Here is a 576,716-nt window from a genome sequence, read left to right as displayed (position 1 = left end):
CCGCATGGGAAGGGTGTTATTACATCAGAAAGTGTATCACCAGGCAAAAAGTTCAAGTGTGCCACAATCTTCAATGAAAACTTTGTTGCTGTGGAGATGTCGAAGACTTCAGAAGAGTTTATGAAGCCTATTTATTTGGGGATGTGCATACTGGATATCTCCAAATTCTACATGTACCACTTCCTCTACAAGTATGCGAGACCTCATTTCGTAGAACCAAAGTTGCTTTATATGAATACAGACAGCTATATCTACTGGATCAAGGACTGCGACCCATATGAAGTAATTTGGCGTCACAGTAAAGAATTCGACACGTCTTCTTATAAGGTCGATAATCAAATGGCTCTAAGCACTATGGGACTTAACATCTACATCCATACTCCACAAGCCACCTGACGGTGTGTGGCGGAGGGTACCCTGAGTACCTCTATCGGTTCTCCCTTCTATTCCAGTCTAGTATTGTTTGTGGAAAGAAGGATTGTCGGTATGCTTCTGTGTGGGCTCTAATCTCTCTGATTTTATCCTCATGGTCTCTTCGCGAGATATACGTAGGAGGGAGCAATATACTGCTTGACTCTTCGGTGAAGGTATGTTCTCGAAACTTTAACAAAAGCCCATACGAGCTACTGAGCGTCTCTCCTGCAGAGTCTTCCACTGGAGTTTATCTATCATCTCCGTAACGCTTTCGCAATTACTAAATGATCCTGTAACGAAGCGCGCTGCTCTCCGTTGGATCTTCTCTATCTCTTCTATCAACCCTATCTGGTACGAATCCCACACTATTGAGCAGTATTCAAGCAGTGGGCGAACAAGGGTACTGTAACCTACTTCCTTTGTTTTCGGATTGCATTTCCTTAGGATTCTTCCAATGAATCTCAGTCTGGCATCTGCTTTACCGACGACCAACTTTATATGATCATTCCATTTTAAATCACTCCTAATGCGTACTCCCAGATAATTTATGGAATTAACTGCTTCCAGTTGCTGACCTGCTATATTGTAGCTAAACGATAAGGGATATTTCTTTCTATGTATTCGCAGCACATTACACTTGTCTAAATTGAGATTCAATTGCCATTCCTTGCACCATGCGTCAATTCGCTACAGATCCTCCTGCATTTCAGTACAATTTTTCATTGTTGCAACATCTCGATACACCACAGCATCATCTGTAAAAAGCCTCAGTGAACTTACGATGTCATCCACCAGGTCATTCACGTATATTGTGAATAGAAACGGTCCCATGACACTCCCCTGTGGCACACCCGAAATCACTCTTACTTCGGAAGACTTCTCTCCATTGAGGATGACATGCTGCGTTCTGTTATCTAGGAACTCCTCAATCCAATCACACAATTGGTCTGATAGTCCGTATGCTCTTACTTTGTTCATTAAACGACTGTGGGGAACTGTGTCAAAAGCCTTGCGGAAGTCATGAAACACGGCACCTATCTGTGAACCCATGTCTATGGCCCTCTGAGTCTCGTGGACGAATAGCGCGAGCTGGGTTTCACACGACCGTCTTTTTCGAAACCCATGCTGATTCCTACAGAGTAGATTTCTAGTCTCCAGAAAAGTCATTATATTCGAACATAGCGACGGCCGCGGTGGTCTCGCGGTTCTAGGCGCGCAGTCCGGAACCGTGCGACTGCTACGGTCGCAGGTTCGAATCCTGCCTCGGGCATGGATGTGTGTGATGTCCTTAGGTTAGTTAGGTTTAAGTAGTTCTAAGTTCTAGGGGACTAATGGCCACAGCAGTTGAGTCCCATAGTGCTCAGAGCCATTTGAACCATTTTTTGCTCGAACATAATACGTGTTCCAAAATTGTGCTACTGATCGACGTTAGAGATATAGGTCTATGGTTGTGCACATCTGTTCGACGTCCCTTCTTGAAAACGGGGATGACCTGTGACCTTTTCCAATCCTTTCGAACGCTTCGCTCTTCTAGAGACCTACGGTACACCGCTGCAAGAAGGGGGGCAAGTTCCTTCGCGTACTCTGTGTAAAATCAAACTGGTATCCCATCAGGTCCAGCGGCCTTTCCTCTTTTGAGCGATTTTAATTGTTTCTCTATCCCTCTGTCGTCTATTTCGATATCTACCATTTTGTCCTCTGTGCGACAATCTAGAGAAGGAACTACAGTGCAGTCTTCCTCTGTGAAACAGCTTTGGAAGAAGACATTTAGTATTTCGGCCTTTAGACTGTCATCCTCTGTTTCAGTACCATTTTGGTCACAGAGTGTCTGGACATTTTGTTTTGATCCACCTACCACTTTGACATAAGCACAAAATTTCTTAGGATTTTCTGCTAAGTCAGTACATAGAACTTTCCTTTCGAATCCATTGAACGCCTCTCACATAGCCCTCCTCACACTACATTTCGCTTCGCGTAATTTTTGTTTGTCTGCAAGGCTTTGGTTATGTTTATGTTTGCTGTGAAGTTCCCTTTGCTTCCGCAGCAATTATCTAACTCGGTTGTTGCACCACGGTGGTTCTTTTCCATCTCTTACGATCTTGCTTGGCACATACTCATCTAACGCATATTGTACGATGGTTTTGAACTTTGTCCACTGATCCTCAACACTATCTGCACTTGAGACAAAACTTTTGTGTTGAGCCATCAAGTATTCTGAAATCTGCTTTTTGTCAATTTTGCTAAACAGAAAAATCTTCCTACCTTTTTTAATATTTCTATTTAAGGCTGAAATCATCGATGCAGTAACCGCTTTATGATGGCTGATTCCCTGTTCTGCATTAACTGATTCAAATAGTTCGGGTCTGTTTGTCACCAGAAGGTCTAATATGTTATCGCCACGAGTCGGTTCCCTGTTTGACTGCTCAAGGTAGTTTTCAGATAAAGCACTTAAAAAAATTTCACTTGATTCTTTTTTCCTCCCGCCCGTTATGAATATTTGAGTCTCCCAGTCTATATCCGGCAAATTAAAATCTCCACCCAGAACTATAACATGGTGGGGAAATCTACACGAAATATTTTCCAAATTATTCTTCAGGTGCTCAGCCACAACAGCTGCTGAGCCCGGGGGTCTATAGAGACATCCAATTACCATGTCTGAGCCTGCTTTAACCGTGACCTTCACTCAAATCATTTCACAATTCGGATCTCCGTGAATTTCCTTCGATACTATTGCACTTCTTATCGCTATAAACACGCCTCCCCCTTCTCTGTCCAGCCTGTCTCTGCGGTATACATTCCAATCTGAGTTTAGGATTTCATTACTGTTTACGTCTGGTTTCAACCAACTTTCTATCCCTAGTACTATATGGGCGTTGTGACCGTTTATTAATGAGAGCAGTTCTGGGACCTTTCTATAGACTCTCTTGCAGTTTACTATTAGCACATTAATATTGTTATTCCCTGTTGCATTTTACGTACTCCTACCTTGCCGCGTCTCAGGAGGCGTCTTGTCGGGCATAGGGAGGGAATTCTCTAACCTAAAAAACCCCCATGTGCACTCCACACCTACTCCTCTACCCTTGTAGCCGCTTCCGGCGTGTAGTGCACGCTTGACCTATTCCACCCGATAGCGGAGGTCGAGAAATTTGCACCCCAGCTCTCCGCAGAATCGTCTGAGCCTCTGGTTTAAGCCTTCCACTCGGCTCCAAACCAGAGGACCGCGATCGGTTCTGGGAACGATACTACAAATAGTTAGCTCCGATTCCACCCCGCGAGCGAGGCTTTCCGCCTTCACCAATTCCGCCAACCGCCTGTACGAACTGAGGATGACCTCTGAACCCAGACGGCAGGAGTCTGAGGTCATCATTCCCTTAGACTTAGAACTACGTAAACCGAACTAACCTAAGGACATCACACACATCCATGCCTGAGGCAGGATTCGAATCTGCGACCGCACCAGCCGCGTGGTTCCAGGCTGAAGCGCCTAGAACCGCTCGGCCACAGAGGCCGGCAGGTCGATAATCCTTATGGTATTGTTCCAAAGAACAAGAAGGCTATAGGTCGCATGACAGACGATGCGAATGGTTTTATCGAGTGTAGAATTTGTGGGATTGAGATCCAAAATGTATGTATATCGTACAATAGATGGGGGTACCCAGAGGCGGGCAAAGGGTGTTCGACGTGTGGCATCTTGAGCTCTCACAGTTGAAGACTATTTGCAGTACCTGTATGGTAGCAGAGTTCAAGGCACTCCTCCACACATCATTCGGCAAACTAGTATTCGATCGTGAGGTCATGAAGTGTACACTGCACTGCAATCTAAAGTTGGATTTCTCCTCATAACGATAAAAGAGTCACTGGTGAGGATGGGGTGGAAATCCTCCCACACTCACACTATTTACTTGAATCAAAAGTAGGGGTGGGGGACTCTGATTGAGAGATAGAGAGAGAATGAGTGTGTGAATGGGATGGGAGGGGGGGGGGGGGGTTATGTATCAAATAGTATGGCTCTTTTATCATAGTGTAATTATTGGTTGTGTGTGTGATGTGAGTGTGTGTGCATATGTGGGAGTGTAAAAATATGTATGAAGGTGTGTGTGTATGTGTATGAGTGTAAAATATGTATGTATGTGTAAATAAATAAATAAATATATATATATATATATATATATATATATATATATAAGCACCATGTTTTGAGAAAAAATAAATACAAACATTATTTCCTTATCAATGTAGGGCTGGGGCCCACGAATGTACACATTTGGAAGCATTCTAAAACGAAAGCATATGTTTTTTTAACACAAACTTATGTTTTTTTAAATGGACCTCCTATACTTTTTCTTCAGCAATCCATAGCATGACAAAGCACATTCACAATGGCGTTGATTGCATCGCAATATTCCCACTACATCCCGAGATATTGACAAGCGAAGTTGACGCTTGAAACACCCGACATGCGCTGCTAGCGCACGTCCTAAGGCTCAGGTGTGAACCCCATGCTGCCCGTAATCGCGATGTGACTGACATGCGTCATCACACCTCCATACTTATCAAGAGGTCCGAAACGAATAATACGGTCTGATGCCGTCAACTCTCATAAGCACATAATGGTTTCCCTCTTGCACGTTTTACGTATCTAAGTACACAATATGAACCAGTACCGATAGGTGTACACCCGTCAGGTTGTCTTATTTATTCTGCACACCAAAAATAAGGTTTATCTAATGCGTTATGTGACCCATTGTGCCTGTCGCGCAGGGCCTGGCTCTACCTAGTCAAGTGTCATACGTAGTTCCCACTACTGCCACAGTTACCACTTCGCCTTGTTTACGATTTGCGACCCATGCAAACTCCTGTACTCCACCACCCTCCGAGCATCCCATTTGTTGTTGCTTTGGCGTGCAGCACACCGCTTGCCAGTGTAGTCGTGCATCAGAGTAATCTAGTGACGGCACGGAGGTAGTACACATTGTGAATAAACGTTGTGTTGTGGAACTTATACTGTAGAGTATAATGTACACAAATGAAGGTATGGCAGAAATGCTGCTGATCTATGGAGAATGTATGTTGACGTGAAATACGTTATGAGATTGCTTGTTTGTTGATACTACTGTTAGCGAACATTATGATTATTAAGTTAATACGTCTGTTTTCTACCCTACAATACATACCTGTACTGTACCGTGTTGTAGGTTTACGAAATGCTGTTCAGGCAGAACGACTGTACAGAAGACGAATCCCTGACAAGACATCGCCTTCGCGCCGGATGTTTGGTCGTCCCACATCTCGTCTACATGAAACGGGAAGCTTAAATCCAAGACCTCGACATCGTCCTAGAACACGCACAGATGAACGTGCTGAAGTTGCTGTGCTCGCTACCATAGCTGTGAATCCTCAAATCAGCACACGTCAAATTGAACGTGAAGTTGGTGTGTCGAAATGAAGTGCACAGCGTATTCTTAATCGTCATAAATTTCATCCTTACCATGTCCATTAACACCAGGATCTTCATGGAAATGACTTCCGCAATAGGGTAACATTTTGTCGGTTGGCTCAGCAAAAACTTCTGACTAATCCAAATTTTTTTGCAGATGTTGTCTTTACCGACGAGGCATCATTCTCCAACAAAGGAATTGTCGATATGAGGAATATGCATTATCGGTCCGCAGACAATCCAAAATGGCTCCGTCAGGTACCGCATTAACGTCTGTGAAAAGTTAATGTTTGGTGTGGGATTATTGGAGATACCATTATCGGACCTTTCTTTATAAAGGGCATCCAAAATGGCAGACAATACTCCAGATTTATACGACACAATCTTCCTGTTCTCTTGCACACCGTACCTCTGAACCGGAGAATGGTCATGTGGTATCAGCATGACGGATGCCCTGCACATAACGCCTTACGAGCACGACGACTTCTGAACCGTAAGTTCCCCGGTAGGTGGATTGGACGAGGTGGCCCAGTTAGGTGGCCTTCCCGATCTCCGTACCTTACAACGCCGGATTATTTTCTTTGGGGAGCAGTGAGGGATGCTGTTTACCAACATGAACCAGCAACACTAGAGGACATGAAGCAACGCATTATTGATGCTTGTACAGCCATCAAAGAGGAAACAGTAGCACGAAGTAGGGCATCCTTCATCCGCAGAGTGACCCTATGTATGCAAGCCAATGGGCACCACTTTGAGCATGACATGTGAACGCTATGTTTAGTATGTAGTGCTGGTATCACAGTGGAAGTTTCTACAAAGGGCCATTTTACCCAGTGACGTTAGGAAACATTTGTTTGCAACAATTTGTCATTTAACGCATTAGATAAATATAACATTGATAATTATGTGATAATAAAACTAATTGGTTAAACATGTTTACATTCATCTTCTATGTCCTACCTGAACTTCCCAAATCAAAACATTTTTACCTCAACAACGGCAAAACTTTTAGTCCACTTGCTCGTTTCACTAAAACCATCAACATGAATTTTACTATTACGAGTGAATGATTAACTGTCACTTGCGCTAGATCTACAGTAAAGTAAAGTTTTAACGTTGAACGGCATTACCTTTTAAGTAACGGAGTAACGATAAGCCAAGTTAACTTTGTGACTAACGTTGCGGTACACAGATTTGTTACAGAACCGCATCACCCCTAGCTCATGGGATAAATACCTGCTGGAATGTACGACGTTAATGCAGGATGGCAACAGACCGTATTATTCGTTTCGGACCTCTTTATAAGTATGGAAGTGTGATTACGCATGTCAATCACATCGCGATTACGGGCAGCATGGGCGTTCACGCCTCAGGACGTGCGCTAGCGGCGCATGTCGGGTGTTTCAAGCGTCAACTTCGCGTCTTAATATCTCGGGATGTAATGCGAATATTGCGATGCAATCAACGCCATTGTGTATGTGCTTTGTCATGCTATGGATTGCTGAAGAAAAAATATAGGAGGTCCATTTAAAAAAACATAAGTTTCTGTTAAAAAACACATGCTTTCGTTTTAGGATGTTTCCAAATATGTACATTCATGGGCCCCAGTCCTACATTGATACCGGTGAAAGTCGTTTTCCAATAGCTGTTATTGTTCCAGAGATATTTTGGGTGGACAAGATAGCTAGGACTCGGAAGGCGGGGCAAGATGGGGAAGCTAACTTTAAATCCTTACAAAAATAAACAAATTCAAGTAGGTTTGATTATCATTTGTTTACTTAACCATTGAATTACAATAACATGCAAATAAACCTGCAACCTTGTTACATTTACTTAGAAATATCTCGATTTGAAACGTAAACTACCAATTCCCTGTCTTGCCCCATATGCGGGGAAAGCTGGGGACCTAACATGAATTCATCTCTAAAGCTTAAAGAAGGACTTGAATAACGAAATCATGTGGCGATAAGTCTTCGAAACATGGTTCTGCGAATTGTACAATCAGGTATTATGTTTTATTTAGGCCTCTTACTTTCACATAGTACACAAGTGTGGACAGCCTCGTCACCATCACTTTCTATCCCTGCACAAGTGTCGTGGGCCCAGCGTCCGCAGCTAATACACCGTGTCCAGCCTCCTTCAGAGAAGTCATAGCAGTATAAACATTCTTCACTCTCTTCCTCGTTGTCATTCGACCTCAGTGTATTATACCTTGAGCATGAAGGGATGGTTAAGACGTCAGTAACGTTCGTCAATTTTTCGTTGTCATAATGTCCTTTTGGTGGTATCCCAGGTTTATTAAACGTCGTTGAGAAGAGTTTTCGTTCACATGCAGCACGTTTGTGGACTCCTTTTCGTTTAATTTTTTCAGATAGTTCACTCCTATAAGCAGATTCGGTTAAAACAACGGGTTTTCCACGCCTGTTCGGTGGTTTCCTTTTCGTTTTTTTTATCCACCTTTGGAATAGCTAACAGCATTTCACGGCTGGTAACCTGAAAGTTAGACGAAACAGAGGCTTGATCATCAGTTGTTAACTGTTCAGGTGTTTTGCGTCTTGACAACATCTGTGGTATTTAGTCTTCCGTTCCTGTAACTTCAGATGTGTGAGCTTGATGAATGTATGTAGTTGAACAGGGAAGGAAATCAATTTCTTGAAACACATTTCTGTTTACAGGCCAAATGCCTGTTTTCCGAAACCCGTTAATTGATGTGGACATTGTAGCTGAATGAATGAAGGCTTTGCCGAATAAACTTGCGATCTGATGCAGCGTAACAACTTTTCCAGGTTGGGTGCGAAGCCAAGATCTTACTTCATCTTCGCAAAATTTACCGAGAGGTTTCATAAATGCCACGTCCAATGGTTGAAGGCGGTGTGAGCAGTGTGGTGGCAAACACAGCAAGACAACCTCATTTTCGCGGGCCACATCTATCAGTTCTAAATTCTTGGTGTGCGTTTTGTGGCCGTCCAATATGAGGAGTATTGGTCTTTCCTTTGACGCTCCAGTAAATGCAATAAACTTCTTAAACCAAGTCAAAAATAGTTCTTTCGTCATCCAACCAGTTTCTTGGACTTCTAACCAGGCACCAGGGGGCAGCCCAGTCTCAAACGCTTGTTGCATTCGTTTTCGAGAATAAATTAATATAGGCGGTACGTAGCACCCCGACGCTGAAACACAGATTTCTGCAGTCACAGTGTGGCCTCTTCCTGCTGAAGTAATTGCGCCCACCTGTCTGCGCCCTTTCAAAGCAACCACCTTTGTGTGACCTTTTGGAATGACTGTTAAACCAGTCGCAATTGAAAATTCTGTCTCCCCTAAACTTGAAAACCGATCTACAGCAACTCGATCAAACCCCATTGCTCGTGCAATTGATGTGGCCTCTGGTTTTCGTATTGTTAAGGTAGGATTTCGTGCAAGAAACCCATTTAACCAATCTCTTCCAGCAGATTTGGCTGCAGTATTAAATGGATGTTTGATATTGTTTCATTCAGCTAGCTGAAAAGCAAGTTCACAAAGTTCTTTAAGTGTTAGGCCAAAATACTGTCCTTCCATCTGTGTTAAGTAGTCTTTAAGTTCTGCATCTTGTTCAGGGGTAAACACACTAGTGATTGGTCATAACCTTTTCACAACTACATAGCCAGGATTAGCACGTTTCTTTGCCACAAGTCGTTAAATCGTTGTCTGTGGCACGTTGAACTGTCGAGCAGCCCTGGAAGAACCCATTTGGCCTTCTATAACAGGATTTACAGCGCCTTCCATTGACTCCAATGACCAATCTTGCCTAGACGTTTGTCACCGACACTTGCGAACCATCTGAAATAAAACACGTGGAACGTCCTATTGAGTCAGATCAGTCCTGGTAATCTATATTATATAGTAAATACCATATTTCCAATAGTCAGTCGTTAAAGCATAGCAGGAATACTGACTTCGCACGTTTTGTGTATTTTTATTCAGCATATAGCCTAAGGCATACTTTGTAATTAATAACGAATACCATTCTATTTACAATTGTATTCAACGTACAATGTACGATTTAAAAACCCGCAGCGAGGTAAACACATGAGACGATAAGAACGTAATGGTTGGACACATAGTAGGGGAAAGACGGGGAAGCTCCCCATGTTGCCGCACCCCGTCTTGCCCCCTACCATGCTGTCAGGTTATGTTAAGCCTACATGAACACTATGTAGTGAACATTGACTACTGACACAGTAGTTTACTGTTCATGAGACTTACTATTCAGTGCTATATATACAGTCTGAAAAATTTTCACGAAACACATGTTTTAGGACCTCGAAAGGTGTAAAACATTGCAAATCAGTATAACATTTGTACGTACCTTGTAAAGCTCACAGAAACCGCCGCGAAACTGAGGTTCAGCAATGTCAACACACTGAGACCTGTGTATTGATGATGTTGACGTAGCTATCCACAGATAGCAGCAACTAACTGTAGCATATAGCCCTTCCCCGTCTTACCCCACCTCCCCGTCTTGCCCCGCCTTCCCATATATATAAGCACCATGTGCTGGAAAATAAAAACTATTATTGCTACTTTATTTATATATAGGCACAATGTGATGAAAAAAATATTATTGTCTCTCTTTCATTATCGATGTGTCTGTGTAAGTAGAGTAGTGTATAAGCCTCACCTGGCACTAGCCATCCAGTCAAAGTAGTTTTATTTCCATCCAAATATTTTTTTTCTTTAGTACAGCTGTATGGGTTGGGCGCTTTAGAGCCACCCAATGAATTGTTACTATTAAAGTATTTTAGCTGTCTGTGGTGGAAAATGTCTAGGGCCACCCAGTTAAAAAAATATTTAGAGCTGCTCAGTTAAATTAGGGCCATCCAATTAAATGTTGTTATTAAAGTACGAGTATTTCAATGATAATTTCAATTGTCTCATTAAGTTGGAGCCACTCAATTAATTAATTATTTCACGGAATGTCTACTTCAGAAAAAAATTTTAGAGCCATCTAGTTAAGTAGGAGAGCGTTAATTTACAGAGCAGCTCGGTTCATAATACTCTGTTTGGATGGAATTTCATTAGTAGTAGTATATAGCGTGTAAGTCAGATATACCTCTGCTTTAGTTTTAAGTATGGCTCTGTACCTCTGCTTTAGTTTTAAGTGTAGCTCTATAACCGACATTCCCTTCGAGGAATCTCCAGCGTGTGTTGGATTCTAGTAATAATAATAAATTAAGAGTATCACTGCATTGAACTGAAATGTACATCAAGAACTATATATATACTGCACAACACTAACTGAATTGTAAACTCAAGAACCGAATTGAATAAAGGAAAAACAAATTCGTTACCTTACGTCACTGTTGTTATTTTTTAAAAAATCAGAATCATTATGTTTTTGTTAAAATATATGTTTGAACATTCTGCAGTTACATCTGCATTGCACACGCAAGTGTACGAGACGTACCGCCTTTAACACTCAATAACACACTCGCCTGCACAGAGTCATGACCTGAATCCTATAGAACACCTCTGGGATGTTTTGGAACGCCGACTTCGTGCCAAGCCTCACCGACCGACATCGATATCTGTCCTCAGTGTAGCACTACGTGAAGAATGGGCTGCCATATCCCAAGGAACCTTCCAGCGCTTGCGAGAGTGGAGGCTGTCATGAAGGTTAAGGGTAGGCCAATACCAAACTGAATTCCAGCATTACCGATAGAGGGCGCCACGAAATTGTACGTCATTTTCAGCCAGGTGTCGGGATACTTTTGATCACATAGCGTATATTAGACTCATGAGAATTTAAAAAAGTGCAGTACCTGGAGGAATTATAGCCAAAAAATTTCAGCAAAATCTGAAGAAACGCTAGGTCCTGTATGCCTGAGACAAAAAATGACAACAATTTCAGAAACATTGGACAATTTACTCAAGAGAAAAAACTCGACAAATTGAGCAAGTCAATAACACGTTGGTCCAGCTCTGTCCCTTTCGCAAGATTGACAGAGTTGCTGAATACCGTCCTGAGGAATATCGTGCCAGATTCTGTCCAACTAGAAAATTAGAGTGTCAGAATCCCAAGCAGGTTGGAGGGCCCTGTCCGTAATGCATCAAAAGTTCTCAATTGGGGAGAGATCCGGAGACCTTGCTGGATATCGGTAGGGTTTGGCAGGCTCGAGGACAAGCAGTGGAAACTTTCGCCGTGTGCGGGCGAGCATTATCTTCCTGAAATGCACTTCCCCGTTGGCTTACCGTGAAGGGCAGGAAAACGGCGCGAATAGCAACGTCGACGTGCTGTAAGGCTACCGCGGATGATAACCAAAGGGGTTCTGCTATGCACTCCAGACCATCGCTCCTGGTTGCCGGTCATACGGCGACCGACGGTCATCCCACCCCTGCCCGGGGCGTCTGCAGCCAGTATTCGACCCGGAATCTGACTGACTGGAGTAGAATTGTCTTCACTGATGAATCCTGCTTCGATCTCAACCCCAATGAGCAGGAATGACATGTCTGGAGACGACTCAGACAGCGGTGGGACACCACCCTGACTTGCCCGTCATACGGCCCGAGAAACAGGAGTGGTGGTCTCAGGTGTCCTTTCTTTTCATTAGCACGATCCCTTTGGTTGTCATCAGCGCACCCTTACTGCACAGCGGTTTGTCAACGATATTCTTCGAACAGTCTTGATACCCTTCATGGTAATCCGTTGTGATCTTATCTCTTTGATCCGTTTCTTTCGCTGATCTTTCCTCTTCTTTCTTCCTTCTTAGTACCGTGGCTATATATCAGGGTTTCCAGTGCAGAAGTTTAGTGAGAAGGGGGCACATGTGTGTGGTGGTTCACGATATCGTAGTGCTGTGAGGGAGCGTCACTCGTGCCTCTGGTTTGAGAAGACTGACGACTGAAGTACGAACATTTCTCAAAAGAAAAACAGGTATGAGCTCTCTTTTCTTTCAAAACTATAAATAGTTGCGTTGCTGGCACTATCTATCGTTCTACTAAACTGAATGAGCGCAACACCATTGATGACGTTTCAACCTCGAAAGAAATTTATTAACACCAATTAGCTGAAATAAAAAAATTAACCAATCCAGAAGTCACTCACAGTTAGAGTAATTAGTTTCTGATGTGTGTATAGTGGTCATCAATACTTAAAAGATCGTTTCAGTAACTCAATTACTGTGCGTTTATGAGTTGCTAAGCAACGTATCAACAAGCTGACTATGCAATGATTATTATTTGTTGTATCCCGACAGTAAATCACTTCTCGCTTGCTTTAAGCATCAAGACGATTACTATACCGCTCACATAAGTCTTTGATAGTTATTATCAAGCTAGTGTTCGTAAATTGCGGTTAATGTTACTGAATGATACACGCAACGATAACGTCCGATATCCAGCCGCGGAGTCTAGTGAAGCAAGGGATACAACCCATCGGCTTTGACCAAAGACGTCATACATTAGTCATAGATAGTAATGTCTTCACTTCGAGGCATAGATAATAAAACAGTTCCTGTTCCGGATAAGCGCTATCATTTTGCATTAAAATTATTCGCAATGATATTGAGGTAATTTGGAGTATTAGTTTGTTATTGTAGAACTATTTTTAGTGTCTTATTTTCGTTTACTGGAATGGATTTGTCTATTTGTGGGTATGTAATTTTCGTTACTGTCCATCCAGGTGAGCTTTGGTTATTCCTCGATATTTCCGTGTGGTAAGTTCACTTTTCCATTTGCTTCTTTCACTGTATTTCACTATTTTGACATATTTCACTGTTTTATTCCACCAATATGTGTATTTTCGTGTTGTGAAGTACGTAATAGACATTTCTCAGCTGTCGATCTTCTTTCGTTTCCCAGCACTAGTATCAGTACGACATTTTCGAATGTGTAATTGCTATATCACAGGCGAAACCCCTGACACAACTAAAATTTGTATCCCGTCCTTCAATTCGCCTTTACATTGACGATACAACTAAAATTTGTATCCCGTCCTTCACTTCGCCTTTACACTGACACTATATATATGTCAATTGGCGAGCAAGATACAAATTTTGCGTATAGCTATATAACTCAAGTAACGAATGGGATACTATTAGCGCCCAAGGCAACAAGAAAACTGTACTCCATAGTGAAGTACGGGATACAAACTCTGCATGTGTCGTCTTCTTGTCTCCGTGTAGTTCAGTTGAGGTACGGGTTGCAAATGTAACTTACGTCTATTCCCACCTTTTCGTTACCAGTGTATATACATAGAGGTCAACGGAAGTCTGGTATACATATATTACATACGTAGGTCCTTCTGGCATCAGTAGTACTGATATTTACGTAAGAAAAGACTGTTAGTAATAGCGGAGACGAAATAAACAACACGTCTACAATTTGTATCCCGTGTTACAGTTAGGGTTTACTGAAGCGGAGGATACATCGTTCAAGAGAAGAACAGGACAGTAATGCTAGTGAAAACGAAGACATCGACTTACGACAAACTCGTATTCCGTTCTGCACTTTAAAAAAAAAGTTCGAAAGAGTTTCGAGATAGAACTGACATACATGTAACGTGATGTATTCTTTGGTAGTAATATATTTCATTCATTTCTTTGCATTGTATTTTCGGAGAAATACTGAGATACAAACACGCGATATCGTTAACGTGAAAATACTACTGGCCCTTATATATGTGAAGTACAGGTTTTCTGTCTTGCATTCATTTGTTCCTGAACATTCTTCTCGGCTCTTTCATCTTTGGAATACATGCTCTCTGGTCAATTCTGACGTCATTGGTCAAAGCCGACGGGTTGTATCCCCTGCTAAATTAGACCCCAGACGTGTATCTCGAACTCCGCACCGATATTTGAGAATTTTGCGCGTGATTTGTTTGCACCAAAGTCGGGAAGTGGTTCCCTAGAATAATTTTTAAATCAACTGCGGGTTGTAAATTAACAGTTCTATGCCCATTCCTCGTTACAGCAGATCCGCACTCGACGACTACTTGATCGCGCACTCGAGCCACACGGAAGTTTTTTTTTCCTTACAAAGTGAAAACATATCTTGCATAATGCAACAAGGTTATTTGCTGTGTCAAAACATATTTATATCTACCTCTTTAAAATTCATTACCTATTAAATGCTGTACACAATTAAATTCTTTATTCTGTAAATAATCGATGAAGTTTAGAATTGAATGGCATGTATAAAAAAAATCTCACGTTGATACAACGTCATGGGTCACTACTGGTTTCGACTCCCCTACACTCACGTGACGCAAAGTGGGTCCGACTATATAGGACATACTCATGTAATGTTACACCATCCTGGAATTACTTCAGGAAGATAATGCCCGCCCGCACGCTGCGAAAGTTTCTCCTGCTTGTCTTTGCCCTTGTCAAACACTACTTCCGACAGCCTGGTAGCCGGACCTTTCCGCACTTGAGAAGCTTTGGAGCGTTATGGGTAGGCCGCTATAACCAGCTCGGGATTTTGAAGGACAGAATTTGGCAGGATACCCAGCAATTCTATCAATCAACGCCAAGTCGAATAACTGCTCGCATGAGGGCCGCAGGTGGACCTCTTTCTCTTGAATAAATCATCCACTTTTTATGAAACGTAATGATTTGTTGTCTGCACATGTACATCACCTCTACCGATTTCAGTCCCATTCGGGTAATTCTTTAGCGGTGTGTTGTTTTCTTTTCCTTTTTCCTCTTTTGTCTTCGCGTATGTACATTGCTTCACAGGAAAAGTGAAGCTGCTACAAGAGGAGGAGGAAACGAAATGGGGCTTCATAGTTGCGAGGGTATGTGACGTTGTTTCGTTGATTACAGTAGCGAATCAAATTTGGAAAGAACTTGGGTGTCTGAACCCACTTCTCAGTTTGCCGTCGCAGCCCACCTGGCCTGAATGTCTGCACTCGCTCAGCTGACAAGGGAGTCAGAAACAGATTTATCATCTCCTGAAGCACGCTCGCCCACAACTCTTGTAGCTGGTGCTAGATATCATGGGCGTAGAGATGCGGATCGCTACCTGAAGAATTCCCTGTTAGTAAGAAAGGGTGGTCGTAGCACTGAGTCTTGGGTATTGACATTTTCACAATTCTGTATTAAAATACTACGCGAAAGGAATTGGGTTCACCTGGGCAATACAGAATTGTGAAACGTCAATACCCAAGACTCAGTGCTACGACCACCCTTTCTTACTAACAGGGAATTCTTCAGGTAGCGATCCGCATCTCTACGCCCATGATATCTAGCACCAGCTACAAGAGTTGTGGGCGAGCGTGCTTCAGGAGATGATAAATCTGTTTCTGACTCCCTTGTCAGCTGAGCGAGTGCAGACATTCAGGCCAGGTGGGCTGCGACGGCAAACTGAGAAGTGGGTTCAGACACCCAAGTTCTTTGCAAATTTGATTCGCTACTGTAATCAACGAAACAACGTCACATACCCTCGCAACTATGAAGCCCCATTTCGTTTCCTCCTCCTCTTGTAGCAGCTTCACTTTTCCTGTGAAACAATGTACATACGCGAAGACAAAAGAGGAAAAAGGAAAAGAAAACAACACACCGCTAAGGAATTACCCGAATGGGACTGAAATCGGTAGAGATGATGTACATGTGCAGACAACAAATCATTACATTTCATAAAAAGTGGATGATTTATTCAAAAGAAAGAGGTCAACCTGTGGCCCTTATGCGAGCAGTTATTCGACTTGGCGTTGATTGGTAGAATTGCTGGGTATCCTGCCAAATTCTGTCCTTCAAAATCCCGAGCTGGTTATAGCGGCCTACCCATAACGCTCCAAAGCTTCTCAAGTGCGGAAAGGTCCGGCTACCTGGCTGTCGGAAGTAGTGTTTGACAAGGGCAAAGACAAGCAGGAGAAACTTTCGCAGCGTGCGGGCGGGCATTATCTTCCTGAAGTAATTCCAGGATGGTGTAACATTACATGAGTATGTCCTATATAGTCGGACCTACTTTGCGTCACGTGAGTGTAGGGGAGTCGAAACCAGTAGTGACCCATGACGTTGTATCAACTTGAGATTTTTTTTATACATGCAATTCAATTCTAAACTTTATTGATTATTTACAGAATAAAGAATTTAATTGTGTACAGCATTTAATAGGTAATGAGTTTTAATGAGGTAGATATAAATATGTTTTGACACAGCAAATAACCTTGTTACATTATGCAAGATATGTTTTCACTTTGTAAGGAAAAAAAAAACTTCCGTGTGGCTCGAGTGCGCGATCAAGTAGTCGTCGAGTGCGGATCTGCTGTAACGAGGAATGGGCATAGAACTGTTAATTTACAACCCGCAGTTGATTTAAAAATTATTCTAGGGAGGCACTTCCCGACTTTGGTGCAAACAAATCACGCGCAAATTCTCAAATATCGGTGCGGAGTTCGAGATACGCGTCTGGGGTCTAGTTTAGCAGGGGATACAACCCATCGGCTTTGACCAATGACGTCAGAATTGGCCAGAGAGCATATATTCCAAAGATGAAAGAGCTGAGAAGAATGTTCAGGAACAAAGGAATGCAAGAGACAAAAACTGTACTTCACATGTATAAGGGCCAGTAGTATTTTCACGTTAACGATATCGCGTGTTTGTATCTCAGTATTTCTCCGAAAATACAATGGAAAGAAATGAATGAAATATATTACTAGCAAAGAATAAATCACGTTACATGTATGTCAGTTGTATCTCGAAACTCTTTCGAACTTCTTTTTTTTTAAGTGCATAACGGAATACGAGTTTGTCGTAAGTCGATGTCTTCGTTTTCACTAGCATTACTGTCCTGTTCTTCTCTTGAACGATGTATCCTCCGCTTCAGTAAACCCTAACTGTAACGCGGGATACAAATTGTAGATGTGTTGTTTATTTCGTCTCCGCTATTACTAACAGTCTTATCTTACGTAAATATCAGTACTACTGATGCCAGAAGGACCTACATATGTAATATATGTATACCAGACTTCCGTTGACCTCTATGTATATACACTGGTAACGAAAAGGTGGAAATAGACGTAAGTTACATTTGCAACCCGTACCTCAACTGAACTACACGGAGACAAGAAGACGACACATGCAGAGTTTGTATCCCGTACTTCACTATGGAGTACAATTTTCTTGTTGCCTTGGGCGCTAATAGTATCCCATTCGTTACTTGAGTTATATAGCTATACGCAAAATTTGTATCTTCCTCGCCAATTGACATATACACTCCTGGAAATGGAAAAAAGAACACATTGACACCGGTGTGTCAGACCCACCATACTTGCTCCGGACACTGCGAGAGGGCTGTACAAGCAATGATCACACGCACGGCACAGCGGACACACCAGGAACCGCGGTGTTGGCTGTCGAATGGCGCTATTTGCGCAGCATTTGTGCACCGCCGCCGTCAGTGTCAGCCAGTTTGCCGTCGCATACGGAGCTCCATCGCAGTCTTTAACACTGGTAGCATGCCGCGACAGCGTGGACGTGAACCGTATGTGCAGTTGACGGACTTTGAGCGAGGGCGTATAGCGGGCATGTGGGAGGCCGGGTGGACGTACCGCCGAATTGCTCAACACGTGGGGCGTGAGGTCTCCACAGTACATCGATGTTGTCGCCAGTGGTCGGCGGAAGGTGCACGTGCCCTTCGACCTGGGACCGGACCGCAGCGACACACGGATGCACGCCAAGACCGTAGGATCCTACGCACTGCCGTAGGGGACCGCACCGCCACTTCCCAGCAAATTAGGGACACTGTTGCTCCTGGGGTATCGGCGAGGACCATTCGCAACCGTCTCCATGAAGCTGGGCTACGGTCCCGCACACCGTTAGGCCGTCTTCCGCTCACGCCCCAACATCGTGCAGCCCGCCTCCAGTGGTGTCGCGACAGGCGTGAATGGAGGGTCGAATGCAGACGTGTCGTCTTCAGCGATCAGAGTCGCTTCTGCCTTGGTGCTAATGATGGTCGTATGCGTGTTTGGCGCCGTGCAGGTGAGCGCCACAATCAGGACTGCATACGACCGAGGCACACAGGGCCAACACCCGGCATCATGGTGTGGGGAGCGATCTCCTACACTGGCCGTACACCTCTGGTGATCGTCGAGGGGACACTGAATAGTGCACGGTACATCCAAACCGTCATCGAACCCATCGTTCTACCATTCCTAGACCGGCAAGGGAACTTGCTGTTCCAACAGGACAATGCACGTCCGCATGTATCCCGTGCCACCCAACGTGCTCTGGAAGGTGTAAGTCAACTATCCTGGCCAGCAAGATCTCCGGATCTGTCCCCCATTGAGCATGTTTGGGACTGGATGAAGCGTCGTCTCACGCAGTCTGCACGTCCAGCACGAACGCTGGTCCAACTTAGGCGCCAGGTGGAAATGGCATGGCAAGCCGTTCCACAGGACTACATCCAGCATCTGTACGATCGTCTCCATGGGAGAATAGCAGCGTGCATTGCTGCGAAAGGTGGATATACACTGTACTAGATCCGACATTGTGCATGCTCTGTTGCCTGTGTCTATGTGCCTGTGGTTCTGTCAGTGTGATCATGTGATGTATCTGACCCCAGGAATGTGTCAATAATGTTTGCCCTTCCTTGGACAATGAATTCACGGTGTTCTTATTTCAATTTCCAGGAGTGTATCAAGTCCTAAAGAGAGGACGCACTAGATAGGGAGTATGTTACGTGTCTGCCTGACGTCACACTAATAGTACGCAAGAGGACATCCCCCCTCCAGACGTCAGTATAAACGGACACACGGTGCCACCCGGTTGCTTACACAGTAGCAGTACATCAGGTCAGCGTCTCATCACTCAGTTACAGTCGATGCCGAGAAGAGCGAAACTGCGCGTTATAGAGTAATGTCAGTCATCACTCATTGGATTTAGGACTATACTACTGTTTTAACACTGTTCAGTGTAAATGAAAATTGATCTATATTTCGCCACAATTATCATACCCCCGTTAAACATGAAACGTCCCCTTTGAAAAATTATAAGCGAATGTGCTTAAACTGACACACAATATTTTTAGCACAACTCAATCTGAATTTCAAAAATCCCTACAAAAGAATGGCCCTGCTAACAATAACCTATACCTTTCATGAATCACTTACCTCACAAAAATCTTCGTTGCTCGAACTACTGCAATACAGCGAGCGCCACTACTGCCAGATAAATAAAAGATTCTAACTACTGAAGGCACTAACTAATGATTGGCATAGTTAGCAAATGAAAGATTTTGATAGAGAACAAACAATGTATTTACCTTAATAGTGTTCAAAAGTCATTTTATATATATATATATATATATATATATATATATATATATATATATATATAAAAATCAGTTCATGAATCCAGTCTTACAAATTTACTGTCTCTGATGGACACATATCCAGATCATCCACTCTCAAAACTCCGCCATCTCTCTCCCCACATCCACCACTGATGGCGACTCACCTCCAACTGCGCAACGCTATGCGCTGTTCACATCCAGCTGCCCAACACTATAATAGCAAACAACAATGCAAATCACCTACAGACTGCACACAGCACAGCCAGTGATTTTCATACAGAGTGCTACGTGCTGTTACCAATAAAAAAAACCTAAACAGCCTACTTAAAAATATAATAAAATACTTTTAATAAATTATCACAAATTTTTACTAATCTGTATTGCCATCTGTTATTGCAGCGGCTGCTGCCTAATATTGTTTGGCTCTGTAACAAACGTGTAATAGTTGTTGTGTGCGAGCAAGCCACTTCACAGCAGCAATTACTTTCGGTGGTAGAGGTTTCTCATTGTGCCATTATCTGTATGTTTTATGCGATGTGCATTTGGCGAATAGGACAGTTCCAGTTCGATTCAGTACCTCCCCATTTAATCTTAAATGATCTTCTGTAGCACCACAATCCAAAATCGTATATTTTCTTCCCGTCTGAACTCTTTATTGGCCACATTTCACTCCTGTATAAGGCCACACCCACACAAATACCATCATAAGAGATTTTATAAAAAAAACTTATATTCCATATTAGCCAATTAATCTTTTTCAGGAATGCCTTTCCTGCTGTTGGCAGTCTGAATTTTATATCCTCCCTACTTCGGCCATCGCCAGTCATTTTTATTCCCAAATAGCAGCTCTCGTTTAGGAATCTACTTCTCTCAGCACCGCCTAATTCGACTACATTCCAATACCACGTTTTTAACTTCTTTTCGAGATACAATGCGTTTCGCCACAGCTCTTCCTACTCCTTTCTCGTCTGTGAAACAATTACAATGTAATTTGAAACCTAAATGGTTTTGTTGCTTCTCCCTGAATATTAATTCCTTTCCTAATTTCTCCTCGGTTTCGTCCAGAGCTCGCCCAATGTAAAGAATGAACCCTGTCTCGTTCCGTTCCCAACAACTACAGCTTCACGTCCGTGCCCTTCGTCTCTCGTAGCTGGATTCGCCGGGGCTAATGTAGTTTCACGTTTAGGATGTGCCGGCCGGCGGCTCGTAAATAGACCAAAAGGAGTGAGCACTCCAGGCAGGTTTTACGGCCGCCACATACCTGCGCCTGGCCCCGCCGTAAAGCCATCAGCGCTGCGTTTAAAACAATCACCATCTGGACGGCAGAGACGGCTGCCGCTTCATCTCCGCTCGGCTGGGCTCGGCTGGGCTCGGCTCGCCTCGGCACGGATCGGCTCGTCTCGGCCGCGCCCGCCCGCTCCGCCATCTTTCCGTAGCGCCATCTTGGCCGGTATGTTTCCGCGGCTGTACATGTTTAACTCAGCTCAGTTCGCGCACCAGCAGTCGCTATATGCCCGTGTCGGACCTACGGAAGACATCTGCTCCGTTATCAGACCTGCATCTACATAAAATGCACTCCGCAAGACATTCCCACCATAAATACTGATTCTCCTTCCTATTCAATTCACGTACTCAACGAGACAAAAAAAAGGCTATCTATACATCTCTGTATTCGCCCTTGCTTTCTCCGAAGATTGCTGCGCGAGATATTCATACGATGGTGGCAGCATCTCTAAATTTATCCAATAAGTTATCGCGAAATCTACGTCTCCTTTCTTCCCAGGTTCCTATTTAAATTCCCTGAGAATTTCTGTTGCACTTTTAAATCAGCTATACTGTCCAGTTACGATGTCAGCAGCGCTCCTGCGAATTAATTTAGTTAGATGTCTGTTGCCATGGGTGTTCAAAAGGCTGCCAAACCTGGAATACTACTTCGGAAGTAGTGTCTTCTATATGACTCCCTACAGATGCCCGTATATCTTCCCAGAAGTACTTTAACAAATCAGATTCTTATGACATCTTTCCCAAAAACTGAATTTACGTGACTGACCCGTTCGGTATAGCTACTTAGTATTCGTCCTTAATATTAGTAGGATGGGTATGAAAGTGAAGTAGTGGTTGAAGAGGGAGTGAGACATGGTTGTAGCCTATCCGCAATCTGTACACTGAGCAAGCAGTGAAAGAGAACAAAGAAAAATTTGCAGTAGGAATTGAAGTTCAGGGAGAAGATATAAAAACATTGAGGTTTGCTGATCATATTGTAATTCTGTCAGAGACAGCAAAGAACTTGGGGGAGAAGGGGAACAGAATGGATACGTCTTGAAGAAACGACACAAGATGAAGATCAGTGAAAGCAGAACAAGGATGATGGAGCGTAATCGAATTAAATCATGTGGTACTGAAGGCATTAAAAACGGGAACAAGGCACTTAGAGTAATAGATGAGTTTTGCTCTTTGGACAGCAAATTAACTGATGACTGATTAAGTAGAGAGCATTAGAATGGAGACTGATAACGACAAGAAAAGCGTTTGTAAACAAGAGAAACTTGGTGGCATCGAATAAAGATTTAAGTTTAAGATAGTTTTTCGGAAAGTATTTGTGTGGACTGTAGCCATTTGTGGAAGTGAAAAATGGACGATAAACAGTTTAGACAAGAAGGGAATAGAAGCTTTCCAAATGTGGTGCTACAGAAGAATGCTGAAGATGAGAGAGGTAGATCGCGAATCTAATGACCAGGTATTGAGTAGAACTGGGGAGACAAGAAATTTGTGGTAGAACTTGACTAAAAGAAGGGATCGGTTGATATGACACATTGTGAGAGATCAAGGGATCACCAATTTAGTATTAGAGGGACGTTTGGGGGTTAAAAATCGTAGAGGCAGAGGAAGAGTTGAGTAAAGTAAGCAGATTCAGAAGTCTGTAGGTTGCACTAGTTATTCGGACATGAGGAGGCCTGCACAGGATGGAGTAGCAGGGGCAGACGCAACAACCAGTCTTTGGACTGAAGACCGCAATAACAACAATATAACGTACTGAAGATTTCCTTAGACATTGAGACAGCTGCCATTCATTGAAGACAGCGAAAATTTTGATAAAGAATTTCTCCATTTTGTTTAAGTAATACAGCGACGTCCGGTCGCTGTGGCCGAGCGGTTCTAGGGGCTTCTGTCCGGAACCGCGCGATTGCTATGGTCGCAGGTTCGAACCCTGCCTCGGGCATGGATGTGTGTGATATACTTAGGTTGGTTATACTTTAAGTAGTCCTACATTCTATGACTTAGAGAAAGCATTTGACAATGTGGATTGGAATACTCTCTTTCAATTTCTGACGGTGGCAGGGGTAAAGTACAGGGAGCGAATGGCTATTTACAATTTGTACAGAAACCAGATGGCAGTTATAAGAATTCGAGGGATATGAAAGGGAAGCAGTGGTTGGGAAGGGAGTGAGACAGGGTTTTAGCCTATGCCCGATGTTATTCAATCTGTATATTGAGCAAGCACTAAAGGAAAGAAAAGAAAAATTCGCAGTAGGTATTAAAATCCATGGAGAAGAAATAAAAACTTTGAGGTTCGCCTATTACATTGCAATTCTGTCAGAGACAGCAAAGGACTTGGAAGAGCAGCTGAACGGAATGGACAGTGTCTTGAAAGGAGGGTATAAGATGAACATCAAGAAAAGCAAAACGAGGCTAATGGAATGTAGTCGAATTAAGTCGGGTGATGCTGAGGGAATTAGATTAGGAAATGAGACACTTAAAGTAGTAAAGGAGTTTTGCTATTTGGGGAGCAAAATAACTGATGATGGTCGAAGTAGAGAGGATATAAAATGTAGACTGGCAATGGCAAGGAAAGCGTTTCTGAAGAATAAAAATTTGTTAACATCGAGCGTAGATTTAAATGTCAGGAAGTCGTTTCTGAAAGTATTTGTATGGAGTGTAGCCATGTATGGTAGTGAAACGTGGACGATAAGTAGTTTAGACAAGGAGAGAATAGAAGCTTCCGAAATGTGGTGCTACAGAAGAATGCTGAAGATTAGATGGGTAGATCACATAACTAATGACGAGCTATTGAATAGAATTGGGGAGAAGAGGAGTTTGTGGCACAACTTGAAAAGAAGAAGGGACCGGTTGGTAGGACATGTTCTGTGGCATGAAGAGATCACCAATTTAGTATTGGAGGGCAGCGTGGAGGGTAAAAATCGAAGAGGGAGACCAAGAGATGAATACACTAAGCAGATTCAGAAGGATGTAGGTTGCAGTAAGTACTGGGAGATGAAGAAGCTTGCACAGGATAGAGTAGCACGGAGAGCTGCATCAGACCAGTCACAGGACTGAAGACCACAACAACAACAAGTTCTAGGGGACTGATGTCCTCAGATGTTAAGTCCCATAGTGCTCAGAGCCATTTGAACCACTCCAGCGACGATGCCCTCCTGTAGAAAACTGGATCTTCAGCTAACTGTCGTGTGTATTGACATTACAGATCGTGTTACGCTTTCCTGGGGCACATCTGATATTGTATTTGTGTTGAACACTCGCCGTACAAGATAACGTACAGGGTTCTACTGGTCCACAATTCTTCATGGAGCTTTAAAATCCACACCGAAGTAATAAGCCGAAATCAGCGGATTTACGCGTCACACTACCAAAGAAACTATCGATAGAATTCTTCCAGGCGTCCGGCCACATCAAGCGGTTAGAATCAGTGGTGAGTTTTCGGCCGAGTGCTGCTGGGCCACTGCTGCTGCCGCCGCCCTCGTGCTGCATTCGGTGACGTCACTGGCGCTCGCTCCAATGTTTTCGTTGCGCTCCCGATTATACTGTCCGACACCCGCAACCCCATCTGCCCCTAGCTGCAGGTCACCGTCTTTATTGAGGCCGTTTCCACAATTTTCTTACCTGAATTGCTTCTTTTATGACGCTGTTCCTGACTTACTTTACTTTTTCGTGTCCGGAAACTACAATTTGTTTGCCCAGTATTGGGCAATGTCAAATGCTTCTTCTTTAGCCAGCAATAGATCGTCGAGGGTGCATCTGTGGGGGCAGGCAGGGCATTGTAGGAGATGTTCCATGTCCTGCCGAGTGCCGCAGTCGCATTTGTCGTCATTATCGTCCAACAAACCCCATTTGATCAGACTAGATTTCACAGGAGCCACCCCAGTTCTGATGCGGTTAAGCATTCTCCAGGTTTCCCAATCACCAGAAACGCCACTTGGTGGGTCCTCTCTTAGTGGATATTAGATGGGGGCTCATCTAAGGCGTAACTTAGGAAACGGATTCTGGATTTGAGTCTGCTGGGGCCACACTCTAGGCCAAATATTGAGTGACGGGCATCAAAGGTTTGTTTTAGCTTCTCGGTATGTTCATGGGCTTTCCTACGTGAGTCAGGGTTTGTGAAACCTGTGACCCTGTGAATATTTTCTTTGGGGGTTGTTTTCATGCAGCCTGTCACTATCCTGCATGTTTCATTCAAGCTAATATTTATCTACCTTTTTTGCGTGGGCGGATCTGCATCATACCGGGCAGGCATTTTCGGCAGTTGAGAAGCACAAAGCTTGGGCTGAAGTTCTGACTACGGTAAGTTTGGCACCCCATTTGCTATTGGACAGCTTTCTTATTAGGGAATTTCGTGTGTCTACTTTTTTGCGTGTTTTTTCGCAATGATATTTTTATGTCAATGTTCTGTCCAGCACGACGCCAAGGTAGGTGGGAGCACCTGTGTGTTCTAGTAATGTCCCATCCCAGGTAACATTGAGCCTGTACTTTGCCTGCCTCGAGTTCAGATGGAATGCACTCACTTGAGTTTTGGGGGGGGGGGGGGAGGGGGGGGGAGCAAGGAAGATGCCTCCACGTGTGCATTTTACTTACATGCTACACAGAAGAAATTAAAATGCCGGCGCTCCCCGGGAACGTTGCCCAATCGGACAACGGCCAAACCTTCCACCACCGGAAACCAATGCAATCAAAAAGCTGTTCCAGAAACTATTAGTCCGTGTAGTACCAGATGACTCTGTTTGTTAGAGGAAGTTCTGCTATCATTGATTTCTCAGCATGCTGCTCGCGGAAACATCTGTCGTGTTCTACACAGGACCCCAACTCGGTATTCTGTATACCCCTGTCGTTCTGAGGCCTACATCGTCTTTGACATGCCTCATTTGTTGTCGAATTTTTGATGGAGCGCTGAATACCGAGCCGATTTTATGCCTCCTTAGGAGCCGGCTAATCTTTCCTGTTACAGAGCCGTGGGACGGCAAACCGCTAGCTTCTTCCTTTCCTCGACAGCCTTTCTCTTTCGTGTCTTTGGAAGGATGGCTTGCGAAATCTGGCGGCTTCAGAATGTCAGAAGTGTTTGAAATACCGTGTGGATGTGAAAAAAAAAGGTGTGTGAAATCTTAAGGTCATCAGTCCCTAAGCTTACACACTACTTAGCCTAAATTATCCCAAGGACAAACACACACACCCATGCCCGAGGGAGGACTCGAACCTCCGCCGGGACCAGCCGCACAGTCCATGAGTGCAGCCCTAAGACCGCTCGGCTAATCCCGCGATCCCGCGCGGCGGGTGTGGACAATTTTGTGTCGGACACACTGTGCACGCTACTGAACAGCTGCGTGTAGGGCACGAGAGACGTTCTCGCGTACGACATCCTGAGCAAGCAGCCACAGCAGAACGCTCCCTAGAAAACAGACACCGTCTTGCGTTCGACCAATCACACTCAGTTTAAGAGAAGCCTAAAGGATTTATTGGTGGCCAACTCCTTCTATTCCACTGATGAATTTATATATATATACTGGGTGACCAAAAAGTCAAATTTGAAAACTCAGTGAATCACAGAATAATGTAGATAGAGAGGTACAAATTGACACAAATGCTTGGAATGACATGGGGTTTTATTAGAACAAAAAAAAAAAAAAAAAAAAAAAAAAAAAAAAAAAAAAAAAAAAAAACGAAAGTTCAAAAAAGGTCCGACAGATGGCGCTTTTCATCTGATCACAATAACAATAATTAGCATAATAAAATAAGACAAAGCAAAGATGATGTTCTTTACAGGAAATGCTCAATATGTCCACCATCATTCTTCAACAATAGCTGTAGTCGAGGAATAATGTTGTGAACAGCACTGTAAAGCATGTCCGGAGTTATGGTGAGGCATTGGCGTCGGATGTTGTCTTTCAGCATCCCTAGAGATGTCGGTCGATCACGATACACTTGCGACTTCAGGTAACTCCAAAGCCAATAATCGCACGGACTGAGGTCTGGGGATCTTGGAGGCCAAGCATGACGAAAGTCGCGGCTGAGCACACGATCATCACCAAACGACGCGCGCAAGAGATCTTTCACGCGGGGTCGTTCTAATAAAACCCCATGTCATTCCAAGCATGTGTGTCAATTTTTACCTCTCTATCTACATTATTCCGTGGTTTATTAAGTTTTCAAATTTATACTGACTTTTTGATCACCCGGTGTATATATATACAATCTAACCTTTGCACCATTTCAATGCAGTAATGTGTTCATTGCAAATAAATACTGTAGAAGTTCTGTTATATATATTACCTTATAAATAAATAAAACATTTTGTTTAAATTTTGAATTCAGTGCATTAATGCAATCTTAGAAAATGAGTGTTTGTAAAAAGATTCTTTGATATAGTGTTCATTAAACAAATGACGATCATTCCACTTATTACCTGTGAAAGGTACATTAGCTTATTTGTTTCAGTTGTAAAATATTTGTCATGCATTATTGTTTTTCTGACATGTTCTACATCCTAGAGGACCTCCTCACTATGAATCAATTGGAATGTAAGTAAATCTGATCTAATCTAAACATTCGTTACAACAAGGACTAATAGTTTCTGGGGTAGCGTCATAAAAGAAACGATCGAGGTAGAAATTTGTGACAACGCCCTCAATAAAGACGGCGGCCTGCAGTTGGGAACCACCCATTAGAAGAAGACTGGGGCGGGCGAACAAATCGTTACCATGTATGGCGCTGGAGCCAGCACCAGTGACGTCACTGAAGGCAGCGGGGGCTACATAATGGCGGCAGCAGCACTCAGCCACTTGACAGTGGGCGAGAAGCTCTCAGCCGAAAGCTGGTGGGTTTTAATTGGCGCTGACAAAGGGCACATTGTTACGATGCGGCACCTGTAAGCGAGCATCGTGGAAACGGTGAAGCTGGTCCGCTGTTCGGGTACTCCTCTCGTCAGCATCTGCAGAAAGTGGCTTGAGGATGGTGAAACCAAGAGTAGGCCACATCTCATCACAGGTCTTAATCCTTGCCTCGTTTATGTTGCTGGTTTGTGTTCTGTGATACGAATTAAGTAAAAAATATTATATTTATGACGTGCCACAAGGTTCTGTGTACTGGAGCACACTCAAAATGAAATCATAACAGACAACTGGCTGCACCCAGCTAACAAAAATGTAACGTAATCTCATTGTTCCACCTGAAGACGAGAGTGTAAAATCTCGAAACGCGTAGTGGGTTGAAATGAAAAGAGTCGCTGACGCAGATAATTGCTTTATTTGAACATTTATTGTCATGAACAGTCGCCGTTCCTTACAACAGTCCAAACGGACGCCATGAGGTTAATACTAATTCCTATCATTGCTGCATATCTCCAACGTTTTGTATGGAAAGTACGCTATAGCCCGGAAAACTACTTCCAAGAAAGACATCCAAATACTTAAAACTATATTCAGCTTGCTCTTTTTCAGAAAAGCCTCTCTTGCTTCTTCCAGTCTAGATGTTAGGTCTATCAGCAGAAAAATGTTCCTATCGGAGCACGGAAAAGGCTAATATGCTCTTGTTTTGAAGACTGGTATTGGGGTGACAGCTGTCTTATTCTATCTTCCTTAGCACCTTTAAAAACATCCCTAAAAATATTGGCCTGCGAACATATTCGCTCTCTTTTTAACATATAACAATCTGCATATAACAAGTCGCCCATACGCACTTCCACTTGCCTATTCTCACCCACTAATTCAGCCGAGCTGATTATCATTAGCTCTTTGTGTCTCTCCGCCTTTGCCTCCTGTGTCAAATCCGCAGTCCCCCTCATTCTGTCCTACTACTATTGTCTCCTGTTAATGTCACTTTCCCTCCCTCGCTCTGTCTTGCTGCTAGTACCTCGTTCATGCTCATTCATTCCTTCCTGTTGCTAACGTTACTTCTCACCCTCACTATCTCTCTCTCCCTCGCTGTCAGTGTCATATGCTCTGCCTCTCCTTATTACTGGCTCTCTCTCACTTCTACTTTCTCTTTATTCCTCCCTTATTCCCCCCCCCCCCTTTCGGCACTGCCTCCTTCACTCTTTTTCATAGCACTGTTGTGCCACTGACAGTTGCGTTCCATTGCCTCTCTCTCTCTCTCTCTCTCTCTCTCTCTGTCTCTCTCTCTCTCTCTCTCTCTCCCTCACTGCCATTGTCTCCTTCGCTCTTTTTATACCACAACCATTTTGCTATCTTCCAATATTTATTACTTTCCGGTCTCTTTTCCATTGCCACTGTCTCCTTCTCACTCAGCACAAAAATCACGAATATCTTCGCAGTCCAAAATTCTTGGGAGCATTTTTAAACGTGCTGAGGAATATAAAATGTGGCAACTGCTACCCCAATTTGCTCTTTTAACAAGAGCATATTCACCTTTTTTGTGCTCCGATAGGAGCACTATTCCGCTGGTTCCCTTCTTTTCCCTGCCACACCAAAGATGGGTCAGTAAGATGTGAAACTGTGTAAGTAGGCTGTTTTTTTTTAGGTTTTTTATTGGTAACGCCGCCGTCACGTAGCGCTCTGTATGAAAAATCACTGGTTGTGCTGTGTGCAGTCAGTGGCTGGTTGGCATTTTTGTAATACTCGCCATTGTAGTGTTGGGCAGCAGGATGTTAACAGCGCGTAGCGTTGCGCAGTTGGAGGTGAGGCGTCAGCAATGGTGGACGTGGGGAGAGAGATGGCGGAATTTTGAAATTTGTAAGACTGGATGTCATGAACTGCTATATATATTATGACTATTAAGGTAAATACATTGTTTGTTCTGTATTAAAATCTTTAATTTGCTAGCTGTGCCTATCAGAAGTTAGTGCCTTCAGTAGTGTGAATCTATTATTTAGCTGGGAGTAGTGGCGCTCGCTGTATTGTGAAACGTATAGGTTAATGTTAGTCAGGGCCATTCTTTCGTAGGGATTTTTGGAAGTCAGATTGCGTTACGCCAAAAATATTGTGCTTCAGTTTAAGGACAGTCGTTTATAATTTTTCTAAGGGGACGTTTCAACTGGAATATGGCTCTAAGCACTATGGGACTTAACATCTGAGCTCCTCCGTCCCCTAGACTTAGAACTACTTAAACCTAACTAACCTAAGGACATCACACACATCCATGCCCGAGGCAGGATTCGAACCTGCGACCGTAGCAGCAGCGCAGTTCCGGACTGAAGCTCCTAGAACCACTCGTCCACAGCGGCCGGCGAAACTGGAATAGCGCAAGTCTAATTTTGCACCACAGGTCGGATTGTACGCACACAAAAATTTTGCATGCGCTTCAACAGAAAGATATGAGGTGCCCAGAAACTTTCTGATGATAGCAGAGACATTTTAGAGCGTATTTCTGCGTGCTACGTCACTTTATAAACTAAGTTTTCGCCCCACAACGAATTTTACGGAATATTACGTACATAACTGGAAAACGGATAAAGATACCAAGAACACTTTCAAGGTTGTTCGAGATCGGTATCTTAGGGACACATTGCAAAAATTGCAGCCATTTACCGTGCCTAGCCGTCTTGGAATTCGCGGTTCGGTTTCGGAGCCCAAAAGCCATGTTTCTCGTGTTTTTTCAGGAACCGCCCACGAATTAAACGGTTTCTGCCTTAGCCCCTTAAAGTACGGCGTTGACCACATACAATGCAAAAAGAACGAACCGATTTGCACCATTTGCCTAAGCTGGAGGAAGTGTGTAATATTCAAACTTTGACCCTGAGCTGCAGGATGGTTACACCAAGACTCTCCTTCTGTTGGGCATACAAATGGTCCCTAGCCAAAGGGCTACCCAGAACACTTGCCCCCCCCCCCCCTCCCTATGACCAACAGAACCCGAGATATGATCCCCGGGAGAGTCCCGTTTCAGCACGCGCCCTTTCGGAGCATCGTGGTAGCGGATGCTGTCGCGCTCGTACCTATGCCCTCTTGACTCCTGCCATCAGTCTACTGCCCGCATAACAAAACTCGTGTGCTGCTTTTAGTTTCTAATACCGCCAGTATCTCCTCATGTAATTCGGCTACACTCCGTTGCCTTGTTTTCGTTGTTGATACTGAAATTATAAGCTCTTCTCAAGACATTGTATGCTGACTGAAGGCGTTTTAATTCAAACTTTCTGTGTGCTGTATATTCCTTTCGACTGCACTTCCAAGTTCTTTGCCGCCTCTGAAAGAATTAAAATGTCATCGGCAAACTTCAACATCTTTATTACTTCTGCCTGTACTTTAATTCCCTCTCCAAGTTTTATCTTTGATTTCATTGAGTGCTTGTTGCGTGTCCAGACTGAGTAACGTGGGGGATAGGCTACAGCCCCGCCTCACTCTCTTCCTGCCTCCCTTTGATGTACATCGACTCTCATAACTGCAATCCGATTTCTAAGCAAGTTGTAAATAACCTTCGTCTCCAGTATTTTATTCCCGAGAATTTCGTAAGCCAAAAATGTGTACTCGAATTGATATTGTGGAAAGCTTTTACTATCTCCACAAATGTTATAAATTTAGGTTTGTCTTCCTTTATCTATTGCCTTGCCCGTTCAAACATTCCTCCGGACCCGAAATGATATTCCCCAGGTCTGCTTCTACACCGAGAGATAAAATAAAGTTACATCGCAATAACGATAAACATTATGGCTTTACCTTGAGAAGCATCGCAACAACAGCATTTGTGTACAAAGGGTGATTACGTGACGATGTAACAAACCTCCAGGGATGATGGAAGAGTGTAAGGTTATCAATTTAGGATAGGGAACCCTGGTCCGGTAACGACAGAGTTCAAAACCATAAGCGAAATTCCTTCTGATATTTCTGACAATGCGATACATGTACCGGTAGGGCTGATGTTGCTAATATTGAAGAGTAGGCAACTTTCAGAAGTGGTAGCGTGGACCAAAATGGTTCAAATGGCTCCGAGCACTACGGGACTTAACTGCTGAGGTCATCAGTCCCTAGAACTCAGAACTGCTGAAACATAACTAACCTCAGGACGTCACACACATCCATGTCCGAGGCAGGATTCGAACCTGCGACCGTAGCGGTTCCAGACTGTAGCGCCTAGAACCACTCGGCCACCCCGGACGGCTAATGTGGACCAAAACAAGATAGAATGTCCGGTAAATATGGTTCTAAAATGTATATTTAAAGACTTATGAGCATATTTAATGCTGGTTTTGAGACTTTGCATCTAGGCTTTCGTGTGATCGATGTATTTGGTCTATGGACGTTTGTCAATTCAGGTTTTTTCAAGATTTCGGCGACGCTCTCCCGTGACTCAGACAAACTTGTCAGCGTTCGTGCTCGTGTCTGCATACGTTTCACATTCTCTGTTAGCGCTTTATGGTACGGGTGAGTGATATTCTAGGACGTGTTGCCCGACGGTTTTGTAAGAAATTCTCTTTGTAGGCTGATTGCTTTATCCCAGAAACCGCACCAACGAGCCGAATTTTACTACCTGCTTTAACCACGACTGAGCATGGTTCCATTTCGCATCCCTACAAAGTGTTACATCCTAGTCACTGTAAGAGTTCCCTGATTCCAACTGTGACTTCATTAACATTGTAGTAATGGAGCACTACGGTTTTGCACCGTGCAGTGTAGGTTAGGAATTAACAAAGCCTATCATGTACTGTACTATTGCGCGTTTCTTGTCTCTGAATTGAGGTTTCAATGCTATGCGACATGTCTAATATCTCTGTGTAATGATGTGTGGATGGATGACTAACTAACCGGCAAACGCTCGTGGGTCGTACGCCGTAGTCAACTGCAGTTTAGAGGCCCTAACTCTCGAGGGATCGCTGTACCTCGCTTTCACGAAAACACGCTCCGCCGCTCGCCCTTTTCCCTTCCCTTCCCTTCCCTTCCCTTCCCTTACTAAAGACGTCGGCCGCAGAGAAACAAAACTTTGTAATTAACGACCCGGCCGGCCGCATTATAACGTTCAGTGTGTTTCGGGTTTCAAATGAGGGACACAAAGTTTGGAATCGTAAAGAGGCGGCCCGTCGTAAACGCGCCCACTCCCCACAGCCTCCCCTCCCCCCCCCCCAGCCCCTCCCTCAGTGTTTTGGGTCTGCCTCTCCCCCCCCCCCCCCCCCGCCTCCGCCCCGGCTCCCTGCAGTAAAGCCGAGCCGACAAACAGCGGGGATTTGTGAGCAGGGGAAGGTCTGCCGTACTGCGTCTGCACTGCACTGCACTGCGTGTGTGTGTGTGTGTGTGTGTGTGTGTGTGTGTGTGTGTCTGTGTGTGCCCGCCGCACACACTGCTTCTTCCCACAGTGCGCTGCCCCTAGCCCTCGTCGTCTAGACGGACTGCGTGCACTATCTACGCACGCGTGTCTTGCCTGCGTGTGAGACCGCCACAGCAACCACGTCGTGAGTGGTCGGCCGTCGGCGACCACAGTTACCAGCTGAGGGCGCCAGGCGCCTGCTGGCTCTGCTCTTCAGTCCAGACACCGGTCTGGCGCAGCTCTCCACGCTACTCTTGTCCTTTGTAAGTCCCACCGTCCTTCCATGACTACCGCAACATACATCCATTGGAATCTGTTTACTGTACTCAGACTTTGATATCCCTCTATAATTTTCAGCCCCCTCCCCCCCCCCCCCCCCCGAAACGTGTCTCCTTTACGAAACTGACAGCTCCTTAATGCCTCAAGGTTTGTCTTATCAACCGATTCCTTTTTTACTCGACCTCCGGCATAAATTTCTTTCCGCTCTAATTCTGTCCCATCTATAGTCATTAATTACTTTGTCTACCTACCAGCATTGTTCTGTAACACTAAATCTCAGAAACTTCTATTCTCTTCCTAACTGTTATGTCCGCACTATAACACAACAAATATTCCGTGATAACCAAATTTATTTGACCTTCTGTCACTCAAAACAAAAACCGAGCGAGGTGGCGCAGTGGTTAGCACACTGGACTCGCATTCGGGAGGACGACGGCTCAATCCCGTCTCCGGCCATCCTGATTCAGGTTTTCCGTGATTTCCCTAATCGTTTCAGGCAAATGCCGGGATGGTTTCTTTGAAAGGGCACGGCCGATTTCCTTCCCAATCCTTTCCTAACCCGAGCTTATGCTCCGTCTCTAATGACCTCGTTGTCGACGGGACGTTAAACACTAACCACAACCACCACCATCAAAACAAAACTTAAGTTCGACTACACAACATTTCACTGGCTTAGCGCCAAGGAGAAATCAGAGTCACTAGTAGAGAATACAAGTCCAAACCACCAGCAACCAGTCGATACCGACGCATCGAAAGTTTTCAACCGGGGAGGCCACAGTACGGTTCGGTCGTCTTGAGTCTAGCAGACGGGTAGTAACACAGTCATCGGCGAAGATTGAACTGGTTAAACGGGCTGAGGGAGCTCGCTTAAATCCGCAGGTCCGGCCAGTCAGAGTGTCGGTAGATGGCGCCCTTGTACGGTTGCTCACTCTGGTGGCGAGGGCAGCACCGCCAGGGTACTCCATATCGGCAGTGGTGTGTACCCCGCGGCGACGCGTTCACTGGCGCCAGTTGTTCACATTGTATGCGGCGCCAGCGGTCCTCGCTGTGTGCCGCGAGTGTTGTAGCACGGCGCGCCGAGTTGACGGCTGCTGTGCGGCGGCCGATGCGACACTGACGTATACTTTTCACTTCCACACAAGACTGTACTCCAGACCTTCAGAAAAAAGAACTCACAACACTTAAATTTGTGTAGAAGTTTAACATATTTGCCTTTTGAAAAACGCTCTTCGTGCTATAGCTAGTCTGCATTTTATATCATCCCTACTTCCGTCATCGTCAGTTGTTTTGTTGCCCAAATACCTAAACTCAACTACTACTTTTCGTGCCTCATTTCGTAATCTTATTCCCTCACAACTGCCCGATTTTATTCGACTAGATTCAGTTACCCTTGTTTTACTTCTTTTCATATTCATCTTATAAGTTGTTTTCTACACACTATCCATGCTGTTCAGCTGCTCTTCCAAGTCCTTCGCCATCTTTGACAGGATCACGATGTTATCATGAACTTTAAAATTTTACTTATTCTGCCTGAACTTTCGTTCCAATTCCAAGTTTCTTTCTGCTTTTTGGACAAGCTGTAGGTAAGTAAGCTTTTGAGTGCGTAATTCTGACTATGCTTGGTACGCTAAACGCTGGGCGTACACGGAAACAGGTGACAGCGGGGTCGCCTGCTGACGTCAGAAGTAACATCGTGAGCTAGTCAACTCCCGCCGTGCTCACTCGTATCAGAGTGATGGAAATTGTGCTGTTCTGCCTTTGCAATCTTAATTTTTTGTTTGCTTTGTTTTCATGTCACAGTGCAAGTGTTACACGACGAACAGATATTTTGCTTGTGAATGTCTATCTAAAAGAGAACAGATATCTGAAAGCAAAAAACTTTGCGTAGATATGTATGTAAATAGTTAAAAAAGGACGTACTTTGATGATAATTCTTTCAACCCTGACGAAATCAGCTATACTGAAGTAGAAAAATACTGTTGCATATTATTCGGCACTTACAAACAGAACAAGACATAAGGGTAAAGCAGAAAGCTACTATTTACTGCTTTGTAAATATTCTTTGGTGTATTTGCTTGTATGTATTTATCGAGCAGTTGATGTTTCAAAATATTTGTACGACATTTTGCCTATTCTTTTAGTTGTCCGCAGTATGAAGAATTCATGATATTGTAACGGTTTGGATACATAATTTTCTTTATTTCCTCATTAAATTAACATTCATAAATACAGTTAACGAATCTTAACGGTTGCTGAGTGGTGTGGAAAAAGCGGCAAGTGGAAAAATGTACCTTTCTTTAACAGTTCTCTTAAGCTCTTTGGCGTGTCCACTGCAAGGAACGCCCAAGCCACCACGCAGTGGCGTAGTATTTGCGTCCGCTGAGGGCTGTTGCAATCTTTACTGATTAATGCGGATAAAAGTAATTAGATCTTCGAGGCGCAGTGCCACTATATTAACCTTCCCGGCACAAGGTAGAACATCGGAACACATGTCACAAGGTAGTGGCGCATACGACACTTAGCTAAAAAAATGTTTTCCTCTTATAAATCAGGTTCGTTTGGTTTACATACATAACACACACTAGCACACATAAACGCTATTTGCCTCGCAAACAGAAACATACCAGGCGTGTCGGGCCCGACACGTGCTGTGATGGGAAGATTAATTGATCTATATAAGGTTTCTAAATCAGCAGTCAAAGGTTTATTTTACAGAGTGAATTCATATGGAAGATCGCTCATTTTATTTTTAGTGTATTTGCATAGCATAATGTTTTTAAATCGCTGCTTGAAGGTGCGTATATCTTTTTGTCCCTGGATTCACAATTTGTGTTCAGTTGTTTAGCTAGTCACACCGGAGCGGTGGAGTGTTTTTTGTTGCATTCGGATGCTAATATAGGGCCCCAGGTACGATTTCATACTGGTGAAAGTAAATTTCGCGGGGGCTCCTTGATAATATTGGTAAGACAGTGCTGCATCGGGCAACCCCACCTCCAGCAATACAGTTGTGACTGGCGGGTTGCCGATGCTCTGGCGCCGCAGGCGAATCCTCCTGGGCAAGCGCTACTGCCGGCCACGACACAGAGGGACGCCGGCAGACGTCACGGAAACAGGCGTCGGCACACGGCACTACTTGCTTCCGCCGACTACGTACAACAAGTAGACACACATCATTCCGTGCATCCACAGAGCCCGCAGTTCCAAGAGCACGCATGCTGACCACAGCAGCCAGCCACGAGCAGCCGTGGCCCTCAACTTCTCCGATCTCGGCCTCATTCGGACTCAGACCCTGCACTCTAGGACTTGAATACTGTGGTCTTACCGATAAATTTTCATCAGTGATAGGTACACCACTTAACTGTCAACAGTGATTAAAGTTGACTGATGTCCGACCGGACTAAAATGTGTACCAATTAACAGTCAGTAGTGACTGAAGTCCATCCAGGTTTATTTAAACTCCAAGCGTCGTTGTTCTCTGTCAGTGAGCTACCCACGTCTGAGACCATTATTCTTAATCTAAACTCAAATCAAGCAGTCCATTATTTTGTGTGTTGGCAGATTTAGTTACTTTGCATCCCTGAGGACATGTTTCTGAGTCCTTTCATTTTATGTGTTGTTCAAATAAAAGTTCCTCTGAAACTATGTAGTCTCTCTTCAGCCTCGTTTCCTAACTATGATCTTAATCTTTTCCCTACAATCTTTTCCAATATCTTAAGACAGTGTGACAACATGGCGACTCCTCTACAATTTGAACAGTTTCTCCTACTTCTTTTATTGAAAAGTGGTGTTACAGTCCACGTCTCCCAGTCATCTGGCACTGTATTTTCCTTCTAAATGACACCCAGCGTTCGATATAGTCATTATCTTCCTTGGATGTCAGCTACCTTTGTCATTTCTACTGTCAATTCATCCGGACCGACTGACTTGCCTCCGTTCATCTGCTTCAAAGCTTACTCAGGTAACAGGTAACTGATCCACATCACGTTCTGGTAAATCCTTTATTTCCTGTTCCTCCTGTATTATCTCCTTGCCATTCAGTTATATGTTGAAATATTTTTTCATCCCCTCTGATCCCTTCTGCATCGCGGACTTTACTCTCATTTTCTCTTTCTCTTGCTTTTACACATTCGTTATCTGATCTTTTGCTTTTTACCAATCAGTATAACATTTTCTTGTTTCCAAAGCTGTCTTCCTCACTTTGTTGTATATTTCTCAAACTCCTCTCCTTTTCTTTCTTCAGAACCTTTTTAATCCCAAGTTCCTTGTCCCTTTATTCCTGTTCAAAACCGGATAGTTTTTGAGTATATACTGGTTTGATCCCGTGGGTTTGTTTTTGTTTCTGCCTACCTTTGTTTATCTTTGCTATGTTCCGTTCCTCTATAGATTCCTTTACCCTATGGTTTCACCAGTTGGCTTCCTTACGTTTTATCTTCTCCTTGTTTTACCACAGTCTTGCACAGCGCATTTTATTCAAGTTGTCTTAAATGTTTCCCACTCTTCATGTTCACTATCTGCTCCATTTGTTGGTGACTTTACAATTATCAGAGTTTGATACATGTTATTCTTTTTTGTTTACTTTAGTCTTCATTCTTCGATCCAATGTGTTTTTCGGTTAGCACACAATTAATAACTGAATTGATACTTCCATCCACGCCATATATGGCGATTTTATGGTTGTCTCTTTTCTTGAAGAAATTGTTCCTTACAGAGAGATTGTTTCTTGCACACAAGTATAATATGTGTTCTCCTTCAGTATTTCTTCCCCAACACCAAAAACAGCTAGCACCTCTTCATATCTAGATCTGTCTACTCCAGTCTGAGCATTCAAATCACCTATTACCATGATGTTATTTTCCTGGATTTGTTCTTCCAGTTCCTGGAGGAAGAGCTATTTGTCCTCATTACTACATCCTTGTTCTGCTTCATACACTTGTACGATTGTGAAATCGGTCCTCCAAGTGTTTCTTCTGGCTTTATTGATTTTCTCATTGATGTAAATGGCGTCTGCAGAAGCACCAATGTCCCTATGGAGCATCGGTCCCACTCCACCACGCCAGTATTACTTGTAGCGTCGGCTCAGTTTTCTTTTAACTCCCTCCTTTGCATTTTGTTTCACTTAATGCAAGTACAAAAGATTTCACACCTGCACAAAGACAGTTAATTGAAAAATTATTGGGAAAGGGGTACAGATCTCATAACCCTGTTCCTCGATTCGGAAAAAGCAAATGACGCTGTGTCAAGATGTAAGATCTGGGAATGTTCAGAAAAATTAGTGGTTCCAATATCCCTAACAAGGAAGGTGCAATTTCTGTATGAAGGCTATAAACGTTGTGTACAAGTGGATAATGGCAGCTGGCCTGAGTGGCCGAGCGGTTCTAGGCGCTACAGTCTGGAGCCGCACGACTGCTACGGTCGCAGGTTCGAATCCTGCCTCGGGCATGGATGTGCGTGATGTCCTTAGGTTAGTTAGGTTTAAGTAGTCCTATGTTCTAGGGGACTGATGACCTGAGAAGTTAAGTCCCATAGTGCTCAGAGCCATTTGAACCATTTGATAATGGCACATCGCTATGATTCAGGACAATGAGAGAGAGAGAGAGAGAGAGAGAGAGAGAGAGAGAGAGAGAGAGAGAGAGAGAGAGACAGAGAGAAGAGAGAGAGAGGACTGCAACAGAATAGTGTACTTCCCCCGATTTTTTACTGCACTTGCCGATGCTTAACAAACGTGAACATAGTCCGTAGTAGGCTGTAATGCGATGTTTATTTAATCATGCGAGTAGCTAATTTCGACTAAGCGTCATTATCAAGCACATTTCTTACATCTGTACCCTGCTCCATTCAAAGTTCAAAATGCTATGTTAAAAAATGTCAGCGTGTCGGAAAATGGCTACTTTTTACTTGTAATTACGAGTGATCTGAAAATGACATGAAATACAGATGTTACGAATGTGCTTGACAATTATGCTCAGTCGAAATTAGCTAATCGCAGGAGTAAATGAACATCGCATTACAGCCTACTACGGATCATGTTTACGTTTACAAAGCATATGGAGGCTGTGCATCCCCACAAATAGAAAGCTTTAAATACCGATGTGATTATAAAGGAAATGTAGGAGATAGGAAATGGTGACGTCAATACTTTAATCTGTGTTGATGATATAGCTATTTGAGGAGAAACAGAGCCAGAGATACAAGGAAGATTAGATGAGTGGAACTCTTAAGAGTATCAGCTAACAATAAGCAAGAGCTAAACTGCAGCAATGGTTATGGGTATGACACCTGCCCAGGGCAACCTGTTGGTAGACGAAGAGAAAATTGAATGTGTGTAAGCATTCAGTTTCCTTGGAAGTACAATATCAAAGAACAGGACTGTTCAACTGGAAGGACAAAACGGAGTATCACAGGATTCTACATTTTTGATCAAGTGCAGAACCTTGTGTGGGACAAAGGAGTTCTTGTGACACCCAAACGGACCATTTTGAAAACGCACCTCCTGCCTATTTTTACTTACAGCTTGGAGTGCTGTGTTATTAACACGGAATATTTGAGCAAGCTACAAGTTTCTGCGATCAGCCTTGCAGAAGAGTAGAAGAGACAAAACTAGGAACGAAGACGTCAGGAGAGAGATGCGAGTGGCTCTGTCAGTGGTTTGGAACATGTGTCAAGGATGAGGGGTAACCAATTGCCAAAACAATAGTTGGACTGGAATGTGCAGGGAAAACGACCAATAGGACGATCCAGAAAAAAACATGGCTGAAACTGATTAAGGGAGACCTGAGGGCTAGAGGAGAAAACTGGGAAATAATATGAAGGCAGGACGTACATCAAGACAGACAAAATCGAGGCAAATTGTCCATGAACAGCCAACCCGGCCCACTGGAAGGATACGAAGATGGCGACGGAATAAAAGTGTCTTATTTTATCATTACCGGGAATATTGTTTTGCCATTGCGGACTTTCTCCAGGATGGCATATACACTTCCACAATGTCACAATCTGTTTTTTTTTCAAAAGGACTTTACGAGGTTACCTGCAACTGGACAAATTAAAACTAAGGGTAAAAGTTATAGTAACTTACTCATATAAATCATATGCAACTCACATTCCCAACAGTCTAATTATTCCCAAGAGTCTAATTATTCCCAACAGTCTAGTCAGCCTATGTAACGTTAAAAGCAAATTCTGTAACATGACCATCGTTCTCAAGACATGTTCCAGAATTTTCCTGTAACTAAACTTCTTGTATAGGAACAAAAACTCCTGTGGTGATGAGTAAATTATTTTATACTGTTGCAGGAGTATTTTACTATTTTAAGGTGATTGTGTAAAAGTTCAATAAAAGTGCGCTGAGAAGTATAAGATATTTATGGAAACCAGATTTCCATAATATTGCTGAGTCTGATCGCCTGGCTGCCCAAAAACGCGGAAGATAAAATTCTGTATAAGTGAAAGAAGGATCTGAGATTGAAGTTGTGATATTTGAGTGATGAGACAAAAATCCAAGAAGAGTTTCTTTCTGACAAGCTTTAAATTTCATGTAGCTTCTGGAAGTGAAACTTAAATCGTTATTTCCCATAGATTGGTGTCTAACAGAATTTTTACAATGGCTAACTGATGGCCTCAGTTCATCGAACAAAGCAATTGCTCTTTTGTATCACGAAAACTGGTTGATTGATTCTAGTTTTAACCATTATTTCAGCACACAGAATACTGGTAACTACTTCCTACGACCGTGCCCACTAAGTAATGTTAGTATTCCAAATTGGTCGGTGATACGTGTGATGCCTAAAAATACATCAGTATATAAGAAAATAGTTATAATATCTGAAATATTTACTAGAATAATATTTATCTACTTATAATGAAATAGAAAATAAGGTATACACTATCATCTCTATTTCCTCGTGTCCAGCTGATCATGTCTAATTGCTACCTGTGTAATGCGATTCGAAAGAAAAGTTCACTCTTATGATTAGTGTAAATTACTTTTATTAGTATTGTTTTATATTTCAAGCAGAACAGATCAAGGTGTCATTCATAGTTATTTGCGATAGTAAAATAATTGTACTGCTAATGGAGTTACGTAAGAGAATAACTTTGTCACGACCATATTAGTAGATTATTTTCAGTAGCTATCAAAGCAATTGCGTGTGTTCTTGTAAAATCTAGTACTATGTACTGAAATGAGTTAACTGCTGTTTTCGAGACTAAACTGTTGGCATTCACATTATTGTACGTAATATTTCGTGTATGTAAGCTGTTACTAACGTTTAATATGCAAATTAAAATGAGCTGAAGTGAAAATCATGAGACAGTTTACTCCCCCCTCCCCGCCCAAAATAAATAAATAAATTGACGTTGAAATGAAGTAACTTATGGAGATAGCAAAGTCGAGGATGTAATTGAAATTTCGCCGAATATTTCAAAAATGAAAAATTTTACCTGTAACGTAGATCCTATGCAGATAATGGTGAAAGGTCTCAAAGATCGATATTTTATATGTTCTCCTACAAAAGGAATACAACTTTTTGAAAAGGGAAAATAGTGAATTAATTATTACAACCAGAGATTATGTCAAAACTAACTCAGAGAACATAATTACGTCAAGTAAGTAAATTTGTCATGATCTATTCTGAGTTAATACTACCCTTGTTTGAAACTAATGCGAACCAGCGAAAACAAAGAGATTTTTTCAGCACCTAGTGAGAATTTCGATTGTAGTATCGTCCCAGGGCAAAGATCTTACATTAACAGTAAGTAGTGCTACAGTTAAAAGGTGGCGGAATCCGTTGCACCTGTCATCAAACAAACGTGGCAAAATTAAACTACGGAATGGTTGTGACTTCCAAAGGAACGGACACGACTAAACAACACAACGTATACGCTACACAACGCAACAATATCTGTGGAGTGACCATGGTGAAATGCGCCTGTCGCAAACATAAAACTTCAACTGTGACGCGAGTTTCGCACAGCATTATTTAAATACATTTTGTGAATGATTGTTGCTGCTACGGATGCTAATCGAAGTACGTCAAAAGAGGAGAAGTTACTACTCGTAGGTAAGTAGAGAGGATATAAAATGAAGACTGGATAGAATTTCTGAAGAAGAGAAATCTGCTAACATCGAATATTGATTTAAGCGTTAGGAAGTCTTTTCTAAAGGTATTTGTCTGGAGTATAGCCATGTATGCAATGGAAACATGGACGATGAACAGTCTAGATAAAAAGAGAATACAATCTTTTGAAATGTGGTGATACGGAAGAATGATGAAGATTAGATGGGTCGATCATGTGACTAATAAGGAAGTACTGAATAGATCTGAGGAAAAAAAGATATTTGCGGCACAACTTGACCAAAAGAATGTATCGGTTGATAAGACACATTCTGAGACGTCAAGCGATAACCAACTTAGTATTTGAGGGAAGTGATTGCGCGTGTGGGAAGGGATGGGAAGGGGGGGTTCAAAATCGTAGAGGCTGACCAAGACACGTCTACAGTAAGCAGTTTCAGAAACATGTAGGTTGCAGAAGTTATTCGGAAACGAAGAGACTCGCTCAGGTTAGAGTAGCAAGGAGAACTGCATAAAACCAATCTTCGCACTGATGACCACAACAACAACAACATATAATAAGAGGCGCTTTATGCTTCGAAAAACATCTAGACATAGCGTAATAAAGATTTAATATCGTACGGCAGATTCTAGTGACTGCGAGGCCGAATATTTATGACATAAGTGCTGTTGTTGCTGTTGTTGTGGTCTTCAGTCCTGAGACTGGTTTGATGCAGCTCTTCATGCTACTCTATCCTCTGCAAGCTTCTTCATCTCCCAGTACCTACTGTAACCTACATCCTTCTGAATCTGCTTAGCGTATTCATCTCTTGGTCTCCCTCTACGATTTTTACCCTCCACGCTGCACTCCAATACTAAATTGGTCATCCCTTGATACCTCTGAACATGTCCTACCAACCGATCCCTTCTTCTGGTCAAGTTGTGCCACAAACTTCTCTTCTCCCCAATCCTATTCAATACTTCCTCATTAGTTATGTGATCTACCCATCTGATCTTCAGCATTCTTCTGCAGCACCACATTTCGAAAGCTTCTATTCTCTTCTTGTCCAAACTATTTATCGTCCATGTTTCACTTCCATACATGGCTACATTCCATTCAAATACTTTCAGAAATGACTTCCTCACACTTAAATCAATACTCGATGTTAACAAATTTCTCTTCTTCAGAAACGCTTTCCTTGCCATTGCCAGTCTACATTTTATATGCTCTCTACTTCGAGCATCATCAGTTAATTTGCTCTCCAAATAGCAAAACTCCTTTACTGCTTTAAGTGTCTCAATTCCTAATCTAATTCCCTCAGCATCACCCGACTTAATTCGACTACATTCCATTATCCTCGTTTTGCTTTTGTTGATGTTCATCTTATATCCTCCTTTCAAGACGCTGTCCATTCCATTCAACTGCTCTTCCAAGTCCTTTGCTGTCTCTGACAGAATTACAATATCATCGGCGAACCTCAAAGTTTTTATTTCTCCTCCATGGATTTTAACACCTACTCCAAATTTTTATTTTGTTTCCTTTACTGTTTGCTCAATATACAGATTGAATAACATCGGGGATAGGCTACAACTCTGTCTCACTCCCTTCCCAACCGTTGCTTCCCTTTCATGTCTCTCGACTCATAACTGCCATCTGGTTTCTGTACAAATTGTAAATAGCCTTTCGCTCCCTGTATTTTACCCCTGCCACCTTTAGAACTTGAAAGAGAGTATTCCAGTTAACATTGTCAAAAGCTTTCTCTAAGTCTACAAATGCTAGAAACGTATGTTTCCCTTTCATTAATCTTTCTTCTAAGATAAGTCGTAGGGTCAGTATTGCCTCACGTGTTCCAGTATTTCTACGGAATCCAAACTGATCTTCCCCGAGGTCGGCTTCTACTAGTTTTTCCATTCGTCTGTAAAGAATTCGTGTTAGTATTTTGCAGCTGTGGTTTATTAAACTGATTGTTCGATAATTTTCACATCTGTCAACACCTGCTTTCTTCGGGATTGGAATTATTATATTCTTCTTGAAGTCTGAGGGTATTTCGCCTGTTTCATACAGCTTGCTCACCAGATGGTAGAGTTTTGTCAGGACTGGCTCTCCCAAGGCCGTCAGTAGTTCCAATGGAATGTTGTCTACTCAGGGGGCCTTGTTTCGACTCAGGTCTTTCAGTGCTCTGTCAAATTGTTCACGCAGTATCGTATCTCCCATTTCATCTTCATCTACATCCTCTTCCATTTCCATAATATTGTCCTCAAGTACATCGCCCTTGTATAGACCCTCTATATACTCCTTCCACCTTTCTGCTTTCCCTTCTTTGCTTAGAACTGGGTTTCCATCTAACCCCTTGATGTTCATACAAGTGGTTCTCTTTTCTCCAAAGGTCTCTTTAATTTTCCTGTAGGCAGTATCTATCTTACCCCTAGTGAGATAAGCCTCTGCATCCTTACATTTGTCCTCTAGCCATCCCTGCTTAGCCATTTTGCATTTCCTGTCGATCTCATTTTTGAGACGTTTGTATTCCTTTTCGCCTGCTTCATTTACTGCATTTTTATATTTTCTCCTTTCATCAATTAAATTCAATATTTCTTCTATTCTACTAGTACCCATGACACGAAGAATGACTATGGATGATTAATATTTTTGTCACTCTAAGGATGAACGAAGAGTACAAAGTTTGTGCCAGAAAGTAAACACTGAAATACTTCGTCTTTGAAAAGTATTTCAAAGGGTAATAATAGTTAACTATCTGCATATCATTGCTCAAAATTCGAGTTTTTTTGGGGACATTTGAGCTTTGGCGTACTAGGAATCCACTTCGTCAATCCACCGCAGGGTAATTTACTGAAGCAGAGACTCGTCAACATGACGAAGGGCAGTAGAGAACCTGAAAAATTTGCGCTGGGTATTTACCTTTTCCTATGGGAAAAATAACTGTGACAGTTATCACAAACAATATTTATTCAAAGTCTCAAGCCAAGTTCATTCCAGATATAGAATGCTCATTACTACAAAGTGTCAGAAATGCGTGTACGAAACCCATGTAATTTTTAAACAGGGTCTGCCTGTACTAGCGATGTAATAACTTTCAACATATACCAGAGTGAAGGGCACGGAAGAAGGTAGTTTCCACTGTACCAACTATTAGGGCTTCTCGTTCCACTCAAATATGGAGTGCAGGAAGAATGATTGTTTAAGCGTCTCTGCACACGCTGTAATTAGCCTAGCCTTATCTAGCCTATCCCTACAGCAGCGATACGTAGCGAGTTGTCGTATAACCCTTAATTTGCAGCTATCTGCTAGCGCCAGCTAGTTGTAGTATAGCCCTTAATCTGCTGCTATCTGCTAGCGCCAGCGACTTGTAGTATAACCCTTAATTTGCAGCTACCTGCTAGCGCCAGCCTCATCAGTTTCTTCAGCGTCTCTGTGACTCCTTCCCACTGGCTCAACAAACCTGTGGCCATTCGTGCTGTTCTTCTCTGTATACGTTCAATGTCCTCTGTTAATCCCATATGGTGTGGTTCTCACACACTTGAGCTATGTTCTGGGGTGCGTGGCACCAGTGATTTGTAAGCAGTCTCGTTTGTAGACTGATTTCATTTCACTAGTATCCTTAAACTGAACCGAAGTCTGCTATCTGTTTTACCTACGACTGAGTGTATACGTTCGTTTTGTTTCGTATCCCTACAGCAGAGCAACAGAGGCAATGTACATCTCAGGTTAACGAAACTATGTGACAGTGGCCTTCTTTTACTTTCGTCAGCCGCCCGGAGTAGCCATGCGGTCTTAGGCGCCTTGCTGCGGTTCGCTCGCCCCCCCCCCCCCCCCCCCCGCCCCTCCTCGGCGGAGGTTCGAGTCCTCCCTTGGGCATGGGTGTGTGTGTGTGTGGTCGTTAGTATAAGTTAGTTTAAGTTAAATTAAATAGTGTGTGAGCCTAGGGACCCATGACCTCAGCAGTTTTGTCCCATAGAACTTACCCCAAATTTCAATTTTTTACTTTCGTGATTGAAAGATTCATTTCCGGTTAAGAGCTGAAATAATTTGCAAAAATTAATGCGTAATTTTTTAGAGTATTTATAGCATGATCTTCCTCTGTTAGAAATTTGCAAATTACGTCTCGTGACATTTCTTTGACCCCCACTGACGAGAATATTTCGATGGTAATTGCCCTTTCGCTTATTGCAGGGAATCTTGTTTCCCTTCCAGACACGTACAACGTTTTCGTGGTCTCGAAAGTCTCGTGCCGTTAATCGTATTTTCCAGTGAACCCACTGACTGATAACGTAGACACTCCCGTATAGATTCTGGAATTACGGATTAGGCTGCTGGATTTAAGTTTCCACAACCAATGTCGACGAGTGAAGGAAAAAAAGTAATGTTGGACTGAGCAGGAAGTAATTTTTTTTTATAATTAGAGAGAAACAAATTTTGTCTCTATGATATGAAAAGAGATTCAAATGATTATAAATTTCATCAATTAGTAAAATCTAACTATTTGGCAACAACCTGAACAGGTGGTTAATTTATGAACTGCTGTCCTTAATCTCTCTTTTACTGCGAAAGGCTCTTATGAACAATCAGTCGGTGTTGACGAAATACTCATTAAGTCTGTAAATAAGAGTCGGCATGAGTCTTTACGTACTCGAAAGTTTTCTATCCATTCCGAGTCTTCAAAGTAATGTAGTTCAATAACGTTTCACCAGCCATCACTCTGCAATATTTTCCATAAAAAATGTGAACTACGTGTGTTTCATAATGCAGTTTTTCACGCAATAATTGCAATGGATAGCGTTTTGAAACGTCTCTTCTTCAACTGTCGTCCCCTCCCCCTCCTCACTCGCAACGAAATGGAAGTTCCTCTTTATCACAGATGTTACGAAGGTACTGGTGAGCTCACTTCGCAGTGCTGAGCAAGTCGGAACAGCTCATTTACGGACACCATTCCTTTTTCCGACCGTCAGTTGTTTTACTGGAATGGTGTTTGTAAAACAGTTGTACTATTTTCTCTGTACCACAGAGAACGTTATTCCTCCTTCCGCGATATTTTTAATAAAGACAGAGTGCGATATTCTCACGGATGTCAGTGAACTCTCTAGGAGTCGCGAAATGTACCCGAAGGGACTTTTAAGAACTTATCAAAATCGTCTAATACGTTGAGAATCATGTTATTAACCGTCGCAAATTATGCGTGGTGTGGGAAATATATAAAATGCTAACATTTAGGAGATTAATCTGTTCCAGAGTTTCTGAATCTTGGAAAGGTTCGAAAATATCAGAATGCGTTAAGACACATTCCTATTCCGCAGACAGAATATGCGAATTTCTATTTCTTTATTTGTCCATATAAATCTTTTTGGCAATACATATACTGTATACAAGATATTGATCAGAAAAAAAATTCTGCAGGTTTTACAACTTGCAAACATACGTCACTTGCATTTTTAAAACAAATTTGATCCATATACCGAATAATTACAAATTTGACCATGTAATGTACATTTGAAACTTATTTCTACAATTAAAAGTATGAATTACATATTTTCATGCATAAAACACTGCGACATTTCAGTAGGTAGGTTATCAAATACTTTTTGAAGTTTTGTAGGCCATGAACAGATTTTATATGACTGCATAATCTGTTGTAAAATTTTGCTCCTGCTTTTTGGCACAATGTGACCTTCGGATGACTAACCTGTATATCACTGCCTGACCTGGTACTTTAATTATCGACACTTTTGTTTTAAGGAAAACAGATGTCTTTCGACGGTATTCTTTTCCTGACGTGCTTATGACTTCCAATACATAAATGCAGGAAAGGGGTGAGATTTTTCGATCTTTAAAGAAAGGTGTGCACGGTTTCCTGTTGCTTGCTTGTTTCATTATTCTTATGATTGCCTTTTCTCCCCTGAAAACCGTTTTGGCCTGGTGTAGATTTCCCTAGAAAATGATACTGTGCCCCAGTAATGAACGTACCAGATCAAAATATGCGGCGCTAACTGTTTCAAACATGTTTTATTGTAAATAACCCTCTCCCACTGGAGTGAAACTGTCTGTTTAGTTGATCAGAAAATGACACGTAATACAGTTTCTGAGTTCGCCCACGTCACGAGTAAATTACAATTCCGAATAACCGTGCTGTTACTCTTCTTAGCGGACTTCTTTTGCTCTGCAGTGTCTTCACTGCTAGAGGCTGAAAGAGACATATAATCCTTGTTAAGCCTACGTACCGCCGAGAATATTTCTTCGTTTAGTACCAGTACACTAAAGCCTCTTATACATCGACAACTAACTCACATCAAATATGTGTAATAAAATAATATCGCAGTTGATGGTTTGGTTACAGATGTCTTGTCTCATTAGACAGTACAACGTGAATATATTTTGAGAGATGGAACGTCAGAGAATGTATGTCAGAGTGACAGCTGAAGAACTTTTGGTTTTGCTTCTGTGACGTCACTGTTGTGAGCGCCGTTCTTTCATGATCGCAACACACCTCCAAGCTGCGACGTCTGAGAACAAGTGGCCCACAGAAGGTGGAGGAGCTAAACTCGTCGTCCTACCTTGCAGATGTGCTGCGCCCACGTACCTCGTATTACCTGCACATAATAGGCAATTTCTACCGCAATATGCTCTCCGAAACGTAACTGTCAATAAAAATAAGTATTAACATCACAACATATTCCGCGTGAAACAGAGTGTATAACCCAGCATTTTTCGAGAAATGATATGTTACACTTCACTACGTAGCTCGTTTTTTCCAGTTTTGAATTTAGGGACGTGATGTGAGAGCTCCAGTTTAGATTTTCTTGAATATGACTTCCAAGAAATCTATTTCAATAATAACACTAATGCTATCCTTATCCATACATATTATTGCTTGAGCTGCATTTTTATTTTAATCTGTGTGGAAATTCAGGAGTACTGTTTTCTGGGTATTTACTATGCCTGATTTTTTAAATCATTCGGACTCTTCTCTCGCAATGTCTTTTCATTTCCACCAATCAATAGACTGGTGTCATCTTGAAACACTACTGGTTTTGAATCCGTAACGTGTACTAGGAAATCGTTAGTATATCTACAAAAAAAAATAAATGGACCTAAAATTTAGACCTGTGGAACACCATGATTTAGTACACGCGGTTCTGAAAGGTGTACCTGGAGTTCATTTCCTTCCATGTCTTTTATTTCAGTTACCTGAGAGCGATGTTCCAAATACGATTTAATCCATTGATTTGGTACGCCTATTGCACCGTATCGTTCAAGCATTCTAAGGAACACAGAATGATCAGTCACGTCAGGCGTTTTTGTTAAGTTCACGGATAACACAGATTTTTTTGTGATTCTTCACTGCGTTTCAGATACGATTTGTCAGGTTTAAAAGTGGTTGTTTAAGTTGGGCGCTGTGGCCTGAAACCATGTCGACGTCTAGAAATAATATCATTTTTGTTGAAGAATGTAGTCAGTTGCCAAAGGAACAGTTTTCCAATAATTTTTAAAATCCCTGATAGTAGTGAAACAAACGTAGTCACCGATACAAAGCTGATCGCCTTTTTTACATAGGGATATTACGTTTGCTGTTTTTAGTTCTTTTCTGAAGACACGACTTGAGCAAGACGAATTGCAGATGTCTAACTAAGTAGGGAGTATGTGTCCTCATGATAGTTTTAGGCAAACTATAACCTGGAATATAATCTATGACAGCTGAAAAATTACTCTTCAATGAATTAATGGCATTTAGGACTTCAGTTGCGCCTGCCAGACTGAAAATACAATATAGTGTATACAGCATACAGATTAGAAATTATATTAATATCAGGTAAACTTATTGCTACACTTTCTACATTCACACACTATACAGGCTTCTTACCATCTAAACTTTGAGTCTCACTTATAACTGAATATACGCTTCTTGTAGAAACTGAGCAACACTGACATAGTTCGTTGTGGTGAGCTGTCGAAACAGGTCCGTCACAGATGTAGGTTGGCGAATTCTTGCTCTCATGAACGCACTTGGGGCGTTATCTGTCATAGCGTGAACACCTTAGTGTCACATGGTTGAGGTCTGCAACCTCAGATGGATGGACTTCGCTCTACGGCGATGCCTGCACTTAAATCCTATAAAGATGTGAAGGTCAACAGGCGTAACACAGCCGTTATAGTACCGGTACAGACGTCTTGGTAGCTTGACTTGGGAGAACTAGGTTTTTCGCTGAATACTTGGTTGTTTGGCGGCGTAAGGTCTTCCTTTGGACTGTCGTAAGATATCCCACGTCTGTGACCATTCTTGATGATCCTTATTCTTTACGCCAGCAACAAAATCTATATGTGGAAGGCAAATGAACATCAAGTAACCACTGGTATAGATATGTTAGACATTTCAGGATTAAAGCTAGTTTCCCACTTCTGCAGAGTAGATGTGGATGGAGGATGAGTTGCCACATTTATTAAAAACTGCCATAAATTCAAGAACATTGACATTAATAAATTATGTTTAGAGCAGCATCTAGAAGCATGTGCAACAGGAGTAGAGTTCCATAACAGATCCTATATAATAGTAACTATTTACCGAGCACCTGTAGGAAATTATGATCTATTCATAAATCATGTAGAAGCTCTTTTGGGTTATTTAAGAGGAAGAAATAAAGAAATTTTGATTGCTGGTGACTTTAATACAGATGTTCTAATGCAATCTTCCAGTAATCATTTACTGCAATTAGTAATGTTGTCTTTCTATCTAACTCACACTGTAAACTTTCCAACTAGGATCACTAAATTCTCAAGGACAGCCATTGATAACATTTTTATAGACAAATCAAAGGAACAAAATCATATCATAAAACCTGTAATAAATGGACATCAGACCATGACATGCAGCTCCTTGTTTTAGATATAAATTCTAAGCAGATTATCAAGACTGCTAAATCGGAGTAGAGGAGAGTAGTCAATCAACCAAAAATTGAATGTTTTTAAAACTGCTCAAAGATATGAACTGGAAAGATGTTTATAGTGCTCATGACATGAATGAAAAATATAACACTTTCATGAACAATGTCAGTACTGTGTTAGAAAACTGTTTTCCTCTAAAAGTTACTCCAATTAAACATAATTCTATAGCAAAATCATGGATTACACAAGGAATAAAGATTTCCTGTAAGACAAAAAGGAAAATGTATCTGTCGACCAAGAATAGCTCCAATGATGATGATTTAGCTGAATACAAGGAATACTGTAAAATATTAAAAAAAGTAATTCAGACATCTAAACATATGCACTACGAGAAGAAGATAGCAATGTCAGGGAATAAAATAAAAACAATATGGGATATAGTGAAAGAGGAGACTGGTAGAACCAGAAAGAAACAGGAGCAAATAGCATTAAGGGTAGATGACACATTAGTAATCGATGGGCATAGTGTGGTAAATCTATTTAACAAGTACTTTATATCCATTGCTCGTAGAATGGGATTGTCAGGATCAGTAAATAATGCCCTTGAATATCTGAAACTAGCCTTTATAAATGGCTTCAGGTACATGAATATGTCACTCACTCCACCAAAAGAAATAACTTCAATAATAAAATCTTTAAAAACAAAGCATTCTAGTGATTACAGTGAAATGCAACGTGTATGTCTTGTGAAAGTAACTATCTTTGCTTGGTTCCTCTGTTGCATATGACCGACAAGCCGTTCCATTGTACACTATTGGCCATTAAAATTGCTACACCACGAGGATGACGTGCTACAGACGCGAAATTCAATCGACAGGAAGAAGATGCTGTGATATGCAGATGATTAGCTTTTCAGAACATTCACTCAACGTTGGCGCCGGTGGCGACACCTACAACGTGCTGACATGAGGAAAGTTTCCAATGATTTCTCATACACAAACAGCAGTTGGCCGGCGTTGCCTGGTGAAACGTTGTTGTGATGCCTCGTGTAAGGAGGAGAAATGCGTACCACACGTTTCCGACTTTGATAACGGTCGGATTGGGGCCTATCGCGGTTGCGGTTTATCGTATGGCGACATTGCTGCTCGCGTTGGTCGAGATCCAATGACTGTTAGCACAATATGGAATCGGTGGGTTCAGGAGGGTAATACGGAACGCCGTGCTGGATCCCAAATGGCCTCGTATCACTAGCAGTGGAGATGACAGGCAACCTATCCGCATGGCTGTAACGGATCGTGCAGCCACGTCTGGATCCCTGAGTCAACAGATTGGGACGTTTGCAAGACAATAACCATCTGCACGAACAGTTCGACGACGTTTGCAGCAGCATGGACTACCAGCTGGGAGACCGTTGCTGGGGTTACCATCGACGCTGCATCACAGACAGGAGCGCCTGCAGTGGTGTACCGAACGACGAACCTGGGTGCACGCATTGGAAGCGTGTATTCGCCATCGCCATACTGGCGTATCATCCGGCGTGATGGTATGCGGTTCCATTGGTTACACGTCTCGGTCACCTCTTGTTCGCATTGACGGCACTTTTAACAGTGGACGTTACATTTGAGATGTGTTACGACCCGTGGCTCTACCCTTCATTCGATCCCTACGAAACCCTACATTTCAGCAGGATAATGCATGACCACTTGTTGCAGGTCCTGTATGGGTCTTTCTGGATAGAGAAAATGTTGAACTCCTTCCCTAGCCAGCACATTCTCCGGATCTCTTGTATGTAGGCTGTTTAGGTTTTTATATTGGTAACGCCACGTAGCACTCTTTATGAAAATTACTGGCTGTGCTGTGTGCAGTCTGTGGCTGGTTTGCATTGTTGGAACTTGCTTTTGTAGTGTTGGGCAGCTGGATCTTAACAGCGCGTAGCGTTGTGCAGTTGGAGGTGAGCCGCCAGTAGTGGTGGATGTGGGTAGTGAGATGGCGGAGTTTTGAGAGAGGATGATCTGGACAGGGACAGTAAATTTGTAAGACTGGATGTCATGAACTGATATATATATATATATATATATATATATATAAGTTGACTTTTGAACACTATTAAGGTAAATACGCTGTTTGTTTTCTATCAAAATTCTTTCATTTGCTAACTATGCCTATCAGTAGTTAGTGCCTTCAGTAGTTAGAATCTTTTATTTAGGTGGCAGTACTGGCGCTCGCTGTATTGCAGTAGTTCGAGTAAGGAACATTTTTGTGAGGTAAGAATTCATGAAAGGTATAGGTTATTGTTAGTCAGGGCCATTCTTTTGTAGGGAGTACTGAAGTTCAGATTGCGTTGGGCTAAAAATATTGTGTGTCACATTAGTGAATGTCTGAGTACGTTCAGTTTTGCTCAGTAGTTTGAAAATCAAATAACGTAAGATGTTTATCAGCACAATCATTCATAAATTTTTCTAAGGGGATGTTACACTCTTACCAATTGAAAACGTCTGATCAATGGTGGCCGAGCAACTGGCTCGTCACAATACGCCAGTCACTACTCTTGAAGAACTGTGGTATCGTGTTGAAGCTGCATGGGCAGCTGTACCTGTACACGCCATCCAAGCTGTTTGACTCAATGCCCAGGCGTATCAAGGCCGTTGTTACGGCCAGATGTGGTTGCTCTGGGTACTGATTTCTCAGGATGTATGCGTGAAAACGTAATCACATGTCAGTTCTAGTATAATATATTTGTCCAATGAATACCGGCTTATCATCTGCATTTCTTCTGGGTGTAGCAATTTTAATGGCCAGTAGTGTAGAATTTGAATTGCCATTTCCCTAGTCAGAGTTTCTCGTAACATAGGACGTATCGCTGGGGGACTGAGTGGTCCTTGTAGTACAGTTTGGATTTCGTCAATGGCGTGCACGATCAGATTAGAAAGTTTGTTTGCAATGCGACCGATCCTGGAGGGGCCAGTGTTTCTGGTTCCACCTCCAGAGCGGAACTTCCGTTACAAGGCTTGTTCACCTGTGCGGAGGCCTTGTGTTGCCGTGGACTGCTGCGGACCGGTGCCAGTGGCGGGGTGCTCTGTAGAGCTGGGCAAACTCGTGCATCCTTGGGCACTAGTTCGCTGCTGATCTTTCTTTTTGGGAACCGTTCATTCTTACTCGTTCACCGTTCATTTGTGTTTGGTATATGGTTCTTATGAAAAACTGAAAACTACTAGTGTAGGTGACTGAAGGATGGAGGGCAACAAGAGGGGGCACTTGCCTCCCCCCGGGGGTATAGAGTTTTTATTAATTACAGAATTCTTACACACTTTAAGAAGTAATTTCCGTGTTATTCTGCAGAACGTGTGGTTTAGCCAACTGTAGCGTTGTGTGGCTGATCGCAGGGAAATAACATAGGGTGGCGTACGGAAAACCGGCCCCGAGTACAGACTGCTCGCCAATTACGGGCGATGTGTTGCCCGTTACGAGCAGATGCAACAAACAGAGAAACATGTAATAATTAGGCAGTGAAGAAATAGCACGCTAATGCAAGCGACAATGGCGAAACAATCGATGAAGATGAGTAGAGAGCTGGAGAAGAGAACATGTAGTCTTCTAAACCTGTTGGTCGCAGTTTTCCAACTTAATAGACCGCAAGTGTCTTGTATAAAATTCTTCGTTTCGATTTCTACTACATAGCTATGCTACGTTGTAAACAATAATCGTTTACGTTTTATATATACTTCACGGTGTCTCTGAGTTCATAGGCGAAGTAGACTTTATGGAAGCACAAAATAAAATGTAGTTTTCTCATCATACTTGCGTCACACGATTAGTAAAAATTAGTTTTTTATATTGCATTATTAAAGTTAATGCAGCAATAATAATAATAATAATAATAATAATAATAATAATAATAATAATAATAATAATAATAAAGTTCGCAGTAATGAAATTTTTGGTTTGCAAGCTCCGTTTGAACAAATGTTTTTGAGATAATAAGTGAATACGATTTTATGGCAATCTATGTCTTTTCAAATGGAGAGGCACCGCTTTTGCTACTGAGTCAAAATGACCCACAACCCACTATTTTTCCCAAAGAAACCAAACTAGCAGGTAATGCAAATTGGAAACAACCAAATTTAAAAATAATTAGAGTCTTGCTAAATGTAATGTTTTGTATATGAAAGATACACGAAAATCGGTCTATATGAATTTTCTTACACTACAAATGAAGCAAATTATTGAAAGTTAGTTGCTAAATCAAGTCAATGAAACCAAAAAATGTATGAATGACCAAAAAAAAACTTATCATGTTATAAGTATGTCTTATGCTGTTCATCGATATAATGAAGTGAGCTGGTATGCCCTTTTGTTACCTTAAAAGACGTACCTATTACATAACGTAATTTTTATGTAATTAACGTAGCTATTAAATACTTTTTGGTTACTGCTCGTGGACTCTGAATAGGCAGAAACAAGTGCAAGAACAGTTTGGAACACATGCAAAATGGGTCAGCGCAGTGAACGAAACGAACAACTGGATACTGAACTAACTAGGAGCAGTCGGCAGTGGAACTGAGACAGGTGGTCATGCGAAGAACGACGAGTGCGGCCGAGGGAGACCGAGGCTGAGACGAGCACGCGACCGAGGCTGGAACGAGAACTGCCGAAGTGACCGCCGCGACCGAAGTGAACTATGAACCGATCGTTCCTTGGAATTCGTTCCTCGGTCCTTTCGTTCATCTTGGTGAAGCGTTCCTTTGCACCTGTTTGTTCGCGAACTACCCATCTATAGTGCTCGGGTGCAGAGGTGGAGGTGGCGGCCATCAGTGTGTGGCCGCAGGAGGGGGGGGGGGGGGGGGGGGGGGGGCGACCTGGCGTCGCTGCGTTGTGACTGTGGATCTGTGCGGCTCAGCCTGCAGAGCTGGGAAGGCTGCCAAGACTGCACTGCTTCGGCATACGGCCTGTGTGAGATAGCCGTCTCGGCTTCCACGACGGTTCTAGGCGCTTGAGTCCGGAACCGCGCTGCTGTTACGGTCGCTGGTTCGAATCCTGCCTCGGGCATGGATGTGTGTGATGTTCTTAGGTTAGTTAGGTGTTGGTAGTTCTAAGTTCTAGGGGACTGATAACCACAGACGTTAAGTCCCATAAAAATAAATTTAAAAAATAAAATGAATGTGGTTGCATGTCACGTTGCTAGACGGTGGCTTAGTCTGCTGCAGAAAGTCTGCGATAGTCATACAGATTCAGCAGCAGTTGTACAGAATAGTCAACTCTCGTAGTGGTCAAGTAGGCAAAGAGGTTTGCGCTACTTGTGAGAAATCCACCTGCGTTAGGTTGGTGGCGGAAATGGCATCTTTGGGTTTTCCGGGCCACGCGGAGCGTGGAGGAGGCTGGAGATGAAAAAGGGAGGCAGTCTGCCGCCGGTACGGGAAGCGTCCACAGCTGCGCTCCATTCGAAGAAGGGTGAGTTAGACTGACCGCGTGGCACGTTGTTACTTGGCGAGAGGAGACCTGTTAGCTTTTGGTTGGTTCAAATGGCTCTGAGCACAATGGGTGTACTGCGAAACGTGTACCGTTTCACGAGTTATTGCGATCAGTAATCAGGCGACAGCAGTTGTGTGAATGATTCACACCAATGATTTTAGGAGTAGATTATAACGGTGAATGTGTCGATGCTTTTATTTAATGTTTTAGGAATTAATGTTATCAGGAATTGTGTGTATGCCTCACATCCGTATCTTAGGAATAAAGTATTTTATCCACAATTTTCTCTTGTATTCAGAGGTCACGTTTTTGCACCTAAGCCACTCACCTCATAGCTTTCCCGTTAGCACATCCAACGCGTTTCCTTACGCACAGGTCCAGTGATTAGTTTGCCCTTTTATTTTAAAACGAATGCTTTAGATTAAGTCTTATCTTCAGGTGTGTTGCTGGGAGCTGATCTTATGCACAGTGTTCACGCATTTTCGAGTTTATTTTAAATGTTTGATTCTCGTGAACAGTGCACGGGCAATACTATTAATTACATCGCATCCTCTATGAGCGATATCACGACGTATGCATTTTTATGAGTTTTCGGTCTCTGATCAAATTAGTTTATTTTCCGACTCGGCCAAACCTTTGATTAGTTGTATGGTTAGAGTCGATGGCGACCCTAATCTTCTCACGTTAATTTCACAAGCAATAAGCATTTCCGTTCCCAATAAACAGGTTAGTCACGCCATTTGAACCATTTTTGAGCTTCCACGGAAATGACGCCTCGCCTGGTCGCGGCTTCCTCTGCGTACGTCAGGCACGTGTTCCCACGGCACCCCCTGCCCGCCGCCTCGGGCACACACCGCGGCTGGCTGGACTGGCCTTCGGCTCGCGCGTCTTGTGACAGAGCGGCACTGGCTGCTGGTACCATCAGCAGTTGAAACGTTGCGTCACAGGCGGGACGTGTGTGTCTACCGGGCGACGCATCGCGTGAATTGAAACAAAGTCTGGCAATACTTGCGAGTCTAGCTAAACCACACACGTGTCTAGTGGTGCGGCAGTGGTAATTCCGCCCTTCATCACCTTTTTTGACGTGCGCCTAGCATGCAGGGCGGTATAGGGTGAAACTGACGTGCATGAGTTCTTCCTCATGAAAGCAGTTGTCAACGTCTATGATTACACCCTGACGCGCATGGGTGTCGAAAAAGACGATCGCGTGAAACCCGGCTCGCGCTATTCGTCCACGAGACTCAGAGGGCCATACACACGGGTTCCCAGGTAGATGCCGTGTTTCTTGACTTCCGCAAGGCGTTCGATACAGTACCCACAGTCGTTTAATGAACAAAGTAAGAGCGTATGGACCATCAGACCAATTGTGTGATTGGATTGAAGAGTTCCTAGATAACACAATGCATGTCATTCTCAATTCTTCCGAAGTTAAGAGTTATTTCAGGGTTGCCACAAGCAAGTGTTGTAGGTCCGTTGCTATTCACAATATACATAAATGACCTTGTGGATGACATCGGAAGTTCACTGGGGCTTTTTGCAGATGATGCTGTGGTATATTGAGAGGTCGTAACAGTGGAAAATTGTACTGAAATGCAGGAGGATCTGCAACGAATTGATAGATGGTGCAGGCAATGTCAATTGAATCTCAATGTAGACAAGTGTAATGTGCTGCCAGTACATAGAAAGATAGATCCCTTATCATTTAGCTACAAAATAGCAGGTCAGCAACTGGAAGCAGTTAATTCCATAAATTATCTGGGAGTATGCATTAGGAGTGATTTAAAATGGAATGATCATATAAAGTTGGTCGTCGGTAATGCAGATGCCAGACTGAGATTCATTGGAAAAGTCCTAAGTAAATGCAAACCGAAAACAAAGGCAGTAGGTTACAGTACACTTGTTCGCCCACTGCTTGAATACTGCTCAGCAGTGTGACATCCGTACCAGATAGGGTTGATAGAAGAGATAGAGAAGATCCAACAGAGAGCAGCGCGCTTCGTTACAGGATCATTTAGTAATCGCGAAAGCGTTACGGAGATCATAGATAAACTCCAGTGAAAGACTCTGCAAGAGAGACGCTCAGTAGTTCGGTACGGGCTTTTGTTGAAGTTTCGAGAACATACCTTGACTGAGGAGTGAAGCAGAATATTGCTCCATCCTACGTATATCTCGCGAAGAGACCATGAGAACAAAATCAGAGAGATTAGAGCGCACACAGAGGAATACCGACAATCCTTCTTTCCACGAACAATACGAGACTGGAATAGAAGGGAGAACCGATAGAGGTACTGAAGGTACGCTCCGGCACACACCGTCAGGTGGCTTGCGGAGTATGGATATAGATGTAGATGTAGATGTAGATGTAGACGTCAGTTGGTTTATAGGCCACCAGCCGGTCAGCTGAAAATGCCGGGGATTCTACGAATAAGTTAGTTACTGTGGGAGAGCAAAGTTAAGTTTTGATTCTGTTCCGTCCTATTAATAAGATATTTGTAATGTCTTGGCTGCACTGTAAATTCGTCGTGTGCACAAGCTTTCCGGTTGCCATCGGATGTGGCAAACTGACGTCTCATGTACACACTTCCACATATAGGCATAAAGGATCAATGCTGCCGTCTCGATAAGGGGTACTTTTATTCATTGCACAAGCTGACCTATCGGAGGAAACAGCATGGTTTGTACCATGAGTTAGTGCAAAACTAGAAGAGTTTGGCAGGTGCTGGATGTACATCTGCGGGGCTCTGTAAAGACGAAACTTTGTCTACTCGCTGCTGGGATAAGCTGGCTACGTCCCAGGTAGTTGTGTCGCAGCTGGGATGACCACTGAGGACTCCCACGGCCTCCGGAACCGCTGAGTGTGTCGGCTGCTGACCCGCACGGTTGCCGGCGAGAATGCCGGACATTTGCCACACCTACCCCTTCGCCAGGTGGCTTGAGTAGCGATCCCTCAGGTAAGGGACGCCCTTCCTTGTACTTCTTCTGTCCGCTTTCAAACCGCCGTCTCCACATCTTACTCTTCTTCGACATCTTGGCCAAATACAGAGCTTCTTTTCCGAAACTGAAATATTTACAACCTTTGGGAAACGAAAGCTGTTCCGACGATTATGTCAGTTAGTAATTAGTTCTGCCAAGTATAAATATAAATCCTTCTGTCACTACGGTAGCTTCCTTCACGCTTACTGATTGCGATAGAAACAGTCCATCACCATGAGAGCAACAAGAAATGAACGATTGGAAGAGAATGCGAATGTACGCTTAACATTACTTTTTGTTCACTGCATGACCAAAAGACAATAAGGAAAAAAGAAATGGCTATGTGAATGTTTGAAAAGAAGAACGACATACTCCATACCAATCCGATATTCCTTGCAGCGAAACATTAATGAATAAAGAGTAGCGGCAGAATGTTCAAAACATAACTGAAAGTTCGTTCATAAACAGAGATAAGAACATCTATGACTGACATGTCATCTAAAGTCGACGTACAGTTTTAAAATCTTGTAACGTACGTTGTTGTTCTACATTGTTTAGCTCTGGTATTTACACGGTCACAGAGAAAGCAGCCTAGGTTTTGGAGGGAAAAGCCGTAATTGTAATGATCTGCACTAACATTTCAAAGAAAACTCGAGTCTCATCGCAAATAGATACCCTACTCATTCAATTATAGTTGGCACTGACTTCAATTTACCTTCCATATGTTGACAAAAATACATTTTCAGACCCTATTGTAAATAGAAAACAACTTCCGTAATTGTTCTAAATGCTTTTTGTAAAATTCTTTTGAACAATTAGTTCACGAGGCCATTCAAACTGTAAATGGTTACGAAAATACGCTTGACTTCTTGTTGTTGTTGTTGTCTTCAGTGCTGGGACTGGTTTGATGCAGCTCTCCATGCTACTCTGTCCTGTGCAAGCTTCTTCATCTCCCAGTACCTACTGCAACCTACATCCGTCTGAATCTGCTTAGTGTATTCATCTCTTGGTCTCCCTCTACGATTTTTACCCTCCACGCTGCCCTCCAATGCTAAATTTGTGATCCCTTGATGCCTCAGGACATGTCCTACCAACTGATCCCTTCTTCTAGTCAAGTTGTGCCACAAACTTCTCTTCTCCCCAATCCTATTCAGTACCTCCTCATTACTTACGTCATCTATCCACCTTATCTTCAGCATTCTTCTGTAGCATCACATTTCGAAAGCTTCTATTCTCTTCTTGTCCAAACTAGTTATCGTCCATGTTTCACTTCCATACATGTCTACACTCCATACAAATGCTTTCAGAAACGACTTCCTGACACTTAAATCTATATTCTATGTTAACAAATTTCTCTTCTTCAGAAATGGTTTCTTTGCCATTGCCAGTCTACATTTTATATCCTCTCTGCTTCGACCATCATTAGTTATTTTACTCCCTAAATAGCAAAACTCCTTTACTACTTCAAGTGTCTCATTTCGTAATCTAATTCCCTCAGCATCACCCGATTTAATTTGATTACATTCCATTATCCTCGTTTTGCTTTTGTTGATGTTCATCTTATATCCTCCTTTCAAGACACTGTCCATTCCGTTCAATTGCACTTCGAGGTCCTTTGCTGTCTCTGACAGAATTACAATGTCATCGGTGAACCTCAAAGTTTTTACTTCTTCTCCATGAATTTTAATACCTACTCCGAATTTTTCTTTTGTTTCCTTTACTGCTTGCACAATATACAGATTGAATAACATCGGTGAGAGGCTACAACATTGTCTCACTCCTTTCCCAACCACTGCTTCCCTTTCATGTCCCTCTACTCTTATAACTACCATCTGGTTTCTGTACAAATTGTAAATAGCCTTTCGCTCCCTGTATTTTACCCCTGCCACCTTCTAGCCACATATAATCCTGAGCATCACGAAGTATACAGGGATTAGTGAACACACAATCGTAGCGAGGCTCAATTCCGTAGCAAAGAAATTCACTGAAACTAAACGCGAAATATATCTATTTATAAAAGCAGCGAAAAAATCGGTTGATGTCTTTCTAGGAGACAGTCTCCAATCCTTCCAAACTACGTAAGAGAAGACCATATGTGGCTTAAGTTCAAATAAATAGTATCAACAGCACTCGAGAGATTCATACCAAATAAATTAATAACAGACGGAACTGATCCCCCATGGTATCAAAAACACGACAGAAAGCTGCTGCAGGAGCACCGAAAAAGGCACGTATAATTTACACGAATGAAAATGTCCAAGATTGGCGAAGTTTTACTGAGGCTCGAAATTTGGTGTGGATTTCAATGCTAGATGCATTTAATAGTTTCCACAACAGAAGTCTCTCTACAAATGTGACGGAAAATCCATATATATTCTGGTGCTATGATAAGTAAACCAGCGGAAAGGCTCAGTAAATACCTTTACTGCGCATTGGGCGACGGGTGAGGAGGAGGAGGAGAAGGAGGGGAGGGAGAGACAAAGGACCCAACCCTTCGGAGCAGGTAAAAGCGTGGCAAATGTCCGGCGTGGTAAATGTCCGCACACCGCCGGCAGAGGGGCCGGACAGCCGCCCCTCCCGGGCAGGGGAAGGGTCGCGAGTCGTGCTCGGGTAGCTCAGTTGACTGGGCGCCTGCCTGCCAAAGGCAATTGTCTCGACTCTCAGACCGGCGCACGGCTTTGATCCGGCCATCCTGATTCAGATTTCTCGTTCAAAAATGGTTCAAGTGGCTCTGAGCACTATGGGACTTAACATCTGAGATCATCACTTCCCTAGAACTTAGAACTACTTAAACCTAACTAACCTAAGGACATCACACACATCCATGCCCGAGGCAGCATTCGAATCTGCGACCGTAGCAGTCATGCTGTTCCAGACTGAAGCGCCTAGAGCCGCTCGGCCACCGCAGCCGGCAGATTTCTCGTGATTTCCCTAAATCGCTTTAGGAAAACACCGGGATGGTTCCTTTGAAAGGGTACGGTGGACTTCCTCCCCATCCTTCCCTAATCCGCTGGGGCAGATGACCATGCTGTTTGGTTCCCTCCCCGAATCAACCAACCAAAGTATTTCGTCAAAAATTTCCACTGAAAGTAAAAAAAAAGTCACCTACTAAATCAATTCGTCCTACTTTCTTTTAATAACAATTTACTCTTAGAGTGCAAACATTTTTCTATTATTGACATGTTACAATCTGCACATCCCACAAGTCATCTTTGCTCTGTTTACGTCCTTGATCGACATTTAATGAATACTATCCTTGTATATTTGTATAATGATAACTTTCACGTTGTAAACAAAGACATCAGGTGTATAGCACATGTGTGATGCTCAACACTGACACTAGCAAGCTTATGAAGTGTGCCACAGTCTTTTTTTTTTTTTTTTTTTTTTTTTTTTTTTTTTTTTTTACAATATGTGTGCTTTGTGGAAGTGAGCAACGACCTAGAAAACCATGTGGACCACAACAAAAGAAATCGCCATCTCCTGGAACTTACGAAAGTAAACAAGGAATATAAATAAATGCAAACACTTTAGCGTATTCTTATTAATATAACAACTTATAAAGTGACACTAAATACTCAAATGTTCGTGCAGTGTGTGAGTAGTGGCCCACAACAAGTTACAGCACTAAAATAAGACATTTAAAAAATATTTGTGTCTGGTTGTGTTATTCACCAACTAATAGTCTCTTTTATAAATAATGCACTGTGGTAGTAATTAAACATTATAAGTCTTTGATTTATGTACGTCTTTAGATTATGATCCTGAAGAATGGGTAAAAAAAAAGTAACAAATGACACCAAAATTGTAAGGAGCTGTCGGAGGTAGTTCAAAATGGCTCTGAGTACTATGGGACTTAGCTTCTGACTTCATCAGTCCCCTAGAACTTAGAACTAGTTAAACCTAACTAACCTAAGGACATCACACACATCCATGCCCGAGGCAGGATTCGAACCTGAGACCGTAGCAGTCGTGCGGTTCCAGACTGAAGCACCTAGAGCTGCTCGGCCACCCCGGCCGGCTCGGAGGTGGTCATACATTCAAATGCTTATACAAAATTTCATTAAATCTTTAAATTTCAATGCACCCCTTCGAATTTCCCACAATTTTTTGCCACAAACTTTAATGTCAAAAAGTGTTACGTAATTCTCGACCGTAAGTTCAGATAATATTTACCGCCATTTTTAAATATGGTAACTCTGCTGCTGGTACTTCATGATGATCCTTTCGCTGTGTTTTACAGACCTCGAATGATGAGGATGAAGTAATTGGCCTAGGGAGAGAAGAAGGTAGACGAAATTTTATTTTATAATTTTTAAGTGTTCCAATTCTCTTAGATCAGTGGGGGCAGGTTTACCTTGATTCTGGTGTCAGAACAAGCACGGTGAATGCTTGACCTCCATTTTCCCCCATTTTCATGTAGTACCACTACCGTTAAGGTGTGTTACTGGAGGGTGGGGGGAGGAGGGGGTCTTTTCTTGACACGTGAGAGGCAGCAGATTACAGTGACCTTAAGATTAGGTCGGTATCTTGGCCAGAACCGTCACCCCATACTCTCACTTGCTCCCTCTTGCCTTGAATCTGGAGTACAGAGTTTTTATTCATATACTCAGTGAATCACCATCAATTCTCTGCGATGCAATAAGTTTTTTGTGTCACCTATGACATTTAGTTCTTACGACATGCCATGTCTTGAAATGAAACAACTCGTCTATATAAAAAATTGTGATTTTAGAGCCTTGGCCCCACCTGAAAAAATTTCTGCTGACGCCCGTAGTACGTTACGCAGAGATGAAGAGACTTTCGCAGGAAAAGTAACGTAGGGAGCTGCAGCAAACCAGTTTTTGGACTGGAAACCACAACAACGACAACGAGGCAGTGATGGAGGGCATGTGCGGAGCGGACGACTTCTGCAGACGGTGACTCCTGTTGGTGCAAAGTACCCTTCGCCATGCATTGTACAGTGTGTTGCATAGTATATGTGCGTCTAGTAGCAAACAATCACATAAGTGTAGGTCTTTTGTACGGTGTTAGGGTGATTGTTTGAACAAAGACGCACATGGGTTCTCATGTGTGTGTGTGGGGGGGGGGGGGGGGGGAGGCTGAAAAGGTAAGAGAACAGAAACGGACTGGGAAACAGGGAAAGATGATGGAGGCAGGGAGCAAGAGTCAGTCCTGGTAAGAAGAGTGAGTGTTTCTGTGAGGGAGGGAAAGTCAGGTGAAGTTTCTCTGAGGGCGGTTGTGGAGTGAGTGGAGGTGTAAGGCTGGTGGTGCGAGTAGATACAGGCCCGATAGCGGGATTGGAAACGACAGATGTGGAGTAGGCGAATAGTGCAGGATGTACGAAAGTGTGCAGTGTGAGCGAGGTGGGTTGGGAGTGGTGGTGCTAAAAACATCCGTGTGAGGTAAGGCTAGATGGAGTACACAGCGTGCCAATCGAAGTCTGAAGCGGGAATTGTACCGCAGTGTGACGTGACAAGTGGACTGGGAAAGTCGTGTACAGAGGAAAGCCTGTGGCGGTGTGTTTTTGGTGTCCAGGCAGGGCCCGGTATGGGAAATGTCCGCCACGTGACGGGCTGGGCTGGCGTGGGAGCGGGCACCGCTGCTAGCCTAGCGCAGCCAGACCTAGCCTAGCCAGGCCTAGTGTAGCGCGGCGTAGCGTGGCTGGCCGTGAATATGTAGGGAGCGCTGCACGCCAGACGGCGAGGCGAGGGCGCTTCGCTGCTCGTACAACGCGGAAGCAGAGTCGAGCTTCGTCTGCCCTCCTCGCACGCTGGACACGGAGGCCGGGCCTTGGCTTTGGCGTGAGCCGACAGGTCAGCACCTCGTTAGTAGTTCGACTTTTACCGACTCGATTCTTTCACAAACAACTGGTCTGCATCAAGAGAAATAGAACCCAACAAGTTGTGCTGAACAGTTCGAACAATGCTGTAAGGTGAGAAAATTTTTGTGACTGGAAAGAGAAAATACGATGTTCCACAGGGTTCAGTGTCGAGTGCATTCCTATCCCCAATATGTGTGAATTACCCTGCGAGGTGCCGGGGTGGAGAAGAGTTTGTACCTATTAGTTCAGATGAATTTTGCATGAGAACGAGAATTATATGCACAACAGTAACAGAAGGAAATGATGGTAGACCCTGCTAGTTGGTAAAATAAGGAGTGCACATTCACAATAATTTAATAAAAATCGTAACCTACTCAAAAAAAGAGAACTTTATCATAATAAACAACAGGAAATGGGATTCTCCCTGTATCTACGAAGAAGGACGTGGTGGCCGAGCGGTTCTAGGCGCTACAGTCTGGAACCGCGTGACTGCGACGGTCGCAGGTTCGAATCCTGCCTCGGGCGTGGATGTGTGTGTTGTCCTTAGGTTAGTTAGGTTTAAGTAGTTCTAAGTTCTAGGAAACTGATGACCTCAGCTGTTAAGTCCCATAGTGCTCAGAGCCATTTATATCTACGAAATAATATGCGGATTAAATATTACAATGAGATTTATTATATAACATAAATGCACATGACTGCCGACACACACAGTAGGTTAAAGGATAGCGTATACTGAAATATTGAGTTGACTCGAGAACAAGGGGCTCCTACTCTCTGTGAACCAATAGACTGACGATAATGACTGGAGGTCGTAATGAATCGAATATTAATCTCCTGACTATATAGTAGTACCGCAGTTAGTTGTGAGAGCTCAAATGGGATCACATGGAGAAACAAGCAAGGTGGACATGTAGCAAAGTTGAGCGCGCGTACCGCTTCGGGATTCGGTATAAAACTGATAAGGTCCTACAATGCCGGAGCCGCAAAATACTGTACCAGTACTGAAATCTGCAGCACGTCGTCGGTAGGCAGCGTCCTGGCGATGTAGGTGCCGACTTCTGCCGTGCAGCAACTCTGTGTCAGTCCCTGGCTGCGAAGGCTCTCCGAGAAATCTAAGCTCTTCCGAAAACGAGCGACCAAGTCGCAAGACTGTCCGACTCCGAGGAAGATCAGATCCCCAAGCCACTGAACGCGCAACGCAAGAGCGAAGCCAACATTGCTCTACTCCCTACCCCCGAAAACTGCGATTCAGCATTCAGTTCTGATTCCAAAATTATCCCACACTGTCTCAGAACATCATTCGCGCCAATAGCGACCGTTCCCTCCAATTTCGAGCAGGGTTTAAATGGCGTCAACTAGCCTCAGTTTAAGATGACCAATCACGCCTCTGCTATTCAGCTGAAGGCACTGAACTTGCCGTTTGACTGGCTACGAAAACAACCTGCCTAGACCACCGGCCATCCGGTGCCAGACAGTCGCACCCAGCAGGGCACAGTCCACAAGTATTCTTAGAATCATGAGGACAATGCAGTCAGTCGGTGCCAGGAATCTTCATTCCGGACGCGCTGGAACGCTAAACACATAAACTGCGGGGACACTCAGACGTCTCGCAGGTCGTTTCGCCCTGCATACAATAGGCGAAACTCCACCAACGTCAGTCGTTCCGCCAGGCGCTTAAGCCTATTTATTGTACGAACTCCTCAGAATTCAGGGAAGTGCAGCCCCCAACCGGAAACGCAGTGTGCCGCATCCTCCGATGTTCGCTTCGCACAGGCCACCCAGGGAAGTAAAACAACACGCGTAGGAATGAAGTGAGCTCTCAGTACAAATACTCTGATTACAATAACCTTATTCGGTCTGTTACTACCGTGCAATGACATAGAACATTAATAAAATTGATGAAAATGAGAGGAGACATGTAAAAGAGGCCATGGAACCTCTCAACCTTCTCCTCAATACGCCTCAAGCAGAGTTGTAGAGACAAGGACTATAATTAATCCAGTTAGAGAGAAAATGGTACATGGAATTTTGTAACAATGTTTTTCAACGAATTATTTGGGAACGAAATAAAACAATTTGGACATGCTGAGCAGACGGGTGGCATTTGTGTTCCATTACGTTATACACTGAAGCCTCAAAGGAACTGGTATAGGAATGAGTACTCAAATACAGATATATGTAAACAGGCAGAACATGGAGGTGCGGTCGGCAATGCCTACATGATACAAAAAGTGTCTGGAGCAGTTGTTGGGTCGGTGACTGCTGCTACAATGGCAGGTTATCAAGATTTCATTGAGTCTGAACGTGGCATTATGGTCGGCGCACGAGCGATTGGACACAGCATTACAGAGGTAGCGATGAAGTGGGGATTTTTCCGTACGACTATTTCACGAGTGTACCGTGAATATCAGGAATCCGGTAATACTTCGAATCTCCGACGTCGCTGCGGCCAGAAAAAGATCCTGCAGGAACGGGACCAACGACTACTGAAGAGAATCGTTCAGCGTGACAGAAGTGCAAGCCTTCCGCAAATTGCTGCAGATTTTAATGTAGGTCCATCAACAAATATCAGTGTGCGAACCATTCAATGAAAAATCATCGACATGGGCTTTAGGAGCCGAAGGCGTACCCGTGTATCCTTGATGACTGTACGACACAAAGCTTTACACCTCTCTTTCGCCCATGAACACCGACATTGGACTGTTGATGACTGGAAACGTGTCGCCTGGTCGGACGACTCTCGTTTAAAATTGTATCGAACGGATGGACGTTTAAGGGTATGGAGACAACCTCATGAATCCATGGACCCTGCATGTCAGCAGGGGACTGTTCAAGTTGGTGGAGGCTGTGTAACGCTGTGGGGCGTGGGCAGTTGGAGTGATATGGGACCCTGATACGTCTAGACACGACCCTGACAAGTGACACGTACGTAAGCTTCCTGTTTGATAACCTGTACCCATTCATGTCCATTGTGCATTCCGACGGACTTGGGCAATTCCAGCAAGACAATGCGATTCCTCACGCATCCACAATTGCTGCAGAGTGCCTGCAGGAACACTCCTTTGGGTTTAAACACTTCTGATCGCCACCGAACTCCCCAGACATGAACATTATTGAACATATCTGGGATGCCTTGCAACGTGCTGTTCAGAAGATATCTCCACCCCCTCGTACTCTTGTGGATTTCTGGACAGCCCTTCAGGATTCTTAGTGTCAGTTCCCTCCAGCACTACTTCAGACATTAGTCGATTCCATGCCACGTCGTGCTGCGGCACTTCTGCGTGCTCGCGGGGGCCCTACACTATATTATGCATGTGTACCAGTTTCTTTGGCTCCTCGTGTAAAAGTCAGTGGCTTCGTCATATGTAACTTTATTAGAACTGATAACAAGTTTCGGCTTGGCAGCCACGGACTATGAGTGGCTAGGTGTCAGCGGTGTGATATTTAGATGTGGCGATGGCTGCAAAGCCAATATCAGTTGTCACGACATTGGGTACGAAGATATGACTTTTATGACATAATTATTAAGTGATTGTCTAAAAATGAAAGGTGCCTTAATTTTGAAAAAAGAAAATAAACACATATTCAGTTCAGTACAACAAATAGAACACGAACAGTATCCCCAGCTCATGAACTGGAGTCAGTGAAAGGAGTACAGTGCACCCATTTAGGATCAGACAGGCGTAACTGCATTTTTGCCACTTTTGAGTTGTTAGTACCATAAGGTGCACGGAATCAAGACCTAAGTTACGATCAAACAAGTGTAACTGTAACGTATGTGGTTTCCGTTTTAGAAGTCAATGTATCTACACTTTACGAAAAATAGTAAGGATCAGAAAGATGGAAGACCTGATCCGTGAAACGGAACAGCTCTTACGTTTCTCAGATCCTAACAGAACTGTTAGAAGTTGCTTTTCCCGCTAGTTATCTTTGGACGCATTGTCCCCGTCGCTCTTTGACAACAATGAAATGCGACTTCCTGGCAAGGAAGATAAATATTGTTTCAATTGTGAATGGGGTTACAAGCAAGTAGGAGCGCTATGGATTCCGGAGGAAGAAGGATGATCAAAATGTGCCTGGAGAAGAAACAGAATTTAATGGAATCTTGTAAGTATTAGAACCTGTTTCTTAGTCTATATATTTCGGTAGTAAGTGCTATAATAATAATAATAATTATTATTATTATTATTGATATTAGCGCTGCTGTCATTATTATTATTATTGTTGTTTATATGCTTAGGAAGAAAGTGATGTGGAGACGCTCAGGACATTCATTGGTTCAGATACAGATGATGATCCTTCCTATGAAGCGGACAACACTACAGATTCTGGTGAGTAGCCAAACAATTACTAGACATTATAGCACTTCCAGTTAATTTTCTTTTCCCTTCTTCTGAACACGTGTCATGTTATTCTTACAGACAGCAGTGCTGAACATGGTACGTCCCTTGTAAAGAATATTAAAAAAAACTGCCGAGGATGTAACTAGTGTGCAAGTAAACCATCACAATCAGGACGAGGAAACTGCAGATGGCTATGCTGGTATTGAGAATACTATCAAAACAAGAAAACGAAAAAGGGTGGCGGTTAAAGAAGAATGGAAGAGAAATGAAAGCAAAATCAATGGACGGCATGGTGGGGCATATATTTCTACTAAGAATTCCGAAGTTCCTGCAAGAAATTTGACGCCAAAAGATAGCTCTAAATGTCCACGACAGTGTAGCAGTAAGTTTTCTGAGCAAGACACACAAAATATCCATAGAGCCTACTGGGATCTTGGGTGAGTTGAGCTACATACGTAAGTGCAAGAAGAAGAGAAGCACAGTTTGACGAAAACGTGGTTCTCAAGACACTGGCATTCCTGAAACCTTTGTAACAAATACTATTGTAGTTGAGAAAGGGTGCAGAGGATGTCATGAGCCACGTATAATGAGACCAGAAGAATAAAGGGGCTATAAGGAAATACATTGAGAGTTTTCCTACCCTCCCTTCTCATTACAATAGGAAAGAATGTACAGCAGATTATTTACGTGCCGATATGAGTATTAAGATAATGTATGAGTTATATCGGGAAAAATTATATGAGGAAGGAAAGAGAGTCGTGATATTATGGCTGTGTAGGAAGGTATTCACAAAGGAGTGTAATCTAAAATTTGACAGGCCAAGAAAAGATATTGTGATAAATGTTTAAAGTTTACACACGTTTCGGCTGAGGAAAAAGAAGACAAGAATCTTGAAAGGGAACAGGAATTTGAAAAGGAAACAAATGGCAAGGGAATTTAAAAACATTAAGAAAGAAAGTGAGAGAAAAGGCGAAACTTTGCTAACTGAATTTGGCTTACAAGCTGTGCTTTACTGCCCTAAAGTGAATTCAAAGGCAGTATACTATAAAAGAAAACTCCTCATGTACAACCTCAGTTCTTAATGTAGTAGAAAACACGAGGGACGAGACAACAGCAAAAAGGGGGTCCATGGAGGTGGCTTCTTGTCTGTGGGATGTTTTGAAAAATCATGCACGAGGAAAACCGATGGCATTGTTTTCTGGTACATGTGGGGGCAGCAGTACGTATATACCGAGATGCTGCGCTACTACACGAGGAGGAGGCGCACACGCCAGACAGTTTATAAAGTAATAGACAACATTAATATGGATTTCAATCACACTAATGGGCAAGTGTTTTTGCACGGCCTCTCTGTTTTTTGTGGAGGAGTGTTAACATTCACTCTAACAAATAATGATACTAACCAAGATGGCAATGGAGGGATGACTGTAGCAATTGTACGTTACCCAGGAGACAAAGTGCCTAAAGTAGAAGGACTTGTGGCCTTTTATGATAGAGACATTATTGCCTATCGTACATACCATATTGCTGAATTGTATAATTTTCATATTTTATGTCTACAATGCCTCTTACTCGAAGGACTAAGACCACCGTAAAGTCGGTGAATATGATCCTGTATGTGTCTGGGCTAAAGGCTCAGGCAATTGTGCTAATGTTAAAATTGTTGGTGATTTGACTCACTATTACAGAAATTAATAAAGTGTCCTGTCCTTTCCTTATCTCCTTTCTAAAAAAAGATTACTCTCGCGAAGGCATGCTTTTTTGTGCCTGGACATTCACAAATGGAAGTGGACTCAGTGCATGCTAGCATCGAAAGAAAAAGGAAATATGTGGATGATTTTGATCCCATTGGCTGGTATACAATTGTAAGAGTGACCTCCAACGAGTACAGAGTGACAGAAATGGTTAACACTCAAATTTTAGATTTCAACCAACTTCAGAAGAAAATAATTAGGAATAGGAAAACTGCTGAGAATGTAGAAACTATGAAATAGCTTAAGATCGTTTGGATGCAATATAGGAAAGATGTTTTTCAAGTATTCCTACGATGATCGTGACTTTCAAGGTTTGCACATCAAGAAACGACCTGGCCTATGAAATTCGAATTCACGGCCTGACACTAGTCTCTACATAAGTGAAGAAAAAGCAAAAGATTTTATATATTTATGTATTAAGGGTATTATACCTTCTTGGTATCACACGTTATACCAAGGACTCAATGCTGCTAACGATTTCGAAAAGAGGAAAAAGTGGAAGAATCACAGGAATAGACTTCAAGTTTATTTTCTGTTTTTTGTCTCCTTAATTAATGTTGCTAGTTCATCACCCTAGCTATTTCATGTAAACCACTAATTTTGGCTCTTTTATACACTCCTGGAAATTGAAATAAGAACACCGTGAATTCATTGTCCCAGGAAGGGGAAACTTTATTGACACATTCCTGGCGTCAGATACATCACATGATCACACTGACAGAACCACAGGCACATAGACACAGGCAACAGAGCATGCACAATGTCGGCACTAGTACAGTGTATATCCACCTTTCGCAGCAATGCAGGCTGCTATTCTCCCATGGAGACGATCGCAGAGATGCTGGATGTAGTCCTGTGGAACGGCTTGCCATGCCATTTCCACCTGGCGCCTCAGTTGGACCAGCGTTCGTGCTGGACATGCAGACCGCGTGAGACGACGCTTCATCCAGTCCCAAACATGCTCAATGGGGGACAGATCCGGAGATCTTGCTGGCCAGGGTAGTTGACTTACACCTTCTAGAGCACGTTGGGTGGCACGGGATACATGCGGACGTGCATTGTCCTTTTGGAACAGCAAGTTCCCTTGCCGGTCTAGGAATGGTAGAACGATGGGTTCGATGAAGGTTTGGATGTACCGTGCACTATTCAGTGTCCCCTCGACGATCACCAGAGGTGTACGGCCAGTGTAGGAGATCGCTCCCCACACCATGATGCCGGGTGTTGGCCCTGTGTGCCTCGGTCGTATGCAGTCCTGATTGTGGCGTTCACCTGCACGGCGCCAAACACGCATACGACCATCATTGGCACCAAGGCAGAAGGGACTCTCATCGCTGAAGACGACACGTCTCCATTCGTCCGTCCATTCACGCCTGTCGCGACACCACTGGAGGCGGGCTGCACGATGTTGGGGCGTGAGCGGAAGACGGCCTAACGGTGTGCGGGACCGTAGCCCAGCTTCATGGAGACGGTTGCGAATGGTCCTCACCGATACCCCAGGAGCAACAGTGTCCCTAATTTGCTGGGAAGTGGCGGTGCGGTCCCCTACGGCACTGCGTAGGATCCTACGGTCTTGGCGTGCATCCGTGCGTCGCTGCGGTCCGGTCCCAGGTCGACGGGCACGTGCACCTTCCGCCGACCACTGGCGACAACATCGATGTACTGTGGAGACCTCACGCCCCACGTGTTGAGCAATTCGGCGGTACGTCCACCCGGCCTCCCGCATGCCCACTATACGCCCTCGCTCAAAGTCCGTCAACTGCACATACGGTTCACGTCCACGCTGTCGCGGCATGCTACCAGTGTTAAAGACTGCGATGGAGCTCCGTATGCCACGGCAAACTGGCTGACACTGACGGCGGCGGTGCACAAATGCTGCGCAGCTAGCGCCATTCGACGGCCAACACCGCGGTTCCTGGTGTGTCCGCTGTGCCGTGCGTGTGATCATTGCTTGTACAGCCCTCTCGCAGTGTCCGGAGCAAGTATGGTGGGTCTGACACACCGGTGTCAATGTGTTTTTTTTCCATTTCCAGGAGTGTATGTCTGTGTTGTCTTATTTTTGAAACAGTAATCCACAAACAGAAAAACAGATGTGAGGGTGTCCTATGTTTCGTTAAAATGATTTTTCTTATGTCTGTTATTTGAAGATTAAAAAACAAGAATATTATTTCTGTTACCTGTAAATTATTTATTGTAAGTTCAGTGTTACTGCAGACAAATAATGCAAAGTGAAAATAATAATGGCTTTTACGTATTCTCCATCCTAGACCGAGAATAAACTTCCTGAGAAACAGTTCTCTTGCTTATAGTGCTCATTGAATAGCACTGAGACGTTGCCATACAGTGTCCCGTGTAATCTGTATTTATAAAGACATTATTAACATAACTGCAATAATCTTCAATATGATAATATTGCTTAAAGCTGCATATTATTTGTTTGACGTTCATATGTTATACAGCAGCAGCTATCAAGTTAAGGATTGGATAAAGGTAACTACGTGCATAATTTCATAAAATATTTCATTAGTGTCCATCAAGTGACTGGAATATATAACACCTAGTAGAAGACAACAATCAATGAGGTATACCTTTTATTTACCATAGAAAGGTTAGTGAAAAACTATTAGAAATTACTTAGCTTTTTTGGACAAAACCTTTAAATCGAATTATCTTAAAGCACTGTTTTTGGAGTTACGTTTCTTTGATCCTAGATTGGCGAATCTTCCAAATTTTTTGGTGTGCACCTCCATCAAAACTTCAACTAGAAGAAACTTATGACGGACCTTCTCAGATAACCAAATTCAGCAATTTCTGCTCTTTATTCGATTGCTACATAGGGGGACGAAGGAATAACATCCGAAAATATTTGTACATTTCCACTCATTAGTATTTTATGGCTCAGCTTTTGGGGGTACCTGTAGTTCTGCACTTCGAAACATCTCATTGCACAAACCGAACAGTTGGAAATAACATGTCCTGTTCGACAACAGTCATCTTGTAGATTTTTGTTCGAGGAGCTGGATATTTTAATTGCCTCTTCACAATATGTGCGGTAAATACAAAAATGAATTTCGTTATAAATGATCCACCACAAAGTGAGAAGTATAGTGGTGTCCAAAGTTACAATAGAAGAAAAAATGACCTTTAGTATTAGTAACTCATGCTATTTATTAATATGTTTACTATGCAGCCACAAAAATCGTTGCTCGTCTGAAAATAACTGGCAGATCAAAACTGTGCACTGGCCTCGAACCTGGGAGCTTTGCCTTTGCCCAGTACCTCACTGACAGAAGTGAAACCGTGAGAGAACGGGTCGTGAGTCGAGGCTGGGTAGCTCAGTCGGCAGAGCACTTGCCTGCGAGAGGCAGAGGTCCCGAGTTCAGGTCAACTGCAGTGGCCGATGCTGTCAAGAGACACCGGTCTGTTGCGACAGACGCAGCTCAGCGTTCAGCCAAGGTGGGTCTGTTCCGGAACTTGTACAGCCCAAGCACTAACAAACTAACAAACACTAGCCGCCTAGAAGTCACCTCTTGTACTAGCCCTAGAATCCTTCGGCCTCAGTTCGGTGGTTGCCTTCAGAGAATTTGCTGCAAAATCAAATGGCTCTGAACACTATGGGACTTAACATCTGAGGTCACCGTCCCCTAGAACTTAGAACTAAGTAAACCTGACTAACATGAGAGCATCACACACATCCATGCCCGAGGCAGGATTCGAATCTGCGACCGTAGCGGTCGCGCGGTTCCAAACTGAAGCGCCTAGAACCGCTCGGCCACACACTGGGAGGCAATTTGCTGCACTGATACCTCCCAGGTTGCCAACCCAATTGCTGCCGCAGGCACGCAACTCCCACAGGAACGAGAGAAGGTGCTGCCTCTGTTAAGTTTTTTAAGGCCTATTTTGCACAAAGCCTCACACTGACAATACGTCTGTCTTCTCCGCTTTGTCTGAACTTAACGGTTCAGCTGTGGCTTTCTGGCCAGAGAAACCGTCGCTGCCCGACATTCGCTGCAACGTGGGACACGGAACCATGTGTCGTTCCTGGCTAATATCACACCACTGACAGTTTTAAGACATACATCCAAGAATTAAAGTTGCCGCAAACGATGTGCAGCTTCGTGATGACGAATCAAAATATTCATCTCACTACACTCCTCTCACACTCTCCACAGTGGCCGAACGGTTCTAGGCGCTACAGTCTGGAACGGTGCGACCGCTACGGTCACAGGTTCGAATTCTGCGTCGGGCATGGGCGTGTGTGATGTCCTTAGGTTAGCTATGTTTAAGTAGTTCTAAGTTCTAGGGGACAAATGATCTCAGAAGTTAAGTCCCACAGTGATCAGAGCCATTTTTGAACACTCTCCACAAACCTATTGGAGAGCGGTATTTACCGAATATGGGTTGTTTAATGTTCTAAGTTTATCAACGTAAGTAGTACTGTTACGAATAATGTAACTATCTAAAGCAAGCGATCGCCTGCCTTAATGCACGTTACACGAACGAACTGAACCCATTTCTGCCTTTATCCACGAAACCTGTGTCACACCATGTAAGAAACTATAACGCGAGCTGCCACTGCTCCTCCATTAGACATAAAAAATAAAAAAATATATATATTTATAAGAACAAGAATCAGTCACACTAAGAATGCGTCTGGAAACACATCATTGTGATATGTAATCTGTATTGTCCTTGGTTGCTTTTATAACAAAAAAATCTGGTTATCTGACACCATCACAACTGCAAAGTAGTGTATTTGTAACGATCAGTTGCGCAAATTTCCCTAGTTTCTGTTTTCACTCTGAGTATTTAATGTGAGACACTTATCTGCAATTGTTCCTGTAATTACCTACTCTGCGACCTAAATTTCAGGCTTTTAGTCCGTTGTCTCGGATTAGTGACAAAAATGTCTGCTGTTTGTGCATACGTTTGTATCATTTCGACAATGTATTTGTAGTTAACGTTAGACAATGAGCTAATAATCTCAAACCTATGTCGCAAAGCCGGCTGTGGTGGCCGTGCGGTTCTAGGCTCCCCAGTCCGGAACCGCATGACTGCTACGGACGCAGGTTCGAATCCTGCCTCGGGCATGGGCGTGTGTGATGTCCTTAGGTTAGTTAGGTTTAAGTAGTTCTAAGTTCTAGGGGACTGATGACCACAGCAGTTGAGTCCCATAGTGCCCAGAGCCATTTGAACCAAGCCTATGTCGCAAGAGTGAGTAATTGCAGGAATAATTTGCAAATGAATGAGTTTTTCCCACAAATTCTAGTATACTGTGCCAGAAGAAACAAGATGTCAGTGTCAACAATTGGGGGAAATGAAGGAGTTTCTCAGAACGCGGCACTGACAACGTTTCTCTGAATAAAACTTTGTAATGCTGAAACGTCCCCTGTGAACAATCATACAAGACTGTGCTTAAGCTGACACACAATTTTTTTTTTTTTTAGCGCAACGCAGTCTGACTTTAGTAATCCTTACAAGAGAATGATCCTGACTAACATTAACCTATGCGTTTCACAAATCACTTAACCTCACAAAAATCTTCGTTACTCGAACTACTGCAATATAGTGAGCGCCACTACTGCCAGCTAAATAAAAGATTCAAACTACTGAAGGCACTAACTTCTGATAGGCATAGTTAGCAAATGAAAGATTTTGATAGAAAACAAACAATTTATTTACCTCAATAGTGATCAAAAGTCATAATGTATATAGCAGGTCATGACATCCAGTCTTACAGATTTCAAAACTCCGCCATCTCTCTCCCCACATCCACCACTGCTGGCGGCTCACCTCCAACTGCGCAACGCTACGCGCTGTTAACAGCCAACTGCTCAACACTACATTAGCGAATATTACAACAATGCCACCGAGCCACAGACTGCACATAGCACAGCCAGTGATTTTCATACAGAACGCTACGTGGCGTTACCAATATAAAAACCTAAACAGCCTACTTACAATGCGTCTGAGGAAGATAAATCGTTTATTCTGTTGCACTTCTGACTGATATTGTAACCGAGAATATCATGAATAATGAAGAGATAAAAAAGGATGCTTATCAAGAGATTTTCTGTCGGTACTCCAATGGTCTGCGAAATCTAGTAGTAGCAGTTAACAGGGAATGTCATGGCATACCATATGTGTCTTGTTTCTGTACTTGTATTCACCGTTCTTTATGCCCCAAATCCGACGCCTTTTGTCTACCTCTTTTGTTAAAATTTCTGTGCGTATTTTCTCTGCACGCACAGGACACGATGAGTGAGACACTTGTAGGCAGAACCATGAAGGGAAGAGGCGACACCGGCTGCTGCTTCCGGGGCTCTGCGATTTGCGGGTCAGATACAGCCGGCAACTGCCGCTGGGGCTCGCTCAGATGGCGTATATCACGCTGAGGAAAGCACGTACCGTGTGCACAAGCCGCATCGTTTCTGAGCGTGCAGCCAGCAGCACGCTGAACTCGGCACGCTCACATTGACGTCCGACAGCACCGTCCGTGTGTCGACGGCTTAAGAGTGGGATGGCTCACTAGTTTGCCGCAAGGACTTGGCTACTCGTGCTGCGCATGCGCACAGGGCACTAGAGATGGGCAAACTCGTTCAGCCTTGGGAACTAGTTCGCTGCTGATCGTTCTTTTTTGGGAACCGTTCATTTTTACTCGTTCACCGTTCATTTGTGCTTGGTGTATGGTTCTTACGAAAAACGGAAAACTAGTAGTGTAGGGGACTGAAGGATGGAGGGCACCAAGAGGGGGCACTTGCCTCCTCCCAGGAGTACAGGGTTTTTATTCATTACAGAATTCTTACACGCTTTAAGAAGTAATTTCCGTGATTCTGCAGAACCTGTGGTTTAGCCAACTGTAGCGTTGTGTGGCTGATCGCAGGGAAATAACATAGGGTGGCGCACGGAAAACAGTACAGACTGTTCGCCAATTATGGGCGATGTGTTGCCCGTTACGAGCAGATACAACAAACAGACAAACATGTAATATTTAGGCAGTGAAGAAATAACAAGCTAATGCAAGCAACAATGGCGAAACAATCGATGAAGATGAGTAGAGAGCTGGAGAAGATAACATGAAAATCTCACGCGACACGCATGGGCTATAGTACATGTAGTCTTCTAAACCTGTTGGTGGCTGTTTCCCAACTTAATAGACCACAAGTGTCTTGCATAAAATTCTTCGTTTCGACTTCCACTACATAGCTATGCTACGTTGTAAACAATAATCGTTTACACCCTATATATACTGTACTTCACGTCGTCTCTGAGTTCGTAGTCGAAGTAGACTTCAAGCAAGCATAAAATAAAATGTGGTTTTCTCATCATACTTGCGTCACACGATTAGTAAAAATTAGTTTTTTATATTGCATTATTAAAGTTAATGCAGCAATAATAATAATAGTAATAATAATAAAGTTCGCAGTAATGAAGTTTTTGGTTTGCAAGCTCCGTTTGAACAAATGTTTTTGAGATAATAAGTGAATACGATTTTATGGCAATCTAGCTTTTGCTACTGAGTCAAAATGACCCACAACCCACTTTTTTTTTTTTCAAAGAAACCAAACTAGCACGTAATGCAAATGGGAAACATCCAAACTTAAAAATAATTAGAGTCTTCCTAAATGTAATGTTTTGTATATGAAAGATAAACGACAATATTTTTGTTTGAATTTTGTTACACTAAAAATCAAGCATATTATTGAAAGTTAGTTGCTAAATCAAGTCGATGAAACCAGGAAATACATGTATAACAAAAAAAACTTGCCATGTTACAAGTATGTCTTATGCTGTTCATCGATATAATGAAGTGAGCTGATATGCCCTTTTGTTACCTGCAAGACGTACCTATTACATACAACGTGATTTTTATGTAATTTACGTAACTATAAAATACTTTTTGGTTACCGCTTGTGGACGCTGAATAGCCAGAAACAAGTGCAAGAACAGTTTGGAACACATGCAAAATGGGTCAGCGCAGAGAACGAAACGAACAGCTGGATACTGAACTAACTAGGAGCAGTCGGCAGTGGAACTGAGACAGGCGGTCATGCGAAGAACGACGAGTGCGGCCGAGGGAGGCCGAGACTGAGACGAGCACGCGACCGAGGCTGGAACGCGAACTGCTGAAGTGACCGCCACGACCGAAGTGAATTATCAACCGATCGTTCCTTGGATTTCGTTCCTCGGTCCTTTCGTTCGTCTTGGTGAACCGTTGCTTTGCACCCGTTCGTTCGCGAATTACCCATCTCTACAGGGCACACAGCCCTTAATATGGCCCCCGCCCCTCTGACAGAGGGCACATGGTAGCGCGACTGCAGCACAGCGCTTTTAACCTCTCGCGATTGTTAGTTCGGCCTCCACGTCACTGAGAAGAAGAGCAGCATTCACTGCGTTGCGTGTCAAAAGTAGCTATGCTGTGGTCCAAATCGCCGTCACACTTCTCTGTGGTGTACCCAGACTACCGCAAATGAATGCCAGACTGGTTCGTTTATAAACTATTCTGACTTTCCTACCTCTGCTTCTCCAAGTTAGCACGTGTATTTAATGAAAGCTATAGTAGGACGTGTCAGCTCCTTTCTGGCCGTACGTGGGGTCTGGACCCCTCCATCCTCATCCGCCCTATCCTCTGCTACGCCCACCCTGCCTGGATCTCCGCCTCTCCTACCTTTTACAAATGCCTTCAGATCCTAGAACGCCATGCTCTCCACCTCGCCTATCGTATCCGTCTGCCCTCCCCCACGTGCATCCTGTACGATCTTATTCCATTTCCCCACCTCCTCCTCTTCCTCAAACGGATACAGATCCTATACACCTCCCACAAACTAGACCTCCCTCACCCACTTCACTTGTCTCTACCATCCTCTCCCACCCCCGTCCACTGCCGCACCTGTTTTTCCACGTCCCACCTGTTCTCCATCTCTCCACCCTCCTTACCCTCACCCAAGGTGGCTTCCGCCAGCTCCCTCTCCCTGATTATGCCCTCCTCCCCTCCATCTACCCCTCATATAAACTTTGATCCTCCTCTCCCACTTCGTGTGTTTTTTTCCTTAGGGCACCCTCTCTCTCTTCTCTCTCCTTTCTCTTCATCCTCCCTTCCTCCCCCCCTCCTCCCCTGGGCTTCCCCTATCCTCTCCTCGGTTCATCCCTCCCCCCAATCCCCCCTGCCATTGGCATCCCTGCTCTCCCCTCTCCCACCCCCACCACCTTCCTCCCCTCTTTACAGGTCCCCGGACTCATTCACACTCAGTGGACATTCGCGCACGGAGATCATTGCCATCGGTTTCTCATGTGTGTGCCATCGTGTTTGTGATTAGTGTTCTTCGCTGTCACGCTCCTTCGTTCACCTGTACCGTCTACGTCGTCAGTGTTTGTGCGCAGTGCTGACAGTATTTTAGTGTGTTTTTCGTTGAGTGTGAATGGCTTCGTGTTATTTGTTTCTGTGTCTACTGTTTTTTGCCTGCTCCTTTGTTCAGTATCTTATGTGTCTTCTTTGTATTTTCATTGTCAAAGTTGTGGCTGAAGAGCGGCGTAGTATGCTGCTGCCAGCCCACCTTATGTAAAGGTGTGTAAATAACAATAAAGGAAAAAACATAGGATGAGTCTCAGCAATACTACCACACACTTTTGGTAGTAGTTGTATGGTGATGAAAACAAAACGAATTAATTTAAAATTCCACTGTTATGTTACGACGTTTGATGCCACACGAAACAAGAATTTCGCCAATAATCTCAATGACGAATTATGTGAAGTAATAGGGGGAAGGAATACATCAGCCACATTAATAAAGAGGAAAATGTTTAGCACATACTTTAGAAAGAGAAAATGTAATGACGGCTATAGTAAATTGCAGGAGCGTGAAAATTAGTGTTACCTATCAAAGGTAATTAGTATTAGTAACACGAAGCTCGCTTGGTCAGAAGTGAATGGGAACGAAACCTTCACTTCCAAGTGCATTATATTGTACTGCAATAAGAGACGTGACTGCGATGATTTACGTAACACAGCAAGATATACTGTAGTGCTGTTACTGCACAGTCATTGTGACTGAGGGGTAGAGTCATACATGGTGATCGGATCGCTGCACAGACCGCCTGCCTCAGGAGCTGTAGTGACAGAACACTTCAGGCAAAACTTACGAAATGTCATGGGTACATTTCCTGATTAGTTTGGAAGGTAGGAGACGAGATACTGGCAGAAGTAAAGCTGTGAGTATAGAGCGTGAGTCGTGCTTCGGTAGCTCAGATGGTAGAGCACTTGCCCGCGAAAGGCAAAGGTCCCGAGTTCGAATCTCGGTCGGGCACACAGTTTTAATCTGCCAGGAAGTTTCATATCAGCGCGCACTCCGCTGCAGAGTGAAAATCTCATTCTACAAATGTTTCTATTTTTGTGGTCATGTCAGCAAGTGAGAAGGCAACTGAAATTTGTATCTGCTCCTTAGGTAACAGACATAGTAATAATGATAATAACAAAAAGAGGATGTCGTCCTGATTTTCGTATGGCTTTCGTCGAGGCAGGAACGCAGTTCCCGCTGGTAGTGCCGATCAACGTTTATTTTTGTGTAAACGCCAGATTAAAAAAGGAATTTGTGGCCGTGTTTGTGTGAAGAGACAACAAGAGTGAGTTTCGTGTCAGTCGGATCCATTGTTGTAATATTTGAACGTGGAGATACGACATTACAGCGACTACAGAGGCAGGTACCATACTGAAGCTTAGTTCCACACAGGGGGGAGCCCTGTGCGCCTACAAACACAGATGTCGCGGAACAGACCGGCGCTCATTAGGCTAAGGAGCCGCGCTAATGGAGATGGCGCCACGTAATGGGGCAGCTGAGCTGGAAGTGGAGGCAGGACTTACTGTATTTAGCCAAGTACACTCCCTCAGGACTATTTGCCTAAGCGCCGCCATTTCGCACTCAACGCCGCCTCTGCTGCAGTGAGCGAGGCCCCCGTCTGAGCTTGGTAGCGAACTGCGGCCAGACGCCGCGTCCTCTGTAACCGCAAAGTGTCGCCAGAATACGGAAGAAAATATTTCCCGGGTCTGCGCTCGCAAGGCCCTATCACACGGGTTGTTGCAGATTTCTGGAGAAGAACGAAATGAACTGTTGAAAATTAGCGCAAAAAACTGTCGCTGTTCCGCTATATCATTGGAAACTCGAAAAAGAGGGAAGGAAGTTTGAGTATAACGTCCCGTCGACATCGAGATCATCAGAGACGTAGCACAAGCTCGGACTGTATCAAGGATGGGGAAGGAAACTGGCCGTGCCCTTGTAAGAGGTCCATGATTAAGGAATTTGTTGCTAGCACACTCGAGCAGATGTAATTTCGATGTATTGCTCAAGCGCTGCCTGCGATATGTAAGCTATAAGAGAATCTCAGACCAGAGAGCAGTGTTGTATGCAGTAGGAACTGTGTAGCAGTTGTAGCAGTAGTAGCGAGCAGTCTGGTGTATCGTGCTGGCTGGGCCGTTCGTGTGGAGCGATGGCGGAGCGTGAGCGTTGTAGGATAAGGTAAAAGCAGCCTCGCGCATATGTACTATTGTATGTCAAGCCCCATGTAAATGTTTTTAAAAAATCTCTTAATAATAATCTTTCTTATAAAAAATTAACTTTTGATAATCATTCATCTCAATTTAAAGAACTTACTAATTTCTCGAATCCATGGTCATCCCGATTATCGTAAAGAAAAGTTAGTTGTTTCTTTTTATACATGACAAATCTATCGGCCAGCATTGCACAGGGCTGTGCCAGAAAAATTTCTTATAGCAGCAGATATATACGCGTTATCCGGCGACCTTATTGAGGTAAGAATTTTCAATTTATTCAGAATGATCTTTCAGGGCCATGACGCAGCGCTGCTGACGTCCAAAATTCACCAGTTTAAATTAACAGTCAATTGTTGAAAGGTTAAGTGAGCGACAATTCTATTGAGAGATTAGTCACATTTTTATTATTGGTATGTTACGGAATTTATTTGTTGGTAGGTCACTCTAAATGTGAATGTTATATTTTTTAATGTTGGGAGATTACACCCTTTTTGAAGGAACCATCCCGGCATTTGCCTGGAGCGATTTATGGAAACCGTGAAAACCTAAATCTAGATGGCAGGACCTAGGTTTGAACGGCCGTCCTCCCGAATGCGATCCCAGTGTGCTAACCACTACACCACCTCGCTCGGTTTCGAAACTCTAATCCAATTTGTTTGTCTGCTCATGTTTTACATTTTAATGTCGTGCAATGAATGCAGCAAAAATAAATGCTTTGAGTACTATATTATGCAAACCATTAAGTATGTGTAATTTGTAAAATCAAGCGTCGTAAATTATGAACACAACTGGCATTGAAGTTAGAATTTGTTGGATTATGGTACGGCGCCATTCCTTCCAGAATCTTCGTATCTGTCTGATCGGCCTGTTGCTGTGAGGCCTTCATCTGGGCGCTGGCTGCACTGCATCCTGTGGTCCGCTGTCAGACTTCCGCGAACTAAAGGTGTGTGTTTACTATCTTTGGCCCGAAAAAAGCATGTTTCTTGAGAATTTTTTTCTCGGTATGTGTTATAGATACCAATGTCAAATTTGGTCAAAATGTTTATTGATATTTCTTCTACAAACTGGAATTTTCTCGACTGGAAATGTGGAAGAGCAAAGGCGGAAGTGCCGTCGGAACGAAACAAAATTTCGGATGTAGACCTCCACGAGCGGTACGTCTCAGGTCAGCCGGCTCGTCTGAAATTAAAATTGAGTTGAGGTTAGCGAAGTATATAAGATTCTTCAGGAGTTGTACCTCGCTTAAGTTATTTGGACCATAGAAAACAAAATGGCGGCCATTTGAAAAAATAGGGTTTTTCTCATCGCTTTTTCGCTTCGTCGACCAAGTAAAAATATTTTTAGTTCATGGATCAGAATAAAAGTGGTACAACTCCTAGACAATTTAGTTAGCTTCGTTGTAAACGAAGAATCATTCCAATCCGTTCAGTAGATTTGAAGTTACCATATTGCACGGTAAAAAAAAGTTATTTCGAGAAAAACGCCTTTGAAATTTTGACTACACATAAATGCAACATTATGCAACGTACTTTCAATCTGCTATCCTGGGTCCATAAACTAGTCCTTCCTCTTCCTCACAGAGGGCGTTCTGCTCGATCTGGGCCAGCCTGCGCTGCTCAAGAGCCTCTCGTACGGCCGGTGACAAGCGGTTTTCGGCCGCTTGAATCCGGTGGTCGGCCGAATGCTTGGCGAACTGCGTCTAATAGAGTCCCAGGGTGACGTCCACCGTTGTCATGGTCTTCAGAATTGCTGAATACCCTTCGTTGGAGCTGCTCACTGCCAGGAAAGTCGCAACCTCCACAGTCTCCGCACCAGAATGCAAATGCTTGGGGGCTAACTTTCAATCACACGCGTTAAAACTTCCGTTTGAATTTTGTGTGTTTCCTCCCAAGCACCGGTACAATAACTCGCCCTCAGATAGAAAAAAACTGCTGAGTGAAAAAGGCCGATTTCAGGCATGTGCATTTTTTTGTTCGACCGCGAACAACAAACATTTCCGTTCTGTATTCAGAAAAACCGTTTCAGGGGTAGATTCTAAACACTTTCATGGATCCAAAAATGCAGTTTTAAAAAAATCGATTTTTTGAACCAAAAGATAGTAAACCTCCCCTTAAGGAGTGTGTTTACTGCGTTTATCGCCGTAACTGTTCGTGACTGGCTGGCGACGACGTTTCCGTGGTTGGAGGTGGTGTTGAAAGGCGGTCTACTGGCTGCACGGCGACGACTCTTCTGTGTTTGTGTTTGGTTGGTTGGTTGTTTTGGCTAAGGAGACCAGACAGCGTGGTCATCGGTCTCATCCGATTGGCGAAGGAAGTCGGCCGTGCCCTTTCAGAGGGTGTGTTTTTGTGTTTGTGTTTGTGCGTGTGCACACTGTGTCTGCCCGTGGAGTCATCGCAGCACCGGTGGCCGGAAACCAGACCGCCGGCAGCTAAAAAGCCTAACACTGTTTAGGCGTGTAGCAAGCTTAACTGCCTTTCTCACCGTGTTTTCATCGGCACGGAGCTTCTGCTAAGACCGAAACATTAAAGTATATACCTCGAGTTTCCCTCTGTTTGATCGCAAATTTGCTTGATTGCTTTAGGCACACATCTCGTTCGTGCTGTTTTACCCGTTCTTTAAACTGCGCGCCATCTGTGTCCCCTACGTATTCTTTTGCAGTCTCTAGAGGATCTACAGGGTGGTTCATTGATAGTGACCGGGTCAAATATCTCACGAAATAAGCGTCAAACGAAACTCGTCTAACTTGAAGCGGGAAACCAGATGACGCTATGGTTGGCCCGCTAGATGGAGCTGCCATAGGTCAAACGGATATCAACTGCATTTTTTAAAGTAGCAACCCCCATTTTTAAACATATTCGTGTATTACGTAAAGAAATATGAATGTTTTAGTTGGACCACTTTTTTCGCTTTGTGATAGATGGCGCTGTAATAGTCACAAACGTGTAAGTACGTGGTATCACGTAACATTCCGCCACTGCGGACGGCATATGCTTCGTGATACATTACTCGTGTTAAAATGGACCGTTTACGAAATGCGGAAAAGGTCGATATCGTGTTGATGTATGGCTATTGTGATCATGTATGGCTATTGTCGATATCGTGTTCATGTATGGCTATTGTGATCAAAATGCCCAACGGGCGTGTGCTGTGTATACTGCTCGGTATCCTGGACGACATCATCCAAGTGTCCGGACCGTTCGTCGGATACTTACGTTATTTAAGAAAACAGGAAATGTTCAGCCACGTGTGAAACGTCAACTACGACCTGCAACAAATGATGATGCCCAATTAGTAATGATGATGCCCAAGTAGGTGTTTTAGCTGCTGTCGCGGCTAATCGGCACGTCAGTAGCAGACAAATTGCGCGAGAATCGGGAATCTCAAAAACGTCAGTGTTGAGAATGCTACGTCAACATCGATTGCACCCGTGCCATATTTCTATGCACCAGGAATTGCATGGCGGCGACTTTGAACGTTGTGCACCGTTCTGCCACTGGGCACAAGAGAAATAACGGTATGATGACAGATTTTTTGCACGCGTTCTATTTAGCGACGAAGCGTCATTCACCAACACCGGTAGCGTAAACCGGCATAATATGCACTATTGGCCAACGGAAAATCCACAATGGTGGCGACAAGTGGAACACCAGCGACCTTGGCGGGTTAATGTATGATGCAATATGGGAGGAAGGATAATTGGCCCCCATTATATCGATGGCAATCTAAATGGTGCAATGTATGCTGATTTCCTACGTAATTTTCTACCGATGTTACTACAAGATGTTTCACTGCATGACAAAATGGCGATGTACTTCCAACACGATGGATGTCCGGCATAGGGCTCGCGTGCTGTTGAAGTGGTACTGAATAGTGAAACGTCCCCTTTGAACAATTATACACGAGTGTGCTTAAACTGACACACAATACTTTTTTTTAGCGCAACGCAATCTGACTTTCAGTAATCCCTACAAGAGAATGGCCCTGACTAACATTAACCTATACGTTTCACAAAACACTTACCTCACAAAAATCTTCGTTACTCAAGCTACTGCAATACAGCGAGCGCTACTACTGCAGAAGCGGCGTTACCAATAAAAAAAACCTAAACATCCTACTTACATAGCCCCCATGCTCCCCACCAAAAATTTTTACAAATTGTTTTGGGCAGTGGCCAGTAATGATTTGATAAAATTTTTCATAATTACTATAACAAAGACATCAAATGCACACACTTATTGATACAATGTTGGTCAAAATCTAAAATTTTCTCACAGTCCATAAAGACAGTCCTGATCGTCCATCACAGTAAAATTGCAGTGTATTTCTCAAAGTCTGTGCAATAAAAGAAATTGCACTTGGAAGTAGTGGATTTCTAAGCAGTCTTCAAGAAGTAGTGTTGTCCTTCTAACGGAAAGACAGTGCTGACTCTTGACATGCAGACAGGTAATAGGCCACAGCAGAGTCAGTCGACATTGAAGACTATCGGTAGGTAGGTCATCACAGAGCAGACCCACTGTAGTCCTGGTAGAGATTACTATTGGTGGGCCACCAGAGGTGCAGACCCACTGCAGTCCTTGTAGAAATAATGGTATTGGTGGGTCATCAAAGGTGATGACCCACTGCAGTCCTTGTAGAAATAATGGTATTGGTGGGTCGTCAAAGGTGTAGACCCTCTGTAATCCTTGTAGAGATGGCCAGCAGCCATCTGTTTGACTGTGCAGGCGCACAATAACCATTGAAGAGTCTTGCGGATAATATAGCAAGTCCATAACCACCACTTGTGCACTCACAAAAATTGTTTTTGAAATGTCCTAAGAACCAGCAATGCTGTTATCCAGTCCCTTACTGAATTATTAACACACATGCAAACACTATCAGTCCCTACTTCTCACATATTGTCCATATACTATGACCAACAGAAATGTGTGCAGTGAAATGTAACTTACAAGTTACTTAATTTGATGAACAGGTGTCAATTACAATTTTATAACATGAGAATACAATAACAAAGGTACAAAGTATATCGTTAAAGAACATAACAGTACAGATAACATTTGCAGTAATACAGGCTTTACAAAACAATCGAAATAACATATACATCAGTGTTACAGGAATTATGACATAAGCAAATACATAAAAGATCAGAATAACTTTTGAAACATCAACTTCACACATGAGCATTAAAACAAAATAGAATAAAAAATGTCTAAACATCTTTACAAAGTAAATAACATATTATTGATGCAAATTATATTTGAGGAGAACAGTATTCCTCATCATAGTGAATGTAGCTTAGTATTAGAACAGAAAAAATTCTATGAAACAGTACACAGAGACAGGAAGAAAATAAATACACAAGGGTACACAAACACATAGTGGGATAACACAAAAGGAAAGGACAGGGTTTGTTTTCAGGGTAACATTTGGTACTGCAGTCCAACCCAAAACTTCATACCATAGATCGTCCCTCTTATTTCAACATTTGCTCCAGCCAAAAAAAATCCTATCCAAGCATGCTTTCTGTATTCTGATCACATCCTCTTTCAAAAATAGTTTTTCTCCACTGTACACCATTTTTTTTTGGCCAAACCATTTTCTTATAGCTTCTCAATGCTTTTCTTCCAATTCATCACAGTTAGTTTCTTATATAGTCTACCCCCTCTTAAGCTAACTTAAACCTACTGAGTTCAGATTCTAAACTAAGGGACGAGGCAATGCAGCAGCACAAAATAATTAATACAAACAACAATGAAATAAAATGTAAGTTGTCAAAGAAGCAGCAATATTAAAACTAATATAAGGCAATGCACAGCAAACAAGAAAAATAAATCCGTAATAAAACTGGCTTAACAGAGTAATGCAAAGTGAAATCCAGTAGCACTATGCCTGGCACACAGCAGAAGCAAATGCAACAGCTTATAACTAAACATGACAAAGCTCAAGCAGAAAAGATATTACAGTAAAGACAACAATGCAGAAAAGGGAGATGTCGATTCACATCTTAATGTCTATATAATTAAAATGGTGCACCACTACTTATTCAATGAAATAAATTACCAAGTACTTGAAAAGAAAATTATGTATGCAGTTCCTGTGAAGGGCAATGTCTTTTTGTGCTCCCTCATTTTTTTGGAAGTATATCACGAAGTTATTCTTTACTGGGTCTGTAGGCATAAAATATTTATATTAGTACATCTATAAAATTTTACTTTAACCAATGCTGCAGGGCAGCTAGAAACTAGATATTCAACAAAATAGGCAAAGCAAGCGTGAAACGTCATTCAGAATACTGGCAAGTGATCTTTCAAAGAACACAAATCTGGTCATATGTAAAGGCTGTTAGTGGCACCACAATTAGTGTTCAGTCCATAATGAATGAGAAAGGAACTTAAATTGAAGGGATCAAAGCAAAAGCTGAAACGTCATTCACTAGCCATAAGGCATTTCATAAGGCAGTAAACAATCCTCCAACTAGCAAGACAATAGGGCGTGAAATGTTTCTCATCATTTCATTTCAGTAAATAATGAATGAGAAAGGAACTTAAATTGAAGGGATCAAAGCAAAAGCTGAAACGTCATTCACTAGCCATAAGGCATTTCATAAGGCAGTAAACAATCCTCCAACTAGCAAGACAATATGGCGTGAAATGTTTCTCATCATTTCATTTCAGTAAATATCATAAATTAAGAACTCCAAAGTGTAATAATATGTTTTCAAGTTTGAGCGTGTCGTATCTGCGGCGCTTTCTACAAAGAAATGTCAATAGCGAGGATAATGCCCCCCCCTTTTTTTTTACCTGTGCCTCTGAAAGGCACACACTAATGGCTTTTTTCCCAGGCGACTGTCGCACAGCTGGGTGCCCACAACGCATTACGTGCAGGTGGCCACTTAGCTTTCTTACTGAAAAATTCACGACAGCAGTTTCCGCTACAGTGAAAGTCTCATATATAAAAAAAATTTACAGGTCAAGAATTTGCGTTACAAATATGTAGAAACAAAATCCTATTGATATAACAGTGTCCAAAAAATTTTCGTTGGCATTGTAATACATTCACGCATTTACATACATTTCATAGCTCTTAAAGTACGATTCTTGGTTTCCAACAACCTTTTTCACAAACCAGTCCCTAACCACTATTCATTATTCCTTACCTCATTCGTCGAAACTTCATCAATATTTCATCATAACAGATACGTAGCATAATCAAATAACTCATATAGCATCAGCTTATTGATCATAAACATACCGCAACAGCGTAATACACATCGTCATCATAACATCAGAAAACCTCAGCCTAATCTCAAAATCGTCGTAGCTTCCTCCAATAATTACAAAACCTAAAAAAAAATTCTCTGCTCATGTCAAAAGTGTCATCTGCCTCAAACATACTTTAAAAATCATGATCTCATACCAAATACATCATCCAAAGCTCTCATAGTATCACAATGGTTCCGAAAAAATATGAACAGTTCACAAAGTACAGACAAAATACAATTTCATAAGTGTGAAGTTATCCAACTGTGTAATTACGTAAACATCTGTCACTGATGTAGTAAAAAAAATGTTTGTTCCTCTGTTAAATTATCAGATAGCTGTGTAATTTATGTGTTAGAGAAATATGGTACCGATGTGTAAATTTGTATAAGCAAATACCATATTAGCTAGGGCTCCTTGTGCTTGCCGTACACATGGTACACAAAGTAAGCGTGTACACCCCTGAGGATTAATGTAATTATATCCTCAGGTGTTACAGATTACAGCAAAGGAATGAAATGTATCACGGAAAACCTTTGTATCATTGTACTTCAAATATCTTTAAAAATAAATGTTTTAAGTACAAAAATAATCACTCAAATACGTGTACTGTAGCGCTAAACTGTGCGTCTTGTTGTAAGATAATCCCTGTGGAAGTGTCGTAGTTATCGTCCTCTGAAAGCTAAGTTCTGCAGGAGTCAATGTACTTACCTCATGATAAACAAAAGTGAAATGCTTTGTGTATAGGTATCGTAGTTACTATGCTTATTGCCGTGATGAAGTAAGTGCTGTACTGTAACATATTGTTGTGCTAGAGAAAAGGCTGTCTCATTGTAGCTATACCACAAAGTTTCTACTGAAACATGTTTTCCTTTCCAGAAGAATTCAGAAAAACTGTGCAGATATAAAACAGATACACCGCAAAATCACAATGTAAATTGTGTCACACATTAGTAGCGTCGTGATATAATCGTGTAGCTATCAAAGAAACCAAATGCTAAATCATCTTTAATCTCACAGAAAGTACTTCAAATAAAGAATGTCTTTTCAACTAAACCAAAATGTTGCATTAAAACCTCATTAACAGTATATGTTCTAAGTACGTAAGCCTTATAGTCGTTACATAATCGTGCAACTAACAAGCAAGAAGGTACAAATAACAACACTGTGTCGTCTGTTCACTATAACAATGCATTCGTAATTTCTGTTTAAAAATGTTCCCTAGGTTCTAGACTGGATAGTTAACTTCAAAACATTGTTGCATGTTAACAGTTTCTCAGTGTGACAAAGCATACTAGAAATGTGAAGTGAAATGTTTTATGGCAAAGACAAAGTTAAAAAGCAGATTATCTTTCAATAAACGGTTTTACATGTGAAATGTGGTGTAAACCTTTACTGTTCCTAGTACACAGAGTTTCAACTTCAACGCAAATATCATGTGGTATGCGTCGGATTCTGTAAGGTCCATTGTAAACTAGAAAGATTTTTTGACTGAAGTGTTTCTTCTTATGTGACAATGAATGAGCTTCAATGAGAACTTTCTGACCAATATATAATTTCTTTGCATTTGCTTCACCAGGTCATTTTCTCCTTTTGTCTGCAGCAGAATTTATATTTTTAATAGCCAAATCAATTATGTCTTTGTGTCGAAGATTACGTGCATTCGGAAAAGGTACAAACTCTGTGATTCTGTTCGGTGGTTCTTTATTCTTCAGTACAAGAACAGGTGGTAAAGCAGTGGAGTCATGAGGCATTTCATTCAGCACGTTTTGAAATAAGTGTAAATATCTGTCCCATTTGTTTCTGATTTTGTTCAAGCGTTGTGCCTAACTTTTGAAGATTTTGTTCCATTGTGTCTAACTTTTGAAGATTTTGTTCCATTGTGTCTAACTTTTGAAGCTTTTGTCCCATTTGTTTCTGATTTTGTTCCATTTGTTGCGTTAATTGCAATAATAATGCATTAGTGTCTGGAATCTGTTTCTCTATGCTTCTTGGCAGTGCATTTTCACCGGCAACATTCCCATTTTAACAAGCAGAAAATGTGTCTTGACTTATTTGAGAAAACGGTGAGGACCCATAACCTAAGTCTACAGTACTTGCAATATTGTGTTCTGTCATTTCGGATTCCTGAGGCGAGCTGTTGCCGACCGATCGATCGATAATGGTTCCCTGTTCACTACTTGTTTCATTGTCTATACCATTATTTGCCGCCCGCTCCATTTCCCTATGCACAATTACCAAATTACTTCTTCAAATGTCTGTTAATTCACTACACAGTGGTGCAGATAAGCTACGCTCGTCGTCACTATTATTTCTCAGTTTACTAAGGAGCCTAGTGTTACGTTTTTCACACGCCATTATTGTCACAACATTTCACACGATAACACAGAAAAGCACAATTTGAAGAGCAAAAGTAAGAGAACACATTAACATAGCAATGGAAATAATATCTAGTTAATTGCAAGCGCAGCTGCGAAATACTTGGTGCAAATCTACATGCACGCCACAACTGTTTTACTGTACAAAAATGAAAGACTACAACTACAAAGGAGATTCTCTCTACAATTACGCGCTAGCAATAAACAAAATCTACTCTAATTACACAAACTACAAGGAAAAAATCAGACGACTTCAGTGAGGTATCCTCGGCTAAGGGTCGACATATGAAACGTCCCCTTTGAACAATTATACACGAATGTGCTTAAACTGACACACAATATTTTTTTTTAGCGCAACGCAATCTGACTTTCAGTAATCCCTACAAGAGAATGGCCCTGACTAACATTAACCTATATGTTTCACAAATCACTTACCTCACAAAAATCTTCGTTACTCAAGCTACTGCAATACAGCGAGCGCTACTACTGCAGAAGCGGCGTTACCAATAAGAAAAACCTAAACATCCTACTTACAATAGCATATTTCATGACAGGTGGATTGGTCGTCGAGACACCATACCATGGCCCGCACGTTCACCGGGTCTGACGTCCCCGGATTTCTTTTTGCGGGGAAAGTTGAAAGATATTTTCTATCGTGATCCACCAACAACGCCTGACAACATGCGTCAGCGCATTGTCAATGCATGTGCGAATATTACGGAAGGCGAACTACTCGCTGTTGAGAGGAATGTCGTTACACGTATTGCCAAATGCACTGAGGTTGACGGACATAATTTTGAGCATTTATTGCATTAATGTGGCATTTACAGGTAATCACGCTGTAACACCATGCGGTCTCAGAAATGATAAGTTCACAAAGGTACATGTATCACATTGGAAGAACCAAAATAAAATGTTCAAACGTACCCACGTTACGTATTTTAATTTAATTTAAACAATCTACCTGTTACCAACTGTTCGTCTAAAGTTGTGAGCGATATGTTTGTGAATATTACAGCGCCATCTATCACAAAGCGAAAAAAAGTGGTCCAGCTAAAACATTCATGTTTCTTTACGTACTACACGAATATACACTCCTGGAAATGGAAAAAAGAACACATTGACACCGGTGTGTCAGACCCACCATACTTGCTCCGGACACTGCGAGAGGGCTGTACAAGCAATGATCACATGCACGGCACAGCGGACACACCAGGAACCGCGGTGTTGGCCGTCGAATGGCGCTAGCTGCGCAGCATTTGTGCACCGTCGCCGTCAGTGTCAGCCAGTTTGCCGTGGCATACGGAGCTCCATCGCAGTCTTTAACACTGGTAGCATGCCGCGACAGCGTGGACGTGAACCGTATGTGCAGTTGACGGACTTTGAGCGAGGGCGTATAGTGGGCATGCGGAAGGCCGGGTGGACGTACCGCCGAATTGCTCAACACGTGGGGCGTGAGGTCTCCACAGTACATCGATGTTGTCGCCAGTGGTCGGCGGAAGGTGCACGTGCCCGTCGACCTGGGACCGGACCGCAGCGACGCACGGATGCACGCCAAGACCGTAGGATCCTACGCAGTGCCGTAGGGGACCGCACCGCCACTTCCCAGCAAATTAGGGACACTGTTGCTCCTGGGGTATCGGCGAGGACCATTCGCAACCGTCTCCTTAGAGCTGGCGTACGGTCCCGCATACCGTTAGGCCGTCTTCCGCTCACGCTCCAACATCGTGCAGCCCGCCTGCAGTGGTGTCGCGACAGGCGTGAATGGAGGGACGAATGGAGACGTGTCGTCTTCAGCGATGAGAGTCGCTTCTGCCTTGGTTCCAATGATGGTCGTAAGCGTGTTTGGCGCCATGCAGGTGAGCGTCACAATCAGGACTGCATTCGACCGAGGCACACAGGGCCAACACCCGGCATCATGGTGTGGGGAGCGATCTCCTACACTGGCCGTACACCTCTGGTGATCGTCGAGGGGACACTGAATAGTGCACGGTACATCCAAACCGTCATCGAAGCCATCGTTCTACCATTCCTAGACCGGCAAGGGAACTTGCTGTTCCAACAGGTCAATGCACGTCCGCATGTATCCCGTGCCACCCAACGTGCTCTAGAAGGTGTAAGTCAACTACCCTGGCCAGCAAGATCTCCGGATCTGTCCCCCATTGAGCATGTTTGGGACTGGATGAAGCGTCGTCTCACGCGGTCTGCACGTCCAGCACGAACGCTGGTCCAACTGAGGCACCAGGTGGAAATGGCATGGCAAGCCGTTCCACAGTACTACATCCAGCATCTCTACGATCGTCTCCATGGGAGAATAGCAGCCTGCATTGCTGCGAAAGGTGGATATACACTGTACTAGTGCCGACATTGTGCATGCTCTGTTGCCTGTGTCTTTGCGCCTGTGGTTCTGTCAGTGTGATCATGTGATGTATCTGACCCCAGGAATGTGTCAATAAAGTTTCCCCTTCCTGGGACAATGAATTCACGGTGTTCTTATTTCAATTTCCAGGAGTGTATAATAAAATGGGGGTTCGAATTTAAAAAAAAACGTAGTTGACATCCGTTTCACCTATGGCAGCGTCATCTATCGGACCAACAATAGCACCATCTCGTTTCCCCCTTCAAGCTGGACAAGCTTCGTTGTTTGTAGTTTTTTCGTTTGACGCTTATTTCGTGAGATATTTGGCCCTCTCACGGTCAATGGACCAACCTGTATAGCGAGAGAGTGAGAGAGGGAGAGACAGAGACGATTAGTCACTAAGGCTCTGTCAGGGAGAGAAAGAGAAAGGATTAGTCACTAAGGCTCTGTCACCACTGGCCAGTTGCTAAATAAAGAGCTATACTGCGATTCTAAAATGTTTGATTGACGATTTGAGGAGAAAACATTCACAAAAGTGGCCGTACGAACAACTGGGTAATCGGTTATAACAATGCATAACAGCATGCAGCGTCCATTATTAGGAAAATTTTGATTAAAAATTAGATGACAGCCGTTCTTTCCTGTTCCTCGCCATGAAAGATCAATTTTAAAGTGGCGAAGTTTTGATACAGTGGGGGAAATTCAGCCGTATGCTAAGAGGGTACTAAACACCGTATCAAACAACGACTTGCAGGTAGTATTTTAAAAGTTGCGAACAGTTGAGGTCGGCTTTGAGTCTGACGGTGCAGAATAGGTCGTAGGTGGTCGGCAATATTTCGGGAACTTCTGGCTACGACCTCGTATCATAAGGGCACTTTGAAGTCTTTAACAGTGAAGGAGCCGCGACAGTAGGCTGGGAGAGAGAAGACGGACAGAGGAGGAACAACACACCACAGCACAGCTGACCTCTGGCGGAGCCCGGCATGGCTGTCCGCTCCGCTCTGCCCACATTGGCTGCCGCGGGCTTCACCTGTCTGCGACCACGCCCTCCACCTGTCTGGTTAAGTCAGAGGGTTTTCCCGCACATCGTGCCCGCCATAAATAAGCAGTCGTGTTCCGCGTTAATCCTGGTCAGCCAGACTGGCTTATAGAAGCGAGGCAGCGATAAGGCGTGGATGAGCGGTCGGCGTCGGTTAGAATTAATGGCGCAGCTGGTGAACTTTGTTCTTTGAACGTTTCGATATCCGGCAATAGGCTCTCAAACGTCCGAAAGACGTTTCGAGCGGCAGAAACCACTACCGTATAGTGGACGGCGAATGTCCTTCACAGACAAAACCAACGCCGCGACTGCTGGGGAAGTATCATAGGATCTTTCGTGCCCTTCACGGGATGCGTCGAATACGGCGGGCACTGAGCAGGAATGACAGACTATTTGCTGCTTATTGAAGGATCTAGATGGAGAGTGCGACTACCCATAAATACTTTTAAAAAGCCACAAACAAGTGTCGGAGTGAAAACATTTAAAGTACGATATCTCGTAAACGACTCGCAACAAACACCAGTGACTTTCTAATTTCCCCCTCTTTTAGTTTGTTAATGTCGGTAGGCATTGTTGTATTTAAAAAGATGTATGTCCGGACAGAAGATATACTTTCTAAGTACTATTAGCATCTGTTGATTGGCTAACAGTACAAGTACCATACTACAAAAATAGCACTCTCCATTTCCACAATATTTGAGGCGCAGGTATTAGGTGATTTACCCTATACAGAGGTGTCCACTGGGCCAAATATCGCACGAAATAAACGTCAAACGAAAAAACTACAAAGAACGAAACTTGTCTAGCTTGAAGGGGGGAACCAGATGGCGCTATGGTTGGCCCGCTAGATGGCGCTCCCATAGGTCAAACGGATATCAACTGCGTTTCATTAAATAGGAACCCCCTTTTTTATTACATATTCGTGTAGTACGTAAAGAAATATGAATGTTTTAGTTGGTCCACTTTTTTCGCTTTGTGACAAATGGTGCTGTAATAGTCACCACGTGGTATCACGTAGCATTCCGCCACTGTGGACGGTATTTGCTTCGTGATACATTACCCGTGTTAAAATGGACCGTTTACCAATTGCGGAAAAGGTCTATATCATGTTGTATGGCTATTGTGATCAAAATGCCCAACAGGCGTGTGTTGTGCATGCTGCTCGGTATCCTGGACGACATCATCCAAGTGTCCGGACCAAGTGTCACACACCACCAGCCGTGTGGCACATGCGGTGCCAAACGAATGCCGGACATTTGCCACGCCCGACATTTGCCACACTTGCCCGTTCGCCAGGTAACTTGAGTAGCGATCCCTCAGGTCAGAGACGCCCTGCCTCGTACTTCAGTCCACTTTCAAACCGCCGTCTCCACATCTTACTCGATACAACCAGTACGTAAGGGACCTTCTTCTTCGACATCTTGGCGAAATACAGAGATTCTATTCCGAAATCGAAACATTTATAACTTTTGGGAAACGAAAGAAATACCGACGATTATGTCAGTATGTAATTAGTTCTGCCAAGTATAAATATAGACCCCTCTGTCGGTAGCGTAGCTTCCTTTCATGCTTACTGATTGCGATAGAAACAGTCCGTCGGCATGGTAGTAACAAGAATGGAACGATGTAAAGAGAATACACATGTACGCTAATCATTTCTTTTTGATCACTGTATTTGTCCCTACTTTAATTACTGCAACTGCACGCCCAAAAGACAATAAGGAAAGAAGAAATCGGAATGTGAATGTTTGAAAAGAAAAACGACATACTCCATATTAATTTACTCTCTAAAATCCGATATCCCTTGCGGCGAAGCATTAGTTAAGAAAGTGTAGCGGGACAATGTTCAAAACATGACTGAAAATATGTTCACGGAATAAAGATAAGAACATCTATGATTGACATGTCATCTAAAGTCAACGTACAATTTTAAAATGTTAGAAATAAGGAAATGAAGTAATATAGAATGCTATGCTTGTAACGTACGTTGTTGTTCTATATTGTTTAGCTCTGGTATTTACAGGGTCCCAGAGAAAGTATCCTAGGTTTTGGAGGAAAAACCGTAATTCTAATGGTCTGCACTACAACAGAAACAAGAAGCACAACTTAAGGAAAATTAATGTAATGTGTGTTTCAGCTCACAAGCGACATTGGAGAAGATAGTTCCTGTGACTTAGTATGGGCAGAGGTTATATTCGACAACCGGAATAAATTAATAACTGGCTCATTTTACCGACCGCCAGTCTCAGATGAAACAGTTGCTGAACAGTTCAAAGAAAACTTGAGTCTCATCACAAATAGGTACGCTACTCATACAATCATAGTTGGCAGTGACTTCAATCTACCTTGATGAGGCAAATGTCCGGCGTGGCGAATGTCCGCCCACCGGTGCCACACACCTCCCGAGAAGCCACCAGGGACTTATCGCATCCACTCTACGCAGAATGGCTGCCGTGCTGTGTTGCAGACGTGGAGCAACATGCCTTCAATCAGGCGGTCATTACGTTTTGTTTTACCAACGTACGCCTCCTGTACGAACGCAGGTGTCCATTACTTCGTCCTCACCGCCGTAAGTTAGAATAAGTGTTGTGTAGGTACTTCTGCGATAAGCGATATGAAGAAGAACAGCGATTCAGGTTTGAAGTTCACCCGAAAAACTTGATACTGGAGATGGGAATAAACATCGAAAAGTAATGAAGACACTGTAATATTCAGTGACCGAAACATATGATTCTGTTTAGGAGGACATAAAACAGTTAGTGACAAACATACAATATGTCAGAAGTGTGATGCTCACTTGTGACAGTAATGATCGAGGTTGAAAACCTGTTGCAGGCAACAAACACAAGCAAATGCAAGAAAATGATTCAAATGGCTCTGAGACCTATGCGACTTAATTTCTGAGGTCATCAGTCGCCTAGAATTTAGAACTAATTAAACCTAACTAACCTAAGGACATCACACACATCCATGCCCGAGGCAGGATTCGAACCTGCGTCCGTAGCGGTCGCTCGGCTCCAGACTGCAGCGACTAGAACCACACGGCCACTCCGGTCGACTGCAAGAAAATGAAACGGAAGAAAATGTAGATGCACAAGATGATGCAGGACTTTCTCATAAGAAACCATTTCAAGTCCTGTAAAATATCTTTCAAATGGTTCAAGAAACAAAGTTTAATTTAAAATGAATTTAAGATTTAGCAGCAACGAAGAGAAAAAGTTGCTTACGTCAAATGATGGTTACCAAATATTTAAAAAAAAAAAAGAAACTGTAGTGGCTGGCCTGTGTAACTTTTGTTAGGTACTTCATGACTGAGGCTGCAGTATTTTAGTACTTTAAACAAAAATGTACATTGATAGGAAAAAGTATCTCCAAGCTCTTTTTTAGTTGATTCTAATAAGTTTAATTTGTTTTTCTTGTTTTGAATAAACACCCAACATTATGTATTAACCCTAGAAAGATAACCATCTGACAACACACCTAAAATACAACAACATGCGGGCAATGAAAGTTACCTTTCTAGAGTAAATGATACAAAAATCATTTTCTTCATACAGTCTGTAAGTAGGCTGTTTAGTTTTTTTTATTGGTAACGCCGCCGCTACGTAGCGCTCTGTATGAAAATCACTGGCTGTGCCGTGTGCAGTCTGTGGCTGGTTGGCATTGTTGTAATACTCACCATTGTAGTGTTGGGCAGCGGCAGCTGGATGCTAACAGCGCGTAGCGTTGCGCAGTTGGAGGTGAGCCGCCAGCAGTGGTGGACGTGGGAGAGAGATGACGGAGTTTTGAAATTTGTAAGAATTGGTGTCATGAACTGATATATATATATTATGACTATAAAGGTAAATACATTGTTTGTTCCCTATTAAAATCTTTCATTTGCTACCTGTGCCTATCAGTAGTTAGTAACTTCCGTAGTTTGAATCTTTTAGTTAGCTGGCAGTAGCGGCGCTCGCTGTATTGCAGTAGTTCGAGTAACGAAGATTTTTGGTGAGGTAAGTGATTTGTGAAAGGTATAGGTTAATGTTAGTCAGGGCCATTCGTCGTAGGGATTTTTGGAAGTCAGATTGCGTTGCGCTAAAAACTATTGTGTGTCAGTTTAAGCACAGTCGTGTATAATTGTTCAAAGAGGACGTTTCACATAGATCAGTCTTGTATAATTTTTCTAAGGCGACGTTTCAAGTCAATTACCGGATTTTCGATTTTCCGAATGACTTTCGACAACAGTTAGTCCGGTTAACCGCGTCTCTACTGCATCACTGCATTAGAATACTCTGAACACAAAATCAGTGCCGAATTTTAAACATATTCGCGACCCGCTGATGTAGTGGGTAGCCATATTTTCGAAATTAGTAATCACGAGTGTGAGATACTTACTGTAATAATTAAAGTACGTTTCAAATTTGCAATTACTGTGGATGAATCGACTGATGCTAGAACGTTCGCACTGTGTTTGTGACTTATTGCTATGTCAGTGGTAAGAATGAAGTTGTATTACTTTGTCGATCGTTAGCGGTCAAGTGAGGACAGTTTTCAAAAATTGAAAAAAAATTTCGGTTAAATGGAATGGAATAAATGTGCTGGAATATGTATCGGCGATGCAGAGGCAATGACATGAACCATAACTTGCCTGGATATCGCGTTAAAGTTACATCTGCCGGTAATGGACCTACTAACAAAATTTCTGAAAAACTCAATGGAGTAATTAGTTACTTTGTTAATTATTTTCATGAGCTGTGGATCATTTGCACGATGAATTGCAATGATGTGGAACGAATTATCTTACATTCACATCGCCAAGTAATCTGTAAATACGACTGCTTGCTGAATATTTATAAGATTTTTATTTCATTTTATTTGTTATTTTTTATATGTTTTTAAGTCTTCAGATGTGAGTTAGCAATTCCTACCTACCATAGCAGAAATTCTTCTACGAAATAGGAGTCGTCAAAAAGAAACTTTTTTAGTTTGTTTTCAAATTTTACTGGTCTTATCTGTCAGGCATATTATAATCCTGGGTAAGTTAACAGAATTTTTGTTGCAGCATTGTGCACCCCTTTTGGTGCTAAAGACAGCCTTAATGTGAAGAGATGAATGTCATTTTTCCTCTGGTATTATAATTGTGTACATCATTGTTGCATTTGAACTATAGTGAATTATTTACAACGAACTTCACGAAGGACCAGATATACTGTGAAGAATCAGTCAGAATGCCCGACTCCTTAAACAGATGAAGCAAAATATGCTAATATGTCAACTTACTGATTTGTCTCACGACAAGATTTGCAGTGACTCTAAGTGCAAATGTGGCTGAACAAAGTTGATTTAGGGGTTCCAAAATTTGCTTTTTCCGGATTAAATTCTCATTGATATGGACACCTAAGAATTTTGAAGTTCCCGCCCTATTTGTTATTTCCTCACCATATGTCACACTTGTCATTGGTGTAGTACCTGTAGATGTGTAACTGAATATATCGTGTCGTTTTGACAATGAGCGTGAGACCATTCACAGAAAACCAGTCAATGATACTTTCAAGAAATTGGTTTACGATCTCTTCTGCTTCTGTATGTATGCTTGGATTGATTACAAAGCTAGGGTCATCTGCAAAAGGAATTAATTCTGCTAGTTGTATGTCAGAAAAAAGATGTTTAACATATGTGAGGAACTATAGTGGATCTGAGACTGAGCATTTGGGATACCCAAAGATGACTTCTCCTCTGTCAGAATTACATCCATAGACTATATTGGTTGAATTACCAAGTACGACTTTCTGCGTTCTTTTGATTAGATACGACATTATCCATCGGTTAGCTACATAATCAGTCCCATAAAACTTCAATTTATCTGGGAGAGTGCTGTGATTCAAACAGTCAAATGCCTTAGATAGGACGCAGAAAATACTGACCGGTGCTATTTTATTATTTATTGCTTGTAAAATTTGGTGAGCGGACATGTACATGACATTCTCAGTAGGGCAATCCTCTGAAGATCAAACCGTGATTTGCTGAGAATATTACTCTCGCCATGTTGAGATGCTCTTTTGGAATACATCATCCTCTCAAAGATTTTGGAGAACGATGCTAGCAGTGAAACAGGTCGGTAGTTATTCTCTCTTATCAGGTTTCTTAAGGAGGGGTTTAACAACGGCATATTTCAGTCAGTCTGAAAAAAATGCCTTGAGTTAATGATGCTTACATATTTGAGATAAGACAAGGGTTACTGTGTGTGAACAAATTTTTAGTACTCTGATGGAAACGCCATGAAAACTAGATGGGTCCAAATGGCTCTGAGCACTACGGGACTTAACATCTGAGGTCATCAGTTCCCTAGAACATAGAACTACTTAAACCTAACTAATCTAAGGACATCACACACATCCATGCCCGTGGCAGGATTCGAACCTGCGACCGTAGCGGTTGCGAGGTTCCAGACTGTAGCGCCTAGAACCGCTCGGCCACAAACTAGGTGCGCTTTTATTTTTGAGGGAATGTATAATTTTCTTAATTTCAGGAAGAGAAGCTGGTGATGCGTTCATATGATTGAATTTTATGAGAGTTACTTCTTCAGCATAGTGCTGCGATATGTCTCTTGTAATGTTTGTTCCAATACTCTGTACTATATTTGAAAAATGATTATTAAATATATTTGCTACCTGTGACTCGTCATTTACAGTCCTTGCATTCAGGTCAACAGTGACGTTATCCTGAACTGTGGCTGGTTATCCTCTCTCTCGCTTCGCTGCATGCCATATAGCCTTACGTGTGTTTTCGGTATTACTGATTTCTGACATTATGTGCATGTTCCTTGATCTTTTAATAATCGTTCTTAGTAATTTTGAGTATTTGTGTAGTGAGCAACTACTGTAGTATACCTACTTGTCTTGCCAAAAGATACATTTCTCTTTACTTTCACAAGAAACTGTAACCCACTAGTAACCCATGGGTTTTTACATGGTTTTGTCCTTTCTCATTAGGTTATTTGGAAAGCTATTTTTAAATAATGATATCAACTGGTCTTGCAATAGATAACATTTTATGCCAGCATTACCTTCAAAAACAGATCGTCTTTTGTAAACTATTCTTAATCATTGTAACTGATTTCCACTGAGGAGTATCCATAACGCAAGGCAATGTTATTTATCCCAAATAACTGTGCATCGTGATCAGAGAGACCATTTGTTTCTAGGTAAACAGTTATCTTCTTGCTTTGAGCTTCACCGAAGAAAACATTATCAGTGAAAGCCATACTGTAGTTATCCACACGTTTTTGAAAGTTAATTACTGAGATCAAATTGTAGAGTCCAAACAAGGTTTACACAGCGTTTTTCTATCACAGTCCTTTAGAAAATCTAAACTGAAGTCACCATAGTCTACTAACTATTTGCTGCTGTCTGACAGCACAGTAAGTAATCCAGATTCCTCATAAGATGGGATCCATCGACTACAATTGAAAGTGACATGTTTTTCGGTGTTAGTTGACAAGCGCACACTTCTCTGTGCTGATCATTACAAAATCTGATTGTCTCAATATTTTTGAATTTGTGTTTTGTCTTAATATATGTTACTATTCCTCCTTTCCCCATATTAGTTCTGCATGTGTAAGCTGCTAGAGTGTAATTTTTTGTATGTAACTTATCTAACTTCGTGGCTGTGTGGTGTTTAGACAGGCATAGGACGTCTTCTAAATGCAGTTAAAATTGTCAGTCTAATTAACTTACGTGCTATTAATGATTGCTTCTTTGAAAACTTAGACAATGAAGTTGAATCGAGTTTCAGGACATTTTTCCTGCATATGGAAGTGCGATGGCTGTCAACGGGAAGAGCTCTCAAACGACCGTAAGAGATAAATAGCTGTAAATATGTCAAAATGCACAGTGTAAATTAGCTTTTCAAATGAGCCAATGCTTCAGACATATTTGAGATAATTAAAGAGTTAAACACATGTCTTACGGGGGAAAACAAGAATACCTTTATAAAAGTCAGAATTGTGTGAAGAAATTAAACACTAGAAAAAAATAATTGGAAATGGTTTCAAGCACAGAGTACTTTATTTCTGCCATAGGAATGGGACATGTGAAACATGTCTCGATAAGATATCAGGAACAATTTGTGCAACTTGCATGTAAGTCAAATCAGAAACTCGAATTATCGAGAAAGAACTTAAGCAATTTCTTGGTTGCTATTACCGCACGATTTCTAGTGCTGTTGGATTTAGCAACGACTGTTCTTCAGGCAGTTGTTACGACTTATTTGTGAGAATCGTCATTTTGAGCAATGGCTGCCTTTGAATCTTAATATCTCTCACGTCTTCAGAACATTTGCGAGTGCCACGGTATCAGCACTGACGGACCGTAACTTACATTCACTCATCGTTAACTATGTATTTTGAAACTACTGTCTCAGTAGTTGTGTGAGTAACAAAAGGCTGTACCTTCGGCGTCATCTTCACACGTACCACGACGCGTTTCAGGAATTTATTCCCATTTTCATGTTAAGTGAGAGTTTACATTGGCGTTGCGTTGCATGTTGCGCGTGTGACTGTGTTGTCCTGCTGCTGTCGCCCTGCTGGTGTGTTTTTATGTTCTGAAGACAGTGCTGCTATTTTAAAAACAGTCGTAGGTTGCACAATAATCGTTATTAACTTAAGAACAAAGCGTTTCGTCCGGATAGGGCATCATGACGTTATCTGATAATAGAAGAGGACGACGACACTACAATAAATCCGGCGCGGTACTATCCTGGAATACTGTAAAAGCAAAATAAGGTACAAAAACTGACTGAATAAAATTATATAGAGAAGCATAATGTAACTCACGTTGAAAATCAGAAACTTGCTGCAAAAAAGCATGCGTTAAGAAGGAAAGATACTAAATAATATGTACTAAAAAGGAACCTATGAGGAAAAAATATTAAACATTAATGAAATAAAACCACCGAGATCAGGCACGAGTAGAGAACGAAGCACAAACCCATAAATCCGTGTTACCTTATGGAGGCGACAACAGGCATAGCAGCGCAAACGGGACCTCGCACGCAAACTGTAAATACAGCCGTACGCTACAACGACCCTAGAGTAACTGTCAGTAGCATAAAAAAAGTTTCCATAAATATTGTCATTTCTGTCTGAGCAGCTTAGTATTTACGCGTAGTATTATTAGTGTAATCAACTATTTCAAAAGTGAAACTAGACTGAAAAGCAGAATGTGTGTTAACAAGGATCAAAGTATGTAAAACATTTATTCTCCTTGTACGAGAGCTGCAGCAGTTAGGCAGAGAATTTCTTTATCGTAACAACTATGAGAATAGCAGTCAGTGGCAGTCGGTTCTCTATGCAATTGTGAGCATACTGCGAAGGTCGTTGAAATACGTATGGAGGAATATTTATAACGTGGCGTTATATGGGGATACTACAAGAAGAGATGGGCCACTATCTAATAATTAACGTCACGTGACTGTAAAAGGAACGAAGAAAGGTATGGAAATTATTCGTCTGTCACTGAATAGCGGCGTCACAGCAAAAATCCGGTTAAGTAATAATTTCTGGCAAAGTGCAGTTCTCCTCACTAACAGATAGCGTTGACACTGTGAGACTATTGAATGAAAACCAGTGTAGACCGCTGATTTCTTTTATCAACTATTTTCACAATCTTTCATTACAAATTATTTTGGCGTTCAGACATAAAATTTGTAAGTAGGCTGTTTAGGTAGCGCTCTGCATTGTTGGAATATTTGCTATTGTAGTGTTGCGCAGTTGGGTGTGGACAGTGCGTAGCGCTGCACAGTTGTAGGTGAGCTGCCAGCAGTGGTGGATGTGGGGAGAGAGATGACAGAGTTTTGGGAGCGGACGATCTGGTTGTGTGTTCGTCAGGAAAATTGTAAGACTGGATGTCATGACTTTTGAACACTATTAAGGTAAATACATTGTTTGTTCTCTATCAAAATCTTTCATTTGCTAACTATGCCTGTCAGTAGTTAGTGCCTTCAGTAATTCGAATCTTTTATTTAGCTGGCAGTAGTGGCGCTCGCTGTATTGCAGTAGTTCGAGTAACGAAGATTTTTGTGAGGTAAGAATTCATGAAAGGTATAGGTTATTGTTAGTCAGGGATTATTGAAAGTCAGATTGCGTTGTGCTAAAAATATTGTGTGTCAGTTTAGTGATAATCAGAATAAGTAAAGAGAGAAATGTCTGAGTACGTTCAGTTTTGCTCAGCTGTTTGAAGATCAAAGAACGTAAGAGGTTTACCAGCACAGTAATTCATTAATTTTTCTAATGGGATGTTTCAAGTTTTATTCCGAGCATGCCGTTTGCATCATCGCAACGAATTATTCAGTTCAGTAACTGCACTATTTTATCTGTATGAGTAGTTATTTTGATTAATCCATGAACAGTATTTTAATGTGCGTGCATGATAGTGGAGACAAGTAATGTGGTTATTGCGTTACTACATTATTATGTGATCCAGTGAAGCAGTGTTACACGTCATTCGCAAGTCCCTATCAACCTTCCATTTGTCACAGCGGTTTTGTCCCATTCTAATTACCAATTGTCAGTACGTGATCATAAAGTGGAATAACTCTACCGTCCGTACTGAAATTGAGTTATAACGCGGCGTCGGGTAATCTGATGTCTTCACGGTCATATTTTCAATAAATTAACGTCTTACATATCAAACCCAGAGGGCCGCGTTATGAATCCCTTCCACCCCTCATTCCCGGCAGAGGTCCTGTACACGGACGACGCTTTGTCTCGAGAAGGCTGTCTCAGTATCCACAGCTCACACGTTTGGACACACAGGAAATCCACAATGTACTCGCCCTCGTCCTCGGTGTTGCTGTGTGGCCCGGCATGCACAGTGATAGGTTTAGTGGCACATACAGTCTTCCGTTCCGTCTTAACGGGCGGAGATATCGCATCTTCGTGGAGCACGTACTGTCAGAACTGCTGGAGGATGTACCTCTGAAAGTCAAAGGGTTTACTTCCAGCACGATGGGACTCCAGCACATATCAGCACTGCATTGAGCAATCACCTGAGGGCCACCTTCGGCCGAGGCGGCTCCGTGGCCACGTCCCCTGACCTCACATATCTGGATTTCTTCGTCTGGGTGCGTATGGAGCAGCTGGTTTATGAAACCTTTGCCGAAACAGAGGAAGACCTCTTCGCTAGTATTGCCGTCGCTGCTGGTACCACTGCGGACATCCCAGGAATCTTCGAATGGACGCCAGAATCAATGCTCCGACTAAGTACTGCGAGCATGTAGACCAATCTTTGTTGATCCATTATGGTCTGTGGGACAACGGCTGGCGTGTATTTCTTGATGCATAATTTACCAACAGCCGTATGTATTGTATAAATTTATTTTATGAACTTATGTGCTACCACTTTTGGCACTTCAGGCCCCACACGTCATAGTCAGAAAATCGCTATCCTCGAAAGGAGCCACCAAGAGCTGTTGCATAGCGATCCGGTTATATATCTCCTTTCGTGTATAGCGATTTTATGACTATGACTCGCGGTTCTAGGCGCTCAATCCGGAACCGCGCGACTGCTACGGTCGTAGGTTCGAATCCTGCCTCGGGCATGGATGTGTGTGATGTCCTTAGGTTGGTTAGGTTTAAGTAGTTCTAGGGGCCTGATGACCTCAGATGTTAAGTCCCATAGTGCTCAGAGCCATTTGAACCATTTTTTATGACTATGTCGTGTGGAGCCTGAAGATGGCATCAATGTACTGCCGAAACGGTAGCACATAAGAAGTTCATAAAATAAATTTCTACAATACATACGGCTCTTGGTAGAATATTGCCTCAAGATATAGGCCAATGGTCACGCATTCGATCGATTACTGTGAATAACGCTGCTGTAATTAGCAAGCTAAACTACCACTAGCGTCTGTGTAAATTGTCCCTAGCATCAGAAATTGCTGTCAGACCATATGTACCATAACTAAATACAGGGAGATTTTCTCGCACCGTGTACATACTGTAGGCATTGATCGATGAGGGGACGTGGAACAAGAAAGGTCTAATGAACTTATGTCTGGAAACGCATGGTTTCCACCCTACAGACCATTTATTCATTCATACACCGTTACAGAGACTGCCGTCTAATGCGCGGTATACCGCGCAGGCATAGTTACAGTGTGTGTTGAAAATTGTTTCCAAGTGCCTCAACGCATGCATGTTCTGTCTCACCCGTTCACATCTGCCAGACTGCACCATGAATACGCTGCTCCACTGTGTGCCCATCTGGATTGGGCTCTGCCTACACGATACTTTTGATAGGGCCCCATAATCAGAAATATCAGCAGTTGGGGTCCTGTGAACGAGCAGGCCATGCAACTGGACTCCCTCTCGGCCGATCCATCGACCAGGGAAGACACGATTGAGATGCGTCCCGACGTTAACGGCGAAGTGGGCTGGAGCACCATCACGCAGCAACCGCAAAACCCTTCGATCCTCAATGGGACTTCTACCAGCAGAGGAGGCAAAGTCACCCTCAAGAAACGCCTATAGTTCCGGCCTGTTAGGCGACGTGGAAGGAAAACTAGTCCCAGAATACGGTAGACAATTATTGAATCAAGTCGGATATCGAAGTGGCGAGAAATGATGGTGGGCGTTTCAAGTTACCAGAAGCCGAAGGTCTGTAATAATCGTAACCACAATTGATGGTTCAGCTGAACACGAGTGTAGGTCCTTCAAATGACCTTTGCATAATTTGGACAGATAAGTGCAGGAATACATAAGGTAAATGCAGAGAAATCTTCGCTAACAGACGCAATAAGCTCCTCACGCAACACGATGTTGGTGACCCACTTAAAAGAGCACGCTGGTCGCTTTGGAGGGCTCTGTGACTGCTACTTGGCGTAAGTCGTGGCAGCGATGTGGTGTGTGTGTGTGTGTGTGTGTGTGTATATGTGTGTGTGTGTGTGTGTGTGTGTGTGTGTGTGTTGTGTGTGTGTATGTGTGTGCGCGCGCATGCACGTGCCTGTGTTGGTGAGTTGTGCCGAAGCAGTGCAGTTAGATAGGTCGACGGGGAAACCGGACATAATCAAAGGTAGGAGCTATCGTCTTTGCGTGCCCGTGACGACGCAGTGAATACAGTTGCACGATTTGTTGGGGTATCATGACGAACCGTCTAACGGGTCTACAGAGAATGGTGTACCACTGCGAGCGGTGTAGCGCGTCGTAAGAACAGCAATCGCAAAAATCCTCAGCTGCAGGGACCGCAGGCGAGGGTCACACCCAGTCGGTGACAACCGGTTTCAAACTCGACAAGAATTGCTGCTGTCAGATCAGTTTCAACCAGTTTCCGTGCGAATAGTGCAAAGGGAACTGCGTGGAAAGGACATTTGGAGTCGGGTACTTCGCAAAATGCCGTTATTCACAGCGCCACATAAGGAGGCATGAGTGCAGTCGACCAAAGACCGTAGAAACTGGACCCCATAGATGTGTACTTTGGCTCAACGAGTCGCAGTGTTGACTGTTTCCAAATGATGGCGAATGTCGAACATACCGACGGCTCATTGAAACAACGTGCAATTATGATGGCACAGTCGACTATCGCAACGCGACAAACAACAAACAGCATTGCAGACTGTTCGTGATCAGCGGTTTTTGATTTGTTCTGTAACATTTGACACCACAACTAGACCATTTGTGCCATGACTTTAGCACAGATCGATGAGAACTTAGTATATGGCTGTTATCACAGTGAATTGCCTATTTTATTCGTTAAGCTGCTGCAGCTTTTACCCGGTTTCCTGTTTTGTTTAATTGCAGGCAACTTCACGATGTTCTAGGAGCAGAACCGGAACGTATCGCAGTACATGTGAGACAGCACAACGGCTGACGTAGCTTTCATCAGTCAATTAACGTCAGCTGTGGTGTTCACCATGATCAAGACTGTTAAACCGCGTTTACAATTTATTTTCCGTACTGGCCTGGAGGTGAGTGTAGTGGTAATTTAATTATATGTCGCAAGACAATACATATACAAACTTACTTCATGTCAAAATTTAAAGACACCTCTCCAACATAAAATAACACAAATGAAAACAGATATATACAGATATAGAGATATGTTGCGTATTTTATGACATTACTCGTCGCCGTCAGTGCTGATATGTACGTCAAAAGGTTGCATTTGATTAATAGATTACAAATCTGGATTCACATTTTGCTAAGAAAAATATTTCGTAAGTTATCGATCAGTTTAAATTGATTAGCAATAATGAAAACATCACCTTGTAGATGAAAAAAGCAACTTGTGTCAACATATTTTGACTTCGCATTTCCACCGAGATACCTCACTCAGTTGCTTCGAAGTGGTCTCGAAAAAAAAGTTGAGAATTGCAGTAGTGTCAGACGGTGTGGGACGAGTTAACGGAAGCTGGGTCATTAGACGCGGAGCACAAGCACGCACTGTATCAAGGATGGGGAAGGAAATCGGCCGTGCCCTTTCAGAAGAACCATCCCAGCATCTGCCTGGAGCGATTGAGGGAAATCACGGGAAACCTAAATCAGGATGGCCGGTCGCAGGTTTGAACCGCCGTCCTCCGGAATGCGAGAACAGTGTCCTAACCACTGCGCCACATCCCTCGGTCGGAAGATCTGTGTCCCCCACACAGTCTATTGTGTAACTGCGAATAACAAGTGGTTCTGGCTTCCAGTAATGTTAGTAAGATTGGAGATCATCTGTTAACAGGAAATCAAGTGCGAAAACATTAATTACATTAGAACAATTAAGCCCTCGGTCTGATTTCAGAGAAAAAACACTTGGCTCAATATGAAGTGTGAATGACAGTCTCTAAAGGTCCACAGTTAGTATTGTTTAATGTGTGAAAAGATAAAGGTTTGCATAGCAGTCGTAATATTTTCTTTATTTAGAAGTGTATTTTTTCTCATAATTTTAAGAGTTTGTCGAAAATATTTAAACGACTTTTTAATTCAGTGTAGTAAGATTGTGTAACTAATAGTTTTTAAAATGATGAGACGAAATCGTACAAAGTCAGAGTCAGCACCACAAGCGGTTTCTACTGAGGAAGCTAATGGGAGCTTAGTTAATCAAATAGCACAGCTTAAAAATTATAATAATGCATTATTTAAACAGTTGTGTGAGGTTAGGCAGACCAGTTCAATCTCTCCCACCCTAGATGCCTCAGCGGCAGCCTTGGTAACTCCGTTTTCAGGTAAGCCTGCCGAGGACATAGCAGCCTTTTTTGATGATTTAGTAGCAGCTGCAAAGTTATGATCATGGTCAGATGAACAGCTCTTACAAATGACAAAGCTAAGATTGATAGGACAGGCTAAAGCGCACGTATTATACGACGAAGAATTATGGAATGCTCCAACATTTGAGGAATTGAAGAAAGGATTACTTAAACGTTTTCAAAAACAGAACAGCTGTAGATTTTATGGGGGAAAATTAAACACTATCACTCAGAAGCAAAACGAGTCGTTAGAAAGCTTTGTAGATAGGGTTAGAAAAGTTAATATTAACACCTATCAGTTGACAACTAGTGATGAAGCAAATAAAGTTACACGCTGAAAAATGAGGAACCAAAAGAAAAAAAGGAGTTGTGTGAAAAGAGACGGTTAATTTCAAGTAATTTTACTTTTTAGCCGAAAGTGACTGTTGTGTTAACGCATAATTAGCTTTTATTACGCGATAATTTGGGTTGTAATGAACAAAGGGCCTACAGTCTGGTACAACCGATTAGATGTAGATAGGGTGCTGGTAGCTAAACTCTGATTTAGAAGAAGAGGGGAGAAATCGACAGAACTGTGTAACACGCGTGGGGGTGAGTTCGGTACGCAGCCGGCGGGGGCCGAGTGAAAACCAGAGACTGGCGTCGCCAGCTAGTTCAGTACAAGAGGAGGCGCGTTATGTGGCCTGCGTGTACACACACTGGAGAGAGAGGGAGGGACGTGTCGCGCAGCCGGGGTGGGGAGCGGTAATTGCGGCGGGGGCGGCGATGCGTCCCTGGGGCGCAGTGCCGGTAAGTGGCCGGGGGTGGTTGGCGCAGTCGGCGCTAATCAAACGGCAGCCGCCAGCCCAGAGCCGCCGCCGCGTCACAAAAACACGCGGCGGAGCGTCGCGGCGCTGAATATTCAGGGGGCGGCGCATCGCCGCCTCCACTCACTCACTCGCCCTCTGCTGCGGCCCTGTGGACCACGGTGGGCCGCCTCCACACGGCTGCTGGCTCAGGAACGAGCACAGGTTGCAAGAAGTCGTGGTCACCTGACCTTCATTGCTTACATATTCCGCCCTCACAATCATGTTCCGCACATCAAGACGCTTCATTCGAACCCGAACTCGATAAGCTAAAGTCAGTGTTGTATGAATTCATGTAAACGATATGCGAATAACGAGTGCGCACCGGGGATGAAATACTCGAGGCTGGCGTACAAATTGCAGATAGAACGGTCAGAGGAGATTTTAGTTCGGGAGAGGCAGACCGCACATCGGGAGGCCGGTCCCTTCAGAGGACGAGTCAACCTCGGCCGCCCGCAGAGTGGACAACGTGGGCCCGAGTGAAAGGGGGAACGACCCCGTGTTCAGCTTATCTACATCTACATGACTACTCTGCAATTCACATTTAAGTGCTTGGCAGAGAGTTCATCGAACCACAATCATACTATCTCTCTACTATTCCACTCCCGAACAGCGAGCGGGAAAAACGAACACCTAAACCTTTCTGTTCGAGCTCTGATTTCTCTTATTTTATTTTGATGATCATTCCTACCTATGTAGGTTGGGCTCAACAAAATATTTTCGCATTCGGAAGAGAAAGTTGGTGACTGAAATTTCGTAAAAAGGTCTCGCCGCGACGAAAAACGTCTATGCTGTAATGACTTCCATCCCAACTCGTGTATCATATCTGCCACACTCTCTCCCCTATAACGCGATAATACAAAACGAGCTGCCCTTCTTTGCACCCTCCGTCGATCCCATCTGGTAAGGATCCCACACCGCGCAGCAATATTCTAACAGAGGACGAACGAGTGTAGTGTAAGCTGTCTCTTTAGTGGACTTGTTGCATCTTCTAAGTGTCCTGCCAATGAAACGCAACCTTTGGCTCGCCTTCCCGACAATATTATCTATGTGGTCCTTCCAACTGAAGTTGTTCGTAATTTTAACACCCAGGTACTTAGTTGAATTGACAGCTTTGAGAATTGTACTATTTATCGAGTAATCGAATTCCAACGGATTTCTTTTGGAACTCATGTGGATCATCTCACACTTTTCGTTATTTAGCGTCAACTGCCACCTGACACACCATACAGCAATCTTTTCTAAATCGCTTTGCAACTGATACTGGTCTTCGGATGACCTTACTAGACGGTAAATTACAGCATCATCTGCGAACAGTCTAATCTCTTAGATTGTCGCCCAGGTCATTTATATAGATCAGGAACACTAGCGGTCCCAGAACGCTTCCCTGGGGAACACCTGATATCACTTCAGTTTTACTCGATGATTTGCCGTCTATTACTACGAACTGCGACGTTCCTGACAGGAAATCACGAATCCAGTCGCACAACTGAGACGATACCCCACAGCTCCGCAGCTTGATTAGAAGTCGCTTGTGAGGAACGGTGTCAAAAGCTTTCCGGAAATCTAGAAATACGGAATCAACTTGAGATCCCCTGTCGATAGCGGCCATTACTTCGTGCGAATAAAGAGCTAGCTGCGTTGCACAAGAGCGATGTTTTCTGAATCCATGCTGATTACGTGTCAATAGATCGTTCCCTTCGAGGTGATTCATAATGTTTGAATACAGTATATGCTCCAAAACCCTACTGCAAACCGACGTCAATGATATAGGTCTGTAGTTAAATGGATTACTCCTACTACCCTTCTTAAACACTGGTGCGACCTGCGCAATTTTCCAATCTGTAGGTACAGAGCGGTTGTATATGAGTGCTAAGTAGTATCAGCGTAATCTGAAAGGAACCTAATCGGTATACAATCTGGACCTGAAGACTTGCCCGTATCAAGCGATTTGAGTTGCTTCGCAACCCCTAAGGTATCTACTTCTAAGAAACTCATGCTAGCAGATGTTCGTGTTTCAAATTCTGGAATATTCCATTCGTCTTCCCTGGTGAAGGAATTTCGGAAAACTGCGTTCAATAACTCCGCTTTAGCGGCACAGTCGTCGATAACAGTACCATCGGCACTGCGCAGCGAAGGTATTGACTGCGTCTTGCCGCTTGTGTACTTTACATACGACCAGAATTTCTTCGGATTTTCTACCAAATTTCGAGACAATGTTTCGTTGTGGAACCTATTAAAGGCATCTCGCATAGAAGTACGTGCCAAATTTCGCGCGTCTTTAAATTTTAGCCCATCTTCAGGATTTCGCGTTCTTCTGAACTTCGCATGCTTTTTCCGTTGCCTCTGCAACAGCGTTCGGACCTTTTTTGTGTACCACGGGGGATCCGTTCCATCTCTTACCAATTTATGAGGTATGAATATCTCAATTGCTGTTGCTACTATATCTTTGAATTTGAGCCACATCTCATCTACATTCGCATAGTCAGTTCGGAAGGAATGGAAATAGTCTTTTAGGAAGGCTTCTAGTGGCAATTTATCCGCTTTTTTAAATAAAATTATTTTGCGTTTGTTTTTGATGGATTTGGAAGAAATGGTATTGAGCCTAGCTACAATGACCTTGTGATCACTAATCCCTGTAACAGTCATGATGCTCTCTATCAGCTCTGGATTGTTTGTGGCCAAGAGGTCAAGTGTGTTTTCGCAGCCATTTACAATTCGCGTGGGTTCGTGGACTAACTGCTCGAAATAATTTTTGGAGAATGCATTTAGGACAATCTCGGAAGACGTTTTCTGCCTACCACCGGTTTTGAACAAGTATTTTTGCCAACATACCGAGGGTAGATTGAAGTCCCCACCAACTATAACCGTATGAGTGGGGTATTTATTTGTTACGAGACTCAAACTTTCTCTGAACTGTTCCGCAGCTGTATCATCGGAGTCTGGGGGTCGGTAGAAGGATCCAATTATTAACTTAATTCGGCTGTTAAGTATAACCTCCACCCACACTAATTCGCACGGAGTATCTACTTCGACTTCACTACAAGATAAACCACTACTGACAGACATAAACACTCCACCACCAGTTCTGCCTAATCTATCTTTCCTGAACACCGTCTGAGACTTCGTAAAAATTTCTGCAGAACTTATTTCAGGCTTTAGCCAGCTTTCTGTACCTATAACGATATCAGCTTCTGTGCTTTCTATTAGCGCTTGAAGCTCAGGGACTTTTCCAGCGCAACTACAACAATTTACAACTAAAATTCCGACTGTTCCTTGAGCCAAGCACGTCCTGTAATTGCCAAGCACCCTTTGACATTGCAGCCCATCCCGCACTTTCCCGAGGCCTTCTAACCTAAAACACCGCCCAGTCCACGCCACACAGCCTCCGCTACCCGTGTAGCCGCCAGCTGAGTGTAGTGAACTCCTGACCTATTCAGCGGAACCTGAAACCCCACCACCCTATGGCGCAAGTCTAGGAATCTGCAGCCAATACGGTCGCAAAACCGTCTGAGCCTCTGATTCAGACCCTCCACCCGGCTCTGCACCAAAGGTCCGCAGTCGGTTCTGTCGACGATGCTGCAGATGGTGAGCTCTGCCTTCATCTCGTAAGCAAGACCGGCAGCCTTCACCAAATCAGATAGCCGCTGGAATCCAGAGAGAATTTCCTCAGATCCAAAGCGACATACGTCATTAGTGCCGACATGTGCCACCACCTGCAGCTGGCTGCACCCTGTACTCTTCATGGCATCCGGAAGGACCCTTTCCACATCAGGAATGACTCCTCCCGGAATGCACACGGAGTGCACACTGGATTTCTTCCCCTCCTTAGCCGCCGTATCCCTAAGGGGCCCCATTACGCGCCTAACATTGGAGCTCCCAACTACCAGTAAGCCCACCCTCTGCGATTGCCCGGACCTTGAAGGCTGAGAATGATCCTCTGAAACAGGGCAGGCAGCTGCATCTGGCTCAGCCAGAGACAGTGCCTGAAACCGGTTTGTCAGACGCACCGGGGAGGCTTTCTGATCAGCCTCCGGGGACGCCTTTCGCTGCCTGCCACGCCTTGGAACGACCTCCCAATCAACCACAGGCGAGGGCTCAACCCCACTGCGGGCAGCAACCGGGGCAACCACAGCGGCAGACCGATCTGGGGACAGACGGGACGAGGTTGACATCCCCGTGATACCCGAGTCCGGCTCCCCACAGTGGTGCCCATTGGCAACAGCCTCAAGCTGCGCGACCGAAGTCAGCGCCGATTGCAGCTGTGAGCGAAGGGATGCCAAGTCAGCCCTCATCCGAACACAGCAATCGCAGTCCCTGTCCATTCTAATCGATGTTTAACAACAGTTACCGAAACACGAGTCCGTGCCTAGATAACGCAAGCGGAACACGCAAAGAATGTATCAACTAACCTGTACAAATGCCTAACGACTGCGCTACAATCTGCTGAATTTACGATTACAGTAACTAAAACTCGAAATTGCACCTCCTATACGAATCTCACACGCAATTTAAATAAGAATCTACGAAGTAAACACTAAAGCGCGATGCTACAACTGTCAAATACTATAATACGCCCGAAATATATGAATTAAACAATGCAAGTACCCAAAAACACGCAAAGAAATTAATTAAACTATCTAACAAATAAGTAAGCTAGGGTTATACGACTTGCTGCTGCAGCTGCTTATCCAACGGCGGCAGGGAGCACACTGACTGGCCAACCGACACTGGCCGTTCACAACAAAAACAGAAGACAGACGACTACGCGAATTTGCACTATTCAGGTACTAAGGCGCGATGCTACAACGCTCAAATACTATAATACGCCCGAAATATATGAATTAAACAATGCAAGTACCCAAAAACACGCAAAGAAATTAATTAAACTATCTAACAAATAAGTAAGCTAGGGTTATACGACTTGCTGCTGCAGCTGCTTATCCAACGGCGGCAGGGAGCTTAAAAGCAAATTCCGCTACATTGCGCGGGAGCGTACACCCTACGCGTTCTTTACACATAGCACGCAGTTTCAGAGATTTTCACAGGGAGACAGCAAACGCCAAACGCCGATACTACAGATTTCCGGATTGGTTGCCTTAAACGAAACGTCATTCTCCCGTTTTAGAAGAGCAATGCTGATTGGCAGACGATATTTCTGACGCCTTGAGCTGAAGGAGTAATGGAAGAGACTGAAAGATATACCCCTACACGTCTGGCGTGGAGAGGCGCCATTCCATTGTCGCTCTTGGAGTGAGGAACAAGTCTCTCCTCAGTACTTCACTGGGAGAGCACCTCTGTCGACAGCGAATCGATGTGCGACTCTGTATTGAGTCCTTTTGATTAAGCGTTGTTCACTGTGTTGGCCGACACACTTATTGTGCAGTGTGAACGGACAGAGTTATAGTTAAACGCCTGCGAGCGAATTTTTGAGTGGCATAGCGGTGGACTGTTTATCTGACCGGCGTACCACGCCAATAGTTAGACTAGGGGCGAATAGGAATCCTTGACTTCATCAAGGCGTAGAGAGAGTTTGATTGGCTAAGGTCACTCTAGATAGAACGAGAGTTATCTTATTTGTCAGCAGTGAACGGCTTAGACAGCAGTCATTGCAGCTTACGGTATTGTGCGCTACAGCTATTGCGAGCCCCATATTTCCTCCACAACAGTACACTTCACTGCATTTCACACGCGACAGCCTCGACCATACATAGCAACATTCTGAAGGATAATTATTCAAGATGAGTAGGCGCGCCTCTCAGCCATTCTGCCAAGTCAATAACAATCTTAAACTTTGTATAGAAATTTCATTAGCGAATCCTATCCTTGAGAGGTAACTTCACATTCCAAAAAGAACCACGATATTTCTTGTTCAGTTCATAACTAAAAGTGACATTGTGATTTCTCTGAATTTTTGCAAAATAAATAATAATTTTCGTTAGTTTCATGTTTTTCTTACACTAACTAGCGCTACTCCAGTGCCCAAGTGAGAAATTTTGTGAATTTTTGTGTCATTTCCTTACTCTAGAAGATATTTATTGCTGAAAGTTTTTCAGGTATTTCTCTTTAGAACGTTAAGAGCGTCTTTATGGCTTCTGTAGCAGTGTGGGGGTGGAAATTGCATCTTGCAGGAGCCACAGGGTAAAGGGTACATCTCAGATTAACAGAATAGCAGTCTCACGCTCACAATGTTTTTTGCTCACTTATCATGTCATTTCTGCAAACCCAGAATCTACTCTGTAGGAATCAACATGGATTCCGGAAACAGCGATCGTGTGAGACCCAACTCGCTTTATTTGTTCGTGAGACCCAGAAAATATTAGATACAGGCTCCCAGGTACACGCCAATTTCCTTGACTTCTGGAAGCCGTTCGATACAGTTCCGCACTGTCGCCTGATAAACAAAGTAAGAGCCTACGGAATATCAGACCAGCTGTGTGGCTGGACTGAAGAGCTTTTAGCAAACAGAACACAGCATGTTGTTATCAATGGAGAGACGTCTACAGACGTTAAAGTAACCTCTGGCGTGCCACAGGGGAGTGTTATGGGACCATTGCTTTTCACAATATTTATATACACTCCGGGAAACGGAAAAAAGAACACATTGACACCGGTGTGTCAGACCCACCATACTTGCTCCGGACACTGCGAGAGGGCTGTACAAGCAATGATCACACGCACGGCACAGCGGACACACCAGGAAGCGCAGTGTTGGCCGTCGAATGGCGCTAGCTGCGCAGCATTTGTGCACCGCCGCCGTCAGTGTCAGCCAGTTTGCCGTGGCATACGGAGCTCCATCGCAGTCTTTAACACTGGTAGCATGCCGCGACAGCGTGGACGTGAACCGTATGTGCAGTTGACGGACTTTGAGCGAGGGCGTATAGTGGGCATGCGGGAGGCCGGGTGGACGTACCGTCGAATTGCTCAACACGTGGGGCGTGAGGTCTCCACAGTACATCGATGTTGTCGCCAGTGGTCGGCGGAAGGTGCACAGGCCCGTCGATCTGGGACCGGACCGCAGCGACGCACGGATGCACGCCAAGACCGTAGGATCCTACGCAGTGCCGTAGGGGACCGCACCGCCACTTCCCAGCAAATTAGGGACACTGTTGCTCCTGGGGTATCGGCGAGGACCATTAGCAACCGTCTCCATGAAGCTGGGCTACGGTCCCGCACACCGTTAGGCCGTCTTCCGCTCACGCCCCAACATCGTGCAGCCCGCCTCCAGTGGTGTCGCGACAGGCGTGAATGGAGGGACGAATGGAGACGTGTCGTCTTCAGCGATGAGAGTCGCTTCTGCCTTGGTGCCAATGATGGTCGTATGCGTGTTTGGCGCCGTGCAGGTGAGCGCCACAACCAGGACTGCATACGACCAAGGCACACAGGGCCAACACCAGCATCATGGTGTGGGGAGCGATCTCCTACACTCGCCGTACGCCTCTGGTGATCGTCGAGGGGACACTGAATAGTGCACGGTACATCCAAACCGTCATCGAACCCATCGTTCTACCATTCCTAGACCGGCAAGGGAACTTGCTGTTCCAACAGGACAATGTACGTCCGCATGTATCCCGTGCCACCCAACGTGCTCTAGAAGGTGTAAGTCAACTACCCTGGCCAGCAAGATCTCCGGATCTGTCCCCCATTGAGCATGTTTGGGACTGGATGAAGCGTCGTCTCACGTGGTCTGCACGTCCAGCACGAACGCTGGTCCAATTGAGGCGCCAGGTGGAAATGGCATGGCAAGCCGTTCCACACGACTACATCCAGCATCTCTACGATCGTCTCCATGGGAGAATAGCAGCCTGCATTGCTGCAAAAGGTGGATATGCACTGTACTAGTGCCGACATTGTGCATGCTCTGTTGCCTGTGTCTATGTGCCTGTGGTTCTGTCAGTGTGATCATGTGATATATCTGACCCCAGGAATGTGTCAATAAAGTTTCCCCTTCCTGGGACAATGAATTCACGGTGTTCTTATTTCAATTTCCAGGAGTGTAAATGACCTAGTAGATAGTGTCGGAAGTTCCATGCGGCTTTTCGTAGATGATGCTGTTGCATACAGAGAAGTTGCAACATTAGAAAATTGCAGTGAAGTGCAGGAAGATCTACAGCGGATAGGCACTTGGTGCAGGGAGTGACAACTGACCCTTAACATAGACAAATATATGTATTGCGAATACATAGAACGAAGAATCCTTTATTGTTTGATTATATGATAGCGGAACAAACAATGGTAGCAGTTACTTCTGTAAAATATCTGGGAGTATGCGTACGGAACGATTTGAAGTGGAAATGTAGGTAAAGCGGGTGCCAGGTTGAGATTCATTGGGAGAGTCCTTAGAAAATGTAGTCCATCAACAAGGTAGGTGGCTTACAAAACACTCGTTCGACCTGTACTTGAGTATTGCTCGCCAGTGTGGGATCCGTACCAGGTCGGGTTGACAGAGGAGATAGAGAAGATCCAAAGAAGAGCGGTGCGTTTCGTCACAGGGTTATTTGGTAAGAGTGGTAGCGTTACGGAGATGTTTCGCAAACTCAAGTGGCAGACTCTGCAAGAGAAGCGCTCTGCATCGCGGTGTAGCTTGCTCTCCAGGTTTCTAGAGGGTGCGTTTCTGGGTAAGGTATCGGATTTATTACTTCCCCCTACTTATACCTCCCGAGGAGATCACGAATGTAAAATTAGAGAGATTCGAGCGCGCACGGAGGCTTTCCGGCAGCCGTTCTTCCCGCGAAACATACGCGACTGGAACAGGAAAGGGAGGTAATGACAGTGGCACGTTAAGTGCTCTTCGCCACACACCGTTGGGTGGCTTGAAAAGTATAAATGTAGATGTAGACGCGCACACTTCATTCCACCAAAACATCGTGTAGTTGCACTAGGGGACAATTTATGGAAACACTTTTAGGGAAAGCCGAAAGGTAGAAGAAATATGTGCAAGGACCGTACGAGGAAAATGGCAATATTACAGAAACGAGAGAGGAAGTTAATGAAGATGAGAAGAGTGGTTCGATACTACGCGCAGAACTTGACAGAGCGCTGAAACACCTAAGTCGAAAGAAGTCAGCTGGAGCAGACGACGTTCCCTCAGAACGACTATGATCGTTGGGAGAATCAGCCGTGACCGAACTACCCTCTCTGGCGTGTAACACCTGTGAGGCACTCGATACACCCTCTCACTTGCAAACCCGCGAAAGCAGGTGCTGCTACGTGGCACTACTATCGAACTATTAGCTTAAAGAGTCACGATCGCAAAACAGTGACACGAATATCTACAGACGGGTGGGAGAACGTAGATGCTGGCTCCAGGGAAGATCAGTTTGGGTTCCAGAGAAATGTTGGAATACGAGAAACAATACTAACCCTATAACGTACGTTAGAGGAGAGACTGGGGAAAGGCAAACTTACGATTGAATCAAGATACTCTTAGAGAATTAGAATGGAATGTGAGTCATTAAAAGTAGTACATGAGTTACGCTATAATGGACAGCACGATGATCCGTGTAGAGACGGTATAAAATACAGATTTGCATTATCAAAACAGAATTTCAGAAAACATTATTTGTTAATATAGTATGCAAACTGAAATATTAGAGTCTTTCTGAAGAAATTTTTCTGGAGTGTAGACTTATACGGAAGTGAAACGTGAACGATAAATAATTCAGACAAGAGCAACGTAGGAGCTCCTGAAACGCGGTGCTACAGAAGAATCCTGAAGATTAGATGGGTGGATCGAATAACAAAGCAGGAGGTGTTAAACCAATTTGCGGAAAAATAAATCTACGGTGCAGTGTGAATTAAATAAGGCACTGAGTGACAATCCACATCGGGAGGATTCAAGATTCGTAACTGAGGGAAGTGCATGGGATAAACATTATTGAGGCACACCTAGACGTGAATACAGTAAGCAGTTCCAGGTGGATGCACGCCGCAGTAGTTGTGCGGAGTTGAAGAGTCTTGCACGGGACAGACTCGCGTGGAGGACGATGTGGAACCAGTGCTCTTACTGAAATGCACAACAACAAGATCAAGTTTAGCAACTGTAACTAAGAAGGAAGTACAAAAGCAACTGCTTCTTCAGGCAGAACCCGCGGAAGTTATGACCCAAAATTTGACGTAAAGAAATCACAACAAGGAAAAGAGCAGAGCTATACTAGAGATTGTGGCGAAATAAATGAAAAACATTAAATTTATTGATTTTTAGAAAAGAGAAAAAAATTATTGATATGGAACTGTAACTTTAGAATTTTTGAAAGGCTTTTTTACGGACTGTATTGACCAGCTTGAATGCGGAGAAATTCAGAACTGCGTGAAATTTGCCTGTAACATAATTTACAATTCCGATTAATTACATTTTTGAATTTTAAGTCATTGTTGATTTAATCAGAGTTCTCACTTTAGACGTAGAATTAGTCTTTCTGCCACAATATTAATTCATTAGTCGCCATCGATGTTCTTCTCTTTGTGGACGGTATGTATCTTCCTAAGTCGGCATCGGTTTACCTAAAGAAGACGGTGGAAACCAAGGAATACAATGCTACGTCGCTTTAAATAATTCTCGTAAAACTCAGATACCCCCCTTTTTTTTATTCACGAGACAATGAGACTTGCTCTGCTCGTCGCACAAACCATAAACACTAACAAGATGGCTGCCTTTCCGCACACACCAAAAATTACGTCCATCCCCCACAAGGTAACAATTTAAAGTGTATCTTAACTCCTTCTTCGAGTACGAAACAAAAGAGAATCCAATGTGAACATTGCAAAGATTATATTCTACATTCCTCTCAATTTCATCTTTGGTGAAGCCTTTAAGGTATTGTATGCCTCTGCGTCGGAATGTGTAATTACAACATGTGGATAGCTGAACAAGGCAGAAGGTACTAAATGAACGTGGTAGGGTAAGCAGACAGCTCTGTGATGTGGAACAAAGTGGTACCCCAAAAAATGAAGGAGGTGATAAACCAAGTGTGTTATATGCCAGTTCTGTTAGTGAAGAACAGATAAAAAAGTAAAGTGCGAGTAAGTGTAATGAAGTGTTTAGAAAGCAGACACGTATAAGGAAAATGGAAAAGATGAGAAACGGAAGTGTTAGAAAGATGTGAATAGCGCACACAGTCAAACACTGAGGAAGAGAGATTGGATATTCGAAGAGATTGGACGAGGAGAAGATGCTTAGGACGATGCGCGAGGTGAAAGTGGAGAGGAAGAGGCTGAGGGGGAAAGACAAGTGACTAAATGCAATGTAAAGGAGCATCGGGAAGAGAAAAGACGGCTGCACCAGAGAAACGAAAGAGGGGTACCGGGAGGACTGGAGAAGATGGGCAGACTCGTGATCCAAGCAGACCCTGCAACTGTACAAGATGATGGTGACGATCTCCGGCTAAGACCGGATAACAAATGTGGAGAATGAAAATCTTAAAATATGAGTGGATAAAAATTACATAACGGTTAAGAAACGATACCTGTATTGGAAATAGGGGAAAGAAATACAGTAGAAGAAGAATGGCTAGCTTTGAGAGCTGAAAGAGTGAAGGTAGCTGAGGATCAAGTAGGTAAAAAGACCAGGGCTAGTAGAAATCCTTAAGTACCAGAAGATATCTTGAATTTAACTGATGAAAGGAGAAAATATAAAAATGCAGTTAATGAAGCAGGCAAAAAGGAATACAAACGTCTCAAAAATGAGATCGACAGAAAGTGCAAATGGCTAACCAGGGATGGCTAGAGGACAAATGTAAGGATGTAGAGGCCTATCTGACAAGGGGTAAGATAGATACTGCCTGCAGGAAAATTAAAAAGACTTTTGTAGAAAAGAGAACCACTTGTATGTAAATCAAGAGCTCAGATGGAAACCCAGTTCTAAGCAAAGAAGGTGGAAGGACTATATAGAGGATCTATACAAGGGCGATGTTCTTGAGGACAATATTACGGAAATGGAGGAGGATTTAGATAAAGATGACATGGGAGATACGATACTGCATGAATAGTTTGACAGAGCACTGAAATGCCTAAGCCGAAACAAGGCCCCAGGAGTAGACAACATTCCATTGCAACTACTGACGGCCTTGGGAGAGCCAGTCCTGACAAAACTCTACCATCTGGTGAGCAAGATGTATGACACAGGCGAAATACCCTCAGACTTCAAGAAGAATATAATAATTCCAATCCCAAAGAAAGCAGGTGTTGACAGATGTGAAAATTGCCGAACTATCAGTTTAATAAGTCGCAGCTGCGAAATACTAACGCGAAATCTTTACAGACGAATGGAAAAACTGGTAGAAGCCGACCTCGGGGAAGATCAGTTTGAATTTCGTAGAAATGTGGGAACTCGTGAGGCAATACTGACCCCATGACTTATCTTAGAAAATAGATTAAGGAAAGGCAAACCTACGTTTCTAGCATTTGTAGACTTTGAGAAAGCTTTTGACAATATTGACTGGAATACTCTCTTTCAAATTCTGAAGGTGGCAGGGGTAAAATACAGGGAGCGATAGGCTATTTACAATTTGTACAGAAAGCAGATGGCAGTTGTAAGAGTCGAAGGGTATGAAAGGGAAGTAGTGCTTTGGAAGGGAGTGAGACAGGGTTGCAGCCTATCCCCGATGTTATTCAATCTGTATACTGAGCAAGCAGTAAAGGAAACAAAAGAAAAATTCGGAGTAGGAATTAAAATCCATTGAGAAGAAACAAAAACGTTGAGGTTCGCCAATAACATTGTAATTCTGTCAGAGACAGCAAAGGACCTGGAAGAGCAGCTGAACGGAATGAAAAGTGTCTTGATAGGAGGATATAAGATGAACATCAACGAAAGCAAAACCAGAATAATGGAATGTATCCGAGTTAACTCGGCTGATGCTGAGGGAATCAGATTAGGAAATCAGACACTTAAAGTAGTAAAGGAGTTTTGCTATTTGGGGAGCATAATAACTGATGATGGTCGAAGTAGAGAGGATATAAAATGTAGACTGGCAATGGCAAGGAAAGCGTTTCTGAAGAAGAGAAATTTGTTAACATCGAATATAGGTTTAAGTGTCAGGAAGTCGTTTCTGAAAGTATTTGTTTGGAGTGTAGCCATGTATGGAAGTGAAACGTGGACAATAAATTATTTGGACAAGAAGAGAATAGAAGCTTTCGAAATGTGGTGCTACAGAAGAATGCTGAAGATTAGATGGGTAGATTACATAACTAATGAGGAGGTATTTAATAGGATTGGGGAGAAGAGGAGTTTGTGGCACAACTTGACAAGAAATAGGGACCGGTAGGTAGGACATGTTCTGAGGCATCAGAGGATCACAAATTTAGCATTGGAGGGCAACGTGGAGGGTGAAGATCGTTGAGGGAGACCAGGAGATAAATACACTAAGCAGATTCATAAGGATGTAGGTTGCATTAAGTACTGGGAGATGAAGAAGCTTGCAGAGGATAGTTTAGCATGGAGAACTGCTTCAAACCAGTCTCAGGACTGAAGACCACAACAACCTGTATTGTGCTGAAATTGGAAACTGATCTGCAATAATAAAAAGTGCGAGGCAATCCACGCGAGTGCTAAGAAAACTCCGTTAAACTTTGGTCACACGATAAATCAGTCAAAGGCGACTTAATTTGGAAAAAAGACATAGAAAATGTTGTGGTGAAGGCGAACCAAAGACTGCGTTTTCTTGGTAGAACACTTAGAGGATACAACAGATATACTAATGAGGCTGCCCACACTGCCCGTCCTCTTTTCGCTGAGCGGTGTGGGATCCTTAGCAGATAGGATTCACGGAATAGATCGAGAAAGTTGAAAGAAGAGCAGCACGTTTTGTACTATTGAGGAATAGGGAAGAGATTGTCACGGACGTGATACAGTATTTGGGATGGACAACACTGAAGCAAAGGCGTTTCTCGTTGCGGCAGGATCTTCTCACGAAATTTCGATCACCAACTTTCTCCTCCGCATTAGAAAACACTTTGTTGACGCCGACAGACGTAGGGAGAAACGATCATTATAATAAAATAAGTAAAATCGGACATCGCACGGGAAGATATAGGTGTTCGTTTTCTCCTCGAGCTGTTGGAGACTGGAATGATAGAGAGTTACTGTGAAGGTGGTTCGATGAACCCTCTGCCAGGTACGTATGTGTGGTTTGCAGTGTAGCCACGTTGATGTAGATGTAGATGGGCGGTTTTCTACCTGCCTCTACGTTTCTCAGCAGTACCAGAACGCCGTGGGGGAGCGGAGCTCGGACGTTGCATGTTACGTTAGTCCGTATCGTGCAGCGTGCGGAATGACGCGGTTGCCGCCTTGCTGCGCTGTTTGTGGTGCTCGTTGCGGCCGCGGTTCTTGCAGTACTGGCACTCTTCGAGGGCTCTGGATTATGACACGGTCTGAGGAGGACGTAGTTCTTTTACTGTGCCGCTCAGAGCCTTTAATATTTTATATCTCCTTAATGTAGATTTAACTAGATGCGATTAGGACCTTATAGAAGACTAATTGTATAACTTTCAGTAAATCTATGTAACTATTAGTAATTACTTGTAACTGTTGGCAATAACCAGTTTCAAAACTCATATATCGTCATATTCACATGTTTTTAGTTTATCAATCGTAAGTGAGTGTGACATGCGTTGGCTAATACCTGTGTGGTGAGCGTACTGTAAGACATTCAGTACACACACCATCACACTATTTGACTTGTCGCTCTAACGAAGTAGGCGATTGTCAGCAAAATGTCTCGTGTTCTTATCGTGGCGTGTTTATCTTCTGCCGTTAGGTCAGACGATAGAAATGGTGGTGGTGGTGGTAGTTAGTGTTTAACGTCCCGTCGACAACGAGGTCATTAGAGGCGGAGCGCAAGCTCGGGTTAGGGAAGGATTGGGAACGAAATCGGCCGTGCCCTTTCAAAGGAACCATCCCGGCATTTGCCTGAAACGATTTAGGGAAATCACGGAAAACCTAAATCAGGATGGCTGGAGACGGGATTGAACCGTCGTCCTCCCGAATGCGAGTCCAGTGTGCTAACCACTGCGCCACCTCGCTCGGTGACACGATAGAAATGTCACTTGCACGCTTAGAGCAGCAGATTGATGGTGACCAACTTTAAACAGAACTTGATTAATTTTCACACACATTTATTAAAATAATAGCAAGCATAAAAATAACTTAACTTGGTTCGGGATGCTTTTTGCAATTGACAATCTGAAGTTCCTTTGGTATTGGTACGTTAATCTTATTCTCACATATATCTCTGATACTTGACAAAAGTGTCTATACATTTATCATCATGGCTATGTAAAGGAATATGGTAATCTTATTAGGCGCAGACTGAAACTTGACTATAGACTGGTACAGACAAATGTAGAACTTGTACAGACTGGTACAGACCGATGCAGGTCCAGGTATCACTGCGCGAGTGTGATCCGCGAGGATAAAAGGTTCTACATTAGCAGCAATCTCGTGGGCTGTGTTACATATTAATACGCGGATCGGCGGAAGCAGAATTTGGTCCGTCTCTATGGCAGCGCCATCTCGTAGTGCGGAGACGGAAGAGCGCTGCGCCTGTGCTGTTGTGCTCAGCGGGGTGCGCTCTAGTGGGAAAATTGTGTACGCACTGACTACACGGAACTATGTACACAACAATCAGTATGAAGTAAATTATTAAAATCTTACTTTAAATGTTAAAACAATATTATATAAGACAAGGGTGTACGTAGACCAATCATAATGCTATAGTGCTTGTGCTGTGCTTAGCCTGCTTTTTGAAGCAGATGAAGTTGTCTGTCTGTGTTAGTAATTGTCTGTCTGTACTTAATTCAGCTTCTAAGCTAAACAAGGGAAACAACTGTAAGAAAACCAGAAGATCCTTGAACAATTAGCATGTTTGGAGCCTCTATAACAAGTAGTAATAAGAGTGTTCTGAAGCGATTGTTAGCATACTTTTAAATCAGTTTTATTCGAATGAACGTATCTGAGATCAGATTAATGCAAAGATCTGTAAAATGTAGATAACTGTATATTGCTAATGTTGTAGCTCTCCTTTTGTACACTACACAGTTCAATGTAGTTCACTCACATGCAGTTCCGTTGTAATTTAAAATCATTTTGTAAAATTGTACTGCACACTTGTAGGATCACGCCTATGTGGCATGTGTCGCTTTGTTTAAAACCTTAATCCCATTATTTGGGCTCACAATTTCACAAAAGATATGCATCTAATAGGACGATACGTGTATAAATCCATGATAGTGCGTGCATAAATTTAAGGACCATCAGTTAAAACTCACAATAGGCACAGATGTTGCCTGTTCTTATGTACTTTATGGGTAAATGTGATTACTTGTGTATTGTGTTGTGTACTGAGATAAGTATTTCCTTGTAATATGTAATTAATATGTGTTCTGTATCCTTGAAAGTAACATAAAATTAATATATCAGCATTGTTTTTAGAAGGTATACAATGTATACAAGTACAATACTTCAGATACACGAAATCAGTCTAAGGAGTAGGACATGTGATAAATTGTCTTGAAATAGAAAGTAGAACTTTGCTGTGGTATACAATACAGAGCCTAGTAGTAAGAACAGATGTGATTATTGGAAAAGTGTGGTATATGTGTCCCTCAGCAGGTATCACCAATGTAAAACCTTTAGTAAATGTGTATCTCAGCAATATGCTAAAAACGTAATATAAAATAGGGCGCAGCACATTTGCAGGGGACACACATAGTACTATGTAAACTTTTCTGCACATCGCATGAACATATGAGTACGATACGCTCACACCTTTATAGCTATCGTACCATTTTTGGGGAAAGGGAACCCGTTACTTTCTATATTCCTCTACATAACTCTAGATCTCTAACTCTCTCTATTCCATAACCACTACAAATAGATTTTTACTTCGTTATTTCAAATCCTGACTTTATATCTAAAGTAATTTTGTCTTCGCTCTTCTCTGCAGAACTCTTATCCACCTATCGTTATATATTCCTTCTCCTTCAAAATTTATATTTCTTATTTTTGTAAAGTGATATCGATTTTAATTTACTATGTTCTTTTTTTCTTATTTTCATACATTTATTTAATGCTTATTAACATTGTACTACTTTTATAATCTAACACTAAACCACGTATGCAGCATGTACAGCGAAGATTTGGTCCGCCTGCTCGCGGCTAGTGACGGGAAACGGTGCAGTCACTCGCAAACAAAACATTTGTGAGTGGCTGCAACGGCTAAGAGACCATGACTTGCTGCATATATACTGAATCCAGTAAGCTAACAACCCACCTTAGTTGTCAAGGCGGTGGGTTTCGCATTTGGTTAAATGAAATGAATGTCCGTGTCGAGCAACAGCTTCGAAAATTTGTTAGTGCACCCGGGTAACAGGGTTGCTGTGCGACAGTACCATGTCTGACATGATTTTTAAATGGTAGAACAATGGACAAAAGTTACGTAGTGTTTGGTTATTTTCATTTGATACAAAATAAATCTGTTACTGCATAATACTGTGATCGAAATTATTAAAACTTGTGATAAATAATGTAGATCCCTGTTTCTCGTTCACCTGACGATATCAGTTGTCAGAAAAAAATAAAACAACATCGCTCCACTTCAGTACAGCCGTTTGGTGTCCACGGTTCATCTGCACCGTGCGGCTGATCCCGGCGGAGGTTCGAGTCCTCCCTCGGGCATGGGTGTGTGTTTGTCCTTAGGATACTTTAGGTTAAGTAGTGTGTAAGCTTAGGGACTGATGACCTTAGCAGTTACGTTCCACAAGATTTCACGCACATTTTTTTGGTTCATCTGCGAGCGTCGAACTGTCTTCCTCTCCGAGGTGAGCCCATCGTGAAGACCAGAGGCGGTGGTGACGTGACGTCTCCCAGAGACGGCCCACTCTTTTTCCGGTGTGACTGTGAGGTGCCCCATCAACACCGACTCAAAGGAAGGCCTCGACGCTTGTTGGTGACGTCACGTCAGCTAGGCACGGCGGACGCCAGGTCTGTTGCAGGCTTACTCACAATGGTGGTGTCTCCCTCTCTGACACAGGAAAATGTGAAACTATTGGCGGTACTTGACCAACGTACATTGTTCTGAGAGATTTCTGCAGTCAATTAATTGTGCAATTCATTACACTTCTTAACAAATAGTGTACTCCTGAACTTAAATTTCCACCTGTTTTAAGGATTCACATACAAAAACAACTTCATGGTCCAGCAGCAACAGAATTCGTGCTTCTTTACCTTATTTGTAAATCTGACGAAGTTACGTTTGTACTGGGTTGCTTTTACAAGAAATTGTGAACACATTGGTGCTCTTCTTTAGGTACCTTGGTTGACTATGGGGTGAGGAGCACTGAATATTAATTAAATATCTTGCGATTGTCCACGTTGGGGGAGGGGGTGGGGGACAGAAGAAGAGGCAAAAGAGAGATACTTGTTTTATCAAATAACATTTTTTATCTTATAAAGTTGCTCCTTTCAGTTGCAAGAGGGGAATATTTATGATTTCTAATGTGCATCTTTAAAAAAGTTTAAGCTCAGCAGTATTTTCGATGTATGAACCTATTTTGTTTCCTGTTTAGAATTCCTTTCGTTGAAATCGACTGTAATCTAATGAGTAGCAACAGTTGGACATTTACACATGTAAATTAGTTCACATTTGCAGTGACGATGTCAAACGAAAATAAATAAATAAAAGAAACGAGTTAATTGTAAGGGGGTTGGGGTAAGTTTCGATAACAAAATGGAACAAGTAAATGTAGTTACTTGAATGTAAAATTTCCGAAGCTTGCAATGGGGCAAAGCATCTTGTCATGTTGATCTACGTTTGTTTCGACAGGATTCAGTAATGCACAAATATGATCTTCATTTGTAGCTTTACGATATTAAGAAAATCTTCCATCTAAATAAAACTGCAGAATCCAAAACAATACCAAACATTTTGTCCAAAAGTAAGAGATTTACAGTGATAAGCACGCCCAGGCGTTTCTGCGTGCAACAGACCTGGCTTGGCCGTGCCTAGCTGTCGTGACGTCACTACCAAGCGCCGAGGCTTCCCTTTGAGTCGGTGTTGGCCCCAGCCGCCCACAGCGGCGGCCCCTGTCCCGCTCGCCTGCTGCTGCCTGTCTACCTCACTATTGCGAGTACTAAACGTCAGAAAGTCTGATAGTCGACCTGGGAAGGCTGCCGACTTCCCTGCACAGTCAGACCCTGTATTCCGTCGCTACTGATCTCGTCGTCTACGGGCCGCTAAACCCCGACCTTTCTTCCAGGTCATCTAGTAGCGTTCCGTTTTGCGCGAAAGCGCTGCCATTCGTCAAGTTAGGGCCCGTCTTACAGCGCCGCTGGCGGTAGATGTAGTACGGCAGTTGCGGTGGGCGGTCTGGGTGCCTATTCTGTATCTTTCCGCCATTGTGCCGATCGTTTCGGTACTCAAAAGCCCCGAACCGTCTAGTACTCGAATTAGAGTCCCTGCATTATTCAGTATGCATTTCGGTAGCGATACCGTTTGGGTCTAGAGAACCGAAGCGCTGTTGTCAGTTTGTGTCTCGCAAGCCAATCAAAAGCAAGCGGCCGCAGATCCGCGCATGCGCACTGCAGCGCGCACAGCGCCACCAACACAAAGCGGCTAGTAGACGAGACAGGCGCGCTATTCTTCCAAAAACCGAAAATTGCGTTTACGTTGCCATAACGCATGACGACGCATTCCATCGAGCTGACGTGCCCACCTTCATCGCCCTTGCCTCCTCCTTGACAGTATCAGGTGCAGTATGTCCATTTCCATGATTCTCAGCTGAAATGCATAATTTTTTTTACAGTTTCTCTCACCGCATGTTTCCATGCATGCATAATAACGATAGCGTATTTGACTGTATTCTGCAGATTGTCGTAAATGCCGCATTATGTCATCTTATTCTCATTCACGCTGACATCGTGTTTTGGATTTTACGTTTCGCAAAATGAGTTAGGAATAATGTGTAGTACCACATTGTACTAATACATCTATAAAAATACCCGAAAAATTGATTCTGAGAGTTTCAAATAGTAAGAAGATAAACAGAATGTGGTTGTAACTCGCTCCTAGAGATCCAAATGATTAAGTAGCTCACTTCCCCATATGATACGTCAACGATTTAGGTCTTAAAAACAAAATCGAAAAAAAAAACAAACGCATTTTCGAGATTTCCTGCAGTTCGTCGAAGTTTATAACATGCATCTCATGAATGAAAGTGTTTCGCATATGGTGCTACAGTCTAAAAATATTACTGCAGAGATCTGTCATCTATGTCTACTGTGGTCGAGCCTTCGATCGCAGATAAATACTTGTGACAAGATTATGAAGGTGACTGCTGCTAGTTACATTCCTAGTACTTTAAGTTCTACTCTTAGATTCCTGTCTAACTGCGTACTCGGAAATAGCTACATGTTCGCAAAAAATGGTGAATTATTTCTGACAAGAAAAAATATAAAGGTCACTGTCAGTTGTTTCACTAACAGCAATTTCATCTGTAGCAATTTCATATTTCGTATTCTAAACACACAGAAATCACGAAATCATTACATGTAAGTAATAACGAATATTGCAGAAAAATCTTAACTTACACGAATAACAATGTCTCAGAACCTGTTGCATATATGAACAGGAAAAATTTTTTGCATCCACCCATGCCTGAACCCATGTCCTTCTGTATCTCACGCCTCCGCGCTAACCACTTTGAACGATACAGAACAAGGCCCCTGGCCGGTGCTGCCACCAGCGACGCCCTGTCCAGTGGCTGTCACTTCTCAAGCAGGGATCTTAGCCAGACGTCGTACTTTGTCTGCTTTAAGGGGAATAAAAAAATAGGAGTGCGGGTAAGCTACTACAAACAGCATAGTGAACGCATTGTTGTGGCCAAGAAAGACACAAAGCCCATGCCTACTACAGTAGTACAAGTTTATATGCCAACTAGCTCTGCAGATGATGAAGAAATTGATGAAATGTATGATGAAATAAAAGAAATTATTCAGGTAGTGAAGGAAGACGAAAATTTAATAGTCATGGGTGACTGGAATTCGTCAGTAGGAAAAGGGAGAGAAGGAAACATAGTAGGTAATTATGGATTGGGGCTAAGAAATGAAAGAGGAAGCCGTCTGGTAGAATTTTGCACAGAGTACAACTTAATCATAGCTAACACTTGGTTCAAGAATCATAAAAGAAGATTGTATGCATGGAAGAATCCTGGAGATACTAAAAGGTATCAAATAGATTATATAATGGTAAGGCAGAGATTTAGGAATCAGATTTTAAATTGTAGGACATTTCCAGGGGCAGATGTGGACTCTGACCACAATCTATTCGTTATGACCTGTAGGCTGAAACTGAAGAAACTGCAAAAAGGTGGGAATATAAGGACATGGGATCTGGATAAGCTGAAAGAACCAGAGGTTGTAAGGAGTTTCAAGGAGAGCATAAGGGAACAATTGACATGAATGGGGGAAGGAAATACTGTAGAAGAAGAATGGGTAGCTTTGAGGGATGAAGTATCGAAGGCAGCAGAGGATAAAGTAGGTAAAAAGATGAGGGCTGCTAGAAATCCTTGGGTAACAGAAGAAATATTGAAATTAATTGATGAAAGGAGAAAATATAAAAATGCAGTAAATGAAGCAGGCAAAAAGGAATACAAACGTCTCAAAAATAAGATCGACAGGAAGTGCGAAATGGATAAGCAGGGATGGCTAGAGCACAAATGTAAGGATGTAGTAGCTTACCTCACTAGGGGTAAGATAGATACTGCCTACAGGAAAATTAAAGAGACCTTTGGAGAGAAGAGAACCACGTGTATGAATATCAAGAGCTCAGATGGCAACCCAGTTCTAAGCAAAGAAGGGAAGGCAGAAAGGTGGAAAGAGTATATAGAAGGTTTATACAAGGGCAATGTACTTGAGGACAATGTTATGGAAATGGAAGAGGATGTAGATGAAGACGAAATGGGAGATAAGATACTGTGTGAAGAGTTTGACAGAGCACTGAAAGACCTGAGTCGAAACAAGGCCCCCGGAGTAGAAAACATTCTATTAGAACTACTGACGGCCTTGGGAGAGCCAGTCATGACAAAACTCTACCAGCTGGTGAGCAAGATGTATGACACAGGCGAAATACCCTCTGCCTTCAAGAAGAATATAATAATTCCAATCCCAAAGAAAGCAGGTGTTGACAGATGTGAAAATTACCAAACTATCAGTTTAATAAGCTGTAGGTGCAAAATACTAACACGAATTTTTTACAGACGAATTGAAAAATTGGTAGAAGCCAACCTCGGGGAAATCAGTTTGGATTCCGTAGAAATGTTGGAACACGTGAGGCAATGTTGACCCTGCGACTTACTTACAGAATAGATTCAGGAAAGGCAAAACTACGTTTCTAGCATTTGTAGACTTTGAGAAAGCTTTTGACAATATTGACTGGAATACTCTCTTTCAAATTCTGAAGGTGGCAGGGGTAAAATGCAGGAAGCGAAATGCTATTTACAATTTGTACAGGAAGCCGATGGCAGTTGTAAGAGTCGAGGGGTATGAAAGGGAAGTAGTGGTTGGGAAGGGAGTGAGACAGGGTTGCAGCCTATCCCCAATGTTATTCAATCTGCATTTTCAGCAAGCAGTAAAGGAAAGAAAAGAAAAATTCGGAGTAGGAATTGAAATCCATGGAGAAGAAATAAAAACTTTGAGGTTCGCTGATGACATTGTAATTCTGTCAGACACACAAAGCACCTGGAAGAGCAGCTCAACGGAATGGAGAGTGTCTTGAAAGGAGGATATAAGATGAACATCAATGTTGTGGTTGGCAGGAGAGCCAACACCTTGTCTCTAAAGGAGGCCGAAATGGACGCGTTTTAGCTCACACAGGCTGACGTGAGGTCTGGAACATGACAAGAGAATTAGAATTGAGAAAAAAACGGACGTAGCTGGTGGAATACTTAACTTTAATCCATTAATGGAGAACGTCGCTCTTTATGGTACATGATTCACAATATCAATAGTACGGATACTGGCGCCTTGCTAAGTCGTAGCAAATAACGTAGCTGAAGGCTATGCTAACTATCGTCAAAGCAAATGAGAGCGTAGAAGTCAGTGAACCATCGCTAGCAAAGTCGGCTGTACAACTGGGCGAGAGCTAGGAAGTCTCTCTAGAGCTGCCGTGTGGCGGCGCTCGGTCTGCAATCACTGGTAGTGGCGACACGCGGGTCGGACGTATATTACCGGTCCGCGGCCGATTTAAAGGCTACCACCTAGCAAGTGTGGTGTCTGGCGGTGACACCACAATCAACAAAAGCAAAACGAGGATAATGGAATGTAGTCCAATTAAATCGGGTGATGCTGTGGGAATTAGATTAGGAAATGAGATGCTTAAAGTAGTAAATGAGTTTTGTTATTTGGGGAGCAAAATGACTGATGATGGTCGAAGTAGAGGGGATATAAAATATACACTGGCAATTGCAAGGAAAGTGTTTCTGAAGAAGAGAAATTTGCTAACATCGAGTATAGATTTGGGCGTGAGGAAGTCATTTCTGAGAGAATTTGTATGGAGTGTAGCCATGTATGGAAGTGAAACGTGGACGATAAATAGTTTGGACAAGAAGAGAATAGAAGCTTTCGAAATGTGGTGCTACAGAAGAATGCTACAGATTAGATGGGTAGATCACATAAGTAATGAGGAGGTATTGAATAGAATTGGGGAGAAGAGAAATGTGTAGCACAATTTGACTAGAAGAAGGAATTGGTTGGTAGGGCATATTATGAGGCGTCAACGGATCACCAATTTAGTATTGGAGGACAGCGTGGAGGGTAAAAATCGCAGAGGGAGACCGAGGGATGGATACACTAAGCAGATTCAGAAGGATGTAGGCTCCAGTAGGTACTGGGAGATGAAGAAGCTTGCACAGGAGAGAGTAGCATGGAGAGCTGCATCAAACCAGTCTCAGGAGAGAATATCGCACACACGCACGCACACACAAACACACACACACACACACACACACACACGTGACCGTCCTGGGGGACAGAGATTTACTTCGGCTTAGTGCGGACCCTGGTGCTGGCTCCCTAGGGACAGTATCTGTGGCTACAACGTCGCGACGTTGGACTCCCGACAAACTAAAACTACAGTACAGATCTGTACCCTTCTCCGCAGTGCACTTACAATAGAACTGCCAGTGAGACAGTGGGTGCGTGTGTGTGTGTGTGTGTGTGAACGGAAAGGGCGCCTATTTTGTCGGCAATGAGGACCGCGAAGCACCCGAAGCTGTGTACCTGCGAGGGGCCCACGCCCTGCATACGAGCGGCGAATAGCATCCTTCGCCGGTCGCTGTGGCCGAGCGGTTCTAGGCTCTTCAGTCTGGAACCGCACGACCGCTACGGTCGCAGGTTCGAATCCTGCCTCGGGCATTGATGTGTGTGATGTCCTTAGGTTAGTTAGGTTTAAGTAGTTCTAAGTTCTAGGTAACTTCTGACCTCATAAGTTAAGTCTCACAGTGTTCAGAGCTATGTCAACCATTTGATAGCATTCTGCCCTCGCTAGAATGCGCTGTCTGTTCGCAGACGGCAAGCGCGTGAGCAAATCTCAAAACACATCGAGACTACACGACCTGTGTGTAAATAGGCCTGCTTAAACTAAAATGTTAATAAATGAAAAAGGAACTGAAAACAAATAAATGAAAACCGAATTGTGTTATGAAACCGAAAACATGTATACAGGTCACTGGAGGTCAATGACCCATGTAATGCATTCTGGGTCACTTTCTGCATTGCCTAAGTACAGTGTTTCAAAACAGGCTTAATACATTTGTGTTCCTATTTCCTTTTTTACTTCTTCTTTGCAAGTATTAGTGGATGCGAGGAGATGAACTGCCGCTGGTGGTAAATGTAGCACTTGCTTTTCCATAGCAAAGCTCAACACACAGTGGCGTTATAAACGCTGACTCAAATCGCTTGGCAAATCGCTCGCGTATGGCGAGGTCGAAGCGAGCGAACAGTTGGCGGGCGATATATCGCCTGCGATATCGCCAACGGTCCGTCGCTCGCGTGTGTATAGGAGGTGGAGACGGGGGGGACCGTTAACGTCCGCACACAGGAATTTTCCAGATCACCGCCGCTCAGCGCTCCTCGGAAGCACATGCATTCCCCGTCCTTACCCCTCCCCCACTCACCATGTTTGCGTGTGACCTTGAGGGGGCCGCGGTTGACTGCACCGGCCCGTAGCGACGCTCTTTTGTCAAAACACACACACTCGCACGACAGTGCTGCCCACTAATTACTAGCCTAGCAGTCTGTGCATTCGTATAGTGGGGGTCGCGAGAGCGAAGTGTCCGTTTACTAACTCATTCGCGTCTCGGAGTTTTATTGTTGGAAATTCGGAAGTTTCACGCCATTTATAATCCGAATGCGGTTCTGCCCAGCTCCCCGTTGTTTTGTTTGCGGTGAAGTGGACGGCGTCTGGAGCAAACTACAGTTCTGGTCATTGCGTAACAACCAGTGTGTGGAGGTGGGGGCGTTACTGGTCCGCCGATGCGACATCCGCCCAACTCTCCCGAGGTAAGGACAGCCGCTGCAGCTGGCATTCGTAACTTCTGCTCAGTCTGCTATCATAGTATCAGCAGGTACTCAGAGTTACTTGAATGTCGCAACGTAGCTGCCTTTGAATGGCTCCGCCATCGGTGATTCTACAACGAACCGACCTCTCACGTATGACAGAGCTTCAAAAGTCTGATTACAAATGAGTTAAAGTCTTAAATATTTGACGTTGAGTACTTAAATCCTTTGTGGCTGAAGCTGTAAAGCCTTTTTACGTTCGTTTTGTTAGTTTCGGATTATTCATCCATATTGCACTCTTATCCAAAGCTGATGTGCTGTCTTCACGATTCAGCAGAAAGTGTCCAATAGAGTTGTGCATGTAAAACGATGTGTTAAACATTCTGGATTTAAGCTTTCTGACCATATTCGTATATACTTTTCGTAAATATGGAATCGTACACCGTTTGTTAAGATCTTGAGATGGTGGGTCGAACGCAGCGTAAAGAATAAACGAGATCACTATTTTTTCCGTTATGAAGTTCTCCAAGGCAGGAGTTTAGCGGTGTTCGATGGTATTTGTTTAATTGTGTTTAGCTCAGGTTTCAAGTTGTCGTCTCTCACAGGGAAGAATATTAAGCGATGTATCACTGAACGAGTGCCAGCATGTTTGTGGGTCACTGGGTGTTGAGAATTGGCAAGTATCACATCAGTGCCAGTAAGGGTCCCGTAAATCTTACCAAGGGGAATATGGATGGGAAGTACACTTTAAACAGGTTCATCGAACTTCTGTATGCACCAGCACTAGCCAAAAACTGAAGTGTCACTTCGATTCTGGTTGTAACTAGTACACAGTCTTTGATATTGGTTTTGCACAAATAGATTTTAAACGATATTGCGTTCCAGCATTCTGAAAAAGGTATGTAACATGCATCAGGTCACAGGTTGAACTTTCGGAAGCAGTACTTCAATAATAAAGCACCGAATAAGTCCGATTTCTCGTTTCCTTGTTAACTGTTTACCTCGTGAAATACAAATATAGTACAGCCGCACTCACTTCCACGAGCTCGCTTTCGTCTATTGCGTCGCTTGCTCTGGCCTGTGTAAGCACTAGTGGTCGAGAAATGTGCAGTAGCAGACACTGCCGACTAGCTGTGACCAGTCACGCTACCGAACATCTGGCGGCAGTCGGGTGGCCAACAATGGCGCCAGGCGATATTTCTAACGGGCTCTATTGTCGGGAATTTGCACACTTTAAGGCTCGTGTAAACAGGCCTTAACGGTACGAAGTTAGAGGCTATTTCACCTCGTGGTAATTCGGCTTGAAATACGGATGCGTGCAGACCATTGATATGTTATTTTGTATTACAAAAAATTACATAGTTTAATAACAGACAAAAGAGTTACTTTTTTTTCAGCAAAAAATCACCGATGAACAGCTCTCAGGTCTCCAGCTGGTTGCAGTACTGAAATACCGTGACGTTTCTTCTTCGCCCGAAGACGTTAAGTTTGCGTGGCCGTCCTCCGCAGCAAGCACAGAAATAATTGTTTTGTAAATAAAAGACATCTTTTCTTACTGCACTATATTTTATTTCTCCCAGACGCGTCTGGCCTTTTTCACATTAAGGCATCATCAGTGGGATCTAGAATGATACAGTTTTGTTTTGATATGTGTTATTTCTAGATTATAATGCAGTTCACTTCTCACTTTTTATGTAAATAAGTGATACTTACAGTTCTTCGCTTTTTAAGTTGGCATCTGCGTTTCCTCACATGTTGGATGTCGCACTGCCATACGAAACATAAGCATGTTTCAATGTTCCGACCTTTTTTCTTCCCACTGTTCCTCTTGTTTGTCCTTATTTTTGTGATGCACTAACAGTTTTCTGTCAGTAATTATAGATTCTTAACCGAAAACTGTGATTTCAAGACGTAACTACTTTGAGTTCACTATGTGTATCATCTTATTTGGTTTGTTTACGTATATATTGCCAGCCTGACGAAGTATGTGCTGAAAATTAAGGTCTATTGATTTCTGTTATGTTTATATTTGTGTGTGTGTGTGTGTGTGTGTGTGTGTATGAAAGAGAGAGAGAGAGAGAGTGTGTGTGTGTGTGTGTGTGGAAATGCATGGTTTTTCTTTTTTTTTATGTCAGGGTGTTGGTAGTTATTCAGTGCGAGTTGTAGAATGTGAATGTAGTAGCCGTCAGAGAATGGTAGTTTTGGTGTTCAGTTGATTTGAGTTTTGGTTTAAATATTTTGTAGAGGGGTTCGTTGACAAGTGGATGGAAAGGGAGTTGGCTGGCATTATTATTATAGTTTTCTGTTGTAGTGTTACTCTATTATTTTATCTATTAATTAAACAATGAGTTGTTTGGTATGTGCACTTGATCATTCAAGAGGGTTTTATTTTCTGCTCTGGTTTCCTGTATGTGGTAATTTCCTTATGGGGTTAGGAGGTGTTTTTATTGTATTCTTCTCTAGTGGTTGGTTTGTGGTTGAGTTCTCTTAGGTGTTCTGAAAATGTGGAGTGGTTTGTCCCATACTTCCAGATTCCCACATGTTCTTTGTTCCTGATATCAATCAATCAATGAATCAATCAATTCCTTTTATTTGTCTGAAGACAACATTGCTGTTGCATAAGGCATCGTCAAGTACAAGTTATTTCTTTCTGGACAACAGAATCTAATGTTTACATATAACTTACATAAATTTTAATTTCTACTTGTATAAGTTATCTATGTGTGGGCAACAAAATACAATGTTATGTATTAAACTTACATAAATTTCAATTTACACTTTTATATTACCCAGTTTATAACATACATAATTTAGTTCACATTGCAGTTAAATCATTTGTAGAATTACATAAAAATTCTTGAACATTATAGAAAGCCTTTATTTCAAGCCATGATTCCATCACCATTTTAAATTTGCTGTATGGCAGTTCCTCAATACTTTGTGGTATTTTGTTCAGAAAGACCTTGCCAATGTGTGTAAAATTGTTTTTGGTCTTGGATAGTCTAGTCTAGGGGACATTTATCAAGTTTCTGTTCCTGAAGTATGGACATTAGCCCTAGTTTCATGTATAAGAGCATTCTCCTTGTTGTAGACACGAACTTGCAGTATGTACAAGCTGGGAACAGTAAGTATTTTGTATTTGGTGAAGTATTCTTTGCAGGAAGTTGTGTCTTGTAGACCAAAAATGCACCTTACTACTTTCTTCTGCCACAGGACGACATTCTTAGGGCCCCAGAAGAGTTCCCCCAGAGTATTATCCCATAGTTCAAATGTGTGTGAAAAAATGCGTAATAGGCCATAACGAGGAGGTCTTGATTAACACAGCTTTTTAATTTTTTTATCAGGTACACTACTCTTGATAATTTATTAAAATTTTTTTCTGTCTGGGTATTCTAATGTAACTTACTGTCAAGATGGATGCCTAACAATTTCACTAACTTTTCCTTAAGTTTGTTCAGGTCAGTATCAAGGTTCCTGAGGGAGAAAAGTATGTGTTCTGTATTATCATCATTTAGCTTTAATCTCTTGTCCCTGAACCACTCACTAGCCTCTTCCATCATTAGTTCATTCATTTGTATCACAACCATTTCATCTGTATGAGATGTGATGAAAGCAGTGTCATATGCATACATCACCACATTACATAGCACTATACTTGGCAAGTCATTTACATACGGTATATAAGAAACAGGAAGGGTCCCAGCACAGAACCTTGTGGGATCCCATACATAACATTCTGAAAATCTAATATTTTGTTTGGATTTATGATCACCATTTGTTTTCTGTTAGATAAATATGATCTCAAAAATGCCAATTCATTGCCTTGTATTCCATAATGTTCTATTTTGTTTATCAAAATATTATGTGAAACAGTGTCAAAGGCCTTGGTAAGATCCAACAGAGTGGTGTAGGTATGTTGTCTATCTTCAAAGCCATGTAGAGCAGATAACACAACATTTGAATGCCTTAATTGTAGACAGCCCATTTCGAAACCCATACTCATCCTGAGTAAAGGAAACAAAAGAAAAATTTGGAGTAGGAATTAAAATCCATGGAGAAGAAATAAAAACTATGAGGTTTGCCGATGACATTGTAATTCTGTCAAAGGACTTGGAAGAGCAGTTGAACGGAATGGACAGTGTCCTGAAAGGAGGATATAAGATGAACATCAACAACAGCAAAATGAGGATAATGGAATGTAGTCGAATTAAGTCGGGTCATGTTGAGAGTGTTAGATGAGGTGATGAGACACTTAATGTAGTAAATGAGTTTTGCTATTTGGGGAGAACTGATGATGGTCGAAGTAGAGAGGATATAAAATGTAGACTGGCAATGGCAAGGAAAGCGTTTCTGAAGAAGAGAAATTTGTTAAGATCGAGTATTGATTTAAGTGTCAGGAAGTCGTTTCTAAAAGTATTTGTATGGAGTGTACCCATGTATGGAAGTGAAACATGGACGATAAATAGTTTGGACAAGAAGAGAATAGAAGCTTTCGAAATGTGGTGCTACAGAAGAATGCTGAAGATTAGATGGGTAGACCACATAACTAATGAGGAGGTGTTGAATAGAATTGGAGAGAAGAGAAGTTTGTGGCACAACTTGATTAGAAGAAGGTATCGGTTGGTAGGACATGTTCTGAGGCATCAGGGAATCGCCAATTTAGTACTGGAGGGCAGTGTGGAGGGTAAAAATCGCAGTGGGAGACCAAGAGATGAATACACTAATCAGATTCAGAAAGAAATAAGTTGCAGTAGGTACTGGGAGATGAAGAAGCTTGCACAGGATAGAGTAGCATGGAGAGCTGCATCAAACCAGTCTCTGGACTGAAGACTGCAACAACAACTGAGCCTTGTTCAAGAGATTATTACTTTCAAAAAATCATTCAGTTGATTTTTTACTATAGTTTCAATAATTTTTATATTATTGGGACTATTCCAATAGGCCTATAGTTTTTAAGTGTGATTCTCCCTCCATTTTTATGAACAGGCAATACGGCGGTTAACTTCAACCTGTCTGTTTCTCCTATGTATCTGCCATCACAAGCATTAAAATGTAATTGATATAGACCGGCTTTCTGGTATATATCTCCGTTTTTTGTCTGTTTTGGGGTATATTTTTGAACAGAATTGTCTCCTGCATATGCTATGTCTATTCCCTGTGTTTTGAAAATGTTGGGGATTTTATGTGTTAGTTTGTGTTTGTATGTCACTGTGTACCATCTTGTGTTTTCTCTTATATTTTGCTGATTATTCTGTAGATTTGTTGTGGCACTGAGTGTTTGTGATTGCATTTGGTTCTGTTGTAATGTTGTCAATGATTTTGTGCTGTCTGCTTTTATTTTATTTTAAATTTTGTTGTTTAGCTTTGTGACTGTGTTACTGTTGTAGTTATTATTTTGGGCTATCTGCGTTATTATGCCCAGTTCTTTTTGGCTGTTTTCTTTGTTGAATGGCACAGTGTTGAGTCTATGGAGCATGTGTCAAAGTTGCTGTAGGTTTACTGTAAATTTCAGACATATGGTTATTCTTTTTTTATTGTTATATCTGGAAAGTTAACTTGGTTATCCTGTTCTCTTTCCATTGTGAATTCTGTATGTTTATGAACCTTGTTGATGTCAGTATGTAGTTTTCAATTTTTGTTTGTTGTTCGTCTATTAAGCACAGGATACCTTTCATATACCTAAACCAATATAGTATGTTGTATTCTTTTGCAACTGTTTTTGTGAACATGGTCTATTCAGTGTGGTTTATAAAAAGATTTGCTAAAGCTCCTGCCACTGGGGCCCCACTGTTAATCCATCTTCTTGTAAACAAAATTCATTATTAAATTGGATGTCATTTTGTCTTATTATGAGCTTTGTTAATATGTTGTTGTTGTTGTTGTCTTCAGTCCTGAGACTGGTTTGATGCAGCTCTCCATGCTACTCTATCGTTCTTCATCTCCCAGTACCTGCAAGCTGCTTCATCTCCCAGTGCATCCTGCAGTCTACATCCTTCTGAATCTGCTTGTGTATTCATCTCTTGGTCTCCCTCTACGATTTTTACTCGCCACTCTGTCCTCCAATACTAAATTGGTGATCACTCGATGCCTCAGAATATGCCCTACCGACCGATCCCTTCTTCTAACCAAGTTGTGCCACAAATTTCTCTTCTCTCAAATTCTATTCAATACCTCCTCATTAGTTATGTGATCTACCCATCTAATCTTCATCATTCGTCTGTAGCACCACATTTCTAAAGCTTCTATTCTCTTCTTGTCTAAACTATTTATCGTCCATGTTTCACTTCCATACATGGCTACACTCCATACAAATAATTTCAGAAACGACTTCCTGTCACTTAAATCTATACTCGATGTTGACAAATTTCTCTTCTTCAGAAACGCTTTCCTTGCCATTGCCAGTCTTATTAATATGAGTATTTCATTAATCTATTCATCAGAAAGTTGACTATGTGTTTTCAAGTTCTTATCTAAGATTTCTATCGTTTCTGGTACGAGTATGTTGGAATACATGCTCTCTGTATCAAATGAGAGGAGTATTTCTGTGTCTGGCATTTTTATATCTTTTATTTGTTGTTAACTGTGCAGTGTTTTAATTGTTCTGTCTTCTTGCATTTTGATATTTTCAGACAGTAATTTTAAAATGTATTCAGCAAGCTTTTAAGTGTATTGGTCTCACAGGAGCTCGTTATTCATGCCATGCCAGACGTTTCCATGTGGTATATGCCAGAAATTCAGAAGACTTACCAAAAGGCTCATGAAACCATACAACACAAAATTCAGCACCACATGCAAATGGAATTATCTTGTACCTAAATGCATCAATGTAAATATTAAAACCAATTCACCCAGCGGTCAAAAAGCTACTCAGAAAATTTGGTTTTTGCGTTATCTTCCCCCTTCAATTATTGGACGAATGTCATTTTGTAGGACTTCATCCCCATATGGTGTAAAGGATGGTTACAAGACCTACGCGAACTTTGAATTGTTGCACAATTTACGTGTCAGCTTCTTTGGACTCTGGAATCATTCGTGCTCGAATATTATTTTTAGTGATTGCAGCTGACTCTGTGGTACGCCACTTTGTCACCAAATCCTGTTTACGGCTCTCTTCTGGTAGGGAAACGCCAGGAAACGTCTTTGCAAAAATGTCCTGCGTGTCCTTATAAATGAACCGGTGGACACGTATGCATCCGCTACTGCGATACTTACTTGAAGGGGATACATCTCGCTGAGGTATTTACGTAACATGTCTTAACCAAGTCGCTATGGCTTTCATCCTGACAATACAGCTTCGAAACAATTGGGAAGAATTGGTGGACGTCAATGGGTAGTCAAGTACTTGGGGCCGGTTTTTTGTACGCAATGCTGTAAAAAGGGCACGTGCTATGCAGATGTATCTGTCTATTGTAAAACTGAACACTACTTCAACGCACATGTATGTCTACTATTGCAAATTTGAGCACTTTTAATGAAGGGTAAATCCACCTCTTCTTGTAGGAAAAGACACATGCAATGCAGATGTAACTGCACGTTGTAAATAATTATATTCTTGCAATAGAGTGGAATGAAACAAACAGGTGACTAGATTTTGCGAAAGTAACTTTATTTGTTCTACCTTTTTTTTCTTACTTCAGAATAGACTTGACATTTCAGACAGTATACTTTTTACAAAAATACATCTGCTAGATACAGATGTACTTCATGCACTTAACGTTTCAGTAACACATGTTCCAGCACAAGTTGGGCTAGTTTATAACGTTACAGAGAAAAGCTATATATATATATATATATATATACTCCTGGAAATTGAAATAAGAACACCGTGAATTCATTGTCGCAGGAAGGGGAAACTTTATTGACACATTCCTGGGGTCAGATACATCACATGATCACACTGACAGAACCACAGGCACATAGACACAGGCAACAGAGCATGCACAATGTCGGCACTAGTACAGTGTATATCCACCTTTCGCAGCAATGCAGGCTGCTATTCTCCCATGGAGACGATCGTAGAGATGCTGGATGTAGTCCTGTGGAACGGCTTGCCATGCCATTTCCACCTGGCGCCTCAGTTAGACCAGCGTTCGTGCTGGACGTGCAGACCGCGTGAGACGACGCTTCATCCAGTCCCAAACATGCTCAATGGGGGAAAGATCCTGAGATCCTGCTGGCCAGGGTAGTTGACTTACACCTTCTAGAGCACGTTGGGTGGCACGGGATACATGCGGACGTGCATTGTCCTGTTGGAACAGCAAGTTCCCTTGCCGGTCTAGGAATGGTAGAACGATGGGTTCGATGACGGTCTGGATGTACCGTGCACTATTCAGTGTCCCCTCGACGATCACCAGAGGTGTACGGCCAGTGTAGGAGATCGCTCCCCACACCATGATGCCGGGTGTTGGCCCTGTGTGCCTCGGTCGTATGCAATCCTGATTGTGGCGCTCACCTGCACGGCGCCAAACACCCATACGACCATCATTGGCACCAAGGCAGAAGCGATTCTCATCGCTGAAGACGACACGTCTCCATTCGTCCCTCCATTCACGCCCGTCGCGACACCACTGGAGGCGGGCTGCACGATGTTGGGGCGTGAGCGGAAGACGGCCTAACGGTGTGCGGGACCGTAGCCCAGCCTCATGGAGACGGTTGCGAATGGTCCTCGCCGATACCCCAGGAGCAACAGTGTCCCTAATTTGCTGGGAAGTGGCGGTGCGGTCCCGTACGGCACTGCGTAGGATCCTACGGTCTTGGCGTGCATCCGTGCGTCGCTGCGGTCCGGTCCCAGGTCGACGGGCACGTGCACCTTCCGCCGACCACTGGCGACAACATCGATGTACTGTGGAGACCTCACGCCCCACGTGTTGAGCAATTCGGCGGTACGTCCACCCGGCCTCCCGCATGCCCACTCTACGCCCTCGCTCAAAGTCCGTCAACTGCACATACGGTTCACGTCCACGCTGTCGCGGCATGCTACCAGTGTTAAAGACTGCGATGGAGCTCCGTATGGCACGGCAAACTGGCTGACACTGACGGCGGCGGTGCACAAATGCTGCGCAGCTAGCGCCATTCGACGGCCAACACCGCGGTTCCTGGTGTGTCCGCTGTGCCGTGCGTGTGATCATTGCTTGAAAACCCTTTCGCAGTGTCCGGAGCAAGTATGGTGGGTCTGACACACCGGTGTCAATGTGTTCTTTTTTCCATTTCCAGGAGTGTATATAAAGGGTTATTATAATTAAAGTTAACTTTCAATCCGCTTAGAAATAACACCACTGGTAGAAGGACGTCAAACTGTAACGAAATATTATCGATGAAGGAGGAAGGCGAATAGCAGAAGAAAAGTAAATATTAACAATATATGGCGCTGTAAGCATCATAGTTTAATAGTGGTCAACTACAAATGACAAATGAGTCATACAACAATGCCTAAGATGTACGTTTGACGTTAAGCAAACTGTAATACTCTGTCTGCATGGGTGTACAGATGTGATACTATTAGTTAACGGAAGTCCATCCACCACGGCAAAGTCATATCGCATCGGATGGGAAAAAATCGGATTTTAATTCTCCTGAGGCCAAAAACCGCATAAAAAGCATCAATAAAAATCTAATAGGATTATTATTTTTGTGTGACTTGTGCCAAACATGTTCAGTACGCCGTACACCATTTTCTGCAACAAGTTGTAATCGAGAAACAGCATGTTCCACAACTGATCGAAGTGCTCCCGGGGTCACGTTCAGAATGTGTTGCGCAGTGCGTGCCTTCAATGCAGCTAAGTTTGCAATCGGAACGCTGAACACAACATCTTTCAGATAGCCACACAGCCAAAAGTCACACGGATTAAGATCAAGTGATCGGGACGGCCAAGCTGTAGGGAAATGGTGGCTGATAATTCTAGCGTTTCCGAAATGGTGCTACAGCAGCTGCTTAACTGGATTTGCAATGTGCAGAGATGCGCCATCTTGCATGAAAATGATCCCATTCGCACATCCACGTTGTTGGACAGTTGGAATGACGTGGTTGCGCAAAAGAAGCTCATAGTGCTAACCAGTGACGGTACAGCTAACAGGACCGGAAACAACTGTCTCTTCGAAAAAATATGTCCCAATGATAAATGATGCCGTAAACCCGCACCACACAGTGACTTCTCAGGATGAAGTGGTACTGGTTGATTTTTGGGTGGATTTTCCGTTGCTGATATTGGACAATTCTGTGTATTGATATATCCTGTGAGATGGAAGTGGGCTTCGTCTGTCGACAAAATATTCCACGGCCAGTCATTGTCCACTTCCATGCGAGCAAGAAATTCTAAAGAAAAGGTCTCTCTTCGGTGTGACTGGCGCTGGACATGTTCAATATCCTGTTCACGTGGGCAATTTTGAATGGGTAGCAAAGAAGGACAAAAAAAACTTCCTGGCAGATTAAAAGTGTGTGCCGAACCGAGACTCAAACTCCGGACCTTTGCCTTTCGCGGGCAAGCAAAGAAGGATGTTTTGTGGGATTTTACGCCCGTTGTTCACGATTATGTCCAATGTTCGGACAATTCTCCGTGCACTACACGTTTGTACACCAGCACTCGTCTCCTCCTGCATTGCTGTGGCCACTGCTTTCACTGACGTCGAATCAATTCTTTTCCTCCCTCTACCAGGCTGCACACCAAAAGAACCCGTATTTTGGAATTTCGGAATCATTTTCTCCAGACCCCCGGCAGTCATCAGACCAACGCCGTTTTTCAAATCCTTCAGTGTATGGAACTTTTGCAGAGCGATGTGTGCACAGACATCAGTCATAATTACTGCAAACACAGAGGAATGCAAACAGACATTCTTCCCAACTCCAAACGTGATATATGTTATTGGTGTTTTGCCCTTAAAGAGGGCAGTTAGACTAAACTACATGGCCAAATCCTTTTGCTGCCTTCCTTGCTGCCAAAACTTCTCTCATTCGCTCGCTGTGTTTCTGTTTCCGGTACTCTGTCCATGCTTCTTGTCGGCTTCGTGTCTTCGAATTCATTTTGGTTGCCTTTTTGGTTGGCCATATTTCTTTCGTCTTCCGGCTGTGATCTTGTTTGCGTTCTTCGGTCCATTTTACGCCTGTTCGTTTGTCACATTGTATCTCAAGTAGTTTACTTTTCTTAATGATGTTTCTGAATTTTATTCTGTCGTTTATTGTGTCTGCTGTTATGTTGAGTTGGTTCAGGTCGTTTTTTACCTCTGCCACCCATTTGTTGTGTCTAGTTGTTACCCAGTCAAAGATCTGTTTGGCCAGTCTTTGTGATGGCATTCTGTATAGGTGTCCGTAGAATTGTAGTCTGCGTTATCTAATCTTTTCTGTGACTGCTGTGGTTGTCTCCGTATGTTAGTTTAGTTCCTCTGTAGGTTTTTTGCTGCATATTCCATTTTTGTTAGTTGCACCAAATATTTTTCTAAGTATCTTCCGTTCTACTTTTTTCTAGTCGTCTGATACGTGTATGCTCTAGGATAAGTGTGGTCTCTGCTGCATACAGTGCTTCGGGGAACACCACCGTGTCATAGTGGCGTAATTTGGCTTTTTGTGAGATAGACTTCTTGCTGTAATGATTCCACACTACTTTGTATGCCTTGTCCAGTGTAGTTTTTCTTTCTTCGTTTGAGTCTCTGTTATGTCCGCTCATTTGTATCGTTTCACCAAGGTATTTAAGTTTGCCGTTTTGGAAATCGTGCGTACTCTGTGTTCAGAGTTGAAAGTTTCTTTGTGCTCATAAATTATGTCTTTTCGTAAGAGATCTGTAGTCTAGTGTTGGAAGCGATTTCGTGTAGTTTTTCAAAAGCTTTTTTTGTTTTTTTATACCTTTCGTTACAATCGCCCAATTGTCTGCAAAAGCCAGGCATTTAATCTGTAAGTTTCCTAAGGTTATGCCCTGTTGTGATATTTCCCATTATTTTATTACCTTATCTAACACTAGACTGTAAAGGAGAGGTGAGAGGCCATCGCCTTGTCGAACACCTGTGCGAATTTCGAAGGGCTCTGATAATTCCTCACAGAACTTTACTTTGGAGGCAATGTTGGTCAAGATTTGCTCTATGATAGTCCGTGTTTTGTTGTCTACTTTGTATTCAGTTAGAATTTTGAAGAGAGTTTTCCGGTCGATAGAGTCGTACGCCTTCTTGAAGTCGACAAAGGTAATGATCAGGTGCTGTTTGTGCTGTAAAATCATTTTCAGGTCCCAAATTTGTTCCGCACAAGGCCGTCCTTAACGAAAGCCTGCTTTGCACTCCCCAATCAAGTAGTCGGTCTGGCATTCTAGTCTGTTTAGTAAAGCTTTAGAGAGGATCTTGTATGTGACTGGTAGCAGGGATATTCCTCTGTAGTTGTTCCGGTCAGTCTCGTCACCTTTTTTTGTAGTGGGTGTATCAGACAATTTTCCAGTCGTCAGGAATTTTCATGGTTTCCCAGATATCTTCCAAGATCCTGTGGATGTCTTTGGTGAGTTCTGGGTCTTGTAACTTCCAGATTTCCGCGATGATGCTGTCTTCTCCTGGTGCTCTACGATGCTCGTGACGATCCCAGTCTATTGACTGGGGCCCGGAGTAATGAGATTTTTCTCCTTGTACCATCATGCAGTTTAGGAGTAGGATATATGGCATGCTGCCGAGTACCACTTAACTTTGCAGATCGGGAGGTTGGTTGAGCTAGCCACTGGCTCGTGGAACAGACACCTTCTGTAGCCGCCCACTGTGGGAACAGACGCTACTACTAGTTTTGGTCTGCCCCGAGTATTTCATTTCCTCGGTACCACCTGTATCTAGGAGGCATTCCCCTATCGGCCACCTGGGGAGACGCTCGGTTGCGGGTCTACTAACCGCCCCATATTCCGTTCCATTCACATATGGTGTATGGGAAGAAACCGGTTCTTGAAACTTTGACGATAAACTTTCTCGGGATAGTTTGCGTCTCTTTTCAAGAGTCTTCCACTTCAGTTTCCTCAGTATCTCAGACACTATCCTACGGATTTAACGAGCCGGTGACCATTTGTGCTGTCGTTCTCTGTTGTTGTTGTTGTGGTCTTCAGTCCTGAGACTGGTTTGATGCAGCTCTCCATGCTACTCTATCCTGTGCAAGGTTCTTCATCTCCCATTATCTACTGCAGCCTACATCCTCCTGAATCTGATTAGTGTATTCATCTCTTGGCCTCCCTCTACGATCTTTACCCTCCACACTACCCTCCAGTACTAAATTGGTGATCCCTCGATGTCTTACAACATGTCCTACCAACCGATCCCTTCTTCTAGTCAAGTTATGCCCCAAGCTCCTCTTCTCCCCAATTCTATTTAATACCTCCTCATTAGTTACGTGATCTACCCATCTAATCTTCAGCATTCTTCTGTAGCACCACATTTCGAAAACTTCTATTCTCTTCTTGTCTAAACTATTTATTGTCCACGTTTCACTTCCATACATGGCTACACTCCATACAAATACTTTCAGAAACGACTTCCTGACACTTAAATCTAGACTCGATGTTAACAAATTGTTCTTATTCAGAAACGCTTTCCCTGCCATTGCCAGTCTACATTTTATATCCTCTCTTCTTCGACCACCATCAGTTACTTTACTCTCCAAATAGGAAAACTCCTTCACTACTTTAAGTGTCTAATTTCCTAATCTAATTCCCTCAGCATCACCCGATTTAATTCGACTACATTCCATTATCGTTTAGCTTTTGTTGATGTTCATCTTATACCTTCCTTTCAAGACACTGTCCATTCCGTTCAACTGCCCTTCCAAGTCCTTTGCTGTCTCTGACAGAATCACAATGTCATCGGCGAACCTCAAAGTTTTTAATTCTTCTCCATTGATTTTAATACCTACTCCGAAATTTTCTTTTGTTTCCTTTATTGCTTGCTCAGTATACAGATTGAATAACATCTGGGATAGGCTACAACCCTGTCTCACTCCCTTCCCAACCAGTGCTTCCCTTTCATACCCCTCGACTCTTATAACTGCCATCTGCTTTCTGTACAAACTGTAAATAGCCTTTCGCTCCCTGTATTTTACCCCCGCCACCTTCAGAATTTGAAAGAGAGTATTCCAATCAACATTGTCAAAAGCATTCTCTAAGTCTACAAATGCTAGAAACGTAGGTTTGCCTTTCCTTAATCTTTCTTCTAAGATAAGTCGTAGGGTCAGTATTGCCTCACGTGTTCCAGTATTTCTACGGAATCCAAACTGATCTTCCCCGAGGTCGGCTTCTACCAGTTTTTCCATTCGTCTGTAAAGAATTCCCATTAGTATTTTGCAGTTGTGACTTATTAAAATGATAGTTTGGTAATTTTCACATCTGTCAACACCTGCTTTCTTTGGGATTGGAATTATTATATTCTTCTTGAAGTCTGAGGGTATTTCGCCTGTCTCATACATCTTGCTCACCAGATGGTAGAGTTTTGTCAGGACTGGCTCTCCCAAGGCTGTCAGTTGTTCTAATGGAATGTTGTCTACTCCGGGGGCCTTGTTACGACTCAGGTCTTTCAGTGCTCTGTCAAACTCTTCACGGAGTATTGTATCTCCCATTTCATCTTCATCTATATCCTCTTCCATATGCATAATATTGTCCTCAGGTACATCGCCCTTGTATAGACCCTCTATATAGTCCTTCCACCTTTCTGCTTTCCCTTCTTTGCTTAGAACTGGGTTTCCATCTGAGCTCTTGATATTCATGCAAGTGGTTCTCTTTTCTCCAAAGGTCTCTTTAATTTTCCTGTAGGCAGTATCTATCTTACCCCTAGTGAGATAAGCCTCCACATCCTTACATTTGTCCTCTATCAATGCCTGCTTAACCATTTTGCACTTCCTGTCGATCTCATTTTTGAGACGCTTGTATTCTTTTTTGCGTGCTTCATTTACTGCATTTTTATATTTTCTCCTTTCATCAATTGAATTCAATATCTCTTCTGATACCCAAGGATTTCTACTAGCCCTCGTCTTTTTACCTACTTGATCCTCTGCTGCCTTCACTACTTCATCCCTCAGAGCTACCCATTCTTCTTCCACCGTATTTCTTTCCCCCATTCCTGTCAGTTGTTCCCTTATGCTCTCCTTGAAACTCTGTACAACCTCTGGTTTAGTCAGTTTATCTAGGTCCCATCTCCTTAAATTCCCACCTTTTTGCAGTTTCTTCAGTTTTAATCCGCAGTTCATAACCAATAGATTGTGGTCAGAGTCTACATCTGCCCCTGCAAATGTCTTACAATTTAAAACCTGGTTCCTAAATCTCTGTCTTACCATTATATAATCTTTTGATACCTTTTAATATTGCCTGTATACGTTTAATATCGCCTGTTAGTCGCATCTGTTAAGGGTTCCATACTCAGTATTACGGAACTGGTCGCACGAGTAATTTGTGAGCAATGTCCTTTGTGGACTGATTGCACTTTCCCAGCACCACAGTCTACCATTTTCTTTACCCACGTCTGAGCCTACGTGATCATTCCATTTCATATCCCTACAAAGTGTTAACACCCTGATATTTGTATCAGTTGGCCAATACCACGTCTTTTCGTTTTGTGAGGCACACAGTTTTACATTTATGAATATTGAAAGCAAGCTGCCAATATTTGTATCACTTTGAAATCTTATCAAGACCGGGCTGAATATTTATGCAGACTCTTTCAGGTAGTACTTCCTTACAGATAACTACATCACCTGCAGGAAGTCCGAGGTTACTATTAATATTGCCTGCAAACTCATCAAAGTACAACATGAGCAGTAAGGATCCCAACAATCTTCCCTGGGGCACACCTAAAGTTGCATCTGACGATGCCTCTCGTCCAAGAGAACACGCTGAGTCTTCTCTATCAAAAAATCCTCAAATTTCACTTGATACCCCGTATGGTCGTACCATTGACAATAGGTGCAGGTGTGGTACTAAGTCAAATGCTTTTCGGAAATCGAGAAATACTGCATCTACCTAATTGCCTGGATCCAAATCTTTCAGTATGTTATGTGAGAAAAGTGCGAGTTTTGATTCATATGGTCTATGTTTTCGGAATTCATGCTGTTGGCGTTGAGGAGGTCATTCTGTACAAGATACGTCATTATGTTTGAGCTCAGAACATGTTCTATAATTCTACAACAAATCGAAGTCAAGGATACTGGATGGTAGTGTTGGGATCACTTCTACCACTCTTCTTGTAGACGGGTGTGACCTGCGCTTTTCTTTTCCAATAACTGGGCACGGTTATTTGTTCGGGAGATCTACTATAGATTAGTTAGAAGAATGTGTGCCGTCCCCAGTGACAGTATTGGAAAAAACTCGAAAGCAAATATTTAACACAATAGATATGGACGAGAGCTTTTATCTCGATGCTAAATATTAGATTGGGTGCGATACTGGCCGCTCAGGCGGCAGATAATTTCTACCATTCGTATTATTTTTATATAAAATATTGACATAAACTTTGGAGTGCAAAGAGTAATAATTATGCACCACATCAAGAATGAAAATTAATGTAGAGAAAACTGTGTTTAATTGTCTTCTTTTTATCAGTTCACTCTCTCTCTTGTCTGCCGTGTTAGAAGTCGGACATTGCTGTTGGATGTAAGCGCATTTGTAATATTAATTTGACAATACAATAGTTTAACATTATTGTTCACTTTTATTTGTAGAAGGTGAGCCCTGTGTCATGTCATTTTCCTTTAAATATCAATATTTTGAGTAATTTTCAGAGCAACAACTGCAGCCGCCGCTGCAGCTACAGACGCCATTGCGTGGCAATCTTAATCCATGAAATTCACGGAACCGAACACATCGCCCGCCTATAATATAATAAATATGTTTTCCACAGCCGTCCGACACAGTGGACGAAGACGTAGTTTTTAAGATTTTCATTCCCACTTTTTGGCCGAGATCCGGAGCTACGACTCGGACTACAATTAATTGTTAAAAGTGGTAAGAACAATTCTCTCGCGTGTGTGGGCAATTACAAATGATAACCAGAGATCTCACACTTGTTAACAATATTAACCAAGGCAAAATACAAAAATATTATTTCTGTTCTCAACTTAAATGCAATGTGTTTCAAGATTGGCTTGTATTGCAGTAACTAACATGAAGAAAAAGTTTGCTCATGATTAATCATTATTGAGCAACTGGTTGTGAAAAGCATAAAAGTCAAATTCAGAAAATAATTTAAATCCAACCAAAACCAAATCTCAACCGTTTTAAAGAGCTCGTCACACACCATTTAATTACTGTTTTATTAATATACTTAATGTATACATATTACGCGAGATGTGTCTAACCCAGCCTCAATTTCAGTATGGAATCTGACAGGGATTCCATCGATTTGTTCAATTTTAACGATTATAGCTGTTTCTTTACACCAATGACACTAATACTTATTTGATTCACGTTTTCAGTGGTATAAGGATTAAACTGGGCCAATTCTGGGTTTTTCTTCATATAGGATCATTGGAAACGGAGTTAAGCATTTCAGCTTTTACTTTGCTACCCTCAATTTCAGTTCCAGTATCCTTTGCTAAGGAGTGGGCACTAATTTTGGTATCACTAACAGCCTTTACATATGACCAGAATTTTTTTGGGTTTTGTGAAATATCATTTGACAACATTCTGCTATAATAGTCAATGAAGGCATTTACGCATTGCTCTCTTGACAGCCAAATGGGTGTCATTCAGCGCCTCTCTACACCTTGTGTTACACCTGTTGTGCAGTAACCTCTGTTTCTTTAGAAGTTTCTTTACAGTGACTGTACACCATGAGAGGTTACCTGCCACTACAGACTGTTCTACTAGGTACTTGTCTATCCATTGTCAGTACTGTGCAGCTTATAACATTCCAGATGCAATAGGAGTAGAGCTACAGGCATTTTCCAGGACTTGGCGTACAATTTGCACTGCATGACGTCCATTTCTTGTGGATTATCAGCCTGCCAAAACAACATTCTTTGCAGGGGAGCCTACATGTGAGGGACAACAAACAGTTTTCTTGGCCCTAGCATGTAGGCTGCCCTGCATGACAGGCATGTTAAGTATAGACCTGCTTCGCACAGACGCCTGTATGTCAGGGACATGTAAATGATTTTCAAGCCCCAGACCTGTAGCCTACTCTGCATGCGAGGCACATTGTGGTAGTAGTATATGCCTGCTTTACTGAACTGTACCGTAGCAGCTACATGCCGGTGGGCATGGCTGGGCACAGATTAAGATGGGTAGAGGACGGCATGAACAGGGTGAGGGGAGGAGGAAGGAATGGACAGAGAGAAGGGAGCAGAGGGAGTTGCATGAGGGAGGTGGAGGGTGCAGGGTGTGCAGGTGGAGAAGGAAGAGGGGCGTGGACATGGAAAGAGAGAGGTTGAGGAGGGTATGGTCAGAGACAGAGGAAGGAGGAGGACGTGGGAAGAGAGAGGAGTGGATGAAATTGACAAAGAGAGGGGTAGGAGGAGATGAAGAGACAGAGAGGGATAGGGAGGAGCAGATAGATGTGCGTGGGAGGGTGAGGTGGACACACAGAGGGAGGAAAGCTGGGACCAGAGAGGGGAATGTGGAGCTAGGTGTGTCGAAACCACATGAGGAAAGCCACTGGGAAAGGTTTAGTATAGAACATTTACAAAATAATTTAATACAATACAGAAAGAAATGTACACAATATACAGTATTTACGTACACAAAATATGTTTCGTAGCTTGACGCAGTCAATATGATTGTGGAACGAGCTTTACATGCACTTGCACTTTTGTCCAACAGTCTGGACAGTCGTATGATGTATTTTATTGTTCCTATACCAGTGCTCTGTGGTACATAGCAGCGTCCTGTTGAAAGAGTGTAATTCAACTTCAAGCTGGTGTGTTTTACTTTAAATTGACTGAACATTTGAGCAAATTTATGAGCAGTTTGTGCACTCTAGCGTGTACATGCTTCCTTTCGTATACATGTTGAAGAAGGTCCTAAGCTGGTCGGAGAGCCTGCTGTCATTGTTTGTCCTGTAAAGAGGTCTAGCCGACCGACCCATGGCAGCAGGTATTTTACCATGTGCGGCATCACGCCCAGCAGCTACACCCTCAATAATTAACTCCAGCGACCTGCCTTTCGCAGTCCTGTTGATGTGCGCTCCGTACCTAGTGCAGCTCCATCTCCAGACAGTCCCCATTTGTATCAGTGCAGTGTGCCCGGCGTGGGAAAGATCAGCCGTGGTTCGACAGCAGTGGCAGGTAGCTACACTGAAGGCAAAGAGCATGTGACTGCAGATGTAAACCTAGGTGAAGGCTCACAAACAGAAACTAAACGAATATCAATTCAAACTCCTTCAAAAATTGTTTCACAGAGGTAGATCGGACTGCGGTTCCTGTTTTAAATCGTCACACGAACGTCAAAAGGCCGATTTCGGGGTAAGCGACTGCATGACAGAATATCAACTAAATCGCCGCAGCAGGCTTAGACCTGGTGGGAGATCTGTACGACTCTACACAGAGTATGCGGTGAATTTCCTCTAGAAGCAGTGGACTGCTCTTAGTACTGGAAAACTGGGCACATCTTTGTTGTTTTGAGATATATGCCAGTGCCATGTATCGAGGTGTTTGTAGTGGTTACCCGGTTACCTGCGTGATTACCTGCTTTATCTAAGAACGGCATGTTGTGGCACCGAAATCGATAGCAAATAAGGCAAGCCCTTCAAACTGAGTGAGGGATTTCGAAAAACAGCTGTCGTCTGAAGGTCCAGCGATTTATATGTTGATTAAAAATAATGGTCAAAAACTTCGAGCAGTGTTGGCTTATTTAGCTTCTCGTATCAAGAGAACAAGATTCACTCGAATATCTCGCCTCATCAGTGTTGGTAACTTCACGCCAGGCAGAAACAGTGCAGCACCATCTCGGAAAAAGAGAACGTAAATCTTCTGCTCCTCAAACCGTCCAATGGCGTGGCGAGACTGTTCCACAACTACTACTACTGCCCGTTAGCTGACGCTACTAGTTTTATTCTGGTGGCTGGTGACGCCATCTCGATGCGTCGGAACTATGGTGAGTCTTATGAATCAAATTGAATACCATCTAAATTTAAGTTATGTTGATTGCCAACTGTACAGATAATTTGTCTAGGCAAAGGATTATGAAACTTCGTCCTCAATGTTTTAATTTATTGATGTAATCGAAACATCGTGGTCGGCCCGAGTGGCCGAGCGGGTCTAGGCGCTACAGTCTGGAAACACGCGACCGCTACGGTCGCAGGTTCTAATCCTGCCTCGGGCATGGATGTGTGTGATGTCAGGTTAGTTAGGTTGAAGTAGTTCTAAGTTCTAGGGGACTGATGACCTTAGAAGTTAAGTCCTATAGTGCTCAGAGCCATTTGAAACATCGTGACTTAAGGAAGATTACTTATCAGAACCGAGCTATTTTGACCTTGTTCTTCGACCAAAACAGATCAATTGCCTCGATAGGCATTTGTACGTAACTGTGGAAATTAAGATGAGCAGGTCAGCAATTATATCTTTCCCTTATATAACAGTGGTATCCTGTGTCACGCTATTCCCTTGTCACTCGTCTCATTATAAGATCTTGTTTAACTAATGTTCGAATTCATAACTGACTTATTATAGCGCTCACTTAGTTCCACTGACTGTTACCTACAGCTATTAATTATTGTGGTCATTCAGCCTTATTTCTATTTGTCGGGATGGTTAAACAGGAAAACGACTTGTGAGAGGTTCTGTTTGATAATGTCGAAAGAGACGTAACCTAAAATAGTGATTCTTATTTATTGTTCTAGACAAATTACGTTAAATACGCAAGAATATTTTGTGCTATGATTATAGTCCTAATTTAGACATTGAAACTTAGATTAGCTTTTCCGAGCATTCACACAAGGTTGGCGCCTGTGGCGACACATACAACGTGCTGACATGAGGAAAGATTCCAACCGATTTCTCATGCACAAACAGCAGCTGACCGGCGTTGCCTGGTGAAACGTTGTTGTGATACTTCGTGTAAGGAGGAGAAATGCGTACCATCACGTTTCCGACTTTGTTAAAGGTAGGATTGCAGCCCATCCCGTTCGCGGTTTATCGTATCGCGACATTGCTGCTCGCTTTGGTCGAGATCCAATGGCTGTTAGCAGAATATGTAATCGGTGGGTTGAGGAGGGTAATACGGAACGCCGTGCTGGATCCCAACGGCGTCATTTCACCAGCAGTCGAGATGACAGGCATCTTATCCGCATTGCTGTAACGGATCGTGCAGCCACGTCTCGATCCCTGAGTCAACAGATGGGGACGTCTGCAAGACGACAACCATCTGCAGGAACAGTTCGACGACGTTTGCAGCAGCATGGACTATCAGCTCGGAGACTCTGGCTGCGGTTACTTTTGACGCTTTATCACAGACAGGAGCGCCTGCGATGGTGTACTCAACAACGAACCTGGGTGCACAAATGGCAAATCGTCATTTTTTCGGATGAATCCAGTTTCTGTTAACAGCATCATGATGATCGCATCCGTGTTTGGCGACATCGCGGTGAACGCACATTGGAAGGGTATATTCGACATCGCCACACTGGCGTATCACGCGGCTTGATGGTATGGGGTACCATTGGTTACACGTCTCGGTCACCGCTTGTTCGCATTGACGGCACTTTGAACAGTGGACGTTACATTTCAGATGTGTTACGACCCGTGGCTCTACCCTTCATTCGATCCCTGCAAAACTCTATTTTTCAGCAGGATAATGCACGACCGCGTGTATCAGGTCCTGTACGGGCCTTTCTGGATAGAGAAAATGTTCGACTGCTGCCCTGGCCAGCACATTCTCCAGATCTCTCACCAATCGGAAACGTCAGGTCAATGGTGGCCGAGCAACCGGCCCGTCACAATACGCCAGTCACCACTCTCGATCAACTGTGTCATGGTGTTAAAGCTGCATGGTCAGCTGTACCTGTACACGCCATCCAAGCTCTGTTTGACTCAATGCCCAGGCGTATCAAGTCCGTTGTTACCGCCAGAGGTGGTTGTTCTGGGTACTGATTTCTCAGGATCTATGCACCGAAATTTCGTGAAAATGTAATCACACGTCAGTTCTAGTATAATATATTTGTCCAATGAATACCCGTTTATCATCTGCATTTCTTCTCGATGTAGCAATTTTAATGGCCAGTAGTGTACAGGTTAACGGACAGGATGGAAAGCGACGAATAATTTCGAGTAATTTTATATACTGGCCTAAAGTATTCCATCAGAATCAACTTTTATTCCGCAGAATACAGTTTATGGCGAACAAATTGTTTTTCATCTGAAGTAATCGATTTGGAATAGATCTCGGATTTATTAAAATGGAGACGATATCGATGGAATAATATCGCAGAAGATCCGACATACGGAGTACTGGAATACCACACGTGGAAAGAAATGTCTGAGGGAAGTGTAACGGAGAAGGCGCACTGCTCGGCCGCTGGGTTCCGGGTACCGGAGGCAGTAAACACGCGCCCTCAGGCTCCATCGGGCGTCACGCCACCTCTCGTGGAGACCTCAGGAGCCGACACGACGCCTCCCCCCCCCCCTCCCCCCACCACCCTGATAACCGGCGGCTGGCGTGCCTCGGCATGTCTTCCGTCACTCGACATCTGTCCGGTCAGCGGTCAGCGAGCCCCCGCCGTCTTCACAGCCGCCTTCCTCCACTGGAGTCCTCCATCCGCAGCTCAGCCGCCACCGCCACTGCACCCGCTATCTCGCGGGCATCACCGATCACCAATTTACTTTGCTGGCATGTAACTGCAACGCCAGGAACGATAGCAGATAACGAAACTTAACGTATCCTGCTCTACGGTATAGCACGCATACTGTAAGAAGACTATACCATTAAATTTGTAGGTATTTATTTACATAGCGTATGGCAATACAAACTGGACTGCAACTGGCGTATGTGAATGGCATATGATTCAAATGGCTCTGAGCACTATGGGACTTAACTTCTGAGGTCATCAGTCCCCCAGAACTTAGAACTACTTAAACTTAACTAACCTAAGGACATCACACACATCCATGCCTGAGGCAGGATTCGAACCTGCGACGTAGCCGTCGCGTGGTTCCAGACTGAAGGGCCTAGAACCACTCGGCCACAACGCTTGAATAGCATAATTTTGCAAAATACACTGCTGCCCATTAAAATTGCTACACCAACCAGAAATGCAGATGATAAACAGGTATTCATTGCACAAATATATTATACTAGAACTGACATGTGATTACATTTTCACGCAGTTTGGGTGCATAGATCCTGAGAAATCAGTACCCAGAACAAATCACCTCTGGCCGTAATGACGGACTTGATACGCCTGGGCATTGAGTTAAACAGAGCTTGGATGGCGTGAACAGGTACAGCTGCCCATACAGTTTCAACACAATACCACAGTTCATCAAGAGTAGTGACTGGTGTATTGTGACGAACCAGTTGCTCGTCCACCATTGACCAGACGTTTTCAATTGGTGAGAGATCTGGAGAATGTGCTGGCCAGGGCAGCAGTCGAACATTTTCTGTATCCAGAAAGGCCCGTACAGGACCTGCAACTTGCGGTCGTGCATTTTCCTGCTGAAATGTAGGGTTTCGCAGGGATCGAATGAAAGGCAGAGCCACGGGTCGTAACATATCTGAAATGTAACGTCCACTGTTCAAAGTGACATCAATGCGAACAAAAGGTGGGCGAGACGTGTAACCAATGTCACCCCATACCATCACGCCGGGTGATATGCTAGTTGGCGATGACGAATAGACGCTTCCAATGTGCGTTCACCGCGATGTCGCCAAACACGGGTGCGACCATCATGATGCGGTAAACAGAACCTGGATTCATCCGAAAAAAATGACGTTTTGCCATTCGTGCACCCAGGTTCCTCGTTGAGTACACCACGCATGTGATGCAGCGTCAAGGGTAACTGCAGCCATTGTCTCCGAGCTGATAGTCCATGCTGCTGCAAACGTCGTCGAACTGCTCGTGCAAATGGTTGTTGTCTTGCAAACTTCCCCATCTGTTGACTCAGGGATCGAGATGTGGCTGCACGATCCGTTACAGCCATGCGGATAAGATGCCTGTCATCTCGACTGCTAGTGATACGAAAAAGTTGCGATCCAGCACGGCGTTCCTTATTACCCTCCTTAACCCACCGATTCCATATTCTGCTAACAGTCATTGGATGGCGACGAACGCGAGCAGCAATGTCGCGATACGATAAACCGCAATCGCGATAGGGTACAATACGATCTTTATCAAAGTCGGAAACGTGATGGTACTCATTTCTCCTCCTTACTCGAGGCATCACAACAATGTTTCACCAGGCAACGCCGGTCAACTGATATTTGTGCATGAGAAATCGGTTGGAAACTTTCCTCATGTCTGCACGTTGTAGGTGTCGCCACCGGCGCCAACCTTGTGCGAAATTAATATCCCAATTCTGAATCCGTTCAAGAGATGCCTCTGTCATGTCAAACTATCTTCTGGATTTCCAAGGTAATCTCGCCTGCCTCAGCTTGTTACTACGTGTTGTTGATGTCTGCTGTTTATTGTCACAGCCACACTCACAATATGACCCCTTCCTCATCGGCGGAGACTTTCTGCACAATTTGTAGCTGCTTTGGAGTATACGGCGTGTGAAAGACGCAGCTGACATCGCTGCAAGCGCCAAAGGCTCTGACTTAGTTTGTTGGGTCACTTCAACTACGTAATAATAATATTTCGTTCCTTTATGCTTCGGTATTTAAGAATTTTCAGGCAACTGATTCAAAAATAATATATGACATCCACATTAATCTCATATTTATCTGCCCACGTGAACTTCAAACTTACGTCTCCACGGAAACATGTCGACCATTTCTGCTAACCACAAAAGACTTTCTCTTAAATTATTCTTCCCACCAAGCGAGAAATACTAGCGATCAAATGTGTAGGTGAAGAGTGTAATTATTTACATCTCTCGCAAAGACAGTATTTTAACTGTCTGATAAATAGTCTTTACATAAGTTGAACAACTTATGTAAAGACTATTTATCAATGGCTCTGAGCACTATGGGACTTAACATCTATGGTCATCAGTCCCCTAGAACTTAGAACTACGTAAACCTAACTAACCTAAGGACAGCACACAACACCCAGTCATCACGAGGCAGAGAAAATCCCTGACGCTGCCGGGAATCGAACCCGAGAACCCGTACATAAATGGAGCAAAAATTAGCGGAAAAAAGATTTACATATTTTCGTATTAAACACTTCAGAACTATCCTGAGCACATAAAATCTAACTATCGGCTTATGAAAGGAGGCATTCTCATACTAATAGTTTAAATAAGGTTACCGTCTTACAGATACTCATCGGCATCAGAGATATCATAATGTACGTTACGTTTTATTACATCATACACTGCAGATACTGATACAATATCAAGATTTGAGGTATAAATATTAAAAAAGCCTAGGGTATGGAAAAAACTATTGTAAAGAGTTATATTACATTGCCATTGAGCTATGTAATCTGCGCTGAAAAATAAAGGTAGTAGTCTTATCTGGTAAAGAGTGACTGAGAAGTGTATTTCTGGTACCTGAAAAGTATGATCTCTAGGCCTAGACCTAACGCGTTGAACAGATTAGTTAAGTTATCATTAAGGAACACAACAGGAAAATTTTTGATGGTACTAGTATGAGCACTTAGATTATCAGTTTTTGACACAGGGAAACAGCACCTGTGTTCACTGCGTTTACCAAATTTTCTGCTATGACGTCGAGTACAAAGTAATAAAATTTCTACTAAATTCCAAGTGTATGCACATCACGTTCCACTACAGAAGTTTCGCCATCGGCGTACTGACTAATATAAACTGCTCTCATGAGAGCAGCTCTTATTCAGCAATATTAATCACGGTGTTTCTCATAGATTTTTATACATACTAAACCAGTGTATACGATTCTTATCACCAAACTAAAGAAAATTCTCAATATTTACGTGCAAATAAATACTTTGAAACAGAAGACGTTTCGCAAGTGCCCGGCAGCAAAATCAGTCGTTAACTTTGGCCCACTTGACTTGATTTCAAAAAATGCGTTCGTCAAATCTGTGTATTTTTAAAACAACGAAATATTACTTCCTTTCATATGTAGCAAACGGTTCAAAACGTGTCACCTCTTTCGGAATCAAAGCTTTACTGAAAATACTGCAACAAGGAAAAAAAAAATGTTTGTTTATAAACGGCCTGCAAACACGTGCCATCCTTCAGCTGATCGAGACATCGATTTCAATATAATGACGTCACTTATGGCCTATATTACCTATGGTCTAAGAGGTACGGGTGTCTGTTTTGAGAATATTTCCCCTTCACTCTATTGCGTTGTTGACGGAGTACATAAAGGGCTTATTTCAATAGTGGTACAAGTCCTTTACCTCCACTTTTCTGCCTATAATGCTTCTGAAATCAATGATCGAAAACGAACAGAAAGAAAGGTTCATCTCTAGCAAGAAGCCATATGCTTGAATATTTCTGGTATCTCAGTTGCAGATTTTTCAACGCTCATTTAACTTTAGGACTCTGTATCTCAATATGAACAAAATGCACTTGTACCACTATTGAAATAAGCCCTTCATATATAACCTGCTTTTGGGAACAGTCATTCACAAGCTGGCTACTTGGCTATATAATTAAAATATTCAAGTGCAATCTCTTGTAGCCTTTGCAGCTTCGTATTGGTAGTATCGACCTTGCGATTGCATATTTCTAACCGATCTCGTTTAAGATCTGGGAGGCGATCTTTCAGATAAGAACTGAGCAGTAATGGTAGTTCGGGGGCTACTCCAGTTTGCAAATTATTCGTTTCTTGTGCTATTTTATAATGTTAACTCGACAAATCAAATTTGGTTTCTCTGTTTTCCTGTGTTGCCCACATTCCTAGACACCAGGAAAGGATGAACTGAATGAGCAATGAAAGGCATTACTCCACGTTTAACTGCACGAGTAGCCAATGTTCCTGCCTAACTTTACTCAAAAGTGTTGGTCCCTCCCTGTCCCACTGTGAGTTTACTGTTATTGCCACCTTACGCGCTGTCTGAAGCTCAGTCTGAGGCATCGCAGACAGCACGGGCAAGGTCGGGAACGCTGTGAACAGCCCGACAGTGCCGTATCGTAAAGCAAATCGCGTTACGAGGAGAGTCGTGATATTTCTACTAATGCTTCATTGCAATGTGGTTTGAGCGATGTGAAGAACCGAACGAAAATATTTTTGTATAAATGGACTATGTTCACTAACAAATCAAAATTGTTGTTGCTCACAGTGTTTATCGGCATGCGAACATGAATTGTTGTTGTCAAGAAGTTTGTGGCTGTATGACTGAGGCAGTTTACCAACATTATTAAGCTGAACTGCACATCTTGTGTGTAAACATATTTGCCGACAGTGCGAATCCAGTACTTAAGAACTTTACTTCAGTGTTAGGCCGCAAAAATATTCTGAACTTATTCGTGCAAAGATGAATAATCAATAATTAGTTGTGGTCACACATGTGGTTAACGTTTATTAAATGTAAAGAGTATTGGTTTCTGTATTTGTTGTATCCTCGTCGCCAGTGTAAAGTCTTGCACCCACCATGAGAATCAAAAAATGTTCAAATGTGTGTGAAATCTTATGGAACTTAACTGCTAAGGTCATCAGTCCCTAAGCTTACACACTACTTAACATAAATTATCCTAAGGACAAACACACACACCCATGCCAGAGGGAGGACTCGAACCTCCGCCGGGACCAGCCGCACAGTCCATGACTGCAGCGCCCTAGACCGGAGAATCAAGGGAGAGGATGTTGTTTGGTGGCCGGTATTCTCTTTCTACAACACAAACGCACACGTGTATCAACAGGGCTCTTTATTTACATAAACAGGAATGTACTTATCTTGTGGCACAAGCGGTCGAGAGGGCGTTGGCGGTGCGTTGCTTGTGAGTCTATCTTTGGCCTCTTTCCTGATAGACGAGCTCGATCCCGTGCCTACTATCGATCTTCTTGTTATATCTTTGCCGACTGGTGTGCTGGCGACAGCTTACGCGAGCACAATATTTTTGTTGATTAATTTACAGAATCAGGCGATTGTGTTTTCGAGTTTGTGGTACATTATCCGGAATTCGCCTTGCTGTGTATGTAGCTTACACTCTTAGGTGTGATCTGTTGCAGTATGAGCAGAGGACGGTTTCAGATAGTGTACCATCGCCAGGTTAGCACTGCTATAAACTGTGTCATACTCTGATTGGGCCTTAGTCAATATACAAACACATCACCCACACTTTACTTCGTAATTGACAGTTCGGAAATGTATTGCCCTGGCGTCATTGTGTGATATATTCAGAAAAATATTATTTTAAATGAGACTAAATTTGACAGTGTATAACGTAGGCCTATATCTTAAGAAACATTACAGAATTCGCATTTACCTGTGGTGTTGTCAGAGATTGCGTAACGATACAGGGAAATCGATGGCGCGGAGTATGAGTCCTTGCCAATGCTGAAATAGCTCGCTGGTCACTAAAGAATAAAATAAAAATAATTACAGCCCTTGTAAAAACCCAGAAATTCTTTGTTTCTTAACACAAAGGAACTTGTATGCTCTGCAGTAATAAAAATTATGAGGTCTTAAAGTGAGAAATCGTGCGCCGTGTTCTCGTTGTATTCCTCCAGTTCAGAGAATATGAATAATTACATAAAGTGACGTTCATTTATATTGGTTGAGAATAAATTTAAAAAATAATATCATATAATCGAATTACACCTTATCTGGAACGGCAGTTACATGAGACGAGAATTCAGTGCTCATATTAAGTACGGCAAACGAAGAAGCTGCAATGTCTCAGCCTTTAGTTCAGAGATTATCTTTCTTGTAATAATATTCAAAAGAATTAAATTCCTGATTGGTCGTACGCCACCAAATCAGGCAGGTAAAAGTAATATCAGTTCTTTTGCCGGGGCATTCGTCAATGGAATTTAATAAATGTTAGCGCAGTGATATAACCAATTTGTAGCTGTTTCTTATGTATCATGTTCTTTCGAGCGGAGAGACGACGTAAAACATAACCACTACAAAAAATTGTGGTACACCGAGAAAAGGAGAAATGATCGTCTGTGGAGCAGCGAAGAAGGCAGTTAAAAAATACACGTATTTTTCATTAATGATCTTGTGTCAGGTATTGAAGGCTTAGAATAACTCAAAGTGCAATTATCAGTGTTCAGATAAAGAAAGTTCCGTGTGACGATTATGAGCTGCATGTAATCTGTTAGTGAAATCAGCCGCTAACACAACAATCGGAGGAAGTGCGGTTAGTTTTTTTCAGATCCAGGTTACGGTATAGACTTCCGGACAATTAATCATCGAACAAGAACATGGTAGGGGTCTCGCATCCAATCCAAGGAAGGAGAAACGAGTAAACAAGAATTGCGACTGGTAGACACGACTGAGTTATTGAAACAAATTGAGTCAAAGTTTTTGGCTGTGATAAAAATAACGAAGGACTAGAAGGCTATAGGTATTGAGATTTTAGAGTATCTGAAAAAGCAAGACGCTGTAGCGAGAAACCAGGAGGCTATGGCTACAGAAATACCGAAGAATGCAGATGTCACATGGAAGCAGATGACAGTGCGACCGATCTTACTGCACTGTCTGGAAGACAGACTAAAATGGAGGAAGAGTTAACTGCCAAGATACCAGGGCTAAAGAGAACCCACGAAGGTATTCCAGAGACACGCAGAGTTTAACCAAAGAGGTTAATGGGATAAAACCGTTGCACTCTGCCAAAATGTCCAAATGCTTTCCAGTAGGGTGGATAAATTTGCAAAAGAATAACGATACGCTTTGCATGAGTGGTCTGAAACGCACGGCAAACATTTTGCACCCAAGTCCTAGCCTAGGCATCCGAAAATGACACTCAGATTATATAACTGTTAAATGAGGGGGTGTAAAGGGTGGCAGAAAATAATTTCAAGCGAAATTAAGGAAGAATATAATCGTTCCAACGATCCCGAAGGAACTGGACTGAGGATTGTAGCAAAAAATTTGGTCCGGATCAATCTGGATGGAAAGATGCTGTAAAAGAACAATTGTAGAATGTAAAGAAGAAAATTTAAGAAGTAAATAACATCTTACGGGATGATCAGTCTGAATCACGCGGTTCGGGAAGTAATTCTACTTCTGAACCAATGCTACGTAGACCACAACAAATGCCAACCGAGCAGGCGGATACATCGTTACGAGATACTAGGTTAATGTACACTAGACTTGCTAAACTGGCCATTCCTCGCACATATGGGTGCCGAATTAGCGGAAGTGCCGGATTGTTGAGAGTGTCTAAAATTTAGTATAAACACATAGGGACTGCACCTTATCAAATGAAAAGATACATTCATTTTTACAGGAAACTTAGTGCTTGAGTGTGTACATGCGTATTAGTATCACTCGACATTCACTATGAAACATGTGCCAAAGTTTTAGTTGTCACCGTGATGATACGCGACTGTCGTATGCTTTATCACACAACGACTTTAGAAGCATTTTATAGGTTCTTCCATGTTTCTGATTGTTGCATAATGTACCCCAGGAAGACGTCTCCAGCTTCATCACCAGCAGTTTGAGTTATCCTCACGTTCTCTCCTCCTGTGTCTTCTTCTTCATCAGTTTCATCGTGACTTTCCTGTGAGTTTATGATGACCTCTTTTCTGCTGAAGTTTGGTCATAAATAGTTGCTCGTCCAACACTGTTGCCAGCAACAATTTTTTTTTCTGCGAATAACCTCAATTCAGTTTATATCTAATTTCGAGTTTCTGCTTAAGGTCAAGCATAACGTGTTTCCCTTTAGAAGGCACGATAGCGATGCGTAAGGAAAGCTACAGTTTCAAAGTGTACAGGAAGGTTGAAAGTTGTAATTAACTAACAAGATTGTTGTAGACGAAATCTGATTATTGTAGGCGTCATTTCAGGTTGAACGGCTAGAAGCTGGAGGTGTGCAGGATTACTGAGAGGCCGGACCACTGAGGGCCGTGTTAGCGAGAGTTTAGTGTTTGTGCTGTGAAGAAGAAGTGATGCGTCATAGATAATTTCAAACCTTTTTGCCAGAAAGAAAATCTGTTCACCCCGCAGTTCTCATTTGAGCATTTCACTAAGCCTTGCCGAAATCTTGGTTAGAAAGTCAGAATAGGTTTTGTGAGTGGGCCACAGAAGCTGCAGAATACTGAAGAACATACGAAGAATTTGAAAAGGCGTTTCTGGCGAAGTACTGGTCAGCTGGGATGCAAGAACCTTCCTAACGAAATGTTCAATCCTGAATCATTTCAAATGCGGCAAGGGATCTTTTATAAATATTTTGAAAAATATATGAAGCAAACGAGATTCTGGGATAATCCCATTATGTATCTCAGATCAGAACTTAGAATACTGAAGGCAAAACTACCAGCATATATACAAGAGAAAAATTAATCGCTGTCCCTGAAGCAAATGTAAAGGAGTTTTTATCGGTACTGGATTCGCTAGATCATATACAAGGAGACGCGAAAGCTGCGTCCAACAATGGTGTTTCAGCGGAAACGGCAATGGGACAGCTATTTCAAGTCTCGACGAGCACGCACGTCGCAACAACGTACGAGTTGGCTGTTCCGTCCGACTGGCGCAATGGAAATGTGACTTAGGTGCAACACCAAACTAATGGCTTCAACAGAACGAAGCGAAGGCATCAGTAGGAAGCGAAGGAGGCATGATAACTAGTGCAATCCAAATTATGCAGATAACAATGACCACAACCAGTGGTAGCAACAGCTACAAAGTGGACAAAGTAACCCGAAGCATAAGAGAATCTGTGAATGAATGAATGTACGCACATTTTCTGTTAATAATTGCAAGACTCTGGGAGTACCGGGCATCTTGAAGCATCGAGTGGCAGGTCTTGGTACCGCTTACGTTAGGCAATATAGCAACATTACGCGCATTCTTAGTAGTGGATCTTTTGGTAGTGAACTGTATATTGAGTATGGAGTTTCTCTGTGAAAGGGACACAATGGTTGGCCTTTCAGCTGGAGTCGAGGTAAAGATGCAAATAATAAGTAGTGGGATGATTTACATGGATAGGCAGCTGCATGAACCAGTTTCTGTGACCGATATTAAGGAAAAGATAATGTGAAAAGCTACATACTTAAACGATCCGCACTGCAATGATTTGAACAGTGCTGTGCCGACATAATCTATAGTATTTCACAAAAGGCACGGTTTAATTTGAGATTTTATGTGTCGCCTGAAAGTGAGACTGAATAATGCCTTTTGCCACTTCTCCTACTCCATGCCATGGTCAGACCTGACATGGGTAGGGAAATCAGAAAAAAAAATGTTAGAATGGGAAATCACTGAGTCATCTGCTAGCCCATACTATAGTCTGCTACTCGCCGTAGCAAAGCCAGGGAGCAATATCCAGTTGCTAATTGATGCCAGAGCAATAAACAATATTAAAGTACCTGTCTGGACGCATTCCGAAAATATGGAGGAAAAAATCCAGAGATTTCATGGGCTAAAAAAACCTAAGAAGCATTTGTGTGTTTGCTGTTAGCAGACTCCCCTGTAAGAGACATCACGAAAATATGCAGCTTTTATACTTGCAGGCCGAAGTTATCAGTTTACATCTCTGCTGTTCGGATTGACCGTTAGTGCCGGCGTATTCACAGTTGCACTAGATGCAGTGCTGAGTCCAGAGTTACCCGGTAATGCAACCTTGTTTGTGGATGATCTGTGATGCTACTGTCTCTGGTTCCGCTGTCTGCTGTATAAAACATGGCAACTTGTACTCTCAAATACCATCAAATTTTTATGATAATTTTGTAGATGGCTGGTATGTGAGTGATAATTGCTGTAATGTCAGCCTCGATAGCTGAGTAGTCAGCGCGACGGAATGCCATGCTAAGGGGTCCGGGGTTGGGTTGGGTTGTTTGGGGGAAGAGACAAAACAGCAAGGTCATCGGTCTCAGCGGATTAGGGAAGGACGGGGAAGGAAGTCGGCCGTGCCCTTTCAAAGGAACCATCCAGGCATTTGCCTCGTGAGATTTCGGGAAATCACGGAATCAGGTTGGCTGGACGCGGGACTGAACCCTCGTCCTCTCGAATGCGAGACCGTGTGCGAACCACTGCGCCAGCTCGCTCGCTAAGGGGCCTGTGTTCAATTCCCGGCTGGGTCGGAGATTTTCTCCACGCACTGACTGAGTTTTGTGTTGTCTTCATCATCATCATCTCATCCCCATCGACACGCAAGTCGCCGAAGTGGCGTCAGCTCAAATGACTTGTACCAGGCTCCCGGTCTACCCGACGAGAGGCCCTAGCCACACGGCATTTCATTGCATTGCTGTAATTTGGCAGATCCTGAAAATCAAATCTATGTCGTACAATGTATGGCAGCGTGTTCATTTCGTCTCGGTTCTAAATTCAGGCTGACACCGGTTTCATTTTTATAGATTGGTAATACAGTTTTCATTTGAACAAATGGGCCATTGTTTACTGATTACGAACTCACTAAATTTTATGTGCAGTTCAACCTCCGGCACATGTTGTTCGATACGCGACACTGTTTGTATAAACAGCTTTTTAAGGAATGTTCTTTCTTGTTTAGAGAAAGAGTGGCATACGAGATACCTACGCTCGTCAGCAGTTCTTTTGATCGTTGCTGTTCGAACACCAACAACTTACTCTGAGTTAAAGCTACGCTCCACGCCGATTTTTAATGTCTTCCAATTGTAACTTTTACTATATCTCCCTCAAAGTGCCACGAACCAGTTTCACAAACGCAATTACTGTTGAAACTTCCTGGCAGATTAAATCTGTGAGCCGGACCGAGACTCAAATTCGGGACCTTTGCCTTTCGCGGGCAAGTGCTCTACCAACTGAGCTACCCAAGCACGACTCACGCCCGTCCTCACAGCTTTACTTCTGCCAGTTTTAATCTGCCAGGAAGTTTCATATCAGCGCACACTCCGCTGCAGAGTGAAAATCTCATTCTGCGATTACTGTTGTTCACTTCAGACCACATTACACAACGACATTTAATTGTTATTGCTTCTCTCGCGCATCGAAACGTTAATCAGTACAATGGACGCCAGCCAATGCACTTTTCCTCCACCCACTTCCATCGTTCAGCCATCTCCATTTCTTTCTTTCTCCGATTTTACGTTGATATCAGTTTTTCTGGGCATACTGCTTAAATTACAAAGTAGATACATGTACAATAATTATGCACGTACAGAAAATTAGCCTATTATCCATAGCAATGGTTAAAAATTCGTAAAACACGCAAGGAAAATTTCGTTTCAGTTTCTCCTTGGATGAAGCATAACACGATCTTTTTACAAACAACCGTCATGCAAATGTGATTTCTGAATGAAAAACCCACTCCGTAACCTTTTCTCATGACTCCGGCCAGGTTTGACTGGTTGCGCTGAAATGCTAATCATTCGTGTATCGAAGTGCACTCCAAGTACTTTGCATTCCAATTGGACGTCGCTGCATACTGCCTTCATTGTGTTGCAATTTTAAATCGCCAGCAGTGTAGGACACCATGAAAATAATGTCGTTGTTGTTGTTGTGGTCTTCAGTCCTGAGACTGGTTTGATGCCGCTCTTCATACTACTCTGTCTTGTGCAAGCTGCTTCATCTCCCAGTGAGTACTGCAGCCTACATCCTTTTCATTCTGTTGAGTGTATTCATCTCTTGGTCTCCCTCTACGACTTTTACCCTCCAGGCTGCCCTCTACTATATTGGTGATCCTTTGATGCCTCAGAACACGTCCTACCAACCGATCCCTTCTTCTAGTCAAGTTGTGCCACAAACTCTTCTTCTCCCCGATTTTCTTCAATACCTCCTCATTAGATATGTGATCTACCCATCTAATCTTCAGCATTCTTCTGTAGCACCACATTTCGAAAGCTTCTATTCTCTTCTTCTCCAAACTATTTATCGTCCATATTTCACTTCCATACATGGCTACACTCCATACATATACTTTCAGAAACGACTTCCTGACGCTTAAATCTATATTCGATGTTAACAAATTTCTTTTCTTCAGAAACGCTTTCCTTGCCATTGCCAGTCTACATTTTATATCCTTTCTACTTCGACCATCATCAGTTATTTTGCTCCCCAAAAAGCAAAACTCCTTCACTACTTCAAGTGTCTCATCTCCTAATCTGATTCCCTCAGCATCAGCCGAGTTAACTCGGATACATTCCATTATTCTGGTTTTGCTTTTGTTGATGTTCATCTTATATGCTCCCTTCAAGACACTGTCCATTGCGCTCAACTGCTCTTCCAAATCCTTTGCTGTCTTTGACAGAAATGCAATTTCATCGGCGAACCTTAAAGTTTTTATTGCTTCTCCATTGATTTTAATAAATAATCCGAATTTTTCTTTTGTTTACTGCTTGCTCAACGTACAGATTGAAAAAGCTACAAGCCTGTCTCACTGCCTTTCCAACCACTGCTTCCCTTTCATGCCTCTCGACTCTTATAACTACCATATGGTCTCTGTACAAATTGTAAATAGCCTTTCGCTCCCTGTATTTTACCCCTACCACCTTCAGAATTTGAAAGAGAGTATTCCAGTCAACATTGTCAAAAGCTTTCTCTAAGTCTACAAATGCTAGAAACGTAGGTTTGCCTTTCCTTAATCTTTCTTCTAAAATAAGTCGTAAGGTCAGTATGGCCTCACGTGTTCCAACATTTCTACGTAATCCAAACTGATCTTACCCGAGGTCGGCTTCTACCAGTTTTTCCATTCGTCTGTGAAAAAATCGCGTCAGTACTTTGCAGCCGTGACTTATTAAACTGATAGTTCGGTAATTTTCACATCTGTCAACACCTGCTTTCTTTGAGATTGGAATTATTATATTCTGCTTGAAGTCTGAGGGTATTTCGCCTGTCTCATATTTTTGCTGACAAGATGTTAGAATTTTGTCAAGACTGGCTCTCGGAAGGCTGCCAGTAGTTCTCATGGAATGTTGTCTACTCCCGGGGTATTGTTTCGATTTAGGTCTATCGAAAATAATGTATTAATTTTAAAAGTAAATACAATTTTGTCAACTAAATTTTACGTTACTCCGAAAGGCTCTAAAAATTCCTAAAACGCTGAGAGAGGGATGTAGGGTCTTCAGACGAGAAGCCAATAAAGAGAAAGAAAGAGTTGTGCAGGCAGTTGTTTTAGATTTGGCGGGCCTGTGCGATTCCCGGAGCGTTCACTGTGATGCATGCGAGCCAGTTCCGGGGTCTGTAGCTCCGGACGCAAAAGGAAGGGAAAAAAAGGGGGGGGAGTGGGAAGGTTTGGGGGCGGGGGAGGGGCAGGAGGCGGCGCGGAAAACAGGGACGGAAAGCGGGCGCACGGAAACTCGTGAGCGAGCAACAGTGGAGCCAACATGCAAATGCAGTCGGGCGGGCGGAACCAGGCCAGCGCGCCTCTTAATTGCGGCCATAAAGTTGGCAGCGGCGGCGGTACACGGCACGCAGCCGCCATAAAAGGCGGATTAACATGTGGCCGGCCCTGTCCGGGCACGCCACGGCGCGGAAACTGGCCGGGCAGCACGCGAGCCGGCCGTGGGCTGTGTGTGACTGCCTGCCGGCTGGAGAGAGGGAAGGACCGCCGCCGCCGTGTGCGGCCGGCCGATACAGACAACAGCGTCAGTGGCGCCGAAAAACAGTCGCAATCGCTCAAACTGAACAATCCTCCAAGGTTCGATGCAGTCCATATCATAGTCTATGCCGAATCTGCTGCTGAGTTAGCCACACCTTTAACGATAATACAGCGAATATCTTTGGAACAAAAACCGGCGCCCAGAGGTTGGAACAAAGTGCTGGTCACTCCCATCCACAAAAAGGGCTGCAGCAGTGATCCACAAAACTACCGTCCTACATCCGTGACATACATTGTTACAGAATCGCAGAACTTACTCTCAGCTCAGACGTCACGAGGTATCTCGAACACAATGGCACCCTAAATGCCAAAAAGCATTTATTCCGAAAATGTCGATAACGTGAAACACTTTTTGCGCTTTCCCCTCATGACGTCCTTTTGAAACGTCCCCTTAGAAAAGTCAATGAATTACTGTGCTGATAAACCTCTTACATTATTTGTTTTTCAAACAGCTGAGCAGAACTGAACTTACTCAGAAATTCCTCTCTTTACTTATTCTGATCAACACTAAACTGACACACAATATTTTTAGCGCAACGCAATCTGACTTTTAATCATCCCTACAAAAGAATGGTCCTGGCTAACAATAACCTGTACCTTTCATGAATCACCTCACAAAAATCTTCGTTACTCAAACTACTGCAATACAGCGAGTACTGCCAGCTAAATTAAAGATTATAACTACTGAAGGCACTAACACTGATAGGCATAGTTAGCAAATGAAAGATTTTCAAAAAGAGCAAACAATGTATTTACCTTAATAGTGTTCAAAAGTCATAATATATACAGGGTGTTACAAAAAGGTACGGCCAAACTTTCAGGAAACATTCCTCACACACAAAGAAAGAAAATATGTTATGTGGACATGTGTCGGGAAACGCTTACTTTCCATGTTAGAGCTCATTTTATTACTCCTCTTCAAATCACATTAATCATGGAATGGAAACACACAGCAACAGAACGTACCAGCGTGACTTCAAACACTTTGTTACAGGAAATGTTCAAAATGTCCTCCATTAGCGAGGATACATGCATCCAGCCTCCGTCGCATGGAATCCCTGATGCGCTGATGCAGCCGTGGAGAATGGCGTATTGCATCACAGCCGTCCACAATACGAGCATGAAGAGTCTCTACGTCTCTACATTTGGTACCGGGGTTGCGAAGACAAGAGCTTTCAAATGCCCCCATAAATGAAAGTCAAGAGGGTTGAGGTCAGGAGAGCGTGGAGGCCATGGAATTGGTCCGCCTCTACCAATCCATCGGTTACCGAATCTGTTGAGAAGCTTGCGAACACATCGACTGAAATGTGCAGGAGCTCCATCGTGCATGAACCACATTTTGTGTCGTACTTGTAAAGGCACTTGTTCTAGCAGCGCAGATACAGTATCCCGTATGAAATCATGATAACGTGCTCCATTGAGCGTAGGTGGGAGAACATGGGGGCCAATCCAGACATCACCAACAATGCCTGCTCAAATGTTCACAGAAAATCTGTGTTGATGACGTGATTGCACAATTACGTGCGGATTCTCGTCAGCCCACAAATGTTGATTGTGAAAATGTACAATTTGATCACGTTGGAATGAAGCCTCATCAGCAATGAGAACATTTGCACTGAAATGAGGATTGACACATTGTTGGATGAACCATTCGCAGAAGTGTACCCTTGGAGGTCAATCAGCTGCTGATAGTGCCTGCACACGCTATACACGGTACGGAAACAACTGGTTCTCCCGTAGCACTCTCCATACAGTGACGTTGTCAACGTTATCTTGTACAGCAGCAACTTCCCTGACGCTGACATTAGGGTTATCGTCAACTGCACGAAGAACTGCCTCGTCCATTGCAGGTGTCCTCGTCGTTCTAGGTCTTCCCCAGTCGCGAGTCATAGGCTGGAATGTTCCGTGCTCCCTAAGATTCTGATCAATTGCTTCGAACGTCTTCCTGTCGGGACACGGTCGTTCTGGATATCTGTCTCGATACAAACGTACCGCGCCACGGCTATTGCCCCGTGCTAATCCATACATTAAATGGGCATCTGTCAACTCCGCATTTGTAAACATTGCACTGACTGCAAAACCACGTTCGTGATGAACACTAACCTGTTGATGCTACGTACTGATGTGTTTGATGCTAGTACTGTTGAGCAATGAGTCGCATGTCAACACAAGCGCCGAAATCAACATTACCTTCCTTAAACTGGGCCAACTGGCAGTGAATCGAGGAAGTACAGTACATACTGACGAAACTAAAATGAGCTCTAACGTGGAAATTAAGCTTTTCCGGACACATGTCCACATAACATCTTTTCTTTATTTGTGTGTGACGAATGTTTCCTGAAAGTTTGGCCGTGCCTTTTTGTAACACCCTGTATATCGGATCATGACATCCAGTCTTACAAATTTACTGTCTCTGATGGACACACGTCCAGATCATTCGCTCTCAAAACTCCGCCATCTCACTCCCGACTTCCACCACTGCTGGCGGCTCACCTCCAACTACGCAACGCTACGCGCTGTTAACAGCCAACTGCCCAACACTACAATAGCAAATTCCAACAATGCAAACCAGCCACAGACTGCACACAGCACAGCCAGTGATTTTCATACAGAGCGCTACGTGGCGTTACCAGTATAAAAACCTAAACAGCCTACTTACACTTTTTAACTCAGTATCGCATCTACGCTTATTATCGAAAGTACAGGATGTTAAGTTTCAGGCGAAATTGCTGACTGGGTTGTGTATTTAATGGTATGGACGGCGCAGCGTGTTATCTTGGATGCAGAGCCATCGACAAATGCAGAAGTAACTTCGGAGGTGCCCCGGAGAATCGTGTTGGAACGCTTGCTGTTCGCGTCGTATATCGATGACCTAGCAGACGATATTAATGCTAACGTGAGACTATATGCAGACGGTGTAGTTATCTATGGCGAAACACTGCACAACTATTCATTCAGATCTTCATAAGATTTCAAAGCTGCACAAGAACTGGCAACTTACTGTAAATGTCCGGGAATATGGAATTGTGCACTTCGCAAAAAGAAAAAAAAAAACGTAGAGTCTTGTGACTGCATCGTCAGGCACAGGCACAGTTGGAACAATTAATACAAATATCTGGGTGTAACGTTTTGTAGTCGCCGAGCGGTTCTAGGCTCTTCAGTTCGGAACCGTGCTGCTGCTACGGTCGCAGGTTCGAATCCTGCCTCGTGCATGGATGTGTGTGATGTCCTTAGGTTAGTTAGGTTTAAGTAGTTCTAAGTCTAGGGGACTGATGACCTCAGATGTTAAGTCCCATAGTGCTTAGAGCTATTTGAACGTTTTGTGAGGAAATGAAATAAAACGATCACGTAGCCTCAGTCGTGGATAAGGCAGGTAGCAGACTTCATTTTATTGACAGAATTCTGGGGAAATGCAGCCAGTCTACAGAAGAGATTGCTTTAAAACCACTCGTGCAACCGAAGCTAGAATACTCCACTGGCCAGTACAAAGGGGAATAACAGGGCACATTGAATGTGTACATAGAAGGAAAGCACCAACTGCCAGAGGTTTCTCTGACTGTGGAAGAGTATCACAGATAGGTTTAAAGAACTGAACCGGCGGACTCTTGGAAGACAGATGCAAACCAGCCCATCAAAGCCTACTTAGGAAGTTGCTACAACCAGCTTTATGTGATGACTCTAGGAATATACTGCAAAACCTGTCCATATGACTTCCCTAGGAATCGTGGAGACAAGAGTAGAATAATTACATAGTACACAGAGGCGTTTCAGCAATCAATATTCCCGCGCTCCATGAGTGAAACGAACGGGAAAAATCCTTAATAACTGTACAATGGGACCTACCCTCTGCCATACCCTTCGCAGTTATTTGAAAAGTTTAGATTTAGATGTACATGAACCGCTAAGCTCTTTTTAACGCCGTACTTGGCTTCGCTGCTACTGTGTGAATGAGTTCACGAATGCGATCCGATGACTGCAGACTCATTTATCCTTCTCCGTTCAGGAGTGAGTTTGTGCGAGGGAACATAGACCAAAGAATGGCACGACCGCTACTTATGTCACTCTCCGATTTAATGCTTTTTAAAGATTGTATATGAATGTGTGCACAAATAAGCATGTGCTCTCATTCATTACACACACACATGCACATACACACACACACAAACACATCCACACAGACATGCATACACACTTAAGTCTTCCTGTTGAATGAAGTACAGATAATTTAAGAGTAATAATGCTGTACATAAATGACTTTTGGGATTTCTCTTCAAGAGAGCTTGCACTACGACAGTACGAAGTCTCTTTTGTCATAAGTCTCTTGTATTTCAAACGTTCTAAAAAATTCTGCTACTGAATGATAGTACTGGTCTAACGAAATGAAATGTGTGTGTGGGTGGGGCCTCTCGCCAAGTAGACCGGTCGCCTGTCGCAAATCTTAGCTGTCGCGGCTTTTGCATCTTGCGTATCGGTGAGGATGAAACGATTATAAAGACAACACAACACCGAGTGCCTGCGTGGAGAAGATCTCCGACCTGGCCAGGAATCCAACCCGGGCCCCTAGCATGGCATTTTGCCGCTTTGACCCATCACCTATGAAGGCAGACAGTCATAAGAATGCCTTTATCGTTTTACTAAGAACAAAGGAGCAAATATTAGGCTTCACATATTTTATTGGACCCAACCTAGGTCATATTTTTGAAATTACTAACGGTTTATTGAAGCATTTAACTTTATTTACTCAGTTGTGTTTTTCATTAGTTTGTTCAAATGGTTCAAATGGCTCTGAGCACTATGGGACTCAACTGCTTTGGTCATCAGTCCCCTAGAACTTAGAACTACTTAAAACTAACTAACCTAAGGACATCACACACATCCATGCCCGAGGCAGGATTCGAACCTGCGACCGTAGCAGTCGCACGGTTCCGGACTGCGCGCCTAGAACCGCGAGACCACCGCGGCCGGTGTTTTTCATTAGACAGGACTTTTTTCAGAAAAGGTTAAATAGCTTGCACACAATTTGGGCTGAACAACGAGTACCTAAAATAGGTCCATCTGAAGCACTTTTAACTTTTCTTGACATATTTTCACTTCTATTGCTCGTCACACCACCAAAATTACCGTCACTGTTATCAGCAATATAACAAACCAACTTTTCTTCAAATTTGTTTGTTTTCACAGTGTGCAAAAGATACTGAGCGAAAATTTGAGCACTTTCACCTGACACTTCATTGAAATTTCAAACCTTAATTTGAATTCACTCCTCCAGTCTGAAGTATCTTACAACAACCGGGATATGTTCTGCTTCACTTCTGCTTGCGTATCGATCGTTACTGTTACGTAATTAATATTGTCCAATGAATGCAACGAATTATGAAATATAAATAGCAATAACTGCCTCAGTTTTGTCTGTAGCTGATGAAAATTTTGAGTTATATAATATTTAATTAGTTAAAACGTACAGCGCAATGTTTTAAAACGAGTTCGTGTCTAACAGTGTGGTATAAAAATTTAGCGTCTTAAGCGGCATACTCTACATCGCAATTCTCATCTTTGACTTTAAAAAAGGAAAAAAATTTTTGGAGAAGCAGTAGCATTGATAGCATTTATAGCATGTTTAGCTGTTTTGACGCGAACTTTTAATATGACCCATTCCTTTATGTGCAAAAGAGTATTCTCCAGCAATAGACACATTCATTGTTACTATTAATATTTTCAAAGTTTTGTACTTTGTTGCTGGTTAACATTAAACAGACACTTCCTTTTGCCCATTGCTAAACGACGGGACAGAAAACGAGTCGAGATAGAAGGGTCAAAAACGTGTAGACTAGTTACTACGCACACGAAAACAACATAAACACATCGTCCCTTTTGTATTGCCAAATGACTACCAGTAAGTGAAAAGGTTTGACGGTACTGGCACCCACGCCACCACATCGAAGCCAGTGATTGCTCCGAGATCGGCTGAGAGGGGCTCAATCTTAAGAGGATGTTTACTTACGCGATGTAGGACACATAGATCTAATATTTAAAAAAAATCCTGACCAGTCGTAAAATATTCAAACCGAAAACATTTTTCCAACCCTGGACAGCAGTAAAAACCCAAGACTGTCCGTGCTAATCCGGATGGTATGTCTAGCAAATGTGTCTCTTAGTGGTGCTAAGGCTGTAGATTTGTGCGCAGCCATGGCAATAAACAAACTGTGTGCTCTGTGGTTTGTGTGCCAGGTATAGCTGAGAAATGCCATTGGAGAGCACTGAGGTCTCGAATCGCGACGTTGCGCTCGTTTCCGACCGTGCACCAGTCACGATGGAAACCATGTCTGCCGCGGCTCACGGGGAGAAACACGTCCCGTGTGAGAACTGCTGAAGGGCGTGCCGTAGCCTTCGGGGTGACTCCCGCCGAAGCTGTACCGCGATCTGGCCCGTCGACGTTCAAGTACGATGCCACAGAACATGCGGCGTCTGGATTGCTAGGGGCCGCCATGGAATATTAGTGCTCCAGTCAGTCCACTTAGCCCAAACCAACGTCTCCCTCACGCTGAATGTTTGTTGCACAATAATACAGTATCAATATATTGTGCCGAAAGTGCGTGGCCAAGAACGGGGAAACATTACTAAGCAGTATTTACGTCCGGGACGCGTCAGTTTGGATTCTGCTTTCGTAGCGAACATGTCAGCGCTAGACGATGTGAAATTCGCATGCATTGCGATCGAGTTGCTCGCCTTGCAAAACACGAGCAGAAATTATGCATAATGGACGAAACGGTCTGAAAAGCTTCCAGCAAACCGGGGGCTCTTTCATTGTAGCCTAGTTAGAAATTAAACAAGTGAATTGTGTAATTTTTCGTGTACGGGTGCTGTTGGCTGTGTATTTCTCTACTGTAGCGACTGTTGTAAACGAAATGAAATAATTGCTTACTGATTACTGTCTGAAAGATTACTTAATCTTACTTGTTTCTGTAATGTGACAACTGTTGCAAGAAAAAAAGACAGCTACAAGTAAAATAGACATATCTGCTTCACTGTCATGAAACCACGATTTTCAATTTCCTCTGACATTGCGGACAACGAGATACCTGGCCATTCCTAAACAGTTAGGAATATAAAGATATGGCATTTCAGTCTTTGATCGCTATTTTTTATTTTCAGTGACCGGTTTCAGGCCAGCTGCCCATCTTCAGATCATGTATTGCAGTTACAGAGTAACATGACAGTACAGAACTATTTGACTAGTTCTGTACTGTCAGGTTATTCTGGAACTGCAATACATGATCTGAAGATGGGCAGCTAGCGTGAAACCGGTCATTGAAAATAAAAAATAGCGATCAAAGACTGAAATGCCATATATTTTTTTTAAAGAACGATCGCTGCATTCCCAATAAGACAATCATCTCTAGTTATGATAAAGTTAGGAGTATCATTTCTTGAACTACCTCTTTGTGCTTTAATATACATCGTGCAGCAAACTCTCTCACCTTTCGTCATTTAATTTTTCCAGGTGTTTTTGCGGAAATTCATTCGAGCGAACTGAATTTTTCTCCCTCTCGGCAGGAACTGCCTTTTATTGCGCAATGACCAGTCGGGAAATGAACCGCGGCACTGTCAGGATTGGCGAGATTCGTCCGTAACCATTCCCCGATGTTTGGGAAAAAGGTGTTCGCCCCACAGCCTCTACCCACCTGGTCACACTCCAGTTGCCAGACATCCAACCGTCAAGTGTTTAGGCGACGTTTGTGTTCGATGTGTTCCCCTTTTATTCTGCGCGGGGTAGCCGCGCGGTCCGTACGCCTTGTCACGGTTCCTGCGGCTCCCTCCGTCGGAGGTTCGAGTCCTTCCTCGGGCATGGGTGTGTGTGTTGTCTTTAGCGAAAGTTAGTTTAAGCAGTGTGTAAGTCTAGGGAGCGATGACCTAAGCAGTTTGGTCCCCTAGAACCTTACCACAAATTTCCAAAATTTCCCCTTTTATTTTCCTGACCCTGTCGTATCTTCTCCTCTCAAGCCAGTAGCATGCGGCCCGACATCGCATCGTAATATCGTTCGGGAAGAAACCCGACACCACACACACACACACACACACACTCACACACAGTGCCCTGTTGAGACAGTGCGGAGTGGAACCGAGAACCTCGGGAATAAGACTCCTGTGTCCAGGCCGCCCCACTGCCGTTCTGTCCTGCTGGTCACTACAGCAAGCCTATGTGGCCATACGCTTGCTGCCAAGCTCACCACCGATTCATAGTGAGCGCAGCGGTGTGCTTTGATGTGTGTGATTGGTAATCTGCACTGTGCAAGTTAGCAGAGTATTTTCTCTGCTTCACTGGTAGCTATGCGTATGCCTTGGATAAAACCGTGTTTTTCGTTAGTTTATACTCTTAGGTATTGTGGCTGTTCCTCTTTTAATGTTTACCTTGTGCATTTTTATCGATGAGTGTCGCTAACAAGGGAACCTCTCCTCGCACCCCCCCTCAGATTAAGTTATAAGTTGGCACAGGGGATAGGCCTTGAAAAACTGAACACAGATCGTTCGAGAAAACAGGAAGAATTTGTGTGGAACTATGAAAAAAAAATAAGCAAAATATACAAACAGAGTAGTCCATGCGCAAGATAGGTAACATCAAGGATAGTGTAAACTCGGGAGCGCCGTGGTCCCGTGGTTAGCGTGAGCAGCTGCGGAACGAGAGGTCCTTGGTTCAAGTCTTCCATCGAGTGAATTCTCATTTTCAGACAATTATCAAAGTTCAGGCACACATACGTAATCAACTTCGCTCTCAAAAGTTCCAGGAAATGTTCAGATTTGCTTGGACATATGCAGGATTTGACGATCTACACACGGAAAAATTTGAAAACGTTAAAAACATGTGTTTTGACAGAGCACAGGAAAAACTGTGCGTCCGTGAAACTGTCGCATTCATTTGTTGCAGTTTATGCGACAAACTCCTGTGTTCTCATCACTTTTTTGGGAGTGATTATCACATCCACAAGAAAACCTAAATTGGACAAGGTAGAAGAATCTTTTTACCCATTCGCCAAGTGTACAAGTTAGGTGGGTTGACAACATATTCCTGTCATGTAACGCACATGCTGTCACCAGTGTCGTATAGATTATATCAGACGTGTTTTCCTGTGGAGAGATCGGTTGACCTATGAGCTAGCGATCAAATGTTTTCGGTTCCCATTGGACAGGCACGTCCTTTCGTCTACTAATCGCGCGGTTTTGCGGTGCGGTCGCAAAACACAGACACTAAACTTATTACAGTGAACAGAGACGCCAATGAACGAACGGACAGGTCATAACTTTGCGAAAATAAAGAAGTACACTTTTCAATCGAGGGAAGACTTCAACGAAGGACCTTTCGTTCCGCAGCTGCTCACGCTAACCACGGGCCCACAGCGCTCGTGTGCTCACACCCTCCTTGATGTTGCCTATCTTGCACATGGACTACATTCCTGGAAATTGAAATAAGAACACCGTGAATTCATTGTCCCAGGAAGGGGAAACTTTATTGACACATTCCTGGGGTCAGATACATCACATGATCACACTGACAGAACCACAGGCACATAGACACAGGCAACAGAGCATGCACAATGTCGGCACTGGTACAGTGTATATCCACCTTTCGCAGCAATGCAAGCTGCTATTCTCCCATGGAGACGATCGTAGAGATGCTGGATGTAGTCCTGTGGAACGGCTTGCCATGCCATTTCCACCTGGCGCCTTAGTTGGACCAGCGTTCGTGCTGGACGTGCAGATCACGTGAGACGACGCTTCATCCAGTCCCAAACATGCTCAATGGGGGACAGATCCGGAGATCTTGCGGGCCAGGGTAGTTGACTTACACCTTATAGAGCACGTTGGGTGGCACGGGATACATGCGGACGTGCATTGTCTTGTTGGAACAGCAAGTTCCCTTGCCGGTCTAGGAATGGTAGAACGATGGGTTCGATGACGGTTTGGATGTACCGTGCACTATTCAGTGTCCCTTCGACGATCACCAGAGGTGTACGGCCAGTGTAGGAGATCGCTCCCCACACCATGATTCCGGGTGTTGGCCCTGTGTGCCTCGGTCGTATGCAGTCCTGATTGTGGCGCTCACCTGCACGGCGCCACACACGCATACGACCATCATTGGCACCAAGGCAGAAGCGACTCTCATCGCTGAAGACGACACGTCTCCATTCGTCCCTCCATTCACGCCTGTCGCGACACCACTGGAGGCGGGCTGCACGATGTTGGGGCTTGAGCGGAAGGCGGCCTAACGGTGTGCGGGACCGTAGCCCAGCTTCATGGAGACGGTTGCGAATGATCCTCGCCGATACCCCAGGAGCAACAGTGTCCCTAATTTGCTGGGAAGTGGCGGTGCGGTCCCCTACGGCACTGCGTAGGATCCTACGGTCTTGGCGTGCATCCGTGCGTCGCTGCGGTCCGGTCCCAGGTCGACGGGCACGTGCACCTTCCGCCGACCACTGGCGACAACATCGATGTACTGTGGAGACCTCACGCCCCACGTGTTGAGCAATTCGGCGGTACGTCCACCCTGCCTCCCGCATGCCCACTATACGCCCTCGCTCAAAGTCCGTCAATTGCACATACGGTTCACATCCACGCTGTCGCGGCATGCTACCAGTGTTAAAGACTGCGACGGAGCTCCGTATGCCACGGCAAACTGGCTCACACTGACGGCGGCGGTGCACAAATGCTGCGCAGCTAGCGCCATTCGACGGCCAACACCGCGGTTCCTGGTGTGTCCGCTGTGCCGTGCGTGTGATCATTGCTTGTACAGCCCTCTCGCAGTGTCCGGAGCAAGTATGGTGGGTCTGACACACCGGTGTCAATGTGTTCTTTTTTCCATTTCCAGGAGTGTATTTAGTTTGTGTATTTTGATTATTTTTTTCATAGTTCCACACAACTTCTTCCTGTTTTCTCGATTGATCTGTGTTCAGTTTTTCAAGGCCTATCCACTGTGCCAACTTATAACTAAATCTAAGGGGGGTGCGATGGGGAGGTACCCTTGTAAGATGTGGTTGTGAGCAATACGTAAATTATCTTGTGTGCTGCGAGTGTTTGTTTGTGTTGCACCAGTATTGTATAATGTTTTGGTTACCACTGGCTTTGCTCTCTAGTGATGAGCGCTTCTCTTCGGAAACCACTACTAACAGGCCATCGGCTTACGCCACGAAGCTGTATCCCAAGGCACGTGTGTTCTCGTCTATGACATGTGAGAGGTACTCCGGTTGCGATGTCCTAAAAGTTGGGTCTGCAAATCGAGCCTCCAATGCACACCTTTATAATCTTTTTGTCTACTTTTCGGTTTCCCGCCCGCCTTTTTGTGCAAAAATCGAAGAAAGCTACTATACACGAATGCGACTGAAATAGCGACGGCATACTAAAGAGAGTCCTGTGATGTGAAAGACCGTATTTACTGCATCGTCTATTGATTTTCCTTCTCCGAACACATACAGGTGGGGTCTAAGGCTGTAGAATTGTCTGTTTTCCTATAAGCGGCTATGAACAAGCCGTCCCTTCCGCTTAGCTCGGGAGCTCATACGTGTATAGGTCTGTAAGACTTAGTTCTGATCAGTATTTGTTTGCTGATTTTTTGATGACGAAACTGTTTGCCGTTTACCATGACTCAGGCACCCTACCTAGCCTTAGAGCGTCATTTAACAGGTCTGTTAGGTAAGGTAAGGTGTCATTAATGCTTCTACGTAGTAATTGCCTGGGCTGGGAGCCTTCATTTTCTTCAAACTAGCTACCACCAACTGACCTCCTCCTGTCCAGATTGTAGGGTGGTCATGTCATTTAGATTTTTGTACGTTATCGATGTTTACGTCAGAGAGAGATAGTAAGTTACGTTATTCTTAATCACTCTTCAATCTTGTCGTGGCAACAGTCTGCAGGGCAGTCTGATACATTCTTAGTTGAAGTGTGGTAAGTGATGGACGTATTTAGTAGTGCTGTGTGGACTTGTGATTGTACCTGTTGCATGAAGAAAGGACAGCAAGGTTAAGTATCGTGGGTACATTGAAAGGTGAAAGGAATATAAATTTTTAATAACGTTGTTATTTTTGAAGAGTAGAATTTTGAAGTGAGACTGCAGCACTGAGCAGCTACGAATGACTACTGTCAGCTAGTTAACTTGCTCAGAGGTGAAACACCACCCCACTTCCCTAAGTTATGCATTTGCTTATCAGTTGATTAAACTGTGAGATTTCTTATAGAAATTCTCTGTTAACTTTGTATCGTTTTTAAACTATTGCTTACTTTGTTAAGCATAGTATTGCTCTGACCAAAATTATGAGTAAAAGTCTCGCCAAGTATTACTTAGCTTTTCGAACATATACAGTGTGATTATAGTTAAAGTTAAAATTTCAATCCGTTTAGAAATAACACCACTGGTCAGAATGATGTAAAATCGCAACGGAGTGAGCATCACAATTTAATATTGGTCGACTACAAATAACAAATGAATCATACAACAATGCCTAAGCTGTACGTCTGACGTTAAACAAACTGTACTACTCAGTGAGTATTTGTGTAAAAAAATGGTTCAGATGGCTCTGAGCACTATGCGACTCAACTTCTGACGTCATCAGTCGCCTAGAACTTGGAACTAATTAAACCTAGCTAACTTAAGGACATCACACACATCCATGTCCGAGGCAGGATTCGAACCTGCGACCGTAGCGGTCGCTCGGTTGCAGACTGTAGCTCCTAGAACCATACGGCCACTCTGTATTTGTGTACAGGTGTGATACTGTTAGTTACGTAAGCCCATTCACCATGGCAAGGTCATATCACATCGGATGGAAAAAATCGGATTTAAAAAAAAAAACGCATAAAAAGCATCAATCACGTCGGTTTTTAACTGTCCTGAGGCCATAAACCGCATAACAAACATTAACCAAAATCAAATCGAATTATTAATTTCCGTGTAGCTGGCGCAAAACATGTTCAGTTTGCTGTCCTCCGGTAAAAACGAGAAACAGCATGTTCCACGACTGATCGAAGTGTTTCTGGGGTCACGTTCAAAATCTGTTGTGCAATGTGTGCCTTCAATACAGCTAAATTTGCAAATCGGAACACTGAACACAACATTTTTCAGGTAGTCCCACAGCCAAAGTCACACGGATTAAGATCAGGTGATCGGTACGGACAGGCTGTAGGGAAATGGCGGCTGATAATTCTTGCATTTCAGAAATGGCGCTTCAGCCGATGCTTAACTGGACTTGCAATGTGCGGAGGTGCGCCATCTTGCATAAAAATGATCCCATCCACACATCCACGCTGTTGGACAGCTGGAATGACGTGGTTGAGCAAAAGACACTCATAGCGCTTACCAGTGACGGTACAGCTAACAGGACCGGAAGCACCTTTCTCTTCGAAAAGATATGGCCCTACGATAAATGGTGCCGTAAACTCGCACCACACAGCGACCTTTTCAGGATGAAGTAGTACTGGTTGATTTGCGTGTGGATTTTCCGTAGCTGATATTCGACAATTCTATGCATTGACATATCCTGTGAGATGGAAGTGGGCTTCGTCTGTCGATAAAATCTTCAAGGGGCAATCATTGTCCACTTCCATGTGAGCAAGGTGTCTCTTGCTGGCAGGTCAACAGAAAGCAACTCGTGCCCATGGGTAATTTTGAATGGATAGCGAAGAAGGATGTTTCATAGGATTTTACGCACCGCACTCACGATTAAGTTCAATGTTCGGGCAATTCTTCATGCACTACATGTTTGCACACCACCACTCGTCTCTTGCTGCATTGCTGTGGCCATTGCTTCCACTGACGTCGAATAGACTTGTTTCCTTCCTCTACCAGGTTGCACACCAAAAGAACCAGTCTTTTCGAGTTTCCGAATCATTTATCCAGACCCACAGAAGTCATCGGAACAACACCTTTTTTCAAACCATTCAGTGTCCGGAACCTCTGCAGAGTGATGTGTGCACAGTCATCACTCTTGTAGTACAACTTTACAAGCAGAGTGCAATCGTGCACTCAGAGAGTCATCGCGAACGTCGCAGACGCGAGAAGAGGAAAAGTCGTGTACCTGGCGTGTTTGTACCAACTTCAGTCGGTCGTGTGCATGACAGGTGTTTTCATTTACGTATTCTGACACATACAGCGTCTGGCATACGTTTCCCCCTTCTCCGATAATATTCCGCTGCAATTTGACGTCATTCTGACCAGTGGTGTTATGTCTACAGCACTTTTAAAGTTTAATTATAATCACCCTGTACTTCATTCTAAAATCTTTCATTGTCCTGGCATATAATTTCACAGGACTCTGCTTGTACTGGACATAAATCTTTATTTTGCAGGCAGTGTCTCCACACTGGCAGACCAGTAATTCGGCGGGTAAATTAGATAAGAGCCAATCATAATGCTTGATTCATTCACAGACATTCTTTGTGCTGATATAGGAGCGTTTACAAACTGATTCGAACAGGATGGAGGCTAGATATCTATGGAAATTTCTGAGAAAGCATGTGGTCAAAGGCAAGTAGAAGCCGACTATCGATCTCTGGCAGGGATGTCGTCACCAATCCGCCAGTGTGGCATTAGGACATCTCCAGACCAGTAGCTGTAGCATATCGAAAATTCTCGCCATTTTTCTCTTCCATAGGATAGTACTTCGAATTCTGTTTGCATAATTGTTCTGATTTCTCCCAGTCTGTGCTGTGGCAGTGCTCTCTTTCCAAACAACAAGAATGCTTTTATGATTAAAGTTGTTTTCGCATGCTTGCAGAGACATGATGAAGGCTTTTAGCGATGAGAACGTTTGTGTGTATGTTGAAAGCAGGAATGGAACACGTGATGTCCCGATAGGATTACTTGGGAGAAACCAGTCGATGTTAGACCTGTGACATCGGTATACACAGATTTCCGTACGCATGGTCTAGACACAGCTCGAATGTCTCATTAGGGTCGCGAGGAAGACAAAGCAGTCCGTGCTATTATGGGAAGCACTGCGACATCTCTTTCGGCGCTGGACCACAGGTAGAGAGAATGAACACGTGGCGCTTATTTACATAGACGTGTGGTGTCGGTATCCATAGGTATCGCGTGAGCAACAGTAAACACGCACGCACATGGCCCAGAAGATGACTTGGCGTTTATTCTGATAAACATGTGACGTCAGTATAGTACTCGAAGAAGTCTAACTATGGAAGTGATTGTCAGATGCCGCCAGCAGTGGCGTGAGAGTGATGACTCGTGCTGGCTTGCATCCGGTGGTGGCTTGCGTCCAGCTAGTTCTTGGAGCAAAGTGCTTGGAGCCTCTGGTACGTTGACAATAGTTCGAAAGTGTTTTTATGTGCAATGAGTGTTTGTGCACTGGATTATTTACGGCGGATTAAGCGCTGTGAGCGTTAAACATGCATTATGGTTTGAGGATTTATTAGTTGTTTTGGTGTTTGTTTCATTATTTTGTGAATGTGTGTGAAGTGCATGGTTTAGAAAGTTGACGAGTAGCAAGAGTGTTTGGGGATTCTTTTAGATGGAGTTGACACACGCGCGTCCTTGAAGCATCTGCGCTCTGCAAATAGATCTTCGCTCCTGTCCGGTTGCGTAAGCAGCGGTACCTAAATGATCACGTATTTCGAGAGGAATTTCTCAGGTGTCAAGTATGAGAGGGGTGCCATCGCCTCATGCTTCCAGGCACCTGTGGTCACTTTGTGGGGGGTGCCACTGCATTCTGACTTCTGGGAGCGTGTGCGGTAGGCTGCAGCACGATACACAGACGGGGGGTGGGGGGGGGGGGGGGGATGGCAGTCGGTGCCTGGGTGTGTTATTTGCTAGCGGGTCTGTAGACTGTGCTGTGCATTATTTGGACAGTTTATGATTTAATTTAGTGCCTGCACATCAGTGTACTGCATTATTTAGCAGTAGTCTGCATTTCTGTACTGAAATTATTTCGGTAATTTAGGAGTTGTTTGCGCATCTGGTGAACGTTATTTAGGACTAGTTTAAAGATCTGTGGGCTGTGTGGCATGACCCCAAGCATGTCAGAGCATGTATTTTGTATCAGTGTGATAAATATACTATCTCTCAAAGTCCACCCCTAAACAAATTGTTCTAAAATAAATAAAGTACACTCTTTCCTTACTCTCTCCAGTAGCCCAGTGCAGGCAGAATCATTTTCGCGCCACTTTCCCCTTCCAGACCACCATCTTGGATTACATCACAGAAGAAGTGACAGCACCCTCTGGCGGCAGTATTGTGTGCTAGGTCAGTTGGACTCTAGATCTCATAGTGGAGACACTGTCTGCAAAATAAAGACTCATGTCCGGTAAAGGCAAAGTCCTTTACCCACCGTTTCCCCCACCCCAGACCATCACCTTTAATTACAACACGGACGACAGTGCTCTCTGGTGGTGGTACTGTGTACTAGACCTGGACCTCGTGGAGAACACACTGTTTCCCACCATCTTGGAAAGCGGTACTTGCATCATCAGCTAACATCACAGCAGCCATCTTGGATTACTTCATGGATGAGAGTGCCCTCTGGCGGTGGTATTCTGTACTAGGTCAGTTGGAGTCCAGACCCCTTGGAGACCACAGTGGATGGTTGTAGTACCTCTAATAGTTTAAATAAAGTAGTGCATGCAAAATAATAAAGACTAATGTTCAGCACAGGTCAAGTCCATTTCCCTAGGAGGAGGTGGCAGTCGGGTGACTTAGGTTAGTGGAGGTAGCCCAAGTGACCTATTTTCGCGCAGTTTTCTTAGGTTAGTAGAAAGAACTGTAGTGTGATTCATTAGACTGCTGGAATTTGGACTTCCGGCCATTTTTCTAGGGGTGGGGGAGCTAGGTTAGTGCAGGTAGTTCTCTGCCCCGTTTGTGACGTCTGCTGAAGCAGTCAATATCATCGAATAAGATTAAAGTGCTATTCACGACAGGAGGAACTGTACTTTTGTAAAGTTGAATGTTGCACTGCAAGTGAAGAATGATTAGTGCATCAAGTGTGGATTAATAGTCAGTGAGAGTTGCAAATTATGAGACACTACTGTGGGGAAGGACGGCGTCAAGTTAATTACATCTTTTCATTCATTCATATAATAAATGAACTAATATTCTGCCTGTTGTAGTTCCAATGAGTCATCTCCCATAGCCACAATTTTGGCCGGACAGTTGTAGTTTCATGTACACTCCTGGAAATGGAAAAAAAGAACACATTGACACCGGTGTGTCAGACCCACCATACTTGCTCCGGACACTGCGAGAGGGCTGTACAAGCAATGATCACACGCACGGCACAGCGGACACACCAGGAACCGCGGTGTTGGCCGTCGAATGGCGCTAGCTGCGCAGCAGTTGTGCACCGCCGCCGTCAGTGTGAGCCAGTTTGCCGTGGCATACGGAGCTCCATCGCAGTCTTTAACACTGGTACCATGCCGCGACAGCGTGGACGTGAACCGTATGTGCAGTTGACGGACTTTGAGCGAGGGCTTATAGTGGGCATGCGGGAGGCCGGGTGGACGTACCGCCGAATTGCTCAACACGTGGGGCGTGAGGTCTCCACAGTACATCGATGTTGTCGCCAGTGGTCGGCGGAAGGTGCACGTGCCCGTCGACCTGGGACCGGACCGCAGCGACGCACGGATGCACGCCAAAACCGTAGGATCCTACGCAGTGCCGTAGGGGACCCCACCGCCACTTCCCAGCAAATTAGGGACACTGTTGCTCCTGGAGTATCGGCGAGGACCATTCGCAACCGTCTCCATGAAGCTGGGCTACGGTCCCGCACACCGTTAGGCCGCCTTCCGCTCACGCCCCAACATCGTTTAGCCCGCCTCTAGTGGTGTCGCGACAGGCGTGAATGGAGGGACGAATGGAGACGTGTCGTCTTCAGCGATGAGAGTCGCTTCTGCCTTGGTGCCAATGATGGTCGTATGCGTGTGTGGCGCCGTGCAGGTGAGCGCCACAATCAGGACTGCATACGACCGAGGCACACAGGGCCAACACCCGGCATCATGGTGTGGGGAGCGATCTCCTACACTGGCCGTACACCTCTGGTGATCGTCGAGGGGACACTGAATAGTGCACGGTACATCCAAACCGTCATCGAACCCATCGTTCTACCATTCCTAGACAGGCAAGGGAACTTGCTGTTCCAACAGGACAATGCACGTCCGCATGTATCCCGTGTCACCCAACGTGCTCTAGAAGGTGTAAGTCAACTACCCTGGCCAGCAAGATGTCCGGATCTGTCCCCCATTGATCATGTTTGGGACTGGATGAAGCGTCGTCTCACGTGATCTGCACGTCCAGCACGAACGCTGGTCCAACTGAGGCGCCAGGTGGAAATGGCATGGCAAGCCGTTCCACAGGACTACATCCAGCATCTCTACGATCGTCTCCATGGGAGAATAGCAGCTTGCATTGCTGCGAAAGGTGGATATACACTGTACTGGTGCCGACATTGTGCATGCTCTGTTGCCTGTGTCTATGTGCCTGTGGTTCTGTCAGTGTGATCATGTGATGTATCTGACCCCAGGAATGTGCCAATAAAGTTTCCCCTTCCTGGGACAATGAATTCACGGTGTTCTTATTTCAATTTCCAGGAGTGTAGTCATAATGGACTGCTTGACCGAAATACTCAAAATTATATCTTTCTAAAGCAGAAATTCCGACCATTGGATTCGTTTCCATGGCACTACATGGAAAAAAGCGAAAGGCTTAATGGGTTTGTAGAGAGTGACTCCACTTGAGATTCTGGCGTGAACATTTATGGGCCAAACGACGTGTAATTTAAAGTATAAATTTTTTAAGAACTCACAGTTGAGGATAGCGGACTAAATAAAGCATTTTCTCGTCGAAAATGTACAGCTGTTGCTAAATCTCGTTTCATTAGGATCCCACAAGTGCACTGTAATGTCTGGTTTGACAACGGTTGCCTTGTCATGTTGACATGAAGCTTCGGTGAACACAGTAAATTTGACTACAGGAGTTAAAAGTTGATGCTTACATACCGGTATACTGTTTGTTAAAATACGTCTTCAGTACATTATGAGCTGGAATAGAATTATTTCATTTGCCAAAACTGATTTTCGGGTTTATAACCCTCCATCAGTGGTATATTATGCACTTCTATAACAGTGACATACTTATCAACTGAAGACATAAAGTCTGTATACATACATGGCTATAAATATTTTATATTTCATGCATCACTAAGACTTGTATAGATTTAATCTTAATTAATTGAACCTGGTCACTTACATAATATTTATATTTACAACAGATCTGAAGATGGCAATAAGCCGAAACCTCTCATAAAGTGTAAAGAAATCTATGTGACCAAGACGGACTTGTGAAAAAAAGACATACTTATCAATTAATGAGACCTATCTTCCCACCAAAATTCAAACTTCCTACCAAAATCCGCCATCTTTAATGATGTCACAGCTGACACCTTATATGTCATGCACTGTTGCCAAGTCTACACGCCGTCATCTTTGATGACGTCATCGCCGCCATCTTGGATACACTGGCAACACTGCAAAGTGGCTCAGGATGCAGGTTGTCCCAAGACTATCAGTGTGATGCGAAGCTGCACATTCCACCACCCATGAGGTGTTTTCGATGCTTGCATTGAGAGCATGTCTTCCTACTATACAGCAGACGTTCTATGCAATGAATGTGGAAACACACACCATGAGGAATGTGTCTGTGTTCTGATGCCCTTGTGTTACTCGTCAAACTCGCCATATTGCCCAGTATCTAAGAAGGAAAAGAAGATGCAAGAGTATAAGCCACTTGATCGTTTACACTAAGGCTCGTCAGAAATGTGACTGACAAACCTATGTCAATGACACAGAAGATTGCCTCTGTTACATCTTTCCCCCCCCCCCCCCTCCGCCCTCTCCTCTCCCCCTTTCCTGCAGTTCTCCTGCCCTTTCCTCTGGGTGGTGCCCACTGCCCCCACCTGGGAAACAGTCCCCCTTCCTTGGCACCCGCCAGTGATGGGCCTCCCTCATGGGACCCCTCTGCTCAGCGCCTCCCAGGCTTGAGATCTGCTGCCACTGCTTCACTGGGGGATCCATGGTGTGTGTGCCCCAAGTCCGACTGTTCTTTTTCAGTTCCAAATCTTTAAAAGCCTTTAAAAGAGAAGAAGAAGAAACGTGAGTCCCAGGACGGTCCCAGAGTGCCTCCAGAGGTGTCACTCCCCCCTCACAGCCTGAGTCTCACCTCTTATTTATGGGTGCCACCTATCGTCACTGATAATGAATGGTGACCCAGCAGTGCGATTGGCTTCAGCCCATTCACCTTCCATTTGTATTCCCATTCCATGTTTATTCAATGGAACTTGAAAGGATGTTACCTTCATCTCTCAGAGTTGATATCTCTTATATCCTTTTACTCAGAAGATTGTGTCTTTCGCCAGGAATTTCATTTTACTGATGCTCACTCACTGACCTTCCATAGATTCCATGCTTTCTGTTGGAACCACATTGTCCCTTGGAGGGCATCTGGTAGCATACGCACATTGGTCCATATGGATGTTGTTAGTAGATAGACCCCAGTTCATACCACATCTGAAGCAGTCGCCATATGGATCCACTTGGGCTTCGCAGTCAGACTTTTTAACCTCTGTCTCAGTTCTGACAGGCCGCCTACACTTATTGCCCTAATTGTTCTCCTCAGCAACTACCACCTCCCCTCCTCCTTGGGGATTGTAATGTTCTTCACCCTTTGAGAGGAAATGCTCTTGTATCTAGTTGGGCCTTCTCATTGACCAATTTCTTATGGGCCATGACCTGTGCCTTCTTAATGATGGGTCCCCTACTCATTTTAGTACTGGATACGGCACTTTCTCTGCCATTGATATGTCGCTTACTTCTTCTCCCCTTCTTCCTTTCTTACACTGTTTGCCACACGATGCTCTCATGATAGTAACCACTTTCTGTTGATTCTCGGGTTCCCTTACCACCTTGTATTAAGCTTGTATTAAGGGGGTAGGACGTCAAACGGGCCGACTTGAAGCAGGAGAGTCACCACAGGACATTTTAATTTCTAGTGTCACTACTTTTACAAATAAATTCGTAAAACTTTGTCACCATGACCAGGGAGGATTGAGGACTCACACTCATCGCATTGGAAGTTCAAAAACATAGCAAAATACCTTTTTTTTACATGTGAAATTTCATCTTTTTTTCACTTATTACTGGATGCATTTGTTGCTATAGGTACACTTTTCTTCCTAAGTAAGAGAGAGTCTTTGATGAATTTTTCATAGCCTACAAACAGTAGTTACAGGTGTATAAAACTCCAGAATTTTCCAAATCTATTAAAAAAACTGTGAAAAAATTGAGAGAATTAACTATAAAACGTGAATTTTTTCTAAACATGAAGTTTAATATGTAACAGTTCATTTATTTTTTCATAACTTAAATAACTAGAGTTTCATACACCTGTAACTATGGTTTGTATGCTGTGCAAAAGTCATCGAAGAATCTCTCTTACTTAGGAAGAAAAGTGTACCTATAGCAACAAATGCAGCCAGTAGTAAGTGCAAAAATGATGAAATTACACATGTAAAAAAAAGTGTTTTGTTACGTTCTTGAGCTTCCACTGCTATGAGTATGAATCCTGTGTGCTGTTAAAGTTTTATGAATTTATTTGTAAAAGTATAGACAGTGGAATTCGCGCTGATGGCATTGGTGTTCCCCTCTCAAAGGGCTCTGTTCGCCAATGGGCAGTTCCATGGCGCAGTACAGCCATTTCCAGCCCCATCTGTGATGGTCATTATAACTTGCAACATCTTAAATGGCACCTGTTCTCCACCAATCTTATTACCCTTCAGTCTTCACGCCAAAGTCCATTACTTAATAAAACAGAGCAAGTGCATGTGTTGGGAACACTTGGTCTCCTCCCTAGGTTCTTCTATCCCATCATCATAGGTGTAGGCTACACTGCACACCCTCCCCGACTGTCAGCAACATTCTTCTATTCCGGGTCTTGCCCTTCTACGTAGCCTTTGTAGGGATCCATCAATTCCCACAGAACACCTGATGGCATCGGCATCAGCCCCCACTCCAGCCTCCTTCCTCATCTGGAAACAGCGCGCTGAAGCTTCACACTTACTTTTTACTCCTTCTCAGGCAGAATCCTACAACAAACCTATTACTGAATGGGAACTTCTTCTGAATCTCTATTTTTCCTGAGATTCAGCCTCTGACCCTAATTTCATCCACTACCAACTGCTTCAACACTTCAATCCTCTACAACTACAATAGCTCTTCCATGTGTTTAACCATATTTGAGTTCAAGGCGTTTCCCCCTCTCAATAGAGGGAGAGTACTGTGGTTCTGCCCTTAAGCCCAGCGAGAATCTGTCGTCCCTTGATAGTTACCAGCTCATCAGTCTGACCAACGTCCCCTGCAAGTTACTTGAATGGGTAGTGGCATATTTATTAGCTCAGTTGGCTCATCGAACATTAGGATCTTTTATCCCCTAACCAGTGCGGCTTTGTAGAGAAACGGTCTCCAGTCGATCATCCGCTTCAATTGGAAACTGCAGTTCGGCAGGCCTTTTCTCGGTGATGCCAATTTGTTGCATCTTTATTCAATCTTTGTAAGGCCTGTGACACAGCCTGGAGTCATCATGTCCTACTTACGGCCCATGACTGGAGTCTTTTTGCCCCCTCCTGAGTTTTATTCTCCATTCCCTGTCCCATTGGTCAATCAGAGTGCGGATTGGCACCTTTCTCAGCTCTCTGCAGACCCAAGAGAATGGCGTTCTATTGAGCTCCATATTAAGTATCCTTCTTTCTTTCATTGCTGGTAATGGAGTTGGGGCCTCTGCCAGACCATTCGTTACCCTTAAGGTGCAATTCCGAACACGACCACACACCACAGACTGCACCGACCGGCTGCAGGTGGCACCTCTGGTTGCCATTGTTTGCAATGCGAGGCGTGCTGAGCGCGGCAGCAGCGTCGATGCCGCCGTATACCTGCTTTGGCGGCAGACCGCGTATCCGGCCAGGGACCAGTATGCCGCTGCCGCCGAACTGCACAGCGACCGGAGACTGCTTTTACTGGCCGATCATACCCAATTCAGTGAAAATGAGTTTCTCAAACTCGAGTGAAGAAAAGTTTATTAACAGTGTGGGGAAATATTCTGTAATTTATGATGCAGGACACGAAGAATACAGATATGTTTTAGTGAAAGGTAACGTCTGGAAAGCTGTAGCACAAGAGTTAAATAATACAAGTACGTATATACAACGAATTATCTACTAACAAATTGATCCATATGTGCATTAACAATTATTATATGAATATGTTAAAAAGGCAACACTATATATGTTTCGTCTTACGTAAATCATTATTTACAGTCCATTGTTATTCACAACCCATTGTTAACTGCTGCCTCTTGCCACGCCGCAGGACCGTATTCACTGGAGGAAAAATCTTTGTCTCTAATTTCAAAACCACTGCTGCTTAAAAATCCTCCAAAACGAGAAAAGCTATGCATGTTGTTTTGGGTGGTGCCTTCGTTAACACTATAGCTATAAAATGGAATAACATTTTCTTCCAGATGACCGTCTCGTAGCAAATTGTGTAAACAACACGCCGACAAAACAAGGTCGTCAGCCACGTCAGGCGCCACAGCAATAGAACCATAAAATACCCTAAATACTTGGCTTAGCAGCCCAAAGGCGTTTTCTGACTCTCGACGAGCATAGCATAATCTATAATTATAGATCTGTTTGTCTCGATGTGATGTAGCAACTCTACTGGAATAAGGTGTCATCATACAATCACTGAGAGCAAACGCTTCGTCTCCTATCAGGAAATGTGGTAATGTTACAGTTGTGCCTGGCAAACATTTTGGTGGAGGTATATTAAACTCCTTTGCGGCTATTTTCTTTCCCATAGCCGATTTCTGAAATATACCGTTATCAGACTCATTTCCGTAAGCGCCGACATTGACGCTAATGAATTTACAATTTGCGTTCACAATAGCCAACAGAACAATTGAAAAAAATCTTTGCAATTAAAAAACACAGATCCAATTTTTCTCTGGTGCCCTTTTGCGAACATGTTTTCCATCTGTAGCGCCTACACAATTAGGTATATTCTATTTAAGCCAAAATTCTTCTTCAATACGTCTGAAATCTGATTCAGTAGAAGGTGGCATCAAAATGGACAGCAGCCTTACTCTTAATATCTTCAAAACATTTTTGACAACTCTTGATTTGTAAGATGGTGATATACGATAGGCAAATGATAAAGACCGGTAACTTTCGCCTGTGGCCAAGAATCTAAAACAAACGAAAGCATACAGCTAATATAATTTCCATTTACAGGTAATGACTGTAAGAAGAAGTGGAAATTTTGTAAGGGAGGTTCAAGAAGAAAAGCAAATGGGCTCTGCTACCTCAAAAAATTCTAAAAAAAAAAAAAAAAGACACGAACAGCTATCCTTACTTGACAGTGTTCCACAACACAGATCTGAAGGAACAAATGTCACATTGACATCATCAGAGACAACAATACAAGAAAGCCAAGAAGACAGTGGAAATCGAACTCGCCAATTGGACCTTGCGGCATCACAGGAAGAAGATACGGCAGAAACACATACAACAGAAAATAGTGGTGAAACATCTGTGGGAACAAGCGATGAACGTTATGTGCCAGCACGGGAAAGAAAACGTAGTAAAGTTCGTAGTAATGATAATACAATATTAAAACCATAGAAAGAAAGGGACTAAATTAAACAAAATTTATTAAAAACGTTTATGGAACGCAAAGATGATGATATTGACTTGTTTTTCCGTCACATCAGCACAGTTGTAAGGAGTTTACCTCCAGTTTATAAGGCAGAAGCCAAAAGAAAAATTAGTACGATCGTTTCTGATTATGAAATAATGGCTGCACAGTGCAACACATATCAGCCAAGTGATAGCAGCAGCCGTTCAACTCTCTAAATCTTGGAACTGCAGCACAGTCTAATAATGTATAACATTTTGTGGACTTACCTCAGCGTCAAATATAATTTTTTTCTGCACTTATTGCTTTTCTTAGGCACTGTAGTTTTATGTCATCTTTAAAAAAACTGAGCACGAAATTAAAGTGCCTGTTATTTAAACGACAGTAGCTCCGGAAGATAGTTTCATCACCTAACAAATATCTTTTTATCAGTGCTGTGTAACTACCTTGTGCAGTTCTACTTTTATATAAATGCATCAGCAGCTTTCGTCTTTTCCTGGAATGCAACAATAAAATGTCACCGTCTTCCTCTTCCAATAACAGCGGTGGTGTTAACAGACATCTCGCCTCGTGCAGTTGTTCCCGGCAACTGCACGGCTCGTCTGTCGCTGCGTTCCGCAACGCACCGACTGCAGGCGGCAGCGTCGCCACCTGTCTCCTGCAGCCGCGGTCGGTCGCTGTCGCCGTGTTCGGAATCGCACCTTTACTATGTCAATGATTTCTATATTTGGGCTAATTCCCACTCAGTGACCTCTGCAGGACAGCTCCAGGGTGCCCTCCAGCATGCTTCCACTTGGACACTCTGTCATGGTTTTCGTTTCTCTCCACTTAAGCATTTCTGTCATCGTACAATGGTCCATCCTGTTCCATAGCCTTTCCTTGACACCCAACACTTGACCATGTTCCTGCAGCTCTGTTTTTGGGTCTTCTTTTTGACAATTAGTTTACTCAATTGCTCAATATGCACCTTCTGAAGTTTGGATGTTTTCGTAAACTCAGTCTTTTTGTTCCTTGCACACCATCTGTGGTATGGATCGTTGACCACTTCTCTGCCTTTATCGGGCATTGGTTCTATCTCATTGGGACTATGGTTGTCAAGTGTATGGCTCAGCTGCTCCTTCCACACCTTTCCTCTTGGACCCGCTTCAGCATCATGGGCTCCATGTAGCCACCAGCGGCTTTCACGCTAGCCCTATCGATAGTCGTTTGGTTGACTCATATCCTTCCACTTTCAGTTCGGCAGACCCAGCTCGTGGTTTCCTATGCCATAACTATCCACTCTTCTCCTGCTCGCCCCTCCTATTCTATTCTTTTGTGGCTTCGGGATGTCGCCCACCCACTTCCTGCCCTCAGGTGGGTTTATGGGTTGGGCTCCGCCTCGCTTCTCTCGGCCACGATTTCCGTCTCACCGTGTTGTCCTCTTGCGAATGTTCTCTTCTGACCACCCCCGCCCCCATTGGTTAGTTCGTCGGCCTCATATTCAGATGGATCCCTTCTGGGGTCTAAAAGCCTCGTTCCAGTGGTATTCCATTGTTTATTCTGTTCGCTGTTATGGGAGTTTCAGGCTGACATCGGTCTCTAAATCCGCCCATCGTGTGGGATATGCCTTCACGTCTTCTGTTGGTAGATCTCTTGCCTGCCACGTGCAGGGTGCTTACTGTGGAACTGATGGGCGTCTATTAGGCCTTCTACTGTCTTAAAAGGTCTCTCAACTGAGTTTTGTGTTGTACGGACTCAAGGTGAGTGGCCTTCAGGCAATCTCTGAGTATTTTGCCCACCACCCCTTGGTCTCTGCCACCCACGACCTTCTCGCCGATCTTGACGATGCTGCTTCTTTGGTTGATTTTATTTGGCTTTCCGGTCACATGGCTATCCCGGGTTAATGAACTTGCTGGTCTCGTCTGGCTAGGGAGGGAGGGGTGGCACCTCCGCGGGTGGATTTGTGACTTTGTGTCAAATTACTTTTTGCTCAGTCATGGGCCAACTCCTGACTGGTTAACCCCCTGTCTAAAGAAGATGAGCAATCAAGCAGACTCCCAGCACATGGCGTTCTTTTCTCTGACTCTTCCAGTGGAATCCACAATCCTCTGCCGTTTTCATATTGGTCATACTAAGGTGACCCATGGTTTTTACTCCTCTCTGCCCCCCTGTTGGTAGTTGACTGTGGTACATGGTACTCTCCGCCATGCGCCGTAAGGTGGGTTTCGGGGTATCGATGTAGATGTAGACATCTCCGCTGAAATGCTAGCACGTGTGCAGCAATCGTTGCATACCAGACAGGAAGCGTGTACTGTCGCTGCTGGTGGTCATTTTGAACACAGCCCGTGGTGGTGAGCCGGCCGGAGTGGCCGAGCGGTTCTAGGCGCTTCAGTCTGGAACTGCGCTACCGTTACAGCCGCGGGTTCGAATCCTGCCTCGGGCATGGGTGTGTGTAATGTCCTTAGGTTAGTTAGGTTTAAGTAGTTCTAAGTTCTAGGGGACTGATGACCTAATTTGTTAAGTCCCATAGTGCTCAGAGTCATTTGAAGCTATGGTGGGGAATTGTCTTGTTACTGGTCAGAATCCGCTAACTAGTGTATGCAGTTGTGTTGTTCTTTAGTGTGCGTTACTACAGGTATTGCAGAAGTGTCGGAGTGGGAACTTTTCAAAACACGGTGTCTCGTAAACGACTTTCACTAGAATCCTGCAACAAATACCAGAGACATTCTAATTTGCCGTGCTTCCAGTTTGTTAAGTCCGGTAGGCATTGTTAGATTTATAAAGGTGTACCGTAGGACAAAAAATATATATTTCTAAAGCATTATTAAAATATTTTAATTGTCAAACCATACGAGCCCCTGCTACCAACCCGTTCGTCGAAAACCGGAAATCAATGGCGCTTTCCATTTCACAATATTTGCGATGAAAGTTCTACGTGATTCACCGGTATATTTATTCTTTGAGAAAATGTGTCATAAATGTATCTCTTTATAACAGCAACAACTCAGCTCATGAATTCAATACTAGAAATAAGAATAATCTTCACAAGCATCTAAAGTCAGTTATTGTGATCCATAAAACTGTCCATTCTCATGAACATTCTTTTCAATAATTTGCGAGCAGCCATAAACGTTTACATACTAATAGAACACAATTCAAGGGGTACCTGAAGGATTTATTGATGGCCAACTCCTCCTACTGCAGTGACGAATATCTTATTAACAGTGTATATTATTAACAATAAAATCAAATAATGTCTCACGAAAAATATGACTTCTGTACATTTTGAGCCCTTCAGAGCATTAATGTGATCAACATAAATAGGTGTTGTAAAGAGACTTTTCTCTTTGATGATGTGTCGCTACAAGATGCTAAGAATTATATGTTCCTCAGTGAATTGCATATTTACATGTTTTAGGACAAGTTGGTTACTCTTAAAAGAAAATCCGTTTGCGATTTTATAACTTGTTCTCCATCTATGGTGACTATTTTACTTGCTGTCTATGGAATGGACATCAGCATATCTGTCTTTTGATAAAAATGAATGAAGTATTCTTGTTTCCTGACATGTTCTACATCATCGACAACTTCCTGGTCATCCGTCCACGGAACAAAAAGTATGTCAAATCTAATTAAAAGTAAGTAGATATGAAAAGCAGTACAGGACTGTGGTAAGTAAAAATATTGAAAGGGCTATATTAATACTCCGTTACTGACGCCATTATTATCGTCTTGCTTACATGATATTGCCACTTTAAAGTACTACTGGATCACAGATGGTCATTTGCGCCCATTTTTTGGAGTAAGTACTAGTTATCAACATACATTAAGTAGGTGCTATTTATTATATCTTGCTCTGATATCAACTGGATTCACCGTCTTCTGTGAAGTAGACTCTTCTTCCGGAGGTGCCGCAAGTGTCGCTCTGAATGCTCGAGTTATCTTAAAGCAGTGGTGAGGTGTGAGTGTTGCATGTTTTATTTTGCGACGAACGAGTAGGCGTCATGTGCACGCCACAGGCCACAGCTAAAGACAAAGTCTTCAGTGTTGCAGTCTGCCCGTGGCCAGGAGCTGAGAGCCTTTTGTGTGGGATTCACGACCCTCTGCTGCAGCACCGACCCGGGAGCGCAATGTTGTTACCGAGATGCACGTTCCTCCCACCAATAATTGCTTTGTTAAAATCGTAAAAGCATTACGTTGTTGAATTTGGCGCAGTATCTTAACCTAAACCAAGTCTGACTGCCGACCACCACATATGTGCAGAAAGTGAGCATGTCCTCTGACGCTCAAGGGAAGATGTGCGGGCATTTGCCACGCCGGGCATTTGCCACCCAGGACATTTGCCACGATTTCACCTGCTCCGAAAGGTTGGGTCCCTTGTCTCCCCCTCTTCCTCCTCATTGCTTACTGAGCCGGTTTACTGAGCTGGTTTACTTAACATAGAACCAGAATCTCTTTGGATTTTCCGACACATGTCTAGAGAGAGTTTCGTTGTGGAAACTATTAAATGCATCCCGCGTCGAAATCCGCACCAAATTTCGATCCTCAGTAAAACTTCGCCAATCTTGATTTTGAGTTCGTCTAAATTATACTTGCATTTTTCGGTGCTCCTGCAGCTTCTGTCATGTTTTGTGTACCATGGGGGATCAGTTCCGTCTCTTGTTAATTTATTTGGTATGAATCTCGCGCGTGCTATTGATACTATTTTTTTGAACTTAAGCCACATATGGTCTTCACTTACATAGTTTGGAAGGTTTTAGACTGTCTCTTAGAAAGACGTCAACCGAATTTTTAGCTGTTTTTATAAATAGATATATTTCGCGTTTAGTTTCGGTGAATCTCTTTGTTAAAGGATTGAGCCTCGCTCGACTGTGTGTTCACTGATCCCTGTATCCCTCGTGATGCTCAGGATTATTTTTGGCTAAGAGGCCAAGTGTGTTTTCGTAACCATTTACAATGAACTAATTGATCAAAATAATTTTAAGAAAAGCATTTAGAATAATTACGGAAGTTGTTTTCTATCTACAGTAGAGTCATATGATGTATTTTTTTAACATACAGAAGGTAGATTGAAGTCACTGCCAACTATAATTGTATGAGTAGGCTACATATTTGTGATAAGACTCAAGTTTTCTTTGAACTGTTCAGCAATTGTTTCCGGTTGTCGAGTATAACCTCTGCCCATACTAAGTCACAGGAACTATCTGCTTCACTTTCACTTGTGAGGTGCAACACACATTACATTATTTCTCCTTATGTTGTGCTTCTTGTTTCTGTTGTAGTGCAGATCATTACAATTACGGCTTTTCCTGCAAAACCTAGAATACTTTCTCTGTGACCCTGTAAATACCAGAGCTAAACAATGTGTAACAACAACGTGCGTTACAAGCATAGCATTGTGTATTACTTTACTTCCTTATTTCTAACACTTTAAAATTGTACGTCGACTTCAGATGACATTTCAGTCATAGATGTTGTTATATTTAGTGAGCGTATTTTTCAGTCATGTTTTGAACATTGTGCCTTTATACTTTATTAACTTATGTTTCGCCGCAAGGGATATCGCATTTTAGAGAGTAAATTAATATTGAGTATGTCGTTCTTCTTTTCAAACATTGACATTCCCATTTCTGCTTTCCTTATTGTCTTTTGGGCATGGAGTTGTAGTAATTAAAGTAGGTACAAATGCAGTGATCAAAAGGAAATGATTAGCGTACATTCGCATTCTCTTTACATCGTTCCCTTCTTGTTGCTCCCATGGCGATGGAGTGTTTCTATCGCAATCAGTGAGCGTGAAAGGAAGGTACTGTACAGACAAAGGAATCTATATTTATATTTGGCAGAACTAATTACATACTGACATAATCGCTGGCATTGCTTTAGTTTCCCAAAAGTTGTAAATATTTCGATATCAAAAATGAAGCTCTCTATTTGGCCACGATGTCGAAGAAGAAGGTCCCTTACGTACTGATTGTATCGAGTAAGATGTGGAGACAGCGGTTTGAAAGCGGACAGAAGAAGTACGAGGAAGGACGTCCCTTACCTGAGGGATCGCTACCTGGCGAAGGGGCAAGTGTGGCAAATGTCCGGCATTCCAAAGGAAACAGATCCAGAAGAAGTGGGGGTGGGGTGTGGAAGGCGCGCTCATTTCCCCGAGCCGGCTGCAGGCTGGCCGGGCCTCGTCGTAGCGACGCCTTGAAATGAGTGCCTCTGTTACGAATACCGCCAACCGAGAGGTGACGAGCGCAGTCTCGTTTCTATATTTCGGGATGGTGTGACGAATCGTAGTAACGTTTACAACTGCTGTGAGTTTCAGGCTAGCCAGAACGAACGTTCATTGTGGGCCTCCATCAATAGTTCCAGATGAGATGGTCAACAAACTCCAAGTAACTATTCGTGGCTCCGTCGATTGACTTTGAATGAGATGAACGCTATGTTTCAAGTGAGCCGCAGATGTCTTTTGTGTGAAATCAATACTGAGACACTAGGTTTTCGAAACTGTGTGCATGTCTGTAGCTTGCGCGTTTCGTTTGGCTTCTGAGGGATCGAAATGAAAGAAACAAGTGAGTTCCGCCTTGCACCGTCTTCCCTACGATCCGCTGGTCTGCAGGCCTCCGGACCGTCATGGCGTTGCATTCTTCTTCAGCTACTGCAGAGATTTCGATTGCCGATTGAAATTGACTGGCTAATGTAGAAAAGAGGAGGAAACTGCAGACCAGCAACAGACAGCTAAAACAAAGACAGATATAGTCTGATGAGCACGTTGGTATGAGAGGTAGTATTGATAAAACAGTAAGTAGCCAGCTGCAACGCACTATGAACTATTTGGTGGAAACAGGAAGAAAATACGGCATGGAAATCAACATTGAAAAATTAAATTTGAAGCAGAAATCAAAACGTGAGATACACTTTAAGAGAACTGTTGAAAATCGGGAGCTGGAAAATGTGAATCAGTTCAAGTAACTGGGAAGTTTTATCACAAAGGATGCCCACTGCACCAACGAAATCCGAGCAAGAATGGCCGCGGCTAAAGCTGCTTTCAACAAGAAGAGGACTCTGCTGACCGGCAAGTTTGGCATTGAGGGAAAAACTGAGAAAGTGCTGCATTTGGAGCAGAGACATGGACCATGAGAAAGAAGGGGAAAAGAAGAGAGCTCTGAAATGTGGTGCTGGAGCAGAATGAAAAAGATCAAGTGGACGGATCGCATAAAAAATGACGATGTACTGCGAGGAGTAGGAGAGAAGAGATGTATTCTGCGCACAATTCTTGAGAGGAAGGCCACCTCGATTGCACATGTACTGAGACTCGAGGGACTCAGACATGACGTCACCGAAGGGGAACTCAGAGGAAGCGCAGGACGAGGAAGAAGAAGAATTCAACACATAGAGGACATGCAAGATGGAAGGAGATACAACAGACTGAAGGAAGAAGCTGAAAACAGGGCACATGGAATCAGAAATTCTCCGTACCAAGACATGGACCTGCCACTAGCCAGAGTACTACATAATAACAATAACTAGCCATGTCCATTATAATTATCCGGGCTGTTATGCCGTGGTCGGTTGATGAATTTTGTCTCAATTCCCAACGTTTCGTCTCCGACTGCGGGAGACATCTTCAAGAGGGTCCTTAGGTTGATGGAAGGTCCAACACACCCACTGGTCACGTGTTTTGAAAACGTCAATGCCATCACCCAGTAGTGGATGGGTGGTACAAATCTTCTTTAACACCGGCATCCATATACCGTCTAATTTCACGCCCTCTTCCTTTCGGTTGAAATTATTTGGGTGTTTAGCGGTTTCGATTGCCTCCCTGTAGAGCCTTTCATAATATCCGCTTGGGGCCGCTAGTACTTGCGTCTCCTCGAAACGAATATGGTGGTTCCCTGGCTGGAAAGCAAGCTCCGCAACAGCTGATCGTTCCGTTTCTCCTCTTCTACAATTTCAGCCCGGATATTTATAATGGGCATGATATTTCCGGCCGTGAAAGTCTACATTTTAGTATAATAACTAGCCAGTCCGAAATTTCGGACTACGGAAGCGATGCGCAGGCTTTCTGTCGGCCAAGCTACAAGTAGGTGGGAAGAGATAAAATACGAACAAAGAGAACGATAACTATTCCAGCCCATGCAAAGCGTTTTGACGCAGCTTAGCAAACGTGAACTCGAGGATTCGAATCACAGCTTATGGCAAAGAGTCATGTGCAGAAGCACGGGCGCGGGCAGCACGACAAAGGCTAAGGAATTAACGTCGATAGGACGGTGAGGCTGTCCTCTCGCGGCGCAAACCGAATATTGGTGTTCACAAACACGGCCGACTCTCATTCGGGAGGACGGCGTTTCAAACCGGCGTCCCGCCATCCTGATTTAGGTTCTCCGTGATTTCCCTAAAATCGCTTCAGGCGAATACCGGGATGGTTCCTTTCAAAGGGCACGGCCGACTTGCTTCCCCATCCTTCCCTAATCCGATGGGACTTACGACCTCGCTGTTTGGTGCTCCCCCCCCCCCCCCCCCCCCCCAGATCAACTTCAACTAACCAACCAACTTTGCTGCGAGCGCCCTGCCGCGAGTGACTCGACAAAACTGAGCGAACCCGTGCTCGGTTGCTTCCTCGGGAGTGGAAACGAAAACATGAGGCACAACATGGCGGATACTACTGGGCGACTACTGGTCACGAAATAAAGCCCACAGCGTACTGCCACGAACTGAGTCTACACTGTCGGGTCCTCGCAGGCTGTACGCTGGCTCCGACAGCAAAAGGTCTCGCCTGCTGCTCACATCGGCGGGGGCGGCGGTCGGCTCTACTTTGCGTCGAGGGGCGGTCCGTCCCGCCCACTCCCGTGTTTCCTCTAGCGGGGTGGAGCCAGGAGTCTGGCCGCTGTCGCTAGGCACAACCGCCACCTCGGCGACACTTCCTGAAACCGAGGCCACTGGGTCTTCTGCAGTTCTACGCCATTTTGACGAATTTGTGAATTAACTGATTGGTGAACCCAGAAACGTCACAGGCCTGTACTCGGGCAAGCTGTGCTTACAAGTGGCTTCATTAGGTTACATTAGATTAGTACTTGTTCCATAGATCATGAATACGACACTTCGTAATGATGTGGAACGTATCAGGTTAATAAAAGGTGTCTATACGAGATATTAAATTACAAAAAATATTACATGACACATAACATTTTTAATTTGTTTTTGTGAAGGTTGGGGAAATTACCCACTTACTATATCCAAAAATTCATCTAATGAGTACAAGGAATTGCCATTAAGAAATTTTTTTAATTTCCTTTTAAATGCTATATGGCTATCTGTCAGACTTTTGATGCTATTAGGTAAGTGACCAAAGACTTTTGTGGCAGTATGATTTACCCCCTTCTGAGCCCAAGTTAGATTTAACCTTTAGTAGTGAAGATCATTCTTTCTCATAGTGTTGTAGCCATGTACACTGATATTACTTTCGAATTAGTTCGGATTGTTAATAACAAATTTCATAAGTGAAAATATATATATTGTGAGGCTACAGTGAAAATCCCTAGTTCTTTAAATAAGTGTCTGCAGGATGATCTTGGATGAGCTCCAGCAATTATTCTGAGTTCACGCTTTTTTGCAATGAACATCGTTTACTCAATGATGAGTTACCCTAGAATATGATGCCATACGAAAACAGAGAATTAGACGTGGTAAGCTAATTTAATGAGATGTAGATCGCCAAAATTTGCAATGACCCTAATAGCGTAAGTAGCTGAACCCAAACGATCCAGCAGACCCTCAGTGTGTTTTTTCCACTTCAACCCCTTATCAATGCATACACCTAGAAATTGTGAATATTCTACCTCAGCTACCGATTTCTGATTGAAGTCTATATTTATTAATCGTGTCATTCCATTTACTGTGTGGAACTGTATATACTGTGTTTTGTCAAAGTTTAATGAGAGCTTATTTGCAGAGATACACTTAATGATTTTCTGAAAAACATCGTTTACAATTTCACCAGTTAATTCTTGTCTGTTGGGTGTGATAGCTGTACTTGTATCATCGGCAAAAAGTGCCAGCTTTGCATCTTCGTGAATATAGAATGGCAAGTCATTAACATTTATTAAGAACAGTAGAGGACCCAAGATCGAACCTTGCGGCACCCCATTCTTGATTTTTCCCCAATTTCAGATATCACCAGTTTTTTCCATATTATGTGAACTGCTTATTTCAACTTTCTGCACTCTTCCAGTTAGGTATGATTTAAACCATTTCAGAAAATTACTTCAATGCGTTATGAAACGAATTAAAATACGTCGTCTTTTTTTATAGAGAGGTGTGCAGCACTGTGAACTCGTATTTGTATAAGCAAGCCGAATCTATGACTGCAACAACGGTTTAATTTTATTGTACTCTCTCTCTCTCTCTCTCTCTCTCTCTCTCTCTCTCTCTCTCTCTCTCTCTCTCTCTCTCTTTGGTTAGGGAGTCGGCTGGACCGCTATAGAAACTTCAAAACGTGCCCTAATCGTCTCTGGAATGTCTCTGTGGTACAAGGTGCATACTAAAGCAGCTGAGATATCAAGATGAAGTCAACTGAATCACATCTTCATGAGAATTTCTGCCGCACTGAATTAGCCGAGCGGTCTGGGGCGCTGCAGTCATGGACCGAGCGGCCATTTCTTATTCGATCTACGTACCTATGTGTCTAATCTTCAACATTCTTCTGTACCATCATATGTCGAAGGCTTGTATTCTGTTTGTCTGAGCTGTTTGTCGTTCGCATCACACTTCCGTACAAGACACGATTCAGAAGAGACTTCCTGATATTTAAATTTAGCATTGGACTAGCTTACCGCACGCTGCTTCTTTCGCGTAGTCTGTATCGCCTGCAGAGACTTTTTTTGTTCTTGTTTAATCGAATTTTTATGTTGTTCACAAATTGCAACACCTTCTAAACTTTTCACGGTAATTAAGGCCATGTAAGCATGGTATTTTCCGAATGTACTTATGACCAAAAAGCGATTCTGGTACTTCGAGGCCAAAGTTTTTGTTAATCATACCTTTCATACCCTAACAAATCTTTCTTTATATCTAACTGAGAAGTGAAATACCAATTTTCATAAATAGAGCTTTAACTTTTTCTAGGTAACGAAATATTTTCTTAAAAACTATCATTCCCTATTGCGCTACCTTTGGGGTTGAATTTCCAAAAACAGTGAAACACGTGTTTTTTATTTCTAACTGAGAGGCCAAATTTAAATTTTCATGAACATACCTTTAAAAATGCTTTCATAATAAAAAAAAGTTCATAAAAGATCTGATCTTCTATTCACTCACTTAAGAGTTCATATTTTTATGAACTTTTGTTTTATTCAGGCGCTCAACGGCGTCGTTATCACCGCAGGCTCAATTTCCAAAAACACTGAAACAATTATTTTTTAAATTTGTGATCGAGAAATGAAATAGCAATATTCGTAGAGGTAGCTTTAAGACTACTTCATTAGTTCTTTAATAATGGCATATTTCCAAATAAAGCTTTGACCCACTGTTTCATCCCCATGCGGTTAAATTTTCAAAAAGCCTGAAACGCACATTTCTTTATTTCTGACATTGAAACCAAATACCAATTTTCGTAGGTCTAGCTTCATAATTGCATTGATATTCCTCCCCCTGGGGGTTGGAATTTCGAAAAATCCCTTGTTAAGCAACGTCTGCAATACAAGATCCACACATTTTGCAAACTTCATGTTTCTATCCTGGGCTGTGATGAACCAGACGGTCAGCCAGTCAGTCAGGACGCTGCCTTTTATGTACAGAGGTGTCAGCAAATGTTTCTTTTTCAGAAAAGCTTTCCTTGCCATAGCCACTTTGCATTTTATATCCTCTGTACGTCAACCATCATACATCTACATGACATCTACATGACTACTCTGCAATTCACATTTAAGTGCTTGGTAGAGGGTTCATCGAACCACAATCATACTATCTCTCTACTATTCCACTCCCGAACAGCGAGCGGGAAAAACGAACACCTAAACCTTTCTGTTCGAGCTCTGATTTCTTTTATTTTATTTTGATGATCATTCCTACCTATGTAGGTTGGGCTCAACAAAATATTTTCGCATTCGGAAGAGAAAGTTGGTGACTGAAATTTCGTAAAAAGGTCTCGCCGCGACGAAAAACGTCTATGCTGTAATGACTTCCATCCCAATACAAAACGATAATACAAAACGAGCTGCCCTTCTTTGCACCCTCTCGATGTCCTCCGTCAATCCCACCTGGTAAGGATCCCACACCGCGCAGCAATATTCTAACAGAGGACGAACGAGTGTAGTGTAAGCTGTCTCTTTAGTGGACTTGTTGCATCTTCTAAGTGTCCTGCCAATGAAACGCAACCTTTGGCTCGCCTTCCCGACAATATTATTTTTGTGGTCCTTCCAACTGAAGTTGTTAGTAATTTTAACACCCAGGTACTTAGTTGAATTGACAGCCTTGAGAATTGTACTATTTATCGAGTAATCGAATTCCAACGGATTTCTTTTGGAACTCATGTGGATCATCTCACACTTTTCGTTATTTAGCGTCAACTGCCACCTGACACACCATACAGCAATCTTTTCTAAATCGCTTTGCAGCTGATACTGGTCTTCGGATGACCTTACTAGACGGTAAATTACAGCATCATCCGCGAACAACCTAAGAGAACTGCTCAGATTGTCACCCAGGTCATTTATATAGATCAGGAACAGTAGAGGTCCCAGGACGCTTCCCTGGGGAACACCTGATATCACTTCAGTTTTACTCGATGATTTGCCGTCTATTACTACGAACTGCGACCTTCCTGACAGGAAATCACGAATCCAGTCGCACAACTGAGACGATACCCCATAGCTCCGCAGCTTGATTAGAAGTCGCTTGTGAGGAACGGTGTCAAAAGCTTTCCGGAAATCTAGAAATACGGAATCAACTTGAGATCCCCTGTCGATAGCGGCCATTACTTCGTGCGAATAAAGAGCTAGCTGCGTTGCACAAGAGCGATGTTTTCTGAAGCCATGCTGATTACGTGTCAATAGATCGTTCACTTCGAGGTGATTCATAATGTTTGAATACAGTATATGCTCCAAAACCCTACTGCAAACCGACGTCAATGATATAGGTCTGTAGTTAAATGGATTACTCCTACTACCCTTCTTGAACACTGGTGCGACCTGCGCAATTTTCCAATCTGTAGGTACAGATCTATCGGTGAGCGAGCGGTTGTATATGAGTGCTAAGTAGGGAGCTATAGTATCAGCGTAATCTGAAAGGAACCTAATCGGTATACAATCTGGACCTGAAGACTTGCCCGTATCAAGCGATTTGAGTTGCTTCGCAACCCCTAAGGTATCTACTTCTAAGAAACTCATGCTAGCAGATGTTCGTGTTTCAAATTCTGGAATATTCCATTCGTCTTCCCTGGTGAAGGAATTTCGGAAAACTGCGTTCAATAACTCCGCTTTAGCGGCGCAGTCGTCGATAACAGTACCATCGGCACTGCGCAGCGAAGGTATTGACTGCGTCTTGCCGCTTGTGTACTTTACATACGACCAGAATTTCTTCGGATTTTCTACGTTATTCAAATGGCTCTGAGCACTATGGGACTTAACATCTGTGGTCATCAGTCCCCTAGAACGTAGAACTACTTAAACCTAACTAATCTAAAGGCATCACACACATCCAAGCCCGAGGCAGGATTCGAACCTGCGACCGTAGCAGCCACGCGGTTCCGGACTGAGAGTCTAGAACCGCTAGACCACCGCGACCGGCCCATACGTTATTTTGCTGTCCAAATAGCAAAACTTGTCTGCTATTGTAGTGTCTCATTTCCTAATCTAATTCATTCAGCATTACCTGATTTAATTCGACTCCAATCCATTGGCCTTGTTTTACTTTTGTTGACGCTCATCTTGTAATTTCTTTTCAGGACAATATTTTATTACTTTCAAATGCCCTAGTAAGACTTTTGCTGTCTCTGACAGAAATATGATGTTATTCGCAAGTTTTCTCTTGTAAATCATTTGTTATGAAATTGTACTTCTGATTGGCTTCCTTCCATAAGCTGCTGTAACCAAAATTTATTAATATCTATGTTATTAAATTTATGACATTTCCTGATGAATTTTGAGACTCCTCCTCTCTCCATTTCTGTTCTAGAGAGATGAGGTGCTAAGCTAAATTCTATAACACTTAACACATTTATTCCAGTGCTCACATGATGATAAAAAAGTCAGATTGTTCTTGGATTTGATTAGTCGCTGTGTTCGTCATGTACACACAGTGCGAGCTCCAAACACTACATTATTTGATGTAACCAACTGTTTTAGTCAGCTGTGCCGTAACGCAAGACTAATTCATATCTTATCTTAGGAAGTTGTTTACAATGTTTCAGTTCACTGGTGAGTCTAATTACAGTACAGTAGTCTCACATCCCTTTAATCTGTAGCGCACACCATCACAAGAAACTTTCGTCAGAACGAAAAGCAGTCATCGTCACTTGTACAGATAAGAAAACGAAATTAGAAGCGTGAACAGGCGTCTGAGGAAGGATCTATCAGCTTGAAACCGGCAAGAGCGGTATTTGCTCCCAGCCAATAGCATTATTAACAGTGGTTCCATAGTGTTACTGCCTTGTTCCAAGAACGAACCTCAACAGTAGTACAAATTACTTGCCTGGTAACTGCACACGTCGTTGAAGACATTCAAAGAATGTATGATGACATAAAAGAAATCATTCATATACTTAAGGAAGACGAAAATTTAATTGTGATGGGGAACTAATTCAACAATACAAAAAGGACGAGACGAAAAAATAATTGAAAAATATGCACTGGGGTAAAGGAGTGGAATGGGAATCTCCTGGTAGAATTTTCCAGGTAGCGCAGTTTAATTATTGCTAACATTTGGTTCAGGAATTATGAAACTATCTTGTATAAGTGGAAGAAACATGGAGATACCTAAAAGTTATAAATAGATTACATAATTGTAAAACAGAGATTTCGAAACCAGATTTTAAACTCCGAAACATCTACAGCAGCAGACATGGAATCTGTTGATTAAAAGCTGCATATTAAAACTGAAGAAATTGCTTAAATGTAAGAGGTTAAGGAGATGCGACCAGGACAAACTTAAAGAACTAGAGATTGTTGAGAGTTTGAAAAATAGCATTAGACAACGATAGACTGAAACAAGGGAAAAGAATACAATAGAAGATGAATAGGTAGTTTTGAGAAATGAAACAGTGAAGTTAGCGGAGAATGAAACAGTCAGAAAGACAAAGGTCAATAGAAATCCTTGAATAAACCAAGAGATACTGAATTTGTTTAATGAAAGAAGCAATCAAAGGGGAATACAGACGTCTAAACATAGGAAACTGAATGAGAGTGCAAAACAATTCAGAATGAATGGCCAGATGACAAACGCAAAGCTGTAGAGGTATGCTCAACTGGAGGAAAGACAGAAGAAAATAAAAGAGGACTCTGGAGAACAGAGTAGCAACGACACGAGTGTCAAGAACTCAGATGTAAAGCCAGTACTAAACAAAGAATGGAAAGCTAAAACCTGGAGAGAATATATTGAAGGGCTATACAAAAGAAATGAACTTCAAGACAATAATATGCAAACGGAAGACCAAGTTAATGAAGACGACATGGGAGATAAATTTGGTACTGCGGGAAGAGAGCACTGGAAGACATAAGTCGGAACAAAGTGCCTCATGTCTACAACATTACGTCAGAATTGTTGAAGTCCTTGAGAGAGCCAGTCATGACGAAACATTCTACTTGGTGTCCAAGACACGCAAAGGCACTGAGATTTCGAGAAGGATGTGAGAATTCCAATTCCAAAGGAACCACGTGCTGGCAGTTGTGAATATTACCGGATCATTGGTGTAATAAGTCGTGTTTGAAAATACTAATATGAATCAGTTACAGAATAAAGGAAAAACTAGTAGATGCTTCCCTAGGAGATCAGCTTCGGTTCCAGAGAAATATACTAATACGTGAGCAATACTGACCCCACGCCTTATCTTACAACATAAGTTAAATAAAGGCAAACCTACATCGATAATATTTGTAGATTTACAATAAGCGTTTGACAGCGTTGACTGGACTATACGTTTTGACATCCTGTAGGCAGCAAATGTAAAAGACAACGAGCGAAAGGCTATTAACAACTTGTACAGAAACGAGACGGTAGTTATAAGAGTCGAAGGACGTGAAGCACTAATCGAGAAGAGAATGACACAAGGTTGTAGCCTTTCTCCAATAATATTTAATCTGTACGTTGAGCAAGCTATGAAATAAATCAAGGATAAATTTGGACAGGGAATTAAGGTTCAGACACAAGATATAAAATCTTTTAGGTTTGCCAGTGACACTGAAGTTCTGTCAGAGGTGGCAAAGAAGTTGGAAGAGGTGTTGAATGGAATGGATACTGTTTAAAAGGATGTTATAAGACGAACATCAACAAAAGTAAGACAAGGGAAATGGTATGTAGTCGAATTAAATTAGATGATTCTGAGGTGTATTAGATTAGGAAATGAGACACTAATAGTAATAGGCGAGTTTTGTTATTTAGACAGCAAAATAACAGATAATGATCGAAGTACAGAGGATATAAAATGCAGACTGGCAATAGCAAGAAAAAAAATTTTAAAAGAAAAATTTTTAAAGTTAGAATACACATTTAAATGTTAGGAAGATTTTTCCGAAGGTATTTGTGTAGCCTTTTAGGAGAATGAAACGTGAGTTATTACCAATTTAGACAAGAGCAAGCTGTGAAATAAATTTGGACAGGGAATTAAAGTTCAGACACAAGAAATAAAATCTTTTAGGTTTTGCCAATGGCACTGAAATTCTGTCAGAGGTGGCAAAGGAATTAGAAGAGCTGTTGAATGGAATGGATACTGTTTAAAAGAATGTTATAAGATGAACATCAACAAAAGCAAGACAAGGGAAATAGAATGAAGTCGAATTAAATTAGATGATTCTGAGGTAATTAGATTAGGAAATGAGACACTAATAGTAATAGGCAAGTTTTGTTATTTAGACAGCAAAATAATAGATAATGATCTAAGTAGAGAGAATATAAAATGCAGACTGGCAATAGCAGGAAAAGTATTTACGGAAAGAAAAAATTGTTAATTTCGAATACACATTTAAATGCTAGTGAGGTTTTTCCGAAGGTATTTGTGTGGATTAGAGCCTTTTAGGAGAGTGAAACGTGAGTGATTATCGACTTAGACAAGAAGAGGCTTGAAATTTTTGAAATGTGGTGCTGCAAAAGAATACTAACATTTAGACAGGCAATTAAGATAACTAATTTGGTGTTGGTTCGAATTAGGGGAAAACGAAACTCATGATACTACCTGCCTAAAAAAAGGGATAGGTTTCGAGCTCACGTCAAAGAGCAATTAGACTTTGTCAGTTTGGTTACGGAAGGAAGTGGGAGGATGGCGCTGGGTAAAATTGTAGAGGGAGACCAAGAGATGAGTGCAGTACGTTGGTTCATATGGACTTGGATTGCTGTGGTTACACAGGAACGAACGGGCTACACCGGGGCACGATAGATTAGTATGGAGAGCTGCATCAAAGAAATGTCAAATGTGTGTGAGTTCCTAAGGGACCAAACTGCTGAGATCATAGGTATCTAGGCTTACACACTTCTTAAACTAACTTTTGCTAAGAACTACACACACACCCATGCCCGAGAGAGGGCTCGAACCTCCGGGGGCAGCGGCCGTGCAGTCCGTGACAAGGCGCCTCACACCGCCCAGCCACTAAGGGCGGCAGAACTGCACCAAAGCAGTATTCGGACTGAAGGCTTTAACAGTCTCCTGAACGCCTTGTAAGTTATCTGGGGTGTCGGAATGTCAGATAACGAGCGTGAGTCCCTATCCATAGCCCGAGCCCTGTGGGGCCGTCATAGTGTGCTGGGATTGTGTCTCTTGTAATTTGTTACACAATACATTGTGTGCTGTTCTACTTAGGTTCGGAACCGTTTAGCCACCAGCCTACTAAAAATAGCATTGCTGCGCATGTGCTGCTGGAAATCAGTGTCAAATGACGCTATGTTTTAGGTCTCAGATGTGCTCCTCACAGATTTACTTACTGGATATACACGGTGCTCCATTGATAGTGAGCAGGTCAAATAGCTCACGAAATAAGCATCAAACGAAAAAACTACAAAGAACGAAACTCGTCTAGCTTGAAGGGGGAAACCAGATAGCGCTATGGTTGGATCGCTAGATGGCGCTGCCATAGGTCAAAGGGATATCAACTGCGTTTTTTTTTTTTAAATAGGAACCCCCATTTTTATTACATATTCGTGCAGTACGTAAAGAAATATGAATGTTTCAGTTGGACCACTTTTTTTGCTTTGTGATAGATGGCGCTGTAATAGTCACAAACGCATAAGAACGTAATATCACGTAACATTCCGCCAGTGCGGACGGTATTTGCTTCGTGATACAATACCCGTGTTAAAATGGACCGTTTACTAATTGCGGAAAAGGTCGATATCGTGTTGATGTATGGCTATTATGATCAAAATGTCCAACGGGCGTCTGTTATGTATGCTGCTCAGTATCCTGGACGACATCATCCAAGTGTCCGGACCTTTCGCCGGGTAGTTACGTTATTTAAGGAAACAGGAAGTGTTCAGCCATATGGGAAACGTCAACCACGACCTGCAACAAATGATGATGCTGAAATAGTTGTTTTAGTTGCTGTCGCGGCTAATCCGCACATCACTACCAGACAAATTGCGCGAGAATCGGGAACCTCAAAAACGTCGGCGTTCAGAATGCTACATCAACACCGATTGCACCCGTACCATATTTCTACGCACCAGGAACTGCACTTCGACGACTTTGAACGTCGTCTACAGTTCTGCCACTGGGCACAAGAGAAATTACGGGACGATGAAAGATTTTTTGCACGCGTTCTATTTAGCGACGAAGCGTCATTCACCAACAGCGGTAACGTAATGCGGCATAATATGCACAATCGGGCAACGGAAAATCCACGATGGCTGTGACAAGTGGAACATCAATGACCTTGGCTGATTAATGTATGGTGCGGCATTATGGGAGGAAGGATGACAATCTAAATGGTGTAATGTGTGCTGATTTCCTACGTAATGTTCTATCGATGTTACTACAAGATGTTTCACTGCATGACAGAATGGCGATGTACTTCCAACATGATGGATGTCCGGCACATAGCTCGAGTGCGGCTGAAGCGGTACTGAATGACATATTTCATGACAGGTGGATTGGTCGTCTAGGCACCATACCATGAAAGGCATGTTCACCGGATCTGACGTCCCCGGATTTCTTTCTGTGGGGAAAGTTGAAGGATATTTGCTATCGTGATCCACCGACAACGCCTGACAACATCACTTTGAGCATTTATTGCATTAATGTGGTATTTACAGGTAATCACGCTGTATCAGCATGCGCTCTCAGAAATGGTAAGTTCACAAAGGTACATGTATCACATTGGCACAACCGACATAAAATGTTCAAACGTACCTACGTTCTGTATTTTAATTTAAGAAAGCTACCCCATTCGGATCTCCGGGCGGGGACTACCCAAGAGGAAGTCGTTATCAGGAGAAAGAAAACTGGCGTTCTACGGATCGGAGCGTGGAATGTTAGATCCCTTAATCGCGCAGGTAGGTTAGAAAATTTAAAAAGGGAAATGGATAGGTTAAAGTTAGATATAGTGGGAATTAGTGAAGTTCGGTGGCAGGAGGAATAAGACTTTTGGCCAGGTGAATACAGGGTTATAAATACAAAATCAAATAGGGGTAATGCAGGAGTAGGTTTAATAATGAATAAAAAAACAGGAGTGCGGGTAAGCGACTACAAACAGCATAGTGAACGCATTATTGTGGCCAAGATAGACACAAAGCCCACGCCTACTACAGTAGTACAAGTTTATATGCCAACTAGCTCTGCAGATGATGAAGAAATTGAGGAAATCTATGATGAGATAAAAGAAATTATTCAGGTAGTGAAGGGAGACGAAAATTTAATAGTAATGGGTGACTGGAATTCGTCAGTAGGAAAAGGGAGAGACGGAAACATAGTAGGTGATTATGGATTGGGACTAAGAAATGAAAGAGGAAGCCGTCTGGTAGAATTTTGCACAGAGCACAACTTAATCATATCTAATACTTGGTTTAAGAATCATAAAAGAAGGTTGTATACATGGAAGAATCCTGGAGATACTAAAAGGTATCAGATAGATTATATAATGGTAAGACAGAGATTTAGGAATCAGGTTTTAAATTGTAAGACATTTCCAGGGGCAGATGTGGACTCTGACCACAATCTATTGGTTAAGAAATGTAGATTAAAACTGAAGAACCTACAAAAAGGTGCTAATTTAAGGAGATGGGACCTGGATAAACTGAAAGAAACAGAGTTTGTAGAGAGTTTCAGGGAGAGCATAAGGGAACAATTGACAGGAATGGAGGAAAGAAATACACTAGAAGAATAATGGGTAGCTCTGAGGGATGAAGTAGTGAAGGCAGCAGAAGATAAAGTAGGTAAAAAGACGAGGGCTAGCAGAAATCCGTGGGTAACAGAAGAAATATTGAATTTAATTGATGAAAGGAGAAAATATAAAAATGCAGTAAATGAAGCAGGCAAAAAGGAATACAAACGTCTAAAAAATGAGATCGACAGGAAGTGCAAAATGGCTAAGCAGCGATGGCTAGAGGACAAATGTAAGGATGTAGAGGCCTATCTCACTAGGGGTAAAATAGATACTGCCTACAGGAAAATTAAAGAGACCTTTGGAGAAAAGAGAGCCACTTGTATGAATATCAAGAGCTCAGATGGAAACCCAGTTCTAAGCAAAGAAGAGAAGGCGGAAAGGTGGAAGGAGTATATAGAAGGTTTATACAAGGGCGATGTACTGGAAATGGAAGAGGATGCAGATGAAGATGAAATGGGAGATACAATACTGTGGGAAGAGTTTGACAGAGCACTGAAAGACCTGAGTCGAAACAAGGCCCCGGGAGTAGACAACATTCCATTAGAACTACTGACGGCGTTGGGAGAGCCAGTCATGACAAAACTCTACCATCTGGTGAGCAATATTTATGAGACAGGCGAAATACCCTCAGACTTCAAGAAGAATATAATAATTCCAATCCCAAAGAAAGCAGGTGTTGACAGATGTGAAAATTACCGAACAATCAGTTTAATAAGTCACAGCTGCAAAATACTAACACGAATTCTTTACAGACGAATGGAAAAACTGGTAAAAGCGGACCTTGCCGAAGATCAGTTTGGATTCCGCAGAAATGTTGGAACACGTGAGGCAATACTAACCTTACGACTTATCTTAGAAGAAAGATTAAGCAAAGGCAAACCTACGTTTCTAGCATTTGTAGACTTAGAGAAAGCTTTTGACAATGTTGACTGGAATACTCTCTTTCAAATTTTAAAGGTGGCAGGGGTAAAATACAGGGAGCGTAAGGCTATTTACAAATTGTACAGAAACCAGATGGCAGTTATAAGAGTCGAGGGACATGAAAGGGAAGCAGTGGTTGCGAAGGGAGTGAGACAGGGTTGTAGCTTCTCCCCGATGTTATTCAATCTGTATATTGAGCAAGCAGTAAAGGAAACAAAAGAAAAATTTGGAGTAGGTATTAAAATTCACAGAGAAGAAATAAAAACTTTGAGGTTCGCCGATGATATTGTAATTCTGTCAGAGACAGCAAAGGACTTGGAAGAGCACTTGAACGGAATGGACAGTGTCTTAAAAGGATGATATAAGATGAACATCAACAAAAGCAAAACGAGGATAATGGAATGTAGTCAAATTAAATCGGGTGATGCTGAGGGAATTAGATTAGGAAATGAGACACTTAAAGTAGTAAAGGAGTTTTGCTATTTAGGGAGTAAAATAACTGACGTTGGTCGAAGTAGAGAGGATATAAAATGTAGACTAGCAATGGCAAGGAAAGCGTTTCTGAAGAAGAGAAATTTGTTAACATCGAGTATAGATTTAATGGTCAGGAAGTCGTTTCTGAAAGTATTTGTATGGAGTGTAGCCATGTATGGAAGTGAAACATGGACAATAACTAGTTTGGACAAGAAGAGAATAGAAGTTTTCGAAATGTGGTGCTACAGAAGAATGCTGAAGATAAGATGGGTAGATCACATAACTAATGAGGAGGTATTGAATAGAACTGGGGAGAAGAGGAGTTTGTAGCGCAACTTGACAAAAAGAAGGGACCGGTTGGTAGGACATGTTTTGAGGCATCAAGGGATCACAAATTTAGCATTGGAGGGCAGCGTGGAGGGTAAAAATCGTAGAGGGAGACCAAAAGATGAATACACTAAGCAGATTCAGAAGGATGTAGGTTGCAGCAAGTACTGGGAGATGAAGAACCTTGCACAGGATAGAGTAGCATGGAGAGATGCATCAAACCAGTCTCAGGACTGAAGACCACAACAACAACAGCCTGTTACCAACTGTTCGTCTAAAATTGTGAGCCATGTGTTTGTGACTATTACAGCGCCATGTATCACAAAGCGGTAAAGTGGTACAACTAAAACATTCATATTTCTTTACGTACTACACGAATATGTAATAGAAAATGGGGGTTCCTATTTAATAAAACGCAGTTGGTATCCGTTTGACCTATGGCTGCGCGATCTAGCGAGCCAACCATAGCGCCATCTGGTTTCCCCCGTCAAGCGAGACAAGTTTCTTTCTTTGTAGTTTTATCGTTTGACGCTTATTTCGTGAGATATTTGACCAGGTCACGATCAGTGGACCACCCTGTAGATTATTGACTGACAGTAATGGAACATAGTCTTGTTTATAGTTAGTGGTACTGGAGCCAGTGTAAAGTATTCAGAGGTTTGACTGGTAAGGTGTAGTCTGCTGAAAACCAACGCAGGTGATATCACCGGTCATGTCACAAATGGCCAGAAGGTTAGAGAAAAATCATTGAGGATGTGAAGGAGTACGCCAGTGTTAACTAAAACGTGTACATAGGATGTCATTTATATATTGTGTATAATGTAGCCACTTACGTGAATTTAACTATTTTAAAATGATTCGTCAGTTGTGAAACATTTATTGTCTATGCCAGAGAGGTATTTTTCTATGTTGAATCTATTCACTGATGTGAAGTTAATTGTCTTGGAATGTCTGTCTGAACTGTCTGCCTACAACTGGTTACCCCTGTTAGAGAAGCATTTTATGTACGCTGAGAATGTGGCGGTGATCCACATCCAGCATTCGTAATGGAATATTTTTCTTGTATTAAAAGGTAATTACCCATAATGGTTAAGTGCTTTTGCTACAATTTGTACTAACCCCTTGGGACATATTTTCAGTCGAGAAGTTGAAAAGGAGATGGTCAGGAGAGGACACACACGAAGCTACTGTTTATCGAAATCAAGTGGTGGCACTCGCTATGAAGGTTCTCTCCACGTGACGAGGTGGAAATAAAACCACTAATCCAGCTTCCTGAACAATGTGGAGGACCATTTTAACAGCCCCCAAACACCCCTCAAACCACGGTCAGCCCAGCCAGTGTGATATACCTTTTGCATTTCTTACTTTTATGTTTTCATCCTCTTTAAAAGCAAAGAGAAAAGATGAGGTGGTAGTAGCCCAGCGTAGAGCCTGTGCCTACCGTCAGGTATTTTTGACTTTCAGATGTTAAAAGACAGAGCAGTTTTTGTTCTTGTACGAGTTGTTGGAAGGAAGGTTTCGCTCAGTGAGTGAACGAGTGAGAACCGCCATTTTTTTAGCGTGTAATTGCACACCGCTATTGTGTGTATTTTCTATGTGCATCGAACAGAAATATAGTAGTGTTTTATTAACAGAATATTTGTGAGAGTTATTATTATTTCAAGTAGTAATGCAATAAGCAGAACGGAAGCCAACCTGTGTACTTCGGAAAATTTACGAAGATCCGAATATAACAACACGGCCACAGTCAAGGAGACGGCGATCGGACATAATATTAATAATTGGTGCGCATAAAATACTATGAAGACGATTTATTTATATAAATATAAACTAAAATGATTCCTTTCCCGTTACAGGCAATGCCTAGCTTATTGTGCTTGTCCTTCATGCCAAAGAATTAATCTCTTTAATTCATCCATTTTAAAAAAGCCACACATTCAAACATTTTATCACCATTCATTCCCTATCCTATTATATTATCATTTTATTATATTATACCAGGACTAATTCTGGAGCACTGCCTCCCAGGCCATCTGTTAACTGTCACAAAAAATGGTGACCAGACTGCCAGTCGAAGGTGAATTGTAAAAGCTGGTGAACTGTTGTCACAGTAGCTTCGCTGTTGATCAAGAAGGATCAAGAAGGATCGCCCTCCTAAGGCCCCCCCCCCCCCCACCTGTGTGTCAGAGCCAGTCATCCATGTGACGAACATAATACGCTACCTCGCTCTCCATAGTAAACTGCTAAAAGAAAGCCTAAATGTCAGAATAATTCGTAAATCTGTAATATATTCAGTAGGACAGCTGCACTAATCTGCTTCCCCCGAAATAGTTCTCGAGTGTCGACTTATACATTCTGGAAAAGACTAGAATGTATTCTCTTTCAGAAAGAACTCTGTACTGTACTTTGTTGTACGTTCGAATACGACACCAGTGTGTTCTTACTATAACTGAAGCTATATTCATTTCGTACAGATCTTATTTCAAGTTGTATAGGTTAACTGCCGTCTTTTGCAACTGTAATAAAAGTGTTATTAAGACCAGATGGGTTTCGCTTTATTCTAAAGCACCCTCAGTAGTCACTGTATCAATATTCTTTTTTCATTAAATTTTTATTTGTTAAAATCACAGAGAGTTTGCGTGCTTTACTTACTACTACAAACAGTTTTTATTCTTTTCATTACTCACTTCTTTTGTTGTTTACTACATTCTTCTTCTTCCATTTGTATGTGTTGAGTTTTTGTCCATAGCAGTTTCACTACACTGTTTATGGTAGTAAGTAAGGACTGCGAGCTATTCATCATTATAAGAAAATAAAGAGGATAAAGCGAAAAGTGTCTGGTCTTAATAAGACTTTTATTACAGCTGTAAGACATGGCAAGTAACATATAAAAATAGTATACATGCAACTGCAGGAAAAAGAGGCTGAAAAAAGAAGACAACATGTATCTTACTTCGTGGTAATCATATTAATATCTAAGGAGTCAACATTTCTAGTCATTCATTAATACACGTAGAAATAATACATTCATCTCAATGACTTATTTTGAAAGGATTTTAACTGCAAAAGACATCATACTATTGTAATTATCTTTAGGGGATATTGAGTAATAACTACAAGATTTATTTGAAGCAATTTTGTAAGGTCATATGCACTCGTATTTGTACCAGTGCCTATTAGTCCACAAGTTTTTTTAGATTATTGTGGATCACAGGCAAGCAGTGTGCTTATTTTGTTCACATCGCGAGGTTTGGAGATCATTTCTGGAATGCCTTCCTCTAATCCCTTTCCAAAAAACCGTTCTAATTGCTGATCTAACGCAAGGGGAAGGATTATGAAAAAGTTCAGTAAATAGTCACATGATCTCTGATACACTAAGCTGTTGCAAAAGCATTCTGTACCCAGACTATATTTTGCTAAGTGTACCACAGTGTTTGGCTGGTAAAGTGAAGGTACATCTCTAGTACAGTCTTTGAAGTTGTAACTGTGACAAAGTCACGAAGGGAGAACGTGGCCATATACCAAACCAACAGGTGTAATGCACAATTGTTGTATTGGTCACAAAATAAGAAGCTATCAGCTGATAAGCCAGTGACTTTATGTGATGTGTTTTGGATAGAAATCTTCGTTAGATTGTCATGACCATCTTGATGATGAGGTATATAAAGGCAGTATGGAACAAACGAAACTGTTATGGCAATTTTTAGACAGAAATTCGTCCATGAAATAGATAAGCTTTTCCAAGAGAAATGATTTTAGGTTAGATATAAAACTTACTTGCTACCTGTCAGACATCTAATGTTATTGGTGAAACGATTTTGTACTATTGTTATTGTATATTCAACTCCTTTCTGAGCTTTCTAATACCTTTAACATTGGGTAATAAAGGTTAGTTTTTCCCCTAGTGTTGCATGTATAGATATCACCATTTTCCCCAAATTGTGATGAAATATTTATGACAAATTTGATCAGCAAATATGTGTAGTGTTCGGGCACAATTAAAATGCGTAGTTCCTTGAAGAGGTATTTACATGATGACTGCAGGTTGACACCATACATTAATCCTATTGTTCACTTGTGTGCAATCAACACTTTTCTCATAAGTTCAGAAAATTATTCCATAACACATTCTTGGATACAACCATGCAAAATATGTCAGGATTTCGATTCATTTGTTTTCAAGACTGGCAATTATATGAAGAGCAGAACTAGCTGAACTTAATGGTCTGTGAAGCTTGTAATATGCTTTTTCCAGTTATAGTTCTCTTCAGTACACACATCCAAATATTTGGTTCATTTTACCCGATTTGCTAACTCCAGTTCATGTGCTACATCAGTTGTTCAGATGTATAATGTATTTCCTGTAAATTTAGGATGCATCAATTTTCAGAGAACTACTTTACAGTTCTTTGAAAAATGTCACCAATCATCTCTATTGTAGCTTTCCATTTCATAGGTCTTAATAACAGTAGTATCATCTGCAAAAAGTACCAATTCTGGTTGTTGAATGTTAAGTGGAAGGTCATTCAATATATAAGGAACAGTAGTGGATCCAAAATTGAACATTGTGGGACTCTTGTTTGTGGTTTCTCTCCAGTCACTAAAATTTTCTACATTTCCAACAATGTCTGATTTAATTAGACAACTTTTTGCAGTCTGTTTGTTTTAGTATGAGTCAAACTAGTCATGTGTAAACCCATTAGTTATGAGCCTGACAAACAATTTAGTTGTATAGTTTAGAAATGTAGTCTATATAAACACGATACCATATCATTTGTAGCTGAAGAATTGTCTTAATACAAAATGAATATTATTGCTAGGCACAAAAAAAAGGCTCAATGAAGGCACCCTTTCAAAAAAAATTACGCAATATTTTATGGTGGAAATACTTCTCGAAAATATGAACTTGGAACTGATCTTGTAGTGAGCACAATGTTACCCATGCTGTTAAAAATTCTAAGGCAGCAGATAAGGGAATTAACTATCTATTAACAGAATGTAAATATCTACAATTAATCATCACCAATCTACATGCTCCTATAAAAGCAAAACCTGATGGTGTTACTGAAGAATTATACAAAAAGCTGCAACAGCTCTATGGCACATTTCCCAAGAATGCTGTTAAGGTGGTCATTGGAGATTTTAATGCAAAAATACCACAGGAGTCATATTATATGCCAACAGTTTTCAAACACAGTAAATACACCACAGATACAAATAACAATGGTCTCAAAGTAATAGACTTTTCTACCTCAAGAAAACTTTTAGTTGAGATTACATGTTTTCTCCACGTAAATGTCCTAATTCAGACCAATTTTTAGTGGCCATGATAGTCTATGAAAGGTTATGCTTGAATGTGGACATCCTCATCACATAAAAGAGGTAATGAGGAGTTCTTACAAAAATACATGCATTGTAATAAACATAGGTACGAATCATTTCCAGAATATTGTCCTCAAGTTCATCGCCCTTGTATAGACCCTCTATATATCCTTGCACCTTTCTGCTTTCCCTTCATTGCTTAGAACTGGGTTTCCATCTGAGCTCTTGATATTCATACAAGTGGTTCTCTTTTCTCCAAAGGTCTCTTTAATTCTCCTGTAGGCAGTATCTATCTTACCCCTAGTGAGATAAGCCTCTACATCCTTACATTTGTCCTCTAGCCATTCCTGCTTAGCCATTTTGCACTACCTGTCGGTCTCATTTTTGAGACGTTTGAATTCGTTTTTGCCTGCTTCATTTACTGCATTTTTATATTTTCTCTTTTGATCAATTAAATTCAGTATCTCTTTTGCTACCCAAAGAAATAATTATTAACCAAGGTGTGAAACAAGGATATCGAATATCACCCACTCTTTTCAGTATTTGTATTGACTCCATTGTTTGTAAATGTAAATGTAAGGTAGGAAAAGGAATCAAGATAAAAATGAGGAATATGTGACTGTGCTTTTGTTTGCAGATATCCTTATTATTTAAAAGAATGAAGAAGAGCTCCAGAGATCAGTGCCTATGGTGAATGAGATATGAAAGAAATACAAGTTTAAACTTTCTAGTAATGAAACGAAAATGATGGAACTCGAAGGATAATATGCTGTCAGATCAAAAATTGTTTTCAATCATTCAATTTTAGAACAAGTCTCTCAAATCCCTTATTTAGACTATGCTACAAGTTTTGATTTTTACTCAGGTATTGAAAATAAAAAAAACATTTCCCAGAAAGAAGCCTTCTCTTGCTGCACTGTATTTTATTCTTCCAGATGTGTTTCGCCTTTCTTCCACTTTAAGGCATGATCAGTGGGATCTATAATGATGCAGTTATTATACACTTTTGTTTTGATGGGTATTATTGCAGATTATAAAACAGTCCACTTCTCGCTTTTTATGTAAATAAGTGATTACTTATAGTTCATTTCGTTTTCAGTTGATATCGATGTTGCCTCTCATCTGGTCACATGCTGGAAGTCACTCTACTGCTCTATTTACGAAACATAAGCATGTTTTTATGTTTCGAGGATTTTTCTTCCCACTTTTCATTTTGTTTGCCCTTGTTGTTGTAATGCACTATTAGTCTTCTGTCACTACTATAGACATTTGATGGAATACTGTGACTTTAATAAATAACTACTCTGAGTTCAATATTTATTTCATTCTATTTATCTGTGTGTGTGTGTGTGTGTGGATTTTTTTTTCATACTGGATTGACAATGTAAATATATAAAATTCACAATGGAGAGAGAACAGAATAACCAAATTAACTTTCTGGATATAACAATCAAAAAGCAAAACAATATGCACATGTTTGAAATTTACTGTTAACCCACAGCAGCTGATATTATCATCACCCAGTCCTTGAACCACCCACACTCACAAAAGGAAGCAGCACTTCGGCACATGCTCCAAAGACTCAGTAGAGTCCCACTCATGAAAGAAAACTACTAAACAAAACTGGACATAATAATGCAGATAGCCCAAAACAATAGTTATGATAATAACATAGTCATAAAGCTAAACAACAAAATTAATAGTAAAATAAAAGCAGAAAGCACAAAACCATTGACAACATCACAACAAAACCAAAGACAATCACTAACCACAGTACCATAACAACTACACAGAACAATCAGGAACATATAATAGAAGACATAAGTTGGCACAGAATGACATCCAAACACAAACTCAAACATAAAATCACCCACATTTTCAAAAGATACGGGATAAACATAGTCTACACAATAGACAAATCTATCCAAAAATACAGCCCAAAACTGACAAAAACAGGCATATATACCAGAAAGGAGGTATATATCAATTATAGTGTAACACTTGTCGTGGCAGATATATAGGACAAACAGGCAGAACACATGATGTCTGATTCAAAGAACACACGAGAGCCTGGAAGAGTGGGAGAAACCACTCCACATTTTCAGAACACCTAATAGAGCACAACCACTAGTGAACAAGACTTGAAAATAATTGTAATCGACAATAAAAAAACACCTAACGAAACACGAAAATTACCACAGGCAGAAAATCAAAGCAGAAAAGAAAACCCTGTTGGGTGATCAAGCACATATTTCAAAAAACTCATTGTTAATACTAATAGATAAAATAACAGGACAACACTAGTATTATTATAATAATAATAATGAGAGTAATACTCATCCTCTTGCCACTCGCTTGTCCCTGAACCTCTCCACAAAACATTTAAACCGAAACTCAAATCAACTGAACATAAAAACTTTCAACCCTTCTCTGACAGCAACTACATTCATATTCAACATACTACAGCAACAAATAAAAATATCATCTCTCTGTTTCGCTCACAGACACACACACACACACACACACACACACACACACACACACACACACACACACACACACACACAAATATTAACATAAAAGATAATGGACAGAAGATAGTTTTCAACATATACTTCGTTAGCTTGGCAACATTTACGTAAACAACCCAGGCAGGATGACAAACACAGTGAACTCAGAGTAATTACATCTTGAAGTCACAGTTTTCGATCAAATGGCTATAGTAGTGACAGAAGGCTAATAGTGCATCACTACAACAAGGACAAACAAAATGAAAAGTGGGAAGAAAAATGTTCGAAACTGAAAAACATCCATATGTTTCGTAAATAGAGCGGTAGTGCGATCTCCAGCAAGTGACCAGATGAGAGCAAACGCACATGCCAACTAAAAATTCGAAAAACCATAAGTTAATTCGTTGATTTGGAGGAAGGGACCTAACAGTGAGGTCATCCGTCCCATCAGATTAGGGAAGGATGGGGAAATAGGTCGGCCGTGCCCTTTCAAAGGAACCATCCCGGCATTTGCGTGAAGCGTTTTACGGTAATCACGAAAAACCTAAATCTGAATGGTCAGACGCGGATTTGAACCGTCGTCCACGCGAATGCGAGTCCAGTGTGCTAGCCACTGCGCCACCTCGTTCGGTATAAACGGTAAATAATCACTTATTTACATAAAAATCGAGATGTGAACTGACTTATAATCTGCGAATAATACCTACCAAAACAAACGTGTATCATAACTGCATCATTATAGATCCCACTGGTGAGGCCTCATTAAAGTGAAAAAAAGGCAAAACGCGTCTGTGAGAATAAAATACAGTGCTGCAAGAGAGGGCGTTTTTTCTTTGCAAAACGAGTATCTCTATGCTTGCTGCAGAGGATGGCCACGCAAACAAATTTGAAATTCCAAAAAAGTACGAAAAGAGACTATCATGAAATTCTATAAAGTGATGAATGTTGCCGTGTTATTGTATGGAAGTGAAAGCTGGGTTATCCAATAAAACAATAAAATTAAATGAAAACAGCAGAGATGAACGTCCTAAGGAATACAAAGAACTTCACAAGCAGAAAATAATTAAATATTTTCAACACGAATTTAAAAAATTCGAAAATATCATGAAGATTGGACGCAACACCTCAGAGAAAGCCAGGTCACAGTATTTCCCAGAATATCCTGAACTACAAGCTAAGCCTCCAAAAAGATGAGACTGATTTTGTATGTTAGCTTAGAACAGGGAAAAAGCTAACCCTTGAAAGGAAGTTGATGATGACGAACTCGCTGAAAGTGCACACAACCCCAAACAAAATACGTCTAAACTCACAAATTTCAGGGTCTGTGGGGAATTTTTTAAGGCTTTAGGAAATAAAAGTAAGATTAGTGGTTTTGTAGGTGGCAAACCATATATCATAACTGAGGATGACTGAAAATGCTTAAGGAACACAATAACACATACCACAAAGAAAATGATAGGATTCAAGAAACAGAGCAAGAACACATAATTTAATGAGGGTTGTACTAAAGCTATTACTGATGGAAAGATAGCAGGAGTAACATTCCTACAAAATCCAAATTATTATAACAAATCCATCTTTACCCAAAAACAAAAACCTTGACGTACTTTAATGTGAAAGAAAAAGAGAGTCAATCAAGGAAACTATGAATAAAATAGAAAATACAGGAGGACAAACACAACAGGCTTTTTAGTATATACAAACTCAATAAAAGAAATAACATTAATTATTCTTGCAGTTACATGATAGATTTAAATGGTAGTCTGATAAGAGAACCATCACATCTTAAAAATATGGAAATGCAATTTTGAAGAACTACTAAATAATAAGTCACATTAACTGAAACATCTATAGTATACAGTTTCAATTTACTGAAATATTAGTTGAATGTCTATAAAAGAAGTGTACAGAAACTAGAAGATATAAAGCGACTGGCAGTGACTCAGCACCTACCGATATCTGGAAAATAAGGAATCCGCTATACTGAAAAACACGATAATGTGATTTTCCTGATTGCCAAGATCTGAAAAGACCAAATTCCAGAGGTCTGGAAAGATGTTTTACATCACCAAATAAGAAACCATCCATGGATCTGAAACAACTATAGCGGAATCTCATTATTCACCTCTGCACACAAAATACTTGCAAACATAAGTTTAACAAGACTACAGCCATATATCGAAGAAATTACTGATGATGTGCGATATGGTTTTATAACAGTACTGTGTATCATGGAAATGCAACTATTTTCGAGTACACCATAGCGGTCTACTCATTACCTCTGAGCAATTGTTTGCAATTCATTATTTGAAAAATCATGATTTTTAAGATATATTCTGATTTTTACTTCAGGAAAATTGGAGGTGGACTTAGAAGGCACTCTTACACCATTTTGTCTTCACGAGTTGTCTGTAGAGCAGAACCGATTATTCATGACAATAATAAATGCCTTCAGTGGAATTCAACACTTAACTACATGTATTCTCATTCATTAACACATTGAATAAGTACCCTTTATACCCATTAGAGATTTTATATGTACTCTGCTGATAACTGTTGGCTCAAGATAAGGCGTCAAGACCCTGCAAATTCGGTAATTTTTCAAATTCATTAACTGCTACATACTGATTGTTTGAAAACTATACACGCCAACAATTAGCTGAACCTTCATTGTCGAATGTGAAACTTTGTACTAACCGGGAAGAAAGATGGTCATCGATTCATTCATTTCATTGTCCGGTCAGCATTTCCAGAAGGTAGCAACCCTGATGGTATCGGAAATATAATCCTATCTCAAATTTTAATAATGTAATTGTTTCATTGGTTGAAGCACAGAAATATATTCATATTATGAATCCTCTCTGAAAAGAATTTGAATATGCTTGGGATGCACACATGCCAGTAATAGACTGTAAGAAAGCACTGATTGTATTAACAGGAACTATTTATGGATGACTATGAAAGGACTTGGAATCCCAGCCAAATTAATATAGCACGTAAAAATGTACATGCGAAATTCAGATTATCTCGAAAATGTTCCATCTCACTTCCAAAGCCAAACAAAGAGATGTTTTGTCACCTTCACTTCTGAACCTCATTATTGAGCAGATCTTCAGGGGAATAATACATCTGTAAAACCAGATACTTCACTGTCTCACCACAAACTAAAGCAAATCATGTCTTCAAAATTAATGCAGAGAAAGCAGAATAGTAATTCAGTTCACTTGTCTTGGTACCTTGCTAACTATGGACAACAATGTAAAAGATGAAATAAATAGTAGAATAAAAAAGCCGATAGATGTTATTTATCATTACTGGATGTAATAAAAAGCAAACTTAGTTCAAGAAATTCAAAGATTCACATATGTAAAACTCTTATAAGATCTTTTCGGGCGTACACTCGTGAGATTGCACAATACAAAAATGCTGTTTTTTTATTTCAATCAACCGTAGTTGCTGTTAATTTTAATATTTGCCCCTAAATAAATTTAGTGGAAACTAGTTCTGTCTAGTTTAGTTAGAACATGTTCTTACTAGTTTAAGCTAGTTAATACTGATAACCTTAGCTACAACTAGAATTTACTGCTGGTCGAAAGCGAAAGTCAGTTAAAACTAGTTTTAACTAGGGAAAACGCGTTTTGACGAAGTGGCTCAGTAAAAACTAATTTCAATTAGTAAGAACGCGTTCTAACTGAAACCTGGTTTTGACTGTAACATAGACATTAACTAAATTAGAAGAAGCAAAATTTATAATGTTTGAAAGAAAGTTAATAGGGAAGATATTTGATGGGTCTCAAGATAAGGACAGAGCGGAATCGAGTGTGTTAACAAAAAAAAAAGAAGTACATGATTTATACGGAGCTCCAGACAGTGTTTCCAAAATTAAAGCTATGGTACTTCATTGGGTTGGACAGGCAGTTCGAACTCTAGAAGAAACAGAATTGCATCAACTATATACAGAACATCCTAGAGGACAAAGATCTCTTGGAAGATGAATATAACACCACTAGAAAATGTTCAGATGTGTGTGAAATCTTATGGGACTTAACTGCTAAGGTCATCAGTCCCTAAGCTTAACACTACTTAACCTAAATCATCCTAAAGACAAACACACACACCCATGCCCGAGGGAGGACTCGAACCTCCGCCGGGACCAGCCGCACAGTCTATGACTGCAGCGCCATAGACCGCTTGGCTAATCCCGCGCGGCTGCACCAATAGAGAAGATGTGGAAATGTTGAATGTGAACTACCTGAGAGTCCGCAGCTCGTGGTCGTGCGGTAGCGTTCTCGCTTCCCACGCCCGGGTTCGATTCCCGGCGGGGTCAGGGATCTTCTCTGCCTCGTGATGACTGAGTGTTGTGTGGTGTCCTTAGGTTAGTTAGGTTTAAGTAGTTCTAAGTTCTAGGGGACTGATGACCATAGATGTTAAGTCCCATAGTGCTCAGAGCCATTTGAACTACCTGAGAAAACATTGTGATCTCAGCAGCGAAGAGCTTTCGTAGCTTGTGAAGATTGCTAATAATGATAATAATAATAATAATAATAATAATAATAATAATATAACAGAAATCTTGGAAACAGGAAACGAGTACTGACGCAGCTGACCTGCGATGCCTGCACCGGCAAACTGTAGGGGCTACGGTACTGCTTGCCTACGGTTCGGACAAAATTCTCCCTCGAATGTAGGAACTTAATAGAGCCAGATTGGAAGAAGGCCTGAAAATCAGTTGTAAAAAGGAAGAACATCCGACATGTCGAAAAAACGTCAGAATGAGCAGGAAGAACAATACACAGAACCGTGAACACTAGACAGGAATTGCGACACCATCTCAATGTATGTCTGAAGGGAGAAGTTCGCTGCCAATATTGACTGCCGCACTGAGACGCGGCCGGACCTTTAACGTAATAACCATTCAGGAGCTGAGGACCGGTCAGTGAAGAATGGGAAAGCGTGTGTTTCGTCTGTTGTTAGGAGAGACAGCGAAACAAGCAAACTGTGCAGGGTCAGAAGGCAATGGAATAAATAACTGCGGCTGTAATGTAAATAAAATGGCGTCAGGTGAGACGTATAGCAGAGAGCGGGGCTCGTCGCGTCGACCGACTAAGTTTTTTTCTACGACGCAATGGAAGGCGGTTTGTTGACATCACAAGACATGCGGGAGAAGCGGCGAAGCAGCAAAATGCGAGCCGCTGGATACTGCAGCCTGGAGGATTTGGCCGTCCACTAGTTCAAATGTTCAAAGGTGCGTGAAATCTTATGGGACTTAACTGCTGTCATCAGTCCCTAAGCTTACACACTACTCAACCTAAATTACCCTAAGGACAAATACACACACCCATGCCCGAGGGAGGACTCGAACCGCGGCCTGGACCAGCCGCACAGTCCATGACTGCAGCGCCTTAGAAGACCGCTCGGCTAATCCCGCGCTGCGTCCACTAGCGGGTGTGAAATGGATGGTGACTCCTCCTCGAGAACAGCAGGGACAGGCAGAGCAGAAAGCGAGGAGGTGGTGTCACGGCGTCTTATGCTGCTGCTCACATTAGCTTTGTCGGATGAATAAAAAATCTGTCACGAGTCCCAAAGGCTTCAAGTCGCTTTTTCCACAGTGAAAAAGAAGACTTTCATGCAGAGTAGATTTAAAGTTAGTCTCTTCTAATAAATACTGCTGCTTGTATGACACACGGCAGTGCTTCATTAGCTGGTATATAGCCCTCGGCCTAAGTTTTTAAAGCACCCAGGTGGACTTCTCCCACTCGAAATGGTTGTAGCAGGATCAGCTACATTAGAGTACTCGTATCCATACAACCCAAGGAGATGATCTCTGGGAGCTGTAGGAAAGACAAAGATCTAATTTAAATTGTTTCTCATTACTGCAGTACCGCTAACCCTAATTATAACCTGAAACAGGAGCACTTATATTAAAAGTGCTCCTGTAAGGATCTCATCGGTGCAGTAGGAGTCTTCTCTAAGACAGTCCTACAGTCCACCCCATTATCTGCATCTACATCTGCTGTTCACAACTAAGTGCCTGGCATGGGGTTCATCGAACCACTTCAAGCTATACAACGCGAAAAAGGGAAAAACAAACACTTAAGTCTTTCCGTACGAGCTCTGATTCCTCTTATTTTACGATATTATCATTATGGTTTCCACTTATGTACGTGGGCACCAACAAAATATTTTCGCATTTGGAGGAGAAAGTTCGTGATTGAAATTTCATGAGGAGATCCTGCCGCAACGAAAACCGTCTTTGTTTTGATGATTGCCACCCCAATTCTGGATCATATCAGGATAGTACAAAATCATATCAGGATAGTACAAAATCATATCAGGATAGTACAAAACGAGCTGCCCTCTTTCGAATTTTCTCGATATCCTCCGTCAAACGTATCTGATGTGGATCTTATACCGTACTTCAGGAGATGGCGGACAAGGGTAGTGTCGGCTGTCTTTTTAGTACGAGCAGACCTGTTGCACTGTATAAGTGTTCTGCCAATAAATCCCAGAGTCTGGTTTGCTTTCCCTACAACATTATCTACGTGATCGTTCCAATGTAAGTTATCCGTAATTGTAATGATTAACTACTTTCTCCAAATTGACTGGATTCTTTCTTGGTGCTGTGGGAAATTCGTGAATACATTTGTCCCCATGTACCTGACTGACTAATGTTAACCCTTTTAAATCTCTGTAGAGGTCTCTTTTGGTCCTAATGTTACATTCGAGCTTTTCACTATGTTTTTGAGAAAAGAGAAGAATTCCTAAACACAAACAAAGAAGGCAGCTGAGTGCGATCACCATTCACGCCCCGAGGGTTCCGTACAAACTTAATAATTACGTATACAGCTAGTCAATCGATCCCTGGAATCGACAACTTTTGCCCGCGGAATCGATACTGGCGAGACATAAAAATATATCAGACAAATGGCAGTATATTTTGATTTCAGTGATGTATAAGAGTGGGACGAACAGAGAGACAACGGAGTGACCCTGTAACTGCTCCGTTCTCATCGGTTGACGTACAGAATCCTAAAAATATATGTATACTGTGAAGTATCGATAAAATACCAAGTGCCTTGAAGGGGTCACTCCGGGATGTTGTAGAGTTAACATCAGGTATAATTCTTATAACAGGCTTCTGTATCCTGAAAATACTGTTCCTTCAAGTCTACTTTCCCCTGTACATGATTCCATAACTCGTCAGTGACTCAGAATATCCGGAATAAGCTAGGTTCTTCATTTTTAAATCACCTACAGCGGTACTGTTGAATGTTCTAAGGACCTAAATTAATTCTAGTCAGTGGGTCTTTCAGTTAGAGTTGTGACCTATCTTTAGTCCCAAAAACCTTCCACTTCGAGTAATTCATTGTCTGGCAAATTTACTTTTATAGGGTGTGGAATTCTATGACTTTTGAATACTTCGTCTTGTCAAAATCAGAAATCATTCAGTTTATCTTAAACCACCTACTCACGTTTTCGAATGTTTCACTTGCTGCCTGTTCAGCAATTGGTCTGCTACTATTTTTAGTCCTTGTGAAAAGTACAAAATTGCCATCTTCTGAAACGGCATGTGAAAGATCATTATGTTTATCAAAAACAACAGAAGACATAAAATCGAACCTTATGGTTTGTACCGTGTCTGATTGCTTCAAACTCTGAATGTCTATATTTGTGTGATTGATATCGAACTGGTACAGCTAAAGAACGAACTCATTGAACTTTTGCATTTGAGGAAATCACTGAACTGAACTCCCATCAGCTGATGTTCTCATTAAGGAGCAGAAATGTAAGTCCGGAAGTCAGTGCTACTAACGAACCTTGTAACACCCTAATTCAGATTTTTGAAAAGTATAAACACATCTGAACGACCTACCCAGTGTATAAAACGTGATTCAAACTTGACTCCTGTGTCAGGACAAAATCTCTCGATTCTCAGTTGAAGAACGTTGTTATATTCTATCAAGATATTGTCACTAAATTCACCAACAGAAAATAAGAGAACAGTCTGCGCACAAGCCATCTATGGAAGTAAAATGGAAAATGCGAATACTGGGCTAACTAGGGAACACAGTTACATCGATGAGGTGAGTGATATCAATTGCGAAGCAATAAGGTTTTACTCATTGTTGTCTTGTTTGTATAAAAGAAACATTTCCTGCACGATGCGTTTCTGCAAAAAAATTCCCATTACCAAGTGTGTTTTTTTTTGTTTACTATGACTTTTTAAGAGTGGTGTTTGCGACGTTTAAGATCCTATATTTACTACAGGCAACGGCTATATTTGCAACCCTGTATCTTGTTCTCCACTGCAACAGTTCTGCGTTTGTTTAAGAGTATAGCCTCCCTCGTGGACTTCTTCATTAGACCACGAAGAAGAGCCGCGACTGAAATTTGTAAATCCTGAAGATGCAGCTATTATTTCAAAAATCTTTCAGGTAACTAAAATAAAAAAAATTGAAAGAAAGACAGTTATTTTATAAAATATTTTTATTTTCCTTTGCTAAAATTTTCCTGTTGTTTTCAAGATTAGGCTGAATTTATTTTATTGTTTTAACTCTGTGGCCAGAGGCTGTTCCTGTCGCTAGTTAACCCAAGGAAAGGTAGGAAGCTCCCGTAGCAGGGGTGTCCAAGCCGCGACCCGCGGACCACCACATGCGGCCCAAGGCAAGTATCGATGTGGCCCAAGAAGTGAGCATTTATCACAGGAACGGTTAAAAGAAAAGGTTCCATAAAATTCCGTTTATGTAACGTTATGAAATCTCATATACAAGACGGCAAATTAATTCCATCTTGCCCCGTCCTCGCACAGCCACCATCACCACCACTTTATTTTCTGAGCGGTTATTGTTTCTGTGTCAAGTTCATTATGTGCTACCCAGTAACACTCTTCTTCTTTCAGTGTGGCCCAGGCAGCCTACAATGTTGTTCACCCGTGCTCCACTGTGCAGCACAGTGTTTATGGCGAAACGCGCAGGCACAGCCATGTCTCTGCCAGGCTGCGGGTGGGCTGTCGAACTACATGGCGTTGCAAGCTAAAATGCAGTCATCTACCGACTGCTAAAAGAGACTGGCTTGATACGAGTTGATACCTGAGCAACACTTCCATCTGTTATTGGTCTGATGATGGATTAAAGCAAGCGCAATTACTATATTGCTATTGTAGTGTGACATTATTTTCGGTCACATTGTTGTCTTGAGAAATAGCCCAAGAATAAATTTCAAAGGTAAAGAAACTTGGATAAAACAGTATCAAGTTCTGTGGATTGAAGTAGATGGCAAAGACGAAGAAATCACAACTTCAGAAGATGAAGGGCACCACCTTGTGTATCACGAAGATGCCATCACACCAATGAGGTACAGGAGGTCCTGAAACAGATGAAAAACAAGGAAGCTACAGGGCATGGTGGAATCAACGGAGAACTGACCAGACACCGCGGGTCAAAGTTAAAACTGACTCCTCTCAAACAAACGCCGGAAGACGGGGGTGGGACCTGAATCGTGGCAGACAGCCCAGGTAATACGGCCCTACAAAGAAGGAGAAAGGAATGTCTGTGATAACTACAGAGGAATAAGCGTACTAAATGCTTCCAACAAACTCTAAGCAAGAACTGTTAAGAACAGAATGAGAAAGACGGTTGATGCCCTTGTGATGGAGAAACAATATGGTTTTAGAAAGGGATGATCCTTTAATGACAGTATTACTGCTGTACGATAATTAATTGAAAAAGGTCGAGAATACAACCTCGATATACATATCGCATTTATAGATTATCAAAACGTTTTCGATAGAGTAAACAGAAACAAACTTTGGAACATCATCCAAAAACGAGGGTATCCGAGACATTCGTATATAACAATTACTTCTGTATTTGTGTCCTGAGAATTCACTCCCTTTTGTATAAAATTTGACTCATGAATGACCAACAACGCAATTTGACTACTGTTAATAAAATATTAGGTAGTAAGCATGGTTTCATACCACAACAGAATATGAAAAAGAGGCCTTTGACACGAATCAAACCAACTTGGAGCCAAGTTTCTAATGCAGCCTATAAGTATAGGAGCGTGTCTGTTTGTAGGAAAGACGTACGCAATGGACGTGTAACTGTACCTTGTATTGTCTAATATCTACCGACAAGATGTGAGCTACAAAAGTGCAAAATCTCTACTTATTCAGGATTGCAACACATGTCTTGAAGTTCTTTGCCGCTCAAACCCACCGTGGTTGGGTAAAACATTGAGTACAAAGAAGTAGGCAGTAGCTACTATTATAAACTCTGCTCAAGGGAAATCATCTGCAATTGTGCTCGCACTGGCTACTGACGTGGACAAAGGCTAAAGGAGAATATGTGTATTGGATATAAAACTCATACTGTTGGGAGATCAGTAGGGAAAACCATCACGAGAACTATGAAATTAATTTCACTTCTTATTCAACCAACAGGCATGAAATTTCCAAAGGAACAACTGTGTGTTCAGTACGATACATTCACAAAACCAGAAAATTTACCTCATATGTTTTCATGTCCCTGTATATGATTTAGTGATTGTGAAAGTAAAATGAAAAGCGACTGATGTACGCAGATGGCACAAGCAAAAATATATGCTGCTGCTCACTATACCAGAAAAAGACACGGCCCGAAAGAACAGCTGACCTCGTTTACACCAGCAACCCTGAAAATTCGTGCAACACAGAATCACGCCATGAAGCAACGCTCTCTCCGTAAATCCTGACTTACTAATGCCCATGCCAGAAATACACAAGACAAAATTTCTGGACTTGACATATCGTCAGCAAGTAGAATAATGTTAACTGTTGCACGTGGCGACTACGGGAAGAGTGTAAGTGTCCCCACACGGCACTATTAGAACTAGAAACTCTGCAACAAGCAACCCAATTGGCTGACAAGAGTCCACAATTAAAGGAAAACCTTACAGATACGCCGGTCGGAGTGGCCGAGCGGTTCTAGGCGCTACAGTCTGGAATCGCGCGGCCCCTACGGTCGCAGGTTCGAATCCTGCCTCGGGCATGGATGTATGTGATGTCCTTAGGTTAGTTAGGTTTAAGTAGGTCTCAGTTATAGGCCTCAGCAGCTAAGTCCCATAGTGCTCAGAGCCATTACAGATACGATTCTCACAATACCACCAAAGATACGAACTCTGGAACAGACGAGAACGTACAATAGACCTATATACTATGATCCATATGAGTGTCTCACAGCTCGCTCAAAGATATATAAAGTGAAAGATGTTTCTAACAGACGGCTTTCACAAGTAAGAAAGAGTTTGTATCAACACAAAAAAATGGTTCAAATGGCTGTGAGCACTATGGGACTTAACATCGGAGGTCATCAGTCCCCTAGAACTTAGAACTACTTAAACCTAACTAACCTAAGGACATCACATACATCCATGCCCGAGGCAGGATTCGAACCGTAGCGGTCGCGCTGTATCAACACACTGGAATTATAATATATACAGGGAAAGAGAAGATAGGACCATTAAAGACCATCAGTGGAGTGTAACAAGTGTGTAGCTTTTCATCTCCTTTATTCAGTATACCTGGTGTTAGGGTTACAAGTGCAGATACTTTTATTGGTGACTGATGAGAGAGTACTGACCAACAACGCATCATTATTTACTTCATTTGCAAACTACTAATTGTAGCTATCACGAATAGGATGTTTTTAGGTTCGTTAGTACCTGTACTTACGCAAGGCACAAGTAAGCCATAAATGTTTATTTTCCTCTCGGCGGCAGGTCATGTACTGAAACGTGAACGCGGCGAAGCAAAACGAATAGTCTATGCTGACAGGAGCAGTCCACTTTAAGGTGCACTTACGACAGCACAGAAAACGTCAAGTGGCAAATAATGTGTCGTATTTGTGTGAAGACTCTGAGACACAAAGAAAAAAAAATTAACACACTGAAGTATGTGCGTGTTAAGGTAGCAATGATCACAATATCTGTACCCTTACCACTAGCGCCCTGTATACATAGATGAGATTGTTAGACACTAGAAACGGTGTTAATACCAGGACACATACAAATAAATACTCATACTCTTTGTCGATGAGTAATAGTGACTCAGAAAAAGGAAAATGACCTTTACGTTGCAGTAAGTCACATAAATCAAATATGTAAGAAGTATCTTCTAAAAATACCAGTAAACAAAAAGTAATGGCCTTCAAAACGAAATTTCCACTGTGCTAAAAAATGGTACTAGATGAATAGGACACTTTCAGCTGTTAGGCTGCGATATCGCCTAAAATACTGGCTGCGATATCACCTGTGATTATGAAAACGACTTAACTAATATACTGTGCCGCCGGGTGACGCATTCTGTATCGTCACTTGCGACTATAAACACGTGACAACACCGAGAGCGCCAATCTACTGCGAGGGGAGAGCGGCGGTTTGTTATAGTGTCTCTGGTAAAACTACAGTACTCTACAGTACTCCACTACCCTTCAATTCGCAGTTAAGTGCCTGGAAGAGAGTCATCAACCCCCTTCGAGCTGAAAATTAGCGTTCCACTCTCGAACACTAAAATCATTCCGCGCGAGCTCCGATTTCTCTTATTTTATTATGACGATCAGCTCTCCCTCTGCAGGTCCGCGCAAACGGTGTACGGACATTTACCACGCCGGACATTTGCCACGCTTTTACCTACTCCCTTGTCTCCCCCTCCTCCTCCTCTTCGTTGTCGCGTAGTAAAGGTACTTACTGAGCCTTTCCGCTGGTTTACTTAACATAGGACCAGAATCTCTTTGGATTTTCCGACACATTTCTAGAGAGACTTTCGTTATAGAAACTATTAAATGCATCTCACATTGAAATCCGCACCAAATTTCGAGCCTCAGTAAAACTTCGCCAATCTTGGAGATTTTGCGTTAGTCTAAATTATACGTGCCTTTTTCGGTGCTCCTGAAGCAGCTTTCTGCCGTGTTTTGTGTACCATGGGAGATCAGTTCCGTCTTTTATTAATTTATTTGGTATGAATCTCTCGAGTGCTGTTGAAACTATTTCTTTGAACTTAAGCCACATATGGTCTTCACTTAGATAGTTTGACGTCCGAGATAGTCGTCAACCGAATTTTTAGTTGCTTTTATAAATAGATATGTTTCGCGTTTAGTTTTGGTGAATTCCTTTGTTATGGAATTGAGCCTCGCTCGACTGCGTGTTCACTAATCCCTGTATCCGTCGTTATGCTCAGGATTATTTGTGGCTAAGAGGTGAAGTGTGTTTTCGTAACCATTTACAATTTGAATGGCCACGTAAAGTAACTGTTCAAAATATTTTAAATTAGCATTTAGAACAATTACGGAAGTTGTTTTCTATCTACAATACGGTCTGAAAACGTATTTTTGCCAGCATACTGAAGGTAGATTGAAGTCACTGCCAACTATAATTGTATGAGTAGCGTACCTATTTGTGATGAGACTCAAGTTTTCTTTGAACTGTTCAGCAACAGTTTCATCTGAGACCGGGGGTCTGTAAAAGGAGCCAGTTATTAATTTATTCCGGTTGTCGAATATAACCTCTGCCTATACTGAGTCACAGGAACCATCTGCTTCAATGTCGCTTGTGAGCTGAAACACTCCTCATTACGTAATTTTTTCTTAAGTTGTGCTTCTTTTTTTGTTGTAGTGTAGATCATTACAATCACGGCTTTTCCCTCCAAAACCTAGGATACTTTCTCTGTGACCCTGTAAATACCAGAGTTGAACAATGTAGTTAGATGACACGTCAGTCATAGATGTTCTTATCTCTATTTGTCAGTCATGTTTTGAACCTTGTCCCACTACACTTTATTAACTAATGTTTCGCCGAAAGGAATATCGGATTTTAGAGAGCAAATTAATACGGAGTATGTCGTTCTTCTTAACAAACATTCACATTCCCATTTCTTCTTTCCTTATTGTCTTTTGGGCATGCAGTTGTAGTAATTAAAGTAGGCACAAATGCAGTGATCAAAAAGAAATGATTAGCGTACATTCGCATTCTCTTTACATCGTTCCTTTCTTGTTGCTCCCATGCCGATGGACTGTTTTTATCGTAATCAGTGAGCGTGAAAGGAAGCTACCTACAGACAGAAGGATCTATATTTATACTTGGCAGAACTAATTACATACTAACATTATCTTCGGTATTATTTTCGTTTTCCAAAAGTTATAAATATTTCGATTTCGGAAAAGAAACTCTGTACTTCGCCAAGATGTCGAAGAAGAAGGTCCCTTACGTACTGATTGTATCGAGTAAGATGTGGAGACGGCGGTTTGAAAGCGGACAGAAGAAGTACGAGGAAGGACGTCCCTTGTCTGAGGGTTCGCAACCTGGCGAAGGGGCAAGTGTGGCAAATGTCCGGCGTGGTAAATGTCCGGCATTCGCGCAAACAGTATATGTTCCCATTCGGAGGAGCGAGTTGGTGACTGAAATTTCGTGAGAAGAAAGAAAAAAGTCTGTGTTTTAATGATTGTCATCCCGTTTCAGTGACACTCTCCGATCTATTTCGCTATAATACAAAACGAGCTGTCCTTTTTTGAGCTCTTTCGATGTAAGTTTCCCGTATTACGCAACAGTACTCCAGAATAGAACTGACAAGTGTAGTGTAGGCAGTCTCTTTAGCAGGCCTGTTGCATTTTCTAAGTGTTCTGCCAATCAGTCGCGGCCTTCGGTTTGCTTTCTCCACGGCATTATCTATGTGATCGTTAAGTTATTCGTAACCATAATCCCTAAGCATTTAATTGAAATGACAGCCTTTAGATTTGTCTGATTTATCGTGTAATGGCAATTTAACGGATTTATTTTAGTAATCATGTGGATGACTTCACACTTTTCGTTATTTAGAGTCCGCTACCACTTTTCGCACCGTACAGATATCTTGTCTAAATCATTTTGCAATTGGTTTTGGTCTTCTGATGACTTCTCCAGACAGTAAATGAGATAATCATCTGCAGACAATCTAAGACGGCTGCTCGTTTATATAGATCAGGAACAGCAGAGGGCCCATAACACTACCTTGAGGAACGCCAGGAATCGCTTCCTAGTTACTCAGTGAGTTTCCGTCAGTTACTACCAACTGTGACGTCTCTGACGAGACGTGAATCCAGTGGCACAACTAAGACGTACTCCACAGGCGCATAACTTGATTAGAAGTCGTTTGTGAGGAACGGTACCAGAAGCCTTCCGAAAATCTAAAAATATGTAATCAATTAGACATCTCCTGTCGATAGCACTCTTTACTTCGTAAGAATAAAGAGCTACTCGTGTTTCACGAGAAGTAACGTGCCGTATTGGCTGCGACGCGACTTTTACCTCCGTACTATTTTGCTGATTGTGAGACCATAAATTTCGCTGCCTCCTCTTCTCAAGTACTTGAACTTACAACTGTGGCGAAACTGCTACGCGAGAAGACTGCGCTATGCTTGGACTTGGCTCTAGCCAGAGAGGTGTTTTGGCTTGAGTTTGACGAGAACGTTTAAGCAACTCTCTATCCACACGTTCGGATTATGGCCTGTTAGGGTGATACGGGATTTCGGTTCCGACTGTCTGCATTTCTTGGTGCAAGTACCGGCTTAAAACAAAACTTCCAGTTTGCGTCACGCCTGGTTGCTTACAATTCCTCCAGAAAGATCACAGTTTGGCTTACGGTTACCATAGGATAATATTCCTGTTTCACTCCCAGTAGCTGCACCACATGAAATAAGAAAGAACGGCATTGGATGGAGCTGCTTAGATCACATTTCACCGCACCTAGCGCATGCATTGGGCGCCAGTTGCACGATGCAACTTGTTGCTAGTGTACGCCGTGTGTGAGTCGCACATTGGCCATTTGCAAGTAGTTATGTTTATATTACTCGGAGGCTGTGCCCCCGCTAATAACTGTGTTAACCTTAGTTAAAGGCTTTAGTGATAAGCGTGGGTTCCGAAGCTCACTTTTTAATAGTGAGTGTTTTTGTCGTTGCTCTGATATTACATTAGAGGTTGTCGCCGAACCTGTTAACTGGCATGCATGTGTAAGGTTTCACCTCGGGGCACGGAGAATTGCTTTTAACAAAGTTTGACGATATTTTAATGATTTTTCACTATATTAAGTGTCCCGGTAAAAAATTTAATTTGTACGTCCTTTACAGGATGTTATATGTTTATGTCCTGTAATTATTTGTATCTTGGGCCGATTTTAAAGTGGTCTGTTTTCTCAGCTGAGCAATATGAGCCTCCTGTGTACCGTACACATATTTCAGTTGACGGTAAAGTGCCATATGCAACTGACGGTATGTAGGCTGTGCATAGTCATATATAGACATATGTGTCAGAAACAATGATATTACCAAGGAGTGAAGACAGCTTCTGCTTGTATTAAAGAAAACTGCTGCAGAAGGCTCTGTAATTTATGAACCAATATTTTTCTGTGGTGTGAAACTATCAGATATTAGTTTGCAGAATTTGTAATACTAAGATAGTGAATGTTAACAGGTCATTCTGCACATTAATCACTCACTTTATAGCTCCCACGTCCTACCACTGTAACAAAAATAAATGTCAAACGGTATGTGGCGCTATAAACAGACCAGTGGCTGACAAGACAAGGATACGGAGCTGAAATTTAGCAAACTAATGTATTGTAACACACAGAAATGAATCTGGGATGTTAACTGAGAGAAACAAAATAAAGATAAAGTCGGCTGAAATGAAAATTTTAAGGAATGTCGGACTTTCTACCGTTAGAGATCAAATATGAAACAATGTAATAGGAAATGTACTTAATACGCATTGTATAAATGAAAAAATACAGCGAAGAGTGATAAAATGGAATCGACATATCGAGAGATTGAGGAAAGACAGATTAATTAAACAAGTGATAAATTGTAAACAGCAGGAAAGGAGAATATAGGACGAACGTGAAAGATCTGGCTTTAGTGAAGCTGGACCATGCTGTAAGCGTACTTCATGAAGCGAAGAAGAAGAAGATTGCTGTCTTTGCTGCCCCTGTAATGTAAGGTAAAAATTTGTCTCTAAAATAAATTTAATAAATTTCTATCGACTGCAGTCTTTAAATAATTACTGTATGAATGAACTGGAAGCAGTCTTGATAGCATAAATTTTTTAATGTGGTGATCGGTTTCGATCTTATTATAAGATCATCTTCAGACCATATATGTCTGCCGGAGGCGGTGGCGCATGGCAACCTTCTTGCTTGTGGCTGGTGGAGTACTGCACCACATTAAAAAATTTATGCGATCAAGACTGCGTCCAGTTTATTTATAATAATTATAGATCGCTGTTTCCTATAATAACAACTTTGTTCTTTAAAATGTTAATTACTGTATGGTTATTCTGTTGCAGAGTCATAAAACGAGCGGGAACAGTGGCGCTTAGAACGAAACACAGCTTTGACCACGGCCAGCGGCCGGGAGAATATGTTCTCATTCCCTGTGATCACAATATGAACGTTGTATGACTGAAAAACAAAAACTGAATGTTATTAGTGACTTGTTATATGCATTTTGTACTTGTGAGTTCTCATTTGTATCTCAAGCAGAAAAGCTGTCTCTCGTATGACCACGAAACCAACACACTGTAACTATGAATTTAAAATACTGCAAAACCTGAAAATAAATATTTCATTTCGTGGTCGCCGTAGTAGATAATCTCGACAAAATCGAGGCACTGAAATAAGAAAAAACTCAATTATAAATCCTGTACACTGTCTTAAACGTAATCACCCCTCACGTATTAGCCCGTAGTCCTGGTCGACTCCGGCCTTCAAGGCAGTACGAGGAGCGACCTATGACCGTGGGACATGTGAACGACACATCAGCAATCCCCGAAGCCGTTACTGCCACCAGATGGATGCCGATGCTGCGGCTGCTTCTTTATTAAAGGAGCTTCTCATCTGACCTCAAGAGACAGAGTGCACCCAGTCTCAGACCTCCGTACCCCAAGTAAAATCTGAGGAGGTACCTGGATTCGAACTTGAATCTTTCCTAGCAGAAACCAGCGACACTAACTTTTGCTTTTAATGAAGTAGAAGTTTTTGTTTTGTTCGTCAATTTTGTTGTACACTTAGGTGACAAAATTCATGGGATAGGCCCGCCTCCTTACATCGTGTCGGACCACTTTTGCCCAGCGTAGCCGGCCTCTCTGTCCGAGCGGTTCTAGGCGCTTCAGTCCGGACCCGCGCTGCTACTATGGTCGCGGGTTCGAATCCTGCCTGGGGCATAGATGAGTGTGATGTCCTTAGGTTAGTTAGGTTTAAGTAGTTCTAATTCTAGGGGACTGATGACTTCAGATGTTGAGTCCCATAGTGCTTAGAGCCACAGCGTAGTGTAGTAATTCGAGGTGGCATGGACTCAAGAAGTCGATGCAAGTCCCTTGCAGAAATACTGAGTCATGCTGCCTCTATAGCCGTCCATAATTGCTAAAGTGTTGCCTAGGAAGGATTCTGCACACGATCTAACCTCTCAATATCTCCCATAAGTGTTCAATGGGATTCATTTCGGGCGATCTGGGCGACCACATCATTCGCTCGAATTCTCCAGAATGTTCTTCAAACCAGTCACGAACAATTGTGGCCCAGTGCATTGTCATCCACAAAAATTATGTCACTGTTTGGGAACATGACGTCCATGAATGGTTGCAAATGGTCTCCAAGTATACGGACATAACCATTTTCAGTCAATGATCGGTTCAGTTGGATCAGGGGACCCAGTCTATTCCATGAAACACAGCCCACACCATTATGGAGCCACCAGCAGCTTGCATCGTGCCTTATTGGCAACTTGGGTCTGCGGGTTTGTCGGATCTGCGCCACACTCTAACCCTACCACCAGGTTTGAAAGACTGAAGCTACGACTCATCTGACCAGGCCACGGTTATCTGGTCGTGTAGGGTCCAATCGATATGCAGCCCATGAGATGCGCTGCAGGCGATGTCGTGCTGTTAGCAAAGGCACTCGCATCGGTCTTCTACTGCTATAGCCCATTAACGTCAAATTTAGCAACACTGTCCTAACTGATACATACGTCGTACGTCCCACATTGGTTTCTGCAGTTATTTCACGCAGTGTTGCTTGTCTGTTAGCACTCACAATTCTACACAAACGCCGCTACTCTTGGTCGTTAAGTGAAGATCGTCGGCCACTGCGTTGTCAAAAAAATGTTCAAATGTATGGGACTTAACTGCTAAGGTCATCAGTCCCTAAGCTTACACACTACTTAACCTAAATTATCCTAAGGACAAACACATACACACACCCATGCCCGAGGGAGGACTCGAACCTCCGCCAGGGTCAGCCGCACAGTCCGTGACTGCAGCGCCTGAGACCGCTCGGGTAATCCCGCGCGGCTGTGTTGACCGAGGTGAGTAGTAATGCCCGAAATTTGGTATTCACGGCATACACTTGACATTGTGGATCTCAGAATATTGAATTCCCCAACGATTCACAAAATGAAATGTCCCGTGCATTTAAGTCCAATTACTATTCCGCGTTCAAAGTTTGCTAATTCCCTACGGCCATAATCGCGTCGGAAAGCTTTTCAGACGAATCAGAGTATAAATGACAACTATGTTATACCTTATGTATGCGATACTAGCGTCTCCTGTATATCTACATATGCCTATCCCATGACTTTTGTCACTTCAGTGTAGTTTGCTGTACATGGACTTTTATGTATGTATGTACAAAGCAGTTGATGGACTACTGTAAGTGATATGGGTCCTCTCCTTTCCTTAGTTGTATGTCAACATGTTAATGAAACAGCAAATCAAGTTATCTTAAAGTTAAAATTTGTAAATAAACGAAGGTGTGTAAAACAAAATCATACAGCAAGAAAAATAGGACGAAAGAAAAAGATCAGTTTTTGACTGAGTGGAATGTTTCTTTTGTCATCAAATAGTTACAACGCAAATACAACAGAATGAAGTTCGGTCTGTGACGAACATGAAGAAATTTCTTCTCTTGAGCTAAAGTTTGACACCTTAGGGAATAAATATTCTTGTCATTTTATTTCACAGTTACAGTGGGCTTACGTTCAAACATATTCTCACAGTTATTTTATGGCTGAATCTTACATTTCTTACAGATGCTGAGGTTAAGGAAAAGACTGCTTGTAATACTAAGCACAAGAACACCATGCTCTTGACATGACAGCAACTCTCCCTTGAAGCCATTACCATACTTCCTTGGCTGTAGAACATGTGTACAGATGAAGGGCTTATTTCAATAGTGGTACAAGTCCATTTTTGTTCATTCTGAGATACATGGTCCTAAAGTTAAATGAGTGCTGAAAAATCTGCAGTTGAGATACCAGAAATTTAACTTTAGGACTCTGCATCTCAGGATGAACAAAAATGTACCACTATTGAAATAAGCCCTTCATATTTGCAAATGTCTCTTATTTCTTACATTTTCCACTGTTGAGCGAGTCGATTAGACGAATTACATGCAGCTTACTACTTAACGATATGGTTTGACAACCTCATAACACTTGACCTGATATGTAGTGTCAGTTATGGTTATTAATATTTTTCCAGACCACAGTCTCAGTTTAAAAGAGGTACTTGTTCTGGATTTTGTTAGGTTATGATGCTTCAGTAGAGTGGGCGTACCATTTCCTCTCAGTGCACATTTGGTTGTTCAGACAGCTACTCTCAGTTATTGCCGTTTACGTGAAGCTAAGTTTAGGGTGTATTTCTCCAGTGTTAACAGGTGCATTGTGGCTTTCAGGAGAAACAGCATTTGCAAGGATACCTATCAGATTTTCAGAGTTTACTTTTGGCCCTTTGATCATATTGCGTCCAAGCAACGCAACGCCTTGTTCTCTGCTTCCACTTCAGTCTTCCGATCCACCTTTCTCGCCAAGTGAAGTTAAAAGTCTTGTATTTGACACTGAATAAAGGATGATTTTTCTCAACGTGTATAAACTCTAGGGATTTATCGATGAGAGGATACGGAACAAAAAAAAGGCCTAATGAACTTCTGTCCGGAAATACGTGGTTTCCGTGCTAGAGGCCATTTATTCAATCATACATTGTTACAGAGACTTCGGTCTAATACGCGCTGTGTCATGTAGCCATAGTTAAAGTATGTGTTGGAAATGGTTTCCATGTGCCTCAACGCATGCGTGTGCGTGCCGTAGCATGTTCTGTCTCACACGTTCACGTCGGCCAGGCTGCATCCGAACTGTGTCAAAGACAGCATGAGTACTCTGCTCCAGTGTCTCCACATCTGAAATGGGCTCTGCATATGCTATACTTTTGAGGTGGCCTCATAACCAGGAATCACACGGGTTGAGATCTGGAGAACGAGCACGCCATGCACCAGGACGCCGTCGTCCGTTCCAAAGACCAGGCGAGGCCCGACTGAGGGCGTCCGGACGTTAACGGCGAAGTGGGCTGGAGTACCATCATGTAGCACCCACATAACCGTTCGAATCATCAATGGCACCTCTTCCAGCAGGGGAGGCAAAGTCACCCGCAAGAAACGCCGGTAGTTTCGGCCTGTTAGGCGACGTGGGAGGAAGGCTGGTCCCAAAATACGGCCCCCAATTATCCCGGCCCACACATTCCGGCTGCACCGATGCTGATGATTCGTTATCACCGCACCATGGGGGCTCTGCATACTATCCAACAGATGACTGTTATGAAAGCTGAAAATATCACTCCGCGTAAAAGTGGCCTCATCTGTGAATAGGATGGATGACACAAATTCCAGAATCTTCGTTGCCTGGTGAAGAAATCAGTGACAAAACTGTTCCCGATCTGGAAAGTCTGTCGCCAGTAAGCCCTGGACACGCTGCAAGTGGTAAGGGTAGCAGCAATTGTCATGGAGAATGTTCCATACGGTCGCCTGGCTTACCCTTAACTGAATGGCCAACTGCCTGGTACATCTATATCTAAATTCATACTCCGCAAGCCACCCAACGGTGTGTGGCGGAGGGCACTTTATGTGCCACTGTCATTACCTCCCTTTTCTGTTCCAGTCGCGTATGGTTCGCGGGAAGAACGACTGTCTGAAAGCCTCCGTGCGCGCTCGAATCTCTCTAATTTTACATTCGTGATCTCAACGGCGGTCGCCTTCCACAGTGCTGATCACATTTTCCTGCAAGTCTTGTGTCCGAACATTTCTGGTACGTCCTTCATGATTTCCTGCTTCATGAAACGACCCTGTCTCAGACAAACGGCGTAACACTGTTGCAAACGTTAATGCCGTGGTTGTTGTCAGCGGGGATAGGTCTCCAGACACAACCTTGCTACCCGCCGCTTGTTGTCATTTGTCTTCCCGTAAGTAAACACCATGTCGGCAAGCTCTCGAATCGAATATGGAATCATTGTGTGCAACGCTGTATCACATCCACTATAAGATGAGTCAGCACAACATTACCAATTACTATGCCAGGAGAGGGTGCTAGGGCATGACGTATGAGGAACGGTACCACCCTCTAGGAGGAAACCATGTATACTGTAACAGTCGCTGCATGGTACAGCTTGTGTTAGACCGCAGCTTCTGTGACAAAGTATAATTAAGTAAATGGTCTCTAGCATGGAAACCATGCATTTCCGGACTTCATTAGACCTGTTTTCTTCGTGTCCTCTCATCGATCAGTCCCTTGAGTCTGTACACGGTGGAAAAATTCACCCTGTATATGTCCTCGAACACGAAGAATTTTAGACCTAACACAATCCATTTAACTATTGCTGGCGGGACTGACAATATGGATGCCTCATAGGCAACTTGGGATGAGGCTGTTTTCTAGTTTGCCTTTTGATGCATATTTTTTGAGCTTGGACGCTGGCTCTAAGTTTGTGTAAATAACAATTTGACTGCGGACGCAGTACTGTGTTTACAGGACTTTTATAATGCCATTGTGCTCTTAACTATGGTAATCTGTCATATTAATATTTAATTATTGCAGATTGTATAAAAGTTTTTGCATATTATATTCGTGCACAATATAGAAATATGATTGTTAAATAATTAACTTACGCGGTGTTGCTAATTCTTTTGTACAGCATGTAAGCAGAAATTTGTTGAAGGATTATACTGTGCTGCTTAAAATGTAAGTTTTTTAACGGAGGAATTTTTTCGTTTACATCCGCGTTTCAATAACGTATTGTCTGCGTGTATATCTCATTCCCTTGTTTTCCAATTTTTATTGTACGGAGTGTTTTTTATGTTGTTATAAAACTGGAAATAAAATTTAATTTTTTTATTCTGTATATTATCTGTGTTGGTGTAAATTTCTGTCATGATTCGTATGTAGCGTATGATAGAAACAGAATTTCTGTGCACTTAATGTGATACGATGGCTCACCAATAATGTAGTCTAACATACAGTCGTGACACTCATTTCTGCGAAAGTTGTAACCGTCTGACAGTTGGTGCTACACTAGCGCCCCAAGCGGCGGGAATGCAGCTCTAAAATTAAAAGTTTGTTTTTGATTATTTTTCTAGTTAATTATCGAAATAGTTATTATTTGCGTTCCAAGCATTAGTTAATTATCAAGAGACATGAGTGATCATGAAATGCATGTAAAAACAGCGAATCTCTCTGATTCAGTGACATAAGCTACAACTTAATGATAAAGACATAGTTTCGAATGTGTGTACAGTTACAGCTTACTCCACTGAAAACAAGAGAATGTAAAGACATAATTTATGCAAGAGAAGAACATAGACTGTTCTTATTCTGACAACCACTTTCCTTGACGCGCAGGAACTTTGTAGGAAGCCTAATATTTCCTACAGTCTTCGCTTCACTCAACTTTCTAGTACACAAATATTTTTGTGAATTTATTTGCTTTTGCTTTAAAGGCGGATGTTTTGAAGATTATTGCCGTTTGTGGCTGAAATGCAGCAACAGTTGTGGTAGCGGATTCTTCTGTGTCGGGAAACAGTTCTATTGCTTTTGTTTTTTTAATCATCACCTCCGTGTGGGTTTCTTGTTCAGCTACAGTTGTGGTAGATCATCTGCCGCATTAAATAAAGTAGGTATTGCATTCCATACACGTTTTGTGTGTTCCACATTCACTGATTTGTTTGGAAGTGTGGTGAAGAAAACTCGTTTTTGAATAGATAAACGACACCTTTCTGCAAAAGGTCAGGTCTTCTGACGTTACGACCAACTTCTTTGTTCTTGAGGAACGCTACATTGTCCAGTAAATATCTTTAGGTTACAAGAAAATCGTAGATAAACCGTTGTGGAATGTAACGGTTCACACCTTCTAGGGTCGTTGGGAACCTAAAAAAAGACAAATGTGGTGTCTTCTTCTTGTTGTTGCTGCAATTTATTGCTATACAGACGCTGCAGTTTGTAAAAACAATTATACAGACCAATATAAACAATTAAAATTTGCTTTAGCTTTTACAAGATCTCACCGAACTCCAACAGTATTACATCCTGACCGCATGGCGCTCTGCCATCGCACTGGGTAACAAAAAAAGAGACAGAGTGTCGTGTTGTCATATTGGACTGTGGTAATAACATCTGTAGGATTTTGCTAATGGTGGAGATTATTTTGTTAAACAAGAGACTGTGTGTAGCCGTTCTGGCGTGTGAAGGCGAGAGTGAAACCGAACCGGTGCGCGTAAATTTCGGAAACTTTAATTCGGTATTGTGAAAAGTCAAGACTTAATGAGAGCCTGGAAGTGTTTGGCTGATCGGAGTCGTTTTGGGGACTGTGGAAACGCGCTTCAATGTGATGCACCGTTGAGCAAGTAGCTGACTGTTCCGTTATTGAAGGGGACCAACACTGGTAACTGAGATTGCGGATCTGAACTGTGAGACGAGAAGAAAATCAGTTGGCGGAAGAACCGGGTGAAAAAAGTGGACCGGATACAGCTGCATTGCATGGTGTTTGTCTATAAGCAGTGACGTACAGAATTGTGGTGTAGGAGAATGGAAGATGCAAACGAATAATGTTACGAGCGCGCTAGCTCCGAATTGACTGTACGAACGACATTATACGAACCGTTCGTAAGTTTTGTTTGTGACGAAGGACTGAATAAACGTGCACGTTCCTGAAAAATAAAGTGGAAGCGAGCGTGTATGCTTCGCTACAGGTATATATGTAGTGTTTCAGCTGCATTTCCGACTTAAAACTCCCTTATCGATTCTTCATGTTGTTATAGAAACCTGAGGCGTAACCAGAAGAAAGAAATTAACGTCCTTACAGCGTGAAAGAGGAAAAACAGTATTTAATACGATATTAAATGGAATGCAGGAAGAAGAAATTTGCCCTTCCGATCGACTGCCATCTTCGATGGTCCAGCACAAGACGCAGATATTATTGCAGTATCACGGAGCTTCCAACGCAGGCGTGGCATGAAGGTACGTCTTTGTAGTTCCACTACATCTCTGGAGAGGGCAACTGTAACACAGGAAATAACAAACTGTACGAAATTTTGTCAAGCTTATAACTCAGTCCACTAACAACGGGAGGCCACGACGTTTGGAACGCGGATTTACTGCAAACTTCGTTCACTCGTAGTACTCAATTAGGAATACAAAATGTGTAAGCAGTAGCGAGTACTTCTCAAGCCTAATTGAGAAAATCCCAAGATAATTTCGGTCGTCAAATATATACCTGTGCATGGCCATTTTTACCACGAAGCTGCGGCAGCCGACTGCGTGTTCAGTCAGAGGGTTAGCTGCCCTCTGTAAAAAAAAAAAAAAAAAAAAAAAAAAAAAAAAAAAAAAAAAAAAAAAAAACGCACCGAGCAGATGAAACGAACAAAATGAGATTTTAAATTTAAAAAAAAAAGTGGTTAGCCTCTTAATCGTTGGTTCGCTGGATCGTGTCCCGTTCGTCAGTTTGTTTTTTTTTTTTCATTTTCAACACAGTCATTTTCTTTACTATTTGTATTACAATTGATATAATGGGAAAAAATACTTGTAATCGGATGAACTTTTATTAAGTTTAAAATGTTATTTGGCAGTCTACAATTTTTTATTATCACAAATAATATAATATTGACAACTATCGACAAGTAAACGACCAAACGCATAAAGTGATTCTGAAAATGTATGCTTGCCCGTGATATAAGAAGTCCCTCATACCTGGAAGGAGCCCCTAGCGACTTGTTACCTTGTCATGAGCGGCACAGGCGGCTTTCGAAAGATGTGCAATTAATCGTCGCTTACGAAATTACGAGTACAAGTTGCAGGATGGTATTTTTCGTAAAAACATGGAAAACAAAGTTACACGGCACCAGCTGCATTGAATAAATTCTATGTTTCTGCATACGCAAGGTCTGTTGAGGTTTTCCGTGGGGAACAGACCTCTTTAACATTTTCAAAAACTTCTCTTTCAGACGATAATTCTGAAGCAAACCATGCATAACACAGCATTTCCTTAAATATCGGCTGTACTAATTGGTCATGCAGTATCGACTGTAGTTTAACAGCGTCTTCACGAGAAGCAATTTCTCGTTCTCTTTCGATTAAATACGAACAATTTTGAAGACACGGGCAAGCATACATTTTCAGTATCACTTTATGCGTTTAGTCGTTTACTAGTCGACAGTTATGAATATTATATTATTTGTGATAGTAAAAATTTGTAAACTGCCAAATAACATTGTAAATTTAATAAAAGTTCATCCGATTACACATATTTTTTCCCTTTATATCAACTGTAATATAAATAGCAAAGAAAATGACTGTGTTGAAAATAAAAAAAAACTGACGATCGGGACTCGATCCAGCAACCCAACGATTACGGCGCTTGAACGCTAACCACTTTTTTTTCGGCTGCCGCCGCTTCCTGGCAAAAATGGTCACGCACAGGTATACATTTGCCGACTGAAATTATCTTGCGATTTTCTCACAAACGCTTGAAAAGTACGCGCTACTGCTTACACATTTTGTTGTCCTCGTGGAGTACTACGAGTGTACGAAGTTTGCAGGAAATCAGCGTTCCAAATGTCGTGGTCTCCCCTTGTAAGCTAGAATCATAAAAGAACCTTCGATCCAAGTAGGAAAGAAATATTTACGTACGAGAAGGATGTTACAATAGATTGTAGTGTAAGCCAAAACTTGCAACAGCTTGATACATAGTATCTAGCTGTATAAAATTGATATATCTTTTCGGAGAGATGATTCTTAATTTTAAAAAAAATTAACTGACCACTTGCAGACATTTACTATTATAAGATACCATATGATTAACGGGTTGTATGACAGATCGTAGGGTTTAAAGACAGTATAATTCACCTGAAAATGGAATTTCTACTTCAGTTACATATAGAAGGCATAACTGTTCTGCATGATAACAAAATAATTCATACCCACAACACTTAATATACTTTATTTTATGATGTATTATATTTTTATTGTTGTTGCCTTTCTTCTTGTTGTTGGCAGAGAGAGAGAGAGAGAGAGAGAGAGAGAGAGAGAGAGAGAGACTGAATGGTAAGTGTTTATGTGGATGTGCCGCGTTGTCTTCCTACGGTAGTGTTATACGTAAAGAGTAATTGGAGGAAAGCCTGAGAACTGAATGTAGTTCAGGAAGTTTGCTCAGTGTTTGCACGCATTTCTCCCGTCGGAACACCTGAGTAACTGGAGATTTTTATTATTATTAACAACGGTTTAACTACAAAATATTCCTGCAAACAAGACAGAAATAAAACTTCGTTTATTTAGTGACTGTGGAGCAGCACGCTCTTATTACTATAGCAGTATTAGCGGTTGTATTAGAGCAGTTCAGCACTGTCAAGACAGGCGAACGGCGCAATTGCAGACACTTTAGTCATAATTGCATGTTACGGAAATAAACCGACCATAAAAATACGTCTTCACACACAGTAAAGCGCTTTCAGTTTTTCGTACTTGGACATTCATCGTTGAAGCTAGTAACCAACAAAGTTTGAAAATCTTCCGCACAATGTACGTTCTTTGTAGTCACTGTAGCTATAGTATCTTTCTTGCATTGAGAGAGCCAGATTAACGTTTTCCCGTTCTTACATTACGAATGGCAAAAATAAAAAAACGACCCACTTTTATGTTACGTTGGTTCGTTGCCACAGGCAACAAAAGGCAACAGGAATGCATAAGGCAGATAAACTGAACAAATTTTGTCATTATCTTGCTGGAAATACTAAGAAACATCTCAGCGTGATTTGACAGGCCGTTATTCTGTAACGTAGCATTAGTTGCAGTTTGTTATGCAGTAGATGAGAAAGACTTTATCCATTTGTATAGTTCTAATATTCGCATAACTATAAAGATATGGAATTTGTTGTTATATTGTTAGCAAAATAAAAATTCTACACCGTAATTAGTTGGACCAAGCGGTTCTAGGCGCTACAGTCTGGAACCGCGTGACCGCTACGGTCGCAGGTTCGAATCCTGCCTCGGGCATGAGTGTGTGTGATGTCCTTAGGTTAGTTAGGTTTAAGTCGTTCTAAGTTCTAGGGGACTGATGACCTCAGAAGTTAAGTCCCATAGTGCTCAGATCCATTTGGACTATTTTTTCTTTGTTTTTTGTAAAAAAAGGACTACGACAAGATAGTTACTTCACAAAGAGAGGAATTATTCGTAATTTAAGGTTTCCAGAAGGCACCTTTATGATTTTCGTATTCTCTGTTAACTACCATTGTTAACTATTGCTTCTTTTATTTGCTGGAAACACTGCCAACGTTAAATCATTTTTACTTCTATTCTCACAGTCAACGGGGAAGAACCTGGTACGGTTCTAGATTGTCACCTATAATTTTATGTCATACCAACCATGTTAATAATTCATCTTCGAACAAAATTTCGCCTAGACCGAATCAGCATATAACACTATATGTGATACATGTTCTTTAAACAGTTATGAATTTATTAGCTGTTAACTAATATCATCATCTGCAAAGAACCTAAAACGGCTGCTGACATTGTGTCCTAAATCGTTTTGATTCGTTAAGACCAGCAGACGTCCTATAACACTACAATGAGAAACGACAGACCCACTCGATGACTTTTCACCAGTTACTACGAATTACCTTCCTGACAAGAAATTACGAATCCAGTCGCACATCTAGGCCGATACTGACTTGTTTTGTGTGCAGTGGGGGATCTGTTCCGACAAAATAGCATGAAACTCTTAATTCTTTGAATTTAAGCCGCATTTAGTCTACGCTTACATAGTTCGGAAGGAGTGGAGAGCTTGTCTTCGTAAGGCGCCAAGCAAATTCTTATCTGCTTTTTTAAATAGACATATTTTGTGTTTATTTCTACATCTACATGGCTACTCTGCAAATCACATTTAAGAGCATGGCAGAGGGTTCGTCGAACAACCTACACATTTCTCTCTTATCCCAATCTCCTATAGCGCGCGGAAAAAAACGAACATCTATATCTTTCCCCGAGTCTTCTGATCTTCCTTATTTTGTTATGGTGATCGTTTCTCCCTTCGTAGATCGGCGTCAACAAAATGTTTTCGCGTTCTGAGCAGAAAGTTGGTCGTGAAATTTCGTGAGAAGATCTCGTCTCAACGAGGAACGCCGTTGTTTTGAACATGTCCACCCCCATATCCTGTATCATTTCAGTGACACTCTTTTCCATAATTCGCGATGTTACAAAACGTGCTGCCCTTCTTTGAACTTTTTCGAGGTACTCCGTCAGTCCTATCTGATCCCACACCGCGCAGCAGTATTCTAAAAGAGGACGGACAAGCGTAGTGTAGGCAGTCTCCTTAGTAGATCTCTTACATTTTCTAAGTGTCTTGATAATAAAACGCAGTCTTTGGTTAGTGTTCCCCACAGCATTTTCTATATGTTCCTTCCAATTCTTAGATATTTTTGGTGGATTTCAATGCTACGGCATGCAATGTTGCAGCAATGACTTCGTGGTCACCAATTCCTGTATCCGTCATGACACTATGTATGTGCTTGTTGCCAAGAAGTTCAGTATCTCAGGATTGTTTGTTGACAATTGGTCTAGTACGTTATAAAAACCATCTACGCTTCGTAAGGGCTCCTGGACAAATTGCTCCGCCCGGGGTACGACACTTTTTTGGCGCCCTCTCCCTTCCTCCTCGGCTCCCAGGATACGACAATCCAGAAACCCATATAGTAACATAATATATTATTTTCCGGAAAATCTTCTTTGTCTTGGAGACCCTTCGGCGCTCCACTGCAAACGGCGCTCCGGACACGATAAAAGCCCCTGCCGCCCTCTCGCTTCGCCGCTGGACAGACTGAAGTAAAAGTTTTAGTGTTATCCGCTGATCCTAATGTTCTACAGTTATATAGTATTACCAAATGTCGTATATTAATGGTAAGAAGATGGGTCTTATTCTGCCCATTGATAGAGTTCTTAACGGCGTATAGCGTTCCTTTTTCTTAATTTCTGCTTATTGTCTTGCATAAAACAACGTGTGGTGTTGAAACAATGGTCAACAGAAAGAAAAGTGTTAGTATGATTAACTGAATTTCAATTTTTGGTGTCGTAGCGTTTCTAAAATGCTTAATAGTGGTTTTGCGTAGTAAAGATTACATGCTTCATTCCATTTACGGTGCCGAAAGTTTAAAATGACCATTATTTATACAATTATTCACTGAATTCGTCAATAAATATCGAGGAAGTGAAAGATATATGTGAGTAAATGTTACAATAGGATTCATGACGGTGTGCAAGATTGCGACAAATTAAGTAAACGATTGTTTCTCGTGATTGCGACCACAACGAACTCGCACTCTGCAGTAGCTTTGTAATGTTAAATCTTTGGAATTATCATTCAAAGGCTGTGAATGTGAGACAGTATTGCTGTCTACTTGCTTCAATAATAATATAACTAAAGTCAAGGCATCACACACAGTTTTCTAAACATCTTTAAATGTTGTATAAGCAACAAATATAGTATCATTAATACAGTACAATGAATTTTAGTCTCTTTTCCAAAAACAGGAGCAACAAAAATAATAACATACGCCGATACAAAATTTGACGTACAAGAGGGTATATCATACACAAGAGTATTATAAGGTGTGAAAATTTAAATCAGAAACTATGGCCACAGGCCTGACTTACAGAACGAATGTTTGTAGATATTAAATTGGTTAAAAAGGAAACGAGAAGAGAACTGCCATATTTGTTTATGCAAATACTGTACACATAATCTTTATTTTTATAATCTATGACAGTACCGCATGCACAATACTAGCCAACAGGATACATGACAGAAAAAGACATAGCTTCCTGTGCTCTCAGCCAATCAGGGAAGATGCCATTACTCTTGTGTCTGTATAGGGAACTCGGGTGCACCATCTGTCTGTGAATCGTGTGAACTTCATTCTGCATATTTCCGGATTTTAACTGTCTTGTGTATCGTTTTCTCTTATGCGTAGACACGGGGACGACGCAGCATTTGCCTAAACGAGCGTGGAAAACCGGCGAGAAAACAACACTCGGTGTGCCAGACAGTTGGCCGTTAACCTGGCGGGTTTGGCACACCTCCCACGAGCAGTGATGCTTTTGTATTTCCCCGAGAGACAGAGAACCGTGGACGCGGCCATAGCCGAACTTAGTTCGTCACGTGACTAGGTACAGCCACGTTCTGGTTCAAAGTGGGCACCGTTGTTAGTGCACGTGCGGGAAGCGACCGCTCAAAATTCTCACTGTTACCGTCGTTACATTTGTTGACGATGACGAGGAAAAATGAATGATTGTGGTGCCGGAAACAGTGACGGGCGTCGCAAGCACAGTGTTACACTGAGTGAGTCGGCGGGCTACACATAACATCCGGAGGGCGCTAAGCGAACCTGCAACTGACGATATGGGCGTTGCCTTATTAGGCAGACATTACTACAATTTTATTAACAAATAACGAAAAACCAATTTGCGAAGGCTTTGTTTTTGTTGCGCAGAATTAGATTTCAAGTATATCCAGGGTATTCCGAGAAGAACTATTTTGCCTAGTCGCCGTGTGTGCGAAAGAGGCGACTCAGGAACACTGGAGTGTATCTCTCTCTACCCCCCCCCCCTCCCCCCTTTTTCCCCGTTTCTCGTGCGTAAACATGATCAGGTCTTCAGTTGACTTGGCGAGTAATATGTGCATTAAACTGTTTGTGAGCCGCGTTTCGTAACCACTAAATGTCAGTACAGCTATCTTACCTGCGTGTTCCACTGGTTCCCAGGCTGGTCCATTCAAATGTTGTATTAAGAAGTACAAACCTATGTCACCAATCTCGGCACGTTCTGGACAGAGGAAGCCGGAAGGTGGTGTCTGAGGATCAAAGGAAAGAACACAATGGGGAAATGGAATTCTCCGTTGCTTTCTTTTAATGAAATCACACAACAGCTTCATTTCTTTAAAAGTGTAACTAGAATATATATTATTCAGTAATATGTTACAAGGTAGGCACCGAGTGCTAAACATTTTCCGTCAGAGGAGGTCTGTTTGTACAAAGCTGTGTACGGGACTACTTTACAAAGCGATAAGCATTGTTCTGCGGCGCCTGCTGCGACCGACCGCGGCAAACAAAGAGCGACGTGCTGATAACGTCGCTCGCCCGACACTCGCTGCTTCCAACCGAGCTGGTTCTCGTAACGCACACTTAACATAGTTCCGCAGGTAATTTATATTTCCGCTAAATACTGTCGCGCTGGTAAGGCAGAGATTGTGGACACTAATGTTTCATTTGTTCTCGTCTGGGACGCTTTCTCGTAACCTTAACAATTGTGTCGTTCACTTACTGCGAGGCAACAGACTGAAAAAAACGTAACGCCAAAAAACGTCAATGAAGTCTTTGAAAATGGAGGAGTTGCATCGAAATGCTTAGGACTGGAACACGGAAATAAAAATAATAGAGATACTGTTACTGAACATGGTATCGCAAGTAGAAACGTCTGTTACACAGAAGCAACGCACAGGGACTGTTAATGCCGAAATATTTGTCATTAACGTGAATGGAAGAGAATATGGTACCGAACGAGTGAGGTTAGGCTTTCTGTTCTTTATTTTGTTAACTGATCATACATCTTGTACGCCGACGAAGTAAGATGTTAAAGAATTGCTACTTTATAGTGCTTTTTACGGGTTTCTGGCGGGTACTCTCTCGTCCTAGGCCTATCAGAATGTACACAGAGCTCGGCTGGTGACGTCTGCTGCTGTGTTGTGTGAGAGATTAGCCAGTTACGAGCCAGGCATGCGAGGCTACCAACTGGCACTCGAGGGAAGTTAGCACGATATGCCGACTCTAGCTTTCGGTACCCGGCTAGACGGCTTGACTTTTTCAGCCATACAGAGTACAGCTACCTATCTAATCGGTTTGACATCCGTTCTCGAAACGTTTTCCCCACATAACATATGTCCGAGAGATTATCATGGCCGCAAAAAAGAACACATATCACAAAAACAAGTGAGATTGCCATTTCATTTTATCGCCGAGAATTCGTCAAAGTGAATAAGATTATTTAATTTTCACTATAATTTTATTTTCTTATGAGACCCGTATCTGCGTCAAAATAAAAGCAATAAACGTATGCCTGCTCGTTCCACGTCTTCCCATTTTTGAACGATCCTCAGCGGCGTTAAATTTTTAGTACGGTCCGTGGCGCCAGATTTTTGCACCTCCTTTAAAAATATTTGCAGTCCGTTTTCACGTAGACAAACTCTGACTAGGAGCGCACGAAACGCGTTTTCATAACTTGTGCAGTCGTTCACCGAGACACAGGCATTAACTTCGTTTCATCTTTTAAACAAAAGTATAGTATAGACGTACCAGACTAGCAAATACGTATGAGAAGAAATCAGCATTGAAACTTTTCTGTAAGTGTGGAAAGAAATTACGGAGTAAAACAGCATCCAGTGTAGTCTTTAGCGCGGTGCGCCGTCCAAACGGCAGCAATAGCAGCAGCGCAGAAATCCCAACGTTCGACGTGTTCTCACTCCGTAATTTCTTCTCGTATCGTTCGTATATCTTCTCGTATATTTCTTCTCACACTGATCTGCTAATAATATATACCGTGCTTCCTTTTAAAAATAAAGAAACGAAGCCGAAGTCTGCATCTCGGTGATTTGTTGATCGAGTTGCGAAAATGCGTTGTTCTTTTGTTTCATGCACATCTGGTCACTGTTCGTGTAGGGGAAAAGAGATTCCTAACATCTGAGATTAAAATGTTATTTGGTGTTCAATGTATGAAAGAAACATACGCTCCCTTGTGCAGTGGTTATACAAGTAGCTATAGAAGAAGCTGATTCGGTACCCAGGATTGGCAAAAATGGAAGTGTGTGGCCGATAACAATGCCTAGAAACATATCGGATGTTAACAGACAAAATTAGATTCTATTAACGTTCACTAAGATGGCGTCGCTAACATTGGTTCCTTGTTTTCGGAGTCGAACTGAATGTGAGGTTCTGCAGTACGAGTGGTGCTTAGAGACAGTATTCTACAAAACATTCGGCCGTCGTTTGTTAACTGCAGTCGTCCCCTCTGTCGAGTGTGGTCGCAACAGGCGTGCAGAAATGACAACAACCGTTTAACAACAATAACAACAACAACAGCATTTTCTGCTAGCTTCCTTCGACACAAAAGTCCCAGCAGCGATAAACCAATCAATGAGACTGAAACTAGCACACTCCGGCACGCTTTATATAAAAAAATATACTCTGTCCCCTCTATCTGCTTTCGACGTGAGACCTGGGGCCGAGCTGCCGCGCAGTCGGAGCTGGGCTACGTTCTGCTAGGAGCAGGCCGCTGCAGGCTGAGTGCTAAACGTGACCCAGATACCCATTCCGAGGTAGCATAGCGCTTCTAGTATGAGTAGATTTAAACGGAAATTAAAAATCAATACCGAGATAAGTTGCTGCTCGTGCAAAATCTTTTTATTTCGCTCGAAGTGTCATCATCAGCTATGTAAAAGATCGAGTAAATGTGCTTACACAGTTAATACTATGACGTCAGTAACAAAATGTAATCTGAGAGGTTCCTTTATGATCACATGTACCGGTAGAAAATCGAGTGCTATTTTGACCATTACAGCTTTTATTAGCTATGGGTGTCACATTATTTTCTGTCAGTAGATACGACTGTAGGTTACACGTTTTTCGACATACAATTATCTGTATTAAGTACATCGGCACGACCTTGTTTTATGGAGCTAATAGTAATTTTTGTATTGGAATTGGGAGCCAATAAAAGGTTTTTATTCGAGCAGCAGCTTATCTCGCCAATGACGACATTTCCAAGCTTCGAGGCACCACCTACATAGCTAGATGGGAAATTCGGTCGACTGTCTTACAGTTTAGCGTGGTGTATTCGCCAGAGTGCGTTTCGGAGCACAGCTTCATGTTCAGACCTTCGAGAGCACTCTCTGCAACGTCAGCACTGTGGAACGGGCGTCTATTGAATCTTAAACCGAAATCAATCAGAGAAAATCCGAAAGAAGCCATTAAAGCACTTTGGAGGCTTCAGTGGTCCGTGCACCTCACGTGTCACGTTTCTCTCTTTATCGCCGCCACAGGTACGAGTACGCGGTGACATCAGAACGACGTGGTCTACCGAATAAAACGAAATGTTCTGTCGTAATACAGTCGGGGCAGTTTTTCACTTCCACAGAGCTGCGTCAGTACAGGGAGGTACGTGCTCGCCGACGTGTCGCGGCTTCAGATCTCGCCTTCTACCACGGCGTCACTTGAAGCCGGCTTACTTCAGTATCCCTCCGCGCATTTGCGTCAGCGCCGTCTCAGCGACAAGGCTGAGCGCGCCTCGAAAAGTGGCGTTCCTCCAATGCCACGGACAGCACTCAGCCTGGCCTCCGAAGAACGAATTACTTACATAACGTGTAATTACTCAGCAGACAAGTACTGCTGAGTGTTATAATGGAGGTGCAGTGACTCCAGTCTTACAAGCAGTTTCTCCCTTTTATAAATAGCATACTGCAGAGTCAGAAAGCTGAATGATGAAACACAAAAAGAGTGTCCTTCTCAGCAAGTTTTTCTGCCTTATCCACTGATTCTCGATATCACTAAATAGCACGCTCGTAACTAAAAAGTCCTAGTCACATGGCGTCCCTCTGTTCTTTCCACTGCACTCGGAGACTAATCGAAACGTCACACTGATTGCTCGCAAACCGTCTTCAGGAAGACGAATCGTAGCTTCCCTATGCTTCTATTGTCTGTTTACACGAATGGCCTGGCACGCTAGAGGCACCATTCACACGCTGGTTTGTGACTGCACTGGATTTGGAACGGCTGTTCTCTGACGCGGCTTCCAATGCAGGACGAAAGGTACCCAGCGAGGTATAGACAGAATTCAAAAGTTCATCAACTGCTGAGTTATTTCATGTCTCCTATTTTTTGTCGAGAAGACTGCACGAAAGAGGTGAATGGCCAACTATATGCCTCTTATTTCTCAGCAGCAATCCATAATCATTACGGCTAGTCCGCACACAGTGGGAAACCCTCAGGTCCGTCAACTGAGGCTGACAGCGTCGAAACCCGGCCTGAAGGTTCTCACTTCATAACGGCAGCGTGACTGCTGGGCTGGCCGCACTCGAGGACATGAGCCGCGGCTGTTGCAGGACACCACGCATTCCAGGACGTGCGAGAAGCGCCGCGTCATTGTCGAAGCAGTGCGGCTCTGGAGGCGGGGTCACTTGTGAAGCTGTCTGTCAGGCAGATACTCGCGTGGCACCAAACGTGACAGACTTCACAATCGTAGAACACTTCCCTGTACAGCTGTCTGTGGAGGGTGCAAATCTTCTTAAGGAATCGCTTGCGTCCTGAGCCCTCCTTAAATCAGGAGCAGCAACACTGCACTAGAGGCGTACTGTACATACAGTGATACTCTCACAGATATTTTTTTGTTCTTGCACCTCTACGCCAGCTGCTACCATCATATGACACGGTTCTCCGTCCCCGTGCCAAGCGGCAACTTTGTGTGAAATGTGGACCCAGTGAGGTGAATAATTGTAAATGTTATGCTGTACAGTCTTCCTTCTCGGTAAACCTTCAGACTGCCACTTCGCCCGAGTGGCTGTTACAGGCTGCAGTTGTTTGATAATATTATTGGTCGACAGTCTAGAATGTACTGTTGATACTGAGGCCAAGGCTTGCTGTGCAGGAGGTGAGTTGCGTTGGGCGTTCTTCTGGGCACGGTGAGACGTGTACTGCCTCGTAGTAGTGATACGATTCCTCTCCTCTAATGGTGACACAGAACTTTGTGTCATGCCAGGTTGTCACAAGCTGTACAGGTTGCTGGACGAGCTGCTCTGCCGATTCACTGGCCAGTCTGCTGCCGAATCTGGCTGTTCGATCCACTGGTCATGCGGGCAGCTCCTCGGTCCGGTAGTGGTGCCGTCACACGGGTCCAAAATTAATGGACGAAGGAGACAAGCCGGACTCGTAACGCTCTCCCGCTGTCAGCAGAAGAGTGACTCGTGTTCTGGAAGAGCCCGGTCACAGGTGTTGTGGTGAGGTGGCAGGCCGGCAGCACGTCTACCGTAGTCTCCGCGTCAGCTGATCTCGCGTCGTGGCCGACCACACACTGTCCCAGCGGGAGAGGCGGCCGACTATCCACTAGAGCAGCGGCGGTGCCCAGCTGCGGTGGTCGCTGTCGCCGAGCCGAGCTGCCGCGTCCTCGTCGCTGGGGGCGGCGGCCTCGCGTCACAGGACAGCCGCGTCGGCGGCGGCGGTGGCCGGCGCCGCCCAGGGGGGCGGCTGTCACATGACGGGCGCCAGCGCGTGGGCGTGCGCGTGGCAGTGCGGGGGCGGCACCTGCACCTGCACCTGCACCGGCTGCTGCTGCTGCGGCGGCGGCGGCTGCTGCGGGGGCGGCTGCGGGGGCGGCTGCTGCTGCGCCGCGTGCAGCTGCTGCACCGCCTCCATCTTCTCCTTGTGCAGCAGCTCCTCGCGCTTCTTCACCTGCTTGCGCTCCTTGGCGCGCCGGTTCTGGAACCAGATCTTCACCTGCAACACGCATCAAACGCACACGCTATTTCTGCGTCCGATCCTCCGATATCGTACGATTAAACATTAGAAGTGAACAGTAATTGAGAAAACGGTATCGGTGGCTGGAGCTCAACAGGGGACGAGAGAACGAGACCATCCACTTCACCCACTGAAACGAGTGCGCCAAATTTCGGCTACAGCGTATTAGTCAGGGGAGCCCTCGTTTCACCCGGAGCCACAGGAACCGTGGAAGACGCTGCAGGAGGCGGCGGATGATACCTGTCCTGTGTTTCCGCTGCAGGGACACAGGCCAGCACATAGAGGGCGTTTCGCAGACAGAACTTACAAACCGATCAGTCGATGAGAAATGCCACCGCTTTTCAGGTTTCGGAGAAACTGGGCGTATCTCGATATAAATATTAAGGAATGTTTTTAAGAGGAACTTTGTTGGCGAGTGCATGTGTCCTATAGTTTGGGTAAGAGGTCACTACAGAGCAGCATTGATACACTCCTGGAAATGGAAAAAAGAACACATTGACACCGGTGTGTCAGACCCACCATACTTGCTCCGGACACTGCGAGAGGGCTGTACAAGCACCAGGAACCGCGGTGTTGGCCGTCGAATGGCGCTAGCTGCGCAGCATTTGTGCACCGCCGCCGTCAGTGTCAGCCAGTTTGCCGTGGCATACGGAGCTCCATCGCAGTTTTTACCACTGGTAGCATGCCGCGACAACGTGGACGTGAACCGTATGTGCAGTTGACGGACTTTGAGCGAGGGCGTATAGTGGGCATGCGGGAGGCCGGGTGTACGTACCGCCGAATTGCTCAACACGTGGGGCGTGAGGTCTCCACAGTATATCGATGTTGTCGCCAGTGGTCGGCGGAATGTGCACGTGTCCGTCGACCTGGGACCGGACCGCAGCGACGCACGGATGCACGCCAAGACCGTAGGATCCTACGCAGTGCCGTAGGGGACCGCACCGCCACTTCCCAGCAAATTAGGGACACTGTTGCTCCTGGGGTATCGGCGAGGACCATTCGCAACCGTCTCCATGAAGCTGGGCTACGGTCCCGCACACCGTTAGGCCGTCTTCCGCTCACGCCCCAACATCGTGCAGCCCGCCTCCAGTGGTGTCGCGACAGGCGTGAATGGAGGGACGAATGGAGACGTGTCGTCTTCAGCGATGAGAGTCGCTTCTGCCTTGGTGCCAATGATGGTCGTATGCGTGTTTGGCGCCGTGCAGGTGAGCGCCACAATCAGGACTGCATACGACCGAGGCACACAGGGCCAACACCCGGCATCATGGTGTGGGGAGCGATCTCCTACACTGGCCGTACACCTCTGGTGATCGTCGAGGGGTCACTGAATAGTGCACGGTACATCCAAACCGTCATCGAACCCATCGTTCTACCATTCCTAGACCGGCAAGGGAACTTGCTGTTCCAACAGGACAATGCATGTCCGCATGTATCCCGTGCCACCCAACGTGCTCTAGAAGGTGTAAGTCAACTACCCTGGCCAGCAAGATCTCCGGATCTTTCCCCCATTGAGCATGTTTGGGACTGGATGAAGCGTCGTCTCACGCGGTCTGCACGTCCAGCACGAACGCTGGTCCAACTGAGGCGCTAGGTGGAAATGGCATGGCAAGCCGTTCCACAGGACTACATCCAGCATCTCTATGATCGTCTCCATGGGAAAATAGTAGCCAGCATTGCTGCGAAAGGTGGATATACACTGTACTAGTGCCGACATTGTGCATGCTCTGTTGGCTGTGTCTATGTGCCTGTGGTTCTGTCAGTGTGATCATGTGATGTATCTGAGCCCAGGAATGTGTCAATAAAGTTTCCCCTTCCTGGGACAATGAATTCACGGTGTTCTTATTTCAATTTCCAGGAGTGTAGTTGGTCTCAAATAAATAAATAATCCCCTCGGTGCTATGAAGAATGTACGAATGAGAGGTAGGGCGCAGCAGGGGAGGGAGAGTCCTGCGCCATCCTGGCATGGGACGCGCCACCGCCCGGTGCTCACACACACGGACAGTATTCATTGCCCCCGTGCTGACATGTCGCCCGATAAACCACCTTCATGAATGTACTCCTGTCGGTGTACTGTTTGTCTCAGATCTTTAACTGAGCCGTAAGAAAAGCGACCCTGAGATAATTATGAATACAATGGCCATATTACTGTCCCCTTATTTTTTATTGTAACGTGTCATGGAAAAATGTTCCCTCATCAACACGTAGCTCCGGTTCACTCCAATAGGATTTATTAATTTTTATTTTTTTCCAGGAACTGTAGTAGATGCTCAGGAAGTAAATTCAATAACAATCGACGGTAACAACAATTGCCCACAGTTAATCTGGTCCGCATTCTCACACGGATCCCAGTACGGTGCCAGAGAACATGTTGATATTGGGTTGCAGAGCGCTCTCCAGGTACGACAACCCGCGCAGTAGCGTGTGGGTCCACTTTTGGAACTCAAGACAACAGTAAATTTGCGGGCAATGGTGCGAAAAGCCCTCGGTACGCTTCCAGACTCTGTGGCATCAGACGTTTTCGCACAAGTCACTTTTCCCACAAAATACGAACCGGTGCCGGCGCCCGCTGACATCCCATATGTGTTCAATTCGTGTTTCAGATCGGGCGAATGTGACCACGACGGCAGCGTGAGTTCACTACTGTGCTGCTCATACCACCGCAGCACGTTTTCTGGTCTCGTGTCAAGGACAGGAATCCCTCTGGTGGTTGCCATCCTCCACGCGACAGAAAAGAACCGTGACGGGATGCAGGTGGTCCACAATAATGGTCACGTGCTTTCTACTAAAACTACAGCTCCCGTGCAAATCCAGCCTAATGTGCCCCCTAGCATAATACCTGCCCGACTGGCGTGCACACGTAGCGTGGTGCACGTTTCCAGCAGCCATTCGCCGAGACGACAGTATATCCGGACGCGACAACCAACCTGGTGTAACAATACTCCTGATTCGTCCGACCAGCCGACACGTTTCCGTTGACCCACGGTCCAATCTCGATGATCTCGTTCCCACTGCAGTCGTAACTGACTTTGGGCCAAAACGAGAATATATAGTGGCATTCTGCTGCGGGGACCCATGTTCTGTAAGGGTTGTGGTCGGGAACACTTGTGTCTTCAGCAGCAACGTACTTTGTCGTCGGATAAGCCGGAGGCAGCCGCCTATCCCAATTTTTGCAAATGTTTTATTTTAAATAAATTGGCATTTTACTTAGACATGGGATCCTGTAAATCTGAATTCTTTTGTCCAAGTTATGCTATTTCTTTTGTCGTAATTTCTAATTGCTGGCACAAACACGCGGTGTCGCTAGCACATCATTATTTTTTTTTGTTTGTTTTCTTCGCCAGTCGTTTGTTCATTAGTTACTAATATACACGGTGTTTCAAAAATGACCGGTTTATTTGAAACGGCAATACAAACTAAACGAGCAGCGATAGAAATACACCGTTTGTTGCAATATGCTTGGTACAACAGTACATTTTCAGGCAGACAAACTTTCGAAATTACAGTAGGTACAATTGTCAACAACAGATGGCGCAGCGGTCTGGGAAACTCTATAGTACGATATTTTCCACATATCCACCATGTGTAGCAATAATATGGCGTAGTCTCTCAATGAAATTACCCGAAACCTTTAACAACTTGTCTGGCGGAATGGCTTCACATGCAGATGAGACGTACTGCTTCAGCTGTTCAATTGTTTCTGGATTCTGGCGGTACACCTGGTCTTTCAAGTGTCCCCACAGAAAGAAGTCACAGGGGTTCATGTCTGGCGAATAGGGAGGCCAATCCACGCCGCCTCCTGTATGTTTCGGATAGCCCAAAGCAATCACACGATCTTCGAAATATTCATTCAGGAAATTAAAGACGTCGGCCGTGCGATGCGGCCGGGCACCATCTTGCATAAACCACGAGGTGTTCGCAGTGTCGTCTAAGGCAGTTTGTACCGCCACAAATTCACGAAGAATGTCCAGATAGCGTGATTCAGTTCTCGTTTCGGATCTGAAAAATGGGCCAATGATTCCTTTGGAAGAAATGGCGGCCCAGACCAGTACTTTTTGAGGATGCAGGGACGATGGGACTGCAACGTGGGGCTTTTCGGTTCCCCATATGCGCCAGTTCTGTTTATTGACGAAGCCGTCCAGGTAAAAATAAGCTTCGTCAGTAAACCAAATGCTGCCCACATGCATATCGCCGTCACCAATCCTGTGCACTATATCGTTAGCGATTGTCTCTCGTGCAGCAATGGTAGCGGCGCTGAGGGGTTGCCGCGTTTGAATTTTGTATGGATAGAGGTGTAAACTCTGGCGCATGAGACGATACGTGCACGTTGGCGTCATTTGGACCGCAGCTGCAACACGGCGAACGGAAACCCGAGGCCGCTGTTGGATCACCTGCTGCACTAGCTGCGCGTTGCCCTCTGTGGTTGCCGTACGCGGTCGCCCAACCTTTCCAGCACGTTCATCCGTCACGTTCCCAGTCCGTTGAAATTTTTCAAACAGATCCTTTGTTTTATCGCTTTTCGGTCCTTTGGTTACATTAAACCTCCGTTGAAAACTTGGTCTTGTTGCAACAACACTGTGTTCTAGGCGGTGGAATTCCAACACCAGAAAAATCCTCTGTTCTAAGGAATAAACCATGTTGTCCACAGCACACTAGCACGTTGTGAACAGCACACGCTTACAGCAGAAAGACGACGTACAGAATGGCGCACCCACAGACTGCGTTGTCTTCTATATCTTTCACATCACTTGCAGCGCCATCTGTTGTTGAAAATTGTAACTACTGTAATTTTGAAAGTTTGTCCGCTTGAAAATGTACTGTTGTCCCAAGCATATTGCAACAAACGGTGTATTTCTATAGCTGCTCGTTTAGTTTTTATTACGGTTTCAAATATACCGGTCCTTTTTGAAACACCCTGTATTTACGTCTAAAGTCTCTTCTGCTTGCTTACGTAAATTCACTTATGTGTCCGAATTTTTCTCTCATTGCTATGCTCAATACTGCTCCCTAAATCAGCTCTGGAGGATGGGACACATACAGCTGGAACAGTCTCAGGCTTCAGCTTCTGCTTCTGAAGAAGATTAAATAGTTCGCCTTTGAAATCTAACGACATCTTGCATTCACTCAACAACGAACAACGAAGCGGCAACACAATTGTTTATGGCGGTAGCAGGGCTTATGTTGGTTGTGCCGTCAGCATCGGCAGCTAGCTACTGTGCATGCAGCCCCTATGTTCTCCATCCACTTGGTTTGCGGCTCATCGGCCACTCCGAATGGGTGCTTTCCCCATGGCTGCCACCCAGCCTCCGCAATGCCTACCTGGCCGTAATCCGATGCTCAGAGTCCCTACGCCTCAGTCATGATGGGCACATACTCCTTGGCATACATAGGGGGTTTTCAGCTCAGGCACCAACAGTGCGATCCCTGCATGGCCAGGGGCTGCCACTGCGCAGGTACCTCACGACCCCACCTCAATGGGATGGTGACTGTGCTGGGTTTTGGGTATGTTAACTTATTAAAGGGAAGTGTGCAAAGATGGAAAGGCATAAATGTGAAGTATATACCGCATTTGGCGACCTTCCCTGTGTGATCCACACTTCTGGAGAATTTTGAAAATTCGTGGCAGGTCAAACCCAACAATAGCGACCGTGTGTTTATGTGTTGAAAAGTTGCAGAAAACGCCAGAAATGAACAATCGAGTCCCAATAATAATCCAGGTCCAAGCAGTGTCTGCACGAAGATAACCATCCGATGGAGAGGTGAGGGAGAAACGGATAGCGGAAGTAAAAGCTTGCAGCACAGAATGAAAGTAAGGCTGCGAAGGCTGAGGCCTCCTTGTAACCAAGCACGTGTTCTCAAAACTGTTGTGAGCCCCCAGGGGGGAGAAGACTGCAATATTCACAGTTTTTCCCTAAACCCGAGAGTCGGCCTACTGTGAACTAAGATGGTGTACGGTGTCCACTGCTTGGAGACGTTCGGAATTCCATGTTTCCCTACTCCGGTACCGTCTACTATCATCACCCACATATGATAAGCAAGACGGTGGAATTTTACTATCATTTCGTGACATTTATTCGATAGTGTTCTGAAACGATTAAAAAGCATCACCAAAGATGATAAACCATTGTCACAGATGCTTAGGCGGCGGAAAAAATTAGGTGAGTGAACGGAATTATGTTTTGTTAATGTCTGCAACCATTCTTCCTTGTAGATATTTCAGTTATGTTCATCATGCATATAGAGACAAATGCTATCCATCTCTTGCAACACAATGTTTATTTTGTATTTAACCAAACATGTTTCACCTACTCATATTAGGCATCACCAGTTGACTATCAACAGAAGCAGGCTTATACATATTTTGTTAGGAGATCTTTAATGTTTCTTGCCACCACATTTAGATGTCATCTAATAAAAGACATAAGGTTAAATAATTCTATTTATAAATCATTCATGATGCCTGACGCTCAACTGTAAAACTCAATAGCATTTGTTCTTATCTAAAGGTATGACATACACAATTAAATACTGTTTAACTGCAACTTGTGTCTTTTTTTGTTGTGACAGTGGTTACCAATAAATGTTAGCGAATGTTGCTGCACTCCGAACCAATTGTCAACAAATGTAATTTATTGCATATAAATAGGCTTAGAAATCCAATACTGTTCGGTTATACCACTGGCACTACATCACTGGAAAAGGAAACAACCGTAAAATACCTAGGAGCAACCGACCGCAACGACCTAGTGCAATGGCCACAAAGCAACTTTTAGGAAAAGGGGATGCCAGGCTGCGAGTCATTGGAAGAATCTTAATGAAATTTAATTCATTCACGAAAGAAGTGGCTAATCAAATGAAACAAGTTTGCCTTTAATGTTCATAACTCATTCATGTCCGCGACGCGTTTCGGCGGGCCAAATTTCTATCATCAGACAAATTTGTGTGGTCAAATATGACATGCACGATTGTGTTGTGTCTTAGATTCCACACATCATCATTGTTCCTTTCACTGCTTACAAAGTGCGATGGTGTATGTGATTTAACATACGGAGTCTGTGACCACAGGAGACAGTGCCACAGTTGTATTATAACACAGAGTGCTGTTGGTGTGCCCTTCAGTCCGAAGACGGATTTCAGGCAGCTCTCAATGCTAGTCTAACCTATGCCAGCGTCATCTCCGCATAAGTACTGCAACCCACATCCACCTGAACCTGTTTACTGTATTCGTGTACCACACTACTGGCCATTAAAATTGCTCCACCAAGAAGAAATGCAGATGATAAACGGGTATTCAATGGACAAATATATTATACTAGAACTGACATGTGATTACATTTTCACGCAATTTGGCTGCATACATCCTGAGAAATCAGTACCCAAAACAACCACCTGGGCATTGAGTTAAACAGAGCTTGGATGGCGTGTGCAGGTACAGCTGCCCATCCAGCTTCAACACGATACCACAGTTCATCAAGAGGAGTCACTGCCGTATAGTGACCAGCCAATTGCTCGGCCACCATTGACCAGACGTTTTCAATTGGTGAGAGATCTGGAGAATGTGATGGCCAGGGCACCAGTCGAACATTTTCTGTATCCAGAAAGGCCCCTACAGGCCCTGCAACATGCGGTCGTGCATTATCCTGGTGAAACGTAGGGTTTCGCAGGGATCGAATGAAGGGTAGAGCCACGGGTCGTAACACATTTGAAATGTAAAGTCCACTGTTCAAAGAGCCGTCAATGCGAACAAGAGGTGACCGAGACGTGTAACCAATGGCACCCCATACCATCAAGCCGGGTGATACGCCAGTATGACGATGACGAATACACGCTTCCAATGTGCGTTCACCGCGATGTCGCCAAACACGGATGCGACCATCATGATGCGGTAAACAGAACCTGGATTCAAAAGAATGACGTTTCGCCATTCGTGCACCCAGGTTCGTCGCTGAGTATACCATCGCAGGCGCTCCTGTCTGTGATGCAGCGTCAAGGGTAACCGCAGCCAGGGTCTCCCAGCTGATAGTTCGTGCTGCTGCAAACGTCGTCAAACTGTTCGTGCAGATGGTTGTTGTCTTGGAAACGTCCCCATCTGCTGACTCAGGGATCGAGACGTGGCTGCACGAACCGTTACAGCCATGCGGATAAGATGCCTGTCATCTCGACTGCTAGTGATACGAGGCCGTTGGGATCCAGCACGGCATTCCATATTACCCTCCTGAACCCACCGATTCCATATTTTGCTAACAGTCATTGGATCTAGACCAACTCGAGCAGCAATGTCGCGATACGATATACCGCAATCGCAATAAGCTACAATCCGACCTTTATCAATGTCAGAAACATGATGGTACGCATTTCTCCTCCTTACACGAGGCATCACAACAACGTTCCACCAGGCAACGCCGGTCAATTGCTGTTTGTGTATGAGAAATCGGTTGGAAACTTTCCTCATGTCAGCACGTTGCAAGTGTCGCCACCGGCGCCAACCTTGTGTGAATGCTCTGAAAAGCTAATCATTTGCATATCACATAATCTTCTGCCTGTCGGTTAAATTTCGCGTCTGTAGCACGTCATCTTCGTGGTGTAGCAATTTTAATGGCCAGCAGTGTATTAATCGATCCCTTCTGCTAGTCAAATTGGACCACAAATTTGTTTTCCCTCAGTTCGATTTAGTAACAGGTCGTTAGTTACTCGATCTAACCATCTAGCCTTAAGCATTCTTTCGTAGCACCACATTGTAAAAACCTCTGCTCTCTTCTTGTCTGAACTGCTTATAGTCCTCTTTCCACTTCCGCGCAAGGCTGCGCTCCAGACAAGTACCTTCAGAAAAGTCTTCCTAACATTTAAATCTATATTCGATATTAATAAATTTCTCTTTTTCATAAATACTTTTCTTGCTATTGCCAATCTGCATTTTATATTCGCTCTGTTTCTCCCATCACCTGTTATTTTGCTGCCCAAACATCAAAATTCGTCGAGTACTTTTACTGTCTCTTTTCCTAGCGTAATTCCCTCAGCATCACCTGACTTAATTCGACCACTGCTTTTGTTGGCACTCATGTTATAAGTTCTTTTCAAGACGCTTTTCTAGTCAGCTGCGCTTCCAAATCAGTTGCCATCTCTGACCGAATTACGTCATCAGCAAACTTCATTCTTCTCCCTGAACTTCAATTCCTTCTCCAAATTTTTGTATGCTTTCCTTTACTGCTTGCTCAACGTACAGATATAACATCGGCGTTAGGCTACGGCATTCTCACATTCCCTTTTTAGTTATAGCTTTCCCTTCCCGTCCTTCAATTCTTATAATAGTCCTCTGGTTCCTTACAAGTTATTATTGTCCTTTCGCTCTCTCTGTTTTATCCCTGCTACCGTTAAAATTTCAAAGTGTATCGCCCAGCCAACACTTTCAAATATTAATATTACATAAAAGTTAGGGAAGGTGTCCTAAAATTACATACCATAAGGAAAAAACTCTACTACAGGCTTACTTTTAGAATTATAAACTTCAATTTTTGCAAATTAACATTAAGAACCATTAACTACACAGCGACACAGTGATTCACGAAAACAAACTATCATATCTCATGTCATTATTGGAACGTACTGTCAGAAAGTTTACTTAATCCCATGTCATGGCAATCGTTGGACAAAACGACACACCCTTCTGTCTTCTATAGATTTCCACATTTACTTACAAATATCACATGTAAACATATTTGCCCTATGTGAAACCCCATCACATTTGCTGTGATCCCACATTGAACACTTAGCACACCTAAACCACGTCTCATTTGCTTTAGAGTGACTAAATAAGTCATTACAACACAGACAAGGAACATCATCACCATCATCGCTAAAGTCCACATCTTCGTCACGTCCAATAGGCAAATCTAAACAAAGTTCCTTCTCAGCCTGTTTGCATCCCAACACTCTTTTCTTGATTGAATTTGGCTTGTACTTCTAAACCATATGGACTGCTGGTCAGAACTTATGAACTCAGTTTCCGTTTGTTAGAAACAAGTCTAGCCTGAGATCCAGAAGGAGACGGAGATATGTCTACATGTACGTGTACATAGATAATCCGCGAGCCAAGTACGGTGCGTGGCGGAGGGTATCCTGTACCACTACTAGTCATTTCCTCGCAAAAGAGAGAAGGAAAACGACTATCTCCGTATGAACCCTAATTTCTCGTAGCTTATCTTGGTCCTTAAGGGCAATGTATGTTGGCGGCAGTAGAATCGTTCGGCAGTCAGCTTCAAATGCGGGTTCTCTAAATTTTCTCAGTAAAGTTTCTCGAAAAGAAATTGACCTAATAAAAGAAGGTCTTGATCGAGGAGATGTTGCATTATCAGAATGTGACATAGGCGGACTGATGAAATTTGAGGCAGTTTTGGAACAACACAGTTTTCTGCTTGTAGGTTCGCTTTAGTAATTAGGCCTACCGTTTCATTTCCAGTAATTTCTTTTTCCAAGAGCGATTTCTCAGTCAAAACCGATGGACATCTGGGAAAGTACTGGGGTTGAATGACCAGATTACGGTATTTGCAAAACCGCTGGTTGCATAGTGAATAGTGGCAGCTTTTCCATATGCTGCTAAATATAAACTTGCCACCTGAAATTGTACCCCAGCTCTACCAGTATGGTTTCTTAACATACTAGAAACATCTTAGTTCTATCTGTTTTAAGGAGACCAAAACATGCCACATCCAGTGGCTGAAGACAGTGTGTGCAATCTAATGGAAATGAAAACATTATGATATCATAGTCTTTAGCATAAGTCAGTGCATCAACATATTTGTGGGTTGAGTGGTCATGCAATAAAAGAATGACCTTATTCTCGTTTGTAGGATTAGCATATTCCTTAAATGGTTCAGCCATCGTAGGAACAAGTTTACACTCATCCATCCTGATTCATTAACCAGTCCTAATGTGCCAGTTGGAGCATTATCAAAAAGTTCATCTTTTGCTCTTTTTCTTTCAAGAATGAGAACAGGTGGAATAAAATTTGTAGAAGAGCTCATACTTCGTTCTCCACTAGTTATTGCTTCTACTTTCTTCTTTCCTCATGCTGCAAGTATTTTAGAAGGTCTCAACACGCTTGAAAACGCAGATTCATCTGCATTCCGAATTTTTATTGGCTGAATATGATGAGTTTGCACCACCTCATTCAAAAACTGCTTTGACTTGTATCTTGTTAAAGACTCGGGCTGTAGCAGCAGATATCGGTTCTGGCTGCCTTAGTGAAATACTTGGAGTTCTCTTTCTGAATCCGTTCAACCATGCTTTTCCTGAAATCATCATATGTTTAAATAAATTTATTGTAAAACTTTAAAATATAAATATCAGTTTGATGTATTAAAAACAGTTGTAGGTAGCCTATTAATGTTTATTGTTTGTTTGTTTAAATTAAGTAGGCATTTGACTGCCATCAACGTCTCCTTGCTGAATCGATTGTCAACATTTCTCCTCAGCCCAAATTGATCTTCCCCGATGTGGGCTACTACCAGTTCCTCATATTCTTCTGTAAATAATCCGCGTCAGTATTTTGCAACCATGACTTTAATGTCTGATGGTTCTACAGTATGCACGACAGTCGGCATCTATCTTTTTTGGAGTTGGAGTTCTTATACTTTTCATGAAGAGTTAGGGTAACTTTCCCTGTCTCATATCTTGTGCTCTATGTGGGATAGTTCTGTCATGATACATTACATTGTATTGCGCCATACACATCCACTTGATGATGTAGGCTTAAACGCCCCGAACTCGTCATGGAAATAAACAAACTGTGACTGGTAACAGTAAACTTGTTTCATTCACGAAAAAGCTTTACCAAAATGTTCGCATTTGAAGGGATGGCTTGCTAGAAAATTTGTCGCCCAATTCTTGAGCATTGGTGATCAGCGTCGGAGCCTTAGCATCTTTGATCAATAAAAGACAGAGACAAGATCCAAAGAAGAGCGGCGTGAAGGGCAGCTCAGGAGCGCTAGGTTTTTGGCCTCGTGTAAACAGACGCGGCGATCGAAGTGCAACGTAACGTTCACGGCACAGACGCATTGCTGGGTTATGTCTTTTATGGATGAAGTCCTTATTTAGTACTTTTTATGTACTGTTTAAAAGGGCTGGCCAAATGAGAACGCACGGTTGCCGTCTGTTGTGTTTATGGAATTACGGTGCATGAATTTCATTAATTCTCCTGCTGTCTCGCAGTTTACGCTTTCTTCGTGCATATGCAACTTGCGTTAATTTCCTTCGCAATTCTCTCCACTTTGCTAGACAAATATCAGCCTCTTACTGGATGTTATGGTTCGTAGTACATCGGTTTCATTCGTTCAAACCTGCCCGACATTATCTATGTATTTAATGGTTCTTCACTGTCCATGAAACTTCAATTAATTAAGGATGTAACGGATAACGTTTACATTACCTCGAACCAAAACATTCAGTAGAGGGGGGAGGGAGGGTAACCTTTTGATTATTCATGACCATAACTAAAACTTTCATTGATTTTGTTCCATTAATGCTTCAACTACTCCTTCAGCAATCTCTTAGTTTATCTTTCAGACTATTCTTTACAGTGCAGTTGAAAAACAATCCGCATTTAATGAGGAAAGGGAGTGGTAATTTTGTTATATCGATAGAATTTCATGATTCTTTATAAGTATCTACTTTAATTATTCTCGAAATAACTTTAAAAAGGGATTTATATAATAAGAGGCTTGGTATGGCAAAAACATCTAGCGTTTTGACTCAAAACAATGAAAACAGTTAAGATTTTCCTTTGTTCTCTTACGTACAAAAGAATTTCTGTCAAGATGTTGGATAGTGGATCTGAGTTAGTTTCTATACCGTTCAGCATGTCAGCATTTAACACAACATTCACGCAATACAGGGAGGGGAGGGGGGGGGGGGAGGAGGGAGAGATTCGTGAGGGGACTTATGCTGCTGTACACACTCAAATTATATTTTGTACACCTTTCATATCTGATATGGTTCCCATAAAGAAAGTGGGGCAGCCTGTCTATACCAAATAACACCTACACGAAATTTGAATTCCAAGTCACGTCTCTGAATGTATGTTTGATTGGTCATTAATTCAAGCAAGAATATCGAAACAAACTATTTGAACCAGCGTGGGGGAAGTAAGACACACGTGACGGTAACACATGGGAATCCACTGGTACTCACAAAAACAGCTACCCGAAAAATACCAAATTTTTACGTAAAATGCGACTGAGGGCTATCAAAATCATTGTATGGGACTGCAAGAAACAACATTTGAATTACTCTCGATTCAGATATTATATGAACTGTTGCTAAACCACATGGTCAGAGCTTACAAAAAAAAAAAACAAGTTGAAACTGAACGAAAATTTCCACAAAAAGCGGTCTCAAATTTCTCCAAATCACTTTTATAAATCATTGGTACAATTTACAACACTCTAATGCCGTACGGGTCTTAGAACAGATTTTACACGCACTCTTGGTGAGCCGTATCTCTCCACTACACGACACAAAGAAACGACCAAAAATTCACAGAATAACTAATTGAAAATACTTTTGTCGCTTTCTAATCCCCTTAGCAAACATTTAACATGGCTAAACACATGCAAAACATTGAATTTCTACTCGTTAAGCTCTATTCCCGCAGAATGGTGCGAACATGTGCTCACACCCTCGTTTCAAAGAAACCTGTATGAAAACCAAACTTATTCTACAAAAACCACGGTTAAAACGCAACTTCATCAAACGTTCCCTCAACTGAACAAATTTCACCCGCAAATATTCACGAAGTAGAGTGCGGAACTGATGGCCAACACAATTACTCCTATCACCTGAATCATCAAAATAATCGTAATTAAACTGTCTTATAACACTTCCTTGACTACATCGACAGATTGAGAATCTTATCGGCGATGACATAACTCGTTTTGATACGTTTTTCATACCATACCCGCAACAGCTCCACAAAAACGTCTGCACTTCAGGTCAGCCAGTCTAACAGTGCCGAAAAAGTGGCAGACTTCCCGAGACAAAGTCTCTGTTCGAATTATAGGGAGGGGAACATCTCTTACTGGGTGTGACAACCTGCGACCCTCAAACTCTCAATTCCGTCGATCTTTTACGAAACCCTCAGGCAATCTCTTTGTTTTGCTTTGCCCATAGGTTTTGCTTTAGCAAGAGCACCACATTATAACTACCTTTGGTTAGTCCCTCAACTTTCTATATCCCATACATTCAAACTTCATGCAATCACACATTCATGGATGGGTACAGACAGGAAATGGGAAGTGTGACACATTAAAATGAAACACAAATGGGCCCATTCTCAAATCAAATGGCCATGTTTCATTAGTATTAAGTGGAGAAAATACTCCTTATAGCACGGAGTACCATGACAAACAATCAATCAATATAGTGACACTCAGATAACGTTGGCAAGCAAGGGTTAAATTCAGCGTACCATCTTTCTGGTACGACTATAAAAAAAAAAAAAAAAAAAAAAAAAACAGGCAGGAAACGTATAGCTGATTAAAGGCTATACATACGTGGTGCTTTTCGTATTATAGCTTGAGCATGCCATTTTAAGGCAGTTCTGAATTAGAGATTAATCAAAAGACCGTTGTTTTTTGTACGATTTGTTATAATTAAATGCCAGTTAGTGACGTATCTGAGGTTAAATTCTTCAGGAAATAGAAAGATACAGACTTCGTTAGACACAAGTTCGAACTGACATCTCTTGACTGTAATGAGGTGAATAGAGACGCGTATTGAGATCTGAAAAAATTCCACTGTGCGCCCTGCTTACTGCATAGAGCTTTTTTTTTTATTTATGTACCTGTGAAGATTCTGGGAATTTCTTATTAACTTGATATCGCCAAAACATTATGACCACAGCCTAACTCCACAATGAATGCGACTTGGTGGTGTTACGGACAAATCACGCAGAAAGGAAAGTATAAAATGGAGCAGAGAGTAATGGGGAACCATTCTAGCGGCGTTACAGGTGCAAAGAGGGAAATGCACCGACATAAGCGACTCAGGCAAGTTGCTATGGCTTGGCGCTTAAAAATGAGCGCCTCGAAAGAGGCGAAGTTGCCTGCTGTTCACCCACTACTGTCGTGGGCATCTGTGAATGAACAGTAAAACGTAAACACCGACGTGTAGACACGTAGGCACTCGGGAGTTGTCGATTGCACATTGCCCCTCACTGCAGCAGACGAGCGTATTTAGCTGGCACCCGTAAAAAAAATAAAAATAAAAAAATGAAAAGTAAATAACATGACGGTATGCAGCTAGACTTTTACAGCTCTGAAATGTAAGCATCCGTAACTACTCAAAGTCTAGCTTATGGAAAGATGGAAAAGTACTGACATGTTATATAGAAGATTAAGATGTATTAAAATCTAAAATCACGAAAAATACTTACTTTTCATTGAAATAAAAGTGTCAAGGCAAGCATGAACATGTCACTCGCGAGGAAGACTCACCACCAAGTGACCGGTAGCGCTGTAAGGCATGTAATTGGAGAACAACATATGTTGGCCATCGCTCCCGTATGGCTATCTGTCCTTGTTTCATCCTAATGATTTTTCTAACTGGTTAGTTCACTAACGAGGTTATACAAAACCACTCGTCAACCCTATGACGTCTAATAGTTGTTTTGAAAACTTTTTGGAGAGAAATAATTATAGTGAAATTTTTATTCACATATTGTTGAAAAATCTGTTATTAACAGACGAAGTTGGTATTGAGTAAGAAGTCGGCAATGATGTACGTGATAGAGTTATGGGCATTCGTTTTCTCAGACAGCAATGACAGAGTAACATTTTCGATACTTCATTTACTGTAAAAATGTGGCTTTTACTGACACAGTGTGGAAAGTCAAAGTTGGGTTTTATGTCCGCCTACGAATAATGCACTATGACTTGAGCAGGATAAAATGCAACTGCAACTGGAACATATGAACACAAGAACACCGTGTTAGGTGAACGTCTGAAAATATCTGGAGGAAATGGTCATACAACAAAAAGAGACAGACAAAACGGAAACATCTTCACAACTGTATGGTCATATGCGGGTCTTTGCCACACAAGAAATAAACAGCTGGTCCCAAATGGGCGGATGAACGGCGTGCCGAACACAGGAAGCTAATGAAAAACACGCGGCTTCTACAAAAGGAAAAGATAAGTGAATGAAAACGACTGTCATATTCCAGAAGAGATTTTCACTCTGCAGCGGAGTGTGCGCTGATATGAAACTTCCTGGGAGATTAAAACTATGTGCCGGACCGAGAACCGAACTCCGGACCTTTGCCTTTCGCGGGCAACTGCTCTACGAGGTACTGGCAGAAGTAATGCTGCGAGAACGGGGCGTGAGTCGTGCTTGGGTAGCTCAGTTGGTAGAGCACTTGCCGCGAAAGGCAAACGTCTCGAGTTCGAGTCTCGGTCCGGCACACAGTTTAAATCTGCCAGGAAGTTTCGACTGTCATAATAATCACCGTCGTCTTTGGATTATCAACAAAATAAAATCCATACCATAATTCCCGGTGTACAGTCTGGCGATTCGCGGCGACTGCACATATGAAATCCGAGTCGTTCGCCTGAGGCGGCGACAGGTGCTGTACCAACACCGGCTGCCCGCAGGACCCGTGTCCAGCCACCCGCAGCGGCTGTCCTGCAAGGGGGCACGAGCTGTGCTGCCGATTTACCAGTTCGTGGTCTGCCGGTCGACATCGCACGTTGTGCTCGTGCAGTTGAGAGCTGAGCCCACTCCTTCCAAGACTGTTTTTAAAGCGCGTTTCCTTTACACGCCAACGGTATAAGTTGGAGCAAGCGGAAAGGTAATTTATTTCATTTTCTTATCTATGAGTAAAAGCGAAATTTGGCAGAAACATTTCCGGGAGAGAGTTTGGCCTCGAGGCGGCAGACTTCAACCGCACTGAATTTTGCATATTTGAAAGACATGGGTATTGCTTAAAGCTTAGAAAATGGAGGGTCAGCTGTGAAGAGATCTAATATTAGCGGAATATTGTCCGCATTGGAATTAGAATGCGGAGGAAGACAGTGAAGCTAGGTGTAAACATTGGTGCCGCGTGTAGGGCTTCTGACCCCAGGGAAATGATGACAGGAATGTTTTTCTCGTGTCAAAGAGGAGCGTTCTGAGATGAATGATTTGCCACATTCAGAAAGACTTACGGGCTATGATTAAGAACGTTTCGACAGTTTAATCAATGATGGTTCGGGTCAGTACACCCAATGATCAACAGCAACCATTTGTTAGTAGTCTGTTTGTATGTTGGCAGCCCTGTAGACTGTGTTAATATCGCTGACAGCGCTCTACGCCCTCGGTCAGAGGTTCTGTGGTTGGGCGGACTAATAGTTAGCGAGTGGATCCGGAAGTGTATGAACATGGTTTTTCTTAGTGAAGACTCTGTGTTGGTAGGACATGCATTGTGAAGTGAGACGCAAGGAAATGGAGGATGACGTGTGTTTGATTCGTAATGTTTGGGCAGTGGAATTATTGACAACTATATAATTTTTGGAACTAGATATCAAATGAATAGGGTAAAATTTTCTAAATACATTGTTTGTTCTTCAACAAAATCTTTCTTTTGCTAATCATATGCTACTAGTAGTTAAGAGTCCATAGTAGTTAGAATCTTTTTATTTAACTGGCCGTAGTTGCTGCTTGCTGTAATTGCTGCAGTTCGTGTTATCAATATTTTCTGTGTGGTAAGTGACTTATGAAAAAGAATGAGTTATTCTTAGGATATTCGGCAATTCAGGGCCGTTCTGTTGTGTTAATTATTCTAAGTCATGTTGTCACTGTACAGCAGTCACATTACGTTGGTCTTTTGTACTGCGGGTAATAAACCAATAGGTTAAGTTTGAGATGTCTTTGTTAGGGAAAATTCTGTAGATCAGTGTTTAAATGATGAAAATAATTTAAAGACTTGAAACTTCCTGGCAGGTCAAATCTGTGTGCCGGACCGAGTCTCGAACTAAGGACCCCGAGTTCGAGTATCGGTCCGGCACACAGTTTTAATCTGCCAGAAAGGCTCATATCAGCGCGCACTCCACTGCAGAGTGAAAATTTCATTCTGGAATTAAAAGACGTAGTTGGTGGAACTAATTATTATTCATATTATTGTGGGTAATAAATCAATAGGTTAAGTTTGAGTCGTCTTTGTCAGGGAAAATTCTGTAAGTCAGTGTTTAAATGATAAACATAATTAAAGAATTAGTTGGAGACAGTGCTGCTATACAGTAATAACATGACTTACGATAATTAACCCAAAAGAATGACCCTGAATTGCAAGAAATCCTGACAATAATAAAAATCCAAAAAATATTAAATAAAAGAAATATGAAACTACCTCCAACTCTGTTAATTGCCTAAACTCATTTCAATCACGAATCCCGATAGTGCAAACCCCCTTATTTTTCATAAGTCACTAACCACACAAAAAATCTTCATAACACGAACTGCAGCAATTACAGCAAGTACCAACAGCGGCCAGCTTAATAAAAAGATTCTAACTACTGTAGCTTCTTAATTACAAGGAGGCATGTGGTTAGCAAAAAGCAAAATTTTGTTGAAGAGCAAATAATGTATTTAGAAAATTTTACCTTATTCATTTGACATCCAGTTCCAAAAATTGTATAGTTGTCAATAATTGCACTGCCCAAACATTACCAATCAAACATATCATCATTTCCTTGCGTCTCACTTTACAGTGCATGTCCTACCAACACAGAGTCTCCACTAAGAGAAAACACGTCCATACACTTCCCTATCCACTCGCTAACTGCTAGTCCGCTCAACCACAGAATTTCTTGCCGAGGGCGCAGAGCGCTGTCAGCGATATTAACACAGTCTACAGCGCTGCCAACATACAAACAGACTACTTACACATTCATTTTTCAATTAAGATTTGCATTCAATTGGTAAGGGGCAAATCTCGTGTGTCGGCGAGGAGCACGCTTTAATTCGAAGCAACAAAAGTCAAAGCGATGGTCATATATACATTTTTGCTTGAATGTCATCAGTTTTGTCCTCAAGCATTGCTACCCTACCTCGTTACATCATTACTGACGACAACGTATGATGGCTTGATGTTAACTTCATCATAAGAAATAAAACATCTCCTGAAGCAAAGGTCATTGAGTGTCCACAAATTAAAATGCCGCGCATGTGGCGGCAAGAAGAGGGTGTTGTGTGCTACAAACAACTTCCCAGAACTACCTATATGTGCATCGCAGCTGGTATTGACTGCTACAACTGAGACGCCTTTTAGTGCAGTGTAAGAGAAACGGTCAAGAAGTCTACAGGAAGGCTGTGTTCTGCTGATTTGCCAGAAACAACTACCCATAACCAAGGCTGGGGCGTTATCCCTCTCCTTACCCGTGCCATTGATATCGTGCTTTCAAATATTTACCTGTTTCGTTCCTTCTGGATCGAACATCCACAAAATTCTTTTCTGGACGGAAATGTGTTTCAAACTGAGTTTGACGATAACTTTTTGTTATTCCAAACGGGTACATTACAACGGCCTTAGAATCGAAAAACTACCCGATTGTTGTCACACTGCTGTAGATTATGTTAGAGAATATAATGTTGGTGATTGATTTTTCTCTGATGTTTATTTATCTGTGATGTTCAAGAAATTAACGACAAAACGATACAAAACATGCACTAAACTCATACAGATCAGTTATAGGTTACCAAGTAACTTCCTGACGAAAGATTCTTCTAATAAAATAAGCAGTTTCTGTAAGGAGAGCGAGTCCTAAACTTCACGAATTAGTAAGAGATTAGATACTTTTAAACTCAATATGTTCTGTGTCTATGTGAAGCCCTTTTGTCACACTGAAGGAGCATTTAGGGACAAGCACGTAAGACTGGGTATCTGGCGCTGAGAGGAGACGCAAAGAAACAAAATACAGTTAACAGTTTATTCAGTGAAACTCGTTAATCAATGGAGTGCTGTATTCCTGCATTACAAAAAATTAAAATTATTTCTGCGGAGACAGAAAAATGCTGCTCTTGCCGAATCTGCGATTATGTAATTTCATATGGCTTTCACGTTCGTATATATGAGTTCCTCCGAACACGCCATGAAGGCCCAACGGTACCGACCGGCCGCCGTGTCATCCTCAGGCCACAGCGTCACCGGATGCGTATATGGAGGGCCCTGTGGTAAGCACAACCGTATGTCAGTTTCCGAGACCGGAGCCGCTACTTCTCGACCAAGTAGCTCCTCACTTTGCCTCACAAGGACTGAGAGCATCCCGCATGCCAATAGCGCTCGGCAGACCGGATGGTCACACATTCAAGTGCCGGCCACGCCCGACAGCGCTTAACGTCTGCGGAAACCGGTGTTACCACTGGGTCAAGGCAGTTGGCACCATGTATGCAGTAATGAGTTGAGGAGCCAAGAGGACGTAAGGCGGAGAAGTTAAGATTCTTTTACTGATTTTCGGTTGTTAGCTTCTACATCAGCCAAAGTCGAGATAAAAGGCTGCGAAAATATACTTCCTCTCGTTGACTAGAACTTAATGCTAAGACAGTGCATGTTACGTGCATATTTGTTTCAGAAATAGAGTAGTAAAATTTTGGAAATGTCAGTAACGGTAATGAGTTTCACTTTGGAAGCGTTAAGGAGCGCCTCAGCTGTATCAGTGAAGAGCCATCCCGGAAGCCGGCACCAGTCGCAGCCTGCTACCTGCGGCACCAGTCGCAGCCTGGTACCTGGCGTCTTCCAAAGGCGCCGAAGAATTTTATTTCAATAGATGGGGTAATTATTGACCGAATTTAAAAATTTAAAATGCTGTAGCAATCTACTAATTAAGTGGTATTGTCTTATGTCACTAGTTTCACATAATAATACAAGAATTACGTCAGAAACTGTGTGTTTGTCTTGAGGGGACATAACTGATGGCGTGCTGGTATCCGGACAACATTCGTCCGGTAGCGACTTCCAACAAACTTTAAACATAATTTCAAATATATTATAAACTTTTTCTCGCTTACAGGTTTAAAATCAAATATTTAAGGGATTTACTCATTTGTAAAGTACACTAATGGCCACTAAAATTACTACACCAAGAAGAAATGGAGATGATAAACGGGTATTCATTGGAGAAATATCGAACATTTTCCGTATCCAGAAAGGCGCGTACACGACCTGCAGCATGCGGTCGTGCATTATCCTACTGAAATGAAGGGTTTCGGAGAGATCGAATGAAGGATAGAGCCACGGGTCCTAACACATCTGAAATGTAACGTCCATTGTTCAAAGTGCCGTCACTGCGAACAAGAGGTGACCGAGACGTGTAACCAATGGCATCGCATACCATCACGCCGGGTGATACGCCAGTATGACGATGACGAATACACGCTTCCAATGTGCGTTCACCCCGATGTCGCCAAACACGGATGCGACCATCATGATGCTGTAAACAGAACCTGCCGTTGGGATCCAGCACTGCGTTCCGTATTACCGTCCTGAACCCATCGATTCCATATTCTGCTAACAGTCTTTGGATCTCGACCAATGCGAGCAACAATGTCGCGATACGATAAACCGCAATCGCGATAGTCTACAATCTGACGTTTATCAAAGTCGGAAACGTGACGTTACGCATTTCTCCTCCTTACACGAGGTATCACAACGTTTGACGAGGCAATGCCCGTCAACTGCTGTTTGTGTATGAGAAATCGGTCGGAAACTTTCCTCATGTCAGCACGTTGTAGGTGTCGCCACCGGCGCTACCCTTGTGTGAATGCTCTGAAAAGCTAATCATTTGCCTATCACATCTTCTTCCTGTCGGTTAAATTTCGCGTCTGTAGCACGTCATGTTCGTGGTGTAGCAATTTTAATGGCAAATAGTGTTTTAGATGTTCGAAGCTGTTTTGTGCACGGGAGATCGATTATTGAAATCAGGAGTTTCCAGGTAGTATCGTATTAGAAGGAAAGCGGTCGCCTCTAGCAAGTCACACTGAAGCGAACGGCATAGGTCAAGAACATACTTGAAATCGAGCACATCTTGTCCATTTTTGCTTTTTGTGGAGTGCAAACATTTTATTGATTGCCAATATTGCAAGCAGTTTGAGATCTAATCAAAATCGGATACCGGAGTTGAAGTGGCCGTCCCGTGGCGTGCGTGACGCGATCCCGGGGACAGCGGCGGTGTGTGGTGCGTCGCGGTAGCGTCTGCCGCTTGTTTGCCGCGATGATTGAGCGCCGGCGCTCGGCGCTGTCGCTAATTAGCATAACGTTTGGCCAGCGCATTAGGCCGTTTATGGGTGGCGGCTTCGCTTTTGTTATTCGCGGCGGCAGTTATCTTTACTACTTCCGCGAGGCCGTAAACCGCGTCGCGGAGAAATATGGCGGCGTGGAATGTGTGTGTGTGTATGTGTGTGTGTGTGTGTGTGTGTGTGTGTGTGTGCAGAGACGGGGCGGTCGCGTGGCACCGCAATTAGGGGCTGGCGAGACAGCCGACAGCGCCACTCATCTGGGGACAGCCGGCGACGGCTTCTGTCCTGCGCTGGACGTGGGTCTGCATCCACAGGGCGTCGCAGCGCGTCGTTCGTGTTCCGCTCACGGGCTGCCTTACAAGCTACAACGTTCACGATAAACATTAGTCTTCTGCAAACACAGTAGCGCAGCTAATGCACTCGTCCGCGTGCCTAGTGCTTTGGGCAGGCACGAAACGACCGTTTTATTAACGCTCGGTTTCGGCAACGCCTGTAACTCAGCTGAACTTCTCAAACAGTGCGGTACTACGTCTCGATGAGTCGTCTGCAGGCCAGAGAAATCACCGTGGAAATATACGCATCCGAGAATCCCTCAGGTCTCACTCCTTGGTGCATTACTGTTCTCGCTGTGTACCGATGAAAGGTAGACTTAACACTTGACGCAACGGAACGATAAAAAACATTCAGCAACGTATTTCCAATGGTAGACGGCGTCGTCTGCTGACATATTCTTACAATACCTGGGCAAAAGAAACTTGCGCTTTGAATAAATAAAAATACAGATTGAGGAAAAAAAAATCGAGAACTAATAACCTGTACAGCGCAAAAGTTGGCTCTATTGACGGACAAATACACAGGTTTTTAGCGTTATTTGCTACTTAGAAAGTAAATTCAAAGAATAACATAAAAAAGCTCCATGTCTTGACTTCTGAATATTATTTCGTGCGATTGTACGTAGGCCTACATGTTTTCTATGTCAAATGAAACTAGCCACCTGTCAGATGTTTTGAAATCTTTGCACGACACTTTTTCTATTGTTTCACTTCTCAGTACAGGGGAAAATTTGCTTTACAGACTTTGTCAAGAACCTCCGGAATGAATTTTGCTTTGGCCATCAACAAACTCTATCGCTGCTAGCTCCGCCATACTGACCTGTTATTCGAGATCATTTGTTCAGGTGCTGAGGTTTAGGAACTGATGAAATTGTGAAGCTAATAATTCTGCATAGATTTTTGTCGTCATTGATCTTTCCATAATAAATTTTACAGGCAGTCAGATGTGAGCCATGTCGCGCCAGTCTCTTGGATGTCCATTATCGATCCTTCGATGATCTTTGCTTGCCTTGTCGTTTCCCGCATTCGCGGGGCGAGTGGCGTTGACGTTTGCTCGGGCCACCTGCTGAGACGCCGTTAGGTACGAGGTGGGAAGCAACCACGTATATGTTGAGTTGGTTGTACGCGGTCTGCCGGCTCAGCATGGAGGATGTGTGTTGGATGCCTGCCTGTCTGCTCTCCTGATTTTGCTCGCCGTGCCTTGCGAACGCCTACCTTGGGTTGCTGCCTGGTGTATCCTACACGAGCCATACCGGACATCCGGCAGAAGTTAAGCAGCCTTGTGTTTCTTTTAAAGAAAAGACGCAAATGTCTAAGAATTTTTGTAACCAATTTTGATGGCCTCTTGAGTGTGACTTTAGCGTTTACACTGCCTTTGGGGAGAGCTAATTCTTTTAAATTTAAATAGTTGGGGTTTCCTGTCCTTTATAATCTTTTGGCGGTGTTATTTGAAAAATTAGTAGAAGCCGACCTCGGGGAAGATCAGTTTGGATTCCGTAGAAATGTTGGAACACGTGAGGCAATACTGTCCCTACGACTTATCTTAGAAGCTAGATTAAGGAAGGGCAAACCTAAGTTTCTAGCATTTGTAGACTTAGAGAAAGCTTTTGACAATGTTGATTGGAATACTCTCTTTCAAATTTTGAAGGTAGCAGGGGTAAAATACAGGGAGCGAAAGGCTATTTACAATTTGTACAGAAACCAGATGGCAGTTATAAGAGTCGAGAGACATGAAAGGGAAGCAGTGGTTGGGAAGGGAGTGAGACAGGGTTGTAGTCTCCCCCCGATGTTATTCAATCTGTATATTGAGCAAACAGTGAAGGAAACAAAAGAAAAATTCGGAGTAGGTATTAAAATCCATGGAGAAGAAATAAAAATGTTGAGGTTCGCCGATGACATCGTAATTCTGTCAGAGACAGCAAAGGACTTGGAAGAGCAGTTGAACGGAATGGATAGTGTCTTGAAAGGAGGATATAAGATGAACATCAACAAAAGCAAAACAAGGATAATGGAATGTAGTCGAATAAAGTCCGGTGATGCTGAGGGCATTAGATTAGGAATGAGACACTTAAAGTAGTAAAGGAGTTTTGCTATTTGGGGAGCAAAATAACTGATGATGGTCGAAGTAGAGAGGATATAAAATGTAGACTGGCAATGGCAAGGAAAGCATTGCTGAAGAAGAGAAATTTATCAACATCGAGTATAGATTTAAGTGTCAGGAAGTCATTTCTGAAAGTATTTGTATGGAGTGTAGACATGTATGGAAGTGAAACAAGGACGATAAATAGTTTGGACAAGAAGAGAACAGAAGCTTTCGAAATGTGGTGCTACTGAAGAATGCTGAAGATTAGATGGGTAGATCACATAACTAATGAGGAAGTATTGAATAGGATTGGGGAGAAGAGAAGTTTGTGGCACAACTGGCACTGGGAGATGAAGAAGCTTGCACAGGATAGAGTAGCATGGAGAGGTGCATCAAACCAGTCTCAGGACTGAAGACAACAACAACAAATTTGAATTTTCTCTTTGTGGTTCCTTCCTTGAGCTTGTTTAAATGTTTACTTGTGTAGCAGGAAGCGACTCTTGGTTAAAACTCAGAGAAGGTGTTTGGTGTTACTGCCGCCTCCGGCATTCGTCTTTTCAATTAAGTGTTGTCATCCCTTCGAGCGACCTGGTGTCACTCTTCGTTAATTAATGCTGGTTAATGTGTACTCAATATTGAATTGGCCATTTGAATTAATATTTTGGAGCGCAGTATATCACTAAGGCAACCTCAATGTATACCACCTTGTGCCCCGTGGCACGAGTTAGCTCCACTAGCGGTTTTACTGATGCGCTCCCTTCAAAAACTTGTCTTGTATAAGTTTGCCACAAAGATGAGCTTTAGTGTGACTTTAGTGCTAGTCAGTTAATGGAGTCTTCATTTTGGCTTGGCTTCCACTGAAGAGTTTGAGTGGAGCGTAGTATGTTTGATTTGTTAATCATTTAATTACTCTAAGTTTGTTTATTTAATGGGGACCAAGACATTTAAAGACTGTTGGTATTAACTCCCCTAGTTGATGGCCTACTACTTATTCAGTGGCAAGGCTGTTGATTAGTTGGTTACTGTGAGTTCAAATTCACGCTATTTATTTGTTGCCGGAATTGTTAAAGTGTCTGTGTCGTGATTCAATCACTAGCTACGTGTTTGAGCTAAATTGATATAAACTTTACATTGCCTCCTTAAAATTTGTTGCCAACAGAAGCCCTTAAGGGAACTAAGGTTTGTCAATGCTCATGTTAACCTTTACTGGGAACAATATTTCATGTAGTTAAATTTTGTCTTGAAATGTTTGTTTCTCTGATGTAATAAACGAGTGATAAAAGAAAAAAGAAAAGGGGCCTGGTCCTTCCTGTTGTGCCAGGTTTGTAACACGAATCAAGATGGTCTAACCAGGGGTATTGTGTCGCGGGGCTTCTCGCTGACAGCTGTTTGGAACACAATTATTTTGCCCGTGCCTTTGCTGCTTCCGCTAATATCTGTTTTTACAGACGTCATGTGGATGACATTTGCATGTTGTTTGACAGTGATGAGAGTGACGTAGCACTCTTGATGGAAGAGTTCGGTGACCTCCACGACAAAATAACCTTTATGCACGGAGTTATGAACAGCGGGGGGATCCTAAACTTCCTCGATTTGAAACTTTGCCTCGCTACCAACGTAATCAAATTCGATATTCACCGTAAGCCTTCCACAAGCGGTTCTGTCATTCACGACACTTCCTGTCATCTCCATAAATATACAGTGGGTTACTTCAGGGCCGTGATGCCTCTTATTACTGAAACTCCACTTACGCCAAAATCAATTAATAGGGAACTGGATAATTTAAAATATGGCCACAGTCCTTCCAGCGTTGACAAGTTGTGTATGCCCACAGTCTTTCAACGCAGGATTATAGGGGCGATAATTTCCCGTTTCTAGGTTACGTGTCGTACAGAATCGCCAAACTCTTTTGTGATCATAATGTAAATGTGATGTTCACCAGCTCTAATAAAATTCGGCATCAGTACGTCCTTAATGAACCACCCCATACAGATATGTACGCTGCTTCTGGAGAAAATAAGCTTGCGTCTAACGAGTGAAATGTGACTTTCATCGACCAAACGGGGAGCATCTTTAAAAATAGATTCCAAGAACATTCGCTGACAAGGAGCGGGCAGGTGAAACACAGTTCCGCCTTCGTTGTGCGTCTCAAATCTGGTGGCTGTCAGCCGCAGCACGCACACTCGGAACTTTATGATTTTACACCGCGCTTGTGGAAGAAACTGAAATCGTTAAGCACTCGTGCACTACGAAGGATGTCGTACTCAGCGATAAATTGCCCAGTAATTACGAGGGCGGCATTCAGTTCTGCAGTAGCTTTTGCAGCTGTCTTTTTAGTCTGCGTCACGAACCTCTTCAACGACCGTCCGTCATGGTCACTCAAGACACACTCTAGTTGGCGTGTCAGCCAGTGTGGCCGAGCGGTTCTAGGCGCTTCAGTCTGGAACCGCGCGCCCGTTGCGGTCGCAGGTTCTAATCCTGCCTAGGAAAATGCACGACCGCAAGTTGCAGGTCCTGTACGGGCCTTTCTGGATAGAGAAAATGTTCGACTGCTGCCCTGGCCAGCACATTCTCCAGATCTCTCACCAATTAAAAACGTCTGGTCAATGGTGGGCGGGCAACTGGTTCGTCACAATACACCAGTCACTACTCTTGACGAACTGTGGTATTGTGTTGAAGCTGTATGGGCAGCTGTAGCTGTTCACGCCATCCAAGCTCTGTTTGACTCAATGCCCAGGCGTATCAAGTCCGTCATTACGGCCAGAGGTGGTTTGTTCTGGGTACTGATTTCGCAGGATCTGTGCACCCAAACTGCGTGAAAATGTAATACACAGACGTCCCAGTCTATACTCGGCAGGTTAAAGTCGCCTTGTAACACCATAGATCTAATGCTGTACTGATTTATTTTGCCTAGTGTTATATCGTTGAGCTTCTGCAAATGTGTTTGACTGAATCGATAACACAAAATTGTATACTCCTTTCTTTGTAAAAGCTTTGATGTCTTTTAGGGTGTAGGAAGTGTAATCTCTGTAATATGTACAATATGAGCATATTATATGTTTTGTCTTTGTCACATAATCTCTTTGGTTATCTTTAAAATTAAATAATTTTATTTAAATAATTTTGTGTAGAACTACCAATATTTGCGAATGTTCTGTTTTATTTAAAATGTTTGTTTGATGATATGTAAACTGCTGATCTTCGCTTAGGGTCCTTAGTTATTTTGTATGTCAAAAGGTGTTGCGGTTCCCCTCGGGAACGGAAGTGTGTAGCGCGCGCAAATTGTGGTTAGCCTAGGTAGAAAAGGTGGAACAAAGAGTCAGTCGGGGACGAGCTACCAAACTATCAACTGCTCATGTAAAAGTTGTGTATTGTGTTGGTTCTGCGAGAGGCTTTTCCCGACGCCTTCCAATGCCTCGGATGGATGGATGGATAAAGGGCTGGAACTATCCTGGAGTTGGTATCTATCATCGCCACCAAGATGTGACAGACTCCAGCAATTCTACCGGCAAATCCACCTACCAATATGCAGACGCCACCACATTGCGCAATCACTGCAATGGAACACTATAGTAATGTACACTGAAGGATCAGCTCATAGGATGTTATAGTGTACCCAAATATAAGGTAAAAAGATTGACTAAACTCTTGTACCTACCGTGCTTTATCCTCAATCACATATCCACTTAGGGTCCCTCCCACGCCTAAGTGTTTACCAAGTGTCCTTTATTGAAGGCATATAAAATTAATATGGCAATCGAGTGTGCTAAAATTAATATTGTTTGTTGAAAGGCTCTTACAAATATCTCAAATTTGTGTATCACTGCAGTAAAAGTTCAGAACTGCAACGGTTGAGAGTTGTATGATCATGCTTCCTAAGTACTTGTTTCTCTAGTGTAGTGAAAGTGTGTTTAGTTTGCTCTGCTACAGTGGTCAAGATTAAGGACCTTCTCCATTGACACAATGCACAAAGTTAATTGCTATTCAAGTCAAATTCTCTACAATATTGGAATCCTCTTGTGTATGAAAAGTGCATTTTAATGGCGTAACAGGACCAACAGTTTGTCTATTGTGCTCATGCTAGATAACGATTAATAGAAAGACCACTATTAATGAAAACAATAATTTCTTTATTCAAAAGACAGTGAGAAGGAACCTGTTAGTGAATTCCATTTAATTTTTGTTGTGGTTGGCAGGAGAGCCAACACCGTGTTACTAGAGGAGGCCGAAAGGCACGGGATTTAGCTCACGCAGGCTGGCGTGAGGTCTGGAACAGGACAAGGAAATTATAATTTAGAAATAACGGACGTAGCTGGTGGAATACTTAACTTTAATCCATTAATGACGAAAGTCGCTCTTGACATTACATGATTCACAGTATCAATAGTAACTGATATTGGCGCCTTGCTAGGTCGTAGCAAATAACGTAGCTGAAGGCTATGCTAACTATCGTCTCGGCAAATGAGAGCGTATTTTGTCAGTGAACCATCGCTAGCAAAGTCGGCTGTACAACTGGAGGCGAGTGCTAGGAAGTCTCTCTAGACCTGCCGTGTGGCGGCGTTCGGTCTGCAATCACTGATAGTGGCGACACGCGGGTCCGACGTATACTACCGGACCGCGGCCGATTTAAAGGTTACCACCTAGCAAGTGTGGTGTCTGGCGGTGACACCACAATTTTCATTCTAACTAGAAAGGTGTTTAGTAATGAAAGACTTAATCTATGCACCGTAACTAAATTTGCTCTGGAGCATATCCATATTTCATGTCAGATAGGAATTTGTTTGAAAAGTAATATTAAACCTATGTCCAATTTACGATTCTACAGTGGATATTAATAGTAACGTTATTGAGACCATTCAGTTTGACTAAGTCCTCATGGTAATAGGGTGTTTTGTTATCTGTTATATTTTTGCAAATAGTTTGTTCTAATCTGTTAGGTCCAATCTTAACGTGAACATACTGTATTCAGGTTCCAGAGCTCATTGCACTCTCGAGTGACAAAAGTATAGACTGTGTTTGCCCATTGAAGTTACTTATTTTCAGTTCTTGAATAAGAATGTTACTCATTCTCTAGCCTAATTAGGCTGGCGACCGGTTTCTTTATTCTTTAAACAGTGTAGATAGGTAAAACATTGTTTATTACTGTTTAAATATTTACATAATTTTGACTTTCACTTCCGATAAGCCACCTCCGTTAGGTACAACACGGTCAACATAACAAAATTCCTCTCAGAGGATAACACTGCTCTATACCATGACTGCTTTAACAAGATAGTTTCATTATTCGATCTGCCTCCAACGTTAAGGTTATGGTATAGCAGTAGCGGACTTTAGTGTTGTTGTTGTGGTCTTCAGTCATGAGACTGGTTTCATGCAGCAATCCATGCTGCTCTATCCTGTGCAAGCTTCATCTCCCAGTACCTACTCTAACCTACATCCTTCTGAATCTGCTTAGTGTATTCATCCCTCTACAATTTTTACCCTCCACGCTGTCTTCCAGTACTAAATTGGTGATTCCTTGATGCCTCAGAACATGTCGTACCAACCGATCCCTTCTTCTAGTCAAGTTGTGCCACAAACTCCTCTTCTTCCCAATCCTATTTAATACCTCCTCATTAGTTATGTGATCTACCCGTCTAATCTTCAGCATTATTCTGTAGCACCACATTTCGAAAGCTTCTATTCTCTTCTTGTCCAAACTATTTATCGTCCACGTTTCATTTCCATACATGACTACATTCCATACAAATACTTTCAGAAACGACTTTCTGACACTTAAATCTATACTCGATGTTAGCAAATTCCTCTTTTCAGAAATGTTTTCCTTGCCATTGCCACTCTACATTTTATATCTTCTCTACTTCGACCATCATCAGCTCTTTTGCTGTCAAATAACAAAACTCCTTTACTACTTTGTCTCATTTCCTAATCTAATTCCCTCAGCATCACCCGGCTTAATTAGACTACATTCCATTACCCTCGTTTTGCTTTTGTTGATCATCTTATACCCCCCTTTCAAGACACTGTTCATTCCGTTCAACTGCTCTTCCAAGTCCTTTGCTGTCTCTGACAGAATTACAATGTCATCAAGGAACCTCAAAGTTTTTATGTCTGCTCCGTGGATTTTAATACCTACTCCGAATTTTTCTTTTGTTTCCTTTACTGCTTGCTCAATATACAGATTGAATAACATCGGGGAGAGGGTACAACCCTGTCTCACTCCCTTCCCACCTACTGCTTCCCTTTCATGTCCCTCGAATCTTATAACTGCCAAAATACTTTGTTGGCTGCGGTGAACACTCTCCTTCCTGCGGAGTCTAGTCTATCTTCTCGATACACTTCCCTTGACTCGCTAAATATTGGGTTTCAGTCAGTTCTCGGGTCCAAGATTATTTTGACCGCAACAACTCTGCTGGAGGCAATAAATTCGGGAACAGGCGTAGCTTCCCCCTCGATATATCTCTGTTGTCTTTGTTCTAGTCAACAGCGGACCGGTGTTTGTCAGATTGTCAACACTACCCAGTTTTCCTCGTCTCTACATTTATTTTCCTTCTTTTATTTCATCTGTTAACCTTACTCTGTTCTTTCTCGCTCTGACAAATCTGCTTCTTCCCCATCTTTGATTATTTTCTTGCTTCCACCGCACAATTCTGTTACATGTCAATCAGGTTTATAAAAACTGTAACGAGAAAACTACTCGCGCGGTGTCAATCAGGCAGACATTTATAATATAGCATATATTCATTACTATAGGATGTAACAGAAAGCTAAATTTCGAGAAGATAATTCCTCGCACGTAGCCGAAGAAAATATATAATACGGACATGTATCTTGAAACGCTTTATTTAGATGTAAGAGCTCAGTCTCCACAACTCTTAAACACATTCATCATGGAATATACACCGGAAAAGCACGCATCAGCACAATGTGAAAACTTTCCTAAATGCCCACCGCCGGAGACGTGGAGGCAATTCAGTCAGGCTGAACGCCTCAGACACACTGTCCAGCGAGTGCAGGAAGGTGGAGGTTCCCTGCTGTTTTGCACTGGCATTATGTGGGGCCGACGTACGCCGCTGCTGGTCATGTAAGGTGCCGTAAGGGCTGTACTATATTGAATGCCATCCTCCGACCGATAGTGCAACCACATCGGCAGCATATTGGCGAGGCATTCGTCTTCATGAACGACACTTAGCGCCATCTTGTGAATGACTTCCTTCAGCATAACGACATCGCTCAACTAGAGTAGCCGGCATGTTCTCCAGACATGAACCCTATCAAACATTCCTTGGATAGGTTGAAAAAGGGCTGTTTTTGGACGACGTGACCCACCAACCACTCTGAGGGATGTACGCCGAATCGGCGTTGAGGAAGGGGACAATCTGGACCAACAGTGCCTTAATGAACTTTCAGATAGTACGCCACGACAAATACAGGCATGCATCAACGCAAGAGGACGTGCTACTGGGTATTAGAGGTACCGGCGTGTACAGCAATCTGGACCACCACCTCTGAAGGTCTCGCTGTATGGTGGTACAACATACAATGTGTGGCTTTCATTAGCAATAAAAAGGGCGGAAAGAAGTTTATGTTGATCTCAATGTCAGTTTTCTGTACTGGTTCCAGAACTCTCGGAACCGAGGTGACGCGAAACTTTTCTTGATGTGTGTATTTCACAGCCTTTCACAACTGTTTATTAGAGAGGCGCGCGCAGCAAAACTGGCGTGCTTACTTCGTGTCGTTAGTGTTGGCGAAGCCTCTTTGCCGTTCGTGATGGGATAAAATTACCGAGAGGAGAATGGCTGAGGAGCAATTAAGACGCTCAAAACGAAAATCGGTCAAATCCCTACTCTCCACCCCACAGTGGGAAGAAGATTACTTTTTCGATTCAAACACAAACCAGCCGTCAGTGCCTGTGCTGTAATGCTATTTTATTGGCGTGGAAGAAGTAAGCTGTGAAGCAAAATTCATGAAAAATTCGTGATAACGTTGTATACTGAGGAAATGATGCCCAAACTTCTCGAGCTACAACAGAAAAGACAGAACGAAGAAAGTTCGTATAGATATTTCTCATTTCTTAAAAATGTTTCTATAATTTATATAGAATCGTGTTAGCAAATTTTATCGTGCAAATACATGACGAAAAAGTTTATACTGTACCAGGACTCTTATCCAGCCATTATAGTCCCTGGTATCCATTCACGAATGGTGATAACTATGGTTTCATTCACAAATAACAAACTTGAAATGGCATGTGGTAAATTTTTGAGTTGCATGAGGATCCGAACCCAGCGCTTCGTCGGATTGCTAACCAAGCACAATCAGAAGTTAAGACATCGAATATTTTCAGCACGGTACTGTACATCTGATAATTACATGACAACATTAGTGAACATCATTCAGACTATTTAATTCAAATACCAAGCAAATCTCATGTGAGTTCAACAGGATAGTTTGTGTCTCTCCAGGTAGTAATTCCACTACCACAGTGCTGCCAAGCGTCTTCTACAATGTTGCCAAGTCCCACCCATCTCGCAGCAGGAAGAATAAAGCCAATACGTTTTTTGAGTGGGCTAGTAATTGAGCAGCAAGACTTACACTTCAAAACTTCAGAGACGCAGCGGAAGCAGCCGCTCCTATCATAACTGACATTATTTCATTTTTGTTTTAGTCTCTAGGTTATCAGAATATTCAATTGACAATTATCGAGGAGTAATAGTTTCAACAGAATGGTAAATTAAGTGAAGAGTCGAATGACAGGAAGTTTTCAAATTTTATAAAAGTAGCGTGAAGTGGCATCTACACACAGCGATGTACACCAACAGGGGTAGTCTTCAGGCGTTATTTACCCGCTGCTTACAGAAAAAAGACGTGTTCAAAGTTCGTGATATTTAGGGGCTCTCTTTGGTCAGTTCATTATTTAGCTTTAAAGAAATGTCCAGATTCCTTTTTCCAGTCTCACGTTTTACAAATGTCCAAATAATTCTTATCTTGTTGCAGGAGGAACTTTTTCTTCCAGAGAAACAAATTCTAACACACTCGTAATTTTGCTTACCTTACTTCGCATAACATTCTGATTAATTGCAATCTCGCTGTGTATGGACAAACGGCATCAACTGCAGCCGTTCCGGTTCCCACGACTCTTTTTGTAAATTGCATGAGAGAAAGACACGTTATATGAAAAGGAAAGTGACTTAACCATAGTTTCACAATAGACAAGCCCGAAACATTTAAACTGAAATCTTCTCTTAATATTACCTTGTTACGTTTAGAAGGTAAAAAGTTTAATAATGCGTCACGTTGTTTCATAAACAACCCGAAATGACCCACTCCAGCCTAGTATATTGGTGTCTATTACTGTTAACTTCCTATGAATTTTGAATCCCTACTTCGACAGGACAAGCTTTAAAATGCTAATCATTGCAGAATGTCAGAGTATCATTGTTTTTATATTTATGAAATGATGGTATGGCATTGTTGGCCGGGAGGCCCCTTGCGGGTAAGTTCGGCCGCCGTATTGCAAGTCCTTTTTAGTTGACGCCACTTCGGCGACTCGCTAGTCAATGATGATAAACACACAACACCCAGTCATCACGAGGCAGAGAAAATCCCTAGCCCCGTCGGGAATCGAACCCAGGACCGCGTGCGCGGGAAGCGAGAACTCTACCGCAAGACCACGAGCTGCGGACAATCCTTTCCAATGGAATCCTGCTGCGACTTCTCGGAATGGTTCGTGCGCGCTGATGCCAACGTAAGAGCCCTTAGCCGTGTGAGGAAAGCGAAACGGAAACCTGTGCGGAAATGAAACGAGGGCGATAAAGACGACAGACAAGAAGAGGACAGAAGCTGTCTAGCTTCGTGTGACAGAACATTGCTGGAAAAGGGGTGTGGCTAGATCGGGCAACTAATAACAAGGTACTGCCTCGGACTGGGGAGAAAAAGAAATTTATGGCACGATTATCTCGGACATAATGCTGCCTCCGTGCCAGCGAGCGTGGATCCCGAAAAACTATTGTGACAAATCCTGCTCACGTTTTCTCACATGAAATCCCGAAAACCTTGGACCTACTTCAGCCATCTACGTGCGTACATTCACAGCTAACTGCTCGGTAGAGTGTTCGCAAAACGACATTCAACCCATTTCTCTACCGTTCCACTCTCGAACAGTACTCTTTCCATGTGAGCTCTGATTTCTCTTGTTTTATTATGCGGTCATTTCTCCCTATGTAGGTGGGTGTCAACAAAGTATTAGGCGTTCGGAGGAAAACGTTAGTGATTGAAATGTTGCGAAAGGTCCAGGACAGTGTGTTCTGACCGTTGCTGCTCGTGTGGTGTGTTTAAAAGCAGCACAGATGTACAGTCAGATGTTGATAACGTTTCAAATTGGTATGAAAATTGGCACCTTGCTTCAAATGTTCAGAAATGTAACATTGTGCACTTCATAAAAACGAAAAACATGGTATCCTGCGACAATATCAAAGAGTCACAGCTGGAATCGGTCAGCCCATACATATACATGGTAGGGATCTGAAATCGAACGGTCAGATAGGTTCCGTTGCGCGTAAGGCGTGTGTCAGACTTCTGTTGAATAGTAGGATACTAAGAATATGCAATGAGTTAATAAAGGAGTCTCCTTACAGAGCGGTAGCGACACCTATTCTAGAACACTGTGCATGAGTGTGAGACCTGTACCTTATAACACTAACAGAGAATATTGAATGCATGCCAAGAAGGGCAGCACGAGTGTCGCAAATTGGTCACGAAGACGCTGAAAAACTACATTTGCAACAATTGAAGATGAAGCAAACTGTCCCGTGAAATGCTTCTTACGAAAGGCATCTTGGGGTGAAGTACAACCTCGAGACTAAGTACAGCTCTCGCAGAGGGGTGTGGGCAATCACCCTTCCCGGGTTCTATAGGTAAATGGAACGGAAAAGATTTTTAACACGTGGTACAGTGGAGAAGTGCATCCTGCCACGTTCTCCACGGTGGTTTGGAGAGAAGAGGGAGGTCGCTAGGACACTCTTTGAGGCACGCGTGAATAGTCAATTCCGCATTGGGGGTAAGGGCGGGGCAGGTAAAAACTGCAGAGAGAGAGAGAGAGAGAGAGAGAGAGAGAGAGAGAGAGAGAGAGCGCAAAACCGACTGTACACACCTGCCTCTCGGAGAGCCCCAGGTTGGCCGCCAGCTCGGCCTTGCGGCGGATGGTGATGTAGCGGCTGTAGTGGAACTCCTTCTCCAGCTCCAGGCGCTGGTGGTCGCTGTACACCACCCGGTACTTGTCCTTGGTCCGCGTCTTGCCTGCGGGACAGAGCGCGCGCCGTTAACACAGCGAAGGCAACGATTCTGAGCGATAAACACTTGGTGCAGCCTCCAGAAAGGAAAGGGAGACTAGCACAAATACAACTCCATATAACTCAGTGGTGTTAAATGTTGTCAATCGTAGCACATTGGCATAGCCCTCTTGTGTTATTTATGCCGCACAAGCAGTATACAGTGGCACTAACTAGTCAAATATTCTTATACAGTCCTAGACCGGACGACATGCTTTTGTAGTATAACAGATGTATCCATCTGAAGCGGGACATGATTTTGTCGAAACAGTTAATGGCAAAAAAGCAGAGTTTATTATTATTATTATTATTATTATTTGCGGCTGGTTGCATTCTCCGCCAACAGACCTTAACTCAATAACAACCATGGAGTTGAACAAGATCCAGCACGGATAAAAAACTTATCAACTAAGACAAGTTGCAGGAGCAGTATTGGCTTCCACGTACCTACATGTAAGATGTATCTCCACAGAAATTGCACCGTGGGTAACATTATCCCTTCCAGAGATACGAATTTTCAGTTTGCGAGTTCTGAAGTATTGCAACGCACTTTATAAAACATTTGTATTGACAAATTAGCAATGACTTGACGCTAGCTTGGAGCATGTACATGGAGTGCGTGGGGACAAGCGTTTGGGCACACGCGCATTTCTTGACTTGCGTCTGCGGCAGCGCTTGAGTCGCGAGGCGTCGTGTAGACGTGTCTGCTTACACAATTCCCACAACGAGCCAGCAGCTTACTCTGTTACATGGCTGTAAGCTGATATAGCGTCACACGAAGTAGATATCCGTACGGCTAAGTGGGTAAGTGTCAGTCTACAGACCTGCCTGTCCTGCTTTCAAAAGTGACTCTTCCGTATCGCTCACAGGACAACGGGCGCACCCCATCAGAAGCAATCAGACGTGACGTGCCGCGCCGCAAGGTTCTATTTTGGGTCTTCTTTCGTTTCTAATACATAAATGATCTTCTACTTGCCGTTTCGGAACATGGAAACTTCGTCCTTTTGGCTCATTATACATCTATAACAACAAAAACTAGTTCTAATCCCCTTACCGAAAAGGAAGCAAACTAAGTACTTGAAAACGTCAACGGATGGTTCGAGGCAAGTGAATTATCGTCGAATTTTGACAAGAGCTTGCGCCTACACTTCACTGCTTCTCATCGAACAAGCTATCAAAATAGCTTTCTGAAACAATGAAATTCAATAAGTTCAAAGTATGAAGACTTTAGGTCTACAGGTAGATCACATCCTTATTTAAAAAACCCACAGCCTAGAACTAATGAAGCATCCACTAATGAGTTGTGGAACAAGTTTTCGAAGAAACTCAACTTCCAGGGGTCGTATGGTAACATTAGAATGCATCAGAGAGTTAAAAGAATTAAAGTGGGATTAATTCTAGAACATCCTACAGAGAAATTCTACAGAAGGTGGTATTTTGACGCCTTCTTCACAATATACACACCTTTTTCAAAAAAAAAAAAAAATAGTAAAAGACAAGGGACTAAATCCTGTACAAACACTTCCAGGGCTTAGCACGAGCACAGATAGGACTCAAATACATGTGTGAAACAAGCAGCAGCAGCATGTCAGGTCTCTTGTGGTTTTGTGGGTGGGGTAGTGGAGTTTAAGAATGGTTTATAGTACAACACTTTCTGTTGGACAGCTTGTTCTACTCCACTGAAGAATATATTCGCAGAATCTCTTAATATTGAATCTCGTACGTTAGTTTACAATCAGCATTATCACGACGGCCTGTCCACTCCCGGTCCAGTCGGCGCCCTACTCTAAAATGGGGTGCATGCAGTCCCACAGACAATCGACCTAGTGCAAGAAAGCCACTAATAATTGGCAACCAATGCTGTACAATCGCAATAAAGTCATGAGATGTTCAATTGACGCTTTTATTAGAGCGTGTTACGCCATTCGGGATTACAACCATCTTCAGACATCACAAACTTCAGTTCCTTCCTAACCAACCAGGCGTACAGCCTTGACAACTCAAAGGTGTCCAATAACATATGACTATAACTGCGACACAAGCAACCCTGAGGCAGAGCGTATACGCAGCAGATGACCAAACCGGCAAACAGACGACTCGTAGAAATCCTTAGGTAACACGGGAGATATTGAATGTAATTTACGAAAGACGAAATTAAAAAAAAAAATGCTGTAAATAAAGCAGGCGAAAGGGAATACAAACAGCTAAAAGAGGAGTTTTATAGGAAGTGCAGAATGGCTAAACAGGAATAACTAAAGGAGAAATGTTAGGATTTAGAAGCATGTATAGCTATGGGAAAGATAGATAGTGTCTACAGGAAAAATAAAGAGGCCTTCGGAGAATAGAGAAACAGCTATATGAACATCAAGAGCTCAGATGGAAAACCAGTCGTAAGCAAAGAAGGGAAACCTGTAAGGTGGAAGGAGTATATAGAGGATTTATACAAGGAACACGTACTTGAAAGCAATATTATAGAAGTGGAAGAGCACGAAGATGAAGATAAGATGGGAGATACGACACTGCGAGAAGAATTTGACAGAGCAGCGACGGAAGTCGAAACAAGGCCCCGAGATTAGACGACATTCTGTCAGAGCCAGCCATGACATAACTCTTCCATTGGGTGTGTAAGGTGGTGAGACAGGTGATATACCTTCAGATTTCAAGAAGAATATAATAATTCCACAGACATCAGGAACTGACAGATGTGGACATTACATTTGTAGACTTAGTATTCAATCTGTTCATTGACCAAGGAGTAAAGTAAACCAAAGAAAATTTTTTAATACGAATTAAAGTTCAAAGAATAGAAATCAAAACTTTGAGGTTTACCGATGACATTGTAATTCTGTCAGAGATACCAAGGAACTTGGAAGAGCAGTTGAACAGAATGGACAATGCGTGAAAGGAGAGTGTGCGACGGGGTGTGCGATGAACACCAACAGAAGCAAGACAAGGATCATGGAATGCAGTCGAGTTAAATCAGGTGCTACCGAGGGAATTATATTAGGAAATGAGACTTTGAAAGTAGTAGATGAATTTTGCTATTTGGACAGCAAAATAAATGATGGCCGACGAGAGAGGATATAAAATGTCGACTGGCAATGGCAAGGAAAATGTCCCTGAAGCAGAAGAATTTGTTAACACTGAATATAGATTTAAATGTTAAGATATCTTTTCTGAAAGTATTTGTATTTGTGGACGTATGTGTATGGAATGTAGCCATGTGTCGAACTAAAACATGGATGGTAAACAGTTTAGACTAGAAGAGAATAGACGCTTTTGAAATGTGGTGCTACAGAAGAATGCTCAAGATTAGATGAGCAGATCAGTTAAATAATGAGAAGGTACTGAATAGAATTAGAGCGGAATGAAATTTATTGAATAACATGACTAAAAGAAGACATCTGCTGATAGGACAAATTCTGAGCCATCAAGCTCCTACCAGCCTAAACTGGTAGTAGCTTGATGGCTCAGAATGTGTCCTTTCAGCAGATGTCTTCTTTTAGTCATTTTGTTCAATGAATTTGGAGGGAATTGTGGCGGGGGGGGGGGGGTAAAAATTCGTAGAGGGATACCAAGAGATCAATACTGTAAGAATATTCAGAAAGATGTAGTTTGCAGTAGTTATTCGGAGACGAAGACAATTGCACAGGATAGAGTAGCATGGAGAACAGCATCAGATGAGTCTTCGGACTACACCACTGAAACGAAGGAATAACAATATAACTCGAAAATTTGTTAATTTTTCTCTATCAGCTCAGGATAGCTGGACAAATGCCAGGAGTCAGGGATGACTAAGCAAATAATATTTACCAAGGCATTAAATCTGCAGTACCGGGTGCAGACATTGAGGCTATGGCCAAAAAACAGCCCAGAAGGATCAGATCGAACGACCTGTGGTGGTTCGAGGTACGTGGGAGAATAGCGGAGGAGAAACAGATGGCATATCATAAAAGAAATTTAGCTCTGAGCACTATGGGACTTAACATCTATGGTCATCAGTCCCCTAGAACTTAGAACTACGTAAACCTAACCAACCTAAGGACATCACACAACACCCAGTCATCACGAGCAGAGAAAATTCCTCACCCCGCCGGGAATCGAACCCGGGAACCCGGCCGCGGGAAGCGAGAACGCTACCGCAGGACAACGAGGTGCGGACGGCATATCATCGATGGCTAATAACGAAATCCGACATGTCTCGTTGTATAGAGGGCAAAGAGCAAAGACTCCCAGGACGCAATAAGTAAAGCCAAGAACGAGGCATGCCAGAGTGCTGCAGCAGACATTGAGATGACAATGGGAAAGCACAGCGCGAACAACGCGTAGAATGCCCTCGAGACATGATGCAATTTCGAAACAAATAGCAGAGTCAGCACTCTTCGCGAACTCATGGAGAAACAAACGACTAGAGGTACAGTTGCTTATTTAATCTTAGCAGATCTGCAAAAAAACTTGTGATAACCGCTCCACAGAACAGGTTGTGCACCATCATGATAATTGCGGTAGTACCGCATACATTTGTTAAACAAAGTTACACAGCAACTCTGTACATGCTGTGCTAGTAAGGTTGAAGAACATTATTTAAATAATGACAAATGTAATGTTGTGGCTTAAACCATTTTAACCGTTATCCGTGAAGGTGGTCCACGACTGAAACCGGTCGATATTTTGGTTAAAAATGAAAATAAAATAAAAGCGGTTGATGGTCAACATTAATGTTGGAAAGGACTAAGACAAGGATAAATTTAGACAAATTGCCTATGAAACGCAGCGATCTGATGCTATATATAGATTAAAATCGACAGTCGTGGTCGCAACAATGTTATAAATTTAGACAACATTGTCTATGGAGTACAGGGACCTGACGCTATACTTAGGTCAAAATCAACTGTCGCAATAGTATTATTGCGATCTCGAATGTTGATTTTAACCTAAGACAAGGATGCTCTGTAGCGCCTGCCTTGTTCAGCAACTCGTTCGAGGTAGACCTTAAGAGAGGGAGAAATAGGTGCTGCGGGATGGGGGCGACGACAGAAGATACAACTTTGCGCAACCTCTCTTCGCTGACGATCGGGTTGTTGTAGTCACAGATAGGGATGTCGCAAGGTACATGCTGCGAAAGGTGTGCGCTGTACCAACTCGCTCCCGACGTCATCTACAGGTATCTTATGACGAAATTTTTTAATGGATAAGGAATTCTTATTTTTTATACAGTTGATGTCGTGATCGTATATTGCCGCGCCGCAGGTGCACAATCGTATTCTCACCGGAAGCAAAACGAACCCGCATTAATCTTCATGCAGTAATTCTCCTTCCATTCAGCCCAATTCGTCATTAGTAGACCATTTTCGCTAACAAGAAGTAGAATCGGGAAATTTTAGACGTACAATGCTGAATTCCCTTCGCGGGTAAATATTTTGCGATTTTTGTGAAACAAACAAAGTCTCAATAAATCAATTTTCAAAAAGTTCGTTAACCGCTGGTTGCAGTTTCTTCTTTCATGTTCATTTGTAGCGATAATTTCTTCCGATGAGCCTTTCTATAGTGCAGAGGCGTTTAAATAACTGTCTCCCTTAACTTTTACACTACAAACTTCGTTAATTAGCTTAACTATCAATATTGAAACCAAATACGAACCCGGTCACAGATAAACCGTCCACCAAGAATCGCAAGAATGCGTACGCAAATTTCAATTTAGTATTTATAACTGAGAGATTAAAATTACTGCAATAAACTTAGAGCATTCACAGTTAGTTTCTATAAACCCTTGTCCAGGTTAAATGCCGTTAAGCGTTCAACTTTGAATCGCTCGGCCCAAAATTAACGTAAACCAAATGCGAAACTTTTTAATAACTCTCATTTTTGCCCATGAAATAATGAATGAGTACTGAATTAATTAGACAGTTCCTGATATTTCACTGGGTCCAGAACGCGATTTAACTCTGACATGGTAATTAATCATCCAAGTTGATTCAATATTCGCTATGAGATGTACTGCTATTACTGTCATCACATGCGATGCGTAAAAACATTTAACGTCAGCGTCATTCATTTAAATCATTCCTAGATTTCATCCGAACTGTAAGAAATTCCATCGAAGTTGGTTAATAAGTCGACTTTTTAATATCAGTCGTAAAATATTATATAGCTCCGCATGAGACTATCATTCGCTCAGTAGTGCATCATATTTTATTAATTAAAGTTTTTAAGTAAAAAACTTTTAATGCCCAGATTGCAATTTTCCTATTACAATGAACTCTTTCAGGCCCTCTGGCTACAACTGTGTACATTAATTTCACGGTGTATTAGCTGGAACAGATATATTTTTTGCCACTGGGAACCTGGGGTACACATTTGTGAATGTTCAGTCCTTTCACCTTGTTCCAGTGCTGCCAACTGTACAGTTGTATACTGTGATTGTTATTTTGCACGACCATTTTATTTATAGCAGTAGAGAATATTTCATCATTGGCTATTTTAGTCCATAAATTGAGGCCATGTGTAGAAAGTATATTTTGAAATAGGTACATATTTTTGTATGAATCACATAAAGAAAAATTTTCCTTCCTCTAGAGATGGTTAAAGTATGAAAACTAATTTTCGTTGCTATCTTCAACCATCTTCAGATGTGTGAACAGATGGAGGAAAAGTAACCTAATAAAATTTCGTACACTCAAGTGGGATACACAAACACTATAAATGCTGACCAAAAAATGTGAGGGGAGCCAGTTCTAATAGTTAATGTCAACATTTGACAAATCCATTTAACATTGTAGTATAAAATAAGTTGATGCTTATAAAATAATGTAAAAAAGCAGTGAACATGCATAGGAAAACATAATTAGCTGTAGTCATGCAATGACATGCGTTCGTAAACACAAAGACAGTACGTTGTTTAAAGACATCACCGTGAGGAAGCCTGATTGTAGACCTGCAGAAAGAATTTTAGACCAGAAATCTCAGAGCTATGTCCACATCCAAGTGAATTTTGAATTTATAGAGATAGCGAGTCAATACAGAATCCCTGCTTTGTAATTTTAACTTGGTGCCATTGTAATATTTAAAGATTTAACATTCACTTCGATGTAGGCATAAACCTTTTAAGATTTCTGGTCTAAAACTTTTCCGACAGATGTATAACATGGCTTCCTCAGGGTGATGTTTTTAAACTGCGTACTGGCATTGTCTGGATATTAACGATAGGCTTTAATTAGAGGAAGACATTTCTGAGAATGTACGTTTGAAGCATAGCATTGTGTGGTAGTGCAATATGAACTGTGGGAAAACGGAACAGAAGAGAATCGAAGCACTTCAGATCTGGTGCTGCAGACGAATGTTGAAAATTAGATGGAGTGATAAGCTATGGAATGAGGTTCTCCGCCGAATCGGAGAAGAAAGGAATGCGTTACAAAAATGAGAAGTAGAAGGGACAGGATGCGAGGATATATGTTAAGACATGAAGAATGGCTTCCATGGTACTAGAGGGAACTATAGACGCCAAAAACTGTAAAGAAAGAGACTGTAATACATCCAGCAAATAATTGAGGACGTAAGTTGCTAGTAGTACTCCGAGATTTCCCCCGTGCATGTTTCACTATTATTTTTCCTTCCTTCTGTTTCCTTTACGACTATCGAATACCAGTTGGCATCAGTCCTGTAATACTCCGCATAATGTTTTTTTTTTCATCTTGTCGTACACGGTTTGAAGCTCTTAATCATCTGCTAGGGACTTCTTTCCACATCCCACAGATCCGAGTGTTTCAGGGAATGCGACTAACGTGATTTAACGTAAGGACATAATAAGGAGAGGTAGGTATCGTTCGCGAGACGAGACGAGAACACGTCGTGCGTGTTGCCTGCGCCGCCTCCCGCGGCTCTTCTGGGAAGAGCAGAAGAAAGCCGGCCGCCTCTACCTGCTGCTGGGTCGCCGCCGCCATGCCTGCGATGCGAAGCGATGCGATGCGAGGCCGCTCAATTGAAACGTCCGGCCGGGCCGGGCAGCTCCAATAAAAGCGGACGCCGCCACAGGCGAGCAGCGGGCGGCACAAAAAAACGGGAGAGAGCCACAGACCGAGCCTGCAGCCTACAGCCTACCCTGGTCCCTGGCCGGGCTGCGGGCCGCCCTTTTACGATCCCCCGCTCTGCTCTGCTCCACTCACGATAGCAAAGGCCCAGGCCGCAGCTGTAATGGCCAATTAGCCCGCATCCAGCGTCGAGCCTGCGCCGACCACTACTAAAAAGTAATTGGCCTTTCTTCCCCGGATCTCCGTGAACGCCCCAGTGTCATCAATCGTGGATGCCTTCTCAAGTCTGCCACTGTTAATTCAGTACATACTCAGAATCTATGAGAGCGACGATTAGAGCATCGACAGCTACGTTTGCGACTGTAAACTGCAAACCACTGATCTGCATTGCAGAGGGTGCTTCATCTACATCTACATGGATAATCTGCAAAACACATTTAAGTACCTGGCAGTGTTCTTCGAACAACCTTCACAAGCCTTGATTATTCCAGTCTCGTATAGCTCTCGGAAAGAAACACCTATATGAGCTGTCGGGGGAACACAATAGTATAAGCCATCGCCGTGTATTTTGCGGTAGAGGGCTATGACACCACCTGTGGGATGCACAATGCAGTAAACTTACTAGTAGTTCCAAATTCACTCAACAGATTTCAGGGAGGAGATTAATGGTAGGCGCCACTGTCCGTCTGTTGCGGAAACATAATGGTAGGTGACAGAGAGAATGGCGGCAAGTAAAAACATCTCCGAGATTATGACATCAGTGAACATGGCAGTAAATGAGAAATATACTTCCAATGATACTAATATCTTCGAGAGGGATCCAGAATACATTCCTAACCATTCAGATGACTCAGAGGTATGTTATTTAGTAAATATACTGTCTTTAGTACGTTTCACGAACATAATGGTAAGTGCATGTACATACCATTATGTTCCTGAAGTACGTTAATTTTGAGGTTATTTTAGAATGGCTACATTTATTTGGCCAAGTAGTGTGTGAATGCGTATTTCTCATTTATATTGTTACATGTAATAATAATAATAATAATAATAATAATAATGGTAACAGTAGTAGTAGTAGTTTTCGTTGTTATACAGGTTAATAGCGAATCAGATCATATTGCCCAAAACAACGAACAGTGTATCGCTCCTGCAGAAACCATTCAGGAACAGACAAAGAGGTCGTCTCGGAAAAGGTGCTGCTGTGGCCAAAATAAGAACTGGAACATGGTACTGCTTTGGAAATATCTAATTTCAACTGGTACATTTCGTGTGATTGAACACCACTTCCCCGTGAGCGGGCACACAATGTTGCCGTCCAATAGCGATTTCGGGACAATTGAAAATTACGTTCGCCGAGAAGCACAAGATGTGTACAGTCCAGATCAGTGGTGCGAGACCATCAATAAGTCGGCTAAGAAGAATCCATTGCTTGCATATAATATGAAAAGAGAGGATTTCTATCAAATACGATACTCTAAAGAAGCATTTGTCTTCAGAAAGAAGACAGTTGATGGTCGAGATGTCAACCTAATGAAAGTGTGGAGGTGGAAGGTGACCTCCGAATATCCATCATCTTTCTTCATCAGCGAGACATTTTGTCATGACATTTGGCATGAAAGAAGCTTCAGGAAACTTGGAAGGCAAGGACCAGTTCCTATGCTTCGGCTTAAATACAATGGGCAAAGGCTTATTGAAAAGAAAAAAGTTACTGACGTCCTGTCGCTCCTAAATTACATACCTCCTGTCCACCATGGAGTTATCCTGTCACTAAAGCCAACTGTTTTGGATGAAAAAGACATTAGTAATGAAAGTGATGAATGATTTTGCAGTTTCAGTAAAGTGTTGAGGACTTACTGTAAAATTTAATATGTAATGTTTTATCAGTATGTGTTGTTAATGGTGTATGTTAATGTAATAATTTTTGTATATTTGAGTTGTTTTAGTCAGTTCTGAGTTTCATTTATGTCTGTATAGAAGAAGATAGATGTTAGAATCACTACAGAATAAAAGGACTGTTCAAAAAAATTATTCAGATTTGCAGATCAATTGAAACTATAGATGCGCTGAATCTCGAAACTATGATTTTGGCGCTTACCATTTTGTTCCCCGAGCAGCTCATATATTTCCGTACGAGCTCTGATTTCCCTTATTTTATCGTGGTGATCGTTCCTCCCTATGTAGGTCGGTGTCAACAAACTATTTTCGCACTCGGAGGAGGAAGTTGGTGATGGGAATTTCGTGAGAAGATTCCGTCGCAACGAAAAACGCCTTTCTTTTAATGATTTCCAGCCCAGACCCTGCATCATTTCTGTGAGATTCTCTCCCATATTTTGCGATAATCCAAAACGTGCTGCCCTCTTTGAACTTTTTCGATGTACTCCGTCAGTCCTATCTGATAAGTATTCCACACCGCGCAGCAGTATTCTAAAAGAGGACAGACAAGCGTAGTGTAGGCAGTCTCCTTAGTATGTCTGTTACATTTTCCAAGTGTCCTGCCAATAAAACTCTGCCTTTGGTTAGCCTAACCAACAACATTTTCTATGAGTTCTTTCCAATTTAAGTTGTTCTTAATTGTAATACCTAGGTATTTAGTTGAATTTACGACTTTTGGATTAGATCGATTTATCGTGTAACCGAAGTTCGAGTTCCTTTTAGCACTCATGTGGATGACCTCACACTTTTCGTTATTCAGGGTCCACTGCCAATTTTCGCACCATTCAGATATTTTTTTCTAAATCGTTTAGCAGTTTGTTTTGATCTTCTGATGACTTTATTAGTCGATAAACGACAGCGTCATCTGCAAACAACCGAAGACGGCTGCTCAGATTGTCTCCCAAATCGTTTGTATAGATAAGGAACAGCAAAGGGCCTATAACACTGCCCTGGCGAACGCCTGTAATCACTTCTATTTTACTCGATCACTTTCCGTCAATTGCTACGAACTCTAACCTCACTGACAGGAAATCGCAAATCCAGTTACATAACTGAGACGATATTCCAGAAGCACGCAATGTCACTAAGAACCGCTTGTGTGGTACAGTGTCAAAAGCATTCGGGAAATCCAGGAATGTGGTAGAGATCTGAAATCCTTTGTCAATAGCACTCAGCCTGTAATTTAGTGGATTACTCCTACTACCTTTCTTGAATACTGGTGTGACCTGTGAAACTTTCCAGCTTCTCGCTGTACCAATTATTAGAGGTACCTCCCGCTGTATTAGTGCAAGGAAATCTGGCAGAATGCCCGCTTAGATATCCCTGTGCGCATTATGATTTTTTTAAACTTGTCTTCGCAGACGCGAAGGCAGCAAAACGTAGGGGATTGTAGCGTATCCACATATTCCTCACTACTGGCCCCGCAAGCACTGTTAAGTAGGATTTGGTGTGACAGTTGGGGTCTATTGTCGGCCGCCTGTCACTGTAGGTATGGCAGCAACTTCGTGACGTCCCGTCACGTGTCAAACAAACACGTGACCATTCGTGCTGCGTCAGTCTGTCCTATGCGAGTCTCTGCATAACCACCACAACGTATACAGCCATTTGAATCTGGTTACTGTATTTGAGCCGTGGTCTTCCTCTTCAATTTGTACCCTCCGTACTTCCCTCGGTTACCAAACTAACAATTCCTTGACGCTGCGAGATATGTCCTACCAGTCAACCCCTTTCTTGCAGTCAATTTCTGCCGTATTCTGGTTTCACTCTCATACGATTCAGTGTGTCCTTATAGTTTGTTCTATCTACGCACGTAGTCTTCAGCATTTTCCTACGATTTGCATACTTTCAATATCCAAAGTTAATCCAGTTCGCTATGTTCCCATACACTTGAGCAGTAATAAGTATGGTTCGCACGCGTACCTTGTGAGCCCTCTGACTGCATTTCGCTAGTACCCTCCCGATGAACTGGTGTTGCGCCTGCTATAGCCAGCATTTAGCGTATACGATGTATCTGTTTCCCCGCCTTCACATATCGTTACAGCCAGCTATTTGCATGAGCTGACGGATTCCAGCTGTAGCTCAACATTATTGTAATCATAGGGTACTACATCTTTGGTTTTGATGAAGTGCACATATTTACGTTCATGAATATTTCAAGCGAGAAACCAGTCCATGCACAACTTTGAAATCTTATGAAGATCTGACTGAAAGTTTGTGCAGTTCTTTTGAGGTAGTTCTCATAGGTAACTTCATCAAGCGCGAAAAGTCTGGTATTACTCATCAGATGAAGAAGGCAGCCCCTTCACGACCGATCTAACAAAAATGACTGGCGGTTTCTTGCAGCAGCACTGCATTCTGACGCGGAAAGTCGCAAATGCTTTCCGCCGTACGTCAAATTACACAAAGTCGCCTGCGGATCATAAAACACTTAATTTCTTCCTCGTGTAAGGAAAATCCTGCTATATCTTCAGCGTGTTTGCTGTTTGACGTCTATACACAGTGCGGGTAATTCAGTTGATCATTACCAGAGCAAGACGTAATATAACCTAGTGGCTCCATCGTATAGTGTTGCAAGAAACTGCCAATGCTAGCCAGTAAAAACAGTTACGTAAGAGATTTCACCATTCATTTGAGTCCGTAAGGATTTAGATGATGAAGTCAGTGCTCCAGTTTTATGTTTCGAGTTTTGTGGAAGTTTATTGGGTATGACGTCTGTCTGCGTGCTGTTCTGCCTCTGTTTTTCCCTGCATTAGTCTTTTTGCGTGTTCCCACTGCACTAGAAAGTCGGAAAATCCTTAGAATTTAGATGCTGATGTTATATTTTGTGATTCCTTCAAAACATAGAAAGTCGCATACTCATCATTCAGAGTGGTAAATCACAACTTAGTTCAACTTGCAAAAGACTCAGCTTACAGTCAAACTGGTTAATTTTCGTCGATTACATATTTTCATTTTCCTTAGCTGGCGCTTAGGGTAGTTTAAAACACAATGTTTTAAATTCATTTATTTCAACAGTTATTTCGCATAAGATTTTGCTCCGTGGATGCAGTATTTTAATAGGAGTGAGATGTATGAAAATATTACTGGATTTTTTGTTCATTATGTACAAGAAAAACGTTTTTAAAAAATGTATTCATCATCTAATTTGCCATTTAGGATTTTTTCGAACTTTTCTAGCTTGTAGTACACATGAATAAACATCAGTATCGTAGTAGTTTATACTAAATCATTAAGTACGAGATGCTTGCCACCTGATGAAGATGCTCTCGTCGTTGAAACGCGTAGGACCAACAAATCCCTTTTTCCTTGGTGCAGGATTAATTCTACTGTGTTGTTATTTCCTCTGTTATTTCGCTCGCACCTGGAGCAAAGGAAGCCACTCATGTGAGCACCCTAATCTCTCTTGTCTTATCCGTGCGTGATACGCACTTACGATTGAAGTAGTGGAATTATTTCCTACTTTACCACTAGTGCCGGTACTCTAAATTTACGCAAAGGTAAGAAGGAAGCCAAGAGCTAACACTACAGAACGATACAGACTTTTCCCCTGTTTCCCGTTCTTTCTTATTCGTTCTAGTTTGTTTTCTTCATACACTAAAAGAGATATTTCAGGCCGAGTGTTGTAAATTAATTTTTTTGACTAACTATGTTTTTGTTTACATCATACAGTTGTCGTGAATGTAATTCCTATTTTCATTGGTTCTGATGTTGCATGTTTTCACGCTTGTTAACACGTTTTTTAAATTTATTTTCCACGAACAGAGTTACGTGATATTATAATTTTATATTACACTGTACATCGATGCACTCGGAAACTTAAAAAGTGTAATGCGAAGCGATAAGTGTTGAGAGATGTAGAAATATATCGATAGGTCGACAGAGAAAAGCGCCAGCATAGAGTCGGGAGCGAGAACAAAGTGACTGTCGAGTAGTGCTCCGTAGTGTGCATTGTGTCTGTGTGGACGTAGAACCGCTGGCTCTACCTCCCAATAACATCGCTGCCCTACCGCAGCAAGAACAACTGTATATTTGCCAGATCAGTTCTCTGTAGTGAATCGTGTATACGCTGCGAGAATGAAAGTGTTCATAGTAAGTGAGGGGAGTGATTATTTATCGTCGTAATTACCACGCCCGCTCGCCACTACTTAAATGTCCGTGACCGATGTATAGTAACTGTATGTACAGCGATATGTTTTCTGATTAGCCGGATGCTGTGACAGAGCGGTTCTAGGCGCTTCAGTCCGGGACAGCGCTGCTGCTACGGTCGCAGATTCGAATCCTGCTTCGGGCATGAATGTGTGCGATGTCCTTAGGTTGGATTTAAGTAGCTCTAAGTCTAGGGGACTGATGACCTCAGCTTTTAAGTCCCATACTGCTTAGAGCCATTTTGTTTTCTGATTTTGGTGTGTACCGTGGACAAGGAGTCTATAACCGTACGTGTCACTTTGCCTATTAGTCGGAACTGCTACTCGGGACATATATCTTAAAAACTATGACGTGCGTGCGGACCGCTAAGCTCGGCGAATGCTTTAAAATGCTCTGTTTTGATTGCAGATAGCACGGAATGTTTAGTGCATACCGCGGACAGCGAAATTGAACAGGAATATGATAACGCATTTCAGTGTCGAGAACAAACGCGCAAATTAATATAATTCTACAAACATCGCGCGTTCCTGCTACATTCTAAATGGCCGTCTACGATCAAGAGGAACAGTAAGACAGTTAAAACGACTGGACTGCACGCTCAAGGATTATGGACCAACGACACGGACGTCGACGACTCTCCGGTACCACCAGTTATTTGGGGACTGTCTTTGAAAAACAATGATAAAAGTTTCAACTCTCACGTTCTATTTTCCCAAATAGCACAGCAAAGATTGTTTGCGAAAACAATGTTAGTTTTTCGTTGTCTTTGAATTATCACATTGAACTGCGTTTCTTCAGAATAATAATTAAAACTTGTTTCGTTCATTAAACCACTTTTTACTATAGACGTTATAATTCTACAAATCCATTAATTCCTACATTGCCATTATTACAATAAATAATTGCTCTTGTTACTAATAAGGCCAAAGTTGTTTATTTTTTATTCTCATTTTAATCGCTTCTGCATATTCATTTGAGTTATTAGTGAACGTTTATTTGTATTTCTATGTTTTCGTGCCAATTCTAGTGTGGCTTATTGTCCTGCGTGGATCAAATACGCGCCTTGCGCTGTGTCCGCCATCACGTTAGCAAACAGTAGCCCACCACGACTTGTACGGTGCGTTTGGTGAAATATCTGTTAGGCAAGCGTGTTTTTGATTTTGACATGTGTGATTTGACGTACGGCGGAAAGCATTTGCGATTTTCCGCGTCAGAATGCAGTGCTGCTGCAAGAAACCGCCAGTCATTTTTGTTAAATCGGTCGTGAAGGGGGTCTTCCACATTTATTAGGCGAATTAGGTGATTTCTAGTTAGGTTAATATCCGAGGGGTGCCCTTCGTCACGTATGACTAAATTTCGTGCTCGGACTGAGTCACATTCGCTACAGTCTGCTATAATGGCTACTTGAAGGGCTCCAAACCGTGAATGAAAACTCAAAACATTTGTCGCACTAGCATCTTCTTTCTTCAACAGACACACCAAAAGCCCAAACATTTCACCTTTAAATTTTTTAAATAAGTGATACGAATTTCAACGCACCGTAGCCGTCATTATACCTTTCTATAAGAAGCAACGCTACCGCAAACATACATCCCACGTAAGGAGCACAAAGGCAAGGTAACTGAAATTAGGTTCGCAAGGGGAATACAGACAGTCGTCTTTTCCTCGTACCATTTAAGAATATTGCAGAAAATGGAATTAAAAAGTGGCACGAGATACCCTCCACCATGCGTAGTGGCCTACGGAGTATGAAAACCAAACGTTTAGACACCGGTCGCAGCACATACAACATGTTGTAAAAACTGTACTTAACATCTATAGTCGCAACATAGTACAAGAGAGCAAATTGATTTTCTGTCGTCAATGTAAGAAATAACTTTTGCTGTGAACAATAGGGTTGCCATCCGTCCCGATATATCGGGACCGTCACCGTTGTGGACACTTTCCTCCCACAAGGCGCAATTTTGTCCCGATTTTCCGAAATACTGTCACGAGGATGGCTCAAATACTGAAGTGACGCCATCTGTTAGCGCAACATATAAATGCAACCTCACTTGGTTTTATTTATGTCAACAAGTTTATGTTGGCAAAGTCACCTCAGATGGCGTTGCGTGTTGTATCGGCGATGCAAGCACCATCTAGATCTAGCGCCATCATTCGAGAAAATACCAGACTTCTCCAGCAGTACGGGGCTGGAAGTATTCAAGCAGCGCCACGCGGAAGAATCTGGCAGTTCCCATTTGAATAGCGATCTGATAAGGCGATTTTTGTGAACGTAATACGAATAACGAGTGCAAGTTAATAATGTTTAAACTGTTTACTACGGGTATATAGGGCGAGAAGCATAAATTGATGTGTACTTCGAAGACTAAAGTGTCATTGTCGATTGTTTACCATCTAATAAATATGTCGTGTTATAGCTAACCAAAATGCCTAAGGTTGGAAAGAGAAAGTGTCACTTTTCGGACGGTTACACAAAATAATGGTGTTTTGGTCAAGAAAGGACGTACGGATCACGAAGCGTTTTGAGAGATACGTAGTTGTTCCATCTCAGTAACTCATGCAGGTAAGGTAGATGTGAGGCATCACTTTTCTACGAAGAATCATACAAAAAGATTCGCGGTAGCATCGACATCAAAACCTATTTCTGCGCTCATGACTAAAGAAGATACCGAGAAAGAGTTGCCCGGTCTGCTGCAGAACTAACAGCAGCTTATGAAGTTGCCAAGAATTTTCAATCCTTCAGTTACCTTGACTGTCCCGTAAAACTGAATTCCACAATGTGTCCTGATTCCAAAGTCGCTGCAAAGCAGTCTACAGCCAGGACCAAAGCTACAGTGATTATTAAATGATATACTTGCACCACACTCCGTGTACGAATGCATAAAACAACTGCAAAAAGATTCATTTTGGAGAATAGACACCGACGCATCGAACCGCACGAGTGAAAACATGTTAGCTTTAGTTGTTCAATACTTTGCTGTAACATGGAACACAACAGAAGCTGTTGAAGTTTGATTCGGTGAATGACGAAACATCGGAGACAATTGCCAGGTTCTGTCTAAACACTTTAAGACAACTGCATATTCCATTACATAAATTAACCGCTTTTGTGGAGACAGTATCAATACCAACTTTGGAACGCTTCGTCGAAGCGGCCAGCGTAGTATGTTTCACCAAGTTAAAGAAGAACTGGGAAAAAATATTCAAATGGTTCAATCTGAGATCATCAGTCCCCTACACTTAAAACTACTTACACCTAACTAACCTAAGGACATCAGACACATCCATGCCCGAGGCAGGATTCGAACCTGCGACCGTAGCAGCCGCGCAGTTCCGGACTGAAATGCCTAGAGCCGCTCAGCCACAGCGGCCGGCAGGAAAAAATGTAAATAGCATATCAAGCGCTGGTAGAGTCTTAACTGTCGACATTGAAATAATCGCCACGAAAGTATTTAACTATTTTTCAGTATCCACGGTAAGGACAGAGGAGCTGAAAGAGTTCTGCTTATATGTTGATGTCAGTCATCACACCCTTCCACCTCACTCAAAAACAAAATGGCTGTCGTTAATGCCCGCAGCTGAGAGAATTCTTAAGCTTTTTATTCCATTAATTTTTTTTTTACGCCGAAGACAAGCCACATAAAATAATTTCAGAGTTCTTCAGTCGTGCGATTAGTGAAATTTACTTCATGTATCTGCAGTCAAACAGGGCTCTGTTTGAACAAATATAAAAAGCGTGGAGAAGGATAAATTCTCGATAATGGAAATATATTAATCGACAATCAAAGATGTCTGAGTGGCAGGAAGACTGCCAATTTTATTGGCACGGAAACCAAGGTAAATTTCAACAAATTAAGAGATGAGTGCCCTACTCAAGAAATGATTAATGTGATTTCCGAAGTTTGAGGAATATACAATGGCTTTCTACACCGTAGCATTTGATTACTTAGAGAAATTGGCTATTTCTTTTAATAAATATATCAAGTATTTGATTAGATGACGCTATCTGAAACCACAGGTTGGGCGATGATTGAAAACACTATTATATAGCTGACTAAAAATGGCGTGAAGATTTTAGGCGATAGTTGTTTTCAGGAATATATGTCTAAACACTCCGTGGAAGAAAGGTTGATTTGCTTTCTTAAGGAAACCGATAATCCTGAAGTCAAATACCAAGTGCTAAAATTACGCTGGTATTTGTTTTCTATTAATGCAGACAACGGCACTGTGGAAAGCGTATTTTCGATGATGTCGGTCCAGTGGAGTAATGAAACACGTTGACTGCTGCCAGGGCTGTGGAATCAGTCTCACAGCGCCTGTTTAATTACAAGCTAACTTGGAGTTTTATAACTACGTGAAAAGGAAAAAAAATGCTGAAATTTTCCGAAAAATATAGTGTACCAACTGCTTCTGCCGCAACATGTTCCATCTAATTGTGTTCTAAAGAAAAAACTTATTATGTCAAAGAAAATTTTTACTTCACATTTACAGCCGCGTCTCAGTTTGTCCCGACAAGCTCCCAGCTATATTTGAACAATGTGAGAGTAAGTGGCTCTGCCGGTCCTCTCGCGTGAATTTTCGCGGTGGTCGTGGCTGGGGATTACTGGAAATAGTCGATTAATGAGCGTTTCCGATTATTTACATAAATCTGTAATAGTATCAATTAATTGCATACAATAATGGATTATTCGACTAATTGTTACGTTAGGTCTTTAGTTTTACGTACATGAAGCAACCACTAAAATCACTATTTTATGATGAAAAGGTTTGTTGTAAAAAAAGTTATGCTATTATACTTTCGTTCCTCTTTTTGCAACTAACAATAGACGTTTCACTTTATGAAATACATAGTTAACATTTTATATTTTTAGCAGAAATCTATATCGTAACACTTACTAGTGAAGCTAACATAGTTGTTTTTAACACAGACAGTGTAGTGAATGTGCGTACGAGAACGAAAACTTGTCAGGAAGTGCACCGAAGAAGACTCAAGGGTGGGAGCGTCGCGTCAGGATCAGGAGCTCTGACCGAAGTAACAAGACAAGATCTGGCGAGGACGCATCGTGGAGACGTTCGCGTTCCAACAAACACGTCAAGATATTCATTTCTTAACTGACGCGCACACACAGTGTAGCACACAACACAAGATTTGGCCACGATGCTTAAATGGCGGCCCGCAGTGGACAGTGTGTCAGCGCAGATGCCTGCGCATGCAGTTCATCGCCGCAAACCGCGCGCTTCAGTGCGCCAGTTTCACTGTACAGCTGGCCCGCCGAATGTCGTTCTGGGAAAGAACTTTCAGCGGCGACCAGCTGCCGTCTCGCAAACGATATCTTGAAGGGTAACACGGTGCTGAACACCTTCACAACACTGTTTCAGAAGAAAGTCAAAAGTTATGGTAAAAACTTCCACAAGTGGCATCACGTGAACAAAATGCAATCGCCAACGCTACAATGTCTTATTTGCTTGAAAAGTGCGAAACATCCGCAGCCACGCCTGGGGTTTTGCGGACCGCCAGATGCACGTTCGGACGGTGTGGCCCGTTCGCCACGCCAGACATTCGCCACGCTTTTACCTGCTCCGGAGGGTTGGGTTCCTTGTCTCCCCCTCCTTCTCGTCATCCCTGTCGCGCAGTAAAGGTGCTTACCGAGTCCTTCCGCTGGTTTACTTAACATGGGACCACAATCTCTTTGGCTTTTCCGCCACATTTCTAGAGAGACTTTCGCATTTGAAATTCGCACCAAATTTCGAGCCTCAGTAAAACTTCGACGATCTTGGAGATTTTGAGTTCGTCAAAATTATATGTACCTTTTTCGGTGCTCCTGCAGCAGCTTTCTGTCGTATTTTGTGTACCACGGGGAATCAGTTCCGTCTCTTATTAATTTATTTGGTATGACTCTCTCAAGTGCTGTTGATACTATTTCTTTAACTTAAGCCACATGTGGTCTACACTTCCATAGTTTGGAAGCATTGGAGACTGTCTCTTAGAAAAACGTCAACCGAATTTTTAGATGTTTTTATAAATTGATATATTTCGCGTTTAGTTTTGGTGAATTTCTTTGTTACGGAATGGAACCTCACTCGACTGTGTGTTCACTAATCCCTGTATGTGTCGTGATGCTCAGGATTATTTGTGGCATACGGAAGGTAGAGTGAAGTCACTGCCAACTAAAATGGTATGAGTAGCCTACCTATTTGTGATGAGACCCAAGTTTTCTTTGAACTGTTCAGCAGCTGTTTCATCTGAGACCGAGGGTCGGTGAAAGGAGCCAGATATTAATTAATTCCGGTTGTCGAATATAACCTCTGCCCATACTGAGTCACAGGAACTATCTGCTTCAATGTCGCTTGTGAGCTGAAACATGTAATATATTTTTCCTTAAGTTGTGCTTCTTGTTTCTGTTTTACTTGAGATCATTACAATTACGGCTTTTCCCTCGAAAACCTAGGATACTTTCTCTGTGACCCTGTAAATACCAGAGCTAAGCAATGTAGAACACCAATGTACGTTACAAGCATAGCATTATGTATTACTTCATTTCCTTATTTCTAACCTTTTAAAATTGTACGTCGACTTTAGATGACATGTCAATCACAGGTGTTCTTATCTCTATTTAGTGAACGTATTTTCGGTCATGTTTTGAACATTGTCCCGCTACACTTTATTAACTCATGTTTCGCCGCAAAGGATATCGGATTTTAGAGAGTAAATTAATATGGAGTATGTCCTTCTTCTTTTCAAACATTCGCATTCGCATTTCTCCTTTCCTTATTGACTTTTGGGCATGCAGTTGTAGTAATTAAAGTAGGCACAAATGCAGTGATCAAAAAGAAATGATTAGCGTAAATTCGCATTCGCTTTACATCTTTCCTTTCTTGTTGCTCCCATGCCGATGGACTGTTTCCATAGCAATCAGTAAGCGTGAAAAGAAGCGACCTTACAGACAGAGGGATCTATATTTATACTTGGCAGAAGTAATTACATACTGACACAATCGTCGGTATTGCTTTCGTTTCCGAAAAGTTATAAATATTCAGCAAGATGTCGCAGAATAAGCTGCTTCACGTACTGGTTGTATCGAGTAAGATGTGGAGACGGCGGTTTGAAAGCTGACAGAAGAAGTACGAGGCAGGACGTCCCTTACCTGAGGGATCGCTTCTCAAGCTGCCTGGCGAAGGGGCAAGTGTGGCAAATGTTCGCCGTGGCAAATGTCCGGCATTCGTTCGAACGCAGCCGACGAAGGGCAAGGCAAGGCAGGGCGGCGCAGCGGTTTTTGTGTAAAGCACAACAGCGCAGGAGGGCAGGCGTGTCTGCCGCCGGCCGCCCGTGGCTGGCGCGGGCGGGTTGTGGGTGTTGTGCAGTGCAGGCGCGCCGCCACCGAACGGGGACCCGGCACACTTCACTACGGGGGCCCTGTCAGCACTTGACACCTCCGGTAAGCGTGTGGTGTTGGCAACGCTTTCAAACTTTGTACCCATATTTTATAACTGACGTTTGAAAAAATTTCTCTTAATTTTTCCACTGCTAATTATTAAACAGCGAAAATGTCTCCAGTACTTCAAAAAGTAATTTTCACAATAAATTGAGTCAATTTATTGGTTAAATTTTACATAAATCATTTAGGAGCCGCAACCAACCACAAGTTTTCTCTAAATGATTTCGTAATGTCGCTGCTAGTTTCGGGCCCGAGCCCATCGTCAGATTGTAGCGTTGGCCTCTTTGCAACTTTTAAATTTATGTCCTAAAATATAACAAAATTTTTGTGATGTATAGTGTAACACATTGTACTTACTTCCTGAAAAGGCCCCCTTTACTGATTATAGGGCAGATGGTCGATTTCCTTTTACAATTCATACTGATCAGTGAACTCAACTAAAAAGGAGATGGCTCATACATTTGTTTACATCAGCTGCTGATTTGGTATGCCAAAGAACGTGCTACATGTACAGATATGTTACACTTCTGGAGTTCTTTCAAAAATACTTCTGCATCGTACATATAATTTTACGCAGTCACACATTTAATAATTTAGGTTTGAAAGATGCTGATAATGGCCAATGGAGAAGCAGCTTTGCGCTTACTTTACCAGATATGACATGTTAATGGCCTATGGAGTTTTACTACTGTATTCGATAATGGCTAAAAATCTGAAATCTAGATTTTACAGAAGGAAAATATAGTAATACGCAGTAGAATGGCCGTGTATTTTTTTTTAAAGTACAAACTCTGGTTGAAATCGGTCCAGTGGTCTAGGAGGAGATGTGGAATTACACACACACACACACACACACACACACACACACACACACACTCACACATTCACACACACACACACACGGGCGCGCGTATACATCCATTTTTATAATGTGTAAGGATATAAGAGTCATACTTGTGTTTGGAAAGTTAAAACTAACGATTACAGCAATCGAGGTAAGATAGTAGCTGCTTGTAATTTTAATAGGGGAAAACAGGAGCAAACACCAAACAGGGAAATCGTAACTAAAAAATAGTTGCGAAAGTTACCAAAATTGTTGGTTCTACCTGATTTGCACTTAGAAATCTCTTTACGTTGACCTGCATACGGTATTACTATCACACGCATAGTCAGTACTCTCCTATGCCATAATCTTTTGTGGCAACGTAAGTAAAATAAAAGTATTTACCCTACAGAAGACTGCAGTCAGAATGTAGTGTTAAGATGATGTAGAAACATATTGCAGCTGTGTCTTCTGGGACATACGGGCAGGGATACTTAAATTGTGTGCCATTACATGTACTGCCTAATGGAACACTGAGTGCGGCTGTAATCTGTACAGTCCACTACCATATTACTGAAAGTATAACTTTTCATATACCCTAGACTATGAATTATACCTAGAGATCAGAGTGGAGTGCTATACTGAGGTGCAAAAGCTAACAGGTTGACAGCAGACTTCAGGGAGGGAATTGCAAATTCCCTAACGCTCAGAAACTAAGTAAAAGAGACCTCATTGCCCACTCCTATAATTTTTACAACATATGGAGTTCAAAAGACGTCTACAAATAATGTAAACATATCGTCTGCAACTTGTCAAAATTAGTATGTTAAATTACTGACATACTTCACTTGTCTTAATGAAATCGTCCTTCATAGTGTTGTATATAGACTGGCTCGTGTCGGGTATTATTTCGGCCAATGCTCGTTTGGACATTATTGTCGAACTGAACCTTCACAATTTGGTCCTGTCGCCAGTGACCGCGGTGTCGTTTTGAGTCGCCCGTGCGGTGAAATTATGGTCCTTCATACAAGAATTTAGCAGAGCTGTGAGGGGAGTTATCAGCGTCAGTGAATATTTATATGCCTCCATGTTCGTTTCAAAACAATTTCGCCAGTCTTCGGGTTCACCTTGGAACTCGCGAAGCAAATTAATAATGCCGTCACTGAAGCAGCCACTGTCTTGATCATTTAAATCGTTATTTCCGCCTCTAACGCTCTGTCAACAATGGGTTTCTCCGTCTTAAGCTTACTGCTATTACTTAAACAAAATTTTACATCAGGCAGGTTTCGCTTTTATTTATGAAGCATCTTTTGTGGTAGTTGGTGTTTTGCCTCTTGTTTACATATTCTTTAAACCACTGCTTTTTCCCTCTTTGTTAGCAAACACAAGCTGTTAGCGTAATTAACTTGGGTATCCGTTGTCAGGGGGCTGGCCGCTTCTCGCTCAGAGGTGTAAACAGCAGTAGTCCGAAAGGCGTGTCGTTTGGTTTGGTCTGGTTGTGCCTTAGGGCGCAAAAAACAACTGGGATCATACGCGCCCCGTGTCGTTTGCGTGCAAACAGACCGTAGCGTGTGGAACACGTTTAACAGGACAGAAGCTATGTAACGCCGGAAATGCATATCCTCCTATTTCCATCTATTGCACTGCAAATTTTTTTCCTTACTTTGTTATCTTAAGATTTGGCATTTCTGTCTCTTTGTATATTGAAATTGTTTTACTATTTGCATATATATGCATTTATGTCGATTTATAATTGGTTAGTTTTGTGAATATTATTTGTATTTATACGCTGGGTCTGGCCTAGGGAAAACTATACTATCGAACGAATACATCGATAGGTCGTGTGGAGAACCAAAGTGTTTAGGATCTTTGGTAGTGTGAACTCGGTCGCGTGGAGCGCGGCCAGGGCAGAGGGAGTCTGGCTGGAGTAGTGCAGTGGAGCAGGTGTGTTGTGTGACGCTCCCGCGAGTTGCCGCGCTTTCGGGGTTTGGCAGCATATAATTGCGCTCGACTTGCTATGATAGTTTCTGACACGGTGTCCCGGACGGGAAGCATTAGCTGGCGCACATCAAGAGCCCGTTTCGCCTGGTGACCGTGTCGAGAACAAGGCGCGCCAACATCCAGCTTGTGCAACAGCGACGGCCGACAATGAGTGACTGTCGCCACCTCCTCGATCAAACCTTCAATCAACCAACAAGGAAGACTGGAAGCACGTAAAGTTTTAGAACTGTATGGCAGACCTCAGCTTTTAAAATTGTTGCATCACAAAATTACAGCAACTTAGCATGAAACTTTGTTGCTCATTGTCCCAATTGTATTACCAAGCAGGGTCGCTTCCTTTTCCGGAATGAACCCGATTGTCGTTGAAATTCAGACGCCAGCATTAAAGTAGTATCATTCCATTTCACTGCTTTAATTTCAAAGTTCAGTTAAGGTATTCATAGCTGGCTACAATATTTAGATTACACAAGCACAAATTAAGAGTGCGAGTTTTGTTACCGTATTTTAGCTTACCTGTGACTGCAGCTCAGCTTGGTACGTACTAAATTCTACTGTTGTTAATTGTTCAGAATAATTTAATTCAAGTTCAAAGTTAAATCTCTTATTTCTTAATTGAGTAGATTCAAGTAGCTTTTGAAATGATTGTTGAGGTAGCCCAAGACTAACCGTATTTTACTGAATTTCGATGTGCTTCAGAAACAAAGCTCACCATTAATTTCAGTCACTAAATTAACTTTCAATTTTCCGATTTTAATAATTCTTTTGCTAAATTAAGTCAGAGTGTAGCGAAATTTATTACTTCTGACAAACTTTCAGTTTTCACACTACACGTGTCAACCTTCAGTTGCCACGCTTCTAGTGCTAATTATATATGTAATAACCTTTGTTTTTCAGTTACTATAGTAATTGTCCATAGGACTGGCGACCGTAATTTCCCCAAAATCTCAAATATCTAATTACCGCTAGTTAATTGTCAACGTAACGACAGCACATTTACTTTCTTTATTAACTTTACCCCTTTTCAAAATTAATTTCCACCAGTTTCATTTGCATTTTTCCTTTCATTTAGATGTAACCCTATCCTCCCTCTTTACCGACAGATTAACTTCTGTGACGATTGCTTTTCCCAAATTTCCATTAGGTACACGTGGTTTAAGTTTTCACTGTCATTAAGATCGATAAGTGAAGGGGAGGTTACAGCTACACTGCACAGTACAATTCTTCTTGGGTTTTTAACCCTCCATTCGACCACACAACAGTATAATTTATTTACATGTAGACAAAAAGTATGAAGCTTGTCAATTATAAATTGATGCAGTTTATTTTATGTGTAACTCGACTGTTACATATATTGGCGTTGTTGATTAACTGTCATTAATCCAAGCTTTAAAAGTTTACATAAACATCCCTTGATGTCTATTATTGCAATTAACAATTAGCAAATTTCTGTGGCATTCGTCTTTGCTCGAATGCTTTGGCTTACCGACGGTATAGCTATTCGGAAGCGTTGTGGGTTTTTTGAGTGGCTGGCGCGACTAAGAATAGGAAATATATTTTCATAGTATTTACACTGTAGTCCCTACAAGCTTTTACTGACTTCACAGTTCCATTTCGTAATTTTAGATTGTCCTCCTTCATCACGATAAAAATTCACTGAGATGGACAGCTACGTCATACACTGACCCTAAACGAGAATGACATGAATATGTGGCTTAAACCCCGAAAGCATAGCACAGAATTAGTAACTTCCCTCATGACTGAGTACATATGGCAATTCTATTTTTTTAAATTCTAGCTGTAAGAACTCTTACAAGTTATTCATAAAAATTTCTACGAAGCTACAGTCGGTTAGACAATGTCTAAAGAGCACGAAGAACCTTGAAGAAATATTTGAATCGCCAAGGTCTTCGTTCGTTGTGAAAAACATAGCATATTATTTCTAGTTGACCGCCCAGGATACTCTAGTTCTTCATTCGCATTATGGAGCAATGTGTGTGCTTATCTTTCTAAATGGCTGTTTATACAGGTATATATCGGTGGATATGCTACATTTCCGGCGGTAATTAGCCCTGGAAATAGTTATGAGATTCTTCGTGTTTATGTAGAATGGCGTGAGCAGAGCATGTTGCTGATTTTACTAACACTTAACTTCGATATACTGAACAAGCTGGAATAAACCAGAGGGTTGGAGTATGTATATGGAGTGAACATTCATGGCCCCAAAACACGACTTTTGCTTTCACCGCGCTTTGGATCTCAGGTCAAACGATTTCGGAAGAGCATAAAGTTTGCCTGTAAGTCCTTTTGCAGGTTTGTCATCATCATTGTTAAGATAATTCTCAGTTATTGTTCCATCTTATTTCAGAGCCTCACACTTCGTTTGATGGTAATTAATTTTTTAAAGAAAATAAGGGATAGGCACCACTGCTTTTGCGTTTTGTGTTTCACCTGATGGCAACGCGAAGAGTCTGTTAAATGACACTGCGGGCAAATTACAAAATGGCATCCTAGTACGCCAAAGTGAAAGTGTCCCGAGGAATAACACATCTGGGTCTATGACACGCATCAAATTAGCGGTTACGTCCCTCACTGAAACTTCCTGGCAGATTAAAACTATTTGCCGGACCGAGACTCGAACTCGGGACCTTTGCCTTTCGCGAGCAAGTGATCTACAATCTTTTTCTTTTTTTTAAATTTTTAAATCTCATTTTGTTAGTTGTATCTGCATGGGGCGGACGTCGCAAGACACTCGTTTCAGTTCGTCGTTGATCAATTAACTCAGTTTTTTATTTTTTTAATTTTTTTATTACAGAGGGCAACTAACCCTCTGACCGAACACGCTGAGCTACCGTGTCGGCGCCATCTGAGCTACCAAAGCACGACTCACTCCCCGTCCTCACAGCCTTACATCTGCCAGTACCTCGTCTCCAACCTTTCAAACTTTACAGAAGCTCTCCTACGAACCTTATTCTTATTGAAATTTGATTATTTGTTTCGCTTTGTGTAATAAACAGGCAAGTTGCAACAATATTTTACTTTTTTATACATTTTACGTACCAATGTCTGCTACGTTTAAAAAAAAAATACTTATAAAAATGCAACGAGTAGAATAAAATTAACAAAAGAGCGAAGCACACACACACACACACACACACACACGTGAAAAAATTTCCCTATCGAAACATTGTTGTGTAAATTTTTTGAAAAAACTTTGAAATACTTTTAGGTTCGAAATTTTCGCGTTTTTACTTTCGGGTGCCATATTTTTAATCTTCGATCTTTCTTAGAACAGCTATAACAATAATCACCCATAATCGTTCTCCACTTTATAAATACTATTAGTAGTCTGCATGTTCCAATTGTAAAATAAACACAGTGGTTCTGAAATGGGAATAATACGGATGGGGTGACATATAATTGTCATATTATATATCCCTTATCTGTTGACGGACATTGCTTGAAATGATTTTATACTCAACAGATTAACTGGCCGCATTTGTCTAGCACATGAGATCGCATAAATTAGCCCTTTAGACATTAACCAAGTAGTACTTTATGTCTCAAAGTTTTACAACATATAAAGCACGTCTTGCTATTATGAGAACTGTAATTCGACATTTGCGAGCGGTGCTTACCTATGAAAAATGAGTTTTCCTCCTTTGAGGGAGAGGTTCTGGTAGTGACCGACAGAAAAATGAATTTTTTTTGCATATTGTGCGTCTGTGAAGTAAGTAGATTATGCTTGAAAAAGAATGTTAGTTGTAAAAGTATTATAGAAAATACAGCGTGTTGAATGGAACCATGCGCCAGCCGAAATACAGGCAGCTGTAGGCGCTCGATGAAAAGATTCGATCAGTATACGAATTTCGGTCCAATGAAGGTTTGCTTAAAAATGCACCGGCGCCACACACAAAATGACAGAGAGCTTCGGCGTGTGTGTTCCAAAACTGCTACCGAAAGATCGTCATCGTGAGGCAGAACACCTTGAAATAACAGTATACACTGTGCGTTCAAAAAAAAAAGTGCGAATACTTTGAGAGGTGGTAGTACTCATCGAAACAAGAAAAATAAGTCCAATAAACATGGGTCCGGAAATGCATACTTTCCGAGATAAACCTGTCAGCAATGGAAGCCTACTATTCGACAAGTGACATGGCTGATACGACATTCTGCTGTGGTGTAGCAAATGGACGTAGCCTGCGAGCCGTGCCCTCTACGCTGAAAAATATCGGCAGCGCAGAGTGCCGGTTCGGCCGACTTTTTCCAGCGTCTGAGGGACAAAGGTACCCTGGCATCTCGGAAGACTGGCAGTGGAGGAGCGCGTGCTGCGTTCGCCTGGGACCAGTGTGCGACGATTAGCGGCAGCAGAAGGCGCGTCTCACTTTCAAATCTGGGAGGTACTTGCTGTGCCCATATCGTCTACACAGCGCATTCAGCCCCTAAGGCCACAGGTGGCTGTGCCGGTAGCTGTTGCAGAAGTGTACCGTAGATCCTGTGCATGTCCATTAACTTATTTACCGATGAGGCAGAGTTTACAAGAGACTTACATGTGTCCATACGGGCTGGTTATGGAAATTCACAATTTACATAACCAGCCCGTATGGGCAGATGTAGATTCCCAAGCAACTGGGGAAGAGAGCATCGACACCGATTCTCAAACAACGTATGGACAGGCGTAGTTGGCGATAGATTGACAATACTATAAGTGCTACCACTAAGGTTGGCTGAGGCATATTATCTGGACTTCCTCATTAACGTATTGCAGCGACGAATACAAATGTGATTCGTGTATGATGGCGCTCAAGCACACTTTCGTCACAATGTGGGTGAACACGTGACGCAGAGCAGACATTGCAGGACAGCTGGATTGGCCGAGAGGAGGGAGGGGGCACACATTGGCCTGTCACATTCGTTCCCCAGACCTCAACTCCCTAGACTTTTGGTTACGGGTACATTTCAAGGCACTTAAACGAATTGGTCTACGTCACCCCGATCAACCTAGGTGCAGAGGGATGCATTGTCACAAATGGACGCCACATGGAACAATTCCTATTGACAGGTGTTTGGCGCTGAAATTATGCACCTTCGGACCCACATTTATTGGACTTACTTTTGTTGTTCCGAAAAGTACTACCACCTCTCAAAGTACTCGACACTTTTTTCGAACACCTTGTATGGCGGAGATATATTCAGCAAGGGTTATTCGCCTATTCTGAAGACCATGAATGAACGTGCCCGCAGTCGTCATAGGGACGAACAGCACAAAAAACTTCGCGGAGTTATCTGAGAAGAAAAGCGTGGCCGCCGCGGTGTAGGGAATGTCTCAGTTTCTCAAGAGTCCGGATTTAAAAAAGATACTGCACCAGATTCAGAATCTGAGAGGAAGGAAGCCTCAGTGGTCCCGGGATCGCAAACTAACCGCAAGTTCCGAAAAACGTCTTCAGCGCGTGAAGCGCTCTAGAACCTCGACAGATTAACCGATTCACTCGAATTTTTTTAAAAATGGAAGATAATTAATGTTGTGGTTGGCAGGAGAGCCAACCGTGTTCCTAAAGGAGGCCGAAATGCACGCGTTTCAGCTGACGCAGGCTGGCGTGAGGTCTGGAACATGACAAGGGAATTAGAATTGAGAAAAACGGACGTAGGTGGTGGAATACTTAACTTTAATCCATTAATGGAGAACGTCGCTCTTTATGATATATGTTTCACAACATCAATAGTACGGATACTGACGCCTTGCTAGGTCGTAGCAAATAACGTAGCTGAAGGCTATGCTAACTATCGTCTCGGCAAATGAGCGTAGAAGTCAGTGAACCATCGCTAGCAAAGTCGGCTGTACCACTGGGGCGAGTGCTAGGAAGTCCCTCTAGGCCTGCCGTGTGGCGGCGCTCGGTCTGCAATCACTGATAGTGGCGACAAGCGGGTCCGACGTATACTACCGGACCGCGGCCGATTTAAAGGCTACCACCTAGCAAGTGTGGTGTCTGGCTGTGACACCACAATTAAATTTAAGGGGCCTTTGCGAGAGCTTTTTTATTTGAATTTTAAATATTTTGTTAAACATTTGAATTTAGAAAAACATGTCAAAACTCGACAATCTTATGGAACATAACTGCTAAGGTCCTCAGTCCGTAAGATTACACACTACTTAACCTAAACTATCCTAAGGACAAACACACATACCCATGCCCGAGGGAGGACTCGAACCTCCGCCGGGACCAGCCACATAGCCACATAGTCCAGCGCCTGAGACCACTCGGCTAAACCCACGCGGCCAAAACTTGACATGTTTTCCAAATAGTTGCCAATAGCTGCCACTTTTTGAGGTGTTTTCTAGACGGAATAGTTTTGCTCCCAAATTAACAGAAGATGCTCTCTCCTGGAACTGCAGAGTAGGAACATTCTGAATGGGGAACAGGAAAGGAAATTCTGTGCCCTTCAGGCAGAGTTGGAGGAAGCAAGGAAAGAACTGATAAGGATCATGGGAGATAGGGGGGAGGAGGGTGATTGGGAAATGGCAGCTGGTAGGAGGATAGGAAGAAAGAGAACGCGATCTGACAGTTTTATCAACAACACCAAAAACAGGTATTTACCGGTGCCGGTGGAGAAGAGCCTCAGGTAGAACGAGGAGCAGAAAATGGGCAGCACACTTCAACCGAGGCCAAGACGCCTAGGAGTGTACAAAGTGCTAGGAATAAGAAAGTGCTGCTGCTACGTAGTAGCCATGGGCAAGGTGTAGGCCCTCAGTTACAGGAAAGTTTAGGGGCAGCGTACCAGGCCACCAGTATCTTCGAGCCAAATGCAGGGCTAAGTCATGTGATAGAGGACCTGGGGTCTTTATGTAAGGACTTTACAAAAGAGGAGCATGTAGTGATAGTGGGTGGGGCGGGAAACAGTTCGGATAGGGATGGGGCATATGACATAGGTGGTGACCTGGACAAGATAGCTTCCCTGACTCATGGCATCAACATACATTTTGTTGAGTTGTTCCGGCGTCACGATCGGCCACACCTTGATGGAGCTGTGAGGCGAATCAATCTGGGGACAGGGATGGCTCCGATGGAGCCAACTTTGCCCGTCGGGACTATCAACAGATGGCGTTTCACTAGGCATGGCCCACACCTAAACAAGACTGAGAAGGGAAGATTGGTACAGCCGATTCATGAAAATATATGGTGGATCTCGGGTCACATATGGTTAAATACCTGTTGTCATGGGTAGGAAAAGTAAGTCTTTTTTAGTATAAATCCAGACAATAGGTTCCCCTGCCTAAAAAATATCCCCAGCACTTTAAAAAATACTGAAACAGTCACTCACGGGAAGACAGATTTTAGCACTCCAAATATTACACATACAAGATGTCACAAAGAAAAACAAACAATTGGAAAGAGTAACATGGGGCATTTCACAGACTTAACAATCCTCCATCAAAACATGCAATCAATAAAAAATAAAATACAACTATTATAAGTTGAGCTCCAATCTTTGAATTGCATAGTAGTTTGTGTTACTAAGCACTGGTGTAAAGAGACAGAAATCCAACAGGTTGTGTTATATCGTATGAAACGGCAAACTCTCACTGTAGAACTGCATCAAGTGGTGGAGGACCATGTATTTACATGAGAAAAGGAATACAGTTCAAATCAAGACATGACCTCAATACAGCAAGTGAAGACAAACACTTCGAAATATCAGCTATTGAATTAACAGGGCTTGATATCACCAAGAAATTTATCATTTTGTGTGTGTATAGACCTCCCAGTGGTAGTGTGGACACTTTTTTCAATAAATTAACAGAAGTTCTAGACCAAGTCTCAAGTACAAAGGTCAACATAATTCTGTGTGGGGACATTAACATCAACACTAGTATCATAAATGAATCCAGCCACACCCACATAAATATGGTTCAAAGTTTTAGCGTGCCCTATTGGTCACTAGTGTAGCAAGAGTTACTACAATGACAGACTGCATCAGTAATAGATCATGTGACCAGAAATATGGTCAGGGAAAAATGTGATGTAACTTTAAAAGATCTCGGACTATCAGACCATATCTGTCAAATAACAACAGTAAAATCAGGTGTCGAATCATCCCCTACACCACAAGCCTACAAACGACATCTATCAGAAATCAAAATAAAAGATTTTTCAAAGGAACTAGCAAAACAAAGCTGGGATGAAATGTATAGGGGAACCAATGTTAATATGAAATTCTCTAAATTCTGCACATTATTTAAATTGAACTTTGGGAAGGCATTGCCAAAAATATGCATGTCTGTATCGACACCTCACAAAAACAGATGGATAACAGCTGGTATTAAGAAGTCCTCCCAAACACTTAAATACCTCAGTTCCATGAAAAAGAGTGGCAATGACCCTGATTTCTTAAATTTATACCATATATTTAATGACAAAATAATATACAATGCAGAGAATTAAAGCAAAGCTGACTGTGATGTTATAAAAAAGGGAACAGGGAGAGGCAAACAAACCCAAATATAACACCTGTTAATAATTTGCACTAAATACAATGATGTTACTTCCAGCCACAGAGAATGAAGTCAATAAGACTGTTCAAAAACTAAGAAATAAAAAGTCAGTAGGCTTAGATGAAGTACCAGTGCGTGTACTGTGATAGTGCATAGAGATTATACAAGGCCCCTTAACAAATTATAGAAAATTACCGGCCCATTTCCCTGCTGTCACCATTCTCAAAAATAATAGAAACAATTATGAAAGACAGATTAATGAATTACCTGAATAAATACAATGTTTGAAGCGAATCACAGTTTGGTTTCCGAAGCGGCAAAAATACGGAGTCAGCCATAGTAGAATTCACAAAGGTTGTACTTGATGCTCTAGACAAAGATGAGTGTGTCACAAGCATATTTTTTGATCTTTCTAAGGCCTTTGATATAGCTAACGTTAAGATTCTATTTAAAAAATTAGAAGCATTAGGAATAAGAGGGGTAGCTAATGACTGGTTTCGATCATATCTAGCAGATATGGTGCAAAGAGTAGAGATAACACATACTTCAAATATATCCAAATATTTAGTAAAACACTTATCAGAACCAAAATATATTAATATAGGGGTTCCGCAAGGTAGCATATTAGGACCAACACTATTCTTGATATACATCAATGACTTTCCGACTCGTGTTACTCATGGTGAAAAAATTCTCTTCGCTGATGACAGCAATATTATAGTTACTGCCGAGAAATCAAATGAAGCTCTCAAAGAAGTTTACGATTGGTCAATGAGCGATGATGTAACACTGAACATAAATAGAATTAATGTCATGAATTTCAGTTTGAAGAGGAAAAATGACAATGTTGAATTAAATGTTGATGACATCTCTATAGACTGTGTAACAAGTGCAAAATTTCTAGGAATGAATATTGATTGTCAGCTGAAGTGGTGTGAACATACAAAGATACTTGCAAACAGAATGTCAGCAGCATGTTATGCTCTTAGAATCCTGTCATCAGTGTGTAACATGCAGTGTCTTTTAGTTACGTACTGTTCATATGTACGCTCAGTTCTTAGCTATGGCATTCTTTTTTGGGGAACAAATGCACAAAATATGGACACAGTTTTCAAAATCCAGAAAAGAGCCATAAGAATGATAACCAAAAATAGAAGTCGAGCTCATTTTAAACATTTGTTTAAAACACTGGGGATTTTAAATGCTCTGTGTGAATACATTTATCAGTCAGTTGTACACATCAAAAATAACATTGGTAGTTACTGCACAAACAGCTCTGTTCATGGACTATGGAACAAGAGCTAGACTCAACTTACATTTATCACGAAGAATAAACATAAAACTCAAAACAGCACTTTCTACCAAGGAATAAAACTGTACAATAAATTACCCAACGAGATTAAGGAAAATGAAAAAATACACTTATTTAAAAAGGCAGCTAAAAAGTACCTGTTATGCAATACATTGAAGCATTACGTAGATAGAACCGAGCAGGGGTTTGGTAAAAGAAAATTTTTATACAAATAAATAATATCAATGATTATAAAACATCCAACATTCCACATAACACCTTCACACTGTTTTTTCCTTCTTTTTTCCTTATCTAGAAAAACTTATCCCCAAGCTATGCATAGCACAATACTAGCAACACCTCTTCCTCTTTCTGTGCTCAACATCTCACTGATCATAGAGGTATGCTGACTCGGTTTTTCAGGATAGCAAATGGGAAGTTGCGGTACAGATAATGGCCCAGAGATTACCAGTGTGTGTGTGTGTGTGTGTGTGTGTGTGTGTGTGTGTGTGTCTTGTTGTTGTTGTTGTTGTGGTCTTCAGTCCTGAGACTGGTTAGATACAGCTCTCCATACTACTCTATCCGGTGCAAGCTTCTTCATCTCCCAGTACCTACTGCAGCCTACATCCTTTTGAATCTGCTTAGTGTATTCATCTCTTGGTCTCCCTGTACGATTTTTACCCTCCACGCTGCCCTCCAATACTAAATTGGTGATCGCTCGATGTCTCAGAACATGTCCTACCAACGGATCCCTTCTCCTAGTTAAGTTGTGCCAGAAGCCAGAAGCTCCTCTTCTCCCCAATTCTATTCAATACCTCCTCATTAGTTACTTGATCTACCCATCTAACCTTCAGCATTCTTCTGTAGCACCACATTTCGAAAGCTTCTATTCTCTTCTTGTCTAAACTATTTATTGTCCACGTTTCACTTGCATACATAGCTACACTCCATATAAATACTTTCAGAAACGACTTCCTGACACTTAAATCCCGCTGCAATCGTTTCTTGACTACGGGAGCAGTACGCCTTGTTTTTTATTATTAGGATGGTTCAAATGGCTCTGAGCACTATGGGACTTAACATCTGAGGTCATCAATCCCCCAGAACTTAGAACTACCTAAACTTAACTAACCTAAAGACATCCCACACATCCATGCCCGAGGCAGGATTCGAAACTGCGACCGTAGCTGTGGCGCGGTTCCAGACTGAAGCGCCTAGAACCGCTCTGCCACATCGGCCGGCTATTATTCGGATGCCTAGAATTTGTAGAAGCACATGGAGAAACGTTGACTGGTGCCGTAGTTTATTTCAGCCGAGACAGGACGTGTCTGTAGCGTTCCCACGCTGCACCCGTGTACCGGCGCGGTGTGGTAACCGCCTGGTGGCGCAGTAAGAGGTGCGTAGCGGCTACCTCTAGCTCCCTGCCCTCCCCCTCCCCCCTCCACCGATCAAAAGCCCCCACCCCGTGCCGCCGCTCACCCACGCCTTTGCGCCCCCTCCTCCCAGATCGGCCATGCTGGGTCGGCCATGGCGCTGCTGCCAGAGATAAGAGGCCGCTATCGGGCGCGCCGCCTGCCTCTCGCCAGTGCTGCTCACCCTTCCATGCCGCCGGCACGCTGCCTCGGCCTCCACCCCGCCCACACACGTACCACCCTTCACCTTGTTTCGTGTTTCGCCGCGACGAGGCCGCAGAGCGAGGCCAGGACCGCAGGACGCCAGGTCTGCACGGTGGACAGTGTACGCGGCGCTTGGCGGCGGATGCTGCGACGTCGGCGGGCTATCCGCTGATCCGTACCTCAAGTGCAGTGCCAGGAGGCTGCAGCTGGGTCCGGGGGTGTGGCGCCCGGAGCGGGGACTCTCACAAGACCCTCAGCGTAGATAAATGTAATGTATTGCGTTCTGCACTGTTGCTGGGGGACGGCTGGTGCACAAAAGGTCCCTCAACGATCCTTCAGTCGTCCGGTCCAGTGCAGCACATTCCACTTGCTGATGTGCCAGGACTTTTTACGTACTGTTCCAATCTGCTTACTTGCGTGCTACTCTTAAAGTGTTGCCGTAGCACGTTGTGTTCGTTTTTCCTCCGACCAACTGTAGACTGAAGCAGAAGATATCGACCATGATTCCACGTCCGAAGATTTAACTCTCCGCACAACTGATTCAGGCAACGGCCTTGCCGCAGTGGATGCAACGGTTCCCGTGAGATCACCGAAGTTAAGCGCTGTCGGGCGTGGCCGGCGATTGGATTGGTGACCATCCAGCCGCCATGCGCTGTAGCCATTTTTCGCGGTGCACTCAGCCTCGTGATGCCAACTGAGGAGCTACTCGACCGAATAGTAGCGGCTCCGGTCAAACAAAACCGTCACAACGACCGGGAGAGCGGTGTGCTGACCACGCGCTCCTCCTGTCCGCGTCCTCAAGCTTGAGGATGACACGGCGGTCGGATGGTCCCGGTGGGCCACTTCTGGCCTGAAGACGGAGCGCTGCTGCTGCTACAACTGATTCTGGTGAACAACACAAGTTGATTTAAATGCACACAAGTCCCGTGATTAATCAGTCCCTAAACATTTTCTCCCTATGTTCATAAGTCAATGTGACATTATTTGGAATGCAACAAACGAGGTCTTGTAAAATATCCCCCCTTCGCCCAGCTATCACATTTTGTGTATACATGAATATTCGTCAGTTTATATCTGTAAGTAGCAGAGACAATGTCAACAGCGTGTAACGCAGTAGAGTGTTTAGTCACACCCAGTAGAGCGTGTGTCACTTGCAGGCGCCATACTCAGACCAGGTCGATTTTGTGAAATAATCTATAATTTTATCTAGTGTTACAGCTGGCAAGTAACTTGAATGGGTGATGACTTCCTGTTCTCTGGGTAATAACTGACAAACGGCTGCAGCACTAGGACAAAGGATGATCTTCACTACTTAAGGGTAAATCTAGCTTTGGCTCAGAAGGAGGTAAATTATGCTGCCACAAAAGTCTAACAGATAGCCATATAGCATTTAAAAGGAAATTTAAAGAATTTCTGAATGGCAACTCCTTCTACTCATTAGCTGAATTTTTGGATATAGTAAGTGGGTAATCCCCCCCCCCCCCCCACCACCACAAAAAAATAAAATAAAAAATAAGTGTCATGTAATATTTCGTGTGATGTAATATCTTGTATTCACACCTTTTATTAACGTGACACTTTCCACATCGTTGCGAAGTGTCGTATTCATGAACTATGGAACAAGTAGTAATCTAATCTAATCTCTAACTTATGTCAAATTTATGTGTGTTTGTCACATAACGCCTTCATTTCTATATTTGTAATGAAACTGCTGTATGCTTCAGTTGTCGTACATTATGGAAATAGGAGAGCTATTAAAAATTTGGACCGATATCCTCATAGAAACAAAGAAGATGCCCTCACCGAAAATCCATGTGCTTCTTTGAGTTTACAGTATTGACAATGATTCAGTGGAAACAGGAACAGCCGTAAAATGCCTAGAGCCAATAGTGTGGAGCGACATGTAAAACTTGTCGTTGTGGTATTCAGTCCGAAGAATGCTTCCATGCAGCTCTCCGCAGCAGTCTATTCTGTGCGAAGCTCTTCAAGACTGTTGAAATCTGTCCGAAGAATGCTTATCTCTCCTCTCCCCCCCCCCCCCCCCATCCATACTTTCCACTTGCAGTTTTCCGATTTCTTGATGTTATACTTCTAGTTACATTGAGCGATAAATTTCTTTTCTCCCCAATCCGACTGAATGCCTTCACATTTGATTCGGGCACTGATGACTGCGCAGTTGAGCGCCCCACAAACCAAACATCATTCGCATTTGATATCGGATCTACCCTTCTAAACTCGAACATTCCTCTGTGGCAACAAGTTTTCTTGTCTCAGCTGTGTGCCACCGACGTTTCAGCTCCGTACACAAACGCGTTCACAAAGGACCACCGGCCGAGGAGGCCGAGCAGTTCTAGGCGCTACAGTCTGGAACCGCGCGACCGCTATGGTCGCAGGTTCGAATCCTGCCTCGGGCATGGATGTGTCTGATTTCCTTAGGTTAGTTAGGTTTAAGTGGTTCTAAATTCTAGGGGACTGATGACCGCAGATGTTAAGTCCCATAATGCTCAGAGCCTTTTGAACCATCAGAAAGGACTTTTCCATTGAGCAGACATTGTCTTCTTGGTGGCCTCATTCTTTATTTTTCTTGGATTTCAGGGTGGAATTTGCACTCGCACTGGACTTTCAAACATTCACGGCACCTTCGCTTTCAAATGAACTGTTCATTTCTTTCACAGGGCTCTGTTATCTTCACAGTGCGTGACTTTAAAATTCCTACCGGTTGCCAGTTACTTCAAGTGCTTGCTACGGGAACCGTTACTGTTTTGACTGAAGCCCTGTCTGTTTGTTTCTGTGGTCTCAGTGTACACAACAGCAGGCGTTACCCGGCAAAGCGAACTGAAGACCCAGCGGACGCCGGGCGCCGCAGCTGCCGTGTCTCGCAAGCGGAGCGGCAGCTTAACTGACACACTGAAGGCCACTTGTGTCTCACCTCCGATCTGCAACACACTTGCGTAAAAATTTCTGTCTTTTTGACACGTGGCGAATTGTTTATTCCGACACCTTTTTAAAGCCAAATTGCACTGAGAAAATAATTTTCTCGCAGATTCCTTGCTAGCGTGAAATGCAGTTACATGCGAAATGTGCTCCCAAAGCTGGCATTTCTTTGTACTATTAGTAATATCGCAGAAACTGCTGCTTAGTAGACATTTATCCGTACAGTTACTGTGAAAGTCGCGAGCTCTATCTTTTTATCTCGTGCTTTCTACTGAAAATCTCGTGCTTGTACTCTTGTTAACTTTACTATTACAGAGATCGCCTAAACTTCATTTTTTTTAAAATTGGTCCTGTGCGCAACAAATAACTTAACTTGGTCTTTCTGCTGCTACTGCTTGATCTGCTGCATTCCATTATTTAACAAAAACATAAAAAAGCCTATTATTCATGCTCAGTGCATTGCATGTTCTGTATGGCGGCTCCTGCTGTTGCTGCGGCTGCTGCTCCTTACTACAACTACATAAAACTTAAGAGAAAGGGTTTGGTCAAATCTAAACTCGATAAATGATAACCCAAACAAGTAATTCATTTTTTCAAAAACTATATTCTGAAAGCGATTCTTTCTCGTTCAATTAACAAAACGCTAGAAGCTGTTTGAACAACCGCTTCGTATGTAAATCTGCCTCCAGTGGCATTAAAGCAATATTACAAATTAATCAAACTCTTGAGAGAGACTGAAATACTTCTCAATTAAATACATAGTGAAACAATTCCCTGACAATTACAAAAGAAATCAATGACAAAAATCAATGCTTAATCTATTCGCCTAACAATGGTTTCCCTTAAGAATTCAACTCCTATCATTATCAAAATTACCGTTTGCTGCTACGCACATACACAAACCCTTTTCTTTAAATTAATAAGCGCGCTGCAAATTATAAAAAATATCAACTAAATACGAAATCCTGTGTCTCTGCTGGCGGACACGGCAGTACGGCAGCTCGGCGACGACCCCTCGCCCAAAACACGTGCGCACCACAGCAGGCGCGCTCCTACACTGGCCTCCAAAGTGCCGCTAATTAATCCGTGCGCTGCGAAGCGCGACAACAATTCTTAGATTCCAGAGCTCGTGTTTGCGCGCTGTAGCCGACCTTTAAATCGTAAGAGAGTATTGCCAACTCTCAACTGGAACTCTTTATCCAGAGAGTTCGATACCACGTCCCCTGCAGCTGTAGACTACACGTGACCGACTTGCTCGACTTGAACGTTTCCCTCACCTTTTCCCGCGAGCATAGTCATTCCTCACTCCGATCGCCGCAGACTGATTTACTGCCGTCAGTTGCTGAGGAAGCAGCTGGCTCTCGTACGTGGGAGCGAATTTTGAACTATTTGCCAAGGTGGTGATACACTAATTGAGGGTCACTTTAAGGGACACAGTGAGAAAAGAAAACATAAAAAGAAACATTGCTGCCTAACAGGCATGGTATGTGACGCGCAAAATATACCAATCTGAAGAGGCACCAGCAACTTTTAAGCTGGCACGTAAAGTGCTGCAAAGCAAACCCCAACGAAGCAGAGATGTAGGAAGCTCATATTGCCAATGTATCAGCAGTTTGTGTAGTCGCAGAACGACGACGACAAATGAATAAAGAATTTGTGGAGGTGCTGAGATATGTGGGCCACTGCAGCAGACACGCTTCACACACGTTACGAAGTTGTGCGGCAACGGATCGGCGTCGGTCTTCAAACAAGACGAAAAACTGGTAGCACGGCAAAACAGTATGCGACGGGCGGGACCCGGCAGTCGGCGAAACAGCTGCACCTGCAGCTGAACCCGACAAGTACGTGACTGACACTAACGATGTTCTGATGGAAAATCACCACAAGCAGCTAAATTAATCTCATTTATTATTATTAATATTATTATTTCCAATTACGTTCACCATTAAACTCGCCAGCTGGCAGGATTTTAAATTTTTTACCTTGTATACAGTACATCTACAGTTTTAAAATGTATCAAATATCTATGTTCACCTTGAATGCAGGCAGCTTCTTATATGCTGGATACTTATTAAATGTATCTTAAAATTGTATTCGTGTGGTATTCGTCATAATGATGTTAACTTAATTCTATACACTGCTGTCAGTATTCCTAAAATAAAAAGCAAACCACCTTCGGTCACAAATTGCAATTTTTATTCCAGTACACTATGCACTTCCACATCTGGGTCTTGTCTTCAGGTGCCTTCCGTATTTAGGTTATTACAGTTTCTGTTAACAGCACATAGGTGAATTACAAAGTGGCAAATTACGACTTCATTTTTCTACCCAATTAAGGCAGAACCGAAAAGGTACTTTCCGGCCAGAGTGGTCGAGCTGTTCTGGGTGCTACAGTCTGGAACCGCGCGACCGCTACGGTCGCAGGTTCGAATCCTGCCTGGGGCATGGATGCGTGTGATGTCCTTAGGTTAGTTAGGTTTAAGTAGTTCTAAGTTCTAGGGGACTGATGACCTGAGAAGTTAAGTGCTATAGTGCTCAGAGCCATTTGAACCATTTTTTGAAAAGTTACTTACTGTTTCGAGTAATGGTTAGATTGTTTTTAAGCACCGTATCTGTAAACAAAATTATTTACATATAGATACTTCTCGTTTAACGGCACCTTTTTAAACACATTTTAAACAAGTCAAGGGATATCCAAATATAAAGATGTTACATTTCTGCATATATACATAATTATTTATTCGTAGTAGTAATCTGCAAACCAATTATTTGGTAGATATCAGCTATGACCTGATAATTATTGCAACTATTAAATACTTATTTCTTCAGATAAAATAAACTTTTAAGATTGCTGAAAAAATGGTGGTTTTTAAAGTCTGTTCGTTGAATTTTTTTCGGAAAATATTTCTTTCTGTAACAGTACTTCTATTTGTTCTAGCAGATCAAGTTTCTATCCTTATTTTCTGGGAGGAATATAGTTAGACTTCGTGTTTATTAAGATACATATGGTTAGCCACTGAGCATTTATCAGAGTGGTGAAACCTGAAAATATTAGTCTGTTCCTTGTTATGTTTATGGAAAATGACTTCCCATGTTTGCTATATAGGAAGCAAGGAAACTGTTACATTGCAATTTATACATTCCACTGCATTCCGCTATTCGGGTTTCTGCGTCTGCTGCATGAGGTAAGTGGTGTCCAGGTGTGTAGTTTTTGAAAAAAGATATCTTTAACTTTTTTGTGACGATATGTCTAAGTAGGGATTGCTTGTAAAGATTTGTGTTGTGTCATCTCTTTTACCTGTAGTGCTTCTATCGCTGAGGTTGCTATGTATTTTGTTGGATACTTTGTCAGTTAATTGTATTAAATATCCAGTATTCATTGCAATTGCTTCGATGGTATCTGTTTCTAGCGTTAGTGCTTTGGGTTATAAAGGTAACGTGTAAGCGTTCTTCAACGTGGACCTAAATGCAGCATGCTTGTGTGTGTTTGGATGGTGTGATGATTTGTGACATCAACATAGGTTGGCTTCTGGAGGAAGTAAAAACTATGTTGTCCGTATTCATTAACAATTGTGAAGTCTAAGAAATTTATAGACTGGCTTGTTTCACGTTCTGTTGTGAGTTTTATTTTATTATGGAGTAAAATGAATAATTTGATCTGCTACAACAATTATAAATTTCTTAAACAACGAAACATTTTTTCCGAACATGTTAAACGAACAGAGTTTAACAGCTACAATTTTCTCAGAATTTTCAGAAGTTTATTATTTCTAAATTAATTAATTTAATAGCTCCATCCATTTCATAACACAAGGTCACATCTGATACCTACACAAGTAAGTATTTTAGAAATGAAATCTGTCTAAACAATAATGTAACATCTTTGTATCTGAAAAAGCAACACTCTGTGTATACGTAGAAATGTAACATCTTTATACTTGTATATTGCCTTTTTTGAATTGTTTACAAATGTGCTGTGATACGAAAAGTGTGCGTACGTATACAAATATATCTAATCATACCGTGATTAGAAACTATTTAACCACTACTGGAAACAGTGAGATTTCTGTCTCGTCTTTGTTTTGTGAAATTTGTATATGCCACTTTGTAATACATCTTCCTACTCTTGATAAGACCAGTATTAACCAAAATTCGGAAGGAGATGAAGACTGATCAAGCACCTGAAGAGGAGTCCCCAGGGCTCAAAACGCATCGTATATTGAAATAAAAATCAGGATTTGTGACGAGAGGCGCTTTTCTTCATTAATTACGATAATGCCTATGACATCTCAAACAGACGCAGAATGATAATAATAATAAAATTTAGATGCTCGTGGTGGTTTTTTAATCAAAATGTGTTTTACAAAAACTGTGCAGCAGAGTCGAGGAGCATTTTATGACACTAATGAATGCGATTAGAAAACAGTGAAGTAGATTCCACTGGTGTTCACCAGTTTGCTGACGTCGAAATACCTGCTGCCAGTCAAGTTGAAAGAGATTATTTCATATTATCCACAGTACCTCTCGTTGTAGTAGCGACTGATTTACGTTCATAAGATGTGAAGTTAAATCTTACTATTTTTTATTAAAAAGCGCAATGCATTTCGAGCCCTCTAGGCGCAACTCCATGTGTTCAGCATATTATTTTGTCGTTATTTGCAGAGGGTAGTTTCCACTGGTTCTATTACAATTGGGGAGGGTTTTGCAGCGCATAAACTGCGTCGTGCTTTTTAGTGAGAAAGCGTCGCAGTTGCACCTGAAGACGGGAGACCTCCCTGTATATTTCGCGAAAGAGATGACTTCTAGTATTTCCAGAAAAGCTAATGAAGAGTGGAACAATTTATTATGATACCGTATTTTCATCAGTTTTGTGTTAACTTCGTTCAGTACCAACATGATGCTTTTGTTTCTTACATAAATGAGATTCTTCTCTGCGAAGACGAATTAATGAAAGGAAAAAAAACAGGACTGCGGCTGTTTTTATATTTGACACAAGAGATGACGTTCAGTTTTTACGGAAAAGTTCCTGAGGAATGAAACGGTTGAATTTGGTATCACTGTATACAGATTTTCGCCATTTTTGCCTTAACTGTATTATCTTCATTTGTGCTGCCATCATATACGTGATGCAATATAAATATCTTAATAACACTGAAACTATTTGTCTAGATAATACAGTTAATAACGCACTGGGTATAACGGCCCCGACTATGAAGGATTCTAATGTGGGCGTATGCTTTAATTATTTCCCCATCCAAAACTTTAAGACATCATTGAGAAAGCACTGCAGGAAAAGTAGGGGGTCTTTGGAAAGGCATTTACCATTCGGTGAGAAAAAAAGTAACTTTGTAGTTTCCCTGGTACACCGCAGTGCTGTTGGACGCGGAAAGGACGTGGAAGGGCAGCTGAACGAAATGGATGTAGTCGCATTAAATGGAGGGAAGTAGATTAGGAAATGAGACTAAAATTAGCGTTTGAGTTGCGCTATTTGGGCAGTAAAATACCGACGATAGCCGAAGCAAAGCGATATAAATTGCAGATTGTCAACAGAAAAGCATATATGAGAAACATCTTATCATCGAACATAAATTTAAATGTTAGCCTGTCTTTTCTGAACGTATTTGCGCGGAGCGAAGTCTTGTACGACAGTGGAACGTAGACTATAAGCATTTCAGACAAGGAGAGAATATAAGCTTTTTAAATGTCGTGCCACAGAAGAATGATGAAGATTAGAAGGGCAGATAGGATAAGTAGTGTAGAGGGGGAGGAAAGAACTTTATGGCCCCACTTGACTGAAAAAGGGATCGCCAGTGAGGACACATCCTGAGGCATCAAGGGAGTTAAACTGTAGAAGGACACAGAGGCGTGAATACAATAAGCAGGTTCAGAAGAATGCAAGTGAAAGAGCTCGCACGGGATACGGTAGCATGGAGAGCTGCATTAAACCAGTCTTTAGACTGAAGACCGCAACAACATACAGTAAGTGTGACTAGAAAGACAGATTGTGAGCAGGTGCCCGAATCGTAGAAGTTCAAAACTGCCAAGCCGGTCGCTTTCCATCGCTATAGATGGAAAACATTCAGTTCAGAAAGTTAAAGGTGAAAATGGTGAAATTATCTTCACAACTGTTATCACGTTTAATTTCACGTAAGACACCACTTTTGAGAAGTTAACAGTTGCAGAACTGATGTAATTAATATACTTACACCGTTAAAACACCAGCTGCAATGAACAAAAAGACATCAATTTCTCTCCAGTAAATCGCACTCCGATAGCCATTTTATATTGTTTATTTTAATTTGTTGTTAATGTGTTTCGTTGTTACTAAACATTTTTGTCACATCAAAGCAAAGTCAGAAATAAAAATAAAAAAAATGCTACAATACTTGTAAAAATTTCGATACTATTATCATTCCTTTACAGCTTCGATAAGAAAAGATGAACTATAAACTGTAGCATTTCAAAAGAAAAACGCCTTTCGCACGCTCCATATTGAATTTTTTATTTGACTTAAGCACCAAGACGCGTTTCGCCCTAATTACAAGGCATCATCAGTGAGTGTCAGAGCAGCATCTAATTCATTATTTGTACGTCTAATAGCCTTCTTTCTTGTTGCAAACTCTAGAAAAGTTTACAGTTTTTCTTGTGGTCACTGTTTTACGAAATATAGCACTGTAACTGCTATTTTGGCATAGACAAATTAAAAGGAACAACGGCTACAAATTTGTTTCCTGCCGTCATTTATTGTGCAACACAAATTTCGCTATACGTGTTTATACGTGTTAAGTACATGCCCTCATTTATTTTCAAAGCATTACCACTGAGCTGAACTTGTATGTCTTCACTATATTCGCGTATGGCGGAACGTACTTTAGCTAACGTATCAATTCGCCCTTTCCTGTGTGGGGGAAAAACAATTGCCTCCGAATGTGCAATGAAACTTAGGGTGACGCATTACTGGTGTTTCGTAACTTCGGCGCATATGACGGTATTCCAAATCAACTTTTGGCATATTGGAACTGCTTCCATATGATCTTGCATTCTTGCTCCTGCACAACTTGACTCCGAGCACCCATAACGTGGTAATTGACGACGCATTCGGTGACCTTGCTTGCCATTTTTCTCATACAGCAGCGTTTATTTTTATTTTAGTTGCATTTAAACGTAATGGTGGACATGCAGGTCACGCTGGATTTGTTGTGGGTCGCCATTCCGGTACCAAGCACATTACTACGGATGTGATTGATGTTTTCGTCGAATAACTGGCCAGATTGCTCAGGTTACACGTATTTTCTGTTCTGTATTAATTACTGTTTCACTGTACGAGTATATAAATTTCTCATAAGAATATTATATTTATTATGAGTGTGTTAGACCTTACAGAATACTCACAGATTTGTCACGCATGTATTATCATTGTCAATACTGTTCGGGGTTATTAGTGTTATTACCGTCTTTATTGTCAGCAGTGGTTTTTTTTACTGTCATAGGTTTTTACTGTCATTAATGTCATGACTGTTTTTTACGTTATCTTCACTCTAAGGTGTCGTATAAAAGATTTCTTTCCTTTCCAAAATAAAGTTCCTTTCTCCTCTACACATATCACCGTTAGCAATAGTTACAGGTTAACACTGAAATCTCATGTTCCCCTGCGCATGTTTCGATTCTTTAAATGTTGTAAATGTAGCGTCGTGTGAGTCATGTCGCACATCTTTTGACGAACAATAATATATACTGTAAAATTATTTTAAAATGTTATGGGTTTAGGCTGTAATTAGAATATTTAAGGAAGGCAACAATTGTCTCTAATCAAAATTCTATGGGAGACCACAGGTGATAAACGCCGATCACTACAGCCACCTGGTGGCGATAATGATTACTTTGTAATGCGCAGCACGGCGAGAGCAAGTTTGGCTTTTGATGTTGAGTAAGATGTTTATCTCTGGCTAGATACTGTGTGTCCATACGGTGTGTAATAAACTTCGGCGTCACTACAATCCATCTGAATATTGTTTTCATAAACGTTTGTTCCTTCCACTCAATATTACGCCACTGTACCATACATTTGATCTGCTCAAGCCGTTAAAGCGAGACACGTCATCTGGAGCAGTAATAAAAGGAATGTAGTGATCAAGAGAAGAATATGTTACTCAGACAATTTGTAACACGACTTCATTTGACATCCAAATTTTGAAGAAATATCTCACAAAAATTTCACAAAATCCGTTTCGGTAATTACGACTGAAAATTGTTAAGACGGGGGACGCTACGTTTTAAGTCTATGTCAGCCTAATAAAAACACCCTTGGGTTGCCGAGGGCATTGTACGTCTAATATGATTGAGGAAGGAGTGGGAGGAGCATTTGAACGAAATGGATAGTGTTCAGAAAAGAGGTTTAAGATGGACATCAACAAAAGTAAAACAAGGGTAACGCAATGCACTTGATTTAAATCAGTCGATGCCGAGGTAACCAAATTAGGAAAGTAATAGAAATTACTGAAAGTAATAGCTGAGTTTTGTTATCTGGGGAGCAAAATAGCTGTTAATGGAAGAAGTAAAGCTAGTGTAAACAGCCTGTAGCAAGTAAAGCTTCTCTGAGAAAGAAAATGTGTTGACATGTGATGTACATGTAATTGTGAGACAGTCTTTTCTGAAGGCAATGGCCTCAGGTGTAGCCCACAGCTAGTGAAATGCGGACAATAAAGAGTACAGGGAAGAATATATTAGAAACTTTTGAAAAGTGGGTCTACAAAAGAATATTGGAGATTAGATGAGCGGCTTAGTTAGTGGTGAAATAGTGTTAAAATCGAATTTCGGGTCCTGAGGCATCACTGAATTGTCAGAGGGAAGTGTGGCGGGGAAACTGTAGAGGGAGATGAAGGATAGACTACAGTAAGCAGGTTCAAATAAATGTAGGGTGCAGCAGTTATGCAGAGAGGAAGATACGTTCAGAGGACAGACTAGTATCAGGAGCAGAATCAACGACAGAGCGTAACAACAGTAACGTCTTTGTGAAAGAAACGCGAAACATTTCCTTTATTCAAAGGGTACCGTACCCTTTGAACAAAAGAACTGAAAGTAAATTTGTGGCTGGTTGCTGTCCCAACGCCATCAACATTTGTCTTCAAATAACAGCCACGGTATCCAACCATGTCGTCATATGACAAAATTGCGAAGCATTTGACGCTGTCAAATAAGATCGGCGCTAAATAGCAAAAAGTTTCGTACTCCAAGGTTTGCTCCAACGAACGTCAGCTAAAGCCGACCTAGCGCTGTGTTTTGGAGGAAAAGCGCTTGCGCAGCAGGTGTGTGTTTTGAAGAGAGTAGCTATCGACGTATACAGCTCATGTAATCAATCGCGTTCCCCTCCATCTGCGTCCAGCGTGACGTCGCCGCAGGTCAGCTGTCTCGTCCCGCCTGCTATCGCTCCTCGCTGCCTTGTCTTATCGTCCACGCAGGCCCCGCCACAGGCAGTACGTGTAGTACGCAACAACACGTCTCGTATCAAGACTTCACGTTCCTGTTGAGTAACCAATGCAGAGAGATAAGAGAGACGGTAAAACTCTGCAGGGCATGTTTCTTGAGACCTGTGGCAGTTTAACCCTGAGAAGTTTTTAATTGGGGTGGCGAAGAAAGAAATAATAAACTAGATTCGCGATGGAAATAATTTAGTTCTACGTGTGGCCATCCAACCGTAGGGTTCCCGTGGTTCCCCCAAATAAATTAAGTTGGTTCCTTCCGTAAAGAATACGACCCATTTCTTTCCACAGTCTGAACGAGCATTAAAAAAAAGGTGTTTTTCTTGATATAATATGTCGCATGGAGGCATCGTTGGTATGATACCATATCGAAAAATAGATCTAGGTTTCCGATACATCGGTAGTTATTACAACTGAAACTATTTTCGAAAGAAACGAGCTACACAGTGTATAACATCAGCACACTGTCATGGTGTTTGGATGCTCGGTCCGTACTGCATTGAGTGGTACATTACTGACGGGTTGCGGGAAGGCTGCAATGCCATGTTGTCATGGTTACAGCCGTACCAAGTAATAACTGACGTACCAAAATCAAAGTGCGAAACTCCGAAACTTGCAGCTTCACATACAGAAAAGTTTAGATGTTACCGAACAACTGACTGTGATCGTATACTATTAATACGCTTCTTCTTAAACGCATTGGTCACGCGTACAAATTAGACTGTATTTGCGATAGCTTTATGCTTCTGCGTCTTCTGAATCCGAGCATTTTTTTGTACCTGTCTCTATCATTGACCACTTTACATTGTTCCAAGCTGAGAACACTTTCACATCTCTTAGACTCTAAATTTTTGTAGGCGTTATGCTTCATAACTATCATTACACTAGAATGAAGACTGCACAAGAGCACTAACTGCCCGAGCATAACCGTACTGTTCAAACGAGCGTGAACAGTACTGTCGCCTAAACTCCTGCGGTCAGAGGCTCTCAGCCTTTCCGCGACAGTTAAGCCTGAAATTTTCAGAGCAGATATCAGCTAATACCCCCGATAAAACTGGACACCTAATATCCTATAGATTGAAAAAGATTAAAATTGCTCTTTTTATAGTGAAAAATGACAAATAATGCTTAGTTAACGTTCACACAAACAAAATTCACCTATTTCTGAAATTTCAACCAAGAAATGACGAATCAATCAATCAGACGGTTAGTACTGCTTATTCCTAACAATTCTTTTTTCTTTGGGTTTCATTCATGTAACACACATAGCAGGTCAAGCTGAAATTCAATTAGGTTCTTCTCTTTTATTTTCATTGCTACCATTGCCGACTGTCTACTTACACACCTGTAAGTGACGATAACTTAAAGTGGTTCTCTTAAGACTTTCTCCGATAGTAATGAGTATTAGCCGCCGACCATTCGCCAAAAGAATGATAGTTCTGTTTTATCAAAATCTATCTACAGTGAGTTGTCTTCACGGTGTCTTAGACTTTGCACTTTGGTTGGAATTTCACTGCTTGAACACGTTCCTTTCTTCATTCAAATGGTCTTACACCCCAGACATTTACTTGTCGATTTATAAAAATCAGAAAAAAATAGTTCTAATATGCAGGCTGGTCGAAAGAAAAGGTACGAAAAAATCTGTGTGTATAGCTGAAGCCTTTATTCAAAAGTAATCACCAGATGCCTGAGCACAACTGTTCCACGAGCCGAAGTATTCCGTGTCCCAGAACTCCTGTGGCTGCGACAGGAGCCAGTTCTTCGTCCGCGTTCAAGCACGTCCTTTTGAGATTTTATGCTCGAGCTGCTGCCACTTGAATTTTTTAGAGGGAAGTAACATTCGCATGCCTAGATGTCTCGCTATGTTATCGCAAAGCGGCATACGGAAAATTAAACCGGGTTGGTTGTTACGATGTTTCATTTGATCACTCCTTGCGTAACCAATACTTTGTCAAAACTAGACATCTTCGTCATTTCGGACTATCTGCTTTTCCTCATTTCAAATAATCGGTTTCGGGCATCTGCAAATAAGTTGTAAACTGTCATTACAGAACTGCGAATTTACTAGTTCAATAGCCCGCGTCTCTTGGTCGTGCGGTAGCGTTCTCGCTTCCCACGCCCGGGTTCCCGGGGTTAATAATTTTCTCTGCCTCGTGATGACTGGGTGTTGTGTGATGTCCTTAGGTTAGTTAGAACTACTTACACCTAAGTTCTAGGGGACTGATGAACTCAGATGTTAAGTCCCATAGTGCTCAGAGCCATTTGAGCCATACTAGTTCAATACTCCTGCAAGGCTTTGAGTATGGACTCCAGAACCCATTGATTGCATAGTCATTTAACAGTAGTTGGATACCGATCATAACTATCGGCAACACCACGTAATGAGGAACGTCGATATCGGTAGCCAAGATCCTTCCGTTATGTACGAGCAAATGTGGGAACTCGACGTTACTCCTTCCAACGCGATGCATAATAGCACCAACTTCCTGAATGAATGCCCAATGGTTTATCTTGCGTCACAATCAGACCACGAACGACGTTCCACTGGCTTGCTTTGGGTAGTTATGCTGAAATTCATATCCGATCATGTAGTACTGTTCATACGAGTTTGACGTTCGTTTCTTACCGCCTCCGGGGCGTTGCAAGTTAATGGCCACCAGTGCATTACATTCTGACGAAATGTGGTAACAGAAATTGAGTTTTGGAGCTGTCACTCATGCCTAACCAAACCGGCTTTCTTTTTACTGCTCCGGAAAATTCATTTACCGCCTGCCTAGAACCCACTGCCCTACATCCTTGTTAGTTAAAGTGTTCTTTGTTATCTACCGGTTACCAAATTCTTTGCAAATAAGCCTTAAAGATATGTCATCCGAATCTTCCCCTTTTGTTTTTACAGAATTCCATGATAGAGTTCTATTTAATAAATATTCTGGAACTGGTGTGTGGCCATCATCGTCTTCCAACCGTGAAAAAAATTGTCGCTGTCTCCAGCAAACATACGAAAAGAGTACCGCGAGTTCCTACCACAGCATCTCCACACTACTTTGATTTCTCGAACCCTCCGCACTGCCGATTAAATATGCATTACCACAATCATTAGAAAAGCTGCCAAATCTATCTCATCCACAATTTTGCTTTAAATGGCTAATTTAAATTAGACAACGAAAGACTATGTGACCTTGTGCTGATAGCCAACTAGGTAGGGCCTTACTTCTGCCTGAGGACAAGGTTTTCCGAGCTATCCAGAGCTATGAACGCAACTGTCACGAATTTGTTTTTTCATGTAGGGAAAGTGGGTTCCTCATTATTACAGTAATCTCTGCACGAAAAAAAATGTCATTGTCGTTTTCGGTAGAACCCTTGAGGTGCTATCCAGAATGGTCATCAGATCTCTAGAGCGATTTTGTGTATTTTATATACTGAAAATGGGTCCCTCATTAATGCAGTCGTCTCATAATCTGTTATATGCACAAAAACGTCAGTTTCGTGTAAAAACTATTGGGGAACTATTCTGAATTGCGATCGTAATTTTTTTTTCGAAAAGTGGCAAATAAATGGTTTTCTTCGCGAAATTCTCCAGTACTATTCAAATTTTGGCCAGAGAGCTCTAGAAGTAGTGCCAGCTTTACCAGAATAACTGCCGGCGGCTCTGCCTTCGCGCCAGCGGAGGATTCGAGGGCGAGCGGGGTTACCCTGTCACGACGCCTCCCCGCACACCAAAATACTCTCAAAATATTCCCGAAATATTAGCCGCTGGAGTTGGGGTTGAGCCTCCAGTCTGTCGTAACCGATGTGACGACGAGCTCTCCGGATCTTAAATTAAATAAGTTGGCCACTTCATCTAACTGGGATGAAATTACATTAGGCGTTCCACAGGGTTCAGTCAGGGGTCCCCTTCTATTCTTGATGTATGTGAACGACCTCCCTTCCTATCTGGAACAGGAAACTGAACTGACACTCTTTGCTGATGATACGAGCATCATTATTAATCTGGTAAAAGAAACTCCAATTGAAAATGAAATAAATAAGGTCTTTGGAAAAGTCATTAATTGGTTTTCTGCAAATGGGCTTGCTCTAAACTTTGAAAAAGCACAGTACTTCCAATTTTCTGCTTCAAAAAGTACAGTTCATTCAATAAATACAACACATCAAGAGAAGTCAGTAGACGGGGTAGATCATACTAAGTTTTTGGGTGTACAGATAGGTGAGAATCTTAATTGGAAAATTCATATTTTGGATCTTCTAAAGCGTCTAGGTTCAGCAACTTTTGCAATCAGAATAATTGCCAATTTTGAGGGTATAGAAATTAGTAAACTAACATGCTTTGCATACTTTCACTCTCTGATGTTATACGGAATAATATTTTGGGGTAATAGAACATTTAGACAAAAAGTATTCACTACTCAAAAGAAAGTGGTTAGAATAATGTGTGGGGTTCATAGTCGCACATCTAGTAGGCATCTTTTTAAAAGATTGGGAATTCTTACAACAGCATCACAGTACATTTACTCACTAATGAAATTTGTTCTCAACAACATGGACCAGTTTAAAAACAACAGTGACATTCATGTTTATAATACCAGAAAAAAGAAAGACCTACACTATCCTCTACTCAACCTATCTTTGGCACCGAAAGGGGTAAAATATGCTGCTATAAAAATTTTCGACAAATTATCAGATGAAATAAAATGTCAGACAGCAGTAATAGCTTCAAAAATAAACTGAAATCATATCTCCATGACAACTCCTATACGATAGATGAATTCTTGATTAGGGGTAAATAAATCTATTAATATAGTATATGCATTTTGTGCCATTTAAGGGAATGGGGTAAATAATAGAAATATTAATCCTTAACTCTGTAATATATATATATTGGTCAATGGAACACGCAACCAACTAACTAACTAACTCTCTCTGCGCAACACCGTCGCGCTTCCGAAAAACTTTTGCACCACCTCCAAAGTTGGTAGTTTATGAAAAATATAACAAAGATGGAAAGTGTTCCAAATATGCCGTCAAGAAATTTTTCTCATCAACTAAGTCTTTTTTCGACATGACATTCAAAACACCATGTTCGATTCCAACTTTCACTCGTACCTGACTGTTAAGGAGGCTTAGTTGTCGCTCCAGCAGCTCGCTAGGTAAAAGTTCGAAAAGACGAGACTCGAGAATCACTTCCTGAAAAATCGTCTCGATTTATCCCCCCTGAGCATTTGGGCAATGTCACTGAACAACAAAGAGAAGGCTTTCATCGAGAGATTAGAGGGACTGGAATGCGGTATGAGGTTCGCCGGAATACCGGTATGACGGGAGACTAATGGCGGTCACTTCACCGAGACGTACAGTAGGCAATCTAACGACAAAAATCAGGTGCCAGATGATTTAAAGAGAAGAGATAAAGGAAAAGTGAGCCAATACACACGCAACTGCTGTGAAATAAAAATGCATTTTTATGTTCCTCAGTGATGCTGAATTATAAATTTTCCTGAAATTTTCGATCGTCCATGTAGTACAGGTTTCCGAAAATCGTATCTTTATAGTATACCGTGCGAATGTGGCGCGCTGTATACTGTAGAGACTATACGAAGAGTAGACTACCGTTCCTGTAGCGACAGCATTCTTTCGCAGTCTTATAGGCAATGCACCAGTGCAGAGCCATACAGTTAAAATAATTTGGAGGGTAGCAGAACTCGGTTTTAGCCGATCTAGCTTCTATACTTGCCTTATAAGTGGTGTCTTTGAAAGGTCGATTAAAACTAAGTTCGTTCCTGGGTACGGTTTGTCAATCGATTTCTCTCGATAACCCGTGATTTCTGTCGTAAATAATCCCCGGGCGGAGACATCAGTTTCCTGTTGCGACAGTTTATCTGTGACGACCACGCTTGCGGATGCTTTTGGTAATCAGTCCAGCACTCTCTACTGATAACCGTCCCTCGCTCGATGATACTATAACTGCGAGACTTATTTCCAGTACAGACCTTTTCCTCAAAAACTAAAAATAACGGGATTAGTACTGCTAGACGAGAGCTAGACACCGCAAGCTGCGACAGAGCGGAAAACTCGAGGACTGCTTTTCACGTTTCCTTAACAGCAGTTCTAGAGAATTTAGCGACGACTCTGGAAGTGTTCCGAAATGAGACTGACAGAAATGTAAGAGGCTGAAAGCGGGCGACAACCCGTCGCACGTATCACAGTGTGAACACGATTCGTGTAGGCGGCCTCCCAAGACACGAAGTACTAATCCTACGAAGGAAAGGAGAGCTGATTCAGTCTACGGCGAATGTACACTATGAGAACGAAATTATCCAGACACCTATTAGTCGTCATTAACATGGGGTGTGTCCACCCTGCGCCTTTATGACAGCTTAAATTCTGTTCTGCGTGTATATACACTACATTTGTGGTACAATTTGACTAGCAGAAGGGATCGATTAATACACTGCTGCCCATTAAAATTGCTACACCACGAAGATAACGTACTACAGACGCGAAATTTAACCGACAGGAAGAAGATGCTGTGATATGCAAATGATTAGCTTTTCAGAGCATTCACACAAGGTTGACGTCGGTGACGACACCTGCAACGTGCTAACATGAGGAACGTTTGCTACCAATTTCTCGTACACAAACAGCAGTTGACCGGCGTTGCCTGGTGAAACGTTGTTGTGATGCCTCGTTTAAGGAGGAGAAATGCGTACCATCACGTTTCCGACTTCGATAAAGGTCGGATTGTAGCCTATCGCGATTGAAGTTTATCGTATCGCGACATTGCTGTTCCGGTTGGTCGAGATCCAACGACTGTTAGCAGAATATGGAATCGATGGGTTCAGGTGGGTAATACGGAACGCCGTCCTGGATCCCAACGGCCTCGTATCACTAGCAGTCGAGATGACAGGCATCTTAGCCGCATGACTGTAATGGATCGTGCAGCCACGTCTCGATGCCTGAGTCAACAGATGGGGACGTTTGCAAGGCAACAACCATCTGCACTAACAGTTCGACGACGTTTGCAGCAGCATGGACTATCAGCTCGGAGACCATGGCTGCGGTTATCCTTGACGCTGCATCACAGACAGGAGCGCCTGCGATGGTGTACTCAACGACAAACACGAATGGCAAAACGCCATTGTTGTCGGATGAATCCAGGTTTTGGCGACATCGCGGTGAACGCACATTAGAAGCGTGTATTCGTCACCGCCATACTAGCGTATCACATACACTGCTTTGTGACAGGCCTCCAAACTGTTCCTCTAGTGCTCGCAGAACATAACGGCGTAAAATTTGCTAGGGAATCACACACCAAGCACTAGAGACCGCGATGTCGCAACCCCATTTCCCCCACATTTCACTGTTAGCACTACCCGTGACGGCAGGTAACGCTCTCCAACCATTCGCCAAACCCAGACCATTCTACCGGATTGTCACAGAGTATGAGAGTTATTCGGCACTCCGAGTCACTCGTACGGAGCTGTGCACTGTCCAACGGTGACACTCGTTACGCCGTATCGAACGCCGCTCTGCACTGACGCCAGAACTGTGTCGCTGCTCGACCATTTACCCCATTCTGTCTAACTCCCCACGCAGTCACTGTGCTAGCTGGAATCCCACTAGCAGCATGGAAGTCGCGAGTGATCCCTTGTCATTTCTTACAACAGACCCCCGCAGTCTCAACTGCCCCTGGGAGTCGACTACACTAGGTCAGTCTGTGCCTGTCCCTTCGAGACTCCACAGTCCCAGCACCAACAACCCGACTTGGGCAGCTTTAGAAGAGTCGAGATGTCCCTAATGGCTGTGTTACTCACGAGGGGACTTTCTGGGAGGTGCATCGCGTAATGAGCTGCCACTTCGCCTGCTTACAGTGTGGGTAGGCACCTATCACACTTTAAAATTGTAGGTGCCAATGCGGCCTCGTTTTTAAAATATTGTCTGTTAAAGTTTCGGCAGCTCTTTATATACAGAATAGTTTCACTATTGTGGCAAATGAGCGAGTAGCCGAGTGAGAAGAGAGCGAGAGTCCCGTCCAGTGCAGACACACCCCACTATCTCGCACTCTGCTACGACGTGTACTGTGACTTTTTGCGAGTCGGCTGGTCCCACATAACACGCAACCACCGAAACGTACAAGACAAGACACGGAGCAGTGCGACAACGTTCGGAAGTCGCTGCGGGAACAATTCGGCATAGCTACCTCGTGCCGCACTGGAGCATGCAATAAACCTGCCCCTAACACTGATGTGCTACAATTGAAACAAAGAGACGGAGCCCGAGAGTTCTGGATGCTAGCTCGATGGCGAAGACAAAAGTGCGCGGTACTCTAGTCAACATTTAGCGACGTTTCCAAACAAGTCACGCAGCACGTGTCGCTGTCATTACACTGTGGTGCAGATATTTGCAGTGCAACCGAGAAACGAAGATAAGAGGCAACACGAATAGCAGGCCAGACCAGGTGGTGCGGTGTTAACACTTATCGGGACAGCCGGTGGTGTGAGACCAGAGCCCACGGGGCGGCGGAAGGCTGGCTTTGCGGTTTCCGGCTGCCGCAGTGTCCCTCGAGGAAGAGGAAGGGTTCCAGCGTGTTTAACAAGGGCTAAGGGCCGAGGGCAGCCGCCGCGTCGTATCTGCTCGCCTTCCGGGAAAGTGGGAAGGCGCCGGGAGCAAACACTTTGTGCCGGGGGATGCGGCGCGGCCGGGAAAACGTGAGCAGGCCGAGAGGGAAAAGGAGCGTAGTGCATCCAGCCGACACACGCTAATCCTTCAGTCACAGACACTGCCGACGCTATCTCGCCCGGGCCAAACGCCTAATGTTACTTTCCGTTCGACTGTCACAAAGCGGGCAACATACGGGGGAGGAACTGGCATCGCCGTGTTCTGAAAGCGTTTTACGTAGAAGCAGCAAGGAATTCTTAAGAAGATTCACGGAAAGGTTACGAAAATGCATTTCCCGAGCCATAAGGGAATTTTAGATGAGCGAGTAACTTTCTTTTTCTTTAAGTTGCGAATTGAATCTTAAGAATGCGTTATATATTGCTCTAAACCGGACCTCTGTGGAGATTTCTAACTCGCAACATTCCTAATTAAATGTGACACGTTATACTACGCCCGAGAGCTCAGCGGTCACCAGTTGGCTTTCGTTAGCCGTTTGGGATCAGATTAAACTGCTGCTCCGTTGACATATCAGCGCACACTCCGCTGCAGAGTGGAAATCTCATTCTGGAAACATCCCCCAGGCTGTGGCTAAGCCATGTCTCCGCAATATGCTTTCTTTCAGAAGTGCTAGTTCTGCAGGGTTCGCAGGAGAGCTTCTGTAAAGTTTGGAAGGTAGGAGACGAGGTACTGGCAGATGTAAAGCTGTGAGGACGGGTCATCAGTCGTGCTTGGGTAGCTCAGTTGGTAGAGCACTTGCCCGAGAAAGGCAAAGGTCCCGAGTTCGAGTCTCGGTCCGGCACACAGTTGTAATCTGCCAGGAAGTTTCATATCAACTGCAGAGTGAAAATCTCATTCTGCTGATTCGTTTCGTGGCCAGCCACACGACCGGAGCCCACGCAAGCGCCCATACTGAGCGTTGGTGTTGTGTGGAGCTGTTAGTAACGATGTGCGACTGTCTCGAAAAGGGCCTGTTTCTTCCTTAAGGGCGACCAGTCGTTCTTCCTTACTGCCACGTGATCGTAAACGTGACGACGCATCGGAATCTGCGTTGATAATCCGCATATCCACAGTCTTTTTCCTTAGAGTTTCTACCTTGTCTTCGTTCTCGAAAATTTATTTCCCTCTCGAACTAGAGATGTAACGCACTGACCTCCAACGTCAATTTCCCGCCCAAGAAAACAATGCCTTTGGCATTGTTCAGTATCACTCAATAGACGACGTTAAGGGGAGATTTAATATCTTTGACCCAAAAAAAGCATGAGAATTTTTTTCTCGGGATGTGTTATAGATATCAATGTCAAAGGCGGAAGTGCCGTCGGAACGAAACAAAATTTCGTTGTAGACCTCCACGCGTGGTATGTCACAGGTCAGCCGCCTCGTCTGAAATCAAAATCTAGTTGACGTTAGCGAAGTATATAAGATTCTTTAGGAGTTTTACCTCGCTTAGTTCAGTAGATTTTAAGTTGCCATACTGCGCGATAAAAAAACGTCATTTCGAGAAGAACGCTTATAAAGTTTTGACTACATATAAATGCAATATTACGCAACGTACATTCAATCTACTATTTTGGGTCCATAAACTAGTCCTTCCTCTTCCTCACAGAGGGCGTTCTGCTCGATCTGGGCCATCCTGCGCTGCTCCAGAGCCGCTCGTACGGCCGCTTGAATCCGGTGGTCGTCCGAATGCTTGGCGAACTGCGTCGAATAGAGTCCCAGGGTGACGTCCATTGTTGTCATGGTCTTTTCTGAATACACTTCGTTGAAGCTGCTCACTGGCAGGAAAGTCGCCGTCTCCACAGTCTTCGCACCAGAATGCAAATGATTGGGAGCTAACTTCCAAACACAAGCGTTCAAACATTCATTTGAATTTCGTGTGTTTCCTCCCAGGCAGCGGTACAATAACTCGTCCTCCCAAAGAAAAAAACCGGTGCGTGAAAAAAGCCGATTTCAGGCAGGTGCTGATTGTAGGCACTGGTTTCGAGCCAGCGGCTGCACGGCACACGCGCGAGCTGATTTCATCGTAGCTGTCAGTCCCAAAGACAACAGTGTTCACGACTTTCGCAGCAGATTTGCGCAGGATTCCAGAAATTTTACATTGTTGCATCCTTGGGATCAAAGCAACTGAGAGAAAATACAAAACTGTCATTGACGATGAAGCGAAGTTTTGTCCCAGAATAGTGCCAAGAAACCTCACAACTGGTCAGAAGGACAATCGAAGAAACGTGAGCATTGATCTTCTTGAGAGGCTTGCCAATGACCACGAAGGGTTCAGTCGTGCCAAGGCAGGTGATCAGTCCTGGATTTTTGAATACGAGTCTGAGAGAAAGTGTCAATGTGAGGAGTGGCACACTGAGACATCTCCTCGACCGTAAAAAGCTCGAATGAGCAAATCAATGATCAAAACAATGATGATTTGTTTTTCTTTTTTTGACTGTAGGGGTGTCCTACGCAGATAATTCGTTCCTTCAGGACAAACTGTCAACCAAGTGTTCTACAAAGATGTCCTTGTGAGGCTCAGAAAGGGGTGAATCGAGTGGGACCGGACAATGCAGACAAGTGGACGCAGGATCGCAGCAACGTCCCATGTTACACGGCCGCTTCCGTCACGGAATTTTTTACCTCGAAAGACACTCATGTTGTTCCACAGTCCGCCTATTCGCCTGATCTGAGTCCTTATTACTCTTTTCTTTTCACGAAAATGTCTTAAAAAGACGTCATTTTGGGACTATGGCAGACATTCAAAAGAATGTGACCGACGTGCTAAAGGTCATAACAGGTGAAACCTTCCAGCGTTGCAGTCAAGACTCGGAACAGTGACTTCTCTGTCTGCAGCTGCCGAAAGGAACAATATTGTTGTTTGGAAAAAATAAAGATTTTGATAGATAAAAAAATCACTCTCATTACTTTTTTCTGACACACTTCATATGTTAGTGATTTCATACAGGATGTTCGGGTCTCGCTACACTGCGGGGTAGTCGTCGTTCCGTCTTGTATAGCCTGTTAGCTACAGGGGATCGGTTAAATACCTCCAGTACGGTTCTTACGAAGGTTCCACAGGTCGCCTCCCCGGATCACCTCCTCACCTATCAATTACACCAGTCATAATACGCCTCAACCCGGCGACGCACACGCACTTGGCACCGACTGCGGAGGAACCGCGATTTCAGACTCGTTACTGGTTCGGTCTCTCTCGTCAAACCGACTGAATTTAGTTCAGTTGACAGAGGGCTTCAAGGAACACAATGGAAAGCCGTGATAGTTGACAATTCAATTCAAATAGCGGCATTCACACATGCCGTCACCGGAATAGGATTTCAATATCAAGAACTCTCAGAAGGAAAATGTTTGTGTCGATGGTGGTGCTAGTGGCTTGAGGGACGGGTGGCGAGGGGAGGTTGAAACTGCCGTAGTCTGCACCCCTAACTCATACGCAGTACTGGGATACGTGCGTTTGTGTTTCCGTAGTCTGGACGCTACGAATCTCCATACCGTGCATAAAAGGCAATGCCCTGAGCGACTGACTCCTATCACCCAGCTCAGTCCGCTAAGGATACAAACCTGAAATTTGGACAGGGTGTGGACCTTCTCTGTAGGCGTCGTTTAGAAGGGATTTTTCGAAATTCCCCTAATACGGGGGGAGGGCGGTGAAATAAGGGATGAAAGACTCTTTGATAATATGTCGCTATTAAGGCTATTTTGAAGTTAAAACTACGAAAACTGATATTTGGTTTCTCAGTCAGAAATAGAAAAAAATACGTGTTTCAGCACTTTTAGAAATTCAATCCATAAGGGTCTAAAATAATGGTGAAAGCTTTTTTTGAAAAAAATATCATTATTGAAGAACTACTAAAGCATTTTTAAAGTTCGATCTGTGGAAACTGGTTAGATATAAAGAAACTTATATTAGGGGATGAAAATTTCTATGGAAATATCACCACAAGAAACCTTGGATGCCAGTTACTACAATCGCTTTTTGATGATAAGTACGCCTTAATTAGCGTGAAACATTTAGGTGTTACACTTTGCGAACAACATAAAAATTCGATTTAAGGAAAAAATCAATTTCTGCAGTCCATGCAGTCTGTGCTTTACCAGATCGATCGTTATCTAATGATGCGTTCTTATTATCAATGTTATTTACGTATCAATATTATTTACTGATGAACACACAGCAGTTATGTTTCCTCTCTCTGAAGTCCTACATGGCGCGCCCGTAAGCCCTAACACGCACACACACACACGCACACACACACACATACTCCTATATGGCTCATTTTTCTCTACGTAGGCGATTCTGCATTCCTCAGTGAGTTTGGGCTAGATGCAGGTCCTTTATAACGTGTTGCATCCACGGAATACTCTTTAGTTTTCCGATGTATGGTATTATCTTTTGTGCAAGTCTCGTGGTTGGGAATCTCTTAACGTTTGGTATTCTCTATAAAATTTCAGTCTTCGTTTCCGAGTCACTGTTGCAACTTTAGACCATTTTAAACAAGGTAGTAATTATATCCCGCTAACGAGCCTGGTACTTGCAAAGGCGCCCGCATCCCTGTCATGTGAGAAGGTTCGGTAAGAGCGCGTAGTTGAGTGAGGAGACGCCAGCTCGCCGCTTTATCGCTCGCCGTTATCGGGAGGCGGCGGGCGCTACGTGGCTCACCAGCGCCCAGATACCGCACCGCTAATGCCGGCCAGCCTTTCCTCCTCCCCCCCCCCCCCCCCCCCACCGCCACCACTCAACCGTCTCGGCCGTCTCTTCGGTTCCGTGCGAGCTCTCTCAGCGCTGTTTAAAGCCAGCTGGCGAGATCATGCAGTTGTAAACGACGACAGCTGTTTTTGAGTTCCGTCAAAATATGTGGGTGTTAAGGAAACGAGCGGAAAATTTGGAAAGCAATACGTGTTGAAGCTGTAGACGGCTTTTGTTATTTGGGCAACAAAGTAACTGATAATTGCCGAAGTAGAAAGGACGTAAAATGTTAGCCGAGAACAGGAAGAAAAGCATTTCTTAAAAAGAGGAATTTGTTAATATCTAATATAAGTGTCAAAGTGGGGAAGCTTTTTCTGTAGGCAGTTGTCTGTGCTGTAGGCTTCTACGGAGGTGTGTTGTTAACAATAAACAATTCAGACGAAAAGAGAACGGAATGTGGCGATGCAGAAGAAAGCTGAAGAATAGTCCGTAGATCCAGTAATTAATGAAGAGGCGCCGAATCGAACTGCGAAGGAAAGAGCTTTAAGGCAGCACTGGACTCAAAGAAGCTATAGGCTGAATGGTCACATCGCGAGGCATCACGAAATAGTTGACTAGGTGATGGAGAGAAGTACAGAGTAAGGAGGCTGCTATTCTTCGATTTTTCTTTGTTATTCTTTCTATGTGCATCACTATTAAACTGCGGTTTTCATTTCCTGATTGTTTTTGTGACATTTTGTAGCAGCTTCGTAGATTCCCTTCCATATCTTTAACGCTCCAAATTATATTTCCTCATTTAGGTCCTAGATTTTTCCTCAGAATGGTTCAAATAGCTCTGAACACTATGGGACTTAACTTCTGAGGTCATCAGTCCCCTAGAACATAGAACTACTTAAACATAACTAACCTAAGACTGTAGCGCCTAGAACCGCTCGGCCACACCGGCCGGCTTTCCTCAGAATATTTCTGTTTTGTTTATCGATGTTTTTGATTTGAGATTTGACGCCAATTGCCATAATGCGTAAAGTATTTCTGCTTTGATAATAGTTTTATAAAATCTTAGTTTTGTCTTATGTGGTAGAGATTTTTTGATAACATCTTTTCCTGGAGAGTTTGTGTGCTCTTTTAGTTTCATATTCTTTCTTTGTTACCTTCGGACTTAGTCCCACCGGTTCAATAATCTCATAAAGATAACTGAATTTTTCTACTTGGGAAATGTTTGCAATTAATCAGTATATGAACACCACGCGGAATCGGCAGCTGTGATACGGATTATTCACTCGCCGACGCTGATTCCACACAAAGTCCCGATGCAGCTGACGTCAAAAGTTCCCTTTATTTTACTCTGCCTTTCCCCTCCACCTTCAATTTACATAATATCACCCGTAAACGGTTGGCAATTTATAGGTTACATGTATGTACGACAGCCAGACACGGAGTTTAATTATACAGGGTGTATCATAATTAATGGCGTAAACGCATACAGTTGAAAGAACACGATAAAAGAAGCAAAAAAGTCTGAGTAAACATAGGGTGGAAAATACATACCTTAAGAGCTACAAGCAATTTTTCATCTTCGATACTGTGAAGCAAATCTCTTCTACCGTAAGCTCTTTGATTTCCACATTTTGTGAAGTAGTAGTACTGACCAAAACAAGAAATGATGTCCAGTGAACATTTGCTCTAAAATACATACCTTAAAAGTTATGAGCAACTGTTCATTAGAAGAGCTGCGTTTCCAAATAGTGAAGATGAGCACGTGCTCATAGCTGTTAAGGTATGCATTTTAGAGTAAATATTTACTGGACATTTTTTCTTGTTTTGGTCCACATTACCACTTCCCAAAATATGGAAAGCAAAGGGCTTTCAGTGTCACAGTATCGAAGATGAAAAATTGCTCGTAGCTCTTAAGGTATGCATCTTCGAACCTACGTTTACTGAGACGTTTTTGCTTCTAGTATCGTGTACTTTCAACTGTATGCGTTTACCCTATTAATTATGATACACCCTGTACAATATTAGTCGCGTTTTTGCTACTATTGCTCATCAACAGGGATAAAGGCATACATGGGTTACGACCGGCGTTGACTGGATTTTCGCAGCTTCTTTAGTTACTGGGTCTGGTCTCGCTCTGTGGCACTTTTCCACACTGTTTTGAGACGCGTCAAACATCGGATACGTTAACTTGAAGCTAATATAGCAATCTAGTATAAGGTTGATAATCGTTAAATATTGTGAGCAATTGCGGGACATAAATGTAATCAATGTTACAACAGACACCTGGATTTCTTATCTACCAATATGATTAATGATTACACAGTAGGCTTATTCTGGTTTGTACCATCTGTCAATATTTATATTCTTGGATTCATTTTGTCATTATTATAAACGTTATTATCATTTTTATCTACATATTAACAAAATAAAATTTTGCAAAAACTACAGTTTTTCTTATTTGTTTGGTGTTTCCTATTTTTCCAGTATTGTTTCATCTTCTGTCTATTATTTTGCCAATTAACTTTGATCGGTTAGTTCAGGACACCACTCGAAGTGTAAATCGATGCTAAAACATACTTGGCGTCTTAGCAACAAATATACTGAGGCGAGAAAGTCACTGGACACCTCCTAATATCGTGTCGGAGCTGCTTTTGCCCCACGCGGTGCAGCTGTTCGACGCGGCGTGGACTCAACAAGTCGTTGTAAGATCCCTGCAGAAGTACTGGACCACGCTGCCTCTACAGCCGTCCATTAATGCGAAAGTGTTGCCGGTGCAGGATTTTGTGCACGAACTGACCTCTCGATTATGTCCCATAAATGTTCGACGGGATTCATTTCGGGTGATCTGGCTGGCCAAATCGTTCGCCCGAACTGTCCAGAATGCCCTGGCATGGCGCATAGTCATCCAGAAAAATTCCATCCTTGGTCGGGAGCGTGAAGTCCGTCAGTTGCTGCAGATGGTTTCCAGATACCCGGACACAGCCGTTTACAGTCAATGATTGGCTCAGTTCGACCACAGTACGCAGTCCATTTCATGTAAACACAGCCCACGCCATTATGGAGCTCCACCAGCTTGCACAGTGCCTTGTTGACAACTTGGGACCATCACTTCGTGGGGCCTGCGCCACACTCGAACCCTACCATCAGCTTCTACCAACTGAAATCGGGGCTCATCTGACCGGGCCACGGTTTTCCTGTCGCCTAGGGTCCAACTGGTATGGTCACGAGCCCAGGAGAGGCGATTCAGGCGATGTCACGCTGTTAGCAAAGGCACTCGCCTCGGTCGTCTAGTGCCATAGCCCATTAGCGCCAAATTTCAGCACACTGTCCAAACGGATTAGACGTCAATACGAGGATTTTGGAGTATATAGTGTATTCACACAATATGAATCACTTCGAAAAAAACTATTTGTTGACACGTGGTCAGCACTGTTCAGAAATTATCATTCCTGTGAAACACAACTAACTCATTATTGACACGAAGTAAGTTAGAATTATTGGCAGAGGATATCAAATTGATTTGATATTTATAGATTTCCAGAAGGATTTTGAAACTGCTCCTCAGGAGCGACCACTTATGGATTTGTTTCCTACGGAGTATTGTCTCAGTTGTGCGACTGGAAGACAGCCGGAGTGGCCGAGCGGTTCTAGGCGCTACAGTCTGGAGCCGCACGACCGCTATGGTTCGAATCCTGCCTCGGGCATGGATGTGTGTGATGTCCTTAGGTTAGTTAGGTTTAAGTAGTTCTAAGTTCTAGGGGACTGATGACCTTAGAAGTTAAGTCCCATAGTGCTCAGAGCCATTTGAACCATGTTTTGCGACTGGAATCGTGATTTTCTATCAGAAAGGTCACAGTTTGTAGTGACTAACGAAAAGTCACCGATTAAAATAGAAGTGATACCTGACGTGTTATAGGTCCTTTGCTGTTGCTGATTACTTCAGTTATTCAGGAGACAATCTGAGCGACCCTCTTAGATTGTTTGCAGATGATGTCGCCATTTACCGCTTGGTAAACTCATCAGAAGATTAAAACGAATTACAAAATAACTTATATACAATATCTGTATGATGAGAAAAGTCAGTATTGTCTCTGAATAATGAAAAGCGTGACGTCGTCCACATGAGTCTAAAAGAAATGCGCTAAATCTGAGCTGCACGAGAAATGACACTAATCTAAAATCTGTCAATTCAACTAAATACCTCGGGATTATAATTACGAACAACTACAACTGGAATGGTCACATGTAAAATGTATTCGGGAAAGGTGAACCACGGACTGCTTTTTATTGGCAGAACACCTAGAAAACGTAACAGGTCTACCAAAGAGATTACTTACACTGCGCTCCTTCGTCCTCTTCTGGAGTACTGCTGAGGGATATGGAATCCTTACCAGATAGGACTGACGGCTGACATCCATAAAGTTCAAAGAGGGCAGCTCATTTTCTGTTATCGCGAAACAGGGGACTGAGAGTCATGAATTTGATAAGTGGTTTGGGGAGGAAGTCAGACAAAGGCGTTTTTCGTGTCGCCGAGAAATTTCCATCACCAATGTTCTTCTCAGAAGCGGAAATATTTTGTTCTTTGCAATCAATATAGGGAGAAATGATTATCGTGATAAAAAAAGACAAATGAGAGTCGATACGGAAAGATCTACATGTTTTTCCCGAACGCTGATCGGCAGTGGGACGGTCGCTAAATAGCCTGAGAGTGATTCGCTGAACACTCTGCAGGACAGTGAGAATTGCAGAGTAGGTACGTAGATCGGCATTTGTCTTTTATTTTATTCCGTCCATGTTGTTTCCGATTTTTTATGTTTTCCGCCCTGAAACATTTTAAATTTATCACTTTATTCTTAAATTTCTGTTTGTAATTTCCGATACTTTGATGTCGAATTTTTCTCATTGTTTTCTTTTCCCTCTAATACACCGCATTCTTGACTTATTGTTCCAGAAATACATGTATATTTGTTTCTTTAGTCCCTTCTCTTTCATTTGGTATATGTGGCCCCCCTTAGTTTTGTCAACAAAGCTGATACTTCCTGTAAAATTAACCAACGGTCTATTATTTTTGTAATAATCCGTTTTTGAAATGTTTGTGTTGCGTTCAGGTTATTTCTTATTGCAAACATTCGTTGCGCTGTAGTGTATTTTTATATTTCTAGAGAAGGCTTTCTTCTTGTAGATATTTTTACTTAATCTGTATGTTCTATCCGTTTTACTAACACGTGTGTTGCAAATTTTTCTAGTCCATTCAACTGTATGGTTTCTCTGAGATATTTAAATTTACTGCCTCACTCTGATTTACCCATTTATGTTTGTGTGTATTGTGGTTTGTGCGTTATATTTGTAACAACTTTTGTGTCTATGTTTTCAGCGCAAATTCTTAGACTGTTCTACTGGCTATTCTTTACTGATGATTTATTACTACTATATTATTTGCATGGATTAGGTGATAGCAGAATTGCAATGTTACACGCTGTAGTAAGGTACCGGAAAACAGTTAAGATATTATCATTGAGGACGTATACTTAGTTAACGATTTCGTCTGTGCACGAAGAATCGGTACGGCATATGCTCGGAATTCGACTGTAACCTCATCACAACTTCGCCGGCTCGTCTGTCTGGACCTCTTCGTCAACGAGACGCCGTTGCTATTGCTGTTGTCATCTTCAGCCCAGCTCTCCACGCGGGTCTGTTCTGTGCAATCCTCTCCAACTCTGAATGACTACTGCAACCTGAATCGTCTTGAACCTGCTTACAGGTCGCCCTCTACAGTACAGGCATTTTTTAAAAAAATTCCTCGGTAATTTTTTGTGGGCACCTCAAAGCTGGGTCCACTGCGGGTAAAAAAAAAAAAAAAAACTGTTTTAAATTTGGGCTCAGCAGGGTAATGGAGGAAGGCCGCCCCTGAACCTTCAAATTCGTAAGATTCAGGAACAAAAGGAAATCGTGAACTTGATAGATTAATTCGTTCGTTACCTGATGTAGGTGGGTTGTTTCCTCCTATCTGCTGTTCTCATTCCACAGGTGAAACTGGCCGGGCGGTGGGATGTGGGGTGTTAGTGGCGAGGGCAGAGCCGACCGTTCCTGCTCCTGCCAAGAGAGGCATCGGGTAAGTTTCTGTTGTAACGAGCACAGTGTTCGATAATTTTCACACATGTCAACACCTGCTCTTTTTGGGATTGGAAGTCTGAGAGTATTCCGCCTGTCTCATACACCTTGCTCACCAGATGGTAGAGTTTTGTCAGGACTGGCTCTACCAAGGATGTCAGTAGTTCTAATGGAATGTTGTCCACTCCCGGGGCCTTGTTTCGACTTCGGTTTTTCAGTGCTCTGTCAAATTCTTCACTCAGTATCATATCTCGCATTTCATTTTCGTCTACGCCCTCTTCCATTTCCATATTATTGTCGTCAAGTACATCGCCCTTGTGTAGACGCTCTATATACTCCTCTACCTTTCTGCTTTCCCTTCTTTGCTTAGAACCGGTTTTTCATCCGAGCTCTTGATATTCATACAGGTGGTTCTCTTTTCTCTCAAGATCTCTTTAATTTTCCTGTTGGCAGAATCTAGCGTACCCATAGTGATATTGCTTCTACGTCCTTGCTTTTGTCTTCTAGGCATCCCTGCTTAGCCATTTTGCAATTCCTGTCAATCTCATTTTTGACGTTGTATTCCTTTTCGCCTGCTTCATTTATTGCATTTTCATTTTTTCTCCTTTCATCAATTAAATTCAGTATCTCTTCTTTTACCCAAGGATTTCTACTAACCCTCGTCTTTTTACCTATTCGATCCTCTGCTGCATTCACTACTTCATTTCTCAAAGCTACCCATTCTTCTTCTACTGTATTTCTTTCTTCTGTTTTTGTCAACCGTTCCCTATTGCTCTCTGTAAAACTCTGGTTCTATCAGTTAATTCAGGTCTCATCTCCTTAAATTGCTACATTTTTGCAGTTTATTCAGTTTTAATCTACAGTTCGTAACAAAGAAATTGTTGTCAGAGTCCACATCTGTTCCTGGAAATGTCCTACAGTTTAAAACCTGGTTCCTAAATCTCTGTCTTGCCATTATGTAATCTGTCTGAAACCCTTCAGTGCGTCCAGGTCTCTTCCACGTACGCAACCTTCTTTTCTGATTCTTAAACCAAGTGTTACCTATGATTAAGTTAAGATCTGTGCAAAATTCTACCAGACGGCTTCCTCTTTCATTCCTTACCCCCCAGTCCATATTCATCTACTACTTTTCCCCTCTGTTCTTTTCCTACAATCGAATTCCAGTCCCCCATAGCTATTAAATTTTCGTTTCCCTTCACTACATGAATAATTTCTTTTATCTCACCATACATTTCATCAATTTCTTCATCATCTGCAGAGCTAGTTGGCATATAAACTTGTACCACTGTAGTAAGGATGGGCTTCGTATCTATCTTGGCCACAATAACGCGTTCACTATTCATTATTAAACCTACTCCTTCATTACCCCGATTTGATTTTGTATTCATAACCGTGTATTCACCTGACTAGAAGTCTTGTTCCTCATGCCACCGTAATTCACTAATTCCCAATACCTAACTTTAATCTATCCATTACCTTTTTTAAATTTTCTAACCTACCTGCCCGATTAAGGGATCTGACATTTCACGCTCCGATCCGTAGAATGCCAGTTTACTTTCTCATGATAACAACGTCCTTCTGAGTAGTCCCCCTCCGGAGATCCGAATGGGGGACTATTTTAATTCCGGAATACTTTACCCAAGAGGACGCCATCATCATTTAACCATACAGTAAAACTGCATTCCCTCGGGAAAAATTACGGCTGTAGTTTCCCCTTGCTTTCAGCCGTTCGCAGTACCAGCACAGCAACACCATTTCGGTTGATGTTACAAGGCCAGATCAGTCAATCATCCAGACTGTTGCCCCTGAAACTACTGAAAAGGCTGCTGCCCCTCTTCAGGAACCACACGTTTGTCTGGCCTCTCAACAGATACCCCTCCGTTGTGGTTTCACCTACAGTACGGCTATTTGTATCGTTGAGGCACACAAGCCTCCCCACCAAAGGCAAGGTCCATGGTTCATGAGGGGGGAAACAAACGTTGGTGATTTCATTTTACTATTTTATAGTGTAAAAGTTTACTGTGTGTTAAAATAACCTGTAAGATGTTCGAGAAGTAACAATTTATCGGTAAAAGCACGAATTCTGACACAGAAGCTGAGGAACATCGCATAAAAATCTGGAGCTGTTTATTGACAAAGGCGGCAACTACAGAAATATGATACGAGATCGTCGAAGGTTTTTAAGCGAAAGGAAAGTGCTTTCTGCTACAAGTACTTAAGGACGTGTCCCATTTGACGCTTTGAACGCCATTATTATCGAAGAAAGTGGCTGATTTTAGTTAGTCAACATTTAAAAGGAGTGCCAAGGTTCATGCACTGAGTCCATCCTCGATTATTCGAGCAAGAGAGCTGCTGAGCGAGCTGAGGCAGCCAATATGAAATTCAGTGCTTCAGTAAATTGCATTTAAATGTCCTTATAATATAAATTTCAATCACATATCCACCTGAAAATAAAATATAAGGAAAATCTAATGTTCATTTGGTACTGGTAATTTTGTACGTATTACGTTCGCCTAACTTCCGGTGGAAAGGACGAGGCAACAGTTTATATGAAACGCTCGCTCAATGGACTTTTAATGTAAGGATTGGTTTTTGACCCAACAGCATCACATACTGTCACCTTTAAAGATGCGTGTGTTTAGAAAACAACATTTTTAAAATAATATAATTTTCATTTACCCTCTATGTAGCAGATACTCTTCTGATGGAAAGATGAACTTTAGAAACTGGAATTCAACTTACAAAAGGTGGGGCACATTTGAATCGAGTATGTTAAAGACACTTTTAGAGGACATCAGCCGAAACCGGAATAAATTAAGTACTGCCGTGAGTTGCTGGGACATAAAAGGAGACTTCACAAAAGTATAAGAATTTTTAAAAGAAAATGTAATTTTCTCTTCATAATTATCTGCCTCGCAAACGTTGCACATAGTAGCTTTGCAAACTCCATGACTGAAGTAGTAATAATTATTCTACTTTTGCAGAATATTTTAAAAGAAGAATAAAAAAGAATTGTATGTGATATTACGTTTCCTTCGAAGGAAGGGGTTGACGGTCACCCTTTCTCCTTTTGCTGTGGATCCCGAACTGTACACAATTCATTTTCTACCGCAATGGAATCGAAAAATCTCACAAACGTAATTCGCGCCTTGGCTTTATCGATCAAGAACAGAATTAACTGGCTATTCTTAGTGAAGTATTACTATAGGAGACATCAAGTGAAATACGGTACTGGACTGAGGATATGTTGATAGAGAGGACACAAAATAGAAAGGCATCAACAGATCTAGAAATAAGTTCGGGTGTACTCCCGGGAAGTGTAATCGGTCCCTTCCTGTTTCATGTTGTATTTTAATTACTTAGCAGACAATATTAATAGCAGTCTCACACTGTTCACATTTTGTTGTTGTTGTGATCTTCAGTCCAGAGACTCGTCTGAAGCAGCTCTCCATGCTACTCTATCATGTACAAGCTTCTTCATCTCCCAGTACCTACTGCAACCTACATCTTTCTGAATTTGTTTAGTGTATTCATCTCTTGGTCTCCCTCTACGACTTTTCCCTCCACGCTGCCCTGCAATACTAAATTTGAGATCCCTTGATGCCTCAGAACATGTCCTACCAACCGATCCCTTCTTCTAGTCAAGTTGTGCCACAAACTCCTCCCCAATCCTATTCAACACCTCGTCATTTGTTATTGGACCTACCCATGTAATCTTCAGCATTCTTCTGTAGCGCCACATTTAGAAAGCTTCTATTCTCTTCTTGTCCAAATTGTTTATCGTTCATATTTCACTTCCATACATGGCTACACTCCCTATACATAATTTCAGAAACGACTTCCTGACACTTAAATCTATTCTCGATGTTAACAAATTTCTCTTCTTCAGAAACGCTTTCCTTGCCATTGCCAGTCTACATTTTATATTCTCTCTACTTCGACCATCATAAGTTATTTTGCTCCCCACATAGCAAAACTCATTTACTACTTTAAGCGTCTCATTTCCTAATATAATTCCCGCAGCATCACCCGATTTAATTCGACTACATTCCATTATCCTCATTTTGGTTTTGTTAATGTTCATCTTATATCCTCCTTTCAAGACACTGTCAGTTCCGTTCAGCTGCTCTTCCACGTCCTTTGCTGTCTCTGACAGAATTACAATGTCATCAGCGAACCTCAAAGTTTTTATTTCTTCTCCATGGATTTTAATTCCTACTCCAAATTTTTCTTTTGTTTCCTTTACTGTTTGCTCAATATACAGTCTGAATAACATCGGATGATGCAGTTAATTATAATGAAGAGTCGCCTGAAAAAAAGCTGCGCAAATATTCCATCGGCTCTTGGATAAGATTTCAAACTAGTGCAACGTTTGACTTGCTAGAACAGCAAGAGGTTCCAGTACACTGACGTGGGACACACCTGAGATTACTTTCACGTATGTCGAATACTGACAGCTGTGTGTGAGGTCTAATTTTCAGTCGCAGTGTTTGTCTCAAAATCGTCTTGTACTTCCAGATGTCTGTAAAATAAGAAAAAGATTTATGCGAGAAAAGTAACGCAATAATAATTTTTTTGGCTAGCGCATACAGTCGGAAACAGTCGTACAAACTGCTTTATTGCGTCGGTTCTTAATAGTGGACAGCGAGCAATGTGAATAGTTTGCAGAATTTTCGGCGTCGTCCCTTTGCTGAGAGCAGTGCTGCGGGAGCAGGGGGCGGAACATTCCCAGGCGAAGGCGTCGCGGGCAGCGAGGTAAGTACGGCGGCGTCGCCCACGAGGTGTCGCTCTGCAGACGTACTACACTTGTTTTAAATTTTGTCATTGTTTCTACTGTGAGTATTTGGCACCTCAGAAACTGGCGCAGCGGTTTGTTTACGGCGAGCGTTTAAATGAACAGTGTAGTAGAAAAATAAAGTGTTACCAGAAACTTTTATAGCTGAATGGTTTTTTATGATGTCAGTATAAGCGTAACTCCACAACAATGGCTCGAACTGCAGTGTGTAGCTTTTAATAACCAGAAAAGATCATTAACAAAGATCGCGTGAGTGCAACACTAAGGTACAGAGTAATAACCGCTACCGTTCACAACAGAAGGTGATCTGATACTTCCTGAGAGATTAAAACTGTGTGCCGGACCGAGACTTGAACTCGGGACCTTTGCCTTTCCCGGGCAAGTGCTCTACCAACATTTTTTTTTTTTTTTTTTTAATCTCATTTTGTTCGTTTTCGTTCGCAGTATCTGCTCGGGGCGGGCGTCGAAAGACAGCCATTTCAGTTCGTTGTTGATCCATTAACTCAGTTTTTTCTTTTTTTATTACAGAGGGCAGCTAGCCCTCTGACCGAACACGCTGAGCTATCCAAGCACGACACACGACCCGTCCACACAGCTTCAATTCTGCCAGTACCTCGTCTCATTGTGGAGAAGGTGATTTTATTGACTACACGACCGCTTTCGGATTTGTGCTCATCTTCCGATGGCTTACATTCATGTGGATATTTTCCACGTTTGGGTGCAGAAACGTGTAAATCAACGTGAACTACCTGAAGGTGTAAACAAGCCCCATACCGGGCGTGTGTTCAATCAAACCACCTTTTGTTGTGACTAGTAGCGATTAGGGGTGGCCGAGCGGTTCTAGGCACTTCAGTCTGGAACCGCGCGACCGCTAAGGTCGCAGGTTCGAATCCTGCCTCGGGCATGGATGTGTGTGATGTCCTTAGGCTAGTTAGGTTTAAGTAGTTCTAAGTTCTAGGGGACTGATGACCTCAAATGTTGAGTCCCATAGTGTTCAGAGCCATTTGAACCATTTTCGGTTATTATTCTACATATGAAGGAACAGTGACGTATTTCAGCTGCATCCATTACGGATAAAATTCACTGTGCGCGACACGATGAAAAGCAACCGTTATCTGGCTTAACTGCGTGACAGAAGCGCCGTTATGTGTATCGAAGACGCCGGTACATTCTATTCTGGCATGCACAAGTGTTCCCGCAGGTACCGCACATTTTAACCAAAGATCAAACAACCGGACCAGTGAGACTAGGCCGGTTCCTGCCAGCTTAATTATGTCTATAGACGGTAATAGTAATTTCGTGTGGCCCAGTGGGCTGTAGGAGCAGACCTATTGCACGTCACTTCGGCGATATGCATGGGCGTGACGTACTCGTTATACAAACGGGGAGAGAGGATCTACCGTTTAAGGTGAAATACGAACCACATGTTATTTCTGGTGATGCCGCACATGGCTGGGAGTTGAATACCGGGTTATAACGTACACTGAAAAATCCGTGGTCCCATCGAGTTTCGATTCCTCAAACGCTTGGTTTCCAGGCTGGCGCTTTAACTGTTTTTTATTTATTTATTTATTTATTTATTTATTGTAACCTGCTATTCAGTACCACACGATACCCTTCAAATTCCATCTACGAGCTTTTCGCCCAATTTTTTTTTTTTTTTTTTATAACACACGGTGGCCGCTACCCTGACCCGACAACCGGGCTTGTGGCCGAGCGGTTCTAGGCGCTTCAGTCTGGAACCGAGCGACCGCTACGGTCGCAGGTTCCAATCCAGTCTCGAGCATGGATGTATGTGATGTACTTAGGTTAGTTAGGTTCAAGTAGCTCTAAGTTCTAGTAGACATGACCTCAGATGTTAAGTCGCATAGTGCTCAGAGCCGTTTGAACCTGACCCGACACTCTGAGCTACCGCGCCGGCTATGGAACGCAACGCCCTACAACTACATAGACGGTGCATCTACAGGTTCTGATGACTGAGACTGCGAGTATCGAAATGTGTTACATGTACAGTCCTCTGTTTTGACTGCATTTACTTAGAAGTTCAAATTTTGTTCGCCGGCAATGGATTATAGCTCTTAGCATATAACATGAATTTCAACCTGATACTTAAACCTATTTCTGAGAGTGAGGTCGTTAACAGACGGACAACAAATGGTGAAAGAATATTTACTTACGCGATATAATTTCATACTAACATTTCCTATTTTTTCCTTTACTTGTACTGTGAAACCTAGCTCCTTACCAAATTTCATGATTGCAGATCAACGGGAAGTACCCTATAGGTTTTCACGAGTGGATTTGTATCAAAATATTTTACTTACATGTATTTTACTTGATTGTATTGACTTAGAAGCTTAAACTTTTCACAGGTCCAAGGAACCGTAGACCTCAGTATGTGGCATAAATTGCAACTCGATACATCCAGCCGTTAGTAAGAAAAAGAGGTCTTAACGGTCGGTCAGACAGAGTGACGGACAGCAAAGTGATACAATGAGAGTTCCGCTACTACCAACTGAAATACGGAACTTCAAATGAGATTCCTGTCTATTGGCGTGGGATGACAATCCACTGTCTGGGTGTTCCAAGACGAACCGAAACCAACAAATGCGTGTCGTTAGCGAAGCACTGCCTAGAAAATGATGACTTGTTTCTTTGGTGGCACTAGAAACTGCTTTACTGGATCTCTCAACAGCTGGTGTAAAATGGTATAGCGCAACGTTCTTTTCCCGGTTCATGAATGATATCCGGAAAGAACAACCAAAAAGACCGTGTCATTCTTCATCGCGAAAACGGCAGCTGTGCCACATGTCAAACAGTGGTTTATTTGACGGAGGAAAACATCGAATTAACGTCACACTGACCGTGTTAGATTGTGCAACGCCTTTTTTTGTTCCCATCTGTTGACAAAAAGTGCGAAGACAACGATTTCCATCACCTCAAGATTGGAAAAAATGTTTCCAAAGTTGCAGTATCAACTGTTGCAGGTGCATTTGTAGCGTTAACACTGTGAGAATCCGAGCTTTCGACAATAACCACCTCAGTTTTCGCCTCCATCAGGGGAGCAGCTGAATGTTGAAAAAGCAAAGGAACGACACAGATGTACCAGATACCACCAGAGGTCGATTACATCGGCGCCTACGAATAAAATGCAGCCCACGGCGCCTTTATTTACATCGCAAGGTATCACACGGGGCAGGCTCCTTACAGCATACCTTACGTCAAGAGGGCCAGTCAGAAGAACATGACTGGAGATGAACAACGACGCCTTATGGAACTCAAGAAACCGCGACCAACCGGAACTAACAACACCGAAAGAAGTGAAAAAAATAATAAAAAATCTGGGCTCCAACTCTGCTACCGGTTCAGACGAAGTTACTAAGGAGCATTACAAAGATCTACCGAGGAAGGCGTTGGTCTTACTAACCACAGTTTAGAGCAGCTGCCTGGTCAAATGTTACTTTCCTGCCAAAAGGGAGACTCAAAAAATAGCCCCGTTTCTAAACCCAGAAAATACCATGTAGTCTGTGTTTGCAGCTTTAGATTTTTGTTTCAACCTTGAGATGATAATGAATTTCCTTAATGTTGACATGGCAAAGAGTGTGTTACGAGTACCAAGAACTGGAAGCCTCAAACGTGTAAGATATTCTATAGGGACGCAAATCCGTTCATAATTTAGTGGCAAAGCAACTTCTCTGCAGCAAAATATGTGGACGCTCTCAAACGTCTGATGTTGTCCTTGTTCATGTTTAGACTCCTCGCAGCTGTTTTGGCAGAAAATAATACCGACATCAGCCGTAAAATAAAACAATTTTTCCTCTCCCTAATTATACGTCGTGATGAAAACAAAGACGCTACGAGTGACGTTATATCGTTGGATCCAGTGTGATCTCTAGTCACAGTATTGCATCTGTGCCATTCCGTTACTTCTTCGAAGTCCATCTGCTTTTCTAATTCGCACAAATGTGATTTAGTGTCGAAGTCTCGGTTTTTGTAGAGATGCTTCATATGTAGTCGAATTAAATCGGGGGACACTGAGGGAATTAGATTAGGAAATGTGTAAGAAGTAAAGGAGTTTTGCTATTTGCGGAGCAAAATAACTTATGATGGTGGAACTAAAGAGGATATAATATGTAGATGGCAATGGCGAAGAAAGCGTTTTTGAAGAAGAGAAATTTGTTAACATCGTGTATTGATTTAAGTGTCAGGAAGTCGTTTCTGAAAGTGTTGTGTCAGGAAGTCGTTTCTGAAAGTGTTTGTATGGAGTGTAGCCATGTATGGAAGTGAAACGTGGACGATAAATAGTTTAGACGAGAAGAGAATGGAAGCTTTCGAAATGTGGTGCTACAGAAGAATGCTGAAGATTAGATGGGTAGATCACATAACTAATGAGGAGGTATTGAATAGAATTGGGGATAAGAAGTTTGTGGCACAACTTGACTAGAAGAAGGGATCGGTTGGTAGGACGTATTCTGAAGTATCAAGGGATCACCAATTTAGTATTGGAGGGCAGCGTGGAAGGAGACCAAGAGATGAATACACTAAGCAGATTCAGAAGGATGTAGGCTGCTGAAGGTACTAGGAGATGAAGAAGCTTGCATGGAGAGCTGCATCAAACCAGTTTCCGGACTGAAGACCAGAACAACAACAATTAGACAGCGGCAATTGCATACATTTTGAAGTCGAATATTTTGAGTGTGAATAAAACGATTTGCACCGAAGAATTTTTTTTATTTAATTTGGCGGCTCTCGAGTCGCACACAGTCGGGCGGGAGCGTGAGCTGCTTGTTTACACTATATAATGGGTCGCCTGGTTTCCGGGCGAGCAGACTGGGAAGGACTTTGTGCCGGCGATGGCGCGGGCGAGGCGAGCCCCCGGCGAGATAAGGGCGGCGGCCGGGCGAGGTAATCCCGCAGGATTCTGGCCGGATTAGCTTTGTGCCGCAGGCGCCGACACCGACGCCGCCCAGCCAGGGCCGCGATAGGCGAGCGCGCGCGTCGATATCTGCTGTCGCGCGAGCTAAACTTGATTTAATAACACGCACAGCGCTCGTAGGCGGACAGAGGGAACTTCATCGGTGAAACCGTAGCTGTACACGGCGAGTCACCTAAAACTCGGGCCAAGTACCGTGAACGGTTCAAAAGATCGAAACGAAGTTTTCGGGTTCGCTCTGTATCTTGAACAGGAGTGCAACTTTCATCCGGTATAGTTAGACTCAGTATAACTTTAACTATTAACCCTTCCGCTACGGTGAACTACTGCAGGAGTCGAGAGTGAATGTGCCGCCCAGCCGGTGGACTGCTGTAGCACAGGGGTCTCCAAACTTTTCAGTCCATGGGCCACTTTGACTCCTCCACGAAGTCATAAGGGCCAAGATCCACCGCTTTTGGCACTACTTATTTGTGTGAAACAACTTTCTCCAAAATGAAACATGCAAAAAGTATTAACAGATCAAAATTAAGTGATGAGCATTTGAAGTCGCTGGTGATTATCTCTACCAGTAAACTTGATCCACAAGTGGAGGTAATTATGAAAGGAAAGTTACAGCTACATGAAAGTCACTAGTTATCACTAAGGTGTTAAATTTCTTTACGTGAATATTCTAACACCGTGAGATTTCAAGATATAAATTAATTACAGTTATTTTTATACATCAGTTACAACTAAAAATCCAGTATCACTATGTACACCAGGTATTTTCTTTAAATTGCCTTTAAATAAAAATATTTTATACGATTTACTTGCTATGTGTATTTTACAACGTAATCCAAAGAAAGTGAAACCTCGCTTAAGGAGCATGTTCCATAATGATTGATTTCTAAGGTTAGTCGCCGAAGTGGCGTCAATTTGAAAGACTTGCACCAGACTCGTGAGTAAAATAAAATGCAAAGAATTTTTTTACTTAAAATGTTTTCGCCAAACTAGTCTGTTAACCGTTCTTTTTTTTTTTTCACTGTCGCACGGCGAATGGTCTGCCTGTTTATTGTGGATAGCCACAAGTTTAACCATGACCTTTCGCTTTCTAAAGATAGAGCTCCGACAATGTCGCGGTGTATTGGTCGCGATAGGCCTCGAAACGCAATTGTTGGCAGTATAGGTGTCACCTCAAATATATGGCTGGCCGGACACCGGGGATGTCCGGCCAGCTCACGCGGGCCAGTTTCGGCCCCTGGTGTAGCAGATCCGCCTCGCGTCGTATTTCTCCGCCTCACTACGCACGACTTGTGTGAAAGTTTGACCTATGCGTCATTTTCCATACTGCATTACTTTCTAAACTGTTACCTAGAGACCGATTTCTACAATCTTGCGGTTTTTGCATTTCGACAATGACGAACAGCCTCACGGCAATGACTATTTGTACAAGCTATCAGAAACATGTGTGATTTGTATATTTTCCTGAAGAACTATATAGTATAAAGTCTAATAATTGCGACAACACTACGAGTGTGAAAGCAGGATTAGAGTAGCGCCGTACAGCGGGCACGGCCGGGCGGGACTTGGGCTCGTCCACAGAGCACGACCCAACAATCACAGCGCCGGCGTGTAAGTGGTAAGAATATTTTCTGAAAGTATTCGTGTGGAGTGTAGGGTAGTACGGAAGTGAAACGTGGGCGACAGGAAGTGAAGTGTGGTGCTACAGAAGAACATTGAAAATTGGACGGATGGAACGGTTCACTAATGAGGGGGCACTGATTAGAATTGGGTAAAAAAATAAGTAAATTCCATATCTTGACCAAAAGAACCAATCAGTATATAGGGCGCAACCTGAGCTATCAAAGAATAGTGATCTTGCTAATTGTAGAAGGAGGCACAAGCTTGACTACACGTCAACAGTGGTTTTGGTGCAGGCAAAGTACACATAAAACTTAATTCTATATTGTAATGTGAAATAAAATGTGAAATCAGAAAGTGTCCAGCGCGTCAGGATTAAAAGTTATAACCTGCAAGTTATATAACATAGCTGAATTTACTGTACAATTTTTAAGTGCTTTGTGTTTGAAAGGAGTGTGATAAAAGTTAGTGCAGTGACCTTTTTTGTTGTTAACTTTAACGTGAACTACTTTCTAAATGTAATAGGTAACATTAGTGCATTTTACGTTGTGCATTTAAATGCTCCAGTCATATACATTTGCTTACTCTTCCTTCTATATTTCTCAGGTCTTTAAATTTTTCTTTTCTTTTTCAGCAACTGATCTATGTTCATTCGACAGAAAAGTGTTTTGTAAGCATTGAAAATACAACAGGAAGAAATCAAAACGTGGATGTACAAACCATCTCGATTCATTTTGTTATATATGTGGTGAATTCACAACAAGGAAACAAAGACGACCAATTTATAACTTACTGAAGACGTCGTATCATTTATACTTCAAATGCCAACTGGGAGATCAGGATAAAGATTGAGCATCTCACATAACTTGCACTAGGTGCAATTCTATACTAACCCAGTGGCTGAAACGAAAAAAAAGAGCACTTACCATTTGGCATATGAATGATCTGGCGAGTGCCTCAAAATCATGTTGATGATTGCTACCTCTGTTTGACTAATGTAACTGGATTTTCATCAAAGATTAAAAGAATATTAAGTACCCTACCCTGCTCTCAGCAGTTAGACCTGCTCCCCACGGTGAAAAACTGACAGTTCCAACTCCTCCACCAGTGTGGGAAGAAGTTCCTAATTCTGATCATGAATATACAAACACTGAGGAAGCACAATGTCAATCAAGTGAAGAAGAGCACTTTCCAGAACAACGACCACATTTAATTACATAAGCAGACTTGAATGACCTAGTTGGTATTTATACTTATCCAAGAGCATGCAGAAATTTTATCTTCACATCTTAAGGAATGGAACTTACTTCATGACGAAACAAGAATTACTCACTTTAGGCAACATAATAAAGATCTGAAGACATATTACCGTGTGGCGGGCAATATTTGTGCTTGTAGTGACGTAGGATTAATGAAGCAGTTAAACATACCATAAGATGCTGCTGAATGGCGCTTGTTATCGACGCTTCCAAGGCAAGACTGAAGGCTGTACTATTGCATAATGGTAATACGTTTCCATCTGTACCTATAGGGTACTCTGTGATGTGACTATGAAAGAGAACTACGTAAATTTGTGGGAGATACTTGAAGCTGAAGTATAAGGAAGAAAATTGGAAAATATGTGGTGATCTTAAAGGTGATTGGTTTACTAAAGTCTTCAAAATGGTATTGCTGTTTCCTTTGGTCTTAGGACAGCCGTGCAACAGACAAACATAATACAGTTAAACAGAGGTCACCACGAGAGAAATTGGCTCCAGGAAGAGAAACTGTGAAATGTGTACCTTTGGTGGAATCTCAAATTGTTTACCTTCCCCCACTGCATATTACTCTCGGCCTTACGAAGAATTCTGTCAAGGGAATGTATGATAAGAACTTTGAAGAAAAATTGAGTCAGTTAAAACTTGCAGCCTGGCGTTCTTTTAAGGATTTAGTTGAAGTTTTCCTAGGGACAAGAGCAGAAAACAATGACATATTAGTGGGAACTCTTTTAGAGAACTATAAAAAACCTGGATGCAGAATGTCACTAAAATGCACTTCCTTCATTCTCATTTAGTTTTCTTCCCTACCAATTTGGGAGCGGTTAGTGGCGAACATGGAGAAAGGTTGGATCAGGACATTTTGCGAATGGTTTTTGGAGTGTGAAGGATATACATCCCTCAGAAATAAGTTGTCATCAAAAAGACTCAACCCTCCACCATCGACATCATCATCGACCAAATGAATGTTGCAATTTTTCTTGTAAAAATGTACATTAGGTCCAGGACACTAGAGTAAGATAGTTTTGTGGCATGAAGTATGTTACATATTGTCTAAATTTAGTGTATACCACCTTAGTATCTGTTTTTAGATATGGTCATCTGAAAATCTCTGCAACAAAAAATTGGAGGGTGATGGCGAAAATGTAAGTGCACTTTCCGATTCAGCTAGTCCAAATTAGTTAGGTCCACCATGTTTTATCTCTGTACCTAAAGAAAGGTTTTTTCTGTTGTTTAGTGCTACCATAAAGAGCATCAATTGGATGTAGGTTCCAATAGTCAGGCAGAGGAGGCTTGCACACAATAGATCAACATAACACTTAGCAAACATGGTAGCACAGGGCAGCTACATCGTTCTCACAGCAGTCGAAGTAAATATAATTATGACAACAGTGTGTATTAAACTCACATAAGATGGGTTAAAACGACGACGTTGTTCTTGACACGCTGGCTGTTGTATTCTTTGTTAGCTCGCTTGTTTTTGTCTCTGTCTGTTAGTAAAAATTTTGCAACTGATTTTAAACAAACTTTCCGATAAGCTATAGACTTGAACTTTTAAATGCAGCTCCGAACCGGATGATAATGCAGTATTAACTGGCTTTTTTGTCGGTCTATTCGATAGGGGTAGGGGCGAGGATGAAAAAGGTTCATAACGCCTGACATTCGGCTGCCCTGCAGCACCAGTGTGTTGTGCGGGCAGTATAGGAATGCGATCCAGGCGGAATGTGATGCGACGGGAACAGCTGGGCAGACAGGGGGGGGGGGGGGGGGAGGAGATGGACGTCGCTTTCTTGTTTGTCTCATTGTTCGGTGCAAATTCTGCAATTGAATTTAAACTAACTTGTCGATGAGCTACAGGCTTGAAATTGCAAATATATCTCAGAACTGGATGACAGTGCAATATTATCTCGCTTTCTTGTCTGGTGTGTGGCGGAGGCTTCATTGTGTATCAATGCCATTTACCATTTTTCCTGTTGCAGTCGCAAACTGTTTGAGCTCGAATCTCTCAGTCACCTTCGCGGCCTTTTCGCGGCGTAGTATACGTAGAAGGAAGGAATATATAGGTGTTAGTTCAGTCACGTAAAGAGAAACTAAAATAAACCTGAAACTTACATGTCTCCTCTGTTGCAATCCATCAAAATGTTTGAAATCGATCGAAAAATGCACAAAACTAAAGAGCAGAAGATAATTATTTAAATAAAAATAAATTTTTGATACACCGCATTTTTAAACCGGGCTAAAACGTATAAAATAATTCTGCTAACCCCATACAGATACCTAATTTCATTCACATAGTTCTGAAAATTTCTGACTGAGAATTTATAAAAGCTATGAAAATATTTGTAAGATTTAAAACGAAAGACTTGGGGCGCTTGCAACACGTAGTTGATGTGGGAATAGTTCAGCTTCTCAGTATTGACTACACCGCTTACTAATTAACGCACACCTCCTTACTATTGCACACGCATTATCTTTATCGTTTTAAATATTACGAGGATATTCATAGATGTTAAAAATTCACAACCACTAATTTTCAGGACTGTCTGTATGAGATTAGAAATTATTCTTTACATTTTACTCCACTTTAAAATCATGGTATATTAAAAATCTATTTTTATTTTGATAATTGTTTAAGTAATAAATGAGTGGTCGCAGCCATCTGTAATTATTACATGTAAGTCGCGCAGTGTCAACACGCAAACAGGCAAAAAAAAGGACATGTCATCAGCCTCGCAAGGGACGCACGGCTTTGTTATCTGTGAATAAATAAACAAGTATAAGACGTTGCCTGGCAACGGATGACACAGCAAGGAGTGCGTCTCAAGCAGACAGGAGAAGGGCGTACCATTACCACCAATACTTCGTTGCTCATTAGTCTGGTAACATACGTTTCCTTCTCTTTAACAATGTTAGATCCAGGTTCACACTGTAAACACTCTGCAAACTCTGTGTGACGCCTTCCCTTGTAATTGTCAGCATGTTGCCAGTTGGATTATAGAAGTAGATTTCGTGCAGCCTTTACTCATTCATGTCACTTAGCCTACGTGTAGTCCTGATGAAAGGATCTTGAAAGTGGTTGCTTTGCATCAGGAACGTATGGTTTCATAAATTTTACTGTGTAAATATCATTGTCTGCCACCGATTGCTGAATCGAATTATCATAGCACGCGTTCATTAAAAGAAATGAGACTAAGCATACACCAAAGCGAGTAGGTTCCAAATGGAGTTCTGAAATATCTAAGTCGAAACAAGGTTTATTGATTTCGCATACCGGCATGGTGAAACAATGAAATTTATGGATCATTTTTCTGCCCATTGCTTATGAGGGTCTTCTTTCGATCATACATAGATTTCGTACTGATCACTGTCATCAATCAACAATTTAAAGTGTAATATTCCGCGTGCGTTTTCAATACAAACTACTGTTTCCAATCTAAAAAAGTCGTACTTCGCGCAGATTCTGTCCACACCCGAAAGACTAACTACGTTTTGGCATGTATGACAAACGATGTGCTACAGCACGATGTTCTAGACTGTTCTAGATCTGGCAATTGGTCAAATTGAGGACGTAGTTTTCTGCATAAATAGTTTTTACGAATAGTTTATAAAAATAAAAATTGTTGTATATTATTTTACATTATTTTGAAGTAGACTTTGTAAGAAAATGTATAAAATAGGGAAAAACTATTGTGTTCGATGTATGGCCCCGGCACATCGTACTGCATCTGCAGCAGCAATTCGAGCAGCAGTCGGCACTCAGTGACACAACGAACTGTTACAAATCTGTTACTTCAAGGACAGCTCCGAACCAGATGGCCTGCAGCGTGCATTCCTCCGACCCCAAACAACCGACATTTGCGACTTCAGTTGCGTCAAGCGAGAGCTCATTGGAGATTAGGGTGGAAGTCGTTCTGTTTTTTTATGAAAGCTGGTTCTACCTTGGTCCCAGTCATGGCCGTGTGTAGGCTATAAGGAAACCAGTTAAGGGCCTGCAACAAATCTGTCTGCATGCTGAACACACTGGACCTATACTTTTAGTTACGCTCTCGCGTGCGACTTTGTATGACAGCAGGAACACTCTCGCTGTTATTCCATGCACCCTGACTGTGAATGTGTACGTGATTCGTCTTATTTTGCTGCCATTCATAAACAACATTCCCGAGGGTGTTTTCCGGCAAGACAACGTTCACTCAAACTCCGCTCTTGTAGCCCAGCATGCTCTACAGAGTGTCGACATGTTGTCCTGACCTGTTCGATCACTAGATCTGTCTCCAGTAGGGCACATATAGGACATCATCGGACGATAAGTCCACAGTCATCCACAAACAGTATTAACGGCCATGGAACTCCATCCCACAAACTGACATCCGGCACCTGTACAACACAATGCGTGTACGTTTGCATGCTTGGATTCAACGCTCTGGCGTTTACGCTGGTTATTAATATACCAACAATTCACATTTGCAATGGCTTATCTAGTGCTTACATTAATGTGTAGCCTTGCAGTGTTAATCACTTACATACGTTACCCAGACAAATGTATTCCCAAAATTTCATTACTCTACGTTAATTATTTCTTTGTGTTGCGATTTTTTTTCATAGGATGAATGAAAACAGATTGAGCAAGAAGACTTTTAATGTGGTGACGAGTAATACAGCGAAAAACGACTGGGTAAAGGAAACCATAGAAGACCTCAAGAAACGAAACATCTCCATAGAAACAATGACAGATAGGGAAAAATACCGATAAAAATGAGAAAATAGGAATTTCTGGAAACGTCGAAAGAGAAGAAAACAGAAAAGGAGTGGACAGAAGAGAGGAAGAAGCAACACAGTGAATATATGAAAGATTTTTGGGAAGAAGAAAGAAAAGGATAGAAAAATTCCATAAAAATGTATTGCTTTTTAGATCTCTCCTGAAGGGGGAATTAACGATGGTAACAATAATACAAGGAAATATCTACATGACGATCAGTTTGGCTTTCAGAAAGGTAAAGGCAGCGGAGAGGGAGTTTTGATGTAGCGCAAGATATTGGAAAAAAGACGTTCATAGGAACTGGCAACCAGAACAAAGCGTTCGACAACGTAAAATGGCGCAAAGACTGAAATTCTGAGAAAAATAGGAGTAAGCTATAGGTAAAGAAGTATAACGTACAACATGCAAAAGAACGAAGAGGCAACAACAAGAATGGAAAAACCAAGAACGAAGTGCTCGGATTAAAAAGGATGTGAGACGGGGATACAGTCTATGTCCCTACTATTCAATCTATACATCCAAGAGCCAATGACGGAAATGAAAGAAAGGTCCAAGAGTGGGATTGAAATTCAGGGTGACTGTATATCAGTCATAAGTTTCGCTGATGACATTACTATCTTCAATGAAAATGAAGAAAAATTACGGAATCTGTTAAATGGAACAAACAGTCTGAGTACGGAACATTGAGTGAGTGCAAATGGAAGAAAGACGAAGGTTATGAGGAATATCAGGAAAGGGGTTAGAGGGATCAATTTAACATCAAAATTGGAGACCTTGCAAGAGATGAAGTTTAGGAATTCTGTTACTTAGGCTGCGAAATAGCTCATGGCGGACGGACCAAGGAGGACATAAAAAGCAGACTAGAACTGGCGAAAAGTGTATTCCTGGCCAAGACAGCCTTCTAACTAACGTGATGGGAAGTAAGAGAATTAGCAAGGGTCTCGGATTTGGCGGGGTGACATCTCTTACTCGTCAGAATCAGATGGATTCAAATGTTATATATCAATTATTGGAAGATTCTTGAGAATAAGGCAGGTAAGCGATACCTTGACGGAACAGGAGTTGAGAGGTGAGCTCTGTACCACTTCTAAGTTTTGTGGGCAAACATATTACAACCTCTCACATACGTCTCCCGAAGTGACTGCAATGAGAAAAGTACGAGCTAATACGACGATTTTTACCGAGATACAATCAGTAGCAGAAGTTCTGTCACTTGTCTTCTCGATAAATAAAAAGACAGCTTTCTTCCGTGAGGTTTGTGTGCCTATAAATGACTGGATATCGTAATAAGTAGACTAAATTTACATTTACATCCATACTGAAGCGCCAAAGAAACTGGTATGGGAATGCGTTTTCAAACACAGATTTATGTAAACAGGGGGAATACGGTGCTGCGGCCGAGGACGTCTATATAAGACAACAAGTTTCAGTCGCAGTTTTTGGGTCGGTTACTGCGGCTACAATTGCAGGTTATCAAGATTTAAGTGAGTTTGAACGTGGTGTTGTAGTCGGCGCACGAGTGATGGAACACATCTCCGAGGTCACGATGAAGATCAAATCTCCGACATCGCTGCGGTCGGAGAAAGATCCTGCAAGAACGGGACCAACGACGAAGAATTGTTCAACGTGACAGAAGTGCAACTCTTCTGCAGATTTAAGTACTGGACCATCGATAAGTGTCTGCGTGCGAACCATTCAACGAAACGGCATGTATGAATGCAGAGTCTCGCGGCGATAACATTGAATAAAATGTTCTCTGGTTTCCAACCGCGGCAGTTGCTTAAAACTGCACGAGCTTTCGGCCAAGCACTCCTAACAATGACGAAAGAGTGCTTGGCCGAAAGCTCGTGTAGTTTTAAGCAATTGACGCGGTTGGAGACATTTTATTCATCATCGATATGGTCTTTCGGAGCCGAAAGCCGGCTCGTGCACTCTTGACGACTACATGACAAAAGGCTTTACGCCTCTCTAGGGCCCGTCAACACCGATATTGGACTATTGATGATTGGAAACCTGTTGCCTGGACGGACAAGTCTCGTTTCAAGTTGTATCGAGCGGATGGACATGTACGGGTATGGATACAATCTCATGAATCCATGGACCCTGCATGTCAGCAGGGGACTATTCTAGCTGATGCAGGCTCTGGAATAGTGTGGGGCGTGTGCAGTTGGAGGAAATGGGACCCCTGATACGTCTAGATTCGACTATGACAGGTGCCGCGTACGTAAGCATCCTGTCCGATCACCTGCATCCATTCATGTCCATTGTGCATTCCGATGGACTTGGGCAAGTCCAGTAGGACAATGCGGCACGCCTCGCGTCCAGAATTACTACAGAGCGGCTCCAGGAACACTCTTCTGAATGTAAACACTTCCGAAGGCCGCCAAACTCCCCAAACATGAATATTATTGAGCATATCTGTCACATCTTGCAACATGCTGTTCAGAAGAGATCCCCACCCCTTCGTACTCTTACAGATTTATGGACAGCTTTGCAGGATTCTTGGTGTCTTCCCTCCAGCACTGCTTCAGACTTTCGTCGAACCCGTGCTACGTCGTGTTGCGGCACTTCTACCTGCTCCGCGGGACCCACACGATATACCAGTTTCTTCGGCTCTTCAGTGTATTTGCTTACTTCGCGAGCCATCGTACGGTGTGCAGCAGAGGGCACCCTGTAGCACTACTAGTTACTTACTTTCCTATACCACTCGCAAATAAGAGACTGTCTAAATGACTCCGTATGTGCGCTTCTCAACAGTGTTCCTCGAAAAGAACATAACCTTCGCTCCATGGATTACCTGGCGAGAATAATCCGACTGCAGCAAAAATTGTTCGTCACGCAAAGGAACCCTAGTGATCAATGTAATTACTTAGTCAGTCATTTTTATATCAGTGATATGCCGGAGTTGGAGGAAGCGAGGACGAGAGTGGTACAGGTGTGATTTGCGAGCTGGAGCAGTAATCATGCGTTTTTTCGTTATGGCGAGATCTTTTGACAAAATTCGAATCTCCACCTACACAGAGAAAGATGGCCATCGTAATTTATATGTTTTACCCATATTACCCAATTTATAAACTGATACGTAATATTAATCTGACATTTACAACTCCTCTAAGTTGCTATTTGGCTACCTTAAGAGCTTATTCTACCATCTTGAACGAATTAAAGTGGCAGTGTATCGGCCCTCTTCCCCTATTCCTACATTAGATGAGTGCCCATCACTTATTCAAACTCCCGAACAGATCAAGCAAACAGGACAGGTGCTTGACTACAAGCGAACTGAACTTTTTCAGACAAAACTTAAAAAGTGTGGACTTTCATGAAGAGAAGCAGAAAGGTGAACATCACCAACCAGCTAGGCGTCGGGCTATGCCTCGGAACAAGGGAACCTTCAGCTGCTTCCTCTTTACATGGAGTCCCATTGTTATTCAAAATTCATGGAACTTTTTCAGTTTAAATCTTGCTCCCATTAGTTAGAGGCTAATGGTAGAGAGCCTTGTTATTACAAACATATGACATGGTCATTTTGTCGGAAGCTCGATCATAAGGCTGAAGTTTGTTTGCGGAAATTACATCACACTGTAAAGTGCTCTACTTGCAAAAACGACACAGACGATTCAGTGCATTCATATTCCGCTACTGGTGATTTTGAGAATACAATATATAAAAATGCGTCGCGTCATCACTCCTGTGGTGATGGGTTCGAAAATGATGTCTCCTGTGTTCCATTGCATAGTGTTGCGTTGGTGGATGTTCACACCGATGGTACAATAGTTCGATTCCCGCTGAACACGCGTTCATTGAAAATAATCATAAATAACGACACATTTGCTTTACTTGAGACCTCACAATGGTTCAAATTTCATGGAACTTAAACATGTTACTGTGAACAGACTATCCACATCAAAGGTCGTTGTCAGGGCCTGTTAAAAGTAGGAGCATGCAGATGTAAGCCCTGCTTTTGGTAACGCAATCAAATACAGCAGCCAGTATCTTGGATTCACATATATTGTGGCTTTCATGGTCCAAGATCCCACCAGTGGCATCTGGACCACAGATGGTGGAATGGCCTGCCTGCAACTCTGTGGCAGGTACAAGCATTTTTTTCCAGGCACACATAGGGGGTTAAAGGCTATGAAGCACATATCACCTTATGATCTGACAAAATACCTAATTTCTGTAAGGTGTCCTGTTCCTTTTGCATTGTGGAAGAAGGCTAAGGGAGAGAGATAGACTGACTGGAAGCAGCTGGCATTGTACAATCGGTGTCCAACACTGTAGAGTCCAATGTGATTTTTCGTATCTGAGGGGACTTCAAGTCAAACATAATGTCCAGTCCGTCGTCGACACGTTTCCCATTCCGCGAATGGAAGAAACCATGGTCAAACTGGGACACAGCCAATTCTTTTCCCATATTGCTTTAGCGGATGCGTATCTGTATCTGCTCCTTGATGAAGAGAGTCAACAGCTGGTGGTCATCAATATATCTTCTGCGCTCTACAAGAACAAACTATTACCTTTTGGCATTAACTTACCGCAACACTGTTTCAGTGATATGGTGAACAGCTGACTAACAGGGTTCTGGGCACATCCAACTATGTCGATGATACCATTTTCACTGGCAACATAGCCAATGAGCACCTACACAACGTCTCACCATGAACTTACACAAGTGTTCGTTTTTCGAGAATGAAACTGAGTTCTTGGGACATATTCTCTCTCTCTGGGGATATAATCCATTCCACAAATGAGACTGTCAGGACATCATGCAACTCCCACTAACATAAAGCGAGTTCAATTTGTCTTAGAGCAAATTGTATATAACTGGAAGTTCATCCTGGCAGCAGCCACAGTTGCGGAGGCCCTTCATGAACTACCACAGAAAGGTGCACACTGGGAACTGTTCTCTGAATGTCACAGGGCGTTCAAGTGTCTAAAAGGAGCACTCTTCGACTCCAAATGCTTGGTACCCTGATCGTGGTCACAGAAGCTTCCAACATTTGGATCAGCGCGGTGATATGTACACAGAATAGAGATGGCAGACAAGCCAATAGCAGTGATGTCCAAAGCACTAAATACGGACAGTTACTCATAGATGTAGAAAGATGACCTGTCCTTCGTTTTCGCCGTCAAAAAATTCCACAATTTCAACTAATCGGTTGCACAGTTACAACTTCTCGTTCGCATGAAATACTCGGTGATGAGGACGAAGATGAGGAGAACAAATGGAAAAGATTCAAAGGCATCGTTCAATATGCCCTAGATAAGTATGTTCCGAGTAAGGTTTTAAGGGATGGTAAATATCCACCATGGTTTAATAGCCGTGTTAGAAAAGCGCTACGTAAACAAAGAGAAATTCATCTCAGTCTCAAGAGAAGTAACTTAGCCGACAAACAAAATCTGAACGAAGCGAAAATGAGTGTAAAGAGAGCAATGGGAGAAGCGTTCAATGATTTTGAAAGTAAGATGATGTCAATCGAACTGAGAAAAAACCCTAAGAGATTTTAGTCGCATGTAAAATCAGTAACTGGGTCAAAATCATCTATTCATTCTCTCATCGACCACAACGGCACCGAAACGGATGATAACAGAGAAAAGGCCGAAATACTGAATTCGGTCTTCCGAAGTTGTTTCACCACGGAAGATCGTAACACTGTCCCTCCTTTCAATCGACGTATGAACATCGCAATGGCAGATATTGAGATAACCGATCGCGAAATTGAAAAGCAGCTACAATCGTTTACTTGTGGAAAAGCTTCAGGACCAGATGAAATACCTATACGATTCTATAAAGATTATGCGAAAGAACTCCCTTCCCAATCTAGTAATAATTTACCGTAGATCGCTTGAGCAACGAAAGGTACCTAACGACTGGAAAAAAGCGCAGGTCATTCCCGTTTTTAAGAAAGGCCGTAAGACAGATCCACATGATTATAGACCTATATCGTTGACGTCAGTCTGTTGTAGAGTTATGGAACATGTTTTATGCTAAAAAATTATGACGTTTTTGGAAAATGAATATCTGCTCTATGAAAATCAACATGTATTCCTCAAACAGAGATCCTGCAAGACTCAGCTCGCTCTATTCCTCCATGAGATCCACAGCGCAGTGGACAACGGCGCTTAGGTTGACGCTGCGTTGCTTGATTCGAATAAGACATTTGAACGGCTCCGCATTGCTGTTTAATGAAAAAAATGCGAGCTTACGGATTGGATTCAGGACTTTCTTGTAGACAGAACTCAACACGTCGCTCTTAACAGAACTAAATCGACAGATGTAAAGGTAATATCCGGAGTACCATAGGGAAGTGTTGTTGTTTACAATATATATAAATGATCTAGAAGAAAGCGCCGGATGCTCTTTAAGGCTATTCGCAGATGATGCAGTTGTCTATACAAAAGTAGCAACACCAGAAGATAGTAAGAATTTGCAGAACGTCCTGCAGAGAATTGATGAATGGTGCAGGCTCTGGCAGTTGACCCTGAACGTAAATAAATGTAACATATTGCACATGCATAGGAAAAGAAATCCAAAGTAGTCACCAGCGTTGTGTAGAAGCCGTTTCCAGCGATGTGGAAGGCGCAGTGTACCGTTAGCAGAGCCTGTTCTGTAGATGGTGCGAATGGAGCAGTCTAAAGTTATGGTGATACTCGTGTACGACTGTGATGGTGTTATCCTAACGCGTTACGTTCCTCCACGGCAGACCGTCATTGCACAGTAGTACTGTTCGTTTTTGGAGCATCGCCTGCGACCAGCTTTGCGAAAGAAGCGGCGACATTTTCTGCGCAGCCCACCCACCATTTTGCACGACAATGCGCGGGCGCATACAGCGCAAGCTGTGGCTGCTCTGTTCGTTAGATGGGACTGGGAAGTACTGTACCATCCACCATACCCCCTCATACTTAAGTCCTTGTGACTTTGATTTGATTCCGTAGATGAAGGAACCACTTCGTTGCATTCGCTTCAGAACTGCTCCAGAGATTCGACAGGCAGTAGACTGCTCCATTCGCACCATCAACAGAACAGGCTCTGCTAGCGGTATACTACGCCACCCACATCGCTGGCAACGGGTTCTACACAACGCTGGTGACTACTTTGAAGGACAGTAACAGGGGCAAACTCTTTTGTATCGGTTGTGAATAAATAGTTGCCACTACTTAACTTGGTACCTTTGCATCTAGGCGTAATTTTGTGGAATGACCATATAAAACAGGTAGTGGGAAAAGACACCAGACTCAGTTCCTCTGAAGAATCTTAAGGAAATGTAATTCATCCACGAAAGAGGTGGCTTATAAGGCGCTTGTTCGCTCGATTCTTGAGCATTGTTCATCTGTCTGGGATCCCTATCAGGTAGGACCGATATAGGAGTAGAGAAGATCCAACGAAGAGCGGCGCATTTCGTTTATTTATTTATTTACATGTCAAGTTCCGTAGGACCAAATTGAGGAGCAAATCTCCAAGGTCATGGAACGTGTCAGTGCATGAAATTGCAACATAAAAGTAATAACAGATAAAAATAAATGTTCATGAACCTGCAAGAAAATCAGTCCATAAGTTTAAGCAAACGCTATCAGCAATACAATGAGAAACACCTTAATTTTTCAAGGAACTCCTCGACAGAATAGGAGGAGTGACCCATGAGGAAACTCTTCAGTTTCGATTTGAAAGCGCGTGAATTACTGCTAAGATTTTTGAATTCGAGTGGCAGCTTATTGAAAATGGATGAAGCAGTATACTGCACACCTTTTTGCACAAGAGTTAAGGAAGTCCGATCCAAATGGTAGTTTGATTTCTGCCGAGTATTAACCGAGTGAAAGCTGCTTATTCTTGGAAATAAACTAATATTGGTAACAAAAAACGACAATAAGGAATATACATATTGAGAGGCCAATGACAAAATAGACAGACTCGTGAACAGAGGTCGACAAGAGGTTCGTGAACTCACACCACTTATTGCCCGAACCGCCCGTTTCTGAGCCAAAAATATCCTTCTAGAATGGGAAGAGTTACCCCAAAATATAATACCATACGACATAAGTGAATGAAAATAAGCAAAGTAGACTAATTTACGCGTCGAAGTATCACTCACTTTCGATACCGTTCGAATAGTGAAAATGGCAGTATTAAGTCTTTCAACAAGATCCTGAACGTGGGCTTTCCACGACAGCTTACTATCTATCTGAAAACCTGGGAATTTGAACTGTTCAGTTTCACTAATCATATGCCCGTTCTGTGAGATTAAAAAGTCAGATTTTGTTGAATTGTGTGTTAGAAACTGTAAAAACTGAGTCTTATTGTGACTTAACGTTAGTATATTTTCCACATCATTTAGCTGGCGAGAGAGCGTTACGGAGATGCTAAACAACTCCACTGGCAAACGTAACAAGAGAGACGTCGTGCATCACGGAGAGATTTACTATTGAAATATCGGGATAGAACTTTTCAGGAGGAGTCGGACATCATATTACTTCGCCCCACATATATCTCGGATATTGACCGAGAGGAGGAAATTCGAGAAATTAGAGGCAATACAGAGGCTTACCGATAATCATTCCTCCTACGCACTATTCGCGAGTGGAACAGTGTTGGAGGGATCAGATATTGGTACCGAAAGTATCCTCCGCCTCACACCATTAGGTGGCTTACAGGGTTTGATGTAGATGTAGATGCACAGGTGTAAATTCCTGCTATGTACGGATCGTACAGTCCTGGTCACGCTTTTTCATGACACAACCCAAATTCATCTTAAGACAGAGCAATTGGGTTGTTTGGGGGAGGAGACAAGACAGCGAGGTCATCGGTCTCATCGGATTAGGGAAGGACGGGGTAGTAAGTCAGCCGTGCCCTTTCAAAGGAACCATCCCGGCATTTGTCTGGAGCGATTTAGGGAAATCACGGAAAACCTAAATCAGGATGGCCGGACGCTGGTTTGGACTGTCGTCCTCCCGAATGCGAGTCCAGTGTGCTAGCCACTGCGCCACATCGCTCGGTAAGACAGAGCAGTGTCTGTGATATTCATCGTCTTTCTGCCGGCCTGTAACTATGTGATCAAGTTCCGACATCATCCAACCATGGAAACACCTACATTCTATCAAGGCTGCTGGGGACGGAGGATGATACATTTAATGTATGTCCCAAGTTTTGTTTCAGAGTCGACGCTCACTCCAGCCTGCCTGTGACCGAACTTCCGCACGACGGCAGGGTCATCGCTGATGCTATTACGAATGATGCAGTCCCCTCATGGGTCAAACATTTGTTGCAAACTCAATGGTCTGTATCAACGACGACCTCCAATCACTCCACACTGGCACATTTTTGGAACCTCCGAATGGTTCTATCACTCTACCAAGGAATCATCATCTCCCACTCTATGGGAGACAAGGTGGCACTCCAAGTGGATGTTCTCAGGCGGCTCCATCGATGCCCCTGGGGCGTTGTAGCGACCAAGCATATGTCTTGACAGGAGTTGGATAAATTATTTAGCTCCTACTTTGAACATGGACTCTTTGAAACAAGTTCATGGCAGTGACCCCAGGTTCGTATTTCTCGTGGCCTAAGCCAACGGAGACTTGGGGTCAGCTACAGCTGGACTTCGCACATCCCTTTCTTTTGACGAATTGCCTCGGCCTGGTGGATTCCTCTATGAGCTATCCTGATGTTGCATGAAAGCACAGTACCAGGATGTCCTTAACTGTCAGCCCTCTACAACTCATACTTGTATCCCAATTGAAAGAGGATCACTGAGCACTTCATAAGGATATTGAAGAACACTATTTTCTCTCCTGTTAGAGGAGCATTCCCCTAAAGGACGCTTCTCCAGGTGAATTGTTGCACAGTTAACAGATTCAGACCCTCCTGGACCCCTTACGGCTGCTTCCCACTGGGACAAACCTCTCGGTACCTGTATCAGCAACAGAAAGTAGCAGTTAACTGTTGGCGCCAAATCCACAAATGAGGAAACATGGTTTGTTAAAATGGAATGGTTGCCCAGAACATAATGTGTTGAATGGGTAACATCATATATATTATCTTAACAGCCGATAGTGACCCAAGGCGAAATCACATCAATCACTTACAGAAGCATACTATAACTCATTTTCTGTTACAGCTACCAGTGGCATACCCGTCCAAGTGAAGGTTAAGGGAGCTTTGACAATGCAGCAGCCCGTCATCTCCGACGTCCTGGCACCGACTGATCCAGCAGACACGGAATCCATCTGAGACAATACGGTGGCTGCAATGCCAATGGATGGCGTACAGAACCCACAGCAGTGGCCAACGGAGAAGCAGTTTCGCCTCCCCTTCCCTTGGGCTGGGAGGGATATTGGACTCTCCAGCTACTCATTCTGGTTATATCCCTTTCTACATTTCTGTGTTCCGGGTTACCTGCGATATAGACAAGGCAGTAACCAATGCAGGTGTCCGTGACTCTTCAACAGAGGTCGCTACTTTGCCACAACTACAACGTATACTAACCAGAGACAACGATGATATCATCCAACCAGGGGGGTAATGGTTTTTTTTAGAGATCGACTGCTTATCACGCAGACCCAATGTAGTAATCCACGCGGTGTTATAGGCTGTGGCTCGAGGGCTGCACAGTCAGTCGCATTCTGGAGTAGCAGCCTACAGTCAACAGAGTGTGTTATACATTTGGCAGTCGCAGTTACAAAGTTATCTGCAGTGTGGTGGTGTCTGAGGGGCGCTATAATGGAATACACCGTGTTATAAACAGACACGTTACCGGAACCAGCACAGACAGAGCGCTGCACTATTGTTAAACACTTAATCTCTGGAGGACATAACTGCTGGTGTTAACTTGTCACGGACTAAGTTTCTGTTGTGCACAAATGTAGCCACAACATGTGATAGCCGCCGGAGTTGTTTCCGAGCATGCTCGAGTTCGAGATACTTGTGTCTGTTGTTGCAGGAGCAGTTATAAGTCGCACTGGGTTATGTGGAGAGTTCCTGGACTGTGGGCAAAGCTTCTAACGTCGCAATGCACTCGTTAAGAACTGAAGAACAGTCGGGGTCGGAAGTAATTGAGGTCACGGGCGGGCACTCGTGAGGAATTGAAGAACAGTAGGGGTCGGAAGTGATGTAGGTCACGGGCGGGCACGAGCATTGGTTCACAGCCCGTTGTGAAACCGGGGCGAAAAGCCTCGGGACGGGCTGATGTGTTGTATGGTGGAATAAAGCACCATGGTGAAGCTCAGGAACGAAATGAAATCTGCAGAAAAAGCCGACCGCCAGTACAGGTTCAGCAGCATCGGGGATGTAGGAAGTCCAAAGGCAGCATAGCGCGTCCGTTAGTTGTGTGACGTGATCCACAGTGCCTTGTTTGCAGATGCTATGGTCATTAGCAGGATGGGGCTGCAATCCAAACGCTTTCGAACATGTTGGGGCTCTATGCATATGTCTAAACCCGTATCAATAAAGAAGTACGTGTTTCCTGACTGATCACGAGTATACAGATGTCCTACAGTAGATGTAGATGTCACGGCAGAGCGGTGACGCAACGTTGTAGCGTGAGCTGGTGCACTTATGCGGCCCACGGTTGTCGTTTGTGGAAGAGCGGAGTACCAGAGCTCACGTCAAGATACTTCGTGACTTACGAGTTATTTTACTTGAGCTAACTTATTTGTGTAGTAGTTTCAGAACACTACATTCGTACAGTCATTGATAGTAACGTAGCCCAGGAGCAGTAGGCAGACTCCATCACAAAAGATCTCGTACCTATAAAATATCCGTCATGATGGCAAGGAGCGGACATTGCACGGCATTTTAAATAAAACGAGCTTAGGTCGCCACTGACTATTAAAATGTGTCAACTATCGTAGTTTTGTAAACAAAACAACACAACAGACGAATGGAAAAACTGATGGAAGCCGACCTCGGGGAACATCAGTTTGGATTCCGTAGAAATGTTGGAACACGTGAGGCAATACTGACCCTATGACTTATCTTAGAAGAAAGATTAAGGAAAGGCAAACCTACGTTTCTAGCACTTGTAGCGTTAGAGAAAGCTTTTGACAATGCTGATTGGAATACTCTCTTTCAAATTCTGAAGGTGGCAGGGGTAAAATACAGGGAGCAAAAGGCTATTTACAATTTGTACAGAAACCAGATGGCAGTTATAAGAGTCGAGGGACATGAAAGGGAAGCAGTGGTTGGGAAGGAAGTGAGACAGGGTTGTAGCCTCTCCCCGATCTTATTCAATTTGTATATTGAGCAAGCAGTAAAGGAAACAAAAGAAGAATTCGGAGTAGGTATTAAAATCCATGGAGAAGAACTAAAAACTTTGAGGTTCGCCGATGACATTGTAATTCTGTCAGAGACAGCAAAGGACTTGGAAGAGCAGTTGAAGGGAATGGACAGTGTCTTGAAAGAAGGGTATAACATGAACATCAACAAAAGCAAAACGAGAATAATGGAATGTAGTCGGATTAAGTCGGGTCATGCTGAGGGAATTAGATTAAGAAATGAGACACTTACAGTAGTAAAGGAGTTGCACTATTCTGGAAGCAATATAACTGACGACGGTCGAAGTAGAGAGGATGTAAAATGTAGACTGGCAATGGCAAGTAAAACGTTTCTGAAGAAGAAAAATTTGTTAACATCGAGTATAGATTTAAATGTCAGGAAGTCGTTTCTGAAAGTATTTGTGTGGTCTCACCGCCAGACACCACACTTGCTACGTGGTAGCCTTTAAATCGGCCGCGGTCCGGTAGTGTACGTCGGACCCGCGTGTCGCCACTATCAGTGATTGCAGAGCGAGCGCCGCCACACGGCAGGTCTAGAGAGACTTCCTAGCACTCGCCCCAGTTGTACAAACGACTTTGCTAGTGACGGTTCTCTGACAAATAAGCTCTCATTTGCCGAGACGATAGCCTTCACCTACGTTCATTTGCTATTACTAGCAAGGCGCCATTATTAGTTACTATTGATATTATGAATCATGTACCGACAAGACCGACGTTCATCCTTAATGGATTGAAGTTAAGTATTCCACCAGCTACGTCCGTTTTTCTAAATTCTAATTTCCTTGTCCTGTTCCAGACCTCACGCCAGCCTGCGTGAGCTAAAACGCGTGCCTTTCGGCCTCCTCTAGTAACACGGTGTTGGGTCTCCTGCCAATCACAACAATTTGTATGGAGTGTAGCTGTGTATGGAAGTGAAAAGTGGACGATAAATAGTTTAGACAAGAAGAGAATAGAAGCTTTCGAAATGTGGTGCTACAGAAGAATGCTGAAGATTAGATGGGTAGATCACGTAACTAATGAGGAGGTATTGAATAGAATTGGGGAGAAGAGGAGCTTGTGGCACAACTTGACTAGAAGAAGGGATCGGTTGGTAGGACATGTTCTGAGGCATCAAGGGATCACCAATTTAGTATTGGAGGACAGCGGGGAGGGTAAAAATCGTAGAGGAAGACTAAGAGATGAGTGCACCAAGCAGATTTAGAAGGATGTAGGCTGCAGTAGGTACTGCGAGATGAAGAAGCTTGCACAGGATAGAGTAGCATGGAGAGCTGCATCAAACCAGTTTCAGGACTCTGGACCACAACAATAATCGTAGTTTTGTTACAATTGTACATCAGCCTCATACCTTGCTCCCTCTATCGTTTGCCCCATTAAAGAGTTGAACCGCAGCGAAAAAGACTGCGAGTTTACTCACGGTCCGCACCCTGTCGGTATAAGAGTGAAAAGAAACAGGAGCATGTGTTGATCGCCTTTGGTGCGCTATTATAACGAAATGACAAGTGAGCGGTATTCTCGGTGAAGCGGTGGTTGCTCCGCAGGGAGCGGGTAGGTGTGCATCTGTATGGGCGCCGTGGCTCCGCGGTGAGGAGAGCCCGACAAGGCGACAAATGCGTGGCAGCGCCCGGTCTGCGCCAACAGAGGAAGGGGCGCGGCACATGCGCGCTCCCTCGCACCGCGGTCGCCGGCGAGTTGTGAAAAGTTGCGCAACTGCCCCCGCGGGACCGCGCCGTCCAATTCCATTAGCGGGGAGCGTTGCGGCGCGGCGGAGCTGCGTAGCACAGCGGGGCGGAGGAGAGAGAGCCGGCCGCGTACCCAGCGGGAGAGAGCAATTCCGGAGCAGTGGCGGCGCGGGCGAGGGGCACCGGTTGCCCCTCCTCTCTCATCTACGTAGGGGTACGGCGGGTATTATGGGCCATTGAGAAAAAATGTAAATTACAAAATATATTTGTAGCTTGATTCAGTCATGAGCGAAAAAAACATGTTTTCAACTTCTTTCCTCTAAATAATAAAAATATATTTAGGAATATATGAAGCGAACATAAATCAAGCCTTACACCTCGCCTGGGTCCGTCAACACCGACATTGGACTGTTGATGACTGGAAACATGTTGCCTGGTCGGACGAGTCTTGTTTCAAATTGTACCGAGCGGATGGGCGTGCGCGGGTATGGAGACAACCTCATGAGTCCAGGGATCCTGCATGTCAGCAGGGGACTGTTCAAACTGCTGGAGGCGTCATAACGGCGTGGGGCGCTTGCAGTTGGGCTGATATGGGACGCCTGATACGTCTACATACGACACAGACGGGTGGCACGTACGTAAGCATCGTGTCTGATCGCCTGCACCCATTCATGTCCATTGGACATTCCGATGGACGTGGGAAATTCCAGCAGGAACCTTGCATTTTGGGCATTTTAAAAATTGGCGCGTCATATGGGCCACACCAATATGATTATGTTTATAAATTAAAAACACTGTTTTGAATAAAAGTTTTATTATTTAATGCTATACACAATATACAACATATTATAGCTCATTTACCCTATGATTTATTTAGCTTACAGAGATCACAAAAGTAAAAAAGTAAGTCGTCAATGTCCGCACAGAGCTCATGTGCCCAGCCTTCACATTTGTTGCACTGAATCCAGTTCTCCTCGTATCTTTCTTCACACACAATACATTTTACATCTTCAACATCTCGAAAAGTGCTTGGTGTAGGACTATCATTGCGAAAAATTTTGATTTCTTCATTTTTCTTCATCTCATTGACCATCGTTCGTTCTTGTTCTGAAAATTTCATTTGTCTCTTTTTGTATTGTGCTTTTTCCTTTTACTCTTCTGAATCTTTCTCGGCTGTCAGCATATTTTTTTTATTGGAGTTGACGTCAATATTGCGCTTCTCTTTGCTTTTCTTTTCCGACATGTCAACCTCTTTTCGCTACAGGAGGACGAAGAAGATACGTGTTTAAAAACACTTGCTAAATCAGGATGTTGATTTTAGTGTAGTGCATTGGAAGAAGTGTGGTCCCTCCAGAAGTGATTTAGAAAGCGAATGAGTTCCGTGGCCCATACCACCCGTATGTCGATGGGCCGTACTACCCGACTCTTACTAAATGAAAACATGGTAGTAAGCGATACATTGATAGCGGAAACGAAATGCAATTCTCACTGTGTTACATTAATAGAGTAAACTTAATAACAGCTCTAGTTTCATCAGTGTATTCTTAGCTGTAATGATACTGAGTGATGATAAAAAGTATTCGAAGCAACAACGTGTAAGAGCAGAAACAAACAATAATCACTCACAGACGATACGATGCTGTAAATGAAATAAACTCTCTACACATGGCTAAATGTCGCTGGCGGCAAAGATTGCACTGTGTACCGTGCTGCTACCTAGTAGTGAATAGTTGAAACACCATCTGGCCCATACTACCGGCCGTTGCCCTACACAGTCCAGGCGAATGTTGTCATTATTACTTGGCTTACATTTATCGTGAATCACTCCCCCCTGCAAAATCTCAGGCCACTGGTAAAAAGGGCAGGTGACTCCTCTATATAAGAAGAGTAAAAGAATGGACCAGGTAAGCTACAACCAATATGCTTAGCGTCGGTTTGCTGCAGAATTCTTGACTATATTCTCAGTTCGAAAATGATAATTTTCCTTGAGACGGGATAGTTTTTGTCCACAAATCAACATGGATTTAGTAAGCTCGTACGAAACTCAGCTTATCCCTGTTCTCATACAATATCCTGCGATCTATGGACGAAGAGCCGCGGGCAGTTCGCATGTTCCTAGACTGCCAGAAAGCGTTGACACGGTGCTCCACCGCAGACTGTTAACAAAAGTCCGAAAATGCTGAACAGGTGTCATGTATCTGACTGGTTCGAAGACTGCTCAAGTAATCCAGACCAGTAAAATGTCCTGGACGGCGAGTGTCGTCAGGAATGCCCCAGAGAACTGAAATAGGACTGTTATTTTTTCTGTGCTGGGTGCCCCGCGAGGAATAGCCAATATTCAGGGACAAGAAGGAACACTGATTTGAAGCAAGAACCTGCATATGGACATATGCCCTATTCCAAATAATATTACCCTATCTTCTTGCTTTCAGTCTCTTTGTTCGGGATGTCTTTGTGCCATTACACTAGCCCGTAGAACTCGGCGTTGTCCATGGTGTGTTTTGAGTGAAGCAGTGCAAGGAATTATGAGTGCATCAGAAAGAAAGAAAGAAAGAAGTATCAGTTAACTGTGTTTGTAGACGCGCTAAGTAAAATGTCACGCACCTACTAAAAGTTTCAGTGGTACTGTGTATTCGGTGTTCGTGCGGGCGGATAACGCGCCAACCGCGACTTCCGTGCAGCAGTCGCCTTCATTCGATGCAACCACTTAGGACGCACCAACGTGTTCGGGGGTATGTAGATATGGTGCATGTTTACGATTTGGCGTTCAAAATGGTTCAAATGGCTCTGACCATTATGGGACTTAACTTCTGACGTCATCAGTTCCCTAGAACGTAGAACTACTTAAACCTAAGTAACCTAAGGACACCACACACATCCATGCCCGAGGCAGGATTCAAACCTGCGACCGTAGCGGTCGCGCAGTTCCACACTATAGCGCCTAGAACCGCTCGGTCATAAGATGTGGGGACAACGCCACAAATAGGATCTCTGACCAGCGTTATTGTGAGGCAGAGTGGAATGTAACTGTCTGAGGCAGTGTGCTCCAGGGGTACGCATTGTAGTGTGTCATGTGCAAATAAAAGCTTTGTATCCATATGTCGCGTTCAGCGTATTACTGCTACAATACCCTATCCTATACGAGGGATACCACCTACATTGGTGACCCCAACTATCGATAACAGGGAAAATACCGTCCAGTCGCCTTATTGCATATTAACAATGCAGCCATTGGATAGGACAGCTGTTTCGTCAGCCGTTCCACGCGGCTGTAGCGCCTGTGATTTCATCAGGACCTGCCTCAGTGTTCTCATGATCTGCAATGGCAGGTGGTGTGTAGAACTGACCAGGATAATAGTACAAATGTTACTTCGTAAGACATGGTGAGTGTGACACAATGGAGCCATTGTTAATAAACTCTGTCTCCGAAGCTACTTCAGTAAGTTTCAGTTGTACACTGTGTTCGGTGTTCGTGCGGACGGATAACGCGCCAACCGCGTCTTCCGTGCAGCAGTCAAAAAAATGGTTCAAATGGCTCTGAGCACTATGGGACTCAACTGCTTAGGTCATCAGTCCCCTAGAACTTAGAACTACTTAAACCTAACTAACGTAAGGACATCACACACCTCCATGCCCGAGGCAGGATTCGAACCTGCGGCCGTAGCAGTCGCCTTCATTCGGTGGAACCACTTCGGACGCACAACCGTTGTTCGAGGGTCACTCCAAAAGAAATGCACACTATTTTTGTAAAAATACAGTTTTCATTCTGCATGTGTGAAAGTTTTACAATGTGTAGATACATCCTTCCCGTTTGTTTTCAAACTTAGTTCAACGTGTTCCCGTGAGTGGCGCCGTCACAGAATCTCTTCAAGATGGCTGCTACACTTGACGTTCGTCAGAAGCAACGTGCTGTCATAGAATTCCTGTGCTGTGAAAACGAGACAGTGGGAAACATCTGCAAGAGGTTGAAAAAGGTGTATGGAGATGCTGCTGTCGATCGCAGTACAGTTAGTCGGTGGGAAAGCTGGTTACGTGATGAAAGTGGGCTCGGCAATATTGAGGATTGTCCTCGCAGCGGCAGGCCTCGTACTGTGCACACTCCAGACAATGTGTAGAGAGTTAACGAAATGGTAACTACTGACAGACGCATAACAGTGAACGAATTGCCACGCTACGTGAGGATAGAGGAAGGAAGTGCTTGCCGAATACTGAAAGTGTTCGCGTTAAAAAAGGTTTGTGCCAGGTGGATTCTTACGAGGTTGACAGTAGCTCACAAAGAAACAAGAAAAATGGCAGCAAACTTTTGGAACAGTACGAGGATGGTGGAGATGAATTTCTTGGAAGAATTGTGACAGGTGATGAAACATGGCTCCATCATTTTCACCAGTGATCAATGGAGTGGCATCAAGCAAATTCACCCAAGAAAAAAAAAAATTGAAAACCATACCTTCTACTGGAGATGTTATGGCTACGGTGTTTGCGATTCCGAAGGACTCTTGGTTGTGGACATCGTGCCAAGTGGAACCACCATACATTTTGATGCATATGTGACGACACTGAAGGAACTTCAAGCTCGACTGAGTCGTGTTCGACCACATGGGCAAAAGCAGGATGTTTTGCTGTTGCACGGCCACATGTCAGTCAAAAAACCATGGAAGCGATCACAAAACTCGGATGGACAGGACTGAAACACCCGCCTTACAGTTCTGACCTGGCTCCATGTGACTATCATCTCTTTGGGAAACTGAAAGACTCTCTCTGTGGACCAAGATTTGAATATGATGACTCCCTTGTGCACGCTGCCAAACAGTGGCTCCAACAGGTTGGTCCAGAATTTTACCGTGCGGGTATACAGGCGCTGGTTCCAAGATGGCCTAAGATAGGGATGTAAATTATGTGGAGAAATGAAAATATTGTTCTTAAAGGATGTATCTACACACTGAAAGCTTTCAAACATGTAGAATAAAAGACGGATTTTAGAAAAAATAGTGTGCATTTCTTTTGGAGTGACCCTCGTACATTGTCGGCGCCATGTTTGGGGCTACAACCGCGCCGCTAATGCCATCGGGAGGCCCGGTCATACCTCACTATTCGGCTCCCAGCGTACATCCGTCACGGGGCTATACAGCACAGCGCCGATCTACGCCTCAATCAAAACTTACTCTTTTCTGTCCCAACAAAGTAACACTGTGGTTTGAGATGTCAGCGTGCGTCTTTTCTTCGCTTTTTACGTATTTCGCATGACTGTCTGTCTGTATCCGCCGCAATGAATCCATAGACATCCCAATCTATACTCGGTACGCTGTATACTCTTAATAAAGATGTAGAACAAAAGGGATGCTACGTCACCGAGAATGGTTCAAATGGCTCTAAGTACTATGGAACTTAACATCTGAGGTCATCAGTCCCCTAGAACTTAGAACTACTTAAACCTAACTAACCTAAGGACACCACACACATCCGTGCCCGTCGTAGGATTCGAACGGTTCCAGACTGAAGCGCCTAGAACCACTCGGCCACTGAGAATGTCGAGGTAAACATTCTGGTTGACGTTCATGGTAGCCTGTAACGGTAAAACAAACCTCGCTAAAGCAGCACAGGACCACCTTAACTGCACGCTCCACACACACACACACACACACACACACACTGCGCCTCAGGGGGCTGTCGTTGCACTCGACGCGTCGCGTAGTTCGAAAAGAAAAAAAAAAAGTCGAATTCGTGGCTCGTCGAACAACACTGGAAGCCCTCAGTCAGTTACAGATCAACTTCTGCGATGTTTGGCTCGTTATGTGGCCTTTTGGGAAGTACTCGACTCCACACGTTCTAACATTCTGCGTAGTGTGTTTGTTCTAAGTCGTATCTCCCTACCACTTTCGCTCAACGACGCTCTGAGCGAGTTTTTTTTTAGGGAATTGACTAGTTTGAACCTGGGACCTGTTGCTGGTAAGGAGACGCCAGACCACACATGACATGTAGAGTTTAGAAGAGTTCAGTGCGACTAGCGATGATATAATCAAATACTTAATGATTTCAGCGTCAGCTGCACTGCACTCTCTATAAAAGAATTTTAATACTAACTAAATTTAGTGGAAGGGGTTCAAGGCTTTCCTATTTTTAGTTAGCCGGTAAAATAAGGTCGAAAAAGCAGTTAAGTTTACCATTGGAATTTTTATTCTGCTCACAAAACATTGTTTATAAATTGCACTATTGATAAAAGCAAATATTCCCTGAATGGGTTTCCAAGTTCTATAATGGATCGTAGGATGACCTATGCCATATCACATTTATAATCTAGGTTTACGTTGAGTTTCATAAAAGAGAAAACTATCAAAATGGTCTACAGTGACCCTCAATTATCTTTAATTACTCACTTGTCGTAAATTACAGTGGCTGACGTGGCTTCTCAATAATTATATAACAGAAAAATTATCGCGTTTGAGATTTTAACTTCTAACAGCAAATGTGAATGCCATGAGCTTTAATTGACGATCGACACTAGTATTATGCAAAAAGGGGGCGTAACAGATGAGACTTCTGCAGTTCTGAGTGAAGCCTTGTGCGGCATTGCGTGCGATCTTTACCTTGTCGGTGGTTAGTCAGCGTCAGGGGGCAGCGGGCGGTGCAGCTTTACGCACCTCACCGTCTCGGAAGCAACTCTTTCTAACTTCTCCTTACTACAATTTACCGAAGTTGGTTTAAGAAAAGCTATCTGGCTGTGTTTCAACTGACCAATCAGGGTCTCAATGTTAACCTTAAGGTCCGCCTACAAAAATTCTGTCTATCCAATGAGAAATGTTATACATTTCGCGGTGGGGCAATGTTTTTAATGTTTGCATCGTAACAGAGATGCGTATAGCTTCACGCTAAAACTTGCAGCTAGTGTGGCCCTTTTAGTGTTAAGGTAAGATCTATACTGTTTTTCTGGAGGGCTCTATCTTTTAACACGGGCTAGGGGTAGTCTTAGCAGTCGTCTGGCGACGTGGGTGTTTGTCCCTTATCGTAGGGCCTCCTAGCTTACACGACTCTGATCCCGGCTTCTGTTCTCGTTTCTCCCCTCGGAAATGGGTCTGTTTCACGGTGGGAGGGTATGACATGCATTTAGGCATTCTTGTGTTAGTCTGTGGTATTCCATTTGCTCACTCGTTGATCGTATTACTTTGGTTAATTTAATGTCAGGATTTATTCGGAGCTATGTGACATACTGCCGGATTTGCTATCATGTCAGGGTTTTGATGGAAGGTGTTGGATTTGCTTGGCACCTTACTACGTCCGCTGCTTACAGTTTCCTACGCAATGTTCGCTCGGAAACTGTTAACACGCCCCCGGGGTCGCTGGTAGCACCAACTGCTGTCGAGTATGAATCCGACTGCCAGTGAAAATGTGTGAAACTCGTCTTCCGGCCAACGTCGCTCTGCACAGCGTTTCGCGGCCACTCGACACGGCCGCGAGTGCTGCTCTGGTCCTCGCAGATACATCCGGAGCGGGCGGAACCCCACCGTCAAGAGCTGCACAGCCTCTTCACGGCCGCGGATGAGAGGCCCTCCTCCTCCGCTGGCTGCCAGCGCCTCCCTCCGCCTCCACCCCGCCGCGCCACAGACGCGAGCGGAAAGCGCCCCCCGGGACGCATCTGCGGCTGGATGGATGGCTGGCAATTACCCGCTGGTAAACCGATACACGCGGCGCGCCCTCTCCTCCGGCGCGCGTTTAGAGGTCGAGTGCCGGGGCGTAACGCATTGCCGGCTATCTGTAGCCTACTGCTCCGGGGAGGCGCACAAGTCACCGCGCTCCCGGTAGCGGGGGCTACTGGTCCACCCTGTCTCGCTACATCTGTTTAGCCGAGCGCACTGCTGCCAAGTGCTGGTCGTCCTGCGCGGCGGTTCCTCCACACACTTCCACCTGTTACCGAAGAACCTGTTCATTAGGGCCTCTTTCTTTTTTTTTTTTAAACAAAATCTTTATTCTTCAATACATGATAAATAAGCAACCCACCACCTAATACATTAGTGGGGCCTACTTGATACTAATACAATTATTACTACTGCAGCTTCTGTTCTGTGGATGTTAGTGCTATTACTCTTCCACTATGGGCGCTACTGCTACGTTACAAATATTTGCTGTGTCTACTACTTATGCTAGTCTACTCTGCCTGCAGCGTTAAAGGTGTGCCAGCGTATATAAACCTGCACTGGTTGGCGGTGCTCACCGAGCTAATCGCGGTGAGCATGCCCCTGGCACCGCACTGGCCCAGACTAGTTAATCGCTGCAGTACTACTCTGATGTTGCTATCCCAGCTTATGCTACATCTGACCTAATACTAATTCCTATGTATCAGAATCGGGTAGAAAGGTGCAGCGTCCCCCTAATCCCAGACGTGGCGGATTCCAGCCCTGAAGCGGCTGGCCAAGTACATGCCTCGGCGGAACAGGACAGGTGCACGGAGTCTAGTCACGTGATCAGATATGATGTGCTAGTGATTTTCCGTAAAAATTCCTTTATGAGTTTGTGTGATATTTCATTAACACTTATGTCTATGCATCGCAAACCACCTGACGGTGTGCGGTGGAGAGTACTTCTGGTACAACAATTTCCCCGTTCCGCTCCGCCCCATACTCTATTCGCGAATGGTGTGTGGAACGAACATCGACAAACCTCCGTATAAGCTCGAATTTCTCTGATTCTCTAGTCGCGGCCATTTCGCGAGACGTGTGTGAGAGAAAACAGTAGATTGTCCGACTCTTCTCCGAAAGTTCTCAATCGGAATCCCTCTGCTTGACACACAAAGCTTCTCTTGCAGCTTTGGCATTTCAGTTTGCCGAGAATCAACGTGACGCTAGCGTGCTTACTAAGCGATCGCGTGATGAAACGTGTAGCATTTCGTTGAATCTTGTTTGTTTGTTCCTTTTAATCCATTCCGGTAAGAAGGCCAGAAAACTAAAGAATGGTAACATCGTCTTTTAAACCACTTCTTTCGTGGACGAATAACACTTTTTGTCAATTTCCAGCCTATTTTATTCATTTTATTTTAGTTTTCGTCAAAGTGCAATACATTTAAGAGTAGCAAGTAACGAAATGATGCTCATTCTGTATATACAGTATGGTAGAGAAACATAGTATAAAATGCATATTTGAATCATGAGCTGTTTTTATTTTAGACGCAAATACCTAACTGTTTCGGTCTTGGATCACCTTCACGGATGAATTATTAAAATGGTTTAAGCCACCGTATTGCATTAGTCATTGCTTAAAATGTGTAGTGCATGCCATGCAAACACACGAATACTAATTGTATACAGTGCAGTCTGAAGACATAATTGTGCGCAGTGCAGTACTGAAGACAGTACAGCTCTGTATAGATTTAGTATACGTATATTTGCTTTTAAACTGCTGTGTCATATACTTACATTAATGGCACAGACTGTACATTTTAAGTAATGACTAACGCAATATGGTGGCTTAAACCATATTAACGCTTCGTTCCTGAAGATGGTCCAAGACCGAAAGCGGTAGATGTTTGGGTCTAAAATAAAAACAGCTGATGGTTCAAATACGCATTTTATAAATTCCTTAACGGTTGTTGACAGTACCCTTCCAAAACTGCTTAGAAAAATATGCGATTAGATTTGCAGGTGCTTGCAGTTGCCAACGTCAGTACACAGAGCTAACACCGCTGGCAGCAGCGAGGGGTCCAACCCGGCTGGGAATTCAGTCGAACTGAGTTGGGATCTCAGATAACGGGAAACTCGCTGTGTGGTGCTCCAGCTCTGTGCCACGGTCCATCAAACATGGGCGTGTCAGTGTGTCGGCAACCCGTGCCTTTAATGGGCGAGACATTTGGAGGTCGTGCTGGAAGGCTATGTGTCCGACCTCCCCTGTACGGAGGAGAGTCAGGACGGCCCGTGCAACATGCGGTCTTCCACCGTCTCGTCGTAGGACCACGACGGCACGGCACAGGCACCTGCCGCAGCGCGTGCGAAGCGGAGCGCCTGCTACACCGTCAAGCCAGGTCGAGGGCCCGGGCAACGTTCGTCCGCCTCGCAGGTGCCACGCTAGGATACGAGCTTCGCCGTAGTGTTCCCACCTCTGGTACGCCCCGCCTGCTGGCAGCACCACTGCCTCCGCGTCGAGGAATATTCCAGAATTTGAAACACGAACATCTGCTAGCATGAGTTTCTTAGAAGTAGATACCTTAGGGGTTGCGAAGCAACTCAAATCGCTTGATACGGGCAAGTCTTCAGGTCCAGATTGTATACCGATTAGGTTCCTTTCAGATTACGCTGATACTATAGCTCCCTACTTAGCACTCATATACAACCGCTCGCTCACCGATAGATCTGTACCTACAGATTGGAAAATTGAGCAGGTCGCACCAGTGTTCAAGAAGGGTAGTAGGAGTAATCCATTTAACTACAGACCTATATCATTGACGTCGGTTTGCAGTAGGGTTTTGGAGCATATACTGTATTCAAACATTATGAATCACCTCGAAGGGAACGATCTATTGACACGTAATCAGCATGGCTTCAGAAAACATCGCTCTTGTGCAACGCAGCCAGCTCTTTATTCGCACGAAGTAATGGCCGCTATCGACAGGGGATCTCAAGTTGATTCCGTATTTCTAGATTTCCGGAAAGCTTTTGACACCGTTCCTCACAAGCGACTTCTCATCAAGCTGCGGAGCTATGGGGTACCGTCTCAGTTGTGCGACTGGATTCGTGATTTCCTGTCAGGAAGGTCGCAGTTCGTAGTAATAGACGGCAAATCATCGAGTAAAACTGAAGTGATATCCGGTGTTCCCCAGGGAAGCGTCCTGGGACCTCTACTGTTCCTGATCTATATAAATGACCTGGGTGACAACCTGAGCAGTTCTCTTAGACTGTTCGCAGATGATGCTGTAATTTACCGTCTAGTAAGGTCATCCGAAGACCAGTATCAGCTGCAAAGCGATTTAGAAAAGATTGCTGTATGGTGTGTCAGGTGGCAGCTGACGCTAAATAACGAAAAGTGTGAGATGATCCACATGAGTTCCAAAAGAAATCCGTTAGAATTCGATTACTCGATAAATAGTACAATTCTCAAGGCTGTCAATTCAACTAAGTACCTGGGTGTTAAAATTACGAACAACTTCAGTTGGAAGGACCACATAGATAATATTGTCGGGAAGGCGAGCCAAAGGTTGCGTTTCATTGGCAGGACACTTAGAAGATGCAACAAGTCCACTAAAGAGACAGCTTACACTACACTCGTTCGTCCTCTGTTAGAATATTGCTGCGCGGTGTGGGATTGACGGAGGACATCGAAAGGGTGCAAAAAAGGGCAGCTCGTTTTGTATTATCACGTAATAGGGGAGAGAGTGTGGCAGATATGATACACGAGTTGGGATGGAAGTCATTACAGCATAGACGTTTTTCGTCGCGGCGAGACCTTTTTACGAAATTTCAGTCACCAACTTTCTCTTCCGAATGCGAAAATATTTTGTTGAGCCCAACCTACATAGGTAGGAATGATCATCAAAATAAAATAAGAGAAATCAGAGCTCGAACAGAAAGGTTTAGGTGTTCGTTTTTCCCGCTCGCTGTTCGGGAGTGGAATAGTAGAGAGATAGTATGATTGTGGTTCGATGAACCCTCTGCCAAGCACTTAAATGTGAATTGCAGAGTAGTCATGTAGATGTAGATGACAGTCTGCGGTGTCGCAGACGCAGCCGCTCTATCCTGCGTGCTGCAAGCCGAGCTCATTTCCCGACTCGGGGTATCGAGTGGCGCCGAACGACCCTGCACAGCCGAGCGAACATCGACGCCTTTCTCGTGGGGCGTCGCAAGTCTCGCGGGCCGCTGAAGTCCAGCAGAGTGGTCCGTACTAGCACCGAGTCTTGGAGCCGCGACAGACACATCAGGTCTACCGCGAAACAGTAAACCGCAGTGCTGGTGGGCCATCCATCGTGCGTCTCGACTTCCGACACGGGCTGCTAGACGTCTCTCCTCGCTACACGCGGCACAACACGATCTTCTCACAAACAAACAACATTCAGATGCTATTTCTGAATGAGGACTGCGTAATCTTCCCTCGTACCCAGACTGTAGGTGCCGTCTCGTCTATCTACCCGAAATGCACGTCATATGCATACGAAAGCGTGTACTGCACTTGATGCTAATCTGACGTTGCGCCTTCACGGTGTTGCAATTCCAGCGGGCAGCAGTGCAGAAGTGAGTCGGAGAGGTTCAGGAAAAGGGCGGGCAACTCAAACGTATACCGCGCCGCCCGTAGTGTCGTGCCGAGCGAGGCTCGATAAAGGCGTGCGGCCGTGCCGCTGGCACGCTCTCACGTCGTGCTCCGTGTGCCGGTGGAAGGCGCCACGGCTCTCATCCGTGGCCGAAACATTCCGGTAGCACTGCTACCAGCTGCAAACCGAGGCACACGTCCCAGACACTGCGAGCCGTACTGAGAACGCACAGGATTCGAAAGTCTGACAGCCGCCTTTCACCGAACAGACCATTAGAGCGCTTACATTGTCAGCTAAAACCCCGTCTTAGCTGCCGTGCCGACGGATGGGGAATGTGCATCGGTCATTAGATTCACTCGATGTCCAGTATCGACGCGTCGAATTGAACCGATGTGTTGTTAACCCTTCGATATGTTGGTTGCAGCGAACGCGAACCAGCTTTATAATCCACTTTGTTTCCTTCGCTCAGATAATTTTCCTCACCTCCGAAGTGGAGATTTTTTTTTTCGTTTGGCCATTTGAACTGAACCAAAGTTGCGGTACGGTGTTTACTACTGACCACGTCACGTCAACACGACACTGCAATACACACATTCAGACGTAGTAGACGCCACGGCGTCTCGATAATAATTTGCCTTTATAGCAGAATTCGCTCTGTACTCGTTAGCAGGCTAAACAAACCCCTCCCCTGGTCTACTTTTTCAATTTCTAGATGAAGTACGCCCGTGTCAAGCAGAGAGCGAACTGACAGGAGTGTTCCTGTGTTAGGGTAAGAAGGTAGGATTACGGGAAGGCTATTCTGTAGGTGAAGTGCGGCGTCGTCTGAGTTCCGTACTGAACGTAAACTTTCGACACCAGCAAGAAATGCGGGCGAGCGTAGCTTCAGCATAGATTGCTCCCGGCTCCCAGTACTGTTCTGTTGGAGCCTCTAAGTACAGCGCTTGGCAGAGTAAAAAGCGATTCTGAAAAGGCCGTAAAAAAAAAAAATCAGTCAATTGTTCCGCACTGTACTTTTATCTACTTAAACACGAAAAAACATTTAAGAAAGTTAATAAATGTAACTGAGTTTAAAAAATATCTGCAGTAAGATGGCAGGCGCAGACATTCTTCCAGGTGAACCTTGAACTTACTCTTTACGTCCCGCGGCGCCGTCGTTGGGAGCTGGAACACCTCCCGTCAGATCCCTCCTTCCAGTGATTCAACTGTTTGTGGTGTAGTGGCTTATCCCGATGCACTTAACTCTTCACGTTAAGACATCGCCCCTTGTTACGCTCAGTGAACTGAAAGGGCACGCGATGATATTCCGCCTTTTTGTACCAACCACACTTCTCTACTTTGTCCTCTCTTCATTTCTTGACAGTTTTTTGTCTTCGACACACATTCTGTACTAGTTTCTTTCTTGACCTTCCCTTTCGTTTCCAACCCAATTTATTTCGTCTAATGCATTTGTTAAAAATTGCTCGTACGTTAAAAAATGCCCGAAATCGTTTCCCATTCTTGAACACTTGCTATGAGACTTCTTTCAGGCTTTCCTCTCTGTTCCTCCCCGTCGCCTCTGAGCGCTCTCTGCCTGCCTCGAGCTGTCTCAGCCACACAGGAGCCCATTTCAGATGAACGTCTTCACGAACACGTCCTGTATTTCTTCCTTCTTTTTGTTTTAAACTAAACGACTTGCTCACAAATAGCTTCCTTTTAACTAGCTTTCTTGGAAAGCTCATCAATTGCTTCTATTTTCTTTTTGTTTTGATGTCAGGTCCCCTTCTGCGCTGTTATTGGGTTACTATTACAATTTTGTTTCATTTGTTTCCGTTGACTTGAAGTTGGAAGTTTTTCTCGACAGTTGCAAATTTAGGATTATTTTTTGTGCACAAGTATTTCGCATAAGGTAGGGGTAAAGCCGGCGGAAAGTGCTCTGAACGCCGCAGTGCTTCACTGCACGAAGTCCTGCTGGGGCCACTGCGTTACTCCGATCTTTGAGCTGACTCAGCCAGCCAGTTAAAGGGCGATCAGCAGTTGCTTTCCTTGTGCAGTCACTTCAGCTGGCGACCTTGTGGATAACATCGCAAGTTCACTGAGGCTTTTTGCCGATGATGCTGTTGTATATCGAGAGGTTGTAACAATGGAAAATTGTACTGAAATGCAGGAGGATATGCAACGAATTGACGCAAGGTGCAGGGAATGGCAATTGAATCTCAAAGTAGACAAGTGTAATGTGCTGCGAGTACATAGAAAGAAAGATCCTGTATCATTTAGCTACAATATAGCAGGTCAGCAACTGGAAGCAGTTAATTCCGTGAATCATCTCGGAGTAGGCATTAGGGGTGATTTAAAATGGAATGATCATATAAAGTTGATCGTCGGTAAAGCGGATGCCAGATTGAGATTCCTTGGAAGAATCCTAAGGAAATGCAATCCGAAAACAAAGGAAGTGGGTTACAGTACACTTGATCGCCCACTGCTTGAATACTGTTCAGCAGTGTGGGATCCGTACCAGATAGGGTCGATAGAAGATTTAGAGAAGATCCAACGGAGAGCAGCGCGCTTCGTTACAGGATCATTTAGTAATCGCGAAAGCGTTACGGAGATGATAGATAAACTCCAGTGGAAGAGTCTGCAGGAGAGACGCTCAGTAGCTCGGTAAGGGCTTTTGTTGAAGTTTCGACAACATACATTCATCGAGGAGTCAAGCAGTATATTGCTGCCTCCTACGTATATCTCGCGAAGAGACCATCAGGATAAAATCAGAGAGGTTAGAGCCCACGCAGAGGCATACCGACAGTCTTTCTTTTCACGAACAATACGAGACTGGAATAGAAGGGAGAACCGATAGAGGTACTCAAAGTACCCTCCGCCACACACCGTCAGGTGGCTTGCGGAGTGTGTATGTAGATGTAGATAAAAGATAAAGCTTTAGTCTCATTGGCTTGGATGAAACGCAGATTACGGAGCAATTTTTCTAAAGTGTCATGACAGATAGGGAGAAGGAGATGAAATCAGATTTAGTGTTGTGCAAACTTGGCAGCCAAACCTCTGGACGTATCCGGTGTGCTACTGCAGTTACGGAATTATGGTGGGTACTTCATATTTGAGGACATCAGCGACTAAGAACACAGAGGATGTGGAAAGCCGGTCGCATCCATCCAATCAGAGAGTAAGCGGAACTGGCGTCATAATGCTGCCGAATGCTGCACACGCAGGATTTGCGCCGCTACTGGTAGGGCGAAGTAGCTCTGAAACACAAGCATCAGCGTGCACTATAGTTTCAGACAGTCGAATGCGTCTGGATGAGGTGAACCGAGCTCTACTCTTAAAGCTTATCAAAACAACAGCAACAGCACTGCAGCTCCTCGTGAGTAACGAAGCATTAAGGCAATATGGAGAGGTCATCTTTCCGCACCGGAGTTGCAGAATGTGATATTGAAGTTGGAATTAAGTAGCGATTTGAGCACTGCTCTCGGGGGAGGCCGATGGCCACTTGCACCACAAACTGTTGAAGTTACTGTGTCAAGGCTGGCAATGCTGACCGCAAACAGTGATCTTCAAGCAGTGCACGAACTGCGTCACGGCAGCTGAACATTCCATACTGCATCGTACGAAAAGCGCTGCGAAGATCTGTGAAATGGCATCTCTAGCTTGGTTACAGGCTGTCGCGGCTGCAGATGGTCGTCACATTGAGCAACGTTTCTAACCTAAAACGCAAACGTGGTACGCAATTAACAAATGTTATCCTCTCATGCGGAAATTAAAAGGTGTTTCTTTGAGTGGTTTATTCGTTATTTCACTCGTGCGGTCGTGCATTATGCTGCTGAAATGTAGGATTTCGCAGGGATCGAATGAAGCGTAGAGCCACGGGTTGTAATACATCTGAAATGTAACGTCCACTGTTCAAAGTGCCGTCAATGCGAACAAGAGGTGACCGAAACCTGTAACCAGTGGCATCCCATACCATCACGCCGGGTGATAGGCCAGTATGGCGATGTCGAATACACGCTTCCAATGTGCGTTCACCGCGATGTCGCCAAACACGGATGCGACCATCATGATGCTGTAAACAGAACCTGGATTCATCCGAAAAATGATGTTTTGCCATTCGTGCACACAGGTTCGTCATTGAGTACACCATCGCAGGCGCTCCTGTCTGTGATGCAGCGTCAAGTGTAACCGCAGCCACGGTCTCCGAGCTGACAGTCCATGCTGCTGCAAACGTCGTCGAACTGTTGGTGCAGATGGTTGTTGTCTTGCAAACATCTGTTGACTCAGAGATCGAGACGTGGCTGCACGATCCGTTACAGCCATGTGGATAAGATGCCTGTCATCTCGACTGCTAGTGATAAGAGGCCGTTGGGATCCAGCACAGCGTTCCGTATTACCGTCCTGAACCCACCGATTCCATATTCTGCTAACAGTCATAGGATCTCGACCAACGCGAGCAGCAATCTGGCGATACGATAAACCGCAATCGCGCATTTCTGCTCCTTACACGAGGCATCACAACAACGTTTTACCAGGCAACGCCGGTCAACTGCTGTTTGTGTATGAGAAATCGGTTGGAAACTTTCATCATGTCAGCACGTTGTAGGTGTCGCCACCGGGCCAACCTTATGTGAATGCTCCGAAAAACTAATCATTTGCATATCACAGCATCTTCTTCCTGTCGGTTAAATTTCGAGTCTATAGCACGTTATCTTCGTGGTGTAGTAATTTTAATAGTCAGTAGTGTATATCGGAACTGTTGCGACACAAATACACAAGTCGCTCGACGTCAACTGTAGGACACCTACAGCGACACTAGGGCTGTTTTTCAGATATTCAGCTACTGCGGTAGAGGAGGTCTATCGGGACGCAGTTCGGCCGTGTCTAGGGAGCAGGTAGTTTAACTACGACGGTCCGGGCGCAGTGGTAAGCCGTGAGACAAAGGGACGAGGTACCTGTCGCAGATTTCTGGTTGGCCGCAGATTTCACCGGGTTCAGTTTTCACGGATTCTGCGAGCAGCGCGTGTGCGACACCACAACACACCACAGGGCGGCGCGCCCGGCTCCATAACGGTTCATTGCGAAAAAAAGACGAGGGCGGGGAGGCCGGAGGGATTTGCGTCGGCCAGCTACGGCCTGCTGCGCTGCTGCGACTGCTCGCCCCCCGCCCCGCTGCTGTTTGGGGCCGCTGGCGCCGCGCCGCGCCGGCAGTTACAGCTCCCCCGCAATAAGCGCGCGGCGAACGCGGCGACATTAATTACGACAGACGCGCCAATTACAGGGCGACCGCGGGTGACACGCGTAACTCGTTCCGCGATTATCGTATAACGAAGGCCGGCACGTAAATACTGTGCGCAGTGGGGGCTGCTGAACGACGCGCGGAATTACGTCACCGCCGTCGCGGGCGCGAGAAGCAGCAACACCGACTCGGCGCTTGTTGGTGACGTCACGTCAGCTAGGCACGGCGAACGCCAGGTCTGTTGCAGGCAGAAGCGCCTGGGCGTGCTTATCACTGTAAATCTCTTATTTTTGGACAAAATGTTTTTGATTCTGCAGTTTTATTTAGATGAAAGATTTTCTTACTATCGTAAAGCTACAGATGAAGATCATAGTTCTGTATTACTGAATCCTGTCGAAATAAACGTAGATCAATATGAGAAGATGCTTTGCCCCATTTTCAAGCTTTGGAAATTTTACATTCAAGTAACTATATTTACTTGACCCATTTTGTGTTACCCCAACCCCCTTACAATTAACTCGTTTCTTTTATTTATTTTCGTTTGACATCGTCACTGGAAATGTGAACTAATGTACATGTGTTAATGTCCGACTGTTGCCAGTCATTAGATTACAGTCGTTTTCAACGAAAGGAATTCTAAACAAGAAACAAAATAGCTTCACACATCGAAAATACTGCTGAGCTTAAACTTTTTTAAACATGCTCATTAGAAAATTTAATATTCCCCTCTTGCCAACTGAAATGAGAACTTTATAAGATAAAAAGATTTTATTTGATAAAACAAGTATCTCTCTTTTGCCTCTTCTTCTGTCCCCCACCCCCTCCGTCAACGTGTACAATCGCAAGATATTTCATTGACATTCAGTGCTCCTCACCCCATAGTCAACCAAAATACCTAAAGAAGAGCACCAATATGTTCACAGTTTCTTGTAAAAGCGACCCAGTACAAACGTAACTTCCTCAGATTTACAAATAAGGTGAAGAAGCACGAATTCTGTTGCAGGTGGAAATTTAGGTTCAGCAGCACACTATTTGTTAAGAAGTGTAATGAATTGCACAATTAATTGACTGCAGAAATCTCTCAGAACAATGTGCGTTGGTCAACTACCGCCAATAGTTCCACTTTTCCCTGTGTCAGAGAGGGAGACACCACCATTATGAGTGTGCCTGCAACAGACCTGGCGTTCGCCGTGCCTAGCCGACGTGACGTCACCAACAAGCGCCGAGCCCTTCCTTTCCCTCGGTGTTGGCAGTAGCGGGCTGTTCGTGCCTGCCGGCTCGGCCCGCATGTCTCGTCCTCACTCGTCTTGAACTCTGTTCCGGCCGCCTCTGTTGCTCTTACTGGCTTGCAGAGTTTGTTCACACACCCAGCTTACGTTAACATTATGTATTACCTCGAAGAGAACGGCCTGTCGATACATACCACGGATTTAGAAAACATCTTTCTCTCACGAAGTAATGAGTGCTATCGGCAGGGGGCCTCAAACTGATTCCATATTTCCAGAAGGCTTTCGACACCCTGCCGGCAGGAGTAGCCGAGCGGTTCTAGGCGCTACAGCCTGGAACCGCGCTATCGCTACGGTGGCAAGTTCGAATCCTGCCTCGGGCATGGATGTGTGTGATGTCCTTAGGTTCGTTAGGTTTAAGTAGTTCTAAGTTCTAGGCGACTGATGTCCTCAGAAGTTAAGTCGCATTTCGCTCAGAGCCATTTGAACCATTTTACAACCCTGTCTCACTCCCTTCCCAACCACTGCTTCCCTTTCATGCCCCTCGACTCTTATAACTGCCATCTCGTTTGTGTACAGATTGTAAATAGCCTTTCGCTCCCTGTATTTTATCCCTGCCACCTTTAGAATTTGAAAGAGAGTATTCCAGTCAAAACCGTCAAAAGCTTTCTCTAAGTCTACAAATGCTAGAAACGTATGTTTGCCTTTCCTTAATCTTTATTGTAAGACAAATCGTAAGGTCAGTATTGCCTCACGTGTTCCAATATTTCTACGGAATCCAAACTGATCTTCCCCGAGGTCGGCTTCTGCCAGTTTTCCATTCGTCTGTAAAGAATTCGTGTTACTTAAAGTTAACTAACCTAAGGACATCACACACAGCCATGCTCGAGGGAGGATTCGCACCTGCGACCGTAGCAGCAGCGCGGTTCCGGACTGAAGCTCCTAGAACCGCTCGGCCACAGCGGCCGACGCTTCTGCTCATCCTCATTATTCTATCAGATTACAAAGCAGTCTCTTCCACCAGAACATAGGAAATAAAGTTTTTCTCACTGAGTAGTCACCGAAACACCACGAGGAAGGACATCTGCAACAGGGGCAGAAACGTCGGAGAACTTTGCATACTGACACTGCCGTGACATAACCTGCAGAACTTTACTTGACACTTCAATAAAAAAAGATCAGTCTGTAAATAAAAATGCGCCGTCTCTACATTGAATGTGTTCTACAGACATATCTCACAACATGAAAGTCAAATTTTTCCCATTAAGAAATCACTAGGAGAGATGAAGGAAGCCTTGTTGGAAATAAGTAGGATGGCTGAGGACTGAAGTCATAATTTCGGTTTGGTGATCGAGCTGTAACCACTTGGCCACCGACACCCATGCTAAGCTGTGGCGTTAATTACTTTTCAGACACAGTGCGTTGTGTACTAAGTGAATACTGCTAATGACGTTTGTAGGCTAGCTACAGAGGTGATCACTTTGCAAGTGTTTGGTAGTAAAAATATTGATTTTCTATTTATCCATCTGTTAGAAATATACTGGAGCTCTGAATTCTCTCAGAACCATAGCAGATGCAACGAAATTGTACGTGTTAGACGTTACCAGTGGCATTCCGCAGCAAAAAATACGAACTCCACTCAGAAACGAATTATTTGCGAGGTTCCAGAAACCGCTTTTATGATTGCTGCCTTTCGGGTTAACATAAAGCCCGCACTGTTTACCCCTTTCTCGATTTATCGGATATGCGAGTGACGAAGGCGTCTTCGCTACAGTGTTTACGCTAAACAGCGCATCAATCTCGATTTTTGTTTGTTATTATCATTGAATTACATAAGCCGTATTAGTTAGATTCATGAATACTGCCATCAATCAGACTTTAATCTAGAAAAATTGGTATTAAAATCCAATGTGAAGATGATCGCCACTGATTCCAGTCACAAAACGATCCTTTTTCGATGGAAAATTACCTGAAATGAACCCACGGCGTTGCGGTGCGTTACCGCCACCTACAAAGGCAGCGCATCGCGCGAAACCCAGTGGTGGGCGAGGCAGCCGCAGTAGAGATGGGTAGTTCGCGAACGAACGGGTGCAAAGGAACGATTCACCAAGATGAACGAAAGGACCGAGGAACGAATTCCAAGGAACGATCGGTTCATAGTTCACTTCGGTCGCGGCTGTCTACTAATAGTTCCTGGAAACGATGAACGATCGGTTCACAGTTCACTTCGGTCGCGGCGGTCACTTCGGCAGTTCTCGTTCCAGCCTCGGTCGCGTGCTCGTCTCAGTCTCGGCCTCCCTCGGCCGCACTCGTCGTTCTTCGCACGACCACCTGTCTCAGTTCCACTGCCGACTGCTCCTAGTTAGTTCAGTATCCAGTTGTTCGTTTCGTTCACTGGGGTCGCCCATTTTACATGTGTTCCAAACTGTTCTTGCACCTGTTTCTGGCTATTCAGCGTCCACGACCGGTAATCAAAAAGTATTTTATAGTTATGTAAATTACATACAAATTACGTTGTATGTAATAGGTACGTCTTTTCAGGTAACAAAAGGGCATATCAGCTCACTTCATTATATCGATGAACAGCAGAAGACATACTTATAACAAGGCAAGTTTTTTTTTGTTATTGATATCTTTTTTGGTTGCATCGACGTGATTTAGCAACTAACTTTCAATAATTTGCTCAATTTTTAATGTAAGAAAATTCATGTAAAACGATTTTCGTGCATGTTTCATATACAAAACATTACATTTAGGAAGGCTCTAATTATTTTTAAATTTGGTTGTTTCCAATTTGCATTATCTGCTAGTATGGTTTCTTTGAAAAAAGAAAAGTGGGTTGTGGGTCATTTTGGTTCAGTAGGAAAAGTGGTGCCTCTCCATTTGAAAAGACAGAGTGCCATAAAATCGTATTTACTTATTACCTTAAAAACATTTGTTCAGAAGGAGCTTTCAAACCAAAAACTTTATTACTGCGAACTTAATTATTATTATTATTATTGCTGCATTAACTTTAATAATAAGACATAAAAAACCAATTTTCACCAAGAGTGTGGCGCAAGTATGATGATGAGGAAACCACATTTTATTTTATGCTTCCATAATGTCTACTTCGCCTACGAACTCAGAGACATCGTGTAAACGATTATTGTTTACAACGTAGCATAGTTATGTAGTGGAAGGCGAAACGAAGAATTTTACACAAGACACTTGTGGTCTATTAAGTTGGGAAACAGCCACCAACAGGTTTAGAAGACTACGTGTGCTATAGCCCATGCGTGTCGTGTGAGATTTTCATGTTCTCTTCTCCAGCTCTCTACTCATCTTCATCGATTGTTTCGCCATTGTTGCTTGCATTAGCTTGTTATTTCTTCACTGCCTAAATATTACATGTTAGTCTGTTTGTTGCATCTGCTCGTAACGGGCAACACATCGCCCATAATTGGCGAGCAGTCTGTACTGTTTTCCGTGCGCCACCCTATATTATTTCCCTGCGATCAGCCACACAACGCTACGGTTGGCTAAACGAGAGGTTCTGCAGAATCATAGAAATTACTTCTAGAAGTGTGTAAGAATTCTGTAATGAATAAAAACCCTGTACTCCAGGGGGGAGGCAAGTGCCCCCTCTTGGTGCCCTCCATCCTTCAGTCACCTACACTAGTAGTTTTGAGTTTTTCATAAGAACCATACACCAAGCACAAATGAAAGGTGATCGAGTTCCCAAATAAGAACGATCAGCAGTGAACTAGTTCCCAGGGATGAACGGGTTTGCCCACCTCTAGGCCGCAGCCAACTGCCGGGCTGGCCGGCTGGCGGTGCGTGCAGAGGCGGCGACGCCCTGCCCCCTTGCAAGGACTGTAGTGTAGTGTAGAGTAGGGTAGAGTGCCGTCTATCGCCGCCGCCTCATCCACGGCACGCCGCGCACTTGGGGGCGCGCCCTCTCCCGTGGCGTCGCGACGCCGGCCGTAAATACGAGCAGGCCGGTCGCCGCTGGGGCTGGACCAGACTGCTGCCCCACAACTCTGCTCTCCTGGCGATCGTGGCGACTCTGGAGACCGTGCCGACCCTGTTAGCTGGCCACTGTCGCAGCAGTTGTCGCAGATGTTGAGGGCGGAGGGAGAAGGAGAGGCGTCGACAACAGAAACAGCACTAAAAGCGCACCTCTGAGTGTCTCAGTTTCTCGATAACTTTCGGAAAATAAAGTAGCATGAAACGAGAGTGTGAGAAATGTCTAGCGATTCTCTAAAATTGCGATTTTCGTGTAAAGTAGAACTCACTTTTCAGTTGCTTTCTCGAGTCCACAGGGGGGGGGGGGGGGGGGGGGGATTTGAGGTCTAACCGGCTGCAGAGAACATCCCAGCCATGGGAAAAGCCTGCTGGCAACAACGAAGCCGACACGGTTCCTGAGTCAACTGCCAGAAGCGGCAGAGCACAGGGAGCCGAGTTGAGCAGAGGCGAGGCAGAAGGGGAAACGCTCCCACTAAGAAAAAGATTACAGAGAGTCACGTGTCGAACGTTCCCGTCTTCTGCATCCTCACATATCCGTGGTCTAGGCACGTTTCCTCACAGACGTGGTGCTCTTTGAAATACCGATAGCCATCATGGCACACTATAATTTCCCATCTACTAAGTTATGATGATCTCTCAGTTTTTCTAGTTTCTCCCTATTATAGTCCTTACATCAGTTCCGAGGCATGCGCAATTTTCAAATTTTTTGGAAATTTCTCTCCAAATTTTATACTTTTCCTAAATGAAATTTCTTAAAAAGTTATGCTAGGTTCGTGATGACTACACACTGTTGTAAACAAATTACTATTGTCTTTTCAAACAACTGTACATATTTCATTGTAGTTCTTATTAAACTTGAAGGTATCTGTGGATCGATAATCCCGAAATAACGATGGGGTACGTTTGCGGAGGAGGAGACAGGGTCACAACTGTAAGATTCCAGTAGTGAAGCCTAAACAAGCGCGTATTTCGTCTTCTCAACCCCTATCTGAGTGCATCCGCTTGCTCTGTCAACGTCCCACTGTCCACTTTCTTAAAGCCCTCTTTATTAGTTACCTGCTCTTCCAGTAGTTTGTTAAGCTGAGCTACATTTGTTTGCAGGCACGGCCCCACAGCGGCTCGCAGCCTGCTGGAACCTGACCTGCAGCAGCTCACGCCCACATTCTCAGCTTGCTGCGCATTCAGCTGCCCTGACAACGCCGGAGCTCCGTCGACGATGCGCTACTGTATGATGTCTCGCTTTTATTTTTGTTATCACGTCACTGTCTGAAAGTGTGGAGTTACCGCTAACAAAATGCAAGGGGAGGAAATTGGGAGAATAGCTGTCTACCACTTGCACGTTCCCTCGTGAGCCAAAAACGTAATGCGTAACAGCTTGTCGGTCCTCCTCTGCAACGCAGTACAGCAGCGACTTTGCGCGCCAGGGACTCGCCGAGCCCTCTGTAGATTTCCGGAAGTACGCCACACCAGACGTGTACGCAAAGGTGAGCTACATGCTGATGGTTTGTCGGCGCGGGGTGCCGGTCGATTCAGGCTCTTACATGTAGTATCGATTTCAGATCGGGCAATTTCGTGTCTAAGACATCAACGTCAGTTCACTCGCGTGCTCCTCGAACTACTGTACTAAAACACGATTCTGGCTTTCTGAGAAGGACAGTTCTACATCTAGATCTACATCCATACTCCGAAAGCCAGGTGACGGTGTGTGGCGGAGGGTACTTTGAGTACCTCTATCGGCTCTATTCCAGTCTCGTATTGTTCGCGGAAAGAAAGACTGTCGGTATGCCTCTGTGTGGGCTCTAATCTCTCTGATTTTATCCACATGGTCTCTTCGCGAGATATACGTAGGAGGAAGCAATATACTGCTTGACTCCTCGGTGAAAGTATGTTCTCGAAACTTCAACAAAAGCCCGTACCGAGCGACTGAGCGTCTGTCCTGCAAAGTCTTCCACTGGAGCTTATCTATCATCTCCGTAACGCTTTCGCGATTACTAAATGATCCTGGAACGAAGCGCGCTGTTCTCCGTTGGATCTTCTCTATCTCTTCTATCAACCCTATCTGGTACGGATCCCACACCGGTGAGCAGTATTCAAGCAGTGGGCGAACAAGTGTACTGTAACTTACTAACTTTGTTTTCGGATTGCAATTCCTTAGGACTCTTCCTATGAATCTCAGTCCGGCATCTGCTTTACCGACGATCAACTGTATATGATCATTCCATTTTAAATAACTCCTAATGCCTATTCCCAGATTATTTTAGAATTAACTGCTTCCAGTTGCTGACCTGCTATACTGTAGCTAAATGATAAAGGATCTTTCTTTCTATGTATTCGCAGCACATTACACTTGTCTACATTCAGATTCAATTGCCATTCCCTGCGCCGTGCGTCAATTCGTTGCAGATCCTCCTGCATTTCAGTACAATTTTCCATTGTTACAACTTCTCGATATACTACAGCATAATCCGCAAAAAGCGTAAGTGAACTTCCGATGTTATCCACAAGATCATTTATGTATATTGTGAATAGCAACGGTCCTACTACACTCCCCTGCGGCACACCTGATATCACTATTACTTGGAAAGACTTCGCTGCATTGAGAATGACTTGCTGCGTTCTGTTATCTAGGAACTCTTCAATGCAATCACACAATTGGTCTGATGGTCCATATCCTGCTGGAAGATGCCGACGCCGTCTGAGAAGACACCCAGCGGGTAGCCGGCCGCGGTGGTCTCGCGGTTCTAGGCGCGCAGTCCGGAACCGTGCGACTGCTATGGTCGCAGGTTCGAATCCTGCCTCGGGCATGGATGTGTGTGATGTCCTTAGGTTAGTTAGGTTTAAGTAGTTCTAAGTTCTAGGCGACTGATGACCACAGCTGTTAAGTCCCATAGTGCTCAGAGCCATTTGAACCAGCGGGTAGCGATGTAGGTGGTCCGTAATAATGCTCACGTAGTGCACAGGTGCCGTGATGCCTTCGCTTACTGCCACAGGTGTCCGCCCCCGGTAGCTGAGTGGTCAGCGTGACAGACTGTAATCCTAAGGGGCCGGGTTCGATTCCCGGCTGGGTCGGAGATTTTCTCCGCTCAGGGACCGGGTGTTGTGTTGTCCTAATCATCATCATTTCATCCCCATCGACGCGCAGGGCGCCGAAGTGGCGTGAAATCGAAAGACCTGCACCAGACAAGAGGCCCTAGCCACACGACATTTCATTTCACTGCCACAGGTCCCACGGAAGCCCAGGTGAACGTCACCCACAGCGTAAATGCTCCCTGCACCGGCACACGTTAGCGCACCCGTTCGCCTGGATTAGAGCGTCTCCAAACACGAGAGTCGAGGTGACAAAACAACAAACGTGATTAATCCGTAGAGTTGCAATGACCCAGTGCTCATTGCAGTCGTAACCGACGGCGCCGTCGAGTCGACGTGGAAGCACGCGGCGGTCGCCCGCTGCAGAGCCCCACGCTTCGCCTGCGCCAGCACTGCGCTCTGTCTCCACACCCGCCACAGACCGCCGCCTACCCCGCGCAGCGCCTCGTAGCCTACTCCTGTTCTCACCGCGACAGCAGAAGAACGGCAACAGCTGACCAGCCTCGCCGTATCCGAAATGCTCGTTCTCAGCTTCCGGGCTGTAACAGTCTACGCTTTGCCAGTGGATTTCTCCGTTTGCGAGCCGTTACGTCTCTGCTCCGCCTCTGTACTCTCTTTCACAGCGTCACTTGCACGCCAGCGTACCAGGCAACAAACACTCTCGCACCGGGAAGTGGTCGCAGTGTTTTGCATCACCAGCGTGAAACAGAATATAGTTAGTGGAATGCAATGAGATGCAAGGGAAGCAGGAGACTTGAACGTGTACATTGAGCAAACTGTGGAGGAAACGAAAAATAAATTTATAAACTGAATTAATGTTTACGGATGCCGAAGACATAATTCCGTCTGTGACGACACTATCTCTCAAGAAAAGGTTTACTGCTGAAATTCCGCCAGGTTAGGATCCATCAATACTCAGGCGACATCCTCCAAACAGAGATGATACAACGTTTACAAACACTAGTTCGTACGACGAGCCATTCACGAACTAACGGCGAAGAGGGGAACCTACCAGCAGTAGCCCTCGCCTCACACCGTAAGGTACCTTGCGGTGAACGCATGTACACCTATTTTTCGTAGTCAGATCACTTTCTCTCTTTTAATTAACCGTCCGCCCCGGTAGCTGAGTGGTCAGCGCGACAGAATGTTAATCCAAAGGGCTCGGGTTCGATTCCCGGCTGGGTCGGAGATTTTTCTCCACTCAGGGACTGGGTGTTGTGTTGTCCTAATCATCATCATTTCATCCCCATCGACGCGCAAGTCGCCGAAGTGGCGTCAAATCGAAAGACTTGCACCAGGCGAGCGGTCTACCCGACGGGAGGCCCTCGTCACACGACATTTCATTTTTTTTTTAAATTAACCCATTAGGGATAGCTTTTGACAATGTTGACTGGAATACTCTCTTTCAAATTCTGAAGGTGGCAGGGGTAAAATACAGCAAGCGAAAGGCTATTTACAATTTGTACAGAGACCAGATGGCAGTAATAAGAGTCGAGGGGCATGAAAGGGAAGCAGTGATTGGGAAGGGAGTGAGACAGGGTTGTAGCCTCTCCCCGATATTATCGAATCTCTATATTGAGAAAGCAGTAAAGGAAACAAAAGAAAAGTTCGTAGTAGGTATTAAAATCCATGAAGTAGAAATAAAAACTTTGAGGTTCGCCGATGACATTGTAATTATCTCAGAGACAGCAAAGGACTTGGAAGAGCAGTTGAACGGAATGGACAGTGTCTTGAAAGGAGGATATAAGATGAAAATCAACAAAAGCAAAACGAGCGTAATGGAATGTAGTTGAATTAAGTCGGGTGATGCTGAGGGAATTAGATTATGAAATGAGACGCTTAAAGTAGTAAACGAGTTTTGCTATTTGGGGAGCAAAATAACTGATGATGGTCGAAGTAGAGAGGATATAAAATGTAGACTGGCGATGGCAAGGAAAGAGTTTCTGAAGAAGAGAAATTTGTTAACATCGAGTATAGATTTACGTGTCAGGAAGTAGTTTCTGAAAGTATTTGTATGGAGTGTAGACATGTATGGAAGTGAAACATGGACGATAAATAGTTTGGACAAGAAGAGAATAGAAATGCTCGAAATGTGGTGCTACAGAAGAATGCTGAAGATTAGATGGGTAGATCACATAACTAATGAGGAGGTATTGAATAGAATAGGGGAGAAGAGGAGTTTGTGGCTCAACTTGACTAGAAGAAGGGATCGGTTTGTAGGACACGTCCTGAGGCATCAAGATATCAACAATTTATTACTGGAGGGCAGCGTGAAGGGTAAAAATCGTAGAGGGAGACCAAGAGATGAATACACCAAGCAGATTCAGACGGATGTAGGCTGCAGTAGGTACTGGGAGATGAAGAAGCTTGTACAGGATAGAGTAGCATGGAGAGCTGCATCAAACCAGTCTCAGGACTGAAGACCACAAGAACATCTGCCACTCATACGACCAGCGTGGTCGACATGTCAGAACTAGCTAGGTCCCGTCCCGCGGCGCAGAAGACGGTGTGTGGACTTTTACACCACAATGCGCAGTCGGCACGGAGTCCGCAGTTGTGGCAGCAGAACATGGTGCAATATTGGAACAGTTTAAGCAACTAAAAGAAAAAAGAAAAAACTGTAATGAAAATACACTACTGGCCATTAACATTGCTACACCACGAAGATGACGTGCTACAGACGCGAAATTTAACCGATAGGAAGAAGATGCTGTGATATGCAAATAATTAGCTTTTCAGACCATTCACACGAGGTTGGCGCCGGTGGCGACCCCTACAACGTGCTGACATGAGGAAAGTTTCCAACCGATTTCTCATACACAAACAGCAGTTGACCGGCGTTGCCTGGTGAAACGTTGTTGTGATACCTCGTGTAAGGAGCAGAAATGCGTACCAATACGTTTCCGACTTTGATAAAGGTCGGATTGTAGCCTATCGCGATTGCGGTTTATCGTATCGTGACATTGCTGTTCGCGTTGGTCGAGACCCAATGACTGTTAGCAGAATATGGAATCGGTGGGTTCATGAGGGTAATACGGAACGCCGTGCTGGATTCCAACGGTCTCGTATCAATAGCAGTCGAGATGACAGGCATCTTATCCGCATGGCTGTAAGGGATCGTGCAGCCACGTCTCGACCCATGAGTCAACAGATGGGGACGTTTGAAGGGCAACATCCAACTGCACGAACAGTTCGACGACGATTGCAGCAGCATGGACTATCAGCTCGGAGACCATGGCTGCGGTTACCCTTGACGCTGCATCACAGACTGGAGCGCCTACGATGGTGTAATCAACGATGAACATGGGTGCACGAATGGCAAAACGTCATTTTTTCGGATGACTCCAGGTTCTCTTTACAGCATCATGATGGTCGCATCCGTGTTTGGTGACATCGCGGTGAACGCACATTGGAAGCGTGTATTCGTCATCGCCATACTGGCGTATCACCTGGCGTGATGGTACAAGGTGGCATTGGTTACACGTCTCGGTCACCTCATGTTCGCATTGACGGAACTTTGAACAGTGGACGTTACATTTCAGATATGTTACGACCCGTGGTTCTACCCTTCTTCCAATTCCTGCGAAACCCTACTTATTAGCAGGATAATGCACGACCGCATGTTGCAGGTCCTGTACTGGCCTTTCTGCATACAGAAAATGTTCGACTGCTGCCCTGGCCAGCACGTTCTCCAGATCTCTCACCAATTGAAAAGTCTGGTCAATGGTGGCCGAACAACTGGCTCGTCACAATAGACCAGTCACTACTCTTGATGAACTGTGATATCGTGTTGAAGCTGTATGGGCAGCTGTACCTGTACACGCCATCCAGGCTCTGTTTGACTCAATGCCCAGCCGTATCTAGGCCGTTATTACGGTCAGAGGTGATTGTTCTGGGTACTGATTTCTCAGGATCTATGCACCCAAATTGCGTGAAAATGTAATCACATGTCAGTTCTAGTATAATATATTTGTCCAATGAATACCCGTTTATCATCTGCAGTTCTTCTTGGTGTAGCAATTTTAATGGACAGTAGTGTAGTTCTACGGCATTGCCACTGCCTTATTCTTGCAGAATTTCCGATCAAACATTTCAGACTTCTTCGAGACACTGGCTGTACAGCAGTGACCGGCAGCGGCCTGGGAGAAACCTGGTTATGCAAAATGTATTGCTGTCACCAAACTTTCGCCTTACGTCTCACGACGTAAGATGTCCGGCGTTCGCCGAATTAAAATACGGAAGGAAGCTGAGGAAGTTCGCTCTCAGTCATTACTTCCAATCCAATGAAATTTTGTTTTCTGTTCTCCATGCTTATCGAATGCAAAATAATTGCGCAAAGTAATGAGATGGTTTTACAGTTAGAAACGTCAAAATCAATTACGAGCTGAGCGGACAGCTCTGCCCAGCGCCGGGGACGGCAGCTCGATGTCACCAGGTGGCGCGAGCCCAGACGTCCTCTGCGCTGAGAAAGCGACTCTTCTAGAAACTACATCGCCCAAGTCCGCCCCTAGTTTCTACGTGGTCAGTGCGACGGAACGTCATACCTAGCGGCCCGGGTTCGATTCCCGGCTGGGTCGCAGATTTTCTCCGCTCAGGGACTGGGTGTTGTGTTGTCCTAATCATCATCATTTCATCCCCATCGACACGCAAGTCGCCGAAGTGGCGTCAACTCGGAAGACTTGCACCGGGCGACCAGTCTACCCGACGGGAGGCCCTAGTCACACATCACTCATACATCACTCAAGACAAAGCGGATGAAGGAAATGGACTGGGGAGAAGCAAAATGCAAGGGAAACAGGCAGGCAGGCGGGCGGTCACCCAGACGCACCCACTGCTGCAACAAGCCACCCTTTTAATATATTGTGGCGCTGCAAATATTTTTAACTGAATGATGTTTCGAGACTGATAAATCCGTAAACGCCAGTATTTTCCAAGAACTACACTCGAGCTTTCGAATCTGTTACTGGAAAAATGCCGGGCAATGTTTTCTGACCCACAGCGACAAAATGTGCAAGATTCACCCGAAAACGCAGACTTTCTCTGCCTCACCGAACATTTTTCACCTGCTTTATATTCCTTCAGGGTTAGAAACGCAGCGCTGTGAATTTAAATAACGCCCCAAAGACCTATTCTGTTATACTGTTCACCATCAGTCGCCTTAGACTATTATTTCTTTCTACATACCCTTATTTATAACCTTGTCCTTCTTTTGCGTGGCCTTTCCCCGCATTTACACAAGTTCGTCATGTTAATTATGCAGTTCGGTAGTGTTAGCGTTACCACGTGTCCAGATACCCTTCCTATATCTTCTCTGCTCTCTGCGCACTTCCTCCACAGTCCGCCCTTCAGCAGACGGCGTGTTTGTAGCCCAACAGTCTTCATTTGGTTTTATCCAAAGTGTGAGAACGTGCTGGAAATGTTTGTGAGAATCATGTAACGGAGGCGGGACGAGGGTATCGGCCCAGTATTCACCTGGTCAGAAATGGGAGACCACCGAAAAGCTGCAGCTGTCGGTCCACGCGGGGTCGGCGCGCCTCCTCCAGTCCCGGAAGCGGTGTGCGGCTACCCGGCGGATCTCATATTTGTAATCATTTCTTGCAAACTAACGAAAAAATTTTGCGCCACCTGTACATTTGCGGAGGTATGTGGTGTAGGTTAAAGGGGAGCAGGAAATCAATCGACAAGTCTTACGAAACAGTAGAACTTCGCCTGAAGATGACGAGTAGGAAACGCGTGAAAGCGTGGCGACAACACGACGCTGAACTCGTGAGTTCTCATATACTCAGTTAATATTTTACTGTAGAATAAAATCAACAGAATAAAAAAGTGAAGGCAGTCAGTTTTGGAAAAGCGACCATCTGCGAAATGAAACACTGACTCTGAGGTCAGCCAGCTTGTGAGGGGAGCTGCTGCGACGACTGCGGTGCTGCTGACTGCCACATTCGACTGATCTCTGTCTCCTGTGGTAAGTTGTATAGGAGGAGAGCGCTGTCCACTTGTGCGTTATCGTCCTGAAAGGTAACCTGTCGGTGAACAAAAAAATGACTCTGAGCACTATGGGACTTAACATCTGTGGTCATCAGTCCCCTAGAACTTAGAACTACTTAAACCTAACTAACCTAAGGACATCACACACATCCGTGCCCGAGGCAGGATTCGAACCTGCCACCGTAGTGGTCTCGCGGTTCCAGATTGTACCGCCTAGAACCGCTCGGCCACCTCGGCCGGCCAAATACTGCGGTCGTCGGCGAAAAGAACCCGACGGCACTCATTCTGATTCTAGTTTAGGCGTTCCCGTACGCACCTTCGTGGAGCGCCACGGTCAACTTTGTACTGTTCGTAACTGGCGCCTGCACGCCGAAATGATGAGAGCCGGAGAGGGTGCTTACAGTTTCACAGACGCTGGCCTCGCAGCAGTCTCCAGAAAGCCAGTGCACCCTGCTCGGGAAGCCACAGTTTGTAGTAGAGGTCAACAGCAGGAAGGGCAGAGCTCTAGGGCTTTACGACTGCTTTGTCGCCCCGGTAGTTTCCCATGCCTTGCTCAAGCCATGTCTCGCCTTAAAATGCCAATGCGCGTACCGTCTGACTTTGAAATGATCCTTCCAAGCGTATGTCAGGTTCGACTGTCCACATTGGCCTTTTTTTTGGTTTTTAGGGCGCAAAACTGCTATGGCCATTAGCGCCTGGTCTGTGACTTAGGAAAAGGTAAAAAACGAAAAAGGAAACCAGCAGCAATGGGAACGAAACTAAAAAAATTGGAAATACTAAAAGCAGAAGGAAAGCTTAAAAAAGCACTACACAAAGTGGTTGGTTTTCCCCAAAAAGAGCTTCAAATGACTGACGTCAACAGTTGAGAGCAGTGGGGACAGAGTGGGGGAGGATCGCCGCTTAAAAGATGTCGATGGCTAAAAAACAGTGCCCTATCCGGAGTCTGGTTAAAATTGCCTCTTCCCGATGACGCGTTCAGGAAGAAAAGCTCCAAGCACAGGGAAGAGCTTTCACGTCCCGCAATTTATTATGGGGAAGTGTCGACCAATGTGCGTGCCATAAAAGAACAACACGACGACATAAAGCACTCCGTAGCTCGGCGAAGGGAATCGTGTGAATAGCTGGCCGAAGAGACTGCAGCCTTGGCCTCTATATCGGCCGCCTCATTTCCACAGATACCAACGTGTCCTGGGAGCCAGAGGAACGCCACCGAGACGCCCCCCAAGTGGAGCAAGGGTAGGCAGTTCTCAACGGTGGACCAGAGGGTGGACAGGGTAGAGAGCTTGGAGACTGAGGAGAGAGCTGAGAGAATCTGAACAGATAATATACTGTATCCGCTGATGTCAACGGATGTATTGGACAGCCTGGAGAACAGCGGAAAGCTCCGCAGTATAAACCGAACACTGGTCGGGAAGCCGAAATCGATTTGGGGTGTCGCCAACAATATAGGCACTCCCTACACCAAACGATGTTTTTGAGCCATCAGTGTAAATAAATGTGGCTTCCTTCATTTTTGCACATAGAGCAGAAAATGCCCGACGATAAACAAGAGAAGGGGTACCATCCTTGGAAAACTGACAAAAGTTACGGAGCAGGCAGGTCCGGGGACGGAGCCAAGGCGGTGCTGTACCCCCAGTTGTCAAGAAGGTTTTAGGAAAGCAGAAGGAAAGAGAATGGAGCTCATAGGCCGTGTCGAATCGTTCGTGTCTGGGAAAACAGCGCTGTCTGCTGAAATGCATAGATAATGCTGGTTTACTCTCACCTCTACGTCGGGACTTCTGTGGTCAAAGGAGTATCCAAGGATTACAGGTGAAAATAAAACGAGAATATGCATGCTCCGAGGTTTTGTCAAATACAATTTTTCAGTCAGTGTTGTTTTTTAACACTTAGTTGGAGAGCTCACTCAGAGTTATATGAAAGAAACCAACTAAATAAGAGCGACAGTGGTGTGGCGTCATGAGTTAATGTCAGTAACGGTTAGTGCGCGGCACGACATCAAAGCACCAGTCTATTGTCTGCACTCCGTCAAATAACCAGCATATGGTTTGCTTCCCATTGCAAAACAGTCTAACCCCTCTTATTGCAACATAAAGATAACGTGTGAACCCTACCGAGAAGGTAATAGACGGTTTTTTACGGTACAATGAAGTAGATTCGTTGAAACTCAACATGCAAACACGTAGTGAACGAATTGACACTGGCAAAAAGACTGAGGAATAAGTGTAGAGGCAAAATGAAAGGTCAAACAAATATTATATACATACATGTACGCCTATAGCACTGAAAAGTAGCTAAGAATTACTTACAGTTTTTCTAAATCTTCATTACATCTACAAAAATGGGTATTTATTTTACAATCAGTTGTGAAGACGGGTTTGAAATACCTCGATTGTGCAAAAATTGTAGTCACACAAATGCTGAATTTAGTTGTAGGTAATAGGTTCATGCGTACTCGAACTTATATTGTTTGCCACAAGGTACACTTACACTGAAAATAAGAGTCCTGTGAAAAATATTTGGGACAGTATGAAGTGCGTGCATAGTGCTACTAGAAACAGATTCATGGCACGTGTTCCGAAAGAACCACCAGCAGCAGGAGGCATTCGTGACTGCAAATATCACTGCTGTTCGTTTTTTCCGCGCAGCAGTTTCAGCTGTGATACTGAGGTGCAACCTAAATACGGTATGATTTTGGCAATCACACGTTAAAATTATTGTGTTTGTATAACAAATAATTTCCCAACAATTTCCGTTTATACATGATACGTGCAAGAAGACAAATACACATCTAAGCAGCTAACCAGCCTTGAAATCTTGAATAGTTGATCAGAAAAATTTAGTGCAACGAAAAGAAACGAGATCGTGGACTTTTATTATATTAGGTATATACTACATACATGTTCCGGTCATTTTGTTCCACTGTGATAATACGAGGTGGTAATTACCAAACTACAGGGTGTTTCAAAAATGACCGGTATATTTGAAACGGCAATAAAAACTAAACGAGCAGCGATAGAAATACACCGTTTGTTGCAATATGCTTGGGACAACAGTACATTTTCAGGCAGACAAACTTTAGAAATTACAGTAGTAACAGTTTTCAACAACAGATGGCGCTGCAAGTGATGTGAAAGATATAGAAGACAACGCAGTCTGTGGGTGCGCCATTCTGTACGTCGTCTTTCTGCTGTAAGCGTGTGCTGTTCACAACGTGCAAGTGTGCTGTGGACAACATGGTTTATTCCTTAGAACAGAGGATTTTTCTGGTGTTGGAATTCCACCGCCTAGAACACAGTGTTGTTGCAACAAGACGAAGTTTTCAACGGAGGTTTAATGTAACCAAAGGACCGAAAAGCGATACAATAAAGGATCTGTTTGAAAAATTTCATCGGACTGGGAACGTAACGGATGAACGTGCTGCAAAATGTAGGGCGACCGCGTACGGCAACCACAGAGGGCAACGCGCAGCTAGTGCAGCAGGTGATCCAACAGCGGCCTCGGATTTCCGTTCGCCGTGTTGCAGCTGCGGTCCAAATGACGCCAACGTCCACGTATCGTCTCATGCGCCAGAGTTTACACCTCTATCCATACAAAATTCAAACGCGGCAACCCCTCAGCGCCGCTACCATTGCTGCACGAGAGACAATCGCTAACGATATAGTGCACAGGATTGGTGACGGCGATATGCATGTGGGCAGCATTTGGTTTACTGACGAAGCTTATTTTTACCTGGACGGCTTCGTCAATAAACAGAACTGGCGCATATGGGGAACCGAAAAGCCCCATGTTGCAGTCCCATCGTCCCTGCATCCTCAAAAAGTACTGGTCTGGGCCGCCATTTCTTCCAAAGGAATCATTGGCCCATTTTTCAGATTCGAAACGATTACTGAATCACGCTATCTGGACATTATTCGTGAATTTGTGGCGGTACAAACTGCCTTAGACCTCACTGCGAACACCTCGTGGTTTATGCAAGATGGTGCCCGGCCACATCGCACGGCCGACGTCTTTAATTTCCTGAATAAATATTTCGATGATCGTGTGATTGCTTTGGGCTATCCGAAACATACAGGAGGTGGCGTGGATTGGCCTCCCTATACGCCAGACATGAACCCCTGTGACATCTTTCTGTGGGGACACTTGAAAGACTAGGTGTACCGCCAGAATCCAGAAACAATTGAACAGCTGAAGCAGTACATCTCATCTGCATGTGAAGCCATTTCGCCAGACACGTTGTCAACGGTTTCGGATAATTTCATTCAGAGACTAAGCCATATTATTGCTACGCATGGTGGATATGTGGAAAATATCGTACTATAGAGTTTCCCAGACCGCAGCGCCATCTGTTGTTGACAATTGTAACTACTGTAATTTCGAAAGTTTGTCTGCCTGAAAATGTACTGTTGTCCCAAGCATATTGCAACAAACGGTGTATTTCTATCGCTGCTCGTTTAGTTTGTATTGCCGTTTCAAATATACCGGTCATTTTTGAAACCCCTGTACATGATATAAAATCGTCATAACGTTTTGCGTTAGGACGTCCAAACTGCACGGTTGGCCGCAGAGCATGAATGGGATTAGTATGCGCATTTACGGACGAAGGCCACATTCATTTGGATGGGTTCATCAATAAGCAAAATTAGCGCATTTGGGGAACTGAGAATCCGCATTTCGCAATAGAGAAGTATTTTCACCCTCAACAGGTGACTGTGTGGTGTGCAATGTCCAGTCACGGGATAATTAGTGCGATATTGTTTGATTTTTTGGAAATTTACGGTAAGTTCCTAGGTGAAAGTTTTGGACGATAATTTCATTCCCATTGTCCAAAGTGACATTGATTTCGACAAGATGTGGTTCACGCAAGACGGAGGTCGACCCCATCGAAGCAGTAGCGTGTTTGACGTCCTGGAGAAGCACTGCGGGGACCGCATTTTGGCAGTGGTGTACCCAGAGGTCAGAGGTCACTCGCATGGGTCTTCACTGGACGAAACACATGCGGCTCCTTTTGGTGGGGCTATATTAAAGACAAGGAGTACAGCAATAATTCCAAACCCATCGATGAGCTGAAAACAGCCGTTCAGGAGATCATCGACAGCGTAGATGTTCCGACACTTCAGCGGGTCAAGCAGAATTTCGCTATTCGTCTGCGCCACAACATCGCCAATGATGGCAGCAATATCGAACATGTCATAACGTAAATCGGAATATCTGTAGTGACATTTACATTTTGAATAAAGTGTGTGTTCGACGTAGTTTGTAACTGATTACGTTTTTTTCATATAGTTCAGTAACTGTCGCCGTGTACTTTAGTCTCCATCACTATTCTTTACTGATATTACGGAACCTTACGAGTGTAGGCGTTTCAGTCTCGAGTCTCACCAATAATATCACTACCACAGCTCTGAAACATAGGAAGTCTTTACCTCACAATTCTTTATTAAGAGCGCGATCAAGACCTTTCTATATTTCAGAGTTGTGCGAAATCTGAATGGTCGCCTCTTCTACCATGGAAGTATTTCTCCACCACGTAATGGTATATCAGTACCGGTTGAGTGTTATCACCAAAAGAGGGATGGTAAAAGCTCAGAAATCTAAATTACGAGTCAGAGTATGTAGTCAACATCTAGCTTCTTTCCACTAACAGTTGCGTACTTTGTTCAAATGGCTCTGAGCACTATGGGACTTAACTTCTGAGGTCATCAGTCCGCTAGAACTTAGAACTACTTAAACCTAACTAACCTAACAGCATCACATACATCCATGCCCGAGGCAGGATTCGGACCTGCGACCGTAGCGGCCGTGCGGTTCCAGACTGTAGCGCCTAGAACCGCTCGGGCACACAGGCCGGCTGCGTAACTTGTTACGAGTTTTCACGCTGAGGGGGTCTTTTCTTACAATCAGTTTTATTTTGTGCACATGTATAATCTTATATATGAGATTCAAGAGTCGGCAAGTTTATCGTATTACGTAGTCAACTGCACCCTTCTGTTGTGGCCGCGAGGAGTGTTTGCTCGTAAATGACTTTCCTGGACTGGTTAATATTTCGAGTCAAACTTCCCCAGCTGGTACATCAGATGATGTTCAAATGTGTGTGAAATCTTATGGGACTAAACTGCTAAGGTCATCAGTCCCTACGTTTACACACTACTTAACCTAAATCATCCTAAGGACAAACACACACACACACACACACACACACACACACACACACACACACACACACACCCATGCCCCAGGGAGGAGTCGAACCTCCGCCGGGAACAGCCGCACAGTCCATGACTGTAGCGCCTTAGCCCGCTCGGGTAATCCCGCGAGGCGCTGCTACATCGTTAATGTTCATCGTGTAGAAAATAATACAAATTATCTGTCTTTTGCATCCGAATGAGCCGGTCGCGGTGGCCGAACAGTTCTAGGCGCTTCAGTCCGGAACCGCGCGACTGCTACGGTCGCAGGTTCGAATCCTGCCTCGGACATGGATGTGTGCGATGTCCTTAGGTTAGTTCAGTTTAAGTAGTTCTAAGTCTAGAGGGACTGATGACCTCAGATGCTACGTCCCATAGTGCTGAGACTATTTGAAGCAACTGAATGTCTCCGTTCTCTTTGACCAGTCATGTTTCACAGTGGACACCATCAGATAGTTTTTATTTGCTACTCTTTTCGTTTACTCACTGGTTCTTGCGTAGACTGTAGATAAGGACACACTGACGGTGTCTAATATGAATATGTGAAACATCTTTGCTTCGAAAGAAGATAGCGAAAGACGGATTCTACATTATAAGCACAGTTTCGTAGTATTTTACGACCATACTTTTTCTTTCTCTTTGGGCAGATGTGGAGATAATGTTGTTGTTGTTGTTGTGGTCTTCAGTCCTGAGACTGCTTTGATGCAGCTCTCCATGCTACTCTATCCTGTACAAGCTTCTTCATCTCCCAGTACCTACTGCAGCCTACATCCTTCTGAATCTGCTTAGTGTATTCATCTCTTGGTCTCCCTCTACGATTTTTACCCTCCACGCTGCCCTCCAGTACTAAATTGTTGATCCCTTGATACCTCAGGCCGTGTCCTACAAACCGATCCCTTCTTCTAGTCAAGTTGTGCCACAAACTCCTCTTCTCACGAATTCTATTCAATATCTCCTCATTAGTAATGTGATCTACCTGTATAATCTTCAGCATTCTTCTGTAGCACCACATTTCGAAAGCTTCTGTGCTCTTCTTGTCCAAACTATTTATCGTCCATGTTTCACTTCCACACATGGCTACACCCTATACAAATACTTTCAGAAACAACTTCCTGACACTTAAATCTATACTCGATGTTAACAAATTTCTCTTCTTCAGAAACGCTTTCCTTGCCATTGCCAGTCTACATTTTATATCCTCTCTACTTCCAGCATCGTCAGTTATTTTGCTCCCCAAATAGCAAAATTCTTTACTACTTTAAGTGTCTCATTTCCTAATCCAATTCCCTCAGCATCACCCGACTTAATTCGACTACATTCGATTACGCTCGTTTTTCTTTTGTTGATATTCATCTTATACCCTCCTTTCAAGACACTATCCATTCGTTCAACTTCTCTTTCAAGTCCTCTGCTGCCTCTGACAGAATTACAATGTCATCGGCGAACCTCAATGTTTTTATTTCTTCTGCATGGATTTTAATGTCTTCTTAAGAAGTGGAAAGCGATCACAACAGGTGAGATTGGGAACTGGAATACGAGTGTCGTCACGAGATGGCAACCGCATTCTGGTCGAGCAGTGGAACGGAACACGCGCCTGTTTTCCACCGCCGACCTCGGCCGAAGTGGCCTCGCAGACGCCCCCACCCGGCGACACCGACTCAGCGGTCCGGTGGAGACCGCGCGCCTCCAGAGCGACGAGCCGAAGGTCGGAACGAACTGGCCGCTGGCCGTGGAGGACGTGTTGAGGGAGACTGAGATATACGGCGCGACTCCACAACAGCCGGCCGGCCGATGTCGGCGGCGCCCAGGTGCGCCGGCCGACTGAGTTACTGCAGCCGTAAAGCGCCCCGCCGTCAGACCCGGCTCCCTTTTTCTGCGGCGTTACGACCGGCCACGTCCCACGCCATCGGACGCGCGACATTTAATTACCTCCCAGCTCGGCTGTTAGACTTCTTCCACCCGTGGCAACAAGTCTGGACGCGAGGTCTGCTCGGCCTGGGTCCGAGGTCTGCCAGCCTCGACGACGACATCATCACAGAGGGAGTGGTAGAGCCGCGAGGCCGACGCCCCAGCTTAGCTGCCGAGGGTGGGTGGCTGGTGGCCGTCCAGCCGCGTCTCGCCTTCAGTACACGCGAAGCTGACTGTGAGTCGAATACGAGAACATAGCCACGGCCAATTAGACGACATCCAGGAAGCATGTAACAATAAAAGTTAATTTCCTTACGAAAAGAATCGCGTCTGCGATAGGATCTACACCTACATCCATACTCCGCAAGCCACCTGACGGTGTGTGGCGGAGGGTACTTTGAGTATCTCTATCGGTTCTCCCTTCTATTCCAGTTCGTGGAAAGAGGGACTGTCGGTATGCTTCTGTGTGGGCTCTAATCTCTCTGATGTTATCGTCATGGTCTCTTCGCGAGATATACGTAGGAGGGAGCAATATATGCTTGACTCTTCGGTGAAGGTATGTTGTCGAAACTTCAACAAAAGCCCGTACCGAGCTACTGAGCGTCTTTCCTGCATAGTTTTACACTGTAGTTTATCTAACATCTCCGTAACGTTTTCGCGATTACTAAGTGATCCTGTACCAAAGCGCGCTGCTCTCCGTTGGATCTTCTCAATCTCTTCTATCAACCCTATCTGGTCCGGATCCCACACTGCTGAGCTATATTCAAGCAGTGGTCGGTAAATGGAGCCAGTTATTAATTTATTCCGGTTGTCGAACATAACCTCTGCCCATACTAAGTCACAGGAACTATCTGCTTCAATTTCACTTGTGAGGTAGAACACACATTACATTATTTCTCCTTAGGTTGTGCTTCTTATTTCTGTTCTAGTGCAGATCATTACAAGTGGGGCTTTTCCCTCCAAAACCTAGGATGCTTTCTCTGTGACCCTTTAAATACCAGAGCTGAACAATGTAGAACAACAACGTACGTTACAAGCATAGCATTCTGTATTACTTCATTTCCTTATTTTTAACATTTTGAAATTGTACGTCGGCTGTAGATGACATGTCAAACATAGATGTTTTATATCTATTTAGTAAACGTATTTTCTGTCATGTTTTGAACGTTGCCCCGCTACACTTTATTAACTAATGTTTCGCCGCAAAGGATATCACATTTTAGACAGTAAATTAATATGGAGTATGTCGTTCTTCTTTTCAAACATTCACATACCCATTTCTTCTTTCCTTATTGTCTTTTGGTCATGCAGTTGTAGTAATTAAAGTAGACACAAATGCAGTGATCAATAAGACATTATTAGCGCAAATTCGCTTTCTCGTTTCATCGTTCCTTTCTTGTTGCTCCCATAGCGATGGAGTATTTCCATCGCAAAGAGTAAGCGTGAAAGGAAGGTACCGTACAGACGGAGGGATCTATATTTATACTTGGCAGAAGTACTTACATACTGACATAATCGTCGGTATTGCTTTCGTTTCCCAAAGGTTGTAAATATTTCGATTTTGGAAAAGACGCTCTGTATTTGGCCAAGATGTCGAAGAAGAAGGTCCCTTACGTACTGGTTGTATCGAGTAAGCTGCGGAGACGGCTGTTTGAAAGCGGACAGAAAAAGTACGAGGAAGGGCGTCCCTTACCTGAGGGATCGCTACTCGAGCTACCTGCAGAGGGGGCAAGCGTGGCAAATGTCCGGCATTCCTACACACTGCCTCTGATCCACGGTTTTGCCCACTGTAATTCTTACTGAAGTTATCGTTAGGTCAACTCGTAAACACGTAGGCATAGTCTGCTACATAGTACCGTTCCAACAGCCTACGCTGAGCACTGTGTTCCGAAACACGTGTGCCTGCACCAGCGTCGTGTTCTGTCGTCAGATCCGCCACAGACCGCCTCCTACCCTTCATTGCAGAGCGGGCAGGCCTCAGAACCGCACGTCCTATGACGGGGCTCGGATGCACGGCACCTTGTCGCCCACTCGCCGTTCCACCGCCCTTCGACCTGTGTTTATAGGCGCTCGCGAACTCCAGAGCAGCTGGTCAGGGCCATAACACCCCCTTCTTTTCCAGAGTCGCTCTCGTGTCGGTGGATTTCCCTATTCACGGCCCCTGCCGTCGCTAGAATCATTCCACGATCCAGCTGTGCTCCGATCACACACGGTGAATCCGTGATCAAGTTAGAAACTTTTATGGATTGGGAAACGACCGAAGCGGAAGTTAGAAAAAAATCGTCCTCACGCATCTCGCAGTGGAATACATGTCCCGGTACTGTCGCTGCTAGGATTGTAGGATACGCCACTTGCAGAGGTGCTAGTACGGAATGAAACAAGAAAGAAAAGTCTGGTAAACACGGGCTCTAAAATGCGCACCTTAAGAGCTACGACCACACATTCGGTAGAAGAGCATTCTTTGACAACATTGGTTTCGAAAAAGACGATCGTGTGAAACCCAGCTCGCGCTATTCGTCCACGAGACTCAGAGGGCCATAGACACGGGTTCACAGGTAGATGCCGTGTTTCTTGACTTCCGCAAAGCGTTCGATACAGTTCCCCACAGTTGTTTAATGAACAAAGTAAAAGCACATGGACTATTAGACCAATTGTGTGACTGGATTGAAGATTCCCTAGATAACAGAACGCAGCATGTCATTCTCAATGAAGAGAAGTCTTCCGAAATAACAGTGATTTCAGGTGTGCAGAGGGGAGTGTCGTAGGACCGTTGCTGTTCACAATGTATATAAATGACCTTGTGGATAACATCGGAAGTTCACTGAGGCTTTTTGCGGATGATGCTGTGGTATATCGAGAGGCTGTAACAATGGAAAATTGTACTGAAATGCGGGAGGATCTGCAGCGAATTGACGCATGGTGCAGGGAATGACAATTGAATCTCAATGTAGACAAGTGTAATATGCTGCGAATACATAGAAAGATAGATCCCTTATCATTTAGCTACAAAACAGCAGGTCAGCAACTGGAAGCAGTTAATTCCATAAATTATCTGGGAGTACGCATTAGCAGTGATTTAAAATGCAATGATCATATAAAGTTGATCGTCGATAAAGTATATGCCAGACTGAGATTCATTGGAAGAATCCTAAGGAAATGAAATCCGAAAACGAAGGTTACAGTACACTTGTTCGTCCACTGCTTGAAAAGTGCCCAGCAGTGTGGGATCTGTACCAGATAGGGTTGATAGAAGACATAGAGAAGATCCAACGGAGAGCAGCGGGCTTCGTTACAGGATCATTTAGTAATCGAGAAAGCGTTACGGAGATAAAGATAAACTCCAGTGGAAGACTCAGCAGGGGAGACGCTCAGTAGCTCGGTACGGACTTTTGTTGAACTTTCGAGAACGTACCTTCACCGAGGAGTCAAGCAGTATATTGCTCCCCCCTACGTATATCTCGCGAAGAGACCATGAGGATAAAATCAGAGAGATTAGAGCATACACAGGGCATACCGACAATCCTTCTTTCCACGAACAATACGAGACTGGAATGCAAGGGAGAACCGATAGAGGTACTCAAGGTACCCTCCGCCACACGCCGTCAGGTGGCTTGTGGAGTATGGATGTAGACGTAAAGATGTGGATGAAGATGAAGAAGTGCTCGCAGAGTCCGTCTCGATTAGACTGAAACTTCCTGTCATATTAAAACTTTGTGCCGCACCGAGACTTGAACTCGGGACCTTCGCCTTTCCCGAGCAAGTGATTTTGATTAGTCTGTTTTGCTTCGAATGATCGTTCCTGTGATATCTACGTTTGTCCTACAACTTTGCCAACGGCAGCGAGTGACGAGCCGGCGGCAAATTTGGAGCGAGCGGCTCCCAGCGGAGACAGACAGCTGCCGGCGAGTGAGTGATGTGGGCACCTGTTCGTCGGTCCCGCCGCTTCCGGCACCTTCCGGGAAGGCCGCCCCCCGCCGCGTGTCCCTGGAAGGGCGCGCCCTGTTGCGACTCACAATGTAGGGGCAGACGATGCCCGTAGCGGGGTCACGCGCGCACCCACCACTGTCGCCACCTCGCCGGGCACCGCCTTCACACAGCCTGCGAAGCACCAGTGTCGACCTTCCTGTAACCGAGCGTAGCTGTTGTGGTTACACCTTAAAGGGGCGACTCGATTTTCCCAGCCCGATCATCATCATCTCCAACAGTTTCCAGCCCTTTCGTCGTATCTGTCCTCCTGTAAATATCATTTCTATGCCGACGACCTCCATCTCTACCTAATGCTCGGTTACACTAGCAAGTTATTGTAGCAATTCACTTGCGCGGAGAAACTTGCCGCGCGAGTTGCTAGTGTAAACATATCGCCAAGTCGACTTGCGACTGTAGCAATTTATTGCGGAAGTGACTTGCTGCACGTTTTCCGCTTCCAGTGTGAACAGCAAGCAAGAACTATCTGCAAGTAACTTGCAGCTTTTAGGATTTATTTCTATTTCCTGAAAGTAGGAAGCGCAAATTATAGTAGGTATGTCGTCTGCATAACTCTTATATTTAACATTTTACTTAATGTTGTGACTTAATTTTATGCAACCATCTTACGTATTATATACAAACAAATTTCAGAAATGGAGGAGAAACGGGAATGGATGAAGCAAGATACAGAACATTTTATTGAAGCCGTGGAGAGCTACCCCGACATATGGAGCGTGCATAACTGGGACTTCAATGATAGAGTGAAGAAGATGAGTGCATAAAATGAAATCTCGTCGATATTCGACACATCTGTGAAAGAAATACAGAGCAAGTAGCATAACTTGAAGACACAACCCCTTTGCCACCTGCATCCACTCCCTTCTTGTTTTAGGAGTCTAGAAAAGGACAATGTTTAATTATTACATTTTATGAGCATTATAAAAAACCTTCTTCTAAGCATACTCTGTAAAATGCAATTTATTCCAATAAAAGTCTAATTTCATTGTGTTTTCACATACCTTCAAATAATTTTCCCTTTTCAAGACGTCAAAAATGGCTCTACATACATTGGGTACGATCAAAGAAATCGTGCTGAGGGGAATATGAAACAAGTACATTAGGGAGTCTCCTACAAAGAAACGATTTCAAAATTCAAAGTTGTTTTAGTTGTATGTTTCACATAAATAAATGAAACGGCCTATTTTATTCGTAGCTCACCTGTAGATATAAATCGTAGAGTGACTAGCAAACGTTCCTTTGTTGAAATAGCACTAAGGAAGTTTGTGTCTCGTTTTGGTATGACTGGCGCTATTAACGTCAACAAACACGCCAGATCATTTGAGGACATTCTACAAAAGTTTTCAAAAGTGTCCTTGCTCTCCATACTATGTTCTTGCAAAAGGTTATTATAGGCACCATTTTGCGATCTTCTCATTATCCACTCTCTAACCTAAATACTTGTCTTTTTCTTTTTCACGTTTTTTATTACAATTACAAGAGCTGCAACATATCTCACCCCTCTAATTGTCATTTTATTCTTAGGCTGACACTCGTAATGGTACTGAAAGCATATGTAAACAGTATCGGCAAGTTGTTGACGCAAGTTTCTTGCCAAAGAACTCGCAATAACTTGCAAGGGACTTGCTACTGTAAACCCAGCTTAAGCGTCAGACCTGAAGATGTAAACACTGCAATCGCTCGGATGAATGGTGATCTGTCTTCACTAGTGACATGGGCGAAAAACCTGGGGCTTAAACTAAGTGCAAAAAAGACACAAGTAATCTTAATAGCGCATCAGAAATTAATAAGTTCAGATTTCCGCGAACGGCTGCCTCCTATTCTGCTGGACGGTATTCCAATACCGTATCCGAAAACAGTTAAGACCTTGGGCGTAACTTTGGACGAGCATGAGTAGTGAAAACAAAAGACGGTTAGAACTAACCATGAATGCCTGTGTGCGTTACACCTGCAACATTCGCCGATATGATCATGTTAGTGCTTCATACTCCCAGCAAGGGTGGCTGCGGCCGGACAAATTGCGTGACTACCACATACTATGTCTACTTCACCGACTCCTCGTCGCGCAAGCACCTCAGCACCTTGCTTCAGACATTAAACACCTTTCGTGCCATCACAATCGAAACACGAGGTCACTCTTATTTGGTATTCTAGCTGTGCCCACTCACAAAACAAAAACTTTGCCGCCGTCTGCCTCTGGAACAAATTGCCCCTTACTTGCGCAAAATTCAATCCCCTGCTGTTTTATAAGAAGCTGAAGCAGTTCCTACTATCATCCTCATAACGTTTTCCACAAAATTAATGTACAAGGCCAGTCCTCTCTTCTAGGAGAGCTAGTGTCTCCTCTCTTGCTCCTTTCTCTTCTTCCTCTTCATATTTCCTTAATTACGTAACATCATGTCTCTATTCTTCTCCTCCCTTCACCATCAGTCTCCCTCGTACTCCCTGCTGCTAGCACTCCTATCTAAAATCTGTCTCTTTCATAATGTCTAATTATAACACTACTTATCATCTACGAATATAAACTCTATATGTATGTATTTTTCCAAGTGTGCCTTTGTAATTGTTTATTTCACTTTTTGTACTATAGTTTAACATGCCTACTAAAACATATGAATGTAAAATAAGTAGAATGCCTGGTTAGATGTAATCTTACCAGGTTAAATAAATCAATAAATAAATAAGAGTCGCCATCTAGTCTTGTTTTCCCACCGTCTTCCTGTGCTCCCTCTGGTCCAGTCTTCACCTCTTTCTTCAACACGCTCCTCCACACTTGTCACATATCTGTCCCTTTGTCTCCTTCTTGGTCGTATCCTTCGCATTTCCAGTTCGTGTATCTTTTTGGCAATCCTCTTGTTTTCCATTCTCTTCAAGCGCCCATACCACTCAGCCTCGATGTTTCTATACTGCCTGCAATGGGTTCCTCTTTCTCTAGTTCATTTACCCTGTCATTCCTCATCCTCTCTCTCCTTGTTACTCCTAACCTACTTCTGAGGAACGTCATTTCTTATTCCTGTAATCTACTTTTTCTTCATCCGTCACGTGTCAGATGCATGGGTCAGTATTGGGATGAAATAACTTCTATATGTGACTTTTTTTTTTTTTTTTTTTTTTACGTGACGTCTTTGATCCAAACCAGGCTTTCAACACTTCGCAGGAATGTTTCTGCCTACTAGCCCCATCAAAAATCTGTTTTCGAAACGCCCTTTTTCTTTACCAGATAATGACGATAAGTAAAGAATAACGATGTTCTTTACTCACGTAAGGTTTAAGTCTGGGAGGTGTGAGTAGCGCACAGTGAAAGAGTGGCTAACTGTGGTTAGGTGCTCGTGATTTAAAGTAAAGTGCACAGGCTGATAACCCAAATGCCAAAAATAACACGATGTGCAATGTCACATTTGTTAGCGGTAGAGATGATGTCACTACACTCGGCTTTTAACACGTGGCTTCCTCTAGCCACAATGTAATCCGAATCATTCGAATATATATATATATGAATATCGTTGTATCCCATCTCCCACTTTATTTTATCTCTGCATAGCACAAGCAGTAAAGTGAAGGAGAATGTTGGAACGTTAAGGGGTCAAAATATTAAGCAATATGAAGTTTGACAACGATGTAGTTCTATTAAAGAGGGCAAACAATTTCTAAGTCCAATCGAACGGATGGATAGTGCCTTGAAAACCGGCTGTAAGATAATACCATTAATAGAAAATAACGATAACGGAATGTTGTCGAATTAATTTACGTTCTGCTTAGAGACCAAGCGATGAGACACTTATTATGGCTGGAGTATACAGGAAATAAAATGGAGGCTGTGAGTTTCCAGAAAGGAGCAACACGTTAACGTCGAAATCAGGCTTAGGGATGAAAGCGTCTTTCGTGAAACTATTTGGCGGGGAGAAGACTTACATGATAGTCCAGCATGGACGATAGACAGCAGTGACAAGAAGCTTTCTGAAATGAGGTGCTTTGGAAGATTGCAGAGAACAAATCTTAATCACGCACTTACAGCTGAGGCTTCGAGGAATAGTTTTAGTGAAGGGTGGTAAGGTGAGATGAAAATTATGGAGGGAGAACAAGGCCGGAATGCACTAAACAGGCTTAAATGGACGTAGGTGGCAGCAGTTGTGTGCAGATACTTGCTCGGAATAGAAGTACGTGGGCAGTTGCAGTAAACGTCTCCTCGGAGTGAGGACAGCAACAACAACAACCTGTTTCGTTCCCAGGCCTCGTTTTCTTTGTGAAGGGCTGACTTGGGCTTCATACTGAGGGTAAAGAACACATGAAACAAACTCTCGCAAGAGTGCAAGCATTTGTCTTTTAACGTAAGGAAATAGACGTCAATTATAGGGCGGTGGGCATCTAAAGAGAATATGAACTTTGTTTAAGCAATGAATGGGAATAAATCAACCTCAGAGCGACTACGTGAACCGCAGAATCCGCATGGATGTCCTAATGCTATTTCGACGAATAGTGATATTTTGAGGCCGCGATTGAGGACGAAGTATGTCAATCGTAAGGAAAGTAAGCGACCATCCTACCACAGTAGAGAAAGACACGAAAGTAGTCAGAGCCAGCAAAAAGAAACATTACCTACATGTACAAGAAAACTTCCAAATTCAGGAAGCAATAATACAGTGAAAATCATAGTAAATGACCAGACAGGCAACAGAAACCAGACGCTATTTAAATTCATAAAACATATTATTGAAAAGGAACAACTCTTATAGACACCACAAAGTGATATGACAAACTAGATAATATCCTCACCCGTAATCATCCATCACTGTACCTTAATAAAGCAATAACTTACACAACCAGGAGCAGGGATATGTCAGCTCCCTACACACACACACACACATACGCGCAACCCTAACAAACAAAGATAATAACACCAATTATAATTTTAAAAAGTTGTCCTTGCTCCATCCATGGTGGGTTACTTTGCTTCCAAGGTACCAGAAGCCCTTAACTTCGTCCAGTCCGTGATCACCAAGTTTCTCACTATTCTCATTTCTGATATTTGTCATTACTTTTGTGTTTCTTCTGTTTCACTCCATATTCTGTACCCATTAGACTATCCATTCCATTCAACAGGTCCTGTAATTCTTCTTCACTTTCACTGAGGATAATAATGCCATCAGCGAATCTTATCATTGATATCCTTTCACCCTGAATTTTAATCACACTCTTGAACTTATCGTGTACTTCCGTCATTTCTTCTTCTTCACATGTATGGTACAGTTGTGATGAGAGACAGCATCTCTGTCTTACATACTTTTTAATGCACGCACTTCGATCTTGGTCTTCCAGACGTGTTGTTCCCTCTCGGTTCTTGTACGAAGGCGTGCTCAAAATTAATGGCTCCGATTTTTTATACGAAAACTCTTACAGCTTATTAAATTAAACCAAATTTTATCAACATTTTGCACCTTTATTCTTCATGTCTACATATTTATTGCTCAACATGGCTCCACTGGCGACGGACACATTTCTGCCAATGAGATCCCAGTTTGTTGATACCGTCACTGTAGAAGGTTTTACTTTTTTTTTTACGGATCCGCCACCTTCACGTCTGATTACACCGCTGCATTACTGCCAAAGTGAAGTCCTCGAATGTGTCTTTAGCTTTTGGAAAGAGGTGAAAACTGTATGGGGGGTGTATGAATGCAGAGTCTCGCGGCGATAGCATTGAATAAAATGTTCTTGGGTTTCCAACCGCGCCAGTTGCTTAAACCTACACGAGCTTTAGGCCAAGCACTCCTTGGCCATTGTCAAGTGTTATGACTGCCAGTGAGCTGTTGGTGCGCCCTTATATACGCTAGCTGCCGGCTGTGACGTCACTGGTGTCCGTGACATTGCCACATATGGGCATGTTTTGAGTTTGCGTTCGATGTGCCCTCTTCAACCGCGCGATCGCTGGATCCCACGCAGCGCTGAGCTGCAAGCCACCGTCTCTATTCAGGGTGTTTTCGGTAATTTACATTTCAATAGCTTCCATTATTAAATTGTCCCACAAGCCGTTAGTGCGAGCCACGAGAGAGGTATCGCGAAATTTTATGTGGTGACCGTTTTCTAACGCATGCTCAGCTAGCGCAGATTTCTCTGGATAGCGTAGGCGGTAATACCTCTCATGTTCTTTCCTGCGTTGTTCCACGGTGCGCATTTTTTTCCGATGTACTTCTGGCCACACTCACAAGGTATTACGTTGACTCCAGGTGTTCTGAGACCTGCTGCGTCTTTAACTGGTGTCAGTAATTGACGGATTTTCGTTGGAGGCCTGAAGATTGATTTGATCTTGTCTTTCCAACAGGCGGCTTATCTTGCCCGACACAGAGCCGGAGAATGTCAGCAAAGCAAGTTTCTTTTCCTGCTCTTTGTCGGCGGTCTTATTCTGACATTTCCCAGAAATCGATTCTTTCACTTGATGGGCGCTGTAGCCGTTATTCCTGAAAACCTTGCGTAGGTGGCTCAGTTCGTGGGGCAAGTTATCGTCGTCAGATATTACTCTTGCACGATGCACCAATATTTGTACACCCTGCATAAAAGCAAACACCTTGAATAGAGAAGGTGGCTTGCAGCTCAGCGCTGCGTGGGATTGAGCGATCGCGCGGTTGAAGGAGGGCACATCGAACGCCGACTCAAAACATGCCCATATATGGCAATGTCACGGTCGACAGTGACGTCACAGCCGGCAGCTAACGTATACAAGGGCGCACCAACAGCCCACTGGCAGTCATAACACTTGACAATGGCCAAGGAGTGCTTGGCTGAAAGCTCGTGTAGGTTTAAGCAATTGCCGCGGTTCGAAACCCGAGAACATTTTATTCAGCGTGTGGAGGATGACCGACGGCGGTGAGGCCAAGGTGCCGGACTGTGGCAGAGGTGGTGTGTGGCCTGGCACTGCCCTGCTGGGGCAGGGGGAGTATCGTGCGCAGGAGAGCTCTTCCAGTTCGTGCTTTTCGTTTTCTAAGGGTTTCTCACGCACCTACATAGTTACACTACACGCCGCCAGGTTACACGCTGCCTGTAGCGACAGAGGCTGCCAACGTAAGCGGAAAAGTCGACACAGTAATATCATTACATTTAATATGCCATCCGATATTCAGAACGTAATAAAAAATTCGGAGGCGTAACTTTCCAGCCGGCCCTCGTACATGTTGTATATTAACCGTCTTTTCCTGTAGCGTATTCCCATTTTTCTCCGAATTTGGCACATATTGCGCCATTTCACATTGTCGAACGCTTATTCTGAGCAGACAAATCCTATGAACATTTCTGAAATCTCGTTTCCGTTATCAAACGCAATGTAATAAACTTCCCTAAAGCCAAACTCATATTCACCTAACGGATAGTCAGTTTCCTTTTCAGTGCTTCTTTATGCTGTTCTTGTCGGGGTCTTGGATGGATGAGCTGTTAAGCTGATTCTGCAACAGTTCTCGTAGTTACCCACTCTGGCTATCTTCGGAATCATGTGGATGGTATTTTTGAGAAAGTCTGATGGTGTCTTTTCAGACTCATAAATTCTACAAACCACCTTGAACCACTGTTTGGTTTCACTTCCCCCAGTAATGTTACATATTCCGAAGGAATGTTACGTTTACCTTCTGCCTTATTTGACCTCACGTCTTCCAAAGTTCTGTTAAATGCTGACTCTAATATTGGATCCTCTATCTCTTCCATACCGACATCTATTCCTTCTTCTACCACGTCATGAGACAGTTCCTCCTCTTCGCAGAAGCCATCGGTGTACTCTTTGCACATATCTGCTGTTATCTCTTTGTTTAAAAGTTCTCAGTTGCACTCGTAATGTCGCCACAGTCGATTATTATTTGACATAACGTTCTCTTGACTTTACTACACGTTGAATCAGTCCTTCTGAAAACCACATTTTTTTCGATTTCTTCGCATTTTTCCTATAGCCGTTTCACTTCGGCTTCCCTGCCTCTCCCATTTGCATTACCTGGCAACAAAGGTGAAGCACCCAGAAGAGTAGGAAGAAACGAAAAGAATCTGCAGCGTTGAGAGGGTATGTTACTCCAGTGATTACAGTATTCAAATTCATGAAGAACTTAGTACTATAACGTTGCCCCCGCTCTGGCCTGCATGTGTGCCCTGATTGTGTCGGAAAGCTATTCTAACCTCAGCTGTGACAAGCTGTTGTAACTCATCCTTCATACAAAATTGTTAAGGCTTTCGTGACCACTTGTTGACAAACTGCCTATTGGCTTCTGTACCGGATTCTTCGGCCGACGTTCATCTAATGAATTTACTGGGACAGAGCGTGTTTCGAAAACCGACACACACGGACCGATACCTGCACGAAGTATCAAACCACCAACCGAGCCAGAAAAGAGGCATGATTAATACGCTCGTAACGCGAGCAGGACTAATATGTGAGCCGCAGCACCTCATACGCGAAAAGCAACACCTGGAAAGTGTTCTGAGGGGCAATGGGTACTCCAAAAGTTATATTAGAAGTGTAACAGAGCCAAACACTCGGCGAAGTAAGGAACCAGAAAAAGAAATGTCGGGTACGGCCTTTCTGCCATACATTCCCAGAGTGACAAACAGAATCGGCCATATATTGCTCAAACACGGCGTGAATACGATTTTCAAACCGGCAAGGAAGATCAAAGAGTGTCTTAGATCGGCAAAGGAGAAAAGGGAACACTTGCAATGTCGGGAATATGCCGTATAGCATGCACATGTGGAAACGCTTATGTTGGAATGACTGGACGATCAATCAACACCAGGATCAAAGAACATAATCGGCCGTGGCAGAGCACGCACTGAGTGAGACCGACCACGTAATAAACTTCGCCGAGACGGAAGTTCTGGCTGCTGGAGAAGCATTATCACACGCGCTCGTTCAGAGAAGCTGTAGAAATACAAAACCACGCTGACAGTTTCAACAAGAAAGAGGAAAGCCTTAAAGTAAACGGATCCTGGCTTCCCGTACTGCAGCGAACGACCGTCGCAGGTAGCAAGAGGAGAACCGCACAGGAAATGACCGAGGAGAAGTCCTCGGACGTTGGAGCGCCAGGTACATATAGTGTGCGGCCGCGAGCTCGGCTCCAGTTCACCACCGGCAATGGAGGGTGAAGCTTTCACAATGCCAGCCACTCGTGCTGGCGAAACATCTGTAAAATCATTAGATGGACGTCGGCCGAAGAACCCGATACAGAAGCCAATAGGCTGTTTGATCCTTCATATCATATACAGGGTATTACCAAAAATGTAAGGCCAAACTTTCAGGATACATTCCTCACACAGAAATAAATAATAGATGTTATGTGGAAATGTGTCCGGAAACGCTTAATTTCCATGTTAGAGCTCATTTTAGTTTCGTCAGTGTGTACTGTGCTTCCCCAATTCACCGCCAGTTGGCCCAGTTAAGGGAAGGTAATGTTGACTTCGGTGCTTGTGTTGACATGCGACTCATTGCACTACAGTACTAGCATCAAGCACATCAGTACGTAGCATCAACAGGTTAGTGTTCATCACGAACGTGGTTTTGCAGTCAGTGCAATGTTTACAAATGCGGAGTTGGCAGATGACCATTTGATGTATGGATTAGCACGGGGCAATAGCCGTGGCGCGGTATGTTTGTGTCGAGACAGATTTCCAGAACGAAGGTGTCACGACAGGAAGACGTTCGAAGCAATTGATCGGCGTCTTAGGGAGCACGGAATATTCCAGCCTATGACTCGCGACTGGGGAAGACCTAGAACGAAGAGGACACCTGCAATGGACGAGGCAATTCTTCGTGTAGTTGACGATAACCCTAATGTCAGCGTCAGAGAAGTTGATGCTGTACAAGGTAACGTTGAACACGGCACTGTATGGAGAGTGCTACGGGAGAACCAGTTGTTTCCGTACCGTGTACAACGTATGCAGGCACTATCAGCAGCTGATTGGCCTCCACGGGTATACTTCTGCGAATGGTTCATCCAACAATGTGTCAATCCTCATTTCAGTGCAAATGTTGTCTTCACAGATGAGGCTTCATTCCAACGCGATCAAATAGTAAATTTTCACAATCAACATGTGTGGGCTGACGAGAATCCGCACGCAATTGTGCAATCACGTCATCAACACAGATTTTCTGTGAACGTTTGGGCAAGCATTGTTGCTGATGTCTTGATTGGGCCCCATGTTCTTCAACCTACGCTCAATGGAGCACGATATCATGATTTCATACGGGATACTCTACCTGTGCTGCTAGAACATGTGCCTTTATAAGTACAACACAACATGTGGTTCATGCACGATGGAGCTCCTGCACATTTCAGTCGAAGTGTTCGTACGCTTCTCAGCAACAGATTCGGTGACCAATGGATTGGTAGAGGCGGACCTATTCCATGGCCTCCACGCCCTCCTGACCTCAACCCCCTTGACTTTCATTTATGGGGGCATTTGAAAGCTCTTGTCTACGCAATCCCGGTACCAAATGTAGAGACTCTTCGTGCTCGTATTGTGGACCGCTGTGATACAATACGCCTATCTCCAGAGCTGCATCAGCGCATCAGGGATTCCATGCGACGGAGGGTGGGTGCATGTATCCTCGCTAACGGAGGATATTTTGAACATTTCCTGTAACAAAGTGTTTGAAGTCACTCTGGTACGTTCTGTTGCTGTGTGTTTCCATTCCATGATGAATGTGATTTGAAGAGAAGTACTAAAATGAGCTCTAACATGGAAAGTAAGCGTTTTGGGACACATGTCCACATAATATATTTTCTTTCTTTGTGTGTGAGGAATGTTTCCTGAAAGTTTGGCCGTACCTTTTTGTAACACCCTGTATATCTGGTTCGAAAATTGGCACCATAAGAAATCCGATACATGTATGCGGCTCAAAAATGGCCACTACAAGAAATCTATTGTTTTCGTACTTCTTTGTTTCGTCGATCAACTGAAGTACACCCGGCCGTAGGCGCCTCAGTCTGGAACCGCGCTGCTGCTACGGTCGCAGGTTCGAATCCTGCCTCAGGTATGTATGTGTGTGCTGTCCTTCGTTTACTGAGGTTTAAGTAAAAGTCTGGGGGACTGATGACCTCAGATGTTAAGTCCTACAGTGCTTAGAACCATTTGAATTAGAACTGAAGTAATTCCTTTGTTATCTACGGTTTCTTCGTATTTGGCTCCACTGAACCTATGTTTGTCTCTTCAGCTTCGATGATTGTCCTTTTTAGATTTCTCTTCAGCTGAACTGGCTGCCGTAGTATTCATTACCGCAGTATCTATAGCTTTAGACAATTTCAAAAGCACGTCATCAATTCTCAGTAGTTTACTATCTTATTTCTTTCCACTTTGATTCTTCCGGGCGATTCTCTGAAGCTAATGCCCGTCTGCTGTTTGGTATTACTAATTGTGGTCCGAGTCTTTATTTGCTCCTGAGTGAACTCCAGTATCTGATTTCGGAATCAGTGTCCGACTGGAACGACAGCTGGAACCATCCAGCGTCTCTGGGGCTTTCTCGAGTTAACTATACTATACTATTGTGATTCTTTAACAGTGTACTCGCTATTAGCAACAAAAATTCACTGCAGTATTCAGTCTTCTATGATTCCTACTGCCGAGCCCATATTCTCCTGCAACTTTCCTCCGTTCATCCCCCCGTTCCATTCCGGTATGATAATTAGATTATCTTCTCCCTTTACGTATTGAATCCTTTTCATCTTCTGCATCTGACGTCGGCATACATACATAATCTGTTGTTATTGACACTGGTTTTCTGTCGATTCTGATGAGAACCTCAATCTCATCGAACTGTTCGCAGCGACTCACTCTCTGCCCTACTTTACTTTTCGTAGCGAATCCTACACTCGTTATATCATTTTTTGCCTTATATTCACTTATGCAGTGACTTCCGTTGCCTTCTGCGTCCTCATACTCACTACAAGTCCTGATTCGTCTGCTTTTTGGGGGCAGTTTCCAATCCCGATATTGCCCTGAAAGCCTTCTCCACTCGTCCGCCATCTGTTACAGAACCATTGAAATTGCTTCTACATCTACATTTATACTCCGCAAGCCACCCAACGGTGTGTGACGGAGGGCACTTTACGTGCCACTGTCATTACCTCCCTTTTCTGTTCCGGTCGCGTATGGTTCGCGGGAAGAACGACTGCCGGAAAGCCTCCGTGCGCGCTCGAATCTCTCTAATTTTACATTCGTGATCTCCTCGGGAGGTATAAGTAGGGGGAAGCAATATATTCGATACCTCATCCAGAAACGCACCCTCTCGAAACCTGGACAGTAAGCTACACCGCGATGCACAGCGCCTCTTTTGCAGAGTCTGCCACTTGAGTTTGCTAAACATCTCCGTAACGCTATCAATCTTACCAAGTAACCCTGTGACGAAACGCGCCGCTCTTCTTTGGATCTTCTCTATTTCCTCCGTCAACCCGATCTGGGACGGATCCCACACCGATGAGCAATACTCAAGTACAGGTCGAACGAGTGTTCTGTAAGCCACCTCCTTTGTTGATGGACTACATTTTCTAAGGACTCTCCCAATGAATCTCAACCTGGTAACCGCCTTACCAACAATTAATTTTATATGATCATTCCACTTCAAATCGTTCCGCACACATACTCCCAGATATTTTACAGAAGTAACTGCTACGAGTGTTTGTTCCGCTATCATATAATCATACAATAAAGGATCCTTCTTTCTATGTATTCGCAATACATTACATTTGTCTATGTTAAGGGTCAGTTGCCACTCCCTGCACCAAGTGCCTATCCGCTGCAGATCTTCCTGCATTTCGCTACAATTTTCTAATGGTTCAACTTCTCTGTGTAGTACAGCATCATCCGCGAAAAGCCGCATGAAACTTCCGACACTACCTACTAGGTCATTTATATATATTGTGAAAAGCAATGGTCCCATAACACGCCCCCGTGGCACGCCAGAGGTTACTTTAACGTCTGTAGACGTCTCTCCATTGAGAACAACATGCTGTGTTCTGTTTGCTAAAAACTCTTCAATCCAGTCATACAGCAAGTCTGATATTCCGTAGGCTCTTACTTTGTTTATCAGGGGGCAGTGCGGAACTGTATCGAACGCCATCCGGAAGTCAAGGAAAATAGCATCCACCTGGAAGCCTGTATGTAATATTTTCTGGGTCTCATGAACAAATAAAGCGAGTTGGGTCTCACACGATCGCTGTTCCCGGAATCCATGTTGATTCCTACAGAGTAGATTCTGGGTTTCCAGAAACGGCATATACGCGAGCAAAAAACATGTTCTATCATGTACCAGAAGTTTTCACTGGTGTTGCTGACGACTTTTGTGCAATTTTTGATTAGTGTTTTCGGTCTCGGAGCAACGATTTTTCGATTACTAGCCAAAGACGCTAACCTTAGAACACGCAATTAATTAGTGGGAAGCGGCAGTGATAATCATTTGCATTACCTGCGGATGAAACGTAAGAGAACAGCGATGACAGACACGGACTCGTGTGTTTGTGTGGTGGAGCGCGGGGGTTGCGCTCCTGCGGCTGCGGCCGCGCGCGGCGCCACGTGCGCCAGCCCGCCCGTCCGCGCGGCGCCGGGCCCCGCCCCCCGCGGCGCGCCATTGGCCGGCGGCGCCGCCATCTTGCCGCAGACGCCCAATCGATAATATTCAAATGAAGCGTGCGCCCTCAGTGGGCGCCGCCGCTGCCCGCCCGGCTTCGGACGAGTGCCTATCTGACCCGGACGCGACGAGCTGCAGCCGCGCTGCGATGCTGGGCTCTGGCTGCAGCGTTCCCGCCGGGACATCGCCGATCGCACAGGCGCCGCGCTTCCCACAGATATTCTGAACACACACCGCCAGCTGACTGGATTACCTGCAGTGAGTGTGAGGCGAAAAGGATATTCTCGGCGTCGTCTGGCGACGTAATAGTGGTCCGCACAAACAAAAACGTGGCTATTCAAAACGAGGAAGAAGAAGAGGCATCGGTGCACCCTTTTAATCAAGACACGTCAGAAACTTTCAGCAGTTCTAGCAACAGCTCAGAAATTGGCCAGACAACTTCTTCAGGCAGTTATGAATGTCACAACAAGTTTTCAAGTTTATTTTAAATGTTACTCGAACCAAAATGGTTGAAAATATGTAGATTCGAGCCAACACTATTAATGTAATTTCTGCGGAAGAGCTATTTGGAGGCCTGCATATTCTGAAAAACTACTTCGTCAGTTTTTGTCCGTACCTACTTCTTACACTAGATCTGTCAGTTTTACATTTTCGAACTCGGATTCTACCCATGAAAAGAAAACGACGAATTGGGTAAAACAGAAGATCTAAGTTCCAAAAATTATTACACAAAAATTACCCGCCATGAAGAAGATGTGATGTATGGTACACCTCCAGTCTGTAATAGATCTGGCAGGCCTGAGTGGCCGAGCGGTTCTTGACGCTACAGTTTGGAAACGGGCGACTGCTACGTTCACAGGTTCGAATCCTGCCTCGGGCATGGATGTGTGTGATGTCCTTACGTTAGTTAGGTTTAAATAGTTCTAAGTTCTAGGGGACTGATGACCTAAGCAATTAAAGTCCCATAGTGCTCAGAGCCATTTGAACCATTTTTGTGATAGATCTGGGTCCAAAAGTGGCTAAGATAAGTGCTAGTTTAAATCTCTCTTGAGATTACTCCGCTATTGCACAACAACATTACTGTCTGCGTAGGGAGGTGTCATACTGGGGAATACAGTTAGTCTACGGAGGAGCTTCCTTACAGGACACCATCGTAGAATACTGCCCAACTGTGTGATTTGTTCTAAACAGGACTACCTGCTCATACTGAACGTATATAAACAGGGGCAGCGCCAATGGTGCCGAGTTTGTTTGATCTACGAGACTGGAATGCAGAAAAGTCTCAGCTATATGATGCTTTCTCGTAAGACTGCTTACAATGCTTCAGGTACCACTATCAAGTGAAGAATGTAGGAATGTTAACTACCACAACAACATACGTGTGGCTCTTAAAATGATCGCAAAGACGAGGTTAAACTAATCACAGCACGTATGCAGGCATTTAAGAATTCATTCTTCCCGCTGTCCTTACTTGAATGGAACAGGATAATCCCTACTGGGAAACACCCTCTGCCATCCAGCTGGCTGTGGTCTGCAGAGTATGGAAGTGGACGGAGATGTGTAAGTACGCTACAGCTTGTGAGCAGATGCGTAAGTGAGCTGCAGTTCTTTGCTGCCAGCCAGTCACAGCACCAGGTTCTCGTCTGGCGGCGCTGGTCGCACACACAGAGCAGCTGGGTGGGCGTCGTTGCTTGCCGAGGGTCGCGACGCAGCACGCATCTGCACGACATGGCGAAACCTGCCCTGAAATTTTTTCTACGGGAAAAATACAGCGAGAGAAACACAGTGTCAGAATTTTAGCTCCTAAGACGCACTGCAACTTTATTTATTTGTTTACTTTTTTTACGTGTTGAAGTTTGCCATTTTCGTACCTCGGCAGGCGGCTGGAGAGACGTGTACCCCTACAGTAGTTACAGCAGACGTCGCATGTGCAACAGGGCGGACTTACACCTTGGTTTATGGCACATCGGTAAACACATAACACAGCACAAAGCGATCGTAATTTGTAAAGCGAATGTCAGCTACCGTTGATAGTTTCTCTGACACGCCAGTCGGTCACAGAATTCTGCGGCACATTCTGAGCTCTGGCGGTACGGTGTTGCTGGAGGAGAACAATAACATTTCTCCCACGGTGCGGTCACAGATTCATGGAGAACCATACAGTCTGATTTACTCGTACACGACGTCCTACAGATCAGGAGGCAGTGCTGCGTCACGCTAGATTTCCGAAAAGCCTTTAAAGCTGTCCCAAACCGTCGACTGCCAAGCGAAACAGGGTCATGCGGGTTGTCATGGCAGACAGGCGTCTGGTTGCCCAGATGGAAGAAATAAAGCAGCACGGAACTGTTCAGCCTCCGAGTAGGAAAGGGTTGTTTTTCTGCAGCGCACGATGCCCCTTTCCTTGCGGGTATCTGATTTGTGTGGTTTGTGTACTTGTGGAGCGTACGTCAGTGTAATGGGCGCGTGTAGTGCTGCGTGATGTTTGTGTTGTACGACAGCAGTGAGAGAAGGTGTTGGGTGAAGAGCGGACGGCCTGCTCTCCTCGAGTAGCAGCTAGGGTCACTCCCTGTGTAGCGGGGCCAGTCGACGGATGGCCCTACACCGCGGGCCGTCCCTCCTCGAGCCGCACTGCGGAGAGGTTCCGAATGTAGACCAGCTCTGGCGGCCAGCAGCTTCCCGCCACCACACTCACCGTCCAGACACGGGCAGCGAAAATTTCGCCCACCGGCAGGATCCCAACCGACCCTCCTCCGACTAGAGTGCTGCTGCACAGGCGTGCACTAACGACCTCGGCTACGGAGGCAGGTTTCTCGTATGAATATGTCACTACTGGAACTGACAACTGTACAGGGTCGTCCACTGATCGTTGACCGGGCAAAATATCTCACGAAGTAAGCGTCAAACGAAAAAACTACGAAGAACGAAACTTGTCTAGCTTGAAGGGGGAAACCAGATGGCGCTATGGTTGGCCCGCTTGATGGCGCTGCCATAGGTCAAACGGATATCAACTGCGTTTTTAAAAAATAGGAATCCCCATCTTTTGTTACATATTCGTGTAGTACGTAGAGAAATATGAATGTTTTACTTGGACCACTTTTTTCTCTTTGTGATAGATGGCGCTGTAATAGTCACAAACATATGACTCACAAATTTATACCAACAGTTTAGTAAAATGTAGGTTTTTTAAATTAAACTACAGAACGTAGGGACGTTTGAACATTTTATTTCGGTTGTTCCGTTGTGGTACATGTACCTTTCTGAACTTCTGAGAACGCATGCTGTTACAGCGTGATTACCTGTAAATACCACATTACTGCAATAAATGCTCAAAATGATGTCCGTCAACCTCAATGCATTTGCCAATACGTGTAACGACATTCCTCTCAACAGTGAGTAGTTCGCCTTCCGTAATGTTCGCACATGCATTGACAATGCGCTGACGTATGTCGTCAGTCGCTATCGGTGGATCACGAAAGCAAATATCCTTCAGCTTTCCCCACAGAAAGAAATCCTGGGACGTCAGATCCGGTAAACGTGCGGGCCACGGTATGGTGCTTCGACGACCAATCCACCTGTCATGAAATATGCTATTTAATACTGCTTCAACTGCACGCGAACTATGTGCCGGACATCCATCATGTTGGAAGTACATCGCCATTCTGTCATGCAGTGAAACGGCTTGTACTAACACCGGTAGAACATTACGTAGGAAATCAGCATACATTGCACCATTTAGATAGCCATCGATAAAATGGGGGGCCAATTATCCTTCCTCCCATAATGCCGCACCATACATTAACCCGCCAAGGTCGCTGATGTTCCACTTGTCGCAGCCATCGTCGACTTTCCGTTGCACAATAGTGCATATTATGTCGGTTTACGCTGTCGTTGTTGGTGAATGACGCTTCATCGCTAAATAGAACGTGAGCAGAAAATCTGTCATCGTCCCGTAATTTCTTTTGTGCCCAGTGGCAGAACTGTACACGAGTACAAAGTCGTCGCCATGCAATTACTGGTGCATAGAAATATGGTACGGGTGCAATCGATGCTGATGTGGCATTCTCATCACCTACATTTTTGAGATTCCCGATTCTTACGCAATTTGTCTGCTAATGATGTGCGGATTAGCCGCGACAGCAGCTAAAACATTTACTTGGGCATCATCATTTGTTCCCGGTCGTCAGTGACGTTTCACGTGTAGCTGAATACTTCCCGTTTCTTTAAGTAACGTAAGTATCCGGCAAACGGTCCGGACACTTGGATGATGTCGTCCAGGATACCGAGCAGCATACATAGCACACGCCCGTTGGGCATTTTGATCACAATAGCCATACATCAACACGATATCGACCTTTTCCGCAATTGGTAAACGGTCCATTTTAACACGGGTAATGTATCACGAAGCAAATACCGTCCGTACTGGCGGGATATTACGTGATACCACGTACTTATACGTTTGTGACTATTACAGCGCCATCTATCACAAAGCGAAAAAAGTGGTCCAACTAAAACATTCATATTTCTTTACGTACTACACGAATATGTAATAAAAATGGGGGTTCCTATTAAAAAAACACAGTTGATATCCGTTTGACCTACGGCAGCGCCATCTAGCGGGCAAACCATAGCGCCATCTGTTTTCCCCCTTCAAGCTACACGAGTTTAGTTCTTTGTAGTTTTCTCGTTTGATGCTTATTTCGTGAGATATTTGGCCGGGTCACTATCAATGGACTACCCTGCATAAAGGACGGTGGATGTTCCTCAGAAATGAAACTAACGGCGGCTGTGGCGTAATACGAGTAGAGCTGTGACGTCGCCAGCACACCCCTGAGCTGCCGTAAGCTGATGCCAGCAAACCGTTCGGCAAAGAGGTTGCGAGACGATAGAGAGAGGCCAAAAACAGACTCGCAGGAAACGCGCCGCCAACGCCCTCTCGGCCGCCAGTATTTAGACAGCCGCCGCGGACCAGAGGGCCACTTAGTTCCAGTTGGTTAGAGTCGGTCGCATCGAGTGAGTTCCACCGTGTGACAAAGTCGGAACCGCATTCACGGCCTCTAGCTCAGAATCAAGCAGCACATAGCGAACAGAATAGCGTTGATGGACTTTGTACTTCAGCAGCAGTGGATTAGAACAGAGAGATTGCACCACAGCACATGGGAGGTTAAGTTAAGTAGCTCTTTATGTTAATAAAGAACCCACTTAATAAATGGGTTCAGTTTGTGTTACAGAAAGAGGATACCGGCCACCAAACAACGCCCTCTCCTTGCTTCCTATGGCACAGCTCTACAGGGACGACGAGACGATATAAAAACCGCTACTTGCAAAAGGTGTCTGTCTGAGGCAGCAGCAGCAGCAGCTGACTGTTCAGTGACAGTGCTGGTTGTCTACAAGAAAGTATTGTTGCAGGAGCTGGAGATTGACAAAGCGAAAAAGCATGAGCCCACTAGGGTGCTAAATCGACAAAGCGATTTTGTGCCCAACACCTTACTTGATGATTTATGTCGAGAACAGTAGGCATTTGCCTTGCTTCCATACATTAATCGTACTTGTCCTGTAACTGATTATATCCTACCTATCCACTGAATATATAACCAGACTATATAATTTTATTTATTGACTGTTAATATGTTGTTTAAAAGTTTCCAGTGGGAGACATATCACGTTGTATGTAAAGCCCTCTAGTGGTTAAGTTCTTAAGATCGGAGCACACCTAAATAACATCCCGGCGGCCGACCAAACAGAGGGCACTGATCATTGATCCTTTTTCCAGCTGTCATATAGACATTTTATCTTTCATAAGCAATTTATAGGTTTCCACAGGCAATGTATTACGTACATTAATTGTCGACCTTAAACTCACCTTAAAAAAAAAGGGTGGGACCTATCTTCTTCATATACTTCCTTTTAATAATTTTATATGGGTAACTGCATTCATCTATTAATGTATCACAATTGGTTTCTATGATAGTTATCAATTTTAAAAGTTCATGTATTTTACGTAATGTGTTTTTATGAGATTATGTTTTTTGCGGTGACTACATCGAAGCCGACAGTAGGGAGGATGTAGGCAAACAGATTTCTGGTAGCTACTGTACTTCAGTAACCAGTTGCAATAGTGACTGTGTGGGCGATGCGGCCTATGCTGCATCTTATTTTAGATCTATGTGACGATGCCATTATGGCCTTATCACTGTAGGACATGGTGTAAAAAAGGTACGTTTTACTGTATTTTCTGTACACCTCTCCGGTTGTTAGATAGTATATTGTGATACGTATTGCTGTATTATGTTGAAAGACACACTGCTCACTAGGTGTATATATCTGTATATTATAGATCTGAGGATGGTCATTATGGACTGAAACTGGTCATCGTCTAGAGAATTCATATTGTGGCCAAAGACTGGAATAAAAAGCATTTATCTTCTTAGGATAATGGTGAGGAATTACACACGATGTAATGGTTGGCAGGACTCTTTAAATGTGGATAAATGCCAGATAATGACTAAAGAGTGCAACAAAATTAGTAGTGAACATCCTGAGCACGTCATTTAAGCATAATACTAACAGTACTAATAATCAGCGTTACAGAAGTTGAACGTAAAACTTGGATTAGTTGTAAGAGCTGTAGAAAAGTGTGGCGCATCAGTAATGGAAATCGCAAACGTGACGCGGTGGGGCCAGTTGTGGCCTACAGCAGGAACGTTTGGACTCATTATCGAGGGGACAGGATAACAGACAAATGGAACGAACTGAGAGACGCGATGCTAGTGGTCGTCTCAGGTCGGTGTGGCCCACATCGAAGTACGGACGGCGAAGAATGGGGCCGTGTGGGACTGAGGCGGCACAGTCGTCGCGAAACGCTGTTGTCTGTATTTAGCAGCCCTGCACCCGCGGAGCGCGAGAACAAGATAAGAGGGATTACGGCGCGTACACGGGCGTAGCCCCAGACACTGGCATTTTTCCCTCGCTCAGTACTTGTATGGAATAACAAAGAAAATTGCAACTACGTGTGTGTGTGAAGAATCTTCCACCATACGCCCATCAGTGGCTTGAGGAGTACAAAAGTGGATGTAAATTTTATATAATTAATAATTGGTAGCATGTTCAACTACAAAAGCTATACTGAAGTGTATCACTACGTAGATGAGTAGCATAGTTATTTCCAGAAGAACTGGCTTCATTTTGTATGCAAGGTTCTCTCTTCTAGCCGTTAGGTATTTTATGTCTGTCTCCTGTAAATGTGACCTGATGCGGTGTGTAACCCACACGCCGGAACAGTAATCTACATCTCTACATCTACATCCATACACACCTGACGGTGTGTGGCGGAGGGTACTTTGAGTACCTCTATCAGTTCTCCCTTCGATTCCAGTCTCCCGTTGTTCGTGAAAAGAAAGATTCTCGGTATGCCTCTGTGTGGGCTCTAATCTCTCTGACTTTATCCTCATGGTCTCTTCGCGAGATATACGTAGGCGGCAGCAATATACTGCTTGACTCCTCGGTGAAGGTATGTTGTCGAAAGTTCAGCAAAAGCCCGTACCGAGCTACTGAGCGTCTCTCTTGCAGTCTTCCACTGGAGGTTATCTATCATCTCCGTAACGCTTTCGCGATTACTAAATGATCCTGTAACGAAGCGCGCTGCTCTCCGTTGGATCTTCTCTATCTCTTCTATAAACCCTATCTTGTACGGATCCCACACTGGTGAGCAATAGTCAAGCAGTGGGCGAACAAGTGTACTGTAACCTACTTCCTTTGTTTTCGGATTACATTTCCTTAGGATTCTTCCAATGGATCTCAGTCTGGCATCTGCTTTACCGACAATTAATTTTATATGGTCATTCCGCAGTCCATATGATCATACTTTGTTCATTAAGCGACTGTGGAGAACTGTATCAAACGCCTTGCGGAAGTCAAGAAACACGGTATCTACCTGGGAACCGGTGTCTATGGCCCTATAAGTCTCGTGGACGAATAGGGCGAGCTGGGTTTGACACGATCGTCTACTGATTCCTACAGAGTAGAAAAGTCAGTATACTCGAACGTAATACGTGTTCCAAAATTCTACAACTGATCGCCGGTAGAGATATAGGTCTATAGTTCTGCACACCTGTTCGACGTCCCTTCTTGAAAACAGGGATGACCTGTGCCCTTTTCCAATCTTTTGGAACGCTACGCGCTTCTAGAGACCTACAGTACACCGGTGCGAGAAGGGGCAAGTTCCTTCGCATACTCCATGTAAAATCGAACTGGTATCCCTTCAGGTACAGCGGCCTTTCCTCTTTTGAGCGATTTTAATTGTTTTTCTACCCTTCTGTCATCTATTTCGATATCTACCATTGTCATCTGTGCGACAATATAGAGAACGAACTACAGTGCACCTTCCTAAGTCAAACAACTTTGGAAAAAGACATTTAGTATTTCGGCCTTTAGTCTGTCATCCTCTGTTTCAGTACCATTTTGGTCACAGAGTGTCTGGACTTTTTTTTTTTTTTTGATCCACCTACCGCTTTGACATAACACCAATATTTGTTAGGATTTTCTGCCAAGTGAGTACATGGTACTTTACCTTCGAGAAGACGCTCTTTTTCAGCCGTCTCTCGTGAAGACAACAGAGTTACATCGTTTTGTATCAAGAAATCAAAAGCCGGCACTAGCTTCAGCTACAGTGTAGCCCGTGTGTCACTTCGCAGCGCCTCACAACGTTCCCGCACGCGGCCGACGCTGCAGTTGCTACCGACTAACAGCTCCTTCAGATACTGCTGCACGCTTCTCCCCTCCATGTCTGTCTGCGCTAAGGGCTACTACGCAGCGTCTGTATCTCGTCCTCATCAAACTGGATTCACTGCTGCTCTTATCGACTAATAGACAGCCGCATCGTACTCGAACACTCTGAGATTACAACGTCTCGGCCTGAGTGCAACGTGAACTGTAAGCGCTCTGCCACATTGCTCCCGTTTCCACATCCAGCCGTCGCCTGCCTTTCAAGACGCTAGTTACGCCGCTCCCCTGCCACTTTACACAACTCTGCGGGACTTGCTGTGAAAACCGCCTCTGTGGGTTCGCTTGGCACGAAGAGCACTCTTCTCTTCCTCCTCCATTGTTTCAAACACAAAATGTGCGTATTGCTTCTCGCATTTAATCGCCAACTGTTTAGTGAGCAAAATAAAAGCTACCCGAGTATCGGACCAGACTGGAAATAGTACACTCCTGGAAATGGAAAAAAGAACACATTGACACCGGTGTGTCAGACCCACCATACTTGCTCCGGACACTGCGAGAGGGCTGTACAAGCAATGATCACACGCACGGCACAGCGGACACACCAGGAACCGCGGTGTTGGCCGTCGAATGGCGCTAGCTGCGCAGCATTTGTGCACCGCCGCCGTCAGTGTCAGCCAGTTTGCCGTGGCATACGGAGCTCCATCGCAGTCTTTAACACTGGTAGCATGCCGCGACAGCGTGGATATGAACCGTATGTGCAATTGACGGACTTTGAGCGAGGGCGTATAGTGGGCATGCGGGAGGCAGGGTGGACGTACCGCCGAATTGCTCAACACGTGGGGCGTGAGGTCTCCACAGTACATCGATGTTGTCGCCAGTGGTCGGCGGAAGGTGCACGTGCCTGTCGACCTAGGACTGGACCGCAGCGACGCACGGATGCACGCCAAGACCGTAGGATCCTACGCAGTGCCGTAGGGGACCGCACCGCCACTTCCCAGCAAATTAGGGACACTGTTGCTCCTGGGGTATCGGCGAGGACCATTCGCAACCGTCTCCATGAAGCTGGGCTACGGTCCCGCACACCGTTAGGCCGTCTTCCGCTCACGCCCCAACATCGTGCAGCCCGCCTCCAGTGGTGTCGCGACAGGCGTGAATGGAGGGACGAATGGAGACGTGTCGTCTTCAGCGATGAGAGTCGCTTCTGCCTTGGTGCCAATGATGGTCGTATGCGTGTTTGGCGCCGTGCAGGTGAGCGCCACAATCAGGACTGAATACGACCGAGGCACACAGGGCCAACAGCCGGCATCATGGTGTGGGGAGCGATCTCCTACACTGGCCGTACACCTCTGGTGATCGTCGAGGGGACACTGAATAGTGCACGGTACATCCAAACCGTCATCGAACCCATCGTTCTACCATTCCTAGACCGGCAAGGGAACTTGCTGTTCCAACAGGACAATGCACGTCCGCATGTATCCCGTGCCACCCAACGTGCTCTAGAAGGTGTAAGTCAACTACCCTGGCCAGCAAGATCTCCGGATCTGTCCCCCATTGAGCATGTTTGGGACTGGATGAAGCGTCGTCTCACGCGGTCTGCACGTCCAGCACGAACGCTGGTCCAACTGAGGCGCCAGGTGGAAATGGCATGGCACGCCGTTCCACAGGACTACATCCAGCATCTCTACGATCGTCTCCATGGGAGAATAGCAGCCTGCATTGCTGCGAAAGGTGGATATACACTGTACTAGTGCCGACATTGTGCATGCTCTGTTGCCTGTGTCTATGTGCCTGTGGTTCTGTCAGTGTGATCATGTGATGTATCTGACCCCAGGAATGTGTCAATAAAGTTTCCCCTTCCTGGGACAATGAATTCACGGTGTTCTTATTTCAATTTCCAGGAGTGTATTCCAGTATCAGTCCTCCCCTACAGTTCTCGCCCTCTGCAGCTCCTTCTGTTACGGTGCATGATATTCCCTGGCGTCGTAACACGTGTCCCGTCATCTCACTCATTCTTCCAGTGAGTTTATTAATTTTAATAATGAACAGCCTCAGTTGCACCGTTTACCTACAATTTACCTAGGTTTCAGTCGGGATAACCCAACCTTCTTCAGAATAACAGTATCTTCCTTCTGAAGAAGCTTGGATTATCCCAACTGAAACCTAGGTAAATTGTAGGTAAACGGTGTAACTGAGCCTGTTCATTAAAAAATTAAAATTAATATTTATGCAGTCGATGGCAGGACCGCGAAATGTTGAAGATATAACTTCCAGTGAGTGTTTCCAAATATACTTTTCCTCGTCGATTTACCGGACAAACCCCTCGGCAGTGCACCTAATTTTCGCCTCACTTCCGCAGCACTGGGTGTTCAACTTTCTCCACAGTCCGTGACACACTTACATACAATGCTCAACTCCAGACGAACATTCTCAAAATTTCTGCTTCAAATTAACTCGTTAACTGTCTAATCAAAACTACCCAGACCCCTGATAGTGGACATTAATATAGGGCGTGTCCATGATCCGCCTTTATGGCGGCTTTATCTCTCCTCAGTACGTGTCTGGAACCGGAGACGGCAGTGTCGGACGCTCGGCGATGGAGCGATGGCGGAGTTCTGACTCATCCCAGAAGCGTCACATTCGGTTCAGATCAGGACTCTGGGCAGGTCAGTCCATTACGGGATTGTTACTGTCCAATGGCGTCACAGGGGTACCTTCATTTAGTTTAGAGTCAGGGATCAGGCATTCTGTTGTGAAATAAGTTCAAACAGCAGGAGAGTTCCATAAAATACTTAACGAAGCAAGAAAAATAAGGTTAGCTGATTTCATCAGAATATTAGAGTATTGAGCAATAAGACAGAAGAGTTCTTTACCTGTTTGGCAAATTAAGAGACTTTTGGAAAAAAATGCATGCTGTGCGTATCTGAGCACCGCATAACTACAGGGTTAGAGAAACTAAATATTAAATATGAATGATTACGCTCTGGAATCTTACTTATGTAGAACTGACATGGAAGTGTGTGCTTATGAATGAATACTGAAAAATGTTCACTTCTAATCGTAACTCTATATAGAAATCCTATGAGAAATTTTGAACTGTATATAAAGCATCTGGATTCCCCACTAAGCTGCCAAAACAGCAGCAAGCAGCTAATGATATGTGGTGATCCTAATGTAGATTTTCTAAAGGATTCTGACAGAAAATATGATCTAGAAATCTTATTGGATCCTCCGATTTTTTTTCCCCATCCCGCATTGTGTGCAGGGTCGGCAGGGTTGAGTACGGATTTTGCAGGGTTAATTTTAAGGGGTGACCGGGTGCGCATCCTGCGTCGCCCCATACACCCGGGGATGGAATTAGTGTACCCCAGCTGTCTGCGTCGAGAGTAAAGCATGAAATAGTGTGAATGTGTTTCAAATGTCTGCGAGTCGTGTAACTGAGGACGGACATGGGGACCAGCCCGGTTTCACCTATTAGGATGTGGAAAACCGCCTAAAATTCACATCCAGGCTGGCCGGCACACCGGCCGTCGTCGTTAATCCGCCGGGCGTATTCGATCCGGGGTTGTCGCGCCTACCCGAGTCCAGGAAGCAGCGCGTTAGCGTTCTCGGTTATCCTGGCGGGTGATCCTACAATTTGATCTCAGCAATTAATTTTGCAATGGGGGTGGGGAAAGGCAATAGAACCGTAATTGATAATGTGTTCTGTAATACAGCTCAAAACAAGATAGTAGCTATATATCGAGTAACAAATTTTCTGTCTGATCATGATGAACAGTTGGTTGGGATGAACAAGATAGTGCTTTGCAGTATAAACACTGCTCAGCGGAAAAGAGTGAGATTAATTAAGGAGTCTAGTACAAATATTTTGAAGAACAAAAAATGGCTCTGAGCACTATGGGACTCAACTGCTGTGGTCATTAGTCCCCTAGAACTTAGAACTACTTAAACCTAACTAACCTAAGGACATAACACACATCCATGCCCGAGGCAGGATTCGAACCTGCGACCGTAGCAGTCGCACGGTTCCGGACTGCGCGCCTAGAACCGCGAGACCACCGCGGCCGGCCTTTTGAAGAACACATGGGATGTATTCGCAGTTGCGAATACGAACAACCATCAGCTGTATAAGATAATGATGACGTTGAAAGTTCTGTGCCAGACTGGGACACCGACCCTTATTTCCCCATTTACGCGTGCGGCCGTCTTAAGCGCTCTGGCTTTCCGTGCGCGACTCACGGACAGTCCCAGACTTGCTATACGTCGTTGCTGCGTCTCAGCCTGTACTCCTACACACATTATGTAATTCCCGTACAGAGGAGGACATTTTACTCGAATGTCGCTGCTAGTTATCGCAGATAAACACGAGACTGCATGCAGGCGTGTCTGAAGGAACGTTGCAGCTTTCTTCTTAACAACGGAGGAACTGCAGTACCGTATTTTGAAGAACAGTTTACGAGAGATGACCTGTGATGAAAATTAGTATACACCAGATGCAGACAAAAATTTTGTCTATTCCACGATAAATTCATATCTTATCTTAAAATAGCTTTTTGCATAAACTAACGAGAAAGAACATCAAACAACCATGTAAAAAACCGTGCATTACTAGAGGCGTCAAAGTATCTTATGAAAGGAAAAGGGAAATGTATCTGTTGGCAAGAACAAGTAAAGATCTTTCAGTAGCTACACACTACAAAAAGTATTCAAAATTTCTGGGAAAAGTAGTTGAAAATCAAGCAATATACACATGATGTCGGACAACAGGTTCAAGTCTGTGTGGAATGTGGTGAAGCGACAGGACAGTAGACCACAGAACAGGGTAACATCATCTCTGAATAAAAATTGACAGGTACTAGGTGCGTTTAGGAATCACATTTCGAATGTAGTAAAACGTATAGGGACAATCAGTTCAAGAGAAAAAGGACATCAGTATGTGGTAAAAGCAATTCTCATGAAATTTAAACCTCTGGATGACTCATCCACTTCTCCTTCTGCAATTGAGGCGCCATGTCACGGATTGCGCGGCCCCTCCCGCCGGAGGTTCGAGTCCTCCCTCGGGCATGGGTGTGTGTGTGTGATGTTCTTAGCATAAGTTAGTTTAAGTAGTGTGTAACTCTAGGGAGCGATGACCTCAGCAGTTTGGTCGCTTAGGCATTCACAAAAATTTGAACATTTTTTCCTTCTGAAATTACGAGAATAACATATTCACTTAAAAATCCAGCTTTGATGGTGTTTCCGACAGATTACTAAAGACGTCTTCCCGTATAATCAGCGCAGTCTTTTCTGAAATATGTAACGCATCACAAACTGAAGACATTTTCCCAGAGTGATTGGAATATGTCATTGTTAAACCACTCTATACGAAAGATGATAGGAGGGATGTCAATATAAAAAACAAAATAGCAACACTTGTATTTTGTGTTGCCTATGTAAGGCATTAGATCGTGCAAATCACCATTTCTCTAGATAAACTGGGCTTTTATGGAACTGATAGTATAGCCACCCAATGAATATGTGAGAATATAGTAAGTTACACAAAATAATTCAACTAATGTGAACAGGGGAGATTCTTCTGACTAGAGAGAAACCACGAGGCTTAATGTTAGGTCCGCTGTTCTTTCTCATATATGTAAACGAACTCCCATGCAATATACAAGCAGAATTAGTTCTTTCTGAGGTTGACACTAGTAATGTAGTCACTCCAAATATGCATATAGCTACAGAAAAATGGTACATAATGTTCTTATGATTTTCTGCGAATGGTCTGACTCTCAATTTCAAAAAGACACAGCATAGCCCGCATCTCGTGGTCGTGCGGTAGCGTTCTCGCTTCCCACGCCCGGGTTTCCCGGGTTCGATTCCCGGCGGGGTCAGGGATTTTCTCTGCCTCGTGATGACTGGGTGTTGTGTGATGTCCTTAGGTTAGTTAGGTTTAAGTAGTTCTAAGTTCTAGGGGACTGATGACTATAGATGTTAAGTCCCATAGTGCTCAGAGCCATTTGAACCATTTTTGAACTCATCTTTAAGAAAAATGTTTTCATTGCTTAAAAACGTGCTGTAAGAATAATACGTGGTGCTCACCCACGATCGTCTTGTAGGCATCTTTTTCAGGACTTGGGCATTTAGACTACTGCTTCACAGTTTTTATTCACTATTAGTTTGTTATAAATGATCCGCAACAGTTGCGAAGGAACAGCGATGTACATAATTACAAACATTAGAAAAAAAATTGCATTCATTACTCCTCATTACAGCTGTCTGTAGCACAAACGAGTGCTGTCATTAAAATTTTTGATTACTTATCCAGTGGTATGAAATGTCTGACAGACAGCAAAGGTAATTTTGAAAACAAACTGAAATGTTTCTCGTGGACAACTCCTTCTATTAAGCAGAAGAACTTATGTTTTCGTAATGTGTAAAAGGTATTGGGTAGGAACTACTAACTGAGAGATATATTTTGAAAAGAAGTTGCAAATGACCGGAATTTAGTCATATTTACATATGAATGTGCACTGCGAAAGTAAAATGACTCGTTCCGCATCACTACGATTAATCGTTCAAATGATTCCTGTAAGTAACTTACACAGAGCATTGCCTTTCAAATGCTTCTTCAAGACAGCCAGGGTAGGTTGTGAGGCCGATTCGAGAAGCAGTCACCGTCTTCGAACTGTTCCTCTATTGTACGCAATACACGGCGCTGTAAAATGTGTTCACACGCTTTCGGACTGAGCGTTTCCTCGAATGCAACGCGACCGCAGCCTAACCGCGAAAACCACATGCCGCGACACCACCTCCTCCCCCGCACTTCGCTGCTGGCACTGCGCACGCTGGCGGGTGACGTCACAGACTGTGACACTGTGCAGCGGAACTCGTTATTACTCCGAGTCTCTGGCTCCCCGCCACTCACTCTCCAGCGCTGATGGTCTTCGCACCGTGTCAGGCGTTGTTTAGCGTCGACTACAGCAGTGTGTGTGTGTGTGTGTGTGTGTGTGTGTGTGTGTGTGTGGCTTGTTGGAGGCTGGGAGACCACCGTACCCAGGGGGAGCATTAAGGGGGTGGGGGGCCTGCAGGGGGAGGGGGGCTCCACACTGATCAAAATGTCAACTGCCTGTCTAAAAAGAATCATACAAGGTACAGTCATCATCATAAGATGTGACCGAAAATATGAAAACAAAATTCTTCGTTTGTTACATCCACTGTCTTAATAAATTAGCATAAATCAGCTTTACAAAAGAAGGTCATATATAGCGGATGAGTGTCGTGATTCATATTTTCTCGTTGAACAGAAGTGTTCTGCGGTCTCATGTAATTATAGAACATCCATTTCCAATCTAGCAGAAAAATTAAGTCATTGCGTAGATGCACAATAGGTTATGTTCCTTTTGATATAAAAGTTCCGTCTGTTCATAAACTCTGTATACGTGAAGTCGCGTAGCATTTTTTGATCACGATAATGAGAAGTTTACTTCAAAAACATTCGTGAGATACACGCACCCCTCGCCCCTTCCTTCTTTTGCTCGCTGCTTTTATTGCTCGTTTATTGTTATGGACTGGAGCTGTCAATTCGTGCGACAGTATTGTTTAGAGCGTTGTAGCTAGTGTACAGTTCAAATACTGAAATGTGTGTGAAATCTTATGGGAATTAACTGCTAAGGGGCCGGCCGGGGTGGCCGAGCGGTTCTAGACGCTACAGTCTGGAGCCGCGCTACCGCTGCGGTCGCAGGTTCGAATCCTGCCTCGGGTATGGATGTGTGTGATGTCCTTAGGTTAGTTAGGTTTAAGTAGTTCTAAGTTCTAGGGGACTGATGACCTCAGATGTTAAGTCCCATAGTGCTCAGAGCCATTTGAACAATTTTTTGCTATGGTGCAACAAAAACGGACTTCCGCTCTCTCCTCGGTATCAGTTGAATGTCTTTTGATATTAAGTACGTGGCTAGCCTCATTTTTTCGATTCCTAGCAATTTCTCCCATTTTTTAGTTTTCTCTTAGCCTACATAGTCAGTCTTCTACCGTGCTTACTAGACTGTTAAGTGCATTCAACAGGTGCTGCAATTATTTCTCACCGTTATGTACGATAGCAATGTCCCTGAAACTTAATCTCACTTGCGGACGTTCCTGTACTCGCCAGTATTGCACTCATTTTGGAGGCGAAGCCTTACATTCTTTACGAGTCCGAGAGACAACTGCCCGCAAATGCGTTCTTCAGACCTTCCTCTGTGTAGGCGTTCTTACTTATGCCGCATTGTGCTCTATCCAAGAGTTGCAAAGCTCTAGCAAGTCCTGGTAATGTGTTCGTACATGCCGTTACCCCTGATGTGATACCGTTGTAGATTACATAGTAAAGTCGTGCGGCTATCTGCGATTTAAGCTACTGTACAAGGCCGAGCGGGTGTAAATGAGAACTGTATGGGGACAGAGGATGGAAGAATTTCTGTTTGAGGTGATGAGTGGCTGATAGGTATAAATGTGGAACGCTTCCACGTGTTATTCTTTAGAGCCGCTCTACTGTTTGAGATTCCCATCTGGCCGGATTAAAGGAAGACACCGAAGGACATCAGCGGCGTGCTGCCAAATTTGCTTCAGTCGGTTGTTCGAGTAGTACGACAGAATTACGAAATGCTCGATGAGATTAGATGAGAATCCTCGAAGGGAAGAAGACGGACGGTCTTTTCAAGATACGCCACTGAGGATTTTGAGACAGTCACTATTTGTGCCAGGTAGCAGAAGGATGACACTCCCTGCAACATTCATCTCCCGAAAGGACCCTACAAACAGGAGAACCCTGTTACCTGACTGCGTTTGTGAGTGGACACCGTTCCTCACAAGCGACTTCTAATCAAGCTGCGGGACTATGGGGTATCGTCTCAGTTGTGCGACTGGATTCGTGATTTCCTGTCAGGAAGGTCGCAGTTCGTAGTAGTAGACGGCAAATCATCGAGTAAAACTGAAGTGATATCAGGTGTTCGCCAGGGAAGCGTCCTGGGACCTCTGCTGTTCCTGGTCTATATAAATGACCTGGGTTACAATATGAACAGTTCTCTTAGGTTGTTCGCAGATGATGCTGTAATTTACAGTCTAGTACGGTCATCCGAAGACCAGTATGAGTTGCAAAACGAATTATAAAGGATTGTTGTATGGTGTGGCAGGTGGCAGTTGACGCTAAATAACGAAAAGTGTGAGGTGATCCACATGAGTTCCAAAAGAAATCCGTTGGAATTCGATTCCTCGATAAATAGTACAATTCTCAAGGCTGTCAATTCAACTAAGTACCTGGGTGTAAAAATTACGAACAACTTCAGTTGGTGAGACCACATAGATAATATTGTGGGGAAGGCGAGCCAAAGGTTGCGTTTCATTGGCAGGACACTTAGAAGATGCAACAAGTCCACTAAAGAGACAGCTGACATTACACTCGTTGGTCCTCTGTTAGAATATTGGTGCACGGTGTGGGATCCTTACCAGGTGGGATTGACGGAGGACATCGAAAGGGTGCAAAAAAGGGCAGCTCGTTTTGTATTATCATGTAATAGGGGAGAGAGTGTGGCAGATATGATACGCGAGTTGGGATGGACGTTTTTCGTCGCGGCGAGATCTATTTCAGTCACCAACTTTCTCCTCCGAATGCGAAAATATTTTGTTGAGCCCAAGCTACATATGTAGGAATGCTCATCAAAATAAAATAAGAGAAATCAGAGTTCGAACAGAAAGGTTTATGTGTTCGTTTTTCCCGCGCCCTGTTCGGGAGTGGAATGGTAGAGAGATAGTATGATTGTGGTTCGATGAACCCTCTGCCAAGCACTTAAATGTGAATTGCAAAGTAACCACGTAGATGTAGATGTAGATGTAGATGTAGAAGGGGCAAGGAGTGACTAGAAGTGGCACGAGCGCCTCCCACGCGCCGAGTACGTGGGTGTAGACGTAGTTCATCCAGCAGTAAGACGGCCCGCAAAACACTTGGTCGACCGCTTCTTCACTACAGCCCGTCGATCTGGCACCCCTGTCAGTTAGCGTCAATAGGCGGTGCTGACAACGTTCAGCGTGTTTATTGAGCGAACGTTCATCAAGCTCCAGTAGCAGACGTGCAGCACAGACAGGGCTAGTGTTCGAATATCGTGAGCGTGTGTTCCGAGAACCGTCGGGCGACATGGGCTGTCTGGTCAGAAGTTTCCTGACAACCCTGTGTAACTAGGATGAACTGACCGCTAGGTGCCGCTGGACAAACGGCCGTGTCATGCAGAACAACAGAAGGCATCGAACTACTGGGGGTGTCAGCAAAGAAGCAGCAACGGCAGGAGAACTCAGGGACTTCGAACGTGGACCAGTCACTGCATGTCCCCTGATTAACAAATGCATCAGGCACATTTCAGCCCTTTTACAGTCGCCCAAGTCGACAGAGGCTGATGTGACTGTGAAGTGTAAACGCGAAGGTAGAAGCGTAGGCAGAGCTGACAATTTGCCGGACAGGGATCGTCGCGCGTGGCGCATGGTGGTTGTGAAAAATCAGACTGTGCGTGTGGAGTCGAAAAGAGTGCGGTACAGTGCTCGAACGGTTTCTCATAATCCACACATTTCTGCAGTCGGTGCTTAACGACGCCTGAGATGGTGTGAACGGTGACACCACAAGGCTGTGGACGACGGGAAACAAATGATTCGGAGTGATGGATCACGCCATACCGTTTTACAAGGTGACGGAACATTTCGGGTTTCTCGAACGCCTGGGGAACGTTACCTGCCATCATGCGTAGGGCCAACAGTGAAGTACGGAGGAGATGCTGCGATGGTTTTCTTGGTCAGGGTGTGGTCCCGTTACTGTGCTTAAGAGAATGCTAAATGCGGAAGCACATGAACAACTTTTAGAGCATTGTGTATTGTGTCACTAGAGGAACAGTTCAGAGGCAATGATTGTCTCAACATGACAGTCCACATCTACAGCTACATACATACTCCGCAAGGTACTGTACGGTGCACGGTGGAGGGTACTTTGTTCCGCTGCTACTCCTTTCCTTTCCTGTTCCGCTCGCTCACAAAGCGTGAGAAAGCGAATGTCTCGCATGTTGTCATCGCGGTCCTTACGCGAAACTTGTGTTGGCGGCAGTAAAATCTTTCTGCAGTCAGATTGAAATGCCTGTTCTCTAAATTTCCTTCGCATTGTTCCTCAGAAAGAAGATCATCTTTCGTCCAGGGATTCCTGCTTGAGTTCCCGAAGCATCTCCGTAACACTTGTTGGAACCTACCAGTAACAAATCTGGCAGGCCGCCTCTGAACTGCTTCGATGTCTTCCTTTAATCCGACCTGTTGCGGATCCCAAACACTTGAGCAGTACTTAAGAGTACGTGGCACTAGCGCGCTACATACGGCCCCTTTTACAGCTGAACCACACTTCCCCAAAATTCTCCCAAAAAAGCCGAAGTCGACCAGTCGTTTTCCCTACCACAATTCTCACATGCTCGTTGCATGGATCCTGCCATGATCCACATCTGTGAGGGAACGGCTTGTGGACAGTAGCATTCCTGAACTGGACGACACTGCCCAGAGTTCGGCCGCGAACGTCATGGAACACCTGTGGTATGTGCTAGAGCGCCGGCGTCGCTCCACACCCCGGCGTCGGACGTCACTTTCTTCGCTAGTCACAGCTGCTGAGGAGGAACGGGCTGCCGTTCCTCCAAACACTGAGACATCTCATCCAAAGTGCCCCCAGCAGAGTTCGAGCTGTCGTAAGAGGGGCCCGTTTTGGTGTCCACTGACACATGTGTAGATACTTCAATCACTCGGCAGCAGAGTATGCATAGTTTTGAAACTTCCTGGCACATTAGAAGTGTGTGCCGGATCGGGACTTGAGCCCGGCTGCTCGCCCCTGGCGGGCGCTGCTGTCAGCAGCTGGCAGCTGGGCAGTCGCAGTCGGCGCCCGACGGCCACCGCAACGTCCCCCCCCCCTCCCCCCCCCCCCCCCGCTTCAAACAACTGACGAGTCCCGCCACGATGTGCAGTTTTAATTTGGTGGTAAACGTCAGGAAACATATTATACCAGAAACATATGTCTCCCGAAACGAGCGCGACGAGAAAATCAGAGAAATTAAGAGCTGGTGCGGAGGTTTGGGAAGATCAGTACGGGTCTCCAAAGAAACGTGTTAACACTGTAGGAGGTTGTGGTCTCCTGACCTTCATTGCTTACATATCCCGCCCTCACAATCATATTCCGTGCATCAAGACACTTCATTCGAACCCAAACTCGATAAGATAGAGTCAATGTTGTGTGAATTCATGTAAACGAAAAGCAAATAACTAATAAATCGCAAGTGCGCACCGTGGTTGAAATACTCGAGGCTGGCGTACACACGTACATTCCAGGCACGACGGTCACAGGAGCTTTTAGTTCGAGAGAGGCAACCGCACGCCAGGAGGCCGGTCCCAACCCACCTACGTCGACGGGTGCACGCCCATGGGAAAGGAGGAACGACCCCGTGTTCGGCTTAAAAGCAAATTCCGCTACATTGTGTGGGAGCGTCCAACCTACGCATTCTTTACACATAGCACGCAGTTTCAGAGATTTTCACAGGGAGGCAGCAAACGCCAAACGTCAATGCTACAGGTTTCTGGATTGGTCGCCTTAAACGAAACGTCATTCTCCCGTTTTAGAAGAGCAATGCTGATTGGCAGACGATATTTCTGACGTCTTGAGCTGAAGGAGTAATGGAAGAGACCGAAAGTACACCCCTTCACGTCTGGCGTGGAGAGGCGCAGTTCCGTTGTTGCTCTCGGAGCGAGGAACGATCTCTTCTCAGTACTTCACTGGCAGAGCGCCTGTGTCGAGAGCGAATCGAAGAGCGACTCTATATTGAGTTCTTGCGATTAAGTGTTGTTCACTGTGTTGGCCGACACACTTATTGTGCGATGTGAACGGACAGAGTTATAGTTAAACGCCTGCGAGCGAATTTTTGAGTGGCATCGTGGTGGACTGGTTATCTGACAGGTGTACCTCGCCAATAGTTAGACTAGGGGCGAATATGAGTCCTTGACTTCATCAAGGCGTAGAGAGAGTTTGATTGGCGAAGGTCAATCCAGATAGAATGAGAGTTATCTTATTTGTCAGCAGCGAACGGCGCAGACAGCAGTCATCGCAGCTTACGGTACTGTGCGCTGCAGCTATTGCGAGTCCCATATTTCCTCCACAACAGTACACTTCACTGCATTTCACATGCGACAGCCTCGACCGTACCTTCTAAACATTCTAAAGGATAATTATTCAAGTTGAGTAGGCGCACCTCTCAGCCATTCTGCCAAGTCAATAACAATCTTAAACTTTGTATAGAAATTTCATTAGCGAATCCTATCCTTGAGAGGTAACTTCACATTCCGAAAAGAACCAGGATATAACTTGTTCAATTCGTAACTAGAAGTGCTATGGTGAATTCTCAGAATTTTTGCAAAATAAATAATGATTTTCGTTAGTTTCATATCTTTCTTACACTAACTAGCACTACTCCAGTACCCAAGTATCCCACTAGTTACGTAAGAAAGTTTGTGAATTTTTGTGTCATTTCGTTACAGCGGACGACTCCAGATGATATTTACTGCTGAAAGTTTTTCAGGCATTTGTCTTTAGAACGTTAGGAGCGTCTGTCTGACTTGTCTGGTAGTGTGGGGGTGGAAACTGCATCTTGCAGGAGCCACAGGGTAAAGGGTACATCTCAGATTAAGCCATTGCGCAGAATAACAGAATAGCAGATCAACCCCACGCTCACGACACGACAACTAATTCTGACCGTATCTTAGACGGTAGAGCGAAGAAAAGTGCTAGTAAGTTTATAAAATCTATAGGTTTAGAACACGCTTTTGATAGTGTTTGCTATAATACACTCATCGAAATTCTGAAGGTAGCTGCGATAAAATAATCCGAGAGAACGGTTATCTACTACTTGTATATACACCAGAATGAGGTTGTAAGACTCGAAAGGCATGAAAGGGGAGCAGTACTTGAGAAGGTAGTGAGACAGGGTTGTGACCCATCCCCCATGAGGATTGAGGGAAAAGGAAATATATGACAACTTTGAACATGGCTGACGTTTCCAGCAACTGTATACACAAATTTGAAAAATATTTAACAATCAGTCAACCGGTTGAATAGGTTTTCTATATACCTTGACCAGGTTTCGTCACCCCTAAGTGTGACTTCATCAGAAGGTAAGGTAATTACATGAAGAACATATCGTCAAAGATGTACAGTGATTTAAGAGCTGAGTTGCTCAAGTCATACATTAAAATATAAAACATAGTGTTCTTGAAAAGGTCAGACATTAAAACATAAGTAACACCGGTGTGATGTGAGGAGACTAATACAGGGTGTTACAGAAAGCTACGGCCACACTTTCAGGAAACATTCCTCACACACAAATAAAGAATAGATGTTATGTGGACATGTGTCCGAAAACGCTTATTTCCATGTTAGAGCTCATTTTAGTTTCGTCAGTATGTACTGTACTTCCTCGATTCACCTCCAGTTGGCCCAATTGAAGGAAGGTAATGTTGACTTCGGTGCTTGACATGCGACTCATTGCTCTACAGTACTAGCATCAAGCACATCAGTACGTAGCATCAACAGGTTAGTGTCCATCACGAACGTGGTTTTGCAGTCAGTGCAATGTTTACAAAAGCGGAGTTGGCAGATGCCCATTTGATGTATGGATTAGCACGGGGCATACGGGTACGTTTGTATCGAGACAGATTTCCAGAACGAACGTGTCCCGACAGGAAGACGTTCGAAGCAATTGATCGCCACTATATGGAGAGTGCTACGGGAGAACCAGTTGTTTCCGTACCGTGTACAGCGTGTGCAGGCACTATCAGCAGCTGATTGGCCTCCACGGGTACACTTCTGCCAATGGTTCATCCAACAATGAGTTAATCCTCATTTCAGTGCAAATGTTCTCTTTACGGATGACGCCTCATTCCAACGTAACTAAATTGTAAATTTTCACAATCAACATGTGTGGGCTGACGAGAATCTGGACGCAATTGTGCAATCACGTCATCAACACAGATTTTCTGTGAACGTTTGGGCAAGCATTGTTGCTGATGTCTCGATTGGGCCCCATGTTCTTCCACCTACGCTCACTGGAGCACGTTATCACGATTTCATACGGGATACTCTACCTCTGCTGCTAGAACATGTGCCTTTACGATGGAGCTCCTGCACATTTCAGTCGAAGTGTTCCTACGCTTTTCAACAACAGATTCGGTGACCGATGGATTGGTAGAGGCGGACCAATTCCTTGGCCTCCTCGCTCTCCTAACCTCAACCCTCTTGACTTTCATTTATGGGGGCATTTGAAAGCTCTTGTCTACGAAACTCCGGTACCAAATGTAGAGACTCTTCGTGCTCGTATTGTAGACGGCTGTGATACAATACGCCATTCTCCAGGGCTACATCAGCGCATCAGGGATTCCATGCGACGGAGGGTGGGTGCATGTATCCTCGCTAACGGAGGATATTTTGAACATTTCCTGTAACAAAGTGTTTGAAGTCACGCTGGTACGTTCTGTTGCTGTGTGTTTCCATTCCATGATTAATGTGATTTGAAGAGAAGTAATACAATGAGCTCTAACATCGAAAGTAAGCGTTTCCGGACACTTACACACATAACATATTTTCTTTCTCTCTCTGTGTGGGAAACGTTTCCTGAAAGTTGGGCCGTACCTTTTTGTAACACCCTGTATATGACAGAAATTGACTAAAGGAAAAAATAGGTAGATACGACACGTCCTGAGGAAGAAAGGCATTGCGAATTTGGTAATGGACGTAAGTGTATGTGTGTGTGTGTGTGTGTGTGTGTGTGTGTGTGTGTGTGTGTGTATGTGTGTGTCTAACGTGTGTGAGGAGGGGAAGGAGTAAAATGTGCAGAAACACGCGGAGGCTTGACGACAGTAAGCATCTCTCTAAGTTGTAGAAGTGACAGCAGTGTCAAACTGGTCGGACTGAAACCCACAACAACGCAGAGGGCTGCCGGCCGTCATTCTTGCGACTGGAACAGGAAAGGGGGGCCGAGGTGCGGGACAGACGCGGGCACGGTGACGGGGCCTGCCGAGTATAGATTTTGGTGGTCCCGAGGAGGCTGTGCAGTCGCGCCGTGTGGGGTTCGCAGTGTTTACGCCGCGGCCTGACCAGATGAGCCGCGGCGTGTATATTTGTGTCGCGTGGCGCACCGGCGCGTGACGCAGCGGCTGGGCTGTGCTGCGGCGGCGACTCGCCCCATAAAGCGATAAACGGCCGCCGATTGGAGGCGCCGTTTGTTTAGGCCCGCCGTGTTGTGTCTGCGTCCGCAAATACCCGGCCAGCCCGCAACACCTGGCGGACCGCGACGCGGCTTCCGTCTCGTGCAGAGTAGCGTCGTCTTCTGCGCCACGGGCTCTGCTCGCCGCCGCTTCTGTTCCGTCTGCCCGTCTCCTTTCCTTGCCACACCTTCGGACCGCTTTGTCGGTGACACGTAATCACGTGCGTCCGCAAGTGGGGAACGGGAAGAGGGGGCCACCATCTCCCTCCTTGATACGGGAGTACGGAGTATTAATTCTTTACTAAATTCTCAAGCATTTCTAACGGTGATTGTCTGCGATTCCGGGGCGCAACCTGAAACAGCGTGGCCTTAGCACTCACTGCACGACTTGGGAATGTTTGGTTGTGACTCCGTCCACAGAAAATTGTCACCGTTTTGGTTCAGCAGCTGTACTGGAGTCAAGGTGATGCGAGTATCCACGGAGCAGATCCAAAACACAGACACTGTCACCAAGGACCGAGTTCATATTTTTGCGGCGTATTGACTGCTTCAGCTACTGACACTGCTTCCCTACGCCCTTCCACCATCTTCCTCACTGAGCACAAAGTCAAAGTCATCTTTCGCCCTCCACCATCCGCGGCAGAACGACTCGACACTCGGCAGTGCAGGGATCCTGCGAGTGTGGGCTCTGACACGGAGTCCGTGAGAGGTGGACGGGGCAGCCAACGCGTACCCGGCTCTTACAGCTCCGTACAACACGCTGTGGTGGAGCACTGCGTCGATACCAGTCGCTCTGTGCCGTACGACAGTGTCTAAATTTTAGTGGCCACATAATCATTACCTGAGCCGAAAGAAGGCCCCGGGAGTAGACAGCATTGCATTACAACTACTGACGGCCTTGGGAGAGCCAGTCCTGACAAAACTGTACCAGCTGGTGAGCAAGATGTATGAGACAGGCGAAATACCCTCAGACGTCAATAAGAATATAATAATTCCAATCTCAAAGAAAGCAGGTGTTGACAGATGTGAAAATTACCGAACTATCAGTTTAATAAGTCACAGTTGCAAAATACTAACACGAATTCTTTACAGACGAATGGAAAAACCGGTAGAAGCCGACCTCGCGGAAGATCTGTTTGGATTCCGTAGAAATATCCGAACACGTGAGGCAATACTGACCTTACGACTTATCTTAGAAGAAAGATTAAGGAAAGGCAAACCTACTTTTCTAGCATTTGTAGACTTAGAGAAAGCTTTTGATAATGTTGACTGGAATACTCACTTTCAAATTCTAAAGATGGCAGGGGTAAAATACAGGGAGCGAAAGGCTATTTACCAATTGTACAGAAACCAGATGGCAGTTATAAGAGTCGAGGGGCATGAAAGGGAAGCAGTTGTTGGGAAGGGAGTGAGACAGGGTTGTAGCCTCTCCCAAATGTTATTCAATTTGTATATTGAGCAAGCAGTAAAGGAAACAAAAGAAAAATTCGGAGTAGGTATCTAAATCCATGGAGAAGAAATAAAAACTATGAGGTTCGCCGATGACATTGTAATTCTGTCAGAGAGAGCAAAGGACTTGGAAGAGCAGTTGAACGGAATGCACAGTGTCTTGAAAGGGGGATATAAGATGAACATCAACGAAAGCAAAACGAGGATAATGGAATGTAGTCGAATTAAGTCGGGTGATGCTGAGGGAATTACATTAGGAAATGAGGCACTTAAAGTGGTAAAGGAGTTTTGCTATTTGGGGAGCAAAATAACTGATGATGGTCGAAGTAGAGAGGATATAAAATGTAGACTGGCGACGGCAAGAAAAGCGTTTCTGAAGAAGAGAAATTTGATAACATCGAGTATAGATTTACGTGTCAGGAAGTCGTTTCTGAAAGTATTTGTATGGAGTGTAGACATGTATGGAAGTGAAACGTGGACGGTAAATAGTTTAGACAAGTAGAGAATAGAAGTTTTCGAAATGTGGTGCTACAGAAGAATGCTGAAGATTAGTTGGATAGATCACATAACTAATGAGGAGATATTGAATAGAATAGGGGAGAAGAGGAGTTTGTGGCTCAACTTGACTAGAAGAAGGGATCGGTTTGTAGGACACGTCCTGAGGCATCAAGAGATCAACAATTTATTACTGGAGGGTATCGTGGAGGGTAAAAATCGTAGAGAGAGACCAAGAGACGATACACTAAGCAGATTCAGAAGGATGTAGGTTGCAGGAGGTACTGCGAGATGAAGAAGCTTGCAGAGGATAAAGTAGCATGGACAGCTGCATCAAACCAGTCTCTGGACTGAAGACGACAACAACAACAGCCAAAACATTCGCAAATTCCGCTAGTTACGGGCCAGTAGTGTCTGGGCGGCCAGCAGAGTCCAAGATGCCATCCACCGGGTTCAGATGAGGCGAACTTCGTTTTCGAGACGTCGGCGTGGGATCACTGGCACGCTCTTCAAGCCGCTGCAGCGCGACTGTGGCCTCGTGACGTGGACGGTTACCCGACTTCCGGCGAGAAAGACGTCGAGCATGAAGGGACGCAGTAGTGTTCACGTAATCTGTGCCAGTCATTGCGCCTTCGTTTACTGACACAGGTGCCACAAAGATCCGGGTGAATGTCCCGCGTAGCGTAATACCGCCACCATCGGCCCGCATCCGTGACACGGTGCTTGTTCCAGATAGATGCTAGCCTGAATGACGCCGCATCCGTCCAAGACCATCGACGTGGCGTGACTAGAAACGTGTTCATCCGACCGGGCGACACGTTTCCGTTGATCCGCGGTCCAGTGTCAATTATTTCGTGCCCACTGCAATCGTTATTGACGCTGTCGCTGGGTCAAGACGCAAACACGCAGTGACAGTCTGCTGGGCAACCATTCTGTTAGACATGCATTGCAGGTATAGTTGTAAAAGTGATTTACAGGTGAACAAAAGTACTACTGCATCTACTACAACGTGCTCCCAACCACTTGTGCCTGCACCAGCGTTTTCCTCTGTCGTCAGATCGCCGCCTATCCTTCTTCACAGAAAGCGCAACCCTTCAACCTCCGCATTCTGTGACGAGTCCTGGACATCGAGCAACTTGTCCTCCAGCCACTCTCCGCAGAAGTTCACCACAGCAACACGCAGGCACCTGTCAAGATTCGCATTTCCCAGCTGGCCTTTATGTCAGTGGATTTCACCTTCAGTGACCCCGGGTGGCATTGATTTTGCAGCAGGCAGTGCTGATACGAGTGTGTGGACTCATCAGTGTGTCAGTAGCTGCAGAGTGGAGTTTATGCAGCTGCACATTCGGAACTAAACGGATCGGTGTCTCCGGTCTGTGCTCTGCAGCTTTCTAATACGGCCTTTACTCAGCTGCAGGAAAGGACGCTCCAGCACCCTGGTTATCGAATTCTGGCCATAATTACCAGCACTACATTGACGTAACACTCGTAGTCTCCTGATACCTGTCCCAGTCCGTACGAGCTCGCCCACTCTCTTGCTGCCCAACTTAATCGCCACAGTTGTTTACCATCTGCCTGTGGACAAATAAGGTACATGACAGCTTCCTGTTCAACATGGCAGCGCTACTCTGATAGACTGAAATACACGGCCGTGCGGTACTCAAAAATATTCAAATATGTGTGAAATCTTACGGGACTTAACTGCCAAGGTCATCAGTCCCTAAGCTTACAACTACTTAACCTAAATTATCCTAAGGACAAACATGAACACCCATGCCAGAGGGAGTACTCGGACCTCCGCCGGGACCAGCCGCTCAGTCTATGACTGCAGCGCCTGAGACCGCTCGGCTAATCCCGCGGCGTGTGGTACTAAAGGTGTGTTCTTCGATACACCTAGGGCCCCGAACACATGTCGAGAAGAGGGGGCATTTTGTTATGTGTTAGTTTCTGGTGAAACTGTCACATAATCTATTTTTGTAACGTACGATACCAATCCTAGTAGTCAGTGTAGTCAATTCTTTAATCGAAACATGAAAGCCGGAGACAATATTTCCCAGTGTCAATGGCTGCACTGCTAATTACTCCGACTTCTCCTTTTCTTTTCATGTGTCGATGGGGACCTGCTATTCTGCAGCCTTGGGGGCCTGCTTTAACTGGCTCGTGACACGGAAGTTAACTTAGATGGAAGGGAGTGTCGTAAAATTCTTTGGTCCCTAAAGCCGTCTCCACGCAGGCACAGAACAGAGAAATGGCATCTCCCGTGTCCGTACACCCGGAGGGTAGGAGAGGAGCGACTGCTTTCCATAAAAACTGAACTGTGCGTAACACCACAGGGCATTCTTTCGGCTAATAAAATCAAAAGGCCAGCTGAAAACTCACCGATTCAGAGAGACACAGCAATAGGACACTTGCGTGTCGTGCAGTTAAGTTTGAAGAAGGGGTTCCCTGATTGGCTAACAATAAATATTTTAGTAGAAGGAGCATTTTCTCGCGCATACCTACGTGCAAGACTTTCGGTTGACTGCGGCTGGAAACCTGTCACGTAGAGGGAGAGAGTTCCTGCATTCCCTCCTGCACCATACCATTATTGGTTAAGTGTGGCGAAACCCGTGACACTAGGAAATTGTTAAACTTGTTTATAACATTATTATTGGTCATAGCTCACGAAGTCTGCTGCATTTGGGCGGCAAGACGCTGGCAGAACCAGCCACGTTTCGTAAAGTCACGACAGACTCGGTATAGGGGAGACCGAAGAGCAGACTTGCTGCAGGCGGTGCCACAGAACTGCAGAGAGGGATGCCTCGGAGCAAAGTACGAAGGCCGAGCTGCAGTCTGGTTGTCTGACCGTCGCTGCAGCTGTCTTCTGCACTCGCAGAAGCATGCGCCGCCGATGTAGCCACCGAGGCGACGGGGACGGCAAGGTAGTTCAGTGCGCCAAGCTTTCATTGTGCAGCAGCTTGTTAAACCAATCATGTCCTCTGGTGAAGGTATTGATGTTTCTTCTCGTTTTTCTTGGGATCTTCTTTCAAATCATGAACCACTTTTTCAAAATGGTTAAAATGGCTCTGAGCACTATGGGACTGAACTGCTGAGGTCACCAGTCGCATAGAACTTAGAACTACTTAAACCTAACTAAGCTAAGGACATCGCACATGCCCGAAGCAGGATTCGAACCTGCGACTGTAGCGGTCGCACGGTTCCAGACTGTAGCGTCTAGAACCGCTCCGCCACTTCGGCCGGCAACCACTTTTTCAGTCATTGGCCGTACCTGCGTTTTAGTTTCATACTACGCTTTCATATTTCCATCTACCTGGGCCAAGGCGATAGTTGGTATTTGCAATCTGTTGTCCACTTATGCCTTGGGCATGGATGTGTGTGATGTCCTTAGGTTAGTTACGTTTATGTAGTTCTAAGTCCTAGGGGACTGATGACCTCACAAGTTAAGTTCCATAGTGCTCAGAACCATTTGAAACATTTTTGTTGTCCACTTATTAAACGTCTATGTGCTTGATTCATTAGGTAAGTCATTTTTTTCGTGTTTATGGAAGTAAACTAAATTGTTATAGTGACTGCTAGTTTCATTTTGTAGTCAGACGAATTTCTTAAATAATACATCTGCGTGAGGCTTAACTAGGCCACGAGAACTAAACAGCTCAACGGGCACTTCTCAGTCTGAAGTTAGAGAAGGCGACTTCTACGGCAACTGAGACCATCTGATTCTGTATGAGGCGCAACGCAGGCAGTGCATCAGGGCTAGGGGCCTTGCAGCCGGGCCCAGTAGCGTCTCAGACTGGGCGGAGGGCCTGCACGACGACCTTGGTTCGATCCTGGGCTCTTAAGAATCGACTCTGGCGGCCAATCTAAGGGTCGTTGTAGGAAATTCACCATAGTCTAAGTCAAGGCATGACCTAGGTTACACTATACCCAACAACCGAAAAAGTTTACCATTAGAAACACGTTTTTCAGAATTTCAATGGCGCCAATCGACATTAAATGACAGAAGACATCAAAGTAAGACAGTAAGACAATTAATATCGTCCAGTACAAAGTTTTTTAAGCAAACTAAGTGTTATAGCGTTTTTCAACTCTGAGGAGCAGTAATGTGACATTTTCTGCTGGTTATTTGTGTATCCTTCCATGAATTTGTCTCTTCGCATCCGCCCGTATGCGCGGGCTAATATCAGGAGTTGCTGCAGAGATTTCGATTAAGTAATAGTTACACTGAATCTTGTGGAACGTTTTTTTTATATAATTTATAAATATTTTCTACGAATTGTCTGAATTATGATGAATTAAAGTTAATTGTGAAAACGATGCCATTGGCGCCTAGTGAGCAGAAACAAAAACTCGAGCAAGCAGTGGTGCGTTGAAAGAGTACAAAGCGCGATTTGCGTCTGGTGTGGTGGTCTGCTGGTAAGTCCAGCCGACTACTTAAACCTAGCTAACCTAAGGACATCACACACACCCATGCCCGAGGCAGGATTCGAACCTGCGACCGTAGCAGCCGCGTGGTTCCGGACTGAAGCGCCTAGAATTGCTCGGCCACCGCGGCCGGCAACGGGCACTGAGTTATTCAACTGTGAAGCAAACATGATTCATAAACGAAAGGATAACCAGTCATCATCAGGCTGTAGTGTGAGAGTTACAGTTTAAAATAATCAAATATTTTTATCAGTACTTTCCCTGAAATCCTTTGAGAACAGTTGCATTGCGAAGAAAGAAGCAAATCCAAAAAATGGTGTTTTATTTTTTTATACGTCAAGTGAAACGTTTTTCGGAAAAGTACTTCAGCTACTTCGCTACGTTTAGGTGGAGTGCGTTCTTTCTGCTTTTCTTGAATCAAGGACTCGTTTCTTTGCGTGGCACGGCAGAGAAGTCTACCATGAGAAGACCACGACAGTGGACTGCTCCAGTGAGTCTCGGAAGTGCATCACAGAGAGTAGCAGGCTTCACAAGAAGAGTGCTGTAACAGGGGCTACAAATGTGCGTCGTGTGTCTATTTTCATATTTTTTCCTCTTATCTGTGCTACCTTGGGCAGCCTCCGACACATATTGAATCACACACACGCACACACACACACATATGCCCATGATTTCCATGTAATATTTACATACGTTGTACACATATTAATTACATCACGATGTGCTCCCATCATTGCATGAGATATCACTCCCATACACCAATTCTAAATGGAAAACATAACATTCATGCCTGGGGACAACTTCCCTGGAGTGAGCTGCTTACATCGCGTAAGTTATATGAAAGCGATTCTCTGAATCACCAACACACAGTGCTCCTGTTACATGGCCATCTATGGCACAATTCCTTTTGAATTGCCACTGTACTGTTGTAATAGATAAACACCTCGCACATTTCAACACACAAATCTCTTTTCTTGCTCCGTCACCACTTTGTTAAGGCACTGCACTCATAACTCCAACTGGTGGGCAAAATGCAAACTCATTGAGCTTACCATCGCTATATGTAAGAGAAAATTATTTGTTTTGTTTTATAATTGCAATTTTTTATTTTGCTTATGAAAAAAAACTGCATCTAGAGATTCAGTGTTATCTGTTTAAATTTATTTTAGCGTAAGTGTATCTGTAATGTTGACTGTGTTTTTAGAGTCAGTTTCTGTTAGGTGCTAATGGAAGGTGCTTTGAAGGTGCTTTTTAGTGTCAAATTTCTGTTAGGTGCTAATGGAAAGTGCTTGGAAGGTACTAATGGAAGGTGCTCGGAAAACACAGAACTCTGAAAACGAGTGAATCATGTATAGTAGCCCTGCATACGATGCAGTCCAGTCCGTTTCTTGCTGTGTTGACATTACTCTGCTGTCACGCCCAGAATACATCGTGCAAGCACACAAGTGTTAGCGCTCCTTTGCGAAAGAATTTCACATCCGATAATTGCAGGTTTAGTGTTAACGCTCTCGAAAAACAGATAGCAGCTGATAAACTTCCCAAATAGTTAAGTTTCGCAGATAACATTTTCGTTGGGCAGCCTCGGGTTTTCCGACTTGCAGCTGTACGAAGGCGCAGCTGAAGGTGCGCGGCTGCTGGTCATCAGACAAATCACGTCCGTGGATATTAAATTTGTGACATACCAGACGGCGATCGGGAGTGAGCACGTGTCGAGAACCACCCAGCGTGCCCAGATAATACGTCTGTGTTTGAGAGGAGACATGAAATGATTAAACTACAAACGCAAAATTAATCACTGCAGAGTGTAGATTGTGTTAAGAGCAGGCGGCCACTGTAACATTTCGCGTGGCACTCACGTTCTAACTACTAGTATTCACCAATATCACAAACGTTTACCATCGCTTCAGATACCTTACGTCGTTGCTTAGCCGCTAGCTCGATTATACCTCCTGAGCATAATAAAAGCTCTGTCTCCGCGATTAAATATAGCATAACTGTTTCATTGCGTGGGGCGTTTACATTTACGGAGCATCCTCAGTGTATCGTAATATACTGTATATTTTGGTTCTAACTGTACGATATAATAGGTATGAGACGAAGTAATTCTCAACACGGTTGCTTGTTGCTGTTTTTGGTGTAAGTGTCCTATTGTTACTTTGAAAGTAACTGTACAGCGGGGACGCAAAGCGTCAAAAATATTTTCTTCCACGGGCGCGAAAAACCTGAGCGGCAGTACTAATTTAAAGGTATTGTCTGTTTACTTTTTTCTTAGCTGTTGAGAGTGATGAAGCCGTCCAAATACGGTAAAAATTTCGAAAAAAGTAGATCAGACCAAAGTTTTACAGTTTTTAGATGTCACAAAGGATCTGTGTCCATGCTGAGTTGTCCGTTGTACTCTATCTCCAAGTCGTGAACACATTTTTAGCCACTTAGAATGGTCTTAACAAAATTCTCTAAATAATGCAGTTGCCCGCTTTTGTCACTCTTTTTACTTTGCTGTTTCAGTTTCTGTTTATGTGCCATCGTAGAACGTAAGATTTGATGTCATGATGAGGCACAGAAACAGGTTAAGTTAACAGCGCCCTGTAGGGCTGTGTCACCCTGAATGGTAACTGAGAATCGGTGCCTGTTATCGTAACACGCTGCAGAACGTAGGCTGATGCAGCCCTACCACGACACTGATAGTCTTAACCTGTTTCTACGCCGTAATGTGGCCGACTGCTTGACAGCAACACATGACCCTTTCCTACAGAACAATAAAAGAACAGCGACAGCTAAACGCGGGAAAGTAAGGGGACTCTGAACGTCCTACCTGTATACCTCCAATGTTAAATGTAAGGAACATTTTCTTATGGACTATTAACACCAGAATGATGAAACTTTTACAGTATAATATTACATATATTTAATACTATGTACCATATGGATTTTAAATTATTGGTGTTTTTTGGGAAGATATTAATTATTTTGTGACTGAAAATAATTGACATATTTTTTGGCATAGTATCTTTGAAATAAAATCTGTTATCAATTACGTATCACAAAAAGGCTATGAGACAAGGTGTATATTGGTACTGTTTACATTCCATGAAAATTTTAAGTCTTTATCTCCAATAGTTTTGCAGAAAATGTTCCTTATGTGGCAAAAAAGTGAACTTGTGGAAAACGAGTTTCAAAGTTTCACTAACATTTTAGTGGAGTCCAGCACCATAAGAGGTGTTTTCACTGTCACTAGACATCTCCCCATCTAGCCTTCTTTTCACACCTTTCATTCTTTGTCTGGCTTGCCTCTCACACTCCTTTTCTTTCCTTTCAGCATCCCGTTTCCTCTCATTGTCTATCGGCATCATTGCACTCACAATGTACTTTCCGGGCATCACCTCCAACTTCTGCAGCACATTGCACTTTATAATGTTACCTTTGTTGTACGTAGCAATGGCATCATATACTCCAAAATGAAGAGTATGAATTTTCGCAAACATTTTTTGGGACTCTGGTCCAAATTACATTATTCACACTCTCATTTTGATTTTGTGTACGTCCATGGAGACCTTTCTTCAAAAGTTCAGTTGCAGAAAGACATCTGAAAATTGGTTTTATAGCCTTCATGACAGTTTCTGGTAGACTGTGATGATGCTTATATACACGTTCAGATCCCTGATATTTGTTGTATTGCACCAGGAATTGGGTCCCTGTGGGCATAGTCCATGTAGTGGTTGCTCGTCAGTCGATAAGGTGTGGTAGTAAAGTGCCATTGCAGCCTTTGCATCAACACTGTGAGTATTTTGTCTTACTGCCAGTCCATAGTCTCTGTGCAAACTGTTGATTACCTCGTCTGTCAATCTTTTAGCTCCACCCAAAGGTTTTCCATCACTGAGTACTTGGCCTTTCATTGTGGTCTTCAGTCGACGCAGCCTTGTACCCATACGTTACTGAACGTGACCTATGCACTGCTGTTTAGTAATGGTAACATCATTTCTATAAGGTTTCAGCTCAGGTACAGCAGCACACGACTTCGAATCACCATCACCCAGGAACTGTAGGTATCTGACCTTGTACCACAGAAGAGAGCGACTGACAATGTTTTTCACACCGGAAACTTCCATGGCCCCACTAGACCCACTGTAATTCCTTCGACAGTTTTCTGCAAGCTCATCCTTCACTCTTTTAGGACACCTACAGTGCTTGGATTTAATTACAACATCTATAACTTTTGTAGTATCAGCACTTGTTGCCGTTATTACCCCATTATGTGAATTGTGCCCGCGCTTCTGTTACGTACCATCTAGTGCGACAGTCAGGTTCCGAGGATTCCGAACATCTGGAATTTCGTCATTCACCGCCACAGCCTCCTCCACTGCTTCTTTTACGGATTCTTCGGCAATATCTTCAACACAGGATCCAACAACCTAGTTATATTTTGAGGATTTCGTTGGTGGTGGTGGTAGATTCATTACACCACAAAACATTTGACCGGCAGAGTATCCCTTACCGATTGACCTTAGAGCATAAACACATCTAATATTTACACCATAGTACTTGATTTTCTCACTATCAGTTTCACCTTGGCCTATTTCGACAATTCTGAGTTCCAAAATGAAACACTGTAATGAAAACTAGTACAATGGAGACAGATTTCTGCTTCAAGACCTATGTGCCGCTTGACATTTACTGACATACGCAATTTGCAACATTCTTTACACACCACTGAAACCTCAATCACCTTTGAGAGCAATGAAATATTAATTATTTCGTTCACATTATCCTGACTACACTTCTCCAATAGACTGCAGTATTTTTCAGTTGATCCATGCAACTTCTTACTTGTGCTAGAGACAGGAGTAGATTTCACTTCATGAATAACCTCACTATTTTCAGAATCACTTCCACAGGTCGGAGAAATTGTCACAGTTCCACTAGTGTACCTCGGAGGAGGCTTCTTCTTCTTGTAAACTCTGTTACTAAATCGAGGCATATTTGATAAGTTCCAGTTACGCAATAGAAATACGGCACAAATCGTGCAATAACCAAATGCTCAATGTAAACAACAGTATCCAAAGACTACAATACGCAGAAAAACAATTGCCTATCAAATTGTGTTGCCAACATAATATAAAGTCTGCTCAATGTCGAGACATGCTCTCTACAGCACATTATTAAAAATAATATTTTCAATAATTGGAGCTGAGCTACAGGTAAGATTAATATGTCATTTTAAAGAGGAAGATCTGTAGTGCTTTATGTCACAGTAAACTGAAAACCCAAAATTTCACCATTTTTAGGTTCCGGGTTCCCTTAACGACATTTAATGAATTTCTAGAGGCTGTGCACCCATACTACACTAGAAGAAGTCAAAAATTGAAGCACAAGAGTGGATGTCGTCCTTTGTTTCGCTCAGCGTCACACTAGAAGGCAAGCATGCTGGATGGTAACTCCTTGTTTCACAGTAAACTGCTTCTTCCACTCAAACCCGTCATTATAGCTTCTACAATAATAAACGAGTCGTCGAACCTCCTTAGGGATCCGGAACCATTAAACTCAGCGAGTTTATTTATTTTCTTGATTTTCAATATCGAATAAACTTTTTTCTTCCACCTACAAAATCTTGTAGGACTGAAACGACCCTGCAGTAGGAATGACCTTTTTTATAAAAAAAAAAGTCTTACATATTCTGTAGTTTGAAACATTTCGCACGGTTTCCAGATCACTCGATCAGATCACAATCACAGCTTGAGCCAGAGAAGCTGTGCTCAGACATAAATAAAGTTCTGTTACATGGCGCCAAAGACGGCCATTAGCGACAAGATGAACGTTTGGAAACAAAACCATCGATGTATAAATACATAAAATATTTTTATATTGAAGTAAGTGACCGGTTTCGATTCTATGAAAGAGTCATCTTCAGACTCTGTAAAGATGTACTGCGAAATAGTATAGACGTTGTAATAAGCACATATATATAAAAATAAGATAAATAGTAACAAATTATACCCGGAGTGGTGGATGGACATCAGAACAGAGCAAATTTAACCGTATTTCTATGGCATCACATAACCGAAACATACGACGTATCTCCCTCTAGTACAATCTTTGACAGCACCACTAACATCCACAGCGGAACAGGACGCCATTTCCATAGTAACCCTCGATTATCCACGTAAGCGCTGGGGCAACGACAGTCTTTGGTGCAGATTTTGTAGTTCTGAGTCTAGAGGGCAGCATACTTTAAGCCTTATTTCATACTAATGAACCATTTTAATAGTACAATTTATATTCATTGACGAATAATGAGCAATAATTGACATCACGATGTATTCCAACTATAACTGTTCCTTCGTATTTATATATTAAGTTATCTAATCATGAACGTGTTTCCTGATTGGCTCCTTATGATGTCATACTCAGAACGGTGGGTGTGTCCAGCCCGAATAATACCCTTTCCCTCCATGCATTGTCAGCAGTTACACGAGCGTCGAGGGTGGATGGAACTCATCTAGCAGTGTCCATCCACCGCTCCGTGTATAATTTATTACTATTTATCTTATTGTTATATATTTTATATGCTTATTATACTATTTTGGCAATATATTTTTACAGAGTCTGAAGATAACTCTTTATAGAATCGAAACCGATCACTAACTCCAACAAAAAAATATTTTAACAATATTGCGATCAAGACTGTTTTAAATTTTAACTACTTTTAAGATCGCTGACTATGTTTTCAAAAATTTCAAAAATCTTATGTAACGAGAAGACAGGAGGCAGTAATACACAGCGCCTTGAGTAAATTTGGGAAGTGCAAAAATGTTCTGTATGTTTACATACAGTTAAGACGTAAGTATTACAGCCCAATAGAGAGCTCCTTATAAAATCAGTTTCCCCTTCTGTTTCTCGTTCCCACATTCGGATGAACTAACTGTTTGTAAATCCATTTCACAAAACACTAAAATCTAAGTACTTTGAGGAATAAAAGAGCAGCATATTATATTACAGTTAGGCACAGATATCATACCAAGATTTACAATCGCCCTGTATTGTGAAGACTTTCCTGAACTGGAAGCTGAAAAAAAAATTTTCTTGCATGCTAAGATTCTATTTGACACACAAATCTTTTGTCGAAATTACATCAATGTTACGCTTGTACGTTGTCGTACATCGAAGTAAGAATCTGTCCTACAACTCGTTTGTAAGAGCCACAGTACGATACACAACATTATTAATTTGTTATTAGGCAATGCAATTAAATCAGAATTTGCTTTATTTAAACTGTAGTTAAGTCGACCTTCAAAACAGCGTAAATAATACGCTCTATGGATTACTGAATAATGCTTTATGAAGTTCGGAAAGTTGTGACAACAATGAACGATGCATTATTTGAAAGAGTTAATCTATCTGCAGCTCCGAACCAATAGCAGTTGAGCGTAGACAACAGTCGCCTGTCATCAACGGTCGACACTTGATATCTGTTGCTTGTTGTGCGAATACGATTAACATCGAAGTAATGTCTTATTCACGTCTTAAGCTAGTTAAACGGCTGTATGTCTATCTAGAAAGATGGGAATATTAATATACCGGCATTACAATATTTTACAGTAAACTGATTAACGTAAGTTTTCCGATTACTACATTGTATATAACACATGAACAGACTAAAAATTTGGAATTAACATCGACGTCCATTTTGATGTGTTGTAGAAGTCGACAACCATGCTGATGGTAATGCTGCGACAACTGAGATTTCTCCGGTGTGCTGTCGCCTCTGGACATAGCTGCCGCAACATCTGCTGGCGCCACAAAGAACTGTAGGGGATGCGATTTTCCACTTGAATCGTGTAGCTCTGTATTACTGCAAGCGCGTAGATTAGCATGGGAATTGTTGTTGTGGTCTTCACTCCTGAGACTGGTTTGATGCAGCTCTCAATGCTACTCTATCCTGCGCAAGCTTCTTCATCTTCCAGCACCTACTGCAACCTGCATCCTTCTGAATCTGCTTGGTGTATTCCTCTCTTGGTCTCCCTCTACGATTTTTACCCTCCACACTGCCCTCCAATACTAAATTCGTGGTCCCTTGATGCCTCTGAACATGTCCTACCAACCGATCCCTTCTTCTAGTCAAGCTTTACCACAAACTTCTCCCCAATCCTATTCAATACCTCCTCATTAGTTATGTGATCTACCCATCTAATCTTCAGCATTATTCTGTAACACCACATTTCGAAAGCTTCTATTCTCTTCTTGTCTAAACTATTTATCGTCCATGTTTCACTTCCATACATGGCTACACTCCATACAAATACTTTCAGAAACGACTTCCTGACACTCAAATCTACACTCGATGTTAACAAATTTCTCTCCTTCAGAAACGCTTTCCTTGCCATTGCCAGTCTACATTTTACATCCTCTCTACTTCGACCATCATCAGTTATTTTGCTCCCCAAATAGCAAAACTCATTTACTTCTTTAAGAGTCTCATTTCCTAATCTAATTCCCTCAGCATAACCCGACTTAATTCGACTACATTCCATTATCCCTGTTTTACTTTTGTTGATGTTCATCTTATATCCTCCTTTCAAGACACTGTCCATTCCGTTCAACTGCTCTTCCAAGTCCTTTGCTGCCTCTGACAGAATTACAATGTCATCGGCGAACCTCAAAGTTTTTATTTCTTCTCCATGGATTTTAATGCCTACTCCTACTTTTCTTTTGTTTCCTCCACTGCTTGGTCAATATACAGATTGAATAACATCGGGGAGAGGCTTAAACCCTGTCTCACTCCCTTCCCAATCACTGCTTCCCTTTCTTGCCCCTCGACTCTTATAACTGTCATCTCGTTCCTACACAAATTGTAAATAGCTGTGGTGAGCGTACTGTAAGACTTTCGGTACACACACCATCAGATTATTGACTTGTCGCTCTAACGAAGTAGGCGAGTGTCAGCAATATGTTTCGTGGTCTTATCGTGGCGTGTTTATCTTCTGCCGTTAGGTCAGACGATAGAAATGTCACTTGCACTCTTAGAGTAGCAGATTGACGGTGACCAACTTTAAACAGAATTTGATTAATTTTCACACACATTTATTAAAATAATAAAAAGCATAGACATTACGTAACTTGATTCTGGATGCTGTTTACAAGTGACAATCTGAAGTTCCTTTGGTCTTGGTACGTTAATCTTATTCTCACATATCTCTGATACTTGTCAAAGTGTCTATACACTTCTCTTCATGGCTATGTAAAGAAATATGATAATCTTCTTAGGCGCAGACTGAAACTTGACTATAGACTAATGCAGACTGACTAATCGGAGGTCTGTACAGTCGTTATAATACCTCGCGCGTGTATTTATCACTGCGCGAGTGTGATCTGCGAGGAGAAAAGGTTCTACGTTAGCTGCAATCTCATTGGCTGCGTTACATATTAATACGCAGATCGGTGGAAACAGAATTTGGTCCGTCTGTAAGACAGCTCCATCTCGTAGTGCGGTGACGGATGAGCGCTGCGCCAGCGCTGTTGTGCTTAGCCGGGCGCGCTCTAGTGGGAAAGTTGTGTACGCGCTGACTACACGGAACTATGCACACAACAATAGCCTTTCGCTCCGTGCATCGTGGGGGTAAAATCTCAAATTGCTCAGTTTTGGCAATCTGACCAGCTGGCTTTGCCAGTCTCCGATTACTTGCTTCAGAAGCTAGTCTCGTATTTGGTCCCATGTACGATTTCGTGTGGTGCAGTTCATTACGTCCGGATCTCGTCATCTGAGATTCAGACAAGCGTGTGTTTTTTTAAGAGGAGACTAGCTAGTGCTGCAAGCAAGCGATGGACGCATCGGGACGGTTTGCACTGCTCGAGGAGAGGAAAGAAGAAGCTCTGCTATATATATGTAGCGCCCGTGCTGGCGTGCCTTGTCTTGTGTGTGAGTGAGTTACGTAAGGTAAAGGACGCTGAGAGGCAGTGTGGGCGAGCGTAGTGGGCCCCGTGGGGCTGGAGGAGATTGCTGGGGGACTGTCGGGTGCGTGGGCGTGTGTGTGTGTGTGTGTGTGTGTGTGTGTGTGTGTGTGTGTGTGTGTGCGTTTGTCTGCGGGCGGTGGGTCTACAGGCGCTTTGCAGTGACCCTGCTGTCCTGATACCTTACTTAAGCCGTCAGAACACGGACCGTCGTGCATCCGAACGTTGAGCGTGCCTAGTTTCTGACGTCATAGCGTGGAGTAGCACGTTCGGGAGTCTTTCCGAACGTGCAGAGCAAACCTGGCATGTCAGATATTCCGAGCGTGCGTGTGAGCGTTGACCAATGAGATGGCACAACGCCACCTACGTCACACGCACGCTGGTTCCCGTCAGTACATAGTTGTGAGGCGCCATATTGGCAGTCGTTTCAAGCTTATATGTATATATGCCGTTTCTGAGCACCAGCAAATTGAGAATCACTGGAAAACCCGTTGTTAGTTGTGTGATTCGTTCCTATAAGATAATGAGAAACATCATATTCGTGGCAAAAGAATTATTGTAACTTGCGTATTATGAGAGTAGGCTATTTGAAGGCAGCGACACACTGAAGATCCACCCAAAACACATTGTTCTTGGTACAATTTGTTATAATTAAATTTCAATTAGTAACATAATTATCTACGATAACGTTTTTAGCAAGACGTAATACAATATGAATATGTAGAAAGAGCCTGTTATTGGTTTAGCGCAATGAGTAGCGTCTCTGTCCAGTATTGTGTATATGTTGGGGTGATGATTGCGTCATCATACTTTCAATTTTTTTCTTAAGATTCGCCTTTTTAGCGATACTTTATTATTAGTTTAATGTATATGCTATAATATTTGATGTTACGTAAATATAAGTTCACCCTTTTTTGAGGGGTGACTTTGTTCGATTCGCTTAATCTACAGGACAGCTTGCGCTACTTATATAAAGATATTTTGCTCCTCTTCTTTTACATTTGGTAATTCCCATGTTGCAAAGATGCTGCTACTGGGTAGGAACAGTGATTTTTGGGGTTTTACTAAAATGTGGGAATGATGAAATAATGTTTATCTTATGCGGAGTAGTATTCCAAATTTGTACCGCTCTGTTTGTAATGGGACTTTTATAAGCCTGTGTCCTTATTGATACTTTCCTTTTCGTGGACGATGGAGGAAATGTGCGTTTTAATAGAGCTAACCTGGGATTTTTACGCGTACCCGTTGAGTAAACAGTGTGATTTACGAACTAGAAACATCCCCCAACTGCCGCTGGAGTGCGTTCCGATCGCGTATACCACGTTGGGGCCCCACGTACCGTATGCACAAGTCGCATCGTTCTTGAGCGATCAGCAGCACGTTGAACTTGACACGCTCAACCCTAAAGTTCGACAGCACGGTCCGTGTACCGACGGCTTTACCAGCAGCTCGGTAACGGATTTTGCCGTTAACAACGTGTAAAGAAAGCGTCCCTAGCCTTGTGTGATCAAGGACGGGCGTTATTTTCGGTATCATCAGAGAGTGCAGATAAGAGTCAGGTGATGCTGAACGAATCAGATTAGAAAATGAGAGGCTGGAAACGGGATACGAGCTTTGCTACTTGGCGAACGAGATAACGCACGACGGCAGAAGTAAAGTCGGTACGAAATGCAGACGAAATGCGTGTAATAAAGGACATTTGGAAAAAGAGCACTGTATTTGTCGAATATTAATTCAAGTGTCGGAAAGATTTTTCCAAATGTATTTGTCTGGAATGTAACACGAGGTCACTGTTATTTGGTATCCTAACTGTGCCCACTCACAAAACAAAAACTTTTGCAAACTCCTCAGTTGCCGCTGTCCGCCTGTGGAACAAACTGCCCCTTACCTTGCGCAAAATTCAATCCCCTGCTGTTTTATAAGAAGTTGAAGCATATCCTACTATCAGCCTCATAACGTTTTCCACAAAATTAATGTACAAGGCCAATCCTCTCTTCTAGGAGAGCTAGTGTCTCCTATCTTGCTCCTTTCTCTTCTTCCTCTTCGTATTTCCTTAATTACGTAACATCATGTCTCTATTCTTCTCCTCCCTTCACCATCAGTCTCCCTCGTACTCCCTGCTGCTAGCACTCCTATCTAAAACTATCTCTTTCATAATGTCTAATTATAACACTACTTACCATCTACGAATATAAACTCTATATGTATTTATTTTTCCAACTGTGCCTTTGTAATTGTTTATTTCACTTTTTGTACTAGATGTAGTCTAAAACATAATAATGTAAAATAAGTAGAATGCCTGATGGCCCTAATCTTCCAAGGTTAAATAAATAAATAACATTAGGCGTCCACAGACGTTTATCCAGCACGAGATGAGTTTCTAAAATTGTCATTTTCCACGTAACTTATTCTGCGAGTTAGAGAACGTACCGTTTCGTAAAAATTAAATTTAACAGGAAACAGACAAAACTTATTCTATTTCAGACGTTTAATATTTATGTAATCAAATTTTTTGAAATTAGAATATTCTCTTACGTGAAAAAACATAATTCTGCGTCATTCGTGAAGATTTATGTTATCGACTGCGCGTATCAGTGGTTAAGCATCATCAGAAGGTAGGATGTGTCATCAGGTGGAATGTGTCTTCTACATGGTTGTTGTAAGTGGAAACCATTGGCGATTTTGTGCAACAGCTTGTGAGTGGGCCAGAGGTAATCTTGTGGCTTGCGCTATCGGTAACTGAGCCACAGAGCTTATACATATGAGTATAATATAGCAGACCCTTTGAAGATATTGAAACTACTCACAGTGCAAGTGAAGTAATATTTGTGCCGCATTCTGCCACCGAAAACCGTATAAATCGGTTCCTATTGCACACCACTCACGAAACGTTGTTGTTATGTAATAAAGAGGTTACACTTTTCCTCAAATTAATTTAAAACCAAAGAGTTTACGTTACAGAACCATTTCAGACAGGAGACTGTTTGAGATTGATATGTACATTTCTTGTGTCACTGTGAGTCAGTGACAAGGACGATATTTTATGTGTGTTTAGTAATAGAATGAACTGATTAAATTACTACAGAATGTTGCGCCATTCAACAAGTGCCCGACAAACAAACAAAGGAAACCATGTAAAGCTCGTGACTATGACAGATTTTCGCATCGCGCTCGATATCGCCGGATCTGCGGTTCGGTACAATCGCAGACAACTACTTTTTCAAATGCATGATGATTCTGTAATTAATACAAAGGCCGCACCATCTCTCCCAGGAGCCGTTCCCAAATCGCCAGTTAATTCGAACTTCCGATTGATACTCTTCAACCCCGTTGTGGAAACAGGACTTCTGCTATTCCTTTAACGCGAATGGCAACAGCGCTATTTCTGTCGTTTTGATAAAACAGCTTTGCGAGCCAACTCCAGTGCACCTCTTCCCGACCCATGATGACTGACTGCAACTGCAAAACACACTGATGCTTGTGTTTCAACCTTACGTCTCCCAACGGCCAGTCATCACACTAACGCTGCTAACAATGCAAATCCTGCAGCCCATAGTCTGAACATCGTTCCTGCAAAGTTGGGTACCCAAACGCTAAATTGTTTTCTGTTCAAAAATGGTTCAAATGTCTCCAAGCACTATGGGACTTAACATATGAGGTCATCAGTCCCCTAGACTTAGAACCACCTACACCTAACAAACCTAAGGACATCACACACATCCATGCCCGAGGCAGGATTCGCACCTGTGATATTGCTAAATTTGTGTTCCAATAACAGCTTAAACATATGTGGGAACTACTACATTCTGTAGTCAAATACAATAGCAAAATTCGTAAGTATAAAAGAAGTTTTAACAATAATCTACATGTGTGCTTCAGTAATTCTATATATGTTATACCACCGTTTCGCAATTAAGTGTACTCTGTTACTAAAACAGATCCGCGTTTCTGGTGTGTTGACATCGGAAGCAGAGTTCTCACGTAACAACTGAACAATGGAGCTGTGACTGGGAGAGCGATCAAAACACAGCGAATCGGGACGGTACGTACCTACACTTGACAAGGTCAACGCGCGCGTATCCTGCATCACTTTCGCTGTATCCAAACTCCAGTCGTACGTTGTCAAGCGCCACACTGACCATATTGCCCGAATCTTTGCCACGACCCGTTCCATTCCACGGACTAACAATCTTTTCATTAAAATTGCAGTAAGGGAAGAATGTACGACAACAGCACTACTTCAATTTTGAGAAATATGACTGCAGGACTACTTCAGTTTTGAGAAATATGACTAAGAATTATGTGTGTTTATAAATACGTGGTGCGACTGTACAATAGCGGAACTTTTGCTATAAAATATTTTATTTCAAAAACGTACATATTTAGTTATTATCACCCTCAGCATATTTCCCTCCTCTGTCATTATATCGCTCCATTCAAATTTGCCATTTATGGGAACGGTGCTGGAAGTCTCCCTCTGACGTCGCCTTGAGGACGCGTGCCAATTTTTCTTTCAGTGCTTCAACGGACTGAAATCTTGTTCCTTTTAGTGTAGATTTGACTCTAGGGGACAGATAAAAGTCACATGGTGCTAGCGCAGGCGAATAAGGTAACAGAGAATGCGGTATGAGCCGGTGCAGTATCTTGATGCGGAAGCCAAGACTTGTTCTTCCACAATTCGGGTGATCGGTCAGTCGGTAAAAACGGCACTACTGCAGGATCACTCCATTGTTCGTCCGTCTATCTGTGTGTCCGAGTGGTCCAAACCGCTTTTCTTAGAAACGGGAAGACGTCACACATTAACGTTCAATTGGCTCTGAGCACTATGGGACTTAACATCGGTCATCAGTCCCCTAGAACTTAAACTACTTAAACCTAATTAACCTAAGGACTTCACACACATCCATGCCCGAGGCACGATTCGAACCTGCGACCGTAGCAGTCGCGCGGTTCCGGACTGAAGCGCCTAGAACTGCTCCGCCACTGCGGCCGGCACACATTAAGGTCTACAGTCCCTTGGCACTATTATAAACGTTGGCTTCTAAGTAAGTGCAATCTACAGTTACTGCCGTTTATGTCCCGTGTTTTGATACTCGAAAACTTATTCATCAAAAGCTATAGGGTACTTACCGTTGGCTTAGAATCATGAAAATTCCCAAGTAGCAAGGTTTCACAGTACAACCAAAGGCACAAATCTAAACTTCATTAATTCGTAATTCTATCAAACGAAAAGAAATTGTCATTTGTTATGACAAGTTATCAGACTCTCTATCTGTCTGCCTGTTAAGCCCCCCCCCCCTTTTTAAAGGAACAGGTAGACGTAACAAGGTGAAATTTACGTCAATTAGTCTATCGTCTGTTGGCGGTACAGTAAACTTTAGCTTCTAAGTCGACACAGTCAAAAGACGCGATTATTTATGTCACATATTTTGATACTGGCAAACTTGCTCATTGAATGTTATTTTATCCATGTTGGATCTTCTGACACAGTGATTTATTTACAGTATATGTGCTATGTTGGAATTCAAGAATATGTACACCGGGTTAGGAAACCACATAGAGCGCAACCAAACACATCGCCATCTACTGGAACGTACGTAAGTGAACACGGCTATTTTGAATCATACATACATCTGTTTTGTTCTGGTCCATGTGGTTTTCTAGCTCGAGATATATGTTCTTGAATTCCACCATAGGATACCTACTGTGGCAGAAGATCCAACATGGATAAAATAACATTTAATGAGTAACTTTGCGAGTGGCAAAATATGTGACATAAATAGTCGCACCTTTTGACTGCGTTAACTTAGACGCTAACGTTCACTGTACCGCCAACAGACGATACACACCTTAGTAGGTGAAATAAATTTCAACTTGATATGTCCACCTCTTCCTGTGAAAAGGGGGCTCAACAGACAGACATATAAAGAGTCCGATGTGTAGGGACCGGAAAAATTCGCATTTTGCGATAAATGCTAAATAGGTGCCAATTCTGCCTCAAAATGCGAAAACGCGAAATTATTTAATAGACGCTGTTTCATAGCGAATTTTATCCAGATGGACTATTTATCAGAGACTGTTTGAAACAGTTTTATTTACTGTGTATAATATCGAAAATGTAAGCAGTTACTGGCATTGTACATCAATGACTACACTACTGGTAAAGTTGCACTAAATACTCGAATATTCTTGTGCACTATGGAGCAGACGACGTGCCGTTGATGTAAACACATATGGAACGAAAAATACTAGCTATCTCATGATGGGCATGGTAGCCCGAAAGCAGCACTAAAATAAAACATTTAAGAATTATTTGTGGCTGGTTACGTCATTCGCCAATTATCATTCTTTAGAACCTATATCTTACTTCCCCGTGGCAAGAAGAAAGGATCCACAATAAAAGAACAGGAAAAAATTAGATAATTGCTAATTTTATCATACGGAAAACAAACGTTCCTTTTGTCATTTGTTATCTGACTTGAAACTTGACACTAAAACATCGCCAAAAGTCTTGGAATCCCTGACACTGATGTCGCGGCAGTATCAATGTCGATAACAGCAAAAAATCGCCAAGACCTTCTATTCCCGGAGCGGATATATGCCATAATTAATTTTCTACGGAACCCTCAGTACGGGTGTCATACTCGGACCAGGCTAGTTCTTTTTCTTATTTTCTCATGAAGTTGAGTACGAACCTCTAGGTAGTAATGTTCATTAATAGTTTGACCAACAGGAACTTAGTGAAGATAAACAGTTCCACAAATATCGGAAAGACCAATAATCATCGTTCTGAATCTTGATTTGCTCATTCGACCTTTTGCCCTGGCTCATAAATGAAAACCGAAGATTCGTCATACGTTACCAATCTTTTCAAGAAATTAGCATCATTTTCAGTGGCATTCAGAGCGTCAGTACAAACATTTTCACGAGCTTCGTTTTATTCGATCGTGAGAATTTTCGCCACCAGTTTCGCAAACACTTTTCTCGTGTTAAATTGGTTATGTAATATTTGAATTAGGCGTTCCTTGTCAATTCCTTTGTTTCAGCAATCAATTGAATACCCAACTGACGGCAAAATCGAAATAGATTACCTCCTATTTCGATATTTTCATCCGTTTTTTATATTAAAGGGCGTCCCACGCGTGAGTCATCTTCAACGTCTTCTCGGTCACTTACCAAATGCTTGAACCACTCAAAAAGTCGCGTAAGTGATAAACATTCTTCGCCATACACTTCTTTCACTAAAAGATAGTTTTAAGTAGCAGTTTTTCCAAGTTTTGTCTACAGACGCCAGAGAAGCCGCATTCGACTGAGAAGCTTTCGCGCTTCCCAGCTATTGGTCGGTCATCTCTGGCGCATGTGCTGTGACTGTATGACAACACCGGTCCCGTTATTTTGTAGCCACACCTCGCACCATTTCACTCAAGCAGTATATTAGTGACTGTTCTCAGTTTGCTGGCGATAATTTTCTGTTAGAATGCAGTGTTTCTTCAGCGAGTTCCGCATCTCCAAATTTATTTAAGTGTCAGACATTGATTGTACACAAACCGACATTTTGTAGGTAAATCTCCGTGCTGTGACACCATTTCTGTACGGTTTTATGCTGTAGTACTGTCCTTGTTAGCAACGCACTCTCTCTCGTTTGAGCTCACTGAATATTTCCCTTTCGAACGAATCCGTCATGTAAACCAGACGCTTCACAAGTGGGCGCATTTACAGATCGCTAAACAGAGTCCTAATACGGTTCACACCTCTGGCGGCTCGCTTTTAGGCTAAAACTATTGTTAGACTCTGAGTCTGACTTGTCAGTGAATGTCATTTTACTGTGGCGGTGCCCTATTAAGTGGACCCCTCGCGTCTGAGCTTTGAAATATTGCCTGCGGGGACCAGCGCTCGTCGTGAATATGTAGCAGTTGGCTGCCTGCAAGTCCAGAGGCCGCCCGTTCTCCATGTTTTTATTCCTACCTCGCGTTCTGTACCAGTAGCCTAACTTCCCACTATTCTAGCTATATGTCCTGGCCGTAGTTTCTTCAACTACCAGTGTCTGCTGCAATTTCCATTAATGTAGAAACAAAGGACAGGTCTTTATCATGTTTGAAACGAAGTACTCCACATGAAAATACTACCCAACAACAAAGGTTGAGAAAAAAATATTATTTCGAAAACTTGGGTGGAAATATCTTGGCCGTGATTTGACTGTGTGACTTAAGTCAGACTGCAGGTGAAACTTCATCAACAAAGTTCTGAATGTAGGTTGTAATATGTAAAGGCAGTAGATCTAGATGGACCATTGGTGAAAAAATCCTGATAATTTGAGAAAGTAATGGGAAGTACAGGACACAGATTTGAGGAACCAGTACGAACTTAAAATTGTAGAAGCACATACAAACAGTGAACCTGAAGTAATCGACAAAATTTCGGAGATTATTGTGGGATATTCTCTGATCATTTTGGCAAAAGCGGTTGTTTGTCTCCAGTGGCTGACTTAAGAAAAGCCAATGCGATTATGATATATTCGGGCTGTCACAGCAGTTACCTTTTTTTCTGTGAATAAACGTCCAGGAACGTGAGAAAGCGTGTAGTATGCAGTCAACAGGGCGTACTACACAAAAGACAAAACAGTCGAGTAACCGCCAGACAGGTGGTAGAGTACTGAAATGTGGGATCAGCTCGGCACAGCTGTCTGCTCTGGAGGCTGGCTCGCCGAAATGTCGGCAGGTGAAAATGACGTCGTGGAGCTGTGGGCTCTTCGGGAATTCCAGTAGTCTGCCGGTGGCCCCGGTATGGTGCAGCAGGCGAGTTTCTGCGCTCTGGGGCGGAGGTGGTGTGCAGGCGTATTTCCGAAGCTGGTAGTCAGGGACCGCTAAGGCTGTTTCCGTGTATTGAGGGTGCACAAAGTGTTCGAAACCGCGCTCCCTTTCGTGCGCTTGAGAACGTCTTAATCTATTGCACGAACTGTTAATGGCGCCTAACAGAGTGTGAAATCGTTCAGGTGAACACTAAAAAGACACCGCTATATTCACTATTTTTCGGTTGTACAGTATATGACCGCAAACACCCTGAATAGAGGCGGTGGCTTGCAGCTCAGCGCTGCCTGGCATCCAGCGATGGCGCTGTTGAAGAGGGCACATCGAACGCCTACTCAAAACATGCCCATATATGGCAGTGTCACGGTCACCAGTGACGTCACAGCCCACAGCTGGCGTATATAAGGGCGCACCAACAGCCCACTGGCAGTCACAACACTTGACAATGGCCAAGGAGTGCTCGGCCGAAAGCTCGAGTTCAAAAATTGTTCAAATGGCTCTGAGCACTATGGGACTTAACATCTGTGGTCATCAGTCCCCTACAGCTTAGAACGACTTAAACCTAACTAACCTAAGGACGTCACACACATCCATGCCCGAGGTAGGATTCGAACCTGCGACCGTAGCGGTCGCGCGGTTCCAGACTGAAGCGCCTAGAACCGCACAGCCACACCAGCCGGCAAAGCTCGTGTAGTTTTAAGCAATTGACGCAGTTGGAAACCCGAGAACATTGTAGTCAATGTTATCACCGCGAGTCTGCATTCATACAGTAGATCACACAGATGTAAAGGCTGTCAGTTCAACTAAATACTCGGGGATTGCATTTACGAGTGACTTAAACTGCAACGATGACATACATAATGTTGCGGGGGAAGCAAACCAAATATTTGGCAAAACATTTAGGAAGTGCAAAAGGTCTGCTAAAACGACTGCCTACAATACACTTGCCGGTCCTCCTTTGGAGTACTGGGGCACGGTGTAGGATCCTTACTATATGGGATCAACGGAGTGGATAAAGTTCAAAGAAGGGCAGTTCGTTTCGAATCGTCGCGAAATGGCGCCACAGATATGATACACGAACTGGGGTGGCGGTCATTAAAACAAAGGTGTTTTTCGCTGCGGCACGATCTTCTTGCGAAATTTCAGTCATCAAGTTTCTGCTCAGATTGCGAAAATATTTTATTGCCTGGCACCTACGTAGGGAGAAATAATCATCATAATACAGTGAGGGAAATCAGAGTTCGCACAGGAAGATTTAAGTGTTCGTTTTCCCCGCGCGCAGTTCTAGAGTGGAACGGTAGAGAAATAGCTCGAAAATGGTTCGATGAGCCCTCTCCCGGACACTTAACTGCAAATTGTAAGGTATAGCTGCAGGTGCAGCTGTAGAGCAGATACTGCACAAGCCGCTACACGACGCACACACACAACTCTCCACCAATAAACCTGGCCACAGTACTGGTGTGTCTCCCTGTTTACGTACAGCTGATACAGCCGGAAAAACACAATGTGAGACGGAACAGAACACCACTGACTGCAAGCCTCAGGGCGAAGAGTAAAGTGGGCACTGCTGCTGCGAGTGAATGGAAGTATGTAAGCGAGATAGAAGTGCGTAGCGCCTACGTTTGTCCAGCGCAGTAAGATGGAAACACAAATCAGAACACGGAGTCACACGAAACGCAACTGCTCTGTAACGAACAACCGGAGGCTGCGGGTGCCTTGTGCCGAAATACTCTTATTTTGGCCACTGGTTTCGAACATTTCAGGTCCGTTTTCAAGCATGGATGACTGAGGCTGCACTGAGAGTGCCTGATCTTAGAAATAAATATCGAAGTAGCAACACACATCTTACAAAATGTTTGCGGAATGAGTGTGACAATCCACGAGTGTGGCTCCTAACAAGTGAAAATCAAACTGTGCAAACCACTGTCAACCGCGTGGCAGAGGGTACTTCCAATTGTAGCAGTTATTTAGGTTTCTTAGCTTTGCATTCGCGCATGGATCGCGGAAAGAATGATTGCTGAAACGCCTCAGACGCCGCTCTTATTAGTCTAGATGTACGGAATGAGGTTGTAATATATTCCTAGATTCAGCATTTGAAATTGGTTCTTGAAACTTAGTAACTGCTACCAACATGAGTAACTTACAACAAGATATCCTCGGTGTAGCGAAACGCATGGATCAGTTAACGAAGGCAAGTCTTCTCTTCCAAATTGTATACTAATTGGGTTTCATTCACATATACTGATGTAATAGCTCCATATTTGGATACGATATAGAACATGTCGCTCGAAGAAAGATCCATACCAAAAAAACGGGGAAGTTGCGCAGGTGACATCAATACTCGAGAAAAAAACAGGAGTGATCCGCTTAATTACAGACCCATGTCACGGACTCTATTTGTAGGATATAAGAACGTAGGCTTCCGCGTCCGGTGTCATACTGATTAAAATTCTTATGGGTATTATGCCGCGTCATTGCTAAAAACTAACAACAATAATAAACTAAAACCGACGTTTCGGCCTAACTGCAACTGCCTTCCTCGTGCCCTGAGGTTTTAGTTTATTATTGTTGTTAATTTTTAGCAATGACGCGGCATAATACCCAGAAGAAATTTAATCTGTATTTGTAGGAGTTTGGAACATAATTATAATGTATTCGAGAATAATGAACTAACTCCGAGAAAAGGATCTGTTCTAGGCGCTTCAGTCTGGAACCGCGTGACCGCTACGGTCGCAGGTTCGAATCCTGCCTCGGGCATGGATGTGTGTGATGTCGTTAGATAAGTTAGGTTTAAGTAGTTCTAAGTTCTAGGGTACTGATGACCTCAGCTGTTAAGCCCCATAGAGTTCAGAGCCATTTGAACCATTTGAAAAACATCCATTGAGACACAGTCAGCACGGGTTCAGAAAATATCGTTGTTGTGAAACACAACGAGATCTTTATTCGCAAGAAGTGATGAGCGCTATCGACAGTGGAGCTCAGACTGATTGCATATTTGAAGGGCTTATTTCAATAGTGGCACAAGTCCATTACCTCCACTTCTCTGTCTATAATGCTTCTAAAATAAATGAGCCAAACGAACAGGAAGAAAGGTTCATCTCTAGCAAGAAGCCATATGCTTGAATATTTCTGGTATCTCAACTGCAGATTTTTCAGCGCTCATTTAACTTTAGGACTCTGTATCTCAATATGAACAAAAATGGACTCGTACCACTATTGAAATAAGCCCTTCATTTGTAGATACCTAGATTGTGAATTGCAGAGTAAGCCGACCAGAGTAGTCGAGCGGTTCTAGGCGCTACAGTCTGGAACCGCGCGACCGCTACGGTCGCACGTTCGAATCCTGCCTCGGGCACGGATGTGTGTGATGTCGTTAGGTTAGTTAGGTTTAAGTAGTTCTAAGTTATAGGGGGCTGATGACCTCAGAAGTTAAGTACCATAGTGCTCAGAGCCATTTGTACCATAATTGCAGAGTAGTCGTGTAGATGGAATGCAGAGGTATATACGTAGATGCAGACATGCATCGTAAAAGAAGAAGTAGGATGTAAGAGGTAAGCCAGTGTCATACGAGTCCACAAGAAAGAATATCGTAGAGCGTTATGCGGACAGGTGGTGGCGCTCTTGCCCCTCGGTCGCCTGCACGGAGGCGTCGATGCAGCTGGGACAGGGCTATGGAAGCGGCACACACCCGGCGGCGCCAGCAGCTGAGAGGGGACTCGGGCAGCAGCGCTGAGAGGCACACTGCGCTCAGATTTCACACTTTTCTGGCTGCGTGCAAATCTGACTGTTGTATACTCGTGCAGTCGCGGTACACGCTTCAGTCATGGCCACGCCGTACCGCAGCACGCCGCTGCAGGCGCCCAAATAAAGTGTTGCGCCCGACTCACTTTTTTCTGTGGCACCGCATCGCTACAGGTTCTGTTCTCTTTCCCCCAACTCTGCCTATAGTTCCACGTCCACACAGATACTTTCATAATAAACCTCATAACGCCTAACTGCGTACTAGATGTTAACAAAGTACCTCGCCTTCGGGAAGCTCTCTCTACTGTCAGTATGCACTTTATTTCCCGATGTTGGTTCTTTCGCTGCCGACGTGGCGAAATTTGGTATTTAGTTTCAAACCTCATTTCCTCATATGACATAATTAGACAACAATGCATTACCATTGTTTCAGTTGTGTTGATGCTGCAAGATACCAAACTGTCGCTTTGCTGCTAAATAACAACACAGATTCATCAGGTTGCCCTCCATGGGGTGGGTGCACGGAACGACTGTGGCTGTATTGGGCTAGATAGAGCAGCAATCAGTCGTAGAATTAAGTTGCTTTAATGTGACATTTATAGTCACAACGCTGATTAGATTTCGACCTGTGTCGGGTCATTATCAATACAGTGTGGAATTGTAGCAGTTGTTCGTGCTCAAGTGAATGGTTACACAGTTCAACCATTACTAATGGAATTGTAGCAGTTGTTCGTGCTCAAGTGAATGCTTACACAGTTCAACCATTAGTAATGGAATTGTAGCAGTTGTTCGTGCTCAAGTGAATGCTTACACAGTTCAACCATTAGTAATGGAAACTCTGAATGTAGCAGAGATAAAATACGGGGAAGTTATCTGCAATTTGTATTGTAATCAGTTGGACAAGAAAGGGAAGCATGACTGAGAATAGAGTAAGATGGGTTTGAAGTCCGTTCAGTCTGTACATTGAGCAAGCAGTAAACGAAACTAAGGAGTAATTTAGAAAGGGAATTAAAGTTCAAGGGGAAGAAATAAAAATATTAAGTTTTGGCGATTACATTATACTCCGCCAGAGACGGCAAAGGACAAGGAAGAGCAACTAGAATTGATACAGTCTTGAGAAGAGGTTATACGACTAGTATTAAGAAGTGTAAACCAATGACAGTGGTAAGCAGCTGAGGGAATTACATTAGAAAAGAGACAGTAAAAGCAGTCGAAAAATTTTGTACTTTGGACATCAAAACACACTGTAAGACAAAAAAAGACCCACAAAGAAGGAATTAATCCAACGGGACGGAAATAGGTGATGTACAGGACAGACACGCAAATGACTACAATTTCAGAAAATTGGGTGATCTATTTCAAGAGCCGCACAGAGTGGCCGTGCGGTCCAGGGCGCCATGTCACAGATAGCGCGGCCCCTACTGCCAGAGGTTCGAGTCCTCCCTCGGGCACGTGTGTGTGTGTCGGGCACGTGTGTGTGTGTGTGTGTGTGTGTGTGTGTGTGTGTGTGTGTGTGTGTATGTGTGTGTGTGTGTCGCCTACATTGGCGAGCAAGGTCGTTGGATTTGCCCAACTGACAACGTTTGGAGCGTTATGGACAGAGCCCTGCAGTCAGCTCGGGATTTGTCCATCTAACACGCCAGTTAGACAGAATTTGACACGATATCCCTGAGAAGGACATTTGAAAACTCTGTCAATAAGCGCCAAGCATAATAACTGCTAGTGTAAGGGCTGGAGATGGACCAACGCCGTATTCACCTGCTGAATTTGTGAATCTCATTTTCTTAAACAAATCATTCAGTTTTTCTGAAATTGTAATGATTGGTTTGTCTGTATATGTAGATCACCTCTACCGAGTTTCGTCGTAGTCAGATAGTTCCTTCGTGTTGTGTGGTTTTTGTTTTTGTGTTTTTTTGTTTGTTTTTGTCTTAGAGTGTAACTGCTGGTGAAGAAGTGGAGACGATATAAAACGCAGACTGCCATTAGCTACATAAACATTTATGAAAAATATAAATTTGTTAACGTCGAAAATAAATTTAAACGTCTGGAAAACTTGTCTGAAAACATATTTATGTGGAATGTAGCCTTGTACGAAAGTCAAACGTGGACAATAAACAGTTCGGACAAGAAGGGAATAGGAGTTATTGAAATATCGTGCTGTGAAAGAACGCCGCATGTTGGATGTGTAGTTCGGTTAAGTAATGAGGGGATACTGAAATGAACTGGACAAAAAAATAAGTCAAGTTTGCCGATGGTGTAGGTTGATCGACGAAGTTCAGGCCGGCCGGTGTGGCCGAGCGGTCCTAGGCGCTTCAGCCTGGAACCGCGCGACCGCTACGATCGTAGGTTCGAATCCTGCCTCGGGCATGGATGTGTGTGATGTCTTCAAATTAGTTAGGTTTAAATAGTTCTAAGTTATAGGGCACTGATGACCTCAGAGCCATTTGAACCATTTTTGACGATGCTCAGTGTGAGTGAGGAGAATTGTGAATTTGATGAGATGGTATAGGGTCCTTGTGCAGGAAGGTAAAACTATGCGGAAAGCAAATCGCAGAGCACAAAATTCGAGAATTTGACGGGATTGATACAATTTAGGTGCGGCGTCGACCAATACAGCATATGCATAGGACGCGATGGGTGAGATCAAGGTTTTGTAGGTGTCCGGGACGATGGAGGGATGTACTGTCCAAGTTCGATCAGTCAGTAGTTTTGGGCTATTGGGAACAGCATGTAATTGCGACCTTAATGGGGCCAAGGCACAACTATCTCATACGTGAAGTCCAAGCGCGAAAGGAAGGAAAAACGCAACACTCATGTGATCGTTGTTACTGTGCCCGAGTTTTTAAGACACTGACTGCGCCATGTGTGTTTTCATTTTAATTCAGTAGTTACACTGACGACATTTGATGTGTTGTTTGCTGCTGCATTGGCAAAACCTGTACAAGGGATGTGTGTGTTTCTTTTTCACGTGAGCTGCCCGGATAGTGACGTGCGTTAGCTCGCTGCTTCCGGGATTCGAGGAGGTGCGTCGATCCCGTATAGCGGCGACGAGTGGCGTGAAGGCCAGCCTGGGTGTGGTTTCAGGCGGTTTTCCACACCCCAGAAGGTGCATACCGGGCCGGTATGCTTTGTCCCGCCACAGTTACACGGTTCGCAAAGATAAGAAAACGTCCACAGACTTTCGCGTGGGATAACACGAGACGCACAAAAGTGGAGGGCACGATCTCCGGCCCTGGAGAGAACCGACGGCGGCAGGAGGGGGTGTCCCCCAGCGGGCAGCGCCGACCCCGTGGAGACACGGGAACGGGGCCAGGGGAAGGAGGAGAGAATGACGGCGCGGGCTTCGCCTGTGAGGCAGTTGCGGCCCTGCCTACTACACCTGTAGCTAATTCTTTCCAAGGTGCTCTCAGCCGTTGTAGCCTGTCCCCGATGTTATTCAATCTGTATATTGAGCAAGCAGTAAAGGAAACAACAGAAAAATTCGGAGTAGGTATTAAAATCCATGGAGAAGAAATAAAAACATTGAGGTTCGCCGATGACATAGTAATTCTGTCAGAGACAGCAAAGGACTTGGAAGAGCACGAACGATATGGACAGTGTCTTGAAAGGAGGGTATAAGATGAACATCAACAGAAGCAAAACGAGGATAATGGAATGTTGTCGAATTAAGTCGGGTGATGCCGAGGGAATTAGATTAGGAAATGAGACACTTAAAGTAGTAAAGAAGTTTTGCTATTTGGGGAACAAAATAACTGATGGTCGATGTAGAGAGGATATAATATGTAGATTGACAATGGCAAGGAAAGCGTTTCTGAAGAAGAGAAATTTGTTAACATCGAGTATAGATTTAAGTGTCAGGAAGTCGTTGCTGAAAGTATTTGTATGGAGTGTAGCCATGTATGGAAGTGAAACATGGAAGATAAATAGTTTAGACAAGAAGAGAATAGAAGCTTTCGAAATGTGGTGCTACAGAAGAATGCTGAAGATTAGACGGGTAGATCACGTAACTAATGAGGAAGTATTGAATAAGATTGGGGAGAAGAGGAGTTTGTGGCACAACTTGACCAGAAGAAGGGATCGGTTGGTAGGACATGTTCTGAGGCATGAAGGGATCGCCAATTTGGTACTGGAGGGCAGCGTGGAGGGTAAGAACCGTAGAGGGAGACCAAGCAGATTCAGAACGATGTAGGCTGCAGTAGGTACTGGGAGATGAAGAAGCTTGAACAGGATAGAGTAGAATGGAGAGCTGCATCAAACCAGTCTCAGGACCACAACAACAAACAGTAATGGGGATTTTTTGCCTTGATGTACGCAGTAGGTTACACTTACTAATATTGAAAGATAACTGCCAATCATTTCACCGCGCATTTATTTTCTGCAAATCCTCATTGGATTTGTTTACAACTTTCGTGTGATACTACCCTCCTGTAGACTGTAGTATCATCGGCAAACAGACTCGGAGACTCTCCTCTTTGGGTGTTCCAGAACTCAGTCGTAATACCTCGTGTCGAGGAAACCATTGGTTCTCGGACCAATGTTTATTTGGGTTGTTTCCTTTCTGTTCTACCTATAACGCCACACACAGTCTATACTTGTAGGGACAGCCGTGTCGGCATACAGGTCTCTGTTACCGCGGTCACTGCGTGTGTGTGTGTGTGTGTGTGTGTGTGTGTGTGTGTGTGGTCACTTACGCCATAACCGTTTGCCACAAGCCATCAGTGGAATAGACAAATAAATAAATAGACAGATGAAAACTGCCGCGCCATTCTTCACCATCACCATGGCAACTGTCACAGAGCACGGCAACTGCATTCAGCTGTTTATCTGACGCACAAAAGCGCGGCACTGACGTCTCGCCGCCGTTATCCGTCTGCTTTACTGCCAAACGACTTGTTTTCGCTGTCTCGCGTAAAAAGGTAGGCTAAAAATGGGCGGGCAGCAATTTTCACCACCTCGGGAATCACGTTTTTGACGTGCCGACATTTAATTAGAAATAAATGTTTCCAGAATCGGATAGAAGACATGCAAAAATGTACGAATTTTAAAGGCAAATATTTCGAGAAATAATAAAACTATTTATACCAGAAACTTCTTTTTTTAAGCCGTTTTTGCAATAGCTCGAACGCTATCTCTGATGAATCTAGTAGCCCATAAATCAGCTCTGAAGAACGGCAACGCCCCACCCCAGTAACTGATAAGCGATAGCGGCGCTCTTCCATTCATTCTACCGGGCTCGGTGGTCGGCAGCGCGCCGGACTCGCATTGCGGGGGGCGGAGCTTCGAGTCCCCTTCAGGCCAGATTCAGGTTTCACGTGATTTCCTCACAGAAGCCGGACTGGTTGCTCTACAGAGGGTCACCCTATCCCTCCCTGATCACCGCTTGTGCTACGTCTCCAATCACCTGTCATCGACGCGCCCTCATACCAAAATCTTCCTTCATTCCTTACAATGTACATCTACATCTACGTAGTTACTCTGCTATTCACAATAAAGTGCGTGGCAGAGGGTCCAATGAACCACCTTCATGCTGTCTCTACCGTTCCACTCTCAAACGGCACGCGGGAAAAACGAGCACTTAAATTTTTCCGTGCGGGCCCTGATTTCTCTTATTTTATCGTGATGATAATTTCTCCCTACGTAGGTAGGTACAATCAGAATGTTTTCGCAATCGGAGGAGAAAACTGGTGATTGAAATTCATTAGAAGATCCCGTCGCAATGGAAAACGCCTTTGTTTTAATGATTGCCACTCCAATTGACGTATCATGTCTGTGGCACTATCGCCCCTATTTCGCGATTATACAAAACGAGCTGCCCTTCTTTGTACTTTTTCGATGTCATCCGTCAGTCCCACCTGATGCGGATCCCACACCGCACAGAAATACTCCAGAATAGGACAGACAAGCGTAGTGTAAACAGTCTCTTTGGTAGACCTGTTGCACCTTCTCAGTGTTCTGCCAATGAATCGCAGCCTTTGGTTTGCTCTACCCACAATATTATCTATGTGATTGTTCCAATTTAGGTTATTTGAAATTGTAATCCCTAAGTATTTAGTTGAATTTACAGCCCTCACATTTGTGTGACTTATCGCGTAATCGAAATTTAGCTGATTTCTTTTAGTAATCGTGGGAATAACTTCGCAGTTTTCTTTATTCAGGGTCAATTGGCACTTTTCGCACCATACATATATCTTATCTAAATCATTTTTCAAGTCGTCTGGATCATCTGATGACTTTACAAGACGGCAAATGACAGCATCATCTGCAAACAATCTAAGACGGCTACTCAGATTGTCTCCTATTTCAGGAACAATAGAGGGCCTGTAACACTTCCTTGTGGGACGCCGGATATTACTTCTGTTTTACTCGATGACTTTCCGTCTATTACTACGATCTGTGACCTTTCTGACAGGAAATCACGAATCCAGTCGCATAACTGAGGCGATACTCCGTAGGCACGCAGTTTGATTAGAAGACGCTTGTGAGGAACGGTGTCAAAAGCCTTCTGGAAATCTAAAAATGTGGTTTCAATTTGATATGCCCTGTCGATAACACTTACTACTTCGTGAGTATAAAGAGTTAGCTGTGTTTCACAAGAACGATATTTTCTGAATCCGTGCTGACTATATGTCAATAAATCGTTTTCTTCGAGGTGCTTTATATGTTCGACTACAGTATATGGTATGACTTGATCAATCTTCCAGTCTTTAGGTGCGTATCCTTGTGTGAGCGTGTGGTAGTATATAATTGCTAAATATGGAGTTATTTTATCAGAATACCGAAAAAATCACAAAAAATACGAGTGACCGTAATTCAGTCACTTCATCGCTGAGTCCAGTAATTCCTGTTTCGAGAGAGATCCCGGAGCTGGAAGGTAACCTGTTTTGAGCGCCATTCCGGAGTTGGAAGGTAACAAGCGAAAAATTCAAAACATTAACAGAAAGTACTACCTAAGAATTTTCGCTGAACTGCATTGTAGCAATTTCTTTGTGCTTGCAACATTCTTAGGCCGAGGGTATAGAATGGCATTTTTCGCTGCACCCGTTAAACTAAAGGTGCAAAACGATCTAATTTGATGGTATCGTAATCAAACCATAGATTCTCACGTCGCTGCCTGAAAAAAGAACGATGCCAGAACCAACTCGGCAGCTGGTGCAGCAGCACCTACTTAAGTCCAGATCTAGCTCTGAAAACTTACAATCTCTCTTGTCAAGTATTTCAATCAACAGCGACGTTGGCGGTGATAAAGACAACTCTGTAGATAAGAAAAAGCTTACTGCGACAAATTAAGACGTATGGCTCGTTTGTCTTGGTGGAAAGTAAACACAAATGTTTCTTCCTGTTGTGCGACAGTACACTTTTCTCCGCCATGTTCAACGGTAAGTTTGTAACCTTTCAGTGGGACGAGCTTAATGTACCACACCTTAAGAAACAGATCACAGCGATGCAACGTTAAAGTTTACGAAATACAACTTCCCGCTCTTAGAAATTTTCAGTTTGATTTTACTCATACAACAGTTTTTCTTTTTACTTCAATAACATGTACATCCAATATATATTCTAATTGTTAGTTACGAAAGTGCTTTGCGATAAAACTGATTTTCTTACATAAATAAAACAGCTAACAATTTTACGCAATTCTCTTGTCCTTTAGACACGATAATTACGTTTGTACCGTTCTGCTCCCTACTACAACACCAACAAGACAATCGGCCGTACTCCGATTTCGATTCCGGTGGAAATCCCGCCGAGAGGCGCTTAATTTACTGCCCTGCTGGGCGAAGACCATCATAAAGGAAGAAGTGTACAGGCCGTTTCTCATATCCTCGTGACCTCTATCGGGGAATGAACCCCCCTAAACGAGACCAGCCCCCAGACAGGGGCATGGCACGGTTACTCTACACCGTGATCATTATGCTCCACTGCGGCGCTAATACGCAAAGCTGAACGGAACGAATAGCGTCTCGAAAAGTGGTGAGCACATTCTTGTTGTTGTATTGTGTTCTTCAGCCCAAGACTTTGAGGTACGAGTATAATAAGGGGAGTTGTCATGACGACACATACTTAAAGCAGACTACCGCCATATTAGTGTGGCCAAACACTAGCTTCTGGTGGAAGTGTTTTGATAAAAAAAAAATGACAGCTTGCATCAGTTACAGGTCTGCTACAGTTTGGTTAAAATTGCTTGACAGTTGACGTCTGTCGCTTGCCACTACAGTGTTGCCACATCGGCTGCCAGCTGCCGCTCGGCTGTTAAGTGCCACAGAAATCGTGACACAGAAACCGGCGGGTCGCGTAAAAAAAGCCGTCAGTGTGTAACGTGCGTGGAGCGATGTTGAAAGCGACCGCCGCGAACTATGACGCAAATGGGAGATGCTCTGTCGACTGATTTTAAGAGACCAATGACTGAACCGCGGCAGACGACGCGTTTCGTTGGCCTGAATTTAAACCCGTGTCCTGACCTGACCACAACCTCGTGACGTTCAATGTATCCCAGGAAACAACATTCAATAATCCCTGGTAGAATCAAAATCACTATCGCTTTGTTCACGGCCTATTAAAGCTAACTTCTACGAGCAAACTCAAGACAAAAAAAATTCATTTTCAGTGCTACAAATCAAACTGTAATTTCTCGCTGTCATTCATTGGTTACATGAAAACCTTACTCTGGCCACGTGAACCGCTACTTTACCAACCGATAAGCAGTCCTGTTTCGCACTTGGCTGTAGATTGCAGACGATACTGGCAGATTCCAAAAGAAAAAAAAGAATGGCGTGAAGAAAGATAAGGGCAAATAAAAAAAGTCAATACGATAGTGAAAATGACGTGGCAACATATTACAGATTTAAAAAATGCTTTTCAATCAGTTGACTGAATAAAATAATAATGAAAATCTTTTGATTAGATTTAAAAATAAAAAAAATTCGCTGTCCTTCAGGAATTTCGAGTCTACGACTTACTATTCGACAAGTTTATGCGCCAACCACTCCACTACGACATTACTACCACGTTGTTACATTTATGGCTCATATTCCAGTAGCAACGATGAATGGCAGCCTTCAAAAATTTGCCTTCACATGATGTCGTGCGAAACTTTTCTAATGGAGCCGATCTCTGTAATTATAATAACTGTGTATGTGACGCTGAATCGCGTCTTGTGCGGAAGGATCTCCTCGTGTTTGATTAGTGATGTGCACACATAACTGTGTGTGTGTGTGTGTGTGTGTGTGTGCGTGTGTGTGTGTGTGTGTGTGTGTGTGTGTGTGTGTGTGTTGTTTTATGGTTATGACGTGTGATGAAATACGAAATTACAGGGCCAGTCTAGGAATTGGGATCCAAACACAACAATAAAGAAAGCCACAGAAGGTGAACCGATTAGTTGCGGCAGTTTGGCAACGGCGAACGGTTCGGGCTTGACGTTAAGCGCTCTAGTTGGAGGAAATCAGCTCCAGCTGGTAAAGTGCCATCTGTCAACAGCTGGTGAAGTGCCAACTGTCAAGTTATTTTAGTTGGAGTATAGTCTTCTTTTTTATAGTGTAAAGTGTAAGGGAATTTACATTTCATTTATATGCATATTACCTTATAATATACATGAATTTTAGTTATGCTGGTTACTTTCGCTGTTTTTTTTTCTTTTTTTCCATCCTGTAATTTTACCTTAGATTTCCTATCATTAGAACTTGTAATAATACTGGTTGGACGCTGTGAGAAGAAAATATTACAAATCGTCCATACACAGCAAAATATGTTTTCAGCAGCTGCGAGAAGAGGGCACAGACGGAATGGCAGTTTCGTCATTCAGTGTTAAGGAAGATGCTGGACAATGAAAGCATCTTGCTAATGTCACACACTTGGTTTTTTGGTTATTCGAAACTTGTAACAAAAACCAAAAATTGCGTTAACGAAGCCATATGTGTCCTATTGCTGGGTCAAATATGCCTTTAAGACTAGAAAAATGTCAGAAAATAACTTCCTGACACTGTGCTTTTCACGAAAATCGCTGTAATATGTACTATGGAAATTAACTGTTACGTGCACACCACAGAAATTCAGAACAAGAAGCAACTACGAACAGTAACCTGCTAACGTTTAGGGGCTCCTAGCACGGCGGACCGGCTTCAGACCAATGTACAGCGTTAAATCCGTAGCACCACCTGCCCTTACTGTACTTCCACAGTCCGAAGACCAGCTGGTGAGGATCTGAACGGTTGTCTACTGTGTGCGGGACTCTTCACCTCTGTGCCACTACTGCAACCGACGTCTGTTTCAACATGCTTGCTCTACTGAAATTTTGGTTTCCTTCTACAATTTTTACTCTCACACTTCCCTCTGCTATCAAAACTCACATTTCCTTGATGCCTCGAGATGTATCTTCTCAATAGATTTCTTCTTTTACTCGCATTGGGCTATAAATTAACTTTTTTCCCGATTACGTTCAGTACCTTCTCATTAACTAACCGATCTAGCCATATAATATTCTGCGTTCTTTTGTAGCATCACATTTTAAAAGCATCAATTCTATTCTTGTCCGAACTGTTCGTTATCCACGTTCCACTTCCGTACAGAGATATATCTCAGATCAAAATACCTTATGAAAACAATTCCAAACAATTAAATTTATTTACGATGTTAACAAATTTGTCTTTTTCATAAACGCTTTTGTTACTATTACCAGGGAGCATTTTATATCCTCTCTATTTGTGCCATCGTGTATTATTCTGCTCCCTTTTTCTAATGTAATTCCCTCAGCGTCAGCTGATTTAACCCGCCTACACACCACTATCCTTGGTTTACTCTTGTTGATATTTGTCTTATAACCACTTTCCCAGAAAATGTCTATTCTTTTCAGCTGCTCTTCCAAGCCCTTTGCCGTCTCTGATGAGGTTGTAATGTCATATACAAATCTTAAAGTTTTTAATTCATCCCCTTGAATTTGTGTAAATAATTTGTGTTATTATTTTTTCAACCGTGTCTTATGAAATCGACAGTTTGGTAATATTCATATGTGTTAGCAGCTCTCTTATAGCAACAATAAAACTGCAACAAGAGTAATGCATTGCGGTCTAATTATGACCTGACGAGGAGAGTATGTTAGGAAACGAGGCCTGAAAGTAACTGCCAAGTTTTGCTTTTCGGCAGCGAAAGAGCCGACGCTGGTAGAATTAGAAAGGATATAAAATTCAGACTGAAAATAAAGAGAAAAAGTTTCCTGGAAACGAGAACTGAACATCGAATATAAATTTACGTGTTAGCATGTTTATTATGAAACTATCTGTCTGGACTTGAAACGACAAGTAGTACAGAGTAAAAATGAACAGGACCTCTGGAGATTTGGTACTACAGTAGGACACTGGAGATTAAATAGGAAGATCGGTTAATGTACTGAATCTAACTGAGGAGAAAATAAATTCATGAGAAAAGTGAATTAAAAGAAACAATAAGTTGATGCAAAACATTTCGAGGCAATGACAATAGTTGATTTGATAATGGAATCAAAGAGTATAAAGTTAAGGCTAGGAATTTTTTCTGGGAGTTTCTGTTCGGAAGAGAGACATGCATAATAAACATTGCGACCACGAAGAGGATAGATGCTTTCCCTTTGTGACAATGCGGGAGTTAATTTTGTAATGGAAGAATGTGTGAGGAGTTAGATATTTTAGAACAAGACCTAAGTTCGAATGTAGTAACTTGATTCAAATCGAAATGAACAGACTTGTCCAGGATTTACTAGCGGTGGAAGCTGCGCCAAATCAATGTTCTTTGGACTCAAGACCAAAAGAACAGCCAAGAAGACGGAGTCCAAAGCATGTTACATTATCTCGGAATTTCGAGGGTAATATTTTGTGAGCATCAGCTCCCTACCGAAAGCCTTCTGGTAAGTATTTCACGCGCTCCTTTTTTTTAAATTACAAAATGAAAATGCAGGGTGAATGAACGAGGATTTGTTGCGTAAAAAAGGCAACTCAGCTGGCGCTTCCAGCAGAAGCGACTGGGGTGCTAAGCTGCGTGGAACCCATCTTCGAACTGATGACAACCACCACCACAACAACAACAACAACAACAACAACAACAACAACCTGCCAACGAACCAACCAACGCCTTATTCAGGCAGCAGAATGGTATCACTTGGTCAACTAAAAATACAAAACCACTGTAGACAGTCACGTTTATTGTTCTGCCCTTAGTGAGTGGTTATTACGAGGGACGTTGAGTAAGAAGTACGACACATTCTTTCTCGATCAGGTTTGACTAAAAAAAAAGAGTAATTTTTTGTGGGACATCGTGGAATATTCCCGCTTCAACCCCGATAGCTGCATGAAGTTCTGACAGGTGTCGGAGTTACTCGTAGCCTTCAAAATTGCCGTCTGCGACGGAGGTGCGTCCCTATCAGAGAGCTGACAATGAGTTTCTGTTGGCGGGAAACCAGAGCATCGCAGTTATTCACAGGCGCTTGCAGAATGTCTACAAAAACACGGTGAGTCGTTGGGCGAGGCGTTTGTTATTGCAAGAAGGTCGCACAAACATGTCCGATTTCCCGCGTGCCGGACGGCCGAGCACACAGCTGTGACTCCTGGAGTTCAGACTTCAGCCTGTTGGTCGCCACAAAAATGCAAATTAACTTCTCCTTCTCCATGACAATGCGAAGCCTAACGCAAGCTCGCGAACCCGAGAGGAGCTCATAAAATTTCATATTAGAACAAGTAAGCCCTCGGTCACAAATATTAAGTCAAAATGGACCAGGTTTCTACGCTACTACGAGCGTCGCCTTCAGAGTTAAATTAACTGTTCTAGAACATATTAGGTATATAATTGTTGTTGTTGTTGTGATCTTCAGTCCTGAGACTGGTTTGATGCAGCTCTCCATGCTACCCTATCCTGTGCAAGCTTCTTCATCTCCCAGTACTTAATGCAACCTACACCCTTCTGAACCTGCTTACTGTATTCATCTCTTGGTCTCCCTCTACGATTTTTACCCTCCACGCTGCCCTCCAATGCTAAATTTGTGATCCCTTGATGCCTCAGAACATGTCCTACTAACCGGTCCCTTCTTTTTGTCAAGTTGTGCCACAAACTCCACCCCAATTCTATTCAATACTTCACCATTAGTTATGTGATCTACCCATCTTATCTTCAGCATTCTTCTGTAGCACCACATTTCGAAAGCTTCTATTCTCTTCTTGTCCAAAATATTTATCGTCCATGTGTCACTTCCATACATGGCTATACTCCATACAAATACTTTCAGAAACGATTTCCTGACACTTAAATCTATACTCGATGTTAACAAATTTCTCTTCTTCAGAAACGCTTTCCTTGCTATTGCCAGTCTACATTTTATATCTCCTTTACTTCGACCATCATCAGTTATTTTGCCTCCCAAATAGCAAAATTCCTTTACTACTTTAAGTGCCTCATATCCTAATCTAATTCCCTCAGCATAACCCAACTTAATTCGACTACATTCCATTATCCTCGTTTTGCTTTTGTTGATGTTCATCTTATATCCTCCATTCAAGACACTGTCCATTCCGTTCAACTGCTCTTCCAAGTCCTTTGCTGCCTCTGACAGGATTACGATGTCATCGGATACCTCATAGTTTTTATTTCTTCTCCATGAATTTTAATACCTACTCCGAATTTTTCTTTTGTTTCCTTTTCTGCTTGCTCAATATACAGATTTAATAACATCGGGGAGAGGCTACAACCCTGTCTCACTCCCTTTCCCTGCTTCCCTTTCATGTCCCTCGACTCTTATAACTGCCATCTGGTTTCTGTACAAATTGTAAATAGCCTTTCGCTACCTGTATTTTACCACTGCCACCTTTACAATTTGAAAGAGAGTATTCCAGTCAACTTTGTCAAAAGCTTTCTCTAAGTCTACAAATGCTAGAAACGTAGGCTTGCCTTTCCTTAATTTTTCTTCTAAAATATGTCGTTAGGTCAGTATGGCCTCACGTGCTCCAATATTTCTACGGAATCGAAACTGATCTTCCCCGAGGTCGGCTTCTACCAGTTTTTCCATTCGTCTGTAAAGAATTCGTGTTAGTACTTTGCAGCTGTGACTTATTAAACTGATAGTTCGATAATTTTCACATCTGTCAACGCCTGCTTTCTTTGCGATTGGAGTATTAATAAAATTAAAGTTTGTACTGACAGAAAGAGATGCAGTACTTACAAGTCACAATTTAAAAAAAAATTAAGCCGGAAAGGCGGCGTCATGAATAGTTGTAAATAAGATGGCGAGCCGCTAAGGGCTGCTCGTACCTGAGTGAACAAGGGTTGCAACAAGACTGAGGTGCCCACGTTAGAGGGTGTGGGCACGTAATCATGGAGTTGCTACGAGGGCCATCTAGTAGCCGTAGAAACAACTAGGCTACTGTACATTCAAAATTAAACACATGAAATTGTGATGAAGCTGATTCAGGCATAACGTAAGCATTAACAATAATAGGATGAAGTTAAATATTTATCTGCTTTAAACAGAGATACATTTTGTAACGTAAAAAAAGTCAGTTATGACATACAAGAAAACAGCAAAGATGTAACAGGAAAACAAAATTTCGGCAAACTGCATGAGGAAATCTGAATCAAAGATCAAGCAATGGCTTTACACAGTCGAAAATGTTTTTATTTCGCAGCTGCAGCTGTTCGTTGAGAATGAGGCCATCATGACGAGTGAGACGTTTGAAAATTTCCAATTCCTCTAAAACATCTAACCTACGCGCCTTCTTTTCGGTATGCAGAATATTGCTTTCGCCTATGGCTTTAGGCACGTGCCCAGTAATTAAGAGATGATCGGCAAAGGATGAAGTTAGGGGACTGGTGCCTTTCTTTCTTAAAAGATGTTCTTTATATCTGATGGTGAAAGCACGTCCAGTTTGCCCTATATAACAGGACGAGCAGGTATCACAGATGATCTTATAAACGTCAGAACTTACTGTAGGGGAGCGAATGGATTTCGAATTATGAATGAAGTTTCTCTTCAGATTATTATTAGTAGAGAAGGCAACATTGCAGTTGTATTTGTTGCGAAGCATGCGCTGAATCTGATAGGAAATAGGTTCTACGAAAGGTATAGAAAAACTTTTTTTTTTGGTTACTTTCAGTGTATGGGGTGTTGAGCGTTGTAGTTCTTGCAGCTTTCTTTTTTAGGATATCGTCCACTATGTTAGGCGTATATTCATTATTGACTGCTACGGTTTTAAGTAAATTAATCTCCTCATTAAACTTTCCTGTAGAAAGTGGTATAGAGGTGGTTCGGTCAACGGCAGAGTGGACTGTTCTCCCTCGTCCATCCTACAGGCCGGATCTCGCATCTCCGACTTCCATCTGTTTGGCTCAATGAAGGACGCACTCCGCGGAAGCAGTACGTGGATGGTGGGGAGGTTATTGACCAAGCAAGACGTGGGCTCTGGCGTCGATTTGTAGAGTGCTGCCATGCGGCCTACGGACCCTCCCAGTAAGGAGGAGTTAAGGCCGTCCCATTGAGCGGAGATTGTGTTGAGAAATACGGTTTTGTAGCCCAAAGAGTGGGGAATAATATGATGTATTGGAATGCTCGACTCACATTCCGAAAAAAGTGTGTTGCATTATTTACTGAACACCCCCCCCCCCCCCCCCCGGAATATGTGTTTTGTTAACAGTTACAGACAAGCTTATCCTAAATTGTTCGTGTTTAATGCTATCGCTCGGATTAAAATCTGCTCCCCGCCATAAAGAAAGTGCTGCGTGTATTACTTATTCCAGTCTTCCCTACCCCTCCCCCCAACCCCCCCCCCCCCCCCCACTAACAGAGACGCACGGAAAGTCATCGAGTAAAACAAAAGTGATTTCTGGCGTTCCCCAAGGTAGTGTTATAGGCCCTTTGCTGTTCCTTATCTATATAAACGATTTGGGAGACAATCTGAGCAGCCGTCTTCGGTTGTTTGCAGATGAGGCTGTCGTTTATCGACTAATAAAGTCATCAAAAGATCAAAACAAACTGCAAAACGATTTAGAAAATATATCTGAATGGTGCGAAAAGTGGCAGTTGACCCTACATAACGAAAAGTGTGAGGTCATCCACATGAGTGCTAAAAGGAACTCGTTGAACTTCGGTTACACGATAAATCAGTCTAATCTAAAGTAGTTTCAACTAAATACCTAGATATTACAATTACGAACAACTTAAATTGGAAAGAACCCATAGGAAATGTTGTGGGGAAGGCTAAACAAGGCTGCGTTTCCTTGGCAGAACACTTAGAAAATGCAACAGACCTACTAAGGAGACTGCCTACACTACGCTTGTGAGACCTCTTTTAGAATACTGCTGCGCGGTGTGGGATCCTTATCATATAGGACTGACGGAGTACACCGAAAAAGTTCAAAGAAAGGCAGCACGTTTTGTATTATCGCGAAATATGTGAAAGAGTGTCACAGAAATGATACAGGATTTGGGCTGGAAATCATTAAAAGAAACGCGTTTTTCGTTGCGACGGAGTCTTCTCACGAAATTCCAATCACCAACTTTCTCCTCCGAATGCGAAAGTATTTTGTTGACACCGACCTACATAGGGCGGAACGATCACCACGATAAAATAAGGAAAATCAGAGCTCGTCCGGAAAGATATAGGTGTTCATTCTTCCCGCGCGCTGTACGAGATTGGAATTACAGAGAATTGTGAAGATGGTTCGATGAACCCTCTGCCAGGAACTTAAATGTGATTTGCAAAGTATCCACGTAGATGTAGATTCACACCTTCTCAGCGTTGTTCTCGCCTATAGAAACGATAGGGGTATACTTTTCGTGACAGTGTTATCTTTGCATATTGTTTGAAGATTTGCCAGCGTCGACTTAACGAAAGTCATGCAAATTACGATAGAGATGCACGAATCACACACAAGATGCAGTCCTCAACGTTAGTGTGCTACCGCTATTATGAGGAGCCGACAAAAACACAATTGATCGCCGTATGAAGTGTAATGTACGTGCAGAAATTCAGAGTGGGCACTCACCATCGTATAGCGTGTCTGTGTCTGCGCACCCTGGGGTTTGTGGCTCGTATGCAAAGTCGCTCGGGTCTGTGCAAAACAGAAGTACATGGTCAGGGGCGCAGATGTCGCTCGCGAGCGCAACAAACACAAATTGAAGAATGCAAACGCGCAACAGTGGCTCTACTTCCCCCGTCTGTCTGCGCAACAAGTCAGGCTGCGGGCTTAGAATCCAGTTCCCAAAAACCGGTAGAACATTCACCTCACACATACACATGTTCGATAGTTTGTTTCCGTGGACAGATTATTCAAATACAAGACACAACGTAGCCGTTCTGAATAGAATGACATTTCTGTCGAGCTGAAGATCACAGCGGTTGACTGTTCTGAAAATAATTTATTATACTGCACTATCACTTTTATTTCTAAGTAAATGAGCGTTTTCGGGAGGCATGCAGACAAATACGTTTAAAAACTGAAGGAAAAGTTACATACGTAAACTCGAAATTAAAATGCATCGATGCCCTCCGGTGATCGGACGGGAGAACATCTACATCATACAACTCGCTGAATATGTTCAGCGTTTCCTTTTAACAGTAATGTTCACTTTCCAGATACGTTCCACTCAATATTAAATTTTAAAGAATGTTTCATATATTTTTTAAAAAATTGTGTTATCTCATTAGCCTACTGTCATACTGTTTTACGTAACCAGCTTGTTAACATGTGTCACACCTATTTCTTAAAATATTGTAATTTCAGAATTCGTAATCTTGATTTATACATTATAGTGACATAAGTACTAATATATTCTGTGTTGAAAAGAATTACTGAAGAATTTTTTATCAAAATATGTCAACAGCACACTAAGAGTTACTCAGTAGCCGAACAGCGTAATACCTTTTATATATAGGACTCTTCTCGTGTGCAGGGCGTACATAAAGTCCGGAAACGATTTCAGTTATTGATTGCACAAGAACCAGATATTGTACAGATATCACACATATGTAATTTTTGAAGATATACCCTGATTTTTTTAAATGTTTATTTATTTATTTTGTGTATACCGCCACAGCTTAGTTTGGTAATTTGCCGATAGTCAGCGCTAGTCGCAAACATGGTGATTTCAGGTGCGGAACGAGCTTTCTGTGTGTTGGAGTTCGACAAAAACAAGTGTGCTACAGCGGTTCAACGGATGTTTAGAACCGAGTACGGTAAGAAGTCACCAACAAGGAAATCCATTCACCACTGGTGCCACAAATTCGTGATTCCCCAAAGTTAAACGCTTTCTGTGCGCCGGCCGCTGTGGCTGAGCGGTTCTTGACGCTTCACTCCGGAATCGCGCTGCTGATACGGTCGCAGGTTCGAATCCTGCCTCGGCATGGACGTGTGTGATGTCCTTAAGTTAGTTACGTTTAAGTAGTTCTAAGTCTAGGGGACTGATGACCTCAGATGTTAAGTCCCATAGTGCGTAGACCCATTTGAATCATGTTTTTCTTTTTTTTATGCCTTGTCACGTCGAAAACTGTACGGGCCATTCTTCTTCGCTGAGAGCACTGGCATTGGATATTCCTACTTGGGCATGTTGCAGCAATGGCTGATGCCCCAAATGCGATCGGACTCTCCGTTCATCTTTCATCGTGAAGTTCGTGGGTACCTGAACACGGAGCTGCCACATCGATGGATCAGCCGTGCTACAGAAGGGGACAGCTGTTTCATGAAATGGCCTCCCCGATCACCAGACCTCACTCCGTGTGACCTTCTTTCTGTGGGGACACATTAAAGATCTGGTGTATGTACCGCCTCTAGCACGTGATGTAGCAGAGCTCCGGGAGAGAATACGGGAAGCGACTGCCACAGTCGACGATGCCATGCTGGGACGGGTACGGAAAGAATTCGATTACCGTATTGACGTCTGCCGAGACACTCATGGTTCACATATCGAAAGTTTGTAAAAAAAAAAAAAAAACTTTCAGGGTTTTCTCTTCAAAATGCAATATGTATGACATCTGCACAATGTTCATTACTTGTGCAATAAATAATTGAAAGTGTTCCCTGTGTATTGACTGACAACGTGGGACTGAACCACGGCTCGTATTTTATGATATGTTATCACTATATTTCACTGCGTTTTATTGTATTTTACTTTTGACACAATCTGTGTAACTTCTTTTTTAATTTTCAAAACTTAGTTGTTTCATACATAGACCTATAACGACAACCGATTCCGGTCACTTCGTTTGAAATTAGTGTCACAGTGTCGGACAGATAAATTATTTCACAACATAGAGCAGGCTTTGCACCGTCGTGACTAGCATTTCCGATGTGCCGCTCAGGTGTAAGTTACTGCTCGCTGAAAACAGACCACGTGTAAGTGTCTGCAGCGCTCTGTGCCTTCGCTGTCTACACTCCTTGTAAGCACTGCATGTCACCTGAACACATTTATTCACTGTTTACAGGAGAAAACAACCAAACGCGTCGTAAGTAAGAAACTGGAAGTCGCATGACTGCTTACGCCGTGTGTTTTTTTGTGTTTTACGACGTTCATTGTGTTGTCTGTTCATTCTAAACAATAATGAGCTACAATTATTACAGCATTTGTTCGTTGCGTGCGGTAGACAGATTTGTGATGAAACACAACTAACGGAGAACTAGAGCTACATAGAGTGCGCTATCTAGCAACACAGAACACCTGCAACGTATACTCGAAACAAACTTCTGTGGTGTAGCGAAGCAACGCAGGTGACTCAGTAAAGTCAAGTCTTCGGATCCAGACTGAGAACAGCGGCGTAACTCGGCTGGCACACCGGACCCGCAGAGTATGAGGGGTTCCTGGCGCCCGAAACACACGGAGACAAAAACACGGAATAATTAAAATGAAAAAAATAGTAAAAGTTAAGATTTTCTCTAAATTAAAATAATCAAAATCGGTTTTGTACATCATGCTGACGCGAAGATGCGCGCGTCATTTAGTCAATCTTAGCAAGCAGACGACGCTGTGTGAAGTGTGTCTCTGTACCCGTAAACGGAATCAGGCGTAACGCGCGAAGTTAAAGATCAAAGACATGTTATAAATGGTTTAAATCTAGGGACCGGAGACTAGCGAATATCAGTCCGAAGCTGTACACCGTCTTCCGACTTCAGGCGAAACACCTACGCCTGTCAGCTGCTGCTCCGAGAGTCATCTTAGAGTGATCGCTTGGAACCTGCCGTATCAGATCAGGGTGCTGCTATCTATGACTTATCACAGAAATGAAAGAAAACACTAAACAATGACGACTGTAGCCTCAGGCCTGGCGCGCGGAGTGTCATTTGGCTGCCAGAGTTGGCAGCGGGAGGAATCGACATACTTTGCACCGGCACAGAGACGATAAAGGCGATTAACCTTATTTAATTACACGTAACGTGAAACAGCAATTTTACTGCAGTTAGTTCCGTCTATTATTATAAAACAAATTAATTTTGTAACAAAAATACACGGTAATGCTCGGAATTTGTCTGTTATGCGTTAGAAATTCTTATAACAATGTACTATCTCTTATTGTACGAGCATGGAGAATGTGTGTTTCAAGACATTACAGTGAGATATTCCACTTGACATAGAACATCTAGGCTATAGGAGCGGATACTGGAAGCAGCTGACACGGCAGCCTCGTACTGGAACGTATACTTCGTAATATTCCAGTTTATCTGTATTATATTACAACGTTTATAACTTCATTCTTCTCCAACACAAACTGCCTGGAACAAACCGAGACAAACAGTCTCGACGATTGGTTCGCGAACTTAAATAACTGTCAATATGACTGCAGTGTGGAAAATTTCCGTATTCATCTCACAAGAGGACCCTCCATACTGTAAATCACGGATTCTGGTGGGCTTCAAATATGTTGTAGAGGCACTTACCCTGATTACCTGGCTATCCGCGACGGGCGTTGGTTTTTGAGAAAATCGATTTTGAAGTTCATTGCGCACTATGTATACCTGTAATATTAGACTATTTCTAGCAAGTCAGCGTAGCGCAGCCGTAAAGGCTCACGGCTACCGCGCTGGAGGTACTGTGTTCGAATCCTGCTCGTGTATTTTTTTTTTCAAAATCGACCGAATTTTTCAATTTTATTTCAAAGAAAATCAACAATAAGTGTAATGTGTGCGAAATTATAAAAGGTATATTTAGTTATTAGTTTTTTTTCAAATATTCAATCCGTTTGTGGATCGCATAATATTCTCCCAATTCATCTTCTTCGTTGAAATCTGCCAATTAATCATCAATAATGGTCTGTCTTTCGGCAAACAGATCCTGTATTGTGATATATATCTCATCGACAATTGCAACGGAATTGGCAGAGATCACGCTAGGCGATGTATTCGTTACGAGGTTCAAATCGCGGAATAAACTTTCGGCTCATTCAATGGCATTTGTGATTTCGCCTTTTGATTTTTCGTCCAACTCCTCTACTTGTGGATTTTCTTCTGGATGCACTACTGCTCGAACACTTGGTTCTTCCATTTCACAGAATTTTTCTAACACACGGCACTAGAGACGCTATGCGAGCAACTGACGCTGTAGTTAGATGCGGACGTAAAGGAAAGCAACTCGCATTCTCATTGGCCTAGGAGCTGGGGTTCCCGTCACGGCTAACGGTATTCAGGGGAGAGGGGACGATAATGGGTGGAGATTGATTTCATGTAATACAAGAAGCGACCGCTGTACGGACATTTGGAACTCCAACTGTGAACCACAAACGGAATGAATATTTGAAAAAACTAATAACTGAATGTATCTTTTATAATTTAGCACACCTTACACTGTTTGTTAATAATCTTTGAAATAAAATTGAAAAATTCGGTCGATTTTGAAAAAAAAGTATACGAGCAGGATTTGAACACAGTACCTCCACCGCGGAAGCCGTGAGCTTTTACCTCTGCGCTACGCTCATTTGCTTGAAATATGTCTGATGTTACAGATATACAAAGTGCACAATGAACTTCAAAATCGATTTTCTCAAAAACCAAGGCCCGTCGCTAAGAAACGGGTTTGGCAGGTACTCACAAGGGAACCTCCCCATCGCACCCCCCTCAGATTTAGTTATAAGTTGGCACAGTGGATAGGCCATGAAAAACTGAACACAGATCAATCGAGAAAACAGGAAGAAGTTGTGTGAAACTATGAAAAAAATAAGCAAAATATACAAACTGACTAGTCCATGAGCAACATAGGCAACATCAAGGAGAGCCTGAGCTAAGGAGCGCCGTGGTCCCGTGGTTAGCGTGAGAAATTGTGGAACCAGAGGTCCTTGGTTCAAGTTTTCCCTCGAGTGAAAAGTTTGCTTTCTTTATTTTCGTAAAGTTATGATCTGTCCGTTCGTTCATTGACGTCTCTGTTCACTGTAATAAGTTTAGTGTCTATGTTTTGCGACCGCTCCGCGTTGGTCTACACACCCAAAAACTTGAAAACGTTAAAAACATAATTTTGACAGAGCACAGCGAAAACTGTGCGACTGTGAAACTGTTGCATTCATTTGTTGCAGTTTATGTGACAAACTCTTATGTTTTCATCACTTTTTTGGGAGTGATTATCACATCCACAAGAAAACCTAAATTCGCCAAGAGTACAAGTTAGGTGGGTATACAACATATTCCTATCATGTGACGCACATGCCGTCACCAGTGTCGTATACGATATATCAGACGTGTTTGCCTGTGGAGGAGTCGGTTGGCCTATGACCTTGCGATCAAATGTTTTCGGTTCCTATTGGAGAGGCACGTTCTTTCGTCTACTAATCGCACGGTTTTGCGGTGCGCTCGCAAAACACAGACACTAAACTTATTACAGTGAACAGAGACGTCAATGAACGAACGGACAGATAATAACTTCGCGAAAATAAACTTTTCACTCGAGGGAAGACTTGAACCAAGGACCTCTCGTTACGCAGCTACTCACGCTAACCACGGGACCACTGCGCTCCTGAGCTCACACTCTCCTTGATGCTGCCTATCTTGCACATGGACTACTCACTTTGTATATTTTGCTTATTCTTTTCGTAGTTCCACACAACTTCTTCCTGTTTTATCGACTGATATGTGTTCAGTTTTTCAGGGCCTATCCACTGTGCCAACTAAATCTGAGGGGGGTGCGATGGGGAGGTTCCCTTATCAGGGTAAGTGCATCTACAACATATCTGAAGCCCATCAGAATCCGTGTTTTACAGTTTGGAGGGTCCCCTTGTCAGTTAGGCGTCAGCAAAAAAATGCAATGGCTTTGGCGCCTGAGTTTTGGGTGCGACGTATCGGCAGGAATAAGACGTTTGTTGATGGCTTACCGCTGCTCCGCGTTTCTGCTGCGTTTTACGGATTTCTTAAGACTTCGCTGCAAGGGGACGGACACATTTGTATTTCTCGCCAGTCACTTCGTCTCAGATTGATGTTAAGCAACGGCGAGGTCCGATGCAAGCACTCTTCTATTGATGACAACTGGACACGATACGTCACTCGTCCAGAGCAAAGTCTCTAACGACTGGAAAAAGACGCTGGTGAATGCACTATATAAGAAGACTAACAGAACGGACCCGTAAGATTATAAGCCAGTATCCTTAGCTCAGTTTGCTGCACAGTTCTTGAATCAATTCTCAGTTCGAATATGTAATAAGTTTTCTCGAGACCGAGAAGCTTATGTTCACGAATCAGCAGTGTCTTAGAAAGCATTGCTCGTGCGAAACTCAGCTTGCCCTTTTCTCACATGATATACTACGAACTATGGAAAAAGGGCAGATTCCATACTTCTACATTTCAGAAAAGCATATGACACTGTGACCCACTGTAGACTGTTAAAGAAGGTACGAGCATATGGAATAGAAACTTTTTAAGGCTTTCGTGATCACTTGTTGACAAACTCCCTATTGGCTCCTGTCTCGGGTTCTTCGGCCGATGTTCATCTAATGATTTTACTGAAGTTTCGGCAGCACGAGTGGCTGGCATTGTCAAAGCTTCACCCTCCATTGCCGGTGGTGAACTGGAGCCGAGCTCGCGGCCGCAGACTATATGTAGCTGGCGCGCCAACGTCCGAGGGCTTCTCCGCGGTCATTTCCGGTGCGGTTCTCCTCTTGCTACCTGCGACGGTCGTTCGCTGCAGTACGGGAAGCCAGGATCCGTTTACCTTAAGGCTTTCCTCTTTCTTGTTGAAGCTGTTCGCGTGTTTTTGTATTTCTAGAGCTTCTCTGAACAAGCTCGTCTGATAGTGCTTCTGTCCGGCTGTATATTGCACAAACACGGCGTGAAGACGATTTTCAAACGGACAAGGAAGATCAAAGAGTGTCTTAGATCGGCAAAGGAGAAAAGGGACCCAATTTCAGTGTCGGGAATATACCGTATACCATACACATGTGGAAAAGTTTATGTCGGAATGACTGGACGATCAATTAACAGCAGGATCAAAGAACATAAGCGACATTGCAGGTTGGGGCAGCTGGAGAAATCGGCCGTGGCAGAGCACGCACTGAATGAGACAGACCACGTAATAAAATTCGCCGACACCGGCTTGGTCAGACAAACTGCAGAAATACAAAAACACGCGAGAATTTTCAACAAGAAAGAGGAAAGCCTTAAAGTAAACGGATCCTGGCTTACTGTACTGCAACGAACGACTGTCGCAGGTAGCAAGAGGAGAAATGCACTGGAAATGACCGCGGAGAAGCCCTCGGACGTTGGCGCGCCAGGTACATATAGTCTGCGGCCGCGAGCTCGGCTCCAGTTCACCACCGGCAATGGAGGGTGAAGCTTTGATAGTGCCAGCCACTCGTGCTGCCGAAACGTCAGTAAAATCATTAGATGAACATCGGCCGAAGAACCCGAGACAGGAGCCAATAGGCAGTTTGTCATACGGAACAGGTTCCTAGATACGTGAGTGGCTCAAGGACTTTTTAAATAATGGAACCCATTATGTTGTCCTCGGAAGCGAGTATTCATCAGAGAGAAGGATATCTTCAGGAGTGCCACACACAGGTGTGATAGGACCGCGGCTATTCTCTACATGCATTGGCGGATGTGGTGAGCAGCAACATGCGGTTGTTTGCGGACGATGCTGTGGCGTAAGGGAAAGTGCCGAAGTGCTGTGACTGTAGGAGGATACGAAATGACTTTGACAGACTTTCCAGTCGGTATGATGAATGGCAGCTAGCTCTGTTGTGGACAGTGTAAGTTATTGCGGATGAGTAGCGAAAACAAACCCGTAATCTACGGATCTGCATTAATTGTATCCTACTTGACACAGTCACATAATTTAAATATCTGTGCGTAACGCTGCAAAGCGATATGAAATCGAACGAGCATGTAAGGATTGTAGCAGGGAAGGCGAATGCTCGTCTTCTGTTTATTGGGAGAATTTTGGGAAAGTGTGGTTCACCTGTAAAGGAGACCCCAGATAAGTACGCTAGTGCGAGCTATTCCGAAGTAGTGCTCAAGTGTTTAGTATGCGCACCAGGTCAGATAAAAGGAAGATATCGAAGCCATTCAGAGGCGGGCTGCTAGGTTTGTTACCGGTAGGTTCGAACAACGCGCAAGTATTACGGAGATGTTTCGGAATCTCAAATAGAAATCCCTCGAGGGAAGGCGACGTTGTTTTCGAGGAACACTGTTGAGAAAATTTAGAGAATCAGCATTTGTAGCTGACTGCCGAACGATTCTACTGCCGCCGACATACATTGCGCCTAAGGACCACGAAGATAAGGCTCGAGAAATTACGGCTCATACGGAGGCATAAGGACAGTCGTTTATCACTCACTCTGTCTCCAAGAGGAACAGAAAAGAAAATGATTACTACTTGTGGTACAGAGTATCTTCCGCCAGGCACCATACGATGGCTTGCTGAATGCTTATATAGATATAGACGTAGATACGTCCTTTACGCTGAGAGGATACGAGGACAGAATCATCGCTTAATTAAGGAAACTATCCATCAATAATAGTAGGAGCGTAACTAGGCTGGGAAGATGTAGGCAGACACCCCGGGGGTAAGGTGCCTCTGCAATTTAAAAAAAGTAAGTAGAAATAAGAGACGATTAAAAGAAAAAGGCATCATGGAAAAAATAAGTAATGCCAGTCAAGTCTTGTCTATCGTTCTAACAAAGATATGCGAACTATACAGCTGCTGCACGAGGTCGAAGATCAGTCGGCATTAGGACGCGGGCATCAGTCAGCTGAGGCTACAGAACGAAAGGCTCCAGATGTGCGCAGCTGTTTCGGCCAGAGCTACGAAGGAGCAATCGCCACGAGTGGCGTACACAGTTGTGTGCAAAAAACAATGAAGTGACAATTTAAATTTAATCGTTGAAGCCGCAGCAGAGGCTACTAAAGAAACAGCACAGTATTTCTAAACCGTTGAGACCTTCTACAAATTTATTCGCTCACAGTGTCCTGCGGTGGTAGGATTTAAAACTTGTCTCGTGAGTATTTCCAAGGTGAAGCTGAAGACAGCAAATCCATCGCATTGGATTGGCAGATAAGAATTCATGTAAACACTTAGATTGAGACCCACTGACATTTTTAAGGCTCTGGCAAAGATAATTCATGAGAGCAAGAAACGTAGTGAGCGAACTGTAGCGATAGGTTTTAAAAAAGATAATCTTACTCTTTTCAGATCCAGTACGAACTACTAGTAAGAATCAATACAGCAGGTGAGGCCTAGCAGTGTGAGAGAACTGATGTTTCAGCTGCTCATGACTACTTAGCAGTGGCGCTTTCAAGTTGAGCGTCTAAAGCACCGTCGATGAGGAAGTCATTAGAGACGACGGAGAGCGAGAACTGGGTAAGGAAATGGGCCTTACCCACGTGAAAGCACCGTCGATGAGGAAGTCATTAGAGACGACGGAGAGCGAGAACTGGGTAAGGAAATGGGCCTTACCCACGTGAAAGGGACCATTCAGGCATTCCCCTCATGCGTTCTGGGCGAAACCACGGAAAATCTCAGACTGGATGGGAGGACAGGCATTTGACTGTCTGTAATTGAGTGTGAATTGCCTAACAAACGAGTTAAACGTGCAGAGAAACACTTCGAGTAACTTAGTGAGTGCGAGAAGCTAACAGTACCTGTAACTGGACTTTAAGGAACATTTTTTCACTCAATAATCGACATATACTCGCAACTTAATTCTTAGTTTTCAGGAATGATATATGTAACAGACGCATACGCAGCAATAGAGCGTTTTTTTTTCATATCTACCGCATGTGAGGAAAATCTAAAAACTGAAGCACCTAAGTTTTTCAATGGCTCTTCCATTTGCAGCACAAATAATGTCGATAAGAACATTACGCACAGTAGAGGCATAAAAAAGTTACGGCGTAGACGATTTAGCGGAGCTCATACAGAGTTACTACGACGAATGCACGGCCGTCGCGAATCATCAGAAAGCTACGCCTGTTGCAAAACCTGAGTGCTTTTTCTCCAGGCTTAAAATGAAAAAAAAAAATGCGTTCTGCAGTGACTGAGGCACGGTTCATCAGTTTTGCGGTACCATCAACAGCAGGAGCCTGTTGCGAATGATGTATTACCTCGAAGAAAACTGTCTATTGACACACAGTCAACATGGGTTTAGAAAACATCGTTCCTGTGAAACACAACTAGCTCTTTATTCACATGAAGTGTTGAGTGCTATTGACAAGGCATTTCAGATCGATTCCGTATTTCTGGATTTCCAGAAGGCCTTTGACACTGTTGCAAACATGCGGCTAGTAGTTAAATTGCCTGCTTATGGAATATCGTTTCAACTATGTGACTGGATTTGTGATTTCCTGTCAGAGAGGTCACAGTACGTAGTAATTGACGGAAAGACATTAAGTAAAACAGAAGTGATTTCTGGCGTTCCCCAATTTAGCGTTATAAACCAGGTGTTGACAGATGTGAAAATTAACGAACAATCAGTTTAATAAGCCACAGCTGCAAAATACTAACACGAATTCTTTACAGACGAATGGAAAAACTAGTAGAAGCCGAACTCGGGGAAGATCAGTTTGGATTCCGTAGAAATGTTGGAACAAGTGAGGCAATACTGACCTTACGACTTATCTTAGAAGAAAGATTAAGGAAAGGCAAACCTACGTTTCTAGCATTCGTAGACTTAGAGAAAGCTTTTGACAATGTTGACTGGAATACTCTCTTTCAAATTCTAAAGGTGGCAGGGGTAAAATACAGGGAGCGAAAGGCTATTTACAATTTGTACAAAAACCAGATGGCAGTCATAAGAGTCGAGGGACATGAAAGGGAAGCAGTTGTTGGGAAGGGGGTAAGACAGGGTTGTAGCCTCTCCCCGATGTTATTCAATCTGTATATTGAGCAAGCAGTAAAGGAAACAAAAGAAAAATTCGGGGTAGGTATTAAAATCCATGGAGAAGAAATAAAAACTTTGAGGTTCGCCGATGACATCGTAATTCTGTCAGAGACAGCAAAGGACTTGGAAGAGCAGTAGAATGGAATGGATAGTGTACTGAAAGAAGGATATAAGATGAACATCAACAAAAGCAAAACGAGGATAATGGAATGTAGTCGAATTAAGTCGGGGGATCCTGAGGGAATTAGATTAGGATATGAGACACTTAAAGTAGTAAAGGTGTTTTGCTATTTGGGGAGCAAAATAACTGATGATGGTCGAAGTAGAGAGGACATAAAATGTAGACTGGCAATGGGAAAGAAAGCGTTTCTGAAGAAGAGAGATTTGTTAACATCGAGTATAGATTTAAGTGTCAGGAAGTCATTTCTGAAAGTATTTGTATGAGTGTAGCCATGTATGGAAGTGAAACATGGACGATAAATAGTTTGGACAAGAAGAGAATAGAAGCTTTCGAAATGTGGTGCTACAGAAGAATGCTGAAGATTAGATGGGTAGATCACATAACTAATGAGGAAGTATTGAATAGGATTGGGGAGAAGAGAAGTTTGTGGCACAACTTGACCAGAAGAAGGGATTGGTTGGTAGGACATGTTCTGAGGCATCAAGGGATCACCAATTTAGTATTGGAGGGCAGTGTGGAGGGTAAAAATCGTAGAGGGAGACCAAGAGATGAATACACTAAGCAGATTCAGAAGGATGTAGGTTGCAGTAGGTACTGGGAGATGAAGAAACTTGCACAGGATAGAGTAGCATGGCGAGCTGCATCAAACCAGTCTCAGGACTGAAGACCACAACAACAACAACAGGCCCTTTGCTGTTACTTATCTATATAAACGATTTGGGAGACAATCTGAGAACCGTCTTAGGTTGTTTGCAGTCGTTTATCGACTGAAAAGTCATCAGAAGATCAAAACAAACTGCAAAACGATTTAGAAAAGATATCTCAATGGTGCGAAAATTGGCAGTTGACCCTAAATAACGAAAAGTGTGAGTTCATCCACATGAGTGCTAAAAGGAATCCGTTAAACTTCGGTTACATTATAAATCAGTCTAATCTAAAAGCCGTAAATTCAACTAAATAAACGAGGTATTACAGTTACGAACAACTTAAATTGGAAGGAACACACAGAAAATGTTGAGGGGAAGGCTAGCCAAAGACTGCGTTTTATTGGCAGGACACTTGGGAAATGTAACAGACCTGCTCAGGAGACTGCCTACACTACGCTTGTCTGTCCTCTTTTAGAATACTGCTGCGCGGTGTGGGATCCTTACCAGGTAGGACTGACGGAGTACATCGAAAACGTTCAGAGAAAGGCAGCACGTTTTGTATTATCACGAAATATGGGAGAGAGTGTCAGTGAAATGATACAGGATTTGGGCTGGACATCATTAAAAGAAAGGCGTTTTTCGTTGAGACGGAATCTTCTCACGAAATTCCAATCACCAACTATCTCCTCCGAATGTGAAAATATTTTGTTGACACCGACCTACATAGGGAGAAACGATCACCATGATAAAATAAGGGAAACCACAACTCGTACGGAAAGATATAGGCTTTCGTTCTTTCCGCGCGCGCTATACGAGATTGGAATAACAGAGAGTTGTGAAGGTGGTTCGATGAACCCTCTGCCAGGCACTAAAATGCGATTTGTGGAGTATCCATATAGATGTAGATATTGCAGCTTTGTTTGACCGCTGAGAGAGACCAGCGGAACTCGAAACAAGACGCCGTTCGTATCTTTAGAATGTCCGTGGAAAACTGCGAGATCCACATTTCGGCGCAGAAAAGACACAAGTAGACGTTTCGCAGGGTCGCTCTTTATATGCTCATTTGCGGGTGGAACAGGTTCAGTGAAAAGCCTCCCCTGCCATGTAGTTTACAGTGAGTCGTAAAGTAAAGATAAGGATTCACGTGTAGCCACTTAACGCAGAAAGTGGAAGATAACGGAGTATTGACTTTTCTAAAATAATTGACCATTTTGCACGTAGAAGAGTGAGGGAACTCTGATTTTTTATGAGCGTTGGGCGGCGATCCACGGCGTGTTACGATGCCCTCGTTTGGTCCGCTAACGCTGGACATATCGTCAGAGGCTGCGAAGACTCAGACAACAGTTTCAAAAACGTAAGCCACCTCGGCAAGCCGAACTGTTTAAGCTCTATGAGCCGCGCCGATGTGTGTTACAGAGCTTGTGGCGGGGAATGGTTGAGACAGGTTGCCTTAGCGCTAGGACCCACTACATGTGTGATTTCAATCCTTCAAAAGCACAGAAACAACGAGAACAGAAAGCGATCCTTTAACAGGAAAGGATCCTTCCAAAGCAAGGACACGTCGGCGCAAATCCGCGATCTTGTCAGCCGTGTGATGACGTCAGAGCTGCACCGTTGCACGGATACGTGTGAAATGTTCGGCTTGCTAAGTTTGTTTGGAACTGCTGCCCCAGTCTGTACACTCTCTGACGACGTCTGCTGCGTTTGGAGACGAAACGTCGAGCACAGGAACGTGCTTTGCCTAACGCCCAGTCACACAAGGACGCACATACCGACCCTATAAGCCTGCCTTTATAATCCTTTCAGTAAGACTACAATTCTAGATCAGAAAGCACACGAGGTTCATTAGTATTTTACAGTTTTACGTGAACATTAAATTTATGTAAGCCACTTTTTTGAAACTGTACGTATATTCGTTCTCGTTTTGTCTTGCGGTACAGTATAAGATATTATTTCACATTTTGTGACGTTATTGAGCGCTGTAATTAATTAATTAATTTTTAATATTTTTCTGTTCTGAACGTAAAAAGATTGTCTTACTAGTTAAGTACTGATTCCCTTGAGAAACAGTTTGCTATTGTAGGCTCAAGTCCAGAAAATATAGAGCGCTTTGAACAACTAGAGATAGGCCGTTCATATTCACAGAACATGTTCATTAGTGTCTTCTGCATAAATGATTAGCATTTGAACCATGTCCGCTCACGGGTTCGAAGTCAACATCGATAATGCAACGCAACACCACCAACCGGTAAAATGTGCCTGCAGCTCTCTTTGTCGCTACAAACCGAAGGTAATGGATCAGTGTGAATTAAGCAAACGCGCAGGATGCCTTGCAGACGTATGCGCGAACCTTACCGTCAAGTCAGTGAGTTTCAAAGAGGGCGCATTGTTGGCATGAGAGAATGCGATGCATCCACCCGGGAAACTGCTGCTCGTGTGGGACAAAGTGTTACGGCAGTGCAACGGGTGTTTGCAGAATGATTCACGTGAGGCCGTAGAACACGACGAGATGGGTCAGGTCGCACAGACCAGACCATCTCCCGATAAGATCGGCACCTCATCCGAATGGCATTGCAGGGCAGATCTGTGTTCTCTGGCGCAACAGTGGAACAGTGTGATCCACCGTACACTATCAGGGGTGACAGTCTGTCGCCATCTATTACGGCACGAGTTACTGCCGCGTCGTCCACTTCTCCGCCTACCTTTGACGAATGTGCAGAAAAGTGCTAGACGGCAACGGTGTGTGGAACGACGTCACTGAGGACAGGAACAACATCAGATGGTGTTTTCGGACGAAGCCAGGTTCTGTTTGAATATGATGGCCTCGTTTTGTTTCGCCGCAGACAGCGAGAGCGGCATCACAACTGCGTTCGCACAAGATATTGTAAGAGGTCCATAATTAAAGAATTTGTTGCTAGCGCAATCGAGCTGATGTAATTTCGATGTATTGCTCACGCGCTGCCTGCGATATGTAAGCTAGAAGAGAATCTGAGACCAAAGAGCAGTATTGACTGCAGTAGGAACTGTGTAGCAGTAGGAGTAAGTTGTTACTAGCGAGCAGTCGCGTCTGGTGTATCGTGTTGGCTGGGCCGGTCGTGTGCAGCGATGGCAGAGCCTGGCCGTTGTAGGATAAGGTAAAAGCAGCCTCGCGCATATGTAGTATTGTTAATCAAGTCCCATGTAAATGCTTTAAAAAAAATCTGTTAATAATAATTTTTCTCATAAAAAGTAACTTTTGACATTAATCTCAATTTAAACAATTCAATAATTTCTCCAATCCTTGGCCATCCCGATTATTGAAAAGAAAAATCAGTTCTTCCCTTTTACATAAGACAAAGCTATCGGCCAGCATTGCACTTAGCTGCGCCAGGAAAAATTTCTTATAGGAGCAGATATATACGCGTTACCCGGCGACCTAATAAGGTAAGATTTTTCAGCTTATTCAGAATGATGTATCAGGGCCATGACGCAGCATTACTGACGTCTAAAATTTACCAGGTTAAATTGACTGTAAATTATTGAAAGGTTATAAGTGACCCTTTTGTGTATAAAACCCCAGACGCCATTTTCAGCAAGACAACGCACGACCACATGTTACCGCATGAACACGTGCCTTCTATCACCAGACTTTTCACCAGTCGAAAATGTGTCGGATGTGGTGAAACAACGGGTGCAGCGCTGTGACCCATGCCAACCACTAGAGATGAACTTTGGAACCTGGTGAAGGCAGCATGGATGCCTATACCACAGGACACTAATTGCGCCTTATACCCGTCGACGCCATCACAAATGGAACAACTTATCAGCGCCCATGGTGGATCCTGTGCCTTCTAGGCAACAGGACACATGCTGAACCGAGGTGACTGAAATACTAATCATTTCTGCAAAACATAGTAATGTACATGACCTGCGAATACGAAGTCGTTTGGGGTGTTCTGTTTTTTTTTCTGAACATGAGTGTGTTTAATAAAAATGTACCTTCAGTAGTGTGCAGTATTTCTACATCTACATCTACTCTGCTATTCACAATAAAGTGCCTGGCAGAGGGTTTAATGAACGACCTTCATGCTGTGTCTCTACCGTTCCACTTTGGAGCGGCACGCGGGAAAAACGAGCACTTAAATTTTTCTGTGCGAGCCCTGATTTCTCGTGATGATCATTTCTCCCTATGTAGCTGGGTGCCGACAGAATGTTTTCACAATCGAAGGAGAAAACTGAAATTTCATAAGAAGATCCCGTCACAGCTAAAAGCGCCTTTGTTTTAATGACTGCCGCTCCAATTCAAGTATCGTGCCTCTGACACTATCTCCTCTATTTCGCGATTATACAAAACGAGTTGCCCTTCTTTGTGCTTTTTCAATGCCATCCGTCAATCCCACCTGATGCGGATCCCACACCGCACAGCAATACTCCAGAATAGGGCGGACAAGCGTAGTGTAAGCAGTCTCTTTGGTAGACCTTTTTCACCTCTAAGTGTTCTGCCAATGAATCGCAATCTTTGGTTTGCTCAACCCTCAATATTATCTATGTGATCGTTCCAATTTAGGTTATTTGTAATTGTAATCCCTAAGTATTTAGCTGAATTTACAGCCCTCAGATTTGTGTGACTTATCGCGCAATCTAAATTTAGCTGATTTCTTTTAGTACTCATGTGAATAACTTCCCACTTTTCTTTATTCAGGGTCAATTGCCACTTTTCGCTCCATACAGATATCTTATTAAATCATTTTGCAAGTCGTTTTGATCGTCTGATGACTTTACAAGACGGTAAATGAGAGCAAACAATCTAAGACGGTTACTCAGATTGTCTTCTATGTCGTTAATATAGATCAGGAACAATAGAGGGCCTATAACACTTCCTTGTAACGTGCAATGACATACGGTGGAATAGCTGATTCGTGTATGGATAGATCGCTCAAATATGGTTAACAAACTGTTTTTATTTTTTTATTTTTCTAATTTCTCTTTTTGCCTCATGTGGGAAGGAAATGGCGGCGGAATATGTTAACGCAGTGTGTGTGTGTGTGTGTGTGTGTGTGTGTGTTATATGAGGGGGGTGGCGAAGGGGGGGGGGGGGGGCTGTGGGAGACGATGTGTGGGCGACGTTGTGTTGAGCTGGAAATGGAGAGGGGTGGGTGAGAGGGAAGACCCCCATCTATGTACTCAGCCTGCGGCCCCGCTAGCTGAACTCAAGCTCCTACAATCAGTTATTCAAAATGACAGTCACAATCGCATTATTTATTTTGCCGCTAACCAGTTTCAACCCGCGATGGGGTCATCTTCAGGACAATTTACACCATTTGGTCTCTCGCTGGAGTCGTCACCCTGCCTGTGAACGGTTGGCAACTGGGATGACGACTCCAGCCAGCGACCAAATGGTGTAAATTGCCCTGAAGATGACCCCATCGCGGGTTGAAACTGGTTGGCGGCAAAATAAATAATGCGATTGTGACTGTCATTTTGAATAATTGATTATTAGCAAATTAATCGCTGTAATCTCCGCACAACTATGGTGTCTAACTCAAGCTCCTGTTTCGGAGTGTGCGCGTGCTGAGGTAATACCTCCACTGCCTGCGATCGTACGCAACCGCTCGCTCGATCAGAAAACCGTGTCTGCTAAGTTGCACAGGTAACACCAATAGACAAAAAAATCAGATAAAAGTAATCCGCTGGATTACAGACTTATATCACTGACATCGATTCCTCGTAGCATTTTGCAACATAAACTGTGTCCCAACGTTATGAAATACCTAGAATTGTCAGAAAACTAGCAGGAATTCAGAAAATCTTATTCTCGTGTAATACAGCTGACGTGCTAAACACGAGAAGTAATGAATACTATCGACAGGGCACCGCAAGTTGATTTCCTACTTCTTGATTTTTCACGCCATTCCTATCAAGTGAATTCTAACAAAACTGTGTGTATACGGAGTATCATCTGGGTTATGCGACTGATCTGTGATTTTCTGTCAGGTAGGACACAGTTGACGATAGTTGAAGGAAGTCATCTGCTGAAACGGCAGGAAGCGTTATAGGGCGTCTTCTGTTATTTATTTGTATTAACTATTTAGGGGACAATCTTAACACCTTTACAGCTGATACGTCGTCCGATGTCTAGGAAAGTCACTACAACATCAAAACGAATGACAAAATAATTTACATAAGAATCTGCCTGGTGCTAAAAGGACTAATTCTTCCTGGATAATAAAAATTGGGAAATCTTTCACACAAGTGCCACAAAAATTCCGTAAATTTCACTTACACGTTACGCCACACAAATTTTCGAGTTACTGGTCCAACTAAATAGCTAGGGATTAAAATTAAGAACATGTGAAATTGGAGCTACCACATAGAAAATTGTGTGGGGAAGGCGAACGACGCACTGCCTTTTCAAACTTAGTGCCTACACTAGGCAAGTCCATTCTCTGCTTGATTAATGTTGTACGGTATGCGATCCTTGCCAGATAGTATTGAAAACGACGGCAGAAACGTTCAAGGAAGTGTAGCACGTCTTGTATTACCGCGAAATCGAGGAGAGAGTGTCGGGGATATGATACGCGGGTTGGGATGGCCATCATTGAAAGAAAGGCATTTTTCACTTTGGCGACATCTTTTCACCAAATTTCAGTCACCAGTCATCTCTTCGGAATGCGAAAATATTTCGTTGACTCACATGTGCACAGAGAGAAATTGTCATTGTAGTGAAGTACGAGGAATCACAGCTGCGCGGAAAGATTTAAGTGTTTGTTTGTCGTACGTGCTGTTCTAGACTGTAACAGTAGAGAAATACACACATCAAAAAAAGGTTTTGCATCACCTCGGTTCCGAGAGTTCCGGAACCTGCACAGAAAATTGGAATATAGATCAACATAAATGTCATTTCCGCCCCGTTTATTGCTCATGAAAACCACACACTGCTTGTTGTACCACCATACAGTGACACGTTCAGAGGTGGTGGTCTTAGATTGCTGTACACACCGGTACTTCTAATACGTAGTACCACGTCCGTTTGCACTGATGAATGCCTGTATTCGTCGTGGCATACTATCCAAAAGTTCATCAAGGCACTGTTCGTCCAGATTGTCCCACCCCTCAACGGCGATTCGGCGTAGATCCCTCAGAGTGGTTGGTGAGTCACGTCGTCCACAAACAGCCCTTTTCGATCTATTCCAGGCATGCTCGATAGGTTCATGTCTGGAGAACATGCTTGGCCACTCTAGTCGAGCGATGTCGTTATGCTGAAGCAAGTCATTTACAAGAAATGCACGATGGGGCGCGAACTGTCGTCCATGAAGACGAATGACTCACCAATATGCTGCAAATGTGGCTGCACTATCGGTCGGAGGATGGCGTTCACGTATCGCACAGCCGTTACGACGCCTTCCGTGACCACCACCGGCGTACTTCTCCGACGATTGTCTGGTTGAAGGCATATGCGACACTCATAGGTGAAGAGAACGTGATGCCAATCCTGAGCGGTCCATTCGGCATGTTGATGGGCCCATCAGCACCGCGCCACATGGTGTCGTGGTTGCAAAGATGGACTTCGCCATGGAGTGAAGTTGCGCATCATGCACCCTACTGAGCACAGTTTGAGTCGTAACAGGAGATCCTGTGGCTGCACATAAAGGATTATTCGACATGGTGGCGTTGCTGTCAGTGTTCCTCCGAGCCATAATCCCTAGGCACCGGTCATCCACTGCAGTAGTAGTCCTTAGGTGGCCTGAAACAGGCATGTTATTCGTAGTTCCTGTCTCTATGTATCTCCTCCATGTCCGAACAACATCGCTTTGGTCCACTCCGAGATGCCTGGACACTTCCCTTGTTGAGAGCTCTTCCTGGCACAAAGTAACAATGCGGACGCAATCGAACCGCGGTGTTGACCGTCTGGGCACGGTTGAACTACAGACAACACGAGCCGTGTACCTCCTTCCTGGTGGAATGACTGGAACTGATCGGCTTTCGGACCCCTCCGTCTAATAGGCGCTGCTCATGCTTGGTTGTTTACATCTCTGGGCGGTTTTAGTGACATCTCTGCACAGTCAAAGGGACTGTGTCTGCGACACAATATCCCAGTCAACGTCTATCGTCAAGAGTTCTGGGAACCGCATTAATGCAAAACTTTTTTGATGTGTGTATAAAGTGGTTGACTGAATCCTCTTCCAAGCTCTTTCGTGTGAACTGCAAAGTGAAGTAGCCAGCGCACCAGTGATGTGACGCCATGCCATCCCCGCTCACTGTCTAGTCTGGGGTGAGGGTCGCCAGGGTCAGCTGCAGGCGTCCTCGGCGGACGTCTCCAGCCGGCTGGTCTTTCGTGTGCGTGCGGAGGAGAAGAAGAAGAAGAAGAAGAAGAAGAAGAACGAGGACAAGAAGAGAATGCCAGCACTACTTTCTTGGCTGCTTAAATTGCTTTGTCTCGCTCAGTGCTTGGCTAACAGACTTGCTGAAACCGCACTGTGTTTGGCGAAATTCCCACGAATACTGTTATCGTAACAGAGTTGACGCGTCAACTGGCTCTCATGAATGTTCACGGTGTAAGCAGATTGCTGCCTTCAAGACATGCCACAAATTAAGATCGCCGTTAACGAAGAAACAGTTTATGTTAATGAACTGCATATTACACTATTCACTACACTCTTAATAACCTTGAGGGAATATGCGGCGCAGGAGTCTATAACATCTACAGCTGTACGTACATGTACAACTACGCAACTCATTTACGGTGTGGTATCACTATCGGATTCCACCGTCCTTCTTTCATTCACGAAGAGCACTTGGAAATAATGATTGTCAGCAAGCCCTTGTATTGGCTCTAATTTCGCGAATTTTCTCGTTGTGCTCACTTCGCAAGACGTATGTGGTAGGAAGTAACGTCTTGCCCTACTCTTCTCCCTCGGAATTTCAACACTGGACCTCTTCGTGACGCACGGTGCCTCTTTTGTAGCGTATGCCACTGGAGTCTGCTGAGTCTTTGCAACGCCCTCGCCCTGATAGACGATCCCGTGACTAAAACGCGCCGCTCTTAATTGAATCTTCTCTCTCTCTTCCCTCGATCCTATCCTAGACACGTCAGCAATATTCAAGAACCGGTCAAACAAGTGTTTTGTAAGCAACTAATTTCGAGAATGAGTTAAATTTCCTTAGGATTTTCCAGTGGAGCTTAGCTTGGCAGCTGATTTCCCTCAGTTTGTTTCACGTGGCCTCCACGTCGCAGGGGATGGTCACTCCCATCGGTTTTACAGTGGTGTCGCACTTAGAGCAGCAGGAAAACCAACTCTTCACGGTAACGTCTTGTACCACCTAGCGACGAACAGACCGCAACTTTTCGAATCAGTTCTGTTAACGTGGAGGAGGGCATCAATGATCGTAAGGCCGTGGTACTTGTAAATCTGGGTGCTAAAGAAATGTTTAGAAGGACAAGATAATATTTTTTGCTCAGTGAGGGTTACAACACGTAAAATGCAGAGTTTATTCGTAATTGACGTCAAACATTCAGTTCTCAGGGCGTAGATGTGCAGCACAGTCGGATAAAATTCAAAAGCCTACTTCAGTACGCGCTAGACAAGTACGTGCCGAGCACGGGTTTTTGGGGGTGGGAAAGACTCACTTTGGTTCAATGGTCGTGGTAGAACACTGCAACAAAAAGAAAGAGATTTACGTGAAGGCAAATTCAAGCTCATAAACGACAGCTGGACGAATCAAAAATAAGCGTTAGGAGAGCAATGAGACAAGCGTTCAACGAACTTGAAAATAAAACTTTCCCAACCGATCTGAGTAAAAACAGTTTTGGCCTTGTGTAAAAGTCAGTAAGAAGATCGAAATCCTCTAATCAGACACTCAACGACCACACTGGCACCAAAACGGAAGATGGCAGAGAGAAGGCCGAAATACTGAATTCGGTCTTACGCGACTGTTTCACCGCAGAAGATTGCAATACGGTCCCTCCTTTTGATCATCGCAGGAACCCTGAAATGGTAGATATTGAAATGAGTGCTCGCGGAATACTCTCGGAATAGAAAAGCAATTTCAGTATCTGTAAGATTTTACAGAGAGGAGGGTACCTACCGACTGGAAAGAAGCGCAGGACATTTCTTTTCTAGGAGAGCCGTAACACAGATGCACATAGATACAGGCCTATATCGCTAAAGTCAGTGTGTTGTAAAATTATGGAACATGTTTTATGCTAACGTATTGTGACTTTTTAGAGAACTAAAATCTCCTCGATAAAAATCAACATCGATTTCGCAGACAGACATATCGCAAATCTCTGGTCACTCTCTTTGTCCATAACATACTAGCTTAGCAAGAGTATCGGAACAGATTGGTGACTAGAGTCAGTACTTCCTTGCAGATGGTACTCAGCACGTCGCTCTTAACGGAACGCAATTGATACTTCTAAAAGTAAGCTAAGGAGTACCACAAGGAAGTGTGCTAGGGCTGCTGCTGTATACAATATACAGGGTGAGACACGGAAGACCTAACACCCCTTTTATTTCGTGAACGGTTACACATATCCAAAAGCGGTTTTCGGCACGTATGCTTTTCTGTGGTTAATGTGTGCTTCTTAGAGGTAACATACATGCTGCCCGACAACTGTCTACCTACACTGCCGACCGAATTAGCCGAGCGGTTCTAGCCGCTTCAGTCAGGAACCGCGCGGCCGCTACGGTCGCAGGTTCGAATCCTGCCTCGGACATGGATGTGTGCGATGTCCTTAGGTTAGTTAGGTTTACGTAGGTCTAAGTTCTAGGGGACTGATGACCTCAGATGTTAAGTCCCATAGTGCTCAGAGCCATTTGAACCATTTTTTCTACCTACACTGCTCGAAGTTATATCGTGTGGGATACATTCGTTGAACTAAACATTTTATTAAAAATACTTTGGTAACTATATGTAAACTGCAAAATAAATATTCTTCGTAACGAAACGTCGAAAACGCTGAAAATAAGCGTATAATGACAACGTTAGCAGCTACGTACAATACACGTTGTCGACTTACTTGACACTGAAATACAATTTTGTACACATGTAAATGAAGTAAACAATTTACTAACAGTGGTATAGTAACTCATAAATCATATAACATAAATTTTATCTTCCAAAAAGTAGCTTTATCCCTTATATAAGAATATCTTCAAACTGTTGACCATGGACTGAAAGGCACATTTGCAATCGTTGTTCGAAAGAACTATGAACAGGTGTAATTACAGTGGATGATGTGACAGAGCGTGCACTGGCGATTTGACGACACGTAGTTGGGGCTTCGTCATAGACTGCATCTTTGAGTGCTCCCCAAAGAAAGAAACCGAGAAGAGTCGCCGGCCGCGGGGGCCAGTGGTTCTAGGAGCTTCAGTCCGGCGCAGGTTCGAATCCTGCCTCGTGCATGGATGTGTGTGATGTCCTTAGGTTAGTTAGGTTCAAGTAGTTCTAAGTATAGGGGACTGATGACCTCAGATGTTAATTCCCATGGTGCTTAGAGCCAGTTGAACCAAGAACAGTCAAATCGGGGGATCTCGCAGGCCATTTGCCGACAGACTTTGGTCCTATTCAACGACCACGAAAGTTCTCATTCAGTATGAGATTTTCACTCTGCAGCGGAGTGTGCCCTGATATGAAACTTCCTGGCACATTAAAACTGTGTGCCGGACCGAGACTCGAACACGGGACCTTTGCCTTTCGCGGGCAAGTGCTCTGCCAACTGAGCTACCCAAGCACGACTCACGCCCCGTCCTCACAGCTTTACTTCTGCCAGTACCTCGTCTCCTACCTTCCAAACTTTACAGAAGCTCTCCTGCGAACGAATGCATTAACGTCGATGTTTAGCAGCATATTGGAACATATATTGCGTTCGAACATTATGAATTACCTCGAAGAGAACGGTGTACTGACACACAGTGAACGCAATTTAGAAAACCTCGTTCTTGTGAAACACAACTAGCTCGTTACACACGTGAAGCGCTGAGAGCTGTTGACAACGGATTTCAAATTGATTACGTATTTCTAGATTTTTAAAAGGCTTTTGACACTGTACCAGAAAAGCGTGCTCATGGAATATCGTCTCAGTGACGTGACTCGATTCGTGATTTCCTGTCAGAGAGGTCACAGTTCGTAGTAATTGACGTAAAGGCATAGAGTGGAACAGAAGGGATTTCTGGCGTTCCCCAAGGTAGTGTTATAGGCCTTTTGTTGTTTCTTATATATGTAACGATGTAAGAAACTATCTGAGCAGCCGTCTTAGGTTGTTTGCTGACGATTCTGTCGTTTATCGCCTAGTAAACTCACTAGAACATCAAAACAAATTGTAAAACGATTTAGAAATGATATCTGAATGCTGCGAAAATTAGCAATCGACCCCAAATAAGGGAACATGTGAGGTCACCACATGGGTGCTAAAGAGAACGCATTAAGTTTCTGTTACACGGTAAATTTGTCAAATCTAAAAGCTGTAAAATCAACTAAGCACCTAGGAATTGCAATTACAAACAACTTAATTTGGAAAGAACACAAAAAAATTTGGGAAAGGAGAACCAAATATGGCGTTTTATTGGCAGAACACTTGGAAGATGTAGCAGATCTACTAGAGAGACTGCCCGCACATTGCTTGTGCGTCCTCTTTTGGAGTAGTGATGCGCGTCTGGGTTCCTTGCCAGATAGGATTAGCAGAGTACATAGAGAAAGTTCAAAGAAGGGCAGGGCGTTTTGTATTATCGCGAAATAGGCGAGATAGTGTCACTAACGTGATACAGGATTTGGGGTAGACACCATTAAAATAAAGGCGTTTTTCGTCGCGCCGGAATCTTCTCACGAAATTTCCATCACCACCTTTCTCCTCCGAACGCGAAAATATTTTATTGACTCCGACCTACATAGGGAGGAACGATCGTCGCAATAAGTAAGGGAAATCAGAGTTCGCACGGAAAGATACACTGTAGGCTGTAGGTATTCTTTTTCCCGCGCTATGTTCAAGAGTGGAATAATAGAGAATTATTGTGAGGCTGGTTCGATGAACCTTCTGCAGGCACTTAAGTGTTATTTGCAGAGTATTCGTGTAGATGTAGAAGTTTCGCTGGTAGTCCCTTACACATCCCCCGCACAGTTCCGATCTGTCCTCATGCGATTTCCAACCTTTAGCTGCACTGAAAAAAGGCACTCGTGGCCGTCGATTTGCTTCGGACGAAGAGGTGCATGCCTGGATACTATCACGGTTCTAAAATATGTTTCTATCAAGGCCCTGACCGTCTTGTCTGACAACGGAATAAAAGTATTTAGAACTATGGCGATTACGTTTGAAGTGATAAACAATTTATTCACATTTTTCCACCTGTCTCGTTTCCATACGACAGCTCCTTGTATCTACAACAACATCTATACTCTGCAAACGACAGTGAAGTGGGGTACGCCCCCTATACCAGTGATTACGCCATTTTCCCGTAGCATCCACGAACGGAGCTCGGAGAAAACGATTATTTAAATGTATCTGAGCGTGCTGTAATTAATCTAATGTTGTCCTCACCATCCCTACGTGTCCAATACGTAAGGGGTTGTAGTATATTCCTAGAGTCATCATTTAAAGCCGCTTGTTAAAAAATTTTAAGCAGGCTTTCTCGGAATAGTTGACGTCTATCTTCAAGAGTCTGCCAGTTGTTACACTCTCCCACGGGTCAATCAAACATGTGATCATTCGTGCTGCCCTTCTGTGTTCTATCTGGTATGCAGCCTACACACTTGAGCAGTATTCTAGAATGGGTTGCACGAGTGATTTGTAAGCAATCTCCTACGTAGATTGACTGCGTTTAGTCTACCAACAAACCGAAGTCTGCCATCAGCTCTACCTTTACTGAGCCTATGTGCTCATTCGATTTCATATCAGCACAGAGTGTTACACCCAAATATTCATTTGAGTTGGCCGAGTCCAACTGTGACTCATATTATAGTCAGAGGAAACTACGTTTCTCGTTTTGTGAAGCAAAAAGTTTTACATTTCTAAACATTTAAAATATATTGATTTAAAATAAGTTGGTAATGCACCACTTTGACCTGTTAATATAAAGTGCATTCGTTCAATGTTACATACTGCAGTTCTGTCTAGTGTAGTCTTCTATTTCCCTCTCCCATCACTTCGTCCACTTTACTATTCTCTGGAGCCACATATCCAAAGGCATGCCAAACCATCTGACCCGATTCCTTTCAGTTTTCCCAATAACGTCAGCTGCATTATCTCATACTTTCTTGCCCAATCCCTCAATTTCAATTGCTCTTTTTTTCTATTCCCGTTTGTAATTTCCTTTTATTCTGCCCTATATGTACTATTAATTGCTGTTCCATATATTCGTCTATTGGTATAATTAATTATACCTTTATTCCGCCGCGCAACAATCACGATGATTGACTGATCTGGCCTTCTAACATCAACCAAAACAGCCTTGCTGTGCTGGAACTACAGCAGAAATTTTTCCCGAAAATATGGAGCTCTACTTTGTGGTTGAATGATATTCTGGAGGTAAAATAGTTCCCTGTTCGGATATCCGGGCGGAGACTACTCAGGTGGTTGTCATTATCAGGAGAAACAAAACGTGTTCTACAGATCGGAGCGAGAAATGTCAGGTTAGAATATTCAAAAAGAGACATGGATAGGTTAAAGTTAGATATAGTGGGAGTTAGTAAAGTTCGGTATAGGAGGAACAGGACTTCTGGTCACGTAAATACGGGGTTACAATTACAAAAACAAACAGAGGTAATGCAGGAGTAGGTTTAATAATGAATCAAAAAATAGGAACGCGGATAAGCTACTATGAACAGTATAGCCAAGATAGATACGAAGCGCACATCCATCACAGTAGAGCAACTTTATAGGCTAACTAGCTCTGCACATGATGGAGAGATTGAAGAAATGTATGATGAGATAATAAGATTATTCAGATAGTTAAGGGAGACGAAAATTTAATAGCCAAGGGAGATTAAAATTCGATAGTAGGAAAAGGAAGAGAAGAAAAAGTAGCAGGCGAATACGGACTAGTAGAAAGGAATGAAAGAGGAAGCCGCCTGGCAGAATTTTGCACAGAGCATAATTTGCTCAAAGCTGACACTTGGTTTAAGAGACCTCTATGCGGCTTCTTTCAGACAGTGCTTCATTGTAGATACTGGATCTTCTGCGAGAAGTCTGAGGTTACTATTAATTTTGTCCACAAGGTTATTAATATGCAACGTGACCAGCAACAATCACCACAAATTTCACTGTGTCACACCCGAAGTTACTTCTACATCTTTCTAACATACGTAACATGTTACATCCCCCCCCCCCCCCATCAAAAAGTCCTGAATCCAGTCTCAAAGTTCGTTCGATATCCCTTACGATCGTACTTTTGACAATAAGCGCGAATCCATTATGCTTTTGGCAGATGATGGTGTCGCCTAAAAGAATACGGCAAAGCAAGATGGCTGCAGGGAATTGCAGTAAGACCTGCAGTAGACCGATGATTAGTGCAGGGACTGGCGGTCGGTCGACCCCGAACGTAAATAAACGTAAGCTCGTGCGCGTAAGGCAGCGAAGAGGTTCGCGGCCGTTCCGTTATACTATTGACGAGAAATCACGCCGAGTAGGCCCATCTGTATAGTTTACCGATCAAGTTACTATAACTATCAACAACTTGTGTCATATCGGTGGTCCGGAGAAAACACACATGCCTTCGTGCACACATTTTCATGGGCGCTTCTCTGTAAATGTGTGCAGTTGTATGGTAGACAATCAGTTCATCTACTTCTGCATCTACATTTGTACTCTGCAAGCGGAAGTTACTTTGTTTACACTGTCACTCCCCCCATCCTCCCTTTTTTCCTGTTCCAGTCGCGAATAGCTCGCGGGAAGAAGGAATGCCGGTAGGTTTCCGTGTGGCCTCGAATCTCTATAATTTTATCTTCATGAATTTTTCGCGAGATATACGCAGGAGGAAGCAGTATATATGTTGACTCTTCTAGGAACGCATAAGCTGTTCATTTCACAACTGCCGACGGCGGAATGCGGAACTAAACTTTGTTTACCTACAGACGGAACCGAAGGCAACCGACAACACTCGACAGTACACGACTGAGGCACGTGGCTAGGCATTCTACAGTCAAGCTCTTGATCAGTCGCAGTGCGTTACATCTGCTGTGTGTTCCTGGCGTCTGCTAGAATAGATAGTCATTGCGTAAATATATGATGCTAAAAAAGTGTGCCCAAGTGGAAAGGTGTTTATAAATAACGTAGTTCAGTTGTGAAAGACGGAAATATTTGCGAACACCCTTAGAAAGAGTTATGCAGAGGGCAGCAGCTGCAGTGGGAAAGAGTGTTTTGAAGAACAGCGCGCAGTATTGTGAACAATGTTAGGTAAGCCAGGCGGAGTGCTGTCTCCAAGGAAGACGAGATTGAGGAAGAAAAGAAAGTGTCTCCACGACTTTGACAAGTGCTTAGTGAAAAGAAAGTTCTTAAAATATTGCAACGTCTAAAGTGAAATATCGACTCTTCTAAAGCCTTACAGTTTTTGAATGGAGGATATAGACTTTAATTTCACAGGGAAGCGAATCACTTTTTGGAAATTTTTGAAGGATACGTTTAACAAAAAGTAAAAATAGAACAATATTTCTGGTTCAGAGAGAGAACACGTTAGCATGGTGCGCATGCTTTCTTAGAACAACGACAGAAAAAGAAAAATGTGCGAAGGAACCCATCGTGTACACACATTGTACTGTTAGTAAACGATGGCAGCACAGTGACGTACGAGGTGTGCGGAAAATAAAAGTTCTGGACAAAGAGGAAAAGTGGTTCAGGAGGGAGGAGAATGGGGTTCAGTGAGGGTGCATCTGAAGAGTATCGAAACGAAATGAACAGTGACAGTTATATGAAATGGCGGGAAGAGCGCCTAATACCAGATATCCCAGCTGGAAGTGTTGTGGTACAGACAATGTGCTAGACAATGCACCCTACCATTGTGTACACGAAAATAAAGAGCCTAACACATATTCTCGTGAAGCAGATATACAATCATGGCTGACTAAACACAAAATTCCGTTCAGGGCAGATTTAACTCGGAACGAGCCCTAGGAAATTGTAAAACGTTACAAACCCGAGTCAGAATATGCAGCAAATATAGAGTACTGAAAGAAGCCGGGAAAGAACTAAAAGAGTTACGCCTTCCATCCTACAACCGTGATCTGAACCCCCATCTAACTTATCTGGAATTCAGTGAAACAGTAAGTGTCATCGAACAATGTCAGCAGCGTTACCCTTTCCCAACGTAAACAAATGACTAACGCTACAGCGCAAAGCATTACAAAAGGCGACTGGAAGAAGGGCTGTGATAAAATGAAGACTATTATAGACGAATACCGGTCTAGAGACGCATTGATGGACGAAGCTTGACGTAATCATTCATCTTGAATCGTATAGTGACAGTGAAATTTCATCGCGTGGTTCTGAGGATGTATCTGACGAGGCAGATTCAGACTAGACAAAGACCTCTGTTTCGGACATCAGCAACAGCTCCACCGAGCCAGCACAAGCGCCAGAATTGTGAGAAGAACAGCTAGGTGTCCAGCCCTTACGTATGAAGTAAAGGTACTGCGCACGCTTATTATGCACCATCTCGCCAGGTAATGCTTTACGTACTAACTATTTGATTATAAAACAAATTTAATTTTCCCCGCGTATCTGTAAAAATGATTTGTTAATAGTAAATGCAGTTTTATGTTTGTTCGCCTTTCTTAGTTCCTATATCTCCTATTTTATTTTCATTTCTTACACTTTCCTGTAGAATAATGTATTAATATCGAATGTTTTTTTTTTGTTTTTTTTTTTTTTTTTTTTTTGTTACTACGTTTTCCAGCCGCGCGGGGTAGCCGCTTGGTCTAGGGCGTCTTGTTACGGTCAGTGCGACTCTCCACGTCGGAGGTTCGAGTCCTCCCTCGGGCATGGGTGTGTGTGTTGTCTGTAGCGTAAGTTAGGTTAAGTCAGATCAAGTAATGTGTAGGCTTAGGGACCGATGACCTCAGCAGTTTGGTCCCATAAGACCTTACCACAAATTTCCATTTTTTCCTACGTTTTCCTGTATAAGGATATGTTAAAAGTTAATGTACCGTCGTCGTCTGCACAAACAGCTGCATTGTTCCGCCGTAAAACAGCAGTTTTATTTTCCTATTGTTCATTTCGATTGTTTTTCTGTAGAAGAATGTGGTAACAGATTGTATGTCTGTTTTATGTGCTGCAGCATACCAAGTACAGTTCAGGAACTGTATTACATTTTGATTAGTGCTGTTATACCGTGCGCCATTCGAAACGACCATTAGCAGAACCAAAGTTTCCACTTTTAGGAATTTTATTCTTTTTTTTAGATGAAACGTCTTAAATTATAAGTGGTTTACAGCTATTGTATTTTGAGAGGGATTTAGGGAAATTTAGGGTAAAATCGAACGAAGGTGATAACCCTATTATTTATAGTAGGCCCCACTGAATGTATTACTTTCCTCCACGGCCCAACCGATTTAATGACTACACTCCATCTAATTTTAGCCTACTATATTAATTGTAGTATTACCGTTCTTAAGGGTGACATCAGAAGTTAGTCGTCTTATACCTAAAGTAATCGCACAAAAAGTTGATCGATTACATAGGGGCGTGATAAGTATAGAGGAAAAGCAGATATTAAGTCACTGCCGGTGTCGGGACGCGAGAAGGGAAATGTTTTAGTGATTGTGTTCCAGGTTAACTTTCGGCGTGTGCACCTCATATCCATCAGCTGGCATGGAATAAACAACACATGTTTTGTGAACGCGTATTACACAGATTCTCAGCTTCAGAAGTGAGGCATAGGAAGGAGTATGAAATTAAAATAAGGCTGTTGTAATGCTACACTCAATACCCAGAAGAAAGAAAGAGCAAATTTTATGCAGCTTGCCAGGAATTTCAAACGGAAATAATGCTGAAGATACAACAGCGGTTCTACTTCGATGAAAAACCTCCCAATTTATTGAAATATTTAGATTCTGAAGTAGCACGAAATATGGAGCAACAGGCTGTGAAATATGTGTTAAACCATTTTAACTTCTTGGTGACAAAAAGCAACATGCAAAAAGCAAACAGTGAATGAAGACATCAAGCTCTCATCAAAGTCAAGCATTTTGTTGTTGAAGGTAAGAAACAAATAAAAATAAATTGCCACATGAAATTTACTAGAATAAGGTACTAAGCTGTAAAGATCATCATGGCAGTTTTATTTTTCGAAAATAAGTGGTCATTTCACTTTATTAGAAGTTCCATCTTCAAATGCTGAGGTAGAAGGATTATTCGTTGTTTCTAAAAATCTAAGATAGGACAAAAGAAATAGATTTAACAACGAAAACCTTAATGAATTCCTTAATACAAAGTTGTAAATGCTAGCAAAGAATTACCCGATTTCAAAACTCAAGAGTGCCATGTTAAAAATAGGGAAACGGTCTAAAACTTATGCTTGAGCTTCTGATCCTGTAAATCAGAAAGATTTTTGTATAGTATAGTGGAAGTATTTCTTGTTATTAAATACGTAAAATAATCTGTAGTTCTTTCTTATAATTAAACGCCCTAAAATTAGGAACTTTTAAGTTTTTTGAGGGTATTTTAGGAATAATTCCGGAAGAAACTACCGTAGAGTAAAACCAACATCCTAAGTGGAAACACTGAGCAGAAGCCATGAACAGTTCGCATCCCGCTCAGCTGAAACGGCAATAGGAAAAATGCACATGTTACACGTGTTACTTAAACAATAAACCCCGCGTTGAGAATGCCTCTCTTGACTGCCACTGGAGTTTGCTGATTATCTCGGTGACGCTTTCGCGCTTACTGAATGAACCTGTAACGAACCGCACCGCTATTCTTTAGTTTTTATCTATCAGTCCTATCTGGTACGGAACCCACACTGACAGGTAATACTCAAGTGCTGGTCGAACGAGTATTTTGCAAGCTGCTTACTTTGTTGATGGACTACTTTTCCTGAGGGGTCTTCCAATGAATCTCTCTGGCACAGGCCTTAATTTTATGCGGTCGTTCCACTTCCAATCGCTCGGTACGCATGCTCCTAGATATTTGATGGAAGTAATTGCTTCCAGTGATTGCTCAGCTGTTATGGAATCATCCAATCTTTCTGTCTATGTATTCGCAGTACGTTGCATTTGTTTATGCTGTTGATCACTTGCCCTGCATCAAGTTTCGATCCTGTGCAGGTCTTCCTGCATTTCGCTACAATTTCCCAGCGTCGCGACTTGTCTGTATACGACGGGATCACCGGGGAAAGCGCACGCCTCCACCCCCGAACAAAAGACAACGAGGCGTCGACGGCTGCCGCGACTTGACTGAAATGCACAACGCGAACGATTCTTTTCTGGAAAAATAGCATCGCGAGTTGACAAGACCTGGTATTATCAGTACGAATCTACCACAAAAATGCCGAAATTCCTGTAAAGGTTCAACGCTTTGAGGACATAAACGATACCCGAGCCAGTATGTAGCGCGAGTTAACGGCATCCCAGAGAAGGGTGTCTGTGACAGTTTCGCTTGGTTGTATGAACGTTCTGTGCTTTTTACTCAAGTGCGGGAAGACTGTATAGAACACCTGAAGCATTAAAACCACCTTCTTGACTTTTATCTGTTTTTTATTAATCCACCCTCCAAATTTTTGGGACTGACGGGGGGGGGGGGGGGCTATGCTAATAAAATTCACGTAATTCTTCATTATATGCACATAGTAACTGACATATAAAGTTTGACGCTGTGCAGATAGCAAGGAAAAAAATATGTTTCGTTGTCCAGCTGCTCCGTGCGTTCTCTGCCTCGCTGTGTCGCGTTCTCCGCTTTTACTCGCTTATGCCCTCACCTCAGCTGTCAGATGCTTCTCAGCTGGATGTTAGCTGTCGGTGTGACTTATCTCTGGGGGGATCTCATAACCACTTTGCGGAGTGTTCTATATGCGTCTGCTCCGACGTCGTCCGGAAGTCAAACGTCGCAGTTAACCCTAGTAGAGCACACATCTGGAACTGCCACACTAACTGAACACCAGCGGCGCAGTGACCCAGTTATCTATTGGGAAAACTGCCTGAATACAGAATATTTTATAATGCAATTGAACTTTTATACACTAAGCGCATTTCCTTCTCCTCTGTCATGTACTTCTTCAAAAATCCAAACATCGAGACAAAGTAAAAATTTTGTAGGGAGCACATTGTGCTTATTTGGGAGCGATCTAGATGCTTGTAAAACAATAAACTAGTAGCCAAGATAGCAGGAATTCTTTTTTATTCCATGATTACCGGTTTCGGCGAAACTAAAGCCGCCATCATCGGATCTTAGGGCGCATACAGGTTGCAACATCGAGGCAAAACAATGGTGATATTAATAGTTGCCTATAACACGCAGGCCTTACAAAATCGTCGTAAGTAGCACATAGGCGTCCAAGAGAGATGACATTATAAATGTTAAGTGTCTCCATCACATACTAGTACCTAGCTTGCACTTGTAATCACCATTGTTTGCCTTGTTGTTGTAACCTGTATGTGTCCTAAGATCCGACGATGGTGGCTTTAGTTTCGCCGAAACCGGTAATCATGGAATAAAAAGAATTCCTGCGATCTTGGCTACCAGTTTATTGTTTTAAAAGTAAAAAATTTTAACGGAAGATTTTCAGTGATGGAATTTGAACTGATCAGGATACAAACACTTTATTTTCACTTTAATTAGGTGAAGATACTATTCATTTAATGGAATGCACATATTACACAAATATTTCCATGCTCTTGGGAGTATCGACTAGAGTTTATCGACAACTGACAGACCTCTTCTATTAGGAGCAGCTGTGTGTTCCACCACTGACATTTTGTTACCGTGGACAATTGTATTTTCTTCATAGTTGTCTGAATACTCGGCCGACTGAGCAATTTCGGCACTGTCCATAACTGCTGCGGGAGCATCAGATTAGCTATCACTTTCATAACGAAAGTCACTTGCATCAGCTTCACGACTGAGTTCATCCAACAGTGCTTCCCGTGTAGCATCTTCCGTTAGTAAAACGTCATTCCTAAGTGTTGTGTTCACATAAATGTACTTCGCACCCAGTGACAGAACACTTACACAGTGCGTACTCCAGGGCCACAGTGATCCATAAAAACATATTTCTGTAGAATAAATTTAACAATTGCGTCTTACATCTTGGAACGACCATCATCTATTGGGTCTCTCTCAGAGACTGGTGGCAACGAGCTGGCGCGCGCACAGAAACAAGCAGTAAATAGAAATGCAGGCACAAAGTAACCCTGGTGTACGCTTCTGGACTTAAGAAGGGAGAGCGCCGATTTGTAAGCGCACGGACTCGCAGCACAGTTAACTTTTCTCTTTGCGCGATATTCCGACATCTCCCTCAGTTGTCTCACTAGGGTGCTCCCCGTTTAAACTCGGCCAGATTGCGAACGGGACTAGCTGTGCGCCATTGAACAAAAGAACAGCCAACAGAAATTCAAAAACGAGCGAGAAACGCCGAGCAAGGAAAAACCGACGACATTAACTTAGCAGCAAACATACACACATGGAAACCATGTTTCGCTCTGCAGGCCACAAGGTACACTGCACAAAATCGTCTCTAAAGAACGTTTCGTTTCATTCTTACGTTACAAACATTTGCATTTATGCTACTACAATCATGTAATTCTCCTTATATCGTTACTGATCTTCACTTAGTTGCAGAATAAATGGATTGCACCGTGGACCATCTGGTCATCACTCACTCAACATAAGCTACCTATGTCCGAAGAAGTTCACGGATTTTGTTCGGTTGTAATAGCCGTATCACAACTAGGTTTCTCACAAAAACATTCCTCCTGCAGGATTATTGTTGTTCAACCGTGGGAGACAATCCGACAGTCTAACGAGTCCACAATAAAGCGCCAGCAATAAGGAACTGACGTCCTCTGTGAACAGGACTGTCAGTAGCTCTTGAGACGTCGAAAAAAATCGCCTCAGCTAGCAGTTGACGAGAGTGTTGTGTCCTGCTGACTTCCTGCGGCTCCACTGATTCCAGTAATCGCCCTAGAATTCAATTTGTCACTGCCCGTTCCTTGCAGTAGCGTTCGGGGCGTTTGTGTTCCAGTAGAAACTCGACGGAAGTGTTAAGTATACGGATCAAAGAATAGCGAGGCTTGGTATTAGCGTATTCCTCTGCCTCATCTACTCTTATGAAACTACTGTTCCGCAAATCTATAAACCGACATCAGAAGACGTACACACGAGTTTAAACTGTCGAAATTCTCGACAGTCGCGGTGCTACGAAGCAGTTCAGAACAGGACTTCCTCGCGCGGGTGCAGCCGTCAAAACACGAATGAATAAAAGGCTAAAAATAAAAAAGAAACGAGACACGCATAAATAAGTTCGATTTATTGCTCATATGTGTCGGATCTCAAGTTGAGCAGAGACGAGACGAAATATCGAAAGAAATGCTAACGGCATAAGGCTGCGAAAAACCGACCAGGAACTTCGGCGATACGCTCAACTTACCGGACAGACACAAGCTACAGATCCGAACAACCTTCATAAGTGTTGGTGGTCAAGTTTCGTTCCGTAGGGGACATCACTAGTTCCTTTGTTTCATTACCTGAAAAGAAGCTTATTTTAGAATTACGAAATAATGCGTTCTTGTATTGTTCTTCAAACTGAAGAAAGATATCAATTTTCTGATGAATTTCCCAATGTGACTAATTCATATACACTGCGGAACCTTTTTAAATAAATGTAAAATCTTGTCTAAGCTAACAACACCGATATTGCGACTCGAGAAAGCCTGTTTTGTTGTATGAAACAATCGTGGAAGCTAATTTCGTATCGCTCCCGCGTGAGCAATTCATAACACTTCATTTTATGACTGGTTTTTTTAAAATAAGGCTGCGACAATTTAGCAAAAGAGCGAAGAATACGCTTTAAAAATCCACAGTTTCGTGATATGATTCATTTATTATTTACAAACTAGTTTTCGGGCTATGCATAATGCAGTTGTAGATGTTCTGCTCTAGGATCAGGAGATTAGTGTTTCGCGTCCCGTCGACAACGAGGTCATTAGAGGCAGATCACAAGCTCGGGTTAGGGAAGGAAATCGGCCGTGCCCTTTCGAAGGAACCATTCCGGCATTTGCCTGAAGCGATCTCGGGAATTCAGAGAAAAGCTAAATCAAGATGGCAGGATGCGGGTTTGAACCGTCGTCCTCCCGAATGCGAGTCTAGTGTACTAACCACTGCGCCAGCTCGCTCGGTAATGAAAGAAGGGAAGTGCTTATTAGCGTTCAATAAATATGTAAAATATAAGTTTTTTCTCTCCAACAAATTATTACGCAAAAGCGTGTTCTTAAGTTATAGACAAAACCTCTGGCGTACCTCTGTCTAGAGGAAGGCTTATAAGCATTACAAAAATTGTTAACTGGTTTGTGTCATTATTATAAAAAGTAAATCTCTTCTTTTGTTGTAGAAGTGTCATTGTACAAATCATGTGCAACGACTAATTAAATGAATCGACAAGAGTGCGGTGTATATTTTACGGGTACATTTCTTTTCTGCTTTTGGACAGCTATGCACATCGCTCACGCGTTGTTCGCTATATGGTACAACACGCAACGGAGTGTCGGCTTCTGTCTTCATGTGTGAGTCATTATTGCAGCCGTTGCAGGTGGATAATCAAGGAACAGTTTGACCACGTAGTCAAATAGTCTATCCATGCGCGGTCTTGCGGTTACGGTCCTCACCTCCTTTCCTTTGGGATTCGTGAGTAGCCGCATTGCGTCGTTACTTCACTTGTTACCTTCGAGACGCGGCAGGGGAATTTAATGACATTTTCATTCGCTAGCTAGCAGAGTTCAAACACGAACGAAGCATGACAAATTATTAACTTTAGTCTATAGTAACAGCACAGATATAGATAAATCAGTGAGAATATAGGATATAAATCCATAATGGTTTCACGTGGCGCGCACACACACACAGTAAAAGATATACACTGTTTATAAATAACAGTCCCTCAACAGGCTGACTTTCGATTTTCAGATTTTTATTTCCTACACGTATTTTGAGGCGGAGGTTCCGTCATCGCAGTTTTCTACATTCACATTGTCGCCTCACCACAGCGTAGGAAACACTGCATTTCCAACTACGTATCGGAAATAAAAATCTAAAATCCGAAGTACAGACAGTCGACGGACGTTCATCCGTAAAATGTGTAGAACAGTGTGTTCCGCATTTGTCATTTATATAATTAATTGTGTAAAAATAATGAAAAAGTTATAGAGAGGCGAATTATGTGATAAATCTTATCCACGCCGACGTTTTCTGGGGACTAAAAGATGAAGAGAACGAATAGGGAGCCACGAAATGATGCAAGGAATGTTATAATTGGTACATGGCAACTTAGTAAGGTAATGGTATATCCTAACTAAGGGAACTTTCGGCGTCGTAGTCGATCTGTAGCGCGATTTTTGTGCATCGAAAGAGACGCGAAGCACAATAAAGCATCTGTCATATGAAAACAGCAGACGACACGTGTAGCACGCATTGTAGGCGCGTGTAGACTGTAGAAGTAATTGTCGACCACCAGTAACCACTTTCTGGTCGTTTAGCAGGTGACATTAAATACACGAAAAAACCACCTTAATTTTATGCGCCATAAACGAAGATTTAGGAAAACTTGGAACTTGTCAATAATGAAACTTCCTGGCAGATTAAAACTGTGTGCCCGACAGAGACTCGAACTCTGGACCTTTGCCTTTCGAGGGTAAGTGGTCTACTATCTGAGTTACCCAAGCACGACTCACGACCCGTCCTCACAGCTCCAATTCTGCCAGTACCTAGTCTCCTACCTTCCAAACTTCACAGAAGCTCTTCTGTGAACGTTGCAGAATTAGCACTCCTGAAAGATAGGAGGCTGTGGCTAAGCCATGTCTCCGCAATTATCCATTCTTTCAGGAGTGCTAGTTCTGCGAGGTTCGCAGAAGAGCTTCTGTGAAGTTTGGATGGTAGGAGACGAGGTACGGGCAAAACTGAAGCTGTGACGACGGGTCTTGAGTCGTGCTAGGGTAACTAAGATGGTAAAACACATGCCCGCGAAAGGCATAGGTCCCTACTTCGAGTCTCGGTCCGGCATACAGTTTTAATAGTCCAGGAACTTTCATGTCAGCGCACACTCCGATGCAGAGTGACATCTCATTTTGTCAATAATGATTCAGATGAACGTATCAGTTACCTACTTTTTTTTCACATGCAGCACAACGTGTTTCTAGAAGTTATTGCAAATGTGGAGTACTGTGGCAGTTACCACGGGTACCGGGCGAGATGACTGCTTGCGTGTTGTGCTGCGTCCCTTTCGCTGCTGTCGTTTTACGTTGTGACTGCAAACGGGAGATATAAATCTTGAATCTCAGATGCTGGTGTTGTAAGACAGATTTCTTTGTATATTTACTTACAGGTATGAGCCTACCTCGTAGTAACGTTGGCCATGATGGCAGACTAGTTTTCAGTAACTGCGCTATAATACTTGCGATAAGTTGTATGTGTGTACCGCAGTGTTTATTTACCTTACGATATTTATTCATTAGAGAGGCCATACAGCCACTATCTCACATCATCAGGGGTAAGGCGCAGAAATCAGTTACAATATTTACGGTACTGGTAGTTAACTACCATAGATTATCGATAATTTGATAATTTTCTGTAGGCCTACGTTCAGTAGAATGATTAGGAGAGCTCGAAACGAATCGCTAATAAATTCATTGCAGCTGGTTGTGGTACAAACATAATTATTGCCCTTACGTTATGATTTAAGTAGACAAACTCTGTGAATGAGGTGTCATGTGTATGTGAATTTCTTTGTAATGAAGGACACACAAAATCTGACTAACTATACAAAAAACAATTCATCCTGCAAGATTTGTAATTTCCAACTGCAGCAAGTACCTTAGAAGCCGACTGCAGGCAAAAAGATGCAGAAAAACGGAAAGCACACATCGTACGCACTTCTTACGCAAACTGCAACGGCCCTCGAAGACGCGAATAAATTCTCGAAGCGCATTGTGCTACGCGTGGGGAAAAAAAAACCTGTGCAGTAACTCGATTATTTGGATTGCCTTTAACTGTCACTGAAGTGTTAGTGTAGCTGGTTTGATAGCGTATTATTTCTTGATGCGTTAGAAGCATTTGTTCTGAAAGTACTGCTTTGTGGAACCCCCATTGTCTGTCGTGTTGAATATTTATTTCCAAAGGAGTGATTTCGCGCAAGTAACCACTTTGAAGTCACGCCTTAACAATATAACTAGGATAACGAAAATTCCTTGGCGGCACACACCTTTAACACTATTCGATTGCCATAGTTTGCTCTTGGCGACTGATGGAAAATGTTTCTGAGAATACACGTGTGTGTATTTGATAGCTGCTGCAACTAAAACAATTGCTTATTTGACACCGATTAACCTTCCTTAAACTTGATGAAGATGGTCGCATGACTGAAACTCCTTTGTAAATTAACCATCGTTGCAACACCTTTTGGTGGTCATATGATGCCGTTCTTTTAACACCTCTGTGTTTTATGCCTCCAACGTCTCATGGTCAGAGTTTGAGCTTTTGGAGTTGATGATTAAAATTTATGATTGTTTTACAATAAAGCAATAATCGCTGTCGGCAGTTGCTAGTTACTTTTGCCGGCATTTGTCCCTGAACGACGCATTTTCCCACTTTCGAGTGCATTTTTTATGTGTTAGTTGGATACCTATGCGCTATGTTTGCGATGTGTGATGCGCTGCATGGTTGTCGTGTTTACAGTAATGTAGTATAAATACAAATGTGCCCAATTTTATAATTAATTATGAATCTTTTTCCATAGATAATGTCGAATTTGTAAATTTACTTTCAGATACAGAAACCTTTTTTGCTCTTAAGAGGAAATTCACACACATTAAACATGACTTACACACTCGATACTCCACAGTAGACGTTAAGAACAGAAAGACACAGCCGGAAAGATATTTTACATATTGTTATTTGCACATTTCTTCTCATCTTACGCAGAAAGAAATACATATTACACATTAGTTACACAAGTGACGCTCCACAGTACAGAGACAGAAGTCTCTGTACTGTGGAGCGTCACTTGTGTAACTAATGTGTAATATGTGTTTCTTTCTGCGTAAGATGAGAAAAAAAGTGCAAATAAAACCTGCTTCAGGATTTGTCATTATCTACAGAGGAAAATACAGCACTAGTTACAAAATGTCTAGTATATATACTCGTATTATTATAAAGTTGCCGGAATAATAGTACATTTCGCACATTGCTAACACGGTGTCTAAAAATACCACATCATATGAAAAACGTTCCTGAGAGAAGGATTTACCTCCTGCAACGCATTCAGGAGGGGAAAAATCAAGCAAAATCGTAACTGGCCGCAGACATGTTATTTTATAACAGAAAAGCCTTTGTTTTTACCATTTCTAGTGGATAAAAAATGACTGTCGCCGGTATTTTTATAAGAATGTCATTTGATGGTTTCTTTAAATGTATTGGGGAAGTGCTGTAGTTGTACGTAAAATATTTTGTAGAATATTTATTGCTTGTTGACGCTTTTCTCGGAATCTTTGGCTGATATTTGTTTAGGTTAAAATCAACAGTCCAGATAGCAATAATATTTGTTTATTGACGGGTTTCGGCTTATGTAAAAGCCATCTTCAGAATTTTTGGTCCCCTGTGGCTGGTGATGGCAGCTCGGTTTTCTCATGATACCAGTGTACGATCGTATACTCAGTGTACCTGTCAGTGTACGATCGCGGTGTCACGAGGAAACCGACCAACTGCCAGCAGCAGCCACAGGGGGCCAAAAATTCTGAAGATGGCTTGTACATAAGCCGAAACAGGTAAATGAACAAATATTATTGCGATCTCGACTGTTGATTTTACTGTAAGTATAGCCCCAGATAGATGCACTCCATAGACAATGTTGTCTAAATTTATGATATTTGTTTTACGACGTTTCTGACATTTCGCGGGCACGAGTGATTGACACTGTCAAAGAGAAGGTCAGCCAACAGCAATGCAGGATGAACCTTTTGCAATGCCCGCACTCGAGCTATAAGTGAAGTCATATGGCAGCCACTGGCGCTAAGAGTAAAGCCGTATAGCACGAATAGCTGGGAGACCGCGAAGGGCGACGTCAGGCAACTAATTGGAAACGTTTTCCCTCTCCTTCGCTCTCGAAGGCACGTTTGCTTCTCAGGGTATGAGAAATGTGTGTGTAAGTGTATATGTTGAGTGTAGTTGGCTGTAATGTGTATACCGGGTGATCAAAAAGTCAGTATAAATTTGAAAACTGAGTAAATCACGTAAAAATGTAGATAGAGAAGTAGAAATTGATACACATGCTCGGAATGACATGGGGTTTTATTAGAACGAAAAACTACAAAAGTTCAAAAAATGTCCGACGGATGGCGATTCATCTGAGCAGAATAGCAATAATTACCATAACAAAGTAAGACAAAGCAAAGATGATGTTCTTTACAGGAAATGCTCAATATGTCCACCATCATTCCTGAACAGTAGCTGTAGTCGAGGAATAATGTTGTGAACAGCACTGTAAAGCATGTCCGGAGTTATGGTGAGGCATTGGCGTCGGATGTTGTCTTTCAGCATCCCTAGAGATGTCGGTCGATCACGATACACTTGCGACTTCAGGTAACCCCAAAGCGAATAACCGCACGGGCTGAGGTCTGGGGACCTGGGAGGCCAAGCATGACGAAAGTGGCGGCTGAGCACACTATCATCAGCAAAAGACGCGCGCAAGAGATCTTTCACGGGTCTGTCGGATATATATATATATATATATATATATATATATATATATGTGTGTGTGTGTGTGTGTGTGTGTGTGTGTGTACTGGGTGATCAAAAAGTCAGTATAAATTTGAAAACTTAATAAACCACGGAATAATGTAAATAGAGAGGTAAAAATTGACACACATGCTTCAGTTTTCAAATTTATATTGACTTTTTGATCACCCGGTATATACATTACAGCCAACTACACTCAACAGATACACTTAAACACACATTTCTCATACTTTACGAAGGAAAAGTTGTCTCACATCGACCTTCGCGGTCTCGCAGCTATTCGTGCCATACGACTTTACTCTTAGCGCCAGTGGCTGCCACACGACTTCACTTAATAGCGCGAGTGCGGCCACTGTAAAAGGTTCATCCTGCATTGCTGGTGGCTGATCGTCTCTTTGACAGTGTCAATAACTCGTGCCGGCGAAATGTCAGAAATATATATATTGTGTGCAGTCTCATGTATTGCAAACGGATCGCCTTCAATAGCGTCACATGCCCTCAATTCCTCAGACATTGTGGAGAGGACTGGAACTTAATCCAGGACATTGGCGCGAAGGATACTGATCAGAAACTACGCGTCGTCACCTCTCCTTACGGTGCCGGTCAAATACTGGCCACGGACATATCATCCGCCACAAGTAGACGAACCGGCTTCCCTCCAGGTCGGGTCGCTACGGAGGCGGATGCCACTAGCACTGATCTTACGTCAAAAAAATCGTTAGACAAATGTCGGCCGAAATTGATGAGACAGAAGTCGAAGTGAAGAAGTGGCCTCTCTAGCGAGAGGAAGCAGTGGACGGTGGAGCGCCGGCCTACCTGGGTTGGGCTGGCTCTGGTAGGAGGGCTTCTTCATCCACTCGTAGGGGCTGCGGACGGGCAGCGGCCGCTGCTGGTGCTGCTGCTGCTGGTGGGGCGACAGGCCGCCGCCGGGCACGCCGCCGCCCACGCCGCCCACGGCACCGGGGCTGGACAGCTCGCTGCTGGAGACGGTGATGGGCGGCGACGGCAGCTGCGCCTCCGCGTCGCCCACCACGACGACGCCGCCGCCCGCCGCCCCCGCGCCGCCCACGAAGTCCGGCGGCCCCCAGTCGGGCGCGGGCTGGAACACGGCGTGGTGGTGGTGGTGGTGGTGGTGGTGCTGCCAGGCCTGGTCGTCCTGCGCGGGCACGCAGCCCAGGAACTGCTGCTGGTGGTGGTGGTGCTGCGCCTGGTGCTGGTGGTACGGGTACCAGCCCGCGGTGGCGGCCGAGGAGGCGGCGGCCTGGTGCTGCAGCGCGGGGGCGGGCGCCGGCGAGGGCGACGCGGGCGCGGGCTGCGCCTGCTGGTGGTGGCGGTACATGGCCAGCGGGTTGTAGTACGACACCATGGCGACGGCGACGCCGCGGCAGCGCACACGCCCACTCTCGCGCGGGCTCTGACGGCTACTGCCCGACTGCGCGCGCCGCGCCCGCGGCCGGCGCCCGCCCCCCACCCGCGACGGCCGGTGGGCGGGGCCGCGCCGGCGCCGCGGCCAACCGCGAGCGCCGGCCGCCAGCATGGCTGCGCGCGGGCCACGCCCCCGGCCGCCAATCGCAGCCCGCGCCGCGCCTCGCCGGCCGCAGGCAGACCACCCAGCTGCGCGCCGCCTCGCATCTGCCGTCCCCTGATGCCGCATTACGCCTCATTTTTCTCCGTTCGGCAATTGACGCGGTCGAAACAGTCGCCGAACGGGCGCCGGACTTGGAACGCTTTGTAAGCACGACGTCGCAGTGGATGTAGGGCGCGAAAATAAAAACCGGGTATCACAGCCTCGCGAAACAAATCTGCGGGCTTCGCAGTTGAGTTGTTACCGACCTACGTGACACTTCCCAAGATGAGGTGTCGTCATTCCCAGCTTTAATATTTAGCAGGAAGACTATCGTGCGTTGTTTGTCATCGTAGAAGACCTGGACGATTACGAAAAGGATGGATTCATCGAGTTATCGTGAATTCCAAGTGAAGAAAGAAATTTTGCAAAAACAGACGTAATGTCTGATAGGATAGCAGCAATCAGTGAAATTTACAATGTTACTTATAATCCGTCTTGATCGCAAAACTTTTATTCACATGACCGGTTTCGGTTCATCTAGAACCATCTTCAGATCTGTGACAATAATGATACTAATTTACTATTCCACGAATGCAAATATTTTTCGTCCTATCTAATCGACATCAACTGTACCAGAACGTACATGATTTTTCGGTTACAGGAGTAACCCGTCCAAATCCAGCAACTATCACACGCTGTGCCACATAAAATTCGTTGGCAGAATGCATTTCATTTATATTAATTATAACACTATTACCGATAGGTGGCGTCTGGTACATTTGTTACATTACATATGCACTTACTGTATTCAGTAGATTTTTGTGTTTATCTTTTATCTCCAAAAATACTTAATTAAATCTGTAGATGTCAAGGTTAAAATCTGTACTTATCAAAATTGCAAAACACAGTAAAATTATTATTTTTATACGATCTATAAAGTATATATATATATATATATATATATATATATATATATATATATATATATATATATATATATATAATTTTGGTAAATACAGATTTTAACTTTGACAGATTTTAATAAATGTTTTTGGAGATAAAACTTAACCACAAAAATCTACGGAATACAGTAAGTGCACATGTAATGTAACAAATGTACCAGACGCTACCTGTCGGTAATAGTGTTATAATTAATATAAATAACGTGCATTCTGCCAACCAATTTTATGTGACACAGCATGTGAAAGTTGCTGGATTTGGACGGATTACTCCTGCAACCGAAATATCAGGTACGTTCTGGTACATTTGATGTTGATTAGATAAGATGAAAAAGATTTTCATTCGTGAAATAGTAAATTATTGTCATTATCGTTACAGATCTGAAGATGGTTCCAGATGAACCGAAACCGGTCATATGAATAAAAATGTTGCAATCAAAACGGATTATAAGTAACATTGAAGAAAGAAAACCTGTTGTTAATCCGGATGCCTAGGGATTTGAGAATGGATTTTCACCCTGTAGCGGAGTGTGCGCCGGTTTGAAACTTTCCAATCATGATTTATTACAATGGCGTAGATGTACGAGGGTAATCCCAAAAGTAAGGTCTATTTTTTGTAAGTACGCAGACCTGTTTATTTCTACTATGGTTTACATCAGTTTACAGCTTGAACATTTAGCTATTTTCCGACATAATCACCATTTCTGTCGATGCATTTTTGTAGACGCTGTGGCAGTCTTTGAATGCCCACGTCTTACCAGCTCGTCGCCATGTTGTTCAGAAAGTTACGAATCTCTTCTTTCACCTCGTCGTCGGAGCTGAATCGCTTTCCGGCCAAATGTTCTTTTGCCCTAGGGAACAGGTGATAGTCACTAGGCGCGAAATCAGGAGTATAGGGTTGGTGGGTGAATTTGTTCCACTGAAATTGTTGCAGGAGAGCAACGGTTTGCCGAACGATGTGTGGGCGAGCGTTGTCATGGAGAATGTGTACGCCCTTGCTCAACATTCCTCTTCTCCGGTTCTGAATTGCCCGTTTGAGTTTTTTCTGAGCCTCACAGTACCTGTCAGCGTTAATTCTGGTCCCAGCGATTCAGCTCCGACGACGGGGTGACAGAAGAGCTTCACAACTTTCTGAACAGCATGGCGGCGAGCTGGTATGACACGAGCATACAAAAACTGCCACAGCGTCTACAAAAATGCTTCGACAGAAATAGTGATTACTTCCAAAAATTGCTAAATGTTCGAGCTGTAAA

The 576,716-nt window shown here is 43.3% G+C and overlaps 1 protein-coding gene and 1 non-coding gene across 3 annotated transcripts; one reads left to right on the top strand and one right to left on the bottom strand.

Moving 5' to 3' along the window:
- Positions 1 to 262,111: 262,111 nt before the first annotated feature.
- Positions 262,112 to 574,341, bottom strand: LOC126281326 (homeobox protein CHOX-CAD). Of its 2 annotated transcripts, XM_049980182.1 has the most exons (4): positions 573,754 to 574,341; positions 530,914 to 530,979; positions 303,573 to 303,718; positions 267,385 to 267,727 (listed from the first exon to the last, which is right to left on the bottom strand). In XM_049980182.1, the coding sequence occupies exons 1-4, from the start codon at positions 574,301 to 574,303 to the stop codon at positions 267,482 to 267,484; spliced, it is 1,008 nt and encodes a 335-aa protein (XP_049836139.1). In that variant the 5' UTR covers positions 574,304 to 574,341; the 3' UTR covers positions 267,385 to 267,481. The 2 variants fall into 2 exon arrangements, with proteins under 2 accessions (XP_049836140.1, XP_049836139.1); XM_049980183.1 differs by lacking the exon at positions 530,914 to 530,979 and having other exon boundaries at positions 262,112 to 267,727.
- On the top strand, positions 361,304 to 361,378 carry Trnas-aga (transfer RNA serine (anticodon AGA)). Its single transcript has one exon. It is a non-coding gene; the product is annotated as a tRNA-Ser (tRNA).
- Positions 574,342 to 576,716: the final 2,375 nt, after the last annotated feature.

The sequence above is a fragment of the Schistocerca gregaria genome, chromosome 7 (assembly GCF_023897955.1).
Source record: "Schistocerca gregaria isolate iqSchGreg1 chromosome 7, iqSchGreg1.2, whole genome shotgun sequence".
NCBI classification, from domain to species: Eukaryota; Metazoa; Arthropoda; class Insecta; order Orthoptera; family Acrididae; genus Schistocerca; species Schistocerca gregaria.
Note: the sequence above shows the minus strand (reverse complement) of the source record. Positions and strands in the feature narration are given on the sequence as shown.

What these genes read in the sequence shown, in the direction of transcription:
- LOC126281326 (XM_049980182.1), bottom strand. Translation starts at nt 574,303, where the DNA reads ATGGTGTCGTACTACAACCCGCTGGCCATGTACCGCCACCACCAGCAG. An exon ending in CCAGAGCCAGCCCAACCCAG is followed by an intron (nt 530,980 to 573,753) that starts GTAGGCCGGCGC and finishes TGTTTTGCACAG; the next exon opens with ACCCGAGCGACTTTGCATAC. An exon ending in TGGGGCTCTCCGAGAGGCAG is followed by an intron (nt 267,728 to 303,572) that starts GTGTGTACAGTC and finishes TGCGTGTTGCAG; the next exon opens with GTGAAGATCTGGTTCCAGAA.